Source organism: Lepidochelys kempii, chromosome 2, assembly GCF_965140285.1.
Source record: "Lepidochelys kempii isolate rLepKem1 chromosome 2, rLepKem1.hap1, whole genome shotgun sequence".
In the NCBI taxonomy this organism is placed as follows: domain Eukaryota; kingdom Metazoa; phylum Chordata; order Testudines; family Cheloniidae; genus Lepidochelys; species Lepidochelys kempii.
Window position 1 is genome coordinate 251314165 of NC_136381.1, and position 576716 is coordinate 251890880.

General features: G+C 41.6%; 3 protein-coding genes and 1 long non-coding RNA gene across 10 annotated transcripts; 3 read left to right on the forward strand and 1 right to left on the reverse strand.

Moving 5' to 3' along the window:
* Nucleotides 1-3020: 3020 nt before the first annotated feature.
* On the forward strand, nt 3021-154841 carry LMBR1 (limb development membrane protein 1). Of its 4 annotated transcripts, XR_012157623.2 has the most exons (18): nt 3022-3405; nt 38051-38123; nt 42328-42367; nt 53347-53486; nt 70711-70814; nt 115502-115628; nt 116167-116235; nt 117906-117970; nt 119621-119693; nt 131621-131701; nt 133483-133559; nt 133794-133871; nt 134859-134932; nt 135168-135258; nt 137008-137074; nt 142882-143043; nt 147937-151848; nt 154290-154841. XR_012157623.2 is itself a non-coding variant. In XM_073334557.2 (17 exons), the coding sequence occupies exons 1-17, from the start codon at nt 3343-3345 to the stop codon at nt 148020-148022; spliced, it is 1470 nt and encodes a 489-aa protein (XP_073190658.2). In that variant the 5' UTR covers nt 3022-3342; the 3' UTR covers nt 148023-154841. The 4 variants fall into 4 exon arrangements, 3 of the variants coding, with proteins under 3 accessions (XP_073190659.2, XP_073190658.2, XP_073190660.2); XM_073334557.2 differs by having other exon boundaries at nt 147937-154841; XM_073334558.2 differs by lacking the exon at nt 142882-143043 and having other exon boundaries at nt 3021-3405; nt 147937-154841.
* A 2649-nt stretch (nt 154842-157490) lies between these two features.
* RNF32 (ring finger protein 32) lies at nt 157491-208554 on the reverse strand. Of its 2 annotated transcripts, XM_073334560.1 has the most exons (10): nt 208286-208554; nt 206851-207056; nt 199684-199804; nt 198880-199150; nt 184217-184359; nt 180218-180250; nt 179605-179729; nt 179284-179392; nt 159240-159407; nt 157491-158777 (listed from the first exon to the last, which is right to left on the reverse strand). In XM_073334560.1, the coding sequence occupies exons 3-10, from the start codon at nt 199759-199761 to the stop codon at nt 158535-158537; spliced, it is 1170 nt and encodes a 389-aa protein (XP_073190661.1). In that variant the 5' UTR covers nt 199762-199804; nt 206851-207056; nt 208286-208554; the 3' UTR covers nt 157491-158534. The 2 variants fall into 2 exon arrangements, with proteins under 2 accessions (XP_073190661.1, XP_073190663.1); XM_073334562.1 differs by lacking the exon at nt 206851-207056.
* Nucleotides 208372-350536, forward strand: LOC140907789 (uncharacterized). Of its 3 annotated transcripts, none has more exons than XR_012157624.2 (4): nt 208372-208548; nt 212167-212224; nt 297764-297905; nt 350305-350536. It is a non-coding gene; the product is annotated as an uncharacterized LOC140907789 (long non-coding RNA). The 3 variants fall into 3 exon arrangements; XR_012157625.2 differs by lacking the exon at nt 212167-212224 and adding an exon at nt 290364-290540; XR_013635443.1 differs by lacking the exon at nt 350305-350536 and adding an exon at nt 299135-299204.
* A 10528-nt stretch (nt 350537-361064) lies between these two features.
* On the forward strand, nt 361065-362819 carry LOC144930168 (uncharacterized). Its single transcript, XM_078851316.1, has 2 exons — nt 361065-361592; nt 362179-362819. The coding sequence occupies exons 1-2, from the start codon at nt 361190-361192 to the stop codon at nt 362340-362342; spliced, it is 567 nt and encodes a 188-aa protein (XP_078707442.1). The 5' UTR covers nt 361065-361189; the 3' UTR covers nt 362343-362819.
* Nucleotides 362820-576716: the final 213897 nt, after the last annotated feature.

Below are 576716 nucleotides of genomic sequence, written 5' to 3' on the forward strand. Positions count from 1 at the left end.
CTCAGGTGCAGTGTGGCAGCCGTGATGGTCCTAGTGAGGAAGGTGAAAGAACCGACCATACCAAGTGGCTGCAACTAATAGACAGCTGGATGACCAAGTTGTTATGCATTTGGATTGTGTAATTAGAACGTCTGCATGATTCAGAAACACTTTACAGACTAGTACATTCTGAACTGCAAAGACAGTGTGATAGTGTAAATCAGTGGCTCTCAGCCTTTCCAGACTAGTGTACCCATTTCAGGAGTTTGATTTGTCTTGCATACTCCCCAGTTTCATTTCATTTAAAAACTACTTGCTTACAAAATCAGACATAAAAATACAAAAGTGTCACAGCACACTATTACTGAAATATTGCTTACTTTCTCATTTTTACCATATAATTATAAAATAAATCAACTGGAATGTAAATGACAGGTTTCAGAGTAGTAGCCGTGTAAGACTGTATCTGCAAAAAGAAAAGGAGTACTTGTGGCACCTTAGAGACTAACCAATTTATTTGAGCATAAGCTTTTGTGAGCGACAGCTCACTTCATCGGATGCATCCAATGAGGTGAGCTATCACGCACGAAAGCTTATGCTCAAATAAATTGGTTAGTCTCTAAGGTGCCACAAGTACTCCTTTTCTTTTTGTGGAATGTAAATATTTCGCTTACATTTCACTCTACAGTATATAGAGCAGTATAAACAAGTCATTGTATGAAATTTTAGTTTGTACTGATTTTGCTAGTGATTTTTATGTAGTCTGTTGTAAAACTAGGCAATTATTTAGAAGAGTTGATGTACCCCCTGGAAGACCTCTTCATACCCCCAGGGGTATGGGTACCCCTCGTTGAGAACCACTAGTGCAAATATTGTAAATGGTAGGAACATAGAACAACTGGTTTCAGAGTAACAGCCGTGTTAGTCTGTATTCGCAAAAAGAAAAGGAGTACTTGTGGCACCTTAGAGACTAACCAATTTATTTGAGATAAACTGGTTAGTCTCTAAGGTGCCACAAGTACTCCTTTTCTTTTTTATAGAACAACTGGGGAGATGTAATAGAAAGTTAAACTGTATTATACGGTTCAGCCACTAGGTGGCACTGTGTGTAAAATACTTTAAGCTAATCTGAGCCATATCTGGCAGAGCATTAAAGGATCTTAGGAGGAACACATGTAGTGTGTATATGCAAGCTCTGTAACTAGCTCATATCTGGTACTGAAGTACATGAAGAAATGGATGGCTGTGGCAAGGATTAAATGATTAATAGACCCAAGAGCTCTGATGACTTTCATCATCTGTGGAGCCATCCTGCAGGCTATAGCCTGCTGCATACTCAGGTCCTCAGTATACAGAATGAGGTGAAACTCCAACCAGTGAAGAATATATTTTCCAGTACTACTCTCCTGAAAGCAACCGGATCTCTAGGGATCTGGCAGTGAGTTTTTATTATAACATTTGCACCAGTGAACAGTAGTTAGGGATGAATCTTTACATGTAAATAGCAGTGAGGGAATAGCTCAGGGCTCACCTATCTTTCACAGCCTCCTCTTTTTAACACAAACAACAAGAAGTCCTTGTGGTACCTTAGAGACTAACATATGTATTTGGGCATAAGCTTTCATGGGCTAAAACCCACTTCATCAGATGCATGGAGTAGAATATACAGGAGGAAGTATAAATTCATAAAAAGATGGGAGTTGCCTTACCAACTGTGAGGTCAGCCAAACAAACAATTCAATTAACAGCAGGATTGTAGCAGTAATGAGAGTGGCCCATTTCAAATAGTTGATAAGAAGGCGTGAGTAACACTAGGGGGAAATTAGGTTTACATTTTGTATTGACTCAACCACTCCCAGTCTTTATTCAGGCCTAATGTGATGGTGTCCAGTTTGCAAATTAATTCCAGTTCTGCAGTTTCACGTTGGAGTCTGTTTTTGACTTTTTTTGTTGAAGAATTGCCACTTTTAGGTCTGTTATTGAGTGACCAGGGAGACTGAAGTGTTCTCCTACTGGTTTTTGAATGTTATAATGCCTACAACTATTACTCACACCTTCTTGTCAAGTGTTTGAAATGGGCCAATCTCATTACCACTACAAAAGTTATTTTTCGTCCCTTGGTATCCTGCTGTTAATTGAACTGTTTCATTAAACTGACCTCAGGCTTGGTAAGGCAACTCCCATCTTTTCATGTATTTATACCTGCTCCTGTATTTTCCACTCCATGCATTTGATGAAGTGGGTTTTAGCCCATGAAAGCTTATGCCCAAATAAATGTATTAGTCTCTAAGGGGCCACAAGGACTCCTCCTTGTTTTTGCTGATACAGACTAACAGGACTGCCACTCTAAAACCTGTCTTTTTAATATGTTTGCTGTTCTCACCTTATCTTTCAGCTCTTTTCCTTTGAATTTGCTGCCAATCCATGAAAGGGGGCTAGGCAAGTGTATTTGCTTTTTGGCAAACAGAAAGCTGGCAACCCTACATGCGAAGGGGCCACGTGGCCAGCATCGCATCCAACTGCTTTTGGCTGCCCTAACCTGATGGAGCAGACACCTTTCCGCAGCAGGGTAAATTGGAGGTGGCATATCAGTGAGACTCAGAGTCACAACCTTCAGGACTGCAACCACTGAGCCAGGGCCTTAACCACCAGAGACCATACGCCCCGCCCCGATTCCGCCTACCCTTCCTCCCCCTAGAACTGTCGCCGCTCGCGCCTGCGCCTCGCTTTCATAGTTTAGCTCCGCCCCTCCCCTCCCTTCCTTTCCGAATTGGCGCGGCCTACTCACCTAGCCCCGCCTCCCGAGGGCCGTTTTGGCCCCGCCCCATCTTTTGACCTCTCCACTTCTGGGTCAGTGCTGACCGCGCCCGCTGTCCTGCCCCTCATCTCAGGGCAGTGCTAGCTACGCCTTCCTTTGAGCCCCGCCCCCTGGGCCCGCACTACCTCCGCCTTCCTCCTTGGCATCGGCGCTTGGGGACCATTCAGGCCCCGCCTCCCGTTGTCTCGCGCCCTCGGGGCTGTGCTGACCACGCCCCCTGGGCCCCGGCTGGCCCCGCCCTTCTCCCGCCCCGATCGGGGGCTGGGCTGGTGGTGGCGCAGCGGTCGCTGGTGCCGCGCCGTGACGCAGCCAGAGAGGCTGGGCCTTCCCCTCCGCCGCCGCTGGACGCTGACAGACCCGGGGAGATAGCGAGCGCCGCTGGGGTTGTCGGTGGCTCCTGTCGCCTCGCTCGCCGCCAGGGACCCGGGGAACAGTTGGCGCTGCTGCCGGCCATGGTTCCCCGCCCGCCGCAGGAGGGGCAGGGGCAGGGGCAGAAGCGGCAGCCGCCGCCGCCATTGCGAGCCGGGGCTGCGGGAGTATGAAGGATGGAAGCGGACGAGGTGACAATTCGTGAGCAGAACTTCCACAGCCAAGTGCGGGAGTACACGGTGCGTACGGGGGCGGCCCGCCCCGGAATACCCCCCTCCTGCGGCCCGCCCTGTAACCCCCCTTCATCCCGCCCCTCATGCCGCCCGCCCTGTAACATCCCCCCCCCCCTCCGGCTCTGGAAACGCTCCTCGTTCCGACCCCCATCCTGCCCCCCGGAATTCCACCTCATCCTGCCCCCCATGCCCTTCATGCCGCCTGCCCCGGACCCCTCCCATCCCACCTGCCCTGGAACCCCCTTATAGTGCCTCCTGCCCCCCATCTTGTGCTTGCAGGAACCCTCATTCACACCACTCCCTCATCCTACCCCCGGAATCCCTCTTCCTGCCACCCCCACATCCTCTCCCCAACCTCATCCTGCCTATCCTGGAACCCTCCCCCGATCTTGCTTTCAAACCTCCTGCCTGCCCTGGAATCACCCCCATATCTACCCCATCACATCCCAAAACCTCCCTCTCATACTGACCCCCCCATCCTGCCCACTTCAAAACCCCCTTTTATATTGCTCCTTTGCATCTCACCCCTGCCCCATGGCCACAGTGGAAAACCCCTGTGCTCCCCTTCCTGTCTGCCCTGGAGCACCCCTCATACTGTTCCTTTCCATCCTGCCTACTCTGGAATCCCTGTCCCTATCTTGCCCATTCAGCCCACTCTGTGACTCTTCCTCAACCTCCCGCCCCATCCTGCCAGCATGTGAGTCTCTTAACACCACCCCAGACCATTCTGCCTGCCTTGTATCTACCACCATTCTACCTCCCCTGTAATCTCCTCATCGTGCCCCTCACTGTTCCACTCTATAACCCCCTCAAAGTGCCCTTACTATTCTATATATCCCATCTTCACACTGCTGTCTCTGTATCCTCCCATCTTACCACACTACATCTTCTCATACTATTCTTCCCTCCCCTCATACTGCCCCATATCACACTCTGCCACCTCATACTGCTCTCCATTTCTAATACTACCTACTTATTTACCCATAGTGCCAATCCAACTTACTCTATGCACCACCCCATATTTCCTGTGATATTGCTTCATGACTCTTATCCATTATAGCCAGGTGCGGGAGTACATGGTGTGCCTGGGGAGGCTTACCTGTGCCCCCATAACACCCTCTCTGCTTTACAACTCTTAACCTTCCACAGATAAGTGATAGTGTACAGAGGACATATTGCGTCCCTATGCTTCTGTACTCCACCCGCCCATAGTTCCTTCATGCTGCTGCATTATGCCTCCTACCAGTTAAGTATAGGAGTATAGAGTATGCACATGTGTCCTGCCACCCCTCTACCATGCTGTCCTACAACTGTCCTCATTTCTCTCCTCAGCCAAGTGTAGGAGTACACAGTGTGTACAGAGGGCATACATTCCTTTCATACCTCCCTAAACTCCCCCTTCATACCATCCCCAGTACTGTCCGATGCTCCTCTCTCTCGCCCATAGTCAAACACAGAAATACACTTAGCATATGGGTAGTGTCTACCACCCATACTGCCCCAAGCACCTCTGCGAAACAACCAAATGCCACAGTACACACAGATAGAGGGATCTGACAGGGAACTCACCCTGTACTGTCTCATTCTCCCCCAGCCATGTGTGGGAGTATATGATGCATACATAGGTGCTGTGGAATGGGGGCTGACTATTACAGTCAAAGGTACATGCTATGTACAGGGAACATACCATTTCATACTGACTCACACCACCCTTACAAAGTTTGCAAAAATATATGCAAAGGTATACATTACTAGATTCAATTTTAAAATTGATCCCTTAAATAAGAATATGATTTCATAATCTAGTAACTTGTGGTGATATATTTTTAAATTTTATTAGACAGCAATATTAAATTTGGGTGGGCTATGTAAATCAGGTGGCATGATGGTGAATGGATTATTTGGCAGTGGGGACCTAACTGGATCCCTTAAGTACTCATTTTCATAGTTTCTAAAAAGGTGTAGAATTTTTTGTTAAAGTGTAATATGTTGTGGGTGGTGTTTGGACTCTACTGAAGCTGGTTCAAGTTACACATTTCCCCCAGTTTTTCTTAAGTGAGCACCAAAAGTTTAACCAAGTTTGGTGCATAAGGTCTTTTGGAGGGGGTCCCTACTGCAACAGATCCTGAGGCCCACCAAACATGACTCATCTATTTGACATATTAACGAATCTGTAGGAGATGTGTGTGATAAGGAGACTTCCATCAATGTGGGTATAGCAAATAGTGGCAGGGAGATGGTACAGGGGAGGAGGATTTTTTCAGTATAGAGAAAGGCTTGAAGTTTCCTGGGCACCCACCTTCCTTGCCCTCTCCCCCTTGCTCCATTCATGACCCCTCTATATTTCCTTTAATCTGCACTCCTAGGTATGTCTACACTTGCCTTCTTCTTTTGGCGGCATATAGTGTACCTCTACCCATGTAGCCCCCCAGCATGGGTATAAATAGAAGCGTAGACAAGGAGGCATGACTTAGGCCAGTAAAGACATGCTCGAAGAGTGTGGGTGAGTATGTGAGTACATATCCTGTGGCAACTCTGCTTGTCCAAACTGTGCTGCCAGTTACACTGTTATTTTTAGCACTGTACTATCCTGTTGCCAGTGCCTTTTCCCCACTAGAGGGAAAGACTCCAGAAGTGGGGAAAGGCTCTGTTTGGGGGAAGCAGCGGGGAAAAAGCTTGGGGAACTCTCTGCTGCTGGAGCCTTTCCCTGCCACAGGGAGGGAGGTTTCCCAGCTTCTTCTCCCCTGCCAGAGCCTTTCCTCCCCTCAGGGAAAGGCTCTGTAAGCAAAAGCCTTTCCCGCTGCCTTCCTGCTGCAGGAGTCTTTCATTGACATGTGTCGCCACACGCTGCACTGTGGAAGCAGCTTGCTTTTCACTGCAGCATATAGCTACCTGTACACTACATGCCGCTGACACTGGTGTGTAGTGTAGACGTAGTCCTCGGGTCTCCTGTGTACCTTCTTATCCATCAGTGCCCTGCCTGTGTTTTGCTCCCACATGTGATGCTTTCTCTTGTGCCTCGTGAAGGTGCCCACATTCTGAGACTGGAAGCATGGCTCCATGTCACCTGTCCCTGTACAGCCAAGTATGACAGTACACAATGCCTGTAGATGCCCAAAACCTGCCAAAAGCTAAGCAAAGATTAACTCACCTATACGTGTAAATGTCCCTGAGGCAGTAGCTTAGATCTTGTACTAGGACCTACTTTGGTGTAATTTCTGTCTCTCAGGGGCAGGGGCGCACGGAAATAAAAATCTGGCTGCTTTTGGAAGGGCACTTCCTGTGCCCCCCCTCGGCCTGAGGAGCTTGCTCTCCCTGGGTGGCTGGAGGAGCTCTCTCTCTCCTCGCTGCGGCCCTGGGACTGGAGAAGCTGGCTCTCTTCCTGTCCCCCTGCATCCTGGTGGAGCTCGCTTTCCCGCTGGCCCGGAGGAGCTGGATCTCCTGTCTTGGCCTGGCGCGGGCCTCACTCTCCCCGCCCTGGAGGTGTTCTGTGCCCCGCTGACTGGGGGGCCCCATACCCTGCTTGTCCCCCCTTGCACACATCCCTGCTTAGGGGTGTGGCTTATTTGTACCCCTGAGTGATATAAATTTTGCTGACAGAAGCCATAGTGTAGACATAGCCTAAGATTACTTGATGATCTTGCTAGCAGTGCCTATATTTAGATAACTGAGGCAAAGTATTCTCAGTGAAGGACTTTCTATTCTTAAGCCATTCTTGTGGTTAATTGCCCGCTTCATTTTATGTGGTTCCTTGCAGTGTTTAACCCCATATGCTTAACAATCTGTCCCACCTTGTATTTAGCCGGTTACCTTTTCCATACCTCAAGAAGAGCTGTGTAAAGCTCAGAAGCTTTTCTCTTCCACCAACTGAAGTCGGTCAAATAAAAAAGTATTACCGTATCCACCTTGTCTTTCATATTCTTGAGCCAGTTTATTGACCTTTAGTATTGTGCAAGACCGTCTGTTTTCTCGGGGTTTTGCTAGAAGGGATAATGTTGAGGTAGTTCCATGTGTATTTTGTTAGATTCCATGTACAGTGTGACCAGAGAGTTTCATGAATGCATTTTAGAAGTGTAGAAGTAGTCCCTATCTATAGCTAACTGAGAGTGTATCCTTCCCTGCAGCCTCCTATACCTCTTAACAATTACAAAGTATATGGTGAGTATAATTTTAGCACAATTTTTGTATCTCCTTAAAGCTTGCTGAAGCAAAATGGAGTACACAGTAATGCTCTTGTGCACTCTCCTGTTACCCTGAGTCTTGTTGCCTGCTAATCAAGATAATACACACAACATCCACATCAGGAACTGTCTTGTAACCTAAATGCCACCACTTCACAGTATTTTAACTATGCACAAGACTCACTGTTATCTCCACAACTGAGATAATATGCTCCAGCCTCTGATGTGTACATATAACATCAATTTAAACCAGGGTAGGAGACAGTGATATAACTAAGGGCAGGTCTTCGTTACCCGCCGGATCAGCAGGTAGTGATCGATCTCTGAACACGCTCCCCATCGACTCTGGAACTCCAGCTCGCGAGAGGTGGAAGCGGAGTTGACAGGGGAGCGACAGCAGTCGACTCGCCGCCGTCCTCATGGCCCGGGAAGTCGACCTAAGATATGCCGACTTCAGCTACACTATTTGCATATCTTAGGTCGACCCCCCACCCCCAGTGTAGGCCAGGGCTAAGGGAAGAGTTTGACCTTAGTTCCGTAGTGTTATAATAGAGTGAATTTCTGATGGATTACGTGACAGTATACAAGTGAGTGAACTTTACCAAATCTACTAATATTGTAGCAGTTTTAAAGATTGTGTGATACTATTTTTATTTGTCTGTGTTTTGTGTTAAGAAAGCGTAGTTCTTGTTTCTCCCAATAGCATACCTTAGGAAGGGAAACAACAACATTCTTGTAGATGAAAGAAAAGAAATAATTTCTGACGCTCTTTTTTTAAAAACAGCTGTATGAAATTCCTAGATTACAGCTCTGTGGTTTGATAAAATTCCTAAATAAATCCTTAATCTAATCATTTCTGTGTTATAATTGGCCTATTCTAAATGTTTCATTTCTGAAAACAGGTAAAATAAAACTGACATAATCAATTTTTTCTTTAGTAAAGGAGTTCTCTCTTCCCCTGGATTGGTGTACTCACTGCATGGAAGAAGGCAAGGACATGTGGTATGGGCTTTAACCATGCCACAAATTTATTAGTCAAATTACATCCAAGGTACCCCTCTGGGGACAGTCCACTGCAGTCAACTCGCATCCCATTGATCATTTGCCAAATCTTGTGGGCTCCCACCGTCGGGGGAGCCAGTCATCACACTACGAGAGTCTAAGGGCACTTCCATTTGTCTGCTAGCATCCCTCCTCCTTCCAGGGCTTGAGGCGACAGCAGACTTCGACCCCCAGAGAGCACTGCCATCAAGCACATTGGTGGGGCAGTCCCCCTAGGGTAGTGCCCATGCCCCAGTTTGTTTGCTACAGGGCTTAGATATAATACTCCCATCTCATAAGGAGATGCCACTATGTTACTGTACTTTTTTGGATCTGAAGCCTAAATCAGCGAGCACTGGGCACCTGCCATGAGGAGGCACCAGCATCAGTTGGGCTGCTTCCATCCCATTCTGTACGAACTACCTAGAAGTTTGGCCAATGCAATACCGAGATCATCCAGGAACATATTGGCACTTATATCAGAGAGATGCACTCCTTCCTCTAGATAAAGCTTGGCCATACTCCGAGCTGTGTGACCATGTCTGATAATGAACCACTTCAGGACTCCAGCCATGTTTCTACTTTCTGTGGTCCTTCCTCTGGGCCATATCCACCTTTTTGTGGGTGTACTGCAGTCCGCCAAACCTTGCGGGCCAACATCTCCAACAGTACTCTTCCCACACTGGAAAATGCGTTCACCATCAGTCCAATATCCTGCTTAGCCTTCAAAATCAGTGTGAGGTTGGAGCATGTTCCCAGGTTGTTCTTCCCTAGGTGGATAATGACGATGTCAGGCGTGTCCTCCCAGGGTGCCAGTCAATGCAAGAAGGGCATGAGCTGGTCCCAGGATATGCCCTGTCTGCTGTGCCAATACAGAATCGCATCCCTTCCAGTGTCCACCTGTGAGCCTCTTGCCAAATTACATTTTCTCTTGTAAGCCTAGTGCACAATGGTGTGCTCTCAAATCCACATCCTCAACTGTGTGTGTGCTGCAATACATTCTTTGATTGACATGGGGGAGGAAGCAGACACGGTTAAAACCTGTGGTGCTTATAGCCCACCCCCTGCATTACCTTCCACTCGGGCAGCTGCCGTAGGACTGACGGATGCTGGATTGCCAATGTCCTATAGCCTGGACCTCTGACTCACCTGTGCACAACTGGGTAGTCACTGTTGAAGTCTCTGTTCAGAAAGAGTTGGGAGGCATGCTCTCCTGGTGGCAAGAACAAGAGCTGTTTCTGAAAGACTCCCACAAACTGGAATTTGGTTCGGAAGGAATGGTCACTGTGTAGAAACAGGGGACCCCCCTCACTGTGTTGGCATTGAGCTACATATGTGTGCAGTGCCTGTACAGGATGCAGATTCATCTCACCAGAACGGTGCAGAAAAACAGCCTCCGTGAATCCCGTTTGATCTGTTTTTGACCTGTGGACCTTGAGCTGTAGAGAGTCACCTTCCCACTGCATGTCATGTAGTTTGCGAACCTGCCCTGAAGAGTCTCCTTTGGCTGAAGGCACCAGCTCACTGACCTGAAAGGGCTCAAAGAAAGCCAACAGAAAGGCTTCCTTGAAGAGTACAGCTTCACACCTGCCTACCCAAGAATGGCAGATGTGAGGAAGAACCTCAACTAATTGTTTTAGTACCTGCAAGGTCACTGTTTTCCTGACATTGCTCTCTGTCCTAGCCCAATCTTCCAGGATCCTATGGGCCATGAATCCCCTACAGGGGTCCAGATGACCTACAGACCTGCAGTCAAAGGACACAGCTAACTGGTTAGCTATTGTTGGTGGTGCCAGCCCTTGCCTATGTAGTGAGATCATGAACTGCCAGGTTTTGGGGATCTGGGCCCTGGGGAGACTCTCAGGCCGCGAATGCCAGGAATGCCTCAAAGGCCGCCATGTAGGCCAAAGAGTTGCATGGTGCAATGATCCCTTGGCTGTGGATACTGTTTTTAGCAACCAAGATTCCATAGGGCTGCCCGCATCTGGTCTGGCACCTCTGTGACCTCTGGTGCTAGTGCTCTGAATCTGTCAACTGGCCATTGAGAGAGAGAGTATAAGTTATGCCTTTGTTAAGCCCAGGTACGTGCTTGTCAGTGAAATGAATGTTGCATTGGAGAAAATGGAGAACGAACCTCATTATCCTTACAAACCTCATTATCCTGGCAGATTTAGCGGCCTGAAAGTTCACCAAGTGAATAATTGCTTGATTATTGCACCAAAACCTGATCCTCTTGTCCTTGAACTCCCCATCCTGAATAGTGACCAGAATGGGGAAGAAATCCAGGAAGGTGATGTCCTTCAAAATGCCAGACTCCCTTCATTTCTGGGGCCACTCCTGGGTACACCCGTGCTCCCTAAAATGCAAGCCAAAATCTATCCTGCTTGCTGCGTCTGAGTGGACTTGCAGGTCAGCCTTGATCAAGTAAACATCCCTCCATACAGACATCCCATTATAGTGAGTGAGGAATCAGTGTCAGGTTGCCAGGTCTTCCTTCATCTCTGTAGTGACCTTCATAAAGTGGTTTGGCCCCATATCTCAATGGTAGCAGTAGCAAACTGCTCACAAAAGGCATGCTTGGAGGCTATGACTTTCCATATAATGTTCAAGTTGTCCAACAGGGATTGGAGATCCCCTAGACAAATGTTTTGGTCCTGCTGACTCTAACAACAATATGTCTTTTTAGCACCACAAACTTGTCCCAAATTAGGTGGGACTGCCGCTGGACTGTGTTGTGCTCAATGCCTAGGTACATCAGTGTGTTCTCAGGTCCCTCAGTTTTTTCATCAGCTCTGGGAATACCCAATTTGCCCATCAGGTCCTGAAAAACCCGAAGGAGCCCCTTACACTCATTCTGCCTGAAAACAGAAAATTGTCCTGGTAGTGTGTCACCTGTTGGCATCCTGCATGCCTCCTGACTGCTCAGTCCAGCCTTGTGCTGAATTTTTTCAAAGGTTGCCCATGAAATAGCACAGCCCATGGACATTGCACTGTCCACATAAAACTGATCATGGAAGAGGTCACAAGTCAGCTGGGTGGCTTGGGAAAAGGAAGAAGGCTGACTTAATGTCATTCTTTGTAAACTAGGCAAAAGGGCAGTATGAGGGGACCATGTGCCTAGTGTCGAATGATGTGTAGCACATCGTGCACAGCCTGGGGTTGATTGCATTGTTCACCGATTTCTCCCTTTTGGGTACAAGAGATGGTGAATGAGGTGATACTCACCAGGAACTTTTAGGGACAAGGCCCACAGGGGAGATATGGAGATCAGGCAACAGCATTTGCTGGACAGGACCTGTAACCCTGTCAAAAAAACCTACTTTTGAATCTTGGCCCTGGACATGCCCTTTAACAGATGTGAGGTTATTTGCCATTTTGTGCACCCTCTCCCCTTTTGTGGGATCATGAACAAAACCCTCCCACAAATGTATGGAATCCTCTTTCTTGGAATAATCCCTTAAAAGGTGTCTAAACCACCCAAGTTAATTGGAGATATCGCCTTTTTCAGCCATTCTGGTTCTGCCCCTCCTCTGTGCTGTGTTGCATTGCTCCCCCCCATCCTCTGGGAAAGGTCTCAGAGTAGCAGCCGTGTTAGTCTGTAACCGCAAAAAGAAAAGGAGTACTTGTGGCACCTTAGAGCCTAACAAATTTATTTATTGGGTGAAGTGAGCTGTAGCTCATGAGAGCTTATGCTCAAATAAATTGGTTAGTCTCTAAGGTGTGCTCCTTTTCTTTTGCATCTGGGGAAGATGTGCTTTAAATATGGGCAGCCTGAATATTCGTGCCCGCCTCCATAATGCCTGCATTTATGCCTAAACCTACAGGATGCATGAAAACACTTCCCTGTCTCAGTGTAAGCCCAGCATGAAAGCCTTGGCTGGCCAGGTGTTAGTGCCTCAAGCCTCACCCTGTCTCCTCCCTCCCCCCCCTTCACACCCTGACTTTATCAGTGTATGGCCACTGTTGATGTAAGGGCCTGTAACAGGCACCCCCAAGCCAGGCACTACAGCCATAGTTCCTGATCGGTTTCATTCCAGCACAAGAAGGGGTTCAGGGTTCCCTCATTCTAAATTGCTTATCCTACCAGAGCCCTGAGGTGCCTCAAAAAGTATTATACAGCCTACATAAAATATCTAGATACTTCAGCATGGGCCCATGTAGGTGATGTAGGCTATAAGCTTGTCCCAGTTCATCTTTATCTTGGGGGATCTTATACTGTCTTTTTCTCTCCTCTTCACTTTATCCCTCTCTTCCAATATAGGCTCTCCCTGAACTGCAGGGAAAATATGTCCATGTAATGGGCTCACCATATCTTCTCATGTGTTAACTGAAAGATGGGCCCCCAATTGATCAGAAGCAGCTGCATACGAGACCGCATTCAAACCCACATTAGTAGACCTCCTGGGGTGCTGCATTAAAGGCTATGGCCCAGCAGCTGTGATGCTGGAATCTCTAAGGCTACCATGTGAGGAACCGGTGGCTGGAGGGTTGTCTTCTGGGGGGCTCTGGGCATTGTGGTCCTCCTGTACCTGCAGTTATGGGGCATGTTTTGTGAACTCCTCTCTGTTCATGTCCCACTTGTGTGCCCCTGCAGGCCTGACTCTGAAGCCACCCGGGGCCCACCCTGTTGCTCCCACCAGAACTGCGTGTCTGAGACAGCAGGAGTCGTGAGGTGTGCTGAACCCCAAACACACGCATTGCGGAGGGAGGGGCCCTGAACACTGGGGGCTGCTGCCTGCTCTCCCAGGTGGTCTTGCCTGTTTGTGAACTCACTCAACTGCTGTCCCTGACTGCTGTTTTCCTGAGCTTCAATCTGATTCAATATGGACTGCATCACCTCCATGAATTGCCCTATTCGTGGATGATTAGTATGTGGTTCCCTTTCTGACATCATGCTTTTTTCTTTCTCCTTCCTGAGTTTTCTGTTTATCTCCTGTTCCAGGATAGGCAACACACGTCTTCCTGCATCTGGCGGCTGCAGTGGGTCTGTTCTGCCATCGTGCTGCCCTACTGTGTCTTGGTCCCAGCTCTGCAGCTGGCCAACCGTGTACCCTTCACAGTCAACCAGGGTTTGATCGTTGCCAGACTGCTGCCTATGATCCATGTGCGCTGCATGCTCCTGTTTGGCTGCTGGAAACCAGCAAACGGGAAGTGGCCCTGTGCCCAGCGCTCTTATAATGGCTCCAAATCTTGAGCCAAATCCCACAAGATCTCAAGTCTACCCTGGAATTCCTGTGGGGGCTGGAAATCTCATGGGATCTGGCCTAGCCTGTCTTTTTGACCTCTCCCTCATGGAACTACCAAACCACAACCCTTGCTAGGCTTGTGGCCCTCAAATCACTTCAAATGCCAGATCAAAGGCTCTCAACCTTTTGTAATTAAGGGTGTGCATCCCCCCCACCCCCCGGTGAGTCCCAGACATATGTCATGCCAGCTCCTGGTCATCTCGTGTTTGTGAAAGTTGTTGAATTGACCACATGGCGATAATAAAAAAAAATATTATTTAGTGAATAGGGAATAATAACACAAGCCTTTCTGTGCTATTAACATACTATTCTGTCTTAAAGGGATCTCTTCTTTGGGATTGAGTAGTTGAGTCTACCCCCATTCCATTTCTTGATCGATCTCTCTCTCTCTCTGGCTGTCATCAGGGATGCCAGCTGTTGTGTGGCACTTGTTTAGTATACAGTAGTTTCAACCAGTTTGACTCGTATTGAAGTTAGGCTTACTGGCCTATAATTGCCAGGGTTTCCTCTGGAGCGCTGCAAGCTCTGTTACTTTTGCCTGCTGGAAACCAGTAAACAGGAAGTGGCTTTCTGTACAAAGCTGACTCGTTTCACCATGACTCTTCCATGACTGTAATACAGATTAATTTGCTGTTCTGGCATGGTGACCTGTTGTCCAAAAAAGCTGTTGGAGCAGTCTAAACTATTCCCTAGCTCAGCATTTCTCAAATGCAGCCACCAGGGGCTTTTCATGCAGCCACGACAGCCTCCAGGCAGTGATGGGGGTAGTGGGGGAGATGACAAAGTATCTGCCCTTCCCCCTCCCTACCTGTTGCTCCTGGATGTGCTGCCCTGCATCACCTCTGGAGATAGGTGGGGCACAACGCTGCAGGAGCAAGGTAAGTTCTTGACCCCCTTTGAGGGAGGGGGTACTCCAGTCTTCAGCCTTAGGATAGTTGGGCTTCAGGATCCTGGACTCATGGCCCTTGGCTCCGGCTGTGGGGCAGCAGGTGCTGATCCCCGGTTCCAGCCAGTGGCCTCCAGCTGCGGGCCTTTGGGCTCTGGTCCCAGGCTCCGCCTGTGGCGGCGGGTGCTGAGCCCCTGTTCTGATTGCGCAGCAGCAGGTGCTGGCTCCAGAGGCCGACCCCCAGCCCTGGCTATGCTGCAGTGGGCTCCAGCCACAGGGCTTTGGGTACTGAGCGCTGGCTCTGGCTGTGTGGCGGTGGGTGCTGAGCCCCGGCTCTGGCCCTGCTGCTCCAGTCATGGGGTTTGGGACTCTGACCTGTTGCTTTGGCCACACGGCCCTGGCCCCTGACACTAATCCCTGGCCCCTGGCGCTGATCCCCAGCTGCACGGCAGCTGGCGCCGACCCCTGGCTCTGGTCCCAGGCTCCAGCCGTGTGGTGGTGGGAGCCAACCCTGGATGCCGACGTCTGGCCCTGACCATGTAGCAGTGAGTGCCAGGTGCTGGCTCCGGCCACGTGGCTCCAGCCACATGGCCCTTGGCCATGTGGTACTGGGCACTGGCCCCAGGCACTGACCCACAGCTCTGGCCATGCAGCAGCAAGCTCCGATCCCCAGCTCTGGCCATGTGGCTCCAACCGCTAGCTCTGGCTGCTTAGCTCCTGCTCTGGGCTCTGGCCGCAGACGCTGACCCCTAGTGCTGACTTCTAGCTCTGGCCACGCTGCGGCAGGGCTCATCACCCCGGCTCTCGCTGCCTTCCTGGCCCCACATTCATCCCCAACATCAATCCAGGCCCCCCACTGCCTCCCCTGGCCCCATATCCATCTCACCATTGCCCCTGGCGTCTGCTGCCTCCCCCTCCAACCTCCCCCTCCAGGGCTTAATTTGTCCCAAGGCTTGCTGAGAAAAGTGATATTGACAAACATGCAAGTATCACTTTTTCCACAGAAGACTCACTAGCTAGTTGGGAGACTGTGAAAAGTGATATGTGTATATTTAATATCACTTACCACTTTTCACAGCCTCCCATGTAACTACTAAGTGTACTGTGAAAAGTGATATTAACAAGTAAACAAATACCACTTTTCAAAGCATTAATTTTATTAGTGTCTGCAAAAAAAAAATCCAAAAAACCCCCTACATAAATTACAATTTGGATGACGTGCATATTTATTTGTTTTTCCTAAAGTTAATTACATATTTTAGGAAAAAGTCTCAGTGCGGACACTAGCAAGAGTTGGTGGCCGCATTTTGAGGCCACCAGAAATTTTGTTGTGAGAACCCCTGCCCTAGCTAATGTGGTCGTACAACACAGGTACAGCACTTAAGGGAAATGCTGGGACATGCCCAACCTGATTCTGTAGACGGGAGGTTTAGAAGCCAAGAGTGAAATCTGTTAAAGTCAATATGTATTTTGTTGACTTCAATGGGGCCTGAATTTTACCCTTTAAATAAAGATTGGATGTCTTTCTGAAAAATATGCTCTAACTCATCTGCGAGATATGGGTGGGTGTGTAGTTTCTTCTTCACGTAGCTGTTGTTTGAAGTATTGTAGTGGATTGTGCAGGTTAGGTAGTGCTCTACTCTAGTTTGATACTAATGGTTAGTTTAGTATGCTTGTTGCTGAAGTCTGTGCTATTTCCTGTCCTTACTTAAGGGAATAGTACATGGTGTGATTATACACAGCTTAGTAAAATTTGATCAAGTTCCTGCTGAGTTTCTGGCTTGTCTGAACATTTACGGTTTTTTCGCCCATCCTAGTAAATTTGTTTATACAACAAAATGTATTGTTCCAGTTTCCTCTGGTGCTGTTTGCTCACTGTTCATTCTAAGTCAAAACTGTTAGCTTGGTGCTGTGAGCTATTCTAGCCTGTTTGACTTCCTTAGCATTTACTTTCTAAACAAATACTCTTTGATCCCCAAGGTTTTTTTGTAAGAGTCCTTTTTTTCTGTGATGCTTGGACATAATGGTTGGCTCCCTGAGTGTTGTGGTTAGAATTGTGACACAGTATTCCAAGGACATGCAAGGTGACATTCCTGATTAGCTATGAAGTTCCATTTCTATACAGTGTTTATTTTAATCAGAAGTCCTTTGTAATTCCATGTGGAATTCTTCAATTTAGAAAAGCAAAATAGATTTTGAATTTTGAATAGCTTAAACTCATTCTTGTACCTGAAGTTTTCTTAGCAACATAAAAGCAATGGTTCGTGTGTATTTTGCAGGGAAAAGCCTGTGGAGGAAGATGATTTTGTAACCATAGAAGTAATGGTCAGAAACTGAATAGCAACACTACTGCTAATTTAACATTTTGTGGAAACTAGTAAGTTCCATAAAAATGTATTGTTTGTGAATAATCAGTTGTCAGAGTAAGTTTAAACAAAAGCTATAATTCTTATAGCTTTATGCAAGTTGAGGCAAACGTTGAAACAGTATTGGGATATAGTTTGGTATTTAGTGTTCATATGAAAGACAAGGGGTCTTTGGAGAGAGGCACTTGAAGCACTTGAAAAAGTTAGTTCAAAAGTGCCTCATGGCAATGACTATACAGCAGGGACTAGATAATTGGCATGAAGAACATTCATTTTGCTTCTTTTTGCCTCCCTCTGTCTTAATGGAATATTTTTTTGTTAAAGATGGTAGAAAGAGACTTAAAGAAAACCCCTCTCCAAACGTAGGGATTCCCAGCAATATGCAGCATTTATTTTTGGTTAAATTTTGATAACAAGTGCCATTATGGTCAGAAAATTCAGTATTTCTACTCTTCCTGACTCCCTTCGGCATCTCCTTTTTTTCCTCCTCACTAGATTACTGTGTTTCAGGATGGTCAGATGCTCGGGATACTTCTGCTGAATGAATTGTGCTGTGCGATGTCTTCTCCTGGCATTGGCACTCTACGGGCAGCAGAAGTTGGTGGTTGTAGAGTGAGAGATTGCATTGAAGCACCATAGGCCTGCTGATAGGGCACTGCTGTTCCTACCTACTCCAGCTCTCCAAAGATCAGGCTGAGGACAACTGCCCCACTTCTCTCGCTGGTGGTATTCTTGTTTAAAACCATAACGGAATTTTTGTGGCAGGCAGAGAAGAAAGGAAGCAAGATGGTAATCAGAATAACTTTTTCAAATATGGTCATCACAAAACTTTTTACAAAGTACTTCAGTGTGTGTTTGTTACTGAACATTAAAATTTCTAAAAACTCTTGAATTCCATTAAACTTAACTACCTCAGTTGTTGTCCCCCTCTCTGCAGATCTGAAGGGGTGTCTGAGTCCTATGTTGCTTTTGACAACATAAGCCATTCTTGTTTCCACATTCATGAAAAGCTGCTACCTGGGAGGGGGTTGGGGGACACGTGGCTCTGCGCGCTGCTCCTGCCTGCAAGCACCGCTCTCGCAGTTCCTATTGGCTGCAGCTCCCCACTCCGGGCCAATGGGAGCTGTGGGGGCGGAGCTTGCAGGCAGGAGCAGCGCGTGGAGACCGCTGTCCTGCCGCGGGGGCATATTGTCTGCTTCCAGGAGCGGAGGTGGGACCGTGGCAGGCAGGGAACCTTCCTTAGTGGCAGCCCCATTACACCACCGGAGATTGCAGTCGACTGGGAGAGTCCCCAGGATCAACCAGTCGATCACGATCAATGGGTTGGTGATCGCTGGTCTAGGTTATGACAAGATGCAACAATTAGATGAAACAATGGAAGGAGGTATCAGTAACAATCAAACTATCCTATGAAAACATAGTTTTTACTTTTTTTTCCTCATGGAGTCAGTGTGACTTTGCCTCTCTGAGGGTTGTGAACTCATTGCAGTGTGATTTGCTAACTGCAACTTATGGGATTATTCGTGGCTATCTGAGGCTATGCTATCATTGAAATGAGATCTTATGAAGGAACTAGGAAAGTATGTTGGACACAGAGCCAGGGAAGCTATTCACAGGCATATCTGGATGCTTGCCAAAATGAGCAGGGTTAAGTGAGATGATTTAAGTGGGAGGTACAAATGTTAGGGTGTGATTGAATATGCAGGTCTGCCACTATCTGAGGAGGAAGGTCTGAGGGTAATTGGGTGGTGATTATGAGGCAAATTAGACTACAAGGCTGGAGAAGAGATGTTTGCTGATGTATCACAAAAGAAAGTTGTAGTAGGAGAGCTAAATGGAGCACAGAGAGAAGGTGAAGATGTGGCAACAGATTGCAGATGAGGGGCTAAGAAAATGAGATCAGGCAAGGAGGACAAACAACCGACCCCTGATGACTTAAAATTTGATTTTTTTATTTAAATACAGACTTTACAATACTATTTGAACTTATATTTGAAATGGATAATCTATGTTAATTTATAACAGTTATTAAAATAACAAAATACAAAAAAAAGTAAGCAGTATGTGTTATGCTGCAAAATTTTAAAGAAAGTCAAGCTACCAGTGATTGGTGGAAGTCACTGTAAGTGCTTGGACGTAGAGTGTGTTGAAGTGCTTTTGGTGGCAGTAGTATTTCTGCACCTGCAGAAGAGCCTATCTTCTTCTTTTCAGTTTATTTGATTCGTTCAGCTCAATAATTAGGTCATTCCAAGTTAAGAAACCAACTGGGAGATGATAAGAGCAACACTTGTTTTCCTTCCTCCAGTCTATGAATAAAGCTAGTTGTGAAAGGATGAGATCTACTGTTCTAAGATTTTTGAAGGATATAGTGACCAGAAACAATCAGTTCAATTCACTGTTAGAGATACTTTCTTTGTTTAATAAATTATTTAGTTTTAAATACATAACATGTTTGGCTAAGAAAAAGTTCATCAGAATGTTTTATTTAATCCATAAAAACATTTTAAAAATGCTGGTTTTGTGCATTTTAAGGAAATTAACTTATGGTTTGAAATGCTGTCAAATAGGCATATGGTTTTAGAATGTACTAATATTTTGTACAGAATACATCAGCAGCTTAGGAGAGCTATGTACAAAGGGAATGGACTGGTAAGTGGGGTACTACCATGCTCATAAAAAGGGTTTTTGGGAAAAGAGTATCAATTTTTAAAGAATGAAGGAGAAATACAGGGTTGGGGAGAGAATGGATAAATTGAGGGAAGAAATGAAACAAAAATGGGGTTTTTATATTAACTTATTTACGTTTTGTATGACTACTAAATAACTTATTTTTGAAAATGAGATGCCTCAGATTCAGGTGGTCTTGAGCTCTGTCCATAGATTGAAGTAAGGCACTGCTATAAGCAAGATTAAATCTTAAGCAGTTGTCTAGCTTTGCAGTGGATGACTCCTGAAACCCGTCTTCTGACGGGTTCTTGAGGCCAGGTAGGAACTGTCAAGGGCACTAGTCCAGGGATTGAGCAGTGTTTCCAGCAGCTGGGAAGTAGAGCAAATATGGACTTCTGCCTGGAATCCTGGCTTTCCCTATGTCTCTGGTGCTGGAAACCTTTCTTGGTGAACAATTCTATGCATCTTGCTTCTCAAGTACCTGTTCAGAACCTAGGAACTGACAAGAGAAAATGGGTCAGTCCAATGTATGTCCTCAGGAACCAAAGAGGGAACCTGAAGGGAGACTGATGGAACAGGTGGAGGTGTTTTCTTGCGGTTACAGGAAGGTCATGGAGCTGGGAGAAATAGGGATCAGCCACTTAGAGAGGGTTGGTCAGCTGTTGGGGTGGATGTGGTATGATGAAAAGCTGCATTAATAATCCTCAGTAATCTAAGGATACTGTGATGGGACCACTGACCTCTTATGAACACGGCTTGTCAGTTGGGTGCAAACCTGCACATGCTCTCTCTACTCCCCTTGTTGGCTGTTAACCTTGTCACGTCAGTCTTCAGTGGTCCAGCCCTCTGGCCAAGTCACACATAGTCAATATGCGCAAACAAACTTCTTCCGGGGTAGAAAGTCCAAAAGAGCCTTGTTAATGTCTTTAGTCCTGTCTCTGAGCTGGGTTCTTAGACCCTTCTGGGCTAGCTTTAAGTCCAAGCCTGCTCTGGTATAGAGCAGTGTCTCCAGGGCCTTCTCCCTGGAGACTCTTTGCCTTATTGGTTCTAATTGCTCCAGCTCTCCAGCTAGATCACTCCTTCAAGTCCAGTTCCCTTGTCAGGGTAACGAAGTCCACCAAATGGTGGGCACTCTGCAGGATCTTCAACTCCGTCCCTGAGCCCTTTACATTCCAGCCCAAAACTTGTCCCTTTTTCTGGGCTTTGGGCACTCTGCCATTGCAGGGCACTCTGGTCTGCCCACTACTCTGGGTCCCAACCCAGGGATCCTACAAACAGCAGCCACACGTTGGTCCGTTTAATAGTTGCTGCTGCTAACCCTGGTCTGTTTCTCATGTAGCCCCTTCCACTTCAGCCTAACCTCAGGACTGAAGTTCTCAATTCCTCTTCTTCCTCATCGAATGCCAGTGCCACCAGAACCCATCTTCTGGTTCTCTCTTGAGTTCCAGCAAGGAACACCCTTACTCCTGTGGTTCAAGCTCGGAACTGATCTGCTCGCCCCTGTAGCTACTTTTAACTGAGCCTGCTGTGCTCTGATTGGCTGCTTCCCTGCAGCCTTTCTGTGCAGACCTGGAGGACTGATATTCACATCTCCTTCTCTGGAGCAGGATGTGGTAGGACCTGTACTATCGATGCTAACCTCTTTTGTATGCAATACATTCAGAGAGTATCACTAACTCTCTGACACATTATACACGACACAGTGCTGTCATGTAGACTAACTTTTGCCATCACTTTTCTCATTGCTGTTTTTCTTACTTAAAGGAAAAGACGCTTTTGTCTTCTATATAATAGCTGCAATTTTCTATTCCAAATGGCTAAAGTAGACGTGTTCTTCAGTCTGTGTGTGCAGTCTTTCCTTTTCTTACTGTCCCGCTAACAGGAATTCTTGTAGTAACATCTGGATATAAGAGTATATGTGTAAACCACTAAAAGGAAACTTGTATGCTAGGAAGATTATTAAGAAGTCAGTATTTTTGGAAAAGTGTTTCCTTACTTTTTAGTTCTTCAGGCTCTTCTTGAGCTTTAATTTCCTGCATTGCAGTGTAACATGCTGCTGCTTTCTTTGGGGGAGAGTATGGCTTTGTTCTAGGCTGCTTTACTCATCCGCGTTTGCCCTCTATTCTAATCTCTCCCTGGTTACCTGGTTTTTCTTGACATCCATTTACCTTCATGATCTGTGTAGTTTGACAGTGTTCAGTGTTCAACTGAGCAGTTGTAGTGATGTCAGTGACTTCCCTTGGCAAATTATTTAAAATGACCCTCACCGTTTGAAAACTCTAGTCATTTTGCTCAGCACAGCAATTTAAATATTCAAAATGTAAATAGCATATGTATAGGAATAAACTATGGGGAGAGGGAATACAGTACTTCTAATCTATATTGCATCTTTCATTTGAAGATTGCTGTTTTACACACATGATTAAGCCCTATAATATATATTTGAAAATAAAGGTTTTATAACTAGACCAGTCAGTTTTGAGTTTCCAGTTAGTGGTGGTCATCTTGCAGACAAGTGATATTTATTTGATACTGGCCATTAATATTCTCCATCTTTTTCCTACTTTTAGCTATGGGTTGGGGTGTGTGTGGCAGGGGTGGGGAGGGAAGGGAAGGGACACTTGCTTATAGGAGTAGGAAAAGTCTACAGTAAAGAAACCTTGTGAGCATGTTGTGCCCTGCCCTGGCTCCTGAAAGTCTTGGCATGGCACATGGGGAGTGAAGAGGTATGTTGATAACTAAAGCCCTGATCCTGCAAAGAACTCCTTGCAGTGGACCCTTATGTTCATGTTGAGTCATACTTATTCCCATGGAACTCTGCCTGGGTATAAGGGTCTGCCTGTACAAATCTGTGCAACTTTGAGGCCCATCTGTTGATACCTTATTGTTTTAAGAGACTGAAGTGTCCTCCTTCCTCTTTTTATACCAGTTTTAACATTCCATATACCTTAATTATATAGAAATCAAATATTTTAATTTAAAAATAAATATTCTAATTGTTGAATTACTATTTGAGTAATTTTTGATTTTGTTAGTTATATTGGGCTTTTATGAACACTGTCATAATACAAGGGCAGTATTACTTTTTTTGGTTTCTATGGGAGCCTTGTTTAAATTTTTCTTGAGGGTGAAAATTGTTTTTGTTTTAAATCTTCAAACTTTTGAACTGAGCGAAGTGGTTTGAATTTTTTTTTTTTTTTTGGTAACTGTAAATTATTGCAGATAAAGGACTAGGGAAAACATTGAGAGAAACAACCTGGGTGAAGTAATACCTTTTATTGGACCAAATTCTGTTGATGAAAAAGACAAGCTTTTGAGCTCCACAGAGCTCTTCTTCAGGTCTTCAGCACAAAAGCTTTCCCTTTTCTGGGAAAAGGTAGGGCAAATGGGAGCCCAGACTCTCACTTTCCCACAACTGACCTTCTCATGGTAATTACATTTGCAGACCCCCTTCATTGGAGGACTGTTCAAGAAGGTGCTACATACGTAACTCCACTGAACACCTGATGGACAATTGCCCTAAGCAAAGGGAAAGTAAGCCTACGCCCTGTGCAATCCAGGTTAACGTGGCTGTCATAACCACAGAACTCCCCCCCTCATCCTCTCCTGAGATGTCTGGAGAGATCCTGATGAATTTTGATCTATTGAAGGTTGATATTGAATTTATTAAAAACTGCCAAGGTGAATGACAAGGAATGCTAAGGTTGGAGAGATGCTGTAGTATTTCTCTGGTATGAGAAGGGATGGTAAGAAAATCTGACATGCTCGCTAGGGAAAATGTTAAACTACTGGCACTTGGAATATTTAAAATAAAGTTCCCTTGTAGTCAGAAGATCTAAAAGGCATCTTAAAAGTTGGTGTGTTGGATTTCATTCCAGCAGGACTGCTTGTGCGTAATGATATATTGACTATGTCCAAAGCAGTTAATATATTAACTTGCAGCAAAAAGGACTATTACTTTGTGGTCCCAGAAGGGAATTGTGAAGAAAGAGGAACAGCTGAAAGGGGAAGGGTCACGCCCAGCCTGGTTTAGTGGAGGAAGGTAGTGGGCCTCCAGGAATTAAGAAGGGAGGAGCCAATCCCAGTAGTTGGAGCAGCCATCAGAGCTAGCAGCAGGCAAGCATTTGCAATGGAATAAAGAGCAGACACAACCCTAGAAAGCATAAGGGGATGCGTTCTCAGGGAAATCCTGGTTAGGGGAAATATGGAAAATTTTGGGTGGTTTTTTTATTTGTTTTTTTGTTTTCTTTTTAGGAGGAAAGATTGTACAGGGAAGTTCCTATATGAGAAAAATACAAGTTCTGGGAAACCTTACAAGCAGTTGATTGTGCCTGCTAAATACTGTGGGGAGTTAATACTTTTAGCCCATGACTGTCCTTGTGATGTTCGCTTGGGGTCACAGAGGACATACAAACAATTAAAAAGGAATTTTTATTGACCAAATATACAGAATGAGGTGAAGGAGTAGTGCAGATCTTGTGACTTATGCCAGAAGAAGAAAAAGCCTGTAGGACCGTGAAAAGCTCCTCTGTATCCCTGCCTGTAATAAAAGACATTTTTTAGCGTAGCAGTGGACAGTCTTGGCCCAATGCCCTGTTCTACCCAAAGGGGGAAGAAATATGTTTTGGTGATAGTGGACTATGCCACTAGATACTCAGAGGTCGTGGCTCTATCTAATATAGCGGCTGACACAGGGGCCAAAGCTCTCTTCACTATTTTCTGCCAAATGGGTTTTCCTAAAGAGATTTTAATCAGATCATGGATCACATTTTATGTCCCAGCTGTCCAGTAATTATGGAGGATGTATGGTGTGAAACCTCTGAGGGCTACTCCCTATCAGCCATAGGAAAATGCTTTGGTGGAAAGGTTCAATGAGACACTAAAATCTATGCTCACAATGTATGCAAACAGAGCAAACGACTAGGGTGAAATGTCACCCTATCTGTTTCCTTATGGGGAGAATTCACAGGATTTTCCCCATTTAATATATATGGGAGAAAGGTGAGGAAATCCCTAGATCTCATCAGGGACTTCTGGGAGGGGAGTAATGAACCGGAAGGGAAACCGTGATTGAATATGTAAAAAAGTTCAGAAAAGAGTTAAGGGACATGATGTAAGTGGTTCAAACGAACTTCACTAATAGCCAGCCCACACAGAAGACATGGTATGATCAAAGTGATTGTAAATGCTCCTTTGAGGTGGGGGAGTTGGTGCTGGTACCGCTCCCTGTAGAAAGGTATAAAATGCAAAAATCATGAGAGGAACTTTGAGGTTGTGGAAGGAGAATATGAGGTTACATACCAGCAAGATTGCCCCACAGGGTGGATTTGATTTAAGTAAAATTGATTTAAATCACTAGTCAGGAAGACTCGATTTAATCATGGGTTTCTACATAAAAGTGCATTCTTGTTGGTTGTTATAACCTTAATACATATTCTTCACAACTCAGAGATAGATGTAGGTTTCATTTTTAGAAGGTACACACTATACATTTTTAAAGCAATTTATTTTCAAAACTTTTCAGATTAGTTTTACAGCTATATCAGAAAATGAATGATTGTTTGGTTATTTCATTTACCAAAGGTAATTGAAGCAGATAGTTCACTTCCCAATGACTTCATAAATATCTCTAATTCAAGAGGTTAATCATTAATATTTGGAGGATTTTCTTGCCATGCTGTATTAGGAGGAGAACAGCAGACAGACACTTAAATTGTTTTATTTAACTAAAACAACAAGGTTATGTATTCTGGATATTTTTCTTCAACAGCAAACATAATATTTTAACAAAACAAGTATATGAATTTTTGAGTTTAGTTACATGTTCAAATTTTTTAAAATCAGGTTTGTTTTTGTTAAAATTGTTTTTAACTAAAATAGTTAAATGAAATATTAAAAAAAAACGCACCTAAAATTAAATTGACTGTGTCAGCCAGGTCAACATGAGAAACTTAAAATATTGGCTTCTGCAGCTAACTCAGTCGTCTTCACCTTCATTTTCCTGTTTGTTCATAATCTGGAAAAGAAAAACAAGCTTTCCTGCTTTCTTACAGAAATATAGACTATGCTGTATATGGGGATAAATAAAGTCTGAGAGTTCCTGGGCTTCACCTATTGTATTGTACCTTTTAAAAAAAAAAAAAAAAAAAGACTGAGGCCTTGTCTACACTACCGGGGTAAGTCGACCTAAGTCACGCAATTCCAGCTACATGTTTACACTGCGCTGCGTTGGCTAGAGATGACTTATCTTACTCTTGTTCCGGTGGAGTGCTGGAGTCAATGGGAGAGCGATCTGCTGTCAATTTAGTGGGTCTTCACTAGACCTGCTAAATTACCCCTTGTGCATCGATTGCTGCATTATCAATCCCCAGTAAGTGTAGACATGCCCTGAGATTTTATGTTGACAATAGAAAATTTAATGCTGACACAGTTCCTGATGCCTATCCTATGCCCAGAATCAATGATATGTTAGATACTTCTGGCAAAAGAAAATATCTAAGTGATTGACTTAGTTAAAAGTTTTCAGAGTAACAGCCGTGTTAGGCTGTATTCGCAAAAAGAAAAGGAGTACTTGTGGCACCTTAGAGACTAACCAATTTATTTGAGCATGAACTTTCGTGAGCTACAGCTCACTTCATTGGATGCATACTGTGGAAAGTATAGAAGATCTTTTTATATACACAAAGCATGAAAAAATGGGTGTTTACCACTACAAAAGGTGCACGGGCTGAAATTGTAGAAAAGCAGCATCACTTGTCCCACAACCTCAGCCGTGCAGAACACAATGCCATCCACAGCCTCAGAAACAACTCTGACATCATAATCAAAAAAGCTGACAAAGGAGGTGCTGTTGTCATCATGAATAGGTCGGAATATGAACAAGAGGCTGCTTGGCAGCTCTCCAAAACCACTTTCTACAAGCCATTACCCTCTGAATGCACTGAGAGTTACCAAAAGAAACTACAGCATTTGCTCAAGAAACTCCCTGAAAAAGCAAAAGATCAAATCCGCACAGACACACCGCTGGAACCCCGACCTGGGATATTCTATCTACTACCCAAGATCCATAAACCTGGAAATCCTGGGCACCCCATCGTCTCAGGCGTTGGCACCCTGACAGCAGGATTGTCTGGCTATGTAGACTCCCTCCTCAGGCCCTATCCTACCAGCACTCCCAGCTACCTTCGAGACACCACTGACTTCCTGAGGAAACTACAATCCATCGGTGATCTTCCTGATAACGCCGTCCTAGCCACTATGGATGTAGAAGCCCTCTACACCAACATTCCACACAAAGATGGACTACAAGCCGTCAAGAACACTATCCCCGATAATGTCACGGCTAACCTGATGGCTGAACTTTGTGACTTACCCATAATTATTTTACATTTGGGGCAATGTATACCTTCAGATCAGTGGCTCTGCTATGGGTACCCGCATGGCCCCACAGTATGCCAACATTTTTATGGCTGACTTAGAACAACGCTTCCTCAGCTCTTGTCCCGTAATGCCCTAATCTACTTGCGCTATATTGATGACATCTTCATTATCTGGACCCATGGAAAAGAAGCCCTTGAGGAATTCCACCATGATTTCAACAATTTCCATCCCACCATCAACCTCAGCCTGGTCCAGTCCACACAAGAGATCCACTTCCTGGATGCTACAGTGCTAATAAACGATGGTCACATAAACACCACCCTATACCGGAAACCTACTGACCGCTATTCCTACCTACATGCCTCCAGCTTTCACCCTGACCACACCACACAATCCATTGTCTACAGCCAAGCTCTGCGATACAACCGCATTTGCTCCAACCCCTCAGACAGAGACAAACACCTACAAGATCTCTATCAAGCATTCTTACAACTACAATACCCACCTGCGGAAGTGAAGAAACAGATTGATAGAGCCAGAAGAGTTCCCAGAAGTCACCTACTACAGGACAGGCCTAACAAAGAAAATAACAGAACGCCACTAGCCGTCACCTTCAGCCCCCAACTAAAACCCCTCCAACACATTATTCAGGATCTACAACCTATCCTGAAGGATGACCCAACACTCTCACAAATCTTGGGAGACAGGTCAGTCCTTGCCTACAGACAGCCCCCCAACCTGAAGCAAATACTCACCAGCAACCACATACCACGCAACAGAACCACTAACCCAGGAACCTATCCTTGCAACAAAGCCCGTTGCCAACTGTGCCCACATACCTATTCAGGGGACACCATCACAGGGTCTAATAACATCAGCCACACTATCAGAGGCTCGTTCACCTGCACATCCACCAATGTGATGTATGCAATCATGTGCCAGCAATGCCCCTCTGCCATGTACATTGGTCAAACTGGACAGTCTCTACATAAAAGAATAAATGGACACAAATCAGATGTCAAGAACTATAACATTCATAAACCAGTCGGAGAACACTTCAATCTCTCTGCTCACGCGATTACAGACATGAAAGTTGCGATATTACAACAGAAAAACTTCAAAACCAGACTCCAGCGAGAGACTGTTGAATTGGAATTCATTTGCAAATTAGATACAATTAAGTTAGACTTGAATAGAGACTGGGAGTGGCCAAGTCATTATGCAAGGTAACTTATTTCCCCTTGTTTTCCCCCCAAGACGTCCTTCTTAAACCCTGGATTTGTGCTGGAAATCGCCCAACTTGATTATCATACACAGTGTAAGGAGAGTGATCACTTTAGATAAGCTGTTACCAGCAGGAGAGTGAGGTGGGGGGAGAGAAAACCTTTTGTAGTGGTAAACACCCATTTTTTCATGCTTTGTGTATATAATAAGAACTTCTATACTTTCCACAGTATGCATCCGATGAAGTGAGCTGTAGCTCATGAAAGCTTATGCTCAAATAAATTGGTTAGTCTATAAGGTGCCAAGTACTCCTTTTCTTTTGACTTAGTTAAAAGTTATTGGCAGATGCCTTTAAACAGTGATGCACAGAATAAATCCACTTTTAGTACTGATCTGAGCCTTTGAGTTTAAAATGTTACATTTTGGATTAATTGATGGAGAAGTTTTCATCATCGCCTTTTATGATGAGATTACTGGTTCTGTGGATGAAGGGAAAGCAGTGGATGTATTGTTTCTTGACTTTAGCAAAGCTTTTGACACGGTCTCCCATAGTATTCTTGTCAGCAAGTTAAGGAAGTATGGGCTGGATGAATGCACTATAAGGTGGGTAGAAAGCTGGCTAGATTGTCGGGCTCAACGGGTAGTGATCAATGGCTCCATGTCTAGTTGGCAGCCGGTATCAAGTGGAGTGCCCCAAGGGTCGGTCCTGGGGCCGGTTTTATTCAATACCTTCATAAATGATCTGGAGGATGGTGTGGATTGCACTCTCAGCAAATTTGCGGATGATACTAAACTGGGAGGAGTGGTAGATACGCTGGAGGGGAGGGATAGGATACAGAAGGACCTAGACCAATTGGAAGATTGGGCCAAAAGGAATCTGATGAGGTTCAATAAGGATAAGTGCAGGGTCCTGCACTTAGGACGGAAGAACCCAATGCACAGCTACAGACTAGGGACCGAATGGCTAGGCAGCAGTTCTGCGGAAAAGGACCTAGGGGTGACAGTGGACGAGAAGCTGGATATGAGTCAGCAGTGTGCCCTTGTTGCCAAGAAGGCCAAGGGCATTTTGGGATGTATAAGTAGGGGCATAGCGAGCAGATCGAGGGACGTGATCGTTCCCCTCTATTCGACATTGGTGAGGCCTCATCTGGAGTACTGTGTCCAGTTTTGGGCCCCACACTTCAAGAAGGATGTGGATAAATTGGAGAGAGTCCAGCGAAGGGCAACAAAAATGATTAGGGGACTGGAACACATGAGTTATGAGGAGAGGCTGAGGGAGCTGGGATTGTTTAGCCTGCAGAAGAGAAGAATGAGGGGGGATTTGATAGCTGCTTTCAACTACCTGAAAGGGGGTTCCAAAGAGGATGGCTCTAGACTGTTCTCAATGGTAGCGGATGACAGAACGAGGAGTAATGGTCTCAAGTTGCAGTGGGGGAGGTTTAGATTGGATATTAGGAAAAACTTTTTCACTAAGAGGGTGGTGAAACACTGGAATGCGTTACCTAGGGAGGTGGTAGAATCTCCTTCCTTAGAGGTTTTTAAGGTCAGGCTTGACAAAGCCCTGGCTGGGATGATTTAACTGGGAATTGGTCCTGCTTTGAGCAGGGGGTTGGACTAGATGACCTTCTGGGGTCCCTTCCAACCCTGATATTCTATGATTCTAAGTCACTTTTCAGAGGCTTGTCAACCACGTGTTAAGTAGATTACAAGGCTTTACATGAGTTTATATTGATGATATAGCAGTATTTAGTGACTCTTGGTCAGATTACAAGGAACACTTGGTTATTTATATTATCAAAACTCAAAGATGCAGGTCTTACTGTAAAGGCATCTGAACATAAAATAGGAGCAGCCAAAGTTCCTTATTTGGGACATTTAGTAGGGAGAGAGCATATCTTGCCCAATTCTGTAAAAGAGAAGTTATTATTAATTGGGCCACACCCCAGATGTAGAAGCAGGTGCAGTCTTTCATAGGTGGGGGTTAACTGTTACTGCCAATTTGTGCATGGGTTCAGGGACACTGTGTCTGCTGTCACAAACGTGTTCATAAAGAAACAGCCAAACAGAGTTGTGTGGAGAAAGGCTTGTCAAGAGGGTTTTGGTAAGGTAAAGAAAATCTTTTCAGAAAAGCCTGTTCTTGCCGGTCTAGATTTTGACAAAATGTTTGCACTATTTATTGATGCTTTAGACATTGATTTAAGTGTGGTATTAATGCAGTCATGGGAAAATAACAAAAAGCATCTCACTGCTTTCTTAAGTAAGAAACTTGACACCCACCAAACAGAATTACTGTGTCACAGAAAATGTGTGTTATGCCATTGTATGGGCAATCAACCAGTTAAGACCCTGTCCCTTTACCAGAAAAAATCAGGGTTCTAATTGACCAGTCTCTATTAGTTTGATTACACAGAATCAGAGGCTCCACTTCCAAACTGCTGTGATGGAGCATGATGGTCCAAGACTATGACATGGAAATTGTGTATGTTGAGGGGAAGGAAAATATAGTAGCAGATGACCTGTGCAGAAAAGAGGGTTCTGATTCAGTGCCTATGGATCAGCCAGTGCCTGACCCTACTGCGTCATTGTAAGAGGTGAAGTATGACCCTAAGAGCCCCTCAGTGCCAACTGGAATTGAGGGACTCTTAGGGTCACAAAATCAGTTTTTATGGATCAGTGTTCTAACAGACAAATAACAAGATAGGGGTATTAGTTGGTGTCTGGTACAGACCATCAAATCACACGAGAACAGTATGACTGACTCCTTAAGAACCTGTCTGTAGTGTGTGTGCTCGCGTGCATATGTGCCTATAAGCTGCACAGAACTAAAAATTATTGGTTGTATAGGTGCTAGTGATCATGACTTGATTATTTTGTTTGCACATAATGTCCAACCCACATGTAAAGTCCAAATCAAATCTGATGCTTTAAAATGGCCAAATTTCATAAAGAAGAAAACAAATGATACAAATTAGCTTAGAGAGAACTTAAATAGAGAATGTGAATATAGTTGGGAACTGTTTAAGAACATTTTATGAGATTCTTGAAAAGCCACAATTGAGAGAGAAAACTACATTGATTAAAAAACAGGCCTATTTTAGAGGGCAAATGAAATCTGCCATTTAAAAAAAAAGGAAAAGGGGAAATAAATAGCAATGAATATAAATCAGGGCTAGGAATTGTAGAAAATTGATAATGGAAGCAAAAGGAAACACAAGAAATCTATGGTCAGCAGAGTTAAGGACAATGAGGAGGAGTTTTTAAGTGTACTAGAACCAAAAGAAATCCAAACATCTGCTATTGGTCCATTACTAGATGGAAATGGTAGAACTATTAATAATAATGCAGAAAAGGCAGAAGGGTTTAAATATTTGTTTTATATTTGTGAAAACACCATATGTATCCATATCATATGATGATGACATAGTTTTATTCCAACAGTATCTGAGGAGGATGTTAAGCAGCATCTACTAAAGTTAGACTTTTTAATATCAGGAGGTCTGGATAACTTGCCTCCAAGAGTTTTAAAATCACTGGCCAAGGAGCTGTCTGGACTGTTAATGTTGATTTTTTTTTTATAAGTCTCTGGAGCACTGGGGAAGTTCCAGAGGACTGGAAGAAAGCTAATGTTGTACCTGTAGTCAAAAAGGGATAATTGGGTAATGACATACTCAACATTGTTCCAGGGCAAAATCTTCCCTTGGGGCCCCCTGTGGGAATAAAACAATTTAGATCCTTTTTGCAGGGCCTGATTCTCATGGTCACAGTTTCATGTCAGTTTTTGGATTGGGTATAAGTGACACTTCTCCCAGATTGGGGCTGTCTCTTTATACAGTTGGCAGTTGTTTGTTTGCCAGGCCTCTTGAATGAGGTCAGACCAGTATATGCTGTTTCCCTCAGGAGATGAAACTTCCTCAAACTTGATACCTGCATTAGGGGTTTGCATTAACTAGTCCCCTGTCTAGCAGACAGAGGTATAACAAGGTCCAGTGGCTGGAAGTTGAAGCTAGACAGATTCAGACTGGAAATAAGAAGTATATTAACAGTGAGGGTTAACCTTTTGAACAGCCTTCCAACGTTTGTAGTGGATTCTCTGTTTCTGGCAATATTGAAGTCAAGATTGGATGATTTTTCCCTAAAGAAGAAGGCCTAATTCAAATAGGAATTAATTCAGGGAAGTCGTATGGCCTGTGTTGGGCAGTAGGTCAGACTAGATGATCAGTGGTCCCTTCTGGCCTTAAAATCTATGAGTACATCCGAGGAACCTATTAGTCCCCTTTGTTACAGCATTGTACTGGGAGTATATGTTCAGTTGTTCGTCCACTATAACCCCTAAATTCATTTCATAGTCACTGCTTTCCAGAAAAATGCAACTTTAATGCTCTTTTAACATAGTTTTTTGGATGTAATAGAGATCTAAAATATCTGTTAAACTTGAGATAAAACAACTTGTGTAATGCATATAAATATATGAAAGTGGTGAACTTCAAATTTTAACTGAAATTCACATCCTGGACCAAAGTGTTTCTGATATTTAAAAAGTTAAGGTCTTAAGAGTTAGCAATAGCTATTGTACATGTGGAATAAAGTTCAGGTACTTACATCTGTGGACAGGGGTTAGGGGGCCGAGGCTGGGACTGCAGCTGGGGGTGGGTCTGGGGCCAGGAGTGGGGCTGTGGGCGGGGCAGAACCACAGCTGGGCCTGTGGACGGGTGCGGCTCCGCTTCCAGCCCCGTCCCTGAGGTTGGGGCTGGGGCTGGGGTCATAGCGGAGCTGGGGGTAGTGGGGGCTGGGAGGCATTCCCTTTCTGCCCCTCCATGTGGGCTGACCCAGGCTTGTTATCCTCCCCGCCCACTCCCCCCCCCCAGCATTCCTCCAGTTTGGGAACTTCTGATCTAGGCAAGTTCATTGATACTCTTTCTTGTTTTCTATCTGAAGTATGCAAAACAACATATGTGGACTAGCCTAAAGCAAGTCAGGGAAATATCATTAAAAAACTGTTCTCCAGAGTTATTAATATTAAGTTGGTTTACCTGATGCACTGTCATTAATTGCACAGTGCAAAATATTTCCAGTTATTGAACATGGAAAGATCACTGCTGAGGCTGACCCTAACGGGATAATTCTGAAAGTTATGAAATGCCCATCGTTCAGTGGGCCACTGAGAGAAGGGTTCTGAGCCATAGTCACTTATCTGTATGTTGCTTCTGATATCAGAACTGCAGCTGCTAGCCTTTGGATGCACAAAAAATTCTCTTGGAAATTGGTTGCAGGATGTCAGCTGCCCACAACCACATCCTTACAGGAAGGCCCACAGCTGTCTGGTATAGCTCCAAAGGTGGGTATGCCTGGCTCTGGAGGAAAGTTGGGGACAGGACATCTAGGAAATGTGCTAATTTAGTGTATCTCCAAATAGCCTAGGCAGGAGCATAAAAACACTTCCTGTTCCAGTCTCTAACTAGAAGCCTAGGGGAGGATGAGTGGGATCTCTGCCTGCCCTCCCTTTGTTGGTGAGTTTCCTCCACAGCTGCACCTGTGGGCGAATTGCCTGAAGGAGCAAGTCAAGTCCTCAGTCTCCATAGTATGCCACTTCTGTCAGGAAGTAGCCTCAAGAGCTTGCACAAAATTCAGCAGTCTGGCTTGCAGAAGTTCATGCAAACATTTTTCTTTGGTCTGTCTGTGAGTTTGCATCATTGCCTCCAAGTTTTTATTTGCATTTTTGCATTCAGAATTCCAACTGAAGCTTAGTTGTAATCTTTCACCTGATTTTGTGGTATAGCTGTGCAAAACCATGCACTCATTTCATAGCTTCAATACCACATTTAATTTTGAGTTTTCAGTTCTCTGGCCAAATGTAGTCTTAGTTTCACATCACTAGGCTTGGAAGGATTAGATTTTTCTTGGTAAATGTCAGTAAAAGTCAGTTTCACCACACATACACAAACCAATGATAAAATATTTCCATTGATGATGATTGAGATTTACAAATAGGCAAATATTAAGAGAAATGCTGCTTGAGAAGTTTAGTTTCATTTAGTGATTTTTTTTCTTTGTATATCTTGATATGAATTGGTGTTGACAATTTGTGTTTTAAAGGTTATAAAGCTTTACATTTTTGAATCTCAACATTTGCTGTAATTAAATAATTGTCTGACACCCCATAATTTCCTGCAACTAAAAACTGAAAAAAAGCTAAAAAAATCATTATTATCCATAGAAATTATAAAAACTCCAAATTTTGCTAAGCCTACACATAACAAATCCCAGAACAGTTCTATTAGTTAGAAACACTTTGCACAGGATAAGAGGAGCTAAACCACTTGCAGTATGCCGAAAATCCAGTTTGCAGGGTGCTGATTTGGTCTTTGATCTGACTGGTCATCAGAGTTCAGACATAGTCAGAATAATCCACCAGGTGACAGCATAGCTAACTGGAACCAATCTTAAAGCAGAAGTCATAACTTAACCTTCTTATTAACCAGATAAACTACACTTCAGTTGCCAGTAGCCCTAAACAATCACAATTTAGTGTTTTGCTTATGGAGAGAGGGAAAAGACCAAAAGAGCTGAATCTGCACCGCATAAAGTACCTGCTGTTGTATCTTCGAGAGAGAACTCAGGTGTATCAGAAGTGTAACATGAATCAGATTTACTTCTGTTGCTGTGTTCTTGCTGCACCACTTTTCAAACGTGTCAACTTTTTATTTTGGAAACTAGTGAAGTTATGAACTTCTGGCTTTTTGGTCAGAAACGTGACTTAGGGCAAGCATTATGAATTGTTTTGTTAACTGATGCAGATTGATTAATGGTTAACTGGTGAATATAGGATAGTTCCTGGAGCAAGAGATGGATCACAAAGGGGTATTATCAAACAATTACAATCCATACTCGATGGGGACCCAATCCGGAAAGAAATCTTTCCTGAACCTCCTCTCCTGACCTTGAAACAATCCCCCAACCTCGCCAAATTTATCAGAAGCAAGCTCCCCACAGATTAGGACACACCAACTCAAAGCAGCACTAAACCCTGCAAGAACAACAGGTGCAAAACCTGAAGACATATGTCTACTACCACAATGATCAACACCCTCCACAATACACCTTTCAAGATCCGTGGGTCCTACACGTGCCTATCACCACATGTGTACCTAATCCAGTGCACTAAATGTTTAAATAGCAACTATGTGGGTGAAACCAGACAATCAATATGCTCTCAAATGAACTCACAGAAAAATGATAAACGACAAAACCACCACATCACCATGGTGAACACTTTTCACAAAGTGATTGCTCTATATCAGTCCTCATCCTTAAAGGAAACCTGCTCAACACTTTCAAAAGATGAGTCTGGGAATTTAAATTCATAACTTGACTAGACCCTAAAAATAATGGACTGAATAGTCTCACAGGACTTATGACTTATTACAACAATCTTTAACTCACTAATAATGCCCTCACAGTTGCTTCCTCCCCTCTCCTTCCTTTTCTCCATGTGACTGGAGGAGTGTTAATGGGCCACTTCACCTTGAATGGTCCCTTGAAATATATGGCAGCTACTTATGCTAAACAATCTGTTCCACCTTGTATTCAGCTGTGACACTCCTGGTACATCTATACTTCAATTAGACATCTGCAACTGGCCCATGCCAGCTGACTTGGGCTCACCGGGCTCTGGCTAAGGAGCTGTTTAATTGTGGTGTAGACACTTGAGCTGTAATGTGGGCTATAAGACCTCCTACTTTTCAGGGTCCTAGAGCCTGGGCTCCAGCCCAAGCCAGAATGTCTACATGGCAGTTAAACACCCCCTTAGCCCAAGCACCAAGAGCCAAAGTCAGCTGGCATGTGTTAGCTGTAGGTTTCTATTTGCAGTGGAGACATACCGTACGCTCTGAGTAAATTTCCCATACCTGAGAAGAGCTCTGTGTAAGCTTGAAAGTTTCTCTCTCATTCTCTCTCTGACAGAAGTTGGGCCAATAAAAGGTATTACCTCACCCACCTTATCTCTTGAATATCCTAGGACCGACACAGCTACTACATCACTGAATACAATGAGAGGTCTACAGTTACAGACACCTAGATCCCACAGTGGTGAACCTGGTATAAATTCCTAGTAACCCATTTCTCCTATGAAGGGTCTGTAACTACTCATAGGATGAGTTTCTCTGTCTGTTACGTTTTTATTAATATTTCCTGTCATGATTTTACTATTTCTTTGTGCATCCTTTCTGATAAAGCAGTATCCACCTTTCCCTTCTGAACTGGATTAGGTCAGATATTTTAAATTTCATCCCAACATGATTTCTGTGCCCTTTTTTGTTCTCCCATCTCTAATAGCTTTTTTCATTCTAGATTTAAGCTGATAGTCAGTTTAACACTTGCTGCCTTTAAGAGTACTATCTGGAGAAGCAGTTTAGCATTTGTCTGTCTTTGTAGGACAGACTTGTTTCACAAACCTCAGTTGGTGACTAATGCAGGTTAAAGCTCAGCTCTAAGCAAGACAGATTTCTTGTGCTAATATTACATTTCATAGACACAAGTAGATCAATTTCAAAAACTATTTTATGGGTTAAGGAGCAAAGTGGGCTTTATATGAGTCAATTTACACTTAATAGCATATTTCTTTCAATATTCATTTGGATAACTGTACTGTGTCTGCTATGATTTAGCTAGGTGTTTGTTTAATACATATTCACAAAAATAAATAGTAACAACCCCGGAATGTCTGAAGGGATAGTGTGCCTTGAAGTTTATGGATCTTCAAACTCACTTTCATGTTTTTAATACACATTGCCAGTTGATTTAAGGGGCTATTATAATATGTAGGTACATACGAAGAACAGTATTGCACTAACTGACAAAGTACATTAATCAGTTAAGTTTAAATATCACTTTACATTTTTATTTTCACAGGCAAACAGATACAAAACACAATAAGTAACATTTATAGAATGTTGGAGTAATACATTTTATAAGCAAAAGTGTTTTTTAACATTTATGCTCTACAAATAATGCTTGACTTTCAAAATTGACTTCCATTTTTGGAAGAGCAGCAGGAACTCAGATTTTGTTTCTCCAATTCTGGGTTAATTTGGTTGCTCATGAAGATGATGAGGATAACCAACGAGCAGGATCAAGCTTTGTGTGCAGAGATCTCATATAAGCTCTGCCAGTGAAATTTAATCCGGATTTACAGCATTCTGCTAAATTGATCATGGGCCTTTCTGGTGCATGGGACCAGTGATCCTGATTAACTTTTTCAAATTAGCTGGAGGCTTTATGATGCTGACTGGTACCTGCTGAGGAGTAGAAAGACATCAGACTTCTTCACCCGCAACAGTTTCATGCGTTAAAGTTGGATTTTTGGAAATGAGTTGATGCACTAACCCTTTAAACATTTGGCTCTAGCATTTGAATTTATTTGGAGTTTAATCGTCATTTATTGAAAAATGTAGCAAATTGATATAGTCGACAAAGTAAACTGAGTTGCATTTATTAATTGAGCTCTAAAGCACATGGAGAAATCTCAAGAGTAAAACACAATTTTAAGTATAGCACTTATTTGCTGTTTGATTAGAATTTAGTTTCAGTTTTGGGTAGCTGATAAATGCACAATATAATCCAGACTTTTCATTAACCTAATTAAATGAAACTTCTTTTTTTCAGATTTGTTTTCTCCTATTTGCTGTTCTCTATATAGTTTCCTATTTCGTAATCACAAGATACAAAAGGAAAACAGGTAAGTAGTTTTTAAATTTTGATTTTGATTTAAAAAATGAGTAGGGTATAACTTTTTTCCCCAAAGAGAATTGCTGTAGAATAGTGGTGCCCGTTCTTGTCACCTCACTGACTAACTATATTATTTTTAAATGTCACTTGACCAAATTTGGGAGGGGAGAGAAGGGACATTTCAAAGCTGCCACCTACTCCCTTCTCCTCCTGCCTTCAGCTCCCTTATTCTTTCTTCTCACCTGAGTTCTTATGATTCTGAATTGGAAACCTATAGGCAGCCTCCAGCTTGGGTCCCTAATACCAAACTTTGAACTTTAAGATGCTTAGATTGATCTACAGATTATGAATAAAAATCCCCAGTTATCACTTTAAGGCTAGATAGGTTCTTTTCCCAAGATCAGGCCCCATATTATTACAGTTATTATATAGTTGGGAACCCTGATATGCACAGGTGCAACAGCCAAACTATAGGAACTCTTCTATATTTGCAAATAAAAAATGTATTAATACATTTAGCAAAGTCACACACATTCTAACTCCGTAAAGTAGATAGAGATAATACAAAAGTACATCTGAACATCCATACTCACACCATCCCTTGCAGAACAATCTGAAATGTTAGCCATTATCTTCCTCAGCACTGTCGCCTTCCTCATCTTCACCAGTTGCCATCGTTCTGGCCCCTTCCAGGGCTACATCTCTCCCTCTCCTACGCTCACGTTACCATGTCTAATGCATATTCAGTAGAGCTTTCTCCCCTCTTCGTTATTTGTATTTCCTCCCCTTACCAATGTTAAGGTGTCCTCCTTCTATAGATTAGTATATTTATGATTTCACCCCATTATCATATACGTCAGTTCATTGCCATGGCACTCTTGCGGTCAGATGTTCTGTCCAAAACCTTCCAGAAGCTGGTGTTAGTTCATGTTTCTATGGTTGGCTGATGTCATTATGGACAGAATTCCCCCTTACATTCTACTTCCAGTTCCCCAAAACTTGTGGCTTACCTAAGTTTATGTATGCCAAAGTTTGTAGGCCTCATGCTAACTGCTGAGGCCAGTGTCTTACAGGATACAAGTCTGTAGGTTCCGTGCATTACTGCTAAATATAATAAAGCAGAATTTAATGCAAAGCAGTGAATATAATAGAAGTAAGCTGGCCCACTGGGCTACACACCTTACCTGCTGGGTTTGTAGAGGGAAGTAGTGGCTTTCTTTTAAAAGAAGTCTTGATTTTAGTGGCCCCAGTGCTCAGAAGCAGATCTATTTCAGCATTCTTCCTAAACCTGTTTCCTACAAAACCACCCTCCTTGTCCCCAGTCCTTGAAGGAAATAATAGATCATAGATTCTAAGGTGAAAAGGGACCTTTGTGATCATCTAGTCTAATGTCCTGTATAGCACAGGCATAGAACTTTCTCAAATTAATTTCTAGAGCAGTGGTTCTCAACCTTTACAGATTACTGTACCCCTTTCAGAAGTCTGATTCATCTTGCATACCCCCAAGTTTCACCTCACTTAAAAACTACTTCCTTACAAAATCACACCTATAACTACAAATGTGTCACAGCACACTATTACTGAAAAATTGCTTACTTTCTCATTTTGTCTGTATGAAATTATAGTTTGTACTGATTTTGTTAGTGCTTTTTATGTAGACTGTTGTAAAACTAGACAAAGATCTGGAGAAGTTGATTTATCCCCTGGAAGATCTCTGCTTACCGACAGGGGTTATGTTTATCCCTGGTTGAGAACCACTGTCCTAGAGCATATCCTTTAGAAAAACATCCAATCTTGATTTAAAAATCATCGGTGAGAAAACTGTATTCCTCAGGATGATGCCAGCTACATGCACGCTTCTCTTAACAGTTCAGGTAGCCAGTGCGAAAGGGCAAACATAGCCAATTGCTTAACGCTGCTCCACAGCCCTGAATTTTCTTGTTAGGTTTCATTCAGAAGAAGGGTTTACTAGTCTGTGACTGCAACACTTTGCATCATGGATACTAAGCCTAGCCAAAGGGCAGCTTGAGTATTGGAAGACGGCTTCCACTCTGGCTGAATGTCTTCACTAGGATTCCTGTAGATCTTTCATTTTCAAGTCTTTCCAGTGTAGTAATTTCTTTCCTTTACTGTTTTTACAAGCTACTGTATATCTCTCAAAATGGGTGTTGTGAAAGCACAAAAAGGCTTACAGATGGGCTTGCCCTCCTTTTCTGCCTAATTTAATCAGCCAGAGACCACTATCTAGTGCTCCTCTGAGTTGATTGTGTTTGCGTACTTCTTATACCAGCTTTAAGGACAGTAACAACATACTGACTGGATGACTATTCCATGTGCTGCAAAAACATAAAATAGATCCTTACAACTTCCAGCAAATTTTTCCTTCCTGTGCCCTTTACAAAAATCCTTTCATTTAAGAGATGCCCCATAGGAAACAGTTTGCAGACAGTTGTTTTATGTCAGAGTTTTGGTTGCAATTGAAGAATATGCTATGTAGTTCTAAATACGTAATTGTTAATTTACATGCAGGTAGAAGTCAACTTTAGCATCTTTGTCATTACACAAAGGACTCTTTAACTCAAAACACTTTCCTGCAACAATCAAAAGAACCTACCAAATGTCCGCAAGCTGAATTATTTTTATATTAATTCCATAGGAAGATATACATTTATAGAAAATTAAAGTTGCCTGGATAAGCAATCAAAATTGGAAACTCCAAAGTCATGATTGTACAGTTGTACCAATGAGCAGTTTGATAGTTGTAATAGTTTCATCTCAGACAAAAGAACTCAAATTTTTTTCCTTTATTAACTTGCTTGCCACTTCTACCACAAGCTGTTGAGGATTGGGCCATGGCTTTCTTTTAAGCATAAATAACTGTCTGTATTTAATTTTGGGAGACCAGGTCCTAATGTAATGATTGCCCTGTCAAGAGCACAGAGGCTATACACGCTACTTGCATGGAATTCTTTTGTCGGAGTGTGAAGCAAGCCTGTTACTGGACACATCCAAATTTGGAAATGTATTCAGGTCTGCTGTGGACAGGTTTTGTGCATTCTTTTGCCTGGAAAATAATTCACAATGCAGGATGGGCAACATGGAAAACTTGAAGGGGATAGAAAAAAAAACTGACTTGAAAGTGGAATTTCATTTCTGGAGGCCACATCATAAAAAGGGGGCTGTGGCTGTTCATAAGGTTATGAAGGAGAACAAGAAAGAAGTAAAGATTCCAAGCTGAGTGGCAGCCCATCATAAATAGGAGGAATACCTAAGGGATAAGAGAAGGAAAATTCTCTAAAATGCCAGAAGAGAAACCCAGAGACTCATGGAGGAATTAAGACTAGGTGAGAGGTGCTGGTATCACCTCTGGTAGTCAAAGACAGGTTATTACTGTTGTACATGTGTGTGCTGTTTTTCACTGTATATAAAATTCACAACTGTTTTTCCAAGACTGGGTGTTTCTTGTGTTTTTTTAGCCTGTATTCTTACGATGTATTCAAACCCATTTTCCCCTCAACTTGTTTGAAGGCTGTTTGTAATTTTAAGGAAGAGTAGTGATGTAGAAAGGAATTTCCTGTCATGACTATCCTCCAAACACACTAATTTAATCTTACAAGCCATCAAAGAGGTAACCCTTAGGTCTTGTCTACACCATGCAACTTTTAGCGACAAGTCAGCATGTGTAAACCCTATTTGTCGGTACTTTGTTGGCACTTTTGCTGACAAAATACTTCCAGACACGCGAGCGGCGTTGGCTTTGTCGGCAGGAGAGTGCTCCTGCCGACAAAGCCGCATTGACACTGCCACTTGCATCGGCAAAACTTTTGTCTTTCGTGGGGGGGCTTTACGTACCTATGAAAGACAAAAGTTTTGTCGACAACTTTGCAGTGTAGACATACCTTTAGTCCTGAGCAATGCTCTTTAATTGTCTTGATTGAAGAGATTAAGAAACCAGTGAAGGGAGTGTAAAGGTGGAGGGAAAGCAGCACTAATTTTTATTAAGAAAAATATTCTTTCAGGAAAACTAATGGAAATGGGTAACGTTAATTTACAAAATGTATGTCTACTACAGAATACAAAAATCATGGATTTGGATTCAGTAATGCAAAATTTTTGATCTGACCTATAGTTTTTCTGTTTTAGTAACTTGTTTTCATCTTTCTTTTAGTTTCTACAGCTACCTATATATAAATCTGCTATAAATTATTTTTCAGATGAGCAGGAGGATGAAGATGCCATTGTCAACAGAATTTCGTATGTACATTTCTTAGTTCCTTGATATAATTAAATTTGCAATAATGTAAAATGTAAACAGGCAAAATTGTCTGCATAGTGTTTACTGCACATGGGCAGAAAAACATTACAGCTTTTCTTTAAGCAGTTATTTTAGAGCATTGCCTTATGGGTGGGGGGAACCCTGCCTCTGGGAGCACCCATTTAGTTATTCACCTGTAGTTTAGAACATAGGTTGTAATGGATGCATGCAGAATGGCAGACTGAGGCAGGTTATGAACACAACTCTTTTATTCCCCATTCGCATAAACTCTTTATTCACTTTCCTTATTAGTTTTAGGTCATGTCTACACTACAGAGTTAAGTCAACGTAAGTTATGTTGACTTTCATAAGTCACTAATAAGATTGGTTGCGCACGTCCACACAATGCTCCGTGTGTTGGCTGAGCACATCCACAGTCATTGCTCTTGCATTGTGGGTAGCTATCCCACTGTGCAACTCGCCAACCTCTGTACCCTTCTGCTGCTGGGAGTTCTGGAAACAGGTTGCAGTGCATCATTGGGACATGATGTAGTTCTTTCCGTCCCATCATTCCATGGGCTTATTACTTCCTACTTTCAACAGCCCTTGTAAACTCTGCACCCGCCATCTCTGCCGGACAGCATGGATCCTGAGCTGCTGACCATTCTGGTGATGAGCATTATGAACACTACATGGCTGGGCCTGCAGTATTTCATGAGCTGTGAAACAGAATGAATCGGGACATGCCTGCCTTGCTTTCTGCCAGGGAACAATAATTGAAGATTGCTGCTGGCATTCACTGAACAGCTTGCCACGGTGGTACTGGGCTTGGGAAACAAGCACTGTGTGCTGGGATTGCATAGTGATGTACGTATGGGATGATGAGCAGTGGCTGCAGAACTTTTGGATGTGCAGAGTCACCTTTCTGGAACAATATGCAGAGCTTGCTCCAGCTCTCTGGCACAAGAACACCAAAATGAAAGCTGCCCCCATCATGGAAAAGTGAGTGGCAATCACTATGTGGAAGCTGGCAACTCCAGACTGCTATTGGTCAGTCATGAATCAGTTTGGAGTTCGAAAGTCCACCGTGGGGGTGTGTGGTGATGCAAGTGTGCAGGGCCAATAATCACCTCCTGCTACAAAGGACTGTGACTTGATAATGTACAGGAAATAACTGATGGCTTTGAGACAATGGGATTCCCTAACTGTGGTAAGGTGATAAATAGAACACATCTCAATTTTGGTCCCCGACCATCTTGTGACGGTGTACATCAACCGAAAGGGCTACTTCTCCATGGTCTTACATGCGATGGTGGAGCACTGGAGATGTTTTACTGACATAAATGTGGGGTGGGTTGGGGAAGGTGCAAGATCTTTTGGAACACTGGACTATATAGAAAGCTGAATGCTGGGACTTTCTTTCCAGAACAGAAGATTCCAATGGGGGAAGTGAAAATATGCCCATAGTGATCCTGGGAGATCCCGCCAATCCCTTGCTCCCATGACTCAAGGAGGCTTACACCAGGAAGCTAGACAGCAGCAAGGAGAGCTTCAACAACAGGCTCAGCAGGTGCCAAATGACCTTTGAATGTGCCTGTGGCTGATTAAATGGTCGCTAGAGATGTCTTTTTGGCTGGATAGACCTCAATGAGGAAAATATTCTGATGGTCATTGCAGTCTGCTGTACGCTACCTAATAGTTGCGAATCAAAGGGGGATAAGTTTCCCCAGGGGTAGACTGCTAAGGATCTGGTTGCTCAAAATCAGCAGCCAGCCTAAGGGCAATTAGAGGGGCACAGCAGAAGGCTGTTTGAATTAAGGAGGCTTTGAAGGTGCATTTTGATGATGATTCCCAGTAATGTGTCTTTGTGTGTTGCATTTGGCCAGGCAATGCTTACTTGCCACCTGGAATTACTCCTGCAGTGTTTTGCTTCCTGAGCGTTAATTGCAAGGAGCAAATATTCCTACCTATAGCCATTGTGTTTGATGGTTAGCACTGAGTGATGTCTGTATGCATGTCACAAATAAAGACTCATTTTATTTCAAAGACTCAAGTTTAATAACAGGATAAACTACAAACTTTTGGTCAAACAGGGGACATGCAAAGAGGAACAGTTTCATGGTGAGGGCCCGCACAGCTGGATGTAAGTACAGCTTTTGTTGGAAAACCAGTCCCTAGGCGTGGAGTGCATGTGGTACTGTGAGGGACCAGGAACATGCAAGGAATGTGGTGGGAGAGTTTGGGGAGGGCATGGACTGGAGTTCTGTCGTGGCTGGAGTGGGAGTTGGGCATGGATGTGCTCAGATTGCAGGCTAATGAGGACCTTCAACATTTCTGTCTGGCCCTCCAGGAGCTTTATTATCCGCTCCTGCCCCTGTGTCCTTTCCTGGCTATCCAGCCTGAGTCTTTCGTTGATTGTCTCCCTCCATGCTCTTGTTTCTTTATATGCTGCATCTGTTGTCTGCAGCACTTCACAAAACATATCCTCCTTACTCCACCTGGATCGGCGCCTTACCTGACAGAGGTGCTCCACCGGTATAGAGGAGTGGTTCCTGAAGGGCACATCTGCAGAAGCCAAAGAAACAATGAACAGACACAGTATTGTGAGTGCGCTCACAGCCGTGAATCACAAAAGTTACACACACCTCTTTCTCACTATCTTTGTCTAGCACACAGGCCAGCACAAGTCCCAGATACGATGAGTTTAGGGGGAGAGTTGGGTGGGCAAGGGAAATGGGCAAGAAGGGACAAAGGGTGGTTTGCAAAGGGGGTTACTGTAAGTGGCTAGGGAGCCTATTCTGAATATTGGTACCCTTTTCCACAGGCTAGGCTATTGAACCAGATATCTCACCCCTAAGGGTAACCCAAGATGCAGGGGTGTATCTCCTGCATGTGTGTGGCTTCAGTCTGGCTCGGTATGCTGCTTGCCTGTGTGCTGCTCTGGTTCCTGCAGAAATAATTGCCAGGTGGCTCAGAAAAGTTTCCTACAGCTGGGGAGAAACAAGGCAGTTCTCCCAAGGAACTTTAGGCAGAGGATTGCAGAATACCTAACAGAAAAGTTTTGTAAAGATCACTGTGGAGGATTCCAGGTACTTCTCTGTGTACGTTAATAAACTTTTCCGCCGTGGCCCCACTGTGTAGATAGACAGGCTCTGTTGCTAATTTCAGGCCCTTATCCCTCCTGTACCATATAACAAAATACATCAGAGCTCAATCTCTCACTGTGCAGTATTAAAGCAAAATGAGCACTTACCAGAGCTCCCCTCTGCTGCATCCTGCGCACCAGAGTTGGAGTGCTAGGACTGACCAGACTCCTTCGGAGTGGAAAAGAGGTCCTGATTCGCCGCACCCCTGGATGACTCTGCCACGTGCTCCACATCATCCTCCAGCTTCACTTTCTCTTCCACTACTTCCTTGTCTGGGTTGAGTCCACTAGATGCTGCCATCAGTCCCCCGAACTATCCATGGGGCTCTTGGTGGTGGAGGTGGGGTTGCCACCGAGGATGGCGTGCAGCTGCTTCTAGAAGCAGCGTGTCTTTGGTGCCGCACCTGAATGACGGTTGGCCTCCCTTGCCTTCTGGTACACCTGCCTCAGTTCCTTGATTTTAGCACAACCGTTCTGCATGTCCCTCTCTTGCCCCTTTTCATGCATGCTTCTAGCAATCAGCCTGTAGTTATTGAAATTCTTATAGCTGGTGCAAAGCTGCAACTGCACAGCCTCCTCTCTGCATATACTCAGCAGATCCAACAGCTCTGGTGTGCTCCACAGGGGAGAGTGTCTGCTGCAGAAAGCCGGCATCATCAGCTAGGAAGATGCTGTGTAAACTGTGCACGCCAAGCAAACAGGAAGAGGAATTTCAAAACTTCCCAGGCCTTTGAACGGGGGAGGAGTGCCGACCTGTGAACCTTCTGGGCAACAGAGTTCAAACTGCGGTTGTGATGGGCATTATGGGACACCTGGAGGCAAATTAGGGTGATGTAATCAAGTGAGGTGTCTACACTGACACTGCGTTGCTCTAACTACGTTGCAAAAAGCTCTCTGCCACTCGACGAGGTGATTTTATTATGTCAGCATAGCTGGGGAGTTACATCTGCAGGAGGAGCATTTCAGTGTGTACACCTCCACTGTCTTGTCAACGAAAGCTGGCTTTTGTCTACAAAACTGAGTAGTTTAGACAAGGCCTTAGTTAACTCTGACTCTCTCCTAACTGAAGTCCAACTGTCCTCATTATTTTCCCTCTCTTTATTCACTATTCCCCTGCTGATTTATTCGTTTTCTTTCTTCTTCTGTCCAGATCCCTCTCTCCCCTCTTATTTACTTTATCTCTTCCTTCCCATTCTTAATATTGTCAACCCCACTCATTCAAAAATCATGTGATTAGCTTAGATACCATGAGATTTTTAAAAAATAGCTAATTGAGGATTCTCTTTGTTTGCCTTCTGGTGTTTCAGTCTTTTAGCATTTCATGTTTTCATGCGCTTCTCTACAGCTGTGAGGGCTATAAACTATGTATAAATGAAAGCTGAGATTCCCACATAACAAGACTCCAAGAGCTGCAGCTTTAGGAAAAAACATCTACTACTGTGGTACTTGCAGTAAAATCACAAGAGTTAGCAGCACTCCATTCTCTCTTGCCCTCTCCTATGCTCATTCACACACTGTTTCCCTCCCACTTACATATGAATACCACAAGGACTGACCCCACTAAAAATGCATCGCTAGGCATGCCACTAAATGACCATGCCTTTGCAATTTAAAAGCGTAACTTTACTGTATTCTCTTGTTACACCTTCTTTCCCATTTCTGGCTCTACTCCACTTTCCTTCTTTCATTGTTTTGTGTGGTGTTTCTTCTTTTTCTTGTCTTGCCACCCTCCTCCTTTCATAGATTTTCCCCCCCCATATTGTCTCCTGTTCTGTCTTCTTTCTCTCCCCATTTCTTCCTAAAGACTACTTTACCTCCTTTTCTTGTACTTCTTTTTAGTTTCTTGTCTTATTCTCTTCTTCAGGGCCACTGCATGCCCACTTTCACACACACCTTCAAGCATATGTATTGATCCACTCCCAGGCAGTGGGGAAGTAACGGGCTCCATGAAGACATAAGGGTGATCAGTTGGGTAGAGCTCCTTGCATTACTGGGGACTGAGTTGTAGTTATTTTGTTGTGGACAATGCAGAGGATTAACTTTTTAGAATGTTCTAAATAAGCTGTCTAAATAACTGAAACAAGAGACCACATTTGTCATAGCACAGTAATTTAAACTTTAGATGTAGACAGGTTATTCCCACCTTAAGTTTTTGATATTAAATGGATGCTCACGTGTGTGTGTAGATATAACATTTGACTCATAGTTTCACTTTCTGATCTGACAAGTATTATGGGAATTTTTTTTTGACAACTAATCATTGTTAGGCTTTAATGGTATTCTGTAGTGTGATTTTTTTTTTTTTTTTAAACCCGCTTGGGTACTAGAAGGGATTTTGCTCAGGCCAAGACCAGGGCTCTCTGCTGTAAGGACAAAAACATCTGATGAAGTTACTCCTCCTGTCTGGCTTGATGCCAGGTATCAAAGATTTTTTTCAAATACTTCTAGTCTTTCCTCGGTAGGTGTTACAGGAAAGATCACCTTTAATATCTTAGCACATAGTTTTACCTTAAACACTTACCTAATATATAAATAAATGTGTAAATGACCCAAGACTGAGGACGAGAAGGCTTTATACATTTAATTTCAGCATAACATTATTTATGCATATATCCTATTTTCATGTAACTCTTATTTTTATTCTTTTTTCAGGCAAAATCTTCTCTGTTCCTGCCAGAAATATATATAATGAATATATAATTGTAAAAATTACCCAAATTATTCCATTCCAAATATGTTTTAACCATTGCTTCCACTTAAGGACAACTAAATGTGGCTCTTTCAGTTGTTTATCCTGGTGTTTGGAGAAATCCCACGAGGCCTCTGTTGCAAGTCAAATCAGTACAGTAATCATCCCAAACTTCAACTAAAAATAAATTAATTTTACTGTCCATTTAAACTTTCATATGATCTGCTTTATAGTTAAACATTTCACTGAATAATTAGCATTAAAGTGATTGTCTTGTTCAATATTTTAAAAACATAATATGTAATACTTGTGACTGTTACATTAAGCACGCAAATGCACTCACAAAAACACACCTAATCACTGTGGGTTTTGATAATATTGAAGAACTTAAATGTTCATCTCCTTAAAAGAAGTACTTTTCAAAAAAGATCTTAAATAGCAGGTCTTGTTCACAAAGTCCCTTGACTTTGCACTGTACCCTTTTCTGATTTATTGGCTTATTATAATAAATTTCTTCAGTTATCTCTGAAGATTGCCACTGTATGGAGTCATATGCCTTAGCTTCCCAATTCTGTGCTCTTTTTGCCACTGGACTTTTTTTCCCCCTCTTAGAATCATAGAATCATATAATATCAGGTTTGGAAGGGACCCCAGAAGGTCATCTAGTCAAACCCCCTGCTCGAAGCAGGACCAATTCCCAGTTAAATCATCCCAGCCAGGGCTTTGTCAAGCCTGACCTTAAAAACCTCTAAGGAAGGAGATTCTACCACCTCCCTAGGTAACGCATTCCAGTGTTTCACCACCCTCTTAGTGAAAAAGTTTTTCCTAATATCCAATCTAAACCTCCCCCACTGCAACTTGAGACCATTACTCCTCGTTCTGTCATCCGCTACCATTGAGAACAGTCTAGAGCCATCCTCTTTGGAACCCCCTTTCAGGTAGTTGAAAGCAGCTATCAAATCCCCCCTCATTCTTCTCTTCTGCAGGCTAAACAATCCCAGCTCCCTCAGCCTCTCCTCATAACTCATGTGTTCCAGACCCCTAATCATTTTTGTTGCCCTTCGCTGGACTCTCTCCAATTTATCCACATCCTCCTTGTAGTGTGGGGCCCAAAACTGGACACAGTACTCCAGATGAGGCCTCACCAATGTCGAATAGAGGGGAACGATCACATCCCTCGATCTGCTCGCTATGCCCCTACTTATACATCCCAAAATGCCATTGGCCTTCTTGGCAACAAGGGCACACTGCTGACTCATATCCAGCTTCTCGTCCACTGTCACCCCTAGGTCCTTTTCCGCAGAACTGCTGCCTAGCCATTCGGTCCCTAGTCTGTAGCTGTGCATTGGATTCTTCCATCCTAAGTGCAGGACCCTGCACTTATCCTTATTGAACCTCATCAGATTTCTTTTGGCCCAATCCTCCAATTTGTCTAGGTCCTTCTGTATCCTATCCCTCCCCTCCAGCTTATCTACCACTCCTCCCAGTTTAGTATCATCCGCAAATTTGCTGAGAGTGCAATCCACACCATCCTCCAGATCATTTATGAAGATGTTGAACAAAACCGGCCCCAGGACCGACCCTTGGGGCACTCCTCTTGATACCGGCTGCCAACTAGACATGGAGCCATTGATCACTACCCATTGAGCCCGACAATCTAGCCAGCTTTCTACCCACCTTATAGTGCATTCATCCAGCCCATACTTCCTTAACTTGCTGACAAGAATACTGTGGGAGACCGTGTCAGAAGCTTTGCTGAAGTCAAGAAACAATACATCCACTGCTTTCCCTTCATCCACAGAACCAGTAATCTCATCATAAAAGGCAATTAGATTAGTCAGGCATGACCTTCCCTTGGTGAATCCATGCTGGCTGTTCCTGATCACTTTCCTCTCATGCAAGTGCTTCAGGATTGATTCTTTGAGGACCTGCTCCCTGATTTTTCCAGGGACTGAGGTGAGGCTGACTGGCCTGTAGTTCCCAGGATCCTCCTTCTTCTCTTTTTTAAAGATTGGCACTACATTAGCCTTTTTCCAGTCATCCGGGACTTCTCCGGTTCGCCACGAGTTTTCAAAGATAATGGCCTATGGCTCTGCAATCACAGCCGCCAATTCCTTCAGCACTCTCGGATGCAACTCGTCCGGCCCCATGGACTTGTGCACGTCCAGCTTTTCTAAATAGTCCCTAACCACCTCTATCTCCACAGAGGGCTGGCCATCTCTTCCCCATTTTGTGATGCCCAGCGCAGCAGTCTGGGAGCTGACCTTGTTAGTGAAGACAGAGGCAAAAAAAGCATTGAGTACATTAGCTTTTTCCACATCCTCTGTCACTAGGTTGCCTCCCTCATTCAGTAAGGGGCCCACACTTTCCTTGGCTTTCTTCTTGTTGTCAACATACCTGAAGAAACCCTTCTTGTTACTCTTGACATCTCTTGCTAGCTGCAGCTCCAGGTGCGATTTGGCCCTCCTGATATGATTCCTACATGCCCGAGCAATATTTTTATACTCTTCCCTGGTCATATGTCCAACCTTCCACTTCTTGTAAGCTTCTTTTTTATGTTTAAGATCCGCTAGTATTTCACCATTAAGCCAAGCTGGTCGCCTGCCATATTTACTATTCTTTCGACTCATCGGGATGGTTTGTCCCTGTAACCTCAACAGGGATTCCTTGAAATACAGCCAGCTCTCCTGGACTCCTTTCCCCTTCAAGTTAGTCCCCCAGGGGATCCTGGCCATCCGTTCCCTGAGGGAGTCGAAGTCTTCCTCTCCTTACCCAAAATAAACACCAAATCATGTTTGGGAGAGGTTCTTGAGCTGTGACTTTGCTTTATTTCCATTGTTAGGCTTCTGGAACTAAGTTCTTAGCTGAATTCAGGATGTATTCGTGCAATTTAGCATTTCTTGCTATTGAATTTTTCTTTAAATTGATTAACAGATGTCAGTGTCACTTTAGTTCCCTTCCTCTTAAATGGAAAACATTTTGAAAAGATACAATCTTTTGTTGCTGATGGTCTATTTTTGAGCAACCAACAATTTTTTACTTCCACCCTGTTCCTTTACAAATGTGAAATAGCTTTTTTTTGCTATTTGTTGTGGGCTTGAAGATATTATGAAACAGTTTTCAAATTGCTCAGCACTCTCCCTTATGCTTGTGGTAGGGTGCTATATGCCATGCAGTGGTACTTCTCCAGCAGTACGGGCATGCTGCGGGAGAGGGACATGTTGCTTATTTCACAGTGAAAGTGTGAAGGTACTGCTGCATTTTTTAGAAACCACACTTCCCCTACCAGTAGTGAATGACACCCGCTTTGAATCCAAAAAATCACTTAAGTGTTATTGAAAAACATATCTGAGAAACAATGTGAAATACTAAATAAGTATAACTAAGAATTTCAGACTTTGCTTTCTAGTTTTGAGAGATTGTGGGTAATTAGTGAAAGGGCTTTCTTGTAGAGAAAAGATTAATTGCAGACTTTAGGCTTAGGCTATTTTATTTTGCCTTGCTGACCGGTTTATTCCAGCCTCCTTACTTGCTTTTCAGGCGGTTACACTCTGCGTTTATGAGGAACTTCTTCGGTAAATTACAGATTAACTAGATAGACAAGGTGGGTGAAGTGTATATATCTCACCAACCAAAATTGGCCTTTTAAAATATAATACCTCACCCACCTTGTCTCTGTAATATCCTGGGACCAACACTGCTACAACTCTGCATGCAGCATAGATTAACTAGCTTGCATCTGTGAGAAAATGTACGTATTCTAGCCAGGCTGTCTGTTTTGTACCTGTGGTACCTCAGTTTTGGATTTGGAATCTTCAAGTGATATTTGTTTTTTGTAAAATTATAAGGTAAGGTAAGTAACTGAGTACAAGACAATATTTTTTATGCTAGCTAAATTTTAATGTTAACTTCTTTCATTAAATTTGAAGCCATAAGAATTGCTCATTGTATGTATACATGTAATATAAGCTGCCTTCTGTTCTAATGATCTTAAACTCTCTTGTTCATTAGCTTTGAATGCTTGTTATCTTTAATTAAACTTTAACTTCACAAACACGCAGGTTGATACTGCGTCACATATAGTAATCATCAGAATTTTGGTTAAAGAAAACTAAGACTGTACGATTCTGGATGGCTATACCTCCATTTAAGACCACTTCGTAGTACAACAAATTGACTGTAGTGGAAATACTTGTAAACAATGACTGTGGGAACGAGTAAGAGTTTGTAGAAATGGACCCTCTCTTTGTGAGAGGGTGGGGGAGGGAGAAAATAATTCTACAGTCAAACAATATAATTATTGACACTTTCCCTGTAAGTGTCTTAGTCCAATATATATCTTAATTTTCAGTTATGCCGTTCAGAAAATTATTATAGAGTTCCATTTTAGTGTCAAACTTACACTTGAATAAAATTTTTGGTTGGCGTTGTGTTCTTGAAAAGGGTATAATTCTGTTAAAAGCGAAAAAATGGCACTTACTGTAAATTGTTTTTGGAGTATTTCAGATCAGTATACCTTTCCCTTCAAAATATTAAATGCTTATTTTATTTTTAGTTGAGATTTCCCTTCATTCTATTATCTAGCCAACAAAATAATCTTTAGCCCATCAAATGATGATGGGTCCATGCTTTGTATGGAAAGAAACACAGTAAATCTACAATTGCATGGTTAAATAGTCATGTTCAGTTGTGATCCTGTTGACATTTTTAGTGATTAATAGTTGCATTAATTCACTTTGAACCAGTGAGTGGTATCTTTCAATCGCTCCTTCTGTTAATCTCACCACTTTCCTTAGTAGTTTTAAGGAAAGGTATATTGTCCCAAGGTATTATATGTTGAAATACTTAATTGAGCTTGGATCATGAATGTATTCCAACCCTAGAGAAGAAAAGTCCTAATATTTTTTTCAAGAATGAATTATTTTCATTTATATAATTTCGATAATTCTGTAAACCACCTCATATCTGAAAAATAAAGATGTAGCGATGTACTTTTGTAAATATGACCTTTCAAAATATGTGCATTTTTGTAGTGTAAATTGATACATTTTTGTGATGAGCCCCATGAATTAGGTTAACTACTTTGTTGTTTGAAACATGTTATTTTATGGGCAGTAACAATGATACATTTGTTTGACTTCCAGGCTGTTTTTGAGTACCTTCACTCTTGCAGTTTCAGCTGGTGCCGTCCTGCTTCTACCTTTTTCAATAATCAGCAATGAGATCCTGCTTTCTTTTCCACAAAACTACTATATTCAGTGGTTAAATGGCTCTCTAATTCATGGTTAGTACTTGCATAATGTAATTAAAAGCACATTTTAACAGTTAACACCACTTCCAGTGCATATTCTGGTTTTGAGTGATCCTTTTGTTTTTAATATACTTACTGGCATAATGGCTCAAAATTGTAAATGTTCTTGATTTATATGCCATTGATAAATTAGGCATTTGTAATCTAATGCACAGCAGCAAATTTACAAGTCATCACCATTCTGGCTTTTTGAGGGTTGTGTTGACTAAGGGAAGGCAACACAAAAGCTACTGTTCTTACATACAGAAACATGTATAGCATAAGAACTGCTTTTACAGGAAGCTAAGTAACTTGGAAATGTGAAAGAAAAGTCTTATGACACCTGTAGGTATAATGTTCAGTGAGCTAAAGAGGGATATGGAGGAAAAAAATAGTTTATTTATTCAAATGCGACTAGCGGTTCATACAAGAAACTTGTCATCTACAATGGATGGATTGAGAAGCAGTGACTTTTAGCTGCTTTTATTTTTAAAGTAAATCATGTATATAAAATTATATATTTTGATCTTGCCACATTTATTATGGTATTTTGTTAAAGTGAAATTGTTCAATGTAGAGTCTTGTCTCCCTGTGTGTTGACAGTGTCTAGCACTTTGGGCGCTGCCAGAATTCAAATAATGGTAAGCATGCTTAGTGCTCTACCGATATATAGTTGCTGTAGTTCCGAGCAGCTAACATACTGCAATGAGAAGATGCATCTTGGTGAGGAATTGGTGATTGTCATTGGATTTAGATGTATCAATTGAGGAAAAAACATACCTTGTGATGTCAGGGGGCAACTTGCTAATAGAAAAGATAGCTATTTGCTGAGTTATCAAAAAGCAGAGGTACCTAGTTCTTCTTTAGACAGTGTGATGGACAATGATGAGGCTTAAAATTGATACGTGGTTCTGAAGTCCCAATATTTTAAAAGGTAAACTTTCTAGTTGGTTAAGCTTAGAGTGTAGTATCTCTTAAGTGAATTTGAGACAAGCTGTTGCTTCCTGGTATTGAGAATTTCCGTGTTTCACTAACCTGAGTCAATTATGCCCCTTTATTTCTGCTCCATGCTGAAAGCCATTGTCTCTGAACATGTAACTCCAAGCTCTGCATCTAACTAGGGCAGTTTCATTTTCTATGCAGTATCCCTATCCTTTGCATGTGACAGGCAGTGATGCAGTATGGTCAGGTAATGGGGCCTGATTAGGCTTGGAATTTAGAAATCCCAGAACCAAACCCCATGCATCCGGTACAGAGCAGTTCTTGCTTTGTGCTCCTCTCAGCTGCACCAAACCACCCAATCAGAGGCAATACATCTGGCTCACTGATATGATGCTTTTGGTTGCCAGGCATTGTGTAGGCTCTGTGACCTCCTCCAATGAGACTTGTTGTAGAAGATTAGATATGCTGGCCTGAAGTTTTACTTGCCTGTGTTTGCCTACATGTTGGTTCCATTTCCTCCTTATCATCATCTTGTGCCTTGCTTTTAACCCCCTTCTTAATTCTTGAGTCCTTCACCCACTTATTACTGTGTCTTTTCACCTCTACATCAGGAATGGTTTTCCTCTTCATCTGTGACAAGCATCCCACCCTTTCCTTCTTCAAATCCCTCCTCTAAACTCTGTACTCTGACTTAGACTTTGTTCACCTATCTCTCTGGCACCATCTAACCTTGCTTTTGTATGTTAATTGTAAGTTAACTTTAAAAAACAACCCCCCCCTCAAAAAAAAAACAACAACAACAAAAAACACACAAAAACAGAACCTCTAAGATATTTGGAGCAAACTAAATATTCTGGCTCTTGGAACATATTAAGGCAGCATTCCCTTTCTCTTTGTTTCCTTCATTTCTTCTCCCACTTTTCCAAAATTAGTTGACATTCTTCTTATGTTACCTAGCTTTGGTTAATTTTATGTCTCTACTGACATGCAATACTTTACAGATGTAAGACCATCATTCCTTGTCACCCTATTCTTAAAAAAAAAAATTGGATTTTAATTCCCACGGGAAGCAGGAATATACCATGTAGAGCAGCTCTTTCGTTCTCTACCTACGGTCAACCACATAGATTTTAACCTTTTACTGAATACTAAATGAGAACAATAATCCTGTCAGAGAGCAAATACTCCCTCCCCTGGCTGAAGGGGAAATGTGAAAAATTTGAGCAAAAATCATTCTGCTGCTTTTGTATAGGAGAACAGGGGAAAAATATTTCCTATATAATTTAAAATTATAATTTAAAAATTCTTTTAGAAGAGCTGTAGCACCAAAATTGGCTGAGGTTGAAAAATTGAAATTTGGCAAGAAATAGCTCTCCTTTAGGAGAAGTGCCTTTGAATTTTCCAGTAAATATTTTGTTTTGATTTGACTAAGGCCATGTCTACACTACCAGCTAAATCGGCACTGCTGCACTCGATGCAGTGGTGTCGATTTAGTGGGTCTGGTGAAGACACGTTAAATTGGTGGAATAGTGCTCTCCCATCTATTTGTGTACTCCACCTCCCCGAGAAGCGTAAGGGACGTTGGCTGGAGAGTGTCTCCCATCAACACAGCACAGTGTAGACACCGCAGTAAGTGGATCTAGCTCCGTGTACTTCAGTTATGCTATTCATGTAATTGAAGTAGAATCATAGACTTTAAGGTCAGAAGGGACCATTATGATTATCTAGTCTGACCTTCTGCACAATGCAGGTCATGGAATCTCACCCACCAACTCCTGTAACAAACCCCTAACTTATGTCTGAGCTACTGAAGTCCTCAAATCATGGTTTAAAGACTTCAAGGTGCAGAGAATCCTCCAGCAAGTGACCCGTGCCCCATGCTTCAGAGGAAGGCGAAAAACCCTCTGCCAGTCTGCCCTGGGGGAAAATTCCTTCCCGACCCCAAATATGGTGATCAGCTAAACCCTGAGCATGTGAGCAAGACTCACCAGCCAGACACCGAGGAAAGAATTCTCTGTAGTAACTCAGATCCCACCCCATCTAACTTTGGGCATATCTACTGCTAGTAGTCAAAGATCAATTAATTGCCCAAATTAGGCTATCCCATCATATCATCTCCTCCATAAACTTACCAGACTTACTCTTGAAGCCAGATATGTCGTTTGCCCCCACTGCTTCCCTTGGAAGGCTGTTCCAGAACTTCACTCCTCTGATGGTTAGAAACCTTCATCTAATTTCAAGTCTAAACTTCCTGATGGCCAGTTTATATCCATTTGTTCTTGTGTCCACATTGGTACTGAGCTTAAATAATTCTTCTCCCTACATGGTATTTATCCCTCTGATATATTTATAGAGAGCAATCATATCTTCTCTCACCTTCTTTTAGTTAGGTTAAACAAGCCAAGCTCATTGAGTCTCCTTTCATACGACAGGTTTTTCATTCCTCGGATCATCCAAGTAGCCCTTCTCTGTACCTGTTCCAGGTTGAATTCATCCTTCTTAAACATGGGAGACCAGAACTGCACACAATATTCCAGATGAGGTCTCACCAGTGCCTTGTATAACGGTACTAATACCTCCTTATCTCTACTGGAAATACCTCGCCTGATGCATCCCAAGACCGAATTAGCTTAACTTAGATGGATTAACTGCAGTAGTGTAGACCAACCCTAAGCAAAGAGTTTTGAAAATCTCACTTTGTGATTAAAATATACTAAATGGACTGTGTGTGTGTGTGTGTAGCAGGGATCGGCAACCTTTGGCATGCGGCCCGTCAGGGAAATCTGCTGGTGGGCCGGAACGGTTTGTCTACCTGCAGCGTCCTCAGGTTTGGCCAGTCGCAGCTCCCACTGGCCCACGCTGCTTCTCGCAGCCCCCGTTGGCCTGGAACGGTGAACTGCATCCAGAGGGAGCTGCGATTGGCCAAACCTGCGGATGCTGCAGGTAAACAAACGGTCCCAGCCTGCCAGTGGATTTCCCTGATGGTCCGCATGCCAAAGGTTGCTGATCCCTGGTGTATAGTTTAACAATGATTGATGTGAAAGTAGTAAATGCACTCGTGTAGAACCTAAGTTAGCTGTATATTGCAAAATTTAGTGAAAGTACCTAGTGAGAGCCTGCTCCAAACACCTCTGGAGTCCATGGAAAAATTTAGTGTATTTCAGTGTATCTCTTATTTATTACACAGCTGGCAAAGTAAATGCTTCACAGTTTGTAATGCTTGCTGGAGATGGGCTCCCTCTTGCGGACTTTATTAGGTGTATGAGATGTGGTGTTCCTATGGTGTCTAGTCACATTATGACATTTCTTTTCTGTTTTCTTTCAAAAGTAATTAGGAAGTGTTATTTAAAAAAATAACTAAGAAAACATTAAGATTGCACTCTAAAGTGTGAAGTCAGGAAAGGATTGCCTGAACATCCATAGTTCTGTCCCCTTGTGTATGCAATGTAGAATCTTTAGATACAGGATCACTCGCTATTTCTCAAATACAGTATAATGTATCATTTTCCTGCAACCTGTCATACAATTTTTTTATATATTTTAAGTATTTTAATGAAACAAAGATATAGTTGACTAACTAGTTGAAATACATGTTTAACAGCTAAGTACTGTTCAGTTTTTGAAACAACAGCACTGACTTCTTCAGGTGTTATATAGTGGATGAGGCAGTCAACTACAAAACAAATTGAGCTGCAGACTATACTTCCAGTAATTTTTCCACTAACTATACTTCCAGTAATTTTTCCACTATTACTCTTCTAATTGTTCTGTAGTATGTTATGTTGTTTGATTTATTATCCACTTCATACAAAAGTCTCTAGTGGACTTCAACTGGTGCACACAATTAATATACAGTACTACAAGTTGCTACTGTGCATTTGATAAATAGTATTTTGTCTTATAATTGAAAACTTCATTGTAATCTGTTCACACAGGAACAGAGTTAAGGCTGCATTTTTAAACTTTTGCCTGTAAAAATCAGAATCTTAATCTTGTCATTGATGCACTGTAGTTTCTTGTATTGAATTGATATGTTAAGTATCCACTTCTGTGATTTTTATTAACAGTGGGTAAAATTTTTTAACCTGTTACACCTTCCTGTTTTGTTGGGTTCTTGCCTTGGTATATGATTGTAACTATTTAATATTAGTAGTGACTTTTAAAAAGTCTCCTCTTACTATATATGTAACTAGGCAGAGAGTGCATAATATTCAAGATGAGTAATTTTGTGTAATGAAAGTTTAACTGTCAACAGTTCCTGAAAATGTACTTAAAAATGGTAACATTTTCATTTCTGCTATTTTAAATGTGTCCAGCAGATGGAGGTAAAACTTAATGAAACTTGCACATAAACAGGAAGTAAAGTGCTGGGATATCTAAGCTGTTTGCCAAATGTGCAAGATTGAGTTGTTTCAGAATTGTTAAAACTTGTTTTATTGCAAGTTTCCTCTTAAATCAATACAAACAAATACAAAAAAGCATCCTAGTGGGCTGATTAGGAAAGCCTTGTACTTTGAGATTTCATTGAGACTGTACAATATTCATCTAAAGTTAACTCTGCCAATAGATGAAGGCCTGCAAAGTATCTTTTATACAACTTTAGCACCCAGTCAGTACAGGGGGAGCATAAATATTTACTTTTCAGTTTATATTGTACTGCTGTATTCTCAAGGTAGTCCAACTGATTGGGAGGTGGGGTGGGAAAACAAAACTGAAGTGATAATGAAAAGAAAGGGGGAGAGGAGAACTTGTTGATGGCCACTTGCGTATACCAATGTAATGTTACTTTCTTCAGGTTTTTTCCCCCCAATAAATGTTATAATATATTTACTGAATGGGGGGAGATGTATGTGTATAAATATTAATATAGTAATATCCCAGAAAGAAGGATGTAGTTCCCATCAACCCTGTTAGTATACATATATTTGAATCACAGCTTCTTAAAAATCATAATCTTGCTTAACCTCAAGTAACCATTCTGTAATCCACTTAAACAAAATGACACAAAAGAACATGCTTCTGAAATTTACCTGCTGTTCAGTATATGTTTTTATGTTGCAAATGCTTGTTCTGTAAGTCAGTTGTTTACTTTTCTTGTGCATAGTAAGTATACATCTATCATAACTCTTGAAACTTTGACAGCTGACTAACAAAACCAGTCAAATTCAACCTTTCCATCTGATTTCTAGGTACCTAAATTAAGGCCACGTAAAGTGCACAAAGTGAAAGGAAATGAAATAAAAATAACCTCACAAACTGGCATAGTACTTCCCCTTTTGTATAAATATGGGAAACAGGAGAAATAATATTTCATGCTCACTGGTTTATTTACAGGGAAAGGGACTATGCAAACCTGCTTCCTCTCACCCAGTACTTGCAGTTAAGAGTGGCTGAGAGGCTCTTGCTGCAGTTTCCGAAGGGTGGCACGACTAGTGGCAGGATTTTCTCAGTTGAGGGGCCCTTTCCTTTGGAATTTGCTTTTCTTCATTCCTTGAGTCTAACAGCATTTGGGAATGTGGCACACACACACATTCTTTAGCATTTGACTGGCTGCCTCCGTTACGTTGTTTCATGTGTGTTTGGGGTTTTGTGTAATTTTGTTTTCTGTAGCTGCAAGTTTGGGCTAAATTTAATTTTTTGTGCAAGTCCATTGACTTTACCAGCAATCAACTTGTACAATAGGATTTAAATCAGTCCATTCTAGCCAAAGGAAGGGAGTAAGTGGTGGGGGTGGGGGTTGGGGAGGGGCGGGCATGGAGGGAGAGGGAAGTGGTTTGAAAATTACTGAAAAAAAATTGCAGGGGGAAAAAGATAATCACTTACCTTAATCAGAATTAAATGCAAATCTCACCTCTTTCATAGATTAATAGATTCTAAGGCCTGAAGGGACCACTGTGATCATGTAGTCTGATCTCCTATATAACACTGGCCATAGAACTTCTGCTCTAGAAACTATTTTGAAGATCTTTTAGAAAAACATCTAATCTTGATTTAAAAATTGTCAGCAATGGAAAATCCACCACAAGCTTTGGTAAATTGTTCCAATTGTTAATTATCCTCACCGTCAAACATTTACACCTTGTTTCCAGTCTGAATTTGTCTAGCTTCAATTTCCAGCCTTTGGATCATGTTACACCTTTCTGATAGACTGAAAAGCCTATTAAATATTTATTCCCCATGTAGATACTTTCAGACTGTAATCTAGTCACCCCTTAACAATCTGTTTGTTCAGATAAATCAGTTGAGCACTTTGAGTTTATCACTATAAGGCTTGTTTTCTAATCCTTTAATCATTCTCGTGGTTCTTCTCTGAACCATTTCCAATTTATCAGAGTCCTTCTTGAATTGTTGGCACCAGAACTGGACACAGTATTCCAGCAGCGGTCACACCAGTTCCAGATACAGCAGTAAAATAACCTCTCTACTCCTACTTGAGATTCCCCTTTTCATGCATCCCAGGATCTCATTAGCTCTATGGCCACAAGCCAGGAACTGGTCTGATGGCTTTCAGGCAGATATATAAGCCTCAATGGAGGAACAGCAGCTCTCTGCTTAATGTCACTCCAGGGCTTCGAATTCTCTCCTGCCTGGTAGTGACAACAGACTCCCTACGCCTTAGCCTGCTCCAGCCCTGCTTCTAGTCCTGTTCTTAGTACTGCCCTAGTTTTGTTCTCACTCCGGCCTTGCTCCAAGGCCGCTCTAGACTCCTGATTCTGGCTCTGACCCCCTGGCTCCAACCACTAGGCCTAACTGCCATGGCTCCCACCACCAGGACCGACCATCCCCATCACGGTTTGACACGTATTAAAATGCATATTGTTGGTGCCCAGTTTACCCTGCAGTACAGATCATTCTGAATCTTTGACCTGTCCTCTTCATTATTTAGCATGCCCCATTTTTTTTGGTCTTTTGCAAACTTTATCAGTGTTGTTTTTTGTCTTCTTCCAGGTCATTGATAACATTTTTTAAAAATAACATAGGGTCAAGAACCAATCTCTGCAGGACCTCACTGGAAGCAGAACTACTAGATTACGTTTCCCTCTGTACAGTTACATTTTGAGACCTATCAGTTAGCCAGTTTTTAATCCATTTAATGTATGCTACTTTAATTTTATATCGTTCTAATTTTTTAATCAAAATGTGTGGTATTAAGTCAAATGCCTTACAGATGACTATTATGTCAGCACTGTTACCTTTATCAACCAAACTTGTAATCGCATCAAAAAAAATCAAGTTAATTTGACAGGATCTATTTTCCATAAACCCAAGTTGATTTGCATTAATTACATTACTGTCCTTTAATTCTTCATTAATTGAGTCCCATGTCAGCCGCTCCATTATCTTGCCTGAGATCGATGTCAGGCTGACAGATCTGTAATTCCCTGGGTCATCCCATTTAACCTTTTGAAAAACTGGCACAACACTAGCTTTCTTCCAGTCTTCTGGAACTTCTAAAATGTTAACAGTCCATCAAGCTCCAGAGCTAGCTCTTTTAAAACTTGTGGTTGCAAGTTATCTGTACCTACTGATGTAAAAATGTCTAACTTTAGTAGGTACAGTTTAACATCCTCCATCGATACTAGTGGACTGAAAAGCATATCATCATATGCTAAGACTAATATCTGTCTTCCCCCCCCCAAACACAGAATGGAAACATTTATTGAACACTTCTGCCTTCTCTGCACTATTATTATTAATTCTACCACTTCCCTCTAGAATTCAGGATTCTTTTTTGTTCCTAATATATTTAAAAAAACTCCTCCTTATTGTCCTTAACTCTGCTGGCTATGGATATCTCCTTGTGTCCCTTTGCTTCCCTTATCAGTGTTTCACAATTCCTAACTTCTGATTTATATTCATTACTATCAACTTACTTTCTTCCATTTGTTATATATGATAATTTTTGCCCCCCCCCCCTTTTTTTTTTTTTACAGCTGCCTTCACTTCGCCTCTAAACCACTTTTTTTTAAAATCATCACAGCCTTCTTTCATAGAAGATTAGGTTGGAAGAGACCTCAGGAGGTCATCTAGTCCAACTCTCTGCTCAAAGCAGGATCAACGCAAACTAAATTATCCCACCCAGGCCTTAGTCAAGCCAGGCCTTAAAAACCTCTAAAGATGGAGATTCCACCACCTCTCTAGGTAACCCATTCCAGTGCTTCACCACCCTCCTAATGAAATAGTTTTTCCTAATATCCAACCTAAACCTTCCACACTGCGACTTGAGACCATTGCTCCTTGTTCTGTCGTCTGCCACCACTGAGAACAGCCTAGCTCCATCCTCTTTGGAACCCCCATTCAGGTAGTTGAAGGCTGCTATCAAATTCCTCCTCACTCTTTTCTTTTGCAGATTTTCCCAGTTGTGGGATTGACTTTGATGTAGGGCTGGTTTACACTTAGGTTGGCTTCACTATATTGCTCAGAGTTGTGAAAAATTTCACACTCTGGGATGTAATTAAGTTGACCTAAGTCCTGGTGTAGATGTCACAGGGTCAATGGAAGAATTCTTCTGTTGATGTAGCTTCCGCCCTTAGGGAGGTGAATTTACTACAACAGAAGAAGAACCTCTTCTGTCTCTGTAGTGTCTATGCTGCAGATGCATTGTTGCAGGTAGCTGTGCTGCTATAGCATTTCTAGTGCAGCCATATCATTATTGTTCCCTCAGTAGGTTCTAAAAGGACTACTTATCCTCTGTGTTGGAAAGGAAGAAATACAAATTACTAGAATTTCTGTTTTAAATACTTGGCACCAATCACATCATCTGAGCACCTCCTAAATGACTATATTCTTCTTCGAGGAGTGTCCCTATGGGTGCTGTGCTGTAGATGTCCTTGTGTTCCTACTCTGCTGATCAGAGAACTTCGGTAACAGTATCCATTAGGTCTGCAGATGCGCTGTCTCTCAGGAGGCTAGCCCACATGTGTGGGCTAAAACCCCTCAGTTCTATCTCAACCACCCCTGTTCATTAGTAGTCTAAGGTTATCTTTTTATTTTCCATACCTGTAGTTAGGGCTGGTCTCCCTGAGGAGATTGATGCTACTGCAATTGATTCAGCAGCGATCGATTTAGCAGGTCTGGTGAAGACCCACTAAATCGATGGCAGAGTGCTTGCTGGTCGACCCCAGTACTCCAGCTCTCTGAGAAGAGTAAGGGAAGTTGACCGGAGAGCGTCTGTCAACTCAGCACCGTGAAGACACTGGGATAAGTTGACCTAAGCTATGTCTACTCTAGCTACGTGAATAACATAGTTGGACTTACCCTGTAGTGAAGACAAGCCCTTAGTCTCCTAGTTACTGTTCTAGTTGTAATCTTCTTTTCCTTTCTTATTTTATCTTTGAAAATAATAAAAAAAAGACTTCAATTTCTTTCCTGCTTTTTCTCCCCCCGCCAGGGACCCTTTTCCCCTAGTGAGATATGCCCAGTTTGCTGGGCTTAAAAAAGTGCTTCACTTGTAAAGAGGCAATCCCGGGGGCGGACAAGCACTCTCAGTGCATTTGCTGCCTTGGGGAAGGCCATGTATGACAGAAGTGTGGTCTTTGGCAATAACTCTGGCCTAAGATCCCACAAAGACAGAGTGCTCCACCAGAAGGTCATCTTCAATGAGGCAGTTCTGTGACCCCAGTCGCCTGGTAGACATAAGTTTTCCCCACGGCCTTCTACATCTAAGGGCTGTGGGTCAAGGAAACAGGCTGCAGACCCCTCTCATAAATCATCTGAGAAGAGACAGAGAAGTCCCCATAGTGAGCCCTGAAATAGCTGTAAGCGATCACCATCTCAGTATCGTCTGCACCGAGACCATCTCAGTCCAGCACCCATGGCTCACGGAAACCAACAGCGAACAGCACCACTCGCAGGCCCACGGACCCGATGGGTATGGGCATGGGCATTGACTCATCGGCACTGAAGGACAGGAGTAAGCACTCCTCTAAAAAGATGCTCCCAGTGCACAAGTCCACATCACCACTGCCAGCGATGGCTTGCCCATTACAGGAACGACCGGTGCAGGTAAAATGCCAGAAGCTATTGTGACAAATTTAAGGCCATTATTCAGGAGGGCCAATTAGTGGAAAGACATCGCTGCAATCTGCCCCTGATGCAGCCAACAGGGTGGCTAGGTGAATCGCCATGGTTGTGGTGATGCGATGAGCGTCATGGCTCCATTTGTCAGGCTTCCTGAAAGAGGTACAGTCCACTGTTGAGGATGTTCCTTTTGAGGGCACAGAGTTCTTTGCCAGCAAGACTGATGCCTCCCGTCACACCCTTAAGGACTCCAGTACTAGCCTCCGGTCACTGGGCATCTATACCTGGACAAAAGGGACGATTTAATCCTCAATCCCAGTATAGACTACATGGGTCTCAGTACCAACCTCAACACTACTACAAGCCACAAAGAAAGAAAGGGAACTTTCCTAAACACAAATCACCTGGTCCACGATCTTTGTCCCAGCCCTCTACATTTAAGCATCATTTTTGACAGGCAGGTTGAGGTGCCGTTAGACCACTCCCATTGACCAACACAGCTAACCATCGGTCCACACCCATTTTGCCATGATTGGTAGCACTCCTCAGTGCCTGGGAATGCATAATATTGGACCAATGAGGCCTCAAGATCGTTCAAACTGGGTACTCCATCCATTTTACTTCCCTACCCACTCTACAACACCCTTCCCTGTTCCTCTTCAGGACCCTTTGTCACGTGATTTTACTATGACAGGATGTAGAGCAAAACCTACAGTTAGGAGCCATAGAACCAGTACCTCAGCATCTACGAGGTAAGGGGTTCTACTCTCGTTATGTTCTCATATCCTAAAAGAAGGGAGGTTGGAGACCCATATTTGACCTCTGAGCTTTCAACAAGTTTGTCAAGGCTCAAAAATTCAAGATGGTCACTTTATCAATGATCATTCCAACTTTGGAACAGGGAGACTTGCTTTTGGCCCTTGACCTTTAGGACGCCTGTTTTCGTATCTCAGTCCTCCTGGCTCACAGATGATTTGTCAGATTCACTGTGGGACATGACCACTACCAATACAGAGTGCTCCCCTTTGGCTATCATCAGCTCCGAGAGTAGTTTCCAAGGTTCTTTCAGTAGTGGCTGCTCCTTTACCTTTCCAAGGGATAATGGTCTACCCCTACCTGGATGATTATCTCCTCAGAGCCTGATCTCTCAGAAAGGCTCACCAAGTCATCAAAGCGACGGTGAACTTGTTTACAGAACTGGGTCAACAGATCAACATCCGGAAGTCAACCTTCACTCCAGTGTAACCTGGAATTCATAGGGGTCGACCGTGACTCGTTACAGGCCAAAGTCCTCTTGGTTCTACACAGGTTCCTATCTTTAATCACGCTCATAGACACCTTTCAGAGTAGCCTTTAGATACCAGCCGGGCTTTGCCCCCAACTCTTGGGGCATATGGCAGTGGGCCCGGCGGTGATACTGCGTGCCAGGCTTCACATGCAGTACCTCCAAATTTGGTTCAGCTTGGTTTACTGACCAAACAAGGACAGACTAGACAAATCTCTATCACCACCCACCAGAATCAAAAACTCCTTAGACTGGTGGAAGGACCCATTCAACATTTGTAAGGGGATCCCCTTCTTGCAGGCATCACTGTCGTTGCTCCTCACCACTAACGCATCACTCATAGAGTTAGTCGCGCATCTAAATGGCCTCAGAACACAAAGCAAATGGTCGCCCATGGAGATAGCCCTTCATATCAATCTCCTTGAGCTAAGAGTGATCAGGAGCGCCTGCACCCATTTCCTCCTGCTGATCATGCACAAAGATCCTAACAGACAACTTATTCTGTATGTACTACATCAGTTGACAAGGGGGAGCCAGGTCACCCTCTCTATGTGCAGAAGTGATAAGGCTATGGAATTGGTGCATCTCCCACAATGTTACACTGTCTGTGGCTTACCTCCCAGGTGCACAAAACTCAATAGCGGACAATCTCAGTCACAAATTCCCACACGACGACGAGTGGGAGATACACCTGACAGTACTTCACAACCTATTCAGACAATGGGGGACACAGTCCACAGACCTGTTTGCCACTCACCTGAACCAGAAATGTCCACGCTACTGCTCCAGAGCGGGGATAGAGTAATGCTCCTTGGGTGATGCTCTCCTCTTCCCTGGGACAGGGACCTTCTCTGTGTCTTTTCCCCATTTACCCTACTGTTGAAGGTCCTGCTGAAAGTAAACAGGGATGGAGATCATGTCATTCTGATTGCTCCTACTTTTCCAAGACAGACCTGCTACTGTCACAGCTTGTGATGTGCCCGCCAGTCCCTTTCCCGGCCATTCCACACCTCTCTCAGAACAGAAGATGTACCCTACATCCCAACTTGGGGATTCTCCACCTGAGGGCATGGCTTCTGTTTGGTTCCAACACCTAGAAGACTCCTGTTCGAGAGCGGTACAAGCGGTTCTATTACACAGTAGAAAGTCCTCAACACAAGGTACTTACCTGCAGAAATGCTTCAGGTTTCAGATTTGATGAACATCCCAACAAATCTCCCCAACTTCTGCATCTCTTCCACAGATCCTAGATTATGCTTTGACCCTAAAAAGGTCGGGTCTATCTCTAAGCTCTCTTAGGGTTCACCTGGCAGCTATAACAGCTTTCCACCAACCTGTAGAGGGGTTCTGTAGAGGTGTAGTAAACCTCTTCCCTCAGCTTCGACTCCCTACCCCCACATGGGAATTAAGGACTGAGTAGGCCCCCCCTTTGAACCCACGGCCACCTGTTCACTGCCGTGCCGATCAATGAAAACTGCCTTCATAACAATTACCTCTACCAGGAAAATAGGAGAGATTGTGGCTCTGATGGTACATTCCCCTTACTTGGTATTTTTTTGGACAGGTTTATGCTCTGACCCCATCCAAAATTCATCCCTAAGGTAACCTCCCCATTTCACATGAATCAATTGATTCACCTTCCAATCTTCTATGCCAAGCCACACCAAGATGACAGGGAAGCTATATTATATACACTAGATGTCAGGAGAACCCTGGTCTTCTACTTGGATAGGACAAAGGCCTTCAGGAAGTCCCTTAGGCTTTTCCTCTTCATTGAGGAAAGATCCAAGGGCTCAGCAATATCAGCCCAAAGGCTCTCCAAGAGGTCTCGAATTGCATCAGACTGTGTTATCAAGTTTGCAACTTGACCCCTTCAGACTCTGACCTTGTGGAGTGTGCATGAACAATCTCATCCGTCACCACCTTCAAGAATGTCCCTATCTCAGAGATTTGTAGAGTGGCGACATGGGTGTCAGTCCACACTTTTGCAGAACACTATATGATCACTGGGGACTCTGCCTCTGATGCCATCTTCGCCTCGATAGGTCCGTTACCGATGACAGCATTGACTCTGAAGTCCCGGCCCTCCAGAAGGGGAACTGCTCGGGAGGCACCTACAGTGGAGCACCCCTAGGAACGCTACTTGAAGTTACTCACCTTGTGCAGTAACAATGGTTCTTCAAGATGCATGTATCTATGGATGCTCCACAACCTGCCTTCCTCCCCTCTACTTTAGAGTTCTTGTCTATGACTCTGCGGTAGGGAAGAAACTGAGGGGCATTAGCCCACACATGCTGGCTAGCCTCGTGGCACAGCACAAGGAGAGAGAGAACGCATGTGCGGGCCTTACAGGCGCCCCTACCAGAGTTCTCTGATCAGCAGCGCAGGGACGCAAGCACACCTACAATGGAGCACCCGTACGGGGACAAATCTTGAGGAACCATCATCACTGCGCAGAGTGAGTAACTTCTTATGGTAGGAAAATATATGGTTTCTCCTTATATAATGAGGTGTCAGACTGAAAACGCTACAGAGAGCAAGCCACTGTCGGTTAGAAGGGCTCAGTCAGTGTCTTACCTGTTTTGTTACTCCACTAGCTTAGTTGCATGTTAAAGTGGTTCTCGGCCTGTTTACCATGGTGGGCTGCATATTGAGCTCTCTCTGTTATGTGGGCTGCACCCACATAATATATATGCTACCTGAATGGCCCTGAGGGTTTCACATGGGCCACAGCTGCGTGCTGGTCGGGTTTCAAGCAGTCTGCAGACCGCAGGTTGAGAACCAGAGAGAAAAAATGTTTCCACAGAACATTTATTTGAAATGTATGGAAAAATCATTTCTGCTTTGTACAATGACACTTATGGGATCACAAAAATCATTGTAAAATAAGTTTCCCTTTTACAGTAACTGATGTGGGAATTAAATTCAATATGACTGTTCAGTAAAAACTCTTCTGTTTCATTGCAAATAAAACAGTAACCGTATAACAACATTGTTTAGTAAATATAAGTAAATATATTGAAAATATCTTACAGAAAACTTCCGGTAATAATTATAATGTTGAAACATGTCATCTAAAAGATGTTAATTTTTCATTTTTGAGTTTACTGCTATAAGAATAGGTATGTTTCTATCATACAGTTCATATTTGAAGTGTGTATATTTAGTGTACCCATTGCTGTGGTGTGTTGGCACTAGTAAAATTGAGAACAAAATCTAAAGACCCATTTCAAAAGACTGAGCTTTTTTTCCACAGCTCCCCATTTTAAATATCACTATGATGTGTATGCTATCACTCTTCTTTTGTTGTAGGAAGGCTTAATTCTATGTTCAGCACATGGGTATGCACTAGATGACCTCTTGAGGTCCTTTCCAGCCCTACATTTCTATATCACTTTAAAGGTGGTAAGATCTGAGCTCAAACTGTTACTTAAGGAATGGAGTTTCAAATATGACTGTGCCATAAAGATTCTTGTCCCTGGAAACCTCACACTCTGGGAACACACTGTTTGATCATTGCTCTCATACTGGGTTGTGGAACGATATAGTCCATTCCTGAGAGTTGGTTCCCCAGCCCGTTTAGGACTTGGGAGATCTAGAGTAGGATTTTGAAGTGCATGCTGTATTGGAGGAGGTTGGAGAGCATGCAAAGCCCTGGAGTAATATTTTCCTCTCAGCCTGTGTTTCTTAAATGAGACCCAATTGCAGCTGCCTTGTGGCTTCAGTTTTCATTCCCAAGTGCAATGTGTGTGGCAGTAGTCAAGTTTATTGGTGACTGTAGTACGGGTAGACTGTAGGTAAGTCAGAAACTGATAAGGAGGAACACAGTGTCCTGCCCAGCTGGAGATGAGAATAGTGGAAAAATGTGTGTAACCACCAGTGACTTTGTCAAGAAGATCTCAAACTTTGCAAAATCTTGATTATTGCACAGATGCCCAAGGTGGAGGTCTAGAGTAATCCTTTCATACCTTCTAGCCATCACCTCCTCTGTCTTGCCTTTTTTCTGTTTTAGCCAGCAGCTTATTTCAGATAGACACGGGTAAAATGGAAATATCTGCATTTGATGTGGAGATGGTGTTATCTGTGTATTGCTGGCATTAAAGTCCATGTTGTGCCTCGATCCCCTCTAAAGGGAAGAATAGGAGGGGGAATAGAACTGAGCCGTCCAAGAATCAGTGCTGAGATGAGACATTGTACTGGAAATTATTATTCTGTATAGACAGCTTAAAAATTATCTGTAGCATGAAATGATACCATCTTGAGGTATAATCCCTTCAGGTTTCACAAACTAAGCAATTCAGGGTTGCTATTTGATGTCGAATGAAACGCTTCACAGAAAAGCCCAGTGTTCTGCAGGAAATGGGGTTAGTCATTAGGCAGGTGACACTTTAAGAAGAATCAGTATTGTGCTGGTGCTCAGGAATCTGCTTGAGCACTAGGCTTAGGTTGAGATTTACAAAGGTATTTAGGCATGTAAAGATGCAGGTAAGTACCTAGTGAGATTTATAAAAGTGCCTGAATTAAGTGTCTAACTCCCATTGCATAGGACCCAAAAACCTTGTAAATATGGTTCTTGGAAACATGTTAATAAATTGTGAATATCTTTATAGCTTAAAAATCCCTGGTCAATCTTCACAAGAAAGGATACTGTAGAAAAATACAGTTTTAGTTATTGCAGCCGGTCTTCAAAACTTCCCAACAGTTTCAATTAGGTAAGGCAGTATTCACTTTTGGCTTAAAATTTCAGGGCATTCAGGTTGCTGCCTTTCAGTGATAGATTATATGAATCTTATGTATATTTAAGATCTTCATTTATATTTATATATAAATTATTATACATGCTCTGTGTTTATCTAAAAAGCCTACCTAGTTGAAAGACAGTATAGTGATGTCAGGAATTTTAATAAGTTTTATTTTAAGATTCTTCAGTTTTGAAAAGTAATGTAAACATTTTCTTCTCATTTATTTCAGGTTTGTGGAATCTTGCTTCCCTTTTTTCCAATCTTTGTTTGTTTGTGTTGATGCCCTTTGCCTTCTTCTTTCTGGAATCAGAAGGATTTGCTGGCTTAAAAAAGGTAGGTAAATATATTATTTGTAGACTTATTAATGTATAAATACCAAGTCCCAAAGCTGTAGTTACAATAGTATTAGGCTATTTCGTTTAGAGTGTGGCTGCAAAGGATAGTGCATACAAACTATTGATTTTACTGCAATTACATACAAATAACTGGTACAGTAGCAAAAAAATTAATTGGCTTCTGTACAGTTTGGACCACTGTTATGAACTGGTTTCCATGAACTTGTTTTATTGTAGTAAGCTAATTACATACTTTATTGAATTTTTTAGGCCTTGTCTGCACTAAACAGATCAAGCCAGCTACGTTGTTCAGGAATGTGAAAAATCCACATCCTTGAGTGACGTAGTTAAACTGGCCTAACCCCCAGTGTAGACAGATTAGGTTGATGGATTCTTCTCAGGAAGGTGGATTACCTGTGCCATTGGGAGAACCCCTCCCTTCGGCATAGGTAGTGTCTACACTGAAGCGATGCAGCTGTAGTGTTTCAAGTGTAGAGAAGCCCTTATAACTTTGGTTGCACATCTGTATATACCCCTTATTTGCTGTTTGATGTAATTATTTATTAAATAATTTAAAATGTGATCAGTCTTGTACAAAACATAGTATACAGACAGGGACTGCCCTGGGGAAATTAAGATATAAGCAATGTAAATTGAAGTGGTGAAGGCTTCCAGGATTCTTGATGTTACAATGCAATGGCACCTGCACCATAGTTAAGCTAGTGTTAGAGTTGGGTTTTAGCAGGAGCTTTAAATCTTTGTTGTACAAATCTCATTGAAATGGGAAAAGACTATACATAAAATACAAACTTTGAGCTCTTTGAATTTTCATAGTCAATTGGCAAAAAATGAATCCATACAGAGAATAAGTCTAAAAATTGCTCCTTTTTGTAGCTTCACTGTCTTTTTTTGTACCCCTTTTGAAAGAAATCTAAATCCCTCCAGGACCTGTCCCATGTTTATATTGTTGCTCCTCGTGCTGATTCCTAGAATATCAGTTATAAATATATAGTGTTTGCCTATAGAGTATTTTATAACTCTTTAGCCATAATGGAAAACATATGTGCCAAGGTGAACCTGCTCAATTTTAATTGATGCCAAATCTGCTGTAGCACAAACACCATAACTCACATCCAGCAAGGGTGATGGGGAGAAAGGCAGACTTTTTCCTTCGCTTCTCCTAAATGTTGTTTAAATTCTCATTCAGTTTAGTAAGGCCACGAACCCCAGCTTTGAAGACAGCTTTGAAAGAGCTTCTGAACTCTCCCCTCACACTGTCTTTTTATAAATAAGCTAGCAGGAAGCTTATGCAAGGTCACTGCAGGTACGGATCCCGAGTATCCACTATACTATACTGCTATTCAGAGTGACTAAACTACTTTGCATTATTCCATCTCTCACCACTATAAATCACATTCCTCATCCAGAGCCAGAAATAGAATCCACGATTGGTGATCATCAGTATTCTGTTTTAACTAGTGAATAGCAGTGTGTTGTGTTTCCCTCGGTGCCTATCCATAAAATAATGGTTCTCAGCCTTTCCAGACTACTGTACCTCTTTCAGGAGTCTGATCTGTCTTGCATAGCACAAGTTTCACCTCACTTAAAAACTATTTGCTTACAAAATCAGACATAAAAATACAAAAGTGTCACACAAACTTACTGAAAAATAGCTTACTTTCTCAATTTTACCATATAATTATAAAATAAATAGATTGGAATATAAATATTGTGCTTACATTTCAGTGTGATACTTGAGCCTGTTTTTCATTTGTGAGCCTTGTCTGAAGTCCAAGCCCTGCTGCCCGGGGCTGAAGCATGTAGCTTAGCTTTACAGGGCTCCTTGTGTGATGGTGCCCTGGGCAGTTGCCCTGCTTGCCAGCCCCAATGCCGGCCCTGCACTTGAAAAATCCCCCACAAACCCATCCTGTGTTGCCCCCCGGGGGTCACAACCCCAGGTTGAGAAACACCGTTCTAGATGAGTTGAAAACCTCCTGGAAGATCTGCATACCCCCAGGGATACATGTACCTTGGTTGAGAATCACTGCCATGGAGGATGCAGGTCTGTGGCAGCTCTCATCTTGAGAGCTTGTCTCTTTATCACCAGCTGTAAAGGCATTCATTCTTTTAGCTCTGGAAATCATCAGTTCAGTACTCTGTTAGCCAAGATGGCAGCAGTCACATTTACAGGTGTCCCACATTGGCATGTTTGTGGGATGAGAAGTATGCCTCATACTGATGATGATGGAGGGCCCAGAGGAACTGGGAGCACTATAGGAAGCCTGTTCTCAGGCCACAGCCATTTTCCAGTAGTCTGTGAGAGGCTACAGAGTGTTTCAGGCAGTAATGGATGCAGTCTATTTCAAAGAGATTCCCTCCAACTAACAGGTTATGTCATATCCTCCATCTAAGCATGGAGGAGTGTTCCGTATATATACCGTCAGTAACTTTTAAACAAGAATAAAATGTTATAAAGAATTTACTTGCTCATCACAACTACACACACTTTTCAGGAATGTTGAGGTAGTCAGGAGCAGGACCATCAGCTCAGTTTCTCCCTCTGATTCCAAGGTAGGTGCAGCTCCTAATCTGGGGAAGTGTCCACTGAGGTACACCGATGCTGTATAGAAAGCCCAAGAAACTGGCAAACAAAAACTGTTTAGTAGCAGTTAAAGTTGTGGCAGTTCACCCCCCATCCCCCAACCTTAAAAGAATGGAAGCCATTCAGAATGGAAGCATTCCTTTCCACCTTAATATTGTCTACAGTACTATTGATAATGTACTCCCTCACTCCATAACGTTTCACTTCCATCTTCAGCTGATACCAAAAGCAATATGCACCCTAGCTACATCAAACTTGTACTCTAACTCAAAACCTTAATAATCTTAGGTGTCTTAAGACAGAGTAACTGCCTAAATGCATGGAATATGTGACAATCAAATATGCTGGTCTGTTGATATAAAAGCAAGTGAGATCACTGTTTGTTTTGCATTAGAATGCAACAACTATGGCTTCTTTGCATCACTCAGGTGATATAAAGGGATCTGGCCGCAAATTCCACTGATGTAGGAGGGGAACTTCTTGCGGCACATATGTACTAGATCTGGAGCTTACACCTGCCAGCCCTCTTTCTTGCTGGGAGTGAGGCAGAGTAGAGTTTTGCTATGCCAGTCCTCTGCTTGCATAGGGTTCATTTAGGACCCTATACTAGTGGCACAAATAGAGGATCCTGGCAACTGCTCTAAATTGGATCAGGGTCACAGATGAACTTCTTAAATGGAGAATCTCACCTGGTTCCCTGATACCCTATCCATCCTTCTGTGCTGAGCAGAGCTCTGCTGCAGGAGATAATGCAGCCCAAAATACCTAATTGTTTAATAACACCGTATTTGGTATTATAACATTGTTTTTTGAATAATTTATATAGCCATCCCAAGTAAAAATAAATACCAAAACTTGTATAGAAAGAGAAGTATCTACAATAATATAATAAAGATGGTACAATTTAAACTGCTCAGAGCAACAAAAGATTCTTTTTCGGGTGATTGTGGACACAGATTTCACTCTTGGTGAGCATGTGTTCAAGATTGGATTCCTTTTGCATAGCAGCATCCATGGGTACTCTTGTGCTCCCTATAGTCATGAAGAGTATAGTGGATTCAACTACCATTCAGTTCCTGCTTACCAACCGTGGCTGCAAGATGGAGCTGAGTGCAGTGACCCTGGCCCTTGCTGGGTGAGATTTAACTTTAGATTTAGTCATAGTTAGTTGAATTAGGTTTCCTTTACCAATTGACTTAAAACAAAAACAATATCCAACTTCATAGTTAGTTGTTTTTTTTTTCCCCTCACAGTCTTTTCTTCCCTGGTACAGGGTTTAAGAACTGCCCCTCTTGTGACTTGGTTACAAGGTTATGTCTGTTAGCGATGGGTACTCCTGATGTCTTATTTGCCTTGAGTACTGAACTGATGATTTCCATAGTTAGGTTGACGAAAGCTGTCTTGTGTCAACCTAACTCTGCAGTGTAGACCTGGCCTAAGACAGTACATGAGCATTCAAAATCAATGAGGCAAAAACTGGAGGAAGAATCAAAAGATGGAGAGTAATTTAAAATAGGGAGCACAGAATAAGGGTAAAGCTTAAATATATTCTTGAAAGTAGTAAAGCATGGATTTATTTTTAAAAGTAAAATTTCAAGATTCCATTTAATCTATTGTTTAATCTTTTACATACTGTGGAGAAAAAAAGATTTACTGGGTTTATTGTATTTAAGATCAATTTATGCACCTGCACAGAAATTTTGTATTGGAATGATGATGAATTCCACTATATGAATGGTACAAACACAGATTGCTAAACTAGAAACAAGTACAAAGGTAGCCATTTGCTTATCTCTTTTACTCCTTCACTAAAATGTCCCATGAACTCTGAAGAAAATCTGCTGCTGCAGAGCTGTATCCAAAAAAAGGTGAGCAATTCCTTCAATGACCAAATGAAGTATAGCTTTATGAAAAAAAACAAAATACTAGGGACTGCCGATTAATCGCAGTTAACTCACGAAATTAACTCAAAAAATTAATCACAATTAATCGCACTGTTAAACAATAGAATACCAATTGAAATTTAATAAATATTTTTGGATTCACCTAAAGACTCCTATGCCGCTTCATGCTTCGGCCATCATTCCAGAGGACATGCTTCCATGCTGATGACGCTTGTTAAAAAAAATGTGTTAATTACATTTGTGACTGAACTCCTTGGGGAGAATTGTATGTCTCCTGCTCTGTTTTACCCGCATTCTGCCATATATTTCATGTTATAGCAGTCTCGGATGATGACTCAGCACATGTTGTTCGTTTTAAGAACACTTTCACTGCAAATCTGACAAAATGCAAAGAAGATACCAATGTGAAATTTCCAAAGATAGCTACAGCTTCATCTGCTCAGTGCTCTGGGCAGGCGAAACAGTCCTCTGGTCAAAAACAAGCCTTTTCGAAAGTGCGCCCAAGTGCGACGCACCAGTTCAAACACTGGATCCAACTACCTCACCTTTTTGGTGTCGACTGTCCCACTTCTTCTACCATGCATGGTCCTGGATCATGTCAGATCACTGGGTGCTCTGCACTGTAGAACTGGGATATTCTCTCCATTTCAGCGCCTGCCCGCCCTCCCAGGCCCCTTCCACGTCAGTCTTCAGGAACCCCTTTCACGAGTATCGTCTAATACAAGAGGTGCAGCTTCTACCAAGAGCAGGAGCAATGGAGGAGGTTCCTCAGGAGCTAAGGGGCAGGGATTTTTACTCCCATTATTTCCTAATCCCGAAAGCCAAAGATGGTCTCAGACCTATCCTGGACCTGCGAAACCTCAACAAGTTTGTGAGGAAGCTGAAGTTGCGCATGGTCTCCTTGGCTTCCATTATCCCTTCCCCGGATCCGGGAGATTGCTGTGCTGCCCTCAACTTGAAGGATGCATATTTTCATATATCTATAACCCTGTCTCACAGAAGGTTCCTCAGGTTTGTGGTAAATCACAATCATCAGTTCATGGTCCTCCCCTTCAGCCTGTCAGCGGCACCTCAGTGTTCACGAAGTGCATGGCATTCGTGGCTGCTTTCTTGTGGAAGTGCCCGGTGCAGGTGTTTCCGTACCTTGATGACTGGCTGATCAAGGGCTGCTCCAAAAACACAAGTGGAGGTGCGTAAGCCTGTTAAGAGCAACATTCGACGCCCTTGACCTTCTACTGAATGTGCAGAAGTCAACCCTGTGCCCCATTCAGAATTGATAGGGGCAGTGTTGGAGTCAAGACAGGTGGGAGCATTTCTACCAGAGTCATGATTTCAGACCCTTTGCAACATCATACAAGATCTCAGACGATTCCCTACCACAGCAAGGAATTGCTTGAAGCTCCTCAGCCACATGGCTGCCTGTCTTTATGTAGTGCAGCATGCCAGACTGAGGCTCCGACCCTTTCAGGAGTGGCTAGCCTTGGTGTATCAACCAAACCGGAACAGTCTAGACAAGATAGTCACTTTTTCCCTGTCGGTTCTCCAATCTCTCCTATGGTGGCTCAACCCTGTGTGTGCAGGAATTCCCATCTCTAGACCTCAACCATCTCTTTCCCTGGTCACAGATGCATCAGCGGTGGGGTGGGGAGCGCATGTTGGGGAGTTCAGGACTCAAGGCCTCTGGTCCCAAGCAGAACTCTCACTTTGCATCAACGTCAGGGAGCTGAGGGCAATCTCTCGCATGCCAGACCTTCCAACCTCACTTGGAGGAGAGATAGGTATCGGTCATGACAGACAATACAACAGCGATGTTTTATATAAACAGACTGGGGAGCACGCTCCTCTCCCCTGTGCCAGGAAGCCCTCAAACTGCATAGCCCACTCAATACACTTGGAGGCATCTTATCTTCCCAGAGTTCAAAGCGAGTTGGCAGACCATCTCAGCAGGTCCTTTCACAACCATGAGTGGTCCATCCGCCTGAATGCTGAGAACACGATATTCCAACAGTGGGGAATTCCCCAGATAGTCCTGTTCACGACAAGACACAACAGGAATTGTACGCAGTTCTTCTCCTTCCTGAATCACAGCCTGGGCACAATTGCGGATGTGTTCCTTCTTCCCTGGAAAGACCAACTCCTTTACTCGTTTCCGCCCATTCCACTCATCCACAAGATGCTACTCAAAATTTGGAGGGATGAAGTTTCGGTAATTATTGATAACTCTGGCCTGGCTCTGTCAGCACTGGTACATGTCTCTTCTGGAGCTGTCAGTGGAAACTCCAAACACTCTACCACTGCTTCTGGACCTGATAACTCAGGACCATGGCCATCTTCAGCACCCCAACCTCGAATCTCTCCACCTCACAGCTTGGAAGCTCCATGGCTAAACCCAGTGGAGCTTGCTTGCTCTGATCCAGTTAGGGAAGTCCTTCTTGGCAGTAGGAAAATGTCTACTAGGGCTGCCTACCTAGCCAAATGGAAGAGATTCACAATTTGGTCATTGCAGAAACATACATCTCCTACGCACTCGATAATACCTTTTATCTTGGACTACTTTCTGCACCTGAAGCAGCAAGGGCCTTCTATGTTATCAATAAAAGTCCACTTGGCAGCCATTTCTGCCTTTCACCGAGTCATGCCAGGCCAGTTGGTCTTCACCAGTCCAGTAGTTGGACACTTTCTTAAAGGACTTGACAGGCTATACCCTCAAGTACAATTGATCCCGGCCTGGGACCGAAACTGGTTCTTTCCAGACTAATGGGGGCTCCCTTTTGAACCACTCGCGACATTCTCTTTGCTCTCTCTCTCGTGGAAAGTAGCATTTCTGGTGGCAATAACATCTGCTGGGAGGGTATCCGAGCTTAAGGCCCTAACATCTGAGCCTCCTTACACAGTCTTCTATAAAGACAAGATTCAGCTCTGGCTGCACCCAGCCTTCCTCCCAATGGTTGTTTCCCAGTGTCATGTTAATCAGGACATTTTTTCTTCCAGTCTTTTACCCTAAGCCACACACAAACAAAAACTTCACTCTTTGGATGTTCGCCAGGTGTTAGCCTTCTATATCGAACCGATGAAGCCGTTTCGGAAATCTACCCAATTATTTGGCACAATAGCAGACAGAATGAAGGGGCTCTCCCAGTCTCTTCTCAGAGAATTTCATCATGGATTATATCATGTGTCCAGACATGATACGATCTGGCAAAAATACCTGCCCCCGTGCTGACAGCAAACTCCATGAGGGCGCAAGCAGCATCAGCGGCATTTCTGGCTCACGTTCCGACCTAGGAAATTTGCAGGGCTGTGACATGGTCCTCAATCCACATTTTTACCTTGCACTATATCATAACCCAGCAGGCTAAAGATAAAGATAATGTAGCCTTCGGCAGAGTGGTGCTCCAATTAACAAACCCATGAGCTCTGACCCTGCCTCCGAGTTCCTGCTTGGAAGTCACCTAATTGGAATCAACGTGAGCAAGCATTTGAAGAAGAAAAAAGAGTCACCTACTTTTCGTAACTACTGTTGTTTTGAGACGTGTTGCTCATGTCCATTCCACGACTCACCTACCTACCCCTCTATCAGAGCAGTGCTGGCAAGAAGGAACTGAAGTGGCGCTGGGTCGGCAGGGCCCTATATACGGCATCATGGAGGTGCGACTCTAGGGGGCACCTGAGTCGACCTGATGGGTACTGCTAGCGGAAAAACCTGGCTACTGTGCATGCAGCGGGCGCACACACCTAATTGGAATCAACATGAGCAACACATCTCGAAGAACAACAGTTGCGAAAGCTAGGTAACCGTTTTTTATTCGCCCAGCTGTAGAGTAGTACAGTACTAAATTTATTTTAGCCCCGTTTAGTTAACTTTGAACTGTTTGCTTTGTTGGGCTCAGTTCTCTGATTTTGTACAGGTATGTTAACCTTTAACACGTGTCTATAAAAGCCCACTTGTCTATATACATGCTTTTGTGCTGAAATTGGATATTTGTGTGTGTTTTAACACTGAGGGTTTTCCCGTGGCCGAAGTTACGTTGGAAGTTGTGGCATAGCACATAGCTAGCGAGTTTGTTGTCACTATTTGTATCCTGCATAATTTTCCTATTTAAATAATTTTGATACAGAAATATTACAACCTTTTTTCAGTTTAAATCAGATTAATCCAGTTTGGTGTATTTTTTTTTTTTAAACCACCCCCTAATTTACAGTGGCTTTTTTCCCCTTAGTTGCTAATATACCTTCTAAATGGCACATGGCCCTCTTATAGACTCCTATTGATTCCCCGGGCAACAGTTTAAAAATACCAAAACAAAACAGCCATTTGCGTATTGCGCAGAGATGGAGATACGGAAATTAACTACTCACCATGGACGGATGCAGTGCATGTACTCAGAATCAAACTAAACATGATTCTCTGCCTAGTTTTTAATTAAACCACTATGTTAATTCAAACAGGACATTTTAGGCCTAAGGGGGTTGACTATGTCCTCCTTTTTTAAAAGTCTTAAATGGCCTTTTTTCTCTTCCTTACTACAGTGTGGTTCCATTTTATTGCAGCTGTAGCCTTCTCTATGTTCTTCTTTATTTTACTGTAGCTTTAGACAGTAGGAAAATAATGGTAAAAAGCCAGCAATACTAGAATGTATATTGGTTTTCAATAAATAAAGAACTTACACCATTTGTCAGCCTACTTTGAGGTATGTCACATGATGGCCAATGCTACTACCAGAATGTTATACTATTCAGCTACATAAATTGCATGAATTTGACAGTGTTTATAATATTTGAGCAGGTGACTAAAATAACAGTCTTTCTTATATTTGTTTAAATTCTCTCCCTTTCGTCTGAAGAAGTTGCCTACTCTAATGGAAGACTGTGCTTTATAGATATCTTTTGTTGAGACACTCCTCACTCTGTTGTTTATTGCTGTTTATCCATCACACTAGAACACTTGTGTAAGGTAGAGTAGTTGCTGTCAGTCATGTCTCCTCATATCCAAAATAACACCTTCCTTCATCTGCTTCCCCAAAAGAGACATGAGATATCTGAATCTGTCTTAGAAGTAGTAAAGCTTTCAGGTGTGCCAGTAGACTATGAATTGAGTGTATGTACATACTGATGTTTGAAGTGGGAGTGCATTTTGAGGAGTAGGTAGCCGCTCTAACTTGACCTTTATACTATGGCTTATTCTGATGTCACTTCAACTTATTTGAGTTTCATTTTTGAAATTAAAGACACAGATGTTTAGGAGTAATTTACTTGTAAGAAATTCTAAATGGTGTACTTTTGTTTGTTACAGTGACAAACTGATATTTAGGTATTGCAGAATCATAATTGTAGACTTTTTAAAGTCTTTATGGTATACTTTACCTTAATACCAATCTTTGTATTTGAAGTCATGGCATAAAGTTTAACATGAGCGACAGCAACATCCTGACCAATTATCCAAATTATCCAGACATCCCAAAATGTTCATAACACAGCACACAGAGTCTGTGGATTAAGAGGTTAACTCCTAGAACATCAAAAGAAGTGCCTGATAATAAAAGAAAATAGTACAAAAATTTGAGGTAACTTCCTTGCTTAATTAATTAGGTAGACCAGGTGGAAGCGAAGAGGCCAGTGCTGGTGCTCGGAATGTCTATAAAGCTGAGCAACATGACAGCACAATAGAGGAGGAACAAAGATTTTTTTAATATACTTCTATCCTGTGTCACAGTTTGAAATTGTCCTGGTTTATGTCCCTTTTGGCAAACTTACATAAAAGTGACCCTGTACTGTATTTTATGACCAGATGACTTTTTTCCCCCAGTGGCTAATTTGTATCAGGCCCCCATCTTAAAGAGACAGAGAAATGAGTAGGAAGTCCAAGCCAGTTTGTCTCAGTGAGCTTTCATTGCATTCTTTCATTATTTTTGCTCGTTTTTGCCACTGATCATCCATAAATTGTTGGAAATGAGTGATTAAGGAAGTGCTGCTTAGTGTTAGTGGCACATACACATTCTTGCTATGGCTTTTTTTTTTTTTTTTGGGTGAGAGGAAATCGTGTACTGCACAAACAAAAAGGAAAACTCCTGCTGGGAACCTTTCAAGGAAATTTAACTTGCATAATGTTTTGATCTTGGTGTTTATTACAGAAAATAGAGTAATATTTCACCAGCTATTGTTATGTGTCAGCTAGTGTCCCATCCCCTCTCTCAATATTCCCCCTCCCAAAGCATCAGTGAGGCTTATTTTAATAAGAATATATCTAAAAAATGCAGCAGTTTATTCTTGCACTGAAGATAGGTGAGACAGACCATTGTCCAAAACATTTTGCTACAACAGCAGCACTTTATGTAAGTGCCTGCTAGAATTTTTGTAGTACTGTAAAGCCCATTTGTGTTAGCTATGTAATTTGGTCCTTTTTGAATCATTAACAAAAATTTGGTGTATAGATTTCAGTCCAGATGTGAATTTTAAAAGGAACATAGTCCTCTTGTCATTACTGTTAATGGGAGGGAAGAGTTATTTTTAAGAGCACAAATTTTAAAATGCCTGAAACACAAAGCCAAAAATAGGGACCTATATTTTGCATTTTAGATATTTTAAAATTAAGCTCAAAAAATCAAATGTAGCTTAATAAATCTAATTTTAATCACTTTTTTAAATTTCCCCCTCCTCCCGAAAAGCAGTCCAGTGTAATTTCTTCAGTAGATGTAATCTGCAACTAACATGTTTTTTCTATTACTCATTAACATTTAATAGTACTAATTTATCAATAGCAAGGACCCTTTTCTAAGTTATGTTAATTTGTGTACTACATTAAATTCGTGTAGCATCAAAAGAAGGTGATTTTTGAGTTTGAGGCTATTAATCTCTGGTGCTTACATTTTGCAGTCCATAGGTTGCTTTATTGGAGATCGCAACCAAACCACAAAATAACAACTTTGGAGAAGAGTGTCAGCCTTACCTTTCAACTTTATTATCTTTTTTTTTTTATGGGAGAGGGTATGGGAATCTGTTTTAGTCACACTCTTAGTTATTTTTAAAACAGACGAATGCTCCAAGTTTTTGCTTTATGTACCAGTAGGATTCACTGGATTAATTATGTAGAGTGTAGGAGTACTGTAAAGCTATTTGTTCTTTTGCACTTTTCTTGAGGCTTCCATAATTGCAGTTGATGGCTTTCCTTTGAAGTATTTAGTCACCTTTAAAATCAGTTACATTTTCACAGTTAAAATATTACCACAGGTCAGACAGCAAAAAATATTGTAGCAAAAATGGTCACTTCTACTATAATTTTGCTACAGCTAAAAATAGAAACAATAACACTGAAAATAAGTTTAACTCTCTAATATGAGAATACCCTTGAGTAAAATCTGTTTATATTCATTTACTAGACTTTTGTACTCTATTTTCCAGAAAAATTATTTGAAATTGGAAGAAGGGTCTTGAACTTTATTTGGAAGCAGCATTTTGCTTCACATTTTATGTCTGCTTTAACCTCTGACTGCGGTACCCACAGGCCCCTATGAGTAATGGCTCACCAAATAGCTGTGAGGTGCACTGTTAGGAGTGTGTGTTTATTTGGCATTTAAGCTCATATTTATTTGGCTATAAAATCATTCAGCATGAACTAAATCTTTAGTACTCTGATCTCAGTGAAATGTTTACTGGTATGTAACTGAATTATTTTACATTATATTACAACCCATTTACTCATTCCATTAGTAGTACCAGAGACAAAAGTTGTTTAATCAGTCACATCAAAGGCAGCTGTTTGTTTTTTTTAGGGGGGTATTTTTGACATTAGCTAACATCTTAAGTTCAGAAATAAGGTCAATTTTAAAAAAAACTCTAAGTCATTAAAAATTACACTGCTTAAAATTTTTTATTGGTCTTTGGTTAGGAAGGGGATCCTGATTATTCTGGGGTTCTGATTTGGTAAGTAGATTCTAGTAGCTCAGTCAGTTTTTTTCTATTAAAATAAGAGCATACTTAAAACTAACAGTTGTTAGACAAACACGTAACCAGTACATTTGAAGAAAACACAATGTGTATAGGTAAGGGCTGTGTTTAAGTATAGATCTTGCAGTAAGCATGGTGCCATGTTTTGGCTTTGAATACACACATTGCTTCCATTGAAGTCACTGATAATAGTGCGTACATATCTGAAACCAGAATGTGGCTTACAATTCATAGCCTCCACTATTTAAGCATAACAGGAGTCTATGAGGTGGGAGGAAGGGGAAGATGAGAAGTTTTAACATACATTAATACCTGTAGGGATATTTAATTTATAGTTATATTTAAACTTCTGAGTCACATAAATCTTAATTTCTAGAATATTTTGTGGAACTATTAATAAATTATCTTCAGTATGTCTTTTAAATGTAATACATTTCTTCTCTTTGCTGCCCTCCTTGCAAGCTTTAAATTTTTCCTCATTTATCTCAGAGGGAGCATGGAAGGGCAAGCCCTTTTTCTTCTGGTGTTTAAAATAAACAAAAAATCAAGAAACATATAACTGGATAATGTAGTAGTACTGGATATATTTTCTTATTTAGTAACAAACTATTGGTAACCATTATGTATATAAATAGTAGAGGGTGTTGTCTACCCTGTTGTCCTGTCTGTTTTGAATGGTTCCAGCTGGCACGCTCTGCCATCTGTCTGTCTTAGTAGCTAACTGAACCTGAGATAGTTAGATAGAGCTCAAAGATGGATGTGATCGTGAATGCTGAAGGGTAAATATTTTATATTACGGTATCTGGACTCTTACTTGAGACCTCCCAATACATATAAATTACATGAGGTCCTTGTCTAGAAGAGTCTAACATTTAGAATCCTGATCCTGCAGGTCTTACACGTGTGAGTAACATGCCTAAGTTTCTGCAGGTTCAAGGCCTAATTTCATGTGTGTCTCAAAAGGATAAAATAAGCATGAATTAGAGGTGGGGTGATAGAGTCAGAAATGAAATTATGAGGTTACTGAGCAAAATCATGTATTTAGCATGGTTGAACATTTTCTTTTGTATTTATAAATAAATGTTTGTCCTATGAAATGTAGTGGTTGACTCACATGTGGGCATCATGGGAGACGTGTGTCATCGGGACAGGTTTGAACATAAGGTGACTGATAGTTTGATGAACCTGTGTTGAAATTTTTTGTGCAGAGATGGTTGGGGAAAATGAACAAATGGTTATAGCGGTTGACATTGCTTGTGGTTCAGCGTGTGATGTGATGTGATAAGACTAATTGTTGCCTGTTTGCTTTCATGAATAAAGAATGACTTCCTTAATTGAGACCTAGATAAGAAAGCAGAGTAATAGACTATAGATTTAAGACCCCTGTCCTGAAAGTTACTCTGCATGGATGTACCAGTGTGGAACTCCACTTCAGTTGGGTTCCTTGGGGAAACAAAAATTCTCCCCAAGCAGAGTAACTTGCAGAATCAGGTCTATAGGTCGCATGAGCAGGTAAAAATTGTTTTCTTTGTTTGTTTGTTTCTGGGAAGAAGTGGCAAACTTGTATTGCATAGTTAGAAAACCAAGATATGACAGACTGGTCTTATGTTCCATAAAACTAACTTTCATTAGAGAAAGAGGATGGGAGATACAATGACTAATTGAAGGAAATATTTATAAAAAAAACCTATCTAAATGTCCTCATGCTTTTTACTTAAAAATATACAAAAAATTATTATATAGTTGGACATCTTTTAACCTTCTACCAGTGTCCCTGCTGGGAGCTTCTGTTTGATTTGCTCTGGCACATAAGTAGATGGGAACCATCTATAAAGCTAGAGTGTTTGGAGATCTGTTTCTACATCTTTAACTATTTTCTAGTGCAGCATGCCAGGAATGGTAATCTCTGAGCTTTCACACTCCTCACCAGCTATATCTTTTACAACCTGAAAACCTGAAATTCTACAAACTTCTGCTACATACAATGTGCTCATATGTAATGTTCTGAAAAACTTTAACTTGCTTTTCAGGTTTTGGTGAATTTCAAAATGTTAACCTTCTCAGTAGTCTCACAAACCTAGCCTATTTATGAATCCGTTTTTTTTTTCTTTCGTACCTCCAATGTTGATTTCCAGCATAGACTTAATGTCACCTTTATATTTATTGGGGTTTTCTTTATTTGAATGCTTCTGTAAGTTAGAGTCTAATACTAAGAATAAATTAACTATAAACATTAAAATGACAGATGTATGGTTCAACATTGCTAGTGGACTTTATACTTAGTTTTCTTCTGTGGCTTGTGCAGTAAAGCAATTGGTAGTTTTCTTCTGTGGCTTGTGCAGTAAAGCAATTGGTCTTAGCAGGAACAGAATCTCATCAAACTTGTGTTCTGCTCTTCTTGACTGTGCTCTCATGGCTTTTTTTTTTTTTTTTTAAATGTAGCACAGTTTTTCTGATGGACTATGGCACCTTTTAAGATTAACAATAAAAGTGACTTGTTTTTGAGCAGCAATAATCTAATTGTATATACTGTTGGTCTGAGGCAGACATTCTGAATGTCATCTACATTCTCCTGTGTTTTTTGCTAACGAAAGCCACGTTCCTTAAAGTCTCAGGAGTAGTATTTGCTACGTGTTCCACACATTACACTGTCAGAATCAACATTAATTCATATAGGGTTAGTTTAAACTGAGTATCTTGCTTCACTTGGTATCTAACTTGCTTTTTATATAAAATACCAAATATTGCTAAGTAATCTAAACAATGCCTTATTAAGTTTATAATAAAGTAACTTGCTTTTAAAACAGTTTATTTAAAAAAGGAATGTTATGTTTAGCCCACAAGCCTATGTGAAAGTATTTAAATGGAAATCTGGGTTTACAGCTGTCTCCTTTGGCATAGCATGTTGTTTGTTACTGTTCCTCAATGTTGAGGAGGGGGAGAATACAGAAACATTCCTATTTTGTGGTTTTCTACAGGCTTTCTAATAATTTTATTTTAAAGAAACTCAACCCAAAATGTTAAATTTGCATGTCATCTTTTTTGTAAGCGGAAGTTGCCATTTACCTCAAATGAATGTGATTGTACTGCTTTTCATCCACGTATCTCTCAAATTGCTTTTGTGGAGACATGTAAAAGGAATTTTTTAATTGTGTGAACATGATTTCATAATAAAAGGACATAACTAAGAGAAAAATATAAAATATCAGATTCCAACTCTGAAAATTTCAGGATGTCTTTCACTTAGATCCATAGTCCTCAAAATTTTGTATTTGGGTTTTCCCCCTAACAGCTGCCTTATCTGTATCTACCTGGTTATAACAAAACTTCCCTGTTTGGGATTTACGGTTTCACGCTATACACATTATATGGAAAGGCAACCAGCTGCAATAATAAGGTGGTTATGTTGCATCTGACTGTTGTAGGCCGTAACGTCCTACATTTGGTTCTTTTATATTTTCTGTTAGCTTCCTGTCAGTCTCTTAAGAAGGTGGCATATCCTTATAGTTTTATAAGTATTAAACAAGTTGACACTAATTTCCTTCTGAAATACATATTCATATTTTAAAGATGTGGAAACTGACACAAAGATTAAGGCTATGGCTACACAAGAGCGCTTGCACTGATGCAGCTGTTCTGCTGTAAGTTCTCTAGTGTAGCCACTCTAAGCTGATGGGATAGAGCTCTCTCATTGACTGACTTAATCCACCTCCAACGAGTGGCGGCAGCTGTATCAGCAGGAGAAGCTCTCCCACCGACATAGCACTGTCCACACTGGCGCTTAGTCAGTGTAACTATGTCGCTCAGGGGGGTGGCTTATTCACACCCCTTTGCGACATAAGTTAAACCAACATAAGTGGTAGTGTAGACTTATCCTAAGTATATCCAGTGTCATTGTAGCCCTATTGGTCAGGGTATATTAGAGAGACAAGGTGGGTGAGGTAATATCCTCTATTGGACCAACTTTTGTTGATGAAATAGACAAGGTTTTTAGCTACACAGAGCTCTTCTTCATTCTCTGTGTAGCTCAGAACAGAAGCTGGTCCAATAAAAGACATAACATCACCCACCTTGTTTCATAAAGATTAAGCTATGTTTCCCAAGGTCACACAGCAGTTCAGTGGTAGAGTAGAATCAGGTTCCGAGACTCAGTGCTGTGTGCTAATAGCTAGATAACCCTTCTGACTCAGCAATGATAAAACATTATACCAGTTTTTTATTTTTTAATTAGACTGTGGTAAATACGCAATGTGCTTTCAAAATGGAGAGGCAGACAGTCCTTGCACTGTTTCAATCAAAACAGTTTTAATCAAAAGACAAAGGGAGTGGGAAAGAGATGTGATCAGATTAGTGAGGGCGGTGATTGGCATGTCGTGGGTTCCATGTTTTTATTTTTTTGAATCATTTATTGCCTGTCTGCCTGCTTTCATGATTATTTGTATTACCCTACTGTCTATGAGCCCTAGTCATAGACCAGGACCCCACAGAACAAAAAGACAGTTCCTACCTGAAACACCTTACAATCTAAGTGTAAGACAAGTGACAACAGATGGCTACAGACAGACGGGAATACAAGGAAACAATTAGACAATATTAGTCAGCATGATTGGAAGCAGCATCAGTGTTAATTAATATATGTCACATGGATCATAGATAAGGCTACGATTTAGTCACAGAGGTCATGGCAGTCATGGATTCCATGACTTTACTGGACCTTCGTTACTTGGCTTCAGGAGGCGGCGGTAGGACTGTGCTCCCCTGCGCTGCAACTGGGGCTGGAACCAGGAGGACCCTGCAGCCACTGCCCAGTAGCTTCTGCCGGGGCCATGTGCCCAGCCACGCGGTGTCCTGGCTTGGGGGGTGCAAGGCTGCAGCAGGAGCTGTGCACCCCAGTCCTGGTCTTGGCGGGGGCTGCAGCTGGGGCTACCTTCCTCCAGGGGCTGCAGCCAGGGCCATGCAACTCAGCCCTGCAGCATACCAGGCTTGTGGGAGTGGGAGATGCAGCTGGGGCCATGCGACCCAGCCCCGCGGTGACAAGGGCTTGGCGAGCTTTGCAGCCGGGGCCGTCTTCGGGCAGGAGCTGTAGCCAGGCCATGCGACTGAGCCCCGCGGTGCAGCTGCCACCCCCTGCCACAGCAGGAAGCAGCAGAAGTCTGGCTGGATGATCACTGGGACTTTACCCGCTCTTACTTTGTTAGGAAAGCTACATGGTAGGAGCAGCGGGGGCAAGGTGAGGCGGTAGAGCCCCTTTCCCCGCATAAAATCCTTTGGATTGCCCCTGTGCTGCCTTTACAAGCACTTTCCCCTCTACCGCTCCCCTCCCAACAGTTGTCAAAACATCCCTGCAGCTTCCTGGGCTTGGAGCGGGGGCTGCAGCCGGAGCCCTGTGCCCCAGCCCTGTGGCTTCCGCCAGGGACTACAGCTGGGGCTGGGTGCCCCAAACCCGCTGTCTCGGGCTTGGCAGGGTCTGCAGCGGAGCTGCATACCCCTGTCCCGCAGCTGCAGACAGATCCGGAGCGGGGCTGTGCACCCTGGGGAGGCCTGCTGCCGCTGGAGCCAGGGCTGTGCCCCCCCGCCATGCCAGGGGTCTTAGGCAGCCTGTCCGTCCCTCCCCATGGGACTCCATTCCTCCCCCTTACCTAGCCCTGTCCTCTGGTTATTTTTAGTAAAGTCACGGACTGGTCACGGGCTCCGTGAATTTTCATTTATTGCCCATGACTTGTCTGTGACAAAATCTTAGTCTTAATCATAGTGTCCTGCTGGCTATTTGTCGCTATTACCTAGAGCTTTTATTATCTTAGCCTAGTAAGAGTTTCTTTAATTGTGGGTTTGCTTTGTTCCCTTGGATACTCAGATTTGCTGTCCATACCTGATGTCCACAAATTTCCAAGAGAGCATACCTGGGGATTTAAGTTGCTCCTTCCTGCTGGAGACTGATACTGGATGCCTGTTCCAATTTGACGCGTAGGATGTCAGCCATGCTATAAATTATGGAATAGTCTTGGAAAACACAAAAAAAATGCACTATAAATCATAATCCATGCCTTGTGCACAACATGTAACTGATTTTCTTAGAATTCAAGTGTGCTTCCATTAAATTACACCATCATGATATTGTCTGATCCCAAAATGAATGTAAGAGTTCAGATTTAACTTTGCTTAATCCTGTATGTCTGATTACCTGCAGCTGTCATCTGACTAGGCACCAACATAACCACCTGATCCCAAAGGTTTGCAGCTGCAAATTTTAGGAAATGGTAATCTTCTTGGTGAGAATCAAGCCGTGTTTTGTACCAGAGATCCCTTGACAAATGAAGACTTGAAAGCATAACTCAACATTCCAGGCTATGAACAAGTGTTTTCTTGTTGTCATTACTTGAGTCTACAGTAACTATATTTATTGAATAATTTGCAGTGAAATTATTCTGTAAATATGAAATTTAGGGTTGGTATTGTGGTGTAAAATGTGCGTAAACTACAAAATATTGAATTTGCTAAACAGGATAATCAGTTTTGAATCAAGCTTTCCGGTGTACAGAGTGTGACCGGTGGTGCCTGGGATAGCCCTCACTGGAAATGCCAAGGTCAGGGCAGGCTGCAAAAGGGAGAGCAGATACCCACCAGCCTTGGGAGTAACACTGAAGTTAAACTCCCCAACCAGTCACAAACTGTGCTTCTGATCTCCCCCCTCCCCCCCTCCCCAACTGGTTGTCAAGAAGCAAAAAAGAAATCACACAGCCCGCTTTATTGCATTCCAGTTCTCTGGCTCCCAGTCAGCACCTAGATCCAGTAAAGTGAGAAGTTATTTAAAAAACTCTGCTCACATATACAAAATGTTCCTCTGACCCCAAAGGGATCTTACCCAAAATACCACGCTGCCAGCCAATCCATTAGCGTCTAAAACTAAAGTTTTATTATAAAGAAAAAAGAACAAGAATAGAGATGTTAAATGGTAAAGCAGTCACATACACACAAAAAGACTCCAAAGTCCATATATCAGGTTCCTAGCAGTATTGGTGAGTTCGCTGGCTTAAAAGTCCCTCTGAAATACATCCACAGCTTGGATGGGTCATTCGGTCCTTTGTTCAGCACTTCAGTTCGTAGCAAAGTTCTTCCAGAGGTAAGAAGCAGGATTGAAGACAAAATGAAGAAGATGCAGCTGCCTTTTATCGTCTTTTGCCATGCGACCTGAGCTTCCTTTGTTTCCAACACAAGCTGCCCAGCACATGGCTTGGAAGCCTTTTCTGTCCATAGTCATCTCCATGCATGCCTTGCTGAGTCATAAGGTGTATCCGCTGCCTTCTCTCAATTGGTCAGTTGTATAGCTGATGGCCCTTAATGGGCCGTCAAGCAGGCTAGGCAGAGCTGATGCCCAAACTGCCTGGGGTGTGACATCTAGAAGCATAGCCCAAGTTTTGAAATACAGACATACATACATATCGATAACTCATAATACAAAAGTGATACAAACATATAAATGAGATTTTCATATTTGGCAAATCATAACTTTTTTGCAGATATCTTACATGGCATATCTGGCACAACTCATTGCAATTTTACAGTATTGGTATTCATAATATCCTAAAGTGTCCCACAGGTTCCATACAGCATCACACAGAGATTTAAAATGTTTCTGGGGTGGGAAAAAAGACACCTTGGGTAGAGACTACCACTAAATGATTAAATGTCTCTGAAATTAAACTACTCTTTCATCTTCTATCTGGATCCTGCATTGGTAATGCATCTTGGCTCTAATCCCCTCAATGTCTGACTAACTTCTGAAGACTATATAAGATTGTGGTGAAGCAAAGTGTAGAATTTTAAGAAACATTGACTTTTTCATATTTTTGAAACAAATTGAAAGGGTGTTACCCCAAAGCTAAAACCACTGAATTTTTTTTTTTATTGGCTCAGCTACTCCAAGTAGTTAAGAGTTTCCTCTTGTAAGGTAATGACCCCATAAGTAATATATCAGTATGCTAAATTTAATGTTTCCTTGCTACCTGGTGGTGAGTAGTATTTCTCCTTTGCTATTAAAGGAAAACACTCCTGCACTATATCTACATGCAGGCCAGAACAAAGATTCTTCAAAGTGCTTCTCCTGACCTGGTCATAAAATGTTTAAGTTGTTTCTTTCTGTACACTTTAATGAACCAAGCACAAGACATGTGACAGGTGCGAAAAATGCAAGTTGGAGTTAGTTCATGCCTTAAAATAACTAATACCTGCTTGTATTTTAGTCGTCTTTCTAGTGCCTCTATCTATCTTCTCCAGATGTCGGCATGTATATTTGTTGCAGTCTAAATGTCTTGCTGAACAAACCTTATCTTAACATTCTAAGAGACCCTTTCTGTTAAATGAAAACAATGGGCTTGGATATTTATTTTAAAAGTTCCATGAATGTAGAAATGTTTCCCAGGCTTTCCTGATGGGTCAGGGCATAGTATATAAAGTAATGTTTACCTACCTTGCAAAAGGTCAAGACTTCGAAGTAGAATCGTGTTTAAATATTCAGCACCATAGAAACATATTGGCTTATTGTTAGGACTTTGTGTGCAGTACGTTGTAATTTTTACTTCATTGATACTTAGCATTTTTTTGTACTACCATTGACCAGGTTAAAAAATTCAAGTTAATAGAAGCTGCATAATGGGATATTTTGGGACTGGAATTTTGTCTAGGACATAGACCGTTTAAATCCTATAATCTAATAACTGTTTAGTTGTCTATCTGAAGGTACTTAACTCCCATCACACAGTAATTTTCAGAAATAAATTATTTAGTAATCCAGCCAGTATAATCACTATGGCATGACGCCCATATTAGTGTTTCAGCAAAGAAATAAAATGCCTTCCCCGTGCCTTCAGTAATGTAGGAATATTTTTTGATCGTACAAAAAAACCCTCTGAATCTATGCTTTTTAATTTTTCTCCCTTGTGCCTCTCTCTTTCTCTTCAACGTTTCTTCAAGCAAAACTGTTTATAGGGAGGAGTTGAACCATGAAACGTTTTTTTCTGCTTTATTTTTGGGAGGTTGGGGACAGAATATATTTTATCTGAGTTAAAACTTGCAAAACTCCTGGAATAATATTTTCCTTATATTTATACACATTTTGTCCTTTGAAATCCTTTTGTGTATAAACTAATTCTTCAGTTGTTTTTAGTTTAGAATTTGAATCAACAGTAGTATAACAGGGCTCCTTCTCTAAATGATTGAATGGAAGTGACCTTCTATCTACCATACATACTGATCTTTTTTTTTCTGAATGGTTTAGACCTCTACAGTCACTGGCTCAGTGTTGTACTATTGTTTGAAGGTTACATCAGTATGTTATCCTGACATCTGGTACATCTTTTTCTTCAGTGCATGTAAGAGTGGTGTTGATCAGACGCTTCCCCGTTGGGGCCTTCCAGCTACTGCTTCTGACTCTTAATGGAAGATGAGCAGTCAGCAGGTTTCTTGTCTATATGCTGTCCTGGTGCTGATTAATGGTGGAGATAAAAGCTCCTTCTATGCTTTTCACTAGTTTACAGACAGTATCCACTCCAAATGTGTGTATATCTTAGGCAGCCCCACCCTCCAAGCATGACTGACTATGCACTAAACTCACTAACTTAATGAGCGTGTGCAGTGGCATGTATTTTTACACTTGTATGATCCATGGTAGAATTATACTTTGAATCATAGAAACTATGTGCTTTGTATTCTTGCTTTCTTTCCTAGAAGATATCAAAAGGCCAAAACATTTCTAACGTATTTCAAGTAAATAATCAGTTATTAAAATGGTCTGTCACTTTCCATGTCCAGTAACCTGAAAAAAGTGCTTTGCCCCTGTTCACTTTTGACTTTTTTCCAGAAGTATTAAATCTGCATTTTAAAAAATATATTTTTGACTGAGAGAAATCAATAAGAGCTTTCCATATAAAAACATACACTCCTCATACTGAGAGAGAAAAGCTAGCCTCTAGGTATTAACTGTAAATACACTTAATATTAGACATGTCTTAATGTGTTTCAAGGCATAATAGCAATCCCATTTAACACAAATTTATTGGGGGAGGAGAGATGGTTTCCTTGTTACTAATTATACTTTATGCCTTTCTTGTCTGTAATGTCCATCATTCGTACAGGATTGTAAAATTGGCTGCCAGTTATGCTTCAGCAGGATTTTCACCTGAAAAATTACTTTTTAGGCACATTTGTTTCCTGCCTTTTTTCAAATTGTGGATATCTGGGTATTTTTTCATGACAGATTGTTCAGATCCTTTTTGGCTAGTATTAATAAATGGGTTCAGGAAATAGGAATACAGAGAATGCAGTTGGATTTGAAAATGCTGTCCATAATCCAAACTAAAATTTTTTGTCAAAATGCTGCTATATTTGTTTAAACTTCTGTTGCTGAAAGTGGCATTTGTGGAAAAATGAAGCGGTGAAACCATAAGCCCAGTGCTGCAGTGGTAAGGAAGGACAGGGATTAAAATCTCATACATGTTTTTGAAATTTGTAAATTTATTATTTTTAAAATGGTCAGAGTTTGTGTTAAATTTACGTGGGGCTGTACAAAGGATAAGGTCCCTTGCTCTAAGAATACAATCTAAAGTTCTCATTTATAATCATACCTTGGAATCTTGAAATATTCTTTGTTTCTAGAATTTTTTTCTTCAGTGTACACAGAGTACTAGAATTAATACTGGGCGGTTGGTGAGTGCCAGGCTGCTGGTATTCACATCTTCTGAATTTTTTTAAAAAGCATTGAAGCATTAATTATGGCCTAAAGCACAGAGATAATTTGGAAACTGATATGCTGTGTGTGTGTTTGGGGTGGGGGAGAGGGAGAGGGAGGAGGGAAATGTAGGTCAGATATTGAGGCTACAGCCTGAATCTTTTTGAAGTAAACATAACAGTAAAATAGGGAAAAAAGTGAGTACACATGTCAATTTAATTTTTTCCAGTGTCCCTGGTAAGGAGTTTATTTTCCTTCTCAGTGCATATGATTTGTAATTCTGTGAGTTCCATTGGCTGTGTGGTGTTCCCTATCCTCACTTACACCCTGTTGCCATAAAATATGCTCTTACGCATGTTTCAGACTGACTCATCTGATTCATTAAGCATCCCCCTTTTTCTACAAAGTTTAGATTACCTTTTAAAAAAACCCAAAACTTCTACCTCTCATGGCTGTAAAGAGAACCATTTGGAAATTCAGTTCTAGATATTTGTCTGTCTAACTCTATAGACGGCCTGAAACCCAACTTCTGAAAGTTGTGAATTGCCTGGGATGTTAATTCTGAAGCCTAATTACAAGTTAAAATCACCATTAATTTTTTCACTATTTACTGTGCTAGCAGAAATCCTTTGTTAACATGCTTAACTGTTTTTGTTGTTGGAAGAAAGGCTGTTAAAGGTAATGGACGAGTTGTTTGTGCCCCTCACTTTAAAAAATCCAAAACAAAACTGTTAAGTAGTGAAGCTTGCTGGGGGAATCCTGTCTTTCCCCAGATTAACATCTAGGACCATTCTTTGAGACCTGAAGGAGAGAGCAAATTTAGCTGCTGCTCGGTCTTTCGTACCTTGCTATACTGGAAGTGGAACAAGCCATTGGTAGGCTTCATTGTTCCTGCTTGGGGCCACATTCTATACTTTCTTCTGTGCAGAGCTCCCACTGACAACATACGAAGCTCTGCTGTGGAAAGAAGGTAGTTTATAATCTCTGTTTTCTCTCTTCTGTTGCTGCCACCACCACTCAGTAAACTCTGGCTTTGTTTTATTGTCTCCTTAAATAACACTGAAGTTGCTTCCTTGCAGCCATTGTTGCTTACTTTGTTTTGCTGAAAAACTTTTTTTTTTTTTTTTTAATATTCTGATAGGTGTTTTCAGGGGGTTTGTTTTTGGTGGCGGGGGGGAGAGTGTTAGGAAAGCAAAGCAGCAATACTTGTCTTCCTTCAGGTGGAGGATGGAATACTTCTGCTACTGAGTGACAACTATTTTTATAGGCTTTAAAGGGGACATCTCAAATTTGTTCCTGAGTCACTGAAGAAAAAATGAGTGAGTTATGTATTGAATTCACTTCAACAAAGTAAAAAAATATAGATGTAATGAGACAACAAAGAGTAGTGTTATCACACAGCAACTTCTTATTCTGAAGGATGAAATCAGATTGGGTGAGTGTAAGTCTGCCTTTCATTCATCACCCAGATGTTCAACACAAGCCCCTTTAGGAATGTTTGATCTCTGAGAAACTCACTGTAATTATAATTACCATATATGAATCCTGAAGGTAATATACTTAGTCTGTAAATTCAACATAAGTTCAGGGATAAGCATTAAAAAAAACAAAACCCCAACCAACCAGCCCTAGTTTTTGTGCTAGCTACATAAGCCTTTTACGTTCTCTTTGGAGAGTGATCTAGTTAGGAAGTGGAGACATAACTGTAGTATACTCTATATTATAGTATGGTTCAGAGATCAAAACTTGACCTGCTATCTTAAGAACATGAAACCTGCCACCCAAAGGTGAAAAATCCATGGCCTCTTTCAAGCCTGCTGCATAGGATGGCCTGACCCTGACTCATTAACTGGCTGATGATTATGTCCAGGAACATTGTATGGCAAAATGCTCCCTCCTGTATGTGTGTTACTGTGTGTGTGTGAGAGAGAGAGAACTGCCAAAGCTAAAATTTTAAATCCGGACAGCACAGTTTCTCTCCTTCCTCTTCCTCCTTATTCGTGCTTCTGATCTACAGTAGAACCTCAGAGTTATGAACATCTCAGGAATGGAAGTTGTTCGTAACTCTGAACAAAACGTTATGGTGGTTGTTTCAAAAGTTTACAAATGAACATTGACTTAATACAGCTTTGAAACTTTGTTATGCAGAAGAAAAATGCTGTTTTCCCTTTTTTTAGTAGTAGTAGTTTATATTTAACACAGTACTGTACTGTATTTGGCTTTTTTCTTTTTTTCTTTTTTTTGGTCCCTGCTGCTGCCTGATTGTGTACTTCTGGTTCCAAATGAGGTGTGTGGTTGACTGGTCAGTTCGTAAACTCTGGTGTTCCTGACTGTGTTATCCCATGTTATCTACTTCCCCATTACTTTCACTGTTTCCTTTTCACTTAGTCAAATTCCAGATCTTCTTCTGCAATACTCCAGCATAGTGGAGTTATCTTTCTCCCCCATCTTCCCAGCCAATAGGATCAGAACCAACAATCGTGGAGAGGGAGACCTGCAGACTCATTTCCTCACAGCAGGAGCCTTTTCTTTATATGTGGTGCATTCCATTAAGCCATTCAGAATTTCCTCTTTCCTGACTGAGCTGGCAAATGGTGGTTTCAAGCTATGATATCGTTATATATGTTATACAGTTGATTTTTAAAAAAAGGAAGTATGTAATTTTCTCAATACATAAATGAGAGCAAAAATTCAAAGCAAGACTTCACCCAAAAATCCTGGCATCAAAGTTAGAAAGTACGGAAATGCCCTCCTCATAAAGCTTGCATACATATAAAATTGGCTATCTGACTTCCTTTTGTCACCTTTCCACAAACCCTTTTATTTTTGGCCACCATCCCTGCACCTAAACGTAGGGTACAGCCACTTAAGGGCTTTGCTGCTAGAAGTACTGCGGAGTGATGTAGCCAGTCTTTACTAAACTCAACTAAATACATTTCCTTCCACATTTGCTCTTCTTTGAATTTAATTAATTAAATACGGTGAAATGTGGTTTATCCAGTGCTTAATTTGTAACAAAGCAAGCAATTAGGTATTGGTGCTCAAACAATTTTTTTACATTGATAACTGAAGCAGCAAGCCCAGAGGTGCTGGGGCTCAGCCCTGCAAAACCTGTCACAAATTAAGGACTAGGTTCATCCATCCTTAATGTGTTCTATATATCTTAATAACCAAATGAATATGATCTACATTTCTGATCCTCTTGATTTATAACATTAAGGAAGTAGTGGTCATGGCTGTTCAGTTAAGGTTGAGTTGAATTTTGCACTGCACATATATATATGTGTGTGTGTATGAAGAGAGGTAAGTTCTGTATGCCATTTTGATATAAATTGCTTAAATGCATAATGTTATGTTTACTTGGCTCAGTGCACATTTTACTTTGGATTTCATGTTTCTTTTAATCTATTACAGGTCACAAAATAAATGCAAAAGTGAATCCTTATTCACATCTGTGTAAACATCCTGGGACTATCTTTTTATAAACATTGATTTTTTGGTAGTATCTCAGTTCAGCACTCTGAGCCAGGTTTGATTTGGTCATAACTACCTCATCCATATTCAGAAATGGGTTATTGTAGCAACAAGTGACGTTGAATGCTGTCAACAAATTGTAAAGCAGTAAGTCAGTTGTGGTGTACTTTAGTCCATTTTTAGGCTATCTTAAAAATGAATGAGAGTTTGTATCCTGTAAAATATGTTCCCAAATTGTGATTCATGAACCACTTTCTGGGGATCTGTGGAGAGCAGACTAGTTATGTGATACTGGATCTCCTTGTTTCCATGTGAGAGAAGTTTAACAGTTGGGATGGGAAGATTAAATGAAGAGAAAAATTAGAACAGCCTGATTAACTTTTCAGAAGGACAAAGCACTTAAAGCAATGACAGCTTAGAAGACATCAGTATTTTCCTAACATTACTTTTCATATAAGCAGCTAGTGTAGTTTCTACAGAGGTGTTAAGCAATGATGAATAAGAGGGGAAATAGTACTTGAGATGGTCTATATATAAATTATTAAATTTGAGAGCTATGCATGTGGGAAAATTATTCAAATCTTGAGTGTTCTGATCTTTTATGTCAGTCATCTAGAGTATCAAAATATATGAATAAAGCTGGTGGAAAACAAAACACATCCCTAAAACTAACAAGTGTCAGTTAATATGCACAACTGTCTATTTGTTGTGTCATCTGAAGCATTTGATGCAGTGTTCTGGGCAGGTTATTCCATTGACTGAATTATTGATGAATGTTGTTTTTTGCAATTGCTCCCTACCACAGGAGCTGGCTTCCAATTTTTCCCCAGCGGTGCTCAACCCCAGGCCCTACCCGCACTCCGCCTTTTCCCCAAGCCCCTGCCCCCTCCCTGCCTCTTCCTGCCCCCTCCCCCAAGTGCACTCTGTCCCCGCTCCTCCCCTCCAGCGCCTCCCATGCACTGCAGAACAGATGATCTGTGGCGGGCGGGAGGCACTAGGAGGGAGAGGGAGGAGTTGATCAGTGGGGCCACCAGCAGGAGGGAGGTGGTGGGGGATGGAAGCTTGGCTTTCAGTGGGTGCTAAGTACCTGCTAATTTTTTTTTCGTGGGTGCTCCAGGGCTCCCTACTAATTACAAATTGAAGGAACCTCACTAGATTTGTAGATCAGAATTTTGACAGTGACTTGCACAATACACTTACGCTGCATCTGGCTACTCAGTGCAAATATACCTATATTTTTACATTAATTTCATGCAAGTCCAAACCCAGAAATCATTCAGATCCACTCCTATGTCAGTATCTTTTCTGCTGTCCTGTCACTGTAATCTGGAGGAAGTCCTCTTTGACATTTTGGAAGTAAAGTGGTTTCAGAGGGGTAGCCGTGTTAGTCTGAATCAGCAAAAACAACGAGGAGTCCTTGTGGCACATTTGTTAGTCTCTAAGGTGCCACAAGGACTCCTTGGTTTTTTTTAAGGCTTTCCTTTAGTCACTGTTCCTTTTTCCATTGTTTCACATGCAGTCTTTAACTTTTAAATTGGTGCACTTCGTCAAATTATTGTCTTTTCTGACAAAAGTACTCAGTGAGCTATTTTTGAATAGTTTTGCTTGTGTTCTGTGCATTTTTGGACCAAATTTGAGTATTAACCTATTCATGAGTCATATGTGATAGTGTAGAATTAACGTTTAGAGTAAACGGGAACTTGTAAACCCTGTATCTTTAAAAGCTGGTTTTAGGTTGAAATCTCCATCCAAGACAATTGATATGTAAATCATGGTAATTAAAGTTAGCAAAAATGGCAGCTGTTATTGCAGTGCCAGATAAAATGTGAAGGTGGATGAGATGAACTACTATGGTCTGAATTTACTTTCAAAGGAACTGTTTTAAGTAGTTTAAAAAGGAACAGGAAAAACAGGAACACCAAACCTGTTTACCCAAAGGCATTGCTTATAATAGTGAATGACTTTAAAAATGTACAATGGATATAGTGTGAGAAGACAGATGGTTATATCCTTTTCTGCAGATATAGCACTTCTGGGGTAATGTCAGTTATGATTAGTCAGGCACATCAAAGAAACCTGGAAAAGTATAAAAGGGCTATGGGAGAGATAAAAGGGGAAGGGAAAGCACGAGATACCTGAAACCAGAAACTGTGACTGAGATGCTACCTGGCTGAGAGAGTTGGTGAAGAGAAAGGAGTCACCACTAGAAATGTAAAATCTTTTACTTTGTTTCAGTGAAACACAAGGAATGCCTGCCTGGTTTAGTTGTTCATCAAGTGATTGCACATGTCCAGTCCACTCCTGGTGCCAGTTCACCCAGCACATGGCCATCAGAAATTTTTTCCCTGAGCAGTGCTAGTTGGGTGGCTCGAGCTTCCCCTGTGGCTGTGCATTACTGCATGCAGGTATTAAGGACAGAGCCCCCCGCACCTCCCCAGCCCTCCTCGTTTCCTTCTTACCACCCGTGATGGTCGTTGAAACTCTGTTCTATACCAGAATAGTTTTTTCTCTCAGCCTTTGTGAACATTTTGTGTGTGTGTGTGTGTGTGTGTGTGTGTGTAGTTAGTCTAGTCTTTGGTGGTGTTATGGTCGTAAATAAGTTTTAGCTGTTATATTTTTTTAAAAAGTTTTTCAGTCTTGTTTTATTTTCCCATTTGCGGTTTTTTAATTCATGGTACTGAGGTACGCCCTGGTGACTGGGATTCAGGCTGTGTGCTTCTGGCTCTAAATCTGTGCCAGTGAGTGATGCGCACAGTAGCTGCCTGAGGTGGACTGGTGTCAGATTTGTAGGGAGTTCAAATCTAGGACAAAAAAAGGCTCCAGCTCCACAAGGGGCACTGTTGAGCCTTGTGTCGGAAGTCACAGTCAGTTTCTTTGGCACTGCAACAAGAGACCATCTTGATGCCAACTACCCCTGGAGGCATTCTCCAGTGATATGTCCTTAAGGTTGTTGAAGGTCCTAGTTGAATTATACCTTCAACTGCAGGACCCCATTCCCCCCGGGATCTAAACTTTTATTATTGTCAAGACTTACAGGACCCCCATTTGAACCATTGGCTACCTGTGTGGTGCTGCACCTATCATTGTAGGTGACATTTTTGGAGACTTACCTCGGCCAGAAGAGTAGGAGAGCTGGGGCATTCATATATGATCTTTTTTTAAGGATAAGGTTTACCTGCATCCTCATCCGAAGTTTGTTCCAAAGGTGGTTTTCTTTCTCCACATCAACCAACCAATTTATGTGACTGTATTCTACCCAAAATCACATGTGACCAGGGAGGAAGAGCGTTTGCACGCCTTGGACATCAGAAGAACCTTGACATTTTACCGGGACAGAAACAGACGATTTTGTGAATCCTCCCAGCTGTTTGTAGCAGTGGTAACACAGACGATCAGTCTCCACCCATAGACTTTGTTCCTGGATCACATCTTGCATATGCACGTGTTACGATTTGGCTACTGTTGCTCCACCAGCAGAGTCACAGCTCTTTCAACAAGGTCACAGTGGCCTCGGCAGCCTTTTTGTCGCACGTTCCAATTGCAGACCTTTGTGGAGCGGTAACCTGGGTTCACATGTTTGTCTTCCACTATGCTGTGGCTCAAGATTCCAGCAACTGTGCTAGAGTGGGATGAGTTGACAGCTTGTGAGTCACCAAGAATGGAATGCACATGTGCAATCACTTGAAGAGAAAATGATTACTAACCTGTTCTGTAATTCAAGATGTGTTCCATATGCCCATTCCGTGACCCGCCCTCCTACCTTTTTTCGTTGGAGTTACAGCAAGAAGGAACTGAATGGGGAGCTGGGCAGCTCTGCCCTTTATACCTGTATACAGTGGCATGTGGCAACAAGGGGAGCTTGACCTGCTCAACAGGTGTCACTGAGGGGAAAAAAATTTTGATGGCCATGGGCTGGGTGCACCAACAGGAAGACTGGAATGGACATGTGAATGCATCTTGAAGTGTAAAATTGGATATTATGCAGAACAATTGTTTTGTGTTAATCTACTTTTTCCTCTATTTCAAAGCCCAGAATATTACTTTTATCTCAGTTTTTAATGCCTTGTTGTTAATTATACTTCTTGAATTTTAAGCTGATTAGAAATTGCCTGCAAGCCACCCTGGAAGGTAAAACAACCTTCAGTTGATAAAAGTAGGAAGGGTGTCTGAAGCCTACCCTACTTGAAATTTTCAATTAAAAGGGCACAGAATAGGGAGTTTCTCCCATAAGGTGTATTTGCAGGGTTATGGTTTGATAGATGCATAAAAATGCTTAATAAACTCTGTTCTTGTCCATGTTTAAGGAGCAAAGGTAACAATGACAATAAAATAATGCTCTGCACCATCCAGTAGCAAGTATTGCCTCTGATCTTGCACTTGGTTTCTCACAATCTCTCAATGGCTCAACTGATTGCAAATATTTGATCTTCCACTAGTTCCTACCAAGAAATTTATTGACAGCGGTGTTTTGTTATTTTTCATGCCATCATATGAGTGTCTGTTAGCTCTTTATTAAAGCTCGTCAAGGGACTTTTGATTAACATCTTCAACTTTTGTGAGCTACAGCCACCACCTTATTGACCAAAAAACTTGTAGTATATTCAGTAATTACCTTCTGCCTACTGAAGTAAACTATTTAAAAGTGGCCATGACAAATGTATCACTTCTTTGTAGCCTAACATTTTCGGTGGCATAAATTAGAGCATAGGTGTGATCTAAGAGTGCAACAAAATAGTCTGGCATTCTTGGACACTCATTTTGATATACATGAACTGTCCAATATACCTAGAAAAGTGTTGAGGAATTGCTGGGGAAGGCTCATCAGGCAGATAGACTGCTGAATCTGAGCAAGTGTCAATAGGATGTGAGAAGCAGAGAATTCAATTCTTGACGATGGAGAAAACATTGAAGTGGGATCCGGATGAAAAGAATGCAACCTCCTGATCAGATGCAGATTGAAGAAGTGTCTTGGCACTATTGCTGTTCATCTATAGCAGCTGGGAATTCTGATCCAGTCCCCACGTTTCAGACTTTCATCACAAGTGAAGGATGAACATTTTTTAATTGAGGGTCAATATAATCTTGGCCAAATCCTGTAGCTGCTTTCCACAACTGACCGTAATCACTTCAGTTTCAGCTAGGTTGAGTCTCATCTGTTTTGCTCTAATTCATACCCTAATCTCACCCAGACTTTGGGAAAGTCACTCAACTGAACACTTCAACTAGAATTAAGAAATTCTCTCTTAAAAGGAAAAAGATTGACTGCAAGTGCACCACTTAGAGTTATGCTCTACAGACCTCTATTGTAGTATAATTCTTGTTTTGCCAGTCTTTTGAGCATCCTCCTGCATCTCAGAGGGAAGGGGAGGTTTCTGTTAATGTTTTAAGGTCCACCAGAGCAACCTCCTCTCAACCCTGAAGAGTAGACCTTTTCCACAAGTCCAGAAAGAATAAATTCCCATGAAATTTGGAGGTTGAGGAAACTTGAGTCTGTTTCTTCATAGAGCATTAGTAATAGGGAGATGTTTCAGCTAGAGTTGACTTAGGGTATGTCTACACTACGAAATTAAGTCGAATTTATAGAAGTCGGTTTTGTAGAAAGCGTTTTTATACAGTCGATTGTGTGTGTCCCCACACATGCTCCACATGCTCTAAGTGCATGTAATTGGCAGAGTGTGTCCACAGTACCGAGGCAACCGTCGACTTCCGGAGCATTGCATTGTGGGTAGCTATCCCACAGTTCCTGCAGTCTCTGCCGCCCATTTGAGTTCTGGGTACATTTGAATCCCAGTGCCTGATGGGGCTAAAACATTGTCGTGGGTGGTTCTGGGTACATATAGTCAGGCCCCCCTTCCCTCCCTCCCTCCATGAAAGCAAGGGCAGACAATGGTTTTGCCCCTTTTTTCTTGAGTTACCTGTGCAGACGCCATACCACGGCAATCATGGAGCCCGCTCAGCTAACTGTCACCGTATGTCTCCTGGGTGCTGGCAGACGCAGTACTGCATTGCTATGCAGCAACAGTTTATTGCCTTTTGGCAGCAGACAGTGCAGTATGACTGGTAGCCATCGTCGACGTAGTCCAGGGTGCTCTTTTAACCGACCTTGATGAGGTCGGGGCGCCTGGGCAAATATGGGAGTGACTCAGCCAAGTCATTTCCCTTTTAAGTTTCGTTTCATGGCGATTCAGCCCTACCGGCAGTGCACTGTCTTTTAATCTGCAGCCAGCAGAAGACAATGGCCAGCAGTCATACTGCACCGTCTTCTGCCGAGCATTCAGGAGATGATGATGGCTAGCGGTCGTACTGCATAGTCTGCTGCCAGCAAGATGTATAAAGATAGATGAAGTAGATCAAAACAAGAAATAGACCAGATTTGTTTTGTATTCATTTTCTCCTCCCTCCCTCCATGAAATCAACGGCCTGCTAAACCCAGTTTTGAGTTCTATCCTTGAGGGGGCCATTCTGTTTCTCGCAAAGCCACCCCCCTTTGTTGATTTTAATTCCCTGTAAGCCAACCCTGTAAGCCATGTCATCAGTCGCCCCTCCCTCCATCAGAGCAACGGTAGACAATTGTTCCGTGCCTTTTTTCTGTGCAGACGCCATACCACGGCAAGCATGGAGCCTGCTCAGATCACTTTGGCAATTAGGAGCACATTAAACACCACACGCATTATCCAGCAGTATATGCCGCACCAGAACCTGGCAAAGCGAAACCCGGCGAGTAGGTGACATCAGCGCGGTGACGTGAGTGATGAGGGCATGGACACAGACTTCTCTCAAAGCACAGGCCCTGGCAATGCGGGCATCATGGTGCTAATGGGGCAGGTTCATGCGGTGGAACGCCGATTCTGGGCCCAGGAAACAAGCACAGACTGGTTGGACCGCATAGTGTTGCAGGTCTGGGACAATTCCCTGTGGCTGTGAAACTTTTGCATGCGTAAGGGCACTTTCATGGAACTTTGTGACTTGCTTTCCCCTGCCATGAAGCACATGAATACCAGGATGAGAGCAGTCCTCACATTTGAGAAGCGAGTGGCAATAGCCCTGTGGAAGCTTGCAATGCCAGACAGCTACCGGTCAGTCGGGAATCAGTTTGGAGTGTGGGGGCTGCTGTGATGCAAGTAGCCAACGCAATCAAATATCTGCTGATACGAAGGATAGCGACCCTGGGAAATGTGCAGGTCATAGTGGATGGCTTTGCTGCAATGGGATTCCCTAACTGTGGTGGGGCCATAGACTGAACCCATATCCCTATCTTGGCACCGGAGCACCAAGCCAGCGAGTACATAAACCGCAAGGGGTACTTTTCAATAGTGCTGCAAGCACTGGTGGATCACAAGGGACATTTCACCAACATCAGTGTGGAATGCTGGGAAAGGTACATGACGCTCGTATCTTCAGGAACTCTGGTCTGTTTCAAAAGCTGCAGGAAGGGACTTTATTCCCAGACCAGAAAATAACTGTTGGGGATGTTGAAATGCCTATAGTTATCCTTGGGGACCCAGCCTACCCCTTAATGCCATGGCTCATGAAGCCATACACAGGCAGACTGGACAGTAGTCAGGAGCTGTTCAACTACAGGCTGAGCAAGTGCAGAATGGTGGTAGAATGTGCATTTGGAGGTTTAAAAGCATGCTGGCGCAGTTTACTGACTCGGTTAGACCTCCGCGAAACCAATATTCCCACTGTTATTACTGCTTGCTGTGCGCTCCACAATATCTGTGAGAGTAAGGGGGAGACATTTATGGCAGGGTGGGAGGTTGAGGCAAATCGCCTGGCCACTGGTTACATGCAGCCAGACACCAGGGCGGTTAGAAGAGCACAGGAGGGTGCGGTGCACATCAGAAAAGCTTTGAAAACCAATTTCATGACTGGCCAGGCTACGGTGTAAAAGTTCTCTTTGTTTCTCCTTGATGAAACCCCCCGCCCCTTGGTTCACTCTACTTCCCTGTAAGCTAACCACCCTCCCCTCCTCCCTTTGATCACCGCTTGCAGAGGCAATAAAGTCATTGTTGCTTCACATTCATGTATTCTTTATTAATTCATCACACAAATAGGGGGATAACTACCAAGGTAGCCCAGGAGGGGTGGTGGAGGAGGGAAGGACAAGGCCACACAGCACTTTAAAAGTTTAAAACTTATTGAATGCCAGCCTTCTGTTGCTTGTGCAGTCCTCTGTGGTGGAGTGGCTGGGTGGCCGGAGGCCCCCCCACCATGTTCTTGGGCATCTGTGTGAGGAGGCTATGGAACTTGGGGAGGAGGGCGGTTGGTTACACAGTGGCTGTAGCGGCGGTCTGTGCTCCAGCTGCCTTTTCTGGAGCTCAACTATATGCTGGAGCATATTAGTTTGATCCTCCAGCAGCCTCAGCATTGAATCCTGCTTCCTCTCATCACACTGCTGCCACCTTTCAGCTTCAGTCCTCTCTTCAGTCCGCCACTTACTCTCTTCAGCCCGCCATCTCTGCTCCTGGTCATTTTGTGCTTTCCTGCACTCTGACATTGTCTGCCTCCCCGCATTTGTCTGTGCTCTATCAGTGTGGGAGGACAGCATGAGCTCAGAGAACATTTCATCACAAGTGCGTTTTTTTCGCCTGCTGATCTTCACTAGCCTCTGGGAAGGAGAAGATCCTGTGATCCTTGAAACACATGCAGCTGGTGGAGGAAAAAAAAAGGGACAGTGATATTTAAAGACACATTTTATAGAACAATGGGTACCCTCTTTCACGGTAAACCTTGCTGTTAACATTACATACATAGTACATGTGCTTTCGTTCCTCAGTCACATTTTGCCTCCCCACACCGCGTGGCTATTCCCTCATCCCTCCCCCCTCCCCGTGGCTAACAGCGGGGAACATTTCTGTTTAGCTATAAGCAAACAGCCCAGCAGGAATAGGCACCTCTGAATGTCCCCTTAAAAAAGCACCCTGTTTCAACCAGGTGACCATGAATGATATCCCTCTCCAGAGGATAACATAGAGAGATAAAGAACGGATGTTGTTTGAACGCCAGCAAACATACACTACAATGCTTTGTTCTACAATGATTCCCGAGTACGTGTTACTGGCCTGGAGTTGTAAAGTGTCCTACCATGGTGGACGGAATAAGGCTGCCCTCCCCAGAAACCTTTTGCAAAGGCTTTGGGAGTACATCCAGGAGAGCCACGAATGCCAGGGCAAATTAATCATTAAACATACTTGCGTTTAAACCATTTATAGTATTTTAAAAGGTACACTCACCAGAAGTCCCTTCTCCGCCTGGCGGGTCCGGGAGGCAGGCTTGTGTGGGTTCGGGGGGTACTGGCTCCAGGTCCAGGGTGAGAAACAGTTCCTGGCTGTCGGGAAAACCGGTTTCTCCACTTGCTTGCTGTGAGCTATCTACAACCTCATCATCATCATCTTCCTCGTCCCCAAAACCTGCTTTCGTGTTGCCTCCATCTCCACTGAAGGAGTCAAACAACACGGCTGGGGTAGTGGTGGCTGAACCCCCTAAAATGGCATGCAGCTCATCATAGAAGTGGCATGTTTGGGGCTTTGACCCGGAGTGGCTGTTTGCCTCTCTGGTTTTCTGATAGGCTTGCCTCAGCTCCTGTCTCACGTGGCACTGCTTCGGGTCCCTGTTATGGCCTCTGTCCTTCATGCCCTGGGAGATTTTGACAAATGTTTTGGCATTTTGAAAACTGGAACGGAGTTCTGATAGCATGGACTCCTCTCCCCATACAGCGATCAGATCCCGTACCTCCTGTTTGGTACGGTGGAGCTCTATTGCGATTCTGGGACTCCATCATGGTCACCGCTGCTGATGAGCTCTGCACTAACCTGCAGCTTGCCACTCTGACCAAACAGGAAATTGAAATTCAAAAGTTCGCGGGCCTTTTCCTGTCTACCTGGCCAGTGCATCTGAGTTGAGAGTGTTGTCCAGAGCAGTCACAATGGAGCACTCCGGGAAAGCTCCCGGAGGCCAATAGCGTCTGATTACGTCCACAGTACCCCAAATTTGACCCGGCAAGGCCGATTTCTGCTCTAATTCCCTTGTTGGGGGTGGAGTAAGGAAATCTATATTAAGAGCCTTTCAAGTCGAAAAAAGGGCTTAGTTGTGTGGACGGGTGCAGGGTTAAATCAGTTTAACGCTGCTCAACTCCTAGTGTAGACCAAGGCTTACTGGCTAAGTCTCTCTGAAGTAAAAAAAGTCTTAGACCATTTTTCTCCCTGAATCCAGGGGTTTAGAAGAGGAGTCTAGAATGCCCTCTCAATGTCTAAAAACCAGATTATCTTGAATGCCTCCTTCAAGGGCTCTGTGCTTCCCTCTAATCTCATAAATTTTTTTTCTCATGACCAAATGGAGCTTCATAGTATTGCACATGCTTTGCCTCTAATACTTCTCTGAAGAGAACAAATGGAGATTCATAATTTTACCAAAACTACTCCCTTCCAACTGTGACTCTTTTGGGCCAAATCTTATGCTGGTTAAACTGGTATAACTTGTTTGAAACGAATGGAATTATGCCAATTTACGTCAACTGAGGATCAAGTCCTGCATATTTACTGTAGTCAGAGTTAAAAGGTAAATACTGTGCATGGAAATTTTGTTTGAATTTTGAACGTTTTTGCTCTCCAGTAACTGAACGCTGAAGTTTCCAGTTTCATACTTAACATAGACTATTCCTGGGTTTAAAAAAAGTCTTAGCTAGATTTAGCACAGTCAAAATTAGTTATGGGAGATTGAAAACCAGCTACTGTTCACGTTCAGAAGGAAATCTTCAGATTTTAAAAAACTTCAAACCCAATTGCTGTTTAGTAAAGACCATTTGTGGTCTGTTGGTACCAGTCGGGGAAGTCTGCTTTCTTGGCAGTCTGCTTCCATGAGGACGCAAAGATGTCAATCTCGATGCTGGAGACATCCCCCAAGGCATTCAATACAGCCAGTGAAGAGGCTGATACAGAAGGCCAGTTGAATCTAGATCAGGCTTCCCAATCCCTGGATCTGCTCTTGACAGAGAGTCTTCTGTGAGAGTAGGAACAGTTTCTGGAGGAGGCCCTAGACTCTCTGAAGTGGGAGACCCAGGAACCCACTTTGGACTCTGACAAGGAGTAAGATTACTCCAAAAGCCATGGTAGTGAGGTACCGAGAGAAGTCCTTGGAGGCCAGGACCTAGATCTATGTCAAGACTGTGGTACTAATGGCAGCATTGAAAGTTTCCTGGTTATATCAGTGCCATGTGATGAGGTTAAGCTGGTATTGGGGTCCCAGACATCCTCGTTAAAGAGGCCAGTAAGGGCAGTACCAGACCTGAGACTGATGGGGCCACCAGAGACCACGGAACATTAAACGGTGCTGGTGGAGGATCTTTGTCCAAAATCAGCAGTGATGGTGGTACCAAAGGCACAATAGATTTCTCACAGCCACGTAGGCCTCTAGTGGTGTTGGCACCAAAATGGATAGTTGCTCTTCCATAAGCAGTGATAAAATGGATCGACTGATGTCACCAAGGAAGTAGCTGCCCTCGATAGAGTCAACTGCTCAGCTCTTTGAGAGCCACTGTGAGCTGGTTCTGGGGAGCAGCAAGCCAAACAGTGCACTCTACCATCAGTGCCAAAATGGCCTTCTGCTGCAGAGAAGTTGATGCAGTCTTTTTATGCTTCAGAGGACAGGAGTGGTCAGAGCTATTATGCCTTGAAGAGGATGGCCCTGATGAAGAAAATCTCCTATGGTCTCTGTCTGCTGGCAAGACTGGGAGAGCACTCCTAGAAGGAGTGGTCAGTGATCTCCCTTTTACCATTCAAGGGGATTCTGATGCTGGGAGAAGCCTCCAGGAAAATTAATCCAAAGTATTCTTCTCTCTGCTTCTTCATTCTAGATTTGAAGTCCCAGCAGATCGGATACCTATCTCTAATATGAATCTAATCCAAAACTTTAAGCAGTGAGAGTGTAGGCCACTAACAGACATTGGTTTATGACAGTCAGAGCAGGGCTTAAAGCCAGGGGACTTTGGCATAGGTTCTACACAATATGTGTGGACCAGAGGCCTCCGGAGCCTAATAAAAGAAAAGGGAAAAAAAAATCAAATAAACAAGGATGTTCAAAGGGCAGAACAAGCACCATCAGTTTAAAAAGGCTAACTGTAAGCGACTTTGTCCACAGAGGACAAAGCTGTAAAGTACAGATATGCTCCGACTGGACCACAGACAGTAAGAAGGAACTGAAGGAGGGGGTGGGAAAGCTCCTCTTATTATAGCCTCAGGTGGGAGCATGAAGAAACCAGGGCACAAATGGGGCTGCTCCTGTGGGTTCCACCAGGGAAAAGTATTCAGTATCAGTGCATAAGATGAGCACACACCTACAGAATAATGGACAAAGGCAAGCACTCAAAGAAGAACTTACCCCTTCACACTTCCTTCTGCCCTTATCACCTTCACCCACCTCTAATTACCTTCTATCCCTGTTTTTGTCTTAAGCAACCTTTAAGAACATAAGAATGGCCATACTGGGTCAGGCCAATGGTCCATCTAACCCAGTATCATGTCTTCCAAAAGTGGCTGGTGCCAGATGCTTCAGAGGGAGTGAACAGAACAGGGCACTTTATCGAGTGATCCACTCAGTCATCCAGTCCTAGCTTCTAGCAGTCAGAAGTTTAGGGACACCCACAGCAAGGGGTTGCATCGCTGACCATCTTGGCTAATAGCCATTGATAGAAAAGTTCACGGAGAATAGGTCTAATTCTTTTTTTAACCCTATTATAAGTTTGGCCTTCACAACAAGTTCCACAGGTTCACTGTGTACTGTATGAAGAAGTACTTCCTTATGTTTGTTTTAAACCTGCTGCCTATTAATTTAATCAGGTGACCTCTGGTTCTTTTATTACGTGAAGGGGTAAATAACATTTTCTTATTCACTTTCTCCACACCATTTGTGATTTTTATATCCTGTCTCCCCTCAGCAGTCTTTGTCCAAGATGAACAGTCCATCTTTTTAATCTCACTTCATGAAAACTGTTCCATGCCCCTAATCATTTTTGTTGACCTTCTCTGTACTTTCCCCAATTCTAATATAACTTTTTTGAGATGGGGTGACCAGAACAGCATTCAATATTCAAGCTCTGGGCATACGATGGATTTATATAGTGGCACTGTGGTATTTTCTATCTCTATGTCCCTTTGCTAATGGTTCCTAACATTCTGTCAGGGTTTTTTTTGCTTTGTTTTGTTTTTTTTTAAACTGCACATTGAGCAGATGGGTTTTAGAGGACTATCCACAATGACTCCAAGATCTTTTTGGAGTGGTAACAGCTAATTTAGACCCCATCATTTTTTATGTACAGTGAGTATTTCTTTTTTCCAGTGTGCATTACTTTACACTTAGCAACATTGAATTTCATCTGCCATTTTGTTGCCCCCTCCCCCAGTTTGTCAGATCCCTTTGTAACTTTGCAGTCAGCTTTGGACTTCACTATCTTGAGTAATTTTGTGTCATCTGCAGATTTTGCCACCTCACTGTGTACACCCTTTTCCAGATCATTTATGAATATTCTGATGTTCCATGTGGTTTTCCTTGCTTCTTTTCTACCCCTCTCTAGATTCAGGAGATTGGTATGCTTCCCTAAATTTATAGGATGCCTACTTCCATGCGGCAATTTGCCTTGGCCAAAGGCAGTTCCTAAGGCTTGTGATAGGTGGAAAAACTGTACCAGTTAACCATTCCATCCTTTGGACTGTCATCATATTTCACCAAATATGACTGTGGTGGCAGCCTGTCTCCACTGGGGGCATCCCTACCTGGACAGCTGGTTGGTATGGGATCACTCCTGTGATCAGGTAGGGACCAGTATCCATCCAATTCTCCATTTGTTCAGCAGCTTGTGCCTGAAAACAAACAGAGAAAATCCAATTAGATGATGAGTTCATTGGGGTGGTCCTGGATTCGACCTCAGCCAGGGCTTACCTGCCTCTTCCCAGGTTCCTGTCTATAGCGGCCCTCTGTGTGTCATTCAGAGAACACCCATGAATCACAGTGAGGAATTGCCTCAGGCACGTAGGTCACATGGCTGCTTGTATATGTGACCCCTCACGCTAGGCTGCACTTCTGGGGAATGCAGACATGGCTCAAGTCAATCTACCACGCTTATGTTCACAAACTGGACAAGTTAGTATTCATCCCAGACAGGGTGTTACTGTCTCTGAATTGTTGGATGAGTCAGGACAATATGTGAGGGGAAAAATTATTCTCTCCATTTCTCCCTCCTATGACTTTGATGACAGATGCTTCAGCCATGGGGTTGGAGAGCTCATTTGGGTGATTTCAAGCTCAGGCCTTGTGGGGCACCCATGAGGCAAGGTTATAGATAAACATTCTTGAATTTTATGCAATATTCCAAGCATGGCAACAGTTCCTGCCACACATTCAGGGCCATCAAGGCATCTCACCTGCTGGGAGTTCAGAATAGCTTGGTAGACCACATGAGCAGGTCCTTCAGTCTGGATCGTGAATAGTTTCTCAATATAGCTGTTCCAGGATTAATGTTTTGGTTAAGATAATTTTTGACAGTGGATCACAGCTCAACAAAACAGGAAATGTCCCCAGTTCTGTCCAAGAGTAGGTCACAGGCCGCTTTCCTGTATTTTTTGCTGTTCCTGTGAGACATAGGCTTGCTGTATGTGTGACACACTTTCCCCATGTTATTTTCAAGCTGAAGCAAGAAAGAGGCAGAACAATCCTCATGGCTCCAGCCTGGAAAGGGCAGCCTTGTGCTTGGACCTACAGAGGCTATCCACCCAAGAACCCTTGCGTCTGCCATGAAGAAAAGACTAGATATCCCAGAATCTCGGGCAAGTGTTGCATCTCAGGTGCTACACCTCACAATGTGGTTCATCCATGGTTAAACGTAGAGGAGGGGCACTGGTCAGTGTCAGTCCAGACTCTCTTGCTTGATAGCTGGAAGCCTTCTACAAGAGTTACTTACCTTCTTAAATTGAAGCATTTCTCCATCTGGGCAGCTAGCCACAGTGACTTTCCTACACAGCCCAAAGTCTAGAATTCTTTGAATCATTTTTTACATCTCAAAGAGTCAGGTCTGGTAGTTAGTTCTATTAAGGCACACCTGGCAGCAGTTTCAGCTTTTCACCCATGTATTTATGGTAATAGTGTTCTCTCCAATCCTATGACAATCAGATTCCTAAATTAGGCTGTTTCACCTGTCAGGGGTCCAGCTCCACCTTTGGATTTAAATATAGTCCTGTCTGCCCTTATGTGGGTCGTCCATTTGAGCCCTTAGGTTCCTGCTTTTTGTTATACCTCTTAGCAAAAGTGGCCATCTCAGTGGGCATCAGTTTTGCTAGAAGAGTGGGAGAACTTTTGCATGACTGGTAACAGATTCCCCATATATTATATTCTACACGGACAAGGTGCAGCCTAGGCTGCAACGTAAGGATTCCCGCCCCCTCCCCCGATGGTATCTGATTTCCACCTGAATCAGTCTATATACTTGTAGGTCTTTTTTCAAAAGCCACATGCTCACAGGGATGAATAAAAGCTGTATACTTTAGATGTGCGCTGAGCCTTAGCATTTTACCTGGACAGAGCAAAGTCCTTTGGAATGTCTTCCCAGTTCTTCATATCCTATGCAGGTTGAATGAAAGGTCATCCTATTACAGCTGAATGACACTCTAAATCAGAGGTGGGCAAACTACGGCCCATGGGCCACATGTGGCCCGTGGGACCATCCTGCCCAGCTCCTGAGCTCCCGGCCGGAGAGGCTAGCCCCCGGCCCCTCCCTGGTTGTCTCCCTCCCCAGCAGCCATGCTGCTGGGGGGCAGCACTCTGGGCGGCGGGGCTGCGAGCTCCTGCGGGGCAGCACGGTGGTGTGGCTGGATCCGGCCAGGTGGTGGGGCTGCCAGACATGCTGTTCTGAGCGGCATGGTAAGGGGGCTAGGGCATTGGATAAGGGGCAGGGGGTCAGTTGGATGGGGTAGAGGTTCTGGGGTGGAGGCGGTCGGGGAACGGGGTGGGAGGTTGGGTAGGCATGGGAGTCCTGGGGGGCCTGTCAGGGGGCGGAGTGTGGATAGGGGTTGGGGCGGTCAGGGGTCAGGGAGCAGGGGGTGATGGATAGGGAGTGGGGTCCTGGAGGGGCGGTTAGGGTCGGGGGGTCTTGGGAGGAGGCATTCAGGGGACAAGGAGCAGGGGGGTGGTTGGAGGTTCTGAGGGGGGCAGTCAGGGGACGGGAAGTGGGAGGGGTCAGATAGGGGGCGGGGGCCAGGCTGTTTGGGGAGGCACAGCCTTCCCTACCCGGCCCTCCATACAGTTTTGCAACCCCGATGTGGCTCTCGGGCCAAAAAGTTTGCCTGCCCCTGCTCTAAATGGATACCAGCTACATTGTTATGTGCTATGCTGCCAAAGATAGCTCGTCATCTGTGAAGTTATCAGTATGCAGTGTTCTTGTAGCCATGTTTGTCCCAGAATATTAGAGAGACAAGATGGGTGAGGTAAAATCTTTTACTGGACCTGGTCAGAGCACTCCTGCTTTCATGGCATTTGTGGGCAATGTCCCTACTGTAGATGTGTGCAGAGCAGCAACGTGGTTCTTAAGTGTTCCTACAAAAACTCTTGTGATGAGACTCCTAGCCGCAACTCCATTAATAGTGGCTTGGGAATCACCTATGGCGTAATGGACATATACAAATACTCGAAGAAGTGATTACTCACTTTCTTGTAACTGTTTTCTTCGAGATATGTTGCACATGTCTATTATATGACCCACCCTCCTTCCCCAACCCATTGTAGTCTATCATTAGGATCCCTGCACGAAGGAACTGAAGGAGTGGTGGGATGGATCCAGCTTTTATACTCTCAGTTGGAAGCACAAAGCAATTGGGATGTGTGTGGGGCTGCCACTACGGGTACTGCTTGGGAAATCTTTGGCATGGGCGCAAGATGCATGCACACTTATGGTGTAATGGATATATATATGCAACACATCTCAAACAATGGTTACAGAAGGCGAGTAGCTGTTTCTTTTTCACTGGTAACTAGAGTTCTTAGAGTAGATTTTTCAGTACAGGTTCACACACTTGGGGTGCACATGTGCACACAACAGAAGGCAGAATCCTCAGACAGGCCCTGACCACAGGGTAGTCTGGGGGACCTGTATTGAAAATCCTCAAAGGAGAAGGTTTCTTCAGGAAACCCAAGAAAATTAAATATAAAAGCTGTTAATGTAATCGCAGGGCTACTTACATTATGTTAGGGATGTGTGAAGAAAAATTTTAGGTTCTCACAGTAATACTAACATTTATTATTGAGTAGACTGCTCATTGTATTCTCTTGTATATTCTGTTTAAATTTGCGAACTTAACAATGCATTAATACAGCCTTTTACACTTTGTGCGTGTATGTATCATAGAATCTTTTTATATGCTTGTGTGGTGCATGTTTATTCAAGATGAAGTGTGTTCCACCCAATGTTGGGCACATTAGAAGTCTGATGTAACTGCAGCAATGATATGTGGCTAGATAGAGAGTGAGTAGTACTCTAACTGTACACTTGAGGGCTCTGTAGACTGTGAGGAATGATGCAGAAGCAATTACAGTTGAAGACTATTTTAGGTAGATGGGTGCATTGTACCTGTGCAGGGTTTAATGTTGGCTGGGCTATTTGGCTATTTGCCATAATTGGCTTTCCATTCCTTTGATTGGAATCATAGATAAAAATTTGCCAATCCACTTTGTTGGCTGAAAGTATTAGAAAAGTAATCCATCTTTTAAAACTGTCCTAGCAAAATCATAAGGTATAAAAAATTCTTTCTAGGATGGGATTAATGAGAACTGTAAAGCTTAAATAATTTTAAACAATTTTCTAAGGGAAAAAAGCTAGTCTAGGCAGTATGAGGGCATAAGCACTTATATGCTTTTTCCATTGTGTATAAAAATATCTTGCATGTGCTCTTACAATGTATGTGTATGTATGTGTGTGAAATTATATAATAATTCTTATTTAATTTGCCTTATGTTCAGAATATTTAAATATATTGAAAATGTTTTATTTTTCCTAGGGGATCAGAGCACGTATTTTGGAAACACTTGTTATGCTTATTCTTCTTGGGCTGCTTATCTTTGGAATAGTGTGGGTGGCATCAGCTCTCATTGACAATGATGCTACCAGTATGGAGTCTTTGTACGGTATGGAATATTTTTAAAAATAAGTTTAGCTGTGTACAGCATAGAAGTTGATGTTTTCAATTAAAATTCATTTATAGTAAATCCCCATACTGCATTGATTTTTTTTACTTTGAACAAATGTAACCCATTCCCAATCAGTACTTGATTTTTGCATTCAGCTAGTGTTTTTACATGATTCTTATGGCAAACTGAGGAAATTCAGCTTTCTTGTTCAGAGTGTCTACATACCTAATGTTAGAAGTAGGTTCTTCAAGTAGCTTTTAAGATACTTGGCTTTTCTTCCTAAAGTGTCAAGGAGATTGTTGTCCACAATTTTATAAACTGCTTAATTCTTGATTTACTTTTTAAAATCGTATTGTGCAATCCTGGAAAAGTCATTTCCTTAAATTGTTCTAACTTAAGGAAAGATCTAAGTTTAAGCCAGTCAGACTCAAAAGTAAATTTTCTTAGTGTTTGCTAACTACTAGTAAATAGATTCAAATAGAACATAAACAGCATATATTTAATAGGCTGTCACTCTTGAAAATTTCCTTTACAGATCTTTGGGAATTCTACCTCCCTTATTTATATTCCTGTATATCGCTGATGGGATGTTTATTACTTCTCTGTAAGTATTTTTCGGACTATTGTAGAAGAAAAGTAATATTTTTAGGTCATAGGAGGTTCAGGATTACTTTACTGCATATAACTTGAGGATGAAAAAAGAGTGAATTAGAGGTATTATGACACTTTCCCAAGTGCTTTTTTCACTTAGATTTTTTCTCAATTTGTGTTCCCATGCAGGTTTTTCTCTTATAAAACTTATACCTCAAACTTTTGGTTCTTGAAATATGTAAACAAATAGAATTAACATCTTTCATCTTAGGACCTCAGAACCTCAAAGCAATTTGCAAATGAAATGAACTAATCCTCATGCTGCTTACAAGGTATCCACATTTGTACAAAGTGTGGGGGAAAAAACCAGCATTGCACAACAAGTCAGGGACAGGAATTGATCCAGAACTCAATCTCATGTAATAGGCATTAGGCAGTTCTCCCTCCTTTGTGCCTGAAATGTCTCCTTATGTACCCAGAAAGGAAAATCCCTGACCCACTGGCCATGGTGACCTGGGTTCTGGCCAGTCTTACTGGTGGATCATTTGACTATTGTACATCCAGTCACTACCTCTGATCGGCCAGGGCCACTTAGAGTTTGACTCTCTCCCCCTTTGGGGAGGAATGGTGATGTAAAGCTACAGATCCCAGTGAGAGCCCACAGTTACCTTATAATTTGAACCATGTTTCTCTGCAGTTACTAAGAAAGGGAGAGTGGCCTTCTCCTTTTGACTGTCATGAGTTTTGTCTGAATTCTAGATAAAAAGTGTACAGCCATTGTGGGAATTCTGTAATTGGCTCACTACAAAGGACAGGGCCAGCAATTGTCACTTTATCAGACCTGAAGAACTTTGGATTTAGCTGTCTGATTTTAGGCACCAAGTCTGAAATTTTTTACATAACTCTTAAGGTTTGTACTGAAATACTGTTTAATAAAAATAGAGTGTAAAAGGAAAGGAACAACCCATTTCATTCTTCTGATACTCCTTGTTAAACAAGAATGCCTTTTCTAATAATGAACGTCATTTAGGTCTTCGCTTCTCCCACTTTCCAAATCATCACCTCCACCATCTCCCACATACATACACTGTTTGAAGGCAAAGGTGTTCTTCATGACCTTTCAGTACTGGAGATTTGTTACAACTGGCAGCAAATGGAGATACCTACCAAAATGTGTGAAAACGCCATTCTTGAGAACCACCTAACTTGTTGTTTTAAAATGCTTTTTGGTGGTAATGTCTTCATTAGTAGTGTATTAAATGAGAGGTGGTTTTAAAAATTTGTAAGAAATTTACTGAAGCTATTATCAGCTTAATAAGATAGGAAGCAAAACTACATTTATGTATTTGTGTAAAGCCGCAGTTAACCATTTATTCAAAGTATATGGCAGCAGATATGTAAAGAGTAGCCAGCTTAAACAAAGGAAGGGATCTTTGATTACATTCTACTCCATGCTGGTAAAAAGTTTTGGATCACCAGTTTATAATCTCAGAACCAGGCCCAGGGGATTGTTCAATATTCCGTGAAAGCTGATATTTCTAGTGTGATGGTGGAGTACAGAGGTCTAACCAAAATGTAGCTGAAAAAGAAGAATATTCAGTTATAAGTAAGAATATGTTCATAATGTAGATATAATTGCTGTGCATTTTCTAATCAAGGTTATTTATATCTTTTCCTCCACAGTATGCACGCCAGTGGGGCTTTCACGAATGTTTACAGTGATGGGTCAGTTGCTGGTGAAGCCAACAGTAAGTACAATGTATTTCTACACTTTTGACAATATTTTAAAATAGAAGATACAGTACCATAGCCATATTCAGACAAATTTCTTTTTGCAAAATATATTGCTTTCACATATTAAACAATGATAATTGATTGTGCTACTGGATTGCAAAACTTTCTGGTATCTGCACTTTAAAACCAATGCCCTATGTTTTACACAATGTGGCCCCAGTCTAGCAAAGATTTATACATGTGCTTAACTTTAGTAATCAAGTGACTACTAATATGCTTAAAATTAAGCATTTACATAAGTCTTTGTAGAATCAGGGCCTGAGTTGCTCCTATTGGGATTGATTGTAGAATATTTTTCATGTTTTTGTTTTTAAATGTCTATTTTAATTTATAATGCCCAATTCTGTAAATCATATGTAATTACTTATTCTAGAATCACTGAATTTATGCAGTCATATATACGTGGATAGTAACTTTGCTGTCTAATTCCACTAAGTTTCTATAATTTAGTATAGAAATATTGAATAGGTAAGAAATAGAACATCTTGGTTTCATAGCATCATATCTGTGCTCTTCATAAAAATTTTCTCTGGTGGTATTTGTTTTTTCCAACTTAACTGACTAGCTTAATATATTGTATACACTATGGTTGAATTAAACACTACAGTATTGATATTTTTTATTTGCGGTAATGCCAACTGTGTGTTAGATACTTTCCAAACACTTAAAAAGGCTGGTCCCTGGTTTGAGGTGCTTACAGTCGAAGATCAAATGAGAGAGGTTTGGGAGGGGAAAAACAACAGAGAACTTATGTACTAGGGAACTTGGTTCACTGTAGGCAGTATGGCAGAAATGAATTTGTAAGAGGGACTTATATGTGGATGTGGTAGAGGCCTTATGTGTGAATTCAGAGAAGCTTATTCTATACATGAGTGCTGCATGAAAGAAGGCATGGAGATGACTGTGTGAGAGCATTAATTTTTTTCCATTTCATTGCCCAGTATTTTTGGGAATAAAATGACTGGTAAAACCCTACTTGTGACATTGGAGAGCATAAAGCATTTCCACACCTATTAAGTTTTTTAAGCTCAAGTGCTCTGTAGATACACAAAACCTAAGAACGTCACTAAAATTACATGCTTTTTCACAACTTCACTGGCAATTTTGCCATTTGAAATGTCGGACTCTGTGAAAACTGTTTTGTCATGTAAACTTTACAGTAATTGTTTTTACAAACTCTGCAATTCTTCCTTTTTGTAGTCTAGTCAAATGTGAAGTTTGATAAGTTGTCAGCCATTTTTTATTTTTTTGTGCACAAAATGATTAAAAAAATATGTTTGGTGTAACTTAAATGACTGAATTTAGCTTAAACTCCTCTTAACCCCCCTTCCCCCTCCCAATTCCTTTGGACTGAGACTAATCAAGGTTTTAGACCAAAAGGAAAGTTTTATGGGACAGTTAACCATGTGATTATAATTAGAGTTCTGAGTATCTTTAATCATAGACAATGTGATAATATTTTATGCAGCCTTCTTGTACCAGTAATGTTTATATTTTCTTCAAAAGTAGTTTTAATCCAAAAAGTAGACTCATAAATTCTGGCAAGCAAGATATCCATTTAAATGAATGTGTTTATCAATTAGCATTTGCATTTCTAATTTCAGATCCTTGAAGACCTGGATGAACAGATATACATCATCACCTTAGAGGAAGAAGCAATCCAGAGGAGACTAAACGGTACATGTGTTGTGTTGTGTAATATAATATTTAAACCAAAGAAAAACAGCACTTCCTGGTCTTGAGCATTCATTTCACCATAAGTAGGATCTCTTACCTTGTCCTGGAAGCTGTAGGCTTTCACTCATCTAAACTATTCCATGCCCCTACTTGCACAGAACCATGAGGATCCTCCCTGTTTTATTTTATAATATCTGTTATTGGTGGTTTTCTGATCATGTTCAGGAAGTCTGTCTGTGATGTGAAGGCTCAGACTAATTGGCAACAAGTCAATTGTTTTGCCACTACAATCAAACATATTTCTAAAATGCTATAAGTAAATCCTTAGTCTAATTTGGAGAGGAATCCAGTTACTAATAAGATACTGGGTACTGTAAAGAGGAAGGATTTCTGCATTTTGTCAGCTTAGGAGATGAGTGCTCACTTGGTGATCCTTGATTTATTTTTTAATGAATTATTAGCTTAAATTTTACATATCAGAGCAGCTTTCCACAATCCAGAGTCTCCCAACAGAGAATTTTAAAGTAATCCATTACAGTAGGTTCAGAAAGTTTTAAGTAGTTCATGCTTTTTAGTGTAACTTTGCTCCTCGGCTGTGTCTTTCATGTGATCTCAAAGCTCTTCATAAACAGTTATTAGTGAAGTGCATCTGTATAATGTTGCAAACACTAAGATTTCAAAAAAAGTTGAGTCTATTAAAAATCATGATTTTTAAAATTTTTTTGAAGGTTTACCTTTTTAATTGATCTGTTTTTAACCCTGTGATACATCCCCAACTTGTGTGACCGTTTTCAGAGTGGAAAAACGCCCTTATACGTAGGTTCTGCACCCGGCCTGCTGGTGTCTCAGTCTAATCACTCATGGGAGGCTTTATTATCTTCCTCTTCTGCCAACTTCCTGTCAACGCCTTCCCGCAAACTCTGCTCTACTGGATTTTTCCTCCATTTCCCTTCAGTCTTCTGCCCTCACTGACATTTCTCTTGCCCTATTTCCCTGCATTCTTACCTTCAGTCTTCACTCTACATTCCCTTGTCCCCTTGTTGTTTTCTGTTTGGGACATGCAGTGCTACCGTCTTCTCCAAGGTGTTGATAAATTGTATAATGAATTGGTTGACCACACTTTGGTTCATTATACAGTATGCTCGAGACCAAATAATCAGTTTCTGTCTGGTTTATTAGTATGGTACAAGAAAAGGTTCTATAGGATACCAGTTTCTAAAGAGCAGTCCTGTGTAGCGATATTGCATTCACCTTACGCAGAAGATGTGCTCCCCAAAGTTATGTTCTTAGTCCTCTTTTTATACCTTACTCGTGCAACCCTTCTGCCAGTTGTAGTCGGCAGCAACAAGGGCTGGGTTCAGTATCTAGGGGCTCCTTTTCAATGGTACAACACAAAACCGGCTCGATCCCCCACTCATTAACCTGGGAGAATTACACACCACCCTTTGGGTGTCTCCGAGGCAACACTTCCCCTTTTTCAAGCACAGAGTCCGAGTGTAAAATAGGAATTTCTAATAAAAGGAGGGAAGTAACCTGGCATTAATTTGGGAAAACGCCACAAGCAGGATTCATAAACATAAAGTCATAAACAAAAGACCCACCCGAGAGTAGGTTGGGCAATGTCCCTTTGACTCAGGTTATTAAGTCCAGCAACTAAAAAATGCCCCTTTCTCCCTCCACCACACTGCACTCCCAGTTGTTGTCCTTGGTCCGGGACGACCCAGAGTTCAGAGGTGCATCTGTGTGAGCTCATCTCCCACTCTCTGCTGTTCTGGAACGTCTTGACACTTAACACAGCTCTCAGTGATTTCAACTCTGTGATTTCAGCTGTTAATGGGAAAACCTCATTGCTAGTGCAGACTGGGCAGTTTCTTGCATCAGAGACACTGTCCCAAAGCAGATCTAATGCTTAGGCAGCTTATCCATGATTTCAGTTCTACTGGTGTGCAACAAGACTCTCAGTTGAGTCTTAATCCTCTCTGTTGTTACACAGTGGAGAGAGAAATGATCAAATGGTGTCTAGGACCTTTAGGTGGGGCCCACACCATCAGGTACAAGTACCTGTCCGCACCCTCTGTCAACTCCATTGGGCTTTGGCACCCATATCCCCTGCCTACCACATGCAATTTAGTTGAGGGTTAGTCCCTCAATCAGGGTATGCTAAGCATAGTTCAGCTTCCCTTGATTCACACAACAAGAATAACAACACTTTAGTACCTCTGCCCCAACAGCAAAGTGACTTTTGATCCAACACCAGCCAAAAGTGATCATTTGGGAAAACAGCCCCATCATGCTGAGCCCCTCAGCACGGTGGGTGTGCCCATGCAAACAAGGTTGGCTCCTGAAGTCCCCTTCCTCAGTTCATCACTAGATGTCGGGGAGAGCTCATTTGGACCCTGCTTACACATGTTTACCAGTAAAAGGTACTATATACCTCACCTGAAACTGGATTCAATTAATCAACTTTTTACCTTGTTTGTTTCTGGTACCAAGGTGTACCCTTTATCTTTTGTTCGAAAACTCATACATTCCACATACTAAGAGGCATGAAGATACCTTCTAGGCCTGTGCCAGGATGGATAGATTTGTGAGGGTAATACCTTTTCTCTTGCTATGAGGAAACGATTGTATATCATTATGTTGACAGTTTTCCTATCTACTTAAACCAAAGTTTACTTCAGCTAATGCAAGGTGATACGGAATACTTAGCATAAGTGAACAGGACTTTAATAAAGGTACAAGCCAGTTTGGACTAGATAACTGCTATTTTAATGTTTAATAATATGCATATTTAAATGCTTGGAATAAAAGTATTATGGGTAGTATTGTCAGTACAACCTGGCTCCCATCGATGTAAACGCCCTACTACACCGACATAATAACTCTACCTCCATGACAGGCATAGGGCTTATGTTGGTGTAGTTAGGGTGATGTAGTGTCCATGTAGACACTGCGGGTTTCTTGTATTGGCTGTTGGCTGCCATTTTCGTTAAGTGAAATTGACAAGAAAGCCCGGCGCCAGCTCCCAGCCAGGTTGCTGCCCAGGCTCCATACTCTGAGTCAGGCTACTCAGGCCGGCTGGGCTCCCTGCTCCCCAGGGGGAGTCCTGCTGCCCCTCGGGGTCCTGGCTTCCTGCTTCCTGCAGGGAGCCTGGGTGCTGTCCAGACTATGGGCTCCCTGTCCCTCACTGGGAGCCTGGTTGTACTGAGACTCCCAACTACCCACGCCCCGCAGGATCTCCCTGCCAGGGGCAGGACTCCCTTCCTCCCCTCCTCACCTCTCCCTGGGCTTTCGGCTCTCCGCTCCCCACTGGGAACCTGGAAGCCACCCAGTTTCTGGGCATGGTGTTCACTGCTGGGTGCAGCCGGGCTCCCAGTGGGGAGCCAACAGCCTGGGAGGCTGCCCATCCAGCCGGGGTTCCTGAGTGGGGACCCGAGGGCTGGGGGGCAGCTGCTGGGCTCCGAGCAGGGAGCAGGAGCCGAAAGCCTGGGGACAGCCAGGCTCCCAGCAGGGAGCTGAGAGCCCAATCTCTTTCCCCCCGCCCCCACTGCCCCTCTTAAGTCATCGGAAGCACAGCTGATGAGGAAGCACACCACCGACAGAAGGAGGGTAGTGTGGACATGCCGTCAGTTCCAAAGGGCAATTCATAGATTGAATTATGGGGATACTCTGTTTCTGAACTCTTTTCCTTTTATGGAATTTAGGAATTCACTCCCCATCCTGGTCCAAAATAGCTGAGATTACTGGCCTTCTGATCACATTGCAGTACCCATATGCCTGCATAGGCATTTCAGGCAGGTTTAGAGTATACTGCTGTACTATAGTGTTTACAGCAGCTGCTGCATAGATGAGCTTTTTAGACCCATAACACACAAAGGTGTGTTCAGTGAATCTCTTTGAAGCTATCATGGGGTAATTATAATTGTTCTTGGTGTTTGATGTTCGCTAGTAACTGTAAAATATTTGTTGCTGAATATTTCATGTTGTCATGAAAATGTTTATGGTATGTACAGAAACTTTATGGAGAAATGGCCTTTTAGTTGTTCAAGTATTCATTACAGTTTGCTTAGAATAACATCAACTATTCACCAAGAGAATATAATAGGAAGGCTAAAAATGATATTTTGGATGTTGGTTTTCTCCTGCTCACAAGGCTGTGCAACTATATTATAAATGATTATTTGTTCATATTATCTGTTCCCAGCAGTGTCCAATACATGGTAGATGTTATACAGGTACAGAAGCAGGTCTAGTCCCTGTTTGTAGTTGCTTACTCTCCAAGTATAATCTAAATATTATAGAAACATTCACAGCATATAATAAAAAGTAAGGGAAAATTAATACAACTTAATTCAGGTGCCGATTAGAGGTTATTTGTGAGGCCCAGAAGAAGTTTATAATTTAAAAACAAACCACTCCTAAATCATTTCCATCATTGTGCGCTTTGGACTGTAAGCTTTTTAGAATAGGTACTGTCTTTATTTTTGCATAGTGTCCAGTGCCAAGCATATTTTTGGTGCCAATCAGATAACACATACACAGTCTTCAAAAAAGACAGCTCAGTGATGTAATAAAAAGTCACAGTAAAAACTGCATTATAACTGATAAGGGTTGTAAGGAAAATTATATTTATAGGAGCTTGTATTGATATTTTGGGGAAAAGTCAAGAAGTAGTAATGTCCTTTCAGTAGAGATAAGAAAAACCACCTTATAGCCACAAGTAAAGTGATCAGTGAGCAAAAACTTCATTAATTGAATGGAATGAGGATTTCCCACCACTGTACAAGTGGTGGTAATATAATCCAGTAACACTGAGTTTTTACTGTGTATAAGTAGGATCAAAAGTGACATATTGTACACCAATTATCTTTCAGATTGTGGGGAAATTAATTGCACTAAATATACTTATGAAATATTAAATTAATGTAGTAGAAAGAATACGATGATGGAAGTACCAGTGAAAATGGATGAATTTCGCTGAGCCAGTAGCTCAAGTGTGAGCACGGAAATAGGGTTTGGATGGAGAGATTTTTATATAAAGCAAGCAATTTTTCATTCTTAATTTTTTTGCCATACTTCATTTAAAGTACAATTTAGATAGAAACCTCATTTGTGTGGCAAGTGCTAGAGATTGTGGAAGCTTTGTTTTTGCCTTACAAAGGTATCTTAATACTTACAAATAGTAGAAAAGAAACTCTATTTTTAAAAGTTTTTTTTACAAGGTTTTTAGTGTTGGGGAATTGGATCTTAAAATGACAGCAATGAATTTAAACAAAATATTCTTAGTTTTTGAACAAAAAGAATTATTTTCATTTTAAACAACTTCAGTTATACTAATTATAATTCCTTAAAGCATGTGCACTTTTGGTTCCAAGACAAGATTGCAGGGAAATTCTTCTAGGTCTGTTTCAAAAAATGTGTTTTGTTTAGTAACTCACCTTTACCACATGATTTTTTCTTTTATAAAAGTGGTGTATATGGTAAGCTGCTATGCTAATTGTAGCATTGTAAAATTTGACTCTTGGACATTGGAGATCAAAATTTGTGATTTTCAGATATACCACTGAGACTGCCTAAGTGAATTTGCTTTTGTTGCAGTAACAAATACCTGAGATAATGCATTATAATGTAGACTTGCAGTAACTATGACACAGCAGCTCTTCAGCAGCCTTACTAGTGGTAATATTAAGCCTACTTTCCCAATTAATGGATTTAATCTAAGTAAGCATCCTAGTTAGTTAATCAGTGAAGCAATAAAAAGTGTTCTGAAAAATATACTCCATAAGTGTTACAAATTGAAGTGTTTGCGACTAAGTTGCAGTAGACTAAATTTTCCATAAATCCTTCCATATTTTTAAAATATCTAATTGTAGTATTACACAATTTTAATTATGAATATTAATTCCTTTATACCTTCTTACAAGTAAACTTGTATGTCTCATTAATGAACAGCCAGAAGTCATAGGGAAAAAAAAGTTTGACAATTCTGATATCTACCCTAACATTTTTAGTTGTTGAAGAGATACTGGGAAAGTGTTTCTGTTTCCAGCATATAATGTTTCAATACCTACATCACTTGTACAGAAAAAGAATAAAGCTGGGACTTTTTTTTTTATATTAAGAGGAAAAAAAAAGTTGCCTTTAGCTGTTAGTTTTCCTGAATCCAAAGAGACGGGTGGAGCAGGATCAAAAATACTTACGTGATCAAAGTTATTGGCTCTGAAGGATCCTTACCTATGTAAGAAAGATGAAAGGTGGTGTTTTTATTCCACGCTAGTAACAGTGTAATTTTGAACTAATTGGTGTTGAACTGCCAATCACCTAGGGGGAATGCAAATAGATACTCTTACAGTTTCCTTTGAGGTACTGAAATCTTACGTTGGGGCTGGAAGAAAAACAGAATAATACTGTTAAATTGACCTTAAATGAGCTGCTTTGTGGTTTTCTTGGAGAATCCCTTCTAATTTTTCATAACTAGTCCAAACAAGTTTTGTCTACAAATTTGATTTATTGGCTAGACAATGCTGACATTGAACTTTGTGCATGTTTGAAATAAATTAATATGTTGTAGAGCTTTAAGTATTTAGCTGCATCCTCATCAAATGGTATTTTGACTGATCTAAAACTTTGCCTTACTGTCTCCTTTGTAAAATATGATTCTTCTGTAGAATAACCAGTTACTTGCCATCACTTTTAAGGAAAAATTACAAGAGCTGTGTCACATGAATGACTCCTATTTTCTATCAGGGTAAATATTAAGGGTGTAATGCAGCTACCATGGATGTTGGAAAGACTCCCTTTGATGTCACTGGAAGTTGTGTTTGAGCCTTAAAATTCTGTATTAAAAAAATAAAAATACATAGCTTTTGAATAGAGGTTGTTCCCAATGATCTCCAAGTACATTGCAATGAAAGAAAAGTATCAAGTGGTAATTTTAACTTTTGTACAAAAAATTAATGGGGCCTGAATTTCAGCCTTAAGGTCAGAATTTTGCTGTTGACTTCATTGGAGCCAGGATTTCACACTAAAAGTACTTGTTAACTGAATAGAAGTTATTCTGTAAGTCTGGTACCTTACAAGAGACTCAGACAACGTTTTAGACCTCTCAAACTAACACTTAGAATCCTAGAATATCAGGGTTGGAAGGGACCTCAGGAGGTCATCTAGTCCAATCCCCTGCTCAAAGCAGGACCAATCCCCAATTTTTGCCCCAGATCCCTAAATAGCTCCCTCAAGGATTGAACTCACAACCCTGGGTTTAGCAGGCCAATTCTCAAACCACTGAGCTATCTCTCCCCCTGCTGTCCACTTCAAGAGCATACAGCAAAATAAAACCTTATGAAACTAAAGGCCATTATAAATTTAAAAACTTAGATTTATTTTTAGAAAGTGGATTGGAAACATGAGAAATTAGATTCTTATGATCCACATAATTCAGGAAATCTAGAATAAAGAGAAGACAGATTTGTACTAAATACCTTTTACAGGTCTTATTTATTGTTCAGCCCCTATCACTAGGCTTTTTATGGGTTCAGTGTGACTTCCAGATACACTCGTGTAACTCTCAGTCATGTCAGTGGGAGTTTATGCATATGCAAGGATAGAATTGGGCTTCTTGCTAAGGAAGAAAAGGTTTTTAAATTTGTATCTAGCAGTAGATACAAAACTTAAGCATGTTAATTTAAAACAGAAGATAAACTTGTTCCAGCAGAAAATTACTGGTTGAAACACATATTTGGATAAATGTTTAACCATATTGAAATTAAGCCATATCAATATTCTGTAATAAAAAATGTCAGTGTGTTTTGAAATTGTGTCCTCACAAGGCATGAGATACCACAGTGCTCATGGTATAAGAACCTGAATAGTATGTATAAAACTAGTGAGGTTGCATTTGGAATGTTTCAGAGCAGCAGCCGTGTTAGTCTGTATTCGCAAAAAGAAAAGGAGTACTTGTGGCACCTTAGAGACCAACAAATTTATTTGAGCATAGGCTTTCGTGAGCTACAGCTCACTTCATCGGATGCATTCAGTGGAAAATACAGTGGGGAGATTTTTATACATAGAGAACATGAAACAATGGGTGTTACCATACACACTGTAACCAGAGTGATCACTTAAGATGAGCTATTACCAGCAGGAGAGCGGGGGGCGGCGGGGGGGAAACCTTTTGTAGTGATAATCAAGGTGGGCCATTTCCAGCAGTTGACAAGAAAGTCTGAGGAACAGTGGAGAGGGGGAAATAAACATGGGGAAATAGTTTTACTTTGTGTAATGACCCATCCACTCCCAGTCTCTATTCAAGCCTAAGTTAATTGTATCCAGTTTGCAAATTAATTCCAATTCAGCAGTCTCTCGTTGGAGTCTGTTTTTGAAGTTTTTTTGTTGAAGTATTGCCACTTTTAGGTCTGTAATCGAGTGACCAGAGAGATTGAAGTGTTCTCCAACTGGTTTTTGAATGTTATAATTCTTGACGTCTGATTTGTGTCCATTTAGTCTTTTACTAGAGACTGTTCAGTTTGACCAACGTACATGGCAGAGGGGCATTGCTGGCACATGATGGCATATATCACATTGGTAGATGTGCAGGTGAACGAGCCTCTGATATTGTGGCTGATGTGATTAGGCCCTATGATGGTGTCCCCTAAATAGATATGTAGACACAGTTGGCAACAGGCTTTGTTGCAAGGATAGGTTCCTGGGTTAGTGGTTCTGTTGTGCGGGGTATAGTTGCTTGTAGGTATTTGCTTCAGGCTGGGGGCTGTCTGTAAGCAAGGACTGGCCTGTCTCCCAAGATCTGTGAGAGTGATGGGTCATCCTTCAGGATAGGTTGTAGATCCTTGAAGATGTGTTGGAGAGGTTTTAGTTGGGGGCTGAAGGTGACGGCTAGTGGCGTTCTGTTATTTTTTTTGTTGGGCCTGTCCTGTAGTAGGTGACTTCTGGGAACTCTTCTGGCTCTGTCAGTCTGTTTCTTCACTTCCGCAGGTGGGTATTGTAGTTGTAAGAACGCTTGATAGAGATCTTGTTTTGTAGGTGTTTGTCTCTGTCTGAGGGGTTGGAGCAAATGCGGTTGTATTGTAGAGCTTGGCTGTAGACAATGGATCGTGTGGTGTGGTCAGGGTGAAAGCTGGAGGCATGTAGGTAGGAATAGCGGTCAGTAGGTTTCCGGTATAGGGTGGTGTTTATGTGACCATCGCTTATTAGCACTGTCGTGTCCAGGAAGTGGATCTCTTGTGTGGACTGGTCCAGGCTGAGGTTGATGGTGGGATGGAAATTGTTGAAATCATGGTGGAATTCCTCAAGGGCTTCTTTTCCATGGGTCCAGATGATGAAGATGTCATCAGTGTAGCGCAAGTAGAGTAGGGACATTAGGGGACGAGAGCTGAGGAAGCGTTGTTCTAAGTCAGCCATAAAAATGTTGCCACACTGTGGGGCCATGCGGGTACCCATAGCTACAGGACAGGCCCAACAAAGAAAATAACAGAACGCCATTAGCCATCACTAGTTCATCATCTGGATCCATGGAGAAGACCTAAAAGTGGCAATACTTCAACAAAAAAACTTCAAAAACAGACTCCAACGAGAGACTGCTGAATTGGAATTAATTTGCAAACTGGATACAATTAACTTAAGCTTGAACAGAGACTGGAAGTGGATGGGTCATTACACAAAGTAAAACTATTTCCCCATGTTTATCCCCTCCCCTCCCCTCCCACTCCCCACTGTTCCTCAGACCTTCTTGTCAACTGCTGGAAATGGCCCACCTTGATTATCACTAGAAAAGGTTTCCCCCCCGCCGCCCCCCGCTCTCCTGCTGGTAATAGCTCACCTTTAGTGATCACTCTGGTTACAGTGTGTATGGTAACACCCATTGTTTCATGTTCTCTATGTATATAAATCTCTCCTCTGTATTTTCCACTGAATGCATCCGAAGAAGTGAGCTGTAGCTCACGAAAGCTTATGCTCAAATAAATTTGTTAGTCTCTCAGGTGCCACAAGTCCTCCTTTTCTGTTTGGAAAGTTGTGTATAGTTCTGATTGCCGTTAAGGGTGCTTCAGCAAAGTACTCAATGCAGACCACCTGTGCCACCACAACTTCAGTCCAGTGTCACTTTAAGCAGCTTGAGTCACGCCTTTGTTTCTGTAGGATACCACACAGAGAATCATGATTTCTATTGGGACTCTTTAGTAGTGTTAGATAGGAAACATTCTCCTTTTCAAAAGGAATGAGGAGTGACTCATAAAGACATACCAAATTCTGGATGGAGTAGACAAGATATTTACTATAGCAAAAGCCATATATATGGTGTGTCATGTGTAACCAGGTTTTTGTGCATAGAGGTCTTTGGGAGTATAATGGTCTGCTTCCTACTCCACCTTCCAGAAGGGACAGTATCATGGGATGAGCCACATAGTGGATGGGGGGAATGAGTCTAGTGGTAGCTTACTCCCCGCCCGCTCCCCACCAGCCCTTAGACACACAAGGAACCGTATCTCTTGATTTCTCCAGACTGTCCTTGTTTCAGTTCGCCATCAAGGATAGAATGATTTCAGTGTGTTTTTGACTTACGGGAATTGAAATATCCAAACTTTTGCTCTAATTGCTAATTTAATGTTCAAGGTATAAAGGTTGAAATACCGTGGTGACAAGTACAGTATTAAAACAGAGAGAGATGAATGACAGAACTACCACTTTTTTTTTTTTTTGGAAGGGCTACTTTTCATAAAAAGAAAAGGAGTACTTGTGGCACCGTAGAGACTAACCAATTTATTTGAGCTTATGCTCAAATAAGTTGGTTAGTCGCTAAGGTGCCACAAGTACTCCTTTTCTTTTTGCGAATACAGACTAACATGGCTGTTACTCTGAAACTTTTCATAAAAAGCGATCAAGGAATACAAATACAAGAAACAATCCATAGACATAGACAAGTCATGATATCCTGCATAAATAGCTCTAACATAAGGCCCCAGTTATGCTGTCAAACACACAGAGCCAACAAGTGGGCATGAACTTGAGCACAGGAAGGCAGATGGCTAAAATTATATAAACTATTTCTTTTTATACAGAATATTTTAGAAGGGAATCAACTATAAATGGTCACAACAGGACTGGTTAGTACCTTCTTGTTGTTTTTTTAACTTTTAACACATTTGGTTAAAAATATTGAGGATAAAAAGGCATTGCAAAGAAAAGACTAGCATGATACTTAATGTCTTCCTTATGCAAATATAAGGAACTCCACTGAAGGCACAGTTCAGTTTTGTAAGAGGCTGTATGTGAGGCTGCTGTTTGCTGATGGTTCATAAAATCATTATTGTTGTTCTCTGTTGCCCATGTTCCTTGAACACAAAGACAAGGAGATCGTTCTCTCCTTTTGAAATGGTTACTCTTTAAAATAACTATGGTCAGTCTTACAGGCAGAGATCCATTTAATCTTCAAACGTAGTTGTAGAGAGTCACTGAATATATTGAAGGGCCACCAGAGATTGTATTGCAGTGTTTGAATAATGGTATGTCACACCGTATTGAGACAACAGCACGATGCAGTCTTGCCATCCATGAGGCCAGTGTACCATAATTTTTGGCTTTCTGCAACACATTAAACACCATCTACTTTTCTCTCTCATTCCCTCTATGGCTGCTTAGGGATATAGGAAGGGTTCCCAGCAGATTGCTCTGTGGTGCCTCTGGTGTGGAAGACACCTCTTGCTCAACAAAACAAGAGGACTTCCAATCAAACCTATGTTTTATGGAAACTATTTTCAATCTCCCAAAGAGCCACTTGCAATTCTAGAACCAAAGGATGAGTATTGCTATTGTAAGATGACTGCTTATAAATGAAATATAAACAATGTTTTAATAGTTTCTCTTCTGGGAATATTAGTAGTCTGAAAAAATAAAATTCTCATGTCTTTGCCTTTGAACAGGTGTGTCTTCTACTATGGAGTACAATACAGTGGAGCTGAGACAGGAACTTGAAAATATGAAGAGCATGAAAACAAAATTAGGTAATATAGAGTTTATTTTGTATAGCTTCCTGTAGTTGGCAGTTTAATAAGAAGCCTTCTTTAGGGTATTAGATTAAATTTGTTAATGTGTGCACACCAAAATTATTTGGAGTTGACTGAAATCAGTTGTGATCCTAAGCCTCTGTTTGTAAGTATACTCCTTTGAGTTTCTACAGATAGAAAAGACAGCACATCATCATGGCACTTCATTAGCAAAGATGTTTAACAAAATAAATTGGAAAATGGACAATGGGAATTCTTGGTTTTGCTTTTTATATTTCTGTAGAAAGATATATTAAAATATCACTCCTAAAACAGAGACACAGTTCAAACACCATAGCATCTAATATATCATTTGCATGCTTTTGATCATTTGGGACAAGTGAGACACGACTTTCCCCTCGATTTTTTAAAAACGAGTGATTTAACTGAGACTTTTTACAAAAATAATAAAACTCTTCATTTTTAAAACATACTGCTGCTTTTTCATTTCTTTACTTGTCAGGGGTGTCACCCTTTCATATGCAATGTTTGCTTCTTAAAATTGACATTTTCCAATTTACCGTATAGCATCCAAGAATGCAGTTATTACTATTTTAAGTGTAGGGAAATACTGCAGTATCCTAGATACCTGAGTGGTAAGTAAATGTTAATTTTTAGACTAAATGGTCATGTCCCGTATCTAATTTTTAAATTAATCATAGGTCTATATGCTGACTAACCTAAAACGGCAAGAGTAGGAGGACCATTCAGTATAAATGACTGTAATATGAGGCCCTACTTCATTCGCTATACTGTGGAAATAGCTGAGCCCGCAATATTAGGCTTCCACTGCAACTTTGATTTTAATTAGCTGATTTGCACAGTCCACAATTTTGCATACATTTTGAATATGTGATTAGTGCTGCACTAACGTTCAACCCCTGTAAAACGTAAAAGGCTAGGTGACTGGACTCGATTTCCACAGCAGTTTAAGACTTTAAATCTTCTGAATTTTATATTGTACCGGCCACTTTTTTTTTTCTAAATGAATGTAATATTGTTACAGCAAAATGTCTGGTTATCAAATAAATTAGCAGGCATAACATAATATTGGAGTGTTTAAGAAAAATTTGCTGGAACGATATAAACAAGTAGGTCTACTCTGGCTTTTCCAAAATACCGCTGTTAATAAAGGTCCATTATTACTTTTCTGCGATTTTCCATGTTTTGTCAGCTGCAATTATTTGAAGATCATCCTGCGATTCAAGTAGGGCCTTACTGTAATACCTTTTTCTTTTTGGGTCCTATGAAGATCTACATACACAGCTTATGCTCCTTGTAATATCCCGGCATTTACTGTAACGCTACCCTTACAGAACCCTGCTGGAGCATAGACCTATCCAAAAGGGCGTGAGGGAATAATGTAAGTTTCAAGTATGTGACGAGGTGTGCAGTACAAAATAAAAATTTGCAAACCATACTAGAGAAACACCAGTACAATTTGACAGCTTACGTTGATGTGTAACTGTAAGCATTAGACATAGATCAAAATAAAACGTGACCTACAGGAGCTCCATCGGCTTCCTTTAATGGGGCTTCTTGATGATTTTGACATCCTGGTTTTGTACTGCTCTGTGTTATGCTCTGATGTAAATATTCTGTCAACTGATTGGTACCTACCCCTTTTGGCTACAGTTGTTTTAGAAGGTTACCTACAATTAGAACATGAATCTATAAAAATGACAATTTTAAGACTACTCAGATTATGGTACTAAGTTTCCTTTTTTCCCTATGAAAAGAGCGGCGGAAAAAAGCTTCTGCGTGGGAGAGGAATTTAGTGTATCCAGCTGTTATGATACTGCTGCTCATTGAGACAGTAAGAATTTCACTATCTTTTTCCAGTATGTAGAGGCTTCTCAGTTACCTGGGGGCTAATTTTAATAATTTTTAGTAATGTATATGTTAAACCATATGAAATCTGTTTGTTTCCCTCCTCAAATTTTCTTCACAAATATATCCATGTTTTATCTTCACCAGATTACGTAACCTTAAACATTGTTTAAATGTGAACCTTCAGAATTGACAGAATGTCTCTACTTCTTCTTTATAGTCCATCTCAGTCCTCTTAGTTGCCTGCAACATTCTTTGCCTGTTGATTGATGAGACTGCAATGCCAAAGGGATCAGGGGTAAAGTAAACTTCCTTTCCTTTATTATTTTGAAAACTTCAGGGATATGTTCAGAAGACTTTCTTCTAAAAATTCTAGTGAGAGACTGCATGTTGATGGCTTTAATAACTCTGTATTTCACACGTGAGATGAATACTCTGGGTTCAGTCCTCCAAACACTTAAACACATGTATAACCTTATTAAAATGAGTAATCTCATTGACCTCTCAGCAGAATCAAGCCCACTAATAGGGAAGAAAAACACGGGTAAATGGAGTGTCATCAGAAACCTGAGGCTCGTATCTTTTCTTTTTGGTGTTTTGTATTTTTAAATGGTACAATAGTAATAGATTTTAATAGGAAAATAATTTATTAAAAACCTGTACAACAACCCTGCCCATTTTCCTTCTGTTTTCATATCTTTTTTGCACATGAAACACACATTTTACCCTTTTAAAAATACTTGTATCTCAAGAAAATAACGGAGAGCTCATTGTTAGCATTAATTGTGACTTGTTTTTGTTTTTGTTTTTTTGCTGGTGGTTAATGCTTTTTTTTCCTGTATGCATACAGTCAGGTCTTGTAGTTGCGCAGCTATATAAAGTCATTTAGTAGAAGCTGATGTTCTGTTGTTAACATTACATACAGTAAAAAGAGCCTGGCTTTAGGGAGTGGGGATATCCATAAAATATAATATGGGGTATAGATGTGTTACATATGTAAATCACAATGCTGGAAATCTAATTGTTTTCCCATCTTATTAAAACGGTGTACTTAAATTTGAATTCTAGCTAATGTAATCCCAAAGCATATGAGCCTAAATAAATTGAGATGACCCTGAATTTAGAGTTGTACCAGTAAAATATTTTATTTTACAGTGATACTTTTAATCTATAATAGCACCTTTCATCTAAGGAGTTTATAGTTTTGGTAGGGACAAAAGTTAACTTTTTGAACACTTAATACTCGTATCTCATTAAAATATGCAAAGTATTTTTCTCCTTGTAGGAGCCTGGAATAGGAAATGCCTCCCTATCCACTTTTGGTTTTGTGGGAGCAGCACTTGAAATCATTTTGATTTTGTATCCTTTCTTTAAGTAAGAATTCTGTCTGTTAACAAGTATTCTGTCTAGTTTTCTGGGACATTGGTAATTTACTAAGACATTTGCCTAGAAAGAAGAAAGGGACAGGTCAGTCCTTCTCAAGCACTCGAAGTGTTTTTGTTTTTTCTTTGGTTCTTAAGACTTTTAGGAGACTGCTGAGAACTTGAGTGAAATTTGCATTCCTTGGAGGTTCTTTTTTCCTTGATTCTCACAGCTATCTTATGGTATCCTCTGTCGTCGGCTTCTATAGCCTTCGCTTTTTTGGAAATTTCACTCCCAGGAAGGATGACACAACTATGACAAAGGTAAGGTAAAGTCTGAGGTAGTGATGTCCCCTAACCCCCTTTTTCTTTCTTACTTTTTTTTTTTTCCACCCAAGACAAACTGGCTCTTTTCGTTAGTAATTGCCCTGAATGGCTCATTTGCAGTGATCAGTATTTGTTTGTAAGCTGCGTAAACACAAACTGGAAGATTTTCAAAATGCTGAATGAGTGGGAAAAAGGATGTGCTCTGTTTAGTTTGGATGGCATCCATTCATTTGTAAAAAGCCTGGAATAGCAGAGCTTGTTAACTAGCTATAGAAAAGCTAGTGAAAGGACTCTTCCCCCCCCCAAAAGGAAACGTATTGCTAATGAGTAACTTTGATTGTGCTAACTGTACTTCAGGGAGCTTGTTTGAAATCTGAAGAACTTGGTTGCTACAAGTAATACAAAGTAATTCAAATTTGAGTAATTAAAGTAAGACTGAGGAGTTCTATTCAGCAACATTTTGCAGTCTGAGTCTAGTTTGACTTTCCACAGTTTGGCATTGGTTTCAGAATAACAAATGCTGTTACCTAATGCTGAGACACATGCATAGGTTTCTGACAAAATATTCCCACAAGCTGACAAGGGGAAGGGGATCAATAAGCAGGAGGCAGGGTTTGGATTTAATTAAATATTCAGTGTATAAGAAATTTCTTCTCAAATATAGCGTATTGCTTTAATCTTGCCAAGAATTCTTGGAAGTGGGAAAATATGTGAAGGCATAAGAACATCTCTAATAAATAAGTGTGTGTGTTGAAATGTTCATAATGTCTGCTCAGTTTTCATTTATAGTATATTAAGAATAGTTTAGATAAAAAACAAAAATATAAGTAAATAGCAAGGTAGGAACTTTTGTATCTTTAACAGATATTTTATTTACTTGTTAATTGTTATAGAACCAGAGCTGAACAAACTGTTTTCAGGAAACAGAAACATAAGTTCAGTTTCAGTAAAACTGCACACAAATCTAATATTGCTGTGCTGTTAGATTGTTTCTTTGTACTGTTTGTTTCAATTTACCAACAAAACTCAGCGGAAAGGAAACATTTTGTCTTCTAAAAAAGAAAAGGAGTACTTGTGGCACCTTAGAGACTAACCAATTTATTTGGTATGCATCCGATGAAGTGAGCTGTAGCTCACGAAAGCTTATGCTCAGATAAATTGGTTAGTCTCTAAGGTGTCACAAGTACTCCTTTTCTTTTTGCGAATACAGACTAACACGGCTGTTACTCTGAATTTTGTTTTCTATCCTTTTTATAATTAGGCTCTAATCCTGCAAGCAGTTAAAACATGCTTAACTTTAGACACAAGTCATCACAAAGTCAATGGAATGATTCATGTGCATAACAGTAAGCACATAAAGTATTTGCAGGATTGGGGCCTAAATTTTTACATGAATAATAGTTGCTTTAAATGATGCAGTCACCATTTTTGATGAAAGCCTTTGGTGAGCATGTTTAAAGATTAAAATGTAGCATTACATGTTTGCTTATTTGCTTCTCTGCTGGTTTTAATAAATATCTGACCTTGTCTATTGTCATTGGAAGTAAAAATTTTGTGAATGACACTTACTGGAGATATCTAGCAGAAGCAAGAACAAATTAACTTTACATAATCTAAAATAAAATTATATTTTCAAGTCTAATTCACAGAATGTAGCTTTTAGAAACTGTTTTTTGTCAGAGCTCAGTTGCCCTATTTCTTTCAGCAAAAAACCTATTTTGATGGGGGTGTTCTTGTTCAAAACAGATAATTGGAAACTGTGTGTCAATCTTAGTGCTCAGCTCTGCTTTGCCTGTGATGTCAAGAACACTGGGTAAGTTTAATACAAATATTTCAGTATCATAACAGCAAAGTATTTTTACTATGTTGTATGTTTTCATAATGTTTTGATGCAGGCATTTAAATGAAATGATCCAGGAAAAGTCACACTTTGGATATATATTAAAATAATTTCCATGGTGTTTCTCAGGAGCTAAATTACTTCATAGTTTTACTTTGACAGTCTTTGCTGAAATCAAATGTATACACATTTTTTTTTCAATTTTTATTTATTTTAAATTTTCACAGTTGCAAGAGATTGAAGGGAGTCAGACAACAAGTATTTAATGATAATAGATGTTAAGATTCAAAAAGTTAAAGTTTTATAACAGTTAAAACACAAATTGTCCACATTACATCAAAATATACAAAATAAATATTCTTAAATCAAACCCTAATAAATCTGTGTACATTTCTGTTATTATTTATAGAAATGTTTTTTCTTTGTATTTGTAGTGTGTATGGTGAAATTTATGTTTACCAACGTTTACCAGTAAAAATGTAATCCTCCCAAGCCTACATATAAATAGCAGGATCACACATTTTGTTAAAAGAGGCGAAGTATTTTCTAGAAAATACACTACTTTTTCAGATGTTAATCAGAAGATCATGGTTTCATTTAAAATTTGGATTTAAGGAATATCTTTTTAAAGGGCTTTAGTCCTCTTAGACTATTTTTTCTTGCTTTACTTGTATTAATACCATAGATGGCTTAGTTTTTCATAGAAACTAAAGAATACTATTGTTCTTGAAGGTAAACTTGCAGACAATAAAAAGAAAATAGATTTGAAAACTTTTGAAAGGCATGCACAGTTATATCATGTCTATCTTAAAATTGGTTTTTGTCTTCTGTAAAAGTGTGAATTTCATCTGAGTTCATATAGATGTCGTAAGTGGATGGCACAGCAAGCTATCTATGGATGAAGCAGCAAGTTAACACCTTGAGCATAAACCTTTATGAAGTGTTAAACACACTTCATGTATTTAGCTTTCTTTTATAGTAATAGAAAACCAGTCTATTGTTTTTGTTAAAATAATTCTGCATATCGTCCTTGCCCCTCTAGGTTCATATATTAAAAGCTAAACTTTGGAATATTGGTGGGGGGAAGACACCTTTATTTCTGTTTAAAATTGTCATCTATACCTGTCCTGGAAAACTGGTGCAACAGATTAAAGAGAGAGCCCCCTTGTATTTGAAATGCATTTAAATGTTCAACCTTTCAGACTCAGGCCTAAGTGCCTAAATATAGGCTTGTAAAGTCGTATGGCAGCGTTTAAATAAGTCATCTGATTTTCGGTGATGCAGAGCACTTGCACCTTCTGTGAAATTCACTGAGATTTGTAAGTGTTGGCTGCTTCCAAAAATCAGGCCACTTACACTTTTGGTGTTTAAATATGAGTATAGGAGTTTAACTTCAGACGTTCAGATTTGAAAACATCTAACTTCTGTTCCATTTAGACTCCATCTCCTTGGCCCCACAGTTCAGACTATGGGGTGTGAAGGGTGGCACATGCTAGTGGGCTGTGCTGTAACTCCCCTTCAGGACTCGGTCAATGTGAATGAGGTACCTTTTAGTTTGTGCCCACAGCGTCCACATGGGGGAGGTATAGTGCAGCATGCTAGTATGCGCTGCAGTTCCCATCACTGTAGTCCGAACTGCAGGGCAGTGTACGCAAGCTTTTAGTTGCAAAAACAAACAACTACTACTTAACTAAAGTGCCATTACATTAAAAACAATTGAGATTTCCCAATAAACTAATCTAATAACTACATGGCATATTGTATACAGTCTTCTTATGAAGAATCCCATTTTAAAGGGTCCAAACAGGCACTCACAAGTCTGTTTCTGCACTGGGTCCCATTAATATTCAGTGACATTCCAGGACTGTGTGTGTGAAACAATAAATTGTTTGAAGGATGGTATTTTAACCCAAAGCTCTCACCTTTCAAAATAAAATAAAATAAAAAAAATCCATGTTTAATATCACAAAAGTGTACATTTATATATTGACATTCTAAATTTCACAAAAAATCAAAATAATAAATCTAATAATTAAAGATTTCAAATCTTAAAATCAAGAGCAAATATGATAATGATCTGAGAAATTAAACCACTTTTTAACATCTAGACCAACACAGTGTTCAAATAGCAATGTTTAAAAATAGAATTATGGCATTTGTATTGTGCTACTAATTTTTATGGCATTTACCATTTTTGTTTGTCAAAATCATTGGTTATGCACTGTAATTAAGATTAACAGTTGGTATTAATACAAGATAATTGTATTGAGGAAAGTGTACATGCAGGGTGCAACTGTTACATGGAAAACAAATTAATGGCAAAACTCACTTAAAAAAAACCAACAACTTAACACATGAAATTCCTGGATAGTTTGCCATAGAGATAAATAAGAAAATGGAACAATTAAAACACAGCTAACAAATGCACAGACACAGCTGTCCAAACAGGATTAATAGAGTGTATTAGAGTACAGTGAGTCATGTGGTGCTTTGCAAAATATCAACATGCATTGCATTACATGTTACGCCTAGTGGCACTGAATAGATGAAAAGAAATAAATATGTTAAACAGATTCATAGTCTTTTCACAGTATTAAAAAAGCAAGTTTCTAGACTATAAAGAAAAAGTAGGATTTCAGCATTATGGGAAAGGCAAACTGGGGAAAGTTATCAAGTATTTCACGTTTTAACTTTTTTTAATCCAGTCTTTGAATTTAAGATGAAGTATAGAGAATTGTTACATGTATTTTAGCATTCTAACTAACATTGTCAACTCTTTACTGCCATATTCAAGGATTTGGGGGGATTTTTAACAACAAAAAGTAAAAATGAAAAACCTAGTTTTTCAGGCCTTTTCAGCCTTTCTTTTACTGCTCCTGATTGGCAAGTGCTTGATTGTCCGCACCATATCATTTACCATTGTGAAATGAACTAGGGAGCAGAGTAGTTAAGATAGGAATTTAGAGCTACAAACAAAATTGAGTTTTATGTCATAAAATTACTGTTTTCCAGCATTCTTTTTCTCTAGGATTTTATCATAAGTATTGATTTGAAATTAAAACTGAAGTTGTGTGTTTACTTAATGCTGTATTTTTAGAATTCTTAAGTTTTAAACATACATTCTGAATTTTAAAATGTCCACAGAATATTTTGTTACTAATACTTTTTATGTTTATACTTATGGTACTACAATAGACTCTTATAGTGTAGTCTCATTGGATGTTTTTCCCCCTGAAAGGGCTGTATACATGCTTTTTTAAATAGATAAGGCAATAAAAAAAATCAACTTGCATAAAGGCTGATTTTCCAGATAAGCATATTAAAATATATATGTATTGAAGATTGTCAAGAAATATAGGTTATAATCACTTTTATGCACCTGCTGTCATTGAGACATGGCACTCTGTCCCTCTGATTTGTCTTCCAGTGATACCTTTTCTTTTGAAGACCAACTGTCCTCGCAATCCCTTCCTCTTCAAGAGTCACTCTTGTATTTTGCAAAAAAAACCCTGCTTTGACCCCACTTAAATATCCAACTAATGCACCATTTCCTTTTCCCACCTCTTACTTCAGGTTTCTGGAGTGAGCCTTGTTTCCTGCCTTGAGTTTCTCTTTCAAACCCTCTTGTATGCCCTGCAGTCTGACTTCCACCCTCTCCATTCCATTGAAACTGCGTTTAAGGTCAATCTCAACTTCATGGTCAAGTCTAAAAGCATCTTCTCTGTATTTATCTTTCTTGATCTGCTTGCTGATTTTGACTGTCAGTCAATTCCTTCTCCTTGTGTGCTTATGAATCTGTATTCTTTGTTCACCTATCTCTTTGCCCTTTCCTTTTCATTGTCCTGGGCAACTTCAATCCTTTCTCCATTATCACTTAGGGCTCTTTCCTTAGTCCCCACCTTTTTGCTCTATAATCTTTCTTTCTTGTGATCTTGTACCCTTTGTGTTCTCCTTAAATACTCAAGCTGATCCCAGTCGTTAGCTGCTCCTTTTCTGGCTAGATAAGATGGCTGATGCAGACGTTTCAAGTGGTGCATGTTTTTTAATGCCATGATGTGTCATGGACCATCCTAGAGTCTCTGGGCCAGGGTCACTGTACAATGAGGCACATGGTTTGTGCAGCTCTGGGCCAGGATCTCTGTACAATGAGATGCATGGCTTGTGCAGCTCTTTCCCCTTGACCTTAGAAAGAGATGGAGTTGAAGTGTCATCACTTATCACTGGACAAAGCACTGCAGGTTAGTATACCCAAGCCTGAACAGCACAGTCTTTCCAAGTCTGTAACCTTTTTGGAATTGAGTTGTTGTTCAAAACCTGTTCCCAAGAATCTCAGATCTGAGGGTTGGTTGAGTTTTCAAGGGAAGCTTGGTGTCTGGAGGTTGTGTTTTCCACATTTTGATGTTGAGGCCAGTGAATACTCTTTCCCTTCACCTTATTCAGAGGTAAGACTGAGTTCTGAGAATAAATCACCACAGGAGGACTCCTTGGAGTGAGTCCAAGGGGGAGATTGTTTTGGGCATTGCCTCAACACCCTACACCTTTGCAGTCTGTCTTGATGTGGTCTTCTTTGGCAAGACTGCCTTCTTGGAACTGACTTGTGTTAGACCTGACACAACATGGATTTGGAAAGCTTCCTGTTTCCTTTTCTGCTTCTTCAGTATGCACTCGGAGCTTGTTAGCCCCTAGAGTTTGCTACCCTGGCATGTGAGTTGGAGCCTGAGGTCTACCTGGGAGCCGTCCGGATTGTGAGCTTCACTCATTTCCTCCTCCCGTGTGACTCCTATCTGACTGCAGCACTGGCACTAGGAGAGGAATTGTACTAGGAGAGGAAGTCTTAATACTTGATTCCAAAACAGTGGATCTGCAAAGCATGTATGCAGCCCTAATGTTTACTGTACCATGTGGTTTTGTGCCTCTCTTGACAGGGCACTTACTGCTGCAAACAGATATCTGAAAAAAGCAGTGTAATAAAAAATCAGTATACAGAAAAATAATGTAATTTACAGTTAATGCAGACAAAACTATGCTTTTCTAGTGATGTGCTATTCTGCTGTTTCTTACATTGCATATACTTTTCCGAATAAGTAATGCTAAACATTCTCATGTCATGGAAAAAGCAGCAAGTTTCAGAACTAAACGAGGCGTGTGTGTGTGTGTGTGTAAAGCAGCTAAATCTTAATTAGTGTTGTCTTTTGTGAAAGGCACACAAATTCTTTCCGTCATTTTTTGATACAAGTAAGAATTTTATGGAAGCCTGACGCCAGGCTTCCATAAAACAAAATGGCTTTTATGATGATTGATTTAAGATAGTTAATTTTCAAAATTATATTTATTGAAATTGGGGAAGGACTTCTTCATCTTGAATTTATAACATTGTTATTTCAAGACACACGTTTTATCCGAGTCACCTAAGGTATTTTGTTATAGTTATAGTATGGCTAGCAACTCTATGGTAGTAAAACGAGACCCACATGACCTTCAAAAATGGTTGGTTTTGCATCTTTGACTGTACATCCATTTATCAATCATAGGGATTTTTAGTGTATTTTTCTTTAATACAGCACCAAGTACTAGAGTTAGATATGTCAATCTCCTATATTTTCATAAAAAGAAAAGGAGTACTTGTGGCACCTTAGAGACTAACAAATTTAAGGTGCCACAATTACTCCTTTTCTTTTTGCGAATACAGACTAACACGGCTGCTACTCTGAAACCTATATTTTCAAGAATATTTTTAAATATTATCTCTTTTTAAATGTTCAAAAATGTAACTTTAACAGGAATTACCAGATTTGATCTGCTTGGAGACTTTGGAAGGTTTAACTGGCTGGGAAATTTCTACATTGTGTTATCGTACAATTTGCTCTTTGCTATCGTGACAACTCTATGTCTGGTCAGAAAGTTCACCTCTGCTGTGCGGGAAGAGCTCTTCAAAGCATTAGGTAATATGGTAAAGGCATTTGCCCTTTATTTTAACATCTACATCTTTTTTTTCTTGCCCCTTTTCATCATAAAGTTTCCCAAGTCCCTACAAACGTATTTCAGCTAATTCTTGCTCGTAAGCTAACCAAATGGATGTGCCTGTAGACAGTCTGAGTTGTAATAGAACCTATTTGCCATTGCAAAAGAGTTGTTTTTCTCACATAAACATTTCTCCCCTATCCCTGCACCACACTATACCTTCTGGCTAACGTTTGAATTATCTTCATTACTGCTGTACCTTCAGGGTGTTTGTGAATGCATGTATTTTAGAGCAAGTGCTCAGTCACACCCAGTATAGTTACGGCTGCAGAAAAGTTTGTTGTAATATCTTTCTTCATTCACTCATAACTTATTAAAAAAAATCACGTTTTAGGCTGAAACGTTCCAGGCTTGGTCTCTCCCAGAAGGGAATTGAATTCTGTATCAGTAATATTTTCATCTTTTATTTATAATTTCAGAAAAGTAATCCTAACATTAACAAAGAAAAAGAAAAATCATAAGTTATTTATCAATGACTTTAGCAGTACTTTTTGTTTAAACAGTTTATCATAAAGATAAAAAGGTCTGAATCCTAGGAATCAGTCATTAACATAAAGAAATAAAACAATTGGAAATTCTACAAGTTAACAGAGTTAAGTTTACAGAGTTAACTAATCTTCTGAGGAAATGTGCAAGCTAAGAATGAGCACACAACCTTAATTCTGCATTCCTGTATATTATGATATCTTCAGTTTTCAGAGTATTGCCAGGATGGAACCAGTCTGTGGAGTTCCTGGTGTGCACAATCCCAAGTCAGATCCATCTCAAAAGTAGTTGGGTGGTATTCACATGCTGCCTCACAGAAAGGAACATTCAGCCCTATGGTCATAAAAGATGCAGTTGTATTGACCCCATACTCTATCCCTTTGTACTCTGGCTGATGGAGGGCTATGAATAACTAGGCTCTTCCCGAAAGAATATGATAGTGCTGTGCCGACAACCTGCATTCCTAACTAAAGTTGACTTCTGACTTTTACCTAAAACAGTTTTTTAACTTCCCAGTAATGTTCTTTCCTAAGCTTTGCTTACTATCAAGAAATGTTAGACTGCATAGCTTAGTAGTTTTTAGCTACTATATACAGAGAATTAAACCTTTACATAAATCTATTGAAGACAAGCCTAATGGGGGTACAATTTCTACTCAGCTGGTCTAAATGGATCAAATTGTGTATGCGTGCTTGCTAAGAATTTGCAAGTATCTAAAAGTCTTAAAACACATTCTACAGATCCAAGACCATTTCTGCAGTATGTTTTTTCAAATGTTTCTCTCATTGCGATATGTAGGACAACTGCCCAGAATTCAGATTACAGTATGTTAATTCTCTTGACTTGGTTTCCATGACTTGTGATCAGTTCAGAAGAACAGTTCTGCTATCTTTATTTAACTAGCTCTCATGAGAGCCACCTCCTTTAACGGATTTTGCTGCTACTTAATCTCACAAGTGTGGGGCTTTGTGCTGTAAATATTCAAGGGAGAGAGCTTGCGTTATGTAGGTTGACTGCCTAGATACGGTGAATGGCTCGCCAACTACAAAAGCAGTTTCTCCTCCCTTGGTGTTCACACCTCAACTGCTAGAAGAGGGCCTCATCCTCCCTGATTGAACTAACTCGTTATCCCTAGCCTGATTCTTGCTTGCATATTTATACCTGCCTCTGGAAATTTCCACTACATGCATCCGACAAAGTGGGTATTCACCCACGAAAGCTCATGCTCCAATACGTCTGTTAGTCTATAAGGTGCCACCGGTCTCTTTGCCGCTTTTGTCTAGGTACACACTCCTCACCAACTGTACCAACTTCTTCAGGCTCTTGAATGGAATTTGATTAAGTTGAAAGATCCAGTAGTGAGATTTAGACTGCTGTTTCTTATAATCTTGGGTCTGAACACTCAGTGCTGTGAAGGTGAGTGCCTGAGACTCCAGTGGTCACTTCTTCCCAGAGAGTTGTGACTATAGCAAGAAAATATAAGTGCTCCTTAGAATGTGGATCTATCCTGTCAATGTGTTCGAAGAACCATGGATTCTTAGTCAGTAATCTTCCTTTGTGCTCATATTTTTTTGTGTTGTAATCTAGAAAGAATCTGTGAACACATTGCCGGTATTGTTATATGTATGCATTACAAAGGGATGGAAAGAAGTTTTTTTTGGTTCAGTCTTACCTGTCACATTTTATGATTGTGTAATTGCTTAAATATAAAATCTTAACACTTCACTAGTTGGTTTGTACATGTTTTTTGTTTGTGTGCACACACATGTAGGTAATATGTGACAATCTGATATATTATACAGACTTCCATTAGTATGAATTGCGGACGAGCACCCGCTAATTTTTCTCCAGCCCCTGAGTACCCATAGAGTCGGCGCCTATGTGTTTAGCCTTGAGAAAAGATGACTTAAGGGGGGAATTTGATAAGTCTTCAAATATGTTAAGGGCTGTTATCAGGACAATGGTGCGCAATTGTTCTCCATGTCTCCTGAAAGCAGGACAAAAAGTAATGGTCTTAATCTGCAGCAAGGGCAATATAGGTTACATATTAGGAAAACTTTGTAACTATAGAGGTAGTTAAGCTCTGCAATAGGCTTTCAAGGAAGATTGTGGAATCCCCATCATTAGAGGTTTTTAAAAACAGGTTGGACAAACGCCTGTCTGGGATGGTCTAGGCTTACTTGGTCGTGCCACAGCAATGGGGACTGGAATTGATGACTTCTCAAGATCCTTTCAGTTCTATCTTTCTATGATTCATCAGTAGATCTTGTGCTAGGAATATGTATTCAAGAAAGCTTCGTCTTAGTTGTTCTTGATAGACGTGATACACTGCTGTTAATTTCTTGTTTATCTGTTTGGTTTGATCTCCCTGTTCATTAGATAGGGACTTGTCATGAAAAGAGGATCTTTGAGTTCACCTTGTTCAGTGCCTTGAGTATCCTATTTTATATGTCATTGTTTTTGATTGCTAGGGGAATAGTTGTGACTTTGGGTAGGGAATGAGGATCCAAGAGTGGGGAAGTTCTAAGATGGGATATTCATTTTGTGCCCTTAGAATTCAATTTTTAAAAAAAGACCTGAACTTTAGGTTCCAAAGTCCATATTTAGACCACTAAGGGTAGTATTTTTAAAAGTACCCATGGAACTTGTGCACTGAAATACTTTTGAAAACCCATCCTTAATTGTTTAAAGTGCAGATTTAAGAGCTTAATTGTAGGCTCCTGTTTTTGAAAATGTTCATAGATTATAAAACCAGAAGGTTGTGATCATGTAGTCTGACTTGCTGTGTGACACAGGCCTGAGGACTTCCCTGAAGTAATTCCTGTTTGAACTAGAGCAATGGTTCTCAACCGGGGGTCGGCAAGCCCTTTCAAGGGGGCCCCGTGGCTGAAACCCAGATCCTGATTTTCGGCGGCCCCCGCAGAACTCAAGCTGGGAGGCACGGGGCTGAAGCCCCAATCCCCAGCACCCCCGCAGTGCTGAAGCCAGGACTCCTAGGAGGAACAGGGCTGAAGCCACGATCCCTTGCACACCCCGCGGGGCTGAAACGGGGAGCCCTGGTGCTCCCTGTGAGGCAGAAGCCCTAAGCCCAAGTGCAGAGTTGTGGACATGGAGGGCATTGCCACCCTTCCCCCCCCTCAATTGCAGCCCAAGAACCCGGGGTGCAAATCTATACCACCTCTCCCCCTCCTGTCCCTGACCCCTGGCCAGGTCGGAGGCAGGAAGCCAGAGCCGATGTAGTGGCAAACAGCTCCCTGGCAGAATTTCCTATCTAGGTTGTACTGAGCCTGCTCACCCGAACTGAGCAGGCTCAGTAGGTGTTGGTGCCGGCTGCTGTTTTTGCCATTACACCGGGCAGTGCGGGGCAGCTGTGCTCTGGCAGGTGCCATGGAGCAGGCAGCCACAGAGTTCTCTCCTCTCCTGCTGGTACCCCCAAAATTAAAGCTGCTTCTTAGCTCCCGAGTCCTAGCCCCCTTTGCTCTTGCAGAGACATCCGGTAAGAGCCACCTTGGTGGGGAGACCTGGCTCCATGGCTGGCAGACCCCTCCGGGAAAAGGAACTGCAGGGGAGCCCTCTGAGCACACAGGCCCAGCTACCCCCCTGCCGGCACCCTGAGCTACCCCCTGCCGGCGTACAGCCCCTAGCTACCCCCCTCCCTGCATTCTGAGCTATGTCCTGCCTGCACTCTGAGCTACCCCCTGCCTGCATACAGCCCCAGCTACCCCCTCCCTGCACCCACAGCCATGCCCCGCCAACACACAGCCTCTAGCTACCACCTCCCTGCACTCTGAACTACGTCCTGCCAACACACAGTCCCTAGCTACTGAGCTGCTCCTTCCTGCCCACAGCTGATAACTGCCTCCTCCCTGCATCCTGAGCTACCCCCTTCCTGCACCCTAAGATGTTTTCAAACTTTTTGAGCTAAGCCCCCCACCTTTGAGTTATAATTTTTGGTTGCATCGGCCCCCTCCCCCAACCCAGACAGGCGAGTAGCCCGCTGAGTTGAGTCAGGGGCTGGAGATGGCACTCCCTCCCTGGATTGCTGTCCCCTGTCCCCCCCGAAATAGAAGTCACACTACGCCTATGTGCAAGGCCCCTGCCCCGGCCTGCCCTCCTCCTTCCCAATAGGCCCTGGAGTTTTTAGAGCATGTCGAGAGGGGCCTCAGAGAAAAAGATTGATTTTGGCCTTAAGCAAATATGGAAAATAAATCCAAACACAATTTGGTTTGAATACAATGTGCTTTTAGCAGTTTTCCATTGTAAATATCTATATATGTGAAAAGCAGAAAATTGCATTTTACCTTATGTGTAATACCTTACCTATGCAGGTTTAGATAAACTTCATCTGTCGAACAATGCAAGAGACTCTGAGACAACAAAGCCTTCTGCAAATGGGCATCAGAAAACACTGTGAGAAGCAATCATCTTCAATCAATAGAGCTGAAAACTTCAACCTCATGACATTCCTGTCATCTTCATCAAAATATCTTTGTATTAATTTCACTTGTTAATTTTGGGTCCAATCTTCTCTCATGTTTCACACTGTGTATTTCTGAGAAACCAAGCTACTTCAGGTTCTACCATTTCTGATTTGATTTTGTATACTCCCCATCAGTTTATGCAGGAGGTGCCCTGAAGACTGGAAGCCGAGAAAAATAACTAATTCCTCTTTGGACAGAGCCTCATGTTTCTAGATATGATGCCCTACTACCATGTTAACTGTACAATACCTCCTCTGTGATATAAATATAATGCTGGTGAACAACTCTGAGACTTGGAAATAAAGGGTACATTTGAAGCCCAATATAACTCTAATTAGGAATGTTTAGGTGTCTTTAACAGCAAGGCACACTTCTTTTCTACTAAGAATTCATTAAAAAATTGAAGTAATTCGGAGAGATCACTGTTACTTTCATACAGGATTCACTAGGCTGTATGTAAGGTTTGGCATCATGAAGCACACTTACAGACTCAGCATTGTAGGCTTTTTATTCTTAGTTTTAAATGACAGAAGGTAATTTTCTTCAGTGGTAATCGTAAGGTGTCTTATCAAGTCTAATGAACACAAGATAAATTCTAACATACTTTGCTGTTAAATCTGAGCCCAGTATGCTTTGTAGAAAGCTCTGCTGGCCTCTTATTGTTATAATTCTTACAGTACTATAACTTACAGTAAGTGTTATGCTATAGAGGTCAGTCGCCCTTCAAAATATACGCACATAAACTTCTGTGAACTCTGTGTGTGCACACACGTATCAACACAAGTAGCATAGACTTTGTCTAGTTATCTGCAGCTGCACAGTTTCCTTAAGGGTTTTCTGAGTTAAGTCCTGGTCATAATAGTGCAGTATATTGTAGCTCAGTGGTGCAAGCCACTCTCTTTCACTAATCTCTGTTTTTCACTAACCCCTTCAGTCTTTAGTTTCTCTCGTATATGTGTACACACACACACACAGAGGAATGTTTATAGCTCGGTGCAAGCCATTATTTTTCACTAATCTCTTTAAGTCTTTAGTTTCTCTTATATACTATATAGGACTATATCTGCATATATAGTACTATATAGCGTGTGTAGTATACAATATATGTTGAATACTAAGCTTACAGAAATGATGCAGTCAGTTGTCAGCAAAACCTACAGTTCAATCTTTCTTGTGAGTATGAAGCTTTCTGCAATGTAACATGATTTAGCTGCTCTGAGCCCTTAGACCCAGAATGGCACTGATGAGGAGAAATTCGGTATTTTCTTTAGCATTGCTATAGAATCAGAAGTCCTACAAGTAGTATGTGACAATCACAGGTCAATATTAAAATATTTATACTTTTGCCTGTTGTCCAACACTGCTGCACTAACACTTGACTTGAAAAGAGGAAGTATAAAGACTCTAAGGAGGACCATTGCATGTCTATGTGTGTTCTGTAGACAGATCAGGCAAGGTTACTAAAACATTTTTTGGTAAGTTTAATGTTTCTTCTTTCATATTTATGTAAAACTGAAATATGTCCACTTGAGGTCTGAGCCCTTCCACTCAATCAAACCATGATAATGGGCTTATATCCAGTAAGATTCTGAAACAAGTTAGTCTCTTCTGATGTCAAGTATCTCTTATCTGTTCTCTTCCTGAGTAATGTATGAGTTCTGGACCTACGCTTAATGAAATATGAGTGAGATGGGAGCTTAGTGGAGTGCTTCACAAGCAAACCCCAAGCAACAGCCACAAAAATAATGGTTTCCTGAAGTGGCCTTTTCTGAATGGAAATTGGGCATAATATGAATACTGTTGCAATAATTTCTGAGGTATATCTACTGCTTATTAGGTTTGGGTATGTTGTACCATTTTTGAGAGAGTAAAATTGCTAGTTTTCATTGAGACTTACAAGCATCTTTTTCTGTTGCTTACATTTATTTTTGAGTTTTTGGACAGCAGAAATTATTTTTCTCTCCATTGAGGCATAGTTCCAACCAAGAACAGATAACTACACCTAAATTACTTTTAAAAAAATGGATTCACGTTATAAACATTACAAGATTTATTAGTAAAAGCATTGACTCCTTGTATCCGTTGAGAGTGTATGGGCTTATGCATTAGAAGTGTAAAGAATGATAATATAAATTATCAACTTTTAATCTTTGGAAATGATAATATGACTATAATTGTACCATATCCCCACTGGGAGTGTGGTAAATTGTGACATATGATAGGGTTAGTTAATTTTATAAAACATATTCCAGCTTTCTGTAACACTGACTTTAAGGTAGTTGCCTCAGTAAGAATTTTTTGATCAGATTCCCAGAAGAAATTGTCTGCATAAAGATCAAAAAGCAAAAATTTCTGCTCAAGCTCTGGATGCTTTCTGCCTTAATTTTGATCTTCATCCTTCTCTCAGTATTGAGTCCACAGCAGAAACGGACTGGTTTTTTTTTTTTTTTTTGAGGGCATATGTGTTCTGTCAAGAATCCAAGGAAATTAAGAAAAAGTCAAATAATTCACCATGCTTATATATGATTCCCCAAAATGGATTGTGTTTGGCTAGTGAGTTGTGTGGAGGCAAGCTCCGGTAGATAGGTTCACAAATAGTAAGAATACAAGTTATAGTATGTAGGCAGAAAAAGAAGAAAGACTTGGAGTGTTTTCCCCCTTGTCTTAGTATTTCTTTTTCTTCCAAAACAAACACTGCAGCATACTGATTGCACTCCATCTAGTGGGTTGTACTTTGAATCTTAGAGTCACAGATATATATTGGTTAAAAAGCGTACTTAAATAAAGACACTATATACTGGAAGAAAGGCAAAAGTTTAGGTTCAGTGTGGTTCTTATAGTGGATTAATCTTCAGAGAAAGTCCAACCTTTCTGTAGCTGCTGACAGTGGTTTAATATCTACTTTTTGTATTGTGACACTGTCTACATTAAAAGTCCTGAAACTGACATTCTATATGCAAAACTTTTTACAGATACAATGCTACTTTCAAATGTAAATATAACACATTGGTCCTATAGTCACAGAAGGGTAAATTCATTTACACAGAAGCAATGGAGAAGTCATTAATGGATATTGACAGTGCACTTCCAATTTTTTGTCTCATGTAGTCAGGTGGTCTGTACCTCCTTCAGGTGTATACAGCAGATCTTGGTGACATCAACATCTGCCTAATTTTTTATGAGGCTAAAGCACAGAGATGCTCCTGTCTGATAAACAAGATACATTTTTGGTCTGATTTGTGGTATGTGAATTAAGTGTCTTAAGTTAGCCACCTCTTGGCTTTCTCCTGTGTTGGTAGCACAATATTCAATGCATAGTGGCAGAATTGTTGTAATATGGTGGGATTTTTAAGTGTAAGCACATCTTCCGTATTTACCTTTTTAAGGTGAAAATTAAATTGGTATGATGTTACTTTAGAAGTAACAATTTTTGGATTCAGAGGAAACTTTGTTTACAGATTGTAATGGTGTTTATTGTTGGCCCTGTTTCTCCAATATCTTTTACACAGTTGACTGTTCTCGTGTCATAGAAATTAAAGAATTTAACAAGAAATTATTTTGTGTTTTGGTTCAGAAGTACCATATTAAAGCTTCAACAGTATCACCAACCACTGGAGCTGTGGGAGTATTAATCCTCCATGCTCCCGAAGCCTCTTGTAATCCGATACAGTATAGAGTGCTCCTGTGTGTGCAGTGCTGTGCAAACCAGGGAAGAGGTGGTCCCTGCCCTGAAGAATCTGCTGTCTAAATTAGAAACGGGTAAGGCAGTCCTTATTTACTGAATCTACATCACGGTACACATGAGAAATGGATAGAAGGTGAAGTTTTCAAGATGAATTTTTATATCAAATATGTGATTGTCTGGATGAGTCTCTGCCAGCGTTCACATATGTTAGGTTGATGTCTTTGCGACGGTATTCTGGGGGACCTAGAATAAACCATTTAGTCATAAAATATAACCCTAGCCCTTCCTGTTCCCAAAGAAACATAAGGATTTAAGGTCACTTGCTCTCAATCTGTACTATTTTTCCTTGAATTTCATAAGTATAACATGATACCCTTTAGCCCAAATTGTCAAGAGTTTTGCAGAAAGCAATGCATGTATCTGTTCTAGGCAATTCAGTCTTGCTTCTATTGTGTTCTAAATAGCCCATCTTATTGCAAAGTATTAAGCCCAAAGAGTATCACTGAATCTTCTCTTGTATCTTACACATGCTCAGATGAAACTAGAGCATGCTGTTTTTAAAACATACAGTAGTATAATTCACCTCAAGTGATTTTACATGCATAATTAGGACAATACAGTTAATTAAAAAAAAAGAAATATACTTCATCTTGTTCAGAAAAACAAATTAGATACTTTTAACACTGTGATCCCTGGCATTTTCAAATGTCAAAATAAGGTCTTAGAGTCATTGATAATGTTCTGAGGGATATTCTTGTCCAAAAAGGCCAGCATTTACAGATATTAAAATAAATGTGGCATTAGCCTTAGAGTATCATATAAATCAGACTACCTCTGGTATCAAATAAGTACTGATTAAATGTGCCACTGGCAGAAAAGTGCTTTTTTAAAGGAGCTGATGTTCTCTTGTAGATGAATATTAACTGAGTTATTTCAAGCTTTGCTTTGAGTGCATCACAGTCAGCAAGGATGCACAGAGGAAAGAGCTGACATCCATGGTGTTCTGATGCTGGCTCCATAGCCCTGGAATACATTGGCTTGCAGCAAATTATGAGAAACCCTCACCACATCCGGCCCCCCCGCCTCCTCCCCACATTTTTTGTTTTTAAACAAATCTCCAACTCCAGCATATAGGAAGTTGTGGAACTCCCTTTTTGTCATAGTCTTTGGTTTGTCCTTCTCCCCTGCCACACAACTCCTGACTTTGACTTTGGCTTGACTGAGGCTGAGGACCCTGCAGTTACTAAAGGATATCTAGAGGTTTTGAACTGTGCGCTATGTGGAACTGGTTTGTCCTATGGTGCTCGCTAGTCTGTATTTTCCTCCGGGATGTCATGAATGGGAGGGATGTGGTCTGTGTAGTAGTAAACAAGAGGGCACGTTGTCCATGAGACAAACTCTTACATGTTCCACATTAGGATTAAAATGTTGAGGACCCTGGTATACTTGTAGGAAAGAGTATCCTGTGGGGAGGTGGACTGGTATTGAGCCTGACCTTCAGGACACCAAGTTACAAAATAGTTGTAAACACTTTTACAGGGTTTTGGTACCTTCTGCATTACCAGTGATGACAATGTGAATGTTTTTTTTCCTCTAACTGGTTGACCTCTAAAAACGGAGTTTTCATGAAACAGAAGCCCACGTTTCCATTAGGTACATGGAACTTATGAATCAGATGATGCTTTCTTCTGGATTGGTCCCTGCATTCTTAAAACTTAACATTTTGACTCCCTTTTCCTTTTCATGTACTTCAGTAGGTACTATCATTCAGTGGCTTCAAACTGTCATCAATATGTACTTCAAACATAAGATTTTCACCTTTGCCTGGATAGACAAGATGGGAAATAACAGAATGAGTTAATCTAAATAGAACTCGGATGTATGATGTATAATGGTACTAATTAGCCCCCCAAACTGCAAGTCCCGGGCACATGCAGAATTTTCCCCCCACACGAGGCCCCATTGGCCTGACTGGAGCTGCTTCTCCAAATATAGAGTCATACTACACCTATGCTAATTAGCAGGAAGTCTAAACGTGAAATCCATTGTTTTCTAGAATACTTTCCTATCCCACTAACTTAAGACTCTCTTACTGTACTTTTTCCACAGATAAGTTTTCAGCTTTATTTTTGATTAAATAGTATGTGTCAACAAGTTGCCCTTAACTTTATAATGTACAGATGTTTCAGTTAAATAGAATTGCAGAAAATGTTACAAAATAACCATCTACTTATGGTTGCAAGACATTTTACAGGAGAACAGTAGCTTTGGTTTCAATTACAAGTAAACTATGAAGTGTAAGGATAGCTGCAAGTTTTAGTAGCAAAGTTGTTTTTTAATTAAAAATAGGAAAGGTGAAATAGGATCTTAAATTCTGTATAACCATTGCTTGCCTAGTTCATTGTTCATTCATGGACTTTTCCTAATAGCCACTTTTATTAATAATTCAGATTTATATTTGTTAGCTTTAAATTTGAAACCAAAAATATCTTTGATTGTTTCAACTACACTACAGGTTGATTCCAGTTGGGCAAAATGGCTGAAGAGTAATAAAAGAGAAATCCTTTAACAAATGTAATAGAAGTAAATGCTGATGATCTCAGCCCAACATACTTGGATGAGAGCTATCTAAAAGTTGTATCTGATCAAAATTAAAACTTTGTTATGAAACCCCAATTTTTGAAAACTGTTCAGATGTCTACAGAGAAGTTTGTAAAATCTGGGGGGTATCTATATCAAACGTTTTTAAATAATACATAATTATGCTGTCTTTCTAGATATTTGTACCAGTTATTTCAACATGCTGCTCTTCTATTTATTCCATTAAATGTAATTTGTACACAAAGTAACTTTTTAAAGGTCATTATAAGGTTTCCTTCATGATCAGGACTTTAGCCTGCCTACCCCATTCACTCATCACTTCTATTTGCTTCAAGGAATGAAAGCTCAGGACATCAGCTTTGATTTTATTTAATGCCTGTCTGCTCCCCCAGTAGTCCCATATAAGGTTTCTTAGTACAAGTATTGATACTCTGGAAATACCAGTACTGTCTGGTCATTCAGTTGTCACCACAGAATTCCATTAAAATAAAGACTGGGCACTTAATATGCCCCCTTTTTTATGAATATGCCTCACCTCACTGGAGATAAAAAATGAATCTGTTGGTACATCAATATATAGCAGCTCTTTACAGTTGTGATTCCCAAGCCAAACTACTATGGCACCAAGAAATGAAGGGTTTTATTCTGTACTTTTGTGTTGTGTTTCCTTAATTGCTCATTAGGAGCCAAAAAGCAAGTGATGCTGCGTGTGTGTAGTTTGGCCTTCGTCCATATTGGAGAAAATTTAGAAAACATACAAACTAACACATTTCAGACAGCATGATGTTAAAGATGATGACCTTGCTTTTAGTGTGGATAAGATGGTCATGCTAAAAAGCTTATGGGCAAAATTCTGTTTAACATCCTGCTAACTGAAACATGTTTTCTAACACTAATGCCTTTTCCCAGTTCAGAAAAGTTACACAAAATCTTCTGGTTTCAAGTACAATGAAAAAGTTGTGAACAAAAAATTCAACCATTGCCCAGTTTTTAAAGGTAACCTTAAAATATTTTGTCTTATCTGGTTTCAATTGGTATAGAAATTTAGAAAATGAAGATATGTTAGGATTGTGGATTTAAAATTGTAGCCTGTGACCAATACAGCAATACACATACACAAACTAAAAATACAGAGTATTCAGATTCCTCTATCTATATGTAAGAGTGATTCCCCGACTCAGGCAAAACACCCATTGAACTCAGTGGGCTTGTCTATGCTAAGCTTTTTTAAAAAAGCAAAATCCCAGGGGTTGCACTGCCGTGAGTGGGAGTACACCCAAGGCTCAGACTGCCACCAGCGTTCTTATAACTTTATTGTCTAGGCATGCGTTGAGGAGGGTTAGATGACATCATAAAAATACCACCTTTTCTGCATTAGACCGTACCTATGCACTAATGGTGGTGCAATGGCAGATCAAAAAAAGTCTAATACAGGTTCAGCTAATTAGTGGGCATTTTTCCTCATGCAGGTTCAGGCTCTTTCATTCCAATATTAACAGTGTAGGTCTGTCTTTGCAGAAATTTATGCATTCGTAACTTTTAAGCATATGTGCAGTCCTGTTGAGTTCAGTGGAACTACTCACATGCTGAAGTTAGGCAAGTGCTTAATTCTTTGCAGTATCAAGGCCTTAGTTAACTAAAAACTTTTGTATGTGGGCATTCTCATATCTTGGAAGCAAAATATGTCTGAAAAATGTTTTTAGCACTAAAGTATCTGTTACCAATCTGTAGCAGATGCATCTTCCCCACCAAATCCTTGAGGTTAATTTAATTTAGGTCATCAGAAAATGTGTACTTCATAAAATTTTCAGTTGTGGTTACCTTGCAGTGTTACAAAACTATATGAAAACAACTGCCTTTTTAGATGGTTTGAATGTCACAGTGCAATAGTGAAAAGGAGTAGATTTAGTATCTTTTCCCTTTATTTGAAATGTCACAATTTGTGTGTTTTTAGTAATATTTTTGTTAAACTCTGTTTTCAATGAAGTCAAACTGTGATTTACAATGTGCTTTTTTTGGTCAACATTTGTATTAAAAATAAACAATGGACTTTTGAGTCTTTGTAAGATGTTTCTCCATTGTCTGTGCATGCCTTACAATTTACTCCTCTGTAACATATTGTGACAGACCCAGACCAGTGGGGTACAGGAGTTTGGTAGAAGGTAAATATACTGGCCACTGGATGAACAGTTTTCTATTCCCTGAGTGACCAGAGCAGGGGCTGCACTAGAGCAATCAGGAACCTGCTAGAACCAATTAAGACAGGCAAGCTAATTAAGACACCCAGAGCCAATTAAGAACATACTAGAATCAGTTATGGCAGGCAGACTAATCAGGACACCTGGTTTTAAAAGGACCTCCCATCTGTTAGCGGGGGGGCATGCAAGGAGCAGGGGGTGAGAAGGCGTGCTGCTGGAGAGCTGGGGAGTACAAGCGTGATCAGGCTTCAGGAGGAAGATCCTGCGGTGAGGATAAAGAAGGTGCTGGGGGGAGGCCCTGGGGAAGTAGCTCAGAGAGTTGTAGCTGTCACACAGCTGATACAGAAGACATAGACAGCTGCTATCCACAGGGCCCTGGGCTGGAACACGGAGTAGAGGGCGGGCCCGGGTTAACCCCCATTCCCCCAATTCCTGATTGGACACAGGAGGAGTTGACCTGGTCTGTGACAACACCAGAAGGGAAGGTCTAAATTGGAAAAGGATATGGCCTGTCCCTGACACACTAGGTGGGACAGCAGAGACTGTGGAGATTGTTCTCCATTTCCTCCATGCTGGCCAGCGATGAGGTTAGCTGAGTGAATGGCAGATTTGAGCCTCTAGCAGAAACGGCCAAAATGAGGGCTGCCGTGAACCTCTGAGGTGAGCAAATCTGCCAAAAAGTGCAGGACCCACCAAAGCTGAGGAGGAACTTTGTCACAATATGCATTCCACCTCACTGTGGAGGGTGGCTTAATGTGTGTAAAAAGCTTGAGAGCCTCTAACAAGCTATTTGTTCAAGTTCAGAGTATCATAGGGGGGTAGCAGAGATCCCGATAGGTTCTGTAGGCGTTACACCCTTTGGACCAAAACATGGAGCAGAAATAAAGCAAAAGACAAACGTAGCAAAATCATCAAAAAGCAAACCCGTACCTTTTACATGCCTGTATCCTAATTTTAGTTTTTAGTTAATGGAAAAATACACAGGCTATCAATAGTACTTTTCGGTAATCTTTGACACAAAACCATTCTAATTTAAATATGGGCAGTCCGCAAGCATTTTCAGCATTGTGAGTCATATAGTTTCCTAAAGCATCTGAAACATTTTAACAAAAGTTTAGCTTTCAGGCTCTCCTGGGTGCATGACATTGATCAAGGGATTTTAGGCCTTAACTCAAAGTTCAAGGGTAACAGTCCACAACTGAAAGGTTTTAAATGCATTTTGGTCTCTTCTAACCTGGACGATATTACTTGGTCCCACTGTCATGACAAGTTCCTGAACCAATTTGTTCCTTTATGGGGACCACTCAGCCACATTTGCAGTAGGGCTATTTTGCAGTACTTCCCATTTGCCTATAGTTGACCTTGTAACGTGGTTTCCAGCCATTAAAGGAGAGGAGCCAGCCCAGCTGCATTCAGCTACTAAAAGGAGCTGAAGAAGTAATGCATCTCCTTCCACACTCATCGGTGGTATTTCCAACTGCCTGGGCGCTGCTATCAAGGGAATCTGTCTTTTCTTGTTGTTCAACATGAGTAACTCCTGTGGGGAGTATGTAGATGGAATCCACTGAATGAAGAAAGGAGTCAAAGGGAAGAGTTCTCAAGGAAAGGGAAAAGAAAAAGAGATCCTGGGATGTGCAGGAGATGGAGAGGGTAGTGTGCCTCTGAGAGGGAGGAGGTTAAAGAAAGGAGAAGACCAGGAAGGGAAAACAGAACATAAGGGAAACCAAAGGGAGTAGAAGACAGGTAAGACTGTGGAGAGCAAGGAAAAGCAACAAGTCAGAGAAATGATAGCACAATGCCCATTTAACTTTTATTTCTATTAGTGAGCATCAGCATCCATAGAGAAGTGTTTTTTCTCACACTGGATCTGACAAGGATCTAATCTCCTGTGAGGCTATCTATCATTAAACCAATTAAAAATTCTATTATGTAGCTCATTCTGGACTGTTTACATGTTTATATCAACATTCAAGAATTTTCTTTTGATAACAAGAGCGACATAAGGGACAAACAAGTTTTTCTCCCAAGGAAAACTCTTCAAATGCTTGAAGACAAGTCTGATGAAACATATGTGAACAAGAGAGCAGAACAGTCTGGCGCGAATACCGATTATTGCTGTTCTCAGAGAAGACACTTGGAGGATGTGTGATATGACACAGTGGCATAATGCAAATAGGGCAGTCAAATATCTCTTGCCGAAATGCCTGAGGGGAAAATAAGAAAATATATTAGTTATTGTAGACTGATAACTAAACATCGGAAGGCATGCATAGCAGCAATACCCTATACAACAAGAAGGTTCAAAGTGCATTTTGTAACAATTGGTGGTATGTTCTTCAATATTTAATCTATTGAAACCTGTTCTGTATCTCTTCACATCAGGATAATTCTGAAATATCTTTAATATTACTTTCCTTCTTATCGAACACAGGAGGAATTATTTGTAATCATAAACCAAACAATAGTTATTGTAGCAAAATGTTTAACTTCAAGGTACTGTACTGTTTAAAAAAAAGTTTGCAGATATTGTTTTAGCGTGTGGATTGACAAATGATACCAGGGAATTTTTTGGATGGAGGATATGCTGGAAAAAACTTTCCTGCTTTGACACTGACTATAGTTGCAAAATGAATTGAGATCATCATCCAATTGGCTCCGAAACCAACCTGCATCTGTATTTTCTCCCATTCAGTTGCGCTTATTAACGGGGCAAATTTTTCCTCCAACTGTTGAAGCACATTTCGACTTGCAGCTATAGAAGAATCAATTTCAGAAAAAAACTCATCTATGTTTGTGTCATAAGAACTCAATAACCGATTGCTGATCTCCTGAAACTAAAGAACAAGAGGAAAAAATAGCCTCCAGTTAGAATATTAACAGCTACCAGCACAGATTTTCAAAATTATTATCGTAAATTGCTAAAAAATCAAGGAAACACATTCTTGAGAACTTTTAAAATGAACTTTATTTATCAAAATAATACTTTATCCTTGGCCAAACAGTGCATGCTACTACTCTGTCCAAATATCATGCACTGTTACTTAATATGTACAAAGTACAAATATCTGCCTTTTTTGTATTAACTTTCCAAAGGTCTCTGCTTTATACTCTTAAAGGCTTTAACTCATACATGAAGACAAGGTTAGTTTGAAAGTACAGATCTTAGCCAGCAAGAACACATTTAATTTTTCTTCATTTTAAAAGATGACCATCTTTTTAAAAAAGTGCATGTACTATGTTTTGTTAACACTATTAAAGGCATCTAACCAAAGTATGCACATCAAACAGTAGTGCTAAATTATTTTTAGTGCATAATGCTACCCCCAACAGAAGAAGTAATGAACTGAAGTATAACCAGCTCTCATTCCATCTTAACCCAGCAGACTCTGGCCTCCGCCTCAAATAAAATCCCAGATAGTCTATATTTCCTGTCATCTACTATAATCCACATGGTACCTGAAAGCTCAGTACAGAACAACACTCATCTTAAAGTACCACATGGCCTGTGTCCTTCGAGATTCTTATTTCTATAGTGATTCTTGAGGATTTGAGAAACATTCCATGGACAGGGATGGGTTGTGGGCCAATGCCCCTGGACTCTGTTTCTCTCTCAGGAGAAGAAAATGGGGATTATTCAGTGCATGTGTTCTTTTGTTTGAAGTCCACAATCACAGGAGTCAATTTACTTACAGAGTGACTCAAGATCACCAGCATGGAAGTTTTTCCATGTCAAAAGGGCTTGCATATGAAGTTTTCTGCATCTGTGTTTGACAGTGAAAATACTGTCAACATGTTTGTTTTTTCTTTTCTCCTCAGCCAGATTCCGTGCCAGACCCCCATGCATGCAGGAAACTTTTTTTCTTCTTTTGTCTCATTGCTTGGGTACCCTATGCCTGGGGAACAGGTACTTCCCTGCAAATACTGACTTGAAACTGGATCACATTCGTAAGATAAGATGTAAGTATTAGATCTTCAATGTCAGATTTTGAAAGGGGTTTAAGGGAGTTAGGCACCCAGCTCCCACTGAATGACTTGTTATAAAATCCCAATTTTAGCTAACATTTCAAGACATGATCTTTAAACTTTGACTGTCATTGGTGTACTTCAGAATTAGTGGCAGACATAGCCTCCATGTCAATTAAATTTCCAAAATTAGTTACCCGGGTGTGTAGATGTTAAAGTCAGCTTTATAATGAAACTTTTAACTATGATCTCTCCATAATCTATTCTTTCTAGCTAAAGTGAATGCTTTGAAACAAAGAAAAACTTTAGAGCCATCCAGAAAAGGAAAATGATGGGATGCTTTATAAGAGCGGGGATAGGTAAATTTCTGTCTTGTGCAGAAGTCTGATTTGATTATATTTTTTAGTTTGTTTGTCCTTTTAAGCAAGAAAAGTGGAAACCTGTTAATTCACACTGACTGGGAGACCCACTATGGTCGACTGCATTTTGCACTACAGCAAAAAACAAGGGTGATACAACCATTAAATGTGTTTCTGTCCATTTAATTTGTCAATTGCAGTTTAGGTTTAATGATGATATGAGAACACGAGTATATGAAAGAATGCATAAATTTTTAAATTGTACTATGAGGCCCCTTTAAAGCATCTCCTTGTAAAACTTTCTGAGAGGTGGGCGGGGGTGTTAAGAGAGAGTGAGTGTCTAGCACAGGGCATATTAGTGAAGCTATTCCTGTACTTCCATGGTGTCCTTTCATTAAGAAAAGATCTTTCAAATTCCATCACATGCAAATATGTGCATTGACCTTAAACATATTTTTTTTTTAAATCCAAACCCTTCTCCCCTTCAGTATTTGCATTTTACATGATTTCCGTATATTTCTAAATGACAAAATTGAGACTCTTTTAGATGAGATGCACAATATGTATTGGACTAATGAGATTTTATTTTAATCTGGTTATTAGTCATATACTGCCCTGAGTGTTTTAGTGAGCTAAGTCTCTGAAATTACATGTATTGTAAAAAGTTATTGGAGTCTTAATTTGCTTTATCTGAATTACTGTCAAAGACTAAGTTTTAGAATTTAATTAACTTGTTCCATATCTGATATAAAGCCTACTTCTGCTCCAAGTGAAGTCAATGTTAAAGCTCACTGACTTCAGTGGCAGCAGGAGTAGGCCCTTACCCAGCATGATTCATTGGTCTCTGTTCAGAAAGAAATCAAGCCAGGATTGATTCTTTGGGAAATTTTTTCTACAGTACACTGGCAGAACTATGCTGTACAGCTTGCATTATGCCTGGCTATACCCTGGCTTTCAACGAATATCAATCTGGCACATACCTTAGAAAATTATTTCCATGACAAACCTATAGTGGCCATCAGAAATGAGCATAAATTAGAGCAGCCATGAGGCTGCTTCAGCTTTTGCTGGTGGTCAGGCAGGGCCCAGAATACCAGAATATGGTGAGTACATAAAGAGTTTAAAGAAGTGAGACCCCATAGGTGGCCTGTGTGCCAAATGTGGCCCACTAAGGCTTCCTGTGTGTCCCGCCAGCTCACCTTAAAAAATATTTATAATTAAGTTCACAAACAGTGATGCACTACCTATCATTTGCCTATGATTTAGTAAATAACTTACTGGCAGTGCTTAATTTGTAATGAAAGAGGTGTGGGGGCAACCCCGGCACAAATTAAGCATTGACAGGGAGGCTGGAGAGCAGTGGCTGCTGGCCAGGCGCCCAGCCCTGAAGGCAGTGCTGTCAGCAGCAGCAGGGCAGAAGTAAGGGTGACGTGGTATGGTACTGCCACCTTTACTTCTATGCTGCTGCTGCTGGCAGCGGCACTGTCTTCAGAGCTGGGTGGCTGGACAACAGCAGCTGCTGGCCAGGAGCGCAGAGAAGCCGGGGATATGAATTTCCAAGGCTAAAGGTGCTGGGGTTAAGCCCCAGCACAAATTAAGCACTGCTTACTGGATCTGAAGTTCTTGCAATCGCATCGGCTGCAGCTGAGCTTGGACGGTGCCCATTTTTTCATTAGTGATGGAAATGGAGCCAAAAATGCATGCAAATGGGAGTAAATGTCACCAAGTCAACAGCGAGAGCCGAGCTTTTAACCCATCCTGGACAGCGGATTTTCTTTTTATTATGCCACCTCATTTAAACACAAACCTTTTGTGTTTACCGTGCCACACTACTGTATCCCTCTGTAAGGCCATCAACATAAAGCACCACTTTGAATCAAGGCACAGTGTCAAGGTTCCTTCCCCACTCTGAACTCTGGAGTACAGATGTGGGGACCTGCATGAAAACCCCCCTAAGCTTATTTTTACCAGCTTAGGTTAAAACTTCCCCAAGCTACAAACTATTTTACCTTTTGTCCCTGGACTTTATTGCTGCCACCACCAAGCATCTAACAAAATATAACCGGGAAAGAGCCCACTTGGAAACATCTTTCCACCAAAATCCCCCCAAGCCCTACACCCCCTTTCCTGGGGAAGGCTTGATAAAAATCCTCATCAATTTGCATAGGTGAACACAAACCAAAACCCTTGGATCTTAAGAACAAGGAAAAAGCAATCAGGTTCTTAAAAGAAGAATTTGAATTAAAGAAAAAGTAAAAGAATCACCTCTGTGAAATCAGGATGGTAAATACCTTACAGGGTAATCAGATTCAAAACATAGAGAATCCCTCTAAGCAAAACCTTAAGTTACAAAAAGACACAAAAACAGGAATATACATTCCATTCAGCACAACTTACTTTATCAGCCATTTAAACAAAACAGAATCTAACGCATATCTAACTAGATTGCTTATTAACCCTTTAAAGGAGTTCTGACCTGCATTCCTGCTCTGGTCCCGGCAAAAGACAACACAGCCAGAGAGAACCCTTTGTTTCCCCCCCACTCCAGCTTTGAAAGTATCTTGTCTCCTCACTGGGCATTTTGGTCAGGTGCCAGTGAGGTTGTCTTAGCTTCTTAACCCTTTACAGGTGAAAGGGTTTTTCCTCTGGCCAGGAGGGATTTAAAAGCGTTTACCCTTCCCTTTATATTTATGACACACAGTAAATTTAATTCAGCCTATCTTCCTGGCAGTGTTGCAAGATGTGACAGAATTGAAAATCTGAAGTCTTTGTATCACACTTCAAATGTCATTCTCACAACATCAGCGACTGTACAGGAAAAAGAAACAGCTACTTCTCTTTGGATAATGTTGGTACTAACTAAAAAGAAAAAGCCTTCCCTGCATGCTGAACTTGTGAAGGAGTGCACGATGGAAATGCTGGAGGAGCTTTTTGCTGGAGATAAAAATAAAGATGACATTTTGAACTGTGTGAAGCAAGTTCCACTGTCTGATTCCACGGCAGTGGGAAGATTGGAGGTAAATTTATGAGGACTGTTTGTTACCACTGCTTTCCAATTTAAAAAACACCAAATACATCTCTCTTGCAGTGGACAAATCAAGCAATTTAAGTGACACTGCCCAGTTATCACTGTTTGTTAGATTTTATGAAAGTGAAATTTTCAAGGAAGAATTTTTGTGCTTAATACCATTGGAAACCTACACCACAGGAGAGATCATTTTTGAAAAGAGAACCATTTTTTGAAAAAAAAAAATGGTTTAAATCTGTAGAAAGTAAACTCGCTTGTTACACGCAGAGATCCCTCCATGACAGGGAAAGAGAAGGGCTTTGTTTCACATTTGGCAGTGATACACTTCACTGCATCATTCACTAGATTGTCCTGTGTGTAAGTTGTTTGGGGACTTGAAAAAAACAACAACGGGTACTGTGATGAGATTAGTGAACTACACATGCTCAACTTCTAGTTTGCAACATCGTCTTTTTTAAAGCTCTTTTACAAGACATTTCAGCCGAACACAGTGACCAGCTGCAGCACGATGACATTCGCTGGTTAAGTCGGGAGCACGTGTTAGAGAAGTTTTGTGCGCTTCAAAAAGAAATAACAGACATTCTTTCAAACTACAAGACCAACAAGGCTTGCGAGTGCCTGTAATTTATGAATAATGTCCCCTGTTTGTCAGAGAGAGCTTTTCTGTGCAATATTACTAGTCACTTGAATTTCCTCAACTTGCAGCTCCAGGGTCATGCAAGCAGCGTTAGGAATCTGTTTGAAAAAGTGTGTCCCTTTCAGAGGAATTTTTAAATCTTTGAGACAGACTTAACAGGAAAGATGTTGCATTGACTCACATTGCATGTTGTTGCTATAGCTGAAACTTCACTGAATGCGATTCAATAATTTCTAAAAAATCTGATCCAAAATTTTAAAATGCAATTTGAGAATTTTAAAATTCCAAAGGATTTGCTTTTACTTTTTCCATTTGTTGCCTCTGCCAATGGATCTTGCCCTTCTGAAGCAAAGAATATTCTTGATTCAATTGATGAAGGTGCCTTTCAGTTAGAAATGGTAAGGCTCTAAAGCTCAGACGTCTTGAAGGCAAAATTCAGAGAAGTGGAACTTCGTGATTTTTGGACTAAATATGCTGACCAGTTTCAGAACAGCCAGAATCAAGCCATCTATCTTTTAACAATGTTCAGATCAACGTACGTCTGTGAATGTGGGTTTTCTACCATGAACATTATAAAAAACCAACACTGTAATCGCCTGACATATGAGCATCTTCCCCCATGCATGTGACTTGCCCTGACCTCTTACAAACCACTCTTCACAGAGCTTGACAGAGATCATTGATGTCACCTCTCCCATTCGAGATTACCACAAACTCAGGTAATAATGTTGAGTCATAAACTTCGTTAAAAGATAGAAACACTAATACTTATGTTGTAATCGAGGCTTTATTTATTGGCAGCTGAATTTTTTTTTGTCCACCTTCTGCACAAATGACCCACCTCTTGTTATAAAATTCTCAAATCGGCCCACAGGTAGATCTAATTGAGTATCACTGGTTTAAAGCCACCTTTGTTTCATCCTCTGTTTCTGTGATGAGCACATGAGCAAAGTGACACAGAATCTGGCACCTTATAGCGTATATCCTCAGTGTCGGTTTCTACTCGTATCTTTCCTTAGGCAACACTATGAAAGGCATGCTGCTGCTGGGGAAGAGCAGACAGTAAAGAGAGCACACATTGCTGCTGTGAGCTAGAGGCAGGGGAATGAGCCAGCTTCTTCCAAAAATCCCAGCAGGTTGCTGCTCAGTGGGTAAAAAGTTTTTTCCACATAACCCATGTAACTCTTGAAATGAGAAGCTGTACATGAGCTTGTCTGACAATGGTTGTGCTGTTTGTTCCTCTTTCCCTCTGTTAGACTCAGCTGTAAGAGGTCTACCATTCGCTCCTCAAAATCACACTTGTGTTCTCCCTGCCCTACTCAGCCAAAGGATGTTGGGTCCTCCCATCAGGCTTCCCTGAGCCAAAGCCATACAAGAATCAGAGGAGACTTTTTTTTGCTTATGACTGATCCAGCAGGTTCCCCTGCATGGATGCTACCTGCTTTGAGGTTTCCAATGGATTTTCTGCAGAATGACCCCAAGCCATCACTCAGGAAGTGGAATCAGGGACTGGAAGACAGAAATGTAGCTAACTCTTAAAAATGGGGGTTTATGCTAAATGGCCTATAAATATTTAAAGTCTATATAGGAAGGGATAAGCACCCTTTATAGAATATGAAATTGGTAGTGTTAATTTACTAGGCATTATGTTCACCATTACTGATGCTAAATCCTGATCTGTGTCAATGCACAAGTTATTACATCATTTTATTTTTCAAAAATTTGAAACTGATTAATAGGTAAAAGTGCGACTCAGCCTATTGGCTCCTCAGTACACCAAAACAGCTTATGTCTGAAAGTATCTTTGAGTAATTAATCTGTATCTTCTTGTGATTTCATTATAGGGTCATTAGGGAAATATTTCAGCTTGAACGGTGTGACAAACTAGGAGTTCTAACTACTTTATATCAATATGCAAAGTGACATCAATCATTTGCAATGAAATGATGCAAACAAAAGCACCTTAGTGAACTCTGTACAGAGAAGCCTTCTTAAGTGATCCATCTTAATGTCAGCAAATTGTTTACTAATGTGTTGACCTATGGCAACCCTCAAAAGTAAAATGAAAAGGCTAGAGTTTACAGCGTATCAATGAATCAGTTGATAAGCTTTTACTGGTTTAATATCCTCCTAGTCTTGCTGCTTGGAGCCACTTCAGGTTAGCAACAGAATGTTTGCTATCACCATGTGATAAAGGAAGTCAAACGACTAAACAAACTCCAGGACCATTATACTGTTTGGTGAGATTTAAATTAAAATTGTTGGGAGAAATCATGGGGGGGTGGGGAGAGGAAACTAAAGTCAACTGCACGGATTTACAAATGACTTACCTAGCTTCCCAAACAATAGTCAAGACTTTTACTTAAACTGGAGACAATGCAATGCATTTGAAAAGATTTAATTGCAGCAGTAAAAGATCATACCTCAATTAAATGACTTATGCAAGCAGACTTTATAGATAAGGATCAAAGAAATTCACTACCGAACACACGGCATTCTAGGCAACACTTTGTTTTCTGTACCCACTGATGCTAAAAAGTTGCATAGCTTGGTTTCAGTGACCTTTCATATTCCCTTTGATCTAAATTAGTAAGAACTTTAATGGATCAGTATAATAAGGGCTACTGTATCATCATCAGACAAATAAAATACACTCTTCTTAACAATAATATTTCAGGCCTACATTCTAATTCTATGGCAATTGTTTAAGACTGCAAAACTAGACATTTGACCTTTGTGGGCTTGCCAAAGGAAGTTGGTCTATATTTTAAAAAATCTACTTGCTAACCCCCAATCTCTTAACTGTACCACTGTTCAGTTCTGTTAGCAGCTGGGGAGTGACATTTTAAGAGCATGACACAAGTTTATGAGAGGAGAAATGCATCTTAGAAAAGCTTTTTTCCATCTGGAAATGGATTGCTGTATGTGAAAAATTACCCAAGTGTTTTATTAACAAACGGACACTAAACAAAGGTATGGAAAGCTAAAAGTGGAGACAGCCAGTTCTCATTTGAAAGCCACAGAGAAAAGAACTAAGAAAAATGAGTGTGTATCCCTTGATTGTGATTTATATTCTCTAAACACATTCAAACCTGGGCAATCCAAATCAGTATGTGTTATCCGTGTGTGTCTGAACAGAAAGAAGAAGAATTGCCACCATACTGTTCAGTGCAGGTTCACAAAGTGCCATGTATTGAGAATCATTGCCTAAAACTGAACTAGCCTTGAAAATATTTGTAATTGAAGCTGCCATTTTTGAATCTTTGAACAGCATCATGCTACTAAACAGCAACAGTGGAATTAGCAGTATAAAGCCCCAGTGTCCAAGTATTACACATTTTCCATTTTGCTTTTTTAAAGGGGGGTTGAAATTAAAAAAAGGTTGGATTTAAACAATTTTGTTTAAATATTAATCAGTGTTATGACACACGTGCTTCTTGAGATTGCTACTGCCCTTGTTTCCAGTCATAATTCTGATGCCTTCCTTGTTGTGTCAAGTTTCTTTAAGTGGCATTTAAAATCAAAAAGATGATTACAAATCACCAGCAAGAACTGACTCAAAAACCAAAGCAGGGAAGAGAGAAGAAGCCAAAGAGGTGCAGCAGGTTGCCTTTTGTAGTGGCCGGTACAGATAGTATCATGGTAATTATACTTGCATCTGGTGTGTTGATTTGTATATTGGGGAATGCATAGGAATTGCCATACTGGATCAGACCCAATGTCCATCTAGTTCAGTATCCAGCCTCTGACAGTAGCCAGTATTGGATGCTTCAGAGGAAGGTGTAAGAACACTGCAGTAGGCAGATGTGGAAAAAGCTGCCTTCTCCCCTGCCCCTTCCCCCACATTAGGGCTCATCCTAGTCTCTAATAATTGGTGTAAGACTCAAAGCTTGAGGTTAGTATTCCTTCCAAAATGTTTATTAATAAATGACTGTGGATGTTCTTGGTTTCCTTATGAAGTGTCCAATACTCTTGAATCCCTATACTCTTGGCCTCGACCATAGGTGACAGTACAAATTTCTTATGGAAAAATCAAGCTGCAAAGAGTTAAACCTCTTAGCAGACATGTGAGATAGCATATTTAAAACTGTTCAGGACCCTGGGACTTAGCTTCCAAAACTGTGGCGTTTTGGGGATCAGGACTGTGGGGCACTTATTAGTAAGAAGACAAGTTAATATTATGGGGTATAACAGTTAATCCTCAAAAACACTCATTCTGAAAAAATCTATCCAGGTATTTACATGGCTCCCCCCTACCTAGTATCTGAAGAAGATAGTCTCTAGCTACCAAACCTTCCATTTCTCCCCAAACTAAGTTTAAATGAGACCTTAAGGTCTCTTTAAAAAATAAAGCTAGTTCTCTTTAGTTCCATCCTGCAGGTTTTGTAACCGTTACAAAGGCCTGCAGTAAACATTAAATTGTCAGATTTTTAAGGCTGGGAAGTATTTTTGTTGCAGTAGGGCCCAAAGGCTCCAACCATGACTGATGCTCCATTATGCTAAAGGCTGTACAAAACACACAGGAAAATGTAGTCCCTGCCCCAAAGAGCTTACATACTAATGAGATGCAACAAGTAAGTATAACAAACTGTGTTAGGGCAGAGAAGACAGAGCAACAGTAAAACCTGGACTGTACACATAGTTTTACCCATTTAGCTAAAGGTGTGGGTTTTTAAATCAGTTTAGTTAAACTGGTACAACAGTGTGTGGATGATCTTATGTTGGTTTAAGCTGGACATTGATTTAGTTTGCACCAGATATGAGTGTCTACACAGGGGTTTGCAACAGTTTAACTACATTGGTTTATGTGTGTAGTTAAGCTGCTGGGGGAGGAGGCATAAGGCAAGTTGAGGTCCTTGTTACTCAGAAGTTTTTGGCAGCTTATAGGGGATTGTGGCTTCATGAGAGGTGGGTTTGGTGGTTGTCGGGGAGGTGTCAGGTGGGTATTTGTCACTGACTAATCTGGAAAGTTGGGCTGAGCTGCCTGTCACTTGCAACAAGGGAAGAGAGAAAACTGTGAAGGGCTGAAAATGGAAACTCCCCAGGCTCTTTTTAGCTGGCTACTTCCAATGAGCCAGATTCACTCCAGTGTCCTAGCTCCCAAGACAGAGGTTGATTGCCCTACAGAGTATCTGGAGTTCTTAGAGATGTGTCCCCCTACAGGAGCTCCTCTTGAGGTGCACATGCACCACACGTTACTTCAATCAGAGATTTCTGGCAGCAGCATTCACTCAGTCTGTACATGTACCTATCCTTATGCTCTGTACTGAGGGTATATAGATTGCAATGGATAAACTGTCCTTAATTAACTTCTTTACCACGAAGTCCCACAGAGACAACACTCCAAAGCAGGGGGCAAGGAGGGTGGGTAGTGGAGCACCCATAGGAACACACATCTTGAAAACTCCAGTTACTGTACAGGATAAGTAACCTCTTTCTTCAAGTGGTGTCCCTATGGGTGCTTCACTTGAGTTGACTTCCTAGCGGTGCCTTCTGAAGGAGTTGGGAGCTTTGCAATTCAATCTAGAACTGTTTGCAGAACCAAAGACAGCATCTGCCTGAGAAGTGTTAACTAGGGCATAGTATCTGGAGAAAGTGTAGACTGAAGCCCATGTAGCATCTCTGCCTATTTCCACTATAGAGACATCTTTTAGCTGAGCAATGGATGTGGACTGAGACCTAATTGAATGGGCTATGATTAGGGTGACCATCTGTCCCATTTTTAAAGAGACAGTCCCATTTTTGGGGACTTTTTTCTTATATAGGCACTTATTACCTCCCACCCCCTATCCCATTTTTTTCACAGTTGCTATCTGGTAACCCTAGTTATGATAAGTTAGCAGCTTCACAGAAGGAGAAGATACTGGTGGTAACCCATTTAGAATGTCTCTGGGTTACACTGATGTTCCTTTAGCTCTGTCTGCAAGAGATACAAATAGAAGCTTAAAAGGATCTGGTCTGTACAAACAGCATGCCCGTGCGCTCCTAACATCTAAGGTATGGAAGGCAACATCTTCCCTCATCCGAAGGGGTTTAGGATGAAATATAGGGAAATGAATATTTTGATTTATATGAAAGTCTGAACTGACTTTAGGTAAGGATGCAGATGTAGTCAGAGGCACAACTTATCTTTGAAGAAAACAGTGTATGGGGGTGGGGAGGTCAGCCATCAGAGCTCTTAGCTCACCAACTCTTTGAGCAGAAGTAATGGATGCTAAAAAAAGGCAGTTTGCATGGAAAGGTGTAAATGTGTACAGGTAGTCACTGGTTCAAAGGGAGGTTTCATTAAAGAATTGAGACCTAGGTTCAAGTGGTCTTTCTGACCTGCGGAAAAAGGTTTGATAACCCTTTGATAAATCTAGAAGTTGCAGGGTGAGCAAATGCCAAGAAACCTTCCACAGCTGAGCTAGCTGCCCGATCAACTTTAATGCAGCTCAATGAAAGACCTCCTTCAAGGTGAAAAGGTATTCTAAAACTTTAGAAATGGAAGAATTGGCAGGACATAGGTGTCAGGGAGTAAAGCTGTGCTCAAATATTTTCTATTTCTGATGGTAAGTTTTTCTGTGGACTCCATTCTATTGTTAAGCAGGACCTCCTGAATCTCCATCCAGCTACCAGGCTTTGAGTCATAAAGTTTTGAGGTTGGGGTTAAGAACACTCCTAAAGTCCTGCGAGAGAACGTTCAGGGGAAGGGTCAATGGTAGGCTTGATGACCGGCCGAGAAGAGAGCTGGAAAATGTAAGGGAATCGGCTAATTTGGTACAATCAAGATGACCGTGGCTTGGTCTTGTTTGACTTTTGTTCAGGACCCCCTGAGGATTGGCGGCACTGGAAGAAAGGCATATAGAAGGTTCTTTGACCATGAGAGGATAAAGGCATCTCACAAGGAATGATGGCCCAGACCTCCCCTCGAGCAGAAGTTCACACAGCTCCAGCTAACAGTGGTGGTGAAGAGATCTACTGCTGGGAATCCTCAGGAGAGTAATCTGTCTGAGTGTGGATTTGTTGACTTCTCACTTGCACTTGAGTGAAATGTCTGCGGAGGACATTGGCTATGGTGTTTTGAAAGCCAGGCAGAAAGACTGCTGAGAGAAGGATGTGGCAAGCTATGCACCAATTCCACATCATCATGGCATCTGAACAGAGGGAGGAAAATCTTGCCCCCTGCCCCCGACCACAACAATCGATTTATATAGTACATCCTGGCCCTGTTGTCTACCATTATGTGAATGGATTGACCTTCTATCATGGGAATGAAGTGCTGGCAGGCATACCTTATGGCCCTGAATTCTGGGATACTGACATGAAGGGTGCACTTTGGGCAGTGCACCCACCCTGTGCAGTATCCTGTAGGTGAGCTCCCCATCCAAGGATAGATGCATCAGAAACTACTGTAAAGGTGGGAGGGGGTTGGTTGAAAGGAACCCCTGAACGCACCTTGTCCACATTCTTCCACCAGTCGAGGGAGACTAATATGTGACAAGGGACAGAGAGCAACTTGTTCAGACTGTTCCTGTCAGGAGTACAGACTCACCTGATCCAAGTTTGGAAGGAGTGCAGGTGCAAACGGGCATGTAAGATGATGAAGGTTCAATGCTGTCATATGTCCAAGAAGTTGGAGGCAGGATCTCATTGTGACCTGAAGACTTAGTTGAAATTGTGCAGTGAGTTCTGTCAAGTTGTGTCCCTGGGTAGATAGACTCTGTATGTTGTAGCATTGAGAATGGCTCCTATGAACTCTATCCGCTGCACAGGTAGGAGGAAGGCCGTTGTGATGTTGAACTGAAGACCGAGCCTTGAGAACAGAGGTGACCTTGTTTACTGAAGTTTGAACTGCAGTGTAACAAGGCTCCTTTAAGAGCCAATTGTCAAGATATGGAAAAATGTTTACTTTCTATTGACGAAGCTGCATAGCAACGACTGCCATAGCTTTCAAGAACACTCTGAGGTGGTAATATTGATGATAGTCCTGGCCCACTAGAAAGTGTACAGACTTCTTGTGAGAAGAGTGTATCATAACATGAAGGTATGCATCCTGAAGGTTGAGGGTTATGAAATAGTCCCCCAGATCAAGGGATGGGATGATAACTGCAAATGTCATCATCTCGAACTTCTGAATCTTGATGAAGGTATTCAGCATCCTGAGATCTAAAATCTGTCTCCACCCGCCCTTCTTTTTGGGAATGAGAAAATATTTGGATTAAAATCCTCTTCCCTTGTACAGTGGGAACTTGTTCAATGGCTTCTAAGCAGAGAAGAGACAGAATCTCCTATCTCACAAGAGACTTATGAGATTGGTGCCTGAAAAGGATAGAGAAGGGGAATGTGAGGGGGGGCATAGAGTGCAAGTGGATGGAATAGCCTGATGTTATAACTTCCAATACCCATCTGTTGGTAAATCTGCTCCCATGAATTGTGGAAATCGGAGAGCCAGTCTGCAAATAATGAGAGAATAAGCTAAGCAGAATAGTGCAATATCAGATCAGAATCATGAGAGTGTTCCAAGGCATCCAAAGGAGCTCTTCACAGATTATTCCTGCTGTGTCAGTGGGGTTGTAATGGTGAATGCTTTCCCTTTGTGTAGTCTGGGTCTCTTCTTAGGTGGCTTAGGTCCTATGTGGTAGGTGGAAAACGGGGGTGGACAGAACCTCTGAGTTGTTTGAGACCTACGGAAACTATTTGTTTGCAGGAGTATATATACCCAGTAAGAAAAGGGTAATTTTAGAATCTTTCAAGGAAGAGGAGGTTACTTACCTTGTACAGTAACTGGAGTTCGAATTTCAAGATACGTGTGCACCTGTGCATTCTTGACTAAAGACTTTTGTCAGCAGCATCTGCAGATCCGTGCCTGAGCCCTAGATACCTTTGCGCTCCAGTACCAGGGTATATAGAAAGGAGGTGGACCTGCTGCCAACAATGGAAGTCCAGTGAAAGACTTTGAGGCAGAGGGGAAGGAGGGCGATCCTTGTGAGACGGGTCTCAGAAGACAGAGGAGGGGACTGAACTGGATGGAGTAGGCTGTAGAAATCACCTCTAGGATCCATCTCTCTGAGGTGATGAGCTCCCAGAAAGGTAGAAAATGGGAGAGTGATCCCCATAAAGGTGGAGGGGGAACAGATGTAGTGTAGAAGCTGGAGCAGAAGACAGTTTGTGACCCTCAACAAATGGGTCAAAATAGTTGTTTTGATGATGTCACTGACTGGGAGATTGCTATATAAGATGGCCCTTTCTTAGCAAACCTGGGCTTCTTCCTGGAGAGTTCAGCCACTCTCATGGGCTGGCAGCAGACTTTGTGAGACCATAGAGCTGTCTGTGATCTACTATATTTTCTCCTTGTTGCAGCTGTATAAATGTCCAGAAATCATAGTGTTGTGCAGGAGTATTTAAATGAATGAAAGGACCATCCATGGTATCACTAAACAACCTGGGCCTCTTGAAGGGAAGGTACTCGAAAGTATTTTGTACCTCCAGGGGGAGGCTAGAGGACTGCAGCCAAGAAGCTCAGTGCATGACTGCTGCAATAGCCATGCAATATGCAGCTGTATCGATGTCATCTAATGAGGCATGAAGAGATGTCTTGGAAATTATCTGGCCTTCTGTTATGAGGGCTTGAAATCATTCCCTCTGGTCCCGAGGTAGGTGTTCAATAAAAGATGAAAACTGAACAGTTGGTAAAATCATATTTTGCCATCAGGGCTTGATAACTGACTATTCTGAACTTCAAAGAAGCTGACAAGTAGCTTTTGCAGTCTAGCAGATCCAGTCATTTTAACTCATTGTCAGATGGCACTGAGCAGGACTTATGTTGCTTGTTCTGTTAGTTAACAGCCTTGACAACTAGGGAGTTGGGTATAAGATGGGAGGAAAAAATATACTCTGAGTCTCTGGATGGAATGTAGTATTTTTTGTCAGCCCATTTATGCATAGGTGGTATTGTAGCTAGAACACTTCGTACATGCTGGGGCCACCAGAGCATTGTTGATGGGCAAGATGATTTTTCCCTGAGGAGATGTAAGAAGGATGTACAACAGGGAATTTTGGAGTTCATATATTTCTTCCAATGAAATTTGCAAGCTCTCCACTATATGTTTCATAAGGTGTTGAAATCACTGACAGGATGATGGAAGAGGCATGGCAACTTCATCTGGAGAGGAGGAGGATTTGTTGAAGGTGGTGTTTCTTCTTCCTCAGTTGGTCCTTGCTCCTCTATAAGATCCTCCTGTGGAACGGAATCCAAGGGAAGCAGTCGTTGCTTGTAAGAGGGCACTCATAAGATGCGACCCTGTAGAACTAGTCACCTTAAGAAGCCCAGGGGTTCCAATAAGCCCACCGTGGTGAGGAATAAGGGAAGGAGGCAGGGCTTCAAGGTTGTCCTTCCCAAGGTTGCCAGGTATATCTCTTGCTGGGAGTTTCCTCCTCAGTGAGTACCTGGTAGTCAAGTTGGTACTGGGGCCCGGACAGGGTGCTGAGATTGCACTGGTATCCTCAAAGAAATTGTGTGGGGCTGGTGACCACACTGGTACCAGAGACTGAGTCATCATTAAATATGGTAGGGATTGGAGGGTAAATAGGCTCCAGGAGGTGAGTTGGTACTGGCAGTGTGTGTCTTTCGGCACCCCTCAGTAATGGTGATTCAGGCTCTTCCAAAGATTCCGATGTCCTCATGGAATAGGAACCTGGATGGTACCGGGGACTCTAGACAGGGATGCTCAGGAGTCAGTATGTTGGGTGGTATTGGAGACAATACTGAACTGTGATCAGTGTGCCCTTCACATTTGGCTACAGAAGACAGTACCAATGACCATTTCAGCTTGGCTCTGGAGTCCTTGTATTCCAAAGACAATGAGTCTAGTGCTGATGCTGTTCTAAGTTGTTTACCTGACATTTTCTTGGTACGTGGCTTGGTTTTCTTAGCTGGTGCCATGATCTCAGAATTGGAAGGGATGAGAGCCTCAGCGCTACCCGTATCAGGATATGAAGTCTCCTGAGACCTAGCTCGAGGAGATGACTTTCCCACTTCTCTTATCCCATTCTGGAGAATGGTATCTCTTCTTCTGAGAGGGTCTGGATGATTGTGAAGGGCCCTTGGGGTCTTTTACTGTCACAGCAGAGCCAGTCACCAGGGCTCTGATCAACTAGATCCAAGATACAGGGGGTGAACTGGATCCCACGAGTCTCAGAGAGTGCTCCATCAACAGGAGGGTTTTTTTTAACCTGCTTCTGAACCTGAGCAGATTTCACAGTTGGAGAGGACATGAGTCTCTCCCAGGCAGAGGAGGCAGCTTCAATGACTATTCCTGAGGGGAAAAGACCCATGGTACATCTGGCAGGGTTTGAAGCCCAGGGTCTTGGGCATAACTGTACTTGAGTCTGTGGACCAAGACTTGAGAGGGTGGGGAAAAAAAGACCCTTATCGGGCAAATGAAGAAGGGGGACATAACCCCCAAAGTGCATACCGTGCTAATTAACAAAAAATAGAAGAAAATGCCAAAAGAAAAGATGATGTGAGCGAGGTACCAAGCTGCATAGCTAGCTAATGAACACAGCAATGCTCCATTTCAAGTCACAGTCTTGAAAAGGAACTGGAGTGGCAGTGGGTCTAGGAGCACAGGGATGTCTAGGGTGCAGGCATGACCCACAGACGCTGCTAATGAAAGTCTCCAATCAAGAGCGCCCCTGGGCATGTGCACATCCGAATGTGGACTACCTGCAGGGACACTGCTTGAAGAAGAATGTAAGGACTAATCTGTGGGCTCACTGAATAATTTGAGGCCACTTAAGGAGAGGTTCTCTACAGCATTTTGGACCTTACGCAGGAAGCCTGAGGACTGCAGCGATGATGACAGGCACATGACCATGGCTGTGGAGATGGAGCGAGCTGCCCTGTCAGCTGTGTTAAGAGGCACCGGTAAAGTCATCCTCACCAGGAGCTGTCCCTTCACAATGACAGCCTGAAATTGCTCCCAGTGTTCTTGTGGGAAATGCTCAATAAGATAATTAAATTTGGCATAGTTGATGTGACTGTTTTGTAAGCATCACCCGGTAATTCACAATTCTAAACTGCTGGGGGGGCAGACGAATAACTCTTGCTACCAAGTGAATCAAACACTTCTGGTCTATGTCGTGTGGGGTAGCTTTTGAATGGTGCTGTCTGTTCCATTCATTAACTGCATCCATTCCAAGGGTGCTGGGGACGGGATGAGAAAATAAAGACACTGAGCCCCCGCCAGGATGTAGTATTTTTTATCTGCTCTCTGGAGCTGTCAGGGGGCAATGTCAGGGGTTTGCTAAATCATTTTTGGCAGGCTTCAACTGCACTTTATTCACAGGCAGGCCTTTGGGATTTTTTTCTAATGGAATTTGGAGGGTGTTCGCCACTCTCTTCATCAAGTCCGGAACTGTTTGAAGTCATCTGCAACAAGCAAAGAAGGCATAACCGCTTCATTTGAAGATGATGATGATATGTTTGTTTGCAGAGTATGCTCCTTGTCAGCCCTCCTTTCTTGCTCCTCAAACATTTCCTTCTGCAACGATGATTGCTAAGGGGAATGCATGAGAGTGAGGAATGCTGTCTCTGGTGTTCCACATGAATGCTATTGCCTTGGAAAACTACTGGTGATTATAATGCTCAGTGGTCTCAGTATGGCCATTGAGGCGGCCCCTAAGAAAACTGTGGAGGCATCTAGCCCTGGTCATATCCAGGAGGTTGTTGAACCACCCTAGGTCATGGAGACAGCGGAATGTCCTTGGGCTAAATAATTTCAGGAGAGTCAGGTCTGGGTAAACAGTGAGGAGAGTCCTGAACTGATATTTGAGAGTCTGAAGAGCTCTCATTTATATAGTGTAATGGTGGAGAAGATGAGGGTGCAGTGAGTGTCTGACTGTGTGGGAAACTAAGAGGTACCAGCGATCCCTGAGGTACCAGAGATAATGCAGGTTTGCGATACCGGGAGTCTGAGTTCAGTAAAGGAGACTCAGGCTCATTAGAGACAAAAACAGGTCCCTGGAGAATCTGAACTTCTGTGGTACTGCATGGGCTTGTGTGAAGATCTAGTGAAGAGGTAGAAAGCTGTGATACCGAAGGAGGCAACAACACTTGTGGAATTGCCAACTGAGGTACTGATGCAGCAGTTGGTGCAGGCAGTACCAACTTCTTAGGTACAGGATCCTTATTTCTTGTACTCTGCTCATGCTTCAATGCTGCTGCGGCTTTGGTACGAAGTGATGGGAAGCCTGCAGCTTATGAGAGTTTGTGGACTTTGATCTGGAAGTCTTGGTACCAGGAGCACTTGAAGCCGCCGTCAAAATCTTTTTAGGAGTACTGGGTCTCTGCTGCAGCAGGTCTTTTTAGAACAGTGTTCTCTCTGAGGAGATTTCATGGATCTCCTAGATGAGGTCTTCCCTGTGTCTCTAACAGGTCTCAAAGCTTCAGCAGCTGAGCGAGCTGCAGAGGATGATGGGGCACGAAGGTCACTCAGGATATGTCTACACAGCAAAGAAAAACTCATGGCTGGCCTGTGCAGCTGTTTCATTGCTGTGTAGACTTCCAGGCTCGACCTGGAGCCTGAGGTTTGGGACCATCCCACCCTGCAGGTTTTCTTTGCTGTGTAGACATACCCTTAGAGCCCGCTGTACAAGGATCCAAAGGGGGTGGTGCTCCATTATTAGAAGATGGAGTTTTATTTCTCTCTCTCTCTCCTAGAGCAACTTTTGAAAGTTGTGCAGAACTTACATAGCAAGCATGTGTATATCCCCAAGGTGGCATATACAGTGTGAATGGCCATCACTAATTGGGAAGGACTCCTGGCAAATGAGGCAAGGGTTGAAGCTTGCAGATATAGGCATACCCCAACAAAAATAGGCTTCCCTGAGGACTTCCCTGACTGTCAAGAGGGATTGGGCGGGGAGGGAGAGGAACGTGTGTATAGCAGGAGCCAAAAGCCTTGGCAAACTGGAAAAAAAGAACTGCACACTAAACTAACTAAAGAAATAAAAGGTATAAACCAGAAAAGAATAAAACTGACTAAAAACTAGTTAATAAGTAGAATTGCAAGTGAATGCTGAGGATGCTCCTTCTCTGGGCAAGGTGGTTGAGAAGGAACTGAGGGGAATTTGTCCACCACAGTCCAATATACCCTCAGTACAGGGCATGAAGATAGCTAGAGTGTATGCACACACCAAACAGACACTGATGCCAAAAATCTCCAATCAAAGAAGCATGAACACCTCAAATGGAGCCTCCATAAAGACACTACTTGAAGAACTAGCCTTGCTTCTGCTTCTTGTTCTATAGGGAGAGAGCCCCAAGGTGATTATGTTCTCACTTCTGAGTTGGATTTGGAGGATGTGTAAGAGTGTTCTGGAACTGGACTATCCAGTCCAATTTTTGGAGTAGTTATGAAAGACCAGTGACTAATAACGAAATCTACAATTCATTTATTTTACTACCATATCTGCTTAATGTACTTCTACAGGAAAAACAGATTCCTGGGATTTATGAGAAAGGGAAAGAAAAATCCAAAACGAAAAGAAATATTGTTATTGAGCACAGGTTAGGCCTTATGTAAAACACAGTCTGTGTTTTACGTAAGGCCTACATTACAGTGTTTGTCACTCTTTGCCCCTAGAAAGGGACTGACTGAGGCTTTGAGGATTTTTGATTTAATGGAAGACTAGGAAAGAACAGAACATTAACTGAGACTGAAGAAACAAATGCAACATACCTTTGCTTCAAAGAATTTTTTTCTTAATTTGCTATCTTGAGGAGGTACTGTTTTTCTCAAGTTTTTATACCATTTTCTAACAATATACCCTCTCCAGCAAGCTTGGATTCTGCTGAAAACAAAATGTCAATGTTCAACAAATGCAAATATAAATTTAAAGAGAACAAAATAATTACTTGAAACATAATCATTTGAAATTTTTCAAATATTTAAATATTTACAGTGCATCCACCAGTGCTGAATTTTCAGTATGTAACTTGGAGCAATACAGCAAAATAAATGTTGTTCAGTGACAACAGCTCTATTGGAAGTAATCCTTACCTCGTAATACACTTTATTTTAAACAGACGCGCCCCATCATGTATTACTCTGGTCTGATACTGCTTCTTTCTACACAAAGGACAGGTCTTTTTACCTGCAAACTTTTCAAAAGCTTTCAGGCATGCCTAGAAAAATATTTAAAAATGTAAGAAATCACTTATAATTTTTAGATGTAATGTTAATTTTTCTTCATAAATAAACCAGATTCACTTTAGATTACACTAAGTGAACATTTTTTTCCCTTTCGTGAATTCAAAAGAGCATATATTTACAAGAATATACATTTATATCAATAAACTCCTGGAAATAAGCAAAAGGATGATAGTTCTTTTTAGATTTACATGGAGTGAAATATTATGAATTAAGCTATCTGTCACTTCCATGTACATAATTAGTAATCAGTATACAAACGTGTGGGTTTCCCTTGTATGCAAAATGTACCATTGTAAAACCGGAATAATATCATCTGTAAATTATGTTTCTAACAGTAAATGCTATTGAGTCAAAATGCCTTCTTGTAAAACCAGAAATTGTGCTTACAGTAGATTTAGAGTATTTAAATTACAAGAATGCTGTATTGCATGCTTTAATAGTTAAACCAGGGTCTACTCACTCTGTGAAATACATGGGAACATGAAAGCAGCACCTATTGTTCACAGAAAAAAAACAACAAGAACAGCTTGAAGTTTAAACTAGTTTAAAAGCTGAACACCAAAAATACATGAAGTAAAAGAAAAAATCTGAATGCAGAAATGTTAACAATCCTGCTTGTTAGTAGTATTGCAAAAGACATCTATTGAAAATGAAGTTTAAATATTTGCAATTTTTATTCTAAAAAGAGAAATATAAATGAACAGCATAAAAAACTTCTGAAGGAAGCAACCAGAAAAATAAAGTACAGCTCAAAGAAACAAAATGGTCATTCATTAATTTTGAACTACTTCATATAGAGAAGCCCATAGCAAATGCAGGGGAAGGGGAGAAGGAGGAGCCATAAAATGACAAGAGAAAATACATTTAAAATAAAAACTGATATTTCCCCCCCCAGAAAACAGTTAAATTTCAACAAGTGATATGCAGCACACACAGCCCTCTCAGAGAAAGCGTGCTCACAAGCTTCATGCAAACGTCACCTTTTTCAGACCCAAACTCCTATCAAATGGTAGTGATCTCTATTCTGACAAAACGTACAGCATTAGACAAAAAAGGCAGTTGGTCCTTAGTGGAAGGAATAACTGGGGAAGGAGTGAAACTAGAACAAGTACTATGCATTACTGAGCTGGCAAACACAAAAGGATTAATAGCTAAACAGCCAGCTAAAGGAAAAGCTTTCAGATACAGTGGCTTTTTTCCCTTGAGGGAAGAAATTTAATGAAACATGCAGCACAAAAAGAATTCCAGAGACATTTCCCTTTTTTGTGCCAAATCTAAAGTAATCTTTTCATGAGTGCTGTCTTTTGCTCTCTCTAGTTAAAACTTAGACCTAAAGGGTAGCCAGACTGCCTGAGTTTAGCAGAACAGCCTTGTTCTTCAAGGCCATACCACCTATCTTTGTGCAATTTTACACTTTCTTTTAAATAGGTAGCTATGTGGTAAAAGGCAAAAAGTAAATAATCAACCTCTAAAACTGAAATTTCAACGCACCCACTGCCCCCACCCCAGTTCAACAAACAAAGCAGAAAAATAACCCAAAATGCAGAATGAAAGAAACTTACAAGCAACTTTGAATAATGGTTTTCTCCTCCTAATTACCATTAACATCTGTCTAAAGAACAGCTCTCATCTTTAGCTAGTTACTTGTCCTTTTTGTTTAAGTAATTCTAAAATTATACATGAGGGAATATTAATAAAATGTTTAGTACAATTATGCTTAGACTGCATATATTTGATGTATAAAACCATCAAGGTAAAATGCAGACATGCCCTCAGAAATTGTGACTAAATGACCAAATTGTATTGGGGACACACCATTTTCACTCTGTGGATACAAATAACTAAAGAACTAATTTTTTAAAACTAGCATCACAAGAAAACAAGACAATTTTTTTAAAGTAAATTGCACAATCAATAACTACTGTACATTAATAATTCTGATGAACTAAGGTTAAGGCCTTAGCCACTTAGGCTATTTTTGGTTGGCTCAAACCCCAAATGGGCACAGACCTATGGAAGTTTTGCAGGACTAGATATAGAGGTCTATTAGTTTTTTCCCCCCTAGAGTAATATTTTCAGCAGCAAAAGAATGTCCTATTAAGCATTCTATACCACATCTCTCTCCAGGGCAGTTTCAGATCTGGCCATATAATGGTTGGAGAGGCAATCAGATATTTGAGTGACAGCTAGGGATTCCACTGAGCATGCTCAATAGAATCCCCATTATCCACATGTGGGATATGGGTTTTTCTTCTGACTGACCAGAAATTTCTTAGCTACAAAACTGTGTTAAAATGGCCTCATCTGAAGCTATTGCTCTTTCCTGTCTGACAGGTCTGTTACTGAGGTTCATCAAGAAGATTTCTAAGAATAATTGGCTTCTACCTCTTCTGGTACCAGCAGACAACATAAACAGCCTTAACAAGATACCCTTCAGAGACTAACACTTTGATTTACAGAAGAGCAAGAACTAGGCCTCGCACAGCTTATCTGCTTCAGTAAACTTTTTTCCTTTAACACCTAATTGCCTAGATTACTTTCACCCTACCCTCAAGTAAGTAATGCTGTAAAATGCTGAGTAGTTTTCAACTTCCACTTAAGTCAAGGGGAGCTGAAGATGCTCAGTACCTTATGGAGTTGGGGGCTGAATGCAATGATGCCCAACAGAGTTACACGCGCCAAGAGAAGAAGAAATCCTCAACTGTGTTGAGACTTTGAAAAAAGCTAAAACTGGAAACTGAAGAGTACAGGATACGACAGCTTAATGCGTATGAATAAAAATGAGGAGTACTTGTGGCACCTTAGAGACTAACACATTTATTTGGGCATAAGCTTTCGTGGGCTAAAACCCACTTCATCAGATGCATGGAGTGGAAAATACAGTAGGAAGATACATATACAGAGTACATGAAAAGATGGGCTTATATATATGTATGTATATATGTCTTCTTACTGTATTTTCCACTCCATGCATCTGATGAAGTGGGTTTCAGCCCACGAAAGCTTATGCCCAAATAAATGTGTTAGTCTCTAAGGTGCCACAAGTACTCCTCATTGTTTTTGCTGATACAGACTAACATGGCTACCATTCTGAAACCTGTGTAGGAATAGTTCAGGATCTGGGAATGCCAGGATTTCTGAGCAGCAGGAGCCTGCACAATCTAGAAAGTCAAGAATGTGGTCTAATGATCCTTTAAATAGGCAATATAATTGACATTCTCTTAGTAAAAGGGAACCAGTGAAAACAAACTTTATAAAAATTATTTGTGGAGCACGGACAGTGTGTTCAGTGATGCACAGCACAAAAAGCAGACATGATTTCTGTCCCAAACAGCTTGCAATCTAAGAACTGGATCCTGCAAACACTTATACAGATCATAGTGAATACCACTTTCAGAAGTTCTATTGACTTCAGTAGGACTCCACGCGGCAGTAAGTAGAATCATAGAATATCAGGGTTGGAAGGGACCCCAGAAGGTCATCTAGTCCAACCCCCTGCTCAAAGCAGGACCAATTCCCAGTTAAATCATCCCAGCCAGGGCTTTGTCAAGCCTGACCTTAAAAACCTCTAAGGAAGGACATTCTACCACCTCCCTAGGTAACGCATTCCAGTATTTGCAGTATTTGCAGAGCCAGCCGTAAGATAACAAAATAGAATTTTCACATCTAGGTCACTAGTTCAAATCCACCCAAGGTCACTACTGACCAAAATTCACAATCCTATAGTTTTCAGAGTAGCAGCCGTGTTAGTCTGTATTCGCAAAAAGAAAAGGAGTACTAGTGGCACCTTAGAGACTAACCAATTTATTTGAGCATAAGCTTTCGTTGCATCCGATGAAGTGAGCTGTAGCTCACGAAAGCTTATGCTCAAATAAATTGGTTAGTCTCTAAGGTGCCACTAGTACTCCTTTACTTTTATCTTATAGTTGTGTCTCATGAAATGAGTTGATGTCAGTACTCTTCTTTGTTTTTGTGTTGTCGAGCCATGTCCATAATCACCCCCAACTTGTATTTTGACTGACATTCTTGGTAGAGGTGTCAGAGGTCTGGATGAAGACTGAACTCTTTTCTGACCTCTAACAGGAAGCTCTCTCTGGATGAGGGTTGTGACACACACTGGGTGCTGCAGGAACTTTTTCACTGCTATCACCTTTGTTGAATTTGTTCTTGCATAGTCTTTAAACTTTAGTTCTGTCAGTCCAGTTCATTCCACAAGTACCAAATTCATATAAACCAAAATAAAATGGAAATAAAGCAAATGAATAAGTGTAGCAAAATAAGTTACACAACAGGCTCATTAAGTCAACAAATATCTCAAGTTGGAATCTCTTTTTTTCCTCTTGTTCCAACTAAAATTTTCTAATATGACTAACTCTGGAAAATGAATAACTAATAATAGGTGAATAACTGTTTAAAGTATGTTTTTGTGCAGAATACACTCCAAAAGTTATAAATGTACCTGTGGTTGAAGTGCAAATTCTTCCCTACATATTGCACAAGGTTGCACAGAATCTCCCTGTTTTATGGATCTTTGCTTTACTTTATCCCATTCTTCTGCTGTTAGTGGCAAGGAAGGAGGATCAACTAAGCCCAATTTCTGAGCTACAGTGGAAAAAAAAAAAGACATTGATAATTCTACAAGATTACATTTTTCTTCTCATAAACCTCATTGCTATGTATCTATTTAAAATACTGTGTACAAATTCATAACCAAACTACATTCCAATCTATCATGGAGTATTCACTACAGACCTGATTCTGCAATGTGCTGAACTTCACTCAACTCCCAGTCAAACCAATGGTAGCTGGGCATGCTCACCACCATGCATGAGATGTTTAGCGCCTATCAGAACCGGGCCTTGTTCAATGTATATGATTGAAGTAGAAACATATTTTTTCATTTAAATTTTTTACATTCAGGTAAAATGCATTTCCTTATCTGTTAATAGCTACTTAAGGGTTATTAAACTTGAATGCATAGTGCTGCATATAAAAACAGTGTAATTTCAAAACCTTTAATACAAAAAATTGTTGGAGTGTTTTTATACACAAGTATATTAAAGTATATGGAGATACAGTTGAGTGGGAGTCAAACATGATGCTTAGTTTTCTGGCCTGAGTGATGGGACAATAAGGGTCCAGTCCATAGTGACTGAGAGGAAAGAGGGCTTGCAGAGAAAAGAGTAAGAGCTCTCTTATGGGCATACTGAGCTGAAGCCAACGGCTTGATATCTACACGGAAATGTCAGGAAGACTGGATGAAATTTTAGTTTGAACAGGAGTGGAGTGCTAGATGTGTGAATAGTCAGCACAGAAATGATACCTGAACTCATGTTTGCAAATGAGATCACCCAGAGAAGTTGTATAGACAGAAGAGGAGGGGGTTGAGCCATGGAGCTACTTGGGACCCACACAGAAAGCTGGAGGTGTCACAAGGAGGAACCTCTGAACAAAATACTGAAAGAGCGATTAAAGATAGGACAAGAATCAGGAGACGTAAGAGTCATGAAAGCCAAAAGAGGGCCAATTTTCAAGAAAAAGGAGCATGGTCTACAGCACTACAAGCAGCTGACAGGTCAAGGAGGATGAGGATGGAGTACTAGTTCTAAACTTTGACCGGGAAGAGATTATTATAGACTTTGGGAAGCATTTTAGAAGATGGCAGAAGGCAGTCTGGAGAGAGTCTATGATGGAAATGGAGGAAGGGAACTCCAAATAGCAGAGGTAGACAGAACATTTGGTGAGTTTAGAGATGAAGGGAAGATGAGATAGTAGTTGTAGAGGCAGGTATGGTAAGGCAATATGGGAAAGACTAAAGCATGCTTGTAGTGTGAAAGGAAGGAGCCGGAGGAAAGTGAGAGGCCAAGGAGAGGGGCATAGGGAGTAGGGATACCAAGAAGTTGGGATTATAGGGGGTCACTGGTGCAGAGAAAAGGGTTAGAGGAGAGGAAGAAATAGGAAACTTCTTTCTGAGATAGAAGAATAAAAAGGAAGTGGGAGGGAAGACAGGGAGAGAGGAGGCCACACTGGATCTTCTTGACTTTCTCTCTGAAAAAGTCAGTAAGATCCTGTGTGGAGAGGGAACTGGAGGCAAGGGGAAGGGGGGGGGAAGGTTTGAGGAGAGAGTCAAAGGGAGGAAAAAGGTGGTTCACCTTAAAACAAGACTATATGGGCAGCTCAGGATTCCATTCCTATATGGAGGAATCCTTAGCTAGTACAAAGCTGGCTTTAGCATCACCCATTCTGGCCCCCATCCAGTCCTGGGACTGGGGGAGGTGGAAAGGTACAGCTGAAGCTCAGCCCATTTGTCTTTATACTAAAGAAAAGAGCAGAGATGTCTGGTTTTAATGCATATCAATGAAAAAAGTCACTTTATTTTTTTTCTGAAATCAAACAAATAAAGGCTTAAAAATTACAGGACTATATAATGAAAAAAATTTAGTTTAAGGGCTAATTTCTTTTTTCTTAGGTGGCATACTTTGCAATTCTTCACTGAAAGGTTGGATCCCATTGAATAGCTACAGGGGTGGACTAGAGCTGGGGATCATATGATAAAGTGCTAAAAAGACTGACTACATGGCATGAGTGAGAGGATAACCTCCAAAGCTGAAAAATAAGGTTCATATGCACCTAAAGAGAAATGCATGTAGTTCTAGGATAACACTCAAACAAACACCATTACGCTTTTAATCAAATATAAAAACTTTCCTTTTTAACCAAATACATATTTTAAAAATATCTCTTAAAACACAAAAAGAAAAGGAGTACTTGTGGCACCTTAGAGACTAACCAATTTATTAGAGCATAAGCTTTCGTGAGCTACAGCTCACTTCATCAGATGCATATCGTGGAAACTGCAGCAGACTTTATATATACACAGAGAATATGAACCAATACCTCCTCCCACCCCACTGTCCTGCTGGTAATAGCTTATCTAAAGTGATCATCAGGTGGGCCATTTCCAGCACAAATCCAGTCTCTAAGGTGCCACAAGTACTCCTTTTCTTTTTGCGAATACAGACTAACACGGCTGTTACTCTGAAATCTTAAAACACAGTGGGTCAGATTTCTTGGCATGCCATTTAGGAGAGAAGAATTTAACAGGTAAGCTGTACTTTTCTCAGTCAAATGACATGTCCAGCTATCCTTCATTGATATGGTTAGTGGAGACAGCCATGCATAGGCAGAAATAGGAATAAAAAATAAAAGTTCTAACCAGATAGAGTAGAAAGAACTTTCTGCAGGTCCATAATCACATTCTTTTATTTGTATTTTGCTTCCACAGCATGTTAAATAAACTGTGCCTTGTGTCAAATGAAAAGCCAACTTGTAGTGCTCACTAAATATATGCAGACTTGACTATATGGATGCCTTGCAAATTTGTTCATCAGGCATGCAGGTTCTCTCAATCCTGGTATAAACTGTGACTCTGAGTGCAGTTTTCACCAACACACCTTATAATCTTTGACAATGCAGCCCTTAATCCATCTCTATTAGGTGGATTTTGAGGTATTTTTACTTCTGCATCTTCAGTGAAAGGGGACAGTGCAGTAGACTTTTTAATTTCTTTTAGCAATATCTGATTTGCTCTTCTTACATCCTGTATGTGTGTTACTTCTTTCTATTTTAGGTATTTATATAGCCCCTATTGCCACAATAACGAAATATCTCACAATCGTTAATGTATTTATCCTTATCACCCCTAAGAAGTAGGAAGGTACTGTATCCTCATTTTCCAGAAAGAGCACTGAGGCATAGAGAGACTGACTTCTCAAAGGTCATACAAGAAGTCGGTGGCAGAGCAGGAACTGAACCAGCATCCTAAGCTAGTACCTCACCCCTGGGCCATCCTTCACCATACTGTACAAGAGATTAGGACAGAAATATTCGTGCCAGTTCTCATGGTGTACAAACAAAGTACCTTGATCTGTGAGTGAAATGAGGCATGGTTCTGCAAACTATCTTTTCTGGCCAAAATAAGCAGTATTCTGTCATAGGGAGAACTCCTGACTCTGACATCCTGAGGGCAGAAATGATTTTACGAGGAAGGCAATTTTAACTGAAAGGAAGAAGAGACATACCTCCCTAAAGTGCTCAAAAGGGCAACTTGTTAAGGCTTATTATATATGAACGGTTGTTATATTTCCAGATAGGGGAAGTGTCAACCCTTCCATGATGCACAATCTTGGCTGCATTGATGAACCTCCTTGTGGATGAAAATCTAGTTTTGTCTAACTTCTGGAATCTCGAAGGTTATCTAGTGATGCAGTTTGGACCTCGAGGGTACTACCATTTAAGCTGCATTCCAATTCTTCATTAAGGAATAACAGAATGCTGGAAATCTCACATTTGGGTGAATTTATATTCTTGTATCTAACAGTGGCTGAATTTTTATCAAAACCTGTCATAAATCTAAGATGTAAAGTCTTTTCTAGAAGCTGAGAGTAGCAATGACTCATTCTGAGTAATCTTTTTTCTTCTGCATCTACCTTTCAAAACTCATGCCATCAGACTTGTGTATCCAAGCCCATCAGCCTAATTTGTCCTGGAGAGAGAGAAGTTCCTTACACAAGAAGAATTGAGTTTCTAGCATTGCCACCAAGTACCAGCGTGTTTGAGACCTTTTTGAGGCTGTGTTATGATGTTTCTTTCCACTTTGATTTTTACGCTCTGCCGTAGATTATATGTGAGGAAGACTTCTGTACTTCTGACTCAAAGGACAGCTATGATTTTAATGATTAAAGAAGTTGTTTTATCCAGCAATTCCAGTCCTTGTGAAGAGAGGGAAGAGTTTCACAGAGCTTAAAAGATGTCTTCAAAAGCTCAGTCTGGCTTTATGGTTCATCTCAGTTATAAGTTTATTTGCAAACTTTTATTCACGAGGCACACAGCTTTCCTAAAAAAACCATGATTGTTCTGTAGATAGTAAAAAAATTTTAAATATACTTAGCAATTAAAATAAGCATAATGTCTAAGGTTAAGTTTCTTCTTACTATAGTTTATACTCTTTAACTATAGATTTCCATCACATCACACACAAACTTCTTGTAACTTTGAAAATAACAGCCTCTTGATCAAGCAGTTAAGCAATTTTATATGCTGCATTACCAACCCAAACTAGGTGGCAAAGAAAACTTTAACCAATGCTGCAGGCAGGTTCCCTTGGCAGGCGTGTACATTTCCTAGTGCAATATATGTACTTTTTTTTCACAGGCTTAGGAGATCCTCAGCACTGTCCCTGGGCACTTTTGATACCCAGACACGAATCCAGCCCCTCTCAACAGATCCTGGAGCTCATAGTTCTGGGTGCTTGGAATTGCATCACAAATCCAGGACTAGAGGCAAAGAGACTGTGTATGAAATTAAAGTATTACATTTAGTAGTTTAAAATATTCTCTTCACCGATGAAAAATGCACTCTCCATCAACTTCATTGTAGTAAAATGCATTCCTCTATCAGCTTCATTGATGAAGTAAAATTTAGGCTTTAAAAGAGAGAGGCGAGATCCTGAGGCCTTTCCGTGGTCCAGGAGACAAGCTGTGGGAGCAAATCTTGCTTATAGCTCATCCAGTAAAGTGCTGAATTACTTAAACTGGCTGAATTGTAAGCCAGTCCTTTTGACAAGAAATGTTCTCTCTGTTGAACTCCCTTATCCATAAAAAGATACATTGTACAGGCCATTCTCTGTATAAAAAAAAGTTGATGACAAATATATTATACCTTGTGATATTGACAGAATATATGGTAAAAACTGCAACATAAATAGAAACAATTTATTTTGCGGGGGGAGGGATAGCTCAGTGGTTTGAGCATTGGCCTGCTAAACCCAGGGTTGTGAGTTCAATCCTTGAGGGGGCCGTTTAGGGATCTGGGGCAAAAATTGGGGATTGGTCCTGCTTTGAGCAGGGGGTTGGACTAGATGACCTCCTGAGGTCCCTTCCAACCCTGATAGTCTATGATTCTAATTATGACTAACATCTTCATAAATCAGAAATCTGCAATTTAAATAGCCCACATAGTAGTCTTCAAGTCATGAGAGAAGTTTTGCTGCTGTTTATTTTCTGTATTGCAGTAGTTTCTAAAGGCCCCAAACATGGATCAGAATCCCATTTTACTAGGTGCTGTTCAAACATGTAATAGTGAGACAGTCCTTGCCTCAAAGAGCTTACAATCAGGGGTAGCGAGTTCTAGCTCCACGTGGTGCCTTAGCGCCAGCAATATTCAGAGCCCAGGGGCCCAGCTCCACCTGCTGCCCCCTGCACCTCCCCTGAGTGTCCCCCGGTCCCCCACCGTGCGTCTCCCTGGGGCCCTGGAGCAGAGTGTCCCTGGCTGCCTCTTCCATGCAGCCATGCTGCCTCCCTGCAGCAACTGCTACTGCAGGGTCCTAGTGCCCCCCATCTCCAATGCCAGGGCAGACTGACTCTGAGCCTGCCCTTCCGCCTCAGACCCTTCCGTTTTCCGGCAGGACCCTCCACCAGCACAGGGGACCCCCCCACAGCCCTCAGTCACCACTCCTGCCCCATGCTGGGCAAGGAGGCAGCCCCATCCCTCACCCTCAGTGAGGCTACAGTCAGGGGCAACAGCAGGGGAGGAGGTGCACACAGCACCCCCTGGCACCCACCACGGGGGAGGCGAGGGAGACGAGGGAGATTCCTGGACCTGAGAGGAGCCCTAGGAGCACATGCAGTGACAGTGGTGGTGGTGAGTGTGCTGCTGGGTGCGGGGGGAAGGGGTGCTTCTCCCCCAGAGCTTGCTGCAGCCAGCAGGGAAAGGGCTGGGGGGAGTCCTCCTCTCCGGCCCCTGTCCCAGAGCAGCCTCACTGCACCCCAAACTCATGCCCAGCCCACACCCCCAGCCAGAGTTTTCACCCCCCCACTGCACCCTCAACCCTCTACCCTAGCTCTGAGCCCCTCCAACACCCTATCCCCAGTCCCAGCCAGAGCCCTTATCCCCCACACCCCAACCCTCTGCCCCAGCCCTGAGCCCCCTCCAACACCACAAACCCCTCATCCCCAGTCCCATCCACAGCCCTCATCCATAACCATGTGAACATATTATCACTACCCTTGTTGCCCCACTCCCTTTTGTCCTATTTGTTACTCATTTGTTGAGTCTAGTACACCACAGGAGGAAGGAGACCAGCCTGCTCTGTAGAGAGGAGACTGGCTCCTGACCACCTCAGCAAGTAGACCTAGCTCCACCTTCTAGATCCCCTATCCATCCCTGTACCGGCAACAGAAAGTGGGGAGGAGCCACTGGTCCCCAAGCCTGGGAGGCTCAGAGTCACCACAACCAAGAGGAAGAGGTATAGACTACCAGTGATTGGAACTCCCTTCTGAAGGAGATGGGAGGATAGAATTAGAATTCAAAACAATCTTGACAAACTAGAGAATTGGTCTGAAATTAACAAAATGAAATTCAGTTAAGACAGGTACAAAGTACTGCACTAAAGAAAGAAAAATCAAATGCACAATTACAAAATGGGGAATAACTGGGTAGGCAGTATTACTGCTGAAAAGGATCAGGGGATTAGTGTCCAAGTCTGAGCACCACACTAGGAAAGATGTGGACAAATTGGAGAGAGTCCAGGGGAGAGCAACAAAAATGATAAAGAGTGCAGAAAAATTGACTTCTGAGGAAAGGTTAAAAAAACTGGGCATGTTTAGTCTTGAAAAAAGACTGGGGGGAGCGGATGGATCTTCAAATAGGTTCAAGGCTGTTCTAAAGAGGATGGCAATCAATTGTTCTCCATGTCCACTGAAGGTAGAACAAGAAGTAATGGGCTTATACTGCAGAAAGGGAGATGTAGGTTAGATATTAGGAACAACTTTCTAACTATAAGGGTAGTTAAGCTTTGTGGGCTTAAGTTTTGCAGGGAGGTTTTGAGAGGTTTTTCAGAACAGGTTGGACAAACAGAGATGGTCTAGGTTTAGCTGTCCTGCCTTAGTGCAGGGGGCTGAACTGAACGATTTCTCGAGGTCCCTTCCAGCCCTACATTTCTACTATTTTATGAAATTAGGTCCTGACCTTGCAATTGATTCCATACAGGCAGACCATTTTGCTTGTGTGGAGTCCTATTGATTTTGTGTAGTTCTCTTTGCAGAATCAGGGCCTTGAATTTTAAATTCTTTAGAGTACAGGCATGTGTGTCTGCACAGCAGCTACCGCAATTGCAATGTGATCTTCACTGGGGCCTCTGGGCACAACAAGAGATTAAATCATCATGATCTATGTTTATCTCACTAAATTGTAAGATCTTGATGGGGAAGGTCTGTGTCTTTTTTAAAAAGTCTAGTCAAGAAGTTTTTTGGGGAAAGGGGGAAGCATAAGCCTCAGCTTCCTCCAGGCCCCAGGGGTGCTCAACCCCCCCTGCTCCGTCCAGGTCCCAACCCCACCCACCACGTACCCCCAAACCCTCCACCCCATCCCATGTCTTCCCACCCCCGCTCCACCTCAGACCCCGCCCACACCCCTTCTCCCAACTCTCCGCCTCTTCCCGCCCAGTTCTGCCCCCTCCCCTGAGCATGCCCCATTCCCGCTCCTCCCAGAGCCTCCTGAACACCGCAAAACAGCTGACTGCAGCAGGCGGTAGGCAGTAGAAGGGAGGGGGAGGATATGATTGGTACGGCCTCCGGCAGGCAGGAGGCACTGGTTGGGGGGGAAGTAGGGGAGCTGGCAGCCAGTGGGTGCTAAGCACCCGCTAATTTTTTTCCATGGGTGCTCCAGCCCTGGAGTGCCCATGGAGTCGGCGCCCATGAGGCCCATGAGGGGAAAGATAGGGAAACCAAAAGAAATGGTTCATGATAAGAATGCTGTAGAAACCTTTAGCAAGGGGATCTCTGAAACTAATGGTTGGGAATGGCTGTTAGTCTGCTAATATACTTGCTGCAAGATCAGCTAGGGCCAACTCCCAAGGCCAAAGACGCCAAAAAAATAGACCTTTTTGGCAGGAGGGTGTACTCAACTGGTGTCGTCCAGCTCAGGATCACAAACCAGCAAGTGCTCCTGAGCCGGTATGATTTCAACTCCTGGAGCGCAATGGCAAAATTCAAGGAGCTTTTGCTGCAGGAGTCTAGGGGTGAGTTCTTGGCCCTAGTTGAAGAGGGGAAATTGGTGGCAAAGGCATCCCTCCAGCCAGCTTTGGACACAGTAAACTCTGCAGCCTGATCCATGGCTTTGGCTATGGTTATGTCAAGAAGTTCGTGGCTTCAGTCCTCAGGTTGCCCTATGAGTTGCAGCAGACATTGCAGGACCCTCTGCCTGAAGGCAAGTTACTCTTTTCGGAACAAACAGACTTCAAGCTGCATAGTCTGAAAGACTCTACAGCCACCCTGAAATCTCTGGGGTTGCATACACCAGCTCCCACCAGGAATTACCATCAGCCCCAACCATTGGCCTGCTTTTATCCGCCAGAGCAGAGACAAGACTATAGCAGGAGGAGTGGAGGCTATAAGAGGAGGCTTTTGTCCCAGTCCTCATCTGTCCCAGTGCCTGCCCCTCCGAGACAATCAGTGGGGTCTAAGCAAGCCTTTTGATGGGCCTCTCAGGGACGATGTACCAGGACAATATGTGGATCCAATTTTCCCTATTTTTGTTGACCAGTTGTCCCACTTCTATCGCGCATGGATCCATACCCTTCCTGTTCCTCTTCAGGGACCCTTTTCTTGAGCAACTTCTAGCCCAAGAGGTGCAAGTTGCTCCTAAGGGCGAGAGCAATGGAAGAGGTTCCACTAGAGTGAAAGGATTGGGGGTCCTAATCCCGAAGGCCAATGGCTATCTCAGACCGATCTCGGACCTACGAAACCTCAACAGATTCATGAAGAAACTGATGTTCCACATGGTCTCCTTGCCCTCCATTATCCCGTCTCTGGACCTAGAGGACTGGTACACTGCCCTCGACTTGAAGGATGCATATTTTCATATTGCGGTATTTCAGGGACACAAAAGGTTCCTATGATTCATTGTGAACCACATGCACTATCAATTTACTGTGCTCCCATTCAGCCTGTCAGTAGCCCCTCAAGTGTTCACAAAGTGCATGGCAGTCATTGCAGTCTTCCTTGGGAGAAAAGGGGTTCAGGTCTACCCCTACCTCGACAACTGGCTGATCAAAAGTCAATCCAAGGCCCAGGTGGAGGCAGATGTGGAGATAATACAGTCAACCTTCCAGGACCTGGAGCGGTTGATAAAAATGCAGAAATCTACCTTTTCCCCAGTTCAAAGGATAGAATTGGGACAGTCCTCAACTTGACCTAGTCCAGAGCCTTTCTCTCGAAAACTTGTTCAGAGCACTTGGGGTGCTCAGAGAGAGCCTGAGGAATCACCCCATCACCACAGCAAGAAACTGCTTAAAGCTCCTAGGGCATAGAGCGTCATGCACCTATTTGGTATAACATGCGAGATTATGGCTCAGACCTCTACAGCCTCGGCTGGCATCGACATATGCACTGGGCTGACACCATTTGGACAGGGTGGTATCACTTCCTCTGTCCGTGATTGCAACTCTTCTTTGGTGGCTGGACCCACAGACAGTATGTGCAGGAATCCCACTCTCAAGGTCCCAATCAAAGTCTCTCATTACAGATGCACCAGCAATGGGATGGGGGGCTCATTTGGGGACCTACAGAACTCAGGGCCTCTGGTCCCCGAAGGACCTCTCGTTACACATCAATGTGAGGGAACTGAGGGCAGTGCACCTAGCTTGCCAGGTGTTCCAAACCCATTTGGAGGGCAACAGCATGTCGGTCCTTACAGACAACACGACAGCAGGGCAGAGAACACTCCTCTCCCCTATGCCAGAAGCTCTTCGACTGTGGGAATTCAGCATAGCCCACTTGATTCACCTCGAAGTCTCCTACTTTCCAGGCTCAAATAAGTTAGTGGATCACCTCAGCAGATCCTTTCCCAACTATCACGAATGGTCCATTTGCCCAGATCGTGAGCACCATTTCCCAGAGGTGGGGAACTCCGCAGGTAGACCTGTTTGTGACAAAACACAACAGGAAGTGTTTTCAGTTCTGCTACTTCCTTGCCACAGCCTGGTCTCACTCACAGACACCTTTCTCCTCCCTTGGACAGACCATCTCTTGTATGCGTTCCCTCCCATCCCTCTCATACAGAATTTTGCTGAAGGTCAAAAGGGACAGGACGCGTCCTATCCTGATAGCCCCGGCCATGTCAGCACTGATTCACCACCCTCCTAGATCTCTTGGTGGACACGCCAATCAGCCTGCCCCTGTTCCTGGGCCTGATCTCTCAGGACCACAGCTGTGTATGTAATCTGAACCTCGAGTCTGGAAGCTCCATGGCTGAATCCTGCAGAACTGCCATGCTCTGGGCCAGTTTGCGAGGTGCTTTTTGGGAGCAGGGAACTGTCCACTAGAACCACTTACCTGGCAAACTTCAGAGTAACAGCCGTGTTAGTCTGTATTCGCAAAAAGAAAAGGAGTACTTGTGGCACCTTAGAGACTAACCAATTTATTAGAGCATAAGCTTTCGTGAGCTACAGCTCACTTCATCAGATGCATATCGTGGAACCTGCAGCAGACTTTATATATACACAGAGAATATGAACCAATACCTCCTCCCACCCCACTGTCCTGCTGGTAATAGCTTATCTAAAGTGATCATCAGGTGGGCCATTTCCAGCACAAATCCAGGTTTTCTCACCCTCCACCCCCCCACACAAATTCACTCTCCTGCTGGTGATAGCCCATCCAAAGTGACAACTCTTTACACAATGTGCATGACAATCAAGTTGGGCTATTTCCTGCACAAATCCAGGTTTTCTCACATCCCCCCCACCCCCATACACACACAAACTCACTCTCCTGCTGGTAATAGCTCATCCAAACTGACCACTCTTCAAGTTTAAATCCAAGTTAAACCAGAACATCTGGGTGGGGGGTAGGAAAAAACAAGAGGAAACAGGCTACCTTGCATAATGACTTAGCCACTCTAAGTCTCTATTTAAGCCTAAATTAATAGTATCCAATTTGCAAATGAATTCCAATTCAGCAGTTTCTCGCTGGAGTCTGGATTTGAAGTTTTTTTGTTTTAAGATAGCGACCTTCATGTCTGTGATTGCGTGACCAGAGAGATTGAAGTTTATGAATGTTATAATTCTTGACATCTGATTTGTGTCCATTTATTCTTTTACGTAGAGACTGTCCAGTTTGACCAATGTACATGGCAGAGGGGCATTGCTGGCACATGATGGCATATATCACATTGGTGGATGTGCAGGTGAACGAGCCTCTGATAGTGTGGCTGATGTTATTAGGCCCTATGATGGTGTCCCCTGAATAGATATGTGGGCACAATTGGCAACGGGCTTTGTTGCAAGGATAAGTTCCTGGGTTAGTGGTTCTGTTGTGTGGTATGTGGTTGTTGGTGAGTATTTGCTTCAGGTTGCGGGGCTGTCTGTAGGCAAGGACTGGCCTGTCTCCCAAGATTTGTGAGAGTGTTGGGTCATCCTTTAGGATAGGTTGTAGATCCTTAATAATGCGTTGGAGGGGTTTTAGTTGGGGGCTGAAGGTGACGGCTAGTGGCGTTCTGTTATTTTCTTTGTTAGGCCTGTCCTGTAGTAGGTAACTTCTGGGAACTCTTCTGGCTCTATCAATCTGTTTCTTTACTTCTGCAGGTGGGTATTGTAGTTGTAAGAAAGCTTGACAGAGATCTTGTAGGTGTTTGTCTCTGTCTGAGGGGTTGGAGCAAATGCGGTTGTATCGCAGAGCTTGGCTGTAGACGATGGATCGTGTGGTGTGGTCAGGGTGAAAGCTGGAGGCATGCAGGTAGGAATAGCGGTCAGTAGGTTTCCGGTATAGGGTGGTGTTTATGTGACCATTGTTTATTAGCACTGTAGTGTCCAGGAAGTGGATCTCTTGTGTGGACTGGACCAGGCTGAGGTTGGTGGTGGGATGGAAATTGTTGAAATCATGGTGGAATTCCTCAAGGGCTTCTTTTCCATGGGTCCAGATGATGAAGATGTCATCAATATAGCGCAAGTAGAGTAGGGGCTTTAGGGGACGAGAGCTGAGGAAGCGTTGTTCTAAATCAGCCATAAAAATGTTGGCATACTGTGGGGCCATGCCAAAGTGGAAGAGATTCTCCATCTGTTCAGTGCAAAAGGGGTTTTGCCTGCTCAGTCAACACTGCCTTTCATTATAGATTATCTACTCCACTTGAAACAGCAAGGCCTAACAGTATCATATATTAGGGTCCATCTAGCTGCAATCTCAGCCTTTCACCCATGGATGAACAGGCAGTTAGTTTTCTCAAACTCTATCTTTAATCGTTTTCTTAAGGGATTGGAGCAGCTATACCCCTAGGTACACAAGCCACTCCCTCCCTGGACCTCAGCTTGGTGCTGGCAATCTAACAGGACCCCCATTTGAACCACTGGCAATGTTCTCTCTGCTCTACCTGTCCTGAAAGGTGGCCTTCCTAGTCACCATTACTTCTGCCAGAAAGGTCTCAGAGAGCAGAGCTCTTACTTCAGAACCACCACACACAGTCATCTTCAAGGACAAAGTTCAGCTGCAGCCACACTTGGACTTCCTGCCAAAGGTGGTCTCACAATTCCTTAGTAACCAGGATATCTTCCTACTTGTCTTCTATCCAAAGCCACATACTAAAAGGGAGGAACAGAGACTCCAGCTAGGTGTTATGTGTACACTAACCTTTTCCATAGAAAGGACTAAACCTTTTCGGAAGTCCACTCAGCTTTTCATAGCCATTGCAGTCAGAATGAATGTCATCCAGTCTCAGACCAGAGAATTTAGTTGTGGATCACTGTCTGTATCTGCACATGGTATGACCTAGTGAAGTCCTGGCTCCTCCACTGACAGCCTATTCTCCAAGAACTCAAGCATCAGTAGCAACGTCCATGGTGCAAGTCCCAGTTCAGGACATTTATAGAGCAGCAACATGGTCATCAGTCCCCGCTTTCGCGTCCCACTATGTCATCACCCAGCAAGCTAGAGATGATGTGGGTTTCGGCCAAGCGGTGTTACAATCAGTGTGCCAATAAACTCCAAACCCTCCACCTGTGTAACTGTTTGGGAGTCACCTACACTGGAATCGACATGAGCAAGCACTCAAGGAAGAAAAAACAGTTACTAACCGTCCGTAACTGTTGTTCTTCGAGATGTGCTGCTCATGTCCATTCCACCCCACTTCGCCTGCCCCTCTGTCCAAGTTAGCCAGCAAGAAGGAACTGAGAGGCAGCGGGGCCCTATAAATAGGCACTATGAAGGAGTGGCTCCAGAGGGCACCAGAGCCGACCCCATAGATACCCTGGGGGAAAAACTTTCTGGCAGCAGTGCTCGGGATGAGCACACACCTACATTGGAATGGACACGAGCAACACATCTTGAAGAACAGTTATGGAAAGTTAGTAACTGACGTTTTTTAAAAGAAATTTGCTCACTATGCATGATTCCAAGCTCTCACTTTTGTGACTTTTATCTTGTTGCATGTTTGCTTCTTAATATGAAGTAGGTATTTAACTACAGGTGTTAATTCTTGCTGGGGTTCGCCCCAAGATCATTGTGAAAACAAACATTTTTAAATTTGCGCAGGGGTGGGTAAAGTTAGCAACAGCATACAATTTATGCCCAAACTAGTAAACATCATTTACTAAATAAAAGGTAAAGAGACAGTTGCACACAATCTTATATAATCATCCCAATATTAAAAATAACATTTGTTTTTGTTTATACTTGTATTGCATTGTATTTTCAACCACTAATATAAAAAAATTTTTTACAAAAAAACAGTGGGGAAAAAAGTGCCTGTTTCTAGAACGAAAAAATTCATCTAGACTTACTTATTTCTTCCTTCTCCCCTTCTCTGAAAATAAATAAATTCAAAATATTTGAAAATAAATTCAAATATATGACAGATGTGAAAAGTATTCAACCTTTTTGATGGCAGTTTTATCGTTTAAATAATCACTGTTTTCCTGAAGGTCCAAAGTACTTGATTTTGACATTTATAAACTTTCTATGCATTATACAGCTTTATGCTAAATTATAGTATTGAAAAGAACATCTAGCTATTGTATTCTAATAAGTTTGAAATAAAATGCAAAAATACACAAATCAAAATATAATGGTTTACCTAATGTTAATTGTGGAGGGTTAGGATCAAGGACATATTCTTTTTCTGGATCTTCCTTTTTTGTGTGGAGAATGCTCTTTTTTCTTAGTCCAGTATCTACTACTGCTCTGACCATCTCTTTGTTCACAGGTTTGTAAATGTTCTTTTTATTCCTTAACTTTGACTTAAAAGGATCTGCTAATGAAAGATCCTGCAGCTGAAGGTTATGTAAAATATGATCTTGTAAAGCAACTGCAGTAACAGCTAAAATATCTCGTTTGGAGGAACTGCCCTAAAAAAATCCAAAATTATTAATATAAATGACTTGTATATGTATACATTATGTACAGTATATTAAAAAAGAAAAGTTCAGCCCTTAGCCAATGATGTTTTAATTTAACAAAGGTTTTTATACATATACAACTTCCATGCTTGAAGTCTTACTAATGTACAATTACCATAATATGAAATTTAAGATTGATGTTACTGACACATCCTAACCTTAACTTATAAAGTCAAAAGAAACATTTGATTTATGGTTTATATTAAATAAAATAGCAGTAATTTTTAACTTTTAATTACTGAACCCATAATTATTATATGCAATAAACTCATTATGAACTATAAAAGTTGGACATGCCTAAACATATTTTGCCTCAGTATAATTAAACACAATCCCAAGGCTAATCTTGCCTTTCATAGCCCTGAACATAAACAAATACTTGTAAGTATATATTACTTTTAACACACTAAATGGGCCTATCTATATTCATTTCAATTTTTTGTAATGCTCATTTCTTTTAGCATAAAATATGACCTGTGCACCTTGTAATTGTTTTTAGAATTATGGACTGAAGTCACTGATGAACTACTTGTCTTCAAAACAGAATAATGATGTTCCATTGACAGCGACAATTGACAGCATATTTTGTAATATCTTGTAGTTCTAAAACCAAAAATACAAAAGAATTAGTAACTTTTTGATCAACAGAAATACCCTCATTAATTTTGTACACTTCCACAGTACTGTCAATGTTCACTATTTTCTACACCTGTGGACAACAAGAGGTTAGCACAACACACAATGGTGCTGAAAAAATTAGCTCCATGTAAAACAAAAGTAGATTGTGACCCCGCTCCCCCCACAAACTCCAATGTAGTACATATGCTGTATACAGTATATTTTTGTATAGGAGCTCATGGATCCGTCCTGCAATCCTGCCTTTATATCAGCTTTTAGATTATTTGTATTGTGTTGGCACCTAACAGCCCCAGTCATGGACCAGGACCCCATTAAGATAAGCACTGTACAAACACACACACATACACATCCTGTTCCAAAGCATTTATAATCTAAGCTGTGACCTCTCTTGGTTCTCCCTGTTCTCTGGAAGCTATTTCAACATCTGTTGGTCGATCATCCTCCTCCCATCCCCCCTTCCCAGTTTGGGTACCTTAGGTCTCTGTTCTGAGCCTTCTCCTCTTGTCCCTATCCTTGGCTGAATTCATCTGCTCACTTGAGTTGAATTCTCTCTCTTTTCTGATAACTTTCGGGTATACTTCTCCACTCCTGACCTGTACTCTGTGCTTCGACATGGGGTTGCCAACCCTCCCAGTTTCATTGGGAGTCTCCTGGAATCGGGCTCTATCTCCTCAAGGCTACTCAAGCCAAACTGGAAGATTTTAGGCTGCTAAAAGCCCAGCAGCACAGTGGGGCTAAGGCAGGCTCTCTGCCTGCCCTGGCTCCATGCCGCTCCCAGAGCGGCTGGCACGTCCCTGTGGCCTGGGGGGGTCCTCCATGTGCTGACCCCACCCCCAGTGCCAACTCCACAACTTCCATTAGCTGGGAACTGTGGCCACTGGGAGCTGTGGGGGAGTGCCTGCAAGTAGGGGCAGCGTGCGGAGCCCCCTGGCCCCACCAGGGGCTGCAGGGATGTGCTGGCCGATTCTGGGAGTGGCGAGGGGCCAGGGCAGGCAGGGAGCCTTCCTTAGCCCCGCTGCACTGCTGACTGGGAGCCACTCGAGGTAAGTGACACCTAGCCAGAGCCCGCACCCCAACCTTCTGCCCCAGCCCTAAGCCCCCTCCAAGAGCCAGCACCCCACACCCCACCTGCACCCCAACCCCTGCCCAGAGCCCCCTTCTGCACCCAAACTCCCTCCCAGAGCTTGCACACCGCACCCCAACCAGCTGCTTCAGGCTAAGCCCAGAGCCCCCTCCCACACTCCGAATGCTCGGCCCCAACCCGGAGCCCACACCCCAACCCCCTGCCTGGTAAGAATGAGTGAGGGTGAGGGAGAGCAAGCGATGGAGGGAGCAGGGATGGAGTGAGCGAGGCAGGGCCTCGGAGAAGGGGCGGGGCCTTGAGGCAGAGGGCGGGGCAAGGGTGTTTGGGTATGTGTGATTAGACAGTTGGCAACTCTACTTTGATATCATATTTTGCTACCTCCCTGACTGCCTATATTGGATTGTTTATTGTCATCTTAAACTCAACATGGCCAAATCTAAGCTCATAATCTTTCATCCCAAACCTCCACTACTTCCAATCTTCTTTACCGTTAATGATGCCACTATCCTCTGTCATGCAGGCCTGTAGTAATTAATTTGGGATGTCTTTGACTTCTCCCTTTCCGTCTCGCCCCACATCAAGACTATGGTCAACTCATGTTGCCTTTTTCCTCCTCTATTCAAAATCTGGCCTTTCATTTCCACCCCAAATAGAAAAACGTCCAAATTCCTTGTCCCTACCCATATCATCTCCCACTTTCATTACTGCAATCTCCTTCTCCCCGGTCTTCTTCATACTAGCCTTATGGTTCCATCCCATCCAAAAAGGTATTGCCAAAGGCTACCTTCTTATCCATGACTATAACTAGACACCATTTACTCACTGTGCTGGTGTGCATCTAATTAAAACTTCTTGTCCTTGACTTCAAGGCTGTATGTGGCACAACCCCTGCCTGAATCTTGGACCTGGATGTGTCTGTGTTGCTCCCCACCACTCTTTCTGCTCACTAATGACTACACCTTCAATACCCTTTTTGCAAAAAGAAAAGGAGTACTTGTGGCACCTTAGAGACTAACCAATTTATTTGAGCATAAGCTTTCGTGAGCTACAGCTCACTTCATCGGATGCATACTGTGGAAAGTACAGAAGACATTTTTATACACACAAACCATGAAAAAATGGGTGATTATCACTACAAAAGGTTTTCTCTCCCCCCACCCCACTCTCCTGCTGGTAATAGCTTATCTAAAGTGATCACTCTCCTTACAATGTGTATGATAATCAAGGTCCTTGATCATTTGGAGGTGATGGTAGGTTGGGGAAAATAACCAGAAGACATGACTGTGGTTCTATTCTCCTTCAACGAGGTTGTGCATCCGTCTTTGATTACCAGAGTTTATCACATGGAGTTCTGGATAGTATCAGTGGCTAGGATTGCTTTCCTCCATTTATGTTTGGCCAAAAGAGCCAATTTCATTTGCAGACCATTTCAAATGAAAACCTGGCTGTTGTCATCCATGGCTTTGTCACTTCAGAATTAGACTATTACGATGTATTCTATGTAGACAACATCCATAAGCTTATTCAGAAACTTTAAATGGCATAGAATACAGCCATCTTTTTAATGAGTGAACAATTTCACAAGGAGCACTTTACACTTGTGTGCTAGGGCCCTACCAAATTCATGGTCCATTTAAGTCAATTTCATGGTCATAGGATTTTTAAAATAGTAAATTTCATGATTTCAGCTATTTAAATCTGAAATTTCATTGTGTTGTAATTGTAGGGTTCCTGACCCAAAAAGGAGTTGGGGTGGGGGTTGCAGAGTTATTCTAGAAGGGAGCTGCAGTACTGCTACCCTTACTTCTGCGCTGCTGCTGCTGGCAGTGGTGCTGGGCAGCTGAAGAGTGGTGGCTGCTCGCCAGGAACCCAGCTCTGAAGGCAGTGCTGCCACCAGCAGCAGCGCAGAAGTAAGGATGGCATGGTATGGCATTGTCACCCTCACTTCTGCACTGCTGCCTGTAGACTGGGCCCTGAGTTAGCAGCCACCACTCTCTGGCCACCCTGCTTTGAAGGCAGCAGCACAGAAGTAAGGGTGGCATGGCATGGTATTGCCACCATTACTTCTACGCTGCTGCTTGTGGGGCACCACCTTCAGAGCTGGGCACTCAGCCAACAGCCGCTGTTCTCCAGCCACCCAGCTCTGAAGGTAGTGTAGAGGTAAGGGTGGCAAGATGCTGGTCTCCCTGTGAAATCTGTATAGTATAGGGTAAAAGCACACAGAAAAACAGATTTCACAGGGGGAGACCAGATTTCACGGTTCATTTCATGGCCATGAATTTGGTAAGGCCCTATTCACGATCTCCCACGCTGTTGCTCGGCTTCTGAGTTGAATTTAAAGCACAGACTATATAGTAATAATAATTTCCCCTGCTCTTTATTATGGAATGAAAGCTGTCCCAATATTTAAAGTGACATGGGTCAGATTTTCACAATAATTTAAACTTTGAAAAACTATCTTTTATTAATTAAAAAACCAACAGATTTTTTGTTTTAATTGTAGTGGAAACTGTTGAAACAAACAAACCATACTCTAAACACTCCCTTGCCTTAAAGAAAAGGAGTACTTGTGGCACCTTAGAGACTAACCAATTTATTTGAGCATAAGCTTTCGTGAGCTACAGCTCACTTCATCGGATGCATACTGTGGAAAGTATAGAAGATCTTCTTATACACACAAAGCATGAAAAAATGGGTGTTTACCACTACAAAAGGTTTTCTCTCCCCCCCCACCCCACTCTCCTGCTGGTAATAGCTTATCTAAAGTGATCACTCTCCTTACAATGTGTATGATAATCAAGGTGGGCCATTTCCAGCACAAATCCAGGGTTTAACAACAACGTCTGAGGAACAGTGGGGGAAGCGGGGGGGGGTTGGAAAAAACAAGGGGAAATAGGTTACCTTGCATAATGACTTAGCCACTCCCAGTCTCTATTCAAGCCTAAGTTAATTGTATCCAATTTGCAAATGAATTCCAATTCAACAGTCTCTCGCTGGAGTCTGGTTTTGAAGTTTTTTTGTTGTAATATCGCAACTTTCATGTCTGTAATCGCGTGACCAGAGAGATTGAAGTGTTCTCCGACTGGTTTATGAATGTTATAATTCTTGACATCTGATTTGTGTCCATTTAGTCTTTTACGTAGAGACTATCCAGTTTGACCAATGTACATGGCAGAGGGGCATTGCTGGCACATGATGGCATATATCACATTGGTGGGTGTGCAGGTGAACGAGCCTCTGATAGTGTGGCTGATGTTATTAGACACTGTGATGGTGTCCCCTGAATAGATATGTGGGCACAGTTGGCAACGGGCTTTGTTGCAAGGATAAGTTCCTGGGTTAGTGGTTCTGTTGTGTGGTATGTGGTTGCTGTTGAGTATTTGCTTCAGGTTGGGGGGCTGTCTGTAGGCAAGGACTGACATGTCTCCCAAGATTTGTCAGAGTGTTGGGTCATCCTTCAGGATATACAATACCAGGATAGGTTGTAGATCCTTAATAATGCGTTGAAGGGGTTTTAGTTGTGGACTGAAGGTGACGGCTAGTGGCGTCCTGTTATTTTCTTTGTTAGGCCTGTCCTGTAGTAGGTGACTTCTGGGAACTCTTCTGGCTCTATCAATCTGTTTCTTCACTTCCACAGGTGGGTATTGTAGTTGTAAGAACGCTTGATAGAGATCTTGTAGGTGTTTGTCTCTGTCTGAGGGGTTGGAGCAAATGCGGTTGTATCGCAGAGCTTGGCTGTAGACAATGGATTGTGTGGTGTGGTCAGGGTGAAAGCTGGAGGCATGTAGGTAGGAATAGCGGTCAGTAGGTTTCCGGTATAGGGTGGTGTTTATGCGACCATCGTTTATTAGCACTGTAGTGTCCAGGAAGTGGATCTCTTGTGTGGACTGGTCCAGGCTGAGGTTGATGGTGGGATGGAAATTGTTGAAATCATGGTGGAATTCCTCAAGGGCTTCTCTTCCATGGGTCCAGATGATGAAGATGTCATCAATATAGCGCAAGTAGAGTAGGGGCGTTAGGGGACAAGAGCTGAGGAAGCGTTGTTCTAAGTCAGCCATAAAAATGTTGGCATACTGTGGGGCCATGCGGGTACCCATAGCAGAGCCACTGATCTGAAGGTATACATTGTCCCCAAATGTAAAACAGTTATGGGTAAGGACAAAGTCACAAAGTTCAGCCACCAGGTTAGCCGTGACATTATTGGGGATAGTGTTCCTGACAGCTTGTAGTCCATCTTTGTGGGGAATGTTGGTGTAGAGGGCTTCTACATCCATAGTGGTCAGGATGTGTTATCAGGAAGATCAACGATGGATTGTAGTTTCCTCAGGAAGTCAGTGGTGTCTCGAAGGTAGCTGGGAGTGCTGGTAGCATAGGGCCTGAGGAGGGAGTCCACATACCCAGACAATCCTGCTGTCAGGGTGCCAATGCCTGAGATGATGGGGTGCCCAGGATTTCCAGGTTTATGGATCTTGGGTAGTAGATAGAATATCCCAGGTCGGAGTTCCAGGGGTGTGTCTGTGCGGATTTGATCTTGTGCTTTTTCAGGGAGTTTCTTGAGCAAATGCTGTAGTTTCTTTTGGTAACTCTCAGTGGGATCAGAGGGTAATGGCTTGTAGAAAGTGGTTTTGGAGAGCTGCCGAGCAGTCTCTTGTTCATATTCCGACCTATTCATGAACCAGTCGGAGAACACTTCAATCTCTCTGGTCACACGATTACAGACATGAAAGTTGCAATATTACAACAAAAAAACTTCAAAACCAGACTCCAGCGAGAGACTGTTGAATTGGAATTCATTTGCAAATTGGATACAATTAACTTAGGCTTGAATAGAGACTGGGAGTGGCTAAGTCATTATGCAAGGTAACCTATTTCCCCTTGTTTTTTCCTACCTCTCCCCCCCCCCCCCCCCCGACGTTGTTGTTAAACCCTGGATTTGTGCTGGAAATGGCCCACCTTGATTATCATACACATTGTAAGGAGAGTGATCACTTTAGATAAGCTATTACCAGCAGGAGAGTGGGGTGGGGGGGGAGAGAAAACCTTTTGTAGTGGTAAACACCCATTTTTTCATGCTTTGTGTGTATAAAAAGATCTTCTATACTTTCCACAGTATGCATCCGATGAAGTGAGCTATAGCTCACGAAAGCTCATGCTCAAATAAATTGGTTAGTCTCTAAGGTGCCACAAGTACTCCTTTTCTTTTTGCGAATACAGACTAACACGGCTGTTACTCTGAAACTCCCTTGTCTTGTTTGTTGTTTAAACACTGCAGCATCTTCCAAGTACAAAGAGCACCTGAATGTGGAATAAACGAGAAGCTGACTATAAACAAAAGTGAATGATCTGGCTCATGCACATCCACTGATCAAGCTTGAGAGAAATAAACAAAAACAGGATAAGAAGTAAAGAATAAACTAGATTTAACAGAAAGTTTTCTATTAAGTCTCAGGTATTATGTATAACTTAGGGAAGGACATTAAACTACTGTTTTTTAACCTGATAATTGACCCTTAGAAAGCTAAAAGAAAAAGAGTACTTGTGGCACCTTAGAGACTAACCAATTTATTTGAGCATAAGCTTTCGTGAGCTATAGCTCACTTCATCGGATGCATACTGTGGAAACTGCAGAAGACATTATATACACAGAGACCATGAAACAATACCTCCTCCCATCCCACTCTCCTGCTGGTAATAGCTTATCTAAAGTGATCACTCTCCTTACAATGTGTATGATAATCAAGTTGGGCCATTTCCAGCACAAATCCAGGTTTTCTCACCCTCTGCACCCCCCCCCCCACAAACTCACTCTCCTGCTGGTAACAGCCCATCCAAAGTGACCACTCTCTTTACAATGTGTATAGCTAAGTCTTTCAAGAACTAATCCAATTCCCACTGGAAAAAAATTGGAAGATTTCCATCAACTTACTTGGGAGTTGTCTCAGTGAGACATCATACAATTACCATCACAACTGGCACTCATTTTTGACAGGCTCAATAAAGAGACCAACAATCGCAAAGGTCATGGACAATGAACTACTCCTTCCTGGAGGTGGTCTCTTCAAGTTGAAGCCGAGTTATGCTTGTTGGAGCTTTTAGGGAAAGCCCCCACTAGTGCTGTACCTGTTTGGTGGACTGAAAGGATTTATTTTTTCAGAGATTAATTGACCTTCTGTTCCTCCTCTCAAAATATGATAAAACTATCTCTAACTAAAGACAGGTTTCAGAGTAGCAGCCGTGTTAGTCTGTATTCGCAAAAAGAAAAGGAGTACTTGTGGCACCTTAGAGACTAACCAATTTATTTGAGCATGAGCTTTCGTGAGCTACAGCTCACTTCATCGGAAGAATCTCTTATTGTAAAAACACGTTTTGAACTAAAAATATAATAAAAAATATAATAAAATCTATTTTAACTACTGCAACATTTTTAATTTCTAATTTTAAAAAGCGTACCAGACTGCAAAAATATGTCTTCTAATTGCTCTTTATAGATTCTCTGTGGTGCTATTCCAACCACTGATTTTTATGATAATCAATCATTTGAATTTCTATTGCACCTTCCATCCATCTGCCACAGAACTTTGCAATCATGAATGAGGCAGGTTAAATGTTGCTAACTATTCCCATTTTACAGAAACCACCTATTCACCCTGCCCTACCCCACCTCTTTCTTCTTCTCATCCTTAAACACATCAGATCCCATCACAGTAGCCCATCTTTGCACAAGTCTCCCTACTGCACATTGGTTCATGTAATGTGTCTCTCTAATTTATCAACACCCATCCTAACCATCCCCCAGAGAACCAGCCCTCCCTCCTCATCTACCTTTGTTTCCCCCCCTCCAACATTCAGTATCTCTCCCTAAAAGTTCTCTGCTCCTGAATGCACCCAGCACCTCTCTCCTTACTGGCCCCTGTTCTCCCCAGCAGGCTCTTGTCCCCCCTCTCCCCCAGCAGGCTCCTGTCCCCCCTCTCCCCCAGCACACATTGCCCCCCTTACTGGCCCCCTGCTTCCTCACCGCACTAATGGCCTCTGCTCCCCCATCACAGTGCCTCCTTACTAGCCCCTGCTTCCCCACAGAGTACTCCCCCTTACTGGCCCCTGGTTCCCCCTCCCCACCCAATGGCTCCTGCTCTCCCCATCACACATTGCCCCCCCATTGGCCCCCGCTGCCTCACCCCCACCCAACCCATGGCCCCCGCTCCCCCATCACACACTCCAAGGGCCTCCCTGCCCCCATCACATTGCCCCCTCTTATTGGCTCCTGTGGTCCACCCCCGATACAAACACCCCCCCTGCCGGGGGACCCTGCAGCACCCCTGGGCTAGTCCCATGGAGACTGTTACTGTCTTTTTAACACCAACCTGCTCCTCGCACCACAGTCCGGATCCGGTTGCTTAGCAACACAACTCCCAAGCTTTATCACAGCACGCCCCCGCCCCCACGGCTGCGCGAGGCAGAAACCGAGGCGTATGCGTGCGTGCCGCGCAAGTGGGCGGGCGGAACGTCAACGAGCCCAGGGCGCACGCAGACCGGAAGTTCAAGTAGCGCGAGGGAGGAGTGCGGAATGCGGGCGTTAGGGCGTGAGGCTTTGCCTGTGGACGGGACAGCCCAGGCGCACCCAACGGTCGGTGTGTCCTCGTGCCCTTGGGTGCAGCTGCGCCTTTCGAACGCGCGTGGGAAGGGGAGGCGGAGCTCTCTGCCGGGCGGGCAGGGCTGGATAAAGCGGCGCGCGCCCTGCCTCTTTTGCTGAGCGTTGCGCTGCCCTCCCTCGCTCTGGCGGTGGCCCCCATTGGGAGAAGGGCAAGGCCTTATGCGGAGCCACCCTGGGCGTGAGAGGTTCCTTGGCCCTGGTCAGCCTGTTGCGACCACATGAGGGGCACTGATGAAAGCTGGGTGGGAAAAGGGGGAGGGGGGGAGTTTTCACAATTGTGTCCCATTTTTTGGTCAACATTTGAACTTTAAACAAAATTTAAATTAAAAAAACCCAAAAACCTCCTCTCCCCATCCCCCCCCCCCCACACACACATTTTCTCTCTCGCTCTCAAACTTTCAAAGAGCGGTAGTTTGGCTGCAGTGCTCCCCTCTCCCCCCGACTGCCAGGGAGCACTGCCCCTCTAACAGGTTTCAGAGTAACAGCCGTGTTAGACTGTATTCACAAAAAGAAAAGGAGGACTTGTGGCTCAAATAAATTGGTTAGTCTCTAAGGTGCCACAAGTCCTCCTTTTCTTTTTGCCCCTCTAACGTGGCACTCCTGGCCAGCACACAATCGCCGCTCAGCAGAGAAGTGCCCACCGTGGATCCCTGCAGCAAGCTGACCCCCAACCACCAAAATTGTGTATATTTACATATCCGTTGATTTGCTATTTAGATTTTATTCTGGTTCCTACATGTCTGTGGTGCTGCTTACTTTTCCCAACAGCATTTCTTACACTTACCTGTATGTTTCAGAGTAACAGCCGTGTTAGTCTGTATTCACAAAAAGAAAAGGAGTACTTGTGGCACCTTAGAGACTAACCAGTTTATTTGAGCATAAGCTTTCAGATGAAGTGAGCTGTAGCTCACGAAAGCTTATGCTCAAATAAACTGGTTAGTCTCTAAGGTGCCACAAGTACTCCTTTTCTTTTTACCTGTATGTGCGTTTGTAACGCAGACTCAGCTCTTATGGTCCATCGTAATTACTACACCCAGCTTCAGTTAATACATCTGCCTGAAAAAAAAGTAGTATTCTTCTGTTTTGTCCTATTGTGATTTTTTTTTGGGGGGGGGAGAGGGAGTTGGAGCAAAATTTGTTCAGCTGTTTTGAGCTATCTGTCAGAAATAAATACTTTTTTTAAAAAAATCAGATTTTGTCTGTAGAAACACTTGGTTTTGAAATATCACTTTGGCAAGCTGCTATTCATAGATGATACAGTCAGCAGTGGCCATTGTGGTTCTCTCATCTGACCTGCAGAACATAGGCTCTGAGATTTCTCTGTATTAATTCTCTTTTGACTAAAGCATAATTTATCGTAAAACAATCTTAATTTCAAATTTTCCAGTTCCACCACCACTCTTGCTAAGTTCTTGTAGTGGTTCCTTAGTGAAGTATAAACAGGGTATTACTATTTACTTTGTAGGAGCTTGCAGAGAATTAGGAATCTGGACCCCATGGGGCACTGTGCAGTCTTGAAGGCCCTAATCCCGTAAATACTTTCACTTGTGTTTAACTTTATTCACGTGACTAGTCTCTGACAGTGGCACACTTCTTGTGCGTAAGTGATTGTAGGGCTTATGTTTCCATTTCTTTTTGGTGCTGGAAGGGTACATCAAGTCATGTAGGCTATTTTGCTGCATCACTTTGCATACAATTTCAGATTTTGAGGGCAGAAACATCCACTACTTCTGCCCTTTGCGTTTCAGCGAAAATATTCCACAGAGCTGGGCTTTTTGTTTACCATCACAGATGATTTATTATCACACAAAGGAAGCACCAGAACAAATGTATCCAGAACTGCTGGTAAGAATAGTTATAGTTGATTAATCTAGGCTTTTTCGGATGGTTTTCTAGCTATCCTTTACACTTAGATCCCATTTTTCCTCAAATGGACTGGGCACATTAAGTCAGGTCCTTAATCCATGAGCAGCTTTCCCTCCATCTGGCTGGTTTAACCAGCTTTCATTGCATTTTAAAAGGGCCAGCCAGTGAGAGGGCAGTTCACTGATAAAAACGGCTACAATCTCATTCTGGCCTTCTCTTGTCTTCCCAGTTGCTTCTAAGGTATAATCTATTTGTCTATGTGGAAAGCCTGAAATGCCACAGTATTAGACATCTCTTCATTACACTCTCTGCTTAGAGATCTGTTCCTAACATGTTTACAAACCAAAATGGAGTATTGTGTGACGTATTACAGAAATGCATGCAGTGTAGTTGTAGCCATGTCAGTTCCAGGATATTAAGGAGACAGGGTGGGTGAGGTAATATCTTTTATTGGACTAACTTCCATTGGTGAGAAAGACAAGCTTTTGAGCCGTGTAGAACTCTTCTGCGGGTCTGGGAAAACTACTTTACAGGTCACAGCAAAATGTAAGATGTAACAGAATGTTTAGCACAATAGTTTTCAACCTGTGGTCATTGGATCCCTGGGAGTCCGCAGAATATGCCTAAGGCAGTGTTTCTCAAATGCAGCCACCAGGGGCTTTTCTTGTGGCCACAGCCTCCTGGGCTGTGATGGAGTGGGGATGGGTGGCAAAATAATGGCCCCTCCCCCGCCCTGTTGCTCCTGGATGCACTGCCTTGGTGTTGATTGCTGGGACCGCCAGCAGAGGTTGGGCTCTGTCCCCCTCTAGAGACACCTGGAGCACAACGCTGGAGAAGCAGGCAGCCAGTAAATTCTCCTCCTTCCCGGGGCAGTGGGGTTCAGGCTTTGGGCCTCAGCTCTGGGGTGGTGGGGGCAGCAGGTTGTGGCTGAGATGCCTCGGGCTCCAGCTCTGGGCTCTGGCTGTGTGGTGGCAGGCCCCAGGCTCTTGCCGTGGGGCTTCAGGCTCTAGCCCCCTGCAGCCTCCCCCAGCTCCCCAACCCGCATGGCCCCTGGCCCCTGCTGTTTCCCCCAACACCCCATCCAGGGCTTAATTAGTCCCCAGGCTTGCCAGGGCTGAATAAATCTGCTGTGAAAAGTGATACTTGCATCTTTGTTAATATCACTTTTCACAACAGACTTACTAGCTAACAATAAATAAATGACAATGATCTGGACATGTATATGTTCATATTTACTTGTTTTTCCCAAAGCTAACTAAGTATTTTAGGGGCAAGTATGAGATCGGCCACCAGCAAGAGTTGGTGGCCGCTCTCTGAGGACAAAATATTTGTCCTGAGAACTCCTGGTCTAAGGGGTCCGCGAAAGGTTGTCATTACCATAGAACAGTGATTTTCAGCCTGTGGTCTGCACACTTCTGTGGGTATGCAGAGTATGTCTAAGATTTCAAAAGGTGTCCGCACTGCCATTTGAAAATTTGTAGGGGTCTGCAAATAGAAAAAAGGTTAAGATGCACAGGTTTAGCATAAGTAATTAGCGCATATTGTAAGGGACCATTCAAACTCTGGGCCACTCTACCTTCAATAATATAGAAATAGCATTTCGATATATTTAATTGTTCCTCTTTTTTATAGATACATTTGCTGGAAAATAGAAGAGAAATTGCTTTTAAAGTCATCCAGATAGAAAGTAGGTGGTTGATCTGTTGATGTTTTTCTTTTCAGCAGATACAAATATCTACTCAAATTACAGATCTGAACTAGCAGAGGGAAAAGTTATAAACAGGTACTTGTATGAGTATGTAATAGCTTCCATCTTCAAGACTGTTAAAGCAGCCACCTTAAAATGACTAAAACAGTTATTTTTATAGATATGGGGGAGAAAATAATAAAACCATCACTTTATGAAGCTGCAATTCAGTAGGTGAAGAACATAAAAAAAAATTAAACATGACACAATAATACCATATGAAAGTGTTCTCTAGGCTGAAGGAAAAGAGAGCTCTTTATTCAGTTTTCAAAAAGCACACAGTAAGAAGCCAGTGAAAACATCAGCAGTGCTATCTCATTGAAAGGAACCAGAAAATGTGTCTTCAGATATCCTAAGCAATACCAAGATTAAAGTTAAAAGATTTCCGTTCTGAGAGATCTTAAACACAAAGACTGAGGTATTGTATTTGCAAAATGAGGTAACCTATTGCTGAAATACAAAAATCACCTGCATAATTCTTTATTAGTACGAATACACGGGGGAAATTTATTTCTGGTGTAACTACATTGGCTTCATTAGATTTTTACCGGGCATGAATTTGATCCAGTATGTTGGTGACTTTTAGGTATATCATTACACGTTTTTATTGTAATAGTGAGCATGTGTCCTCAACAGCCAGCAACTTATTCTTTTAAAAGTTGCAAATAGGAGTCTTTTGAAGAAAATGTTTTCATACCCTTCTATTTTTATTGTGCCTAACTAAATTCATCCCATACACTTTATAAAGTTTTCAGTAATAACGATTCCTCTGATTCAAGGCTACTATGCTTTGATTGAAATTAAAAGAAGATCAATGTCATATCAGTTTGTTTTTTTAACTCTGACACAGTGCTTAATTTGTGCTGGGGCTTTCCAGGGCTGAGCCCCGGCACCTCTAGGCATGGCAGTTAATAGCCCCAGTACTTCTAAGCTTGCCGCATCAGTTACGAAAGTAAAAAAATTGCTTGAGTCCTGGCACCTAATTGCTTGAGCCCTGGCACCTTTTTCATTACAAATTAAGCACTGCTCGTACAGTAGTTTGATTTTCATATGGCGGCTAAACTGAAATGTTTGTAATAGCTGACACACAGTCAAGAATAAGTTAATATCCACATTGCAGTCTTCTAGAGAGAAACATGCCTCTTTAATTGCCATTTCTTATTAAGTGGCACCTTTAATAGGAGTTTACACTGGAAACACAGATAGCTAAAGTTAGTTTAAACAGATTAACATAAAGAAGATGTGGTCTGGTTGGAAAGTGGATGGATATGTTGTTAGTGATACCAGTTTTCTGTGCTTGTGTAGTGCTGTAATTTTCTCTTTAATTTACAGTGTTAATTATGTTTTTAAATTGCTGAACTCATGAATCTCTTCAGAGTGGATGAGTTTTACATCCTTCTTTTGAATAGACTATGCAATGAACAATATAATGCCATGTAATAAGTTGGAAGTGTTGGCCTGAAACACCTACTTTGTTAGCACCCTACCTTGTTAATAAGGACATCACAAGTACAGGGGTCCACCTGCCTAGTTTATCTTTGTAGAATTGCAACCTAAGGCTTGAGTCTACACTAGAAAATTAGGTCAGTTTAACTATGTCAGTCAAAGGTGTGAAAAATCCACATCCCTGAGCAGCATTGTTAAGACAACCTAAATCTCCGTGTAGACAGCACTAGGTCGACAGAAGAATTCTTCTGTCCATCTAGGTACTGCCTCTCTTGGGGAGGTGAATTATCTACTCTGACAGGAGAACCCCTGCTGTCTTAGGTAGTGTCTACACTGAAGTGCTACAGTGATACAGCTGTGCCACTGTAGTGTTTTAAGTGTAGACAAGCCCTATGTGAGTATAGCTAACTCACTGAGTTAGGTGGCTTGTTGCACCATGCAGATATACGGAAGGTAGGAGTGGCTTTCTTGGAAGAGAAGATCTAGGATGTGGATTGAGCTGACCCAAGATAGGAACCCTTAGGAGCAGCCAAGCTTGGAGTGAAGCTTTGAAGCAAACTTCATATTATCTAATTAATTTCTGTGTTAATAAACCAAACTCCCAGTGTGTGGACACTGCTTGAGTAGGCTGGGAATAGCATCAGTGTGCAGAAAGATAGTGATATTTTATCATCGTAAACAATATTTAGGCTACTAAAAAAATACAAGACAATAATTCACATAAGGTCAGTCATACTGATGTCATATGCCATGCACACAGTTTGAATGGGTTAAGGAAGATGACGGACTGGCAGAGTTCTGCTGTGTGTGGGAGGTTGGATTTGGTGAATCTGCGCAGATAGGCCTCACCCTCAGCTCAGTGGAGAGCACAGTGTTGCAGAACCTTCCTGTATGCCCAGTGGGAAGGTTTTTTTAGGGGAAAGATGGAGTTGGAGGTTCCACAATTGAAAGGATCGACTGGCTATTTTCTCTTTTTTTAACTGTTTTGTTATCTATTCTATTAATATGTTTTTATTCTGCTATTTGTTTACTCTTTGCATTTCTCTGTTTCTAGTCAATTTCATGTTAAGCTGCTCATTCTCTAGCACAATGATGTAATGCTTAGGTTATAAACACAGCAGGGATGTTAGTGGCCTGATCCAGAGCTTATTGAAGTCAATGGAAAGACTGCCGTTAATTTCAGTAGGCTTCAGATCATGCCCTTTGCATGAAATACCTTTTCCATTGCCAGGAGGGAAAAATCAATCTAAGGGAAAGTTAATTTGTTCTTGTTTTTTTTTTTTAAACTAAATTGTGTTTTGGGCCAAATGTGACCTCACAGAGGTTCCTTTAGTTTGTATTTAACATGCACTTCCACTGACAAAAAATTCTGTGCTCTGATTATATACATCATACTTAGGATTTATATATCTGTAGTGCTTTACGTTTCTAAAAGCACCATACAAAGATTAGCTAAATAATCCTAAAAATATCTCTAAAAATATTATAAAGATGTACTGTGCAATATTTATTATGCACATTATTATTAAATGTGCAAGCTATTAGAATGCCTAGTGTTGGATACATCCTGAGTGTCTAGTTTTGAACATACCTAGGAAGCTCGGTTAGAATATGTTTAAAAAAATTATACGTAATAGATGACTATTTGTTCAACAGCAGATATTTTCTATTTGAGGGAAATCAACTTAGTTAAGTAAAAGTATAAATTTTATTTTTAACAAATACATGTTCCAGGAGTAGTTTTTGAATTTGTAAAAATCACCAGCATGTAATGCATCAAATTTATTTCTGCTTCTTTCTTTATTTTTTGAAAGGTGTTCATTCCTTGAGAATGAAGTAAACCTCTAGCTCTATCATTGCAGACTTCAGAATTAGCACTGAAAACATGGGATTCTTTTCCTGGGTTGATGAAAGTAATTTCTTGTTTGCTGTGTCAAACAAAGCATGCTATTTGTCACATTGTGGTTTGTGTATCTTTTTAGAAGCTTTCAACTTTGATCTGAGTCAAGGTACACTCAGTAGCACAGATGACAGAAGTAACAAACCAGTGATGTTCATTGTCACTCACACAAACTCTTTAAGTCAACAAATACTGAGACTTAGATGTAGAAAACCATATTACTTTTGAGGAGGCTTGTGCATTCTTGTGAGAAAATGCAGACCTTTGCCTTTCTTGTTTCAGACAAAGGTGTGGAACAATTTATTAGTTAAGGATTCAGTTCAGTGTATGCATCAAAAGGTGCCTCTTCTAGGCCAGATTCTGGCCCTTGCTTGTATTTTTAGGTAAACAATTGCATTTAACAGACATTGCAGAGCTTGGCTCAGTAGCACATAAAAGCTGCTTTCTTTAAACTGTCATCACAGTGGATTTCAGAACGTGCTTTTAATACTTCCAGGGTTGATGTTTGTGTCTCTTTCTCTTTTTTTTTTTTATTAAATACTATTTGAAATAGCATTTTTTTATTATTTAACTTTCACCTGCCTTTTAATTCATCTGTGGTAGCTTTAAGGAAACTAGTCTTGTGTATGACAAGGCAAAGGTTTAGCAAAATATTTTGCAACATGGCCTTTTAAAGTCACAACTTTATTAAAAGCTCCTGTTCAACCCCTGCAAAAAAGAAAATGTAAAACAAAGAATTGAAATGATGATAAATGAATGATTGGTTTCAAGTTGTTTTGATTTATTGTATTTTGTGAGGTATACTAATTATTCACATTTCTTTAGTTTTACAGTTTCATTTCAGGCTTCAGGTTTATTACAATTCCCTTCTTTTTTAAGAAGTAACACTGGAAGAAAATGAATGCCTTAAATAAGCAAACAATCGGAATTAAGGGGTTTTGGATGTATAGGCTCTGTAGAATCTGCCCCATGACTGTTGTGGAGCCATAATGTGACTCAGAGTAATGTCTATACCATGCTTGCCAAACTTGGAAGCTTTAACATCACACTATGTGAGTGATTCATAGTTTTTGAGGCCAGAAGGGACATTAAGATAGTCTGTTGTGGCCTCCTATGTAACATAGCCCATAGAATTTCACCCAGTTATCCTTGTATTGAGCCCAATAACTGTGTTTGACTAAAGCATATATTGCAGAAGTCATGTAGTATTGATTTGAAGACTTCAAGAGATGGAGAATCCATCACTTCCTTTGGTAGTTTGTTCCAATAGTTAATCACTCTCACTGTTTAAAAAATTGTGCCTGATTTCTAATTTGAATTTATCTGGCTTAAACTTCTTACCACTGGTTCTTGTTATGCCTTTCACCACTAGCGTAAGGAATCCTTTAGTACCTGGTATTTTCTCCCCATAAAGATATGTCTACACCCTAGTCAATTCACCTTTCAGTTTTCTTTTTGATAAGCTAAACAGATTGAGCTTCACATTTCTTTCTGTAATAATTTTTTACCAGCCCTTGAATAATTTTTGTATCTATTTTCTGCATCCTCTCCAATTTTTCAATATCCTTTAAAAATGTGTGCATCGGAAGTGGAGACAGTAGTCTAGTATTGTTCTCACCACTCCATATACAGTGGTAAAATCACCTCCCTACTCCAACTCACTACTCCCTTGTTTATACATCCAAGGATCATGTTATACCTTTGTCACAGCATCGCACTGTGAGCTCATATACAGTTGTTTGTCCACTATGACCCATAAAACCGGTTCCTTTACCACTTACCAGGATACAGTCTCCCTTTCTGTAGGTATAGCTTGCATTCCTTGGTCCTGGATGCATGACCTTGTAGTTGTATACAAACACATTTTCTTTGAATAAGCCCAGCTTACCAAGCAACCCAGATTGCTCTGTAAAACTGCTCTGTTCTCATCATTTACCATTCCATGAACAACATTTTTGTTTCAGAGTAACAGCCGTGTTAGTCTGTATTCGCAAAAAGAAAAGGAGTACTTGTGGCACCTTAGAGACTAACCAATTTATTTGAGCATGAGCTTTCGTGAGCTACAGCTCACTTCATCGGCTGCATACTGTGGAAACTGCAGAAGACATTATATACACAGAGACCATGAAACAATGCCTCCTCCCACCCCACTCTCCTGCTGGTAATAGCTTATCTATTTTTGTGTAACCTGTAAACTTTATCAGCAATGATTTTATTTTTACTTCCTGATCATGGAGAATAATATTGGACAGTGTCAGGCCTAGAACTGATCCCTGCAAAATCCAACTAACCAGTGATGATTCTCCATTGACAATTACCGTGTGAGATCTGTCAGTTAGCCAGTTTAATCCATTTAGTGTGTGCTTTATTGATATTGTATAATGCTGTTTTTAAAAGGAGGAAAAATGCCCGCATATGGTCTACACTCTGATGGTGTACTATTTACTGAATTGAGCCAACAGGTTGACACATGAAGACAGATCACTTTTGATGAGTGGCAACATTCCCAACAAACTGTTGCCTATTATTGGAAAATCCTGTGTTCACACGCCTGTAAAATTATTTAGATTTACTGGGACATTCCCATTCAGCCATAATCGTTTTCTCTACGGCAGGAGATAGGGAAATGCAAACACACTTTTTCATTCCAGAAGGGCTGTTTTTCTTTGTATGGTTTCTGCTAGGTTTCTTTTTCTCCTCTTGGGGTTCTTATATATGAATACCCAGTTTATTAACTACTGTTCAGACCACTCATTATCATGAAGTATGTATCCCAGAAGAAAATAAGGTAGTAATTTTGGTTGTGCTGGGTCACAGCAAAAGAGCAGATGAATTCAGCCTAGAAGAGCATAAGGCTGCACATTGAAAGAAAGGAATAATTTAAATGACTCAAAATTACTTATGCATTCTGATTGGTTTTCAATTAGTTGTAATTTTCACAAAAAAGACTTAGATATCATTGTGGTCAGTACACTGAAGATGTTTGCTCAATGTACAATAGTGGTCAGAAGAGTGAATAAAATGTTAGGCTGAAGGGATGAGGAAATAATACAGAAAATATTATAATGCCATTATATAAATGGGTGTTAATCCATTGCCTTGAATCCTGCATTCACTTTTGGTCACTATATTTCTAAGACATAACAAAAATAGACAAGGTCAAGGGGGAAAATTGAAATTACTAGAGGCATGTGGGGTTGATGTGTGAGGGCCTTCTTTAGAAGGGAATTAAAATTAATGCACCAGATTCTCATCTGATGTAAATTTGCACGGCTCTATTAAAATCAATAGAGCCGTGCCAATTTACACCACCTAAGAATCTGATACACTGTCTCTACTTTGTGGCGGGGGGGAAAGAATGAAAAATTTTTAAATGTATTTTATACTGCTAAGTTAACAGTAAGGCTGAAAATCTAAGGATGGAAAAGTTGCAAAATCCCACAATAAACATTGCTTGTGCAATCTAAATTCGCCCCTTTGTATGCATCCATTCTGATACACTCATTAATTACATGAGCACATGCTATTTTTTTTCAAAGGACACCCTGCCTCTTCTAGCCTGTACCTGTCTTCTCTCATCGCCCCCTCCAGCCAGTCCTAGTCTTCCTCTCCGTCCTGTCTCCTCCCCCAGCTCCTGTCTCATCTCCCACCCCTAGCTCCTCATCCCTCAGCACTGCAGTCAGGGTGCTTTCTCTTCCTCCTCTGTGCTATCTGGACAACCACCATGGGGAGAGGGGTATTGAGAGCACAGAAGAAATTGTTATCCTATTCTTAGTTCATGTGCCAAGTACCACAGTGGCCCATGGCAGCTAGGAGGAGCAGTTGCAGGGGAAGTCCTGCTCAGCCCCTAGCCCCCTGGAGTGGAGCATGCTCAGTTGCAATGTGTGCTCTAGTTGGCATGTAGGAGCTATGAGGGGATGAAGCATGCTCAGTGCAGACAGAGTCTTCAGATACTTTAGCTGCCAAACTCTAACAACTCTACTGAGCATGTGCAAACTGAGATTTTCAGAGGCTTATACATTGGCCAAATTTGGGTGAATTTTCGCAAGGACAGCCAAAGGCACATCTGTAGCACAAAGGTGACAGTTCTGCTCAATTTCAGGTCCCTGCTCCAAAGTGTAGAGATGCTAGAGCTTCTCAATGAAATGGATGGAAGACTTTTTAACATGAGCAAAACAACATATTTTTCCAAAATTGCATTCTTGGAAATGGTGTCCTCTATTTCAGTGACTCCCTGAACCCCCCTCCCTCATACTGAGGGCTGTGTGCCCTCATTCCTCTCTTCAGTGTAACCCACTCTCCCCCCTGCCAGGGGCTCTGTGTGCTCTCTCCTTCCCCTTCCATGCTCCACATTCTCCATCCCCCGCAACCAAGATTACTGTGTTCCCCCCTCCCCATTCTCCTCTAATACCAGGATCTCTGAGTGCACCTTGATTCTCTCCTGCCCCACCCCCATAACCTTCCACCGTTTTTTTCTTTCTGTCTGGGAGATAAGTCATTCAGGGTGTCAACTTGTTAAACTATATTGCAGAGAACAGGCAGAGCTGATATGATATTGTGTTGCTGGTGTGTTAATGGCTGCCACCAACTAGTTCTTTAATCTATAAACAATTGCAGTATAGGGCCTCATTTTGCTCAGCCAAATAATCTGTGGCACTCCTGCTGAATATTATTGAGGACAACAAGATTAGATAAAGTTAGTATTAATAAATGTTATGTTTTGTATGAATAAAATTTGCTTCTGCAGTTACACTAGCTTGGATAAAATTACAGGAGCTATCGGTCTTCATGCATCCCCAGATCAGATAGTGCTGCACAAAGGTAGACATTTTACCTGGGGCTTATGCTTTCGTCTGTAGAAGTATTAGTTCTAGGATATTTGTGGACACTGGAGTGTTTACCAGGCTAAGTAGACTATTGGTGTATTCTGGTATTTTAGTATCTCCAGTATTTTTTGTTAAATGAGAGTTAAGATATTTAAGCCCCAAATTTACCATCCCTTTACAATTTTACAATATGTGATAGATAACAATGTGTGTGTTATTTCTGGTACTGGAGGCTTCTCTTTCTAGGACAGAAGAACCTAAAAAGGTTTCATGCATGCTACGCACATGGATATACCTCTGCAAGCATACTGTGACTTTAATAAATGCTGTTTTTCAGTCTTGGAATGAATTAGTTTAAAAACAAAACATTCTGTTAAAAGAAACATATTTACAGCTGTACATATAATATTGAAGGTTGGTCACATTTTGGGTCTAGCCTTTATGCTTTCAAAATGCATGGGAAGATAGTCAAGCAGTTCTCATTGGATGAAATTCACCCTTGGTGTATGTCATAACTTAAACCCCAGTTCAGCCTTTCACAGGAAATTTAATAATTGACTGATGGGTATCATTTGGTTAAATCAATGCTTGTTCATAATTTTTCAACAAACGATGGAAAAAATTGTCCAATTATTTGACAAATACTGTTTGGCAAGATTATAGAGAATAATGCACGTATTCTTGGAAGAATTTAAGTGAAAAAATGCCAAAATTAGGGTCTTTACTCTCCATTCAGTGATTAGAGCTGATTGAGTTATATTCAGATAGTTTGATTAATTTTGAATAGTCCTTACCCAGGCAATATTCCAACTTCTGTAGAAATTTTGCCTGAGTAGGGACTACAGGATTGGGCCTTTGAGGGTAAATGTCTTGAAAAGGCCTCTTTATAAAGCAGCAGCTTAAATTCTGAACTGCAGTGAAATCCCATTTGCTCCTTCTCTCTGTTATTTTACCTAGTCTGTGGAATTGCTCTGTACGAATGTTAATCCCCTTCTCTCTTTATCAGTAGAGGGTGCTGTGGGAGTTTTGTGCTTTGCAGCAGCCTTTTGTGTATGCATAGTTCAATCTAATTTAAGAAGAACTGGCTATTTCAATGGGAGTCAAGTGTGCATTTAAATGGTGTGTGGGAGAGCCATAATATAATGGCAAACCATTTCCTTAATTGATTAGAGTTAAAGAAGGGAGAAATTTTAAAATGGATAGTTTCAGATTCCTGCCCCTCCTCTCCTCCTGAATGGATCACTGAGCATGTTTTTGTAGCATATTTGCTCATTACCAACAGATGATTGCATTTTGTGTGCATTTTAAATACAGGTCCTGTATTCAGAGTTATTGGAAATGTATTACAAGGAAATATTATTATAAAATGTTGACTAGAAACATGTTAAATGCCACAGACTTTTATAGTAGTCAAAATTAATACAAAAAGTTTTTAAAATCCCATGCTGCAAACTACTTAAAAATGGAAAACTTGTTTTGATAAAATCATGAAACATAATCAAGCTATTCACTGATTAAATCCCAAGCAGTGACGTTAGAAGAACATTAAGGTTCCAAAATCAAGCAGGGAAAAGTTAGAAAATGGCAGAATTAAAGTTGCCTATGCATTTTTCATTTGGTCCTCTTGTGTGTATGCATTCTAAGACAGACTTTAATTACCTGATTGCATACTATTTTTTCCATGGGATCCCTGCCTCATTCAGTGCACAGGATAGATGGTGCTCACTGAACAAGTAAGCTATTAAATATTTATTTTTACCCTCACCATTCATTGTGTGACCCCATGCATTATTTACTGAACACTATCCAAACCCTGCACTGAATGTACAATTATTTTCTATAGTGCTTTTCTATAGTGCTCTCATGGTAGTATCTTAGTGCATTACAAACATTAATTAATTAATCTTGAAATGAGGGGGTATTTTACACCTGGGGAGCTGAGACAGAGGGATTTAAGGTAAAAATTGTCCACTAATTTTGGGTGCCCAATTTGAGATATACCTATGACCTGATTTTTCAAAGTACTTAGCATTATATAGACCATTTAACATGTTCAAAGCAGAATTGCCATAGACTTCAGTTGCAGCTGTGAGTGCTCAGCACTTCTGCAAATCAGATTGCAGGGTCTCAATTCATGCCTCAAGAAAATGAGGAACACACAATTAGACCACCTGGGAAATTGTTGGTTTATATGATCTGCTCATCACATAGGAACTCTGTGGCAGAAGCAGGGATAGAATCCAGTTCTCCAGAGCAACACTGAAACATCTTAACTGTTAGGCCTTTCTTTCTCTTCCTGCCCTCCCCTGCCTCGAATAATGCAGGGTACTAAAGACATCAGCCTCATTAATGGCATAACCTGGATTCATTTCCAAAGCATCATCCATCTTGTGTGCTGAATGAGACAGGGTTTATGTGGGAAAAAGAGTATGTGATCATCCAATTAAAGATTGTATCAAAATGGATACACATAATGGGGCCAAATTAAAGTTACACAGGCAAACTTGATTCTGGTATTTCCTCAATTTTGAGTGCTTGACTTTGCAACCTTAACATTCTTTTAACTTATTTTTTTGAGATGCAGTTTCCCAAGTTTTTTAAAAAGCAAACTGTAAAAAAAAAAATTCCATCATGTGGAACCACACCAACCTATTTGAACCACCTGCGTGGTTGAAATACTTGATCCACAGCACAGTCCATCTGAGCTAACTGGAGTAACTGGTAGCAGTAGAAAGATGTTTTCTTCTTTGTGGACTTACCCCTAGAGGGGCATAAGACGCGTACTTTGCCTGTGAGGTTCACAGCTAGACAGTAAAGGAATGTTGAGACTCAAAAATCCTGGGTTCAATTCCAGGTCCTATAGGGGAGTGTGCTGTAGTTGTTATAAACCCTTCAGCCCCTCTGTCTCTCACCAGCATTTCGCTATCCCATTCTGCTCCTGATCCCCAATTTCTGTACCCCACACCCTGCTCCTGCCCATCTCTTCCACCACTCCTATCTCCCATCCTCTCCCTCCTCCCTCCAGACTTCTACCTCTCTCTCTCTGAGCCCCTGACCTGTCTCCAGTCCTGCATCCGTTCTTCCACTCCACTCCTCACCCCTTTGTATTCCAGTCTGGATGATGGGGTCTAAGTTAGCTGTTACCACTCAAGAAAGAGATCTTGGAATCATTGTGGGTAGTTCTCTGAAAACATCCACTCAATCTGCAGTGGTAGTCAAAAAAGCGAACAAGATATTGGGAATCATTAAGAAAGGGATAGATAATAAGATGGAAAATATCATATTGCCTCTATATAAATCCATGGTGCACCCACATCTTGAATATTGTGTGCAGATGTGGTCATTCCATCTCAAAAAAGATATATTGGGATTGGAAAAGGTTCAGAAAAGGGCAACAAAAATTATGAGGGGTACGGAATGGCTTCCGTATGAGGGAGATTAATAAGACTGGGACTTTTCAGCTTGGAAAAGAGATGACTAAGGGGGGATATGATACAGGTCTATAAAATCATGACTGGTGTGGAGAAAGTAAATAAGGAAGTGTTATTTACTCCGCATAACACAAGAACTAGGGGTCACCAAATGAAATTAATAGGCAGCAGGTTCAAAACAAACAAAAGGAAGTATTTCTTCACAGCACACAGTCAACCTGTGGAATTCTTTGCCAGAGGATGTTGTGAAGGTCAAGACTATAACAGGGTTCAAAAAAGAACTAGATAAATTCATGGAGGATAGGCCCATCAATGGCTATTAGCCAGGATGGGCAGGGATGGTGTTCCTAGCCTCTGTTTCCCAGAAGCTGTGAATGGGCGACAGGGACCACTTGATGATTAGCTGTTCTGTTCGTTCCCTCTGGGGCACCCTGCATTGGCCACTGTTGGAAGACAGGATACTGAGCTAGATGGACCTTTGGTCTGGCCCAGTATGGCTTCTCTTATGTTCTTATTCTCCTTTGCCTCCATGCTGCCTGGGCACAAGGTGGGGAGCACTGAGAGTACAAAAGAGACAATCTCCCTGCTCTTATTTCTGGGGCCCACACCATAGCAATCTCAGGATCTGGGCAGAGTCATTGGGGGAAAGTATTTCTCAGCTCTGCAGGCCCAGAATGGAGCATATCTAGCCACTCCGTGGGGATGGTACATGTGCAATCTGGTTGGTCTATAAAGGTTGTGAGTGGATGGAGCATGCTCAGTGCATATAGTATCTTCAGGGAGTTTTTACAAGTCTCTATTGAACATGTGTGAACTGAGATTTTTCAGAGGCTTATAATTTGGCCAAATTTAGGTGAATTTCCCCAGGGATGGCAAAAGGCACTTCCCTGACACAAAAGCAATCTTCTTTCCAAATTTCAAGACCCTGATCCAAAGCATGGAGGCACTATATTATCTCTTAAAAAAAGAATACAGGAATTTTTTAACGTAACACCACATCATATTTTCCCCTAAACTCTTTCTTGGAAATGGAAGAATGATATTAGCTGAAACTCCCCAAAATATACAGCCATACTCTGATACCCAGTATGGAAAATTTCAGTCAGTATGGCAAAATCATAAGCAACTGCAAAGTTGTATAATGGAAAGTGTCCGGGAACCTTAATTATAGCTATTGTTACCTGCCTATAATAAATCATTTTCTTCATATGGTAAACTCCTTGGGGCAGGGACCTTTCTTTTCCTGTGTATTTGTACAATGCCTAGCACAATGGCTACACAACTGAGTTCTTAGGCAGTACAGCAATACAAATAATGATTAATAATAATAATAATACAGAAAATAGATTTTTCCTTATTTTGAATAAGTGTTGCTTCAGCTTCATTTTTAAAATATACATTTAACATATGCTATATTCAGTGATTATAAATCATTTTTTGCACCCAAATTGTATCTGGGTGCAAAATCTGGCTCGGTAGAAAGTCCTTTTCTTTTTCTCTCTTTCTTTCCCTCTCTCTCTCTCTTTTTATAATGCTAACAAAGTGCCGGTTTTCTAAATTGAGCACATTCATTTTCTATTGTACAATGATTATGTAATTAATCAGTGTTCCTCAATTCCAACGGCATAGTGCAGCTATATTTAAATGGAAAGTGCAATTAGTACTCATTTGCACAACTGTTTTCTCAGAGTTGTACAATAATCCAAAAATTCTCACAGCTGATCTGTGATCCACAAAACACTTGGTTGATGATCTGGAGAGGGCTGGAAAGTCATGATTCTGGCTGTCATTCTTTTCAGCTACTAAATTATATTGAGAATTCTGAATATATTAAATACTTTCCTCTAATTTATTTTCTGTGTAAATAGTTGCAATAGTAGCCATAAGGATGCTAAGCCATCATGTATATCCAATTTATAGAAAATATGGCCCATACTATGGAAAGAGTTTGAGAACACCTGTGGTAATACAGTATATAAGATACCAACTTTGTCTAGACTAGGCTAAAAAGTGTGATGTTGGAACGTCTTAGCTTTTCTGAACACACATTTGAAAAGTCTAGTGTAGATAAGGGATGCTGCCTTTAACACGTGCTAACACAGTCAAGTTAAAGCCTGGGCTCCAACTTTTCAAATGTGTTAGAACATGTTAGCTGACGTGTTCAGACATCACGCCTTGTTTAGATGAGGATTTTAAGTTCACTATTCACCTGATTCTCAGGGCCAGTGCTATATTCTAGAGATGATAGAGTGAGATTTCTGTTATGTAACTTGAGTGATAATAAAATGTTGGTTAGGGACAGTCTACATAAAAAGCACTGATGAAGTCAGTACAGACTAAAATTTCATACAGACAATGAGGTGTTTATACTGCTCTATATACCATACACTGAAATGCAAGTACAATATTTATATTCCAAATGATTTATTTTATAATTGTATGGTAAAAATGAGAAAGTCAGCAATTTTTCAGTAACAGTGTGCTGTGGCACTTTTGTATTTTTATGTCTGATTTTGTAAGCAAGTAGTTTTTAAGTGAGGTGAAACTTGGGGGTATGCAAGACAAATCAGACTCCTGAAAGGGGTACAGTAGTTTGGAAAGGTTGAGAGCCACTGGTTTTATGAATGTTGGTTAAGTGTCTGGAGACCGCCTGATCAACGGCTATACCGGCATGCTCAGTCATTTTATTATTTAAATCCTTGCAGTATCTTTCTGTTTCAAATGACACAGACCTACATCTCAGACTACTTTGAATAACTTATGTTAAAACCCTTTATTATTCTAGCTACACGTTCTTCATTTTTGTATTAATACGTCTTGCAAAACTGTCTACAATATTACAAATAAGTGGCTAGCTCCTGCTCCAATGCAGAGAATGTTAGTCTTGCCATTTGCTTCAGTGAAGGCAGAATTAGGCCCATGGGTTTTTTATAACCATATGGCAGGCTGAGACTAGTCTCACATTCTCCATTTTATGTAACTGTTAGGGATAAATGCATATTTTAACTGCTGTTGAGGCCTGCTCCTGAGATGTGCTGAGCACCCTCAATCCCTTAAGGAGTAAGTAAACTGGCAAAACTTTTTTCACTTTCCATCTCTCAGAGCCTTCATGCAGAGTGTTTTATAACTAAGCCCCTTCATTTTCAGTTTAAACCGATTTTTACTGAAAAATTCCTGGGTTTTACAAAAAGTATTATTTATTTTTTTCTGATTTTCACCCTACTTTTGTATCATTCAAATATATAAAAATAACTTGTTTTGTTAGGAAAATACAATACGTTGCATGAGATAGATGTGATAATTCATTAGTCTGTGTGTATATGCAAAGCTGCCTGTTGAAGTAAGGTTATGTATTAGTCTAGAAGATACCCACAATAAACAAACAGGCATACACACAAGCTCTGAAGTGCATGCTCATCTGAACGTACTGATGAATCTCACGCCCACCAGGTACACATTTCAAGCTGTCAGCAGATAAGAGTTTAAAGATTTGACACAGTAAAATGGGAAGAAAGCAAAAATCTGTATCAGAATATGTTTCAGAACACAAGGAAGTATTCGAAAGTTTAAAAAAAAAAACAAAAACAGGAGAAACAGATGAAGTTGAGTATATACGCTGCAAATGGTGTGTCCCAATTATTAAATGTAAATATTTATAGGTTAATAGTTCTAAGTCTGCAACAGTAAACTGTTTATTCAAATGAAAAGTTTTATATGGGGATTACAGATATATTGTTTTCTTAAACTCAGAGGTGGCATTGTGTTTTCAGTTCTGTTTCAGTTCTACAGCAAACCACATTGATGAACAGAATTCAAAGTATTAACCTACTGAATAGTTTCCTCCCTTGTCTTTCCATCCACCAAAATGAACCCTGATATTTACCCAGAAAAATTAATAATATTTTTTGCACTGATTTTCACCTGTTTTTGTTGCAGTAGTAATAAACACTGATAAATTCCTGGGAAAAATTAAGTAAAATAAAAACTGAAAATGAAGGGCCCTATTTATAACACAAGCACGCTGAGAATTTATTCGTTTTTCTTACCCTAGTCTCTTCAACTTGCATATCAGCAAATTAAATTGAGGGAGTCACAAATTTTCTCATGCTCTGCCTTAGTCTATACAAATCTTTTGAAAAGTTATTGGCAGCCTCCTTGGTATTGCTCCTGATTTTTTATCGTTGCCAAGAGGCCATGCTGCATGTTCCTTATTTTAAGTCACATTTAATGTGAGCAGAATTAATCCTAATATTGGTCCTTGTGGCAAATTACTAATCACTTCCCTTCATCCTCCACTTTTCCATTTACAAGTGCCTTCTTTCTTTGATATCCAAGCTGTCCAATCAAGTAGCTCATTCCCTTTGCCAGAGATGTTTACTTTCCAGATTAGGGTATCAAAGGCTTTCTTAAAGTGCAGGCAAATTATGTCCAAGGCTGCTTCTTATCAGGTGTTATTAGTTCTTCTATAAGATCTCCCTTTGGCAAATCCATATTGACTATTCTTAATGGAAACTATAATTGTCTAGGTGCCTTTTCCCCCATTCTGTCTTGGTTAGTATTTCTGGTATCTTCACTATATGTTGCTATAGCTTCTCTTCTGTACACTAGTACTTAGTCCTATTTCCAAGGATTTTATACACATTTACTGAACGTTTTCTCTTAGAAGGTATTAGTGGGATCCTTTTCAGGAAAGATGGGGGCAAGAGGCTTTGGGGAATGGAAACCCTGTGTGAATGAAGGAAAGAAAGGAATGAAGGAGAAAATAGAAGGAAGAATCAAAGTCCAGTTATTGGTTTGCCAAACACAGGAGATTTTTAATTAGGATTCACAGTTACATGTGGAAAAAGTCTGTTCTTCAGGTTCATCCCACATTGCAAGTGCAGAGAATAGTCTCCTCACTGTAGGATATCAGAAAGCAAATGTAGCATCAGGTTACTTATTTAGCATTTTCTGCCATTACACAGCCACATCTTCACAGTTTGCATTTCCTTCTAGGTCTGAGGTCTGAAGTGCCCTGGAATGTCTTGCTCAGTCACAAAGAACTAGGCCAAACTTTTAAACTCGGGTCAGTGACGTTAGGCACCTAAGTGAAAGTGGCCTGATCTTCAGGAGTGCTGAGTACTCAACAGCTCTGACTGAAGTATTGTGGGTGCTCAGGTACCTCTGAAAATCAGAGCCTGTATAGATAAAAACAACAAATCAAACCAGGAAAAATAGGAGACAAACAAGGTAGGTGATGTAATGTCTTACCTTGTTTCTCTCATATCCTGGGACCAACCCAGGTACAATACTGCAACCAGGAAAAATATGAGAGGCTTCTCTTTTGCATTTCTTAGTGTATCCACTGGATTACTTGCCTACTTCTTCCAGGAGAGACCACAAGGACAGGCTGACTCCTTGCAGGTCTCCACCTGGTCTGTGGGAGGAGTACTTTTTAAAAAATATATATATACATACACCCTTTAATCCCATCGGGTTTTACCAGAGACCGTGGGTGTCACCATGGACTACAGTTCCCATCTTGCCCTGCTTTCCTTGATATCAGAGAGAGGTTGACTGGGAACTGCTGCTGAGTCAACCTTGTCCCTCATCAATGAGTAGGATAGGGTGTTCCAGCTCACCCTACCCATGGAACCTTGGCCTTCTCCCTAAAGCCACTCGTATCATAGTGCACTATATTATCTCCTAGTGCCTTTGTTCTGGGGAACCACGTGGGACTACAGGAGGTTATCATCCATCTCCATCTTTCCTCTAGACATGCTAAGGCAGCCTTTGGTAAGCAGCACGTGCAGGGGTGAAAGTAACTTAAAGGACTTACCGGTACTCTGGAGTCCTGAGCAGGGGGGCATGGCCCCGACCAGAAGAGGCGTGGCCTCAACCATAAGAGGCGGAGCCTTTAAATACCTGGGCCCTTTAAATGAAGATTTAAAGGCCCCAGGTCTCCGGCTGCGGCTGGGAGCCCCCGGGCCTTTAAATCACCCCTGGAACAATTTAAAGGGCCCTGGGCTCTGGCTGCTACCCCAGGGGTTCCAGCAGCAGGGCTCAGGCAGCGCTTTAAAGGGCCCAGGGCTCCCCGCAGCAGCCGGAGTCCCGGGCCTTTTAGAGCGCCACCGGAGCCCTGCCACTGCTACCCCAGGGGCTCCGGCAGCAGGGCTCCGGCGGTGTTTTAAAGGGCCCGGGGCTCCGTCCGCTGTGGAAGCCCGGGGCCCTTTAAAGCGCCAGCCTGGGGAAGCCAGTCTGGAAGGGCGTTCTGGCTCTTGACGGTACACCGGGCCGGGCCGGGCCGGGCCGGACTGGCTTATTTTCACCTCTGAGCACGTCATTTATACAAAGAGTGGATACTGGTATCATAATGGCATGAATACATCAATAGCCATGACGTATGTATGTGTGTGGGCAGTATCCACCCAACTTATTTAATTACTGGCCAACTCTTCACCAAATGGAAAAATGTGGTGGAGAAGATTGTGCACTGCACACAAGAATTTTCTGGATGTTAAAGAGAACTGAGCTTTATTAGTTTGTGTGGTATTTCATAACTATTGCTGATGTTATCAGATTGCTGCTTAATTCCTCATCTGGCATCACTGGATTTATCCTAATGTTAGATTAATAAATGCACGGCCTTCCTTTGTAAGGCTGTATAGTACAACCAAATAATTATCTGATATTTCAGTAATTCTGGCTATAATGGCCCACAATCATCCTTTAAAGAATTTCTTGTGCTCGTATTTCTATCATCTACATAAGTGAAAAAACAATAAATAAGAGCTGACGTGCAGAAGTATGGAGTGTTTTGATGTTAGTTCTGTCTTGTTCTACTGCATTCAAAACCAAAAAAGAAACCAAAAAAAGAAAAGAAAAGAAACCCAAAACCAAACTGCTTCTATTACAATTTTATTTAGTACCCTGAAAAGTGCCAGACTGACTGTCCTGGAGGCTGTCCATTTATCCACCTAGCAGGCACAGCACAGGAAAGGGAAGTGCACATTTTGCATGTTCACTTGCAAACGTGCCTCCTCTTAGCTTAGCGGAATCACTTTACAGATGAGATGATAGTTCAATCCTTACCATCTCCAAGATTGCCAGTTAATGCCAATTATCCTGGTGGTTTTGTGACATGGACACCCGGTCCACTACGAATTAAACTGCAACCACCAATTTTATTCAAGGAGATTTACAAATACCTTTCATATCAAATGGCTTGTTCCTGGCTGATGATGATTGGATAGATCAAATGGTTGGGCACATTGCACATACGCTGATATATATGCTAACTAGTAGGTAGGTGATAACAACTGGAAGCCTGTACTGAAATGGTTTAGATTTGAATGAGCAATTTAGATTATGTCTACACTATACTGTAGTGTGGACTATGGGGGATGTGAATTGCAGAGTGCACCAAAGAGTTGCGCTTAAATGCTCCATGTGGATGCTGCTGGCACAAAGTACCAGGTACCTAGTTTGCATTAACATACTGCTCTTTCTAATAGTATTAAATCAACATGAACTCAGTACCTTTTAATTTACTCCATTAGTGTCCAGATGGCGCAATTACAGTACAACTCTTTAGTGCAGTCTGTAATTGACACCCCTGTAGTCCACACTGTGGCGCAGAGTAGACAAGCCCTTAGGTGTTGTAAGCAAGACATGACAAGTAATTCTTCCGGTCTACTCCACATTGATAAGGTGCCAGCTGGAGTATCGTGTCCAGTTCTGGGTGCCACATTTCAGGAAAGATATGGGCAAAGTGGAGAAAGACCAGAGAAGAGCAACAAAAATTATTAAAGGTGTAGAAAACACGAGCTCTGAGGGAAGATTGAAAAAATCGGGTTTGTTTAGTCTGGAGAAGAGAAGACTGAGAGGGGACATAACAGTTTTCAAATACATAAAAGGAGGAGGGAGAAAAATTGTTCTCCTTAACCTCTGAGGATAGGACAAGAAGCAATGGGCTTAAATTGAATTGAGGGTGGTTTAGGTTGGACATTAGGAAAAATTTCCTAATCGTCAGGGTGATTAAGCACTGGAATAAATTGCCTAGGGAGGTTGTGGAATCTCCATCACTGGAGATTTTAAAGAGCAGGTTAGACAAACACCTGTCAGGGATGGTCTTCTTCTAGATAATATATGAGTGCAGGGAACTGAACTAGATTACCTGTCAAGGTCCCTTCCAGTCTATGTGAAAGGTTGTGTATCCTATTACCGACTTCTCAACGCCATAAACATGGTTCTTTATGCAGTATATTCTTCTCTCACGTCTCTTCCCCTGTATTCTTAAATACTTGTTTATCTGTTGTCATAAGACTGTTGGACAAGTTGACTTCATTGGGAAGCATGAGGGCATGGCCCATCTGAAAATCAAGCCATGTTTATTTAGGTACCTAACTTGAAGAGCCCAAGTTTGAACATTTTAGCAGCTCGTAGTAGGAAATGAGAAAGGAACTTTTGATCAATGTTTCACATTAAACAATTTTAATTTCCTTCAGTAGAAACAAATTATCATATAGTGCTGCTGTTAAAAATCATAAGTAAAATACAGAAATATTTTTACCCTGCTTTGCTATGGTCACAGCAAACACACACCATATTGGGCTGGATCCCATATTCCTCATGCAGCTAACCCATACACTGGCTTCAGCAGGGTTCTTGTCTGCATGAGGCATCCATGATCAGGCCCTAAAGTTGTAGTATCACATTGTATAATGTTATATTTCTACATCAGTTCTGAACACTTCCTCTGTAGGAACTTCAGACCATCTTCTTCAGAGATATATATTTTATACAGCTCTTCCTGCCCCTTGTACTCTTGTTCAAAGACAAGATCAGCTATTTTTACAATGAGCCAGCAAGCATTTGTAAGAAGTTAAGCGATACTCCAAATATTCCTTAATTGAGTTTAGATGCATTCCGTGAATTTTTACACCAGCATCAAAGCTAATGTCTTCCCAGAGATAAGCAGTTTCTTCTCATATTTCAAAAAATCATCACATATTTTCAGCAAGCTTTCAGGAATGAAAGCTACTGGACTGCCGTGTTGTCATAATAAAACAGAAAGGTGCACATAGGTATTGTGATTCAAAGGCGACAAGTGCTGAACAAACAGTGTGTAAAGGCTTTTTTCTGGCTGACAATTTCCATCTCGGGCTGTTATTGCTCTTGTTTGATCATCTTTTAAATGATTATCATAGTTGAAGCAAATGAAGACAGTCATCACACTTTGATACAGAAAAAAGTACAATGAAGCCTGAAGGAAGCTTTCATTGCCAATTGATATTCTGTTAATAGTGTGGTTCAGGTGAGAAGAGTCAGGATATAAATGGTATCCCATTTCCCACTTTGTGAGTCAAAATCACACCAGTGTAAACCCAGAGTAACTTCCATTGACTGAATTTGGCAGTTGACATCTTTTGTTCCAGATTTACACTGATGTGGCTGAGAATAGAATTAGAATTTTTTTATACCTCCGTTTTGTTTAATTTAATGTTTTTAACTGACTGGAATAAATATTATTTCACCTGTCCTTAATTTTTAAAAGCGTGACTTCTAAACAGCCGATTTCTTATTATAAAACCCACTGCTGCCATCTGAAGCCAACTTAGTGAAACAGAAACACTATTTTTAAAGACAGGTTTCAGAGTAGCAGCCGTGTTAGTCTGTATTCGCAAATAGTAAAGAAGTACTTGTGGCCCCTGAGAGACTAACAATTTTTTGAGCATCAGCTTTCGTGAGCTACAGCTCACTTCATCGGATGCATTCATCCGATGAAGTGAGCTGTAGCTCACGAAAGCTTATGCTCAGATAAATTTGTTAGTCTCTAAGGGGCCACAAGTACTCCTTTACTATTTTTTAAAAAAGCAAAGTATAAGAGAACATAAGTGTTCCTTTTGAAGTCTGCTGTGCTGAGATTTAGTGTTTATTGTTGTTTTTGTTTTGCTAAGGTGGGAGATCAACACTTAGGGTAAATGTAGAAAGAAAACAGGATCAGATACATGTGCCCATTCCTGTGTAAGATATGGTGATTAGGTTAGAAACAATGATATTGTCTTGGTGCATTTAAAATTGTACCGCTAGTCCGAATGATGACAGGGCAGTATCACTGACACCGGTCACTGACCTATATGGACACTAGAAGGGAATCTGGTATTTCACACGACAGTGTCATTGATGTGTGTGTTGGGAGGCAACGTGGTACAATAGAGAGGGTACAGGATTGGGACTCAGGAAACCGGATTCTATTTCTGACTCTGCCGCTGACCTGCTGCATGACCTTGGGCAAGTCACTTAACCTCTCTGTGTCTCTGTTACGCAGGTGGGGCTCCTCAATCATGGCAGGCAGTCCACCCAGGAAAAGAGAACTCTGATTTCAAACCAAGAACAGCATGCCCTGGTCAGCTGGTTTGTAAAAGTTGTGCCAATCACACATGCTTGATGGGTCTTCACTGCCAAGTCCAGCGAACAGGACAAGGTGAAGCGGTGTCAGTGGTGTAGGGATGCAGACAGCAGAACTAGAGGGAGCCAGGAGAACTACAGTCTGACCTCCCCTTATGATGCCAGGACTCATTGGTTATGTCAGCAAGCCTCCCAGCCCAGGTAGACAGACTAGTCCACCCCTAGCGTGCTAAAACTAGAGGTATGGATGTTGCACCTCTGGCAGACACTTGAGTAAGTCACTTAAGCTCAGACCCAGGAGCTCAGGTGAGAGACCAAGCTGCCACTCAAGCCACGACATCCACACTGCTAGATTTAGTTTGTTAGCTCAAGCCTTGCTTGTGCGAGTCAGTCTACCTAGGCTGGGAGGTTCACTCTCAGCTGCAGTGTAGATGTACCTATTGTTATATTACAATGACTCTTAGTTGATTATGAGCGGTAACAGGGCACAGTGAACTCCAGGGTCTTAGCCTTTGTGGGGTTTGGCATGATTCCAGCATTGAGTGACAGCTCTGTTGTGCACAGCATATCCCACTAGTGGAATTTTTTATTTATTTTCCTGCAGGCCAGAGAGGATTCCTCAGCAGACTGATGACGCAGCAGCAAATTCATTGGCCATTTAAAAGCTTGTGATAGCCTTTCAGCCATTAAACCTTTCACTTTTACTGGTGAAATTCAGCAACCCTGAATTTTACATTTGCATTGATGATAAGTAAAGTTGATTAAATTAATTGCAGATATATTACCCAATTTCTTTGATTTTATAAATCATTTGCAAACCAATTCTGAGTTCTGCAAAAATATATATATATTGCAAATTTTTACCAAGTTGTTTTAGAAAAACAATTTTCTACTTATGAGTTTTTTGTGGACTCTTTCCTTATTCCCATTCCTGCCCTTGCTCCACCCCCACTCCGTCTCTTCCTGTCCCATTATGTACCCTCCCCTGAGCTCCCCTGCCCTCGCTCTGTCTCTTCCTGCCCCTGCTCCTCCTCCTTTCCCCCCAGCGCCTCCTGACTGCCCCTGAACAGCTGATCAGCAGCAGGCCAGAGGCTCTGGGGGAGAGGGGGAGGAGCTGATCATCAGGGCCACTGGTGGGTGCTCAGCACACACTGTTTTTTTTCTGTGGGTGCTCCAGGGCGCGGACTTGGCGCCTATGGGGTGTTGGGTGGAGGGGCTGTGTGGTGTGGCATGGGCCTGCCCCTGAGGGGAAGGGGCATGCTGGTAGCACAGGGCTGGGCGGGCCACTGCTGGTTTGTAAATAGTGCCCTCGCACTGAGCTGGATGGAGTGGGGCTGCAGCTGCCATGCCATGCCCCATTGCCGCTGATTAGGCCCCTTATTCTGGGCACTGACCTCCTCACGCCATGTCCATTGCCTCCATGGGGGCCCACAAATATGTTTGGCGTGGGGCCCACAAAAGCTTAATCCGACCCTGCTCAGGTGCACCCCAGGGCTGCTGCTTTGGCCGCCACCAGGACCACTGCTGCTCTGGTGGTCTCTGGGGCCAGCCACATGGCCATGCTTGGATGGTCCCCAGGGCACAGCAGCTGGTGCAGCTGGCCGCGGGACATCCGAGCAGCTGCAGAAGTCACGGGGGTCTCAGAAAGTCACAGAATCTGTGACTTCTGTGACCTCAGCAACAGAATCGCAGCCTTACTCACATGGTATTGTTTTTGCTCTCTGATTGGATGACTGATCATTTTTAAACAGTCGCACAATGACTGATTAATAGCGAATACTTCTGTTCGTGCACAAAACACTGTGGTTCACATTTGAACATGGATATTTGAATGAAAATCAGCTGTTCGTCTACATGAACATACATCCATGCAAACAAAAATCTGTTCAGGTGAGTATCTGTGAATAGGGTACAAAACGTCACAGACTTGGCTGATATGAATACTCTTTGGAATACTAATGCATATTTTTGGGAGATGTTTTTCAGTATTCAACCAGATGAACTGGTAAGTAACTGAATTATGCTAAATCACAGGGTTGAAATACTGGTCCCTTTTGAAGTCAGTGGGCATTTTGCCTTTGATTCAAATGGGGCAAAGATTTCACCCTAGGTTTCACTTGTAACCTCTTGAGGCCTGATTCTTTTACACTAAGGCCACTTTACATAATGAGAATCAGGCCCATGGTGTATTTTTACATCTCCAGCCTCTGTGGCTCCTCTCATAGTTGATGCCCGTTGAGTTGATCTCTCTGCCTGTCATTGTAGTGGCATGCTCCTCCCACGTTTTTGCCTACCGTCATAGTTTCTACACCTTTTTGATCTCTATCTCTCATATCTCATCATTGGTTCAGATAATGTGCCATTTTAACCAATCCTAAACTCTACTTGTTGCATCAAAGATTAGTCAGCTGGTCATTCTTAGCTGACTGCTAAGCATACCTGTTAAAGACTGATATCTGCCATCAAAGAAACACTTGAAAAAAAAAACCCTTCCACATTTTGTCGTGATATTTTTTATTAGAGCTGGTCAGAAAATATTTTTTGTCTTGCGGAAAATTTTGGCTTCTTGGCAAAAAATAAAAAACTGAAATATTTTGGCCTCTATAGGCAAAACTTCCTAACCAAACTATACCTCCCATGAGCTACCCTGGTCTCTCTACTTTGTGAGGGGATATGGTGCATCATTAGAATCACGTCGCTGCAGAGCGTAATGGGAGATGAAGTCTGGCTGGGGAACATGATCCATAGAAGAGAATGGGGACATTAGGCAACTGAACTGCAACTCCCATGAAGCAGTACCGCAGTTACAACACCTGTCACGTTTCATCTCTAGAACGTTTTATGAGCATTAAATAATTAAGAGAGTGCTGGAAGTCATTAGATGGAAGAGAATAGACTGTGCTCTGGTCAGAGCAAAACCTAGACTGAAAATGGGCAAGAGCATAGTGTACAAAGTGACAGGATTGTCACCGAGATACGTCTACTTGCAGAGAATGGGAGGGCCTTATTAATGATGTGATATTAAGTAGTAAACTTTCATATTAAGTTCATCAAGTTAAATTTGTTTTAAATTCATAGTCTATTTTCTGCACACTGATATATGTAATAAATAATGCATTACAAGAAAGGATTTCTTCCAATCAGAGCTAGCATTTTTTGCTTTTATAGTTGCAAAGCTGCCAAAAAAAAATGAATAGTACATAGTATATCCATGCACACCAACCAAATTCTCTGTTGCTAATTTTTTTTAGCTTATTTATAAAGACCGGAAATGTAAGTGGCTCAGTGCAGTATGTTTGTATAAGCAAGGTCTGCTGTTGATATCAAGTTGCCCCAAAGTCCAGCTTTGGGCTTTGGAAAGGACCATGTGGTTTCTGAAGGTTTTTTGACAGGATAAAAGAATGTAAAGGAGTATTTGTACTAAACAGATTAAGTTGTTTGTAAACATGTCCCCTTTAAATTAAGTGGTGGTGAAGACAAAGAAAATACTTTGTTGTTATCTCCTGGATTTGTCTTAAGTCAAATGGACAAACAAGTTAAACAGCGGATCCTCTTTAAATCCCTAATGGCTGTGAAGATTACATCTGAAAAGGTCTGTAAAATAAGTAAAAATTAAATTGCTTAAATTCTTCTGCTCATTTACTTTGGATAAAGCTTCTTTTTTCCCCCTTCACTTTTTTCTCATTCAGCTTTGGGGAACTTTGTTTTCAAACCACATTAGCATAGAGACAAATATTGCACAAGAATTTCACTTCTCTTCAGTCTTGTCACTTGTGATGAATAAGTCCTTGCTTAGTAAGTGGTGGTGACACATCATTGTGGCAGCTTCTGCACTTCAACAGAAGGATAATTAATCTTGCTATCAACACTGCTAAACAGGGGAGGATCACTCAAAGTTTTATTCCATAATGCTGCTTTGTGTGAGGTGGGATGCTTCCATTTGAAATGGTTGTCCATGAGTCATGTACTTCCTGTGATTAGCTTTTTGTAATCACTTGGTTCTTGAATTGTGTGGGGAAAAATACACAGGCTTTGTGTAGTTTTGATGTGGCTTTTTTATGCTGCATACGTGTGTGTGCGATGCACCCACCACAAAAGAGAAACTAAGGACTGACATGGATCAGCACAAGTATGTATGTGCAAACTCTCTCAGGGCCTAATCCAGTGAGCGTCTTGCATCCCACTGACTCCAACAGGACGGAAGGCATTCAACATGCTGCAGGAATGGGTGAACACGTACTACAGCTGCTGACATATCATCTAGCGGAATGAAAAAATATCCTGTTAGCCTGCCAAGAACTGACAGCATTAAAACTATTAGAAAGGACATAGATTGCTATTTAGCTAATCAGTTAATACTTAGCAATCATCACTTTTTTCTGAATTCCAGCATTGCTGCAGCCATAAAATGATGCCAAATGAGAGAAGTAAGCTAACAATAGCTTTGCTTCAACTGCCTTTTCACTCACTTTAATAGTAATAAAATAATAATAACCCCCACTTCATTCGTCAAAGAAGTGCTGATCTAAGGTCACACATTCCAGTTGGCTAATTATTCTGCCTACCTAAAATTCCTCTGCAGTTTCATTTTTTAGATGAAGCTATGCTTTCACTTTTTGTCCTGAGCTATTACGTGGTGTCTGTTTAAACACTTGTATTGTTAAAACCAAATTTGGCCATTAGAAGGTGAATATTGAAGACAGCTGTCTGCTGTTTACAACTTAACACGTAAAACTATAGTTGTGCTTCCAGCTAAATCTCCACGTCTTCCTGCAGCTAGAAGCAGAAGAGAATCTTTAATCAGATGCCTGTTCAGCTGTCAGGTCGCAAGAGAACAGTGGATATCGCTGAACGTAACACAGACTGGAAAGCACACACACAACATTTCCTATCACCAATGGCAGGGTGGGGGCTTTTGCTGGTGGATCTTTCCCAGAGATCTAGATGTAACCTTTTCCTTTCTGCACTTGGCCTAACCTTTGAGGAGTCCACAGGAATTGGGTTTTTTTTCCTAGCCCTTCATTTCTGGGACCATCACTGCTCCTGCTTGCTGTTTCCCTGACATGTACCATACACCTGCCAAGGGAGCACACTAATTGAGAAGGTCAAATGTTCAGCCTCCTTCCTTCCAACAATACTAATTACTTCTTTCTTAATTAATGGCTGCATTGGGGCTTCCAGCTAGAGACAAGGAAGAGGGATTTGTAGCCATGCCAGTGGCTGTACTCATTGCACGTGTAGAGTGCTGAACTAGGCAGAATGCTTCTGGGCCTGCTGACATGTTTGGAATTAGCACATACCTACATCTCCTATTTAGAGGAGTAGACCACGACCCTCGGGGGTTCCCAACACCTCACACCGCCCTCGTAGCCATATCTCCTTTGGGTGGTGAGGCACCTGTGGGTAGTCTGCCATCTCTTTGTACTCAGGCTCTGTAAGTGTAGGCATGCAAGCTGTCCTCTGTGCAAGAACACAAGGAGGGAAATGGGATCTCTATACTCACCCCTTGTGCACCCATGCTACCAGACTTTATCCATACATATCTGCAATATTTAATATTTGCAATATTAATATCACCCTTTGCAGGGACCACTGTATCAGTGCTGCTATCCAGAGGTAACCAGCCTGTGATCCAATGTGTCTTCATAAGTGCATTTCTTTTTATCTATGTTATGCCTCCTGCAGCCTTCATTAATTTCAAAACTCTTGCTTAGCATTTTGGTCAACTGAAGTCTAAACCTGCAACCAGCACTGCAGTAAGAGTGGACAGAAAGTTCAGTGAGCAGAATAAATAATTTTCTCTTGTTTTTCCTCGCCAGTTTATGAAGATAAAATCAAAGCATTTAAATTATCAGGTTAATCTGTTTCAATTAATAATTTATACTCAGCTCATGACTAGCATTATTGCACTGTCACAATGTTTACTTCTGAATAAATTCATTTTAGCAACAGTGGGCCAGATCCTCAGCTGATGTAAATTGGCATATAACTATTAAAGCCAAGGTAGATACACTGATTTTTTACAAGTTGAGAATCTGGCCATGTATTCTGATAAAAACTGACTCAGGACTCTCCTACCTTTTGCCTCATGTTCAGTTTCTGATTTTTGGTTGATAAAGGTTCCATAACTGTAATTCAGCGTTGAAACTGAACAGCAAATCAGTTTTAAAACAAATGTACTTGAAGTGACTAACCATAGAGATTTGACAAGCATCTTTCATAGGAAAAAAGAGAAATAAATTATCCATACGTTATTCAAGAGGGTTTTGTGCAGAGATTTTATAAACCTACAAGTGTCAGTCTTGTATTTGTATTGAACTATTGCATGTAATCAGAAACCAAAAGTAAACTGTGTCTCACTTAATCATGAAAGGCCAGTTTCTCTGAGGTGCTGAGTGCCTCCTGTGAGGTCCTGAGTTCCCACTGATGTCAATGAGAGGGTGCTCAGCAACTTTGTTACTGGTTGAAATTGTTTCCCACGAATGATGATTTAGTATTTTGCATGTTAACAGATTAGTTGGTATAAGGCTAAAAGAAAACAGCTACATAACTGGCAAAGATTCTTTTCAAGGGTTTTTGTCAAAATACTCTTAAAATATACAGTTGTGGTGTTAAGCAATTTATTAATAAGCCTATTAATACCATGGGGCTTTTTTCTTGAGAGTCTGTTAAGAACATCAGTGTTTAAGATGCTATCCACACAAACTTAATGCCAGGAAAAGCAATCCCATTAAATTGGACCTCATGAAATATTTACGAGGGCCAATTTAAAATTAATCCTGGCATTAAGCCAAATCAGGCAGTATATTTGCTACTGTATTAAAAAGAAGAGGAAGAAGAGAGATTTTTCACAATAGTAATCTAGCTGGATTTTAGCATGACCCTAACAATATTTTTAATAATACAGCTGTTATTTTTGGCACAAAGAAATACTTCTTATTCATTATCAGTTCATGCAAAAACTACACTGAGTGTCTAGTAGGTTCTAAATGTCATCCTTCTGGAAGATGGCTTATGTTTTTATTTTACAGTGATGAAATCTCGGTTTTTGAATAAATTCTTTCCCCCAAAATTTACAAAAGAAACAGACAGTTCCGTAACTTTGCAGAGAGGGGGATATTACATTTGCAAAAGCATCTAAGGGGACGTGGGAACCTAAGTTCCATTTTCAAAGTGACTGAGACATTTATGAGGCTTTCAATGGGACTTTCAGTAGGACCAGAGGCTTTCAGTGGGTCCCAGGTTTCTAAGGGCTAGATTAATAGATTCCAAGGCCCGAAGGGACCATTGTGATCATCTAGTCTAATCTTCTGTACAACACAGGCCATAAAACTTCTCCAAAATAATTCCTGTCTGAACTAGATCACATCTTTTAAAAAAAACATCCAGCCTTGATTAAAAAATTTCCAGTGATGGAGAATCCACCACAACCTGTGGTAAATTGTTCTAATGCTTAATTACCCTCACTATTAATCTAGAAAGGTACTTAGGCATTGCACTGCTCAGCAACGCCTAACTTCTAGGCACCCTGGTACCTAGTGAAAATCTCAGCCCCGAGTTAGGTGCCCAGGCTCCCCATACAGTGCATGTTAGGTACCTAAGAAAGGGATCCTCAGAAACAAACAGAGTAATCTAGAGAAAGGGGTTCAGGCCTCAGCCCAGCCCCCCTCAAAGGTATTTAGGCACCTGACTCCCAGTGATCTTGGTCTCTAGGTACCTGTCTCAGCTTGGGTTTCTCAGCCATGAAAACTCTCCTTGATTTAGTTAATCTCTCTGTCTCTGGCCCATGAATATTTTGTTCTTTATACAAAATGGAACAGCTTCAACAGGAGAGAGACCCAACCCCCGGATACCTTATTGGGTAGGACATTCACTTGGTTGAAGTCCAAATGAAGCAGAATAGGGATTTGAACTTAGGTCTCCCACCTAGGTGAATACCCTAACCAGTAGGCTGGGATACACACACACTTCCTGACCTACTTGCCTGCAATTGTCTTTTCTTAAGGGCCTGATCCTGTGGGCATGCTCTGAGAATGCCTATGAGATCAGGCCCTGCTGATAAGAAAGGCTAGGGAACACCTACTTTGAAAATCTTGCTCTGGGGCCTCTTGGTCTGGGCTTCAGCGAGGGCTCAAAGCAGTTCATTAGCTGGGGGTGGGGGTATTTGGCATCAGCACTCAGGAAGGTTTGTGCATCCCTACAGGCAGAAACATATATGTCCAAGGGATTTAGACACTGGTGGATTAGGTGGACCCTGAATTGTAATTTTGAAAATGTCATTGGGACCAAAATGTTGGATATAGGCATCTAAAGAAGTAGTCAGATGACTAAATACCTTTGGGAATCTAGCCCTAAGGGCCTAAGTCAATACAGAAATGGGACTTCATTCCTGATAACTCATTCCAGTTCTGCATCCATTTGAGCCAAATGGAATTTTATTATTGTCTTCAATAGGTGTAAAAGCAGAATCCTTTGAATGGAAACAGTGAGCTGTCACAGAAGGGTGACATATTTAAGAAAGAATGAAGCAGAGCTTGTCTTAAACCTTTTTATAGGTTGGCCAAGGGGCCGCCTGTTGGCAAAACATGTAGGGCACAGATTGGGAGTGTTCCTTATAATGTTTGGAAAGCACCTAACATATTGTGGGTGCTGAAAGAAATACAAATAATAGATGATAATAATAATAGCCTGGGCAACTTATGTTGCATGGGTCTAGAGATGGTTTTGAGTTTTAAGAGGAGATTTCCTTAATGATGAAGAATTTCTTGGACACAGTAGAGGGGGATAGAAACAATTAAAATTGAGTCGTATCTAGCGCAGGAACAGGAAGGAGAGTGATAAAATAGTGTGGAAATGGAAAAGGGTAATAACTTGGTAATGGCAAAGTTTTGTATTATACCCCTTGTGTTTACTTTGTGTATAAATTTTGTTTTGATTGTTTCTTTCCTGCCCTTCAATTTGGAGTGACTTTAGAACTCATAAAACAGAGAGAGATTTAAGGCTTCTCTACATAGCAAAAAGAAAATGAGTACTTGTGGCACCTTAGAGACTAACATTTTATTTGAGCATAAGCTTTCATGAGCTACAGCTCACTGCATCGGATGCATGCAGTGGAAAATACAGTGGGGAGATTTTATATACACAGAGAACATGAAACAATGGGTGTTACCATACGCACTGTAACGAGAGTGATCAGGTAAGGTGAGCTATACCAACAGGAGAGAAAAAAAAATCTTTTGTAGTGATAATCAAGGTGAGCCATTTCCAGCAGTTGATGGGAGGGGGTGGGGGGCAATAAACATGGGGAAATAGTTTTACTTTGTGTAATGACACATCCACTCCCAGTCTTTATTCAAGCCTAAGTTAATGGTGTCCAGTTTGCAAATTAATTCCAATTCAGCAGTTTCTTGTTGGAGTCTGTTTTTGAAGTTTTTTTGTTCAAGAATTGCAACTTTTAGGTCTGTAATCGAGTGACCAGAAAGATTGAAGTGTTCTCCGACTGGTTTTTGAATGTTATAATTCCTGACATCTGATTTGTGTCCATTTATTCTGTTACATAGAGACTGTCTGGTTTGGCCAATGTACATGGCAGAAGGGCATTGCTGGCACATATCACATTGGTAGATGTGCAGGTGAACGAGCCTCTGATATGATTAGGCCCTATGATGGTGTCCCCTGAATAGATACGTGGACACAGTTGGCAACGGGCTTTGTTGCAAGGATAGGTTCCTGGGTTAGTGTTTTTGTTGTGTGGTGTGTGGTTACTGGTGAGTATTTGCTTCATTCTGGGGGGCTGTCTGTAAGCAAGGACTGGTCTGTCTCCCAAGATCTATGAGAGTGATGGGTCGTCCTTCAGGATAGGTTGTAGATCCTTGATGATGCGTTGGAGAGGTTTTAGTTGGGGGCTGAAGATGGTGGCTAGTGGCATTCTGTTATTTTCTTTGTTGGGCCTGTCCTGTAGTAGGTAACTTCTGGGTACTCTTCTGGCTCTGTCAATCTGTTTCTTCACTTCAGCAGGTGGGTATTGTAGTTGTAAGAATGCTTGATAGAGATCTTGTAGATGTTTGTCTCTGTCTGAGGGGTTGGAGCAAATGTGGTTGTATCGTAGAGCTTGGCTGTAGACAATGGATCATGTGGTGTGGTCTGGATGAAAGCTGGAGGTATGTAGGTAAGTATAGCTGTCAGTAGGTTTCCGGTATAGGGTGGTGTTTATGTGACCATCGTTTATTAGCACTGTCGTGTCCAGGAAGTGGATCTCTTGTGTGGACTGGTCCAGGCTGAGGTTGATGGTGGGATGGAAATTGTTGAAATCATGGTGGAATTCCTCAAGGGCTTCTTTTCCAGATGGAAAAGATGACGAAGATGTCATCAATGTAGCGCAAGTAGAGTAGGGGCATTAGGAGACGAGAGCTGAGGAAGCGTTGTTCTCAGTCAGCCATAAAAATGTTGGCATACTGTGGGGCCATGCGGGTACCCATAGCAGTGCCGCTGATTTGAAGGTGTACATTGTCCCCAAATGTAAAATAGTTATGGGTGAGGACAAAGTCACAAAGTTCAGCCACCAGGTTTGCCGTAAGATTATCGGGGATAATGTTCTTGATGGCTTGTAGTCCATCTTTGTGTGGAATGTTGGTGTAGAGGGCTTCTACATTCATAGTGGCTAAGATGGTATTTTCAGGAAGATCACCGATGGATTGTAGTTTCCTCAGGAAGTCAGTGGTGTCTCGAAGATAGCTAGGAGTGCTGGTAGCGTAGGGTCTGAGGAGGGAGTCTACATAGCCAGACAATCCTGCTGTCCGGGTGCCAATGCCTAAGATGATGGGGTGTCCAGGATTTCCAGGTTTATGGATCTTGGGTAGCAATTAGAATACGCCTGCTCGGAGTTCTAGAGGTGTGTCTGTGCGGATTTGTTCTTGTGCTTTTTCAGGGAGTTTCTTGAGCAGATGGTGTAGTTTCTTTTGGTACCCTTCAGTGGGATCAGAGGGCAATGGCTTGTAGAATGTGGTGTTGGAGAGTTGCCTAGCAGCCTCTTGTTCATATTCCGACCTATTCATGATGATGACAGCACCTCCTTTGTCAGCCTTTTTGATTATGATGTCAGAGTTGTTTCTGAAGCTGTGGATGGCACCACCTTCATTATCACTACAAAAGGTTTTTTTTCTCTCCTGCTGGTAATAGCTCACCTTACCTGATCACTCTTGTTACAGTGTGTATGGTAACACCCATTGTTTCATGTTCTCTATGTATATAAAATCTCCCCACTGTATTTTCCACTGCATGCATCCGATGAAGTAAGCTGTAGCTCACAAAAGCTTATGCTCAAATAAATTTGTTAGTCTCTAAGGTGCCACAAGTACTTCTTTTCTTTTTGCTGCTACTCTGAAATCTACATAGCAAGTTTATGCATAGCAAGCCAGGGTGTGAATCTGCAGCTTGCCAGGCAGTAACATCCCATGTGGACAGTGCTACAGTGCACAGAAAGTCCTGGAGTCACGCTCTTTGACTTTCAGTGTGTTGTAGCAGGGTCCACATGGGGCATTACTGCAAGGCAAGTTGGTCCACTGTAGATTCACACCCTGCCTTGCTACACAGCAACTTGCTGTGTAGACAAACCCTAAGAGACTGATAGATTATCTGATGCTTATTGAACTCACTGGGAGTCTTTCCAAGTTCTGTTTGTTTTGTTTTATGGAAAATTGGGAACTAGGATGAACTGAAACAAAAACTCATTCCCGAGTTTTAGGATTTGAACAGATCACCAGAAATGATCAGCTGCTGTATCTCAACTCTCAGCTCCATCACTCCCCTACTCTGTCTCTTTGCTTTCCCAGTTCACTCTCTTTCATACTCCCTTTGTATCCTTCATTAACAAGGGTCTCCATGCTTTGTCTCACACTTCACCCTGCACTTGGAATGATAGCCGTATTTTAGTAAACCATACTATTTGCCTCTCTCCAAAATGCATTATCTGGAGTAGCATTTTTAAATGAGGCTACGGAGTCAAGTAGAGCAAGGTGGCTTTTTGGAGGTTGGAGCAATTTGCTCTCCAACTATCCAGATGACCAAGCCAAGAGAGCAAGGACCTTCTGGTAGGTGTTACCTGAAGCTGTGTGCAGAGAGGGTGTGTATGAGTGTATGCCACCTACCTATCCAGATTTAAAGGATTATTTGAATTACTCCATGTTAATTGGAAAGAAAGTGCAAAGCTTTCTGTCAAAGAATGCTGAGCTAAATTAAATATTGGGTACAACACTGGGCAGTAAGGGAAACAGGAAAAGAAGTTTAATAACAACTATCTGACTGCCAGTGGAGAATCATTGACCGAAAGGATGACTTCATGCCTAAAATGGTAATGAGGGCTGTTCACACCTAAACTTTATCCGAAGACTATCCATAATATGAATAAAAGTGCACCAGCCAAGGAAAGGGACAATGCGTTCTAATCAGACTTGTATACCCTGCGATGCTAAGAAGTACCTGTCAGAATGAGGCCAGGGATAGACATAAACTTTTAGAATGTCAGCTTTTATTATTGTCTGTCTCAAAGAAATTGTAGCCAGGAGATTTAACTCTATCAGCAAAGCTTTACATGATCTTAGCTAGAGATGAATTGTACCATCTTCTTTGATTTCCTTTGGTTTACTGTCTATTTTCTATGGATAATCTTGTTTTTGTCCCATAGTGTATAGGAATTGGATAGTATCCAGCTAAATAGTTGGGAGCCCTCTAATGGGCCTCTCTGTCTTCTACTGCAGAAGCCACCAGAACCTAACATAGGGTGACCAGATGTTCCGATTTTATAGGGACAGTCCCGATTTTGGGGTCTTTTTTCTTATATAGGCTCTATTAGCCCCCACCCTCTGTCCTGATTTTTCACTTTTGCTGTCTGGTCACTCTAACCTAACAGAGCAGAAGTGTATATATGTAGCTAGGACTTTTGTGTTTGTATATAGCTAGTAAACATGGTTATTTGGAACCCAGCAATATTAGTGTGGCTTCCTTGTATTCTTAATGCTATGAAAAAAAGGAAGACTCAACAACTTTAGATATGTTAGGCCTCTGGATTGTTATTTTGAGGAAAGTGCTATGAACCACTCAGAAAAAAGGAAAACAAAAAACTCAAGACACAGGGCTGGTCTATACACAAGGTAAGCAACAGTAGAATTCACCTTTTTCTTGTGGGCTCCACAAACATCTGTCTCCCACAGTAATATTCCTGAGTTTATTCAGCAGAGTTGTTCCCCTCTTTTGAGCCTTATAAGTCCTCGTCAGGGGAGTTAAGTTGATGCAGAGGCAATATAGATGCACACTGCAACCAAGATAGCTTCACTAATGCAGGAGCAAGAATTCCTTTCCCTGCAGTCCCTCCCTCACTACACCACTCCTTTCAGCAGTGACCTGTCTGATAGCCTTTCTGAACTCCACTGCCCAGATGGGTCACAATGACAAAAAGACCCCTCTGCTTTAAAAAGGGCTGGTATGTGTCACAGGATTTACAAAGCACCAACGGGCATTGCAAGGTAACACATACTCAGGAGAACATCACTTTTTACCAACAAAAAGAGTGTACCTCAGGCTTTAGCTTGGTCATTGATTTCCTAGGGCTGTGGGCAAGGCCGTCCCTTGAAGGGTGCAGGGCCCGGGACAAATCAGCCTGTATAGGCCCCCCCTTAAAATTTTTTATACAGGTGCTGAAGTCCCTTTCCAGGTTCTCGTGCCAGGGATGCTCCGGCTCAGAGGGAGCCCAGCTCAGGGTTCAGAGGGAGCCTGGCTGGGCTGCTGGTACCGCAGCCCCTGCAGGTTTGGTGTGTGACTTGCCCCTGGTCTGCAGCCGCAGACAGCGTGCCTCAGGCTCCCTGCCCCTGCCAGCCCACCCGGTACTGTCTAGCCCGCACATGCAGTGGCTGGCGATGTACTGCAGACTTGCTGTGGTGGGGGCAGAGCAGCTGGGCAGGATTGGTGCTCAGGGTTGGGCGCCCTGCTGCAGACTTAGTGTGCAGTACGATCGGGGAACTCCGTGGTCAGGGACTGGGCAGACCTCGATTCCCTTTCAGTGGCTGCAGCTAGGACCAGTTCCACTGCTGGGACGCCCGGGCCCTGCAGGGACATGTGTAGCTTTGAGCTGCCGGCAGAGCTCGGGGACAAGCCCACGTTACATTCTGCAGGTACCTGTGTGTGTAAGTGCCGCAGCTGGGTAAAGCCAGCCAGGGGCCTGACCGGCCCGCCCCGCTTAGGGCTAGCATTGGACACCCCATCGGCCCCCTGCTGAGCTCCGCATAGCCTGGGAGCAGCCCACAGGGGCAGGCGCTGCAGAAATCTCTTCTCGCCGGTGAGTGCAGGCCCGATCCTCGCTGCCAGCGCCAGGCCTGGCCTGGCCTGGCCTGCCCCCCTGAACCCTAAACCTCATCCCCCGGGCCGGCCTGGTCCCCCAGGCACCCCATCCCGGGCTGGCCTACTGTTCCCCACACGACACATGCACATGAAATGTGGGGCCCCCAAAGCACAGGGCCCGGAACGGTCACCCCAATTTGCCATACTCAAGGGACAGCTTTGGCTGTGGGGCTAGCAGCGTGTGCAGACATCACTAAGACTTTTGTAAGGCATTTGACATTTTGATTAAAAAGCTAGAACAATACAAAATTAGCATGGCACTTATGGATTAAAAACTGTGTTTCTAGTGGGGTCCTGCAGTGACTGGTATTTAGACTTACTCTAGTTATCTTTTTTATCAGTCACTGGAAGAAAACAAAAAATCAGCACTGCTAAAGTTTTCAGGTGATGCAAAGTTTGGAGGAGTGGTAAATAATGAAGAGGATGGGCCATTGATACAGAGCAAGCAAACAATATGCAATTTAATACAACTAAATGTAAATAAACAGGAACATCTCCAGTAAGAGTAAAGAGTTTATTTTACTTCTATATTTGGCAGTGGTGTGACCACTGCTGGAATATTACATCCAGTTCTGGTGACCACAATTCAAGAAGGATGTAGATAAATTGGAGAGGGTTCAGAGGAGAGCCATGACAGTGATTAAAGTATTAGAAAACATGCCTTATACTATAGTAATAGACTGAAGGAATTCAGTCTGTTCGGTTTAACAAAAAGAAGGTTAAAGGGTGACTTGATCACAATCTTAAGCACCTACATGGGGAATAAGTATTTGATAATGAGCTTTGCAATCTAGCAGACAAAGCTATAAGATCCAGTGGCTGGAAGTTGAAGCTAGACTGGAAATAATTTTTTAACAGTGAGAGTAATTAATCAGTGGAACAATTTACCAAGCATTGTGGTGTATTGTCCATCACATGCATTTTTTTAAATGAAGATTGGATTCTATGAGATATGCTCTATGAAAAGTTTTGAAAAAAAAGCCCATTTTGAATCCTTCAGAATGAAAACATTTTAAATATTTTGTTTAACTAGATTTTTGATTTTTTTCTAGCACCTCTAAATGTTACTATTCCTAGCTCCTCATTAGGCATCAAGAAAAGGGGGGCCTGAAAACAGTGGCTTTTACACAAGATTAAGAGAGACCTACAGGTAGCTCTAAGAAACAAGAGAAGAGACTATAAGAAATCTGGTATGGTCACAAATAAAGACCTCGGACATGATTTTTCTCTGTTCTATAAATTACAAGGAAGGGATTCTTCAGATTTGGGGGATTTTTAGTGTTTGGTGAAATGGATGGGGAAACAATAAAATAAAATGGTTGGATGGCAATATTCTTACTGAAATAGATGAGTGTTTTTAGGCTTCTCATTTGTTTTGAGAGGGATTTGAAAGAAGAGATGGTGAGTTCCCAGCTCACTGAGCTGTCGAGGGAGTTGCAGACATAGAGAGCAGAACTGAAGAAGGCACAAAGACCAGAACAGAGGAGAGATGGTTTGTAACTGCACTGCCCCAGAAGCAGCCCAGAGATGAACTGTGATGCAGAGAGTCAGAATACCCTACTGTTCCTTTTTTCTGGGGCACAGGTAAGTTACTTCACCCCTTTTTACTGAGCAGTTTACTCCCAGTTGTGTGCACAGCAAGCTATTCTGGCCAGTGATTGGGAAGTGGAAGCAATATAAGAGCTCCTCTCATTCCCTGCCCCTTCCTTGCACACTTGGTCTCGGGGGGGGGGAGGGGGGTTGAAAGGGGAGGGCAGGGTGTAGTCCTTGCTCTCCCCCCCAGGGCCAGAGTTACCATCTGAGCAGGTGAGTAGTGAGGGCCTTACTTAGATGGGCAGAGGAATAAGAGGAAATAAGAGCTCTGATAGTGTAGACCAGAGTGAATTATGAAAAGGGGAAGATGCAAATTAGAGTGACTATAAAGAAGAGGTTGCAATAATGAAGGTGGGAGATAGCAAAGGCATGGAGCAATGTTTTTCCATAGGAACAGAGAGGTAGTGTTTTGGATTTGAGATATGCTTTCAAAAAACAGCTGGCATGGATGTGTGAGAAGGAGAGAGAGAGGAGATAGATTTTCATCTCCAGTTACTAATCTGGGTGGCAGGGATGAGAGTCAAAAACAGTGCAGTGAATGGAAGAGGAGAGACCCAGGAAAGATAAGCTCAGTTTTCACCAGGTTCAGTCGGCAGTGGGATATCCGGGATATTATATCTGGTAAATCATCGACACAATACTTCAGCTTTTATTAGACTTGTTAAAGTGAACCCATCAGAATTAACAAGTGGACTATTTTAAAATGTAAAACAATGGAATTATGTGACCCATAACCAGAAATATTCCTTGATATTAGCTATTATAACAATGCACGGAGAAGTGTGGGAATGTCCAACAGGAAATTATTTACGTGATAGAAACCTCCCCCTTCAGAGTAAAGAGCATATACCATCCTAACAACATTGTCCTGCCCTGTGATTTGAATAACAGTATGGCAATCCTTCCCTCATTCACACAAAAAGGGTTTATAGTTTTGAATTTTAAACCTTTAATAAATATGCTACACCTTCCTCTTTCAAGTTGAAACTGCTGTATATTGTGGCAAATTACCAGCACTACTTTGATGGGTCTCACGCTTTCTCTTCTTGGGGAGAGTTCAGGAGAGTTTCTCACCCTTGAACTGGGGTATTAACTGCCCCACTAGTGTCCTAGAGGAGGAGAGTGGAGAGGGAGGGACCCGGACCCGCCCTCTACTCCGGGTCCCAGCCCAGGGGCCCTAGGGTCTTGGTCTTCTTAGCCCACCACAGCACTTCTCCAAACTTTCCTCTATTCCCTCCAAACTGCTCTCTGCTCCAACACCAATCCACTCTGCTTCAACTCCTCCAAACTGCTCTCTACTCCAACATCAATCCACTCTGCTTCAGCTCCTCCAAACTGCTCTTTAATTCAACATCAATCCACTCTGCTTCAACTCCTTCCCTTGTCTGATTGAAGCAGGGTTTTTTTATCAGGTGACTGGCTTCCGGTGCTCTAATTGGCTTCTGGTGCTTTAATTGGCTTCAGGTGCTTTAATTAATCTATAGCAGACTTTCTTCCCTGTATAGGGAATAAGGCTCCCTTCTAACACTCTCCTGCTGCCCTCTGGCTATGCTGTATCACAATATGCAACGACCTTGCCAACCTCTTCTGAAATTTATCCACCTCTTATGGCAAAGAGCATGTCTCTCACCATAGTGTTACTGCATAGCCACCTTTTTGGCTCTCAAATAGCAATGATTCTTCTTCTTATGTTAATGAAATATGGGTCTGATCCAAAGCTTACTGAAGTGAATAAAGTCAGCGGGACATTCCATTTGCTTCAGTGAGCTTTGGATGAAGCTCTATCTACAGAAGGACCTTGGTGCCTAACTGCCACTTTAAGTGCCCCAGTCCAACATTAAGGTACCAGACCTCAGAACTGCATCTCAGACCTCAGCTGCTGCATTTTCCTGGAAGGTCCTAGGTGCCTAAGTTTCTACCAGTGACCATGCCCATAACTGCCTCAGTCTTGGCATTTGGGCACCTGTCTCACACCTATGTCTTGGTGGGATCCTCAAACTAGGCATTCCTCCACCTGTCTTGCGTGCGTGGCCTGGTTCAGTAAACATTCGCAGAGCGTGATTAAACTCACAGTAGAAGGAGGAGGTGCCTTATACCTTTTAGACCAGTGATCAGAGCACTCATCCAGGACGTGGGACACATCGGTTCAATTCCCCCTTCTGCCTGATATAGAGAAAGGGATTTGACTTTGGGTCTCCCTTCTCCCAGAACAGTGCCCTAGCCATTCCGCTAAGGGACATACAGGGGCAGGTTTCTCTCAGTCTCTCCTGTGGAAGCTTTTCCACTCTGTATAAATAACTAAATATTCATTGGAGCAGGGAGAGTGGAACCTGGGTCTCCTACACCGCAGTTGAGAGCCCAATCTACTCTCCCTGCTATAGAGTCACTAGGCTATAGACCTCAATGAATATTTAATTAAATTAGTTACTTAAACCGGAACACATCCTAGAATTAAGTAGAATATAATCATAGAATTGTAGGACTGGAAGGGACCTCACAAGATCATGTAGCCCAGTCCCCTGCACTCATGGCAGGACTAAATATTATCTAGATCATCCCTGACAGGTATTTGTCAAACCTGCTCTTAAAAATCTCGAATGATGGAGATTCCACAACCTCCCTAGGCAATTTATTCCAGTGCTTAATCACCCTGATAGTTAGGAAGTTTTTCCTAATGCCTAATCTAAACCTCCCTTGCTGCAATTTAAGCCCATTGCTTCTTGTCCAATCCTCAGAGATTAAGAACAGTTCCCCCCCCTCCTTCTAACAATCTGTTATGTACTTGAAAACTTATCCTGTCCACTCTCTGTCTTCTCTTCTCCAGACTAAACAAACCCAATTTTTTCAGTCTTCCCTCATAGGTCATGTTTTCTAGACCTCTAATCATTTTTATTATTGTTGTTGATTCCATGCACAATATCACAGGCCTGTTTAGGCTGATTGAATGTAGAACTCTGTTGCATTACACATTGTGGACTGACTTTTTGCAAATGTATGTAATCCACCTAGCAGTTACATTTAGAATTGGCACAGAATGAGCCATTGCCAGTTCAAACAAACTTGGTAACAGCAGGGAGGCAATAGCTTAACTTAGTTCTATGGGTTTTATGTAATAGAAAAGATGAATACATATTCATAAATTGAGTAAAAAGTCTTCTGAACTTTCTTTGGAGTCTTCTAGCTCAAAATTGAGGTCAGACCATTCTTCTAGTGTGAATGGGTACAGGCAGGTAATACAAGGTTGGGCAAATTGTATCAAGAAGGCACTGTTATTAATTTGGCATACCTGTAAAACAATTTTGGTCTGGATGACAATCAAAGCCCAGAGATTTGCATTAATAAACCGAATGTCTCTGTCAAACCCTTAGGACAACTCTTTGGTATCATCACAAACTCTTTGGTATCATCATGTACACAGAAAGCTAGATATCTAACATCTATCATTTATTCATTAGATTGGAAAATCTAATGCATTCTTTTGATTCCCCTAGGGTAAAATGGGAGCGTGAACTATACTCATTTTTACAACAACCAGTGGGCACAAATTCTCCATTTTGCTCAGAAGAGAACAGAGAGGGAAGTAGATTTAAAATTGCTGCATTGTCAAATGCTGCAGGGAATTTGCTGGACTCTTCATATACATAGATGTGGGATTGGTTGTCTTTGGAGATGTGACAGGTCAGGTGGCAATCTTACCCACCTTTGTTTTTATTCCAAAGTTAATAATTTCTGAAAGGAGTTCATAATTATTATTTACACTGAGTATCAAGTGCTGTATGTTCAGGGAATGATACCAAACAAACAAGTCACTGCCCTGAAGAGCAAAGGCATATGCAAGACAGTACAAGACAAGACAACAGAAACACAGGATAGTATATGGTCATTGTAGAATGCTGTGACTCACCAGACAAGTATGGGTTTTTGTTAGATAGTTGATGGAGCAGAGTGAGGGATTTGCTAAATATTTATTGAGTTTGTTCCAGGCATATTGTGTGATGTTCCTAAAGGCCCAACATTAGGAGTGAACAAAGGAGATGATGTGGGGTGGTGAAGAGGAAAGTTTTGCCGGAGCAAAGGGTTGTAGGAGGAGAGATGTGGGCGGGAATGGGGTAACTTATGAAGATCTTTGAAAGTGAGAAGGATAAACTTAAATCTCAATATAGGAGAAGAGGTGAGACAGAGTGGCAGAAAGGAAGATGATTTTGGGAGCTGTGTTTCAGGTAGAACTGATTTGGGAGGGTTGAGACAGTCAAGGGCCAGAGAGATGGAGTGTGCATGGCTCAAGATGTTGTCTTGGCAGTGAGGATGAAGAAGCTGGAACACAGTTTAGAGATGCTGAAAGTGGAGAAATGGTAGGGTCTGGATGTGACAGAAGGATTGTGACAATTCCAAAATGGCAATGTTGTGAGGTTTTTGTGATAGAAAGGCTGGTGGTGCTAGCAAAAGTGATCAAGAAAAGGGCTGGGGAAGAGAAGTGCAGTATTAGACATACTGCAGCAGATTCACCCCTGGTCTAACTCAAATAGAATAACATCGGAGATACATTTTAACTACTGAGTTTGAGGTACAGTGCTGAATGTGCTCAGGTACCACGGGGCTGGGTGATCTCGTAGAAACAGATAGGTAGGCATAATAGATTCTGTGAAAGACAGAGGGATAGGCCATTAGGCTATACCAGGAGGAGGCTCTAGTGGGTTTGAGAGCTGTCTTTGGAAAGAATTGTAGAGGGAATCAAAGGGAGAACTGGATGACAGGAATTCATAAGTACCATTGTTAAAATTTGAACTATAGATTGTCCCTATTAGCAAAAATACTTAAGTTACACACTGAAAGATACAACATTTTTGAAAGTCTCCTTTAGAAAAAGGAGACTGTTTTTAATGCCAAAATGTTGATACTATGAAAATGGAGAAGGGATATGGTATAAGAGCTTAAAGATTGATATTTAGAGATGGATGTCATTGCTTCTTGGAAGAGATGGGTAGAGGGCTGGATTTTGGGTTTGGTTTTGCAAAACCTAAACAGTCAGCTTCGGTTTTCTATTAATAAAACCCGGGTTAGTTTGGATCCAAATCCCATTTTATCCAAACCATCAAGGTTCAGGGAAATTTGGATACAAATTTTTGATTTTTGTCTGAACTCTGTAAGGATGAACCAGAGTGGATTTGGATACACAGCCAGTCAAGATTTTTACAGAAATGAAACCTAATTTGTATTCAAATACAAGTTACATTTTATCTGAAGCACCAGAGTTCCAGAGGTGTCTCAGCTAAAAGGTCCTAGTTTGGGCCCATGCGTGCTTCTTATGAACATTAAATCACAGGTAGTGTTTGATTCCTTGTGGAAAGAATTAATGTATTTCATAAAGATAGCCACAAAGTGATGCAATTAAAGGGGAATCCTCTGCATGCATGGAATCCAGTCAGGTTGCTATTTTCTCACCATTCAGAGCTCTTTGAGGCAAATCAGTTAGTTATTTTGGGTCTGATGTACATAAGAACATAATAGCAGCCATACTGGATCAGACCAAAGGTCCGTCTAGCCCAGTATCCTGCCTTCTGCCTGTGGCAAATGCCCCAGAGGGAATGAACAGAACAGATAATGTCATTAACATTGGTGTAGCTTCCCTGAAGTTACTCCTGATTTACTCCATTCTGAGATGAGATTCAGGCCCATAGCACATAATTTTCAGGATGGTTCAGTTATCAAATATTATTGACTGTGTCAGATAGTCTTCATAATTTATGATGGAAGTGAATTAAATTAAAGCGCTTCTTTCACTTGGAGCTTTATAATTTATTTATATGTGTTTTATTTACAAATTGTATTTACTGCTTATAAAAAGGCACGACAATAGCAGTTCTGAACAGCAACAACAAGGAATGCAAGCGTAGAAAAGCAGTATAATGGGCAAGTGCCATCTTCTCTTACATGTTCTCACCAGCTGATCCTTCCAGTCAGTGTCCAGAAATTATTAATGCTTTGCTGCCAGATCAGTCTATACCTATTTCAGGAAACTATACTATATAAGTCATATGTTTTCAGCATGGAGTACACATGTGTATTTAGCTGCCTGTTTGCCATTAATATTAATGAGATCTATGTGGCTAAATCCCTCTGCACCAGGATGAAAATGTACCTTTACAGATGTGTGAGAAACAGAGCACTGCTGGAACATGAGTTTAGTATTGTTAAATCAGCTGCAAGAAGTTGTTTTTTTCTCATATTGCCAACTGTTGTCATGTTTGTCTTGTAAATATTTCAAATGGAAGCAATAAGGAACTGCAAGTTTTGAAAATAGTAGCTCCAAGTATAGGCTCTTTAGTTAACTTTCTATAATTATTGTTTTAACTATGCATTTGTGAGGATCTGAGTATCTGTCTGACTAATCTAGTTACACTTCAAATGTGCCCATCACCATAACATCTAGGCATCATTGTGGCTGTTTAATATTTATACTGTAGTAGCACCCATTGATTCGGGCACTTTGTGCTAGGGGCTAGACAAGCACATACAAAAATACTGTCCCAGCCCTGAAGAGCTTAATCATTAAATGTATGAGCAATGATCATTAAAGTCAATGGAACTGTTTCCATTGTAGTCAGTCAACTTACTCCCATGAACTGTGTCTGCAGAACTGGACTCTGAATGTCTTCAACACAAACAAAACTACAGAGTCTTATATCATATACAAATTGTATGGGTCTACTCAAACTTTTATAGGACCTGTTCCTTACATGTATGAACAGTTGTTGCTCATATGTGCAGTCCCATGGAAATCACTGAAACTTCTCACATAAGTAAGGGTTCCAGTGTTTCAGAGTAGCAGCCATGTTAGTCTGTATCCGCAAAAAGAAAAGGAGGACTTGTGGCACCTTAGAGACTAACAAATTTATTAGAGCATAAGCTTTCGTGAGCTACAGCTCACTTCATTTGATGCATTCAGTAGAAAATACAGTGCGGAGATTTATATACACAGAGAACATGAAACAATAGGTGTTACCATACACACTGTAAGGAGAGTGATCAGGTAAGGTGAGCTATTACCAGCAGGAGAGCGGGGGGCGGGGAGGGGGAAACCTGTTGTAGTGATAATCAAAGTGGGCCATTTCCAGCAGTTGACAAGAACGTCTGAACAGCGAGGGGGGGGGAAGGGGGCAATAAACATGGGGAAATAGTTTTACTTTGTGTAATGACACATCCACTCCCAGTCTTTATTCAAGCCTAAATTAATTGTATCCAGTTTGCAAATTAATTCCAATTCAGCAGTCTCTCGTTGGAGTTTGTTTTTGAAGTTTTTTTGTTGAAGAATTGCCACTTTTAGGTCTGTAATCGAGTGACCAAAGAGATTGAAGTGTTCTCAGACTGGTTTTTGAATGTTATAATTCTTCATGTCTGATTTGTGTTATTCTTTTACGTAGAGACTGTCCAGTTTGGCCAATGTACATGGCAGAGGGGCCTTGCTGGCACATGATGGCATATATCACATTGGTAGATGTTCAGGTGAATGAGCCTCTGATATGTGGCTGATGTGATTAGGCCCTGTGATGGTGTCCCCTGAATAGATATGTAGACACAGTTAGCAACGGGCTTTGTTGTTAGTGGTTCCTGGGTTAGTGGTTCTGTTGTGTGGTGTGTGTTCCAGGGTTGTGCCCCTAGTTTTAAGGATTTCAGGGAAGTATGATTTGGTAGATCATAATGTCAAACATTTCAACAAAGGTTAATAAATATGCAGAACCAGACCCTTAGTTACACCAATGTAAAGCCATTGACTTCCATGGACTTACATCAGTGTACGTGAGATGAGACTCTGCCACTTAGTATACACATTGAGTTAAATGGACTATCAGGAGTTCTGAAAATATGATTAATAGGCAAGCCTTAAAATATGCAATATTAAAATACAACAGTGTCCTGCTTTTAAATATGAATATGATCAATACACTTGGTTAAATGTACACAGTCATGAAATCAATTAATTTGTAATTATGAAAGGTAAATGAAAGTGCCTGAAAGATTTAATATAATATACATTAGAATGATCATTATAAAACCAGGATATCCTATACCCAAGAGATGCCAGGAAGTGATGTATTTGAAATAGGTATTCTCTTTTGTAGTGAAAGTAACATTTCTTCTTCAGATCATACATCCAGCGTGACTTATTAGTGCTAGGGTTTTCGTTTCATTTGTTAATATTGCTTGGTATTCAAAGTGTGATTCCACTTTGAATGGCAAGTCAGAAAGATGGCACTGTGGGCTCCCATGTTGATGTGTGAGTTGACCTGAGGGCCAACAGCTGAACAAATGAGTGATGCACAAACTCTGACTGATATTACCTTCTGGGACTATAATTTTGCATGCTTCCATAATTAGACTGCTGAGGTTGAGTAGGAAGGTCACATTAGGAAAATATGCAGTGAGGAGATGTCCCTGAAACTTTAAATAAAACCATGAACAGAGGAAAAAATAATCTGGCCTAATATGGGGAGGATAGCAGTAATATAGGGAGGCATATTGGTCGCTTGTGTTCAATAGCATAGTTCTATGATATGTAATCCTCGCCGTTGTCAATCAAGGAGGCTAGAAATGTTAGTAGGTTTCAGGCCAAATCAGTGATACATTAATAGTACTTGAAACTGTGATAAACTCTGTGTACCAGGAAGGGTGCTGGACTGAGGAATCTCTTACTCATAACCAAGGAAGGAGACAATCCCACTTTGCAAACAAACTTACCTTTGCTATAAATGTTTATGGGGCACTATCTTCTTGGAGAAAAAAATGCACTGACTATATAGATACTATAGCACAGTACAGCTTGTACAAGTTTGTGGGAAAGATGGTGAGTGACAGAATGTGTATAATCTGAATCAAAACCCTTCAAAATTATGATCCCAGCTGCTTGTCATGTCCTCACACCTGACCTCTCCACTCCATCAACAAGGATAGTCTTTAGGACCTGTTCATTTTCTTCTCCAACTCCCATCTCAGTCATCGAATCAGAAATGTAGGACTGGAAGGAGCCTCATTAGGTCATCTAGTCCAGTCTCCTGCACTGAGGCAGGACTAAGTATTATCTAGATTATCCCTGACAGGTGTTTGTTTAACCTGTTCTTAAAAGCCTCTAGTGATGTGGATTCCACAACCTCCCTAGGTAATTTGTTCCAGTGTTTAACTACCCTTACAGTTAGAAAGGTTTTTCCTAATGTCTAACCTAAATCTCCCTTTCTGCAATTTAAGCCCATTACTCCTTGTCCTGTCCCTAAAGGATAAATAGAATAATTTATCCCCCTCTCTTTATGACAACCTTTTATGTCTTTGAAGACTGCTATCACATCCCCCTCCCAATCTTCTCTTCTCCATACTAAATAAACCCACTTTTTCAATCTTGCCTCATAGGTGACATATTTTCTAGATCTTTAATAGTTTTTATTGCTTTTCTCTGGACTTTCTCCAATTTGTCTACATCTTTCCTGAAGTGTGGTGCCCACAACAGGACACAATACTCCAGTTGAGACTTTATCAGTGCTGAGCAGATTGGAAGAATTAATTCTCATGTCTTGCTTACAACACTCCTGCTAATACAGCTGAGATGGGGCGTTCACCCCACACTTGCCCTGAAAGGGTTAAAGCAGGTTGAGAAGGGGAATTAACCCAACAGGCCGCAGCTGAGAGGAATCAGGTGGCTAAGCAGTCCCCTGAGTTAGGGAGGGAGCCGAGCTGGGGAGGAATGAGTTGGGCTGGACTTATACAGTCAGGAAATTGAGCTGCAGAAGGGGCTGCTGGCAAAGTCTGCAGTCACCCCCTGGGAGAAGGGAGGAGTGATTGGAGACTACAGGAACAGGTACTCCACAGTTACTCTGTGGGGGAGGGGAAGAGAGGAGTTAGGAGGCTGGCAGACCCAGAGATGGTGGAATGCCAGATGGTAAGGAAAGGGCTCAGGAAAGGGCTGTAAGGTCTAAAAGGGAGAAGACCTTGACTGCTGCTTAAAGGGTCCCGAGCCAGAACGTAGAGTAGAGGCCAAGCCTGGGTTCCCCTGCCAGCCACTGATGAGTGGCACTGGGGGTCAGCGAAAGACTGCCTGAGACTGCTAGGGAGAAAGACTTTGGTGCCCCTGGAAGGGGAAAACACATACATTGACCTGGCCAGAGGGCCAAGTCACAAAGAGGAGTCTGCAGCTCATGGAGCGAGAGAGGGGCTGCAGACCCAGAGAGAGAGGCAGAGAGATGGTGTTTAACCATGGGAAGGGGCGTTGACCTCACGAGCTATTCCTCAGAGTGACCAGGAGGAGGTGCCATCCTATCAGTGAGTCGAGCACCCTGTCACAACATCCTGGAATGACATTCACTTTATTTGCAAAAGGATTACATTGTTGACTCCTATTTAGTTTGTGATCCACTATATCCCGCAGATCCCTTTCAGCAGTACTCCTTCCCAGGCAGTCATTTCCCATTTTGTATTTGTGCAACTGATTGTTCCTTCCTCAGTGTAGTACTTTGCATTTGTCCTTATTGAATTTCATCCTATTTATTTCAGACAAGTTCTACAGTTTGTCAAGATCATTTTGAATTCTAATCCTGTCCTCTCAAGCACCTCCCAGCTTGGTATCACCTGCAAACTTACTGGCAGAGAGAACACATTTATAATCCAAATAGTTTGTGGAACCATTGAATAGAATCGGACCCAGGACAGATCCTTAGTTTTCATGCTGCTCCTATATGCAGAGTAATGTTCTCATGCTAGTTCTTCAGTATGCTACCTTCCCCATATCTAGATCACTCCTAAAATCCCACTTCTTCCGTAATGTTTGCAGGACATGAGTTTATAACAAATACACAACCAAGCAAAACCTTGACTAAGAGCCTGATCCAGCTCCTGTTGCCATTGACAGGACCTTTGCCATTTGGATTTCCTAGTGTGCCATGTTTCGGCCTCTATATGACTAAAGTGTAAATTATTTTGGCAGGGCCTGTCTTTACCTATAGTGCTGAACAAGCCGTGGAGCTAAACAAGTAGGCAGCCATTTTCAGAGGTGTCCACTAATTCCAAGTGTTTCCATTTTTAGGCATCTGTCTTGAGAATATATGGACTGATTTGTAGAGGTGCCAAACACTTTAGTTTCCCATTATTTTTAGTCCTGTTTATTACTTAAGAGCCCAAATGCCCCCATCATGATTGAGGCCCCATTGTGCTAGGCAAATTGAGTTCCTGAAAATGGAGGCACCCAGAATTAGTGAACAGATTTGAAAATGTGGACCATTATATTATTATTAATAATAATGAACAAGTAGAAGGTGTGGTGAATACCATGTAGCAGACCTAGGATTATCCTCTTTTGGGAAATATTTTAAAAATGTTTACCACTTGGTACACTATGGTCCATTCTGAATGCAAAATATTTGGTCTAAATAAGTATTTTTAACAGTCTGAGAAATCCTTGACTGGGATGATTAACAGTATCCGTTGAGGGGGTGAATTCTGTCGGACGCAGGAAAAAATTATCCCCATGTACCCTTCAGTTTGGTGACTAGGTGGAGCCTCCAGTGAGACATTTCTTTGTTTTACTCTTAAGGGTGACTTACTGCAGTGATATTGTCAAGTCGTCTTCTATCAGGTGTGTACCAGTGTGTTCTCTCTGAACATACTCATTTAACTCCTCCTGTTCCTACATTTTGTGGACACTTTCCATACACAGGCATGAGGAGCTGTATGTTGCTTTGCACAGACACTAGAAGCCACTGGTGGAGCATAGCAAGTGATTTTTACAGGAGCAATGCATAGCTATTTTGTATCTTGAATTTGAATTCTCTATCAAGGTTAGAAGCCTTCACTTGTGTCTGAAACTTAACTACTGTGAGCTAGATCATTAGCTGTGTAATTTGGTGTAGTTCCATTGAAAAGTTGTAAAATATCTCTGTATTCCAGTTCCTCCATCTATAATATGGGCATTATAATGGTTATTGGAGGGGTGTTGTGAAGCCTAATTCATTAATCTGAAAGGTGTTGTGAGAGCCTCTGGTATACCACAAAATACTGAAAAATAACCCCCTCCCAGGAAATATTTACTTACCCATTGTATAGGTGCGCTCTGGAATTCACCCCTGCAGGAAGTCATCGAGCAAATAGTATAACTAGCTTATTTGTAAAGGGCTGGGTGACGACATGATCTTCATTATCAGCTGCAGCTATGAAAGGTAAATGGCAACATTACAAGTGTATTCAAACACTACAAGTCACGGCATCAGCTAATCTTTTGGAGGAATCAGGAAGGATTTTCCCCTTTTATTCACCATGAGATCATTTAGTATTAATGTTTGTTCCTCTTCTGCTAACGCATGAGGCATTAGCCACTACTAAAGGCAGGATATGGAAGTAGATTGGTTTAGGAAAGTCCTTTTGGATGGATCACTTGCTATTCTCAATTTGTGCATATGGCACTAAAAGTACTATGGTGAAGAATGCATTAAAATACATGGAGAGATACAGTAGAGTAGATAGTACTGTGGTCTGATCTGGCATGGCTACTGCTATGTTCCTCAATTCTTTGCATTACTACAGTATCACTTCCTTTTAAAGAATCTAGGCAGGCACCATATATATTTTACTGTATACATGCTATAATCTGCAAGTGCATTGGATGACGATTGCAAATTAGAATACTTAATTAAACTATTATGAGCCAGGCAACTTGAGATGTGCAGATCCTGTCATAATGACCTAATTTACGACACAATTATCCTGACCACTTATTGTGCTTTTTGAGATCAGTAGTTATGAAATTATTGAAGAGGTGTGATTTATTAAAGAGGAAGGATTGTCCAGTGGTTAGGGCACTATGTTGTGACTCGGAAGACCTGAGTTCTTCAAGAAGATGCAGCTGTGTATTCCACTTAGGTGTGTGCATGCCCAGTGCACCAGAGCCAGAGAAGTTTGCCAAGCAGTACCCAAAAAGGGGTGGTGCTCACACCTCATGGCCATAGCACTGCCTCTGGGTAGGAGGTGGTGCCACCCTGACTCTCCATCAATTCCTTCTTACTGCCCATGGATAGAGTCAGAACTCTGTGTGGTCTCAACCTCACCACCTTTCAACTAGTTTAGTTTTTTCTCTTGTGTATATAGTTAGTAATACCCTTAGCGTTAGTTAGAGTAGTGTTAGTTGTAGTAGTTTTTCCCTTGGTTATGCTCTCCCTGGGATTTAAACATTGTCTTTGATATAGGGGAGCGATCCCCACGTGTAGTGCTTACTCTGTCTCAGCGAGGCCCACCTCAGGGAGCATTGCATGATCTGCAGATCTTTTAGGAAATGGACTCAAGTGGCTCAAGAACTTTGCCTGGAACAGTGCCTTTTTGAACAGGCCCACAGCCTGCTTCAGTACCAAGGCTTTTGTCAGGTCAGAGATTGCTCTCGGGCTCCAAGCATGCTGCCGCTTCATGTTCCAGAGCTGGTGCCTCTCCAAAGAAATGGAGGAGCCATTCCCCATCGACTACAAAAAGGAAAAGGTTGCATAAGACCATTTGAGACCATTCTAGGTCTTAGGGTGACTCTTCCGCCTCCCCCACGAAAAACATGTACCAGCACAGAGCTGGTGCGCAGGATGGCACAGGCACCTCTAACCCTTCCCTGATACCTAGTAGGGAGGTTAGAAACCATGTACCATTGACTCTGGTTCCAGCCTCCAAGCATCTGTTGAGTCCAGTACCAACGAAGGAGGTGCTGATACTGACAGTTGCCATGTTGGCGGTGTACCAGGCAGTTACAGATCTCCTCTCCCTTTTGCTCCTGACCTCTCCTTCGGTCCTGGACTTTGCCAGTGCTGTGATTGAACGAGACGCTGAACTGTTGGGTCTGTCGGCACTGCACGCCAATGTTCCCCTTCCACAGGTTGTGGAAGTAGGGCTGGTACCACGATTGGTATGGGGGACCTTGGTACCGGGAATCTCCTCAGCACTGCTGCAGTCAGTACCGCAAATGCTTCTGTGGCAGCTTTCACTGCCTTTGACATCAATACCATCAGATACTCTGGTACTGCTGTTCACTTCAGGACTGATAACACTTCCAGCAGTGGCATGCTCTGTGACACTTTCTTTCTGTGCCCAAAAAAACCCACCCTGACACACCCATATTCACCATTGTCATATAATTATGATATGTTTTGTACAAAATATGCCTTGTAAGGTATAATTCTAAAAGTCTTGATCTGTTGAATATTAATATCCTGTTGTGCTGTCATTGTATGTGAAGTTATGAAGTTTTGCTATGTGTGTGTTACTGAAATATGTTGTGAAGTTGGAAACCACAACTAGCCTTTCAGGTACAACAATGAAGAAGCTAGACAGTGCTAATGGCCTCATTAAAAAGAATCACATGCCCAGGGACTATCTCAGGAATTGTTTACAATGAAGGCGTCTCAGAGGAAGCATGTTGGCAATGGAGGATGCTGGACCAGGAGGCAGACCCCAACGTCATGAGCAAAGATCTTTCCAGCAAGCTGGAAGAAGCTATAAAAGAGGGGAAGTGACATAATCACTTGGCCTCACTCCCCTTACAACCCAACACCGGGAAACACCTTAGGAATAAAGACTGAACTGGGGAAGGGGTCCCAGGTTGGAAAAAAGAAAGCCCTGCCTGTGTATGGAAGATTGGTGGACTGTTTGTACCATCTGGGTGAGAGACTGCTTAATTCAAATCCTGTCTAGTTTATAGCATTTAGATTGTGATTTTGTTTATTTTCTAGGTAACCAACTTTGATCTGTATGTTATTACTTATAATCACTTAAAATCTATCTTTCTGTAGTTAATACATCTTTTTTATATTTTTTTTTACCTAAAACAGTGTGTTTTGCTTGAAATGCTTGGGAAATCTGCTCAGGAACAAAAACTGGTGCATTGTTCTCTCCACATTGAGGGAGTGGCAGACTGGTTAATAACCTTATACTGGTCAGATTTTTGACCAGGGCAGGACGGTACAGTCCAGGGGTGCAAGGCTAGGGAGCTGTGGGGAATTGGCTGAAGCCTCTCTATTGTTAGTTCATGAGTGGCTGAGGAGTAGCATTCATGTAACTGCAGCTCGGTATGTCCCTGCCTGTGTAAATGTCTGTGTGAGCGCAGGACTAGGAGCAGTCTGCAGCTTGTCATAGCTTCACAGTGTGTGAGGGAGCCCAGATTGGTATGCCAGAGGGCTCAGCGGTATTCCAGTTCCAGGTTGCACCCTGCGTCAGTCTGCCACGTGCTCATTACTGATGGTACTGCTTCCATCAGCAGCGCTGCTTCCTGCTTTGTTCTGGTAGATGGATGAGTACTCGCTTCCTCTGATCTCGTTCCACCCTTACCTCTGAGATCCCAAGGCTCCTCTGTTTCTGAGTCAGTATTGTCATCCTCCCACTTTTCATCACCCAACCAGCATTGAGGGCCACTGATGGGCCTTTATGGGTACCAGGATTGTCTTGTAGTCAGGATGCAGGTCCTTAGCCCATTGCCTACTGGCCACCAAAGCCTTATCCATGCCAGTGGCCTCCTTAGAATCTGTGGGATACTCCTCAATCACAGAGGTCCTGCTCTTCATCTTACTCAAAGGCGAGATCGCTAGCCAGGTCTGTGGTGGTGCGCTTGACATTGCAGACATTTCAGCCAGGGTGATGGCCTCTGTGGTCACTCTGAGCTGGGCTTCCTGACTGCAGAATTCAGGTATTGTCCCTGATGTCGAGCAAACAATTGAGGATTTCCTTCGATGGCAAAAAGCTGTTCTTGGACAAAACTGATGAAACGCTGCACTCCTTCAAATACTCTAGAGCTACCCTGCAGTCTTTGTGGGGGTGTACACACTGACGGCTCAGAAGCACCAATACAGTGTCCAGCAGCAGAATTATCACCTGCAGTGCACATTTGGCCAGCCTTTCCCTCCTCAGAGGCAATGGGACTGCCCCAGAAAGGGATAGGTCCCAGAGGAGAAAGCAGTTGGGCTTGGGTTTCAGTCAGTCCACACGCCCTCCCCCGGTGCCTTCCAAGTGCCCATTTTGACTCCTTGGTCCAAAGCAATGATCCAATCATTGCTCCTCCCTCCTCTTCTTCCCCCTTTGAGGACAGGCTGGCCCACTTTCACAGTGCTTGGGACTCAATCACTACTGACATCTGGGTCCTAAGCACTGTCAGATCAGGTTATGCCATCCAGTTCCTCTCCACACCTCCTCCTTACCCTTCTCCTGTCCCATTTCAGGGACCCCTCTCGTGAGATACTGCTCCTTGAGCAGGTCCGCTCTCTGCTGGCTTTGGGAGCAGTGGAGAGGGTTCCACCAGGCCCAGGATTTTTACTCCCCATACTTCCTGATAGCCATATCTAAAGGAGGGGTAAGACTCATCCTTGACCTTTACACCCTCAACAAATATATCAGGTACATGAGGTTCTGAATGGTCACTCTATCGACTATCCTCCCTGTGTTGTCTCAGAACAACTGGTTTGCTGCTCGGAACCTTCAGGATGCCTGCTTTCACATGGCGATTTTACTGAGCCACAGAAAGTTCCTTCAGTTCATCATGGCAGTATGCCACTTGCAAGTACACAGTACTTCCATTTGGCCTCTCTTCTGCCCCCTACGTTTTTACCAAATGCGTGGTCATTGTTATGGTGTACCTCAGAAAGATGGAAATTCACATCTTCCCATATCTTGATGACTGGTTACTGAGGGGCAGATCCAGAGAGGAAGTTCTTGCTCAAGTCAGCTCCACACAGCGCTTGCTTGACCATCTGGGTTTCATCCTAAACACTGGAAAGTCAACCTTGTCTCCCACTCAAAATATTGAGTTCACTGGGGCCCTGTTAGATTCCACAATGTTCAGAGCACTTCTGCTGACTGACTGATTTCAGACAATTCACCATATTTGCCTTAGTATGTGGTTTCAGCCTTACATGATAGCTCAGACATGTCTGAGGCTCATGGGCCACATGTTCGCTTGCACACAGGTGGTCCAGTTTGTAAAGTTGAACCTTTGCCCCCTTCAAATGTGATTCAGGACAGTCTACAGTGCTACTCTTCATTCTCTAGACAGACTGGTTCTTCTCCCTCCAATGGCCCTGGACTTCTTGCAGTGGTGGATATGTCCACAGAACATTTGCCAAGACATTCCTTTTGTCCAGCCCTCACCAACCAGGTCAGTTGGGTGGGTCGGGCGCACCTGGGGTCGCTGAATCTACAGGGGTTGTGGTTGGAGCAGGAGGCTTCACTCCATATCAACTTACTGGAGCTTCAGCCCTTCAATACGGCAAGTCATGCTTTTTGGGCACCGTATCAGAGATTCAGTGATTCACATACTTATTGATAACACCACTATGATGTATTATATGAACAAACAGGAGGGCGCACGCTCCAGGTTGCTCTGCCTAGTGGCAATCAGGCTGTGGCAGTTCTGCATCAAGGAGAATGTTATTCCGATAGCCGCTCACTTGCCCTGGGTAAAGAATCATCTTGCGGACCATGTCAACTGGTATTTTTCCCTAAGTCATGAATGGTCCCTGAAAACAAGTATCCTCTGGGTCATCTTCACAGCCTGGGACATCCCAATGATTGACATGTTCACTTCAAGGGATAACAGGAAATTTCATCTATTCTGCTCTTGAGGGGACCTCAGTCCAGGGTCCCTGTCTGATGCTTTCCACTGCAGTTGACTCCTGTGTGCTTTTTCCTTGATCATCCCTCATGCCATCCTCAAGCTCAAGGAGGATCAGGCAACACACATTCTAATTACACTCGCATGGCTAAGACAGTGCTGGTTCTCTGACCTTCTCACATGGACTATTCAGCCTCCCATACCACTTGCTCTCCATCCTGACCTGCTCACTCAGAATCATGGGCACACCTTGCATCCTGCACTCAGCTCCCTGCATCTCACAGTGTGGTTCCGCATGGTTGAATGAGGAGGAAGAGCAGTGTTTGGCAGCTGTCCAACAAGTCCTGCTCATCAGTTGAAAGTCCTCTATCAGAATGAAATGAAAGTGGTTTTTGGTGTGCTTGTTAGCCCGCAGAATCCAACTGACACTGGCTTCTATCTAGGACGTCTTGAAGTACTTGCTACATCTTCAGACATTGGGGCCTGTGCTTAGTTCATTGAAAGTGCATCTGGGAACGATATTGGCATTTCATCCCCTTTTTCAGGAAAGATCAGTCTTTTCTAGTGCCACAGTAATGAGATTCTTAAAAGGGTTTCTTTGTCTACATCCTCTGGTATGAGATCTGGTTCTCCTGTGGGACCTGAACAGTCGTGGTGGCTCTGATGGGTCCTCCATTCGAGTCCCTAGCATCTTGTCCCTTTCTGCTCTTGTGTCAGAAAACTGTGTTCCTGGTAGTAATGATTTCTGCAAGGAGAGTTGTGTGAATTGCAGGGTCTGATGGCAGAGCCTCCTTATACACACTTTTCCAAAGACAAGGTGACTCTACAACTACACTCCACATTTTTATCTAAAGTGGTCTCTCAGTTTCATTTGAACTAGGTGGTATAGTTACCTGTTTTTTCCTAAGCTGTCTTCATCTCCAGAGGAGCAGCATCTCCATACCTGGGCCAGTGCCAGGTGATATCTAGCCTTTTATCTGGACAGGACTAAACCCTTTCATGCTTTGCCTCGTTTGTTTGTGTTGTATGCAGACTGAATGAAGGGTCAAGTAGTCTCTTTGTAGATGACCTCCAAATGGATAACATCCTGCCTCAAGGCAGCATATGAAATAGTCTCCACTTCACCTCCCTCAGCAGGTGTGAGCTCATTATATGAGGGCACAAGCAACGACTATCATGTTCCTCAGTGATGTTTCCATTTTGGACATTTGCAGGGCTGCTATGTAGTCATCAGTATGTATGTTCACAAACCATTACGCCATAACTGCATCTTGCAGGGCGGATGCAAGCTCTGGTAGAGTGGACCTCCAGTCCCTGTTTGGAGCCCTGCCTCCAGATGGGGTACTGCTCATGAGTCACCTAAGTGGAATGCATGGTGGCTACATCTACTTGAAGAAGAAGAAACAGTTACTTACTGTAACTGTGATTCTTCAAGATGTGATCCAGACGTATTCCACGATGCACTCTGTATCCCCTCTGGATCAGAGTCTCATGTCCGGGTGTCCAGTACAAAGGAACTGAGTGAGGGTCATGTAGCCAAGGGAGTAGCTGTGGTCACAAGGTGTGAGCGTTGCTCCTCTGAGCATACTGCGAGGCAAATTTCTCCAGCTGTGGTGTGCTGGGCATGAATACATAAAAGTGGAATACATATCTGCATCACATCTGAAAGAACCACAGTTACAGTAAGTAACTGTTTCTTCAACACCCTGCTCTACCGCAGACTTTCTGTGTGACATTAGATGAGTAAAATTGTCAAAATCACCTAAGTCCCATGTTTTCAAAAGTGACTTAGACATGTAGAAGTCTAAGTCCTATTGTGATATATGCCATCATGTGCCAGCAGTGCCCCTCTGCCATGTACATTGGCCAAACCGGACAGTCTCTATGCAAAAGAATAAATGGACACAAATCTGACATCAGGAATCATAACATTCAAAAACCAGTAGGAAAACACTTCAATCTCCCTGGTCACTAAATAACAGACCTAAAAGTGGCAATTCTTCAACAAAAAAACTTCAAAAACAGACTCCAATGTGAAACTGCAGAACTGGAATTAATTTGCAGACTGGACACCATCAAATTAGGCCTGAATAGAGACAGGGAGTGGTTAGGCATTACAAAACCTAAACCTAATTTCCCCCATACTAATTTCCCCCTACCGTTACTCACACCTTCTTGTCAACTGTTTGAAATGGACCACTCATTACCATTACAAAAGTTATTTTTCCTCCCTTGGTATCCTGCTGTTAATTGAATTGTCTCATTAGACTGACCTCCCACTTGGTAAGGCAACTCCCATCCTTTCTTGTGCTGTGTATTTATACCTGCTTCTGTATTTTCCACTTCATTCATCTGATGAAGTGGGTTTTAGCCCACGAAAGCTTATGCCCAAATAAATTTGTTAGTCTCTAAGGTGTCACAAGGACTCCTCGTTGTAAGTCCTATTGATTTTTCCATGAGACTTAGGCTCTAAAGCAGCGGCTCCTAAACTTTTTACCAAGGTGACCCACAAGCTGCATTGTCTTTATTTGTGCCCCACCATTACATATATACACCCTCCACTGCAACACCACAACCCTAATCTGTCTGGGTGCAGAGGGGAGGACCTAGGGCAAGGGGGAGTTGGAAACTGAGCCCTCCCTGCACACTCATAGTGGCAGCTCCTTTCCCATAGGGCTGGGCCTGCTTCTCTATTCCGTTGCAACATTGTGCAAAGCCTTGCAGCATGACTCAGGGTTCGGGCCAGCTGCCCCTCATCATGACAGACCACATCTGAGTGGGATTGTGACCCCATGTGTCAGGTCACAATGCCTAGAGCAGGGAGCCCAGTCCCAGCCCTATGGGACAGAAGCCACAGCTGCAGGGTGAGTGGGGGGCAGGCTCATGCTCCAGTCCCATCCTCTCATGGCCTCCCTTCTGCACCAGGCTGTGAGAAGTGTATGTTTGCCTCATCCAGGGCCCAGTAATGGGTTAATCCAGCCCTAGACATGGTGACCCATCAGGACCTATCATTTGTGAAACACTGCTCTAAAGCATGGGATTCACAAGGGAGACGTAGATGCTTAACTGCCATTTTATGCACCACCAGCATTCACAAAACCCCTGTTCAGCTGCTGCCTAACTCTATAGGTACCTAATGTCCCTAGGCACCCAAGTTTCCACCATTAAAGTCCTTGGGGTGCTTAAATTTTGGTGGCTGGGCATGCACACAGCTATGTGAGTCCTGACACCACCGAACAGCCTGGTGCCTAACCCTCAGTGAGATTCACAGAGTAGGTGTCTCTCCCCAGCCCACTATCTTGCCTTTGGGGCCCAATCCAATAAGTGTGCTCTGAGCATATCTAATTCCATAGAAAAGACAACAGAGGAGGAAGTGATGGTGCTCCCCGTATAAACCATCAGCGCAGGGATGTAGGTTCCTAAATTACTTAGAATGCTTTTGAAAATGTTATCCTGTGTCTCTTGGGCCCAGATCCTCAAAAATACTTAGGTGTTGCTCCACTCAGCTGCAATGCCTAATCCCTTGGCAGCCTGTCACCTACTGCAATCCTCAGCCCAAAGACAGGTGCCTATAGACTCTTCCTACAATGCATAAGGAGAGTTAAATGCCTAAGAAAACAATCCTCAGAAGTCAGCAACCTAAGCAAGGGGGTGCCAAAGCTAGCTGGGATGAAATGCTGAGGAGAGGGGTGCAGAGAAAAGCAGGGTTTAGGCTCCTAAGCAGCTGAAATGGTGCACCTGGTTGATGGGCTGTATGATCACCTATCCAGAGTATACTCTTGCTTTTTAAAAGTTGTCACAAAGCCTATCTTAATTCCTAGTTTTATTGAGCATTATAACTAAATCCCTTGTTACTAGGAGTTAATATGTAGAAACTTGGCTGCTTAGAAAAGAATGTGATACAAATATATTTTGTTACAGTAAATTTTTTTTAAAATTACTGTAAGAGCTTATGCTGTGGTTGTGTGAATATACTTGTTGCTTATTAATATAACTAAATAATAACGAATTAGGTCAATACATTCTAATGGGCATAATATTGTTAAAAATTGATTTACTAAACACATAATTTGATGGTTTTAATTAATAATATGCTGTAGTGTGGAGTTCCGTCACAGTGACCCCAGGGTCAAAACCTATAGTTTATGGACTATTAATTAGCTATTAAGTCATTCTCTTGGCTGACCTGCAAATCCATCAGATTGATGGATAGTAGGGACCATTATGATCTAATAGGTATTTTATTTAACTTTCAGAATTTTCAAGCAAAAGTTGATTACTGAATAAAATTAAGCAAGTAAAAAGCTTAACAATTTTTAAGAGTATTTCATTGGCTTTCACTTGCAAGTGGGTATTAACTTGAAGACTACCATTGCCTTCTTAGCTATTCTCCTAGGACTCCCAGCTGAATAGCATGACTAGTACCTTCATTTCTTGTCTTTAAAAAGAGGAAATCAAAATGATTTTTACAGATCTTTGGAATGTATAATATCAAGCATAAATTTTAATTGCACTTCATTTACTAAGTGGTGCATTACCTCATCCTTTAGTTTTAACAATGGATTTTCTATAAATCTTCATATGGTTAAACATGATAAACTGCTCAACATATCATAGAACATGGCAGTGCTTATTAGCACTTGAGAAGTTATTGATTGCTTATCTTGATTAATCTTTTGTGGTCTCTGAAGTATTAATTCCACAGAAAGGACTTGGGAGATTCTGTAGCATGAGTTTTCTCATTCATAGTTTCTGCTTCAGTTACATGGGGTTCACTGACTGCTATTGTTAGACTAATTATAACCTTGTTGTCACCAGATATTTCTTTCAGTTTATCAAGAATTAGAATTTTTAATTAAAATATATATTTAAAAGATTCTCAAGTAATAGTGATGTTAATGAGATGAAATGTTTCCTTAAAATTGATAGGGGAAAGGAATCCTTATGTTTCTGGCACATGCAGGAGAAGTGAGTAGCTTTTTTTAGAAGCGCAGTTTATTATGTATGAGTTTTGCTGAAGATCTTCTTGCCAGTCCATTTTCTGGGCATTTTCTTTTTCAGTGTTTTTTAACTTAGCTACGAAATCTTTATATACAGTCAAGTATGACTGTTATCCTAAAGGGCTAGATCATGCACTCATTATGCAGAGAAAATTCACTTGTAAGTAAATGACTTCTAAATGTTATAGTATTCAATTCAGGATTCAAGATGTTCACAATAAAGCAATGTTGACAATAAAGTTTGTCTCAAACTAATGTGTTTGGCGAAAGATGCTTAAGAGTTTTCTCATAATAACATCTTTGCTTGACAAACTGCTGGATGCTGGTATTTGCATTGGTAGTCATGAGTAAAGCACAAAAGTTGTGACATATACATTTGGAGGAGCTGTGATGAAGATCTTCCAAGTGCTCTCTGACCAGAGTAGGGAACTTTATCTGAACTCCCAATCCAAGGACCAGATCATGCCCTCATCTCACCACCTCCACTTCAAAAGATGGGGGTCAGCCATCTTGGCAAGATGGCTTTTCCCCTCTCCTTTTCCCAGAACCCTAGTTGAGAGGAGACAGGGAGTCGATAGGCTGGGATTGGAGAGTGGTTTTCTTGCATTAACCATCCCCTCACCAGCCACATGGACATCAGCTAGGAAAGGAAGGTAATATAGCCTGGGGCTGTTCTGATAGAGCTTATTATATGATAAAGGAAACCCCTTCAGTTTTAAAGGAATCTTGGAGTAGTCACAGCTAGGAGATGTGGTACCATGGAGTAGGGTGAACCTCACAGCTCCAGTGCTGTGTGACACCAGTAATGTTAATACTAATAATTAATTAGTACTTTGCATTTTTATACCACCCTTCACATTAGGATCTTAAAGAGCTTTACAAACACTAATGAATCAAGCTTCCCAATACCCCAGTGAGGTGGGAAGTGTTATCATCCTCAGCTGGAGTAACCGAGGCACAGAAAAGTTAAGTGATTTCCCCAATTCTGACTCCTAGTCAGTCCTATGCTTTACGCACAAGAGACTATTCATGCTTCCATGCCAATAATGTAATGCACCGCAGAAAATGGTGACAATTAATATTCAAAGTGCAAGGGAAAAGGTATAGAACACAGTTTGGCAGCCCTTACTCAGAGTAAGCCCTGCTCTACACTAGGACTTTAGGTCGAATTTAGCAGCGTTAAATCGATGTAAACCTGCACCCATCCACACGATGAAGCCCTTTATTTCGACTTAAAGGGCTCTTAAAATCGATGTCCGTACTCCACCCCTGACAAGTGGATTAGCGCTTAAATCGGCCTTGCTGGCTCGAATTTGGAGTACTGTGGACACAATTCGACGGTATTGGCCTCCGGGAACTATCCCAGAGTGCTCCATTGTGACTACTCTGGACAGCACTCTCAACTCAGATGCACTGGCCAGGTAGACGGGAAAAGAACTGCGAACTTTTGAATCTCATTTCCTGTTTGGCCAGCGTGGCAAGCTGCAGGTGACCATGCAGAGCTCATCAGCACAGGTGACCATGATGGAGTCCCAGAATCGCAAAAGAGCTCCAGCATGGACTGAACGGGAGGTACGGGATCTGATCGCTGTATGGGGAGAGGAATCTGTGCTATCAGAACTTCGTTCCAGTTTTCGAAATGCCAAAACCTTTGTCAAAATCTCCCAGGGCATGAAGGACAGAGGCCATAACAGGGATCCGAAGCAGTGCTGTGTGAAACTTAAGGAGCTGAGGCAAGCCTACCAGAAAACCAGAGGGGCGAACGGCCGCTCCGGGTCAGAGCCCCAAACATGCCGCTTCTATGATGAGCTGCATGCCATTTTAGGGGGTTCAGCCACCACTACCCCAGCCGTGTTGTTTGACTCCTTCAGTGGAGATGGAGGCAACACAGAAGCAGGTTTTCGGGACGAAGAAGACGATGATGATGAGGAGGTTGTAGATAGCTCACAGCAAACAAGGTGAGAAACCGGTTTTCCCGACAGCCAGGAACTGTTTCTCACCCTGGACCTGGAGCCAGTACCCCCCGAACCCACACAAGGCTGCCTCCTGGACCTGGCAGGCAGAGAAGGGACCTCCGGTGAGTGTACCTTTTAAAATACTATACATGGTTTAAAAGCAAGCATGTGAAAGGATTAATTTGCCCTGGCATTCGCCGCTCTCCTGGATGTACTCCTTTGCAAAAGGTTTCTAGGGAGGGCAGCCTTATTGCATCTTTCATGGTAGGACACTTTACCACTCCAGGCCAGTAACACGTACTCGGGAATCATCGTAGAACAAAGCATTGCAGTGTATGTTTGCTGGCGTTCAAACAACATCTGTTCTTTATCTCTCTGTGTTATCCTCAGGAGAGTGAGATATCATTCATGGTCACCTGGTTGAAATAGGGTGCTTTTCTTCAGGGGACACTCAGAGGAGTCCGTTGCTGCTGGGCTGTTTGCCTGCGGCTGAACAGAAATGTTCCCCGCTGTTAGCCACGGGGAGGGGGGAGGGTTGAGGGGGTAGCCACGCGGTGGGGGGAGGCAAAATGCGATCTTGTAACGAAAGCACATGTGCTATGTATGTAATGTTAACAGCAAGGTTTACCCTGAAAGACTGTAGCCACTGTTTTATAAAATGTGTCTTTTTAAATACTGCTGTCTCTTTTTTTTTTCTCCACCAGCTGCATGTGTTTCAATGATCACAGGATCTTCTCCTTCCCAGAGGCTAGTGAAGATTAGAAAGAAAAAAAAACTCACTCGTGATGAAATGTTCTCTGAGCTCATGCTGTCCTCCCACTGACAGAGCACAGACGAATGCGTGGAGGCAAATAATGTCAGAGTGCAGGAAAGCACAAAATGACCGGGAGGAGAGGTGGCGGGCTGAAGAGAGTAAGTGGCGGGATGAAGACAGGGCTGAAGCTCAAATGTGGCGGCAGCGTGATGAGAGGAGGCAGGATTCAATGCTGAGGCTGCTGGAGGATCAAACCAGTATGCTCCAGTGTATGGTTGAGCTGCAGCAAAGGCAGCTGGAGCACAGACTGCCACTACAGTCCCTGTGTAACCAACCGCCCTCCTCCCCAAGTTCCATATCCTCCACACCCAGACGCCCAAGAACGCGGTGGGGGGGGCCACCAGCCAACCAGCCACTCCACCACAGAGGATTGCCCCCAAAAAAGAAGACTGGCATTCAATAAATTTTAAAGTTGTAAACTTTTAAAGTGCTGTGCTTAAAGTGCTGTGTGGCATTTTCCTTCCCTCCTCCACCACCTCTCCTGGGCTACCTTGGTAGTCATCCTCCTATTTGTGTGATGAATGAATAAAGAACGCATGAATGTGAAGCAACAATGACTTTATTGCCTCTGCAAGCGATGATCGAAGGGAGGAGGGGAGGGTGGTTAGCTTACAGAGAAGTGGAGTGAACCAAGGGGCGGGGGGTTTCATCAAGGAGAAACAAAGAGAACTTTCACACCCTAGCCTGGCCAGTCATGAAACTGGCTTTCAAAGCTTCTCTGATGCGTACCGCGCCCTCCTGTGCTCTTCTAACTGCCCTGGTGTCTGGTTGCGCGTAACCAGCAGCCAGGCGATTTGCTTCAACCTCCCATCCTGCCATAAACGTCTCCCCCTTATTCTCACAGATATTGTGGAGCACACAGCAAGCAGTAATAACAAGGGGAATATTGGTTTCACTGAAGTCTAAGCGAGTCAGTAAACTGCGCCAGCGTGCCTTTAAACATCCAAATGCACATTCTACCACCATTCTGCACTTGCTCAGCCTGTAGTTGAACAGCTCCTGACTACTGTCCAGGCTGACTGTGTATGGCTTCATGAGCCATGGCATTAAGGAGTAGGCTGGGTCCCCAAGGATAACTATAGGCATTTCAACATCCCCAACAGTTATTTTCTGGTCTGGGAATAAAGTCCCTTCCTGCAGCTTTTGAAACAGACCAGAGTTCCTCAAGATGCGAGCGTCATGTACCTTTCCCGGCCATCCCATGTTGGTGTTGGTGAAACGTCCCTTGTGATCCACCAGAGCTTGCAGCACTATTGAAAAGTACCCCTTGCGGTTTATGTACTCGCCGGCTTGGTGCTCCGGTGCCAAGATAGGGATATGGGTTCCGTCTATGGCCCCACCACAGTTAGGGAATCCCATTGCAGCAAAGCCATCCACTATGACCTGCACATTTCCCAGGGTCACTACCCTTGATATCAGCAGATCTTTGATTGCATTGTCTACTTGCATCACAGCAGCCCCCACAGTAGATTTGCCCACTCCAAATTGATTCCCAACTGACCGGTAGGTGTCTGGCGTTGCAAGCTTCCACAGGACTATCGCCACTCGCTTCTCAACTGTGAAGGCTGCTCTCATCTTGGTATTCATGTGCTTCAGGGCAGGGGAAAGCAAGTCACAAAGTTCCATGAAAGTGCACTTACGCATGCGAAAGTTTCGCAGCCACTGGGAATCGTCCCAGACCTGCAACACTATGCGGTCCCACCAGTCTGTGCTTGTTTCCCGAGCCCAGAATCGGCGTTCCACAGCATGAACCTGCCCCATTAGCACCATGATGCAGCATTGCCAGGGCCCATGCTTTCAGAGAAATCTGTGTCCATGTCCTGATCACTCACATGACTGTGCTGACATCGCCTACTCTCCCGGTATCGCTCTGCCAGGTTCTGGTGCTGCATATACTGCTGGATAATGCATGTGGTGTTTAATGTGCTCCTAATTGCCAAAGTGAGCTGAGCGGCCTCCATGCTTGCCTTGGTATGGCGTCCGCTCAGAAAAAAGGCACGGAAGAATTGTCTGCCGTTGCTCTGATGGAGGGAGGGGCGACTGACGACACGGCTTACAGGGTTGGCTTCAGGGAGCTAAAATCAACAAAGGGGGTGGCTTTACATCAAGAAGTATTTCAGGCAGAACTTCACGGAGGGTTCCAATAAGAAATGGTGCACCTAAGTTATTGTTCTTATTGGAACAAGGAGGTTAGTCTGGCCTCTGATTGATGCGTGTCTAGATTTACCTCGCTGCACCTTCCCTGTGAGTGACTGCAGTGTGACCTAGAGGAATGAGTCCCCTAGACGGGGGAGGAGGGGAAGCAAATGAGTACAAAACAAATCTGGTCTATTTCTTGTTTTGATACACTCCATCTATCCTTTACATCTTTGACTGGCAGCAGACAGTGCAGAAGGACTGAAAGCCATCCACATCTCATGGCTGCCCGGCAGAAGATGATGCAATAGGACTGCTAGCAATCCGTATCGCCTGCCTGTTCGCCATAAGATGGTTCAGTAGGACTGACTGCAGGACTAAAGAGAATGACCTGGTCAAGTCACTCCTAATTTAATCCCTGCGCCCATGTCTGCCGACGCGCTCCTGGCCAACGTGGCCAGGAGCACCTCGGACAGGACGATGACGGCTACCAGTCGTATTGTACCGTCCGCTGCCACAAGGCAAGGGGTTGCTGCTACTGTGTAGCAATGCAGTACCACGTCTGCCAGCACCCAGGAGACATACGGTGATGGTTACCTGAGCAGGCTCCATGCTTGCCGTGGTATGGCCGTCTGCACAGTTAACTCAGGAAAAAAGGCGTGAAACGACTGTCTGCCCTTGCTTTCATGGAGGGAGGGAGGGAATGGGGGCCTGAGGATATGTACCCAGAACCACCCGCGGCAATGTTTTAGCCCCATCAGGCATTGGGATCTCAACCCAGAATTCCAATGGACAGCGGAGACTGCGGGAACTGTGGGATAGCTACCCACAGTGCAACACTCCGGTAGGTACATGTAGATCATGATCAAGTCACCTCTTAACCTTCTCTTGGATAAACTAAATAGTCTGAACCCCATTCCAATTTTTGACATTTTTCATCCCTCTCCCTTCTTTTAATCACACTTCAAAACAGTTGTTTTTCAGAAGTTTATTTGTTTTATTTATTTATTATGATGGCTGTGGGTTCTTAGGAAGCCCATTCTGCATTGGGCAAGCAAAACAAAGCACACAGTGAACACAAAATTCATTCATGGGTATAGGCATAGGTTGAACACTGTCTGCTCTTCCCTGAAAAATATTGTGCACAATATCTTAAATTATAATATGTTTTACGCCACTAGTTCAGTGAGTTTAATGGTCCAGTCTTAATTTCTTAGACTAGAAGGTGAATTCCATTGGTTTATTGTTAAATTACTGGTTGATTATTTGAGTATTCCATGAATGGTCTGTGTCTCTGGCCTCTCCATTCCAGGTGCTTTTTGTCAGAGTCTCTCTTTTTCTTTTCCTTTGCTCTCACTTTCTGGGTACTCTATGAATAACTCATCGTTATGCAGTGAGATTCCGATAACATTTGTGGAAGAGAGCATGGTCGAGTACTTAGTGCACAGGCTAGGATTCAGGAGACTGGGTTCTGTTTCCAGCCCTGCTGCTTGCTCATCAGCATGATACTGCTTTACTTCTCAGCCATCTTTAAATTGCAGATAATACGTTTCACAGCGTGTAGGGAATGATAATAATTAATCTTTATATAAAGTGTTTTGAGATCTTTGGGCTGAAGATGCTAAATAACTCTACCATATTAGCCAGTTCATGTATTTATGTATTTACTTATTTATCATTCAGTGGATGACACTGTGGGCAGGGTTAGTGACATCATGGAAGGTAGGGTGTGGGGGATTGGAGACGCAATAGGCATGGTATATAAGCAAACAAGGCTGTTTACATAAGGCTCATCCTGCTCTCATTCAGGTCAATGGAAAATCTCACCATTGATGTGACTGGTGAAGGGTCAAGGCTCTTCCAAGACCATGTGTTATCTAATTTTCTAATAGACCTAAATCATTGAAGTGACTGAAAGAGCCCTAAAGTAAATTAGGCAAAACCTCATGTCAGTGAAATATCACAAAGCCATTGTATTCGACCCCCAAACACTAATGAGCCAAACCTCTTTGTTAATAAACCAGGGATGGATTTTCAATACCAATATATTTTATAATCCATAGCAGTTGCATATATGTATGCTGGTGCCCAGTATTTGGCACTCAAAGAGGGAGTGGGATACAGAAAGAGACTGGGGGTCAAATCCTGGCATCTTTAAAGTTAATGGCAAAATCCCCATTGATTTCAACAGGGCCAGGATTTCGCTCTGGGAGTCAGGACTCTTGCCTTTTATTTCCTGCTCTGCCACTGATTCACTCTGTGAACTTGCATCAGGCCTTTAACCTGTCTGTGCAATGATGAGAGCGATACTGACTTGAGATCAGTTGTGAGGGAACTAAAGCTCATCAGATGCTTTGAGATCCTTATATAGAAAGTGCTATAGAAGTGCCAAGTGATTATTGGTTTCAGAGTAGCAACCATGTTAGTCTGTATTCGCAAAAAGAAAAGGAGTACTTGTGGCACCTTAGAGACTAACCAGTTTGTTTGAGTGATTATTATTACTATATCTGATGATTAATTAAATGTGCATAAACATCTGTGAAGGATTCTTTTGAGCTAATAAGGTAAAATCTGCATTACTAAATCATAACACACTGTAGGAGGACACTCTACCTCTTCCCTCTTTATCAATACAGTTCAATGTGTATGTCTGCACTACGTGTGGGAGTGTCTGGGTAGACAGACTTGCACTAGCTTGAGCTTAGTGTGGATGTTGCAGTGTTGGCACAGGCATCTGACTTTGGACCCAGCCTCCCCCAGTTCTGCAATGCCCACACTGCTATTTTTCATGCAGTAGCATGAGTTTGTCTACTCAGGCATGTGCCCAGCTGCCAATATTTCACCCTAGGAATCTCTAGGATTTCACCCAAGGGAAGCATGAAATGCAGCAGTTCCATTGCATGGGGATATGCAGGCCACAGGGGCAACGATATATTGTGGAATTCTTGTTCAGTTGATGCAAAACTGGGTTTGTGGTTGGGCTGTAAACCAAATAGATACACAAGCCAAAAGCTCTGTGTAGGGGAAATTAAGCAGACCACGACTCTCACGCAGTCCAAGGGTTGTGGAAGCAGCTCCAGAGTGATTGTTCTTCATGTTGGGCAAAATGCTCTAACTTCCCTTGCCTTCACATAGGTTTCTTTAGCGGAACAAGGCTTTTACCCTATGATAGTATTGGGATGTTATTCCAGCCAAGTTGAAAGAGTTAATATGTGATATTTCTTATTTCACTATAATGTACAACATAAACGTCATCCAGGTTAAAAGAATTTTTAGCTTTTAAAAATAAATTGGAAAAGATTATATTGGAGAAATTTCTTTCATTCCCCAAGACAGCCACATAATTTTTCTAAGTTACTCTTACAATGAAGATTACACCTGAAGGTAATCAAAGACAGCTGCCTGAGTTGCCCAGGCAGATTGGTATTTGCCATTACAAAATGGGTAACTGAACACTCTATCCATATTTCTAGGCACAAATGTGGAATTTGCACAGGGAATTTAGGAGGCCATTTTAAAAAAATTGACCCTTAGTATAATACACATACAGATTGGACTTGGCCTAATTTTCAGCCCTTACTCAGTGTCTACTTGTATGTATGGAAAATTGTGCATACACATAATTGAGTCTGCACTTTGCAAATGCAAACACTTGTGCACTAACATTAGTGCATACCATTTAAATAGTCTAACACCTTCACATGTGCACATTTGACATCAGGTTTTTAGCACCTTGTGGGACTGGTCCTTTTGAAATCAATGCTGTCAATCATATGAAATATTTTGTAACTTATGCTGTTTGGGGCATTTGCTGAGAAGAGCTTTCACTATGCTGGGAAAGTGATACAGTGATTAGAACTGGCCAGAATACAATAGTTTGGTTTTGTAAAAATTTCAATGTTTCAGAGTGTTTTTTTTTCATATTGGAATGAAACTGAGGTGTTTCAATTTTTTTCACCAAATCAGGCCGAGTAGGGACTTGAATCCAGGTCTTCCACATACCTGATGAATGCCCTAGCCTCTGAGCAGCCTCTCTTTCTCTCTTCCCCTTGCTCTCTCCATCTTAGACCTGAGAATTTTTCCATCAAAACTGATTTTTCCATAAAAATGTCAATGTCAACAAATTGGCATTTTCAGATGAAAAAATGTTTTATCGAAAAATTCCCAGGCAGCTCTCTCTCTCTCTCACTCTCTCTTTTGCTGTCCATGTAAATACTACCAAGTAGTCTTTTTCCTGGGCAAAGGGTAATTTTTTTACTGAGGCATTTTTGCTTGAGATTGTGCTACACAACATCAGAAATGAACATGTTAAATTAATTTTCACTTACAATCTCTTCACTTAAAGAGTAACCCATAATTCTCACAATACTCAGTTGATCTTAATGTTTTCCTGTCTTCTAATGGACAGTAATTGAGAGGGATCCATCATCTAAATTATACCCTAGTGCAGAACATCACTTAGAAAAATGGTGCTATAAACTGGAATCTCTATGGTAAAAATCAATCTGTGGAAGCTTGTTAGTTTAAAGGAAAGATTTGTACATACTGTAACTTCCTTCTTGGTAGAACTGTACATATAATTACCTTTACAATGTTTACATTAACATGTGGAGTTCAAGTTCACCCCCTTTTCCATATGTAATAAAATGATGACTCTAAGATATGTATTACTATGTTTTTTTTCCAGGGCCAATCTCTTTGGATTTTGTCCTGTTCCCATTAACATCAACAGTATTGCCATTGACTTCAGTGGGAGCAGGATGAAACTTTTTAATGCATAGTTTGCAGCATTCATTTTTAAGACCTTATTTTAAAAACAAACAAAAACAAAAAAGGAAAAAAGGTGGGAAAAAGAGTGTGTGTAAGGCTTCAGATTGACGGCCCTGGAAGTTAAGGCCCATTAGCAGAATAAAGATAATGAATTTCAAGAAGTCAGACTTTAGCAGACTCAGGGAGCTGGTAGGTAAGATCCCATGGGCTACAAGTCTAAGGGGAAAAACAGTTTGAGATAGTTGGCAGTTTTTCAGAGAGCTATTGTAAAGGGCACAAGAGCAAACTTCCCCACTGCGTAGGAAAGATAGGGAAGTATGGCAAGAGCCTACCCTGGCTTAGTCAGGAGATCTTCAATACTCTGAAATTCAAAAAAGAGTTCTACAAAAAGTGAAAACTAAGTCAAATGACAAAGGATGAATATAAACAAATAACACAAGCATGTAGGGACAAAATTAGAAAGGCCAAGGCACAAAATGAGATTAAACCAGCTAGATGCATAAAGGGCAACAAGAAAACATTCTACAAATACATTAGAAGCAAGAGGAAGACCAAGTACATGGTAGGCCCATTACTCAATGGGGGGAGGGTCAGGGAGACAATAACAGAAAATGTAGAAATGGCGGAAGTGCTAAATTACTTTTTCATTTCAGTTTTCACCAAAAAGGTTAGTAGCGATCGTACATCTGACATTGTGAACAGCAGTGAAAATGAAGTAGGATCTGAGGCTAAAATAGAGAAAGAGCAAGTTAAAAATTACTTAGACAAGTTAGATGTCTTCAAGTCGTCAAGACCTGATGAATGACATCCTAGAATACTCAAGGAGCTGACTGAGGAGATATCTGAGCCATTAGTGATTATCTGCGAAAACTCATGGAAGACAGGATTCTAGAGGACTGGAAGAGGGCAAATATAGTGCCAAACTAGAAAAAGAGGAATAAGGACAATGCAGGGAATTACTCACCAGTCAGTTTAACTTCCGTACCCAGAAAGATAATGGAGCAATCAATTTGCAAACACCTAGAAGATAATAAGGTGATAAGTAACAGTCAACATGGATTTGTCAAGAACAAATCATGTCAAACCAACCTAATAGCTTTCACTGATAAGGTAACAATCCTTGTGAATAGGGGCAAACAGTAGATGTGGTATATCTTGACTTTAGTAAGTCTTTTGATACTGTCTCAACGTGACCTTCTCATAAACAAATTAGGAAAATATAGCCTAGATGAAGCTACTATAAGATGGGTGTTTAACTGGTTGGTAAACCATTTCCAGAGAGTAATTATCAGTGGTTCACAGTCAAGCTGGAAGGGCAGATCTAGTGGGTCCCACAGGGATTGGTCCTGGGTCTGGTTCTGTTCAATATCTTCATCAATGATTTAGATAATGGCATAGAGAGTACATTTATAAAGTTTGCCAATGATACCAAGCTGAGAGGGGTTGCAAGTTCTTTGGAGGGTATGATTAAAATTCTAAATGGTCTGGACAAACTAGAGAAATGGTCTGAAGTAAGTAGGATGAAATTCAATAAGGACAAATGCAAAGTACTCCACTTAGGAAGGAACAAACAATTGCACACATACAAAATGGGAAATGACTGCCTAGGAAGGAATACTGTGGAAGGGATCTGGTGATTATAGTGGATCACAAACTAAATATGAGCCAAGAGTGTAACCCTGTTGCAAAAAAAGTAAACATCATTCTGGGATGTATTAGCAGGAGTGTTGTAAGCAAGACACAAGAATTAATTCTTCCACTTTACTCCGTGCTGATAAGGCCTCAGGTGGAGTATTGTGTCCCGTTCTGGGCACCACATTTCAGACAAATTGGAGAAAGTCCAGAGAAGAGCAAGGAAAATGATTAAAGGTCTAGAAAACATCACCTGTAAGGAAATATTGACAAAATTGGGTTTGTTTAGTCTGGAGAAGAGAAGACGGAGGGGGGACATATCAGTTTTCAAGTACATAAAAGGTTGCTACAAGGAGGAGGGTGAAAAATTGGTCTTGTTAATCTCTGAGGATCGGACAAGAAGCAATGAATGATTGCAAGAAGATAGGTGCCAACCTGCTTAGAGTGAGGCAGCAGTACTACATGCTCAAAGGCAGAAACTTAGGCACCCTAAAGGATTTCAACAGTGGAAATTTAGGCCCCGAGGGACTTTAGGTGCCCTCAAGATGAGGCAGCAGCTTAGCAGGGGTTTGGAGCATCTCAGTGAGGCCTGAGTTTTGGACTCAGGTGCTTAACTTTATGTGGAGCTGGACCTATGTCATTTCAGAACTCTGCCCACTTTTGAGAGAGAGCCAAGAAGACTGCCAGTAGTAATGATGCATATAACTGCTAGAGACTGGAAGAGGCCACAAACTCATTTCACAGAGGCTACTGAAATGCTGTTGTGGGGACACAGCTACACAATGGGATCCTGATCTCAGATGGGGGCTCTACACTGAAATACAAACAATATATAATGAATTTATCCTAAAAACACCTATGTTTTATTATCCCCATTTTACAGATGGGAAGCTGAGGCAACAGAGAGATTAAGTGATTTCTCCAAAGTCACACAGGAAATCTGTGGAAGACCCAGGAATAGAACCTAGATTACCTGCATCCCAGTCCAATACCATAACCAAAAAACCACCCTTCCTAGCCTTTTATAAGCTCCTAGAGTAGAACTGGATGAATACTTAAAAATATTAATAACTTCCTTGAAAAATATTGGGTAATTCATTGACCTGAGCAGTTAGCCAAATTTAGGGTGTTGAAGGTTGTGCCAGTTAGGCGGCCAAGCTGAGATAGGTATTTTCTTGATGCAATCTTGTTTATTTACAAGGAATGTACAAAGTCCTGTTTCCCCAAACATAGGTGGAACCAAACAATAGGAGAAAGCTTTTTTTGCTTACAGCCTCAAGCCTCCTTACCCACCTTGTTCAGACCCAGAAGCCCCTCCTTAAGGCTTCTGCCAGGTCTACACACTGTGCTTTTCTAGCCGCTGTCTGTCTCTCTCTCTCTCTCTCTCCTGCTTCTTTTATGCACCCACCCAAAACAATGCCCAGCCAAAGCCCTCCACATGGTTCAAATTCCTGTCTCACATATGCCTTTGCTTTAGAAGGGGCTGCTAAGCTCTCTTACAGCTATCTTAAATGAAGAGCAGTGCCACGCCCACCAGCCTCAAAGACACTTCACCAAACCCATAAGATTACAGTTGCTCTGAGGTGCTTCTCTTTCTGAAAGACTGAACATTCTTTTTTAGGTAAGCAAAATACAAAATTCCCTGATTGCCAACTGTAGTGAAATTTCCTGGAAAAGGTTCTTAGCATTTCTCTCTGTTTTCAAAAAGAAAAGGGGTACTTGTGGCACCTTAGAGACTAACCAATTTATTTGAGCATGAGCTTTCGTGAGCTACAGCTCACTTCATCGGATGCATACCGTGGAAACTGCAGCAGACTTTATATACACACAGTGGTAACTGATGGTTTTAAGCAGTTTTGTAATGGTTTTATGCAGCATGGAGAAGAGAATAATTGATTGTATCTTTATTGGAAAAAACTTTGTCCTATAAAAGGTTTTCTTCTTCCTTAGTTTTTTACATAGAGCCTGACAAAGTCTAATGTTGTTCTTCTTCTTGCCACTTAAGTATTCATCCTCACAGACTATGATATCACAACTCATTAATCAGGCAGCAGGCTGGCTTGAATGAGATCAGAATGTGGGCTAATGCCAGTGCTCCTGTTGTCTGATTCATCAGGTGATTTTATCAGTGTGGTCACAAAAAATGTATAAATAGGAACAGCATTCGATATTTCATCCTAAATTTAAATGTTTCACTGCGACATGGAGTCAGATCCTGAGAAGTGCTGAGAATTCACAAGTATGTCCAGTGAAGTCAGTTGGGCCCAAAGGTGGCAATTGTGTAAAAGTTATATATCTGCAACGGTTATGTTTAAAGGCATAATACAGGAGGATGTGCAAGTGTGGGGAGGAATAGGGTGCAACAAGCCTTCTCCCCACTTTGCACCTCCATGCAGAGGCCAACACATTAGTAGTTTCTATGCTTCCTGCTACTAGTGCCCCAGAGGGGGCAGATTGGTTTCAACCTGTTCTCCACACCGGCTGTCTGGCTGCTGGGCAGAAAGCCAAATGTTTCTTAAAATCAGGGACAGCAAGTGTTCCTCGCGTGAATGAATAAATAAACCAACAGCTCAGGGTTTTGCACCTAATAAGGAACACATTATTGGCTCCAGAGAATTAGATATGACTCTCTATGTGCTTTTTAACATGGCATTAAAAAACTATTGGCACCTTTAAAAATAAATCATTGCAACAGGAAAGTATCAGCTGTTTGAAAGAACATTTATTCACTTAGTCCACATCTTTCTTTCACCAAGAATCATAGAAACCAGAGAAGGAAAAGATCTATTAGATTATCTAGTCCCTACCTCTTCCAGTAAAGGATTGTTCACTCAAGTATATTCTTAATTCCAGTTTGAATGGCTTGGGTGAATGGTATTCCGTCACTTCCCCAGGGAGATAACTTCACTGTAATAGACCTTCATGCTATGAAGGTCCCCCAACCCCCCCTCAGATATCCATTTTAAGTTTACCTTTGTTCAAGGTCAGATCTGAAGTGGTCCAGTAAGGGATAATAGTTAAGGGCTGAATAATGTCCCATCTAGTAAGGTAATGCAAGGAGGTTAAGGGCATGCAAGACAATCCTGCATAACCATTGGTAACAGTGCAGCAAGGGAAGCAGGCTGTGCCATGCCAGTGCCTCAGGGAACAAATGTTGCAATTTATAGACCTGATACAATTTAGTCCCTCCCTGGAGCACTGGGGAGAAGGAGAGTGTGACTCCTGCAGTCAGTCTAATTTAGGGTGGCTGGATATCCAGCTATTAGGGCTTTGTCTTATATAGGCAACTATTTCCCTCACCCCCTCCTATTTTTCACACTTACTGTCTGGTCACCCTAGTCTCATTCCTGGGCTGCTCCAGGGGCAGTGTGTCTATGCACTGGCCTTACACTGGACTGCAGTGTCGCAATCAAGAACAAAGGTAGGGCAGAGAGAATAGTGAAAAAATGGATCATAAGTAATCATGTGAATTAGAAAGCAAACTTCCGTTTGATTAGGGTGACCATATTGTCCTATGCTGAATATGGGGTGAGCTAGGGAGACCTATGCCTGCATGCAGGGCCACCCTTGAAAACTGGACTCTGGGTACTTGGCAGCAATGTTCCTAAGTTTGTGCCGGTCCCTGTTCATGGTGGCTCTAGTTAGGACTAGATTAGTCCCTTAGGTCCCGGACCCTAGCTAAAGCAGTTACTATGTGGCAAGAAATACTTCCTGTTGCTAGATCAGGAGTTCCTACCAGTTTTAATCTACAGTTGGATTTTATAGAATAAAAATGTGGATTTAGAATTAGTTTTTTATTTAGTCTGTGCCAGATCCCTGAGTCTCTCTATGAGGAGAGGTACCTCAGAAGCAGAAGATGTATAATTTGGGTAATAAAAAAATTCTACATGACCAGCTTGGGATAGCAGGGGCCTTGACCAAGACCATTGGACCTTTCCTACAGTTGCTGAGGGAAGCGAGCAAGATCTAAACTTGAGAATCACCTACATTAGGGTAGCTCACGAAAGCTCATGCTCAAATAAATTGGTTAGTCTCTAAGGTGCCACAAGTACTCCTTTTCTTTTTGCGAATACAGACTAACACGGCTGTTACTCTGAAACCTACATTATGGAGTTTGTGAGTGCACCAACCCTTAAGTAGGTAGTTGGGTCCATTGTTTGCAAGATGCCAATCCACTGACTGTATCCTAAAGCTGACTGTGTTGGATAACTTGCTCTCTTCTACTACTGAATAAACCACACTCACCAGGACCTCAACTGTCACATTCTAGGGTGCAATTCAGACCAGTGAGAAGTTGTGTCATTGCTTGTATTATAACTTTGAGTGCCCCAAAATGCTTCTGCTACTTTGTGGATCCCCTGCCTGGGACACACACACCCAGCCAGTAAATACTCCATGTTCTGTACTGCACAGCTCTGATTCAACCATTTTGAATCTAACAGTCTGCCAACAGTTATTACAGACACACTCTTGTCTTTACCAGACTTGGTTAATGTTAGCTGGTGACCCCAACACACTCCCAGTCCCAAAACCCATGAGCTCTGCAACGTCTAGTCACCTTCTGCAACATTCAGAGGAATAATAAGGTCCATTTGCTCTTTTAAAGAGACAAAACCCAACAGCTTGCTACATTAACTGAAGTTAACTAACACTTTAGTTCAAACACACCACTATTGGTTTAGACTGAAAGTAAAACAAGCATATTAAGAAAAGAAGATAGGATTTTAAGTGAGTTGAAGTGTAAGAGGTAACATTAGAAATGTTTACAAATAAATAAAAGTGAAAACATGCATCTAAAAGTCTAAAACTTAATATAGCAAGGCACAGGCTTTGTTCAAGATGGCTTTTTTCACCTGCAGACTTCCAGCAAGATGGCTGACCCCTCACCTTCAGTCAGGATCTCCTCCAGAAGCCCAAAGTGCTGGTTCCTTTGTCATCTTAGGTGAAAGAGATAACTTGGGGTTTTATGCCCATTTCTTTTACAGTCTAGTGAACCTTTGAACTGGATTCTTCTGCAGGTTACCCCTGAGAGTAAAGTTTATTCAAGCTATGAGGAAGGCAACATGAAGCCTGGTGGTGAAGGAAGCTCCATGTTGTTGTTTTTTTCCACTGCGGGTGTTTGCTAAAATACAAATTGTTCTGTTTGCTGAAATCTTCTCCCCTTGTTAGTTTGATGTCCCTGTTTACTGCTTATATGTAAATGAGGTAAACCCACATTTCTTTATTTAGATAGATCTCTTGTAACACCTTTTCCTAGGAAAGACTGTTTGGTCTTGAACATATGCTAGTAACATCATCCGGGGGGATTTGTAACTTTATATATAATGTTGTTACATACATTTCATCATGATATTATTGATAGCAAGTTATTAATTTTCAGATTATACCTGACAAGGCATATTTTGTACCATGATTATTACAGTAGTCTAGAGGGTGTGAATACAGGAGTGTTAAGGATCACACCAATATAGTACACATACCAACAGGACATTAAAGTCTTACTGACCTCTGGCATAAGTCATGGGGTTGGGCACCAGCAACGCTAACACTATGTGTTTGCATTGTTAGTTAATGTTTACCATTTATTTAATACAATTACCGGGCTTGCTATACCGTATGTCTTTGTGTTATTCCTTGGGAATCTACATATATCAGCTGTCTGGGTCAGACTTAGATGGTTGTTAGCACCAAAGCAGCATCTCTAGTATTTTTGCCAGGAAGGAGTTTAGGAGGTGAAGGCACTGCCAAGTCGTGTATCAGAACAAGACAAAATAAACCCATTCAGCTGAGGCTGGTGGCAGGACCTAAAAGAACCCAGGCCTGTGTGTCAAACCCATAAGAAGAGTGGTGCCAGAGGAGGTGACCAGGTCGGATGAGGCATTACATGTATAAGTAATTGAATCAGGGAACAAAAGCAATAACACATGGCTTACTGTGCATAAATAACCAACACAGCAACAATTGTGGATATTGACAATGGATTATTGTTGAATGATCTGGGAATCTAGAACTGTGGCAGAGGCCTCCACCTCCCATATCAATTACTTTAACTCCCTCCTCCTTTCTTGCCTCCCTCACACTCCCATCTCCCCTTTCCAGCCCTTGCCAAAAACTTCAGTTCCTAAGATGACTTTCCTTACCCACCTTTCTGGCCTCTAATTGAATCCTCCCACTATCTCCCCCTTCTCCACAACATTAAGTTCAAGCTTCTTGGCCTTGTTTTCAAAGCCCTGTATAACTCTATCCCTCCCTACTTATCTGTCCTTGTTGACACTTTCTCTCTTCTCCAGGTATGCCAGCCTTGATGACATTAGTCCATTTCTCCAACAGCTATCTGTGTTTTTCCCATGCCTCTCCTTATGTATAGAATGCTGACCTGCCAGTCCAGCACCCTTTCTGCCTTAAAATCTTTCCTAAAGACCCATTTCTACCTTGACATCTGCTGGAAACTTGCTAACTAAAAACAGGTAAGTGGAGGGAGTATGGGGGGAAATGGCACACATGACAAAATAATAATAAAAAAATCTAAAACTAAAATTAAAAATGAAACCATCAAGGTGTTGGCCAACACATCACCTTGACCACTTTGCTTGTACATTGTACCCTTTTACTCCATCCTTTGTCTTTTCAGATTCTAAACTCTTTAGGCTAGGGATTGTCTATTTTAAAATATCTGTACAGCGCCTAGCATAGACTATACTATAGGGATTGTAGCTCATTCTCTTCTCTTTCCCAGTTCAGCATTATCTCTAAATGTTTGGGCACTGCAAGTACTCAGAAGTCCAAGTCTATGCTCACTGAGGTAAATGGGAGTAGTCTGAGTTTACATTGCTTTAAATTAGAGTTGAATTTGGCCCAAATTTTAGTAAAATGTTCTTTCTAAAACATCACAATGAAGTCAGTGCTCTCATTATTTCCTGCTGGGTCTTTATTTGCATGTTAATGGCAGATTATTGCTGTCTTTTCCAGTGTACTTCCCAGGAGACTGTGTGTTTTTATTGATTAGTTCCTCTTCATTTAATATTTAAATGGATATTTTCAAATTGGTGCAAAATTATAATAGTGTGTTTGCTCAAGGCACTTAACTGTGATATTAGCAGAATCTTACAAGTCTGCTGATTATGCATGCTTTATACAGAAGAGTTTGAGGACTGCAATGCAGACCTACAATTAGGTTTAAGTCATAAAAGTAAAAAAAAATATTGAGGCAAAAGTTTGATTTCAGCCCTTTTATCTTATGTAAATGCCAATGGAGGTAGCATTAAAAATATTTATATAAACTGATGCAGGAAGAAAATAAAATCAAAAGTTCCTCATCTTCCACACAAGTGATTAAAAAAAAATCAGATGAAGGTCATATGATGGTCAAATTCAGTTTTTCCAATTTTTCTCAATTTTTTCTCTCTTATGTTGGAAATGAAGACATTTTCTTCTGTGCTTTGGTGGGTTGGGATGGAAGTTGCTTAAGAAAATGACCTTTTATTAGGCAAGCATACACTTACTGTGTGAATAACACACGGAGCTTTTGCTAACAGTACATAGACTTTGATGAATGGGCTGCAGCTACACCACTTGGGCTGTGATCTCATCAGCGCACACAAAGCTAATCAGGCTTGATGTGTATCAAAATGCAAAGTGTTCAAGGAAAGTCTAGGTTGTCACAAGAGTGGATTTTGGTAATTCAGCAGGTGGCACTTTATCTATCTTGTATGTGTTTCTGTATTTATCTAATCTATTTTTCTATATATTGCCTTTCATTGTTGTATCTGTGTTTTCTTCCCTTACTGACCCAATGACCCAGTATGGAGTTGCTGTGTTGCTGGATGTGCTATGTATTGAATGTCTGGTGAAATGGAGATCCTTACCATAAAAGATGCCTTACTTATTTTCACAAGAATTAATGTGATAAGACCAGGTGTCCTGGGTGAACTCAAGTTGGATAATGACACTGGGCTTGCCTAAATTCAGTTTACTTCAATATGGCATTTTCTTCACTTCCTGTTTTAAGTTGAAATAAACATTATTTACTATTGTACAGTTTCTTCATTCCATCCCAGAGGTGGCTGTCCTTCAGTGTTGCTGAGTGAAGTGAATATTTTATAAGTGATACAGAGTTTGTAAAGTGCCCTGGAATCTTTTGGGAGAAAAGGCACTATTCATAAATGATCTTCTGTCATGTGATTTTAAAAAACAGTAGTGTTAGATATCCAAATCTAGGTTGGCAATCCAGTTGATTGTTTAAGGTGACATGGAGTGGATGGCAGAAATACCACTGGGATATGATTGCTTGGAATATTGATCAAGTGTGGGCCCGGCACCACGGCACCATTGTAAACCCGGTACGGGCTGGCTGATCCTGAGAGTGATTGGGCCCTGTACGGAAGGAAGGTGATGGAACTACATTCATGCTTTTTGAGGTGCAGAACCTCTTTGAGGTAGATGGGAGGGAAGCATTTCCTGAGGGCAAGGACACCACTGGATGTGTCTCTTGTTCTGGAGGAAGTGCAAGGTGCAGTGAAGCTCCTTGCAGGCTCTCCTTGTGCATTTGTGATGGACACCATCTTGGCTGACACATCTGGGATTGAACTGTGGACCTACAGAATTAAAAGCATGAGTTGTTACAGCTTGAGTTAAAGAATCAAGGCTCTGTAGTTAAGGGCTATAACAATACATATCATCTGTGGATTGGCACAGAGGGGGACCTGTAATACACACCCACCCACAATACCAGTAATGTACACATTTACAAAGGAGTCAAGCACAATCTGTCCCATGTTCTGTACAATCAGTTTAAGTTTTGTAATGAACAACAAGGTCCGACTTATCATAAGAAAAGCCAAGAAAATTAGTGCACATGCTGAAATCCTGCTCTAGTCTGGCATTGCAGCACAAAACCACACATTGCTTAGAGAGGCTGAAAATAACGGGGGATGGGTTAAAAATGGCGTTTTAGCCTTAACTCTGCATTTCCTGACTGTTGTTAGCTTAAGGCAGGCCCTTAATGTTATTTTAATGTAGTTTTGGTGTGTAAATTGCATCAAAGTAGGTTAAATATTGATCAATTAAACCACAAAGCTCTAGAGGTAAGTGTCTACTGAGAAATGTCAGAACTCCAGTTCATATGTGTATTGATAGGCACAAGATGTCACTATTGTGCTTACTGCAGAGAAAACATTTGTGTTGAAATTTTAATGCCCATTATGTTTAGCCTTTCTAGAGCATGGTAAACTAATCAAAGAGCCTGCTCCAGGACATAAATCACTGCACATTATAGCAAACCTTAGATGAGATAAATCAAGGTTTTCAATCAATCCACTCTTCAATCATTCTTTCCAGCTGCACAGAAAATATGGTCCACATTGTTCTTAGACTTTGGTAGTAAGAAAATGTTTAACATCAGCGTAAGAGATTAACAATGACAAGTTATATTGTAGAGAATGTAAAAGGGTGTTTAGACTGAAATATTAATACGTGGACTGATATAAACCTCAATAATAGATGCTATAAATCTATGATAAAATCTACTGGATTCTGCATTACATAAGTTAATAGCGTAGGCCAACATATTCAAAAAGTAGTCTGCAGTTTCAAAATATGGCAATTAATGTAGAAAGATGGGAGACTCTGTGATTGCACAATATATTATATTCTGAAAAATTTCACAGAAAATGTGTTGTGGGCATGGTAATATATGGAGTAAGTAATTATTTTTCTTTTTACTTTCATAGACTGTCTCTCTGCTTTTGAGGAGTTATGCTTCTTTTTCTCTAAATATCTCCATCGAAAAATAAAGCTGGATGATTATTTGCAATGAACAATTTATGAGTTGAATTTATCCTGTTTCTGTTCGTGAATTATCCATGGATAGAATTTGACCATAAATTTGGTCATTTGAAATTATTTATTGAAATACATTCCAGTCTATGGACTCCTTTTGCACTAGAAGTAAAATTCTGAGTATTTGGTATTTGTGTGACTGCTCACCTGAGTCACATGCTGTTGTATTTCTGTTCCCAGACTGGATGACTCAGAATATCACAAAAAGCTTTTCAGATGGCTGGGTCGATACTTCAGGCACAAATACCTATTTGCATGAATAGCCGTGACTTTTCTCTTTCTGTGAACACTTCTGCAAACAAAAATTTACTGGTATGACTGTTCAAGGGAAGCGAACGAAAGAGGGTTGTGAATACCATTGAAATGAATTATGGAATGATGTGGAGGAAATTTAGGCTACATCTACACAGAGGCGGATTAAGATTTATTAGGGCCCTGGGCACAAAGAACATTTGGGCCCCCCATCCCACCTCCCTCCACGGGGCTCCTCCCCTTCCCCAGGCCCTGCCCCATGGCCTGGCCAGAACCCTGGCTGTGGTAAGAGCTGTGCAGGGAGCTTGGGCTGCTGGGCGGAGCCCTGGACCCTCTATGTGCCCTGGGCAGCGTGCCCTGGGGGGCAGGGACATGGGCCAAGGGCTGCTTTTGGGCTCCCTGGCCCCCTGCCCAGGGCAGGTGGAGGGTCCAGGGCTCTGCCCATGCTCCCTGGATGGCTCTTATTACAGCCTAGGGGGTGACCATGTGTCCCATTTTGGCTGAGACAGTCCCCTTTTTAAGTCCTGCCCTGGATGTCCCAACTTTTTTGGCAAAACTTGGCATTTGTCCTATTTGCTCTTGCCAAGCAATCACCAGTTGGCAAGAGCAAACAGGACAAATGCCCACTTTTGCCTGGGGCGAACAGCATGGCTCTGGCTAGCCCTGTGTCGGGGAGAAGTAGGGTTCGGGGAATGGCTTGGATTGAGTCCGAGCATGGGGGGACACAGGGGAGAGAGGGGCTCCAGTGAGTGGCTCCACACATATGGAGGGAAGGGAGGAAAGAAGGACTCTGGCAAGCAGCTCTGTGCAGGGAGGGGAGAGAGAGGGGCTCTGGCGAGCAGCTGGGCCAACTCTGTGCGGGGTAGCGGGGGGATGTACGCTCACCACCACAGCTGGGCTCTGGCTTCTGGCCTGGCCAGGAGGTGGGGCCTCAATGGGAAGAGGAGGAGCAGGGCAGAAGGGCCTTTGGTGCAGGGAGCAGAGGAGTAGGGGGCGGGACCAGAGTTCTGGCAATCCTGCCGGGGGCCCCCAAGTTGGCCAGGGCCCCTGGGCATGGGCCCCATTGGCCCATGCAGTAATCCGCCACTGCATCTACACCACAGCACTTACAGTGCAGCTGCGCCACTGTAGCGGTTGTGGTGGAGACACTCTAAGTGGAAGGGAGGGGAGAAAACTCTGTCTCCCGGGGAAGTGGTAACTATTTTGGTGGGAGAAGCTCTGTCTACTCCAGCACTTAGGTTGGTATAATTTACGTTGCTCAGGGAGGTGGATTATGCCCACCCCATTGCAATGTAAATTATACCCAAGTAACCTGTAGTGTAGATAAGGTCTTAGTGAGGAGATCCTGCAGAGGTTTCCTCTGTGAAACCCCCTCCCTACCTGCAGGTTTTTCTGCAAATTGCATGCTCTAGGCTTTATATATTATGGACCAGAAACTCAGCAGGTGTACATCAGTGGAGCTCATACATTTTTAGATTTCAACTGCCTCAATTCTTGTCATCAGCGAGGATATGAACCTGTAAGATTATATTGAAGAACACATCGGGCAAATTTTACACTGTTGCACCAAAGTAAATCTAAAATAACTCTTTCAGTGGCATTACTCTGGAGTTGCACCAACATAACTAATAGTAGAATCTGGCCCTCTAGATTTGCAATACTCTTGAAACAAGTGCATTCATTTACATGAGTGCAAACTGGATGTAAACTGCTATCAGATCAGAATGGTAGTGTTTTATGATAATTTTTGATGGATGTAAATGACTAGGATAGGTCCAAGGAAAGAATGAATCAGGACCATAGACTTTATCTGTGAAAGAATCTTATCTAAAAGATAAGCAAACTATAAAAGGTCAAATCCTGCAGCTTTTATTCTGTCCTAGTTCAGGCAAAGCTCCCACTGAAGTTTATTGAATTATCATACTCAACCTTTCTCTTACTTTTTAAGATGACTCTAATAAAATACATTTCATAATAGTATATAATTTATGGAGATAAGGGATTGTATTTTTATTTTCTAGAAAGTTTTGCATTCACATGCAAACTGTTGGAAGTAAATACTGTAGGTATTGCCATGAACATTATTTTAAAAGCATATAAATTATGAGTTCTCTTTTGGTCTTTAAGATTTAGGTTATTTTCAGAGTAAAACCATTTGAGAAGTTACTTAAGTACTTCTCAGCTTATGGAAAGAAAGGATCCTGTTTTTTTCCCTAAGGACATTTTACAGTGCACAATGCGTAACTACACTAAATCATTATAAATTGGAAGTTTTCTGCAATATCAGCAGGAGAGCGATTGGGAGTTAATCGTTATGGGATGGACATTTTTCACTGGTGCTTGGAAAAAGAAGAGGGTATTGCTCTTTATTAATTTAGTGCAGGGATTGCCAACCGAGGCCCACGTTAGTAAACTGGCAGGAGCTTGAGGAGCTAATTTGCATGAAATCCAGCAGGTTACAGCGGCTGCGATCTTAACTGTGAAGGTGCAGCCTATTAAGGCTACAGATCCCAGAATGCAACGCACCTTTATCTAAGAGAATTTACTCTGGGAGCAAGGTGGAGCATTGCATGCTGGGACTTGTAGTCTCTGCTGGCCAAGCCTCCATATTAAAAATAGGAGTGGCTGTATTTTTGAGCTCCCTGGGTTGAAATTGGCCCACAAGACACCAGGCCACCTCTGGCTTAGTGAAAGATTCTGGGCTTGGTAGAAAGAAGTCACTGGAAGAAAATTCCTATACATTTTTAGATTTCAACTGCCTCAATTCTTCTACATGCTTTAGTAGTGGATCTGAAGCCAGTGCTATAAGGGCGACCAAGAAACCCCCCCAGTACACTGGGCAAATAAGGGTAAAAACATGTAGAAGTTTTGGCACAATGTACAATGTATTTTGGACAGATTAGAAAATACTCAGCTAATTAGGGGAATTCCAGTAGTGCGCAGGAAACATTTTTTAATAACCCACAATTATGTTGGGTCTCGTGTAAAGCTATTTGTTTGGCTGCCAAAATGTTTTTATGGTGTTATGCCAGCTGTAATGTTATCAGTGCACAAGCTGAAAAACTTTGATGCTTGATGAGTTCACATGATGGGAACACAAAGACAAAAGACCTTGAAAACCTCAACATGAATGATTAAGGTAAATAGACACACTGTTCTGGAATCTAATTGAAACATAAGTAACTTTTGGGCACTATATAGTTATCTAACAATTCACCTTCTAGAAAGCTGTCAAATATCCTCAAAGATATAGTGCTTTCAGGAGCTGCCTATAGAGGTAACTGACGGAGAACCTGGGTTTTGCCATCCATTTAATTTTAATGCATGGTAGGAGTCAACTTTTAATACACACACTGTATGCACTAAAAGTTGACTCCTACCATGCCTTAAAATGAAATAGAAGGTAACTTCCAGGTTCTCCATCAGTTACCTTTACAAGCAACTCCTAAATATATGTGCGTGTGCATGCATACACCGACTTTTTAGAATTGTGAGGATCACATGGGTAACCAATTCAGTCAACTTAAAAATATTAGTGGTACTTTAGGCCTTTTTGGGGTCCTTGAATAATTTCTTTCTTTTCTGCCCGCCTGTGGTTTAGTACATCATTTGTGGTGGGGCCAGTAGCAGTGCAATGGGTAGCAGAAACACCTGAAGACCCTCAAGAAGATCAGTAGAGGATGTGTGAAGGAAGAAGAGTGTATGTATGTCATCTTGGTCTCTGGTAGCTTGAGGCGAGGGAGGTAAGTGCCTTCATTTCTCATAGTTGATGAAAGCATATTTCTTTATGAAATCACTGTAAGCTTGACACAAACCAGCCAGGCTGTCTTCAAACCCCTGCTACAGATGTCCTTGAAATGGGAGTAATACTTTCATTTTGGCTTCAGGGGGCACTACTCCCCCTTCTCATCCTGCTGCTTCTTTGGCTTGGAGTATGCTGTGAAGTTCCAACTTCATCTCAGCCAGGGAGAAATACTGATTTCCTTTCAAAATATAGGAGAATTAGGAAACCTATATGTTAAATTTCACAGTCAAATCTGTATTTTGTTTATACAGTTTATAATAAATTACATTTTTGAGAGACTGGGGTAAATCACAGATAGGGTTACAATAGTGACTGATAAACCTTAAGAGAGTTGTCCAAGTACCAAAACTTCCAAGTTAATATCTGAACTCAAATAATTTAAAATCCCTTCCAACCCCACAACCTTCCAGTTCTTCAGTTTGCTCCTCTGACAAGTGTATAGCTCCTGTCACCCTCCTTTTCCAGGAATACCCTGAACAAGCTCTTAGTGGCTCTCCCCACTCAAAGCCCCCTTGCGTTCACTGATAAGGTAGAGAGCCAACCAGTTGCAGCAGCTTCTTTTTTCTGAGCTTTTCAAGGTACAATTCCATTCCTTCTCTGGCTGCCTGCTTCAGAGTGCATTGTCTATGGGATTATTTAGATGTGTGAAATCCAAATGTTTGGCCCAGAAGACTAGTACTAAGATCGATGCTATCCAGTGATAGGTACCTGGTCCAAAATTTTCAAACCTAAATGCCGAAAGTTAGCTACCTCAGTTAATATTTAGGCGCTTAATGAAAAGTGGGGTGATCTTCAAAGGCACCCACAGTTCCTATTGACTTTATTGGGAGCTGCAAGTTCTCAAGATGTTTGAAAACCAGGCCACTTTTATCCAGGTGTCCTAGCATGGATTGAGGTGGCAAGTTTGAACAGTTTGGCACTGACACCTAGGTATCCTGGTGGGCACACTGGAAAAGCATAGCTATGATATCCTAGATAGATGTAGATCGTTCATTGCTAGGTCACCAGTCCAAATGTGACCTAGGCTAGCATGTCCAAAACTGATTACCTTCTGATGGTTGTTTGGTGGCCTGCATGGAATGAGCTGGTGGTGTCTCTGTAGCTCCTGTGACATGTGTACACAGCATTATTGGTACTGACTGGCATCCTTTTCTATGGTCTCAACAGAGAGGCCAGCATTTTACTGGAAATTCAACAACCTTCACACCACTAGAGATGGTCCTTCCTGAAGTATGGGGCAGGTAGTACTGCGACTGCCGATACAGAACAAGTTTGTTAGGTTGAAGACTTCGTTCTCCAAGCCGTCATTTTGGATCTTTTCACTAGCATTAAGCTTACTGAAAAATCCAGGACATTGGAAAAAGTGGTGGATGTATGGGCCTTTTCATCTGGGACTATTTAAGAATAATTGAGATTTTGATAGGATGGCAAAATTTTGACAGCTGGCTACAGGACTGAAAAATGAGGAAGTCTAAGAAATAGGAGGAGTGGGGCAATGCACAGTGTTATTGCTGGATACACAAAGATTTTGATTTCAGATACTGAAAAGGTCATGTGCGGAATAAAAAAGACATTGAGTGTTATACCTACTAGGAAGAGAGCTGTGGAAAATAAAGTAAAAACTAAGCTGTGTTTAAGCCTGGGCTTGGGAGAACTGGTTTATATGCATTTTGGAATAATTTGGGAAAAAACTGCCAGGTGTGACTGTGATGACTATCACCATGACAGCTACTGAACCTTCCATGAACAGTATATCAGGCTGCATACACCTGGTGCTCTGATAAACGTGACAGGCATTACACACTCAGTTTTCCAATGGAACAGTGATTGCACAGCAGTATCCTGGAGGACTAGCTGTGAAGAGGTTAAGGGGAGTAGCTGATAATAGATGGATGCACATGATCTACGTAGGTAAAAATTTTGAAAGATGACATTGAAGTTACTGGTTTCAGAGTGGTAGCCATGTGTATATATATATCTTCCTACTGTATTTTCCATTGCATGCATCTGATGAAGTAGGTTTTAGCCCACGAAAGCTTATGCCCAAATAAATGTGTTAGTCTCTAAGGTGCCACAAGTACTCCTCGTTCTTTTTATTGAGGTTACTGTCAGTGCTCCATATTTCTGGGATTCTTTTTTCTGGACCAAGTCCCTCCTAACCCCCACCTACGCTGCCTGAGATAACCCAGGTAGATACAGGGGGAGATCCACAGTGACATTATGTCTGCTCTGGACTGCTGGAGTAATGCAAAGCAGATTTTAATTTGGAATAAATGCAGATTCCTCCAGTATGAGGGAAGACCTGCCTGGAGAAGAGCCTCCTGTAGCAGCTCTTCTTTTCCATGGCCCCTCCAGGCCCTGTCAGAGCAGGTATACCCTGGCAAAAGAGGGTGTGGCCAGAAAGCAGATGTGCTCTGGTATCTCCCAGCTTCTGAACTGATTAATTGGGCCTGGTGGCAGTTGGCATAGTATAGAGTGGCCCCAAAGTGGCTTTACATTATGTCATGGATTAAGGTTGGCACTGACCAGCCCTAGATTCAGGGAGCTACAAGGGTGACTTTACAGCTGCCTGTATACCCCTTTTAGCTGAACTTAGTGCTGCTTTGGTGCCACTGAGGCCCTGCCCAAGGATTATTCATGTAATCATCTGGGGATGGTTTTAAGTAGATATTGTTGGCCTATCATAGGCTGTGATAATGTCTGAAAAGGGAAATCCGGTTGCAATCCATTCTTCCAATTCTTCAATTCCCTTCCATTTCACTTTTTCTAACTCAGTTATTGCAGTCAACCTTATAGATTACTGTGTTTTCTTTCTCCATTTCCTCGGCCTAAGAAACTTCATGTTTCATGGAATAAGGTGTAGTGTAAAGTTAATGAGTGTAAATATATATATCCTGCAGTTCTGAAATAGGGTGATCCATAAGTGGAAGGACCATCTTCTAAGAGCAGTATTGTGATTGAAGCACAAAACCAGGAGTCAGGACACCTGAGTTCTATTCCTGCCTCTACTATATACTTCCTGTGTGACCTTAGGTAAGTCACTTGATCTCTCTGTGACTCAGTTGCCCCATCTGTATTAAGGTTGATCTGTATGATTACATACCTGACAAAATGTAGTGAGACTCATTTAGTTGGTGTCAGATCCTCAGATGGAGTGAGCTGTAGGAGTGAAAGGTATTATTTCTGTTTTATTGTGTCTTTGAGCACATAGTATTTGAAAAAGTCACCACTACTACTACTTTTGCTTTTCGTATAAAGGTCATCTCTGGCACTGAGATGGAACGGATTCCTAGGTAAATACATCATCATACCATGATAGAATGTTTTTTAAATTATAGCATATCTGGTGTTTTAAGACTCGGGGCCATAGCTCTTCACCCACACAACTGAGGTCAGAATTGGGCCCATACTTTAAATATTGAGCAGCAGCGGTCCCATTTACGTAACATTATCTTCAAAAGATCTGTGCAAGAGCAGGAATGCACAACACAATGTGACCTACACCACAATGTTCAGAAAACAAAAACTTCCTATTTGTCCTTGATTTTTAAATATTTTAAGTGACTTTGATACTGATTGAAGGTGATGGATGAACAACCCTGAGGCCCTAATTCTCTATTGCCTGGCTCGTTCTGTAGTCCTGCCTGTGAAAAATGGGTAGCATTTTATACCCACTTGCCATACACTTTACACAGGTGTAACTGTCTATGCAAGGAGCAAGAAGAGAGAGCCAGACCTTGAAGCTCTCTAGTCTATGGACAACTGCAGTGCTTTAGAGTCAATTGCAGTTTGTCTCAATCCTTCTCCGCTGTGGCGAGAAAGTAATTCACACTATATATTGCTCAGTGCTTGGCTTCTACAGTAACTCCAGCAAAGGGGCAACAATTAATGCTACTTTAGGGATTTTTGTTTTGTTTTTAAATGGGCACCTATCCACTAGGAACCAGACTGGGACCATCAAACAGCCATCAAATGATAATGACTTTTGCTTCTTACCAGTCTGGGCTGGATTTGACTTGGGATCTTAGTGTAAATGTGAATCAGGCCTTTTGTACTCCTATTGTCGTCTCACTGAGACAACCAGTCCTTTTGGGCCTTAATTATCTCTATGATTCCAGGATTGCTGCATGGTGTGTCACTCGGAAGCCTAGAATGTCTGAGTCAGCATAAAGTGATGGCAACAGCTACAAGCATGGCTGAGAGCTATTTTGTTTAGAATATCTCCAGATTCAGTAGCACTAGGCCGTATGAGAACCTGATGGAATGTTGGAGTGCAAAGGTTCTGTGGCAGTTGGAAAGTGACAGTTGATCAGAGAAGGTGGCAGTTACAGCTATGTGGGGTAACAAAGAAGTGGTGGTGCCTCCAGCCAGGGAGTAGCACTCTGCACAAACTCTAGGTAACGTGTACAAATAGCAACACTGCTCACGATAACACCACACATGGAAACAAGAGCCCCCACTTTTGGCTTTTTTATATGAATAACCCATAGGTGGTAGCACAGGCTTTCAGCTACTAGTTGAAATATAATCAGTCTGATCTTTCTGTTTGGTGCTTTTCACCGCTGCAGTACTGTAGCTGAGGGTTTTCCCCCCACAGATTCATTGTAGAAATTGTTGAAGATGCCTGACTTCATTCACCCCTTGCTGAAAGGAATGCTCTTTATCATCACACAGATATGTTTAGTATAAAATGTGTGGACAGTATAGAGGCTTTGGACTCAGTCTTTCAAGCGATGAAGTAAACATTGAAATCCAGGGCTTTTATAGCTCTGTAATTCATTCCACTTTCTACTGGTGCTTGGTTGTAGTTTTAACCCTCCTGTAGCTCCTGGCTAGGGAGAGGCCACAGAAGGCTACCATGATTCTGCCTCATAGAGTATGGAGGTAGGTGGTGCTTCAGGGGTTCTGCAACCACTGTGGACCCTGAAGCCAAGCTCTGTGATAGACCACTCCAGGATTTGTGGGTTGGCCATAGGAATGGTGAGGGCATGGTGTCAAGGTTTCTGATCTGCATGGATCAGCTGGCCACAAACTCTGCACGTGAGAAAGGTGCAGCCAGTCACTACTCCAGCCTCTGACTTTAATATGTGAGACGTTACCAAGATTACATGTTACGGAAACTCTTGAGACTAAGTATTCAAGTTCAAGCACTTAATCTCCTAGGACATCTGGCATGTTTGTAAACTTCCAGTAGCTATTTATTAAAGTGTTTATAATTCTGGCATCCTTCTTACCCGGCAGATGAGAGGGAAATTTCAATCCAAGGGGGTTGCCACTATGTTGCAATAATTGTTTTTTTCTATACATTACTGAGGTTCTGTCAATCAAAAAGTTAAATGTCTTCAGTATTCTGTAGGTGCATGTCATGCTTCAGGGAAACACTGGCACGCTGAGTGTTATGACTTGCCCAGTAACTGCAGTAGGGATAGCTTCACCAGGAATCAACAGAGGTTTATCTGTACTGCAGGCCTTTTCTTTTTTGGAACATTGAAACAACTTGTTAAGTTCAGAAACTCTTAACTAACATACTTGGACCAAATTCTGTTCCCTTGCATATGAATGTGCAGGTCCCAGTGAAGTCAACAGGCACTCTGCCTGCATCTGAGATCCGAATCTGGTTTACAGTAAAATTTAAAGAGATATACACTACATTTCAAATTTACTGTTGCCTACTACAGATTTAAAAAAGAATGCCATTCTCAATCATTTCAGTTGCTGCTCACAATCAGCAAATTTTTTTCTCATTTTTCATTGCTATATTTTCTGTATATAAGTTTAATAAGAGTATAGAAATTGAAATTAAACAATCTAACCACATGGTTTATTGTGGGTTTTGTAAGGCAATGTCAAGATATTTTACAAGCTTACAAAATTACATTTATTATGCTCCAGTCATCTGGCAGACCATAAACACCCCTTAATATTTCTGTTATAGGACTGACTTTTTTTTTTCAAACCTTGATAGGGAATATGAGTTTGTCTGAAGAATGAGTGTATTAGCCTGGACATCTTTTCATTTTCCTTTAATTTGGCCTGTTTGGCCTTTAGGAGCTGTTCCGCCGACATCTGTTTTTTCTTTGCTGACACCATTCAGCCAAGTAATCAAGGAAAAATCTGCCACTACCTTTGACTGTGCTCTCTCTCTCTCCCTCTCTGACTCTCAAACGTGTGTGTGTGTGTGTGTGTGTTTGGAAGTTACAAAGGTGAATAGAAGAAAATCTTCAGGAGCAGAACCCAATAATAAGAAAACAACAAGGATGAAGGATGAAGAATAAACAAGCCCTAAATATATAATATCAGAATAATAAGGGGTAAATAAAGAAAAGAACCAAACAAAAGTGCAGTTCTAAAGGCAAGAAATATAAGGATAAAACTCTGCTTCTTCTCACAAAGCCTGAGTAAAAAGGCATTGTATAAGACCAAGCTGAAATCTGAAGGGTGACATAATCCTTCTCAGCCAGGAGGTGTAAGCTATGGAGCCCATAGACCAGTGTCTTGCTGTAGCCCTTATATGACATTTGTGGCCAGTGAATCCCTGCTCTAACACCAATCACTAGATTCAGTGAATACTGATCCCTGTCATGTGACAACTATTGTAAACCTCACTCAGACAGATACTGGAGCCAAGAAATAAGATCCAGTCTTGTAACAGCACTCTCGTGTGCCACTTGTTTAATTCACATGCAGTTCGCAGATGACTAGACTGAAAACAAACACAAGTATATGTCAAATATAGACAAACACATATCCCACATCTATGGGGAAACCTATAGTTAATGCTGTAATTTGCATGGTGCTGTTATTTGGAGACTGGAATGAAACACTTGACATGAGCAAGTCCACAAAGTGAGTTATTTCTTGATGGAGAAAAGGGCCACAATGGCAAGTCTGAAGTTAAGTTCAAAATTTAAGAAGAAACTATATGAGAGTGATTACGCTATTGTCTCTGTTAAGTCTCTGAACATACCCAGTGTGTACTATATGTTTCCAGAAGGCTGAGTAGAATCAGACTGAGCTGAGTGCTTGTGTAGTTAATAAAATGTACTGTTTTCTCTCAGTGTTGCCAACTCCCCCGGATTTTATTGTGAGCTTCATGGTATTTGGCATTTGTTTGTTTGTTTTAAGCCCCAGATCCTGAAGATCTAAGGAAGTATGGGCTGGATGAATGCACTATAAGGTGGGTAGAAAGCTGGCTAAATTGTCGGGCTCAACGGGTAGTGATCAATGGCTCCATGTCTAGTTGGCAGCCGGTATCAAGTGGAGTGCCCCAAGGGTCGGTCCTGGGGCCGGTTTTATTCAATATCTTCATAAATGATCTGGAGGATGGTGTGGATTGCACTCTCAGCAAATTTGCGGATGATACTAAACTGGGAGGAGTGGTAGATACGCTGGAGGGAAGGGATAGGATACAGAAGGACCTAGACCAATTGGAAGATTGGGCCAAAAGGAATCTGATGAGGTTCAATAAGGATAAGTGCAGGGTCCTCCACTTAGGACGGAAGAACCCAATGCACAGCTACAGACTAGGGACCGAATGGCTAGGCAGCAGTTCTGCGGAAAAGGACCTAGGGGTGACAGTGGACGAGAAGCTGGATATGAGTCAGCAGTGTGCCCTTGTTGCCAAGAAGGCCAATGGCATTTTGGGATGTATAAGTAGGGGCATAGCGAGCAGATCGAGGGACGTGATCGTTCCCCTCTATTCGACATTGGTGAGGCCTCATCTGGAGTACTGTGTCCAGTTTTGGGCCCCACACTTCAAGAAGGATGTGGATAAATTGGAGAGAGTCCAGCGAAGGGCAACAAAAATGATTAGGGGACTGGAACACATGAGTTATGAGGAGAGGCTGAGGGAGCTGGAATTGTTTAGCCTGCAGAAGAGAAGAATGAGGGGGGATTTGATAGCTGCTTTCAACTACCTGAAAGGGGGTTCCAAAGAGGATGGCTCTAGACTGTTCTCAATGGTAGCAGATGACAGAACGAGGAGTAATGGTCTCAAGTTGCAGTGGGGGAGGTTTAGATTGGATATTAGGAAAAACTTTTTCACTAAGAGGGTGGTGAAACACTGGAATGCGTTACCTAGGGAGGCGGTAGAATCTCCTTCCTTAGAGGTTTTTAAGGTCAGGCTTGACAAAGCCCTGGCTGGGATGATTTAACTGGGAATTGGTCCTGCTTTGAGCAGGGGGTTGGACTAGATGACCTTCTGGGGTCCCTTCCAACCCTGATATTCTATGATTCTATGATTCTAAGATGTGATTTTGTGAGAATCTCAAATTTCCTACAAAAAACGGTAAATTTCTTTCCCTTCTGGGAAAATCAGACCCAGCAATGCCCAGGAAAAAAATTTCTATTACAATGAGAGAGTTTGAGGCATATTTTATAACAAAATGGAATGTGACTGTTGACCACCATTTTTGCTGAGTCGCTAGGTCTGTACTTAGAACTCTCAGTAAGAGGCATCAGTTTGGGGGTTTTGATGGAATTCATAGCAACAGATGAAAAATATATGGGATCTAAGAAATGTCATTGTAAACAGTGAGAGTTTGGCTCAAACTGTTTATAATGAATTTGAATAATAAGTCCCATGCAAATACAAAAAACATCTGGACAGAAAAGTCCTCCACATAAAAGGGTAAAAAAAAAAATGAATAAGGTCTGCATTAGAGAGCTTAACAAAAGCTAGGGCACATAAGGAGATACATGAAGCAAAAGGATATAACAAACCTAGGACACAACAGAAATGAAAAGCTGTTGTGCCTATTTAACAGACTATAGAAAATATGGGGGAAAAAGGGTTCTCATAAGATGGTGACACAGTAAAGTATAAAACACAAAAAAGGAGAAAGTCCAAAAATTGGGCCAAATCCTGACCCATGCAACTCCACTTTCTTCCCAGGGTGGACTTCTGTGGGGCTGTATGGGATTTAAGTTAAGGCAAGTTTTGGCCTAGTGAGTACTATGTTAATGTTTCAAATACCACAAACACAAGTTCTTGCAAGGGCCGGGAAGCCAATGCCAAATACTGTTAACTGCTCATCAGGTTTAATATTCCGAGGCTGGGATACCTGCCAGGGGAACATATGAGTGAAGCAGAGGAGAAAATATTTGTTATTTAGCCATGCAGAAAAGTATCTTCACAGTTTTACAAAGTGAAAGCAAAATCAAAACAAATGGAGGTACAAAAGAACATAGAAAGGTTAGATGAACTAATCAAGTTGATCGAGTCAGTTGTTATTCTTGATAAACAAATTTTGTTTTTTATTTTTCAAGATCTCTGTGACCCAATCTGAACTGTGAAAAATGGACATTCTAAGCCTTTGTAACAAACTTTCCCTAAATGACACACAAATATTAAAACTGTTGTTAACTTAGCTTCTCACATTAATAAAACATGAAAGCTGCAACCCAGCAACTAGCTCTTCTTTATTATTATATTTTAATCAGATAGCTAGACTTAAGGTGGGTTCTGCCATTTCATGATTGCGTTAGATTGTATATGTGAACTACTAATACTAAATGTGTACTGCAAAGCCACACAGAACTCCAGTGTAAAAATCTGTAAATCCTTCACTTTATTTTTCAGCACAGATATCTCTACATAGTTCATTATTGTGTAGAACTCTTTTTGCTCTCAATATCAGATTCATAGCAATTTGTTTCAGTTGCTTTTCAAAAATGCTGACCAGAATAGAGCCCAGAGACAAAGATTAAGCCCAGATAATAAGAATCAGAACATCCAATAGCATTAGTAAAGTCTCCCCCAGAATTTTCAGTTCCACTCAAGTCTAATCAAGTGTCACAGTTTAGACTAGTTTCCTACCAGGGACTTTGATTTGATAGCTTAAGTGCAGGACTAGATGACCTATTGAGGTCCCTTCCAGTCCTACATTTCTGTGATTCTATTTTATGAAATATAGTTAACATTAATAACTAAAACACACACAAGTAAAACTCCAAAAGCAGCTTAAACATAAACAATTCAACTACTAATGGATTGAACCTTATCACCCAACAGTACCCAGAATGCCACTGGACAAATATACAAATATCGATCCAGACTGGTCTACTACGTGTTTTACACATTCACTCGTGCTGTGCTGTCAATATTTTAACAAGAAGCTCCCATAAGAATGTCCTCTTTATCAAACTCCATGCAGTAACCAGGGCTGTATGTATAAGGGACATAATCTATAGAACAAATACCAAATCAAGGTGTTAGACAATTGTGTCAAGAGAGGTAATCTGCAATTACAAATATTCAGGGAAGGGACCTATATAGAAATGTAATTTAGAATCAAACTGATGAAGAAAAACAGGAGACAGGCCAGAAAAAAGTATAAACCTAAGGAAAAGTAATCCAGCCCAAGAAGATAAAATAATGTTAAGCTTTTAAACAAATAATAAGCTCAAGTAGAATCACTGATAGTGGGATCTTGATACTTTAGCTTTGTATAGTCTCCATTTCAAATGTGGGTACAGGGCTGGAAGGTTTAAGGAACCTATAAATTCATAGAATGAAACTGTCATTAGCCCAGATTTCAGAGTAGCAGCCGTGTTAGTCTGTATACGCAAAAAGAAAGGGAGCACTTGTGGCACCTTAGAGACTAACCAATTTATTTGAGCATAAGCTTTCATGAACTACAGCTCTCTTCATCGGATGCATGCAGTGGAAAATACAGTGGGGAGATTAGCCCAGATGTGTATCTGCTTCGTTCCTGGCTCAGGCCATGAACGTTTTGGTTGCTGGGAGCTCAGCAGTCTGCACTGTTCATGCTGGACAAGCCTAGGGTGCCCTTGAGCCCAGTGGTAGAGGTTTAAGTAATGCGAGGGTTATTTGTCTATTGTTAATATATGACTTTTTAAAATGCCATCTGCCACTTGCATTCCTCTCCATCCTTTACACATACTAGTTCACTGCTATTAGGGTATTGAGTGGGTTAAATTTGCTTCTCTAAAGTTTCTGTTTTGTAGTCGCCTGGTGGTTGATGATGATACCCAGCTTTATATCTTCTCATTGAACCCATAATCGGCAGTCTTCTTGCTTTCCCAGTGCCTGGCTGAGTTAGGGTCCTAGATATAAACTTGCTAGTTTAGGTTAATCCAGACAACATAGAGATGATGCTGATGGGCAGGGGAAAGCATTTTGAGGAACTTAAGGAGGTTACAACTGCTCCCTTTTCTGAAGAGATATTACTAGTCTTCTCTCAACTTCTTGGGGACCTTACTAGATCCATCACTGCTCCTGGATTGCCAGATGACAGGTGTGGTCTGAAATGACTTTTACCATATTCAGCTGGTCTTCACATTTGTAACCTTTCAACTTGCTGCACTTAACCTTGCCTTTGTTACCTCCAGGACTGAGTGTTTGGCTTATGATAGGGCTCCACTGAAGAATCTGGAAGCTTTGGTGAGTGTGGAATTTTGGCTGATTGCCTCTTAAGTGAAGTAGGCCAATAGAAAAATACAACTCCAGTCCTGTGTCCTCTGTACTGGCTCCCAACTCATTTCTGGGTATAATTCAAGGGGCTCATTGTTTTCTATGGGGTCTTGAATGACCCTGGACCTGGCATCTGAGAATGTCCCTTGCATTATGCCCTAATTGTAACAGTTCTGCTCCACCAAAAAGCAATTCATGCCTGTGCCCAGGCTTGATTAACAGGTGGCTGGAAATTATCAGGAGATAAGAGATTCTCTGCTCTGGAACTTACTTCCCCCAACAGTCCCCAGGACTTCCCAGTTTGGTGGGTTTCTAGAAGCAGTTCAAAATGCATTTGTTCACTCTGGCTTTTTCACTGCTTAGGACCGCCACCAGAGGCTATGTCCTCATCCAATGGGAGAGAGTGCAGGTAGCATGTATTGTATTACTTGTCTGTTTTGTGATAAATGCTAGCGACCCTTGTTTCTTTTTAATCACTGTAACACATGTGGATACCACAGCAATGGGCACACTCTATCTTCAATAAGACTGGGATGTTCAAAGTGGCCTGATGGGGTTAGGTGCCCAAATCTCATTGACAAATCAATGTGAGTTGGGTGCCTAAATCCCTTACTCTCCTTAGAAAACCCTAGACTAAATGTATAAATAAAACAAATAAGTCCTTCGTATCCTGCTACCTGGAGAAAAGTCCAGGGTGGACTTGGTCATATGATACTCATTATTCAAAAGATAGAAAAGAGGTCTGAGTATTCAAACCCCTAATCTCCCTTCTTAACAGGCAGGAATGCTTATGTTCAAGCTGTTGCATAATTGCCCATCTCTAGTTGACAAACAATTTTAGCTGCATTTTCAGACCTAGTACAGGACTCCATACCTCCTTACTTCTGGCAGTGTGTGTCACTGACCTATCATAATACATGTTCCTATTGCTGTTTCCTTCCTTCTCCTCCCCTGGTTTTTCCCTACTTTTGTCACACTGCCAGAAGCTGGGAATGAGTGACACGGGATGGATAACTTGATGTTTACCTGTTCTGTTCATTCCCTCTGGGGCACCTGGCATTGGCCACTGTCTGAAGACAGGATACAGGGCTAGATGGACCTTTGGTCTGACCCAGGATGGCTGTTTTTATGTTCTTACTGAGTACTGCGGCTTATCTAAATTATGACTGTTCAGGGCGGGGATTGTCCTCTGTGTGTACAGCATCTAATACAACAGGGCCCTGATCCTGACTAGTTGCTACTATAATACAAATAATAAATAATAATAATAGTACAGCGTGACGGTGAGATTTAAGGTCTAAACTCTACAGTGACATTAAATCTGTGTAGATTATATACAGATAATATAAGGTGCCCAAGAATATGCAGTGTACTTCCTGAATTTTGTAGGACCAGTAAAACTTGTTTTCTTGTGAACTGCAAATGGCTCCCACTGTACAGCTCTTTAAATCAGCTGTTAATAGCTTACACCTGTTGCAAGCTTACTAAAATCAATGGAATCACACAGGGTTTAAATCAGCACAGAATTGGCCCAAACTGATGTTGGGACTCTGTGCTGAGTTAAGTGTAAATTTAAACATTAACTTTCAGCCAGTTAAGGAGACACTGAAAGTAAATACTCTGAATTATCAGTAGACAGTGAGAATTTCTAATCTCTTTCACAACATTTAAAAGTAAATCTGAGGGGACATAGGGGAGGGAGGGTAGAAGTGTTTTAGGTCTAGATGGAACAGACACTGTATTTAGCAGGGCACTGAGTAGGTCAAGGAAATAAAGTGATCTTCTTTCTGCTCCATGCATTATTATCGCAAACAACAGCCAGCTGGCAGAAAACAAGTTTTAATTGATTGTTGTTATTGATTTTACAGGAAGCACAGCAGAAGAAATACAACTTGATTTTCATGAGATAGAGTGACCTGAAAAATATAAGTGCAAACAGGGAGGGAGGGAAAGCCCTGCCGTGTTTTGGACAATATTGTGCTCTTCTGTGCAGACATAAAAGCTCTCTCCATTAACTTTCTATTTATGTATTTGGATCATATTGATTTTCTTGTTATACAATCTTCATTTGAAATTTTTATTCAGATTGTGGATTTCATGCTGTCAGTGCACAGATCAGAGGCATTTAGTATTGATGGTAATTTACATGCATCTCTTTCTCCCTCTCTTCCCCTTAGTCCCCACCAGTGTGTTAGGTTTTGCTGTAGAAAAAGCTACACTTAGGTTGCAAAACAATTTGCATCATGACTTGCTCTTTTCAGATGATCATCACTTTCTGGAAAACTTTCCTATCGGTGTCCCAATGGAAATTGCTTAATCCTACCTTAGTCTGCGAGAATCCAGATTTGATAAATGTTACGTGCTCAGGAGGGATGGGGATTGATGTGAAGGAGAATGGAATGATGGCTTTTTAGGGTGAGGCATTTTGCCCTGCAACTTTACTTTTCAAAGCCCTGATCCTGCAAAGAGATGCATACAGATAGACCCTTGCACGCATATTGAGGCCTGCCTGCTGGCAGTCTCTATATAGGGAATAGAACAGCAATCATTTGAGTTAGCGGCCCAGAGAACTAAACAATTGAGGGTTGACAGCAGGGTGTTTTCAATGTGTGGACCTCAACTCTGGCAATTATTTCTCCTCTGGTCTGGCAACTTGGATTTTTTGATCATCAAGGCCTATCTATTCTCCCAGAATTTCCCAGGTAATAGGTGAGTTGGTTGAAGTGTGAGTGGGTTGTGAGGGAGGATTTTATCAGTGATAGATAGGGAAGTTTTTGTGGCTACTGAATGGGTTTTAAAGGGGATGATTTTCTTGGGAGTGAGTTGGGAGTGATTTTAATAGATGTTAATTCTATGGAATTTATGTGGTATGTAACATGAAATTGAAGTCAGTGGGCCCTGTGTGCAAAAGAGGTTGTTAGTGCCTTGAGTTTTGCATAAACGCAAAATTTATACATAAAAATTAATTCTATCAAATAACAGCATCATTCTACAGATTTTTGCAAAATGGAAGAGCTTTTAAAATGGATTTTAATGACCATGGCTACTGTGTTGCTAGCTTCAAGCATTCAAAGATCATGAGTCACACCCCAAAATCATGAGATTCACTTAAAAATTTAAAATGGGATTTAAAATAATAATATATGTTGGATTCTTTTTATTTGTCATTCGGTATTTGAACCATTAGGGCATTCATGTTTTCAGGAGTTTCTCAGTGACAATGCGGGCTAGAAAGTTTTTTACCCCCAGTGATAGTTGACATTCTCATGTGATAACATGACTTCAGAAGCTGGGGCTTTAAGAAAAATACCCACTGTCACAAGTCCTTTCAATAAAATAGAGAGTTGGGGTTATTGGTTTTAAAGCAAAAGGGAAGGTAAAAATTATCCTCCATGTTCTGAAATGAACTGCTTTCTGATGCTGCCCTTTTCCAATAGAAGCCTGCTATTACCTGAGAACTTTTTTCAGCAATATACTTTCCAGAATGATATAGAAGAAAAAAATTGCTTTTGCAGCATCCACCAGACTTTCCCACCAACCGATCTGTTGTTAACGTGCAGGAAATCCCAATGAATGCATATCATTTGGTGAAAGAATGACAGCAGACACCACAGCCATCCTTAGCAAGCATCCACCTGCTCCCGTGGTGTCTTTTTAAAACAAGTTCAGCTTACCTCTTCCCCTCTTAGTTTTCCTTTGCTTAATTGCAGGTGATGATTAAAAAAAAGCCTTCACCTGTTTGAGTGTGCTTTCATCTTTCTCAGACAAAGCAGGCTTGGGCTTGGTGCTTGATCTGTGGCATAGTTAGGGCCTTTGGTATTAAAGGCGTTGGGATAACCCTCAGGCTTTTAAGGTTTTAGGGTTAAATTGATGAGTGTGTATAAAATTTGCTTTGTTGTTTGGCAGAGATTTTCAGCATTTGTTATTCTTTTTTTTTTAGTTAAGAAACCATGGGACTATATTATATTCTTCAACTGCCTCTTACCCATTAAATAATGCTGTCAAATAGAGACATCTTAGACTTGCTTAGAATTTATGATTTGTTGTATTGCCTTTAATCCTAGATAGCTATCTAACCTAGCTACCCATCTGTCTATCCAAGCTGCCAGCTAGCTTGCTAAAAAGATGCCTTTCTGTCCATCTTCCAGTGATGCAAGAACACGAGTATCAACCTCAGAGAAGACAGTTAAAAACCACGGCACAAACACCAAGTTGGTTGTGAGTTCTAAACTTAGATCTCACCAACCATCTGCACCAAGTGCAAACTTCTCAGGCACATTGACAACCTTAACGCAGGGTCACGGTCCGACTCTTGGGTATTCCAATCTGTTTTGCCACCCAGGTGAGCGTATCACTGTGATAGATATAGTTTTACACCAAGAATCACAGCAACATTCAAGTTACTCCTAATCCCAGAGGACCAGTCACTTACCCCAGGCCAATTGTGCGTTAGGTCTCACACCAAAAGGATGTAGCCAATCCTATAGTACACTGTATGAAGATGTATTAAATAGGAAAAGTAAATTAGAGAGTTATTTACAAAGTTTAAACAAGCAAATATAGACACAAGAATGAGCGTAGTCTTAGGTTTCAAAAGGTAATATAGGTTTCTATAGCTTTATTTGTCCTTTAGGGCTAACCCAGGCTAAGTGTCAATGACTGAGTTGTGGGTGGTCTGGCTGAATCTTTGGAGCAACAGTCTGGCCTACCAGTTAGAGCTGAATCCCGTGGGGGTAGGGTCCTGGAGTGAACCAAAGGTCAGAGGCAGGAGTTAGAAGCCAAAGCCTAAGATGAAGTCATAGTCAGAAGGCATAGCCAAGATTCAGAGCAGGCAGTCAGAAGCCAAAGCTGGAGCTAAAGGGTTAGCCAGAGTCACAGTCAGGAGGTGTAGCCAAGGGTTAGAGATGGGAGTCAGAAGCCAGGATGGAGTGGTTCTGGAGCAGGAGCAGGTACAGGATGGGCTGATGCTGGAGCAGGGCTAGAGACAGGGACAGGACCAAATGCACTTGCATATGAGGAGGACACTGAGCAGCCACCGGATTGCTGCTGCTACTGAGCTTAAGTATCAGCCTACTGACTCCTGCAGCCAATAAGACAACTTCTATCAAGGCCAGGGGCACTCATTTGTTTGCCAGGATACAGGCACTGCTACAGGCTGGCCCCTGACAGTACCCTCCCACTCAAGGTCACCTCCTAAGGGCAGTGGGATCTGGTTTCAGGGGATATTTGGTGGAAGGCACAAATGATTTCTGGAGCATGGATGTTTTCTAATAGTTCCCATGATTGATCTTTTGGTCCATAACTCTCCCAATCAATCAGATAATAAAGTTTGCCTCAAACTTGCTTGGCGTATAGGATTCTCCTGACCTTATACTCCTTTTGACCCTGGACATCTACAGGAGGTGGTGGTGAAGTGAAGTGCCAAGGAAAGGGATTTTCTACATGGGGTTTGAGAAGGGACACCTGAAAAACTGGGTGGACCTTTAAGGATTCTGGCAACTGGACCTAAATGCTACAGGATTTATTTGTTCTGTGATCTTAAATGGGCCTGGGTACTGATTGTCCAGTTTGGCTGAGGGACTGATGGATTTGAGGTGTTTGAAGGACAGTCAGACCTTATCTCCTACGGACAGAGTTGTTGTGGCTTGCTGTTTTTGGTTGGCATGACTTTTGTATGCCTCCTTGGCAGCTTCCAGGTGTTTGGTAAGCTCCTGATGGACCTGATGAAGGTGGTCAACTAGATCTGCTGTGGTGCGGTCTGCGGAGTCTGTACCTACAGTAGAATGGAAGTGAAAGTGAAAACCATGGTTTGTGTAGAATGGACTATTTTGGATGCATGAGTGGAATTGTTGCACACAAACTCTGCATATGGCAGGACGGTGACCCAGTCGTCTTGACAATAATTGAGAAAGCAACGGAGGTATTGCTCAAGGATCTGGTTCACCTGTTCTGTCTTCCCCTTTGCAGGTGATAGGAGCTGCTTACCTCCTCAGCCTAAGAGTTTGCAGAGTTTGCACCAAAAATGGGAAATTCAATTACAGACTTTGATCTGAGACTATTCAGGTTGGCAGTCCAGGAAGCTGAAAAATATTATCTAGAAAAATGCAGGCCATTGCCAGGGTTGTTGGGAGAGAATGAACAGAAATAAAGTGTGCCATCTTAGTGAGGAGATCAGTGGTGATGAGGATGACAGTACAACTCTGGGAGTGAGGTAACTCTACAGTGAAATCCAAGGATACCCAGGATGCTGGCCAAGACGGGGTAGGCAAAGGCTGGAGAAGACCAAGCAGTTTGGCACATGGACACTTGTTCCAATAGTTCGATCACGTGAAGTAATGTACCTCTTAATGTCAGTCTAGGTCTTGGGTCTTGGAGCGGCAGAAGTGGCTAGCAACCAGGATATCATAGCACATCTTTAACACCTCAAGTCTGGCAAGGACTGGGTAATGGACATCAGGTTTCTGTGTGTTGTCCCCCTAATAAAATTGGATGGGCTTAAAACAGTAATCCAGGGAGCCTCATCTGACTCAGTGTAGTTGTCCTTGTGGGACAGGGTATCTGCCTTCCTATTATGTGATCCAGAGCAGTAGGTGACGATGAAGTTGAATCTGGCAAAGAAAAGTGACCATCAAATCTGTCACTGGTTAAGATTACAAGCAGTTCTGAGATTTTTCCAGATTCTTGGTAAAAACCTGGACAGGGAACTGAACTCCTTCTAGTAGGTGTCTCCATACTTCAAGTGCTGCCTTTAACTCCATATTCCTTGTATTGTTGAACAGAAGGTGCAAGGATGGAGTTGATTACAAAGGCTAGTTGGATGTGACAGAATGGCTTCGACAGCAAAACTTGAAGCATCTCCGTCTGTCAATGTTCCTTCCCCACTCTGAACTCTAGGGTACAGATGTGGGGACCCTCATGAAAGACCCCCTAAGCTTATTCTTACCAGCTGAGGTTAAAAACTTCCCCAAGGTACAAACTTTGTCTTGTCCTTGAACCGTATGCTGCCACCACCAAGCATTTTAAATGAAGAACAGGGAAAGAGCCCACTTGGAGATGTCTTCCCCCAAAATATCCCCCCAAGCCCTTGACAGGACAAGGAGTAATGGTCTCAAGTTGCAGTGGGGGAGATTTAGGTTGGATATTAGGAAAAACTTTTTCACTAGGAGGGTGGTGAAACACTGGAATGCGTTACCTAGGGAGGTGGTGGAATCCCCTTCCTTAGAAGTTTTTAAGGTCAGGCTTGACAAAGCCCTGGCTGGGATGATTTAGTTGGGATTGGTCCTGCTCTGGGCAGGGGGTTGGACTAGATGGCCTCCAGAGGTCCCTTCCAACTCTGTTATTCTATGATTCTGTGATTCTATGACCCGCTTTCCTGGGGAAGGCTTGATAATAATCCTTACCAATTGGTATAGGTGAACACAGACCCAAACCCTTGGATCTTAAGAACAATGAAAAATCAATCAGGTTCTTAAAAGAAGAATTTTAATTAAAGAAAAGATAAAAGAATCACCTCTGTAAAATCAGGAGGGAAAATACTTTACAGGGTATTCAGATTCAAAACACAGAGGATCCCTCTCGGCAAAACCTTAAGTTACAAAAAGACACAAAAACAGGAATATACATTCCATCCAGCACAGCTTATTTTACCAGCCATTAAACAAAAGGAAATCTAACGCATGTTCTAGCTAGATTACTTACTAACTTAACAGGAGTTGTAAGGCTGCATTCCTGATCTGTTCCTGGCAAAAACATCACACAGACAGACCAACCCTTTGTCCCCCCCACTCCAGATTTGAACGTATCTTGTCCTCTCATTGGTCATTTTGGGTCAGGTGCCAGCTAGGTTACCTTAGTTTCTTAACCCTTTACAGGTGAAAGGTTTTGCCTCTGGCCAAGAGGGATTTTATAGCACTGTATACAGAAAGGTGGTTACCCTTCCCTTTATATTTATGACAGCCCGTATGGTAAAGAGCTTGGCAGGATCCGGGTGTTCAAGAATGGAAGCTGAGGTAAAAGATTTCTTTAGCTGATCAAATGCAAACTTTGCCTCTGGCAACTGGACAAAGTGAACCCCCTTTTGGAGAAGCACAGTTATCAGGGCTATTAGGTAAGAGAATCCTTTGACACAATGCCTGGAGCAATTTGAGGCTCCAGGCATTTCGGCAAGTTCAGAAACTGCTGAACACCTCTTACATCCTTTGCGGCATTTCACCTAGAGGTGGCAGATATCTTTTGTGATTCTACTTTTAGCCCTTTGGAGGAAATGATATATCCAAGGAACTCAACTGTGTCTTTGTCAAACTCAATTTCTCCAGTTTGGCATAAAAATGGTTTTGGTGGAGTCTGCTGAGAACATGGCATGCATGTTGTTCGGAGACCATCTGATTTTCAGAAGGAACAAGAATATCATCCAAATAAATAACCATGAATCAGTACAATATGTTCTGGAAGATATTATTGACGAAATGCTGAATTGTCACTGGAGCATTACTTAATCCAAAAGGCATAACTAGAGAGTCAAAATATTTGTATTGGATGCAGAAGGCAGTCTTCCACTCATTGCCCTCTGTGATTCAGACCAGATTGTAGGCCTCACAAAGGTCCAACTAAGTAAAAATCTTGGCTGAGCACAGCCTCTCAAAAATTCATTAATAAGTGGCAAGAGGTAAAGGTTTCAGACAGTCACTTGTTCAGAGATCAATAGTCAACACAGCAGTGTAAGGAGCCATCCTTCTTTGCCATGAAGAAGATTGGAACCACAGCCTGAGAAGTGGAGGGTGAATGAACACTTTCTCCGGGTTCTTGCAGAGGTATTCCCAGAGCATCTTCAATTCAGGTTCCAAGAGGAAGTATGTGCAGCCAAAGGAGATCTCAGCTCTGGGTTGCAGATCAATTGAATAGTCATAACTGTGAGGGTGGGGTTCTCTTTTTATTGAAAACATTGGTGTAATTCCAATATTTAAACAGGATTCCTGAAGCTATTGAGGGAGGCACAGGAATGGAAGCAGTTGCCTTCAGAGTACCTCCTGCAATATCTGAATTCACAGGTATGTGGCAGAGATTGCTGGGGGCTGCTGGTCTGGGACATGGTTTTGGGAGGCAAAATTGTCAGCAGAGTTTTAACACAAAGCATGCCATATCTGGCCCCCAGCAAATGTGTGGATCTTGGGTGGTGAGCCAGGAAATACCGAGGATGATGGGGGATTAAGGTGTATGGATTAGGCCAAACTGTAGAAAGTCCTGGTTATCCTGGAACATGGTAACAAGCAAGAGTGACATTTGATGAGTAGCTGGGTCAGAGGAGAGGAGGGATCCATCAATAGAAACCACCAAATCAGGGATGCTCTTTCACTGAGTTGAAATATTGTGAACCCAGCGAAGTCCAAGTCCATGAAAATGTTGGAGGTCCCCGAGTCCATGAGCGCCCTCAGCTCTATCTCTGCCATGGTGGAATGTTGTAGCCAGAGGGGCAGTTGGAGAATGATTGCATATGATTGGAGAATGTATATTCCTGTTTTTGTGTCTTTTTGTAACTTAAGGTTTTGCCTAGAGGGATCCTCTGTGTTTTGAATCTGAATACCCTGTAAAATATTTTCCATCCTGATTTTACAGAGGTGATTCTTTTATCTTTCCTTTAATTAAAATCCTTCTTTTAAGAACCTGATTGATTTTTCATTGTTCTTAAGATCCAAGGGTTTGGGTCTGTGTTCACCTGTACCAATTGGTAAGGATTATTATCAAGCCTTCCCCAGGAAAGGGGGTCATAGAAGTGTACTCTATAGCCAGGGTACTGGTAGAGAAAGGGAGATTTAAGGTTCTGGAGTGAGGAGGGGAACACAGTCTCAGCCCGGATCCCTTTATTGGGTATGATTTCTGGAGTCTTTCTGGATGAGACATGGCCTGATTTTTAGCAGGGCATCCCACAGCATAGTGTCCAGATTCTCACCAATACAGGCATAATCCTGAAGCATGACACCAGACCTCAAGGCCCCTGTGATGAGAATGTGGAAGGGGTCAGGAACCTGACTCTCTTTCCAGGTGGTGTTCAATCAGGCAATCATCAATACTGATACACAACCTGACGAAGGTGTCCAGGTTGGGCAGCAGCTCCACTTGTTCCAGATTATCCTTGAGTTCCTCGTTTAGGGCATGTCGGAAGTAGTCACATTGCACCATCTTGTTCCATTTGGTGTCTGCTGCCAGGTGCCAGAACTCCACAGTTGGTGATGACCTGTTTCCTGGATGTAGCCCCCAAAGCACATACTTGGTGGGCTGCATGTGATTTGGATTGTCAAACGCAATTGCCATGGCTTGGTCGTACTCTTCAGACTGCCCAAGCAGGGTGCTAAAAGTTTCCAAGGTGGGAGATGCCCAGGCCAGCGCCTGCCTGGTTAGCAGACTAATAATAAACTCTACTTAAATCTGATCAGTGGAGAATGACTGGAACCATAGTGTGACAGAAGCAGCAGTGGTTCATGAAACAGCAGAACTTTCTACGGTCCCCGCCAAACTTATCTGGTATTTGAATCTTCAGCTCCCTAGAAGTGAGACAGCAAATACAGGTGAGATGGCTTGAATCTGCAGGATTCCCAAATTGTCCAGCGGGGCAATGCTGCCCTTACAGAATCCATCTAGAGGGCTGCCCTTGTTCCATCTTTGGGACTGCTCAAACTGTTAACAGCTGAGTCGTGGGTGGTCTGGCTGAATAGTCGGTGCAACAGTCTGGGCTACCAGTTAGAGCTGAATCCAGCTGGAGTGAAGCCAAAGCTCAGAGCTGGGAGTCAGAAGCCAAAGCCTAAGCCAAAGGGTAAGCCAAAGTCATAGTTAGAAGGCATAGCCAAAATTTGAAGCCAGGAGTCAGAAGCTGAAGTGTTAGCTGGAGTCACAGTCAGTCGCCCAGGGGCAGAGACTGGAGTCAGAAGCCAGGATGGAATGGGGTGCTGAGTCAGGAACAGGCACAGGCTGGGACTGGGGCAGGGGCAGGGGCAGGTACAGGCTGGGGCTGGAGCATGCATAGAGACAGGGACAGGACCAAGTGCAGGTGCAAGGGGAAGAGCACTGGACTGCTGCTGCTACTGAGTTAAAGAATCAGTCTGCTGACTCCTGCAGCCAATCAGACAACTTTTATCAGGGTCAGCTGCGCTCATTAGATTGCCAGGATATTGGCTCTGGTGCAGGCTGGCCCCTGACACTAAACAGTTGGGGATTTCTTGCTTATGCCTAGAAACACCTTGTCCCCACCATAATCCAATCAGCATAGCGATCCTTAGTTCCTTTGGTTTGGCGGTTTTATCCCCCTAGTGCCATGTGCTAGGAGCTGTAAACCCAGCTGATAGGAGGAGTCCACTTGCATGACTCATCTTCACAGGGAGGAGAGCAGAACTACACTAAGAGTCTTTAGTCCTTTTGTTGACAGTTTCATAATCCAGCTACAAGGAGTTTCCAGTTGTAAGACCCAAATTTAGCCTATCTGGTATCAATGTCTCCTTTTTCAGGAGGGGCGTAACAATTTCTATAGAAGAGCTGCTCTTCACACTAATTAAAGTCTCTCTCCTGAATGAGGATTCATACAAACACAGAGGTTCATAATGCAACTGCTCAGATATTACATTACAAATATGAAACACAGATATTACAAGTAAGATTAATACATGGAGCACCTCACAAACATTCAATAAATTCCAAACAATACGCTTTTTCTTATAATTCTAATTCCTATTCTATCAATATTAATCCACAAGTGAGTCAGACAGATTCCAGCTATGTATCCATCAGTGTCCAGTTGAGACATGGGGACCCTGACATGAGCTGACACCTGGTTTGCCAGCATCACATCTATCGATCTATCCACATATGATTGTTATATCAATATATAAATTGCAGGTCCATCTAATAAGTTGAATTTTTCATGCACCTCTGAACCACTCACCTGCACTCTGCCCTCTAATCTGTCTCTTCTGGCCTGGGTTCTAACATTTCAAAGCAATTCAAAGCCTTTCCTTTTTTTTTTAAATCAATCTACCCCAAACATATTTACTCTCCCCAAAATGTAGAATTTTCTGTCCCAAAATTAAATTGGCACAAGACCAAGTTGAAGCAATGTTCTGATCTTGACCTTTGACAGGTTTAAGGCTATGCCACCCATCAGTGCTAGAAATGAGAGCTTTATATTCTTGGGAATAGGACTCTTGAATTTCTAGTTGATATACTAATTGGCCAGCTATAATCTCTCTCTCTCTCTCTTTCTCTCTCTGAGCCCTGCCTTTATCTCACCATCATGTGAAAAATCTTTATGCCACACCATCATATAGTCCCTCTATATAAAACCTCGACAAAGTTTCCAAATGTTTCATAAAATGGTAAGGGCCAGATTATGGCTGGCCTCCATGGAGACCCACAAAGGAGAGAGCATATAAAAAGACTGGGAGTTACATGGAGATGGACAAAGACCAGAATGCAAGAGGCAGACTGTCTTAGGGCTGTTAGTGATGCTGGATGCTCTTTGGCTTTGCCATTCATCCCTTTCTGCACTGGCCGGCAGAGTGCAGCCACCAGATGGGGGAGTACACACTACATCCCTCCCAAAAAAGCGTAAGCACATCTTCTCTACACAGCCCCTTGCCCCTCAGTTAAGGCTGGTCTACAGTTTGCAGTGAGGTCGACATAAGGCAGTTTATGTAGACCTAATTATGTCAGTGTCTACACTACAAGCCTTCCTTCATCCGATGTAAGCCCTACTACACCGACATACTCACTCCACCTCCACGAGAGGCATAAGGCTTATGATGGTGTAGTTAGGATGACTCCATGTCTGTGTAGGCACTGGGTCCCTTATGGCTGTTGGCCATCTTGTCAATTTCATAGAAGGAGCTATGAAATTGACAAGAAAGCCAGGCTGCTAGAGCACAGCTGCCTGCAGCTCCCAGGGTCTGCGAGACTGTGTGCTCTGCAAGAAAGATTGCCTCCAGAGACCATCCCTGAGGCAGTGCCCCTCTGTATATCCACACCATAGCTGTCACCTGCTAAATACACAGTAGACCCCTGATGTTAAGAACAGATATATTACTCAGCTTCTCATATTAGATACTAACACAAGGGTATTTCATGAGACGTTGTGCCATCATTAATCTAGCTGCATGTGATATGGATTTTCTTCTAAATGTTGCAAATTCTGAGTTTTAAAATATGTATTGTCCTCCAATCCCCAGGCCACATCCTGCATTTGTTCCACTCCCAACACTCCCTTTCATGGCAGCGTGAGATTGGGGTATGCCAGGGATGCAGAATTGATCACTAGAAGTGAGTAGAAAACAGGTTTCCGGTCCCATGAGGGTTTTCAAGATTTTGAACATTTTTCCCATTGCAAAAAGTTGAAATTTTGAAAATTTTCACAAACTGATCAAAACATTTTGTTTTTATAATTTCAAAATGTTTTGTTTTGATTTCAACCTTTATAATTTTTAAAAAATTTTTAACCTTTACTTCATTTAAATGTCTAAACAAAAAGTCATGGAACAGAATGAAAGAAGGAACAAAATAATTTGAAATGAGAAATTTGTCAGAAGTGACCTTTTCCTGGGAAGTTTTGTTTTTGACTAATCAGCATACTCCAATGAAAAAAAAAATTAGTCCCGACCCGCTCTACTGAACACTACATCTATTCAAGATATACAGGATTATATATCCTTCTGTTCATAAAACACAGTCCTTACCACTTGAGCTAAGGGAGAACCTTCTTTGGCCTTTACCAGTAAGTGGCCCATAACACCCAGCTGAGAAATTCTGACATCATCAAGTAAACGGCAGTGATATACATATGCACTATCCAGTTTGTTATAATGCGCTAGATTGGATAAGTTGTAATAAGGGCATGCTTTTTTCCATGTGTTATAAATGAAACCTATGTATAATACCATGCAATTTACAACGCTTAGAGATAAATTCATGAAGTTTAAGTCCAGAAGAGACCATGATGATCATCTAGTTCGATCACCTGTGTAACACATGGCAAATTATTTTACCTAGCATTTTATGCTTGCATCAAATCCATATCTTGAGGTTGAACTAATTCATAATTGATTTTAGTATGGCTTTTGACACAGTCCCACAGTCTCATAAGCAAAGTAGGGAAATGTGATCTAGATGAAATTACTGTAAGGTTGGTGCACAACTGGTTGAAAGCCTGTATTCAAAGAGTAATTATCAGTGATTCCCTGTCAAACTGAGAGGATGTATCTTGGGGGCAGGGGATCCTGCAGGGGTCTGTCTTGGGTCTGGTACTATTCAATATTTTTATTAACAACTTGGATTTGTGTCACCCAAAGACTGTGGATGACAGCAAACTGTGAGGGGTTGCTAGTACTTTGGAGGACAGGATTAGAATTCAAAATGACCTTGACAAATTAGAGAATTTGTCTGAAATCAACAAGATGAAATTCAGTAAAGACAAGTGCAAAGTACTACACTTAGGAGGGGAAAATCAAATGCATGACTACAAAATGGGGAATAACTGGCTAGGTGGTAGAATTGCTGAAAAGGATCTAGGGGTTATAATCAAACTGAATATGAGTCAACAATGGGATGCAGTTGCAAAAAAGACCAATGTTCTGGTATTAGCATGAGTGTCATATGTAAGACATAGGAGTAATTGTCCTACTCTACATGGCACTGGTGAGGCCTCAGCTGGAGTACTGAGTCCAGTTCTGGGCACCACTCTTTAGGAAAGAGGTGGATAAATTGGAGAGAGTCCAGAGGAAAGCAATAAAATGATAAAAGGTTTAGAAAACGTGACCTATGAGGAAAGGTTTAAAAAAACCTGGGCATGTTTAGTCTTGAGTAAATAAGACTGAGAGGGGACCTGATAACAGTCTTCAAATATGTTAAGGGCTGTTTTAAAGACGACGGTGATCAATCGTTCTTCATGCCCACTGAAGGTAGGACAAGTAATAGGCTTAATTTGCAGCAAAGGAAATTTAGGTCAGATATTAGGAAAATCTTTCTAATTATAAAGTTAGTTAAGCACTGGAATAGTCTTCCAAGGGAGGCTGTAGAATCCCTGTCATTGGAGGTTTTTAAGAAGAAGTTAAACAAACACATGTTAGTCTCGATATACTTGGTCCTGCCTCAGCACTGGCAGCTGGACTAGATGACCTCTTGAGATTCCTTCCAGCCTTACATTGCTATAATTCTATGGTTCTGTACTTTTTTAGAAAGAATCCAGTCTTGATTTCAGCAGGGCCAGGATTTCACCCAAATGCTTCAAACGATGGAGAATCAACAACATCTTTTGGTAAGTTATTCCAGTGGTTAATTGCCCTCACTTCACAAATTACACCTTGTCTCTAGCTTGAATTTGTCTAGCCTCAGTTTCCAGTCATCAGATCTTTTTATGCCTCTTTCTGCTAAATTAGAGCCCTCTACTATCAAATGTCTTCTCTCTATATAGGTAGTTTTAGATGATGCTCAAGAAATCACTTAACCTTCCCTCATAAGTGAAATAGATTGGGCTTCCTAAGTCTTTCCCTGTAAGGCAGGTTTTTCTTTGAGTGATGTTCCTACGGGTCCTCCACTGTAGGTGTCACAATGCCTCCTGTGCCTGGGATCTTGTGGTTCTGTCCTGAACGCTTTCCAGTTTTTCAATATCCTTTTTGAAGCATGGGTATCAGAACTGGACACAGTATTCCAGTAATGGGTTCACTAATGCCGTAAACAGAGGTGATACTACTTCCCTACTCCTACCTGCTTATACATCCAAGAATCACATTAGCTCACTTAGCCACAGCATCTCATTGGGAGGTCATGTGCAGTTTGTTATCGACTATGACCCCTATGTCCTTTTCAGAGCCAGTGCTTCCCAAGATACACTCATGATACTGTAAATGTTTGTATGCTTTACATACACTTAGATAAATACTCTTTAGATGTTATGTAAAATAGTGTTTGGCAAAATTTTTAAAAAATGAGGAAATGTGTGATGAAATATTAAAAACTGGATTTTTAAGCAAATAGGGGAAATTGTTACCAGCTGTGATTACTGGCTGCTAATTTGCCACTCTGCCCAGTAAAGAAGACTTAAAATGTCACATCTTTCCTATCCCCACCTCCACCAAAAGCCTTTGGGCCAGATTCTCTCTTGACCTGAATCCTTCCACTGAGTTTACTGGGCATGAATGAGATGTCCAGCCTTTGGGGGCAGAATACAGGGCTTTGTTATTGCTCTTAAGCATACAGAAATTTTATATTTTAGCTCTCTTTGGCATATTTTATAATAGTCTTCTTATGATCACTAAAGTTTGTCTTTCATATTGTTTAGTTTTTTGCATTGATAACTTGGGTAGGGTATTTTCCCGTCTTTTGCTTATATTTACACTTTCAGTTACTACATATCCAGCTTGATCATATCATTTGGAAAGCATATGGAGAAAGTAGTGCTCATTTACTCAATCAGATTTAATCAGTTTGGATGAATTCCAAGTACTAAGCATTAATCTCACTTAAACCAAACTCTTGATAGTTCATCTACTCTGAGTATTCATGTCAAAGACATAAAACAATCTCCTTTAATGCCCACAGTACTTTTTTAAATAGAGCCCTCACCATCTGTTAATAAAATCTGCTTTGTACTGTTGGCTGTGTTTTGTGGAATGTGTCAGGGGCAAGTTTCGCTTTCCTTCCAGTTTTTTTAAGGCTTTTTTCAAAATTATATGAAAATTATGCAATACAGTAAGAAGGAATTAGTCACACCTTGGCAGAATCTCCATTACCTTGGCTTACATCAAAGGGAGAGAGAAGTGTGGTCCTTACAAGTTTACAGCATTCCTTTGTCTTGGAGTTCCACTCTGTGATGACAACTAAATTGGACACTGATATTTGCCTATTTTTCAGCATGTGTGTGTAAAGTACACTGACCTTGCAGTTGACTCTTTTACAGCACCTTTCATCATGGGCCCAATCCTGCAGTCTCAGCCCAAACTCCCTGTTGACGTTAATCAGTCAATGGGGAGTTCTGCCTGGAAAAGGACTAAGGCCTATTATTGTTGATTCTATCTGCCTTTCAGCTTTGTAGCTCTATTAATGCTGCAGATGAGAATATTGCAAATAGAGACTGTGCATAGAATCATCGTTTGGCTCATTACTTCCAATAGAATTAGTGAGAACTGCAGGAGTGAGCCCCAACGTAGTGATATGATAATCATATTTTTAACTTTAAAGCACTCCTTCTAAAGCACCCAAGCTGCTTTCAAAAAAACACTTTTGCAGTAAGATTGTATGTATGTATGTATGTATGTATGTATTTATTTATAATGTGAGGAGATATGGGATGAGATGGATTTCATGGGTAGAGCGTGTTTCATTCCTTAGGACCCCCATAGCAAAGACCTGATTGCTTATGGACTAAAGAGGTAACACTAGGGTCCTCAAATAGTGGATAATAGCTAAGCTGCAAAACCAGACACAATACAAAACCAGATACATAGACATAACATGTTAGGGTGGGAGCATTTTTTGCCTTCCTCTGTGCCATGGGGCATGGGTCACTCGCAGGTTTAAACTAGTGTAAATGTAACTTGATGTTTTTAAATCATGATTTGAGGACTTCAGTAACTTAGCCAGAGGTTATGGGTCTATTACAGGAGTGGGTGGATGAAGTTCTGTGGCTTGCAATGTGCAGGTCAGATTAGATGATCATGATAGTCCATTCTGGCCTCAAAGTTCTGAGTCTATGACCTGGGAAAGGAGGGGGAAGAGGAAGCGTTAGGTGGGATGGAGGTCTGTCATTCTCTGAGCCATCTCAACATTATTTATCCATATTTATCTACAAATGGGGTTCAAATATCTTTTAATTCATATAATTGCTCTCAACAGCAATAAACTGTTCTTTCTTTGGATGCTAACTCAGACAGGTCTAAATACCATTACTTTATTCTGGACATAAGCCTACTCTTCCATTTTTGTAAAATCATATGTGTGGTGATCATGTCAGCCCTCAAGAACCAAAGTCTCTGTGGTGGAGTTAAACCCAGTTCAGCAGGTAAATAACCTAGGAAATAATTTTCAGTTAAGGTTTGGCTTCTGGAGCTGAGCACTATTTAATGCTTGTGTCCACATCTTTCCACAGCTACCTGGCTGTTGGATAGTCCAATAGCATGTCCATCATGGTTCCTTTTTCTTTGTTAACATGCCAACAACTATGAGAGCATAAGGCCTTTATCTTGTGCAACCTGTATGGCATGGAGTACACTTTGAATAGAATGTTTTGTTTTATGAAGTGTCGCCTGAAATCTAGAGAAGCATTTTTAATGTTATGTAAAGTGCAAGTTATTTGCCTTTTTGTATTTTTCATTATCTGTTTCTTTATGAAAATCAATACAAATTAATAAAAAAATGAAATAACCAGTGGCTGGTGTTTGAACACAGACATTTATGTACTAAATCCTGCTCCCATAGAAGTCACGGGGCCCTATGGGTGAGAGGATCTGGGCATGAGAAAGTGTGACAAAGTGGGCAGGTTATCAAGGAACTAGTTACAGGTGCCTGATCCTCAGACTGCCCTAGACCAGTCAAAAGGCTGCTCTAACTTATGACAGTTGGCAATGGTCCCTAAAAGACCATACGCTGGCTGTGAATTGGCAGAACAGAGCTCGGCTGTGCCCTGCCCTGACACATACCTTTCCTCTTCTGATGTGTCCTCTTATGACAAGGCAAAAGGATATTGACTTTATGTCAGTTGAGATGTCCCCTGGTCAGGGTAATTCTCCGTCTGGCAGCTGCAGCCATATTTTGGAACCAGTGAGACTGTTGTTCCTTTAGTAGTGCAGGACCTCAACTATTTGATTATCTATTTATGAATGCCATTGCCCAGAACGTACACAGTGTTGTTGTAGCCAGGATATTGGAGAGACAGAGTGAGTGAGGTAATATCTTTTATTGGACCAATTTCTGTGTAGCTCGAAAGCTCGTCTCTCTCACCAACAGAAGTTGAGCCAATAAAAGATATTACCTCATCCACCTTGTCTCTCTAATTGCCTGGACTGTGAGGAATTACAGGGGCCGGTTCTGCAATTGGTACACTGTAGTGCAGTGCACACACATAAGTCCCCTGTGTACTGACAGAGGTGTATTTCTCATTATGGACAAAGATCCATAGCAGGTGTATTTATTCCTTGCACTTTCTTTTAGAAACCAAGGTAAAACTCATTTGTGCATGCAAAGTGGGCAAGGCTTTTTTTCCCTCACTCAGCATGTATCAACTCTATTTCTAGTCTCTAGGGAGCACTACAGTAGGAAGCCAGTGACATGAATACTGATTATGATTAAGCTATTAACACTGGAGCTGACTACATCTTACAGGCATCCTGTCAAAGTGAGCCATTTATCCAGCCAGGTTTAAAAAAACTGTCATCTATCTCACCTTCAATTTTTCCTTTAGATCTTCTGGCATGCAGAGAGTTAAAAGAAGGGCAAATTCTGGTTTCATTTAGATTGGTGAAAATCCAAAGTAACTCTGCTGAAGGCAATGGAATTATTCCGGGGAAACTGAGAGCAGAAACTAGCTTAGATGATGACAATGATTGATTGATTATTTCTGTTCATTTATTTCTGATTTCCAAAATATAACTTCATCATGCATTTCACTAGCAGATGTGTAAATAATAAAATACAGCCTGGAACTAAATTTGGACTTGATGTCACAATAGCCAATTTCTCCAGCTATTTTATTAGCATCGTCTTAACATTTGTTCGTTTGCTTGTAAGTTTTTTATATTTGGCTTTAATGAAGCTTTGTATCTTCAGGCTCCTTAGCTTATGTGCATACCAGAAAATTGCTATACATCTCTAATAATGGCGGGGAGTGTGTAAGCTGGTTTCATGAAAGCTGTGCAGAACTTTTGTATCAAAGCGAAAAATAAGGAGAAACATCCCTGACTTACGACTTTGTTACAATCTGGAAATTGAACCTAGTTTCACCAAAAGATACATCAAGGATGGAAAAGCCTTGGAGAAGAAGGATCAGCAAATTTGCAGATGATACTAAACTGGGAGGAGTGGTAGATACACTGGAGGGCAGGGATAGGATACAGAGGGACCTAGACAAATTGGAGGACTGGGGCAAAAGAAATCTGATGAGGTTCAATAAGGATAAGTGCAGGGTTCTGCACTTAGGACGGAAGAACCCAATGCACAGCTACAGGCTAGGGACCGAATGGCTAGGCAGCAGTTCTGCGGAAAAGGACCTAGGGGTGACAGTGGACGAGAAGCTGGATATGAGTCAGCAGTGTGCCCTTGTTGCCAAGAAGGCCAAGAGCATTTTGGGATGTATAAGTAGGGGCATAGCGAGCAGATCGAGGGACGTGATCGTCCCCCTCTATTCGACATTGGTGAGGCCTCATCTGGAGTTCTGTGTCCAGTTTTGGGCCCCACACTACAAGAAGGATGTGGATAAATTGGAGAGAGTCCAGCGAAGGGCAACAAAATGATTAGGGGTCTGGAACACATGACTTATGAGGAGAGGCTGAGGGAACTGGGATTGTTTAGTCTGCAGAAGAGAAGAATGAGGGGGGATTTGAGAGCTGCTTTCAACTACCTGAGAGGTGGTTCCAGAGAGGATGGTTCTAGACTATTCTCAGTGGTAGAAGAGGACAGGACAAGGAGTAATGGTCTCAAGTTGCAGTGGGGAAGGTTTAGGTTGGATATTAGGAAAAACTTTTTCACTAGGAGGGTGGTGAAACACTGGAATGCATTACCTAGGGAGGTGGTAGAATCTCCTTCCTTAGAAGTTTTTAAGGTCAGGCTTGACAAAGCCCTGGCTGGGATGATTTAATTGGGGATTGGTCCTGCTTTGAGCAGGGGGTTAGACTAGATGACCTCCTGAGGTCCCTTCCAACCCTGATATTCTATGATTCTGTGATTCTATGATGATCCAGTGATTAGGGCCATGGACTAAGACTTGGGAGACCTGGGTTCGCTGCACCATTAATGATGATTTTCAATGACTTCTGGAACACTAGAGAAGTTCCAGAAAACTGGAAGAAAACTAATAATGCACCAATATTTTAAAGTGGGATGACCTGGTAATTATAGGCCCGTCAGCCTGACACTGATCCCAGGAAAGATAATGGAGAGGAAGATATAGGGCTTGATTAATAAAGAACTAGAGGCTAATATAATTAGTGCTCATCAACATGGATTTATGGAAAATAGATCCTGTCAAACTAACTTGATTTCTTTATGAGATTACAAATTTGGTTGATAAAGGTAACAGCATTGAAGAAATAGACTTCTGTAAGGCATTTGACTTGATACTGAATGGTATTTTGATTAAAAAACTAGGATGATATAAAATTAACATGGCACACATTAAATGGATTAAGAAGTGGCTAACTGATAGGTCTGAAAAAGTAGTTGTAATGGGGAATTATCATCGAAGCAGGTGTATATCTAATGAGGTGTATATCTATAGGGATTGGTTGGCCCTATCCTATTTAACATTTTTATCAGTGATATGGAAAAAAATATAAAGTCATCACTGACAAAATGTACAGGTGACACAAAGATTGTGGGAGTGGTAAATAATGAAGATGACAGGTCACTGATAGAGAGTGACCAGGATCACTTGATATGCTGGGCAGAAGCAAGCAATATATGTTTTAATGTGGCTAAATGTAAAGAACCTTCCTGTGCCGACTGACAAGGGGGTACAGAAGGATACAGGTACCTCCTGATTCTGGTATGTACATTCTGGTTCACCAAAGAATGTCGTGTGTGGTCTCATATGGAAGCCAGTGTCACACTGATCATTAATATAAATAAGAAATGTACGTACATGTACTATGCAAGGAGTTCTGTATCTGTACCAGAAAATTATGTTTTTAAGCATGTAAAGGTGAGCATGTTAGGCTATGTCTATGCTATGGACTTTACAGTGGCACAGCTGTACCGCTACAGCTGTGCTGCTGTAAGGTCTCCCATGTAGCCGCTCTTTGGTGGCAGGAGAGAGTTCTCCTGCCAACATAATTAAACCGTCCCCAGTGAGCGGCGTTAACTGTGTTGGCAAGAGAGCATCTCCTGCCGACATAGTGCTGTCCAAACCAGCACTTTTGTTGGTGAAACTTATGTCAGTTGGGGTGCGGTTTTTTTCACACGCCTGACTGACAAAAGTTTTACTGACAAAAATGCTAGTGTAGACAAAGTCTTAGACTGGTTCCTCCAGACAGGAGGTAAGAAATGTATCTCTCTGTCAGTTTGTAAATTAAGCATTGTAAGCAAACACAATGGATGCCTGTTTACATACGAAGTGAAATGTTAACAAAGAAATGTGAAGTCAACAGGCAAGGAGCACATAGGAAAAAACAAGCCATGGGGGCTTATCCTGTCTATGAGCAAAGACTCTGGGAGTATTTTTAGACAGCAAAGAAGTCACTCCTTCATCCTGTGCCTAGGAAGTAAACAGACAGTGCATTTGCAGTCACAAAAGCAGGATCTCAGCTAACTTTGTTTGAAAACACTGCAGAGGACTCTAGATGCGATAAACTTCTTTAGATAGGACGTTAACCTGTTAGCTAAGTTTAGTCTCTCGAAAGTGTTATGATTTTGTTTTTTTATGTAACAATTTGTTTCCAGTATTCTTACTCACTATTACTTGTATGTTTGATAATAAATTTATTCTTGTTTTCACTGAATATATCTAACTGCTGTATTGCTAAGCAAAGTGCTGGTCCTCAGCTGAATATTACAAGCTGGTGTGTACTGTTCCTTTGGGAGTAACAGACCTGGTAATTCTGTTAGTGTCCAGTGGATGCAGGGCTGGACACTGCAGTGAATGCTCTGAGGACTTGGGAGATGTGGCTATTGCTGCCTACACAGAGAGAGTGAGGCCTGCTGGGGTCTGGAAGGCAGTGCTTATGTTGCCAGAGGCTGGTGGATTCAGGGAACTGATCCACAACACTCAGACCCGACTTCTTCATACTTAGGACAAGTGGTGGTGAGGTGCTGGGAAGTGTCACAGTATATACCTAGGAACAAAGAATGTAGGCCATACTTACTTCCTGGGAAGCAGTGACTCTGAAAAAGATTTGGTGGTTGTAATGGATAATCAGCTGAGCACAAACACTCAGTGCAATGCTGTGGCCAAAAGGGCCCATGAAATCCTTGAATGCATAAACAAGGGTATTTTGAGTAGGAATAGAGAGGTTTTTCTACTTCTGTAGTTGGCACTGGTGTCACTGCTGGTGTCCACAGTTTAAGAAGGATGTAGATAAATTGGGGAACGTTCAGAGAAGAGCCACAAGAATCATAGAATCATAGAATATCAGGGTTGGAAGGGACCCCAGAAGGTCATCTAGTCCAACCCCCTGCTCGAAGCAGGACCAATTCCCAGTTAAATCATCCCAGCCAGGGCTTTGTCAAGCCTGACCTTAAAAACCTCTAAGGAAGGAGATTCTACCACCTCCCTAGGTAACACATTCCAGTGTTTCACCACCCTCTTAGTGAAAAAGTTTTTCCTAATATCCAACCTAAACCTCCCCCACTGCAACTTGAGACCATTACTCCTCGTTCTGTCATCTGCTACCATTGAGAACAGTCTAGAGCCATCCTCTTTGGAACCCCCTTTCAGGTAGTTGAAAGCAGCTATCAAATCCCCCCTCATTCTTCTCTTCTGCAGGCTAAACAATCCCAGCTCCCTCAGCCTCTCCTCATAAGTCATGTGTTCCAGACCCCTAATCATTTTTGTTGCCCTTCGCTGGACTCTCTCCAATTTATCCACATCCTTCTTGTAGTGTGGGGCCCAAAACTGGACACAGTACTCCAGATGAGGCCTCACCAATGTCGAATAGAGGGGAATGATCACGTCCCTCGATCTGCTCGCTATGCCCCTACTTATACATCCCAAAATGCCCTTGGCCTTCTTGGCAACAAGGGCACACTGCTGACTCATATCCAGCTTCTCGTCCACTGTCACCCCTAGGTCCTTTTCCGCAGAACTGCTGCCTAGCCATTCGGTGTCTGTAGCTGTGCATTGGATTCTTCCGTCCTAAGTGCAGAACCCTGCACTTACCCTTATTGAACCTCATCAGATTTCTTTTGGCCCAATCCTCCAATTTGTCTAGGTCCTTCTGTATCCTATCCCTCCCCTCCAGCGTATCTACCACTCCTCCCAGTTTAGTATCATCTGCAAATTTGCTGAGAGTGCAATCCACACCATCCTCCAGATCCTTTATGAAGATATTGAACAAAACCGGCCCCAGGACCGACCCTTGGGGCACTCCACTTGATACCGGCTGCCAACTAGACATGGAGCCATTGATCACTACCCGTTGAGCCCGACAATCTAGCCAGCTTTCTACCCACCTTATAGTGCATTCATCCAGCCCATACTTCCTTAACTTGCTGACAAGAATACTGTGGGAGGCCGTGTCAAAAGCTTTGCTAAAGTCAAGAAACAATACATCCACTGCTTTCCCTTCATCCACAGAACCAGTAATCTCATCATAAAAGGCGATTAGATTAGTCAGGCATGACCTTCCCTTGGTGAATCCATGCTGGCTGTTCCTGATCACTTTCCTCTCATGCAAGTGCTTCAGGATTGATTCTTTGAGGACCTGCTCCATGATAGGTCTGGTACAAACCACTTTGGGGTTGGAAAGTCCACTGTCAGGGTCATGGTTGTGCAACTTTGTGAAGCTATAAACTTTGATTTACTCATGGGTGGCTCCATAAGAAAAGTTCCAGAAATAATTGGTGGATTTGGGAAGATGATGTTTCTGAACTGTGCAGAGGGCACTGATGGTGCTCATATCCCAGTACTTTGCCAACCACAAGGGGAACCTGAGTATGTAAAATGAAAAATGATATGGTTCTGTATGATGTGTCTGTGCCAACTGTTATTTTGGGGAACCCTGCATACCCACTTCTGATTGGGTTTATGAAGCTGTACCCCAACATCAATGAATATGGAAATAGGGAATTCAATTACAAGTCAAGGTGGCTGCAGAATGGTTGTGGAGTGTGCATTTGGTAGGCTGAAAACTCATTGGTGCTGCCTACACTCCTATCTGGATGCCAATGTGGCAAACTCCATTTGCATAATTGTTGCCTGCTGCACCCTACATAACATTTGTGATGGTAAAGGGGGGTGTTACTGTCCCAAGTGAGCTCAGGACAAGTTTGGGGTTACAAACTCTCTACAGACAGCCAGATCCCACCAAGATGCACACTAATTCTGGTTCCCAGCAGGCAAGGAAGATCAAGGATTCCATATGTGTACACATCTTGGCACATCAGGGAAGCAGAGGATGACATCAGCCTGTACCAAGGGACACCTTCACTTCCTGTAAATATGCTGGAAATACACACAAGTGTAAGGCTCCATGGGTCTAGAACCCAGACCCATAGAGTTACCAGGCAATTAACATCTCCAGATTGACAGCCAGTGGCACCTGTAATCCCCCCCTCCACTTCCCATGACCCGCTGTGGACACAGACCATGGAAATTTCTAACTGAAGGGTTTGACAGGCAGCAGCCCCCCTGGCTCCTGATTGGCTCCCTACCCAATATAAACCCAAAGGGCATTCAAGGAAGTGTACAGGCAACAGTGCAGATCTTCTGTAGCTGCCACAACTGTTCCTGTTCTATGCTCTTGAACTGCTGGCTTGACTTCAGCTTGATTTGCGTTCCAGCTCCAACCCTGAAATCTAGCTTGGACTCTGACCCTCAGTATCAACCCTGGCCTGGAACTGAGTACAAACTCCTTGGCTACTCCTAGCCACAGGTTTGCCCTTGTTTTGACACTTGGCCCTGAGTGCCCTTGTTGGGATCCTGACACTGCGGGAATATTGGTACGTACTTATGGAGCTACCTAGCTTTGTGAGGGTTTTGTTCCCCTGTAGCTGAAGGTCATTACCCATTTGTTCATGTGACATTGCACATATTAAAAACAATTGTACCAGGGCACCTCCATTGGATTATCACCTTGAGGTTGGGTTTCTGCTGTAGAGGTTGGTAGCTGAGTCATGGTCATTGTTCAATGTTTTTGTCTTCTTTAGAAACCTGTCTTTTCCAGACCACTTAAACTTTTTTACTAAGCTTATGATGGTTTGTTTTGATGGGGTAGGGTAGGGGAAAGATTCCAACCATTGTGTTTTGTGACTTTTTACTGTCAGCAGTGCTAAATGCAATTAACAGTTGTTAGAGCACTAATCCCTGATATGACTGATACTTCTTAAGGGCCTGGGGAGGTGGGGGTACTGTACAAAGCACTCTTATTGCTGATGTATTCCCTCTTTTTTGTTGTTCTTTGGTTTTGATTTTCAACATGTTTAATAAAGCCACTGAGAAATTAATTGACCCCTTTTGTAGTTTTAGACACACATGAAAAATAGGAGTGCTTTTCGAAGCACATAACATAAACTGCACTTCCCCATCCCTCCCACGTATCAATTTAAGATATTTCTGAACCCTGGGGAGAAGGCTTATTTGCCCTATGATGACACCAGAGTTTTACACACTATTCCATTAAATGATGTAGGAAGCTTGTGGCCCATTCAAGAATAAAAAATGCCTTCAGTTCATCATTAGGATGGAAGGCCAACACACCATTAAACAAAGCATAACATTTGCTGAAGATATGAGGTAGAAGGCTTAATGGGAAGATTTTGAAATCAGAACAATGTATTTATACTGAAGGAATGGTTCACAACCAAGAACAACACCCACAGTGTGATGTTTTTGCACCCATTTCCTTCTCTTCCTCATCAGAAGGGGTGAACGATGGAGAAAAATGACTCTTGGTGAAAACCAAGGATGCTTCATGCGAGGAGTTCCAGGGGCCAGTACATGGGGGTGGTCTGGGACTCCTGCAGGCTCAGCATTCTCTACTGGGTTTGTCAGGTGGGGAGTTCATTGTAACAGGATTCCTGGCTCAGCAGTGCCCTGAGCAGCAGCCAGAAGAGGAGGAGGAGGACAAGGTAGTGGTGGTTGATGGGCTCGTTCTGGGGACATGGCAGCAGGTGGGCATTGCACTTTTTTGGCCATCAATTCAGTTAGCCTTTCCATTAGGGAACGCTCTTGTTCCCTATGATGTGCCTCCAGCTCCAGGAACTGGTGGTTCATAAATGTCTCTTCCTGCTGAATACACCACTCTTCCAGAGCCCTGAGGAATTCAAATTGCTCCTCGTGTCTCCTGTCCATCCCTATTATCAGCTCCTCCAGGGTTCATCTCCATCTACCTCTGCTCCGTCTGGGGTGCTGCTCTTGCCTTCTTGATGGCATGGTTTCACTTTCAGGAGCCAAAAAGGAGAGCATTATTTTTTTGGACTTGGAACAAACTGAGAAATACTCCCACATGACATTACTTTGCTGTAGAAGGCCACAGTTGTGATACTTTTCATCATTCCAGGAATGTAACTGTCTCACTGTCCTTGGTTCTCAGTCACCTTTTGCAGATTGTGAGGAAGGAGCAGAGTCTAGTAATGGTAAGAAAACTCAACTAGAGTTTTTAGCCATTTAAAATGTTTATACTGTCTCCATGGGGGTGGGAGAAGGTGAGGTAATTCCTTCCAGGGGCTATGTTACCAGTTTACAATTTCTTCCCTTAAGGCTGGCCAACTTTTGAAGAACATGGTGATTTCCAGAGTACCAGAATGGAAAAGAGAAGTGACTTTTTAGTTCTGTGGAAGAGATCTGGCAATCTGTGTTTCTGTTAATGGTCACCCCTCTACATATTGCTGAATGGAAGGGTTTGGTCAGCTATGAAGGTGGTCCTAACAGATTTGCACTGCTTGTGAACCTGAAGAATCAGCTGGAGTTCTTGCTGCAACAGAAGTTTGCTGAAATATGCTTACAGGATTCGCAAAAAGAAAAGGAGTACTTGTGGCACCTTAGAGACTAACCAATTTATTTGAGCATAAGCTTACAGGATTGGGATGCAATTTGTTTGGAAATCGACTGCTTTCTCAGCTAGCATACAGAGATTTCATACAAAAGGAGAGTGAACCACAATCCATCCCCCATCCCACCCCTGGCTTCCCCAGAAAATCTTACCTCTCTGCCTTCCTAACAACGGTGAAATGGACAGGAAAGAAAGAGACACATTGCAACTTCATTAGATTTCCTGAAGATTCAGCCCAGCACCACAACCCCTTGCCTCAGACAACTTTAAAGGGGGCACTGCACTCTTTTTATCTGACCACTCATCCCTTCTCCTCTGGACTTGTGAAGTAATAAGGACAGAGACTGCAAAGACTTTGTGGTAATCTTCCAAGGGAGAAAAGACTACTGTAATTAACATTTCCTTAGACCAAACTGTGGGTTGGGACCCCAAAGTGGGTTGCAACCCCATTTTAAGGGATTGTGAGGGCTGGCATTAGACTGGCTGGGGCCCAGGGCCCAAGCCTGAGCCTCACTGCCCCAGGCCAAAGCCTGAGCCCCACCACCCGGGGCTCAGATGTCAGCTTCAGCCCTGGGTTGTGGGGTTCAGGCTACAGGCCCTCCACCCAGGGATGAAGTCCTTGGGCTTTGGCTTTGGCCCCACAGCCTGTAGCAGTGGGGCTCAGGCTTCAGTCCCCGCTCTTGGGGTCATGTAGTAATTTTGTTGTCAGAAGGGGGTCATGGTGCAATGAAGTTTGAGAACCCTTGCCTTAGACAACTAAGTTTTCTACAACATCTTCCATTCCCCAACCTGGACCTTTTCAAAACTGCTCCACCTCCCCTGGGACCTCCCATTGCTGCTTGACTGGTGGCTGGGAGGTGCAGAGACACAGAGCAACACTGATTTTTCTTTTATGAAATATTTGAAAAAAATAGCTTCAGAAACCAAATGCATAATTGCGGATAATCAGAAATCAACAAAATTAGAATCACTGTCTCACTTGAGGCCCAATATGGGGTGGAGCACAGCAGGAACTGGATGGAGGAGGGAAGTTAGAAAAGTTTGGCAAGGGGATGGCGCATAGATGCCTGACAATGCTGTGGCTTTAGTATTGCAGTTCAAACACACAGAGACTTATGGCATATTATCGAGGGAGGAAAAGTCAGTGCACCGTAGTTCAAACATGCTTGATCTTAAAATTTGGAATTTTAGCACCAGAATAAAAGGGGATGTTGGTGGGGAGGCTGGGGGCAGGGAGAGGGGGGCATTGTAATTTACCAACCTGGGGTTCGGGTTCCTGCCACAGCTTGAGGTCCTCCTCAGGTTCCTCATGGCAGGGCTTCTTCACCATACACCTCTGAGTAAAGGTGCAGAATCACATGCTTCCTCATCCTCTAGGTCTTCTAGAATATCCTCCACAGCCCCTGCCACCTACTCACCGTGGCTCTCATCAGTGTCCTGTTGGACAATGACAACAAAGGTGTTGAGGAGGAGATCATGAGCCACTTCAGACTAAGAACTCAGAGCCCGTGACAGCACCCAGTCAAGCTTCTCATATAAAGAGGCATGTACAAGGAGCCATCCCAGACCGACTGTTGCTGTCTTTGGCCTTCCTGTACAGGAGCCTCAAATACCTCATACGTTCACGGCACTGGGATGGAGTCAGCTGAATGCCTGCCTACTCCAGTTTCCAGGAGTTTTCCAAGTACAGGTGAATGTTCCTGCTGCTCAGGCCAAAATTGTGGAGGATGGTGTACTGTGCCCATACATTGATGAGCACCTGGGTGTACTCGGTGGGCTAAGCAGCTGCTCTCAGAGCTGGCTTCATCGTCACCTGTAACCAGTACAGACCAAAGCTGTTCTACTGTGCTCAGTACTGCACACTGGCATTGGTCCATAGGTGGATAGGGACCTAGACTGTGTAAGGGTCAGGAAGAAAAAGAGGTGCGTGCATTGTGGGAGGAGGACTAGTGAAACTTGAGACCTAGTACACACTCCTTATCCCCGTTCACACTGCAAACTGGCATGGGTACAGGCCCGTGCCACAGCTAAGGTATGTACTTACCCACACATCTCTTAGGTGTGCTAGTTAACTTACCCACCACTTGCCTTGAGAAACTTGCTTTAGGGGGTTTAGTGTGGACAGTAAGGGGACTATGGCATAAGCCTGCACATGGACAGGTATGTAGCCACTACTGTAGACATATCCTATAAGTAGCTACATAGGGAACAAATATTTGCTAATTGGCTCTTCAATCTAGCAGAGAGAGGTACAACATGACCTAGTGGTTGGAAGCTGAAGTCAAACATATTCAAACTGGACATAACACATCATTTTTTAACAGTCAACAATTGGAACAACTTATCAAAAGCTGTGGTGGATTTTCCATCACTGGAAATTTTTAAATCAAGATTGTATGTTTTTCTAAAAGACGTGCTAGTTGAAATAGGAATTATTTTGGGGGAGGTCTATGGCCTGTGTTATACAGGGAGGTCAGACTAGATGATCACAGTGGTCCCTTCTGGCCTTGGAATCTATTAATGCCTTGCTCTGCCATAGACTTCCTGTGTGACCTTAGGCAATTCACTTAGCTTATCTGTGCCTCAGTTTCCCATCTGTCAAATGGGGATAATAGCATTGTCCTATGTTAGGGGGCTTATTCCTTCACCCACTTACTTCCCTGGTCCTTCTCACATGAACAGAGAGCAACAATACCCGAAGTCCAAAGGTGCAAACAAGTTGATGTTTATTTGGGGTGAACTTCCAGCAAGCATGATTCCAGTTTCCTTCCTTAGTGTCCCCCTTCTCAGCTCTGACACCACAGAGCCTTACCTGTGTCCCTGTTAACATTCCCCCCATTAGAAAAACATGATTCCAATTCCCCACCCCCATTCCCTATTCCCATTTCCCCCACCCCCACCCCTACTTCCTGATTGACTGCAGACTATATAGTAAAACTTGAGTTCTGCTTAGCTATACCTTAACCAATCATTTTACTAAAATTTAACTAACCAATCCTAACATATTGTAACATGATTATTTAACCAATTATATCTCACCACCTTAATTAGTTTACACCCAGCAAAATTAATTATACAGCAGACAGAAACAATCACAGAACCAGACAGAGATTATACAGAGAAACAATAGGGAAATGGGAACTACAGTAATAGAACAACAAAAAAATGAGGATTTCACATCCCAGCTATCGATACTTGAGTTCTTGCTAGACAGGACGCTATCAAACTAAGTTTTCTTTTACATCTTCTAGGCACTTCCCTTTCTCTGAAGGTGATAGGAATGCCTAACAGCCCAATAGCACCTTATTTCAGTGTGACTGGTTTGGAATGTGAGGATGTGACCGGTCGCTTCCCAGCTTATGGCTGCCTCTGTTGCTTAGCCAAAGGCCTTAGCCTAAGAACAGGGCCTCAGATTGTCACAGTAAGAGAAGGCCCTTACAATGGCAGACAGTGATTTTGATTCTTTCTTTTATACCTCTATAACTAGCTAAGTGATAAGAATACACCTAAATTAAAGTATAGGCCTTTACAGACAGGCCTGAATATCTATATCCTAACACCCTACCTCACAGAAGTGTTGTAAGGGTAAATACACAAAAGACTGCAAGGTGCTCAAATACTATAGCGATGGAGGATCATATAAGTACATGAGACTGATAGCTAGCTGTGTGTCCAATGAACCTGAATCGGTTTTGATTCTCTTTTTTTGTCCAGACTGTGCCTTTAAGGCATAAGTTTGTCTTGGTACAATTCTTCCTGGAGCTACCTAGCACTCAGGGTGCCTGCTGCATAATCCCTTCAGACCCACTCCTCCTCCTCACTCCCTTTGGGCTGTGTTGTGCCCTTTCTCTCTATCCACACCCATGTGGATTACAGGTATAGACTAGCCCTGTGAATCTAGGACTTGTTTCACATGCGAACTCAGTGCAAACCTACGTGTACTGACTGCCTCCCCTCAAATGAGTCAGACGGCTCCCTTTGTAAGAAACATTCTGAGGTTTGCACAGCTCTTGTTCCATGGTCATAGATATACACTGAGTGCCTCAGTCAACTGAAAAAAAATTAAGCTGTCTTTGGATACTCTCTGCTGGTTGCTGAACTTACCATGAACAAAAAATACAAGCGAAGAACGTTAAAATAATGTGAAGGGTCTGACCACTTCAAGGACATTAGGATTTAAGGTTTAATTCACTGTATTTAACCACTTAGGGCAGAATTCATTCCACCTGTATGAACCTCAGTTAACTGACTTGGGCTTTGGGCAGTAAATGGCAAAGAGTTTATGAGGTCTGAAATTCACCTCCCCAAATCCACATGGAAGCCCATGGAGTTGCACTGTGTGACCCTTCTCTGGCTGCTGTCCCAGCCCACAGGCTGGAAGAGCAGCTGGTGTTCCACAGTCTCTGTATGTAGTATTAGGGCCAATGGATCTGAGTAACCATGAATTGTGTGGCTCTGTCCTAAACCACCACACGTGCAGACCTGTTTGGGGCTTGTGTTGGGATCCTTCTGAAGCTCGGCACAGAGGTTGTAGAGGGCCCCTGCATGGCTTGCTCACCCTCATGCTTCTTGCGAGGCTCCACCACTCAACTTCAGTGGTTGGAAGTACCTGGTGTGACTTTGCATTTCACTTTCCGAATGCCTTGGTATTGTGTCCCAGACAGGAAGGAAGATGATGATCATTTATATTGAGGCTCTGTGATATAGGATCATATGTGCTGTGGGTCAAACTGTGTTTGCTACCACGACGTAAACCCTTGCTTTTGTGGATCTATATCTGAACCTTAATATTACTATTTCAGTGCTCTTTTACACACAGACACTTAAAGACACTGCACAAGTTGAATTGCTTTTTGACAAAAATATTTTGACCAGTTCTAAATGCAATGGTTCCTGAGATCTGTAGAGCAGCCAGTGGCAGTACCAGAAGACATGCACTGATTAAAGCAGAACCCTGCATATATGAAGCCTTCTTAGCTGAAAAGCTGGTTCTGGCATATTTGGTATTGTTGTTGTTATTATTATTATTATTTATTTTATTAGCACTGTAGTGCTCAGAAGCCCTAGTCATGGATCAGGACCCCATTGTGCTAGGTTCTGGACAACACAGAACAAAATAAAGTCCCTGTCCCAAAGAGCTTGCAATCTAAGTATAAGACAAGAGTCAACAGCTGGATACAGCAGATGGTGCATATAGCGAGACAGTACTGGTCAGCATGGTAAGCAGTGCTCTCAACTCACCAGTTGCCTGACTGTTGTCAATTTTTTTGGTAGGCGACATGACAAAGGAGTATTTTGAGGAGGGATTTGAAGGTGGATAATGAGGTAGCTTTGGGAATGTTTATGGGGAGCTCCTCCCAAGCATGTGGGGAAGCATGGGAGAAAGCACAAAGATGCCTGTAGGAAAATTTAACAAGCGGGTGATGGAAGCTGACATGATGAGCCAAGCAGAGGTGTGTATCAACAGATGGATAGCAAATGAAAAATGATAGGTAGGGTGGGGAACGCTTTGAGGGTCCTTAAAGCGCTGCCGCGGCAAAGGATCCTCCTTAAAACACTGCCACAGTAGCGCTTTAACGTTGCTGCCCCTTCCCTGTCGGCGGCCCTGCTGGTACAGACCCTACTGGCAGGGCCGCTGACAGGGGAGGCAAAAGGAGCAGCGATGTTAAAAAGCTGCCACAGCAGCGCTTTAAGGAGGGTCCTTTGCTGCGTCAGTGCTTTAACATTGCTGCGCCCGCCCCCGTCGGTGGCCCTGCCGGAGCCCCAGGCCCTTTAAATTGCCCCTGGAGCCCCAGGCGGTGTGGGCCAGGTGGCATAGAAGGGCTGGCTGGGGGCTGCTGACCCCCAGCCCTGCCCCTTCCACCCGAGGCCCTGCCCCTTCCAGGGGCCAGAGCCAGCCCCAGCCCCTGTACCTGTAAGTCTTTGGAGTTACTTTCACCCCTGGTGGGGACTGACTGTGAAGAGTCTTGAAAGTGAATACAAGCAGCTTGAGTTTGATGTAAAAGAAAATGGGGATCAGTGGAGGGATTCAACAAGAGACGTGACATGGTCAAAGCAACAGGCTAGGAAAATGATCTTTGCTGCAGCATTCTGAATGGATATGAGAGGGGAACAGCTTCATTTGTTGAGGCCAGAGAGAAGGCAATTGCAGTAATCAGGAAGTGAGATAATCAGAGGTTGGCTGAGAGTTTTAGCTGTGTGGATAGATAAAGAAAGGCTATATCTTCGAATGTCATTTAGAATGAATCAGCAAGCCTTAGCTATAGCCTGGATGTGAGGCTGTAGAGAGAGAGGCCCAAACTGAAGATGATTCTCAGGTTATGCGCCTGAGTGACAGGCAGAATGGTGGTGCTTTCCACAGTGATTGAGAAAGGAGAATCTCAATGTGTGTGTATTTGTGTGTATGTGTGGGGGCTCTGTTTATCTTGAACTGAGGGTTAGACACCCCCAGGGTGATATTCTCTGATGTGCATCACCTGCACCAAAAAACCTTCCATTCTTTGAAATCCCATTTATCTAAAATAAATTTCATTTCATGTGTTCTGTTCATACAAGCATTAAGAGCTGCATTTAAAAAACAGATGGCTTGCCTTCAATGGGAGTTGCATGTGCACACTACCTCCAAGAATAAGGTCCATAGGTCCTCCAATAACAAGATGATGGATGTGGTATAAGAACCTTAAAGGTATATTTGATAGTAAAATGTTGTAATCAATGTCTTCAATAAAAGACAATATTAATCTAATATATGGTATTATGGTAGCTAGGTGGTATCTTAGTATCTTAGAAAAGAATAACTACTGGAAAAGTGTTAAAGGAAAAGAAAATACAATACTGGAACAGATTTTAAACACCATGTGACAGATTTTCAAAGGCAATAATGGCTGTTAGATGCCAACTGCCATTGATTTTCATTTGTGGCTTTGTAAATCTGCACCAGTTTCCTGCAGAAGATAAGCATAACTTGTATATGGCATAAAAATAGTATAATTTTACCACTCTGTGTATGTAACAACCCACCATGCGTGTTTAAATCTGTCAGTCTATGCAGTGTAATCTGTATGTGAGTGAGTCTCACACCTTGTGCACAATGGGTATGGAATGCTACTGTTCTGGCTTTTTACTGGTGTTGCACAGGTGTAAATAGCTACACAAGGTGACAAGGCAGCAAAGAATCAGGCCTGATGGCTTTACTTGCATCTTTCTTTAATGTAACGTATGTATAGGATGTATTCTCCAGCTGGAGAGCTGGGAGCACTAAGCACCACTTCGGATCAGCCCCTAACATGCTGCAATGTGTATAAAGGTTGCTAAGTAGCTTAAATCCATGAGCAAAGTAGAACCATATAGCTCCAAAAGTGCAGAACCTGACTTAGTTTCTAGTAACTAATTAAAATGACTCTACAATTCTTTTGATGTTCTGTGCTAGTCTGGTCACATTCCTTTGTGTTTTATAGCACGGTAATAACGACATTCTTGTAAACAGTCATATAAACTCTATCCTCTGTATTTCCCTGTTTGTAACCACGGCTCACTTGAAAGCATTTGCACATCAGAATTAGGCTTTATCCCTACAAAGCATACTGGTTCATATCCAACACTGATAACATACTTTATCACAGAAGTGTAGGTAGATATTAGGGATGCAAAAGATTGTTATTGATAGGTCATTTAGTCCATCTAATCATCTGGATCTATCCTGCAGATGCAAGTATTTTTGCCAACCATGACATTTACTAGTTCATTGTCTAGTGCAGTTTTAAATATCCCAAGCGATTGGGGCTCCCACCATCTTCATGGGAAACAATTCTATAGTCAAATAGATTTCACTCCCAGGAGATTTTCCTAATAGGCAGCCTAACTTTCCTCCTAACCATTCTCTACTTCTACCATTCTCCATTACTGTTAACAACACACCAATCCTCCTCATCAGACAGTCTCATGACCTTGGGGAAATCTCCTCCGTCTCCTGGAGGTTTGTAGAGAGCAGTGGACAATAGCAGAAGTGGAGAGGGTTTCGGAATTTTGGCCATGGTGAGCTTGGTTGGTGAGAACATAACATAAACTGGAGACCACTGATTTCAGTCACAAAATTGTGTGTTGTATATGCTCTAGGAAGCTACACGAACAGCTTCTCCAAATGTCTCAGGCCAGAGGCCTGGCACTAGGTCAGCTGACCAAACAAAAGCGACAAGGATAAGGGCCTGTACCCTACGCAAATAACACTGCACATATAAGTGTACACAAATACAACGGGACAAGAGGTAATTGAACAGGGTCTGTTAAGCAGCCAATAAATATGGCTTATAGGTCTTCTCTTCTCCCCCAACTGGGATATTTTAAAATCTGAGATCCATGTGCAAGGTCAGATATAATCCTCTTTCCTGTACAGCAAAGGGCAGGGACAGATTTAAAAGATCCTAACATTTTCTAGTCCTGCTTTTTTCCTGTCCTTTCTGACTGATGTTCCATTCCCAGTCTACTCCATGACAAAATCAAAGCCTGAATGGTTGCTTTTATCCATGTCTGTGTTTCGGTCATCCAATCAGAAAATAGAAACAGTATTATGTGATGTAGCTGTGTAAAAATAGTGAATACTCATTTAAAGAATGACTACAAACAGTTTGTAAATATTCCATAGTTTGAAATCTGTTTGTGGAGATTATTGAGGGAACAATTTTTAATGACTGATATATTTATAACAATCACAATCTGTTGGAGGATTATTTGCACTAGGAAAAAAGGCTAGATTTGATGGATACATTTTTCATGTTCCCCTTTGTTTATGGTCTTTCTTATCCTTTTAGAGCATCCTAGAGCTACTCTGCTGTGCATTTTCAAAGTGCGAAAGCCATTATTCAACTGAAACATTATTATTTCTTCTCTCAAATTTTATTAAATTACTTAGCGGTAGGACAAAAGTTCATTATAATAGAAAGGTGCTGATCAAAATGGTAGATATGCTGTTATTTTCTTACTGGCATATTACAAATTTCTCTTTGAGTCACAATACACTCCTTTAAAGTAATACACTCTCTAAGTTGACAACATTGTAGTAAACTTTATTGACTGTGTAACTGAAGTGGGACTGATGATTTATGGAGAAAATCTAAGGATTTTTGTTTTACAGCATTGAATACAGTAGAGGCTGTTTTCTGATTGGTGGATTGAGCACTCTTAGATTAGGAAAAAAGGTGTATTTTTAAAATGTGTGAGCTCAAATATTTTAACTAACACATTTAAAAATTCTAGTGTAGACAGACAAGTCATATTCACACATCATTTGGGTGAATTGAATCCTACGAGGGAATTGTGGCCTGTTTACGCCAGGGCCCTGATTCTTATCTACGCTGAAGCTGCTTTATGCTATTCTGGTGATTTAAAGTGGTGAGTGTAAATAAAGTTTTCAGAGTAACAGCCGTGTTAGTCTGTATTCGCAAAAAGAAAAGGAGTACTTGTGGCACCTTAGAGACTAACCAATTTATTTGAGCATAAGCTTTCGTGAGCTACAGCTCACTTCATCGGATCCGATGAAGTGAGCTGTAGCTCACGAAAGCTTATGCTCAAATAAATTGGTTAGTCTCTAAGGTGCCACAAGTACTCCATTTCTTTTAGTGTAAATAAAGTTCCTTTCCATTACCAGTCTCTGTTAACATTTTTTAGCTAACACACTTAAGAAATAAATCTTCTTTTCCAGACTAGAAAACCCTAAGGGGGGAGGGAACAGATTAAGATAAAACTAGAGAACGTGAATTGTTGATCCTCAATTGAGCCGAATAATGAGTCACACATATTTAGAGAAGTTACCATATCTCAGGTCTGGTCTACTCACACTTTGTGTATCAGTATAACTGTTGGTCAGGGGTGTGATTTTTTCTGATATAGTTATACCGGTACAAACCTTAGTGTGGGGCACAGTTATAATGGTATAAAAATATACCAGGAAAAGCACATTTATATCAGTATAACTGCTTCCATGCTACAAAAGTTGTATTGCTTTAACAATACTGCTACACTCTAGCAGTATAACTGTTTTGTGTGTAGACAAAGCCTTACACATTAAATATGATAGCATTTACATAGCCAAGAAAGGACTGCAACCAAGTTTGGTCCTGCTTCTGCTTGAATATGGGCTCAAACTGCAAATTTAGGATCTTGATTTTGAACAGCTGGACTTTGATTGGTCACCAGCACAATGTGGATCTATCTCTAGGTTTAGGTTTGGAACATCTCAAAGTTTAGGAGCATTTGGATCTGGGCTTTGGTTTAGTCTCATTTTTAGATAAAATAAGGAGTTTTAGAGTGTACACTGTTTGGAGTAGAGGGTGTGTGATGGGGTATCCACCCCACACAAGGCCTGAATGGGTAAAATAGGTCAATTAACCTATAGGCTGCACCTGAAGGGGAGCCAAGGCCTAATGGCTGATCAGGCCCAGCTGGCAGAGGAGCTGGGATAGGCTCATAAAGACAGAAAGTTGGTAGTAAGAAAGGGCTGTAGGGAGGAGGTCTGCATCCACTCCCTAGAGAGGAGGGGTGTTGGCTGCAGGGGAGTTCTAGGGGGAGAGTAGGCCCTGGGATCCTGCCTTGGATTACAGACTCTGGTAAGACACTGAGAGGGGGAAGTAGCTTCGGGAAGCGGAGGAAGCTCCAGTAGTAATCTGGAGGTGGGCCTGAAGAGACACAGAAACAGCAAAAGGGTCTGGGATTGTGTAGACCATGGTTGCTAGACATAGGGTCCCTGGGCTCTGGACCCCAGAGTAGAGAGCAGGTGAGGGTTTCCCTCCCACAGTCTGGGCAGTGGAGTGGAAGACTGCTTGAGATGGCTATCCAGTGGGACTTTGATACTTTGGAAGGGGAAAACTACAGTGACCTGGCCAGAGGGCCAAGACACAAAGAGGGAGGACTCAAGTCACCAAGAGGAAGTAATGACTCCAGAGAGAGGGAGAGAGACACCATGGAGCAAGCAATTGAAGGAGGGGGCATCAGACTGATTGAAAGCTAATCCCCAGACGAGCCACAAGGAGGCAACTCCCAGGTGAGTAGTGAACCTGGGTGAACAGGGTGTCATTTACTATATTTTTATAGTACCTAGCACAATGGGGCCCTGATCTGGCTGACCTCCAGACTTTACTGTAATATAGATGTTAAATAATACTAAAAACTAACACTTACCCTGTCCAAACTTTTGCCCCAAACCAAACAGTTTCTGAGATTCAAACAAGTGTGGATACCCCTCACATTGCCCTTTGGCAATTGCTTTTCATTTCCCCCAGCCTCTCCGCTGCCTGGTTCTGGTTCAGAATGAAAGAGGAAGTGATGAAATAGGCGTAAAAACTTTTTACCATGAGACTTCCAATGCAGTTTCACAGATAGTTCAGATAACCTCGAGAGCAGCATTGTTTGCCAACCCATCACCTCCACCCCCCAAACTCCAAACCTTCTGAGGTTTGCCCATCTCTACTTACTGTGTGAGATGTTATATATTATGGAAAATTCTGAGTTACCTCATAGCTGTAACTTGTGCTATCACTTTACCTGGAGCCTGTGTATACTGTATATTAGTGTCAGCATTAGAGAACTTTTAAAAGAAAGTGAAGCTGATGTCTGTATTTTGGAGTTAAGGGTTTCTATTTCAAGGAGAAAACATGTCCCCTTCACTTGGAAAATATTCTATAGCGTCTATAGTCTATATTGCAAAGAGTAAATAAAGAGAACTTGGTTTTGAGACTTGGAGAGCTTGCATATTACTTCGGCAAAACTAAATGACTATTCGTAGCTAAACTTTGAGGGCCAGATCAACACAGTTCCATTGACTTGAGTGAAGTTGCACCAATTTACAGCAGCTGAAGATGTTGGATGAAATTATGGCTCCACTGAAGTCGATGCGGGTTTTGCCATTCATTTCTATTGAACCAGGTGTTCACCCCACCCCTAATATTATCTGGGGTTTTAAAAAAAATGCTGGTTAAACTATAGGCCAATTTCTGTGACAAAATAAACAGTGATGTAACTTAAACCTTGGGGAGTTAGTGACTTTAAGCTAGTGTAACCTATATAATAAGGGGAAGAAAGGGAAAGTTGCAAGAGAGGGTCAGCTTTATCTTACAACCACTTGTTGATGTCTTAGCCTCAGGAATTTCCTGTGGCAATGAGTTCCACAGTCTAATTACATATTATGTGAAAAAAGTGTTTCCTTTTGTCAGTTTTTAATTGCTCACTTTTTAATTTAATTGAATGTCCTCTTTTTCGTATGTTATGAGACAGGGAAAACTGAAGCTCCCAAGTCACAGGCTAGCCCTGGAACCACTGGGCAATCACATCTATCTAAATAAGTACCACACCTTTTTCTCTAGTTAGGCTGAATATGAACAGAGTGGGGAGTCAGGAACGCTTAATCCCAGCTCTAACACTGATTGCCTCTATAGCCCTAGGTAACTCAGATAACCTTTTTGCCCCTGTATATTTGTCTTCAAAATGGGGAAGTCATGCTTATCTACCTGACATGGTTTAAGGATTAATCAGTTAGGGCTTGTCTACACTATAGGAGCAACAGATGCATAGCCACAGAAGGGGTTTTTCCATCACTATAGGAAAACCACTTCCCCAAGCAACACTAGCTAGGTCAACTCAAGCGTTCTTTTGTCAGCCTAGCTGCATCTACACTGGGGGTTTAGGTTGGCATAGTTATGATGCTCCGGGGTATGGATTTTTTTCACACCCCTGAGTACCATATTTATGTCAACCTAAATTCTAAGTGTAGGTCAGGTCTTAGTGTTTCTAAAGCACATATAAGATAAATGCTAAGGATTATTATTGCTACTTCTATGTTGCAGTTTTTCATTGTGACAATATGGATTTTTAAACCTTACACATCTTTCTTTGGTGCATCATATTCTTTGTTCATGCACCAGATGGCGCTACATTGCAGGTCCAGTTATAACAGAGAATGTAACTTGCTTAATACTTTATATAAATGAGCATGTTAAATTTGTAATTGTTCTACTCTATACCCACAGGAATCAGGTCAAGAAATTGGATTTTGGAAAGACAGTAAAACTACTTAATACAGTATTCTACAGGATTCTTCTTTTCCCTCTCCGTTTTCACATAGATGTATGTCAGCAAATCTCCCCTCCCACAAATAAGAGTTGATCTTCAAAGGAGAACAAGAGACCACCAGCCAACCAATCTAGGAAGGCTGACTCAAAAACCTAGTATGTGAAACTGACAAATATGATGTTCTAAATAAATGGCAATGTAACTTGGTTTTTTGTTTATTAGAACTGATTGTTATGAAGACCTATTTATATAATAATACCCCAGGCTTATATCTATCTGCCTCAAAGCACTTTTACAGAGGTTGAAACAGAAGAGATCATTTTATATTATATTTCATGTGGGGAAACTGAGGTACCAGAAATGTTCAGTTATTTGCTTGAAGTCGCACAGCAAGGCAGTAGGCAGGAGTGGGAGAAGAACCCAGCTTTCCTGATTCTCAGTCCCATGTTGCCTCCAATGTAGGAAAACTCCTTTACAGTTTACATAGAAAATCGAAGGAAGAAATGGAATTTTCCAGGAAAAAAGAACCTTCATATTCACACCGTAACCATCCTAGTCTTACCTTAAAACATTATTTATCATCATTGTGAAGGCAGAATAATAATGCCCTCCCACTTTAAATAGGCAAAGTGAACACTGTGATTAAATGAAAACTCATGTTTTACATTCTTTCCTTCCTATGAACATTTAATTTGTGATTCGGTTCTATCGTTTCCATAGCATATTTTTGATGCTGCAATTCAGAAATGATCTGAAAGACCCCTAGCTTTAAATATCACTCTTTGTAGCCCTGGAGCAGAGGCATAGTAGAGGAAATGCAGTTTATCTATTGTAAACCTTCTGTGCATGCATATTTTACAAATCATGACACCTTAGTAGAGATATCACAGAGAATACACACAAGGCTAGGACAGTCAATGTAAGGTTCTTCCTCATGCAGGGGTCTGGGTGTTTTACAGTACTGTTGGTGGTGCTTTCCAGGGCGTATGCTAAAGATAATAGAGGGTACACAGACTGCATCTCAATGGATCAAATATTGCCCACAGGATCCTATTACCCAGCCTTCCTCTTGCTGTGACTGTAGCATGAGGATGAAGCTGATCATCTTGGAGATTTCTATTGTTGGACAGCAAGGAATTTCTATTCATCTGCCAGGGAAAACACAAGTACAAACAAAAATTATGACTTCATGCATGCATTAAAATTAGGGCTGTCAAGGGATTAAAAAATTAATCGCACGATTAATCGCACTGTTAAACAATAATAGAAAACCATTACGACTGAGTGGACTTGTAGGCTCTAAAGTTTTGCATTGTTTTGTTTTTGAGTGCAGTTATGTAACATAAAATCTACATTTGTAAGTTGCACTTTCATGATAGAGATTTCACTACAGTACTTGTATGAGATGAATTGAAAAACAGTATTTCTTTTGTGTGCCATTTTTACAATGCAGATATTTGTAATAAAAAATAATATAAAGTGAGCACTATACACTTTGTATTCTGTGTTGCAATTGAAATCAATATATTTGAAAATGTTGAAAAACATCCAAAACTATTTAATAAATTTCAAGAGATGTTGTTATTCTATTGTTTAATAGTGCGATTAAAACTGATTAATCGTGATACATTTTTTTTAATTGCGATTGTTTTTTTGAGGTAGTCGCATGAGTTAACTGTGATTAATCAACAGCCCTAATTTAAATGTTATCTACATTTACATGCAAATTAAGAGACAATTTCTGGCATAGCTTGATAGGTGCAAAGGGTAATACTCAAGCAGTAGAACCAGTGTAATTGTGTAGGGCAAGAGAGGGTGGGCATGTGTGGTGGTGGGGAGCAGGACAGGATTTGATGAGCCCTGAAGGAATGAGCACCTCTTACACAGCTGTGAAGACTTAGCTCTGTAAGGGTAGAGGCTCCCTGAATGACGGAGAGTTGGGACTATAGGTGGGGCATGGATGAGGCTGAGGGGTTTGCTACTATATGGGTCTTTGAATCCTTCTCCCTGCAGAGGGGACAAACTGCAAATAGAGGCTATTCCAGTCACTGAGCAGGAGCAGTCTACAAGGAACAACACTTTGCCAGTCCAGTCTTGTGGGAGGATTTTTTCCCTCTCTTCTCTGTGGATCTCCCCAGTTCCCAGCTAAGACACTGGGGATGGGAAAACTGGATTTACCCATGTGTGACTCTGGCAACTTGCCCATGTGGCCCTCAGTGTTGCAAAATTTGGATGGCACTTTTTTGGGAGGATACTACTATATTAGTTTACCCCCTGTCGCCTATAATGGCACGGAGAGTGAACAAACATATCCTGTCTGAAAGTACAAGAGCCAGCAGAGCACCTGGGGAGGAATGGGCATCTGGATTTGTGTTACTTCCTTTTTGGTCCCTTTTTGGAACAACTTCTAAATTCTCTCACTAATGTTGGGTTTGGGCTCTCTGATGCTAGTAGAAGTTAGGACCACTTTTCATCACATCAATGGGAAGTGACCTTTCGGTGAGAATTAACAAAGTACTTTGTTCTGTGCAGAATTCAGGCATGAGTGCATGTGGCAGAACATCCTTAACTGTGTGGGGGAGAAACACAACTCCATTTATGTGATGATGGAGCTTCTGCAGGTAGCTATTTCTTGAGTCTGGAGTAGCTGCCTTTTGATACATTCCCCAAAACCATGGACTTGCCTACATGGAGACATCCAGGAAAATTAATCTGAATTAACTAAAGGAATGAATTTGACATGGATTACATAAACCACTTTAGTTCTGAATGAGGGTGTTCACATAGGGGGTTTAAAGTGTCTTTCATTTGGTTTAGTTTAATGCCTGTTAGAAGTGAATTAAGGCTACTTTAAATCCCTTTGTGAAAACTGCAGTTCAGAATTAATGTGGTTTACCCAATTCACTTCAAATTCACACCTTTAGTTAATTTGGATTAATGTTCCTTGATGTCTCCAAGTAGACAAGCCCCTTGTCTTACTACACACTTAAAAACTGGAATATGTAGCATATTAGAGAAAGAGGCCTGGTGTGAAGACAGCAAAAGGAAGCATGAGCGGACCCCTCTGTGGTCCTGAGCAAGTCATTTAGGGCTAGATTGTGACTTGGTCTACACATCCACCCATGAGTGTCAGAACCCCCTTCACATACTCACGTGGGCTACCCAGACTTTGGATCCAGACACATAGGAGTAAGTGGTAGCTACATGCCACTTATTTTCTCCCTGGAGCAGGTGCATGAGGAGGGGCAGGAAAAGGCCAAAGTCCCTTGACTCCAGTCCCACTAATCAATGTTCGGTGTATGAGCTGGCATAGAGATGTTGTAATTTGCTGCTGATAGAGGCCAGCAGCAAATTACTAACCCCCTGGGGGAACGAGGAAGTAAGGGAAGAATTGTGACTCAGAGGATTGTCTCCCAGTAATGCCATGTCCCAGGGCTGCTCCTGAGGTGGAGTTTACACACCGCCCCTTGGTAAAGACTGTGCCTAAAGGAACAATCTAACTTGTAACCTCTGCGTGTCAAGTGGTCCTGTTTTTAAAATGGGGCTGTTTCTGTTAATGACTGGGACATAGGTGGTCATGCTCAGTGTAGATTTTTCCTAACTGTTCTTTGAGCCAAATTCTGCTATCATTCTGACACCTGAAACAACATTGACTTCAATACAATTGTATTTGTGTACCTGAAAGCATAATTTGGTTTTAGGAGTCTAGGTCTACATTTTCAAAAGTAACTAGTGATTTTATGTGCTTGAATTATGGGTACTTAAGTAGACACACCATCAAAGGGCCTGATTTTCAGAAAGTTGAATGTACCCAGTCACTGGAAATCAGGTATCTTTCAGGTTTATCAAGTTGAGCACCCAAAATTAGTAGTCACTTTTGAACATTTAGGTTCCAGTGAATGTAATGTACATACTTACTTCTCTTGTAGCTTTGCTACTGTTGTAGATTCTAAACATCTGCAGGCTCAAGGTTGTTTTAAGTATGTCACTTTAAAAACAGCACTTGTTTTAAGCAGGACCAACTTACATTTCCCCACAAAAGGAATTTGAAACATTTTAAAAAATAATAAAATTTGAGTAATTCAGGGGTATGATGTCTAACATGTTTGTGAAAGGCAATACTTGTGGGGTTAGACATTAATGTTCCTGATGTAGCAAAGGAGTGATAATTGATAGCACATGTGAAATATAACTATTCTTGAAGGGGAGGGCAGGTGGTATGCAATTACTCAAGCTTCCACTAGCTGTCAAAGGTTGGTTGTAAGTGAGGTCAACAAGATGTTGACTGTATGGTTGAATGCTTTATTTGAAGTAAAGATGTATGATCTTTGAATGAAGATATTAATGATGTGACAAATCTTGAAAAAATACTAATTTCAATAGGAACTACAGTTAAAGTCAGGTACTAACAAGCTGGATGGCAAAAGTAGCTTCAAGGAACATAATATGATCATGGATATTTGTTGCAAAAATAGAAAACAGGAAAAGGAATAAATCTGTTAGTCTATTTAGTTTTTTTAAACCCAGATTTGAATTGTGAAGGTGCATTTTCTGTAATTATTAGAGCTAGTGATTTTCTTAATCAAATTAAAACTTTTTTTTTTGTAGGTTTACACATTCTTCATAAGTACAGATGGTGTCAACTTATAATCTTATAACTTATAAAAGAAAATTTCTTTTTAACTTAAATCCCATTTCAAAAGTATTCCATATACGATAATGCAAGCCATGGCATTTAAGCTCTACTATTAGTAAGAGTAACTTGAAGGAAATCTTTTAACTGTAATCACTAGCTGAGTGCTGAATTCAATGAATTTCCATCTCTTGTCACATAAGGCATGCAGAGCATCCTAATGATACATTTTAGTGACTTTTAAATGTTGCATGACAGTGTCATCTAGAATAATACTTATAATATTGGGATGGAGAGATGGATGATATTTTCTGTCTGTCTTAAAAGAACATTATTAAGGTTGCAAAGACAAACACTAAGGACAGGTCTACACTATCACTGAAGTCGATCTAACTTACATCACTTAGGGATGTGAAAGTGTCGTCCCCCACCCTGAGCGACACGAGTTTTGCACTGGCCTCACTGGCGCTCTCCGGCCAACATAGCTTCTGCTTCTCGCCAAGGTGGAGTAATTAGGCCAATGGCGGAACACTCTCCCATTGGCATAGTGCATCTTCACCAAACATGCCACAGCAGCGTGGCTGGGCTGATATAGTGCTGTAGTGTAGACTTGCCCTCAAAAGTTTGGAAATGTCAGTGCTTGACCTTAATGACATTTTAGCATCGTTTTTGAGTGTGCAATTTCCTAGGTTTTTAAAAAAGAAACAGAAAATCCATCATGTGATGTAACACTGACACCCACCTGGGTCAGCAGCAGGGTTGGAACCTTTAGACACACCACACTGAACTCTGCCACTTGAGCTAATGGTCACTGATAAGAGTAGTAGGGTGTTATGCTCTGTGTGGACCAGCACTACAGGGGATGGGACATTTTGCCTGTGGGTTTCATGGGTATTTGCTGGCAGCAGAGGAATGGTGAGGCTTGGGGATGGTGAGTTCCATTCCAGGGTCTGAAGGGGAATGTAATATAGTGGACAAAGATTCTTTTGCTCATTTGCCCCAAGTGTGACCCCTTATTCTCTGTCCTGTCCAACTCTTCTTGACCAAGTTCTGTCTCTTGGTCCCCATCCAGCTCCTCATCGCAGTTCCATGCTTCTCACCTAGCCAGTCCCAGTCTCTAGCCTTCAGGCTTCTCATGCTAGTCCTAGTCTCCTTGCCCAACCAGTCCTCATTTCACACCTCCAGCCTTGCCAAACCAGTCTCCTTTTCTTCCAGTCTCCTTGTCCAGCCAGTACAATTTCCTGACACTCCCTGCTCTTTATCCCATCAGTCTCTCTCCTTTCCCCCCTGCCTCCAGTTGCCTCCCCCATCCTACCCAAAATCCCTGTCTCCACTGGCTCCCAATCCCATTCTCCCTTCCTAGGCTCCTCATACAATTACAGTCTTTCCCTTTCCCCCATTTCCCTTTCCAGCTCCCAGTCCTAGGTTCCTTGCCCAACCAGTCCCAGCTCCCCTTGTCCAGCCAGGCCTAGTATCTCCCTTAAATCTGAGTCCCAGTTTCCCTCTCCCCACTCTCAGTCTCCAGTCTCCCCGCACTCCAGGATATTTGTCCTACTCTATTCCTCCTGGCTCTCCAACAAGTCTGGCTCTTGTCTCCTCAGCATTTGAATCGGGCAGTGTCCTCCTCAGTGGAGCTTGGGCCCAGTAGGTGGGTACGGTTACCAACTCTCCAGGATTGGCCAGGAGTCTCCAGGAATTAAAGATTATTTTAATTAAATGTCATGTGATGAAATCTCCAGGAATACATCCAAACAAAATTGGCATCCCTTTCAGTGGGTCACTTACAGCAGAGGAGAGACATTCTCTCTGCTTTCTGTTCAGGTGCCCAGACCTGGACCTGACATGGTCTCCAGCAGCTCAGAACTGCAATGGCAGGGAAAGTCCTATTCATTCCTGGCCTGGAGCATTTCCAGCATGGATGGAATCTTTGGGGACTTTAGCTGCTAAAATTTAAGAGATGTCTACTAAGCATGTATGAACTGCAATTTTTTAAAAAAATTGAAAAGTGGGGTTCTACCAGTCGCACCTTGTGTGTGTATGTGTGTGTGTGTGCATACACACACAGAGTATATTCAGTATTCCTAATTCACCACCACATTACTCCAGTTTTATGCTGCTATATCTCCATTGAAATCAAACTGGAGTGGCGACTGAGGCCCAGTGTTAATATCTTTCTAGCAATTTATAGAACTGTGACAACTCTTAAAATATGTTGAAACAATTGAAAGGTTTGAATTGTTTGTCATGCTCTGTCTCAGACAGTTAACGTTATAAAAACAACACTCTAAGTTTGAAGGGAGCTAATCTTAGCTTATTCCAATTAAAAAGAAAGCAAAGCATTTTAAATGGCTCAAGGGTGATGGGAACTCTGGGACATCCATGACATCTGATAGGTGGGGATATTAGCCAGTGTTGACAGCCAAGATTTAAGGGAAAATGCTATGGAGTAAAGAATGTTATTCTCTGCTTAAAAAAAAATCCAGTTGTTTGTTTGAATGTCATAAATATTTGCAAGAGGCTTTTTAAAACCTGTGCAATTCTTTAAATATGTTGCCCCCAGTAGACAGCCCATCTTCTCAAAGCCAGGAATACCTATTGTGGTAATCATCTATTTATTTACTGAGTAAATTACATGAAAAGAAAGGTAGATAGAAACGTCAGGTGTTGAATTTTTTCCAATTTGGCCACCACGCTCAGAAGCTAAACGTAACCTCACGTAATATTTGGATGAAAATTTTGTTTAGCATTTTACAAGAAATAGTTTTCTAACTGAAAGGTGATTTTAAAAGAATTTAAATAGCAGTTTAAGATTCTTTAGGTTACTAACAGAATAAACAATCAGGCTTCCCATCCTCATCTTCACTCAATAAAATACTTCCTCTGCAAAGCTTTCCAATTTAGATCTCTCTAAAGACATCTGCATAACTTTACATTAAACTGTCTTTAAGTGTGATATATGTGCTTGAACTATTTTCTGTTTCAATTAGATTGTAAACTTCTTGGAGATCATGAGAAACTTCATCAGAGATCATGACTTCTTATTTATAGCATTGGAAATGCTGATGGAATTTAATAAATAACTAAAATTTAGACCAAAAAGTAATGGGTATGTAGAAGTATTTCATCTCTCTTTGCATTGGCTGAATAGTCAACTTTAAAGGGGGAATTTTCAAAAGCATTGACCTCTTTTTGCTGCCCTTGAAGTCAGTGGTGACGTTTGAATTGACTTGCATGGGAGCAGAGTTAGGCCAACTAACACTTTGGAAATTCTCATCTGACATGTCTACCTTGAAATTATGGGTAGCAGCAGCGATCTTAAGTCTGTCTCTGAAGAAATAAAAACTCCATTAAAGATAACTTGGTGTTGACCTACAGCTGGTGTGTTCTCTTATTTATATGGGTACTATGGAAGTCACTCCGTAGTTAAAGATGTAAATGAACTGACACTATGCCCATTTTTGCACACACACCCCAACCCGCCTCCCCGCCAAAATCAAACTGATCTTAAAATTGGTAAATTAGATCTGGGTACAAGGTAGAATCTTGCTATAAGATCTAGCTGAGATCTAGTGCACAGGACCAAAATTTAGTTGTGTAATATACAAGTTTAAAAGTATTTCTTTAGTAACATCACTTGGGATCATTAGTTCTGGTGAGTTTAATATAGAATGCCAAATGCTTGCTGGAGATCTCAGCTTTCATTTAAATTAAAGTCTCCAGCCCTTTTCCTGGCAGAGACAGAGCTAATGGTGAAACCCATTAATGAAAGAGGTGTGTCAAAGGATGAGAACATTTTCTCTATCAATAGACTTGTCACTGGGCCTCTGAGCTTGTGGTTCTCCTCCTGGAGGCCTGAGGAGGTCCACAAGACTGGAGTGGGAAAATGCACCCATTCTCATCCCCCACTCCCAATTCTCACCCAGTCCTCTTCTCTGCAGACCTTTGGAGGTCCTCTGATGTTCCCTTATGGTTTTGCAGCAGAAGAATTCCTTGCTGTCAAATCACAGGATGTTTATTGCTTGCAGAAAGCAGGGAAGTGTCTGTTTGAAAAGTATTGCCTTAACTCTGCATATCTAATATTTGAAGATTTTTTTAATTTTAATGTTCTTGACAGGTAGCATACTTTCAAACCACCAATATGGGCTAGCAACCCTCACTTCAAAGTGGTGACTTTTTTGGGGGTGTAGAGGAATCTATTTAAGTTCCAAGGTTAACTGTAGCAAATGCAATAGCACCTTCTTTAACCAAATCTCACTTATTTGGACCTTCCCTCCCCATTCTTAGTAAAAACAGGATCACATCCTTCCATTTCTTTTTTTAAAAAGTGTTAAAGCTTTTATGCATGGACGACTTCAGGAATTTAAACTTCACTGCAAAGCTATTTATGTGGTGGTGTCAAAATACACACATAAATATTTGTCTGCTGAAGTCTTTTCTGCCTGAAGTTTGTACTGCATGCAGAGTTCAGACTATCCATAGCTATGTGCTGAGATCTGATATCAGTCAGTGCTGGTTGTAAAATTTCCATTGGAAGTGTTTGCTTATTGATGGAAAATTGGGTTTTCAAGTAAACACATATTTCATTAAAATTTCTACTTTTCAATAAAAACACTGAAAATAGTTTGTCCAGAAACTAAAGATTATGCACTTGATTTCATGCACATAACTGTTTTTCCTCATTTATCTGAACCCTCAGATTGCCTGAAGGCATTTAGGGTAGAATTTTCAAAAGCGCTTAATGGAGTTAAGTGTCCAATTCCCATTTACTTTCAATTTTTATATTTAGATAATCAAGATTCTATTGTAACTACAATTTAAAACAAAATAGTTCAGAATTATTTCCTGGGAGAAGAGAGATCTTGCGTTTAAGGCACTGGGCTGGAGCTCAGGAGATCTGGGCTCAGTTACCAGCTCTGCCATGATCTTTTTGTGTGTTCTTGGGCAAGTATGGGGAATAAATGGGTAGAAATGGAAGTATTAGTACATAAGCTAAATTATGACTTAATTGGCATCACAGAGAGTTGGTGGGATAAATTTCATGACTGGAATATTGGTATAGCGGGATATAGCTTGTTCAAGAAGGACAAATAGGGCAAAAAACAGAGGAGGTGTTGCATTGTACATACAGAATATGTACACTGGTTTTAGGATCCAGAAGGAGGCAGGAGGCAGACCAGTTGAAAGCCTCTCGATGAAGATAGAAGGGGAAGATAGGAGTGATGTAATGGTAGGGGTCTACTACAGATCTCCGAAACAGGAAGAGGAAGTGGATGAGGCATTTCTAGAACAGGTAACAGAAATCCCAAACACAAGAGTTGGTAGTAATGCGGCATTTAACAACCCAGACATCTGTTGGAAAAATAATAGGGCAAAACACTAAATTTCTAATAAGTTCTTAGAATGTATTGGAGACAACTTATTGTTTCTGTAAGTGGAGGAAGTAACTCGAAAGGTAGTCATTTTAGGCTGGACGCTGATCAACAGGGAAGAATTGGTTGTGAATCTAAAGGTGGAAAGAGGTCATGCAATGTTAGATTTCATTATTCTAAGGGAAGGAAGGAGTTAGAGCAGCAGAGTAAGGAAAATGGACTTCAAAAAAGTAGATTTTAACAATCTCAGAGAACTGGAAGGTAAGGTTCCATGGGAAGAAACTCTAGGCCCTGGTCTACACTAGGAGTTGAGGTCTAATTTAGCAGTGTTAAATCGATTTAACCCTGCACCCGTCCACATGACAAAGCCCTTTTTTTTTACTTAAAGGCTCTTAAAATCGATTTCCTTACTCACCCCCGACAAGGGGATTAGCGCTGAAATCGGCCTTGCCGGGTCGAATTTGGGGTACTGTGGACGCAATTATATGGTATTGGTCTCCGGGAGCTATCCCAGAGTGCTCCATTGTGACCGCTCCGGACAGCACTCTCAGATGCACTGGCCATGTAGACAGGAAAAGGCCCACAAACTTTTGAATTTCATTTTCTTGTTTGACCAGCGTGGCAATCTGCAGGTGAGTGCAGAGCTCATCAGCAGAGGTGACCATGCAGAGCTCATCAGCAAAGGTGACCATGATGGAGTCCCAGAATCGCAAAAGAGCTCCAGCATGGACCGAACGGGAGGTACAGGATCTGATTGCTGTATGAGGAGAGGAATCCATGCTATCAGAACTCCGTTCCAGTTTTTGAAATGCCAAAACATTTGTCAAAATCTCCCGGGGCATGAAGGACAGAGGCCATAACAGGGACCCGAAGCAGTGCTGCGTGAAACTTAAGGAGCTGAGGAAAGCCTACCAGAAAACCAGAGAGGCAAAAGGCCGCTCTGGGTCAGAGCCCCAAACATGCCGCTTCTATGGTGAGCTGCATGCCATTTTAGGGGATTCAGCCACCACTACCCCAGCCGTGTTGTTTGACTCCTTCCGTGGAGATGGAGGCAACATGGAAGCAGGTTTTGGGGACAAGGAAGATGATGATGATGAAGTTGTAGATAGCTCACAGCAAACAAGTGGAGAAACTGGTTTTCTTAACAGCCAGGAACTGTTTCTCACCCTGGACCTGGAGCCAGTACCTCCTGAACCCACCCAAGGCTGCCTCCTGGACCCGCCAGGTGGAGAAGGGACCTCTGGTGAGTGTACCTTTTAAAATACTATACATGGTTTAAAAGCAAGCATGTTTAATGATTAATTTGCCCTGGCATTCGTGGCTCTCCTGGATGCACTCCCAAAGCCTTTGCAAAAGGTTTCTGGGGAGGGCTGCCTTATTCCGTCCACCATGGTAGGACACTTTACCACTCCAGGCAGTAGCACATACTCGGGAATCATTATAGAACAAACCATTGCAATGTATGTTTGCTAGCATTCAAACAACATTCGTTCTTTATCTCTCTGTGTTATCCTCAGGAGAGTGATATCATTCATGGTCACCTGGTTGAAATAGGATGCTTTTCTTAAAGGGACATTCAGAGGTGCCCGTTCCTGCTGGGCTGTTTGCCTGCAGCTGAACAGAAATGTTCCCTGCTGTTAGCCAGGGGGAGGGGGGAGGGGTGAGGGGCTAGCCACATGGTGGGGAGGAGGCAATATGTGACTTTGGAACGAAAGCACATGTGCTATGTATGTAATGTTAACAGCAAGGTTTACCGTGAAAGAGTATACCCATTGTTCTATAAAATGTGTATTTTTAAATACCACTGTCCCCTTTTTTTTCTCCTCCAGCTGCATGTGTGTCAAGGATCATAGGATCTTCTCCTTCCCAGAGGCTAGTGAAGATTAGAAGTAAAAAAAACCCCACTCGCGATGAAATGTTCTCTGAGCTCATGCTGTCCTCCCACACTGACAGAGCACAGACGAATGCGGGGAGGCAGGCAATGTCAGAGTGAAGGAAAGCACAAAATGACGGGGAGGAGAGGTGGTGGGCTGAGGCGAGTAAGTGGCGGGCTGAAGAGAGGGCTGAAGCTGAAAGGTGGTGGCTGTGTGATGAGAGGAGGCAGGATTCAATGCTGAGGCTGCTGGAGGATCAAACTAATATGCTCCAGCATATGGTTGAGCTGCCGGAAAGGCAGCTGGAGCACAGACCGCTGCTACAGCCCCTGTGTAACCAACCGCCCTCCTCCCCAAGTTCCATAGCCTCCTCACCCAGACACCCAAGAACGCAGTAGGGGGGCCTCCAGCCACCCAGCCATCCACTCCAGAAGATTGCCCAAGCAACAGAAGGCTGGCATTCAATAAGTTTTAAACTTTAAAAGTGCTGTGTGGCCTTGTCCTTCCCTCCTCCACCACTCCTCCCGGTGCTTCTCTCCTCCACCACCCCTCCCGGGCTACGTTGGCAGTTATCCCCCTATTTGTGTGATGAATTAATAAAGAATGAATGACTGTGAAGCAACAATGACTTTATTGCCTCTGCAAGCGGTGAAGGGAGGAGGTGAGGGTGGTTAGCTTACAGGGAAGTAGAGTGAACCAAGGGGCGGGGGGTTTCATCAAGGAGAAACAAAGAGAACTTTCACACCGTAGTCTGTCCAGTCATGAAACTGGTTTTCAAAGCTTCTCTGATGCGCACTGCACCCTCCTGTGCTCTTCTAACCGCCCTGGTGTCTGGCTGCATGTAACCAGTGGCCAGGCGATTTGCCTCAACCTCCCACCCCACCATAAACGTTTCCCCCTTACTCTCACAGATATTGTGGAGCGCACAGCAAGCAATAATAACAGTGGGAATATTGTTTTGCTGAGGTCTAACCGAGTCAGTAAACTGCGCCAGCGCGCTTTTAAACCTCCAAATGCACATTCTACCACCATTCTGCACTTGCTCAGCCTGTAGTTGAACAGCTCCTGACTACTGTCCAGGGTGCCTGTGTACGGCTTCATGAGCCATGGCATTAATGGGTAGGCTGGGTCCCAAAGGATAACTATAGGCATTTCAACATCCCCAATGGTTATTTTCTGGTCTGGGAATAAAGTCCCTTCCTGCAGCTTTTGAAACAGACCAGAGTTCCTGAAGATGTGAGCGTCATGTACCTTCTCCGGCTATCCCACGTTGATGTTGGTGAAACGTCCCTTGTGATCCACCAGAGCTTGCAGCACTATTGAAAAGTACCCCTTGCGGTTTATGTACTCGCTGGCTTGGTGCTCCGGTGCCAAGATAGGAATATGGGTTCCGTCTATGGCCCCACCACAGTTAGGGAACCCCATTGCAGCAAAGCCATCCACTATGACCTGCACATTTCCCAGGGTCACTACCCTTGATATCAGCAGATCTGTGATTGCATTGTCTACTTGCAATACAGCAGCCCCCACAGTAGATTTGCCCACTCCAAATTGATTCCCGACTGACCAGTAGCTGTCTGGTGTTGCAAGCTTCCACAGGTCTATTGCCACTCGCTTCTCAACTGTGAGGGCTGCTCTCATCTTGGTATTCACGTGCTTCAGGGCAGGGGAAAGCAAGTCACAAAGTTCCATGAAAGTGCCCTTATGCATGCAAAAGTTTTGCAGCCACTGGGAATCGTCCCAGACCTGCAACACTATGCAGTCCCACCAGTCTGTGCTTGTTTCCTGGGCCCAGAATTGGCCTTCCACTGCATGAACCTGCCCCATTAGCACCATGATGCCCACATTGCCAGGGCCCGTGCTTTGAGAGAAGTCTGTGTCCATGTCCTCATCACTCTCATCACTGCACTGACATCGCCTGCTTGCCCAGTTTCGCTTTGCCAGGTTCTGGTGCTGTATATACTGCTGGATAATGCATGTGGTGTTTAATGTGCTCCTAATTGCCAAAGCGATCTGAGCAGGCTCCATGCTTGCCGTGGTATGGCGTCTGCAGAGAAAAAAGGTGCGGAACAATTGTCCACCATTGCTCTGACTCAGGGAGGGGTTACTGATGACATGGCTTGCAGGGTTGGCTTACAGAGAATTAAAATCAACAAAGGGGGTGGCTTTACATAAAGGAGAAACAAAAATAACTGTCACACAGAATGACCCCCTCAAGGATTGAACTCAAAACTCCTGGGTTTAGCAGGCTAATGCTCAACCCACTAAGCTATTTCTCCCTCTGGTATTTCAGGTAGGACTGAATCTCCATTAAAGTTTTCAAGGTGCCCCTGACAGACCTCACCAAAACGATTGTCGGCTGTTGATTTCACGGAGGGAGGGAGTGGGGAGCAAATGAATAAAAAAAAAATCTGGTCTATTTCTTGTTTTGATCCACCCCAATCTATCTTTTACATCTTTGGCTGGCAGAAGATGGTGCAATAGGATTGCTAGCCATCCTCTTCTCCTGCCTGCTAACCATAAGATGGTACAATAGGACTGCCTGCAGGACTAAAGAGAATGACCTGGTCGGGTCACTCCTAATTTAGTCCCTGCGCCTGTGTCTGCCCAGGTGCTCCTGACCGACCTTACCGAGGTGTCCAGGAGCACCTCGGACATCATGAAGATGGTTTTCAGGCCTATTGCACCAGCTGCTGCCACAAGGCAATGGGTTGCTGCTGCTGTGTAGCAATGCAGTACCGCGTCTGCCAGCACCCAGGAACCATACGGTGACAGTGAGCTGAGCGGGCTCCATGCTTGCTGAGGTATGGCGTCTGCACAGGTAACAGGAAAAAAGGCATGAAACAATTGTCTGCCGTTGCTTTCACAGAGGGAGGGAGAGAGGCAGGGCCTGATGACATGTACCCAGAACCACCCACAACAATGTTTTTTGCCCCATCAGGCATTGGGATCTCAACCCAGAATTCCAATGGGCAGCGGAGACTGCGGGAACTGTGGGATAGCTACCCACAGTGCAACACTCCGGAAGTCGACGTTAGCCTCGGTACTGTGGAAGCACTTCGCCAAGTTAATGCACTTAGAGCATTTTGTGTGGGGACACACACACTCGAATATATAAAACCGATTTCTAAAAAAATCAGACAGGAATCCTACAAAAAATGGAAACATGGCCAAATTGCTAAGGAGGACTACAAAAGAACAGCACAAGAATGTAGGGGCAAAATCAGAAAGGCTAAGGGCTGGTCTACAATGGTAACTTACATCACACAGCTACATCTCTCAGGTGTGTGAAGTGCTAGTCAACAGAAAAATTCTACTCCTGTCACAGTAGGGAGTATCTACACTGAAGTGCTACAGTGGTGCAGCTGCAGGGCTGCTGTCATAGCAGTTTAAGTGTAGATCTAGCCTAAGGCACAAAATGAATTACACCAAGCAAGGGATATAACAGACAACAAAAAGAGATTCTTTAAATACATTAGAAGCAAGAGAAAGATGAAGGAAAGTGTAGGTCCTCTGTTTAGTAGGGAAGGAGAGCTAATAACTGATGACATGAGGAAGGCTTAGGTCTTTAATGCTTATCTTACTTCAGTCTTCACTAAAAGGTTAATGGTGACCAGATACTCAACACAATAAATATTAACATAAAGAGGAAAGGACCGCAAGCCAAAATAGGGAAATTTAGATAAGTTAGGTGTATTCAAGTCAGCAGGGGCTGATGAAATTCATCCTAGGGTCCTTAAGGAACTAGCTAAAGCAAGTTTGGAATCATTAGCAATGAACTTTTAACACTCTTGGAAGACGGGTGCAGTCCCAGAGAACTGGAGAAGAGCAAACATAGTACCTATTTTAAAAAGGGAAAACAAAGAGGACGCAGGAAATAATAGACCTGTCAGCCTAATTTTGATACCTGGAAAGATACTGGAACAAATTATTAAACAATCAAACTGTAAACACCTAGCGGATCACAGGTTATCACGGTTATAAGGAAAAACAACGAGGAGTCCTTGTGGCACATTAGAGACTAACAAATGTATTTGGGCATAAGCGTTCGTGGGCTAAAAGCCACTTCATCACATGCATGGAGTGGAAAATACAGTAGAGAGGTATAAATACACAGCATATGAAAGGATGGGAATTGCCTTACCAAGTGGGGGGTCAGTGCTAAATGAGCCAATTCAACTAAGGTGGAAGGTGGGCTAATCTCAACAGTTGACAAGACGGGGTGGAAATCACTTTTGTAGTCCTAATGAGGCTAATGTAATCAAGGTGGCCCATTTCAAACAGTTAACAAGAAGGTGTGAGTATAAGCAAGGGGAAATTAGTTTTTGTAGTGACCCATTCACTCCCAGTCTTTATTCAGGCCTAATTTGATGGTGTCCAGTTTGCAAATTAATTCCAGTTCTGCAGTTTCTCGTTGGAGTCTGTTTTTGAAGTTTTTTTTGTTGAAGAATTGCCACTTTTAAGTCTGATATTGAGTGTCCAGGGAGATTGAAGTGTTCTCCTACTGGTTTTTGAATGTTATAATTCTTGATGTCAGATTTGTGTCCATTTATTCTTTTGCGTAGAGACTGTCCGGTTTGGCCAATGTATATGGCAGAGGGGCATTGCTGGCACATGATGGCATATATTATGGATTTGTCAAAAATAAACATACTAAACCAACCTAATTTCCTTATTTGACAGGGTTACTGGCCTGTTGGGTGTGGGGAAATCTGTAGATGTGATCTATCTTTATTTTAGTAAGACTTTCGACACAGTCCCACATGACATTTTCATAGGCAAACTAGGAAATGTGGTCAAGATGAAATTACTATTAGGTAACACAACTGGTTGAAAGACCATATTCAAAGAGTAGTTACCAATGGTTCACTGTCAAACTGAGAGGACATACCTAGTGGGTCCCACAGGGGTCTGTTGTGGGTCTGATACCAGCCAATATTTTCAAGAATGACTTGGATAATGGAGTGGAGATTATGCTTATAAATTTGCAGATGCCAGAAAACAGTGAGAGGTTGCACTTTGAAGGACAGGATTAGAATTCAAAACAACTCTGACAAATTGGGGAATTGATCTGAAATCAATCGGATGAAATTCAATAAAGGCAAGTGCAAAGTATTACACTTCAGAAAGGAAAATCAAATGCACAACTACAAAATGGGGAATAACCAGCTAGGCAGTATTACTGCTGAAAAGGATCTGAGGGTTATAGTTAGGGCGCTACTGAATTCTCCATCCATTTTGGTCACTTTCATGATCATAGGATTTTAAAAATAATAAATGTCATGATTTCAGATATTTAAATCGGAAATTTCATGGTGTTGTAGCTGTAGGGTGCTGACTCACAAGGAGACTGTAGAAGGGGTTATTGCAGGGAGGTCACGGTATTGCCACTCTTACTTCTGTGCTGCTGCCTTCACAGCTGGGCCCGCCGCCAGCAGCCGCCACTCTCCGACTGCCCAGCTCCGAAGGCAGCCAGCTATAAGTAAGGGTGGCATGGTATGGTATTGTCAGTCTTACTTCTGTGATGCTGCTGGCAGAGAGCTGCCTTCGGAGCTGGGCACCTGATCAGCAGCTGGTGCTCTCTGGCCACCCAGCTCTGAAGGCAGTGCAGAAATAAGGGTAGCAATACTATGGACCACCTACCATAATCTTGTCATCACCTTTTCAGTTGGGACCCCCAGTTTGAGAAACACTGGTCTCCTCTGTGAAATCTGTACCGTATGGGGTAAAAGTACACAAAAGACCACATTTCACAGGGGAGACCAAATTTCATGGTCTGTGACATGTTTGTCATGACCATGAATTTGGTAGGGCCCTAGTTACAGTGGATCACAAATTGAAGGTGGATCAACAATGTGATGTAGTTGCGAAAAAGAGTAATATCATATTGGGGTGTATTAACAGGAGTGTTGTATGTAAGATGTGGGAAGTAATTGTCCTGATCAACTCATCACTGGTGGGGCTTCAGCTGGAGTACTAGGTCCAATTCTGGGAGACACACTTTAGGAAAGATGTCGATAAACTGGAGAGACTCCAGAGGAGAGCAATAAAAATGAAAAAAGGTTTAGAAAATATGAGGAAAGGTTAAAATAACTGGGCATGTTGAATCTTGAGAAAAGAAGACTGTGGGGGATCTGAAAACAGTCTTCAAATATGTTAAGGGCTGTTATGACAAAGGAAGTAGGACAAGAACTAATTGGCTTAAGATGCAAGAAGGGAGATTTAGGTTAGACATTAGGAAAAATTATAAGGGTAGTTACATTCTGGAATAGGCTTCTGAGGGAGGCTGTGGAATCCCCATCCTTGGAAGTTTTTAAGAACAGGCTGGACAAACTCTAGTCAAGGATGGTCTAGGTTTACTTGGTTCTGCCTCAGCACAGGAAGCTGGACTATATGACTCCCTGAGGTCTCTTCCAATGCTACATTTCTATGATTCTATGATTTTAAGTCCCTTAGGCCCAGATCCTCAATGGAATTTAGGCTCCTAATTTCCACTGATTTCAATGGACGTTAGGAGCCTAAGTACTCTTGGAATTCTGGGCCTTAGTCTTCCTGTATCTCAGTTACTCACCCATCTGTGAAATGGGGCTCTATTTCTCTCACCCTCATCTATTTGGACTGTAGGCTCTTAATAGCACAGACTTCCTCTTACTCTGTGTGTCTGTAAGCGGTCCCGATCTCATTGGGGCTTCTATGCACACAATATTGCGAAATGTATAATAATGATATAATTAATAACGTTTTCCTTTAATCATCTGTAATTAAGGTCCTGTATGTTTTCTCTAGACCAACTGATCTGAAGATGACATCTAAAGCAGTGCAGAGAATGTAGCACCAACCTCAGAGATGTCCTCAGCTTGAGAAGGAAAACCAAAGAACTCCTCTTGGCAGTATAAATTAAATTCAGATTAATAGAGACTTCAGTCAGTGATTTGTCCAGTTAGTGAAATTACACTATTGACAAATAGCCCAAGAAACAAACTGTAATGTTTGATTAAGACATACTGAGATCTGTGGATTTGTATGGAGGGTTAAAGAGTTTAACTGTTAGCAAAACAAGTGCAAACAAGAAATTATTGCTAATGTCCTACTAAATTACAAAGCTGCTCATATACAGAAATCAGGGGCCAGATTCTGATAGCAGTCAAAGTTGAAAGTAAGTCAGATGAAAACAATAAGGTTACTCCATACTTGCAAAATGTAACTGGGAACAGAATTCCTGCCTCTTCTCCACTGCTCTGTCCCCCTCACTCCTTCCCCTTTCCTTATTTTTCTATTTAGATTATCCCTGCCTAACTAATCCCCCCGCAACCCTTATCAAAACAAGAAAAATTGTGGCACCAAATGATATTTGCTGGCATTTCACTGATCACTCTGCTTGTGTGTTATACCCCTTTCCTCCACCCTATATCTGCCATGTCCATTTAAATTGTCAACTCTTTGGGGCAGGAACTCTCTACTACTCTGTGTTTGTACAGTGTCTAGCACCTTTGGGCCCTGTTCTTGGCTGGTCTCCAGGCACTTCTGTAATAAACATGATTAATAATAATGTAGTGTAGCTATTGTAGCTAAAGGATCTTACCCTACCTTCACTGATTTCAATGATATTAGGATCAAGTCCAATGCCTTTCTGATGACAGAAGACTCTGGATAGTCTGCTAAGTCTATTAAGACAGTGGTTCTAAACCTTTCCAGACTGCTGTACCCCTTTCAGGAGTCTGATTTGTCTTGCCTAGCCCAAGTTTCACCTCACTTAAAAACTACTTGCTTACAAAATCAGACATAAAATACAAAATTATCACAGCGCACTATTACCGAAAAATTAATTGCTTACTTTCTCATGTTTACCTTATAATTATAAAATAAATCGATTGGAATATAAATATTGTACTTACATTTTGGTGTATAGTATATAGAGCAGTATAAACAAGTCATTGTTTGTATGATATTTTAGTTGGTACTGACTTCACTAGTGTTTTTTAGGTAGTGTGTTGTAAAACTAGGCAAATATATAGTTGAGTTGATGTACCCCCTGGAAGACGTCTGTGTACCCCCAGGAGTACATGTACTGGATGAGAACCACAGAGTTAAGAATTTTCTCAAGAAAGTCAGAAAGAAGTAAATAACTTTCCACAGATTCATAGCCTCGTGATAGCACCCTATCTTCTGAAACCTGGAAGAAAGCAATTTGCTGCAATGCAAGTGTCTTAGGAGGTGTGGGATCATTTAACACTGGTTAACACCTCGGGCATTCTGGAAAGGCTCTGTTACATTAGGTGTATTTCAGAGATTTGTATATGCACTAAATGAATCCTGCATCTTTGCCTTATAGCTCTGGGAATGTTCGGCAGGTAATTAAGAAATCATAAGGCACAGGTGTGCCAGGTGAAGCTTGGTAGCTTGCTTTTGATCTAAATTGAGATGCTCTGGGGATTTAACTTCTTAAATAAAAAGGGCATAAATAAATAATCATTTTTTTTAAGGTTGGAACATGCAAGCAAGCTATAAAACTTGTCTTGATCTACTTGAGTAGGCGATGTTAGAAGATTGTTTAAGGCAAGGGGATTGTTTTAAACTCTGGCATTGTTTTCTTTAGCTTGGGCCTATTCCTTTTTGCTTTGGGACTTCCGCCACGGACATAGTGGGAGCAGGACTGGGCCCTTGATTATTAACTCAGGAATGAGTCTCTTTAAAGTGTTTTTTTTTAATGAATATTATGTAAAGAACCAAAGTCGCTCTTGCTGCTGCTTTTCAATATTCATAATTCAAAAATGATATAGCTGTACTACATTCTCTAATGGGTTATTTAATGAGCTTTACTGGAGCTAGAGTATGTCACTGTAATTGGGAGCTGAGAAATGTGTTTATCATCAATAGGGGAATGCTGTTATAAGGATGATTTTCTAGGAAACAAACACAGTAGCCTCAAGCCACAATGTTACAGCATAGTGCAGGACTTACTAGGAGGGGGAAGGAAGGGTTGGGAAATATAACAACACAACTTCCCACTTCTGACTCTTCATTAGTTATTAGATCCAATCTTGTACTGTTCCCTTCTTTAAGGTTCTGAGATGGTAGATGCCTTTTTCACATTCAATTCCCAGCTGGGACCGGCACAAGAACGGTCGAAATACTGTGTGGGAGGCTGTTCATGTGTATTTCAGACAGTAACTAGAAGTGGAAGTACAAGAAATCTTGCAATCAAGACTTTTCTCCTGAGTTTTCCAGCCTGACTTTGTAGACTTATGAGGTTTAAAGGGTTTTGGCTACTTATCCAAACAAACTGGGTTGCTGAACCTTTATGGTATAACTATCCCTGATGTAATGAAAGGATCCTTAGGTTGCTAGTAGTCATACACACTCTCTTTCTGCCTCAATAAATCAACCAATCAATTAATGTAACATACAGTATGACTCTACAGAGTGGGTCCATTACAAGACAATGGTATGCATGTTAGAAAGCATCACTGGGAAAGCTGTATGCTGTAGCAAATTTTCAAATATTAATTCTACTCTTGTTCTTTTGGAAAACAACAAAGGGCCCTAACCCACAATATAGACTGAAGCTGAACCTATAATAAGAAAAACAAATGAGGTAGTGTGTTGGGCCTATTGGGTTAAAATGCTGTACTGAGGGCTAGTTGTAATCCTGGTGTAGCTTCACAATATATGGTTTTGGGGTATTCATTTATTTTGCTTAACCCTGCTGAAAGGAAGACGAAAAGACCAGATGGTGTGGAACTGTGATATCCATTTCTGGCTGCAGACCTTAACTTTTATCAAGTTTGGGGATGTTCAACTTCACATTTTTGTTTGGGTCAGATATAGAGAAAGGCTGGTGTTGCAAAGCTCTGCTCCAGATCCATATCTAATTTTTTCTAAAGTCTGGTGTTTGGATCTGGGTTTTTGGTTTAGATCCATCTCTAATAAGAATCAAGACCTCGGTGGTAGAACCAGCTACTACATTCTTCTCAGCTCAGCTTGCCTGAATAAATAAGTGAATGCACACTATCTCCACAGGTTAGTCAATATTATAACTGGTTGATTAGTTTTCAAGTGAAATGGGCTTTTTCTGGTTTTTGTCTAAAGACTGGAAACGGAACACTTAACATTTATCTTGAAATAGTTTTGAAATACTGATTTTTTTGTGGGAAATTAAAAAACACTGAAACATTTCCAAAAAACCCTAAAAAATTTCCAAAATGTCCTGTGAAGAATAATTGTTGTTTTCCCACAAGCTCTAGTCTACATACAACATACAAGCCTACTGAAGTCAATGGGGTCATCTAGCATCTAAGTGGGAGCAGAATTTGTCCATAGTATCTTCCTTCCTCTCCTGTTGCTCACAGATATTTTTCACATGCTGGCTTCCCCTCACAGACTTACCCTAAACAATCACTTGCTAATTAAACTTAAACATATTTGGAGGCTGTTTTCAGATAAACTCACAAGGATTTGGATACTTCTCTAAATCTTGTCTGAACTGCTGGCTGCAATTCTCATAAGAACAGGCTGTCTTTCAAAATTTGCAATAGTTCCTACTTCCAGTTGGGCTGGGAATGTTGTTAATTAATTATATTATAGAGCTGTTTGTCTAAGGATCTCACAAAGGAAGGCAAGTAGTTTATAAGGACAATCTCCTTGCATGAGCCCCCCTGTTGGGCTGAATGAGCAACTCCCTGTCCATGAAAACAAGTATATTGAGGCCACCATTCAGGAACCCAGTAAAGGGCTCTTAAAACTGGGTGTCTCTGGGAGAAACCAAGTGACTTATTAGGCCTGAAATCACAGCACTCTTATGAGATAGATACCGGTAAGTGTTGTAATACCTATTTGGCGGATAGAGTACAGAGAGCTTAGAACCTAGGATTTCCAAAGTGCCTGTGCATTTTGGGATCTGATCCAAAGCCCACTGAAATCAATGGGGAGTCTTTCCATTGATGTCAGTGGACTTTGGACCAGGCACAAACTAACTAATTCTCTTGGTGAAGTAGGTTAGTAATTGTTCTCCCATTTTAGAGAAGGCAAACTGAGACATAGACAAGTTAATGAGTTCAACTCCCAATCCCATAATTAGACTACTATACTGCAATCCCTCAAAAAACAAAACAAAATACTTTTTTGGGGGTATTGTTTATGCCAGTTTTGAGCTTGGAGTTCATTTATGTCTAAGTTAGAAATGCCTGGAAAAAAAGAGGTTAGCTGTGAAAACAATGATTATTAACTACTGTATAGTTGCATACATGGTACTGGTTTAACAATCATGATTGTAAAAATATTTATGCATCTGAGTAGCAGTAAAGAAAATGATGTAATTGATAAAAATAATCCAAATAATTGATGTTTTGATGTCACACTATATAGTTGAGGTTTTTTCTTTCAGTTAAGCACAATCAGCAGAGTTCTTTTGTTTGCTTATTATGTGGGCAAATTTGCTATATGATAAAAAATGTATGCTGTTGACTTATTGCCAGATCTCCCTAAGGTAAGAGGCTCATTTTCATCTTCTATTTTCAAAATGAAGCCTTAAATCTAATTAGATCTTGAAGTAAAATAGCTATGATACGTTTTCGGTAAGTAAAAGGTCTCTCATATAATGTTCTTTGTTTGTGTTACTAGTTTTGCATAAGTAATGAATTTTATTGCAGGTGTTATAGATGTTATAGATATTTATAGAATCTACTTGACAAAGCATTTTTCATGAGCTATAAGCTACTCTGGACATAGATTCAAAAATATACAGTTTTACAATAACCTAAAGTTTGTCAATAGGATTCTGACACTTGGGGACATTATTGGCCTTGATCCAGGCATATTTGACCACTTATTTCACTGCAGATCAAGAGCAGCATGTTTTATTTATTTTATACATTGCACCTAAAAACGTTTCCAATGGGTAGAAATGGGCAGTTGTTACTTGCCATTTCTTCTGGTTATTTTCTTCCCAGCCAACCATTTGGATCCAGATTGTGAAGATAGGAACATCCCTGACATATGACAGCATAGTCTCTTATGACGCTCATCATCTCTGATGCTGGAGATGTTGTGGGAAATCGCCCTGCTAATCCAATTGTAGCAGGAGTTGCAGGGACGTATTTTGTGAGTCACTGAGGAGAGTCTTGCTGTGTTATATTGGAAAATAATGTTTTAGCAGATAACTGCAGAAACTCACACTAAATCTGATACCTCTTTAAGTCAACGTCAGCAAACACTGTTAAAATAATAATAAACACCAGAATATAAATCATGCTACAGCAGCATCAGTTACCATATAGCTTTTGTAATCCTAGTACAGTCTATGGTCTGGAAGGTGTTTCTCTGTGAAACAATAAAAAGTGTCATACAATCTCATCATAACTGATGGCAAGGCCCTTTTCTTAACATAACAGATCTGGAGGGTATTTTATAGCTTTTCCAGGGAGATGTCATGGGCATGGTGGTGAGCCTCCTGCAGCTGCTCGGTGGAAGGCCGTATCTAAGGGTCCACTATTAGATATGAAAAAAGTTCAGCTGCTGGAGAGTTTGTTAAATTAATGTCCTCTCCCTACACAAACACATAGGAGATTGACCATGTGGTTACATGTCTATGGTAATTATTCTTCAAGGAGTTGGATGGGTTTGACATAATCTGTATGTCCCAGCTATGTTAGTTCAGCATTCCACAGAGGGAAGATTCTGCAATCTGATATAGTTAAGGTCCTACCAAATTCATGATCCATTTTGGTCAATTTCACAGACATAGGATTTTAAAAATCATAAACCTCATGATTTCAGCTATTTAAACCTGAAATTTCACAGTGTTGTAATTGTAGGGATCCTGACCCAAAAAGGAGTGGGGGGGGGTGTCACAAGGTTATTGTAGCGGGGGAGTTGCAGTACTACTACCCTTACTTCTGTGCTGCTGCTGGTGGCAGCGATGCCTTCAGAGCTGGGCAACGGGAAAGTGGCGGCTGCTAGCTGGGATCTCAACTCTGAAGGCAGCGCCGCCGCCAGCAGCAGCCCAGAAGTCAGGGTGCCATGGTGTGGTATTGCCACCCTGACTTCTGCACTGCTGCTGGTGGGGCACTGCCTTCAGAGCTGGGGGCCTGGCCAACAGCTGCTGCTCTCTGGCTGCTCAGCTCTGAAGGCAGCACAGAAGGCAATACCGTGGCCCCCCTAAAATAACCTTGCGACCCTCCCCCCCCTGCAACTCCCTTTTGGGTCAGGACCCCCAATCTGAGAAACGCTGATCTTCCCCATGAAATCTATATAGTATAGGGTAAAAGCACACAAAGGACCAGATTTTACCATCCGTGACGCATTTTTCATTGCAGTGAATTTGGTAGGGCCCTAGATATAGTAAATTATCAAATCAGGCAAACGTAAATTAAGGTAACCTATATAAGTTATAGAGTTTGGTTTTTCTAACAAATTAGGCTATGATGTTGTATTCTGACATGAAGCCACATGTATGAACCATTGTATGTACTCCAATTTATAATTGCTTTGTAACAGGCTGCAACAGGCTAACACCATCTGTTAAGTATTTTTAAATTATTTTTTTACATGTCTTTACAATATAAGTCTATTGCATCTAATAATAAAGCAATTTTTCTTGAGCACATTAATTCTTCTTCTTCTTCTTCATGACTTTGCCTCAGCAGATCCCCACTATGAGATTGCGTGCCTGGCCACATGATGACTGGATCCATTTCAAAGCAGTTAGCCAATGGAGGAGAATGTATACGCCCTTCTGTTCCAATAGTCTAGAAAGAGGGTATTGAAACTCCAGCACTGACTTTCCTTCCTTTCCATCAGCCTGATCAGAATGGAACCCAATCTTTTCCCTACACAATCAGCATTTCTACTAGTGAATAGTTTTAGTTTAAAATTTTTGTTTTTGCCTAAGAAGGAGTTAGCGTATTCAGTGGGAAAGGTCCCAGGCCTACTTGTCTTTGCCTAAGAAATCTTCACATCCATCAGGAAGAGACCTGCTCCTGGCAGCCTCTTCTAGGTCTCAGCCTTGTTGGAGAAGTTCTTTTGTACATCAGGACACAAGGTCTTAAGGTTATTTTCCTGTGAGAAAAGCAGCCATGTATTCTAAGAATTGGGATTCTTTGGATTTACCTGCTTCCCTTTTTAGGAAGAACAGGAAACATAGAGGTGAACAAGCATCCAATAATGTACACCTTTGGATCTGGTAAGGACTTAGTCAAAGGTTAGGTCCAGTTATATCCCAAATGTAGACAGCCATCTTTTAACCCATGGTCCATGCCTTCCTGGTTAATTTGTTGATCTTTGCATAAGAAGCTGCAGGCTTCTTTCTGATATCAGACAGCCTGATCTTTCCACTCCTCTTCTTCAAAGGGGATTTCAGGTCCATCATGGCTCTCTAGTCAATGTGGGGGGAAAAATCAGAGGTTGCCAGAAATGTAGATGGTCATCTTTGCCCAACTTGGGTTTGTCTGATTTTTCTGTTGATTCTAGAGAACCTCGAACTGACTTTAATTTTAGTTTTCAGTAGTCCAGATTTTTACAGGCATAGGAGGATATTTCTGAATCAGTGAATCCTCATCCAATAGTTTAAGGTCATACCAAAACAAAATCTCCTCTGTTTCTATTTGCTCATGATAATTGCAGCAGAATGGTCACTAAGGACTGACTGGGTGTTATGGGTTGGAGTCATGCTTCATCCACCCTCACATCCTGTTTACTTAATGGCAGTATTCCCTGCATGCTGTTGTGATGCAGTCAAATTAAATAGCAAGTTCCTAGCTTGCAGTGCTATGAATAGATTTATTTTCGTTGCATTGAGTGGTCTCGTTACAAAAAGACTCTGTGGGGTGTGGCCCAATCTCTTCTGTAAATGGAGGCTACAGAATGTGCGCTAGTGCCAATTCTTTCTTTTCCATCTCTGAGGAGAAAGATCCCTGCTTTGACTTCTCGAGATCGGTCAGGGCCTTCTGGATACACAGTTCCATATCTCAACAGAAGCACAGGAAGCACCTCAGGTTAAATGAGGACATTGTGGTTGTACCAGATATAATACCTACTTGGGAGAGCAGCAACTATAAGGTTGTTTGCTGGGTGTCTGGCAGGTGTGGCTGCTAACCTTTGTTATCAAGGACTGCAGGTGTTTCCATGTATACACAACTGGCTTCTCAGGGCCTGAATTTATCAGGGCATGATTTATACTCTAAGGATAACTTGTTCTCTATCCAGCATTTTAAGGATAAGAGTGAATATGGGAAAGTTGGTCTTAGTTCCACACAGGTTCAAGATTTATAAAGGCTTCCCTGCATTAGTCTGTCTTCTCAGAATATCCCGGGAAGAATTCTGATAGGTAATCTCAAAAACGAGATCTAGACATAGTGGCCCCAACTGGTATTAACAAGACACATGAACTAATTGGGGCTGAAAGTCCATCTGACTTGCATTTCATGCTTTTTTTCCCCCCTGATTAGATGGACAGCAGGGGTAGGTCTCACAGATAATATTCTGTGCAATGGTTTATTTGAATAGACAGGGATACCACAGTTGTGTCAAATAGCAATGGGTCTGTGGGACTGGTATGACTTTGAAAGGGGATTGTCCCTCTACTTAGAGACTTGGCCTCAGCAGTAAGGTCAGGGATGAAATCCTGGCCCCATGGAAATCAATGGTAAAGCTCCCATGGATTTCAGTAGGCCCAGGATTTCAATCCAGGTTTTTCCTCACTCTAGAAATCACTTTATCTGATGGCCTGGTTTCTAGGTTGTTAAAAGAGAAATTCTTGTATTTCTCTGGGAAAGTCAAACATGTACACAAAACTCTTTCATTAGAGGGTCATGTCTGTAAGTGAAAAATATTTAAAGATTTGGATAGTCCAAAGAGGTGCATCTAGTCTCTTGTCCCTTCACTGGTCACTTTACATTATCCTTTATTATTGAAAGATTCTGGATTGCCTTGAGGTATGACCAAAAGTTTCCTGGATGCCATCTCTGCCTTCTATGTGCCTGTGCAAGGGGCTCTCAGCCTTTTGTCATCCTTTGGAAAACAATATACTCTACTGAAGTTTAGATGAAAGTGTATATTGAGAATCATAACTTGCAAGTGCATGATATTGAGATCTTGGTCTCACAAGTTCTCTGCAGGCTCTTCTTTGTGTATGCTCCTTCTTGCATTTGTCATTGAAGGTTCCTTCACTTTTGACAATAGCATTGTTCAGGACAGTTTCAGAACTGCAGCCATTAGTGGCAGATAACTCCTGATACAAATGTTTCCAAGGATGAAGTGGTCCAACATTCTAAAGCAGAAATATTGTGATAGACATTAGAACCCATCCGAAATTCTTGACTATAGTGTTCTTGGAATTTCACTTAAATCAGAATTTTTCTCTGTCTGTACTTTTGCTAAGACTCATGATCTTCCAAATTATATGTCATTGCACATCTTGGATGTTAAAAGGACTTTTTTCCTGTCAAAGATATAAGCAATACCTTTTAAAAAGCATGTTTGTGGCTTCTTATGAAAATTCAAGGGACAGTCGAGAAATGATCTAAGCAGACAAGCTATGTGCTCCCTGATGTTCTTGTACTGGAAGGACTTCATGACTTTATATAAGATGGAGAAGCATCTTCAGCACTATCTCTTTACCTGGAGCTCAGTGCATCTCTTTGCAAAATGTTGTTTGCTGAATACTTGGTCCAGACCAGATTGGATGCTTCATTCAAGAGAGAAGTGTTGTAGTTACCCTCCCTTCCACACTTTCTTCTCCTGAGGAGTGCACTGCTAGCTAATTTTCTAAAGTGGGAATCTGTAGAGGCAAAGGGGTGAAGGAGAAAAAGGGGTTATCCATCAAAGTAATTTTGTCCTCCAAACGTATTGTGTCCATAGACTCATAATGACTCATACTTCTTGCTTCTGGTTTGTAAATTTAAAGGATTTGGATGGAATTGAAGAGGAAATGAGGTCCATTTGCAGGGTGGGGGCCTTTATGTAATCGATTCTAGAATACTGGAACATAGTGTCACCTACTTCCCCTATGGCTACCTGCTTTGAAATGGGTTCCATTGCTGCATGGCATGACAACTGTTCCATAGGCTGGACCTGCAGAGGCAATACATTTGGAGAACAGAACCTACTTCAGTAAGTAGCCGTTTGTTAATATACTTATAGATGATAGCATATTCTGAAAGCATTGTTTAAATAAACTGTAGCGTGTGACACAAGGATACTGTGATATAGTTTTCATTTACAGGGTGAAATCCTAGCTGCACTGAAGTCAATGCCCAAACTCCCATTGACTGGTATGCAGCCAGGATTTCACCCATAGGCTCTAGGAAAATTGTTTCCAAACAATTTGTAGGTTTGGTTGGCTTAGCCACTTGTGAATTGTGGGTTCATCTCACACTCCTCTTCACCATGTATTCTTCTTGTGGTCTTTCTAAGTAGAATATTTCAAAATTGCTCAATAATATCATTTGCAAAAAATAACAGGTTTCCTCAAACTTACCTTTATTGCTTTATCACCAACAACCATAATCATCTGAAGTGCTCAGTGTGTTGAATCCATTGAAAGGAAGGCCAAAATAATTTTGACACTGAGCAGTTTGGGATGATCTCACCTAACTCATTCATGGCTCAGTTTTGCTCTGCTACTGAAGAATTATGGGATGAATGACTGCCATTTTGAATAAACCCACTAAGGCACTGCATGTTTCTTTATCTTTATATGGTTCTAAAGAGTTGAATAAGAGTGGTAAACACAGTTTCATTCAGTGTGAATGCTGCATTTTAAAAATTTCTTCTGATTCTTGCCAATATGCCCGCAAAATATATTTTAATTGAAACTTTCACTGCTCAGATTTTCTACTGACAGGTAACAGACATCAGAAATATGCAAACAGATGGATGATCAAGTTCATTAATGTTTGTGAGATGCTTTGATATGCTAGGGTGATGAGAACAGAGAAATGTTTATAAACAAATAAATAATGTACTAAAGTATGAAGACAAAGAAAAAACAGATGGCATTATGGGTATGTCTACACAGCAAAGAAAAACCCGTGGCTGGTTTGTGCCAGCTGACTTGGGCTGGCAGGGCTTGGGCTGAAAGGCTGTTTTTGCTCTGTAGAGTTCTGGGCTCAGGCAAGAGGTCAAGCATTGAGATCATTTCACCTCGCAGGTCCTAGAGCCCAGGCTCCAGCCTGAGCCCGGAAGTCTACACAACAATGAAACAGCCCCGCAGCCCAAGCCCTGTGAGCCCGAGTTGGCTGACATGGGCCAGCTGTGGGTTTCTAGTTGCTGTGTGGACATACCCTCAATCACAATGTTGACCAGCATCTCATCTGTGTGGTTTCATACTTCAGCTGAAAAGCTCCACAATGGTGTTTCACAGTAAGCACTCACAATATTTCAGGCAGAGGGCAGAAAAGGTGGGAACACAGGACATTGTCATCATATTGTCCTTCACTATCAAAAGTTACCTCAAGTTCTTCAATAATACCTCAGTCTTTGGTTTCATGCATTATTAAACAATCTTGGAAACCTTCTGCAACCTTTGGGCAATAGCTAACTGTGATTGCCCTAAAAATAGGTCAATGTTTGTATAATGCTTGTGGCTTTGGTGGTGCAAGATATATTCTTCGGTTTACTTTGACTGACCCCCCCCCCCATTTCTTTGACTGTTTTCTAGCTGCATTGCCTTCTGTTAAATATTGTTCCACTTCAAGGATATTTGCAAGACTAGGAAGCAGGCAGGATATTATAGTACTTAGAAATACAGGGTTTTTTTTTGTCACACACACACTGCAACCAGTTATTGCTGGTGGCAAGTATGTTTAAAAATGTCAGTAAAATGTTTTGGTATATTGTGTGCAAGGAACCTTGATGTGGATATATTGGATATATTCTTGTGTAAGCAGAGTCAGGATGAGCTCCACCCTGACATCTGGTGGCGAGGTGTGGCAAGTTGGGGAGAAGAACTTCAGGGGCTGATTTCATTTGCATAGGCACACCCACCCCACCTAGAATGAGGCCATAGCTACCCAAATGCTCACTTTGGCTGCTGTGGGATCCCCAGTGTCTCTGTTATTGGGGCAGGAAGAATAAATTATTATCCTTATTATGGGAATCAAGGATAGTGGAACTGTACTTGGCCTTTTGTAATGATGGAGGGACTCACCATCAACTAAGCAGCGCTTGCTAGGCAAGGGTCATGGGTTCCAAAATCCAGTGACTAGAGAGAGGCTGGGGACAGGTATTAATACTTGGTGGCCTGGACCCCTTGGGGAGGGCATTACATGCTAATTGCATTTCCTCCTCTCTCCACTGTAGAATATTAGAACTAATTTTGATTCTATTAGGAGTCTAGTTACAGGTTGCTGAGCTGAATTCACTTTGGGCTAATGGTGCACCAGCACTGAGGCTCCCCTACTATAAGCTGAAATCACAAAAGAGCTAAGCTGACTAAGAGCTGAAATCACTGAGTGTTGTGTTAAGTAGTGGGGGAGCCTAAAAATATATTGTGGAGCAGTTTGCAGGACAGCTGGAGCGGCTTGTGGACCGGCTGGTGGAGCAGTTTGTGGGACGCTGAGCGGAGCCGAGCGGAGTGGAGCAGTTCGTGAGATGGCTCGTGGAGCGGATCGGAGTGAAGCCCTATGGAGCTGCGGGGCAGTCAGCTTCAGATCATGTAAGGTGCCCCTTACCTCTTCCCCGCCCCATCTCCACCCAGGTTGGGAGGTAAAACTCTGCAGATAAACTTTCGAACTCTGGGGCTGCCCTGACCAGGAACAGAGACTTCTGGGTCGTTGGACTTTTGGGACTTTGGGTGATTTTGGGTTGCTGGACTCAAGAACCAAAGGGAAAGAACCCGCCCCAATTTGCTTGGGGTGTGTTTTTTTGCTCATAGGTTGTGTTATGAATCCTGTTGGTGGTGTTTCCCCAACATAATGCCACATTGTTTCTCTCTGTTATTAAAAGGCTTTTTGCTACACTCAGACTATGTGCTTGCGAGAGGGGAAGTATTGCCTCTTGGAGACGCCCAGCGGGGGTGGTATATATTTGTCCCAAGTCACTGGGTGGGGGCTCGAGCCGGTTTTGTATTGTGTTATTGGAATGAAACCTCTAGATACTGAACCCAGCCCTTGTTGCTGCCAACTCTGATGGGCAGAAGGTTTACACCTGGTTAAGGTGTACCCTGTTTTAGAGGGATAATCAACTGATATTTGCTGTTTGAAGGGCATACTTGAAAGCAAGGAATTAAGTTGGAACTTTGGGTTTTACTGTAAGCAGTGCTGGTTGCAGGGCCAGTTAAGCAAACATATGGACTCCTACATGCTCCATCAATATACACTTTAAAGGGAAAGTTATTGTTTCTTAATTTTGAATTAGAGTGATCATAAAAGTCAGGATTGGTCTCAAATGAGATTTTTGCTGAATGCAGTGATTTGTTTCATTACATTTTGTGTGAAAACTTGCTCACTTTTTGTACAATCAACAGTACCTCTCTGAAAATGAATGAAAATTCACTGTAGTATTTGTTTTTGCACTGAAAACAAACGTTTGTGTAATGTTTTCCACTCAAACACAGGCACATTTTCACCCCTCAAAATTCCAAAATACTCAACAACATTCCCCCCCCCCCATTGGTACTTTTCAAGCCTTTTACAAAATGTGAAAAAATGTGAGTTTCCAGTTTTTTAAACATATTGTTATCAATATTTGAACATCTTTATCTCAATTGCACCCTACACTGAGTGCAACAATTACAAACATGAAATTCCACAATAGCACCTGTTACCCAAATCCCTCCCAAACCCGACCATATGGGTGTGGAAAGATTATATATGAAACCATCCTAATTGTGCTCTTTAAAAATCCCCATGTTTCAGCATTGACTATGTTGTGTTTTGGAGCCAATCTTTGAATGTGTAGTGATCACGGTGTAAGAACATCACTGTGACTTTTGCCTTCATGAAAGCAATTACAAACTCTACTTTGACTTGGGAAGGTTCTGGACTAGGCCTTTAAAATGGTTTCACTAAGTCTGAGGAAATAAGGGAAAAATCTTACTGGTGGGAGGCATTATATTGATCCTCCTTGGACTTAATCTTAGCAAGGGATAACTTGAAATTAAGTCTGATGTTTGTCTTACAGAGGTTCTGTGCACCCCTCTATTGTCTAAGTAAAACTACCATCTCATGCAATAAGTGTGAAGTTAAAAATGCAGACCTGCTCCTTAGAAGAAGATTGAAGTCATCACCACCTACCTGTGTCTCTGCCATTTCCCTGACCTGGGAGCAAGCTTATAAATTGTGAGAGAGGTCTCAGTTCTTTCTGACAAAAAGGGACTTGTTCCCAAAGGGGTAAATTCAAACGTTTCTCATTTTTCTCTAGTCCAGCAGCCCAAAAGTAATGCTGCCAAGATCAACCCTGTCACTCTGAACCAAGGCTTCTCCATCTCAGGCTTTTCCTGCTGAAGTGATACATCAGCCCCCTCCACCTTATCAGTCTGAAGTACAGCAAAAGGACCCACTGGGAATTTTACTCTATCATAGCCTTGGAAGTGAGGAGACGCTATCCTGGAGAAATCAACCCTGCCCCTTTCAAGCCAGCCTAACAGCACATGAGGACTCTCAACACAGTGTCAGCTTGTTCATACCCAAGGCACTATTATGGTCTGATCTGGCACTTGGGGGCAGAGATATCCCAGCAAGCAAGAAGTGCAACTCAGCAGTCTCAACCTGATCACCTCAAGAGCCTTTATGCTGTCTAAGGTGCACACACAGCTCCTTCCTTCTTTTCATAGTGAACTCTCATAGAAGATGCATGATGCTTTGCCTTTGGCAGCACCAGTCCAGGAGCCTCCTGCAGCTTCATATTTCATATGCTGTGTGAACTGACCCTGATGGTCATACATAACCTACTAACCCTGCTGATGTTCCCCAGAGCCTCTTGTAGTACTATCTATCCGAGCACATGGTCAGAGCTTAACACATATTAATAAGTGTAAATTATTTATTGTTTCTGCAGCTTCAAACAGGCTTCCTAATAGTGATCATCTATTAGAATGTATGTTTATTACACTACTTCCAACATGAAAGCTGGGAAAAGTTAGTGTACATTTTTATCAAAGCTTTTTGGAAAATTATCAGATTTAAGAGAATTCTATCCTTTCTGTTTCGTTTTTGGAAACCATTGTTTTTTTTTCTTGGGATTCTACTAGATTTTATTACCTCGGCAATAAATGAGCAGACATTTTGTCATGTGACTGTTTATAGACAGGTTGTAAAATGGAGCCACCTAATGGTTGTTTGTGAGATGTAGCAGGTACACATAGCTGGGAAACAGGAAGTAATATTGACTTTTGAGAGGACTCCAGGAGAGAAGAAGGTCTTAGAATATCATAGACTATCAGGGTTGGAAGGGACCTCAGGATGTCATCTAGTCCAAGCCCCTGTTCAAAGCAGGACCAATCCCCTACTAAATCATCCCAGCCAGGGCTTTGTCAAGCCTGACCTTAAAAATATTTAGGGAAGGAGATTCCACCATCTCCCTAGGTAACGCATTCCAGTGTTTCACCACCCTCCTAGTGAAAATGTTTTTCCTAATATCCAATCTAAACCTCCCCCACTGCAACTTGAGACCATTACTCCTTGTTCTGTCATCTGCTACCACTGAGAACAGTCTAGATCCATCTTCTTTGGAACCCTCTTTCAGGTAGTTGAAAGCAGCTATCAAAGCCCCCCTCATTCTTCTCTTCTGCAGACTAAACAATCCCAGTTCCCTCAGCCTCTCCTCATAAGTCATGTGTTCCAGTCCCCTAATCATTTTTGTTGCCCTCTGCTGGACGTTTTCCAATTTTTCCACATCCTTCTTGTAGTGCGGGGCCCAAAACTGGACACAGTATTCCAGATGAGGCCTCACCAATGTTGAATACAGGGGAACCATCACGTCCCTCGATCTGCTGGCAATGCCACTACATATACATCCCAAAATGCCATTGGCCTTCTTGGCAACAAGGGCACACTGTTGACTCATATCCAGCTTCTCGTCCACTGTAACCCCTAGGCCCTTTTCTGCAGAACTGCTGCCTAGCCATTCGGTCCCTTGTCTGTAGTGGTGCATGGGATTCTTCCGTCCTAAGTGCAGGACTCTGCACTTGTCCTTGTTGAACCTCATCAGATTTCTTTTGGCCCAATCCTCTAATTTGTCTAGGTCCCTCTGTATCCTATCCCTACCCTCCAGTGTATCTACCTCTCCTCCCAGTTTAGTGTCATCTGCAAACTTGCTGAGGGTACAATCCACACCATCCTCCAGATCATTTATGAAGATATTGAACAAAACCGGCCCGAGGACCGACCCTTGGGGGACTCCACTTGATACCAGCTGCCAACTAGACATGGAGCCATTGATCACTACCTGTTGAGCCCGACAATCTAGCCAACTTTCTATCCACCTTATAGTCCAAAATCAATGGAGTAATGCTGGTGTGAAATTGGAGTCATGCAGCGGTGAATCATACCTCTTATGTGTGTGTTGCATTTTAACAGTTAGAATGAAATAACAGACAAAACCTCCCTGGGTTAAATAATTAAAAACTTTCTACCCTTTGGAACATAGTGTGTGGAACATTTCTACACTGACGTGGGCTAGGAGACCTAATAGGTTTTTAACATCTCTGGCTTCTATGAGTCTCTGGTAGTTTGGCAATGATTGAGGTATAATGTATGGCTGTGTTAATATTAAAATACTTGGTAATTTTAGGAAACCTGATATCTAGGTCCCAAGAATATGATAAATGTTCTTTCCCTACATGGATCCTGCCACACACTCTGACCACAGCTGATATTACTATGGGGCCATGTTTCAGGAATGTTGTGTGTCCTCAGGACTCGTGGGAGCATCTTGAACTGCAGACATTAAGTAGACTAGGGAGAATCCAAGGTCTTCTTGCTGTAGACATAGTTCAGAACCAGAATTTGGGAGATGATGATGTTGATGGGAATGAAGGTAAAGTCAAGCTAAAGTCTAATAGCCAGCAGCCACAGAAGCTTAATGATTCCACAATAACATCTACCATAAATAAGTATAACAGTGTGGAAAATTCAGAATAATATGGCTTAATTCAGGACCCAAAGAACCAGAAAGAAAATGAGGTGAGTGCTATATTGCTTATATTAGATTATGTAATAGTACAGTTTTGGATTAGATACCTGGATGTGTATATCCAGTCAAGGGGTCATTAATACAGTAAAATGGAGTAAATTGCCCAATCACATTGTAGGTGTTTATAGTGGTGGTGAATTCCATTCTAGAATGGATACATATAAAAATATTAACACTATAGAATATTGAGACATCTTTGTATAATTAATTTGCAGTTTTTATTTTAGATTAAGGAATGTGAAACAGTAGCAACTTCGGTTTGAGGGGGAAAATCTTATATTTTGAAGTCACTTTTTTAATTATACTAAAAAGTATCAGAGGATGTCTACATTTGCATGAGGAACAATAATAAGATGTCCATAAGGGAGAATTCTCCCTATCAACAATTGTCAATGTACTCAATGGTACAAAAAATAACATACTGGAAATTTTCTTTTTGGTAACACTGAACTTGATCAAGCTCATCTAATAGTCAGGAAAACTACAACTTTTCCAATCCATAAGGTACTATTAAGCTGAAAATAATTAATTTCTGATATCTCTGGCATGATGAGATACACGGACATCTAGTAAGCACCACAGCCCACAAAAACTCAGATGATATCAGTGTTAAAGAATATTGCACTCTACAAGAACTGAGGATGATGCAAATGTATTTTGATCAAATCCACCAATTTTGAAACATTGGAAAGAACAACAGAGAGGACATCTCATTCTAAGGTAGTTAAGATTAAGGTATAGTGACTCCTAACTGGAACGTAGGTGGGATATACTGTCATACCTTCCAAGCATGTCAAGTTGTGAATTGCTATGAAGTGCACAGAAATATGCTTGCATAGCCATGCACCTACCTTGTTGTAGACTCATGTGACTTGCCAAAAGGGCATTGTTGATTTGTCATGTTTAAATCATTCTTCAGGATTCCAGGAAGAAGATTTCAGGAAGTAGTATCATTCATTATAGCTTTCCTGAAAGATGCCTGTAACACAGACTACTACTATCTTTAAGTAGTTGATTGGCCTCAATTTATACTCGCATATAAATTTACCTTAAATGGACAGTATTGAGGGCATAGGATTGCACAGTATTTACCAGGCCCCTACACTGATGCTCAGATACTATGGTGAAGGAGGTCATAAATAGGTAGGTAGACAGATTGAATAGGATGATAGGATCGTGGAGAAAGAGGGAGATAAAGACAGGCATGTGGATTCTTACTGGCATGTCTCATGTAGTCTCAGTAGAAAAAGGAAAAAAAGACTGTCATCTTCCCTGTAGACTATGCTATAGATCTGCATCACACAACAGCAGGTTTAGACATGCTGGGCCAAAGTCAAAAACTGTCAGGTCACTGAAAGTAAAACTTTGAATCTGGGAGATTGTCATGTAACAGATCAGTACAAATAAACTGCATGTTCTACAGGAGGCGGTTCTAGGTAGAGTGGCAGTAAAAAAATAAAATGGCTTTATCATTGTAGAAGATGGTGGTGGCATTCACCCTTTTCAATATCATACTGTATGAAAAGAAATTTTTAAAGCTTGCCCTGAATTGTACAAGTATTCAGCAAAAGGCAATCACCATGCAATTCCAATCATCTGAAAAACTATGAACCATGTGAGACTATCACAGTGGACACATGCAGTGGAAAAGCCATCTATCTTCAGGGTTATAAAATGTTAGTTAACTATGCTGAGCTTGATCCTTGCAGGTAAGGTGATCCTCCAGGAGGGTGGCATACACCTTCAATACACTCTTCAGTTGTACTGGTAGATGGCAGGAGGTCAGGTGGCCAAGTGGGGTGGTGACATTCAGGGCAGAAACAAGGAGTCCGTGTCCCACTCCCCTTGACCCTGCTAACCTGGGTTGTCAGCCACTCTGAACATGGATGCAAGCCTTTTGTGATGCTGCAATGGTTGCCAGGCTGTGGACATGAGTTCCATGGGGACAGCTCAGAGCTGGGCTCAGGACATGGATCAGGAGACTTGGAGCCAATAATGAATCTCTTAGAGCCGGGTGAGGGTCTGAATCAGGCAGAGGTAGGCTACAGGGGGCCATGCAGTGGGGAAAGGTAGAGGAGGGTCCTTGGGTGGGTACCCAGGGGAAGCAAGATTCCCCTGAGCTTTGTGAGTGGGAGAAGTATAGAAGAGATTAGCCCTTGGGCCCATTTACCCTCTTCAGGATACAGCTAATCTCCTCTGGGGGTCAACAGTGTCTACTCCTGAGCCTCTTCTTTGGTCTTCTGTTGCTCAGCCCTTCAGCCAAGTCACATTACGGTTCACTCCCCTTCTGGGGTAACTACAGGTGCAACTTAAAGTTCACAATGTCCAAACGTATAGTTCTTCTGCCCCTCTTGGGCTTGACTGAAATCTGCTGCCTGGCCCCTGCAGAGAGTCTCTTCAATTGCTTTTTCTTCAGCAAGATTCTCCCACTGCTTCCCTTACCAGGGACTCCAACCGTTTACCTCTGTGGATCTCCCTACCCCTTGTAGGCCCCATCTCAGGGCTCCCCCACAAGAAACTACTCTGCTCCCTATGGGTCTCTTTCTCTTGCTACAGCCCCTAACTCAAGATTCCCACCCCCTACAGATGCATACCCTGTTCCCTGTGGGTGCCTCTAGTCTAACTTCCTCACATGCTTGGTAGAGGGGAAGTCCCCTTCTTCCTGTCTCCAGGGTCTTGTACTGACTTCCCAGCTGTATTTAGGTAGTGATCTCCCTGTTTCACCCCCACAGCTGGGGTCAGTCTTTCTAATTAAGCCCCATTACACCCAGCTGGAGTCACTAATTAGCCCTTATGTTGCCAGCTCTTCAAGAGGCTGAGGGATAGCTGCTAAGTCATGCTCAGATGGCCAGCCTGCCCATGACAGCTTGTATTGGAGGGAAGTATCAGCAAGGCAGTGCTTTAGACTGGCCTACAGGGAAATTGTAGCACAGAGCTACCTATTGGTCATTTGGGAGAGTTAATTGAATGCACTATACATAAAATATCTTGTAAATTAAGGGCCAGATTGTGGCAGGTCCTTGTGTGGGGGTTCAAAGATGGGATGGGAGAGTCTGCAAGGAGCCTCTAGCCATGGCATGGGTCATGGAAGTACCTGGACCCCATGTTTGAGAGAATAGAAGAACTATTCCCTCCCACGTGCTCCTATGCGTGCTCCCCACAGGGAACCAGAAATGGTGAATAGGAGGGGAAGCCTTATCTCTGACTCCTGTCTGCAGTGCTCTGCAGCAGACATCTGCTTCCCAGGTAGGAAGAGGTTGCACCAACCTAATGAAACTGTCCTTGATTTCCACCTGTGTAACTGTGGGAATCTGGCCCCTAATGTCTTACAAGAATGGAGTTGTTTGCTAATAAAAGGTTTCTATGGCGTTTCAGCTGCTTTTTTATAACTGAAGGGCTGATTTTGATATTTTACAAAGACGTTGTCATTTACATGCTAAGCAGGACTATTAAATTCCAGCAGTAGAGCAAACAGGACATATTTCAATAATGTTCAGCTACTCCAGAATGATGATCTCAAGAAATCCCACTGACTGAAAATAAATTCACACCCCAGAACACTCATTTACACGAATAAACTTTTCCAGAGGCAAACAGTAGTATTACAATTATTAGGTGCGGATTATTAATTTTATGGACCAATTTTAGATAAATATCATTGTACATTTTAGTGTCTGTAAATATCCTGTGTGGACTATCTTCTAAGTAGAAAATGATTCAACTTGTGCTTGTAAAAACTCCACTTAAATACTTAAAATGAATCTCTTTGTGGCAGATAATTGGCTGTTAGCCTATTTTTTTTGTTATTGATTTAACTTCATGCCAATGTACACAGGTGTGCTGGCTGGCAGTTCTTGACTTTCAAGGCACCCTCTTTTGGCAGGACAATAAATTGTTGCATAATAAGATTATTCCCCCCTTTCAATCTTAAGTCTTTTCAAAATTTGTATTTGAATGTACGTGGCAAGTACGTGGGGGGGAGAGAAAAATACACTGTGTTGCCACGAAATATGTTTCAATGTATTGTCAGGAAAACAGCATCATGGAGATAAGATGTCTGCAAATATATACATTCACCAGCTAATGAAAAAATGCTTTATATAAATTACATATAAAACTGTTTCTTAGTTTGTGTTTCACACTAAGATACTATGTTGTTGTCAGACTACATTTATTTCAGGAAAAAGTGCAACACAAAACATGTGTTGCGCTATGTACAGTGCAGGTGCCATGTGCACAATGTGCTTTAAATGCGTACAGTGGATGAGATTCATCCTTGTGCAGAAAGGCCTATGCTCTACTTAAGTCCAGCTAAAGGCCTAGTTTGAATACCTGGGGTGAAATCATGGCCCCACTGAAGTCAATGGGAGTCTTGGCATTGATATCAATGGGTATGTCATCACTGCTATGTAAGCCCAGGGTTAGTGGGACTTGAGTCAGCTGACCCGGGTTAGAGAACCCAGGGCTTGAGCATCTACACTGATTCTTAACCCTATGTTAAGAATTTTCTAACCTGGGCTCAAATCTGTTGCCAACCAGTTTGGTGTTGAAAAGTTGACTATACGTAAAGTGGTGGTGGAGATTTCTGAGGCAACCAGCCATGTGGTTTAACCTAAGGAGGTGGGCGTAAAAAATATTCCTGAAGTAATTGCTGGCTTTGAGAAAATAGGGTTTCCATACTGCTCTGGGGCTATTGATGGGACTCGTGTGCCCATAGTTTTCCCTTCTCAAGGAGCACATGAGTACATAAATCAAAAAGGGTATGACTCTACTGTTGTGCAGGCCCTCATTGACCAGAGATGTCAATTTATGAACGTTCGTGTGGGCTGCACTGGGAAAGTTCATGATGTCAGTGTTTTTTGCTGATCAGGAGTCTACATTCATAGACTTGGCTTATGAAACCATGCCCTTATTTCAGAGGCCCTTGGCAAAAGATGGTTTAATTACACTCTAAGCATGTGAAGATTGGTTGTTGAATGTGCTGTGGGCAGATTGAAATCTCAATTGGAGATGTTTACAGACCTGTTTGGAAGTCTACTGTGGCTTGCTATGGTCTTCACAATCATTGTGCAGCCAGAGGTGAGCCATTTCCCCCCTCAGTGGACCTATGACAGTGAGGGGCCTCTGAACTGGTAAACGTCAGCCAGAAAGTGCACCTGCTACTGCTGGAGCTGTACCTGGGCAATAGAAGTCAGGCCGTGCTTCATGCTTCCACACTGAGGACTTGCACAGCCCCAGGGAAGAGGGGGAATCGTACCTCTATGAATGTGCTTGAGGGGGGGTGGGGCTAATTGATTGGGGGGGTTCAATATTTTGAAGGGGTGGGGGCTTGATTGTCATGCAACGTACTTATGAATGACATGATGACTTATGAAATGGAGTGAGAGTGGGGGATGATTCATATAAGGAAGTGATTGATGTGGATTGCTGTACCTAACTAACAAAGGAATAGTGTCTGCTTACTAATTCCTAATTGTTCCTGATCAAGTGTTTAGCTTTATTATGTCAAATACTGATTGTATGATGAGATGCAGTGATAGCAATAAATTTTCTTGATGACATAAAAAGCTTTATTCATAAACATATAATAAAACAGTACAAGATTCACCCATTGCCAGGCCCGCCTGCTGACATTACAACAGAACCTTTCCAAAACAAAATTAAAGAAGTGCATGAACAAGCACAAACCTGACAGAAACTCCCTACCACTGCATGTCCCCGGCCCCTGGTTCTCCTTTGTCTTTACTCCCCAATTTCTGTGCACTTGGCACAGGGGTGGGGCCATCCACAGGATAGGGGCTCAAGATGGAGGACTTCATGGGGCTAAGTTACCCTGCCCAGCTGCTCATGGGGCCTGATTGCATGTGCCACCCAGCCATAGAGTTTTCAAGCTGTTTCTGAAGTGAGGGTACATCACAGGGGAATAAGGCGGTGGTGTGGGATAGGCAGCAGGAACCTGTATGCTTGCAGCCATGATTGAGATGAACCACTCCAACAGTTCTCTCTGCTGAGTTCTTCCCTCCTCCCTAAGCCACCATTCCTGTTCTGGGAACTGTATTGCAAGAGCCTGCTCCCGCACTGAAACCCTGTCCTCAAGCTGTGCAGCGAGCCTCAGCCTTCCCTCCTGCCTCTTGGCAGGCTTTTCCTCTAGTCATAAGTCCGTCTATTTCTGGCACTGGAACTTCTTGTTGGCCCTCTCCAGAACTGCAACCATAAGTTTACCATGGAAGTGCTTCCGCTTGGAAAGGTCTGTGAAAGTACGTTGAGCCAGGCTTGTCCTGTATTGTGGGTGAGCCGTGGAGGTACAGCAGCCAGTAGAAGCCAAGGGGCCTGCAATAGGACAAGACACAGCGGGTTATTGTCTCTGATAGCTCAGTGGAGGAGCACAGAAAATATTCATGTAGAATTTCCAGGACATGGAATAGTACATTTCAAAACTGAACTTCAATATATCATGGAAGGGATGCTCCAGGCCACAGAATCTCCTTGGACACAGCTTGGTTAATGGTGGTTAAAGAAATGCAGAGACAATGGTAAGTTAAAAATTCAAAGCTGGTTTTGTTTTAGAGAAATTGCATAGCTACTTGGGTTGGAGAAGGGGTGGTGAGTAGTTTTGCTTCAAAAGCTTTTTCAATCATTTCAGGTCTTTCACATTTTGGAGGACATATTTGTTCTTGTGGTGCCCCGTTGGCAAAAGGAGATGTTATTCCAAGCTATTGGTGGGAAACCTGCAGTTTATGCAGCTGAAATAGCAAATCTATAGTGACTGACCATCACATCTGTGAGTGTAGTGGGCTGGTCAGCTGTCGAGGTGGCCCTGGAAAATATGTCCTTTCCCGCAATGTGACTACCTAGCTGAAATTCCTGCTTCAGGAAACCTTTGCAGCTATCAGCACCTGGGATTGGATCAGAATTCATGAGGAAACCAACAGGTGCTAGCTATCACATGGCTTATGCTGTTATGGCTGCACCCAAACACATAGAACCTCACAGCCTTTCTTCTCCCCTCCCCCAGCACATTTCTGGACAAATATTAAAACCCTAGTTGTACTTGGGACAAATGATTTTGTCACCCATGGCCTGCATGGCCTGCCTCTAACTGAAATGGACTAGATTTGGAAATGGAAAACATTTTCACTTTCCCCTCCCCTCAGAGTTCATTGTTCCCAGGTGACAGGTTTCAGAGGGGTAGCAGTGTTAGTCTGCCACAAGGACTCCTCGTTGTGTTTGTTCCCAGGTGGGAACCATAGACCACTGAGTGGTTACAGAGTGGTAAACTTAAAACACAGCAATATAAGTTTATTCTTTTTCAGAAATAGGAATGGCACTAGCAAAATTCTGTGCTTTTCCAGTAAAAATACTCTTTCAAGGTGTTCTCCACTCTTTGTATTTCCCGGTCACCATTTTGAATTCCATGTGGTGGAGTGGAGTGGCAGAGAAGACACCAAGGTGCCAGTATACAATCTTCCATTAGTGGATACATGCTGCTGGCTGTGGCTTCTCATAACTTTTGCATCAGTTCATAGAGTGGAAGTCCCTCCTATTATTGTATTAATGAACATTAAAGTGGAGCCAGAAAGCCTGCTCTGGGACTGGTTTTAGCAACAGGGTGACTTAATGGTCTTCATTTGGTGCCTGCTGCTGGCTACCAGTTCCCATGCTGGATTCTGGGGCCAGAAGTGCACCATCCCAGCTGATCAGGTCATCATGCACCAGGGCTAGCTCTGTGATGGGCACAGTGCCCAGCACTTGGTCAAACACCTTATGAAATGGGCATGATATTGGTGATTTGCCTGAGGTGCGGTTCTGGTCCCTGGTTTTCTGGTATTCACTCTTGAGCTGCTTAATCCACTCCCTGCCCTGCTCACTGGTCTAATAAGTTTGCAAAGATGTCAGCTTCTTTGATATTTGCTGGTATGCGTGATCATTCCTGGCAGTCTTATGAAAGTCCACAGTTTTGCTGGCCTCACACCAGAGATTCACCGAAATCTGGCTGTGCTCCCATGACCACGAAGCAGAGTGCTTTGCAAAAGGTTTGTTCTGGTCCGTCTCCATTATAAACCCAGAAGGCTCTCCGATGGTGTGTTTGCAACTTGGTGGTCAGAAGCCAGTGGAAGGGTTAATGCTGACTCCCTGAACTGCTGCTGTACACCAAGAGGGTTTGCTTCCATTTTCATTTGAGTCAATTGGAGATTCTTGGGCTAGAGAGGACAAAGAAGGTTGGCTTATGGGATTGTGGGGATAGTTTTGGCTGACTCCCAGGATCTGAGTCAAGTGGGGCTGCATCAACACTGCAGAGCAATAGGGCTCAAACCCTGGATCCTGGCTTGAATTGGGCTCTGACCCTCCACTCCTACAGGGTTTGAGGTCTGAGCTCAAGTCTGAGAGATTTTTGTATAGATGGAAGTGGAGTCTGGTCTTAAGCCTGAATGTCAGCTCAGGCTTACATTGCAGTGTGGACATCCCCATTGGGGCTGGGATTTCAGCCCTGGTGTTACAAAACATATAGGAAAAAGCTCAGTCTGAAACAGACAAGACAAAGTCACAGGTAAGGAGGAGAAAGTGGGAAGTGTTTCTGTATGAAATACGTTGTAAGGAGGGATTTGAAATACGAGAGGAAGGTTGCTTTATGGACAAGATGTTGAGTACATCTTGAGTGCATGAGGCAGCATAACAGATGTGCAAAGACCACATCTACTTCCACAAGAGCAGAAGAAGCTAATGTGGCATAAAAAGAACTTCTTCAAAACCAAGAACTTTGAACTGTGCAAAAAGGTTTAGGATGGCTCTTAATTTACCCTAACTGTTCCCTCCATCAATTCTGAGTTAGTAGAAAAGAGTTGTTTAATCTTCTGCTAATTCCCACTTGTCCACATTTGGCCACCAGACAGGTTGCCACAATTCAGCATGGTTCACTGACACCACGCAAGAGGAGGCCAAGACTGGAACAGCAGAGTGATTTCAGGTCAGCATCAAAATGTATTGTTTAAATAGTGTTGAGAAGCTGCATGGAAGTTAGCTGTGCAATCTTTACCCTCGCCCAAGTAATGATATTCTTATGCTGGTCCTTCATGTTCAAGAGAACTAAAACACTCACAACTTACTTTATCATTAAAGTCTAGATCTCAATGGCTAGCTCTGAAATTACATTTTATGTTAGTATTTTTCCACTGAGATCATGACAACTCCTTCGGAGCCATTACCATCTCAGAGGAAGTGTATTAGACACTACTTGTAAATGCATACTTGGGGACTTTTTAATATGTGCATTATTGCAGAGCTATTATGTTTTGTAATGCTAAAGCCATCCTGGGAACTTCTTGAGCATGCTAATTCTTGACTCAGGCTGTGGTCGCTCCAAAAGAGGAGTTATAGGCTATCATGTCAAATTCGGCTTAGAGATGCCTTAGGTTAGAAATCATTGTCACCATGGACAAGAAGTCATTTGGGTCTATAGCGTAAGTGCAGATGCTGCATGTTCACTAAAACTCCTTATGAAATATTTATCAAAATCTAGTTTATCTGTATGCATAGTAGACACTATGTTAAAATTAAATAACTGTTTTTTCTTTTTAAATACCCAAAGACTTTAATCCACAATGTACACTAATGGATTTAAACATTTCAGTTTTAAAAGTTAGAACATGAAGCTTTGTTTTAAGAGGAATTAAAAAACATCTGAAAGTAAAACTCCTTTTGTTTGAGGATTCTTATATTTGAAATGAGTCAGTCTGGGAAATCAGATGTTGTGCTTGTCTCTCTCTCTCTCTGTATGTGTGTGAGAGCGAGACAGAAAGAGAGACAGAAAAAGCTTTGCACTCAGCTGAAGTTTTAAAGAACAACATTAAATCCAGATCCCTTTATTTTCAGCTGATGTATAAACCCTTGGAAATAACAGCAGGGGAAAGAGAGGTGTTACATAATGGAGATACTGACAGACATTATTATTACAGTGGTTCAGGAATAGGTACTGGAACTAGAGGTTCTGGGGATGCTGCCGCACCCCCTGGCTCAAACCGGTTTCCATTATCTACAGGGTTTACAGTTTGGTTCAATGGCTCTCAGCACCCTCACTATACAAATTGTTCCAGGGCAAGCAGGTACCACCATATATGGTATTATGGGCAATGGGAAATCCCCTATTTAAAAAACTCTTTTGCTTCAATGTACACAAGACAATGTTTGATATCTGCTACTGTACTGAGTAGAATTCTTACAAAAAGTCTTACTATGTAGCAAATGGCATGCTAAGTCCATGCCAAGAAAAACACTTGTTCCTAATACACACTCCCTGACTACCCTGTCGTGTATATTCTACCAGGACTGCGAGCCATCCATGCAGCCATTTGAAAGATATTAAAATGAATATGACAAAATCTCTCATTTACTGGGTTGGCAAGAGCTGTAACAGTTCCAGAGGCTGTGCACACAGTTCCCAGGGAGAAGGGTGTCTTTAATGTCTTTCCTTATTGACCTCCTCCATCTAACTGAAGGAGTGTAATTGTTGGACTCCAAAGAGAGCCATATACAGGCCTCCTATCTGGAGAAAGTTTATCAAGATGAGGGATGAAAAATAAAAGGAGGGAGAATAGGGAATGATGGATGTATCCTGGAGTCCTCTTCATATATATATTTATGCTGAAAGGGAAAGATCATTGTAAAATACCAAATAATATTTCTCTAACCTTGGAGACACCTGGAAATGTAGCAGTGCAATAACTGGGAATGGAAAGGGGTAGTGTTTAATTGTCTACTGACTTTTCATTCTGCAAAATGGAGAAGAACTCATTATAACCTTACAGCCCCTCATTGGAGCTTCTGAGCCCCAAGAAGAAGACCACCCAACAAAAAAAAAAAAGCATTTTGGGAAGAGCAGTTTCCCTTAACAACTTTTGGAAATAGGACCATTTTTTTTGCCCATTCTCTTCAGCCTCTTGAGTTCCTTGGAACAAAGGTGTTTGTTTTCTTTCCTGAAAAATTCCAATGAGTCTATTAAGTGGGAAAATGACTGTTGTATGGCTGAAGCATTGTAATCTCTATTTGGAAATGACACATCACAATTATCATTTTGTCCTCTGTTGCTTTAAATATTGATATTCTATTATAGGGATTCTAAACCTTTTCATAAGGTGGACAATATCATGAAACAATTCATCTGTCATTTGCAACCAAGGAACATCCCTGTGACAGCTACAGCAATTGATTACATTGAAAAGTAATTTGAGGGAAATATTTAATGGATTTTAAGCTTTTGTTAATGCTGTTCAGTAGTTGGAAGCAATGAGGAGAACCAGCACAATGTGACCTGCCAGCTCTCTGCAAACCACAACCATCGTTTGGGAACTTCTGCTCCGATATTATTAATCAAACATAGGCATCGTAAGTTCTTTTCCGAATGTTCATACAGATTCATTTTGAATCTTTGCTCAAAGAAATTCCAGTGTTTATGGCAAGATCTTATTCCTCTAGCCATAAACTATCTTGACACAATTGGCAATTGCTTAGTTGCTTCAATGCAGGAGTGTTCCAGCTGGGTGCTGTAGAACATGAAAAGGTGTCTCCATGGCCTCTCTGAGGGAACATACCAACGCACATGCTGATCTACCTGAGATTCTAACTATTCCCACAGGGCCTTATTCAGCACTCTCCGAAACACAGCTATTGATTAACATGGGTATTGGACCAGGACCATAGAGAGGATGTTTGGTTGCTCTGGAGCTAGAAACCACAGCTGTAATTTGCTTGGTTGTCTGATTCACTAGTGATGAAAAGACTGAATAGGGAACATCCTGAACAATTGAAATAGCCCAATTTGACCTTCCAGGTATGTGACAAAGCCCATCTGTTTGAGCAGGCATTGACAGAAGGCTAAGGCAGCAGCATGTGGGACTTCTGTTTTGTGGAAATAGAGGTTTTTAAGCTGTGATGGGCCCATGACTGATGATCAAACAATGTGTCATAGGAAACACAAGAATGGCCACGTTGGGTCTGACCAATGGTCCATTTAGCTCAGTATCCTGTCTTCTGACAGAGGCCGATGCCAGATGCTTCAGAGGGAATAAAGAAAACAGGGCAATTACTGAGTGATCAATCCCCTGTCATCCAGTCCCAACGTCTGGCAATCAGAGGCTTAGGGACATCCAGAGCATAGGTTATATCCTTGACCATCTTGACTAATAGCCATTGATAGACCTATCCTCCATGAACTTATCTAATTCTTTTTTAAACCCAGATTAATTTTGGCTTTCACAACATCCCCTCCCAATGAGTTCCACAGGTTGACTAAAGTAGTTCTAAAATAGCTTTTCTATGAAATGTGAGGCATAAGACTGGCCCTCTTCTTCCCTCCCTTTCCTCTGCCTCCCCAAAAAACTTTATTTAAGTTCACTTTACAGTGAGTGAGGAACATGGCGGACGAGAAAATCCACCCTATGTGTTTTTCCTTCTGTTATTATGTGTACCTAGTTTTTATAATATGGAGTGTTTCTGATACATACTTAGCCCAATGGCACTCAGACACCACAATGGTCAGAGCCATAGATAAGCCTATAAAATACATTTCAAATACAGGAGACAGCCATGACACAGGCACAGGAATGTTCTGTTAGGAAGAAGAGAGTCAAGGTTTTCCACTGGAACCCAGCAGTTTCTTCTAGATGTGAGTGGTCATAAGATATCAATCTTCAAAGACTTAATATGTTTGGGTGATATTTTCAAAAGTGGTCCGGGTTGGTTATTGACTTCTCTGAAAGAAAAGTTGTTACAGAAAGCTTTTAACATCCCACTCCTTATTTTTTAAAGAAGGTGTTTGTCGTTTATGAAGATGTTCTAAATTTGAGTAAGACTTCCTCTTTGATCTCTGTACAATTAGACTCATGCTATTAAGGCAGAATAGCTTTACAGGTGGAAGGACACACAATAGTTCTGATGATTAATTTTAAAACTTTCTAAACCATTTCTAAAATAGATTTTAAAAAAAATACATGGTATATACACTACAGAGGATGGTGTGGTAAACTACTCATGAATACTGTGATCACCGCAAACTCCTTTATACTGAGCCACTAATCATATAAGTAAGTTATATGCTCACTTGAGTCAGAGAAGAAATAAGAAATAGAACATTTTGAAAGCCCCAATGAATTTAAAGTTGTGGAGAAATCTTAGTTGCTGGGATCTCCATAAAACATATACATATGTAATTATATTTATAGTAAATGAAACTTACAGCCTACTGTAGCTCAATTAGAGCTCAGATGCAGAGCACGACATATTATATATGTGGAAATGGGATCTTTAACCTAATGTATTCTTGCATTAAAGAATAATGTCTCATAAATAAACCATTATAGCCTGTCACATCTATGGTTTCACATCATAGTGCATAAAATTATATATGTTGAGATATGGAAAGAGGTGATTATCTAATGTTTCAACAAAAAATGTATCCTGTGTTAATGCAAGTGCTGTCTTGGAGGTGTTATTGCTTTACCACTATTCATTGTACACTAATCCATAATATCAGATGAATGACAGCATTTATGTTTTCAAAGCCTGTGCAATTTGTGCGTGGCTTTTCTATTTCAGTAATTAAGAAATCAAATAAGCCTGAGTAAAACTATTTAAAAGGTTCTAGATATAATTAGAACACCTCATTCTCTCACAACTAATTCCTAATTAAAGTAATTTGTCTCTTTGCCCTTCTTTTCAAGGGTGAAATACAAGTGATGATGAATGCTTAAAATCAGGAAAAGTGAAAATTGCAGTGAGTTGATTTGCTATGATTGAGTCACTGTTCACAGTTTTTAATAGTTACCTTCAACCGGAATGGTAAATGGCTCTTCAGCTTATGTTTACATTACATATACCTTGTTTGAGAGCTTGACAAAAGGTGGCAATTATAATTTAAAATATCAGCTGCAAAGTGATTCTTTCTTGCATTCAGCAAGTTTGAACGTAAAAGTTGTTTCTTTTAAGTTAGCATGTCTTAAAAAAAAGAAAGAAAAAGAGATGAAAAAGTCTGAAATTTGTTCCATAGAATGAAAATTGTCCTTTTAAAATTTTATTTGCAGCTGTGCCCAAAAAGATGATAGATTTATTGTATAAACTAGGGATTAGTAAACAATGTGTACCCTATAAAGAGCAAAACAAGTCCTTGCTCATCACTGTACTTAATTGCAGTGATTATATCAAAGCCATATAAAATTTAATCATCAACCACAAGTAAGACTTTGCTTTACACGTGTGCCTACTTACCTGTTTTTCCACCTGTTTAAATGAAAGATTCTTGGAATATCACAATATGTAAATTTTGTTTATGATGCAAAACTATGCCCTTTCATCTTCTAGCTGCTTTGATGTCGCGATACATAAAGCTTTTAGTGCTACCACACAAAGTTCTTATCTGATTCATAAAGCTGTATGCCCAGTGTAAACGGATTGTAGCCAATAGGTGACTTTACTTTTCCTTGTCATGTTTTTTTAACAGATGGGCTGAGAAGGAAAGTGTAGATAACAGAATCATCTGTCAAATGAAAAACATTTTAAGCACCAAGTAAGGAAAAGCTTATTATTTTGGTATAAGAAGATGTAGGTCAAAACTGATCCCAAGACGTTTATATATAAATCTTCTCAAAAACAGATACTTTTTTAAAAAAAAGGATTTTAGTCCAGATGGGAAATAAGAAGCAAGAGCAGGAAAAATAACTATCCCTAATTAGTAAAAGTAGGTGAAGGAAGAGAAATACAGGTAGAAGTAAGGTAAGTGCTGGAAGTGGGATAATGGAAGCTAAGGAGAGAATAAGGGATATACAACATATACAATTCATAGACTGATTTTTAACCATTGTAAAGGAAACTGTTAATATAATACTGTTATTATACAACTTAGCATTAGTTAACATATTGTATATTTTACAATTGCAATAGCCGAAAAGTGTTGTTTTTATATATGGATGCCTCACCGTTAAAGCACTGTGGGCCAGATCCTCCAATGCTGTAAATTGGCATAGTTTGAAGTCGACATAGCTATAGTAGTTTACAGAAGATCTGTCTGCGTATTTGGATGGAGATGTCCCTGCTTGCCTGCACATTTCCTCATATCTCTGTAGGGCAAAATTCTGCTCTCAGGTCTACACAGATCCCATATTCTATTCTCCCTACCTGTGTGGAACTAATGGGAGCTAGAGTTCACACATCTACTGTAGGGAGAACAGAATAGCCTAGCCTAGCCTTGCCATGCAGATCTGAGAGCAGAATTTTGCCATTAATGTGGGATGAATTACCACCACTACATGAAATAGAAGAGTAACACTTTTTCAGGTTTCCCAAGGCACTCTGGGGAATCCTTTGTTGTTCTTTATTTCCTCATAAGCCCTGTGTTGCTTTGAACAGCAGAGGTAATTGTGTGGGTGAACTTCAGAGACTGAGAAAGGATCAATCTTGAAAGCATTTGACCGCAAGTGCAAGCTCAAACTGGAATCTTGTCAGATACTTTTAGAAAATACATGTTGGGGTGTTATCACATATGGAATTCTCAGAATGAGGGTGAATTGAATATAAAACTATATGCAGAAGGGAGTAGCCCAATAATAGAAGGACTAATAATAGTTTAACTCTTTGAATTTATAGCCTCAAAACAGCCCTGAGAGTTAGGTATTACCCTTCCCATTCTATTGATGGGGAAAATGTGGCATGAAGAGGTTACTTGACTTGCTGAAGAAACTCTGTGGCAGAGCTGGAATAGAACCCAGATTCCCTATGGTTTAACCAAAATACCATCCTTCATCTCAATATAAGATAAACCTAGATAATCTGAACAGAACATCCTAAAGGCTTGTTTACATGGTAACACTCGGGAAATTAATCCAAGTTAACTAAAGGTGTGAATTTAAAGAGGATTAATTAAACAATATTAAACCCCTGTGTGCATGCTTTTATTCAGCACTAAATGGACCTTAATTTGGTTTAGCTTAGTTCAGTAAACAGAGGTTTGATGTGGTTTAACTAATCCATTTAAAAATTAAATTGGTTTAATTTGCCTAAGTTTCCCCTTTTAGACAAACCATTAGTAAAACAGAGGAGTAGCTACACTGTGTTTTGTAAAAAATATAATTTAATCCATATGGAAAATCCTATGGAATTCAATAGGAAGGAGACAAATAGCATTCTACAAATATTTCAGAGCTTTATAGAAACTATTCTAAAAACCTATAGACCTGAATAGAAAAGGAGATTGTTGTAATAATAATTTTATCTGTTTGTGTATCAGAAATATAATGTTCTCAAATTCTATGTGATGTCAGAATGCTATCAGAAAGTTACCATTTTCTATGAGATTTCATAGGACTTTTCCATAAGGTAAGATATGGTTTCCAAGTCCCTTTCTGCCCTCCTAAATTCTAGGTAATGCGCCATTGAACTATGTTTGAACAGAAAAAAATAAATTCTAAAGTAAGGAAGAGTATGTTATATCGATTGGATAAACTTTAAATAAGTGACACCATCCTCACTAGGCCACCATCACCAATGCAATCTGCAAGCAAGGTCACCATGAGGAAAAATTTGAGTTGAAAGTTTGCAAAATTAGATTTTTTGGTCAAAATTTCTGTGGAAAAAATATGAAGAAAAATGTAATGAATGTTTAGTGTCTTTTTTCGTGGTTTGCAAACTATAGATCTAGTGACAAGAATTGAAATTTTAAAAAATCAGTACCATTTTTCATCAACATTTAAACATTTGGTGAAAAACTGCATTCATTTTCCCCAAACATTTTTTCCCATTTTTTATGAGCTCTGGGAAAAATGTGATGTTTCAACTTATATAGCAAAAGATGTCTGTCCATTAGCTTGTGAACAACTCAGATTTTGAGGCATTTGCTTTTATGTAAATTATTCCTTATGAGTTACTAGTTCAGTTCTAGTGAGCAGCACAGTTCATGAATAGTGGCTCTGCTGAGGCTGAAGGCTGGTCTTGTGGTTAAAATAAAAAGATAGGACAGTAGGAGACTCTGGTTCCACTCCCAACTCTGCCATAGAACGCCTTACGCAGCCTGAGCCCAGAGGTCTGCTTATATTTGAAACATAGAAGTTATATGAACATATTTCAGAACATATTTGAAACAGCAGTTTAACCAGTTTAAATACACTGGAATCATTAATACCATCTCTCAAGCTGTCTCCAGACTAATTAAACACAGAGGGGCAGAAGTCCTGAACTTTAGTTGTAGCTAATGTGTTACTTATTAGTGTTCCCAAGAACTTCTGGCCAATACAAATAGAAACCCATTCAGACTACTCATTCCACTGAGACAGTTAACCCTGTAATTATGGAATTAAGACTATGTGTAAGCACATATCTAACCATTATTTTTTGTAATAATTTGTATTACAGAGTGCCTAGAGGCAGGGCTCTAGTGTGCGAGGCACTGTACAAACACATACTAGTCCATGTTCTTTCTGAAGAGCTTACTTTCTAAATAGACAAGATAGACAAAGTAAGAAAGGAATACAACATACAAGGAGAAGATTATGAAATCAGGTACACTTGAGATTAAATGACTTGCCTACTGTCACACAAGAAGCCCATGGCAGAGCCAAGAATTGAAGCCAGATCACCAGTCTCACAAGTCCATCCGCCTGCCCCTACTTACTGTCATTTAGCAATATAAAATAATTGGCAGTTACTGAACTCCATGAAGCCAACCCATGTAGTGTGTCATGCAGAAGATCTGTGCTTCAGGACAGAAATATCCAGGTGCTGCAAGCATGCCAGAGTCAAAACAAAACCAATGTTACGCAGACCTAGATTTTTTCAGACAAGTTGAGAATAGTCATTTATTCTTTTTATTCTGAAAGTTTTAGCAATTTAGTGTTAATGTCAACATAGTGTGATGCCATGGTTCAAACGGCGCAATCTTACTAGTATAGTAATGAAACAAATGGTGTACTGCAGTTTTAAAGGGATCAGCCAGGGCAGACATTTGTGAAGGACAAGGAATAATTTGTACTTTGCATTTTAGCCTTTCATTCCATTGTAAAGGCTCTCTGGCTGGAATGAGATGAACCCCATGCATTCAACACTTCTTTCACATTCCAAACATACTTCAGTAACTCCACTTATTATGAAAATCATGATTTTTATCACTCAAGAGCACTAACAAATCACCAGGGAAGAATGTAAGAAACTTCTAACTCTGAGGATACTTTCACTGTTCAGAGCAAGTTAAAGCGAAACTATTTAGCGTACAGGAGAGATACTTAGCACTTCACATTTTCCAGTTAAAGCAGATACTTGGTTAATTTTTATTTATTTGTAAGTTTTTAATTCCTGTTTCTGCCACTGTGCCTAATTTTTTACTCTGATGATCACAAGAGCAGCTGATGCTCTATCACTAGCAAGAAATGCTAGATATTCACAACATTAATTCTTTAACTTGAGTGTTGATCTGCATTGAATGGTTCATCCTAGAATATATCCCTTTCCATCAACAATGGATAGTGCTGAGGGCAGCGAAACTGCACGCACACATTACAGGGAAGAGAAATCAGGATCTTCTGCACAAAAATTGAGCAATGACCTCTTGAGCTAAAGGAGGCTCTCTCTTAGCGCTGGAAGTATGGAGGCTTTTATCTTACTATTCATGATTTGTTTTATCGTAGCACCTAGAGTCCTCAACGAAGACTGGTGCTCTCATTGAGCCAGGTACTGTAGATACACGTAGTGGGAGACAGTCCTACCTCAAAGAGCTTAGTCTAAATCAGGGGTGGGCAAACTTTTTGGCCCGAGTGCCACATCTGGGTCTGGAAATTGTATGGCAGGCCATGAATGCTCATGAAATTGGGGGTTGGGGTGCAGAAGAGGGTGGGGGCTTTGGGGTTGGGCCAGAAATGAGGAGTTCAGGGTGTGGGAGGGGGCTCCAGAGTGGGACAGGGGGTTGGGATGTGTGAGGGGGGATGAGGGCTCCAGCTGGGGGTGCAGGTTCTGGGGTGGGGTTGGGGATGAGGTTTGGGGGTGCAGGAGGGTGTTCTGGGCTGGGACCGAGGGGCTCAGAGGGCAGGAGGGGGAACAGGGATAGGGCAGGGGGCTGGGGTGCAGGAAGGGGTCAAGGGTGCAGGCTTTGGGTGGCGTTTACTACAAGCAGCTCCCGGAAGCAACGGCATGTCCCTCCTCTGGCTCCTATGTGGAGGCGTAGCCAGGGGGTCTGCGTGCTGCCCCCTCTGCAGGCGCCGCCCATGCAGCTCCCATTGGCTGTGGTTCATGGCCAATGGGAGCTGTGGGGGCGGTGCTTAGGCAGGGGCAGCATGTGGAGCCCCCTGGCTGCCTCTACGCATAGGAGCCGGAGGGGGAACATGCTGCTGCTTCTGGGAGCCATGGCAGGTGTGGAGCAGGGCAAGCCCCCCGGGAGCTTGAGGGCCGGATTAAAATGCCTGAAGGGCCGGATGTGGCCCCCGGGCCATAGTTTGCCCACCCCATGTCTAAATAGACAAGGGAAACAAAGGATGGGATGGGGAAACAGAGGCGCAGAGAGGCAAAGTGACTTGCCCAAGATTACACAACCAGTCAATGGCCACGTCTCCTGATTCCCACTCTAGCACCTGCCCCTTAGACCATGCTACCTCTTATAGGCTATAACACTAGTCATACATATTCAAGCAGGTCTATGATCCCCATCCATAGTGGTTGGACACCTGCACACTATTAACCTGGATGGAGGTGCACAGGCTCACAAGCTTTGACTTTCACCCAATGCAGTGGCTCTCTTGGGGAAGCTGGAATGCGGTATTCAGCTTTCTGTGAGGAGCAGGCCTAAAGGATGATTGTGTCGTTTTTGTAAGAGGGAAAGACAACAAAGAATGAGATCGCTTTCTCCTCATGATTTCATTTTTGGGAGAGGCAGGCAATGGAGATGAGAGACACCATGGGAGGGGTTGAGGTCCCATTGTCGTGGCAAAAGACAGTATGAGCCTTAGATTGTACTGAAATCTCTGAGGAAAGACAAGGGAAGGGAGTGAATGGGTGAGACAAAGTGGATTCAACATCTAACTGTAAAACGGGGCCCACTGCAATGCATTTCCCCCAAATTATTGGCTAGATTGCGCCCGGCTGCTCTGCAACAGCACAGGGAGAAGGTATACAGGAAGGGTGTACAGTAGCCAGGCACAACTGCAGTCCCTATGCAAGGGACTGCACTCTCCATGTGCCTGTTTGGGTATTAGATAGTCCATAGCCCCACTCACCTACACACTGGCCAGCAGAGCTTGCTGGGTGGGGAGCAGTCCTGAAGAGAACAGCAACCTCAAAGAAGAGGTTCTACAACTATTTGACTTCTCTAATGGTCTTGAAATATGATAACTTTAATTTTTTGTCTCTGATTTGGAATTAGCTGCCTCCCTTTGTTTAGAGGGTAGAGTTTGTGGAAAAAGTGGCACAAGGTGTGTTTGTGTGCAGAAACCTTGCAAAGGGGTAGAGAAAGGAATTTCTATGAACCAATTAAACAGAAAGGGGAGAACATTAAAATGTAATCTTGCCACCACACCATATCCTCAATTTCTTCTAGGGGAAAAAAAGGGAAAGTGTTGAAGCCACAGGTACATGGAAAAGGCAGCATTTCCTCCCACAGGGTAGTCAAATCCTGAATATTTCATAAATGTCTCATTCACTGTTTGCCATTCATTAATGCTCCTGTTAAAAAAAATTGGTCACCCAACCAGGAACCAGAAACAAAACCACCCAACTCACCATATGATATACTCCATGAATTCTGTTTAACCAGCAAGTTTTCCTAGGGTTGTTCAATGTAGGATCATATTTTGCAGATAGAATCCTTTCCAGGAGATGGCATTTCTCATTCAAAACATGGGAACGAGTACTAACTGATCCTAACAATGGCCCCATGTTCTTTAAATACACCTGTTGAATAGAGCTTGTGTGGACAATATGCACAAATTCTTGAGTCTCTTGTAAAATCAAGGGACGGTTTTCCCATTGAAAGAGTATTTCCAGACTGCACCCTGGTCTGTCACACACTGACCTGAATACCACAACACATGCCTTTGATTGGTCTAATAATGATACACTGCCCTTTCACCAAGTCTTCCATTGAAAGATATGAAAGCACTTCACAACCATGAATTAAGTCCTGTGAAGAAACAATTATTATTATTTGAATTGCTCTTTTCAGAGATGAGGAAACGGGGACACAGAGAGGTGACTTACCTAAGGAAGTCTGCCTCAGAACCAGATCTCCTGTCTGTCAGTCCTGTGCTTTCACCACAAGGCCATGTTTAATGCCCAAAGACTACTTCAGTGTTCTCTGGGTTGGACTGGGCTGCCTAACTACGTAATATGCCATATTCCTGCTACTAGCACAGTAAGCATCAGTGCCGCTATTAGGGCTGGGCAGTGGGATTTTCTCTGCCAACGTTTGGCTTATTGTGCTGGCTGCCTGTTGGGATGGAAACTGAATTTAAGGTTTAACATTATGGGCCAGATTTTCAGAACTGCATTCACACACCTAATCTGTGCACTCATTTTCCATGATTGCATGCATGGTTGCAACAACTTTTTGGCACATTCAATTTATCACAATTGTTTGTTCAGTCTTAGTAATTGTGCATGCAAATGGGTGTGTATTTTTGCACATGAAATTGCATGTAATTTTAGTTCTGAACATCTGGCTCTAAAGACCCTAAACAAGCTTGGATCCATGCACATTACACAATTTCTGACACCCTGCGTTGGCTTTTACTTCCATGGAAATGAAGGAACAGAAATGGGTGTTGCCTGTCTCGTTGTGGCAGATCTGGCTCTTTGGAAAGTTTTGCCCTCTGAGATCACTTTGGTTCATTTTAATATCTTCTGTTTGTTTTGGGAGGTATTTAGAAAGTCTTGGCAGGTAGGGTTCCATATAAATAAAAAGTGTTCTCATTTTAAAACTATTTGGAATACAGTAGGAGATAATTCAGATTACTTGGTGACTGACTGTTCTGAGAAAATGCCCTTATCTCTATGAAACACTTAACTCATGTGTTACTGTATTAAACCTGCTAAATAGTCAACTTTATAGCACCTGTCTGAGGTGTGGTGATCACAAAATAGTGATGTGGTACCATGCCTGATAATCTCACAGGTGTATTAGCTACTTGTGACAGCCACACCCCATCTAGCAGCATTGCTTCAGTAATAAACATTGTTTGATCAAAGATCAGTTCATCATTTCAGCTACCAAACCTGTCATTTTTCAAAAGCATGAAATAATTATACATATTTGTGACATTTATCTTGCACTTCATGATGCTTTCCCCAAACCTCTCCATTTGCAGGACTAGAAGGTGGCAAATAATTTTTGCCATATTTGTTATTAATTGATATTCTAAAATGCCTTGGACTTGCGGAAGGCAGAAAGGGCCTAATCCCACACCATTGGGAGTCAGTGGGCCAGATTCTGACCTCAGTTACACCAGCATAAACCAGAGTAACTCCATTGGCTTCTGCAGGGGGAAGACTTAATGAAGTTACTGCAGATTTGCACTAGTGTAACTGAAGTTAGAATATGGCACATACAGTGTATAAAAGTTCAATGTCTGTCCCTAAAGCCTTGATCTTCAAAGGTGCTGACCATCTTTAACTCCCAGTGACTGCAAAAGAGCTTGTGGGATCTCAGCATCTCTTGGGTTAGACCCTGAGGTAGGTGGGTGAATAGTAATATACCCATTTTACAGATGAATAAACTGAGGCAGGTGTCTCAGTAACAGAGGTAGGAACAAAACCCAGGAAGCCTGGCACATGTCTTCTTAGTGCCCCTTGTGCAACTGAATCAAGGTCAGGAGCATTTAATGCACCTTCCCTGATCTGAAAAGTGGCAATGTAGCCTCTATTGTCCCAGTGACTGAGCTGAAAGCTCCCAAGTTTCCAAAGGAACATGCTGCATCAGGTACCACCAGGCTGGCCCCACATAAAGTCAATACTTGTATGAAAACAAATAAAAACTTAGAATACAAGGTAGAAGCTAAAGAATTCCTTCACCTCTTTTCTTCAAGCAACTATTTCGTTAACTTGAAAGACTGTAATGGTGATCTTACTCCATTCTTTCTCTGCAGGTCAAATACTTGTCATAGGAGACACCCTAGTTAATATTAAACTAAAAATTAATAGATTAGATAACTATTACATGCTTTTAGTGCCAATTAATTTACCAGTTGTTTTTTTTACAAGGTAGGAGAATATAGAGCATAGTTTACTGTGGCTGTGTTAGCTCTCAGATAGGTCTTTTGTGCTACAATTACCACCAATTGATTGGGCTGACACATGTAATCCCCTCTGGATTCCCCAATGATATGATGTCAGTAAGAAGTCCTTCAAACAGAGCTATTAAAAAGCACATTAAACATGCTCCTTGTTGTAAGCTTTATGCTAGCTTATGTTAGAATAACAATGATGCAGTGGTATTTGTTTGAAAATGAAAGGATTATATGGTCTTTGTAAAACGAGGAATTTAGTTTTGGGGAGGGGCAGTGAAACAGTGATTTATTTTTTGTTTATGTTCCTATGAATCCTTTGATATGTCAACTTCTGTCACTAACTATTAGGCCACTTGTAATTTCTTGTATCAACCAAGATGAAATACATACTGCCTCAAATAATTTATGTCAAATGCTGAACAGTATAGATGGCAGTGCTTATTGTGAGATTAGAATGAAAATTGAATTTGGGGGTCTTTAGAAATCCATAGATAATTTATTGTTAAAAGAGCACACATGAATCATTCTATCATTTAATTGTCATGTGGATGCTCTTTCCTTTCAGCGTGTGCCGGGAACAAATTACAAAAAGAGTGATACCCCAGATAGGCTATTTTACCAATGGCCCTTTGATTTTATGCTTGCTAATACTGCCTTGGGGATACCATGCATTGTTCCTGTGGTGTCTAATCTTGCTCCTACTGAAGGCGATGAGACATCTTGAAACTCTTGAGTTGTATTACGGTTTATGCAGAAAGAAAGATATACTCTTGATTGTAATGCAAAGAGCATGGCTTGAATTTATCTCATGAGTTTTTGAGGAGGGGGAGGAATTTGGTGCAGGAAAATAGAGGAGGAATAGGATTGACAATTAAAATTGCATAAGAAGAAAATCAGAGGCTCTAATGAAAGGATTTAACCTCACGCTACAGTGCATATTGAAATGTAATTAATAATATTGGTGATTTCCCTTAAACATACAAATGTCCTCATCATGTTCTCTTTGCTCCATTGTTCAGAAGGACAAAACAGTGTATAATGGCAATATTCTGATATGGTTAATTGACTGGCCAGTATGTGTTACACAAAGACAGATTTTTGTTAGCTATGACACCTTTCTTATGGAATAAAATGTCATTTTTTGCTTGAATATTGTTGGTAGAAATGCTACCATCAGAGAATCACACTTACCAGAAAACTGAAATTATTATTAGCAGGGTATAGTTCTCACTCTGCTTTAGTATCCACTAATTAAAGACCAGATTCTGAGCCTCTTAGTCACTCTGTAATAACTTCTTGAGTAGTTCCATCTGATACCAAGTAAAGGTATCAGAATGTCTCATACTGAGTATGGATACCAGAATCTGCCCATCTGTGCTTAACTACTAATTATAAATATTACTCCACCAATATATCATATTCTAGTGCTATTCTAGATATTCTACATTATAGTAACAGTATAGAGACTATACTAACATAGGTCTATGCTATACAGTACTATAGTTCTATACTATTTTGCTATAGAATATTGGATATATTGCTGGTTTCTTAAAGTATCTGCACCTTTTTCAGTCATTGTCACCTACGCACAGGGAGTGTGCAATTTACCAAATCAAAATGGTGTTGTTTTGCACCACTTTGTGCTGGGGTAAACAACGACAGATGAACAGGGCAACAGTTAATTGGGAGCCCTGTGTTTACTGTAAATAGAGAAAATGACTGCTCAGAAAAGTGTTTGTTTAAACATGAAAGAAAATTGCACAGGGCAATATTTTTATGACTTGTGATGGAGGCGAAAACAAAGGTGTCTTGTTATACCCTTGGTGAAACGAGTTGTTATGGTGCATGATGCCAAGGGGCACCTTTCCTATCACTGTCTTTATGTTCATAATGTTTCATGATTTTACTCTTTGAAACACTTTTGGCATTGTACCTAACCTACATAAGTAATTGTTATTCCAAGGGCTGACACAGTTGCTGAATGAGCCAACAGTTGCATGACACTGATGAACTGCAAAAAGGCAAAATAAGCACCCAGGGTTGCCATTCTCTTTCAGGCTTGACATATCTGTTTGTCTGGATCCTCAGCTGGCACTTGTTGGAGTTGACGAAGTCATCCTAAGGCCACTATGCTATAGCAGCTTATGTAGGTTTACTCAACAATGCTTTAGATTTTGCTTTAAATCCTTTGCTATTTATAGCAGACTCTGAATTGTTTTCAGGTGTAATAAAGTAACGTTCTAGAGCAGGCTTTCACTGTATTGTAGCTATTATACTAGGAATTTCTGAAAAAAAGGTGTTCTAGATTAATAATACATAGTATCTAACAAGTATCATCATCAGTGTTTACAACAGCTCTGTGCTCTGTAAACAAACAGGTACGATATAATAATCCTCATCAGCAGGGAATCTCCACCATTCAGTAATGTGCAAAGAGAATTAGACTATGTGGCCAGGACAATGGACATGATATATCTTTGGTCCCTCCTATAATTTCCCTTATATGGGTATCTGTGACAGGATCCCTGAGGTATAACCTGGAACTATGGGACCACTGGGCTCCCTTAATTCTGCAGAGAGAGGCACCAGCCAATCGTGCCAGCCCCCAGCCTTGTACCCCAGAAATATACCATCTTACACTGCTCAAGACCCCCTTGGACAGTGCAAGCTCATTAATTAGTTCGCCACACTGATAAAAGGGTAGTGGACATGCAACCGCCCTTGCTAACCTCAGCTGAGATTTCCCAAGCACTTCAGCCAAAAACACACAGTTTTAAGTAAAATATAAAACAGATTTATTAAAATAAATTTTAAGTGATTATAAGTAGCAGGCATAGAGACCAAAGTTGGTTACACAAGAAATAAGAATAAATTTGCAGTCTAAATTCTACAGACTAAGCAAGATTTGAATCAAGCAGTCTCTTACCCTAATAGATGTTACAGGCAGCTCACAGTTCCCAATACATAGACAGAACTCCCTTTCAGCCTGGGACCAATCTCCCCAGTTCAAAGTCTTTGCCTTACAGACGATCTTCCAGGTCTTAAGATGGGGTAGGGCAGGCCCAGTGATGATGTCACTGTCCCTCTTTTATACTTTCTTACAGCTGCTAGAAAGATCCTTACTGTGACTTGGTTTAGGCTGCCCCCATTGTGTACATGCTCTCTCTAAGGATTATCTGGGAGAGCTGACTCTTCTTGATGGGCCGTCAATGCCTGTCTGGCAAGTGATAGTTGTTCCTTTGTTGCCAATGAAAGGCTAGCTGTGGGCATTCCCCACTCACCAGATATTGCAGTACTAAACGTATAGCAATACTTCATAACTTCACAGACAATGATAGTACATACAATCCAACAGGATAGCAATGTTCAATGGACAAGACTTTTTAAATGATACCTCACAAGGCATACTTTGCACAAAACATATCATAATCATATCACAATGGTGAATATGGCAGTCCAGGGTGCTACTTTGAGGTACAGAGTGTCACAGTAGCTTACTTATAACCAAAGATATAACTATCTTTTGGGAACCATGGGAGAAATTCTCTTTGCACACTGCATAATAGGCCAAATTCTGGTCTCAGGTACACTACTGATTTGAATGGGGTGTACCAGTGTAACTGAGGGGGGCATGGATCAGCATTCATATCACTCTCCCTGTCAGTACCCAACCTGGGCTGGGGAAGCTAGTGATCCAACCAGTGGACCAAATTCAGTGAGGAGTGGTAGATACGCTGCAGGGTAGGGATAGGATACAGAGGGACCTAGACAAATTAGAGGATTGGGCCAAAAGAAATCTGATGAGGTTCAACAAGGACAAGTGCAGAGTCCTGCACTTAGGACAGAAGAATCCCATGCACCGCTGCAGACTAGGGACCGAATGGCTCGGCAGCAGTTCTGCAGAAAAGGACCTAGGAGTTACAGTGGACGAGAAGCTGGATACGAGTCAACAGTGTGCCCTTGTTGCCAAGAAGGCCAATGGCATTTTGGGATGTATAAGTAGGGGCATTGCCAGCAGATCGAGGGACATGATAGTTCCCCTCTATTCGGCATTGGTGAGGCCTCATCTGGAGTACTGTGTCCAGTTTTGGGCCCCACACTACAAGAAGGATGTGGAAAAATTGGAAAGAGTCCAGCAGAGGGCAACAAAAATGATTAGGGGACTGGAACACATGACTTACGAGGAGAGGCTGAGGGAACTGGGATTGTTTAGTCTACAGAAGAGAAGAATAAGGGGAGATTTGATAGCTGCTTTCAACTACCTGAAAGGTGGTTCCAAAGAGGATGGCTCTAGACTATTCTCAGTGGTAGCGGATGACAGGACAAGAAGTAATGGTCTCAAGTTGCAGCGGGGGAGATTTAGGTTGGACATTAGGAAAAACTTTTTCACTAGGAGGGTGGTGAAGCACTGGAATGCATTACCTAAGGAGGTGATGGAATCTCCTTCCCTAGAAGTTTTTAAGGTCAGGCTTGACAAAGCCCTGGCTGGGATGATTTAATTGGGGATCGGTCCTGCTTTGAGCAGGGGGTTGGACTAGATGACCTCCTGAGATCCCTTCCAACCCTGATATTCTATGATTCTATGAACCCTGGTCACGTTACACATATGCTAACAAGTAGTGTAACTGAAAACAGAGTTTAACTTAATAATTTATTTAAAAGTGCTGAAGACCTGCCCCAGTAAGCTCATTAAGGTGAGAAGGAGGCAGGGCTGGCTCCAGGCACAAGCGTTCCAAGCAGGTGCTTGGGGCGGCAGTTAGAAAGGGGCAGCAGTGTTTCCGCAGCAGCGGCAATTTGGCGCCAGCCCCTCTGTCCTGCCAGTTGCGACAGCAATTCGGCGGCAGCTTCTCTGTTCCACCATCCGCGGCGGCAGTTTTTTCACTGCTTGGGGCAGCAAAAACTGTAGAGCTTGCCCTGGAAAGAGGAATCTTTTGTCAGCGGGCAGGATGAGACATAGTCCAAACCTGACATATCTATAAACAACTGATTTAGTCCAGAGGAAGGAAACAAAATTCTATGTCCCAAAAAAGCCCTATGGATGGAAAAGCTCTGGTTCGTGCTATTCCTCTGCTCCAAGAAAGTCTATTTATAACTCACATTGAATTTCTTCTAAGCTTCTGTCCTGCAACATGCTAGACTCTCTATTTAGGTACTGAGCACCCTCAACTTTCACTGAAGTCAGAGGGAGTTGATGGGCCTCAAACCCTCGTAGGATCAGGTGTGTAGCAAGGTGTGAAATACTGTACTGCTCTGTAGCCTTCTTCAAAGAGAAAGCCATCTCAGTCTAGACTGGCATGAAATGAACTTTGAAGGAAATAATCCATTGTGGGTATTTAAAGAAGAATGAAAATGGAAAATGATATACTCAATAAAAGGGAGTGGGAAATTAATTCTTGGCCATATGTTTCTACCCTTGTAATTAATAAACCTCTTTTTAATGGACTCAGTCTGAAATCCTTGATGTGCTTCTTTAGGGCTCATCAGTGTGCTAAAGCAAAGTTCAATTTATTTGTATAGAGTTGTTACAATTAATTGGTTTTAGCCTGTAAAATCACACAGTAGGTTCTGTTTTCATATTGTGTCTGCATAATCTAGGCAAGACCAAGGGCTTTGTCTCACCTCATCAGAGCCTTCCTGTAGGTGTGGGTGGGAGTCATATACTCGTGCTTTCCCCCTAGCCTAGAGTAGGAAGGATGAAGATCCTGGTGCTATCTCTCCCCACCTTCCCAGCCTGAAAGCCCCTGCATTGTCATACAGATTTTTCTTCTGCAATTTTGTCATTGTTTGCAAATGTAATGCATTTCTGAGATTTTACACAGTTATGGAACTTAATTCTCCGGGTTTTGTTTTTGTTGTTGGAAGATATTGTCAGGTATGCCTAGACAAGTCTCACTGGAAGTATGGCCCTGAGAACATAGTATACAGAGGAGATGTCAAGATTATTAGCAAGGGAGGTTGTCTGAGAAGAGAAGAGAGTGGAAAGAAGAATCAGAGAAAAGGTATTTAGTTTTATGGCTATGGTCTCCTCAACTGCCTACCAATGAGGGTTAGATTAGATGTCCTTTGTGGTCTCTTCTAACCCTATGGTTCTATGTTCTAATTATAGGAAAGAGAGATGCACACTCTTGTTGCTTATTGCCACTGACTTGCAGAAAACCAATGAACAGGTAAGAATTTTGGGCCTGCTTGTGTGTATAACGGGTTAGGAGGTAATACTATATGTAACTATATTCGCCTCTTTTTCCTGCACCGAATCTCACTTTCCTGGTGAAGCCAGAGTTCTGTTTCTATAAGTCTTTTCAGAAAGTTAAACCTCAGGGTTATTGTATGTAGAACCCTGAATGTAGGTGTTGCTAGTAGCTGCTACAGAGAGAGAGCGCAATGCAATTTCTCAGTGAATAGGCATTGAATACATCCACAAACATTTGCAAACGCAGTATTAGGTGTGCTTTTGAATAACTTATTAAATAAAACTACTAGGCTGTAACCCTACTGGTGTTCTTTATACAGGCTTTGCCCCTTTGCTGCTATTTTATAGATGTAGATATAAATGCAACCTTAACCAGGCCATCTAATTCTTCTGCATGTCCAAGTCTGCTCTCATTTCATCATATGAGCCAACCCTTCTCACTCATATTCTCGGGATATGTTTATACTGGAACTGGAGGTGTAGTTTCTAGCTGGTGTAGACATACCCACACTGGCTGTGATTGAGGTAGCAAGCTAAAAATAAAGTGTAGTTGTGACATTGCAAGGGTGGGATGGATTAGCCACTCAGATTGCGATCTGGAACCCTTGGCACGCACTTGTGTGGCTAGCCCATCCGAACACCCGGTGGTTACACTACTATTTTTAGTACATTAGCTCAATAAGAGCTCGTGCGGGCATGTCCACCTGAGCTGGATATTACATTGTAGACGTACCCATGAACTTTTCCTTGCTAAAGTTTTAATGAACTAGCGTCACACCCTTCAATAATAAACCTATTATTGATTCTCATCCAGACTGGACTGGAGCTATGGTGTGTCTCAATGTTTTGAATAGCCTGATCTATTTGACAGATTATCTCTGAAACTGATCTTTATAATCCTGTGTGATTTTCAAATAGGAAAGAAGATAACAGTGTTATTAATATTCTGAAGTCAGTGGGCCTATTTCTCCTTTCACAATGATCTTACAACAGTGTAACTCTATTGACTTTAACTGAGTTACTCCTGATTTATACCTCTGTGAGTGAAAATTAAGCTCATTGTAACTTAAAGATGTGGGTCTGTACTTGCTAAGCAAATGTCTTTTATTTTCTTTAATAATTTCATAGGTATTAATTTTAAGGGACACAGACTAATACTGTTTTATTAATGTGTAGTTTAGCTAATATCTGGTGTTAAATGTTGAAATCTGCAAAGAGTATTGAACCAGGTGCATGATAAATTAGGTGCTTTGACTGGTACCAAATTCTTTTATTGATAGCAGTTCTGTAAGGGCCAGTTAGCATACTGAGGATAGTCCAGATCACATGTAAAACTGAGACCAACTACTGAGGAGGATTAAAGCACGCTGGCTTTTCTAGGCAACAAATGCCCAAACAGCATCCTGTAATGACATTGTCAAACTATCCATCTATTGTTCTATCCCTTTCAGCAGGACATTGTCACACCATCCATCTATTGTTCTATCCCTTTCAGCGGAACCCCTGCAGTAAGCAATTGTACAAACAACAAACAAACAAACAAAAACCGCAGTAAAATTAAGTTATACTAGGGAGCCATTGACAACCAGCTTATTATACCTAAGTCATAGATCTTTCCACTAGCTAAATATAACTATATTTGCATCAATGATCATCCAAATGTACAGACAGCCAAAGTAAGAAAAGTGCTGTTTGAGAACTTCTTCTAGTCAAAATCCAGTGCTTTAGGGTTTTGAATTAGAATTGTTACAAATGGATTTGTTGATTTAAGGATATTTTGTGTACTTTGTATATTCTGACATGTGATGTTGACAATGTGTTTGAACAGTTCATAACACTTTACCTCTTTGATTCTCAGTGTCTACTGTCATTAAATAATTGTCTGTTGAAATGATTAAAAAAAATGAATTTTGCCAAGCCTAAATATGACTCTAGGTTTCCATAAGTTCAAAGAGTGCTGGCCTGGTGCTGAATACAACTGTGCCAACTGAGTTCTGGGCGAAGTGCCAGAAGATTGTTAAAACACCTTAGAACATGCTTATCCTCTCTTAGAACATTTCTGGGTACTTTCTCTATTACTATGGATTTTATTTCCCCACCAAACCAGTTCTCTCCCTTTGAACCCACAAACAATAACGGCACATCTGTCTCTAAGCTGTTGTGTTTTACTTTGAAAATCAGTGCAAAGGACACATAGGAGTGGATTTTCAAAGTGATGCGTGGGAGTTTATACCAGGAGTGGAGCCAAATATTTTTCACTCATACTCATCAATGAGCATAAACTTTTCCCTCTCATAAGAATGACTATGTGTACTGTACACATGAGGGGCATTTCTGTGATTCTTTATCTCAAGGGACAGTCTTGGAGCTAGCCAAAAGGCCCATATAAAAGTTTTCCTGTAGGCCTTTCAGTCATTCTAGTGATGGATCATTTGTCAAACCATTGTGATTGTATGTGACTCTAATTTTCAGGTGAATTATTTACAATTATGCCATGATGCCTACAAAACCCGTAACAACGGGGAGGCAGCTGGTGTACTGTCACCATTGCTTATTACCTGGTGCAAAGCTGTGTCACTGTTTGCTGGTATCCACCTCTCGTATTAAATTTAGAGCATAAGCTCTTTGGAGCAGGAACCAGCTTTTTGTTATATGTGTGTTCAGTGCTTAGCACAATGGGCCCTGGCCTCTAGATGTTCCTGCAATAAAAACAATACAGAATAACAACAATAATGCATGCGGCCAAAACCAGCAATTGAAAATTGACTAAGGCTCTTAGGTGCTCCAATAATACAAATAAATAGTTACGACTACCGATAAAAACAGGACCAGATCCTCAGGTGGTGTAAACTGGCCTAGTTTCCTTGCCAGATTATATCAGCAGAGGATCTGGCCCTAAATAATTTGACTGCCTGTTTATCTGGTGACTATCTGGTCCTCGGCTGTACAAAACACAAAAAAACCCATCCTGAAGCTGGAGTAGTTTGGATAACCAGTGTGTGTGGGGAGGCGGGGGTTGGGTGGCATTCAGTCAGCAAGAGTGGATCAAATTATTCTTTGTGATTGTTGCCTCTTTCCTTTTTCACAAATTGTCTGTGAAGAGATCAAAATTTTTATAGCTTTGGTCATTTTTCAAAATTGTTTGACAAATCATTTATGCAAACAAGTTTTGGTCTGTGGATCTACTTAGTTTTACAAGATATTACATCTCTGAAAGGAAATTTCCCTTTTCGCTGGTTGTCCTATAGCTTTTCTTCACAGATCTAGATCATTGACAATTTTCATGTCATTCTGAATTCTCCTTAGTTATTACTCTTTCAAGGGTTATTTTACTTTGAGACAACTCTTGCCTTTCGAGTGTTATCATTTTTAATAGTTGAGAATCTCCTTTGATGCATTTAGTGTGAAGTTCTGTCTTTGAGTGTTTTCCTTTTAAGAATCTTTGGGTTTCTATCAGTTTTCTATTGAAAAATGTTTGTCCATTGGACTATTCACTAAATTCACTGATTGATCTTGGAAACTTGTCATCTTTGACAATATCATCATCATAGCATTCTCACTGTTGTGTGTTGTGTTCCTTGGAGTTCCCTTAACTCTTTGCACAAGTGGAGAGTGGGTAGAAGCCTAGCTGGAAATTTATGTTTGCAGGTAACTAATGGCTGTCAGTGACCAGTACATGGTAGTCATGACTACTCGTTAGAGCGGGCATCAACCTTAATGGTTAGAACACCTGTCAGGCACCAGGAGTTGGAGATCTTAAGGAGCTCAATCTATTCAGTTTATCAAAGAGATAAGGGGTAACTTGATCTCTCTATACAGGTACTTACATATGAAAAAGATATCTGATAATGGGGGGCTTTTCAATCTTGCAGACAAAGACATAACAAGATTCAATAGCTTTCTACAGCCGCTGTATACAGGAGGTCAAACTAGATGACCACAGTGGGCCCTTTTGTCTTTATAATCCATGAATATAGTGGACTACATACTGAACCTGCTCTAGTACATAAGCATAATACGCCATAAACTCACAGCGTTGTTTTTGCCTTTTATAGAGGGCCCCAACACTGTATGTGGTGATGGGTGTTATATGATAAGAAATTAAAAATAAATTTAAAAGGACTGGACATTTATATGGACAATAAGAACATGCAGAGTTACGACAGAAAGAATTCAAAAAATAATAAACACCAAGGGTGAAATCCTTCTCCCATTGAAATTAATGGAAATTTTGCTATTGATTTTAAGGGGGCCAGGATTTTACCCCAGAGTTTTGGAACGGAAGTACATCTTCATGCTTCATGGCATAAGTAAACCTCTGATGGGGGTTAGTAAGTAACTTCTTTATTGGCACGTTACTCCATATCTGTCTTGCACAAGGTTTTCTGCACCTTCCTCTTAAGCAGCTGGCACTGTGCATTGTTGGAGAAAGAAGACTGGGATATATGGACCACTGGTCTGATCCATTATGGCAATTCCTATGTTTCAAAATGATTAACTGACATAAATTGCCCATTAATGGAGGAACTTGGCAAACCACTACAGAATGAGTTTCACAAGAATTAGGTCACACTTCCCACAATTTAAGGATAAAAACCTTCTTTCGGGCCTGTGATGCACATTAGATTAGGAAAATGAAGTGGTTTTTCATGTCAACATTTACATTAGCCTTGTGCATGTGCTTACACATGAACACATGGGCCATGTCAGTACATGTCCATGTACTGTAAGTAACCTTTCAGTTTGAATCATACATATATTATGTACACATTCTCTTTAGCTACAGTCTACTTTGAAGACAAATAGTTACACATTAAGGTCCCCATCCTGCAATTAACTGTGTGGTTGGACTCCTATGCCCATGCAGAGTCAGTCTCAGGGCCTGAATTAATTGTACTGTGAATACACGGTCAAATCTAACTCAATATAAATAATTTATGTAGGTCATGCATGATAGCACATGCTATTAGAACTGGATTGCACAGCAGTATGTAGTCACAATGCAGGTATGTTATATTTTCACAGTGTATGTAGGGCTTTAAATTAATTCATTTGAAAATTGCATTCAGAGTAGGCACAATGTTTTCAAAAAGGCCTCCTAATCTATGCCTGAAATATTTGTGAGCTTTCCTGAGCTTTGGGCCATTTTCCTGCACATTTTCACCCACAAATGGGAACTTACTTAATAACTATATTATTATTTATCATTATCATCATTATTTTTTTTATTATTATTATTTATTTATTATTCACTGAATGCCAATGGAATTCTATAGCACAACATGTACAGTTAGAAGCTTCATTTACCTGTTTACCAATAGGTGAGATATTGGGTCTAGCTTTATTTCCTATGCTCACACTAGCAAACACAAGCTCACACTGGTAATATTGCACCTAATAACAAAGAGAGAATTTTTTAATCTCTTCTCACTGTACTGGTCTATACCATATATTATCATGCCAGCCCATACCATACCAAGACCACTCTTCTTACCCAAGGAACTTACAGTCTAAACAAGTAAGAGAAAAACAGAAACACTGTTCAAACAAAGTGACAATCCATTTGTTGATCAGATGATGGATTTATTTCTAGTTCCTTAGCTACATGCAATAAGCACTTGCAAAGCTGAGGAGGGGAGACACAAAAATATATCCAACAGGGGAGTTAGTCCTTTGGGGAGTTAGTCCTTTGTCCAATAGGAGCTGTGCAAAGGGGACAGAACTGCCTGGAATCAGACTTAATTATTCTAGGAGTACTTGTGGCACCTTAGAGACTAACCAATTTATTTGAGAATAAGCTTTCATGAGCTACAGCTCACTTCATCGGATGCATGTAGCTCACGAAAGCTTATGCTCAAATAAATTGGTTAGTCTCTAAGGTGCCACAAGTCCTCCTTTTCTTTTTGCGAATACAGACTAACACGGCTGTTACTCTGAAACCTTAATTATTCTAAGCATCTTTTCTAGATCTGTTTATCATTCCAGATCCTCTGGCCCACTGTGTTGATTCCAAGCAATTTATATCATGGTTTCAAGCTGTATATTTTAGTTTTAATACTTTTTTTTAAAGTTAAATTTTATTTCCATTGTATTTTAGGCTGAAATTTCCTCCCCGTTACAATTTCAGTTCCTCTGATGGGCCAAACATAGGAAAAATTATAATCTATCAAAGAGACAAGGTAGGTGAGTAAATATCTTTTATTGGACCTACTTCTGCTGGCGAGAGGGACAACCAACAGAAGATATTGCCTCACTCACCTTGTCTCTCTACTATCCTGGAATTGACAGGGCTACAACAATACTGCATAAACTACCAAAGTCCGTTAGTCAGTTCTCTCTCTTCGGCTATGTCTGCACAGCAGTGGCACAGCTGTACTGCTGCAGCTGTGCCACCATAAGGTCTCCTGTGTAGTTACTCTATGCCAATGGGAGAAAGCTCTCCAGTCAGCATAATTAAACCACGCTTAGCAAGCAGTGGTAGCTGTGTTGGCCGGAGAGTGTTTCCCACTGACATAGCGTTGTCCACACTCGTGCTTTTTAAAGTTTTACTGACAAGAGTGCTAGTGTAGACGTAGCCTAAGGGCATGTCTACACTTAACTCCGGAGTGATTGATCCAGCGGGGGTCCATTTATCATGTCTAGTGAAGACATGATAAATCGACTGCCGAACGCCCTCTTGTCGACTCTGGTACTCCACCAGAGCAAGAAGAGTAGCTGGAGTCGACGGGGGAGCATCAGCAGTTGACTTACTGCAGTAAAGACACCGCGATAAGTAGCTCTAAGTACACGGACTTCAGCTACACTATTTTCGTAGCTGAAGTTTCATAACTTAGACCGACTTAGCTCACGCCCCAGTGTAGACCAGGCCTCAGTAAGTTATTTAATTTCTCTCCAGCAGATTCTGGACAGAATCCTACAGAAAAGTTGAAATTTCAAAATAGTTAAAATCAGTTCTTTTTGGTGTTTATTTTATTTTAAACTGAACAGCAAACAATGACACTAAAATAGCTTTATCAGCTGTTATCTGTTAAAACTCAGGGAGAGATTTTCAAAGGGCAGTTACATACCCAGCTCCCATTGATTTTCAATGAACACCTTAACTGCCCCCTGGTGCCTTTGAAAATATTGCTCAAGAGATGGAAACCCTATCCATATTGCATACACAAGTGCCCATTTTGCACATACAGATTGCATCAATCACAAATCTTGCAGGAACAAATTAAGAAACACACTTGAAGATGGGATGCTTTGAGTTTTGCTAGTGATAGAATAGGCTAAAAATATTTTACAAAAGTGATCATCACCAATGCATCACTGCAGATAGCCATCATCTGCTCTGACTTTCTACTTTTAAGTTCCTGTTAAAACACACTCCTGCTATGCTGCCTATAGGAAATCTTGATTTGCATGGAAAATCCCTTTTGTTGTCTCTTTTCCTTGACCTCTGTCTACTTGTCTGTCTGTCCATCCATACACTGCAAGCTCCATCCTTTCTTGACTGCCTGGAAAGTTTTTGTAACAGGGGTTGCTACCACAAGTATTAGTAAACAACAAATTATTTAAGAAGTTAATATGAATGGGTGAGTAAATAGTCCTGCGAAATGCTGGAAATCAGACTGGATTATTCAAAACACAAATTCCATTGTTTATCATTCCGTGATAAGGGATATTTCTCTCTCTCAAATTCTTGCCATTCAAACACAATTTTCCTTCATCTCATTGCAAATTGAATTTTCTTCCTCCTCCCTCTGAATGCATACACCGCCTCCTGCAGGGAAACAGCAGTGGGCATGTCAAGTACAGTTTTTCTCTATAGAACCTATGTACCTGGAAGGTCAGAATCGTTATAAAGTCAAAGTGTTGTGTGTTTGAGAGCTTTGCCCTACTACCGTGTAATTGAGATCAAGCTTTTAAAAGCTCATGACAATGTGTTTGCTCTTTAACCTCACCCAGCAAAAACAGAGAGCCTTGCTCAGAGGACTCATTGTTAAGCTCCTGTATTTAACTGTTAAGGTAGTGACACTACTAGTAGCAAAGAAAGAAACTAATAAAAAAGATTCACATGCCTTCCTTTCCCAGCGTATTAAAATCCTGCACAGATTAGTCTCTAGAGTTCCTAACAGATGAGGTGCAGTGTCTTTAATCATATTAAAATATTGTTATGAGACTTATTTGATAACAGGCAGATGTAATGAGTTCTCAGATCAGAAAATGGAGAGTTTAGTGCCATTTAAATGGCTGCTCATTATCCATCCTTCCACTTTAATGATAGATGTGTCTATTACTTACAAAGTAGAAGTTATATTCTGGAATGTTGGGATAATAAATGACTGGTACAACACATAAAGATTATAAACTATCTCGTATCAATACAGTACATGCGCAACACTCACTTTGTTGTATGAAACCCACTGAACAAAAGGGAAAGACGCAGAAACATTTAAGAGTGACAGAGTTTGGCTTGTTTTTTCTTGATTTCTAGGAGCTGAGTGTGGTGGCTGTGGGAATGTAAGGGGAATCAAAATAATCAACTCCTGTCTGGTCTCTGAACTGGAAGTTCATGAGTGAGTTCATGTGTGTTTGGATCCACAACTGTGGTTCAGTCCAATGACCAAACCCAATAGAACTCTTACTTTAACAGAAGATTTACTAAACAATGAACCAATTGCACCAAGGAAGAGAAGATAAACACCACCTCTGGTCTTCTGCAATTTATAGACTCATCTCCAAAGATTTTTTTTGATGTAGAAATACCTTGCAAAAATTCACACCTTCCCAAAAATGTGTATGTTTGCCGATCCACAGGTATTTCTCTTACCATGCTGTCAGGAATCAGGGCCTGCAGAACCAGTCTCTGGGCAACCTAATGAGTGCAGTTGGTAGTAGGCAGACTGACTGATCATGCCACATGCTTGATTGGAAAAGTCAGCAGACTGGCTCTTAAGCCCAGCAGCAGCAACAGTTCAGTAGCTGTTCAAAGCATTTGCCCATGGCTCAGGTAGCTTCCGTGCCTGCTTGCTCCCAGCCTTGTTCCCACTGTTGCCTTGCCTTGTCTCATCTCATTCCAGGTAACCCAACTCTGACCCTTGGCTCCGGCATCTGGCCTCTGACTCTGGTTCCAACTCTAGCTCCTTAAGCCTTACACATCCAAGATCTGAATTAGCCCTTTTAGCCAAATCATTGCACAGAGGGTTCACACTGAGGCAGTTATCTACAATGGCCTCTCATTCATTTTTGGAGTCACTGCTTTCCGACACAGATTTTCCCATCCTGTAGGTATGGCCTGCAGTTTTGGTTCCCAGATGTAGTGCTTTGCATTTGGCTGTATTAGAATATATTTTGTTGGAGTGTACCAGTAAACCAGGTGACTAAAATCACTTTATAGCTGTAACCTGTCTTCCTCGCCCATCAGTCTTTGTGGCATCTGCAAACCTTGCCAGCAAAGATTTTATGTCAGTGTTAAATAATGTTGAACCAAGAACTCTTCCCTGGGAAACCCCACTAGAAACAGTGCTCCTCGTGAATGTCTCCCCATTTCTTATGACTTTTTTAGATCTGTCAGTGAGCCAGTTTTTCATGCATCTAAAGTGTGCCCTGTTAATTCCATATAATGCAAGTTTTTTAATCAAGACGTCATGTGGTACTAAACCAAATGCCTTGGCGAAGTCCACATATACTATAGCAACACAGTTGCCTTTATCACCCAGACCCACAATCTTGTATTAAAAAAAAAACTGGTTTGTTTGACAAAACCTACTTTCAGTGAAACCACCTGATTGCTCCTTATGCATGGGTGCATATCCCTATAAAAAGCTTCAAAACCCTCCTTAAAACTCATTTCTTCTGTGATGGCTACAAAACATTCAAGAACAGCTATGCAGTTGGTGTGCTGCATCTGCCCCTTATTATACTAAATATAATAGGTACCGGAGCGGGCTGGGAACTTTTCAATGAATTGTTTATTCCATCAGAAAATGCTGATTCATCAGAATCAAAACTTTTCCTGGGAATATATTGGTTCAACTCAACTTTCTCAAGTCCAGGATGGAATCTGTGGTCAAAACCAGAGAGACAGGGAGAAAAAGACACACCCTACATGTCTCCCTCATCCTACAATGAGTTTCCTAACCACCAGGCTATTGGCTGTTCTGAAGTCTCTCTCTCTCTCTCTCTCTTTTTTCAGAAACAAATTTGAAAGGTCTCCATTTCATTCCTCATTGTAACAAAACCAGATCTCACAGCCTCAAAATTTTTTGTGAATTGGATTTCTTGTTTTCCAGCCAGCCCTAATTTGTACACAGTTACCTTGACTCTCCTACTCTTCCTTGTAGTTGTATTCATCCGTTGTCTCTCATCCTATGCTAAGATTGTAAGATCTTTGGGAAAGGGTATGACTTTTTTTTAAGTAACATATGTGTGTACAGCACCTAGTATAATAGGGAGCTGATCCCTAATTGGGACCTCTCGGTGCTATCAGAATGCAAATAATAATAATAATAATTAATAATAAATTAATAATAAGTGAATTAATTAATATTTGAGTAGGTTTTTTTATTTCTCCAGTAAATGAAGCATTCCATGTTCTTTCTGACTTCTCTTGCCAAATCTGCATCTGCTTTTTGTGTGCAAAAGAGCTAGACAAGCATGGAAGTACAGTATGAGTGAAAGGGAAAACTAGAGAAAACCTTTCCTATCTCTAGAATTAAAGTTGCAATGTAGCCAACTCCCATGATTTTATGAGTGGGAGGTGAAGGCCTTCAGTGCATCACAGGAGTCAGTCAGCATCTTTCAGGATCAGGCCTTTAAAATGGTTTGCTTTTGAAACTGCAACTGCAATGTTCTGCCAAAATTGAAATAAAGAGTTTCTGTAGGCTGTTGAAAATATTCTTCCAGTCCTGCAGCTGGTTGAGAAGACTGAGCTCTGAGTGGTCTTAAAGCAGAAGCACACATTCTCTTCTAAGTCTTTCTTGTTCCACTGTGATATGACTCATTCTGGGCCTGCTTCTGCTGCCCTTGGAGTCCATCATAGGATCACACTCAAGCTCTGTGTGACCTTGGGCAAATAAGTTAATCATCTGAGAGCTCAAAAAGTACACAGTGTTCCCTGAGAGATGTTGGTCTCTTTTAGCTCCCATTTTGAAGTCACTGGGAGCTGAGGGAGCTCAGCCCCACCCAGCTGACAATCAGCCCTTTGCAGGATCAGTTGCACTGTGCCTATGTTTCTCAATCTGCAAAATGGGCACACTAATACTTACATCACAGGAATGTTGTGAGGTTTAATTAATTATTGTAAAGCTCATTTCAGAGTAACAGCCGTGTTAGTCTGTATTCGCAAAAAGAAAAGGAGTACTTGTGGCACCTTAGAGACTAACCAATTTATTTGAGCATGAGCTTTCGTGAGCTACAGCTCACTTCATCAGATGCATGCCATGGAAACTGCAGCAGACTTTATATATACACAGAGAATATGAAAAAATACCTCCTCCCACCCCATTGTCCAGCTGGTAATAGCTTATCTAAAGTGATCATCAGGTGGGCCATTTGGTCACTTTGGATGAGCTATTACCAGCAGGATAGTGAGTTTGTGTGTGTGGTTTTTGGGAGGGGGGTGAGGGGGTGAGAGAACCTGGATTTGTGCAGGTAATGGCCCAACTTTATTATCATGCACATTGTGTAAAGAGTTGTCACTTTGGATGGGCTATCACCAGCAGGAGAGTGAATTTGTGTGGGGGGGTGGAGGGTGAGAAAACCTGGATTTGTGCTGGAAATGGCCCACCTGATGATCACTTTAGATAAGCTATTACCAGCTGGACAATGGGGTGGGAGGAGGTATTTTTTCATATTCTCTGTGTATATATAAAGTCTGCTGCAGTTTCCACGGCATGCATCTGATGAAGTGAGCTGTAGCTCACGAAAGCTCATGCTCAAATAAATTGGTTAGTCTCTAAGGTGCCACAAGTACTCCTTTTCTTTTTGTAAAGCTCATTGAGAGCCTGAATTGAAAGGTGCTCTGAAAATGCAAAGGGTGATTTATTATCATTATCAAATAATAATAGATTCCAAAGCATGAGAAAGCAGAAAGTGGAGGTGGATTGTGTAAATAATTCTCCTTAACATCAAAAGTATATTCTTACACCAGTACACCTCAAAACTTCCCCTAGCATCAACAGGAATTTTGTGCACGCATAGAAAAATGGAATAGGTGCAAAGTCATGTGAAAGAAAGGACTACTAAAATCAGTCTTTTTTTTATTAATTCCACGATAGTGCCCTAAATGTGCTAGGTGCTTTCCAAGCAATTAAGAAGGGTGGGTCCCTGTTCTGAGGAGTTCACAGTCTCAGCACCGACCGACAGACAGACAAAGAGGGAGAGGTTGAGGAAAAGGGAACAAAGCACAGTTTATATACAAATCAGCACAATTCACTGTAAGAGCCTGGCAAATGTGAGTTTTTGAGGGCTGCTGAAATGGGTCCTTGTGGATGAATGAAAGGAGTTCATGGCAAGGGTGGGACCGGGAGCATGTAGAAGAAGGTGATTGTGCTTGAACCTGGCCAAGGAGTTGGTCAACAAGGATGTATTGATTATTGCATGGCATGGTAATGCAAAAGCTCAGCTCTGTCAGCAATAATATTATCAGTAACTTATTATTTGAGGAGGGGGAAGACCTCTGTATTTCAAAGAATTTGAAATATAATGTCCCTTTTTCTAGCTTTGCCAGAAACATCACCAGGACATCCACTTCAAAAGAATGAAGTAAATTATACTTGAGGCCAATTCCACAACTATGCAGTGATATTAAGTAAGTAGCATAATGTCATATTACATGCAAATGCATGTGTCTTTAAAATACAAAGGAAATTCTCCAGCTTAAAAGCCAGTAAAACAAGAAGTTATTCAGTTAATCAGCAGTACTTCCTTCAAGAACCCCATGCTGAAACTGGAGGCATGAATAGCCTACTTTGTGCTTAGATGTTGTTTGAATCATTTACCTGGTCTTTTTAGAAAGGAAAAAAAATCAAAACAAAGTAATCTTGTGCCAGTAGAAAAAAAAATTACTTTCTGTCAGCTGTGGCACGTTTAAACACCCTAAATATTTCATCAGACACTCCACTTACTTCAGTGTTTTAAATAAGATTTAATAAATAAGTGCATGTTCAGACTTGCACAGTCCTACTTTTGTCTGTAGCTGGCAATGTGCTGCTGCGTGTGTTCGACTGTGCAGTTAAGAATTTTAATTACTTACCTGTTCAAAACAGACACTCACTCTCTTTTAACTGTTTATTAAAAAAAATACCCATTGTGCAAAAAGTCATCCTTATGTGAAGCCGTGGTTATAAACCTTTTTCATATCCGGTCCCCATTTTCTGTACTGGACTGCCTGGGGATTCCATTCCCATTTAGCTGGGTTCTCGCAGGGACCCCCATCCCATTGAGCCATACGGAAAGGGCAGAGAGTTCGCAAGCCTTTGACACCTGTTTGTGACCCCCTTCATGTTGAGAATCCAGGCTGTGGCGTATGCCTGGAAATCTGGGGCTTGACCAATATACTGGTCATCACTATAAGCAGAGATTTGTGGCAACCTCTTAAACAAATGATTGTCAGGCCTGTGCTCAAATAGCCCTATCTACAGCTGGTGATCTTGCCAAGTCCTTCCCCTCCCTCCCACCCGCCCAGGCTCTACCTTTCCCATTTTTAGAAAAGTTTATTAAGGAGGTTGTGGTAAAGCAGCCCCAGCATTATCTTGAATGATTATATTTCTTTGACACCTTTGAGTTTTGTTTTAATCCAAGCTATTACAGTATGACAACTGTACTGGCTTGGTGGGTTGATGATCACCCCTGATGATGGAGAAATTTCAGGTTGTCCTTGTTGATTCCTTGAGATCTGCGAGCGGCCTTTGATACTGTACCATCCACCATAGAATCATAGAATCATAGAATATCAGGGTTGGAAGGGACCCCAGAAGGTCATCTAGTCCAACCCCCTGCTCAAAGCAGGACCAATTCCCAGTTAAATCATCCCAGCCAGGGCCATGAGCCGTGAGAAATGTTGATGCATCCGGACACCTTGGTAAGTGTGGATGAAGTTGTAGTCGCATGGCTCCCCTCCTTTTTTTCTGTGACGCCCCAGAAGGTAAATGTGGTTCATGTGTCCCAAGAGCTTTCTCATGTGGGGTGCTATCTTGTCACCCTCCTATTCAACACATGTGTGAGGCTCACTCCCCACTACAGTGTAGACATACACTTTGGAACTGTCCCTGAAGACCACTAGGAAGTAAGTGACATGTTTTGGTCTGCAGTGTGATCATGATGTAGGTGACACTCAAGTCTGAGTCTCCTTTTATTTAGAACTGGTCAGTGCTGTGTCTCACCTTTCCCAGGCTGGCTGAGACTGAATCTTGGATGAGAAATGATTGATAGAAACTAGGTATAGATAAGATGGAAGTGATGCTGTTTGGATCGGGAAAGAAACTGGAGGAAGTGATAACAGTGATGTCTGCTCTTTCAATCAACCAGGTTTACCCATCTTTTGGTAAAAAAGGTCATGACCTGGGGTCCCAGAGTCCTAATCAGCAACCATAGCAATTATTATTATTTTTCATTATTTATATTATGATAGCCCTTACAGGCCTAAACTATGATCAGAGGACAAACATATAATGAGAAAAAAAATTCCTGTCTCATAGAGCTTATGATCTAAACAGACAAGACAAGCAAGCTGATATGTCCAGGGTACCCAGTACCTCAATGGAAAAGTAGCTCTCTTGTATGCCTATATGGTGCCTTATCCACAGCAACACACCTCTTCCCTGAAGGACCTACTTTACATTTTGTAAAGGCAGTGGATTCCAGTTGAGTAGTGAGTCTGATTTGACCAGGCACATGTAGAGGCTTAGTCTGAAAGTGCTGCGGGTTTATTTTTTTACTCCGTTCAGGGTTTGTACAGAGCTAGCTTTGCATAACTGGACCTGGTAGCAGTTAAGGTGACTTTTTCAGAACTGGACCTGGCAGCAGTTAAGGTGACTTTTTCAGAACTGGACCTGGCAGCAGTTAAGGTGACTTTTTCAGAACTGGACCTAGCAGCAGTGGAGCTGCCTCTGTGAACCTGGCTATTCCTGTGAGAAATGGCCCAGGTTCCACGCAGGCATGTACAGCCCAGGCTGAAGCATGCACTGCAGCAACTACACTTTTCTGGGACCTAAATTAGACAGATTAAAGCTAGCTCAGATATGTCAACTCAGCCTGCAATGACATCCTGTGATTGCAGTATCGGCATATCTTGAGTCGGACTGGACTTGTGATCGCAGTTCAAGTGGGTGCGGATTGCTTTGTGAATAAGAGCTCAGATCCCCAACAAGGCAGGTAATTCACTGAAACTGTGGGGTTGGCCATATTTCTTATTTTATTTTTCCAAAGAAAAGGTAGTTGTGGTTTCATCTCCCTAATGACTCCGAAGTGCAAGTAGGGAAGAGACACTAGTAAAAGTTCCCCAGGAAGCCGATAAGGTTTTAAATGGGAGCTTGAGATGAACATCATATTGCAGACAGAATCCCTGGACATCCCTGGCCTTTACGCCTGCTAATGACACTTAGCAGGAGGGTTACCATTTAATTGGATGATGGGCTCGTGACTATTCTTTCTGAATGCAGGCTTTACCACGGCCATCTATGCCTTTTGTTGCTGTCATGAGCTCCATTAGGGTATGTCTACACTACAGCGGGGAGTGAGCCTCACAGTGTGGGTAGGCAGATTCATGCTAGTATGCTAAAACTAGCAGTGGGGATGTTGTGGCTCTGGCAGAGACTCAGGCTAGTCACCTGATCTCAGACCCAAGGGGTTTGGGTGGGCTTGAGAGCATGAGCCACAATGTCCATATGGCAATCTTTAGCATGCTAGCTTGAATCCTACTAGTGTGAGTCTGTCTGCCCATGCTGGGAGGCTGACTCCCAGCTGTAGTGTAGACATACCCTTTGGGACTGTCCCTGAGGGCCACTTGGGAAATTCAGCTGGCTCAGAGTCCAGCTGTCTGCTTACTTTGTGGTGGTCCCCTCATGAAGCATATTGCACCATTGCTCCATCAACTGCTTCCTGCTTAGGCACCTAAATCCTGGGATCCATGAACGTCTCATCTAGACTGGACCTGAGGTCTCCCACCATCCAGGTGGGTACCCTAACCACAGGAATACAGAGTCAGTATCTCTCTCTCTCTCTCTCCCACCCCCTATCGCCCCACTGTGAATAAATATTTAAATAGTCATTGAACCAGAGAATGAGAGAGTGAGAATGACTCTGTAGTCCAGTTGTTAGGGTGGTGTGAGACCCAGAGTCCAGTCCTCTGGTCTTGCATTAGTTAATCCACAGTGGAACAGCTTCAACAGGAGATGTTGAGGGGTCCCCCTGCCCATACACACACACACACACATCAGAACATAGGCGACGTGCGGGGAGGCATGTGGGATCAAGTCCCCCCCGCAGATTTCTGCTTGGCCTGCCAGGGGCGAGGGAGGGAGAGTGGCTCTGTCCTTCTCCCGCAGTACCTGTCCCCCAGCACACTCGGCCCCTGTCCCTAGCAGCCGAGCCCATGTGGGGAGCTGAAGGAGTGGGACCAGCTGCTTCTCATGCTGGCTGCTCTGGGTTGCTGCTCTGTGCAATGCAGCAGCTGCCTGAGAGAGAGCTTGGCTGGGGAGGCAGCAGCCCAGCCCACCCGCTCTGGTTCCGGCTTCAGGGGACAGGCCGAGCGAGCTGGAAATATCCCAGGAGGGAGGGGAGGCTCCAGCTCTCTTTCAGGCAGCCACCATGCTGCAGAGTCAGTGACCCGGAGTGGCCAGTTTTAGCCGGTGTGAGAAGCGGCTCCCTCCCACTCCCCTCCTGGACCCAGCTGCCAGGGAGAGTGGGCAAACATGCTGGGGCAGAGGCACAGTGGGAGAAGGACAGGTAACTCTGGAGGGGTGGGGAGAGCATGGTGGCCCCGGGCTGGGCGCAGATCAGGGAGGTCGCTGGGCAGAGGAGACACGTAGGGCTGTCACATGTCCTCCCCTTTCAGTAGTGCCCTCCCCAGTGTCAGGAGGCATGAGTTGTCCATGCATCATAATATCCCATAGTCTGGTAATTGAGGCACCCTCCTGAGAGATGGTTTCTCCCGCTCAGGTAGACCAGGGAATTCCACATTCCAGGTGAGTGTTCTAACCACTGGGTTAAAAGTTCTAAGCCAGGTGGCACTGGCATGACGACCTCTAGCTGCTCGGTGTTGAGCAAGGCAGGCGCTGAACTCATTCCTACCAGAAGCAGCTTAGGCACCTAAGGTACCTGACTCAAGGAGATGCGTTCCTGTTGGTGGATTGCTAGCAGTGCTAGGCATCTCCGTGCAGCCTGAACTTTTTTGCCTATCTCTGAGGGAGGGGAGGGGCTTAGCACACACCCCTGTCGTTGGCAGCTCCCACGTAGCATGCTAGCTTTTGGGTGTCCCATTCTAAGGCACCTGTCTCTCCCCATTCATTGTGTAGGTGCCTAGCTGCCCTAACTCGGCTTTGTAGATCACAGTGTTGTTCCTGTGATTTTCTAGGAACCTAAAAGGAGGCACTGTGATGTTCAGTGTTGCAATGCCTAAATCCCTTTATGGATCCCACCCTGTGTCCTGACTATTTTAGGGGACACCTAAGTCTTCATCCTGCATCCTGGCAGTGGAGATCTTTGGGAAATTTGCTGACAATCTCTAGATTTACATACCTAAGGTCTGGGTACCAGAGATTCTCAGTAGAGAACCTTCAACTCTGGACTTTTCTTCATCTATGGTCAGGCAGACCCCATGGGCTAGATCCTCAGCTGGTGTAAATCAGAGTAGCACCATTGACTTCAGTGCACTTTGACTTCAGTGGATCTATGCTGATTATACCAATTGAGGATCTGGCCTGCGGAACAGTGGCCTTCATGGCATATTGCACAGGCTGATGGGGTGAGTTGGGAAAGGCTGATTTTCTTGGTAGTTATTGGTAGGGAAAGTTTTTAGTCTGACAATGTGTCATTCTCGGATTACTTGATTTTATTTTTTGTATATGTGCTGATACGTGCATTAATTACACTGAAAACTAGGTAGCTAAATAAATCTAACTAGAATTAATAATTGCATACTGCAGTGCATTGTAACAATCTGAGACATAGACTTTGCTACAAATGGAATTTAAGATTGTTAGAGTTCATATATAAGTGGATCTGCTTTATCTAATTATTGCACTTTGCTTTCTAGATAGTATGCAAATACTGTACGAGGTGGCAACAATGCTTATATTTGTTAGCCAATTTTAAGTGGCCTTCAAATTTCCCTTGGTACCCTAGCCCTGAAGTAAGATAATATTGTGGAATTGTGGATGCCAACATAGCCACAATTTAAGGAGTGTTTATGTCTAAATCCATTTTTCTTTTGTGGTCCAGTCTTTATCAGCTGAGATATGTGAAGGATGGATAAATCAGTTCGGAAACATTCTCAGTAATTTAACAAGAAAGGGCTTTCATCTCAAGTCCTATAAGATCCAAGTCAAAACGAATATTTATGCTGCAGAAACAAGGTGGGGTGGAGAGAAGCAAACTTCCTCGTTTGGAAATCACTACATCATATTTATTTTGCTTGGCTGTTTTCTGTCCCCCTTCCTTGTTTTTTGGATTTTGCTCTCTATTTTTTTCCACCATTCATTGCATCAATGGGGAATTTATGCCTTTTGTTGTTGGCTGGTTTGCCAGGTGGTTATTGAGTTATTTGATTTGCCAGATTACTTTGATGTGGTCTGGCTATGCGTTTAGGCAGGTTGGCTTGTCTTTTGGACATGTTTTAGTATTTGTGTTGTGATTTCCGTACAGTCATTAGATCCCTTTGCAATAGGCATAGTACAAACTAATTCAATTAATAAGTAACAAATGTTACCTTTGTTGTGAAATGCTCAGAAAGCTGGCAACTATTTCTATGAACTGCCCCAGTAGCCTCACAGCAGGAGGGACAGAATGGGGCTCTGCAAAAGTCCATAAGTGAGAACAAGAAGGATTATTAATCAACCTGACTGCATTTCTTCTGAAATGAGGACAACCACCAAGAACACTCCTGCCCACTCCTAATGGTGCCCCGACCTGATATCAATGGCTGCTGAAATAAGGATCATCAGCAAGGCTCTTTCCTTACTCTCCATTGCTAACTGAAGATCACCTTAAGCCACGTTGTGTGGCATGAAATGGCCTAAATCCTGAGTAAAAAAATATGAGAAAACCTGTGCGTTGAACTAGCCAGTCACAAGCAGAGCTGGGCACAAAGTGGTAAGGATTGTCCATGAAAATTTGGAAAGAAACCAAGGTTTTTCATAATTTTTCTTGAGAATTTTTAGAGATTTATTTTTTGTTTCAAAAAACAGAAAACATTTTGGTATTTTGTTGAAAAAAAAAACCCAGAAAAATAGGAAATGAACAATAATTTTCATTTGCAAAACAGCTCATTTTTCAAAGAATTTCAACTAGCTGTAGCCACAAGCTTCCGAATAAACTTCCCCAAGAAAAAGTAGGAGGTCAGGGAGGTTAACTAAGATGTTTAGACAAAGAGCAAATGATTGAAGCAATGGAAGGCATCATGCCTTCTCAGAATGAGGCATTTAGCCACCTTCCCCACGAGTGGAGCCTCTGGTCTTCAGCATCCTGGGCAGGCTGCTTAGGGCAGCTGAGTACAGCAGTATTGAAAATCCTGATAATTCCACTGCACTGACAATTCTTCTAGGCTGATGGAGAACTAACCCTAGCTGGAATGTAACCTATCAACCCTGCCCCCACAGCAGCATCCAGCCAGATCTCTGGGCTACAGAGGAGATGGAGCAATATAGCGCTCAGGTCTCCAGGGCCTGCATGTATTGAAGAGCACATGGAGTGTGGTGTTGGGGATTGAGGATAAAGTTTGTATGGTGCTAAGGGATTCACGGTTACATAGTTTCTCCAGTACTCCCTCCCTCTGGTGGGGGCCATATAAGGGGCTGCAGAACATACTCTAGCCATTAGGCAAGGGCAGCTTTTTGTGGACCAGCTCTGTAGCCAATCTGCAGCCTTGGGAGAGACCCATCCCCATGCCCTTTGCACGTCTGCATGGCCCCTAGCCAGGCTCTTTGAACTGGGCATTGGAATTGACGCCTTTATGCCCAATTAAATATTTTTAAATGTATATGAAGTTCATTGCATTTTACCAGGGTTTGTTCTCTTTGTAGTAAGTGTGGATTTTATATGCATAAATGCCATCACTGTTAAAGAGGTTACTATATGCCTGGAACAAGTTCCCTTTCTTTGCTGACAAACTAGCTTTCCTTTCACCCCATTTTAAAATATCCTTTCATCCTGAATCAGGACAAAATGTCAAATTTTACAGCATATTGAAAATTCTGAAATCTTTCATTTCAGAAACATTGAAATGACCTTATCAAACCATTTTGTTTCAATAATGTCAAAACATGATAGTATCAAATGTGAAATATAATGTACAAATGTAAAATATTAAAGAAAATATATCCAAATTATAATGTAATAAATTACAAGGAAAGGGAAAAAAGTTTTTAAAAAAAATCAAAAGTTTAAATGATATGGAAAAATAAAGTCAGAATGAAGTGAAACACGAAAGTCAAAATGAAACAAGAAAGTAAACATGATTCAAAAGGTTATGAAGTTTTTCCATCAAAAATTTAATCAAAATTGACAGATTCCCATGAAATCTTTTGATTTTGATGAAATAGCATTTTCTGACAAAAATATTGCATTGAAAATATTTTGATTAGCTCTAATACCTAGAGATATAGATAAAGTAAGAGCAAATCTATGTGTTCAGTTAAATACATTTGCAAGAGACTTGTGCTTAAATAGCTAGAAACGGGCGCCCCCATAGATTATTATTACATACCCTTAAGAAAGTTTTAAAATTGGCTTTCTGTGCCACTGACTAGATAAAGTTAGGCAAACTTCATCTCCAAGAAGCTACTAATATATGTGAAAGAATCAGGGTGCTGTTTTGCTTTGGATAATTAATTAACCCAATTAGTTAAAGCTTGTACAGTGCTTTGATGGCTTAAAGAGCTAAATAAATGCCAGTTATTCTTTCTGTTTGACAATTGTGACCAGATATGATACTGCAAAATAAATCTTCCCTTAAATAATCCCTTAATAAATAGTTTATCGACCTTTGCATTATAGTCACAGATAGTCTTTGTCTGTGTCTGGTAACAGATATATAAATGAAATCATGTATACAAATCCTCTTATTGGGGAGCAGCTCAGACTTAGCACTCTTCTCTCACCAAAACACAAGGGGGATGATGACATAAATGTCATTTTGGGGCATAGTCTATGTTTTCCCTGTATTCCTTTCCCAGTGTCCCTGAGACATCCCCTTTCATTTCCTTCCCAGCTCTGCTCGGTCAGAACGAGATCAAAATACAATGATCTAATTCTGAATTTTGTTTTGTCATTTTAATGTCTCCATTGCTTTCCATGTTGAGGATAGTGTATAGCTTTGCTAGTGGGGTGCCTACACATGGCTTGTAGGTGAAAGGATTGGGCATTCTTAGCAGCTGGCTGATTGTTGCAGGACTCCCTTCTACAAGGTGTGAAAATGACCACGGACCCACCTTCACAACACAACGTAAGACCTTCCTCTGAGCGTTAACTTTTCTGCAGTAACTACCCAGAAGGTGAGCAATAACAAACAAAGAACAAAGTAGTACTTTTCTTGGTGTTCCATGAACCAATCTTCAGCCTGATTAATTGTTCTGTGTAGGACTGGATGCAGTCAGTTACCGTGATGAAATGGTGAGATTTGGGGGTTGTGTTTTTATGCTGGTTCTTCACTGGGTGAAGAGAAAGCAAGTTTGCAAATGAGAGAGTACAGCTTGGATGAGGAATGAACATCAGCGCATGAGGGAAAAATTGTGCTCTGCCTCTGATAGGGTGCATAAAGTAAGAGAAGTTGCAGGCACAATGGCAGAACTGGGTTCCAGACTATTGCCACTGTTGGCAATCTCATCTCCAAGTAGGGAAGTATGAGCAGGGCTCTGCCTCACAACTCGCAATACAGCCAAGACTATGTCTTAAAGCACAACTGAGCCCTGAATCTCTGATGTGCATCTTGCAGAAACTTTCTTTAGATCCTTTCTTTTCTGAAAAAGTTAATGTTTAAATGGTCCTAAATATATTTGAGGCCAAATTTTCAAAGGTCATTGGTTAAGTAACATCTGCAAAATTTGAATGAATCAGATGAACACACAAACCAAATATTTGAGCATGCAAGTGAACATTTACACATGCAAAAATTGGCAATTGTAGAGATGGAGCAAGTGGCAAAAATCTGGATCCAATTGTTTTGGGCAATGTTTGGGGTCAGGGTTTTGGTTTTGCCTGTTATAAATATAGGAGTCACCTGCAAAGCTTGGATCTAGATCCTGCATCTGAATGTAAACACCCCCATAGCTGAAGGTAGAGGGTATGGTGTGGAATTTTTGTTCTGATGATTTTCTAATGGGGCCAATATGATAGCATGCATAAGTAGTTTATTTAAGGTAGGCTTAGTGGCCCATTAAGCACGTCACACCTCTTTCCCCCCCTCTGTTCTCTCTACATTTGGGCCCTGCTTTAAAGTGACAGTCACTTATCAACTTTTTTTATGTCTCGTCAGAGTAATCTGAGCCACAGAATTAATGCAAACTGCAATTTCTGTAACCCTGGTTTTATTGGCCCAGTCTATACATTTGGGCACAAAACAACCAAGCAATTTCTTCTTATAAGTGAGCAATCTCTTGTTTGGTTATAGTTCTCCAATATATGCAGCTTCTGGTGCAGTTGACCTGCACCTTCCCTTAACTTCTGGTCATCCAGCCTCCTCCTTGTCATCCCAGTCTGCCACTCTTCTTTTTAAAAGGCACAGTGCTGTTTATTATCTGGCATCCAGCACCTCCGGATGGTGAAAATTGGTAAAAACTCCACAAGGGGATCATCATGAAGATTTCATTCCCAGAAATCCATCCCTTCGGGTTTACTATGGGAAGAGGTAATCTGGGCCAATGGATATAACGACCAGTTATTACATCATATTGAAAATACTTTGTTTGAGCTTTGTAGATGATCTAATACACTGGTGTATTAAAATTTTACAATGCATCCCATGCCCTTGTCACTCTCTCTCTCTATATATATATAATTGAAATTGTGTGATGCAGAACAAAGTTGTGAGTTAAAGAAGAAACAAATCACCAGGGTTTATTTTGTTCTTTATTTGTTGTACTTCAGCTTTGAAACCCCAGCATCAAAGTGTCAGAGAAATTTCTTCACTTTGCTTTTTCGCTTTCTGGACATTAAAGGGCACTTTCAAGTTAAACTTATAACATGCTTGTGTGAAAAGTTACTTTATGAAGTGCATCTAAGTGAGTTGACCAAAGGGATTGTGAGGCTTCAAATTTAGCTTTTCACTCTGAAAGAGAAGAAGTCAAATCTTGCAATCAGAGTGAATTATGGTTCCATTCCTAAACCACCTTTCACCAGCTACACAAAACACCCATGTTTGTGTTTGCCACAAGTGTTTGGGAGAGATGACTGTTCCTTTAGCCTTTGTTTGCTTATGTGTGGCTTAAGGCTTATGCAAAAATTGGCGCATAAGTATAAAATAGTTTCCTGCACAGCAATACCTCAAGGTTTTGAAGAGAGGTCAGCTTTTAGGCTTTACTTTAATTGTTGCTCTTGTAATCCCAAGATGCTGAATGCTTTTTTTATTGCAGACATGGGCTGGGTAGACAAAACTTTAAAAAAACTAAGTACGGTGCTAAGCTTCTGAATGTTTTCACAGGACACCTCAGGGAATGTAGAGCTACAGTAGCTTTTAGCCACTTCGGTTTTGTGAAAATTTGGTATTGTAAAGCCTTTCTCCAGCTGTTGAGGTTGAGAATCTCATTGTTGGGGATTAGTATCATAATGGAGCAAAGTTACTATCAGAGATCTTAAAGAGCAGTGTCTTTTTTTGAGGGGGGAGGGTTCTAAAACACAATTCCTTTAATTATAGAGAGCAGGATGGCTTTTAAAATTCAGCTCTGAAGTTAAACAAAAACAGTTAGATAAAAGTTCCAGTGAACACTCAATCTTAAACAATTGATCTCTGGTTTTCCAACTTGTCTTGGATTCTAAGGCAAATGTCAGGGATAAAAAGTCCTTTCTTTTCTTCTCACAATTTATGTATCTTCATTCAGTTCTCTCTTTAAAATACTGACTTTATTGTGGTTTACTGAAAATCTTCTCACTTCAGCATTTAGCTATAATATGAAGAAGGTAGTTTTATTAGTGGATCAATGCTAACACAGCTACAATGTGCTGCAGCCTTCACCGTAGGATGGGCTGGCTCAAGGATGATCTTTATTCTGAGATGCTATATGCTGCTGACTCTGTGTTATAAAGACAGGTTTCAGAGGAACAGCCGTGTTAGTCTGTATTCGCAAAAAGAAAAGGAGGACTTGTGGCACCTTAGAGACTAACCAATTTATTTGAGCATGAGCTTTCGTGAGCTACAGCTCACTTCATCAGATGTTTACCGTGGAAACTGCAGCTTTCTGTGTGTATATAAAGTCTGCTGCAGTTTCCACGGTAAACATCTGATGAAGTGAGCTGTAGCTCACGAAAGCTCATGCTCAAATAAATTGGTTAGTCTCTAAGGTGCCACAAGTCCTCCTTTTCTTTTTGTGTTATAAAGCCATCCCAATACCTCATCTTCTCCTTTCCTTTGGAGCAAAATGACTTCAAGAAGTAGCTATACCATCTGAAAACCTGATTCTTTAAGGTTGGTTGCATTTCCTGCTGACATCCTCACTATTTAAAATTGATTGATAGACCTCAGCAAAAGAATGTTTTGCATGCTACACTGATCCCTTATTAAATCAGAATAATACTATTCATTTTCTCCAACAGATATTTTTCTCATAGGTGATGATATAAGAATCTCTCCCACTGCTGTGGGCCCAATTTTTTCAATCCTTACTTAGGCCAAACACCCTTTAATTTCATTTCCTCATTTATGATCTTCTAGAAGAGCTATTATTTGTACAGCACTGTGGGGTCCTGCTCCATGATGAGGGCTCCTAGGTGCTATGGTAATACAAATAATAATAATACCAAAATATTTAGCTGAAGATTTGAAAGTAGGACTTATAAATATAGGGTGCAGGCAAAACTCGACTTATAGATATAGGGTGCTCTAGAAAGAAAGGTTTCCTTTTATTTTTCATCATATACCTCTTAGGAACTAGATTGTGCCCTTATTTCACTCAGGTGAGTAAGGTCTCCTTACGCAGCTAACCTGGATCTTGAGTCTGGGTCTGCTGCAGATCATGATCCCTGCCCTCCAGCTAGTTGCAAATAGACTATTGGGGGATGGAGCAAAGACAAGAGTAGCTGGCCAGGTGTCAAGGGGGAAGTATTGAACTCTTTCAAGAGTTGCAATAACTTACATCCACCGCAGAGTGAGAGAGGAGGAATTGTGCCCCAAAGAATTGTCTCTGAGGCACAATGCCTTCTGGGGCTACTGCTCATTCATCAGCTCTTGCTCAGGGCTAAGCCTAAAGGCACAGTTCAGCCCTTTTGTGGCTGAAAGTGATTATTGATTTCAATGGGAGTTAGGTGCCTAAATACCTTTGAGGATCTGGGCTGAGGTGTTTGAATGCCCAACTTTAGACACCCTAAAGGGCCCTGGTTTCCAGAAGTGCTGAGCACCCATTCCCTGAAAATCAAGACTCTTCTAACATGTCTCAGGTTGGCCACCCAAAACTGGAAGCACCCAAAATCACTAGTCAATTTAAAAAAAATTTAAGCCATGCATTCCTACACGTTACTTCAATTGTATTATTTTTGTAGATAAGTTCATGGAGGATATGTCCAGCAATGGCTATTAGTCAAGATGGGCAGGGATGCAACCCCATGCTCTGGGTGTCCCTAGCCTCTGGCTGCTAGAAGCAGACAGTGGACAACAGAGGATAGCTCACTCAATGGTTGCCTGTTCTGTTAATTCCCTCTGAAGATCCTGGCACTGGCCACTGTTGGAAGACAGTATACTGAGCTAAATGGACCACTGACCTGACCCAGTATGGCCATTCTTATGTAACAAATCATACAGGTATTTTGATGCATAAGGCCCTGATCATTCAGGGTGATTAAGACAGGTGAACCTTGCTCCTGCAAAGTCTCATTGAAGGCTCCTCCTAGGCACAGAGATATTGACAAATGCAAGGGTCCACCTCACTGCAGCATCAGGGCTGCAGTCAGCATTCACTGTGTGAACGTATCCATTACCTTCCATCGCTCTGTGTATGCTAAACATTCTAAAGCTGCAATATAGTCATCTGGAGGAAAGTATCTATTTTAGGCTTATGCTAGAGCTGAAATCCATCAGGGTGCCTGACAGTAGTTCATCATAGAGCTATGAATAATGTATTACATATTTTACCAGTGGTGAGGTAGTGTTAGCTGAATTAATCCTGTTTGATTTCTTTATATAAAAAAAACTAGTTTCCTTTTAGATCTTATTCTTCCTATAGTGAAACAGGTATTTGAGTAAAGTAAGTAATTTTTCTTCCTGTCTCCTTTAGAAAAAAATACTTGTGGGTTCTTTCTCTTTGACTTAAACACATTCATCCTCCCTAAAGCTTTTAAAAGAAGCAGAGCTTTCAAGATCAAAGATATTCATACAACACCTGTACTAACACTATTTTCAATTGCTGTTGACCATTCTTTGTGATATTGTTTTATGCAGGTGGTTTGTCACTTAAATATTTAGGAATACAAAAAGTATGAACACTGAGTATCTGTGTGTATCTTTTTATCAAACTTACAAAAGAAGAGCTGGTTGATTAATCAAAAAATAAATAGATGGATATAATCGCTTCACTCCACTGCTATTTGTGGGTTCATATTCTTTGAGAATATTCATATAATCATGAAAATGGTTGTGAATCCTGGAAGTTTTGCAGATTTTAGTCATGAATAATTTTTAACAAAATTTGGACTGGAAGTATGTTGTTTGGATTTGCCAGTCATCCTGTTTTATTACTCCTTTTAAAAATGTTTCAGTTGGCCAGTCAGAGATCAGAAATAATTCCATGTGAATTAAGTTACCAGTCATACACAGCAGGTAGAGGATATTGTGTATACTCAAGGGAGCAGTTTGCAAGAAAACCATAGGCTTAACATTGTTCATGCAAACTAGTTAGCAAACACTCCTGAATAACAAATCAGAAATCCGTATCCCTTCACAAACAATCCATGAACAGAAAAAAGGGATAAACTCATAGCAACTATTGGTCACAACAAATGACTCAACCAGTTCTATTTGCAAGTATATTGAATTTTAAATCATATCGTGCTGAGGCAGAAACTCCCTTTTAACTTTTATTAACAGTAAACCAGCTAGATTTCAAGAATGAACCTAAGAAAGGAAACTAAATACATTAAAGAGATGTCTACGTTTAGGATGCATTGACCATTGAAGTCAGTGAGAATCTTTCCATTGGCTTCAATAGGCTTGGGCTCAGGCCCTTAAAGAAGGAACTAAATCTACTTTCTCACCTGATATGAAATTTGCACTTTAGAAAGAGTTATTTGTCAAAGAATACATTTACTTTCTTTACAAAATCTGACATGAAGTTTTGCTATGTTGGGGTTAACAGGTTTGTTTAGTTTAATTGGCAATTTTATTGTATTGCCCAGGTCCACCTAGAAGCAGGACAAGAATTGTTTAAAGGGAGAGTATGGGATGATCTAGCCCCAGGACAAGTGCTCAAACATCAAGGTGATGGGCACCATATGAGGCTCTGAAGAGAACTGAATGTTCATACTGCTGTGCTGGGGGGTGGGGGAGGACTGCAATACATGCCAGTTAAAGGCAGAAAAATGCTCACTAGAAAATGGAGTGATATAAGTTTCAAGAAATTTTATTTTGTGCCTCTTGTTGCTGAAATAGCAGTGAGAAGGCAGGAACCACTATTTACAGTACATCACATACAATAGCACAGACTGAAGTAATGTGAACATGTTCCAGCTTTTATGCAGATATAATGGAAAGTGTCTTTTTTTGTTGTTGTCATTTTTTGGATGTAATGAGTAGTCCTCTGCTGTGTCCTGACACATTGTGTCAATCCTGTTGTGACAAAAGTACAAACTGGACTATGGGACCATTGTGTCCCCTTTAACTGTGGATCAGGGTACCTCTCACACTGCTCTGCTAGTGACAAGCAGCCCCTTCAGGCTTCACTTTCACACAGCCATTAGCATGTGAAGGCACACCCAATGTTACATGCAGGCTTGCACAGTCACTCATTAACTATACACAGGCAGACACCAGCAAATCCCCCCAGCCCTAGTCTTGCACCCCCCAAATGGACCGTTTTACACTGCTCAAGACTTTCTCTTGAACAATTCAAGCTCATTAATTAATTTGCCACTTCATCAAGGGATAGTGGGTTTGCACCAGCCATTGTAATCTGAGCAGATTACCCAAGCACTTTAGACAAACTCACTGGTAAAGACAAAACAGTAAAATAAGTTTATTAACTACAGAAAGATAGATTTTAAGTGATTGTAAGTGTTAGGCATGGAGGTCAGAATTGGTTACATAAGAAATAAAAGGTAAAATTGAAGTCTAAATCCTAAACTTTAGCAGGCTAAGCAAGATTTGAATTAAACTTTTTCTCACCCTACTGGACATCGCAAGCAGAATTCAGTTCACAGTTCATACTAGCTAGAAAGCATTCTAGCTAGGACCATCCCTTCCTCCCCAGTTCATGAAGGCTTCTCTTTGTCTTCCAAAGAAACTTGTTTCCAGGTGTTGAGATGGGGAAGAGAGAGGTGAAGTGGTGATGCCATTGCCCCCCCCCCTTTTATACTCTCTTCCAGGTGCTGGAAAGATCATTGCTGTGTCACAGGGGTTAGACAGCCACCATTGTGTACATGCTCTCTCAGGAGTCTCTGGGAGGAGCCCATTGGGAAAGTAGATTCTCCTTAGTGGGCCACCAACACATGGCTGGCTAGTACTAATGTAAATCTGAGAAGTCAGTTTCTCCTTTGTTGCCACTGAAGGGCTATCTGTGGGCATCTACCAGACTCAAACATATTTCAATAACAACCATATAACAAAATATCATAACTCCATATACAATGATGTTATGCATATTTTGAGAGAACAATGAGTTTCAGCAAATCCTGACTTTTCATATATCTTACAAGGCATTCTTTGTACAAACTATCATAACCATATATAGCAGCGGTGAATATATGGGTCCAGGGTGCTATTTTCAGATACGTTATGTCATATCTGTCTTAACTGTAGCTGAAATAGGAGTTGGAGCACCACTAAGTGTAAACCCCAGCTCCAGTCACTGAAATAGGTTATACAGATGGGGGTGGGGAGAATTGACTCCCAAATCAGAAACCCTGTCATTTTTATTCTGAAAGCTGAATGTATAAAATAGTCTAGACACTAGAGTTGCACAAATTTCTCCAACAGGGGGCACATTCCTCCACAGTATATGCTGAGTTCCCTTGACAAATGTTATCCTCCCCCACGTGCACTCTTCAGTCTCACAATATTTCAGAATACAAACCTCTGTCTCTATTAAATAAACTGTAAGAATCAGCCAGGAAACTTCACAAATACTGCAACACCTACACTCTGTTGCAAATTGTAAAATGTGTCAAATGTCTATATGCAAATAGACTTCCTGACAACAACCCCCAGTGGGGAAAATACAGACCACAAAACTGATTGGACTCCAAAGGTTATTTTCAGCAGCTATTATTTTTACAGTTTGACTTATCATTGTTTTTATAAGAAATTTGGAGGTAGGCATATGTGTGTGTGTGAGAGAGTGAGAGACAGAGCAGGAGAGTTTGTATATGGGAGAATGAAGAGAGTAGAGACCGGCCACCAGATCAGAAATGGACAGTAATGACAAAGGGACACGGGTTCAAACACAATGTGCCACTTTATCCTTGGTGGGTCATACTGGCCTCTGCCACATACCAAAGGGGTCCTTTTCTTGCACTTTGGCAAGGCTTGTATAGCTTGTCAAGCCAATAAAGTCTCACTGAATTGAATTGCATGTGAGTTGGATGGTGAAAGATATAGATAGATAGATAGACAGACAGATCACATGAAAGATAAAAGAGGTTATAATACCTCTTACACTGAACTGATAAGACCTCACCTGAACAGCTGTATTCATTGCAGGCCTTTATATTTTAAAAAGGACAGTTTAGCTAAAGCACATGCATTGTGCTCTGAAGAACACAAAACTTGGCTATGGCAAACCAGCACAGAAAGTGAATTGCACAAGAATCCTCTGTCACCGTCCTAGAAATGTTGATCCTTTTCTTGTAGACAATGCAAGAGAAAATGTCACTCCTCATTCTTATGTATGAGTTCCGCTGTATTCCTTTTACTGTTGCTGTGATGTGTTGCAGGGCACTGGTGGAGCACAATACCATATATTTCACCATGATGTCTGTTTTGTAGAATGTCCTTCAAGATCCAGAGGCATAAAGTGTAAGTCGTATTTATTCAAAATAGCCCCATACAGCTGATATTTGGCTCTGTATCTGCATTTGAACTTTTTCAGCCTTCAGGAGTTTTGTCTGGCTTATTATAGAACTAGGAATTTACCATGAAGTTTACATCCGAATTCTGGGTTGTTCAGATCCAGAGTTTTTCTTCAGAACCATCTCTGGGTTTGTCTATTTAGTGACTATGTGGCAAGCCAAGGTGTGAATGGACAGCACTCCAGCTTGCCATGCACTAATGTGTGGACACTGTTACGGTGCACTGAAAGTGTACAGTGCACTTTCAAGCCTAGCAGTGTCCATTTGGCACATTATTGTGCAGCACGCTTCTATTTACGGAGGCCAGGTCTACATGACAAAGTTTTGTCAAGATAGTTTCCAACAAGTTCCAGGTTTGCTGGAAAATGGGCTAGCTTTACTTTTTGCACACAAGTGGGCTGAGGTTTCTGTATGTGACAAAACACGTTTCAGTAGCTGGGTTTGATCTGTGGGGCTTGGAATTTCATAAGGAAAATTTCACCCAGGTGCAGCCCGATGAGTGAGTTGCACTATGAACACAGTTTCAGCTTTACCTAAAAATGTTTGCCTTTGAGGTTTCAAGCCTCACCCTTAGCCATTATTTGAATGCATGTTATTTTATTTGTGTTCTAATATAGCATGTCCAAGATGCAGGTGTTGTATTGAAATGATGTCTTGTATACTGCCTATCTTGAACCTGTGTGTGGGAGGTGATCTTATGAAATAGTGCCTGTCTCTTAATACATGTAGGAGGGTATGAAATTGGAGCATAATAATCATTAATACTTTGCAACTTTAATGTCTCCCATCGAAAGATCCCAAGGTGTTTTATGAACATCAGTTAGCATAGCGTCCAAGTGTCTATGGAGTAGGTATTATCACCCTCGTTTTACATATAAGATGAGGTACAAGGAGGTTAAAGCCAAAATTTTCAAGCATGAAATTTTCAATCCAGTTGTGGTGACTTAAAAGAAATTCCTATAGTTCAGAGAAGAATCCAGGCTTCCAAGGAGGCAGCCCTGTCTCGTATCTACAGCAGGGGATTGGGAGTTTATAAAGAACTGTGAATAGCAGCGAAGCTTTGTGTTCTGTTTCCAGCTCCTTATAACTATTCCCATCCGCATCTGTGCCGGTTACATTGCCGGTACCACAAGATCTGACACCTGGTAAGGAAGCAGTAAATTTACTTTCAGTGGGAAGGGAGGTGGGGGTGGGGTGTGGGGAGTGGCAGCAGCCAGAAATGTAGGGGAAGACCAGGCCTTACCTTCTTCAAAGTTGCCTCTTCACTTTCCCCTGGGGAATTACTAGTCCTGTTGAAGGTGTGAGGAAGCCAGCACTCTCTTCCTTTGATTCCTCACATCCTGTGGGCCCACAGCCTGCACATCAACCAGCCCCTCCATTGATCTACCTTCCACGCAACCATGCTTCAGGATAAAATGCCACACTAACCATAAGTTGTCTGAATGACAAGCAGCAAGTAGCTCCCAGCACCCTGAGAGCCAACAGGTGGCCTGGTATCCAAAGGCTGTCACTCTGTGGCAAAAGCAGGACTGGAAGTAACTAGTAATGATTCAAAATAGTTTCTGTGGCATACCTTCAGCCCTAGTGATCAGTTTACATTCTCTCACTTGCAGTAAGAAGGGTTGTGGGGGGGTGTCATCTTTGACTCCTTCCTTTCTCTTATCTCACACATCCAGGACATCTAAATCCTGCTCTTCTTCCTTCCTAACAACTGTGATGTCTGACCTTACCTTTCTGTCTGTGCAACTGAGACTCTCAGCTGGGCCCTCACCATCTCCCAGCTTGCAACGTCCTCCTCTACACTCATATCACACCCCTTCAATTCATGCAGAAATTCCACCTTGCCTGACCATGTCCCCCACTTTGTATCCTCAGTTTTCCCCTCTTTCCCCTCTTTCTCCACATTGTCCCCCACCACCTCCACTCTGTTGATGATACCAGCCATCCCCCATTTGTCCATTTTCCCTGTTGCCACTTATGTGTGGAATGCCCTATCTGAACAAGCTCAGAAGGCCACTACCTGTCTAATCCTTCAGGTCCCTCTCTGAGACCCACTTCTTGCCTACAAGAAGTTTGCTAACTAATACCAATGAAGTAGAGTCCCGTCCGGGATAGTAGATATTTTTGTATTTATAAAATAGACTGCCTGACTATATTTTGTGCCTCTCCTCTACCCTTCATTTATCACTGATCTGCTTAGATCATGAGCTTTTGGGGGCAGGACAGTGTTTCAGTGTATTTTTACATAATTCAAATAAACAATAAGTAACAGGCACCTAATTCCCGCTGAATTTTGGGTACCTCACTACCACTTGTGAGTTGGAAATCTACCACACTGTTAATAACACTTGCTGTACTTGCTGGCACAATATGCTTTAAATGTGCTGTGGTTTTGAAATCTTTCTCCCATCTCTTTTTATTTCCCATAAAAATAACATGATTCAACCCTGTCGATGTTGTGATGTCCCATCCCTTTAAATGGTCAGTGCAAAGCCTCACTTTTATGTTAGTTTCAGTTTTGCAGCCAGAATAATAAAGTTGCCACAGCAGACAGCTGTTTCTTTCAGCTCTCTCTGTGTCTCTTTCTGTCTGTCTGTCTATCTCCTTCTCTGCTGGCTCCAGAAGTATAATCATGATGATGAAAAATGTATTGTGTCCAGTGCTGCCTCTGCCTGAAGAAGATGAAGAAAAAGAAGGAAGCAAATAATACTGTAAAACATGGGGACAGAAGTCCATGTAGAGGCACAGGGTGACAGACTGCTGTTGTTGCTGCTGGGACCTTGTGAGCCAGCCAGCTAGAGATGGGGAAATAGGAAAATAAAGATAACACAAAGGATAAGAGTTCTGCAATTACTGCCAGAATTGTTCAAACAGAGCAGTGAAGTGGAAGCAAGCATCCAGCTTGACTGACCATGTGCAAGTAGGCAGAGAAACAGCTTAGTCAGCATTGAGGGTGTGTCACCAGCAGAGGGAGACCAAGTACAGACAAAGGAGTGTGTAAGCACACAGCCAGCAGAGGGTGCTGAAGCCCAGATAGTGCAGTAACAACAACAACAAAATTCCCCATGGCAAAGGCATACAAGAGGTATGAAGTCCAACAGGAGAATGGAGAATTGGCACCTTTTTTGCGTGCAGCTGGTGAGTTTGATGAAAACCACAAACCATGGATGGTGTACCTCGAATGTTTTGAGCAATTTGTAATCTGCAACACCATTCCAGATGGACAACGAGTTTCAGCCTTGCTGACAGTGATGTGTCTGAAGGCATACCGAGTGCTGTATGACCTATTGTCTCCCACTGTGTGGAACTGCCACGTACACTGCAATTACTGCAGTAATGCAGGAACATTTTTCTCCTATCCCGTCGATGACAACACAATGATAGTGACTTCATCAGTGACGTCAGGGAAGTGGAGAGTCAGTAGTGCAGTATGTTGCTGCTTTAAGGAAGTTATTAGAGCATTGTCAGTTTAGACAAACATTCAGTGATGCCTGGCATGACCAATTAGTCTTTGGATTATGCAATGACCAGGTCCAAAAGAAGTTACTGATTGTATCAATGCTTACAGTCAAGAAGGCTGTTGAAGTAGCAGTTGCAATGGATATGACAGAGAAGGATTCTCTGGAATTTAGTGTGAACCAAGAAGTTTGCCTCCCGCATTGGTGTGACAGAAGACCATCGGAACATAAGGAATTTCCATGTGGCCACTGTGCACAAACTACGCATGCTGAGAAGGGCTGTGGGGCATGCCAGGTTATTTGCAGAAAGTGCCAGAAGAAAGGACACATCACTGTGACCTGCCACACAGGTCAACAACCATTAACACAGAGAAACCATACATCCAAGAAGACACCTATGAACCTAAGAAAGGATGAAAGTTGGGAATTCATAATGTGGAAAAAAGACAAGAGCTCTAGTGACACTGACCAAGACCTAACACTACAGTACATGTGTTATCGGAAGCTGAAGTGAGAGAGAGCATCTGGGTCCCACCTTTGATCAAAGGAGTTCAAATCCAAGAATGGTGCTTGATACCGGAACTGTTTCACTGATTTCTGCATCTACCTATCACCAGACACTCCAGGTGAAAGTTCAACTAGATGGCCAATTAGTCATTGTATGCTGATATGTGATTGATGGAAAGTATCCACCATTATTTGGTAGGTCTTGGCTTGAGAAGCTCAAGATGAATTGGACTGAGATCAAGGTAATCACAAAAGCACCATGAAATTTTCAGGAAATACTGGACAGACGCTCCAAAGTTTTTGAAAAAGAGCTTGGACAGATGAGTAACATATCAGTGAAGCTCACTGCTAAGTCTGACAATCAGCTGAAACATTGCAAGCCCAGAGGTGTGCCTTATGCTCTGAAGCCTCTGTTGGAAGCTGATTTGGACTGCTTAGTGAACATCAGAGTCTTGTCACTGGCTACACTCATTGAACCAGTGATCAAGAAGGATGGCGCAGAGCAAATTTGTGGAGATTTCAAAGTGACACTGAATCCACTTTTATGAGCAGACCAATATCAGCTACCATGTATTGAAGATTTGTTCACTACCCTTAGTGGTGGACAGTGTTTCAGCCAACTGGATTTGCTCAGTGCATACCAATAAATGGAGATTGATCTGGAGTCTCACAAATATCTCACAATCAACACACACAAAAGCTTGGTTTTTCACAACAGGTTGCTTTTTGGTATCGCATTGGCACCTGCTCTGTTCCAGAGATCCATGGATGAAATTCTGAAGGGACTGAATGGAGTTCAGTGCTATTTGGATGACATCCTTCTTACAGAGAAAGATCAAGAAGATCATGTTTGAAATTTGAACACTGACTTGCAACGTTTGAAAGACCATGGACTCAGAATATGTCAAGACACATTTGAGTTTTTCAAACATTCGTTTGAATACTTTGGACATGTAATTAAGCCACTGGCTTAAGGAAATCACCAGAGAAAGAGAAGGCAGTTCTTCAAGTACCACCACCAGAGATCATGTCCCAAGTTACATTTATTCTTAGGACTGCTTAACTATTATGGTAATTTTCTGTCTAATCTGGTAACAGTATTGGCACCTTTACATGAACTGTTACAAGCAAAGAAAAAATAGAAATGGACTAAAGAGCTTGAGTGTGCATTTAAGGGGAGCAAAGAAATTTCTGATAGCCAAAGTTCTTACACATTTTGATGATTTGCTGCCATTGCAATTGGCTGGTGATGCTTCACCAGATGGAGTTGGTACTGTTCTTTCTCACATTTTTCCTAATAGTGTGGAGAAACCAATTGCCTTTGCATCACAAACACTCACTACTCCTGAGAAGAACTATGCACAAATAGAGTGAGAAGCTTTCAGCATCATCTTAGGAATTTGGAAGTTCCATACCTATCTGTATGGTAGACATTTTAACTTGCTGATGGATCATCACCCATTACTTTCCATTTTTGGCTTGAAATATTCCATCATTAGCTACTGCTCCTTTGCAGCAATGGGCATTGCTACTTTCAGCTTATTCCTATACTATTCAATTTCATAAAAGCAGTTGGCACAGCAATGCTGATGGGCTGTCGCACCTGCCATGCCCAAAGAAACTTCAGACAAAGTGTTATATCTCAATTTGAAGGATAGGTTGCCCATCACGAGCACCCACATCAATAAAGAAATAGCTAAGGATTATGTGCTTTCTCTTGTGAAAGGGATGGTACTACAGGGTACAGTGTCGGATCAAAAGAATCCCCAATTTACACAATTCATACCATGTCAATGTGAATTATCTGTGAATAATGGTTGTATCTAATGGGGAATGTGAGTGATCATTCTGAAATCACTTCAATCTCATGTTTTGGAAGATTTTCATGAAGGTTATTTTAGCTGCACCACCATCACCATGTTATCCCAAAACAGCATGAAAATCAGTTGTGCGCCTGGACTTAGAAGATATTTAGTCAGTGATTTGCTATTCCGGGGCAGAATAATCTCTTGCAATTGAAGAGTCTGCAATAGTTCACTTGCAACTTTTAGTTAGGTTATGTATTGTTTCATGTTAGCCATGTAAATGATAATATATATCTACATGCTTGGAAAGTTTTTTAAAGTAGGATGGAGGAATGTGATGTCCTGTCCCTTTAAATGTCCAGATGGCCCTGTGCTCTCCCACACTCCTCCACACTTTCCGTTTTTCAGACAGCTACCACAGCAGACGGCTGTGTGTCTGTTAGCTCCCTCTGCATCTAACTACCTATCTCCTCTGCTCGCTCCAGAAATATAAGAGATGGCCTGTCATGGAATCCTGAGAAGCAGTGTCTTTTTTATTGTTAAACCAACATTTTCAAAACTGACTAGTGCTTCTGGATACCTCCATTTTTGGGTGTCCAACTTGAGATAGAGAGATAGAAAGAGAGGGTGGATGCCTCATATTTTCTGAGACGGTATCTCAAGTTGAAGAGCAAAACACTGAGTCACTCACTGACACCAGTCAGTTCTGAAAATCCTGACCGTAACTATTAATGACACACTTATCCCCATGGTATCTGAGCCCCTATGAGAGAATTTCTGTAGTAATCAGGAACACTAGGAAATCTTGAATGCAGCACAAAGTTAGCTCTGTAATTTTCTGGTTTTGGTTGCCCTTTGTGGTACTGAGCCCTGCTCAAGAGCATTTTTCCTTCCAACCAAATTGGCATTTCCAGAAACCTTGTCCACTGGAAAACAAGGCTTCCTCGTGCACCCAGGAAAAAAGGAGGAGATGGTGGAGGAGGAGTGGAATGGAGGGTGTGTGTGTGTGAGTGAGTGAGAGAGAGAGAGAAAAAAACATTGGAGCAGTTGAAATAAAAAAGAGGAGAATGAAGTAAGGAGAAGAAAAGACATACAAGGAGAGAAATCAGAATAGGAGTCAGGGAGAAAGAAAACTTCCATTATCCAAGATTACCTATTTTAGGTTAAAATTACCTCATGTACTTATCTCCTAAATATTGAGGGTGCCATTACTACTTTAGAAGCTACCTACTACCTTTTGTTCCAAAGTCCAAATTTTCATTCTGTTCCCTTGCATAGTGCCTACTGTATATTTAATCTTATAGATGTGTGTGACAGGTATGAAAGAAAATAGGTCAACAGTACTTAAGTTAAGTAATACTTTAATCAATTTTAACGTAACTTCTGATGGCTAGTGAGTGATGATAACATACTGCCTTCACTAATTCTCCTTTAAAGTAGCTGGGACATTAAAAAAATCCTATTGTATAAATTGCTTGGAGGACACAAATTATCTGTTTTATATTCCCAGAGAAGCTATAATATCCAGTGAGATAATGGTAAGGACATGCAATATTTTTAGTATCCACCCTGATTATTATTGATATACAGTGTACATGTAAATTGAGCCATCTTCAGTCCTGTGCTGATGAATCATTAATGTATAATGGAGCTGATGACACTGAAGACCTTAATGATGAGTTGAGGCTGGACTTTCAGGACATTTACACATTTTATGCTTGCTTAACAGAGCTCTGCACTCATCTTTTTCAGTACAACCTTCTAAAGGAGCTCATGTGGGGCTGGAAACAGTGCCTGAAAAACAAAGGGACTGGTGATTGTTTTGGAAATTAAAGATTTTAAATTCTGTATCATTATTGCAATTTTTAACAGAAAATGCACATGAACTTTCAGTATGATCAGCAACTGCAAGGGATGGACAATACAAATGGCTTGTAAAGCTAATATTCTCACTGAAGAATATTGGAACCAGATCTCCAGAAGAATAAATCAACGTGGCTCCATTGACGTCAAAAACACTTTGCTGAATTCAACCCATTGAAGGCAATGGTGTTATGTCAATTTACATCAGACGAGGTTCTTCACCATGAATTCAGCTGAGGTATGCAGCTCTAGGAACAAGGAGTGTAGGTCATACTTACAAGATGGCAGACAGTATCCTGGAATGCAGTGACGCTGAAAAAGACTAGGGGGTGATGGTAGACAATCAGCTGAACATGAGCTCCCAATTGATGCTGTAGCTGAGAGGGTGTATGCAGTCCTTGGATGTATAAGAAAGATAATATTCAGTAGAGTTATAAAGTATGGCATTAGTGAGACCGTTACTGGAATACTATGTCCAGTACTGGTGTCTATACTTTCAAAAGGAAAAATTGGAAAAGTTTCAGAGAAGAGCCGAAGAATGCCTCAAGGTCTGGAAAACATGCCTCATAGTGAGAGGCTTAAGAAGCTCCATATATTTAGTATATCATGGAGAAGTTTAAGAGGTGACTTGATTATAATCTACAAGTACCTACATGGGAAGAGATTTCTGATAGCAGAGGGGTTTTTAATCTAGCAGAAAAGGGCATAACAAGATCGACTGGAAGCTGAATTTACACAAATTCAGACAAGAAATAAGAAAAAAAATTAATAGTGAAGTTAATTAACCTTTGGAACTGCTGACTAGTACCAACAGTACCATCAGTGGGGCAGGATTTCATTCCATGTGTAGACAGCGCCTCGTTAATTTTTTCTACAGACTCAAGCAAGACATGCTCCCACAAAGGATGTTCTTAGAATAGTTTTTTACTTTACTTGTATAACTAATTAATTTATCTAAAGAGAAGGAAGATATTATGTATAAAATATTATTGCTGACACTATACATTTTGATACTGTTCTCATTGTACATTCCAGACAAGAGACACTGCACTGCAATGTAGACTTTAAAGTTGCATATGAATTTTAAAAACTGTTAGACCAAATTTCTTCGGACCTACTTTTGTTTTGATATTTGAATATGCTATTCATTTCTACCCTTGTACATGTGTTTTGTGTGTGAGTTTTGAAGTTAAAACATGAAACTCTTCATCGGGCAAAATCGTTATGCGCTGAATGTAAATGACTAGTGTCTTAAAGCAAAAGGGAACTTTTCTGCAAAACTCAACTAATCGTTTAAAGTCACTGTGTGGGGTATAGTTCACATAACTTTTTTAATCCTATTGAATACAATAAAAAATTTTAAGGACACTTTGGTCTATTTTTTCCCTGTGTGTGTGACTCGGGCCTTGCAGAAGTCAGTCTGAGAACAGCTAGCCTATAGTAAAGTGAGGTGAGTTGTGCTTCTCTGTTCTAGGGAGCAGCCTGCTTTGTCTCTCGCTGTTTTGGGGTGCTTGTGTTTTATTGCTCTGAATTCTAAGAAATAAAGTAGTGTTATGTTGCAACCTTCCAGCAAGGGTATTTATATTTTTATCTGTGCGAATGCTGTGAACATACAGTAACATTTGTTTCAGGAGGACTCTGCTGGGAGATGGGGAAGAGCTGCAGAGCTAATCCACAGCCACTGCTCTCTGTCTATGGCCCCCACCACTGGGATCACTGAACTATTTTCATCCTCAGGTCGTAGTCTCTGCTCCACATGCACCTACCTTTAGATGGAGGAGAGAGAAACAATAGTGAAGCCCTGTGGTCACAGGTTTCAGAGGAACAGCCGTGTTAGTCTGTATTCGCAAAAAGAAAAGGAGGACTTGTGGCACCTTAGAGACTAACCAATTTATTTGAGCATGAGCTTTCGTGAGCTACAGCTCACTTCATCGGATGCTTTTCTCTAAACCTCTCCAGAAGAGTCCAAATGGAGCCACAGGATACCACATCATGGATGAGGTACATCTGCCCTCTAGAGGGTTCTCAACATCTTGTATATTGTAAAAGACTAGTTTCATTGAGGACTGGAGTTGCCATTACCTGCCGGCCAGCTTCTGTCTCTCCTGGTTTTTATTCAAGACATTTATGATGGAACCACATGGAGAAGAAGGCCAGTTTGTTCATGTTTCAGAGTAGCAGCCATGTTAGTCTGTATTCGCAAAAAGGAAAGGAGTACTTGTGGCACTTTAGAGACTAACCAATTTATTTGAGCATAAGTTTGTTCATGGTTCGTGCTAGATTTGTGTTTGCTCTATCCAGAAAAGGAAGGTGTTCCACTGCCAATGAATGAACTATTTTCATTTGAGTATTAAAAACTCCATTCTGATTGGTAATTAATGCTTAGAGTATTGACTGGTAGTGACATCTCCTTAAGATCCCAGGCATGGAGTATAATTAATGTGAATGGGACAAATTAACCTCCATTTAACATTCAATGGAGCTACATCAGTGCTGGCTGTGGCTCCAATGTCTTTTTTTATTTGGCGAAGAGGAAAAAAATGAAAACCCCTAAATTGTGATAAACTGCCTCTTCTGTGACAAAAAGAAAAGGAGGACTTGTGGCACCTTAGAGACTAACCAATTTATTTGAGCATAAGCTTTCGTGAGCTACAGCTCACTTCATCGGATGCATACTGTGGAAACTGCAGAAGACATTATATACACAGAGACCATGAAACAATACCCCCTCCCACCCCACTCTCCTGCTGGTAATAGCTTACCTAAAGTGATCACTCTCCTTACAATGTGTATGATAATCAAGGTGGGCCATTTCCAGCACAAATCTAGGTTTTCTCACCGCCCCCCTCACCCCCTCAAACACACACACACACACACACACAAACTCACTCTCCTGCTGGTAATAGTTCATCCAAAGTGATCACTCTCCCTACAATGTGCATGATAATCAAGGTGGGCCATTTCCAGCACAAATCCAGGTTTTCTCAAAAACCCCCCCCCCACACACACAGACTCACTCTCCTGCTGGCAATAGCTCATCCAAACTGACCACTCTCCTTACAATGTGTATGATAATCAAGGTGGGCCATTTCCAGCACAAATCCAAGTTTAACTGTGACAGTGATTTTTTTAAATTGTGGAACAGTTTTGGTATAAGGTGTGTACATTGTACATTTTGCATACACACAATAATCATATTTATAAAATATACCAAAATATTAGTAAATTTATAAAATAGGATTTGGTATAAAATATGCAGTACATACTGTATGTGCATCTACACACACACACTTTGTTCTTCAGGCTTTGAGGCTGCTGTTTTAGTTTAAGGTAAACTAAGAACCTTTTTCCATTGATCTTTTTATTCCACATCCATAAAAGAAAATGCTAGGCCTTTGCAATTGATTTTGCCCCCTTCCCCCAACCTGTGGTCATTAGAAGCAAAAAAGAGGACCACACTTCTACCTTTTAATTGGGCATTTAACAGGACAATGTTTGAAAGCAATTAATGGGAAAAACATTTTTGTCCTCTTTTATCAATTGGTCTCCAAGAAAAATGCTGCCCAAAGTAACAATTATGTGCAAGCCAGGAAACTGTTGTCCTTTTCAGTTTTTCCCATGTCACAATTTATTCATTTAATTCAGTTCTCCAAAATTACTGCAGTGCCAATTATCTCTCTATGTGTAGAAAATGAGTTTGGCCTACTTCAGCTTTTCCTTCATTTTAGGCCTGTTTTCTGCTATTCTTCAATGAGTGAGTAATGTGCTATGTGAAAAAAGGGAGAATCTTCAAAAATATGTGAAGTGTCTAGAGTGGCTTTTTGGTACCTGTGAAGAGGCCCCTTGAAGAAGCTTAAAGGACAATAGTATATTGCGGCTACCAGTGGTTTATTTTGTCCACATGATTCATTTCACACGCACCCAGGCAACAGATGAATGGAGGATTAACACAAGTTTTCACCTTATTGAAATGAGTGATTCAAAGCAAACAAATAGGACTAACCAGTTTGGAATATGAAATTAAAGATTCCCTGAGTCCTTTGTAATAGTATAAGTCACATTCAAACTTAATTTAAAAAAATATGATGGCTTTGGAATTACACTTAACTAATTTGGTTAAATAACAGTGATTTTAATGTTTGTTATTGTCACACCATCCACTCATCTTATTTATAAAGGCTTAGTGGGACTGTTCAAATACATTAAAAAAAGTAGTTTTAAAACAAAATGAAATACAGCGTATATGTCTACAAGTATATATCACTCTCTCTTTGTGTGGCTGTGTAAATATATAGAGCCACCTGCACAAAGACACACACACACAAAGAGAGTGCGTCAGATGCTACTGTGATTGATAGAGAAATATACAAAGTACCTACATGAGCATTTATACATAGGTGGGTAAGTAGATAAAATAGAAATATTTTAGATACTATATTTTGTATTAAATTATGCAATGTATTCAACTCCTACCGTTATAATTCTATTATAATCTGTTGGCCCAGTTCACAAACTCTGATTTTATATTTTGCTAAGTTACATGGTTTGAAGTTACATAGGTCAAACACTCCAATTTAAAATCTCAGCAACCTCTCTTAAGGAAAAATTGAGACATGATAGTATCCTTTTTATACTGTATTTGTCGTTCTGGCAATACAAATGCCCATCAGTCTAGACTGTCTTCATTATTCCCTTCAAGCATACACTAAATGTAAGACAAAACTCCCCACAAAAGCACACGTGCACCTCGCTGCTCATGCATTTAATGCATTTTTTATCATTCTATGTTCCTTCAGTCTCTGATTCAGCAAGGTGCTTAAGTACATGCCTAATTTGGAGCACCTGAGTAGTGCCATTAACATCAATGGTGGGGTAGTCCCATTAAATCATATACTTAAAGTTATGCAGAGCTTAAGTGCATTGTTGAATCAGGGCCTACCTGACCTTAATACCATTGTCTGACACTCTAAAATAAATATATTTATAATCTACTCTAGGTAATTAAAAATACTATTTAAATTAGGTAGGAAGAGGGTGGGGGTGAAGGGGAGAACTGGGACTAGTTGAGTGCCTACATGGGAGTAGAGCTCTTATCTGGTCAGGAGTAACCCCCACAAAGTCATGTAATACAAGAGCAGGGATTTGAACCATATTTTGTGAGTCTCGGGCTAATGCCTTAACCACCTTTCCTTAGTGGACTTATCACCACAGCTTCAGTTTCTAATGGTCTCAAATGGGGATGATGAGGATAATACTTTCTGGGTGTTGTGAGGATCAGTTAATGTTTGTAGATGAAAAGCTCTTGTAAGCAATCAGAATTATTTATTGTTCATGTATTAAAATTGAAATGGGCTTGGTTTAAAGAAAGGCTTGTCTGGAATCACAGGTGAAACGATCAGTGCTGCTGTCATACCCACATACAAGCATGGGTGCTCCCAGCAATTCTAGGACTTAGTGCTGGGTCACAATCATAGAATCATAGAATATCAGGGTTGGAAGGGACCTCAGGAGGTCATCTAGTCCAACCCCCTGCTCAAAGCAGGACCAATCCCCAACTAAATCATCCCAGCCAGGGCTTTGTCAAGCCTGACCTTAAAAACTTCTAAGGAAGGAGATTCCACCACCTCCCAAGGTAATGCATTCCAGTGTTTCACCACCCTCCTAGTGAAAAAGTTTTCCTAATATCCAACCTGAACCTCCCCCACTGCAACTTGAGACCATTACTCCTTGTTCTGTCATCTGCTACCACCGAGAACAGTCTAGATCTATCCTCTTTGGAACCCCCTTTCAGGTAGTTGAAAGCAGCTATCAAATCCCCCCTCATTCTTCTCTTCCGCAGACTAAACAATCCTAGTTCCCTCAGCCTCTCCTCATAAGTCATGTGTTCCAGTCCCCTAATCATTTTTGTTGTCCTCCGCTGGACGTTTTCCAATTTTTCCACATCCTTCTTGTAGTTTGGGGCCCAAAACTGGACACAGTACTCCAGATGAGGCCTCACCAATGTCGAATAGAGGGGAACGATCACGTCCCTCGATCTGCTGGCAATGCCCCTACTTATGCATCCCAAAATGCCATTGGCCTTCTTGGCAACAATGGCACACTGTTGACACATATCCAGCTTCTCGTCCACTGTAACCCCTAGGTCCTTTTCTGCAGAACTGCTGCCTAGCCATTCGGTCCCTAGTCTGTAGCGGTGCATGGGATTCTTCTGTCCTAAGTGCAGGACTCTGCACTTGTCCTTGTTGAACCCCATCAGATTTCTTTTGGCCTAATCCTCTAATTTGTCTAGGTCCCTCTGTATCCTATCCCTACCCTCCAGCGTACCTACCTCTCCTCCCAGTTTAGTATCATCTGCAAACTTGCTGAGGGTGCAATCCATACCATCCTCCAGATCATTAATGAAGATATTGAACAAAACTGGCCCGAGGACCAACCCTTGAGGCACTCTACTTGATACTGGCTGCCAACTAGACATGGAGCCATTGATCCCTATCCGTTGAGCCCGACACTCTAGCCAGCTTTCTATCCACCTTATAGTGCATTCATCCAGCCCATACTTCTTTAACTTGCTGGCAAGAATACTGTGGGAGCTCGTGTCAAAAGCTTTGCTAAAGTCAAGGAACAACACGTCCACTGCTTTCCCCTCAACAATGAGTGGGTTGAATGTACTTGGTTGGTTGTTGGGCTTAGTGTGCAGGTGCTGGGTGGGTTTGGTGACCTGTGATATACAGAGGTCAGGCTAGAGGATCTGGTTGTTCTCTTCTGGCCTTAAACTCTATGACTCGCTTCTACTTAGCATTGTACTCATGGGTGACATCTGTACACATGTGCAGGTATATGCTGTGTTACCAACACTGACTATTGAGGGTCACAATGAATTCTCACAAGAAAGTCACTCACTGCTTTAAAAAAAAACCAAAACAAAGAAGGAGGTAAATTATTTTTGGGGGGATTGGCCATAGTGACTAATGTCATACACAGTGGAAAACAACCTATGGACTTTAGGCACTACTGCAATATACAGGTTAACTTTTTTCCACTTCTACTTACTCAATGCCCTTAACAAATCAGAAACATTTAAAACACAAAACTTAAAATGTACCTAATCAACCATATGAGGAAAAGACTTTCCCACCCCCAAAGTTAGACTCCTTGCCATCAATGCCTTCCCTGTCCCCATCCATCACCTAACCCCCAAGCCCAAGGAAAGCTAGGAGAACAAGCAACATTTCCTGCATGTCCTGATGGTCAATTCTGGGCTGTGCTGAACAAAGGGGGAAAGAAAATACCATAGCCAAGGATCCAAGCTCACCCTACTTATACCTGCCTTACATTTTAACTGGGAGACTGATTGCATGAGTCCCTTGGCTAATCAAAACTGTTGAGATTGTGCACAGAGAAAGGCGGTCTCGCAGGAAGCTTAAATCAATCCATTTATAGGGCAAAGGCCCCAAACTTCACTTGGAATTGACTGGCAGCCAATGTACTGTAAAGCCCATGCAATGTAATGTGCTCTCAGTGGGAAACACTGTTTAATAATTGAGCTGCTATATTCTCCACTGACTGCTGTTTCTGAATGGTGCAAAGGCATAGCCCTATTCTGAGCACACTGATCTATCCATGAGTGTGCAAAGGCATGTCTAATCATGCATTCAGATGAAAAAGTGGTAACCTTCTTGCCCATTGTGCATGTGTATTATCATACGCAGTCAAGCTTAATACGGGCATTTCCTAGCTTTTGAGAACTCGTACTTGGCAACCCTAATGTTCTTTTAATGTAGATTTTTAGATGTCATTTCCTAATTTAATGTAAAAATTGAGAGAGAGGTTCCACCAGGTGGAATTATACTGATCCCCAGCCAGAGTCATCAGCAGGGTTCAGACCTTTAGATACACGGCACAAACGTATACCTCTTGAGCTAACAGAGTAACTGGTCGCAGTAAGAAGCTGTTATCCACTATGTGGAGCACCCACTAGAGGAGGATGAGACACACACTTTGTCTATTTGCTGAGAGCAGAGGAATGTAGAGTCTCAAGACTAGTGGGCTCAATTCCAGGTTTTGGAAGGGGGGAGTGTGCACTTGTAGTTATAAACTTTTCTGCTCCTGACCCCAAGCCTGTCTCTGTCCCCTCTCTCCCACCCCTTGTTCCTGTTCATCCCTGGCTCCTGTCCCTATCCATCTCTACACTTATCTGCCCTTCCATCCCAGCTCATATCCATCTCCAACCTGCTGGCTCCTCCCTCCTCCCCCCTGCTCCCATCCAAGCACTCCACCGACCAGCTTCTATCATCCACCCCAGCTCTAGTCCCATCCCCCATCCAACCCACATCAGGGCTCCTGGCCCCATCCCCCTTTGCTCCTATTCAATCCACCTTGCTCCTGTCTGCCTGCTGCTGCTTTTCTCCACATCCGCCCCATGCCTTGGCTCCCACCTTCCCTTCTGCACCTACATAACCCCAGTCCACTCTCCCTTCCCTCTACTCCTGTCCACCCTCCCTGCTGCTCCTCCAAGCCTCTCTCCCTCTGCCATCCCTTTTTCTCAAGTCTCTGCATTCCAGTCAGGTTGTTTCCTCCTTCCACTCCTTCCTGCCTGGGCACCAGCCATTGAGAGCACAAGAGAGACTGTCCACAAGAGGGACTCTCAGGTCCTGTGCCCGATGCCACTGTTACCCCACAGCAGCTGGAAGAAGCACGTGCTGGGAAAGTCTTGCTCAGCCCCAAGATGGAGCCTGTCCAGCAAACATGGAAGTGTCAGAGAATTTAGCTGCCAACAGCTGGCTACTGAGCGTGTCTGAACTGTTATTTTTCAGAGACTTTTAACTTGGCCACATTTGGACAAATTTTCACCGGGACAGCAAAAGGCAAATCCCTGACACGCAGGTGACTCCTGATGCCAAATGTCAAGTCCCAGTTTCAAAGCCTACAAGAGAGTCTATAAAAACTTATGGTTTTTTTAATGTGGGTAAAACAATGTATTTTCCCTACTCTCAATCTTGGAAATGTCTGAACCATTTTAGCTGAAACTTAAAAAAAAGAAAAGAAAAGAAAATCAGTCAGAAGCAGACACCTGGAATAGAAAATTTCAGTCCAAAGAGTTTAAGTTTGGCATAACTATGAGCAACTGAAAACAGAGACTTTATCATGGAATTTGATAGGCAGCCTTCACTAGAGCTGGCTGAAAAATGGAATTTCCATTCTGTGGGAAATTCTGACAATTTGAAATTGGTTTTCATTCATATGGGAATGAAATAACAAAATTTGGAAACGTCCTACAGAAGGATAATGCCAAAAAATTTGAACCACCGAAACATTTTGTTTTGATAATGTCAAAACATAATATAATATAAAATACTAAGCACAGCATATTATATATCAAATATCTATATAATATTAACATAATATTTAATATAATATAAAAGTAAAACTGAAATGACTTGCAACACTAATGTTACTATGAAACATTTTTACCTTATCAAAACAAATGGTTTGATATTATTGAAATAAACCATTCCAACATTATCAAAATGGTTCGTTTTGACTTTTTTCCATTGAAAATGTGGTCAACATTTACAAGTTCCCTCAAAACATTTATATTTTGATAAAACTGAATTTTCAGATGGAAAATGTGTTCAACTGAAATTTTTTCCATCAGCTTTAACTTTAGCTATAGGTGGTGCTATCAGATCTGCATATAATAAGGTTGCATGTTTAACAAGAGCTGCTCCCTGAATAGCTATAAGTAACTGGAGATTCAACAAGTCCCCTAGACCGTGAACCTTAGAAGCAAATGGCAGACCATTAACTGAGGGAAGATTTTATAATTTGTGCCATTTCTTCCAGTTACTTCCCTCATGCTATAAACACTATCTGAGTCTCGGCTGGGCTGAGCCTCCACCAGCTAGCCACAGTTCATGCCACATTCTGTTAGACACTGGTTAAGTCTTGCCACTGAACTGGTATGGTAGGAAGAGATAGAAGTATACATCTACTGAAAACATCACAACCCATTCTTCCCCACTAGGGCCTGATCTTACTCCTATTTAAGTCAATGGAAAGATTTCCATTGATTAAAGTGGGAGTTGAATTGGACCCTTCCAAACAGCCTCATACACATGTTGAACAAGACGAGCAGAAAACCAGCCCCCGGTGGTATCTGTGTGAGAGAGCCCTCAAAGTGGCTAATTCATGCTGCACAGGGACTGAGAAAGAAAGGGTTGCAGCCACTTAACAGCAGCTACTCTCCAAGTGGCTCAACATAGTCCTGAAGACAATTGATTCTTGTGCATGCCATATCATAGCCTCATCCCGAATCAAATCATGGATGGTAACAATTTTATTCAGAATTGACCTTGTATATAACAACATGAATATAGAGCAGGATCTCTATCTGCAAGCATCTCAAGGTTGTGTGAAGGACCCAAGATGTGACTAGCAGGCCCAGTATTAAATCCTGTATTTCTTATCCACACCTCCTTTTTGGTCTAGAGCTGCTTAGTTTCCCAACATGAAAGAGATCAAGGGGCCCGAACTCCCCTCAGACAACCATTCTTTCCCCGAAAAGGTGGCCAGCAAGTGGATGCAACTGCTACAGCCATATGTCCAAATAAGAGCTTCCAGGACAGTCTGCAAGAAATAACTGACCTAACCAATCTTAAATTTCTACCCAGATCCTCACCCTTCAACTACTCATATATATCTCCCCACAGACCTCACCAATTCTCACTTTCTTGCAAGTCTCATGGCTTTCACATCCAGAAAATTAGATATAATCCTTTTCTACCCACCCAATTTATCTAAATCCATCATATCTGTCCCTACCTAGGAAGGAATGGTAGTTTACTGTCACCAGGTCAAAAGTGGAAGGTAAATCAGTTTATACCTACAATCAGACCCTCCCTAAAGAACACTAAACTCCAAATGCAGCTGTAACATAGCTAAAATCCTGTAATATAACTAAACTCCTTATCCATCCTGTAATATAACTAAAATTACCACATATCTGTTGTCCCAACCATGCCCTCTCAGAGCTGCTGTATCCAGACAGGTTTTCCATAGTTCACGGCAAAGACATTAGATTTTGTGACTATTCATTATGCCTGTGCCTGCTTTTTCACACACGTACAACTCTTTATTGTCAGGATTTTTTTATTCTTTTGTGTTTGACTTGAGTGAGAACTGAGGGACAAATGCTTAGTCCCACTTATGGCTACTCTGCAGAGAGTCCATGTGCACCTTTATGCCAAGGGTGGGAGGCAGCCTAGCCAATGTGCATTGCAGTTTCTAAAAAGCTGTTACTACTGGTGTATACTAGAGCAGCCTAAAAGCTGTTGTAGATTGCACTGATGGACAGCTTAGCCTCCTCCAGCTCCAGGTTGGGGCACTAGAAAAGCAGCTTGGATCCGACCAGGAGTAAGGACATCAAGATTTGACTCAATGGCATTTTGCCAGAGTACATACTGAGTCTGGCCCAACAGTGTTATAGGACCGGAATCCATTTTGTATATATCTGATAATGTGAATATATGTGTATTGGTAAATTCCAAAAGGCAGAGAGATTTCTAAACATCTACGCCATTTGGCCTGTTGTGATTTGATTGGACAATGGCGAGTTGATGAGATAGATATGTGATTCTGAGCTGCCTAACATAAGAGATATGATCTGTGGGAACTACTGAAGGTTTGTCCTCTGGATTTGTAGTTGATTGGACTCTAACGTGGCTCTTAAAAAGCTACTCAATACATTGATATTATGGAGCTTCTTTGGATTTTTCTTCTTTTGCTTTGAACTCCTTTTTTCTTTGTTTTTAAGCTTTCATTTTTAATTCTTTAAATTTCACAAGCAAGATGTTCTTGTCCCAGATGATGGCTAGAAAAGACAAGCCTAAAAAATAGCTGAACACAGCAACAGAAAAAATGGATTAAAAGCACACCTTAAAATAGCTACCAATTGAACGCCACAGTTTTGAGTAAATTTAAAGAATAGATTAACAAGAGAAGAAAGGATAGTCTCCACTACACGATTACAGAGAGTTGTACTTTATTACAATAATAATCACAATAAATATCATGCACAGAATTATGCACCATTCAACACCAGTTATTAGCTATTAATTTGCAACAAAAACATGAAAACTGGGAGGAAATTAACACAAACAAAAAATCACTAAGTATAGGATTTCGATTTAATATGACAATGACTCAGCACTGTTAAGAAGCTGATCACAATCCATTCCCCTCTCCCTAACACCATGATATCATAACTCTTAAATGACCAGACACCCCATCACACTGTCTTCATCTCAAGCCTTCCACAAATGCGTCAGCAAAAAGTATAGACCGAGCAAATTCCAACCCAGGGAGTTACGTCCTATCTCCTTTATTTTCCTCCAACAGTTTGAGCTGGATGCAGTATTTCCCCTGACTTGCTGTCCTAAACCACTGAACAGTGTTGCTCTGCACTTTTAACCAGCTTCTGCATTGCAGACCACCAGTGACAGACTTTCAGTGGGGCAGTAATGGGATTCCTCTCTATATAATTTGTAAAGTGTTTTGGATTCCCTCATGATGAGATCTACTATACCATATGTAAGCTATATTGCCAGAGCCTGAGCCACAGAAAGACACAATGGAATCTTTTGGGTCCTACTGAAGAAGAGGATCATTCCTGTGGATTTAGGGGAATGACTTGCCTTGTCTATCATCCATCTCCAAAGACTGGAAATGGGGGAAAACAGATCAGCTGGTTGATCCTGCAAGAGCCCAGGAAGAGGACAGCCATCTGCCTCAATGAAGCTGGAGTTTGGTGAAGAGCTATAGAGACCACAAGGCTGCCTCTTCCTAAGACAGAAAAAATTCAGGAGGTTTTGTTGCCTCTGTCAGGGATAAAGTAGATGCCAGGGACAGTAAGGGGATAGCTCCAGATTTAGCGCAGGTTTACTGAAGAGGTGCAAACCTTGGCCAAGATTCTTTGAAACTTTTTCTGAAAGTCTTACACAGCTCTGCCGAGCATCTCTGATTCACATTTCTCTGCCCTAATGCTAGTCACCACCCCCCCAGTCCAAACTGGGGAAGAGCACTATGTTTCCGTCTGGCTGAAGACTAGAAAGATGCCACATATTTCAGCTGTGCTTTGTGATGACTAGTGTGCTGATTATGGACCTACCCAGACACATGGAAACTCCACAGGAAAAGCTCCCCAATAGGCACACATTTGTAATCTCTTGTGAATAGAGCCTTAATGCCCATTAACTATTGCTCAATTACACGGGAACTCTACAGAAGTAAATATGGCATGCACATGAATATCAATTAAATCCATTATGATCAGTGCACTTGTGAGTCAGGAGCAAAATGTGCACAATCTTGACAAAGCAATGAAGGCATGCATATTTTTACACATGTGGATTAAAATAGAATGTTAAGCTAATAAAAGCTTTTACATTTAAAACAATAGTTTAACAAGCCCAGAATAGTTTTGACTCATCCTAGCTTGAAATTTCAGTTTTTAAAGTTAGCTGTGGGGATAATTTGTGCAACTACCTTCTTCTATTGTACCAAACACTTCTCAGTTTCTCTTTTCTGATTCTACTGTTTAGATTTCATAATACCACTAATCTATACAGTGCTTCACTTATACAAACAACAGTATTATTTAACCCTGTGAAGCTCTGCATATTTGTATTAAAGGTGTTGTACAAGTTGTATGGATGAAAGACTTGAGTAAAGTACAAAGCTCTGGCCTAGGGGAACATTAAATTGATGTCAATGGAGTGATCACAATTTACATCAGCTGAGGATTTACTCTCTGGGTTCTTTCCTCAGCTTTGCCATCAACATACCATGTAAGGTATGTTGGTATGATTTGGGTTTGTCGGAGGTACTGCCATTATTTCTCTTCTAAGTGTATGTCTGCACTTGATAGACTATACTGGCCTGGCTAGGTTGGCAAACCCCAGAGTATAAATGCAGCCTGCACCCAAGAAGGGGTTTTCTGTCTGGGTAGGACCACCACCTCTTGGAATGAAATTGGCTATGTTGACGGAAGTCCTGTTGCATCAACATAGCTGCATCCACACTGGGGGTTTTGTCAGAATAGCTGTATTGGTCAGAGGTGTGGTTTTTGTCACACCCCCTGACTGACGTAGCTATACCGATATTACTTGTCAGAGTAGACCAGTATAGGGTGAAAAAGTGTGGCATCTCACAAATACCACAGTGTGGTAACTATTGACAAATGAGGACTTTTCAGTGGTGATCTTTGTACTGTAGCAGCGGTTGTTGTGGGAGGAGAAGGTGAGGTGGTGTGCAGATGCAACAGCCAGAAACTGGCTGTTTTCAGCTGAAATTCTGGACGTGCACCAAGTGGCGTTAGAGCGAAGGTGACGTGTTCATTTCAACTTTAATGGAACCTTAATGGCAGCCTGGAAAGCTTCTTATGCAATTTTTTTGATTAGTCAAAATTGTCAGTCCACTTTCCTGAATTTTTGGGAGTATGTTTGCTTGCAGGGGAGAAATATACTGCCAAGGCCACTAGTTTCAGGATTCAGAGTCCTGAGTCTCACCTTTTAGGAACCCTTTTGCATGGGTTCCAAACAACACACAGGCACCAAAAATTCGGTAATGGCTTGCAGATATACTTACTTTGGTGCAGAATGCTTTTGAAATCTTGATTATGTATTGCAATCAACCACATTGCCTTAAAGAGATGGGAGTGTGTGTATTGCTTTATATTAATGAAAGTTGCATTTCAAGCAGTTCTTTTAACATGGAAGTGGATTAATCGGAATCTGGGGAAATGTAATAATGCTTGACTGAATTCAGAAAGAAGACATAATAAGTGAATGATAACATAGTATTGATATATATGAATCAGGGGAGGTATGCCATTAACCCTTGGAAGCTGTAAAAGCGGGTTAACAGAACAAAGTCATATTTAAAAAAAGCACTCTGTCTGGCCTCTGAATTTAATGCAAATTGGAGCTTGTGATAACTTTTGGGAAAACAATTTTGGACCCAACCTGCACAATGCTGAAGCTGTTTAGAATCATTGTACTGGAAAAAAGATATAGATATAGATGATTAATTAACTTAAAGTAACAGATGCATGAAGAGAAGTTTCAGTGCCATAAATGTATTTAGGGTATCTGTTACTATGTAGGCTACATACAGTCAATCTTGAACTTGAAAAAGTTATTTATTAGTCAAATGCTGAAAGGACTGAGTTATTAGCAAATACGTTTTATGAAATATGATCCAACGAACAAAACTCAAATGGCCAAATTTCTGAAAGCAGCTCTAAGCTAGAGACGACAACATTGTACATCCACATTTCTTGGTCCTGCTTTGAGCAGGGGGTTGGACTAGATGACCTCCTGAGGTCCCTTCCAACCCTGATATTCTATGATTCTATGATTCTTCACTTTTTATGCAGAAAAACTCAATTTGTTTGTCCAGAGACATTTTATTATGAAAACTGAGTAGTTTAGGCCCCCATCCAATGACACTTATTTTGACGCAATATGCTTTTGAGTTGGGATTATCGGTAGCAGAAAGTACAGTGGACAGCACAAAGGCCCTGACTCGAGCAGTGAGTAGTCCTATACTCTATGAAGGAACTGATGCATATGTGTAGCTGAATAAGGATGGACTTAAGCAAATGCTTAAAATGCTTGGAGGAATTCTTAGTGAGCATTTAACAAGCGAATTTGCATGGTGCTAAATTTTCCAAGTGAGGTACAAGCAATAGAGGTTGGGGAGGGACACACTGCTTAAATTTCCCTAGTGACCTTTGAAAATTCAGGAGACAGTTGTGTCCATCCAGTGTAATGGTCCTATCTTAAGAAGGGCCTGACCCTACAAGATCCTGAACATGTTTTGTGAGGCAACGAGTACCCTTGCCTCTCACTGATTTTAACTGATTTCAGTGGGAGTCGATGGTACTCAGGAAATGCTCAATAGCTTAATATGTAGCCTTGGGCAGGTCACTTAACCCTTTGCCCTTGCTTCCCCATGCTGTACAGAAATTGTAACCCACTTCACAGGGATGTTGTGAGACTTACTTAGTTAATATTTTGTAAAGCACTTTGAAGCTGAAAAATGCTACTCTAAGTAAGTGCTACATATTATTCGTCATTATTATCAATTATTATGTCCTTTCTTGGTTTTCATATCCCAGTCCAACTGAAAGGCAACTGAAAACTTTTCCCTGATGGACATGGGTCTGTAGTTTTAAATTCAAAATTAACATATTTTAAATATATTTAATAAATGAGATCACTATCATTTTAACAGTCCTATAGTAGGTGAGTGAGAAAAGAGGAAGTGAGTTAATTTAAAGATGCAGAGACAAAACATGAATAGGAGACAATCTGGGGACAATTTTTCCAAAGGAAATTATTCTGTTGGCAAGGGTGGCTAAATAAAGCTTCCTACAGGAGCTAGGTAATACATATAACTTTCCTTGACAAGGTTGAGGGTTTTGTCATTGTCTGTGAGGAAGGGGGAGACTAAAATAATTAAAGGTGCTTATGCTGGTGCAGTACCACAGTAAATGAAGTATGCTCGGATTTTCTCTTCACAGGAGTTAAATCTGTGACCTTCTGTACCAGAGGAAAGAGTCCTTTGTGTTCTGAGCCTTAATAACCGTACCATGATTTGATTTCTACCAGAATCCACAAACCACTGGTTATATTTATTTTCATTCACTCCACCCTTTTTCTTTCGCAGTGATCTCATTTTAATCTTTAAGGAAAGAGTGAATTGTTTTTGTTTTTACTTTGATTATCTTTATGTCCTAATAGCTTTGGTTTATCAGATATGTTTCAGAATGTTTCTTTTACCTTGTGGAATACCGTTAGAAGTCTCTGTACAAAGGCAAAAGCTGTGGTTGCTATAGCAATAACCAATCTGATGAAGCTGTGACCTAAATCATGACTGAGAAAAATAGTACCTTGTCTATATCACTGCGGTTACTGCTTCCTGGGATTATGCTACCGGAATGCAGGATCTATTACCTAAAATGAACTCTTTAGAACACAAGAAAAGTAAAGTGATACTTCTCTTACTATAAAGTTTGGAAGGAACATAGACAACTTAAGCCTGTGCTAAAATTTAGAGGTAGGTTGGAATTTTATTCTCAGCATCTTGGTAACCCACACATGCATGTAGTTCCTGGTGCATTACAATTTATTTCCTGGAAGTCCAGTGACAATATTTTAAGGAATAGGGTAATGTGTCCTTGGTTACTGGAAGCTCCTTAAATCAGGACACTGAGACTTGATAGCTAAGTACACAGCACTGAGGTCTAATGATCATGCTAGTACTGTATGAGTATTCTCACAACACTTCCTAAACTCACAAAGTCCCATCACAGCACACATTGGTTTGAATGTTAAACCTAGGAAGCATTCTCTGGAGCATTTTCTTCTTTGGTTATTATAGTTATTATTCCAAGGAGAGTAGTGGGGGCAAAAAAACCCTAACTTGTTTCAAGACTGAGCTTGATAAGTTTATGGAGGTGATGGTATGATGAGACTACCTACCATGGCGTGTAGCTGATCTGTGACAGCTAACAGCAAATATCTCCAATGACCAGTGATGGGTCACTATATGGGGAAGGCTCTGAATTACTACAGAGAATTCTTTCCCAGGTGTCAGGCTGGTGGGTTTTGCCCACATGCTCAAGGGTCTAACTGATCGCCATATTTGGGGTTGGGAAGGAATTTTCTCCTGGGTCAGATTGGCAGAGACCCTGGGGTCTTTATGCCTTCCTCTGCAGCATGGGGCCTGGGTTACTTTCAGGTTTAAATTGGTGTAAATGGTGTATTATCTGTAACTTGAAGTCGTTAAATCATGATTTGAGAACTTCAGTAACTCAGCCAGAGGTTATGAGTCTATTACAGGAGTGGGTGAGTGAGGTTGTGTGGCCGACAAAGTGCAGGAAGTCAGACTAGAATTGATCATGGTGGTCCCTTCTGGCCTTAAAGTCTATGAGTCTATTACTGATATTATAGTAGTGCCTAGGAGCCTTAGGCATGGACCAGGACCTCCCCCCCGGCCACCCGTGCTGGGCGTTATACAAACACAGAACAAAAAAACAGGCCCTGCCCCAAAGAGCTTACAATCTAACTACAAGACAAGAGACACACATGGATACAGACAGACAGGGGAGCACAAGGAAACAATGAGACAATATTGGTTAGCATGATAGACAGTGGTCTTAGCACATGAGCAGCCTAACTGTTGTCAAGTTTTGTGTAGGCTTCATGACAGAGGAAAGTTTTAAGGAGGGTTTTGAAAGAGGATAATGAGTTAGTTTTTCAGATGTTTATAGGGAGCTCCTCCCAAGCATGAGCGGCAGTATCAGACAAAGCATAAAGATGCAGGTGGCTGATGGAGGCTGGCACCATGGGCTGATCGGAGCTGGAAGTTGACCTTTATTATTACAAAGTTCTGGTCAGAACCCTAGTGGGGGCATCCCCAGAACATTACATGAGGTAATAAACTTGGTGGTCCTCATCAGTTAATATGCCTCTGGCCAGTAGGTATATCTCTTGTCCAATGGGACCCATATTTATTTGGTAATTTCTGCAACAACATTGTTTAAACTCATGAAAATAGATAGTAACATGTCTATAAATTGGAGTTACTGGGGCCAAATTTTTGAATTTTTATGCAGAAAAACTCAATTTGTGTGTCCAGAGACATTTTCTTATGCAAACTGAGCAGTTTAGGCCCCCAGCCTAATGACCGTTACTTCAACGCAATATGCTTTTGAGTTGGGATTATCTGCAGCAGAAAGCACAATGGACAGCACGAAGGCCCTGACTCCAGCAGTGAGTAGTCCTATACACTACTATAGTAAAGATAGCAAGATAACTATAAACATAATGTTACCCACTCATGCACCAAACAATGCAACACATCAACTATGGATAATAATTTTTGGTGTAACAATAGGATAGCTATAGGTTGTATGGGTCTTCAGCTCTTACAGTAGTAGGTTGGCCTGAACTCTGCCAAACCAGTATTGACTCTAAGAATGACATATTCCTGGAGTGCAGGAAAGTAAGGGCAGAATGAAATAATATGTAAATTAGTTGTATTGAAGTAGGGGGTTAAATGGGAAAGTTGGCAGAATTAACTAAATCAGCTCCACTAAGCAGCAGACACAGGCTGGCAATTCTGACTGCATTTTGACTGACAAGTAGCTAGCTAAGAGGTACTTGTGCTGTTATTACCCTCTCTCTCAGTACCTCTCCCGTCCTTCTGATGTAAACCCAAGTGGATAAATCTTAAGTATTCAGAGACAATTACATACCCTTGATGATGCTCATTGGGAAATCAAAGTTGCTATCTTTGCTGTCAGAGATTTAGGCTGGAGATGCACAAACTAAAGAATCATGGCTGCTGAACTATTTGGAGAGATCTAAAATTACTCATTTCTTATGGCCACCTGGTCTCTTCAACATCTGCTGAGTGTTTGGCTCAGATACTGACTACTATCTGAATTCACAACACATATGACATGATGTGTTAAAAGTAGTGTGACACAACAGCAGCATTTTAAGGGGAAATAACTTTTATTTTTCAGAGTTATGTATAGTTGCCAGTCCATCATCTTTCTGCATGTTCTCCCACTGCTACCCCCTGAGATGTTCAGTGCCAAACAAACTCCCAAGAGTTCAGATTGTTCACAGCATAGAAAATGTGGTAGCTTGTAACAAACTATTTTCAATAGCCTTGAGTTAATTCATTACTGAGTACCACTAGTTTCCTAAGTTTTAAGTAGGAGTTTGTGAGTAGCAATCAGAAGAAATCAAAAGTTTCATAAACGTAGAGATCCATTTAATTTTCCAAAAGCTCTTTTACCTCCTCAGCACTAGTGTCTGATTGATGATGGTGCACTTTATGAACTAGAAATGATGTGGCTACTGTCCAATATGCAATAATATGAAATATTACCACAAGAACACTTAATATTTCATGGTTGATACCTAATCCATTGTGAAGGAATGGACCTCTGCTGAAAATATCACCAATATATAGTTCAAGCTGAGAAAAATAATCCGTGTGACAAAATAATAAAGATCAAGCACTCAATAGTTAACTGAAAGGGAAAATTATTAGTAGTGGGCAAATCCCTAAACAGAACTCCTGATTCAGTTTTGAGTAAGGCCTGATTAAATGCTGACTATGGACTTCAGGAGATGGGTTCCTTATTTTTGTGGCATTAAATGCTTCTAATAAGGTTGCCATGACAAGGTCTCATGGCACTGGTAGCCAGTAGGTTTGACTGTGACTAACTTTTTTTCTGGATTCCCCCAGAATCCCTTGCTCAGTTTATCTTTTATTATTTCTCAAACACTCAATGGTGCAACTTCCATCAGTCCAGGTCTGAGTACACCAGCAAGTGACTCTTCCCAGACTCTATTAATACTGCTGAATGATGTCTCTCAGTACAACGCTAGTTACTACCTCCTCCTGGGCGATGAGTGTGCCATCTCTGCAGCATTATTATAATCAGTAGCTCATCTGTTTATTTTATTAATTGACCTAGTATTCATCCTATTCTGTTCTCAACTACTTTTCTCTCCACAATCCATCAGTTTTTTGCATATCCATGTGCAGGTTGTGTTGCCTTCTCTGCCATGAAATCTAGCCATTTTAAAATATTGTCCAGTGACTTTTTTCCTTTGTTATTTTCTTCTCTGTGTTGTTCCTGCGCCATTATGGAGCAATTCTGTTAACAAATATTTTGACTTCTTAATCCCACATTCTCTACAATATGATATACATAACATTTGGTTACAGCTTTACATTACAAAGCCTCAGTGCTTTTCTAATCTGCTGGTTTTGACTGTATCTCTCTCTCTCTCTCTCTCTCACCGCCCTCCCCCCATGCTATATATAAGCACAGACTGAATCTAGGCATTTATCAGCCTTGGTTTTGTGATTACAAGTCCTTTTATGAACCCTATTAGTCTTTACATTTCATACACGTGAACAGAGAAGATGCTAATGCCAACTTTCTAGCGGAAACTGGGATAGTCCATTTCTTTACATTGTGGATTTAGAAATAGAATTTCTTTCCTTGTTCAACCTCTCTATTTCCAGTTTATATTGTGGCTGCAATATGCCATTGCAGAAGTGTCATCACCTTTATCTTTTTACATTCTGATGTAGTCTGTAATCAACACTAGCTTCAGCTACTCTCATTACTAGCTCTTGAAGTGATTCTTCAGACTCAGCAAGAACAACATCATCATCAGATTACAGCATCTGCTTCCTCCAATTTCAATTTTACCACTGTAACCAACAACAATGCACATTTGCATTTCAGTGTACTGAGAGAACTGATGCTGTGCTATAATGCTGGACTCCCTTCCTGCTATTCAACTCCTGTGCAGTGCCCTTTGTGGTTCTTTCTTACTGCTTTTTTTCTGGTCATGATTGAGATAGCACCTACAGTCCACTAGGTACAGTATGTTAAATAAAGGCACAAGAAAGCCCATGCAGATGTCCTGAGAATTGTGTGGTTGATTCAAATGTCTTTTTATATTCTATTGCACATGCTCATTGTAGCTGTTTATGCTTTGTTTTTTTCCAGGACTATTCTGAGTGCTGATTTCCAGTGTGGTCACCTCTCCTGTAGTCTATGGTTTGCTGATACCATGTTTACTTCCACTTTCATATTCTTCAGTCTCTCTCAGAAAACCAAGTACATTATTTCTTTTTTGTGTTTGAGTAATAAATGCAGTTGTCTGGCAATGTTCACATTCCCCTAGGCGTCTTTTTCTTTGTTAGGGGAATGAGTTTGGTGTCTTGCACTAGTCCCGTGGTCACTGCCCACTTTTCCACAGAAGCTTGAAGTTCTTGATACCTGTCTAGCAACAGACAAAGTGTTCAGTACAGGTACCCACAAAGCCAGGCAGATGTGCTATTTAAAACATATAAGGAACAATGCTATAGTTAATGGCTGGTTGTCCCCTATAACTGCTTGAAAAAATAATATGCAGAATGAAGATCAGATAGGAGTTCTTGGCACAGCAACCAAAGTTCTAGTTTTCCTATCTGAGAATGATATAAACCCACTTTTTAGTTGGTTTACCTCTACTCTAGCAAAAGGGAAAAAGCTTATTTGAAACAATAATATAGAAAATAATACAGGCCTTAAAGAGAATCCATTTCTATATAAGTCTTTAAGAGGTGAATTCCTAGGACAGTAACGAGTTTCCAGGCTTTATTGCATTATATCTTCAACTGCACTGAAAACTTGGGCTGCACAGAGGTTTTGGGGGGCTTGGGGCAAAATCTGAAGCTAAGGGTCCCCGCCATTCCAAAAAAAATATTACTGAGGGGAGGCCGGGGGAGGGGAAGAAGGGGATTACAGAGTGAGCCCATACTGCACTCATCCGGCTGCAGTGGCTTGGCTCCTATCCTAAGGGTCTGGGCCTGGTTCTCCGCTCCAGGCATTGCAAACTGGTGCACAGGTTGGCAATGCTAATCAGATTTGGCCCAGTGGCCCCTCCTTCATGATGGCAGCGGCTTGGATCCTATCCTAAGGGTCTGGGCCTGGTTCTCCGCTCCAGGCATCGCAAAGTGGTGCACAGGTTGGCAATGCTAATCAGATTTGGCCCAGTGGCCCCTCCTTCATGGCAGATGTAGTCCAATGAAAGAGCTCATCCCATTGCAAAGATTGAACCACCTGAACTACAATTCCCATGAAGCAACAGCAGCATTTTCAAATACAAAAATTCCAAATTTGGGCCAATAGTGTTGGATTTTTTTTGCCAAGAAGTCACAATTTTCTATTAAAGACACCCGCCTCCCATTTTCTGATAGTTCTGCTCTGTTGACAAACACAGTCATTTTCTAATTGATATTTGTGATGGCTTCACCAGGCGATGCTCTGGAACTACTCCCTACAAAGTCAGTCAGCACTTTGGGGGAGCCTCCTCTCTGTGAGCCAGCTATCTCTAGGGAAAAAAGCTCGTACAGCTTCCACCTGCCTGGGTCTGACCTTGGAGCATTCAGCGTCCCCTTCCACACCGTGCGCTTCCCACGGTGAGTCCGCACAGGCGGGGCTCCTGGGGAAGTCAGGGGGTCCTGCCCCCCAATTCCACAGCCAGATGAGACTCTCAGCCAGCCAGTAAAACAGAAGTTTTATTAGATGACAGGAACCTTGTCTAAAACAAAGCTTGAAGGTACAGAAACCAGGACCCCTCAGTCAGGTTCATCTTCGGGGGGGCAGGGAGGCCAGAGCCCCATCTGGCCCTCCCTCCATTTCCCCATGGGGGGGCAGGGATGCCAGAGGCCCATCTGGCCCTCCCTCCATTTCCCCAGCCAGCTCCAAAACTGAAACACTCTCTAGCAGTCTCCCCCAGCCACCTCCCGGCTCCTCCCCCAGCCTTTGTCTCTTTCCCGGGCCAGGAGGTCACCTGATCTCTTTGTTCTCCAACAAAGTTGGCACCTTTGCAGAGGAGAGGGGCCCAGGCCATCAGTTGCCAGGAGACAGGGTGTCGGTCATTCTCTGTGCAGCCCCTTTAGGGCTCTGCAACAATCACAGACCCTTATCCCACCACCTAGGTACTTAAGAACTGAGGCACCCACACAGTATTCAGAGAAAACATTAAGAAGATTCCTGCTTTGTCACAATATTCTAGGAATCAGCAGAAAGCACAACAATGTGGACAAAGGACAGATCCCAGAATGTTTTAATATTCTTGGAAAAGGGGTACAAAGCAAACAAAATAATTCAGCAAAATCCTGTAAAAATGTGTGATTTCTGAACTCTTTATTCTTTCTGTATCAATTTATTTTTCATCATAATTGAAATTGTGCTCCAAGTTTATATTCTATGTCTTTTATTTTTCCATTTAAGTTATATTTTCACAAAAGAAAGTTCCGGTTAAATCTGAACTCTGTAATTCAACCTTAACTAGCACTGCAGCATAATACTTTCATAGAGGTAAATTTCTCATGTTTAGCTATCAAATGCCTCTTCTCTTTTAACTTCCAGCCAGGCTGGGAACAGAATTAGATCCCGTTTTAGGACATAAGCACTACAGAAGCTGATCACCCCTGGCCAGTGTTTTTATGTAGCCATGTCCACTGGGTAAAAAGGATGTGCTTAGAAGAGAGCTAAGTTTAGCAATTTATCTTCAGTATCAACCACTTTACAGGGAGCTGGTTAGTTGTTTCCAGGGGAAATTGCAATCCTAGTCCATTTCCAGCCACGCACTATATTAAAGGTACATTGATTAATAGTTAATAAAGGGTTAATAAATGATGAATAGATGTTATAAGCCTGTGAGTAGAGTGTGATAAATAGTTATAATCATGTTAATAGACGGTGTTATAGATGGTTATACGACATGGTTATAATCAACCTAGTTACCTGTTGGATTCTAATGTCTAACAATTGATTAACCATTTATAAAAACAGCAACTAATCATTTATTAACCCGTTATAAACTATTTATAAATGCACTCAATGTACAATGTGACCCCATTCTCCTTTACAGCCAATTTCCTGCAGAGAGATTGATACAGGAAGAAAATGGATTATTTCCCTCAAGAAACAGCATGGTTGAAATATAAAGGAGTAAAGACTGAAAGAAGGAGAGAAGAGATAGAAGAGAGAGAAGAAAAGTGATGAAGAGAAAAAATAGAGGGGGGAAGGAGGCAGATGAAAAATTACTACAATCCTAGTCTAGTGAACCCCTGCAGCCAAAGTACTTTTGCACAAGGATGGAGCTTCACAGTGTAACTGATTAGAACCCAAATCAGTTTCCCTCTGCAGCTCTTTCTTTAGTAAAGCTACTGCTGTGATCCTGCAGAGAGAGAGGTGGGGAAAACAGCATGGAATCAAGTAAAAAGGAAAGACTGAAAGAAAAAAAGAACATATTTAGGAGAGAGAGAGAAAAGGAGGGACAGAACAGAGAAAATGGAAGAGAAAGAAATGCAGAGAGAAGAAAGGAGCAGAAGAGGAAAACGACGTAAAAGAGATACACATGCATGTGAGGCACCGCCTCTTATGCATAAGCGTGTGTGTGGAAAACACCTTTGTAAACCATGCAAGGAGTTCTGGGATGCCTTTGGCAGAAAACAGGAATGGAGGACCCCAAATCCAATCTTTGCTTATAGCTCCGTGACTCCTAAACTCAGCTCTGAGTGGAAGTGTCATACAGCAGACTTGTTCTTTTAGCCTTTTTGTCATGAAAAGAAGGAAAGACTTCCAAGAAGCTTGCTGCCATGGGCTTTCTGGCCAATTCTGCAGACCCAAGAAGTTTGGGTAAGGTTCAGATAAGCAACCAAGTATTTGTGTAACCCCAAATGCAATATTTTTGTTGTTTACCCATCTTTGTAACAGCATGTAGTTGTTCTCTAACAGACCACTGACAACTGCCAGTCTGGGGATCTTCATAAAATGGAACTGCATTCTGGTTTTGTGCAAGGTGTTACCTTTCTAGGGCCACATTCAGATCTCAGGGATCTTGATGTAAATCATGAGTTACCCCACTGAAGCCAATTAAATTACACTGGTGTAAAAGGTGTGATTAAAAATTAGTCCTATTAGATTTATTTGGGACATACAGAATAGCAACTAAGCTGGTTTGTGGGATCAACGATTTACCAAGAATTTGAATACTTAATCTACCTAGAATATTCCATCAAATTGCTCCGAGAGATGCTGAAGGAAAGAAAGTGGTTGAAGCTGTTTGCAATGGTAACATTTATACTAAAAGGCTAGGAGATGACAAGCTACATTACCAAAAATTTCAGAACTTCTTTGTGCAAAGGCTGATTGGAATGTTGGGCACATGAACAAACTCTGCTAAGTAACCTGTGTACACTAGGAAGACAAGCAGTTGTTTGGAATAGGAGGGTGCATGGGGTATACCCATTAACTAGAGTGATTGTGCAAAATGACAGAAAGAGGTTATGATGGGGTTATAAGGGCAAATCCTTATTGATCATATGGTCTCACCTGGACCTTAAGGTTTCAGTGTTAAAATCAATAACCTTATTTTATACCAGTTTTACATCACTGAAATCAATGACATCACACTGGTATACAACTGCTGTGATGAAGTCTAGAATCAGGCCCAATCTTCATATGTGGTAGGTGGGGTTAGGAATGGAAGGTCATGGAAAAAGAATCTTCTGGGTCTTAATGGCAGGTGTAGATTAAAATCTGATTAATTAAAAAAGATCCTTCCATTCATAACCCACAATAAAACCAGAGCAGAAGAGTCTTTGTCAGTGCATATTAATATTTCTTTTTGTCATTTGATTATTATTTTAGTTTCTTTGCTGTCAATAGGAGATAATATAAAAATGGAGCATAAATTTTGTAACAAAAAATGCTACATATGTTATAATGCTAGCTAGAGTAACAGTTGGGGACAATCTATATAGACGTGGGAAGGGAAAACGAACAAATAAATATTAATTCATTAATGGGCAGAGAGCTCTGTGTCTCTTTTTAAGGAGGAGATTAAGGGGCCACAATTATTATTTTATTATTATTATAATTGTTTTGTGGTAGTGTGGTGGGAGTCCTAGTCATGGATCAGGATCCCATTGTGCAAGGTGCTGTACAAACACAGAACAACAAAATGGTCCCTGCCCCTGAGCATTTACAATCTAATGATTATGGTTTGATAGGGAATATTTTACATACTAAAGATAAGTGTAAGTTTGAAGAATTCAAAAAAATCAGGCTATGAATAGTGTCAACTTTGGTAACAGCAGAATTTTATGACTGTTACCCTCATCCTCCTTCCCCACCCTCATGTTGTCATGCTCCCATGTTGTATCTGATATCAGTATTGCCAGCTCTTGAGATTTTATCGTGAGTCCTGCAATATCAGGTGTTTGTCTTAAAGACCCCACTGCTGGAGTCCTGTGACTATGTGTAACTCTAGCTTGCTTTTTTTTTCTTTTTTTTAAAGTAAGGCTGTGTATATGTGGGAATGTTTACCAATTATATCAATATAGCCATCCCACTGTAACCCATCTCCCTCTTTTGAACACTATTGTTGTGGTATGAGTGCCTTTTTTGGTTTAGGTTAATCACCTTACCAAGTGACATAAACTAAACCAAAATATATATATATACTTCTATACGGGAATAAGTGCCCACATGGGGCTAAACCTGTATAACTATATATATATAGTTAAACTATATAAACACAGTTTAAATGTGTTCCAGAGACAATAAAATGATTATTAAAAAGGCATGGAAATACCTATTCTAAGTGACAGTTTTGAAAATGAAAAATGGATTCTCAGGGGCTAAATCCTCACCCAATGCACAGTCTGAGTGGGCCTTGGTTCCTCCCAAAAATTGTGTGAATCTGTGTATGGGAAGACTGTCCATACTTTGACTGCATCCTCTCCCAGGCCCTTCATAGACTGTGTATCACCCTGGGAATGTAAGCTCTTTAGAGCAAAGACCATACCTTTCTGTAAGCTTGAATGGTGTCTAGCATACTGGAACTGCCAGGGCCTCCCACCTTAGCGTGACCTGTAGCCACTGTCGCAATCAATAGAACTATTAAATAAAACAACAATAATGCAAGGAAAATGGTTATTTACATCTAACTCACCTGACAGCAAAAGGGAAGTAAGACAATCAGCACGCCAGCCCTTACTTGTTGCATAACTTTCCTATGCTGTTCACCACTGTGTGAAATTTACCCCAGTGCAGAAGGCTCACAGAAGGCACTATGCACCACTTGAATCATAATTAACCCCTTAGCATGGAGTTTGAATGGTGCATAAGACTCTGTGCAAGTACTGTGTTCCAGGAGTGAATTTTCCCTAGTAGTGACCATTATTATTGTTTCTATAGTAGGAGTGCCAAGAGGCCCCATAGTACAGCCCTGCACATTCACTGGTGTTAGAAGTTTTAAAAGATACTGAACCAGAGCCTCAGCTGATGTAAATCGGCATAGTTCCATTGATTTGAATCTGACCCACTGTTTTATGACTGGTGTCATGATGTAATCTGAATGATGATCGATGTAGATCAAGAGCCAGGATATGTACAAAGGAGGGACCGTCTTCGTTCTGTGTTTATTCAGTGCCTAGCAGAATGGGATCCTGGACTATGGTAATACAATGATAAATAAGAATATTAACGAAAGACATCTAACTGGAATTTAACAAATTACATTACATTTATCATATTCTACAGATTCCGCAATGGATGAAAACTTTCATTTATTTTATGTTAGAAGGCATAAATAAGAACATGAGAACATAAGACTGGACATACTGGGTCAGACCAATGGTCCATCCAGCCCAGTATCCTGTCTTCTGACAGTGGCCAGTGCCAGCTGCTTCAGAGGGAATGAACAGACTAGAACAATTTTGAATGATCCATCCCCTATCGTCCAGTCCCAGCTTCTAACAGTCAGATGTTCAGGGAAATCCAGAGCATGGTGTTGCGTCCCAGACCATCACGGCTAATAGCCATTAGTGGGCATTTCTTCCATGAATTCATCTACTTCTTTCTTGAGCCCAATTACACTTTTGGCCTTCACAACATCCCATGACAACAAGTTCCACTGGTTGACTGTGTATTGTATGAAGTAGTACTTCTTTTTGTTTGTTTTAAACCTGCTGCCTATTAATTTCATCGGATGACCCCTGATTCCTGTGTTATGCGAAGGGGTAAATAACGCTTCTCTATTCACTTTTTCCCCACCAGTCATTTTATAAACCTCTATCATATTCTCCCTTAGTTGTCTCTTTACTAAGCAAAACAGTCCCAGTCTTTTTAATCTCTCCTTGTATGGAAGCTGTTCCTTATCCCTAATCATTTTTGTTACCATTCTCTGTACCTTGTCCCAGTCTAATATATATTTTTTGAGATAAGATGACCAGAGCTGCATGCAGTATTCAAGGTGTGGGCGTACCATTTTATATAGTGGCGTTATTCTATTTTAAATGTTATGATTAAATACATTTAAATGTTATGAATTAAATACAAGAAAATGTAAGTGAAAGTATTGAGAAAAATCTTACAGTGTTACTGATCTGATTAGTCCTGTTGTCATTAATGGTGCTGCATGTGTGAGTAAGGTGAGAAGGATTTAGCCTAATATTTGTACCAAAAAATACTTTCAAAAGATACTTCAGATCCAATAAGGAGCTATTTCATGGCTTTAGTCATGAGACAAAATTACCTTTTTGCAGCCTTTGCATTGCAGAGAACAGCTCTAATAAACAGGTTCAACAATGTTTTATTCCTATTCATAACAAATTAGTAAAACCAAAAATTAAAGGTAAAGTGTTTGTTACAGTACATATATCAACGTATAATCAGTTTGCAATTCAATGTAATGATAGTCTGCCACCCTTTCATTTCTTATGCTGAACTCCTAGCAAACATTAAAGGGCGCAAAATTATCAATCCAGATGTTTCCTTTAATATTGCAATTTTATAGGACTTATTCTAGTAATTCAAACTTGTTTAGGAAACTTTAAACAATATATTTTGTACCAGACTAAATAGACACAGTTAATATAAAGAACATTATACATTAAATAACGTGTTGATGAACTCAGCACCCTTTTCTATTTCAGAATTCCCCCACACTTTATCCTTCACTGAGCACTAAAATGGCTTTATTTTTAAAACCTTTCTAAACAAATAACTTATGGCTCTAAGTCATCCTGGTCCCTCAGCAAAGGTTATTGCAAAGACCCAACGAGCAACCCATTTGATAGTGTGCTGGCAAAGTTATTCACATGACTCCTATTACCAGTAATGATACAGTAGTTCTTCTCCGTGCACTGCCGAAAGTAAAAGCTTATTCAGTGTATTTTATAATTATTGTCATTAAATGTGATTTTGGTGTGTCTAGGTGTTATGTTTGGGTGCCAATGATTCCTTTAGCAATAATAATTGCTGGAATTAAAATGTCAAAGCTGCCATTTAATTCAGTATTTTCAATTATATAAATGAATTTTTGATTTGACATTCTGTAACTATCCATATTAATTAATGGGAAAAGATGCTAAGATGAACTTGTTTCAGTGATGAACCATGAAAGATGACATTTCAACAATAACTTTTTATTACCAATCAATATTTTCCTCTCCTTCCATTTTATGTCTCATAATTGTCACTTGCTTTACATTTTCTAAACCCACTTCGGGGCTTTTGCAAAAGACACCAACTTCAAGTTGTCTGAGAAGAAAGAAATATTTTCTGATATCTTATTCAGGATCTGAAGCCTTTCTATAACTGAGATGGGGAACAATGTGCAGCTTGTTGGGTAATCATTTAACTCACAAATGTTTACTGGCCAATCCCAGACTCATGGGGCCAGATTCTCTGTTGTATCCGTGGGGTGCAGCAGCATGGTAGTGAGAGAGAGAGAGAGGCCACAAAGGAGGTCGTTATGGTTCCTTGACTCTAGGGTTGGTTCTGTGTTGTCCCCAGCCTGAGCATAATATAGAGCAGCCTGTAGGCTGGTTATGGCTCACAAGGGATATGCCAGCCAGGGATTTCCTGAGCTCAGAAGCACTTTCATGATACCCCCTTGCACACCCAATACATGCACTATGTGCTGGGGGGCTGTAGAAGGTTGCATGGGAGCCAGCTAGGGACTCCCCCTCACTGAGGGAATCCCAAGTCAAGGAGTTCGGATAGCTTTCTGACTTCTTTGTGCCACTAAAGCTGCACCTAGGGGATGGAGCAGGGAGAAGAAAACTGGCCCATAATTTATAGGATTGTGAGACGTTTTAGGATGGGACTCAGAGAAGGACTAAAGCGAGAATCTTACTAATCGTGAAATCGTGTGAAATCTTGCCAGTCGATATGAAGGGTATACACACTGTACAGACATTTTGAAACTGTATTTATTTTACGTTTTATGTCAGTAGAAGGCACAATGATGAGACATTAGCATTTACCTTCAGGCAAAAGCCCTCTCCCATCGAGTTGTGCTATCACTTCTGGAACTACAGTACTGCCTCTGCATAGAAACAACAAGGCACAGGTAACTAAATGCTGGTCGTACCTATGGGTTCAGTAACAACAAGCACCTGAGTGTTTGCAGGGAAAACTCTGATATATCTATTTATGAATCACTGCCTCATCATCACCTGTTCTCATGCCAATGCACATCCTGTGGAAATCGGCCAAATCACTGGGCCTTCATGTGCCAAGATGTGGAAAGTTAATTTCAACACTTTGAGAATAACACCAGTGTTTAAACCTTTTGATCTTCAAAGTGCTGTGCAAACATTAGCTAATTAATTAATCCTCAAAACGCCCCGCTGCATTATTATCCCCATTTAGCAGATGGGGAAATTGAGTCAGGGAGATGAATTGACTTTCCCAAGGCAACAGAAGAAGTTGACATCAGAGTTGTAATGTGGAATGATGGGGAATTCCTGGTTATGAAGCTGTCAGGGCTATCATGGGGAATTCCTGGCTCCTTTGATCAGGGCATGGAACAGTGTGGAGACTTTCTGTGGCTCCTACTGCAAACCTGAAGCTGCAGGAACCCATCCTGCTCTCTCAGCAGCACTCTGAAGGAAGCAATGATTGGTGGATCTGCACAGAAGGGGATCCACAGGCTCCTAGCTTCTAATCCTCTTTGCATAGCAGCACTTAGGGAGTACCTAATGAGCTAAGCTTTGCAATGTGCTAAGGTCTGTGCACTGGCTTGGGCTCCCCAAAACTTGCTTTTCCCATCCCATGTAATGGATTTACTAATCCAGCTGTGCTTGGAGGCCTCTGTAGTTCCAAGGGAGAGCAGAGGCAGAGGGGAATGCATTTTCCTCTTTAAGCATCTATGCAGACACCAAATTGATTCAGCTAATTACAGTTCATAATTATACTTATCCTAATAGTCCTACATTTAATAGGATTTGGCTATGATAATCCCTTGTATTGCTCAAAGAAAATTAGAGACTGTTGCTCAAGATCCAGAAAAAATTTGGGATGATAATCTAACACAAATTAATAAAATCATAAAAAAAAAACTGTCTTAGCTTCTTTGGCTCTATGTATCCTGTCAAACAATGCATTATTACCAGACAGCCAAGATGAAAGAGACCTAGGGTTTCACTAAAAACTAACAGTAGTTAAAAAAAAATCTAGGTATGCAGAGGAAGTTTTTAAAGGGTCACAATAGTGAAAGAATTGTTCTCAGGTTAATACAATAATGTGGTATGAAATTGGAATCTAGGGATGAAGAATAAAATGGAATATTTCTTTGTGTGAAATCTCTCATTTCTAAGTGATTATGGGAATCATTCCTGAATTATACCAAGAGGAAAGGTTAAACATATTAAAATAGGCCCCCAAATGCCCCCAAACAAACACACAGAGATCATCTAGGTACAAACCAAAAATTAAAGGAAAATTACTCCTTTTTCAGTGTTCAAATGTTAAAAAAACCCACCCTGTGTAATGAAATATGCTATTTGTTTAAAATGGCTATAAAGATTTCTTTAAATCAAAATGGAAGGCTGGTGTGAACAATCAATGATGTGAATTTCTTTCAGTGTATTGTTAAGAGCTGGTGTAAAGAACAGCCAGGGGGAGCCATTTGTAGTACACAAGTTTTACTGGTCCTGCAAAACTCCTGAACTATGCTATGTATTTGTGAGTGGCATCTACTGGAGCCTTATCTGTTAACTAGCTATTTACCTATATACAGAAAGAGCACTCCTGTAACAAATAGAACATTCCTCTGCCACCAGCTAGGTAGTAAATGAGCATCAACACTGGGAGAAGAAAGGCAGAAATTGTTGGTTAACTAAGTGAGCTCATGTACACTCTACTCATTGGACCAAACTGTGTTGCACTCTCAATGTTTTGCGCTGCTCTGACTGTGCAAAAGGGTTGGATCTAACAGCTGAGAAATTGCCTCACATGAGGAAGCTCTCAGCTGGTGTGGACCTCTGTATCTGGTGCCGGGCATCACCCCCCTCACTAGGCCACAGCATAAGGAGGTGTGTTGGGCGTAGGGATGTGGCTGTAGCTTGCTGCCCTCTGGTGGTCCCCAGCTGGCATACCATCTCCTGGGGACTATTGTCACTGAGCATAGATTAGAGAAGCCTGGAGCTGCACTGTTTATCCTACACTGGTGCCAGTGCAGAACGAGGCCAGAGAATCAAGGAGCCATTTTCTGAGTTGAGCAGAAACTTGGTCACAGATAATCTGGATCATAGTCACCCTGCTCATGTGAAAGCAGCCGTAGTCTAACTGACCCTCATCAGAGGCTTCTACTGTGTCTGCAGGGATACATTACCCAAAAGGCATCCAACCGCCTCACTGTCATCTGACTCAGGAGGCAAGGAGAACCACTTTGCCCCTGTGTGCTTCATCCACGCCTTTAAAATGTTTAGGCAATTGCTAGGACCCAGATCAAGTGGGTCTCTCTAATTACTAAGGGTCATATCCTACAGCCTGCGGAACAACTATGGAAGGATCCAAAGGCATCACAGCCAATGTGGGGTTGCTGTGCACTGTGGAGATATGTCCAGGGGCAGCTTTCTCCATGCCACCCAGCAGGCACTTTGGGACATGGCATGGCAGAGCAGTGCATAGGAAATAGGCCAGCAGGACTGTAAATAGGAATATACACTGGCCAACCCCTGCCCAACACAGGAGCAGGGAATGCAACACTGTGGCAAATTAGGCTGCAGAGCTCATCTGCTGGTGCTTCCCAGCCTGAAGTCAATGGATGCTGTCCCCTCGTGGCCCTACAGAAAGTGCCCTGGTAAAACCCAGAGTAAATGGCATTTGCGCAGATGTCAGGGTTTGCACATAGAAAATATGTTTCCTTCTGGTATCCATTGTGAGACTGGGTTAGCTGAATAAAGAGCTGCTGCTCTTTCCTACGGTACTATACAAATAAAGACTTCAGTTGGTATAAAATGGCTGCAGCAGGTACATATAGGTTACCTCTACACTTGTGACTGTAGACAGTTGCCTGTGTGTTATTCTGCCATAACTCCCCACCCCTTGACCACATCTGAAGCTCTGAAGCACATTCCTGCAGGAGACTGACATAAAACTGTGGCATGGCCCTGCACCTATCCTACAGTGCAGTGTGGATGGGGCCAAGCGGCATGTACCAGGTCGTAGGTATCAACAATCAACAGTCCTCCAGGGCCATTCCCACAATGCATTGATCCCTTTGCTGCTTGGCCTTTGCCCAAAGGTAAAAATGTCCCTGACACCTCCCCCCCCGCCGCCCAATTAGCAGTACTAGCGACCTGTGCTGAGCACCTCCAGGCAGCTCTCCTGTGAACTCTGTTGATGAGCACATTGATCATGGATCATGTTCCAAGAGCTGCTGCTGGTCTGTGGAGCACACCTGGGTGCTGATCAATGTCAAAGTGTGGTCAGGTTTCAGAGTAGCAGCCTTGTTAGTCTGTATCCACAAAAAGAACTGGAGTACTTGTGGCACCTTAGAGACTAACAAATTTATTTGAGCATAAGCTTTCATGGGCTAAAACCCACACAGAGAACATGAAACAATGGGTGTTATCATACACACTATAACGAGAGTGTTGCCGGCACCCAGTGCTGAGAGGCTGAACAACAGCTTGAGTTGGTTCGCTACCCGGTGTGCTACACCCAATAATCACAACGAGGTGGAGAAGCAGAAAAGTTTATTTGAAGCTTCGAAAAGGTACAGGGAGATTTGAATCTCAAATCCTGTACACAGAGCAGGAAGTTACACAGGATTTTATACATCCTTTTTCCCAGCATACTTATCCAATAGCAAGCTGCCCTAAGTATCCATATAGCCAGCCAATCCAATTCCTAGCTAGTTCCCTTGTTCTCTGTATCGTTTGTTAAACTATACATAAAGCTGCTTTATTCAGCATTGTTCTTCCATATCTCCCCTGTGTGGCCTTGCTTAGTTTCAGGCAGTCTAACTCCGCAGCATATTGTTGCAGATTCTCAGCATAACTGCTGTGTGTGCCTCCAGGCGGGGGGGGCCAAGGACACTTGGGCCTAGTACGCAGAACTGCTGCGAATGCCTCCAGGCGGGGGGGGGGGGGGGGCAAGGACACCTGAGCCTAGTGCGAGGGGGCTTCATCGACACTCGTGGTCTTCCATCCCCTCGAGTTACCTAGTGGCCATGCCCCAGTGTCCCCAACAAGAGTGATCAGTTAAGGTGAGCTATTACTAGTAGGAGAGAAAAAAGTGTGGTCAGCGAACGCCGTCCTCCACAATTTCACCCGGATCGGCTGGAACATACACCTGAACTGGGACTTTTCAGGCAGGCTGGAGCAGGTGGGCATTCCAGTGCCAGGAGTGGATGAAGCATCACCTGACGCTCCTGTGCTGGAGGGTGAAGGACTCCAACAATCACTCCAGGAAAGGACCTAGCATATGCCCATGCTACAATGAGCTGGACTGGGTGCTCTTCAGGCCTGTATGTACGGAGCCTGAAGTGTCTCGTGACCCCCCCTTTTCAAGCCTGCATGTCTCATCCTACGACTGGACGCTGATGAGGGACAGGGCCAGGAGGCACCAGGGACCTCAGAGGAAGTCCAGGAGACCCTGAGAAAGAGGAACATCTGCTTCTGCACCTCTACCTGGCAGACCCAGTTGGGGAAGCCCCTCCCAGAGTAGCCTGAGGAGGATCCCCAGGCTGCTGCAGGAACCAGACCCCAAGGCTGATATGTTACAATACCCTCCCACACTCACCAGAAATATCCCCTCTTGCTGTGGTACTACATGCCTGAAGCTGGCCCCCACCCTGACATGGTCCCTGAGCAAGACATGGCTGTAAAACAATGTTTTTATTGAAATCCCATGAACCACTGTAAAGCATTTAGGAGAAGCTATACCAGATTACTAACAAGTAGTCACTGTGCCCGTGTCTGTGTATCACTTTGCCAGCACTCTGGCAGCAATAGCCCCTGGGCTGTGCAGACTCAGGGAAAAAGGGAGGGCGTGGGTGGGCTCTGAAAGATGCTGCGTGGGGAAAGAACAGCTTTATAACACCTATGGTTGTGCAATGACCCAACATCACCCTTCTCCCACCCCCAGGTCTTTTCTTCCCCTTACCAATGGGAGACATAGGGAAGAGGGTGTGGGATACTTGATTGCTTGTGTGAAGGCAGGGAAGTTCCTAGGTCCAGGAAGGGAAAAGGAATTGTTTAGTTGTCCAAGGAAAGTCAGAGCAGTCCATTCTTGCTGAGATCATTTCAAACATTAATTATGGTTCCCTGTCCCTGGTGTCTGTCCCCTCCCTGTATTGAGCCACTCTACAGAAGCCAGGAGAAGCGGGGTTGGGTGGAGCATCCCCTTTGGAGGTTGCACAAACACAATGCTGTGTCCCTCAGCTGTGGAGGGGCGACTGGCTAACAGAGTTAATCCAAAAGTTCATGGTAGAAAATACACATGTGGTGTGACTGTTTCCCTGTCCCTTTCATTGCTGTTTCCTGGGCATAGGGGCCAGACCTTTTGGTGAGGTGGGGGATCAGGGAATAGGTGGACATTTTTTGTGGATCTCTGTTCCTCTTCCAGAGGAACTCCATCTCCTAGCATAGAATACTCATAGACTTTAAGGCCAGAAGAGACCATTGTGATCATGTGGTCTGACCTCCTGCACATCACAGGCCACCGAACCTCACCCACCCAGTCCTGTTATAGACCCCTAACTAGTGGCTGATGTACTGAAGTCCTCAAATCATGATTTAAAGACTTCAGGTTTTAGAGAATCCACCATTTACTCCAGTTTAAACCAGCAAGTGACCCCCATGCTGCAGAGGAAGGCAAAACAAACAAACAAAAAACAAAAAAACCCAGGGTCTCTGCCAATGTTACCCAGGGGGAAATTCCTTCACAACCCCAAATAGATGACTAGTTGAACCTGGTATGTCAGGAAGACCCAGCAGTCAGACACCTGGGAAAGAATTCTCTGTAGTAACTATGGGCTTGTCTATATTACCCGCTGGATTGACAGGCAGTGATTGATCCAGCGGGGATTGATTTATCGCATCTAGTCTAGACGCGATAAATTGACCGCTGAGTGCTCTCCCATCAACTCTGGTACTCCATCAGGGCGAGAGGCACAGGTGGAATCGACAGGAGAGCATCAGCTGTCGACTTACCACAGCAAAGACACCGCAGTAAGTAGATCTAAGTATGTCAACTTCAGCTATGTTATTCATGTAGCTGAAGTTGCATAACTTAGATCGATCCCGGCCCAGTGTAGACCAAGCCTCAGAGCCCTTCTCATCGAGAGCCCCTTTTCCAGCTATTGGGTATTTTTGCTATTAGCAGTTGCAGATGGGCCACATGGCACTGTAGGCAATCTTGTTGTACCATCCCTGCCAAAAACATATCAAGCTCAGTCTTGAAACAAGTTAAAAAACAAGTTTTTTGCCCCATTGTTCCCTTTGAAAGGCCATTCCAGAACTTCACTCCTCTGATGGTTAGAAACCTTCATCTAATTTCAAGGCTAAACTTGTTGGTGGCCAGTTTATAGCCATTTGTTCTTCTGTCCACACTGGGGCTTAACTTAAATAACTCCTTTCCCTCCCTGGTGTTTATCCTTCTGATGTATTTATAGAGAGCAATCATATCTCCCCGTCATTTGGTTAGATTAAACAAGCCAAGCTCCTTGAGTGTCCTCTCGTAAGATAGGTTTTCCATTCCTCTGACCATCCTAGTAGCTGTTCCCTGCACCTGTTCCAGTTTGAATGTCTCTTTCTTAAACATGGGAGACCAGAACTGGATGCAGTATTCCAGATGAGATCTCACTATCTCTACTGGAAATACCTTGCCTGATGCATCCTAAGATTGCATTAGCCTTTTCCACAATTGTACCACATTGGCAGCTCATAGTCATCCTGTGCTCAACCAATACACCCAGGTCTTTCTCCTGTTTTGCTTCAATCTGATATGTCCCCATCTTATAGCAAAAAGTGTTGTTAGTCCCTAAATGCATGAGTTTGCACTTTGCACTATTCCCATCTCTATTACTACAGTTTTCAATGTCATCCAGCTCTTCTTCTATGCTGTTTTGGTCCTCCTCTGTATTGGCAATACCTTCCACCTTTGTGTCCTCCACAAATTTTATTAGCACACACCTACTTTTGTGTCAAGGTCATTAATAAAAATGTTAAATAAGATTGGTCACAAAACCAGTCCCTGAGGAATTCCACTAGTAATCTCCCTCCAGCCTGACAGTTCACATTCCAGTATGACCCATTGTAGTCTCCTCCTTAACCTGTTCCTTATCCACCTTTTAATTCTCATATTAATCCCCATCTTCTCCAATTTAATTAATTCCCATATGGATCTGTACCAATTGCTTTTCTGATATCCAGGCAAATTAGATCTACTGCATTTCCTTTGTTTAAAAAAATCAGTTATTTTCTCAAAGAAAGAGATCCGGTTGGCTTGGCATGATTTACCTTTTGTAAAACCATATTGTATTTAATCCCAATGACCATTTACCTCTATGTTCTTTACTTTCTATTTCAAAATTTGTTCCAAGACTTTACATACAACTGAGGTCAAACTAACAGGTCTATAGTTTGCTGAATCACTTTTTTCCCTTTCTTAAAAATAGGTACTATATTAGCAATGCTCCAGTCACAGGGTACAGACCTGAAGTTTCCAGATTCATTAAAAATACTTGCTACTGGGCTTGCAATTTCATGTGCCAAGTCCTCTAACATTCTTGGATGGAGAATATCCAGCCCCCCCTCCCACATTTGGTCCAATTAAGCTGTTTGAGTTTCATTTCCATCTTGGATGTGGTAGTTTCTACTTCCATATCCTCATTTTAACTAGCCATCCTGCCACTACCCCTAATCTCCTCATTGCCCTTATTAAAAACTGAGGCAGAGAATTCATTTAGGGGCTGGGCTATGCCTAGCTTATCCTTAATCTCCCCACTCATCCTCAGTGTTTAGCGATCCCACTTCTTCTTTCCTTGCTTTCTTTTTATTTATATGGCTGCAGCACCTTTTACTATTGGTTATAATTTCCTTTGCAAGGTCCAACTCTGCTTGGCTTTTGGCAGTTCTCACTTTATCCCTACAGTTTCTGACCTCCAAGGAGTAGATTTCCTTGCTTATCTGTCCCATCTTCTATTTCTTGTCAGTGTTTTGCTTTCTTTTAATAACCTGTCTGAGATGCTTGCTCATCCAGTTTGGTCTGCAACCCTTCCTTAAGAATTTTTTCCTCTTGTTTGGGATGCTGGCTTCAAATAGCTTCTACGACTTTGACATAAAGTAATTCCAAGCCTCCTCCACATTCACATCCAGTCCAATCCACCTCCCTAATTCCCTTAATTTTTTAAAGTTTTTTAAAGTCTCCCCTTTTGAAACATTTTAAAAACAACATTGCAGGTATCGTACCATTTTTATCCTCAGCTCCTTCTTCGTGGGCTGCACAAGTAGTCTGAAGGAAGGAGGCTGTAACAGTAGCATTCCTGGGATGCTAAAGGTACCAATATTGTGGGCTTTGGAAACATAATTACATTATATGGGGGATATTTCCCTCAAAGGAGAAATGAAATATAACGTTAACCTTGTCTTTGACTTGCCACTACATTCTGAGGTTGACAGGGAAATTATTCTGTCAGTAGGGCAGGAACCAGCACCTCAGAGATAGCAGAGGCTGATGGAGAAGGACCTTGGCAGACTTGCTGATTGTCATTGGCCGAAGGACTCAGGAACAGTTTGAGTTCTTTAGGGCAGGGGAGGATTGGACTCTTAGGCTGGATGGGGCACTGCTGAACTGGTTCATGGATCCTCAGAGGGAACAGGACCATGCACTTGTGCAGTCACAGGTACAACTGGTGGCAGGATGCTTTGGGGGCCTGCCCACTGCCATGGCCACTGCTTCTCTCCTGGAACAGGCAGCACCTCCTCCTCTTCTTCCTCCCGCTGGTCATCCTCCTCCAGCTGCTGCCCAGGCTGCTGCAGAAGCACTGAATCCACCCATCCCCTTCCGCCAAGGGGGAGGAACATGCTGGACACCAGGCACATCATCCACTGGCACCCAAAACCCCTCTCAGGGGGAAACCCCCAGAGCATGCAGGAGGGGAATGAAGTGACCTACCCAGTCCCTGTAGCTCAGTCTGTGTTTGGCCCCAAACTCCATGCAGAAGACTTCCCCATTTCTCCCCCCCCCCCGTAAAACATTCCACAGCCATTCCCTGCTTGTTAGGGCAAAGGAGAGGGGAAGGGCAAGAGACAGTAATGTTTGCCCCCTTTTTCAGGGAATTTGAGCAGGTATTTGTTGATTTGTTCCTGTTGCAAATGGCTTTAGCTCTACAGTCAATGTATGTCTGTAAATAAAAGTTACTGTTCGCTTCACTTGTGTGTGCACCTTGCTTTCCGAGTAAAATCAATTTGATATTTCCTACACATTTGGGTTGGGTCAGCAGGATTCACAGTACATGATTGTGAGTTCTGTAAATGTGCGGCGCCAAAAAAATGCAATTAATTCTGTTCCTCCCCTGCCCCCTTCCACCCAGCCATGAATTTCCTACTGTTTTTGTTTTTAAAAAATAGAGTTTATGACAACAAAGTAAGCTGTGAAACAGCTGTTGCTGTCAAAAGCATCAGAATGCAAAACAGATGCTAACTGAAATGTCTTTATGGCTTTTTAAACAACTTAATTGACAATATAGATAAAGGAAACAAAAGGAAATGAGCAGTGACAAAATCTGATACTGACCAGTGCTTTTATGGTCCCTTCTGCCCTCACACCCACCAAAAGTTACCACTCGCAACCGTGGGAGTACTCATGAATAGCACCTGATAAGTTCTGTGAGCAGTGCTGTCAGAAAGCATTGTGAAGAAGGAATTATGAGGCCCCCCCTCCAAAAACCTTGCAGAACTGTTTTTAAATTACTTTAACAATGCTTAAGTGCATCCATAAAGCACCCTGAAACAGAACCTTTAACATATAACAAAAGTATTGCTCAATAATGGCATTAAAGTACAGTCTCCACAGCTCAAAACTGTGGCCAAAGGTTTTAACCTTGAGGCCCCCTCAGCCACTTGTCTGCTTTCAGTTAGTATGTTAAGGTTAGCTGCAGGAGATCAAATCCCATTGTGGTATGTCACAACACAAGCATGTAGCAATGCTCAATTGAGCTTTTGCAGCAGCACCATGGTGTCCCATGTCAACTTCTGGCTCCACCCTGATTCACAATGTGCGACCAAATGGCATCATGAATTTCCCTTGCCCACCGGGAACCAGGAACAGCGTGCATGTGGTGGGATCCATCTGCCTTTACAGGTATTGAAAAACAGATCTATCCTGGACCCACTTGCTTTAGCTTCACATATGTTGTGCAAGGCACAGAACACCACAATAATGTAAACCGCACTGGCTACGTTGACATCCAGACAGGTCTACAGGCATCGCCAACAAGTTTTCAGATGCCGAAAAGCAGACTCCACTACCATTTGGCAGCTGCTCAGTCTATAGTTGAATTCCCTTTTTCTTGGATTGGCAATGTTGGGGTATGGCTTCATGGGTCATGTTAGGAGCCGGTATTTGGGGTCTTCCAAAATAACAGTGGGGACAGAAACACCATACAGAACCACATCAGTTGTGGAGAAAATAGTCCTTTCTTCTCACCTGTGGTACAGACCAACACCCTGGCATCAAAGACCTTTCCCAGGTGTCCAACATTGGTGTCCATGAACTGACCCCTGTGTGCCATGAAGCCTCAGAGAATTAGTGAATAGTAACTTTTTGGTCCACTTATTCACTTGCCCCTTCTGGTGGGCAAAGTATTGAGATGTGTGTTCCATCAGTGGCTCCTCCACAGTTTGGAAACCCCATCCTCTGAAATCCCACTATAATTTCAGAGGTGTCAGTTATGGCAACCCCCCATGGGTAGATGGCAGTATTGACAGCATTGCAAACCTGTGCAACCATTACCTCGACAATTGACTTCCCATCCCTGAACTGGTTTTCAACTGACTGGTAGCTGTCAGGTGTTGCCAGCTTCCAAAAGGGCAATAGCCAACTGCTTCTATACTGGTATAGGTTTCCAAAAAATAAGTGGTCAGGTGCTGGAGGGTTGGTGCAAGCTACTCACACAACTCAATGAAGGTCTACTTCCTCATTTGTAAGTTATCATCCCAGGTTACTAAGAAGATGTGGTCCCACCACACCAAGCTTGTTCTATAGGACCTGAAGTTCCAGTCCACCCACTAGCATGCCATTGCAATCCAGGCATTCAACACATCTATTCCATGGGACCCCAGTGGATTTTCATTCACCCTCTTGGTCAGTTATCTTTGGCATCTCAAACTTTTCTGGACCCATTCTGTCCTGTATCCAGTAGTGGTTCATAGGAACATTTGTTCCACAAGGAGTAGCAGGAGCAGAACCACATCATCATGGACTTGATCCATGTCTTGAAAGCAGTTTGACTGAAGGAAGAAATGTCCAGGAGCTGCTGTTGCCAAACATGTGAAGGCGGCATAATGTACCAGCAGCACTCATCCAGGCAGATTCCAGAGTGTCTCCTGTGAGTCTGCAATACTGTCCCTGAAATGGTAGCACTATTATTTGTCCCAAAAAGGGGCAGTGTGGACATGGTTAAATGCCTGTGCACATCATACACCCATGCCCATCACAGTATATGTGGACACTCAGTGCAGGTGCGGGGTACAAGTATTATCAGCATATGGCCAAGTACTCAGGGACATGTGCAAGTGTAGCTGTAGCCATAGAGTAACACATGCATAGTACTGGGGAAAGTTAGTATTTTCAAAACAGACATACAGTGGGTCCATGTGTCTCCAGACATGGAGAGATTTTTCTATGTTTTTTAATGTTATAGTGGAGCTATAGGGAGTTCAATATGTTTATATTTGAAAAGAATAGTTCATGTTACTGGCAAAAACAAACTGACCTGGGAGTTTCCTTTGTAGGGAATTAAAGGACCTCACAAAATTATTACTAGCTGAACATCTTCATGGTACTAGTGTGTTTTGCTATAAAGATAAAATATAGTAAAGGCTTCTAACATGGATTTGGCAAGCTCTCTGAAGGGAAAAAAGGTTCCCATTTGCAGATTTATCTTTTAAGCAAAAGCATAAAATTTAGCCATCATTTACCCTCAGTGTTGTCTGATAGTGTTTCCTATAATGAACACTGACAGTTCCATGATTAAATGAATGGTGTGTATTCTTGTTACTCAAGGGTTAAAGTAGGCCCCATAAATAAATTATGGATGCATTTTTAGAGCACTTTGCTGAGAACAAGAATGGCAGAAAATATCACAGGGCTGTCAAATCAGATTAAAGCCCATGTGCTCTAAGTAATCTGTGGGGAAAAGTAACAAACTGTATTTTTGTCACGTATTAAACATATTTTTCGAAAAAGCTGATTGGCTGAATGGATGTAAAAGTCCACAATGCTTTTCTCTCCCTCTCTCTCTCTCTCTCTCTCTCTCTGATAGGCCTAGCTTTAAAGTACTACTTACAAAATAACTTCAGTGAGCCATGTATCCCATATAGATGAAAAGAATCCATTAAGGGCTATAAGAGTAAGGAGAGCACTATTTTAAATGTAAAGGTGTGCATAAAAAGCCACACAATCTATGTAAACTACCTTAGTAAAGTTTTCTACCCAATAGCTCAAGCTTGCCACTTATGATGCCTTGAAAACTGTCTTTACATCCTCTGCTGATTGCTCCATGGCATATGCTTGGGCAACTGAACAAAGGGTTCATTCCTGATCCTCACATGCTTTGGTCAGAAAAATCAACTACATCCCTCCAACAGACAGAACTATTGCTACAGAAGTCCCCAAGCTACATATCAGTTAAGATAAGGAACTAGAGTTTGAAAAAGGAATCCTACAAAAATGGAAAAGTATTATATATACAGAACAGAATCCTATCACGCGTAAAACAAATAAAAACAAAACAAACACAGTATGGATGAGTGAATGGATTCAGGAAGAAAGGATAAGCAAATCTTCACCTCTGTCTGCTCCATGAGGCTCCGTAACATGTCTGTCTCTTTCCCATACCCTCAAACAGAACAATTACTTTTTCTAAAATTATATGGGGGTGTCAGAAGATCAGGAAAACTATGCTGAGGCCTAATGAGGTCTTCCAATCTCATGGCCTTACTGGGGTCAGAGGCAACAACGCACTTCAGATTTAAGGAAGATACAAAATTTGAATGTGATGGACAAGCAAAGTTCAACAGTCATAGAGAAAATGAGATAATTGGGAATCCTTGATGGAATATCACCTAAGATAGGGACTCTTGGAAGTCAGGAAATCTAAGGACGTGGTGATCAGACCACTTGTTGAACACTGAGTGTTACAGATGCCTGAAGGCCTAGTTGGGATCAGAAAGAGGAGCTGGAGATTCAAGGAAGGGAAAGGAAAAGATTTTTCTTGGATTGAGAGGAAGTATGGAAGGAGAGAGTGAAGTGTCAGATAAGTTAGAAACAAAGTTAGGGAGCAACAAAAAGGAGAACTTGAAAATAATTTTGGATAAGCAACTTTTGGAAAGTTGGTTGATTTCTGAACCTTCAGTATCCTCAAAGAAGCACTGAAAACAAGGGGCCGCTCTGAACAAGAATGCCAAATACAGGTCAAGAGCCAATTCTGAGGTAAATCCTGAGTAACTGTTAACTTCAGGGGAATTGCTTTGGATTTTCATTGGCAGGAGTGAGAGCAGAATTTGTCCTCACATATGTATAGTGGATACAACAAAAATCTTTGATCCAAACGCTCGGAAGATTTGAAATCCTTGTCTGAATCTGAACTTTCCCACAGTTTAGAGTGTTTGAATTCCACCTATTATAAGGTTTGAGTGGTGAATTTGTAACCAGATCTGAGGTTTTGGTTTGGGTCCATCACTATAAGAATAAAATCAAAACTCTTAAAGCAATTCACTTAGCTTTAAAAGATACCTTCCAAACAATGAGCCTGTATGTTGTCAATTACTTGCTTCCTTGTAAAGAAATGAATCCTAAAATTTTGGAAACGTCAAAGAGAGAAAACCCCTAATGTTAGTTTATCTTGTAAATTGAAGCATTTGTTGAAGAAAAAGGGAAAGCTAAAAAAATAGTAAATAGCTTTCAAAAACTGAAGTACTCTGTATATCACTAGCTATAATAAAACGCCTTTTTCCTAAAGTCACTGTTCTAGTATAGTGCGTAAATTACATCTAATTTTGTTGCATTGGCCTCAATCTTGCAAACACTTGTGCGTGTGATTAATGAACACATACCTGACAAAAGTCCAAATGATTTCACCCAACGTTACTTACCTGTAAAAATGTTAGTGGGGTTAGAGCCATCATCTGTAACTTTGCAGTACTTTAAATACACTGTCCCTGGATTCTCCCACTTTAGGATATAAATCTTGTTGCATACTAAGTTCAGATTCCAATGCTGCTTAATTCAAAGATCAACATAAATATCTGAAGCGCAAAGGTGAATAGAAATGTCAGTGTCTCCAAGATGAAACCTGATGTCATGGTATATAGATCATTTAGGCCCCCATCCAACAGAGCACTTAAGTAAGTGTGTGCTTAAAGTTAAAGACATACTTAAATGCTCTGTTGGATTGGGGAACAAGTAAGGTTACTGTGCTGCTTTCTATAATAAGATACAGACTTGAATCATATTTTGTTTTCAACCCAAAAGGACAGTAGCCATTACATCTTCCTTTCCTGTACCTTGAGACTTATAATTAAAAGCTTGCATATTTTCACATACTAAAAACCTACTGCCAGTTCAAATAATCCCAGTAAACAATTATTATATTATATATATAATATATATATAATTATATAACCATGAATATAAAATTTCCACAGCACAGATAATCAGATGTTTAAATACTAAAAATATGAACACAAAAAGGAGACTCTGAAATGTAAATAAATAAAAATGATCATTAACAAATGGCAACTAGTACAGTAAATGGCTGCGAATACTCAGCATTAACAGTGAAAAACATTAATTAACTAGCATCTCTTTAACATAGGGAAAAATCCTGCGTTAAAGTAATATTTTAATTATTTCAGCTGGCATTTTTCAGGTTATTTAAGGCAAATTCACATCACACGAACAGATTATTCAAGTAATTTCTCTTGCAAACTTGTTAAAATATTAAAAATTTGCAATCTCCTAATCACCAGGAAGAAATGGAAAAAATATTGAAGTAAATGCTAGTGCACAAATACAGCAATGGCACAGAGAAACATGCAAGTTTTACTTAGAATGTGTAGCTCAGGTTAATCCTCCTCAGGGGGGGAGGGGGGGAGAGAACCTGGATTTGTGCAGGAAATGGCCCAACTTGATTATCATGCACATTGTGTAGAGAGTTGTCACTTTGGATGGGCTATCACCAGCCACAAGTACTCCTTTTCTTTTTGCGAATACAGACTAACACGGCTGTTACTCTGACACCAGCAGGAGAGTGAATTTGTGTGGGGGGGTGGAGGGTGAGAAAACCTGGATTTGTGCTGGAAATGGCCCAACTTGATGATCACTTTAGATAAGCTATTACCAGCAGGACAGTGGGATGGGAGGAGGTATTGTTTCATATTCTCTGTGTGTATATAAAGTCTGCTGCAGTTTCCACGGTATGCATCCGATGAAGTGAGCTGTAGCTCACGAAAGCTCATGCTCAAATAAATTGGTTAGTCTCTAAGGTGCCACAAGTACTCCTTTTCTTTTTGTTAATTCAATAGTCGTCAGTATTCCTTTCCTTGTACTTACTAGAGGAAATACCCTGAATGCTGCACAGACTAAGGTCAAATGTTGAACTACAATCACTACCAAAGAAATTTATCAGCTATGAAAAAGGTAATAGCTTGGCATGGAAATGCAGACTACAATTCTAATTAGAGCTGGATGAAGCCCAATTCCAAACAGATAAGTATTTCTGAACGTCTTCAGCATTCAAATTTGAGTTGAATATCTCACAAGAATAGGCCACATTAGGACAGCAGCAGCCATGAGTTAAGAAGCAGAAAGTCACATCCTCACATGCCATCTAAATAACATCAAAACAGTGTAATAACGTGCTGTGAAAAAGGCGCTCCCGACTTAATAGCACCTGCCATCACCAGATAAAGAAACAGATCTTAAGATGTTTACAGACAACTTTGCTTGATAGCATTCTGTTTGGCAAGGAACCACTTATCAACAGATGTGATTGTGAAATCTACACTTCTTTATTGTTTTGCCTTTATGGTTCCTACTTCTCTATTGTTTATCTGTGTGTTTTCTGTCTGATTCTTTACTTGTTTCTGTCCGTTGACTAACTAATCTTGCAAGATTTAAATCAACTAAGGTGGTGGGGTATGATGGGTTAAAGAATTGTTTCATGATGGGCTAGGAATGGTGAAAAATACTTTTTTGTAGTACTTTGGTTTAAAATTATTGGTTAAGGTCTAGCTAAGCAGGACTCAAGTTTTACTATATAAATTGGGGTCCAAAAGGAAGTTCTTTGGAACCTAACTCCGGGACACAGCCCAAGATCAGAGCTGCCAAACCTCAACAAGCAGCTGTCAATTATATCGTGCAGAAGCTGGAGTCCCTCGATGATCTAATCTTGACTGGCCACCAAGAAAAGTTCATCTGCCTTATTGGGAGTGGTGAGCACTGTATGCTTAGCATATGTATTCTGTTTTAGTAACAGTAAATAAACAGAGGTTAAGGATATTATTGTACAAGACTCTTTCACTAGTAGAAGGCCCTGCAAACCCACAGAAGATTATGCCCTGAGCCCTAGGAACGGGGTAAAGGTGGGGACTGAAATTAACCAGGTTACTCCTTAAGCCCACAGAAGGGTGAAGCTTGGTGCCATACAGTGTGTGGGTAACAAACTACTCACAGTACGTAAGCTTAAACATGTGAGTGCATTTCTGTAGGCTTTAGAGGTTCCAAGGCCAGAAGGGACCACTGTGATCATCTAGTCTGCCCTCCTGTGTAACACAGGCCATTGGACTCTTCTTGTTTGAACTAGAGCAAAACTTTTAGAAAAACATCCAGTTTTGGTTTTAAAATGTCCATTGATGGAGAATCCACCACAGCTCTCAGTAATTTTTTCCAGTGGTCAATTAGCCTCACTGTTTAAAATTATTTCCAGTCTGAATTTGTCTAGCTTCAACTGCCAAACATTGGATCTTGTTATACGTTTGTCTGCTATATTGAAGAGCCCATTGTCAACTTTTTGTTCCCTATGTGGGGACTGATTGGTCAGCTGTTAAACTTTTTTGTTTAGCTGAATACATTGAGATGCTTGAGATTATCACATGGATTGTTCTAATCATTTGATCACTCTTGTGGTTCTTTTCTGAATTTAGGGCTTGTCTAAATGAGGAAATTTAGTGGCATAATTATGCTGCTATTGGGGCTGTTTGGGAATTTTTTGACAGAACATTTTTTCCATCAGAAAATGTTGATTTGTCGAAACCAAAATTTTGCAGAAATGTACTGGTTTTAATTAAACTTTCAATTTCAAAAGATTTTGTTTTTGTTCCTATGCAAAATGAAAATAATTTTCAAATCCTTGAAACTTTTCATGAAACAGAATTGTATTCCAGCCAGCCCTAGTCAGGCTAAGCAAGGCAGAATTCTCACTATTTAAAATGTGTATATCATGCTATAGATGAGCTAGTGCTTTACATAACGAGTAAAGATATGGCTGTTGCCCTTAAATGTTTTCCACAAGAAATGATATTAAGTGGGATGTGGGGAACCAAGGGAGTGAGGATGGAATGCCAAAGACTATGCTTGGGGTATTGTTTAGACTAAAAGCTCTTTGGGGCAGGGACTATCTTTTTGTGCTGTGTTTGTACAGTACCTACCACAGTGGGGTTCTGGTCCATGCCTAAGGCTCCTAGGCACAATGGTAATATAAATAATAATGGCTAGCTTCTTGGCTGGCATAGATTGACCCAGTGCCCTCCACAGCAGAAAGCATAAGCACCTACAGCTTCACTACAGAGCCAGGGCATCTGTCAGTGGGGGCTGGAACAACTCATACCCTAAGTGGTTTGGCACATAGGGAGGACTTGAAACACACATTTACCAGTGGGTTACACTTGAACAGCACAGTAAGCATCAGGTTAAGTTCCTAGCTTTTTGTTGTTGTTGTTAACTACATTGTTAATTTATTTTATCATTTTTGGGAATTAAAAGGTTGCTGTTTGAGGGAATTATAAAAAAGGTGGGGTTTTAGCAGAGATTTGAAGGATGAGAGAGAGGCTGGATGGCATACATGGGGAAACTTACCCAAATTTGATGGGTGCTTGGATTCAGAGTTTTAGTTTGGGCCCAACTCTATTTCTGTAAATCGTTTCTAGCATTTTCAGTGTCAGTAACAAAAGGCCTTGGTGAGGAAGACATCAACATTATTTATCTGCACTTCAGGAACATTCTTTTAAACATATTAATATGCAAAGTCAGTTGAGACAAGGTTTTCAGGTGATTACTGATTTTGTTGCCTCATTTTTTCCATACCCATCTCAGACGCCTTAAAAGGGGCTTGATTTTAAGATTCCTATAGGTGACTCAAGTCAGTTACCAAAAAAGTGCGGCACTTTTGAGAGTCTTATCCTAAAGTAGGATTTTGGGAACATGCTAGGAATGAAATATGATATTTGTGCATAGCTGTCATTTAAGATGGAAGCAGATGTCTAGTGATGTAGCACTGCAAAGTAATGACTAAAGGCTAAGTGTATCATTTACTACCACGTGGAATGTTGTACAAGCTAAAGTGTGAGTTACATTTATGTGTATGTGATTGTAGCTTGCATACTAAGGATATAAGGCCTAATGACAATATAGATAATGGAAAGCCTCTTTTAGCTAAGAGTTAGAGGGCTGTGATTTTTCAGGAGTTCTGATGCCTTGGACAACATGAAATTCAAATGGTCATGGAGTCATTGTGACATTCCCCAGGGTGCAATCTGAACTGCTGTGTCCCTTTAGCTCTCCTGCCTGAGATGCTTTTTACACTGTTTTGCTGGTGAATAGCAAACCCTTCCAGGTTCTGCTCACTGCCATAAGCATGTATAGTTGCTCCCAGATGAGTACATGAATGCTATACTCAGACATCCATGAATTGTATACAGGGTGACACCTGCATATCCCCAGTCCCAGCCTTGCTCCCCAGAAATGTGCATCTTATACTGTTCAGTACCCTCCTGGACAGTATAAGCTCATAGATAGTCTGTCATTCCAACACTGGGAATGATTATTCATCAGCCTTTGTTATCTCAAGTAGAGGTTTCCCAAACACTTCAATCAAACACACTGGTTTAGATAAAACTATAAAACAAGTTTATTAAGTAGAGAAAGATAGATTTTAAATGATTATAATTGTTAAGGCAAAAAACTCAGAATTGGTTACAAAAATATAAAAGGATAAATACGTAAGCTAATTCCTAAACTTTACCAAGCTAACAGGCTTAAAAGCAAAAAAGTTTGTCTCTCCATGAGCTGAAATACATTTCACAGGCTGCGTCCTTTTCCAGCCTGGCACCACTCCCCACTTTGTTCAATACTTTGAGAGTTGTTGTCATGAGCAGCGAGATGGAAGGAGGAGAGACGTGGCTAGGGACATGGGTGTTCTCTGCCTGAAAATGTTTGGTTTTCAGTTTTTCACTGATAATCTGTAAAAAGTCAAAGACAATTTTAGGTTAAAAAAATGTAGAAATCATTTCCCAAGCAGCCCTAATTATCTATTATCTATCTATATCTATTAAGTATTTACAAAGATCAGTACTCTATCCTGGTGCTAATAATATCCCTCGAGTATTAAGGAATGAGTTGAAGTAATGCTGGAAACATTAGTGATCATCTTTGAGAGCTCATGAGGATGGATGAGGTCCCAGAGAACTGGAGAAGGGTAAACATAACACCTATCTTTAAAGAGGGGAAAAAAGAGGACCCAGGGACTTGCAGGCCAGTTGGCCTAACTTTCATACCCGGAAAGCTACTGGAACAAATTATTAAATGAACTATTTGCAAGCTCCTGGAGGAAAATAGGGTTATAGGTAATGGCTAATGTAGATTTGTCAAAAAGAAACCATGCCAAACCAACCTACTTTTTTTCTTTGACAGAGTTACTGTCCTAATGGACACAGGAAAAGCTGCAGATGTGATATATCTTGATTTAAATATGGCTTTTGCTACAATCCCACAGGACAGTCTCATAAGCGAACTAGGGACATGTGGTGTAGATTAAATTAGCATAAAGTGGAGGCACAGTTGGTTGAAAAGACCGTACTCACAGAGTCAGCCTGGGATGATATATCTACTGGGGTCTGGCAGGGGTCAGTCCTGGATCCTGTACTATTCCATATTTTCATTAATGTCTTGGATAATAGAGTGAAGAGTACGCTTATAAAAGTTTCAGATGACAGCAAGTTGAGAGGCGTTGCTAGCACTTTAGAGGACAAGATCAGAATTCAAAACAAGCTTCATAAATCAGAGAATAGGTCTGAAACCAGGAGGATTAAAATTAATAAAAAGACAAATAAAAAAATACTACACTTCAGAAGGAAAAATCAAATGCCCAACTACAAAATGGGGAAGAATTGGTGAGGATAGTACAGATGGAAAGGATCTGGGGGTTCTGGTGGATCACAAATTGAATATGAGTCAACCATGTTGTGAAAAAAGTCCAATATAACTCTGTGGTTTGTTAACAGGAATGTTTTATGCGTGATACTGGAGCTAGTTGTCCCAGTCAATTCCGCAGTGGTGAGGCCCTGGCTGGAGTACTGTGTCCAGTCCTGGGTGCCACACTTCAAGAAAGATGTGGACAAATTGGAGACAGTCGAGAGGACAGCAACAAAAATGATAAAAAGTTTAGAAAATGTGCCCCATGAGGAATAGTTAAAAAAACTGGGCATGGTTAGTCTTGAGAAAATAAAACTGAGGGGGGACCTGATAGTTTTAAGATGTTAAGGGCTGTTATAGATTCATAGATTCTAAGGCCAGAAGGGACCATTGTAATCATCTAGTCTGACCTCCTGCATAACACAGGCCATAGAACTTCCCCAAAATAATTTCTAGACCAGATCTTTTAGAAAAACATGCAATCTTCATTTAAAAATTGTGAGTGATGGATAATCCATCACAACCCCTTGCAAATTGTTCCAATGGATAAATTACTCTCCTCACCATTAAAAACGTATACCTTATTTCCATTATAAAGAAGATGGTGATCAATTGTTCTCCATGTCTGCTGAAGGTAGGGCAAGAAGTAATGGGCTTAACCTGAAGCATTGGAGATTTAGGCTAAATATTAGCAAAATTTCCCTAGCTATCAAGATAGTTAAGCACTGGAATAGTCTTCCAAGGGAGGTTGTGGAATCTGTGTCATTGGAGATTTTTTATGAATGGGTTAGACAAACACCTGTCAGGAATGGTCTAGCTTTACTCGGTCCTACCTTAGCACAGAGGGCTGGACTAGATGACCTTCTGAGGTCTCTTTCAGCCATATATTTCTATGATTCTATGCTATCTTGCCTTTTCAGCATGTTCTGTTCTTCAGTGCCTCACAGCAACAAGACTCTTGCCTCAGTTCTGGTATCCTGCACAACAAAAGCAACAGTAAGATTCTAATTTTCCAAGCAGGTTATCCTTTTCTAGGCCACTCTGCCCAGACTCCATTCAGAGATATAGTGGCTGGCTTTGTTGGTGTTTGGGGGCCTTTTTGGAACTTACAAATTACTATATCATATTAGACAAAATTACTACATTGGATCAGACCTATCTAGTCAGGAATCCTACAGCATCTAGTACCAGATACTTCAGAAGAAGACATAAAACTTGCAAAATGTACCTAATTATGTAATACTATATCGCAATTTCTTCTTGATCCCAGCTGGAGATCATCTTTTGCCCTGAAGCATAAGAAAGAGAGAGTTGCACACACCCTTTTCAGAAAGTCCTTTTCTTCTTAAGTCTGCTCAGCCCTCATCAACTGCCACTCCTTACTTTATTTTTAGTTTTCTAAGATGCTTTCCCATTATGGCATTCCCATTTGGAATCATCTCAGCAAAAGGCATGTATGCTTGACTTGGACAGGGTCATTTCCCTCTTCTCTACTGAATGATAAGCTCATCTCTGGCAACCAGGATGAACTGCAAAGATAGCTCAACCAGGTCAGGCAACGATACTCATTGGAAATTACATTTTTAAATTGCTTTCTTACCATTTTTACCTAAGGAAGAGAATTTACAGTCAAATTATTATGAATCTGAACACTAATGACCTTTTACCAGCCCTCTAAAAAAGAGAAAGAAATACTAAAATGTGAGCTGAATCCCTAATGTATAATAAACTATATATTCAAAAAGCAATGTAGATACAAAATTCAAAGCAATCTTTTTTTCATCCCATGTTCCCAGCATGTAGACCAATGCATGTAACATTTACATCTATGTAAAAATATTTTACAAAGAATAAAGTATTTAGGGGGTGAATCAGAGCTCTTTGACCCCAATCAGCTTTAACCCTTTATTGAATTCAGAGTAGCAGCTGTGTTAGTCCGTATTTATTCTCAAAAAGAAAAGGAGTACTTGTGGCACCTTAGAGACTAGCCAATTTATTTGAGCATAAGCTTTCGTGAGCTACAGCTCACTTCATCGGATGCATAAAAGTGGAAAATGCAGTGAGGATATTTTTATACACACAGACCATGAAAAAATGGGTGTTTATCACTTCAAAAGGTTTTCTCTCCCCCCACCCCACTCTTCCGCTGGTAATAGCTTATCTAAAGTGATCACTCTCCTTACAATGTGTATGATAATCAAGGTGGGCCATTTCCAGCACAAATACAGCAGGATTGTCTGGCTATGTAGACTCCCTCCTCAGGCCCTACGCTACCAGCACTCCCAGCTATGTTCGAGACACCACTGACTTCCTAAGGAAACTACGATCCATCGGTGATCTTCCTGAAAATACCATCCTGGCCACTATGGATGTAGAAGCCCTCTACACCAACATTCCACACAAAGATGGACTACAAGCCGTCAGGAACACTATTCCCTATAATGTCACGGCAGACCTGTTGGCTGAACTTTGTGACTTTGTCCTCACTCATAACTATTTCACATTTGGGGACAATGTATACCTTCAAATCAGCGGTACTGCTATGGGTACCCGCATGGCCCCACAGTATGCCAACATTTTTATGGCTGACTTAGAACAACGCTTCCTCAGCTCTCGTCCCCTAATACCCTTACTCTACTTGTGCTATATTGATGACATCTTCATCATCTGGACCCATGGAAAAGAAGCCCTTGAGGAATTCCACCATGATTTCAACAATTTCCATCCCACCATCAACCTCAGCCTGGACCAGTCCACACAAGAAATCCACTTCCTGGACACTACAGTGCTAATAAGTGATGGTCACATAAACACCACCCTATACAGGAAACCTACTGACCACTATTCCTACCTACATGCCTCCAGCTTTCACCCAGACTACACCACATGGTCCATTGTCTACAGCCAAGCTCTGCAATACAACCGCATTTGCGCCAACCCCTCAGACAGAGACAAACACCTACAAGATCGCTATCAAGCATTCTTACAACTACAATACCCACCTACTGAAGTGAAGAAACAGATTGATAGAGCCAGAAGAGTTCCCAGAAGTCACCTACTACAGGACAGGCCCAACAAAGAAAATAACAGAACGCCACTAGCCGTCACCTTCAGCCCCCAACTAAAACCTCTCCAACGCATTATCAAGGATCTACAACCTATCCTGAAGGACGACCCATCACTCTCACAAATCTTGGGAGACAGGCCAGTCCTTGCCTACAGACAGCCCCCCAACCTGAAGCAAATACTCACCAACAACCACATACCACACAACAGAACCACTAACCCAGGAACCTATCCTTGCAACAAAGCCCGTTGCCAACTGTGCCCACATATCTATTCAGGGGACACCATCACAGGGCCTAATAACATCAGCCACACTATCAGAGGCTCGTTCACCTGCACATCTACCGATGTGATATATCCCATCATGTGCAAGCAATGCCCCTCTGCCATGTACATTGGTCAAACTGGACAGTCTCTACGTAAAAGAATAAATGGACACAAATCAGATGTCAAGAATTATAACATTCATAAACCAGTCAGAGAACACTTCAATCTCTCTGGTCACGCGATTACAGACATGAAAGTTGCGATATTACAACAGAAAAACTTCAAAACCAGACTCCAGCGAGAAACTGCTGAATTGGAATTCATTTGCAAATTGGATACAATTAACTTAGGCTTGAATAGAGACTGAGAGTGGCTAAGTCATTATGCAAGGTAACCTATTTCCCCTTGTTTTTTCCTAACCCCTCTCCCCCCCCCCCCCCGTTCCTCAGACATTCTTGTTAAACCCTGGATTTATGCTGGAAATAGCCCACCTTGATTATAATACACATTGTAAGGAGCGTGATCACTTTAGATAAGCTATTACCAGCAGGAGAGTGGGGTCGGGGGAGAGAAAACCTGGATTTGTGCTGGAAATGGCCCACCTTGATTATCATACACATTGTAAGGAGAGTGATCACTTTAGATAAGCTATTACCAGCGGGAGAGTGGGGTGGGGGGAGAAAAAACCTTTTGAAGTGATAAACACCCATTTTTTCATGGTCTGTGTGTATAAAAATATTCTCACTGCATTTTCCACTTTTATGCATCCGATGAAGTGAGCTGTAGCTCACGAAAGCTTATGCTCAAATAAATTGGTTAGTCTCTAAGGTTCCACAAGTACTCCTTTCCTTTATTGAATGTAACTCATACCCACTTTACCTGACACCACAGAATTGGGCTCATTGAATCTGCATATAAGGAGGACTATATTCGTGTAGCCTGCTTGTTAAAGCTCAGCGGAAAGGAGCACAGCAGGAAAAGTAAACAGGAGAATGTAATAACATGTATATTAAAGTTGGTCACCCCTGAGCACAAAGACTGCAACTGATCCTAGTCCTTGTGTTGGCACACTTTTTATAATAAAGAGAACACCATCTATTGAACTCACCTATGATCCCCGGGAAATTGGAATGGGTTGTTAATTTGTCATATTGAGTTTTTCCATCCTTAATGTTTATGCTATTTAAAGCTTGCTTCCTCTTTGTATTAGAGTGATCTCATAAATAAGACTGTAGGAACTTCAAGGGAAGATAAATGTTTCTTTTACTCAAACTGTGATAGAGATCCACCCAGATATTATACTGTAGGTATATAGGTATATATCGGTATATAGTGGCTGAGCTTTTCATTTTATATATATATTTTTCAACAAGAAGACACTATATCTGAAACAATAAAGAAAATTTTTGAAGTCTTCAGAACAACTGAACAATCAATTAATCAGTTCAGTCTAGCATGGATTTTTTAAATTTGTAAATCATTTCAGTGCTGGTAAAAGCAGTTGTGTTGATAGCCCTGTAAACTGATTTTCTGCTACTTGCAAAAAGAACAGATTCAGTATTAGCAAGAGACAATGCAAACTTCCCCACATGGCTTCAACAGCATTCTTGCCAAGACCAAGTTGGGGTGAAAGGGTGGTTTTGGCATCTCTCGGGAGACTCCAAGTGAAAGCTCCCATGCAGGCCCATTGACAGCAATTGCGGGCCCCAGGGCAGAATAGTCAATGGGCCCCCAGGCCTGGCGTGGCATCGCCACATGGGTGCGGAGCTGGACCACGTGCGGTGGCTGGCACACGCAGACACAAGCCGCACCCATGCAGACGTGGTCCACATGACATTTGGGCGGTGCTGCGCCGGTGCTGGCTGGTGCCCAGCAAGCTGCTGCCGGCTACGCTGCTGGACGCGCTCTTCCGGCCTGGCCAGGGCTTCCACATGCCTGCCCAGCTGCCTTCGCCGGTACCACCCCACACGTGCCTAGAAGCCCTGGGGCCCGCCCGGGTGATTTAAAAGGGTCCAGGGCTGCTGGCCGATGTTGCCATTATTGCGGCAGCAGCAGTGGACAAGGCCCCCTGGATCCTTTTAAATCACACAGGCCCCTGGGCAATTGCCTCCTCTGCCCCCACCCCGTCGGCGGGCCTGCTCACATGTGATGTAGACACATTCACTAGGAACTGGATTGAGACCACTAACTCACTCTACATAGACAATGAATAGCCCTCAGACAGTAACAATACTTTGGTTCAGATCAGTTTGGGCTGGCTTCAAGCTGGTTACTTGGAGGTGACAGACTCCATAGCCAATTACCACCCCCCTGAGCTATCCAGTCTCCCGTTAAACTAGTTATGAAATAACAGAATAATCCAATTCATTAGATATTCAGCGAGTTTATAATCATCATGTAGGCTTTGAGATTATGCAGCATACATGATACATATGAAAAGATGTGTTGGAATGTCACCCCCATGCTTGAATATATTTGTCCGCAAATGCTTCCATGATTTATAATGACCAAAGTAATGAAATCCCAAGACCCCCTCATTATCAACAAATAATCTTAATAAATGACCTGAATTTTATTGAACTTTGTTGACTGAATTCCAGAGCTATGGCCCATTAACAATAGCTTAAAGAGAGGAGGGGGACAGCTATGATGTATAGACATTGATGAAGGCACAATCTACCTATCACATTCATTCAGAGATAATCCTATTATGGAATGTAGTAAATCTGCAAAATGCACTTTCTAGTTTGAATGTGAGGTATAAAAAAGATCAAGAGGGACAATTCACACTGGGGGGGGAAATTCTGTGCAGAGATTTTAACATAGTGGGTTCTAACTACCAAAGTCTCCTGATTTATTCTTTTAACTCTCTCCTTTTCAAAAAATATGAGTTACATCTTCACTATGGGATTGATTCTCCACTGCATCGAAACTCTGCTCTTGAGCACAGGGGAGTGGGAACCACTCGGGTCAGTTGTAGCTCCTCGGGTCTTAGTCATCCAATGCTCAAGACTCAGGGGAACACCTTTAAGTTATGCCACTGATATGAGGTGTCTCTGGGACCTCTTGTCAGTGGAGAAGCAGGAGTACTGGAGTCTTGCGCTGCTGTGCGCCCTCCCTTCTCTACTGTTTCCTGGCGCCTGCTGCCAACATGCCCCTTCCCTGCCCTTCCTTTCCAGGGAGGGTGTTCTGGTGCTGGAGGTGGTGAAGCCAGTAGCAGAGTGGTCACAGGAGGCAGCAGAATCACTTCTGACACTTTTACACTGGCAGAGATTTCCCCTTACACAGTGAGCATCCTCCAGAGGCAAGCTACTGCTGTTGTAGGTTTGTATGGCACAGAATGAACAGAGAATCCAGTCCTCTATAACTCTCCATACATGATATTGCTGGACTTGTGTGATACCCACTGTGATATACATAGAGTATTATTGCTTTTAAAGGGTCATTTGCAATCCCATGTATTTATAGGGGCTTTCGGTGCACCCAAGATGAGTGTATAGTGCCAGCAATGTGGTCTTGCTGAGCTGTTTCTTCTCCTCATCCCACTTCCAAACCTACATCTATGGCACTCCCTATGAATGGAATACCCTCCTGATCCCAGCTCACCAAGCCAGCACCCTCTCTTCATTCAAGTCCATCCTAACAGTTAACTTCTTCCACAACAACAATTCCCAATACCACCACCACCAAACACACCGTCCAAGGGCCAGAGCCAACAACCACTGAATTTAATGGCTGCATGTCCATTAACTTCAGTTTGAGCCCTGGCTCCAGCCCCATGTTATTCACTCCTGGATTTCCAACTTTGTCCTCTCTTCTTGTGTCTGTCTCATAGCTTGAAAACACCTTTGGGCAGGTATAATCTTCACTTTGTGAACATACTCTCAGTGCTTAACAACTAACAATTAATAAACTAATGACAATAAGATGGTATAATACAAATCTACTGGTTTATGCTCTTAACTTTTATTTTTCCTGTTCAGGAACTTTTGTATCATGTCTTTTACATTATATTTTTAGTTCCAAGACATCATAAACGGTTAAGTTTACAATAATCCATAATTATGGGAAACCAAGGCACCTATGCCAGAGTAACAAGATTAATACGTTTTTGACAGAATTTAATAATATGGTTTTATAATATTTAATTTTGTTCCTAAAATCTCTCTCAGCGGGAAACTTTTTTTTTTTTTACTTACCTAAACATTATTGCTTTAAAACAATTTAATTCATATTTCCTGGCACAAAGCATTTATTATGCAGGCTTGTTGGGAACTGATTTTTATAGGATCGTGAAAGGATTAACTTCAACTTAATTTGGACATTCAACCAATTTTGACAAGTATAGCTCTCTGAACCTGGGCTAATAACAAAATCCTTAATTCATTTTCCTGTTTTAAATGCCCCGAGCGCTTTAAAATCTTGATTTATATGTTGCTTTGGCTAACACAAAATGTTGTTGCTTTTGTTTTCACTCATGAAATGAAGAACACAACAATCAGTGGAGCTGACAACATTTTCCACTCTCCTTGGGCCAAATTACATCCAACTGGGGTGAAAAATCAGAGAAGAATATAGCCCCCTCCTCATATAACAGAGTCCAGCCTGTTAGCCAAAAGTTTAATGTAATACTCCTGCCAAACATTCTAATCATTGCACTGTGGGGCAGAAAACACTAATGTAAAACTATACATGTGTGCTACTATGAAGTTATCTACAATGCAGCAAAATCTGTATCCATTATGATACACACCATTGAGCCTGCAAAGCGCTTTCTAAAAGAAAAGAGAGACCTGTGTCTCTTTACAGTTGTCATATGGGGCAGAAAATTTAATTTCAGCTCAGATCCAGCCCAGTTTTGTTGTGACTGAGCATTTTGGTATCATTTGATGGTTGTTTGGTGGCCCATGTGAAATGACTGGGGTGGTCCCATTCCAGTAGATCACTCATTGGTACCTCTGATTAGATTCTCAAGGGGTATTCTCAAGGATGAAAGGGGTATAAAGGCTGAAATTGACTAACCTGATAGCAGGGCAGGGGTCTGACTAATCTGTGGGACAAGAAAGAGACAGTTCCCAATGAATCTGACTGTGCATAAATACTACATGCATTACCCAAGATACTGTAAAAATCTGAACAAATCCACTAAGTGTGCAGTTTATATATAAATGGGATTTATAACTCTACTTTCAGTTATAGAAAACTACTGGCAGATGCAAAACACCGGATGTGAATCACAGTTACAAATAAAACCACAAACCACAACGCAGTATTTTGCAGATCATACCTACTGCTGATCTACCCCTCTCTATATTAATCTAGCATATAGTTAGCATTGTCCAAAAATAGGCAAAGGTAAAGAAGAAAAAGGGATTGGGCAAAAGAAAATAAATGTACATCAGATTGTCCAGTGATCAATGATCAAACAGTAGAATTTTCACTAGTGATAAAAATAACCTGCAATCCTTCACTACTGCTTACCTGTCAAGATGCCATTGTCTGTTCCAGAGACTTTCACTCCACTTGCAGTTATTTTCTAATCAACTTCTATAGAGCAGTGACAGATAATCTTCCATTAGGTCACTGTACTTCCACATTCTAAACTAACAGAAACTGTGTGATAAAATGGATGATCCAAAGTCACTTTGCAGTTACTGTGATCACCATTCATAAACTTTGCAAGTATATAACGTTAACACAGTATTTACTTGCAGTGATACCATTTTAAAGATTTTAGTGACATCCACTGTACATAGTCACATGTTCTAACAATCTCATTCAGAGTTCCAAGCCTGTGGGTGCTGGACTGCAAGAATTAGAGAGACAGAGGAGTTCGTGAATCAACAGGACAAGAAAGAGGTAAGCTAGAAAAACAAATCAGTGTGAGGAAAAATAATTGGCCCTTTATCAGAATGTATCTGAACATGTTTGGCTAGAAATTTTATGAGAGAAAACTTTAATAAGAGCATTTGTCTAAGTAGGGTGCAAAAATACAAAAACAAGTACCAAACTTTTTTCCAACCCCATAAAATATTTGACAGAGATCCAAATTTTGGTTGCAGCTTTAGATCACTTCTGCTTTAATGCAATCCTGTTCACACATTCCTTACAGCAATCACACATTTCTCCTGTAACATACTTTTAACAGAAGTGATACTGATCAACATGAGATTTTTGGCAATGCTTGGCACTTCTTAAAGCCTGCATGGGCACACAAGGAGGGGATTCCTTCTGCTCATATTTGAGAAACACCTTTATACATAGTTAGCCAACCCTTCAGAAACTTTTTGCATATTTTGAAGGCTCTCATTAACAAATAGGCTTCTGAAAACCATCCTGCCTGGGTGCCCTGAAACACAGTAAAAATGAAGGTATGGGATGCCAACAAAAGTGAAAAACTGATTAATAAAATCCTTGCAGATGGGTAGGTAACTTAACAAGTGAAGAGCAGAATCATCTCATTATATCTGTTCAGAGAATTACGCTGTGTGTACGTCTGCGCTTTCTTTTCAGGTGGGTTGAACTTTCAAGTTAGCAGTATACTAATGAGTCTGGTGGCACCTTAAAGACTAACAGTTAAGGTGCCACCGGACTCCTTGTTGTTTTTGTGGACACAGACTAACACGGCTACCCCCTGATACTTGTCAGTATATTAATGTTATTATTAAAACTGCACAGGCCTCTTCCAAAGCCAATATATATTTTAATTATGGCCACTTCTGTTTAAGCTTTCTATTGTATTTTAACATCTTTGCTTCTTGGCTTACTACTAAGTAGTATGAAGGTCAGGGCTTAATGTAGACTTGCAGTAAATTACACTTCTTCAATTGCACTTTCAATACAGCTCCGTCAAAAGTCTTCTAGAAAAACTGCCATTCCCACGAATGACACATTTCATATGCTGCCTGGTCTCATTCTCACTAGGGTCCATTCAAGGCTCGCATTCAGAAAATGACTCAATTAGTGCAGACTTACAGATGCTTCTGTGGGAGATTTGCGAGGAAAAATACCAGTAGATAAATTTATGTCTTTCTTCAGCTCAGACGAGTTCAGCTAGGATTGCGCAAAGTGATTTCACTTAATTCATAGGTTTTTTTTTTTTTTCAAAGCAGGCAGCAGGTGAATAATAAAGGGTCATCTCAGCAATGCAAAAATTGGAACAAAAAAGTAAGTGATTCTCATTAAGGTGGTTCAAACTTGAATAGATTTGCAAATATCTTTGCAAATAAAAGGACACTGATTTGTGAGGTCATATTGTTTATTCAGGGCCAGTTTTCACACAACTACTGTGTGAAAATGCTAGTGAATCCCAAAAGTTTCATGAATTTTGGTGGAACTTATGATCATCTATCCCAAAATTCATACCAGAAAAGTGTTATTTGTTATTCTCCTGTTTGAAAAGGTTAACTCATCCAGTCTGGGAGCAGAAATAATATGTAACTTAGAAGACAGACCACACAGCATCCATAATGAATGGTGGATACTAGAAGTGAACAATCCAACCAATCCATAGTCTAAAAAATGTTGACCAGAACTATCTGACAAAAACTTATATTGATTAATAAAATTGATCAGTTCACAGACTATTCACTAGACAAAAATGGGAATAAATTTGTAATGAATATAGTTCATTGTGAATAATTCAACTACATCTTTTTGCCATAATGAAGTCAGCATTTTCCCACAATTGCCACATAGTGGTATGTGGCGTATTATAATTTTTCCCTCTGCAGTACTTTGAATAAGTATTAACTGTGTGGTGTGCATTGGTAAATGTTTACATTTTAATGGTAACCACTGCAGAGTACCTGTTCATGGTAAATTGGAAAACAATTCAAATGCCACACTGGTAGCACAGCACCAATGTAGTGAGCTACTATCATTGGTATAAACATTGAATCAGACACTTGGCTGGTGTAAATTGGCACAGTTCTGCTGACTTCAATGGGGCTGCATCAATTAGCACGATTTGAGGATCTGTCTCAAGAGCAACCTTGGAATTCCCCAAGAAATGAATATAAAGGGGCAATTTAAATGTAGCAGATTAGGGTCATGGGAGTAAGTGAAGAGGATCAGACTGAATAAAAATGACACTCTTCCCAAACTTCACATAAAACTCTAAGTGAGCCAACCCTTTTATTGAGTTGTGAAATCGGTTGGTTCTAAACTCCCATCCCCAAACTCTTATTTTGCACTTTTATCCATGTCCATATTTGACCACAAAGTAGGAGCACTGATATATGAAAAAGCTGCTCTAATAGCATCCTCTATTTCTTCTGTAAAGCAGGAGCTCCTGGAAATCAATCCAGTTTTCCAGACTCTATTTGTATGAGTAGTCTGAACTTGTGTGATCTTTTTCAAACCACACCAATCACCCATCATGAATAAGCAGAATCTTCTCATTCATATGTAAAATTCACATTTTGATATTGATTGAAGCTCTATTTAGAGTAGCCCCCATTGGTTCAGTCCTGCAAATATATTAGTGAGAGCCTCCTCTTAGATATCTATAAACATATGCAAGGAGTAAAAGGAGTAAGCAGGGAGAACTGGAAATATTAGCACATAAATTAAATTATGATGTAACTGACATCACAGAGACTCAGTGGGATAAATCTTATTATTTAAACATAGAAAGAAGTGTGAACAAAGAGGACACAGGGAATTATAGACCAGTCAGCCAGCTTTGATACCTGGAAAGCTACTGGGAAAATGTATTAAACAACAAATGTGTAAGCACCTAGAGGATAATAGGGTGAGAGGAATAGTCAGCCTGAATTTGACAAGAAGAAATCATGCCAAACCAACCTAATTTTTTTCTTTGTCAGGGTTACTGACCTATTAGATAGGTCATGAATAGATAGGTTAGATAGGATGAAGACATGATATATAAGGCTTTTGACACAGTCCCACATGATATTCTCATAAGCAAACTTGTAAATGTTGTCTAGATCAGTGGTTCTCAAAGCTGGTCCGCCGCTTGTTCAGGGAAAGCCCCTGGCGGGCTGAACCGGTTTGTTTACCTGCCGCGTCTGCAGGTTTGGCCGATTGCGGCTCCCACTGGCCGTGGTTTGCCGCTCCAGGCCAATGGGGGCTGCGGGAAGGGTGGCCGGCTTTGAGAACCACTGGTCTAGATGAAATTAGTATAAGGTGGGTGCACAACTGGTTGAAAGACAGTACTCAAAGAGTAGTTATCAAAGGTTTGATGTCAGTCTGGGAGTATGTATTTAGTGGAGAAGCACAGGGATCCGTCCTGGGCCTGGTATTATTCAATATTTTCATTAATGACTTCAGTAAAGGAGTGGAGATCAAGATTATAAAATTTGCAGATGACACCAAGAAGAGGTTGCTAGCGCTTTCGAGGACAGGATTAGAATTCAAAATGAGCTTGACATATCCGAACTGGTCTGAAATCAACAAAATGAAAATTGAATACAGACAAGTGCAAAGTACAACAGTGAGGAAAGAAAAAAATCAAATGCACAACTACAAAAGTGGGGATGAGCTGGCTACGCGGTAGTACTGCTAAAAAGGATCCAGGGTTATAGTAGATCACAAACTGAATGCAAGTCAGCAATGTGATGCAGTTGTAAAAGATTCTAATATCCTTCTGGGGTGTACTAACTGGCGTATCTTACGTATGACACTAGAGGTAATTGTTGCACTCTATTCAGCACTGGTGAGGATTCAGCTGGAGTACTGTGTCCTGTTCTCGGCACCATATTTTAAGAAGATGTGGACAAATTGGACAGAGTTCAGAGGATAGCAATAAAAATGATGAAAGGTTTAGCAAATATGACCTATGAGGAAAGGTTTGAAAAAGTGTCATGTTCAGCCTTGTGAACAGAAGGCTGAGGGGCGGACCTGATAACAGTCTTCAAATCTGATAGGGGCTGGTATAAAGAGGATGCTGATAATTTTTTTCTCCAAGTCTACTGAAAGTAGGAAAAAAGTAACAGGCTTACTCTGCAGCAAGGGAGATTTAGGTTAGGTATTAGGAAAAACTTTCTAACTATAAGGGTAGTTAAAATCAGGAATAGGCTTCCAAAGGAAGTTGTGGAATCTCCATCAATGAAGGTTTTTAAGAACAGGTTGGACAAACATCTGTCTGGGACGGTCTACATTTACTTAGTCCTGTCTTAACGCAGGGGGCTAAAACTTGATGATCTTTTGAGTCCCTTCCAGCCCTACATTTCTATGATTCTGTATTGATGTGAATTCTATCCACCTGGTGCAGAAAAAGCTGTTAGAATTTTGTTGTAGTAGCCGGGCAAGGTATGAACAAATTTCAACCGGACTTTATTTTTTAAAGTGGAAACCTCTTTTCTAAGTTGCTGCTGCACCCTCAGTAGCTCTCCCTCAGCCTCTTCAACTCCTCCCCACTCCTTCCAGTTTCCAGTCCTTTCAGACTCCCAACAGCCAGTGCTCCCAATTCTAATAATTACAAGCAACATCTAAACACCACATTCCCTCCTCTCTTAAGAAACTCTCCCAATTACAATAAACATTGCTGTTCTAACCACAGGAACAAATAGGAAACAAGGCAGTATACTGTTGACAGAATTATTACACTAAAAACACTATAGATACTATATAACATAGTCTCTAGGCCAGACAGGTGGTCGTCTTTGTCTGACAGGCCATCTCTCAAGCCCCGTTTCCAGTGCAATGTCTTGTTGTGTTGGTACTATGGTGAAGTCATCCAGTGCAGACTGGCTGTTGGCATAATCTCCTCTTGGTGCATAGGCTGGTGCAAGATTAGAAGCATTCCATACCTGCCCATCAGAAAGTCGATAAGTGTAAGGTCCCTTCTTCTCTATGATTTTAAGAGGAGCTGTGAATTTATGGTCCCCTTTGCGTAAAATTCCAGGTTTCCGTATTCTAACGAAGGAACCACACTGAAAGTTTGATTCCTTAGCACCCCACCACTTGTCTGTGAAAACCTTAGACTTTGCTTGGTTCTGTTCAACTGTTTTTCTCACATCATCCTCGTTTGGGGCCTCAGGTTGTGCTTTTAACAATCCAGCAATGTTCAGTTTAGTATTCATCTGTTTCCCATGCAGTAACTCTGCGGGTGATCTTTGTTCTGTGGCATGTTGTGTAGCCCGGTATGTTTGCAAGAAATCAGTAGGGAAGGTTATCCACAATCGCCCGTCCAGTTTAGCGGTTTGCAAACTCTCTTTCAAACTTCTGTTAAACCGTTCGATTTCCCCATTGGCTTGAGGGTAGTATAGGGATGACCTTCTGTGTAAAATGTTCCTCTCTGCTAGAAAAATTTCAAACTCTAGGGAAGTAAATTGACTACCATTATCTGAAACCAGTTCTTTGGGGTTACCTTCCCTGCTAAAAACCGAAGAGAGGAACTTAATTACTGTAGCAGAAGAGATATGCGATGTAAATTCTACCTCAGGCCATTTACTGAAATAGTCTATTAAGGTGATGGCATAACGATAGTCAATTGGAGCAGTATCAAAGGGTCCTACAATGTCAATTGCCACTTTTTCCCAAGCAGATTCAGGAAGAGGACCAGGCTGTAATGGAGGGGTACATGTCACTGCTGTCTTATCATGCATTTGGCAAGTGACACAGGATTTTATGAGTGCTTCAGTTTGAGAGTCCACCCCGGCCACCAATACAGATCCTGTAGTCATTGTTTGGTTCTGACAATTCCTTGATGAGTATCGTGTGCCAGGTGTATGAGTTTTGACTGTAATTCTTCTGGCACACGTAGCCGGTGTGTACCTCGTAGCACACAGCCATCGAGCAAAGAAAGTTCATCCCAACTCTAAAATGAGGCACCAAAACTGGGTCAAGGTTTTTAGGGTTACTGGGCCATCTCTTTGTCAGAAATTCCCATAGTTTTTGTTGAATTGGACGTGCTGAACAAGCAGCTTGAAATTGTTCTCTTGTAACTGCAGTAAGAGTACTTATAATAAGTACAACTACTACATCCCCATCCTCTGGTGGGCCAGCGGTGAAGGCAAAGGCAGGCAAGAAAGGCAATTAGCTACCACATTTTGGTTTCCAGGCTTAAATTCCAGTTCATAATTGAAAGAAAGTAGTCTTACAGACCATCTAGCAATACAATATCCTACCCTTCCCAGTTCTTTCGTGGTGAGCAACGTCGTCAAAGGGCTGTGGTCTGTGTGCAACTTGAACGTGTGGCCCCACAGGTAAGTTCTCCATTTTTCAGTAGCCCAGACACAAGCAAGTGCTTCTTTTTTGACTGTAGAATATTTTCTCTCTGCATTACTTAGTGTCCTTGAAGCAATTGCAACAGTCCTCTCTGTGTTGTCCTCATGAAGTTGTGTGAGGACAGCCCCAAGTCCATAATCAGAAGCATCAGTAGTTACAATTGCAGGACTGAATAGTGCAAGTACTGGACTATGTACAATCAAGTCTTTCACCGTTTAGAAAGTAGCTTGTGCATCCATTGTCCACACTAAGGTTGAACTTCCCCATAGTAATTCTTGTAACGGTTCAATGACAGAAGCATAATTGGGAATGAATTTTGCATACCAGGAGGTAAGACCCAAGAAGGAATGTAAGGTTTGCAAATCTGTTGGAGGAGGAGCATTTGAAATTGCCAGGATATGACCTGGATCAGGTTTTAGTCCAGCCTGTGAAATTGTATGCCCCAGAAAGGAGAGTTCAGTTTTTCTAAATTTGCATTTGGACCAATTGAGCTTGAGGCCTGCTTTGCTGATGCAGTTCAGTACCAGACTGCAGGTTATTGTCATGCTACTCTGAAGTATTTCCAAACACAATAATATCATCCAAATAGCACTGAACTCCATGTTGATTCTTCAAAATCAATGATATCATTTTTTGGAAGGCACTTGGAGCTGATGTGAAACCGTATGGAACATGTTTAAAATGGAATAGTCCCTCATGTGTAATAAATGCTGTGAGGTCTCTGCTATCTTCATGCAACATAACCTGGTGGTATGCGCTCTGCAAATCAAGAGTAGAAGACATCTTTGCTCCACGGAGTTCTGCAAATACTTCTTCTATGTGAGGAAGAGGATGGCTGTCAACCACAATAGCTTTATTTGGCTTCCTTGAGTCCACACAAAGGCGAATGCCTCCACCCTTCTTCTGCATCACTACTATAGGTGAAACCCATTCCGAGGAGTCGATCTCTTCAATAATGTCCTCTTGAACAAGTTTTCTAAGTTTCTCTGAAACAAACAGCTTCCCTGACTGAAAATGGTAAGCGCCGTAATTTCTGTCGTACAGGCATCACATTATTCCACATTTTAACTTTATGCAGAAACCCATAAGCACAGCTGAGTTTCTCCTTAACCTGGTGTTGGGTCCCAGCTGAAACTGGTGTGTGTACTGCAAGAGTGCTTTGCTGAGGAAGATCAATTCGTCCATTAACTACCCTGAGATTTAAAGCAGCCAATAAATCTCTGCCGAGGATAGAAGTGCCTTTGTGGACAATGTAGAACGCTGCAGTTACACAGCAATCACCAAAAGTAACTATTGATGGCAGGCAACCACGTACTGGAATATGTTTTTTCAAATAGCACACTAAGTGAAGCTTGGGTTCAGTAAGAGGCACATCTTTAAAGTAATGCAGATAGATGGAATCAGGTAGTATAGATACTGCTGAGCCAGTGTCCAACATTAGCTGAATAGAGTGTGATTTGCCTGCGGGTATGGCGGAAACGTTTACCGTGCACTTTATTTGTTCTGGAATACGTGCAGTAGTGGTTTTGTCCACGCTCAGCACAGTAACATCTGGTATTGTAACTGCATGCACCTGTTGATTGAACTGGTTGTGACATGCTTTAGCAAAATGTCCAATCTTTCTGCAATGATTATACTGAGCTACTTTTTGCGGACATCCTGTGTAGCTTGCAAGGTGTTGTGGGGATCCACAGCAAAAGCATGCTTTTACTGTATTTTGAATTTGGTGATTTGATGGTTTTTCATTAGTTTTCCTTTTGTAATTGTTTGTCTGCAGTGATAGTGAACTTTTCTGCAAAGGAGACACAGCCTGGACTGTGCCTACTGTATCCATACTCATTATTTTGGCTTCAATTGTAGCTGACTCAATCTGGTTAGCAATGGTTATTGCTTTTTCTAGTGTAAGTTGTGATTCTAGAAGTAAATGTTCTCTTACACGAAGCATGGTTGTTTTCTCAATGAGCTGGTCTCTAATCAGCTCATCTGCCATATTTCCAAAGTCACAAGTTACAATCAGACTCCTCAGAGAAGCAATATACTTCATTATCGTCTCCCCTGGTTTCTGTTCACGCTGGCGAAAATGTAGCAATTAGCTACTACATTCACTTTTGGTACAAAAAAGTTCTTTAACGCAGTGAGTGCAGTCTCATATTTATCGTCTGCAAGGGGAAAAGTGTAAAATATACGCTGCCCTTCTGCTCCAAGGCAGTGGATTAGCAGAGCACACTTTCTTACTTCAGAAATCTCTGTAACACTGATTGCAAGCAGATAAGTCTCAAACACATGGATCCAGCCAGTAAAACCAATTGGAGACTCACCTGGGCTTTGCAGAAAGGGTGCAGGTGGGTTCAAAGGCAGAAGATCCATCCTTGTTGCCAACATGTTGTAGTAGCCAGGCAAGGTACTAACAAACTTCAACCGGACTTTATTTTTTAAAGTGGAAACCTCTTTTCTAAGCTGCTGCTGCACCCTCAGTAGCTCTCCCTCAGCCTTTTCAACTCCTCCCCCCTCCTTCCAGTTTCCTGTCCTTTCAGACTCCCAACAGCCAGTGCTCCCAATTCTAATAATTACAAGCAACATCTAAACACCACAGATTTGAAGCAGCAGAAAGAAAGAAGGAAAATGGGTGGCTTCCACATATTCAAGAACTTGGGGTGAAATCTTGTCTCCACTGAAGTCAATAGGCATTTTGCCATTGACTTCAATGGGACCATGATTTCGCCATTTGTATCTCACCCTACCCAGGATAATTGGAAAGGGTGTATCCATCACAAAAGTAGCCCTCTCCCCATGCAAACTTGAAACCTATTTCAAAAGACTTATTGACAAACATGGAGCCTGATTAACCACAACTGTGCATCTTATGAAGTCATTTACAGCTGTGCAAAATGGGTAGATGAGTTCCAGATAAAAATGATAGCATTTCACACCTACGTTGCACAGGTGCAAATACAATGAATCAGGCCCATGTTATCTTGTTCAGCAGCTATTCATAAAAGTATTTAACTTTTTGGATTAAATAATGTGTGAGTAAACTTAATGATTTCATGTTTATAGAGCTTTATAGGTTCCCCTCCACCCCAATGTCCTGTCTCTATTACAAAAACAAAATTATATTCAAAACATTACGGAACTTTGCATCCAAACTACCAAAAATTGATCCCATTTAGCTATCCCTGGTGGATGTTGTTGATTTTTTAAGTCAGTGATGAGTTAAGATCCATTAAGTCCATAACTGTGGAACAATGCAGCCAGTTTGTTTGAATGACCTTGCTGATTCCTCACAAATCAAGCAACTTATATAATCAGACAGACGACTGGATAAAGTCTTCATTTATATCACTGAAAAATTGGTTGAGTGACTCAAATCTAAATATGCTGCAGAACTCTGGTTGTTTGTAAAATCAATTCAACATCTAGTTGCATGTATTGGGAGACACAGATCTGTGATCTTTATAACCTCACCAGACTTATTAATGTCCAATCGGTGCTATTTTCACCCTTTGTTCTGCTATTAGAAATGAAATGAACTTAGGCATTAAAGTAAACATATTATTAAACCAAGACACTTCTACTAAGTATTCAACTTTGACAAAAAGTTAGGACTATAAAAAAAAACAGGTCCTTGGTATTTTTTATTTACTGACATCTTTTTTTACTGACCCAAGTTAGTATTGTAAGGGAATAAGAAACAGACATTAGAGTGCATCGTAAAAGTTTGACATGGGATATTGAAAGAGGCATAGAACATAGTACCTGTAACTAGAGATGACTGAACAATTAATTACACATAATATTTATTACTAACTTAGGCCCATATCCTGAAATGTAGACACTGAAAAACCTTTGAGTACCTGGGCCTTGGTCCCTCTCTTGGGTCTTGATCTTGCAACATGTAACATGAGGGCAGACATCAGTGGGGCTCTGGTGGGTATAGCACCCTAGTTGCACACTAGGGCAGAAAGGTGGTCCAGTGGGTCAGACAATAACAAGGGATTACTCAGGAGATCTAAGTTCAATTCCCTGCTTTACCACAATTTTACAGATGGCAAACCAAAATGGAAAGAGTAAGTGATTTGCCTAAAGCCACCGAGGATGGTGTCAGAGATCATGTCAATGGACTGAACTCAGAAATCCCTGGCTCAGTCCTGTGGACAGGCCAGTAGATCAACTGTTATAGAAAGGTGAGTGTAGTTCCTTATATCAAAATCACCAACATTTCCAAGAATATTTTGGACAATTAAGAATTAATTTCAACACTGCACAGGGTTTTGGCCATGTGATTTGCAACAACTTGACGGCAGTGATAAAATTCTGTTGAGCTTTGGACATACGCTCTCGGGCCATCCACTTACTACCCCAGACAGGTTTGATAGAGCTTCCATGCCATGGCCATTTTAGCTACCTTCTGACTTGCTCCAAATTTTGCTTCACACAAGAAAACAGATCCAAAGCTTAACACCATCTATTTCTCTATCCAGCCTTAACCATCACAGCAATCTCTACTCAGAAGGGAGATGTGATTTGGTGGATCCAAACCCTAAAAATAACTTCCAGGGGAAAGAGTTACTTTACCCTTGTTCTGTGCGACACCAATTTAGAGGGGGATGCTCAAAGCAGTAGAGGCAGTACAGACCAGAGGACACTGACCCTCCAGTCAGCCTACAGTTGGTGATGGCGCGAACTAACTTTCATGGCACAGACAAATCTTTCTATGTGTAAGTTAGGCATTATTTAACTTCTAGCTAAGGGGCAGGGGGAACATTAATTAAAAGACCAAAAATACAGAGCAACAATCAGACTCCAGGAGAGCTACAGTGAGTGAGTACAACCTCCAGGAAACCAAGTTCAAGATTAAGAGTATGGAGAAAATGCAAGTTGAATAAGGCTCATTTTCTTTTAAAAAGGGGGATTTTCAGTACTTCATGTGTAAAATAGGGATATTAACACTTCCCTGCCCCACAGGGACATAGTGAGGATAAATACATTAAAAGATTGTGAGGCGCTCAGATACCACAGAAATAGGGACTATATATAGAACCTACATTAGATTTAGTCAGAATTAGACACATTGCAAGATTGGGGCCTTAGTTAACACATGGTTTGTGAGCTAGACCCAATGTTCTTTGAATGTCTTGGTTACAAATATAAGGATTTACTAAACAGTTTGGACAAATAGGGGCACATTGTGCTCTTTGACTGTTCACTTTTCATTAGTTGTGTTGTTTGGCTGATCAGCCACATGAAGTCACATGATATTTTTTCTGTGTGCTGCTGAGATGACGGAATCACTAGGCGAATAATGAATAATAACAATGGCAAATAGTGCAGTAAAAATTCCTGGACAAATAACCATTCATATGAAAACTTGTGAAATGTTCAGGATTCATGGCTGGTTTCATGAACACTGAAGTTATACAAATATTCATAAATACAATCGCAGCGACTTTTCACAATGAACTGGATTCTGCCCCTGGAATCACAAAAATATTTGTGAATCAGGTTTTGTTTGTTTGCTTACGCTGTTTGATCAGCTCTACTTGTAACATACTTTAAGTTAGGCTAGCCTGTCCATAGGACTAGCCTGTCATATGAACCGTAAATTAGAAGTGTCCACAGGGAGTCAGGCCCTCAGCTGTGACTGCTGAGTACTTCTGATGTCCTAACAAGCCAGCCAGGCTGCCTGAGGGACCATCCTGCCTGATTAGCTGAGGAAGCTAACAGTCCAGTTCTTAAACCTAGCAGTAGCACACACCCAGGGACTTTCTGCCTCCCTGTGCTTGTCTCTCCAAGCTCTGCTCCTGTTTTGCTCCTCCACAATTCCAACCCAGATCCTTCCCTGAACCCAGTCTTGTTCCCCTCCTGTTCCAGCCTTGCTCCTGCCTTCCCTGGTTCCTGGCAATCCGGTTCCAATCCTTAGCTCTGGCTCCTGACTCAGATGCTGCGTCAACCTTTGGCTCTGGCATTTGGACTCTGACCACTAGACCTGACTCCAGCTCCAAGTGGTCCACTGACACAGGGCTGCATACAGTCAGAATTCATGGGTGATGACCAAATTGCATGCAGTATATGTGGTTTACTGAAGAAAATCCAAGAATTTTGGTTCTAAATCCACATGTACGTATTACAATCTCATATAGTTATACTAGTATTAACATTTACAGCTTGTGTGGGGGTCAGACTCTGGAAGTAAATATAACCATACACCTCTCAAGAGGTCTAACATTTAGTCCAGCAGAGGGAAATGGTGAATCTATTGTGATAATTGGGCCTACAAATTTATCTTACTTGTGAGCTCAACTATAAAATGTGGGTGTAAGTTCAAAAGATGCTATTGTAACCTATGACGACACATGTTGATGGGAAAAGTACGAAAGGGAGACAGAAAGACTGAATTAGTACAAACAAAAAGGCCTCCTGATATAATTAAAGGACTGTGTTAAGATCTTGCCTGGCAAACAAGACAGTGTGAGACTGAAAATCTCCAAAATGAATGTGGCAGAAACCAGGCCTAACTGGTGGAAAAAATAATGAGGGGATGGTCTATTCCACCCATCGCTCCCTTTTGGGGTCATTAAAGAAAGAGACTTTGGGAGAAAAATTAGCTACTGGAGCTCACCATCATGGCTGCCACCCCCACTGTCTTCTGAGACTCTGGACCTTCTTCATCCCGATCCCGAAAAACATCCTGACCAAACCAGGCCAAAGAGAGGGAGCCACATGACATCACCACCTCCAGCGGTTCCAGCTAATGCCTGAACACCACCTGGGATGTGATACTTTGTCTCTCTCTCCCCTCCCCCATGTCCTTTTCCTTCCCCAGCTTATTTCTTCTCTTTCCTATCCCTTTTTCCTTCTGTCTAATCTTTTCTCTCCCCTTTCATGTTGGTTTGTCTTGTTTGGTCTCCTTAGGAAATGGGATCAGACTTTAACAACAGCAGCAACAACAGCTCTATCTCATCTCAGCTAACTCTTCTCTTTCCCCCCAAATCTTCTCTTTACCATCTTTGATACCATCTAAGAGACTGTCAAACAAGGGGGTGGAGGGGAGTTTCCTTCTAAAAACTCTCTCCAGCAAGGGAAAATGTTATTAAAATGAAAGCCTTATTTAATCATTTACATTTCAAATATTTTAACTGGTTTTCCTTCTTTTCTGTATCTTCAATAAAAGGATAAAAACATTTAAGGGTACGTTTGCCATGGTACTAAGCAAACTAAGGTCTGATTGACAAACCCTGAACCTTGTTTTAATACTGTTTAATGTTAGACAGTGACTGGGTGATGTTAACACCTTTGACCATTTATTTCATCTAAATTAATACAATAAGCCCTGCAGATTCTCTTTACCAGAGTTGGAGAAGGATCTCCATGGAGGAGCCACAGCATCCAATCATTATGCCCCACACTAAGCTAATCTCATCAGTCAGTTTTTGTGATCCTGGCCTGATGTTGGTGATCTCAAAGATTAATACAGCCTGAAGAGAAACCAGAGTAAGGACCTCAAACCCACCCTGACATTGGGCGGATACTTTATGAACATTTTGCACACACATCCTGAAAGAATGAAAGAGATCTGATTACCCCAATCCTGTTTGAATCGTTCCCAAAGGAGTGTAAAGACCGACTTGAATTCCCTGCCTCTACTCACGAAAGCGCATAACGACAAGTTCTCTCTGCTTCCCATCAGCATAAGGCCCTAAGGACTAGCACTGACGTTGCTCTGACATTAGAACTCACAGACATCAAAAACCAAAAACAGCACGTAGTAGAGTGAAATAAACATTCCATAATTGCTAATGTTTCCTTTTAGATAAGTAAAAAGCCTGAGCACATTAAATAAAAAAAAAAAGATTTAATTTCTAGTTTAAATACAGCTGCAGTAATTCTTATGCACCACACAGCTGTTCAGAGACCTGGCAGCTGTCCATATCTTATATGTCCTGTCATGCATTTTCCAGTATTGTCTTCTTGACACATAAAGAACTTTCTTTAAATGTTTGGAAAAGAGTTTATTCAGTTTCAGGTAGACTCTGCTGCTCAGTTCATGTATCTGTAGCTCAACACCTATGGCTTTTGCACCTGTCAAACCTCTTTAATAATCCACCAGTGACTATGTGGTTTTTATAGAAGAAGATAATTTGTTTTTGTCACTTCTTTCTGATACAGCCCTACATGCTGACAGCAGACTCCAAATTGTACACTTGTTTGTTAGACGCAACACAAAAATCACAGATAACACATGTTTCTATTGTGAAAACAATTAGGATGACAAATGTAAAGACAAACAGCAACAGATGCGTCAGTCCTCGTGCCAATGTATAGTGGGCAAATAAAACAAGTTATTTCTGCCAATACATAATGCCATTCTGGGACTAGAATACCAGTTGATACAGAAAAACTGGGAATGATTGAAGAATATCTCAAGCAGTTAGTTTGAGCATTTTTGTAAATAAGCTTCAAATTTTTCCTGCCAACGGTCATTAAAAAACAAATACATAAATAAATAAAAATAGATGTTACCACAACACTGTTGTTCAGACTGCACAGAAAACGTTTTATAATAATAAAATAATATTTTGCATTTCTACAATGCTCTTCTTGCAAGGACCTTTGAATGCTTTATAAATATTAATTAACAAACCCTCAAAAGACCCTTGTGGGGTACAATTAGTGTGAATGTTCTCATTTTACAGGTGGGGTAACTGAGGCACAGACAAGTTAAGTGAATTCTCCAAAGTCACACAGCAAGGCTGTGACTGAGGTAGGAATAGAATTGACAACTTCTGCTTCCCAGCCCTTTGCTTTACTATCTAGACAATACACCTGCTCATATTTTATACTCTAAAATTACTAGAGTGAATGCACAGCAGAAAAGAATGATGAGAGTATATTTTAGTGTTAGGCAATATGGTTTTAGGTAACTTTAGCTCCTTTATTATTATTAAATGTAAAATGCATCAAGGGATCATGAAGACTGTATCATTAAGCACTCATAGTTAATTCAGGAAATGCCAACGTTATATTTAAGCATACAACCAGAGCTCTGCCCCCTTGTGCACAAACATTACAGTACAGTTTTCAATTACATCGGTCAATTTTTTCTAGAGCCATACATACAAAATGGTAGCATATGGTAATCCCTCTCTCCCCACCACCCCATTCTTGTACACTTAAACTAATGTCATTGTCCTACAATTCCAGTATATCAATTTAAAACTTTTTATATAATGAGTTCTCTCCTCTCCAGGATATGTATTTAAATAGCTCTCTTAGTGGCTTGTGTACTTTCACTATTACTGTATTATGATACTTCACCTGTGGTTTGCAGTCTAAGTAGAGATGCCTGGAATACACAAAATAGTACAAAGAACTACAAACGCTATACTTGCATATCTATGGGTTTAGAAAAAATATATTAGTTGAGAAATGGCATGTCATATAGACTATATTGTAATGCTTATACAGAAGGGGGCAAAGTTAAGGTTATTCTTTTAGACTTAACTTTTAATCCAAGTCTTTTGAGTGTTTAGCTCTCAAATCTTGAGTCTCTTAACAGAATTTTTAATTTCCTAAGCATTTTGTTGTTTTAAAGAGGGAAAAAAGAGGGAGGGGAGCAGTTCAAAAGAAGGATCTTCACTTTCCTTGATTTGAAAGCTTTGATGGTTTCCAAAAATCACAAATAGAAGGTAAAATCCACTGGTACATTGTGGCTGCTCTGTGCCAGGCCTGCAAAGCAGACAGTTGTAAATCTAGCTCACCTGCCCAAAGGGTGAAAGTCCCATAACACAGAACTGTTGGGCTAGATCCCTGATGGAACAATGTCACCCACTGGAACCAGGCCATCCAACTTGAAAAGTGTGTCTAGACCAGTGGTGAGCTGGAGCCGGTTCACACCGGTTCACTGGAACCGGCTGTTAAATTTAGAAGCCATTTTAGAACCGGTTGTTCTGCAAGGGACAACAGGTTCTAAAAGGGCTTCTAAATTGAACCGGCCAAAAGTGGCGCCTTATGCGCCGACTCCACGGGTGCTCCAGCCCTGGAGCACCAAGGGGAATATTTGGTGGGTGCAGAGCACCCACCGGCAGCTCCCCACCCCACACCTGGCCCCAGCTCACTTCTGCTCCGCCTCCTCCCCTGAATGCACCGCCCCGCTTTGCTTCTCCACCCCCCCCTGGCTTCCCGTGAATCAGCCGTTTGCGTGGGAAGCTGGGGCAGGCTGAGAAGCAGGCGGCGGCTTCACGCTCAGGCCCAGGGAGGCGGAGGTGAGCTGGGGCGGGGGAGCACAAGGAGGGCCCCCCGCGCCGCAGCAGGTAACCCGGGGTTGGGGGGGGGACATGCAGGGGAACCGCTCCTCCCCCCAGCTCACCTCCGCCACCCTCGACCTGAGCGGGAAGCTGCCGCCTGTTTCTCAGCCCTCCCCGGCTTCCCGCCAAACAGCTAATTCGCAGGAAGCGGGGGGAGGCGCACAGAGAAGCAGAGCAGGGTGGCGCGTTCAAGGGCAGAGGCGGAGTGGAGGTGAGCTGGGGCTGGGCGCGGGGTGGGGAGCTGCTGATGGCTGCTCTGCACCCACCAAATTTTCCCCGTGGGTGCTCCAGCCCCAGAGCACCCAGGGAGTCAGCGCCAAAGGCACCACTTTTGATGTGATCAGTGGGGGAGCGACTGCTCCCCCTGCTCCCCCCAGCTACACTCCCCCACCCCTAGGAGCCAGAGGGACCGGCCAGATGCTTCCTGGGAGCTGCCCCAGGTAAGCACCTCTGGGACTCCGCACCTCACCCCCCGGCAGGTCCCTCTGACTCTTAGGGGTGGGGTGGGCACCCACTACGGTGGCCCATGAGACCTTCCTTCCCAGTTCTGGGGGCAGTCAGGGGACAGGGGAGTGGGGTGGAAGGGGCAGGGGTCCTGCAGGGGGGGCATCAAGGAACATGGGGGGATTGGATGGGGCAGGAGTCCTGGGAGGCGGGGGTGGGCAACGACCCCCTTGGGGGTGAGGAGGGAACCCGTTGTTAAGATTTTGGCTGCTCATCACTGGTCTAGGCCCATTCATGGAACACAAAGGACTTAAGGAGATCAGTGTGTGCTTAGTTACTGACATGTGCGCTGCTCATCTTTTCTTAGAGCAGACTTAATGAGTGTAGCAACTATCTCCATGGCACAGGCTCTGGCCATGATTTTTCAAATGCTCACAAGCTGGTAAATGGAAACCCAATTCCTTCCAGAAGAAAGCTGCACACTCTTTCTCACTCCGAGATATTTCCACGAACTTTTAAACTTCAGCCATTTCGTCTCTAGTCCTGTTCAGGTCACACTCCATAAGAGTTGTGAAATAAAAGGAATTATGAAGGCTTCTTGGTGGAAGCCATGGGGACAGAAGTTGGCCCGAGGCTACTTTCAAATCACAGCCATTTCAGACCAGTGAGGTCGCAATAATTTGTGTATCCCAGGAAAGAATTTTTTAACTCACACTCAGAAATGGCTACATCACAATTGCTCAAACTTTCAAACAAATTTTAGACCAGGATGGAAAATTGCCTCCCAAAAGGTGAATGTTCCAGAAAGTTATAATTGCCTGAAAGTATATCATAGCAATGTTTTTGGAGCCTTTACTAACGGTCACTTCCAAATGTCTCACTATTACGTTTTGCTTGATATTCAACCAGTATTTTCCTTTTCTTCATTTTTAACTGATTGTTCCCATACATTCCTCCTTAGGCCACTATAAGCAGTTCCTCTCCCTTTTTTGGTACTTACACCCTCCACATACTTATAGACATTTATCATGTCCCCCTTTAGCTATACATATTTAGCTCTTTTAATCTTTCATCATAAATCAATCACTCCACTGCTTAATCATTTATCTTACTCTTCTCCAAAATTCTCTCCACTCTATCTCTCTCTTTCTAGCAGCATTAGGTGCCCAGAACAGAACTCAGTATTCTAATTGCATGATCAGAAACAGAGACATGATCACCTCCTTGCTTTGTGATGGGAGGTGGCTAACCTAATCAGAATTTTTAAAAACATCATGTTGGCCAGTGCACCATAGTTGCAGTTTGCAGCTATCAGCCGGTGATTTAGTTTTTGCCTTAAAAAAAGTAGTGTCAGTGCAAGGGGCTAGTGTCAAATTTCAGAGATGGGTCAAACCACTGGGTCCGAAATGCTACAAAATTCTGGGGAATCCAGGTCCAGATCAAAACTTCACAGCTCAGACTGATCACTCAAATTTATTTTTGAACGCAAGGGATTTTAATGTTATAACTAGCTGAGAGAAAGATTGCACAGTCAGACAGTCATTCTCAGACCAGAATGACATGTTTGTTCTTGTTACCTTGTACAATGCTGCTGGCCGCCCTAGGGTGCTATGGCTCACCTTGTCAGAATCCAATCTTGTGTAGGGGCTGCTGAAGTAGCTCTCACACTCTTCTGCTGATGGAGACTCCCTCCACTTACAAAATGATGCACCAAAGGCAAATTATGCATCAGAATTGTACAGGTGCCAACTCTGAATCTTCAGTTATGGAATTTGGGATCCCACATCCATCCAGAGTTTCGTAAACCAAGATGGTTTGCATTGTACTGTAAATAAACGACAGATGAAGAAAACAACTCAAAAGAAAAGCAAGTAGATAATAGGAGGAGGACTCAGAGGTTTAAATATGCCCTATTGCAAAAACCATCGTTTTACATTTTGCTGTAATGTTCTAATAGGGAAAGCAAATAAAACTAATGAGCCCGTTGTCCCACTCTGCTGCTTTAGTATGAGGCCTGAAATGTTCATATACTTCCCCCATTTTTTGGTGGGGAAGATTAAAGGGGTTGGTCCATCATTATTCTCATTAAGAAAAGGAGTACTTGTGGCACCTTAGCTGTAGCTCACGAAAGCTCATGCTCAAATAAATTGGTTAGTCTCTAAGGTGCCACAAGTACTCCTTTTCTTTTTGCGAATACAGACTAACACGGCTGTTACTCTGAAACCTGTCATTATTCTCATGATCATATGTTCAGTGATCTAAAGTGGGTTTCTCAACATGCACAGAAGTTTTTATAAACCAGGATTCATGCAGGGAGAAGCCATGCAGGCTCAGTAGCAACAGGGCCCAGCATTTGGAAAGTTGCTATAAGCAAAACACTAGTGCAGAATACAAAGAGAGACTGAACTGGCGAATTTGAACCCAAATATCAAGTCTGACAGAGGAACTACTCCTGGTGGTTTATGTAAGCAAGGCAATTTTTTTCCCCTTCAAAGGCAAAACAGAAGCCAGGATACTCTATTTATAATTTGGGGGATTTTTGAAATCATAACTCTTTCATTATAAAATGCCTTAAGCCTTCAGACATAGCAATCAAACGCAGTAATATCCGGTGTCATATAACAAGCACCTTCTGTATTTTAACAAACATCATCAAAGGGCTCAAGTCTAATTTATGTTAGTTATAAGAATGTGCTGATAATCTTTAAGATGGGTGAATTTGCTTATCAAGAACAGGACACCAAAGAATTTCATAACTGTAGATTATTTTATGTTACTACTTTCATAACGATCTTCTAGGTCCCTAGTTCAGGAAAGCATCCTGAATCAGGAAAGCATCTAAGCACATGCTTAACTTTAATTGTAGGCATAAGTCACTGAAGTCAATTGGGACTAAAATGTTGATTTTTACAGCACAACAGGTCTTTTCAGAGATTTTTGTGGACATGTATCAAACTACCTCTCCCCCTCCAAACTACTTTATGTAGTCTGTGCTGTAGTTGGTTTTCCAAACTGTTGCTTACCCCAGAGATATTAGAATGCCTCGAGAATCTTCCATCCAAAAGGTATCCAGTCACTGAGGCCCTGATTCAGATAAACACTTAATCATATGTTTAAGCCTATCCCTATTCAGGAAAGCACTTAAGCATGTAAATAAGTTTAAGCGTGTGTGTCAAGGTTCCTCCCCCACTCTGAACTCTAGGGTACAGATGTGGGGACCTGCATGAAAACCTCCTAAGCTTACTTTTACCAACTTAGGTTAAAACTTCCCCAAGGTACAATTTAATTTTATCCTTTGTCCTTGGAATATCCACTGCCACCACCAAACTCTAACTGGGTTTACTGGGAAACGTAGTTTGGACACGTCTTACCCCCCAAAATCCTCTCAACCCTTGCACCCCACTTCCTGGGAAAGGTTTGGTAAAAATCCTCACCAATTTGCATAGGTGACCACAGACCCAAACCCTTGGATCTGAGAACAATGAAAAAGCATTCAGTTTTCTTACAAGAAGACTTTTAATAGAAATAGAAGTAGATAGAAGTAAAGGAATCACCCCTGTAAAATCAGGATGGTAGATACCTTACATGGTAATTAGATTCAAAACATAGAGAATCCCTCTAGGCAAAACCTTAAGTTACAAAAAAGACACACAGACAGAAATAGTCATTCTATTCAGCACAATTCTTTTCTCAGCCATTTAAAGAAATCATAATCTAACACATACCTAGCTAGATTACTTACTAAAGTTCTAAGACTCCATTCCTGGTCTATCCCAAGCAAAAGCAGCCTATAGACAGACCCACAGACCCTTTGTTTCTCTCCCTCCTCCCAGCTTTTGAAAGTATCTTGTCTCCTCATTGGTCATTTTGGCCAGGTGCCAGTGAGGTTACCTTTAGCTTCTTAACCCTTTAAGGTGAGAGGATTTTTCCTCTGGCCAGGAGGGATTTTAAAGGGGTTTACCCTTCCCTTTATATTTATGACAATGTGCAACTACCAATAGCAAGGTACGTATTCCTTCCTGTGCTTTTGGATCAAAATATTTAAACTGGTCTCAACCTGCCCTATAGTTTTGTGGGCACAAGTTTGGATCCACCATTAGCTGCAAGCTCAATAGGTTATTTGCACAGTTGGTAGGATCCAGCCCACTAACTACCCCAGGCTGAAAAGCGGGGAGAGGGTCATATCCTATCATCTGTGCCCGCAATTCACTGTGGGAGGCAAATATGCAGATATAACGAAGTTTAGGTACAAAACTGAGCCAGCAATTTTCAGACAGCCTATTTATATCAAGCTCTTAAAGCAGAAGAAATTCTTCACTGAGTAAAAATTCTGCCATGTAACAACTGTTGACTTTTTAAGGCTATGTCTACACTAGCACTTTTGACGGTATAACTTATGTCGCTCAGGGGTGTGAAAAAACACCCCGCTGAGTGACATAAGTTACACTGACAGAAGTGCCGGTATGGACAATGCTATGCTGGCAGAAGACACTCTTCCATCGACACAACTATCGCCACTCGTCGGGGGGGTGATTTAATTATGTCCATGGGAGAGCTCTCTTACAGCATCGCAGTTCCTTCGGTACAGCTGTGCCATTGTAAGGTCTCTAATATAGACATGGCCAGAGCGTAAGTATTGCTCTCCAATGTACAATAATGTTAAGTTCCACGCAAGCTGAGGTTAATTTTCGCATGCACTGTGTTTAATATGAACCTTTAAAATCCATTTATGAAATAGTCTCATATTCTGGAAATTTTCCCCTGCTAAATTAAATTGTTGGAGGGTGTAAAATATTTGGAGTACCTTGACAAGATCTGATGTAGTGTCATTCATATGCGATTTACCTATCCTTTATTGCCTTAGAGACCTGGATTTCAGGAGTGCTGAGTACCTACAATTCCCATTGGCTTCAACCTCTGAAAATCAGGATACTTGTAGTAACTTAAAATCGAAGCAGAAAGATGTGATATTTTAATGGTACAAATCCACACGTATATGACTGGCAGGCTAGCCAAGTGTATGCCTACTGTAAATACTATTAATTGGAAGCTGGCTTCCTGAGAGGAGATGGAGCTGCATAAAGAAGCAAGCTGTGACGGTGTCTGTCACTTGACAGACTGCATGCTAAGGAATATAACACTTACCTGTAGCTGGGGAAGATCTATTTCAGTTTGGCTTGTTTGTCTGGGATCTTTTACTGCTTGTTTTTGTTGAACACCTTCCTGTCTGTTACACTGATGGTTAGAAAGCATAGTTTGATTTTTGGGTCACTAGAATGTTCTACTTCTGATAACCTCTCTGAAGGTTGTGCATTTCAGTAAAATTCTGGCAGACTTTCAGGTAGTTTTCAAGATTTCTCTCATATGCAAAGGGAATCTTGATATGATGATTAAGGCAGATTTATAGCAATGGCAGCAGCAGCAGCACGGATTTAAGTATGTGTGAAAAGAAGAGTCTGTCGTTCTTTTATTGCATGGAACCGAACTGACATCTACAGAATGGTGATAAATTCAGGGCTGATTTCTCTCTTTCAACATCTATAGTAATTCAGGGATTTTTAGTATTAGCAGGAGTTTTAAGTACAGGTAGCAAATACATCTGTTCTTTTAATGCTGCTTCTCCCTATATGGACAGGTTTCACTCCTAGGCCAGTTTCACTAATGAGAAGAACTGAGGCTTCCTCCCTGCCCTTTCCAGATTCATCTGTCTCAGATTTTTGGACCGCACATCTGCTCAATGTATACTTGCATGCAATAGGTAAAAGGCTTAGTGACTCACAAAAAGAGTTGGTTTATACCATCCTAGAGCAGGTCTTCAGCAAGAGCTCAGGATTCACTCTACCGACATGCCAATTTTTTATGAGTCTCTCTCTCTTGTGCCCGAGACATTTGTCTCCTACACAAAAAGTCTCTCTTTCCTGGCTACTCAACCTGCTAGAACTGCCACCACACTATGCTGGGTTAAATTATACACCAGTATAAATCTGGAGTGCTCCACTGAAGTCACTGAAGACATTTGGTCCATTTATTCTGATTGTAGACCACTTTAAAGAGGGCTAGATCCTCGGCTGGTGTAAATCAGTGTAAATGATCTGATCTATAACTTCAGTGGTTTGGCTCCTATGTAAGACTGTGTTTTCATGAAAATAGATTCCATTATAATTAGATGATGCACCAGTTTTATCTGATACAATCATCATCAGTCATCAATAAATGGATTAAAGGTTTCATAGAATCATAGGGTTGGAAGGGACCTCAGGAGGTCATCTAGTCCAACCCCCTGCTTGAAGCAGGACCAATCCCCAATTTTTGCCCCAGATCCCTAAATGGCCCCCTCAAGGATTGAACTCACAACCCTGGGTTTAGCAGGCCAATGCTCAAACCACTGAGCTATCCCTCCCATGAGGCTCTCAGATATGCTGGTGATGGGAGCCACATAAATACCTAAATAGAAGTGGACTTTTTCTCTTCTCACTTACACCAGTGTAAAACTGGAGGAACCCAATGGGCTCCCACTCACTTAAGAACATAATGGGTCATTAGCTATCTTCTAGTCATTTGGTACAGAAGCTGATTTAAATGATAGGGTACAAACCACAGTTAGTAGTTCTTGCACTAAATGTTTAGTGCCTCAATGACTTTAATGGAGTTACCCCTGATTTACATAGGTGTACGTGAGAAACAGGCCCTATATATAACTGATACTACAGAATAACTGACACAGAATCCCCATTTTTTAACATTTGTTGTGGACTGTAACAATGAATAGATAGGTTTCAGAGGAACAGCCGTGTTAGTCTGTATTCGCAAAAAGAAAAGGAGTACTTGTGGCACCTTAGAGACTAACCAATTTATTTGAGCATGAGCTTTCGTGAGCTACAGCTCACTTCATCAGATGTTTACCGTGGAAACTGCAGCAGACTTTATATACACACAGAAATCATGAAACAATACCTCCTCCCACCCCACTGTCCTGCTGGTAATAGCTTATCTAAAGTGATCAACAGGTGGGCCATTTCCAGCACAAATCCAGGTTTTCTCACCCTCCACCCCCCCACACAAATTCACTCTCCTGCTGGTGCTAGCCCATCCAAAGTGACAACTCTTTACATAATCAAGTCGGGCTATTTCCTGCATAGATCAAGGTTTTCTCACATCCCCCCCACCCCCATACACACACAAACTCACTCTCCTGCTGGTAATAGCTGATCTAAACTGACCATTCTCCAGGTTTAAATCCAAGTTAAACCAGAACATCTGGGGGGGGGGGGTAGGAAAAAACAAGAGGAAACAGGCTACCTTGCATAATGACTTAGCCACTCCCAGTCTCTATTTAAGCCTAAATTAATAGTATCCAATTTGCAAATGAATTCCAATTCAGCAGTTTCTCGCTGGAGTCTGGATTTGAAGTTTTTTTGTTTTAAGATAGCGACCTTCATGTCTGTGATTGCGTGACCAGAGAGATTGAAGTGTTCTCCGACTGGTTTATGAATGTTATAATTCTTGACATCTGATTTGTGTCCATTTATTCTTTTACGTAGAGACTGTCCAGTTTGACCAATGTACATGGCAGAGGGGCATTGCTGGCACATGATGGCATAGATCACATTGGTGGATGTGCAGGTGAACGAGCCTCTGATAGTGCCACTATCAGAGGCTCGTTCATCTAGTTCCACTGGATGTTTAATGCCTGTTGCATCAAGCAAATTGAGGACACTCAGCACCTCAGCAGGATTGGACTGTATATTAGAGCTAACTCAGATATCCATTTTATTTTCCCAAGATGGCAAAACCAGTTTGAGCACACTCTAAATTAGTCAACTGCCAAATTAAGTCTCTTTAAGTGCAATTTTCCAATCATATCTGATGAAAAAATTGTGCAGTCTGATGTCCAGTCTGATGTGCAGTCTGATGGAGGGAAGTGAATTGCCCGAAAACCAGAACATTTTTGGGGAAAAGCACTGAAAATCAAAAAAATTCAGCCTGAAAAACAAAACATTTTTTATTTTCATTTTTTTGATTAAAAAAAAAATCCCCCGATAGTTTTGTTTTCATAGAAATGTTATGCAGGAAAAAAGCCATTTTCCAAGCAGCTCTAGTCTATTCACATGTACCAAATCCTCAGACCTCCTTATTGTACTTTATTATATTGATTTTTTCAAAAAATCTCTTTAAATGTCATGGTATTTCTTACAAAACCAGCTTTTAAATCATTGAAAGAGGCCTCCAATGACACTGGGAAGAAAGAGAAAAATCGTCAATGCCAATCATGGGGAAAATTATGCTTTCAAGCAAAAACCACCTGGATGAATTCTTTGTCTCCTAAGAGCTTTGACTCGTTACTATAGCTTAGGCCACATATTTGACCCACTAAGAGTTTCCAACATCTCTTCTCTCCCCAACAACACATCTCTATTTAATCACTTTTCTTTCTTTCTTTCTATTTATATCCTCTCTATCTATTTCAATCGCTTCTTCTTTTCCTTTGCTCCTCTTGTCTCTCTCCTTTCTTATTGCTGCTTTATGATATTCACTTCTGTCTCCCACCACTCAAGCTGGTCAAATAGAACAAATAGACAAACAAACCAAACCAAACCTGATTCATTAATACTTATATGGAAAAAACCCAGAGTTCTAATCTCAATGGTTCCTGAAGTCATGTCATTCAAATGGCAGGCACATGTTGTTCATCCCTTCCATTCTCATTTATTTTAGCATAAATGTTTCACTCCTCCAAGACAGTTCTAAGAGGAAGTGCAGTATTTATTCCTCTTAGAATATTTATTCCTCAGTATTTATCCCATGCTCTCCTGTTTAAGAAGTTTTAGCCATCCAATGAGGGAATGGAAGTACTCTGTGATTCAGGTGACCAATCCACAACATCAACACTAAACATTCTTACCAAATTGTTCATGAAAAAATCAAGAGTCTGACATTTATTTGTTGAGCCCTCTGGCAAATATGAATGAGTCCATTTGCAGAAATTAGGATTGGTTTGCAAATGACTCACTAACCTAAAGGGGGCTACATTTGTAACTAATATAATTCAAATTGAATAATTCATCAACTCCATTCCTAACTCCCCATTGTGCTAGATGCTGTATAAACAATTAACATGAAGACAGTCCCCACTCCAGACAGCTCACCCCAGAAAGCAGTAATATCAGCTTGTCACTGGCCTAGTGTGACATGCTGTGCCTCAAAATAGCACCCTGTAACTCCCAAATTCATTATTCATATATGATTGTGATATTTCATACAAAGCATGCCATGTAAGATATCATATGAAAGGTCATAATCGGCTGAAACCCATTGTTCTGTCCAAATATCATTAGTGTGTATGAAGTTACGAGATTTTGCTGCATGGTTGTTACTGAAATGTCCTGTAAGTTTTCTAGTGACATACAAAGGATGTAATCCCCACACAGGAGGGTGTCCAATGACCCATTAATCAGCAGCGGAGTTGTAATCAAGGAATTTACAATTCAATGAGGGCTGCCCAAGCACCACAAAATGGGGACTGTTCAACTCTTTGATCCAGTTGCACAAGACCATATGAAGGGGATTGCTCAACCCGGTGACTCAGCAAAGCTCACCAGGACATGTCTGGGCAAGTGGCTTCTAGGCACATGGACTAAGGATATAAAACAGGTAACAGTGGCAGCAGACCTTGGCCTTTCTCCTCCCCCACCTACACTGGAAGCAACAAGAACGCTGAGAAGACGACAACTTCACCTGAGGAGGCTGGTCCAGGTTTAAGAGGGAAACCTGTGTATTATGAACTGTAACATCCAGTGGGGTAAGAAAATTGCTGATCTAAATACTGCCTAGTGTAATAAGGTTTAAGATTTAGATTGTGAGCGTATCTTTTATTTTCTTTGGTAACTATCTCTGACCTTCTATGCCTACCACTTATAATCACTTAAAATCTGTCTTCCTGTAGTTAATAAATCTGTTTTATACTTTACCTAAAACTGTGTATTTTGGTTGAAGAGCTTGGGAAACCTCAGCTCATGTTGGTGCTTGTCCTCTCTACATTGAGAGAGGGGCAGTCTGGGTAATAAGCTTACACTGGTCAGGCTTCTTACCAGGGCAAAACGATACAGCTCAGGGGTGTCAGGCTGGGGAGCGGGGGCGGGTGGGGGCGAGCGAGGGGGGAAGGGTGGAATTGGCTGGTGCCTTTCTTTGTGTGATTTGTGAGTGGCCTTGGGAGCATTCATTTAAGATAGCTGTGTGTAGGGGTCCACAGTGTGTTGTGCTGAGTGATAACAGCACCTGGAGGGATTTGCTGCTTGTCACTAGCAGAGCATTGTGAGAGAGCCCAGGCTGCAGAGTTAAGGGGGGCACAGTGGTACTCCAGTTCCAGGTGCTACTTTGGGGAACCTGTCACACCTAGCTATATATGTTATCATTCAAAAGGGCTCAGTGCACTTGGAGGGTAAATTGCATAGTCAAAAAAGTGATCAACGTGTCAGCTGGTGGCTACCTCTGCATTTCAAAGTGACTTGAAATATTCTGAATCAGTTACCCTATGGGTAGCCAATATGCTGAAAAAATTATAGCTTTTCCAGGGTGCTGATTTAAGAGGCAATTTTACTGCCTGTTTTGTGTTTACTAGGCAGGCTTTTCAATATGGGCATAGCTCAGGGCCAAGGCAAGAGTCTGACTTGGCTTTCTGTACATAAATACAGGTGAGTCACTGGATGTGCCTGTGCACAGCTTGAAAGAAAAATACCTGAAGTGATCACTGACTGCCAGGAACTAGTGCCAGAATATTCTCAGTGTCCTTTGCTCTTCCTTGGCTCATCCTCATTCACTAATACAGTGCCAAGATAGAGTCTACCCTTCAGCTCATTTCATTGGCTGGCTCTGTGCTACAATAAGCATATTTTTAAATGAAAGGTGGTTTACACACACGTAGACACATATGCACACACACAGTGATTGATGCAGGATCATCACCAGAATTACAGTTCTTAAGAACAGGTTTCAGAGTAACAGCCGTGTTAGTCTGTATTCGCAAAAAGAAAAGGAGGACTTGTGGCACCTTAGAGACTAACCAATTTATTTGAGCATAAGCTTTCATGAGCTACAGCTCAAATAAATTGGTTAGTCTCTAAGGTGCCACAAGTCCTCCAGTTCTTAAGAAAACTTTCAAATAGATTTTAGGGCTGGTTATCACACATCCTGAGACAGTTCTTCCAAAAGCTCTGTGGTGGTCTGTGTATGCTGACAACTGCATGCCTATGAGCTTTCCTGCTTTTGGTTATTACGCAGTGAATCTGGGGATCTTACTTCAGTGTTTGTATACCTGCTGCATGGAACCTTTTCTCGTGTTTGAATTAATTTACATTAAAGACGAGACTGACAGCAACACACCAAGGATTCCTACAGGTTAGATAGGTAAGTTGTTAAAGGTGAAATTCACCCAGTGCTGAAAACCTACCCAAAGAGGCAAAATCTGATCTCAGTTACTCTGGTGTAAAGGTGGAATAATGCCACTGACATCGGTGGACCTATTCTAGATTCACACTGGAGTAACTGACACCAGAATGTGGCTTACAGCCTTGTGCAAGACTTAAATGTCGCTTAAGAGCTGTAAGCCACATTCTGGTGTCAGTTACTCCAGTGTGAATCTAGAAGTGGTGTATGCAGGCCCTTTACACTAAAGCATATTTTACTCTTAAGGAACTTAACACATTTCCAAAGATGGTGTTACATGCGGTAACGTTTGAGCAGTGTACAATTGGGGCTTAACTGGAAAAAGCTTCACTTCTTTGCAAAATATTTTCCTCCTCTGTATAAGCAGATTGCCAAAGGGAATACATGCTACTGTTACAGCCAAAGTTACTGTTATAGCCAAAGGATGTACAAGTGGCTGTGTAAGTGAGTTGCCAAAGAGTGTACAAGCTACTGTTCAAAGTTACAGTAGAAGGGGCATTCTGAGCTTGAATGTGTATGATATCTGGGAGGAGTGGTAGATACACTGGAGGTAGGAATAGGATACAGAGGGACCTAGACAAACTAGAGGATTGGGCCAAAAGAAATCTGATGAGGTTCAACAAGGACAAGTGCAGAGTCCTGCACTTAGGACAGAAGAATCCCATGCACCGCTACAGACTACGGCCGAGTGGCTAGGCAGCAGTTCTGCAGAAAAGGACCTAGGGGTCACAGTGGACGAGAAGCTGGATATCAGTCAACAGTGTGCCCTTGTTGCCAAGAAGGCTAACGGCATTTTGGGCTGTATAAGTAGGAGCATTGCGAGCAGATTGAGGGACGTGCTCATTTCCCTCTATTCGGCATTGGTGAGGCCTCATCTGGAGTACTGTGTCCAGTTTTGGGCCCCACACTACAAGAAGGATGTGGAAAAATTGGAAAGAGTCCAGCAGAGGGCAACAAAAATGATTAGGGGGCTGGAGCACATGACTTATGAGGAGAGGCTGAGGGAACTGGGATTATTTAGTCTGCAGAAGAGAAGAATGAGGGGGGATTTGATAGCTGCTTTCAACTACCTGAAAGGGGGTTCCAAAGAGGATGGAGCTAGATTGTTCTCAGTGATACCAGATGACAGAACAAGGAGTAATGGTCTCAAGTTGCAGTGGGGGAGGTTTATGTTGGATATTAGGAAAAACTTTTTCACTAGGAGTGGTGAAGGGAGGTTACCTAGGTTACCTAGGGAGGTGGTGGAATCTCCTTCTTTAGAGGTTTTTAAGGTCAGGCTTGACAAAGCCCTGGCTGGGATGATTTAGTTGGGGATTGGTCCTGCTTTGAGCAGGGGGTTGGACTAAATGACCTCCTGAAGTCCCTTCCAACCCTGAGATTCTATGATTCGATGATATTCTTACCCCATCAATTAAATGTGGGGGGGTTTTCAGATGGCTGAGGCAGTTCTTAACGGGACGTGGTGCCTATTCCAGTGCATGCCCTTAAAAAAAGTTTCCTTTTAACTTTTTACTCTTATGCAAGGTATTAATGGTACTCATGGTATTCACCATTCTAAGTTCTATCGGGAATACCTGCTCATACAAGTAATAGCTTACCTAACAGAAAAAAGGTAGAGGGAAAGGGTGCCCACTGTACTGCTAAGACACTATTGTGAATATCTCCCAGGCCAGTAATGGCTGTTCAATGTCCTACTGTATATGAACAATATTCATACACGTTGCTGGGTCCTGAATTAACTGTTATAACACTGGACGCACACTTGGATATATACTGAAAGCTGCAATGAAAATACCTGTGCAGGTATCAGTGTGCAGCGGTGGTACAAAAATAAAATAAAATAAATAAACAGCACAGCCAAAATGTTAGAATGGAAAAAGAATGTTGAAAAAATAACACTGGGAATTAGGTTGAAAGTTTTACATCAAAACACTATGGGAGAAACAAAAAATGTCACGTTTAGTATCTGCTTTCCTTGAAAAATTTCAATTTTTCACTGAAAAATTCAAGACCCCAAAACTGAAAAATTTTGGCTGAAAACTGAAAATTTTTCCATGTATAAATTTTGGTGGTATTTTTTTTTAAAGAATTTTCCTGTCCCCCCTCCCCCAACACACATTTTTTGGACTCTCTCTATAGGCATGTTATTATTCCATTATATAATTTATGGTCTCACTCTCTCAATTGGTAGTTTCTTACGAAGTACTCCAGCACCATAGCATCTGAGCACCTCTGGCATACCTTCACCTGGAACTTTGTTCAATTCTAGTCAAGTCTATATTGAAAAGATTGGGACAGTTTAAAGAGGAAACTAAGTGCCTAAGATAGAAAATAAGAAGTGACTTGACAGAGGTATATAAAATAATAAATGATTTGGGGGAGGTAAAGTGAGTGTGCCTATTTACCCTCTGAGGAACAAGGGAACACCCAATGAAATTGTAAGTAAATCAATTTAAAACCAGAAACAGGAAATTCTTAGGTATATAAAATAATAAATGATTTGGGGGAGGTAAAGTGAGTGTGCCTATTTACCCTCTGAGGAACAAGGGAACACCCAATGAAATTGTAAGTAAATCAATTTAAAACCAGAAACAGGAAATTCTTACACAATGCACGATTAACCAATTGCCACAAGATTTTGTGGCATCCAAGAGCTTAGCAAGATTCAAGAAAGGATGGGCTATTTATATGGATAGCAAGAAAATCCATTACATTAGGTAAGATAAAATAATATTTGCAATTACTGTATCCGGTTATGGGAAGGCAGTAAAAATGAATGCCTATTTTGTTGTATGCAAAGATCTAGGCAAGTTCAGCTGTTGACCCTGTCATCAGTCATTGTATGTGGGGGGAGGAAGGGGGAAAGAGTGCATATACCTCAAGCCTATACTGGATTTCTGGATGTACAGCCATGTTTGCCTAATCCTCAGAAACAAGCCAGAACTTGCAGGTGAAAACTGACATTTTTCTTCACAATTTGTTTAGAATTTGCTCCCTATGTTGCAGGTACAACATTACATCCCTTTTATTTGTTGAAACGAAATCGCCTCTAACTTTCTCTTTTATGTCTTCCACTTTTACATGATGTTTCTTCTGGCAATTTCAGTCAACTTTCTTTACCCCATTCTACATTCTGACATTGCCAGTATTTTTGTATTGCTAACTTTTGCACATATCCTCAGGAGTTTTTCTGATGATTCTGTGAACAGTATACCCTGGATGTTTACCAACTCCTAACTTATTTATCATACCTGGCTTATTTCCTAGGACAAAGTGAAAACAGCATCTGTTCTTGTTGATTGCTAAACAAACCATATAAGGAAAAAGTCCTTTAGTATGTCTAGGAACATAGCATCTTCCTTGAGGACCCCACAGCTGCTGTCAAAGCCAGCACCTGCAAAATGACTGTTTGATTTTTTGTACAAGCCTCTTTACCTACATGTACATTTTTGATTAACATTTTCCATGTTACCCAAAGTACTGCCAACTTCACTTTCCTGAGATTGCCTTTAATCTTTCCTGGGTTTTCCCCTACATTCTCTTTGCTGCAGTAGCTAACTGCATATATTCCTTATTTTATTGTTTCACTGCCCCATAGAACCACATCTGTACCAGACTTTCAGTTTAAGAATATACATTGTGTAAACTCATCAGGGCAGAACAGTTGATATCCATAGAACAAGAGGTTCCTGATCCTGATGACAGGTTTCAGAGTAGCAGCCGTGTTAGTCTGTATTCACAAAAAGAAAAGGAGTACTTGTGGCACCTTAGAGACTAACAAATTTATTTGAGCATAAGATTTCGTGAGCTACAGCTCACTTCATCAGATGCATTCAGTGGAAAATAGAGTGGGGAGATTTATATGCATAGAGAACATGAAACAATGGGTGTTACCACATACACTGTAATCAGAGTGATCACTTAAGGTGAGATATTACCAGTCCCTCCAACGACAGACTGCTGAATTGGAATTAATTTGCAAACTGGATACAATTAACTTAGGCTTGAATAGAGACTGGGAGTGGATGGGTCATTACACAAAGTAAAACTATTTCCCCATGTTTATTCCACCCCCCACCGTTCCTCAGACGTTCTTGTCAACTGCTGGAAATGGCCCACTTTGATTATCACTCTCCTGTTGGTAATATCTCACCTTAAGTGTTCTCTATGTATATAAATCTCCCCACTGTATTTTCCACTGCATGCAGCCGATGAAGTGAGCTGTAGCTCACGAAAGCTTAGGCTCTAATACATTGGTTAGTCTCTAAGGTGCCACAAGTCCTCCTTTTCTTGATCCTGATGAGAATCTTTGCATACTACCACTATGCACATACTCTGAACCCTACTGTGAATATCCACCATCTGGCATAGACTGCATAATGATATGTATCATGTTACTCACACGCAATTGGCTATGCCAATTATCCATAGATGTGTTAAAGACTGAGCATGCCCAGTGTGAAAGAGGACTCCAATTTTCAAAGCTGTCTAAGGGATGTGGATATCCAGCTCTTATTAAAATCCCACCCTGGCTGTTCTCAGAAGACTTAACAGAGAGCTCATGTCGATAATGGAAGTGCTGTGCCTTGTCTCCAACTGGCCTGTCTTTGAGTGCTTCTCAGACATTACAGCCTGCATTACCCTAATCATATCATGTAACTCTTTATATAGCTCTGCCTAGCAATGTGGCCTTTTATACTATTCACATTCAATATATAGCAAGGAAAATCAGTTTCTATTTTTTATATCTGCCAAAAATTTTCATTTTCTCATTTACAATTTTTTCCACTTTTTTCCTCTCTTAAAACTTTTATTACTTTATCAGAGCTGCTGTCTGTAGGCAAGGACTGGCCTGTCTCCCAAGATTTGTGAGAGTGATGGGTCATCCTTCAGGACAGGCTGTAGATCCTTGATAACGCGTTGGAGAGGTTTTAGTTGGGGGCTGAAGGTGACGGCTTGTGGCATTCTGTTATTTTCTTTGTTGGGCCTGTCCTGTAGTAGGTGACTTCTGGGTACTCTTCTGGCTCTATCAATCTGTTTCTTCACTTCAGCAGGTGGGTATTGTAGTTGTAAGAATGCTTGATAGAGATCTTTGAGGTGTTTGTCTCTGTCTGAGGGGTTGGAGCAAATGCAGTTGTATCGTAGAGCTTGGCTGTAGACAATGGATCGTGTGGTGTGATCTGGGTGAAAGCTGGAGGCATGTAGGTCGGAATAGCGGTCAGTAGGTTTCCGGTATAGGGTGGTGTTTATGTGACCAGCCCCCCAACCTGAAGCAAATACTCACCAGCAACCACACACCACACAACAGAACCACTAACCCAGGAACCTATCCTTGCAACAAAGCCCGTTGCCAACTGTGCCCACATATCTATTCAGGGGACACCATCACAGGGCCTAATAACATCAGCCACACTATCAGAGGCTCGTTCACCTGCACATCTACCGATGTGATATATCCCATCATGTGCCAGCAATGCCCCTCTGCCATGTACATTGGTCAAACTGGACAGTCTCTACGTAAAAGAATAAATGGACACAAATCAGATGTCAAGAATTATAACATTCATAAACCAGTCAGAGAACACTTCAATCTCTCTGGTCACGCGATTACAGACATGAAAGTTGCGATATTACAACAGAAAAACTTCAAAACCAGACTCCAGCGAGAAACTGCTGAATTGGAATTAATTTGCAAATTGGATATAATTAACTTAGGCTTGAATAGAGACTGGGAGTGGCTAAGTCATTATGCAAGGTAACCTATTTCCCCTTGTTTTTTCCTAACCCCCTTTCCTCCCCGCCCCCGTTCCTCAGACATTCTTGTTAAACCCTGGATTTATGCTGGAAATAGCCCACCTTGATTATAATACACATTGTAAGGAGTGTGATCACTTTAGATAAGCTATTACCAGCAGGAGAGTGGGGTCGGGGGAGAGAAAACCTGGATTTGTGCTGGAAATGGCCCACCTTGATTATCCTACACATTGTAAGGGCCTAATCACATCAGCCGCACTATCAGAGGCTCGTTCACCTGCACATCTACCAATGTGATATATGCCATCATGTGCCAGCAATGCCCCTCTGCCATGTACATTGGTCAAACTGGACAGTCTCTATGTAAAAGAATAAATGGACACAAATCAGATGTCAAGAATTATAACATGCATAAACCAGTTGGAGAACACTTCAATCTCTGTCACTCGATTTCTGAGCTAAAAGTGACTATTCTTCAACAAAAAAACTTCGAAAACAGACTCCAACGAGAGACTGCTGAATTGGAATTAATTTGCAAATTGGATACAATTAACTTAGGTTTGAATAGAGACTGGGAGTGGTTGAGTCATTATACAAAGTAAAACTATTTCCCCTTGTTTATTCCTCACGAAAGCTTATGCTCAAATAAATTGGTTAGTCTCTAAGGTGCCACAAGTACTCCTTTTCTTTATCCTTCCTTAGTGATTTGAACAATCTCCTCTACATGTGTCTTCCCCCATCCACTAGTTTAAAAGTGAGTATTATATTCTAGGGTAAAAGATAATCATCACTTATTTATGTAAATGAATATCAGTTATTTTGAATTGCAAAATTTCACCCAGGAAGGGAGTTGGCTATCCATAAAGCCTACCTTGTCTAAACTCCAGTGTCTTGATGCTATGTGGCCATTTAAGTCTTCCTCATTTGCACCATAACCATCTGAAATTCACAGACTTTAATCTTAAATAACCTAAAATCCATGGGAAAAAATATGCACTGATTTTTACACCCATGAAGTTACTCCCTTCAAGTCACACATGGAAAAGTTGTAGGTAGTAATGTCTTGTTGGGTGGACAGAATTGAATGAAAAGGTGAACAGGGAGAAGAGAGACCTTAAAAAGTTTAAATCAATGTTGAAACTTCTGAGGCATTTCCTGGAGTAAACTTATCATCTAAATCTTAAAAAAAAAGTATTTGCCAGCTTTTCTTTAAAGACCTAACTCTTCTCATCACTCAAATAAAGGGTGCGAAGCAGGTATCCCGTACAATCAGTTTTAGGTATTGACTTTGCTGTTTTGCATGGTAGGTCAGGACTTGGACCTATGTTTATTTTTTAAAACAATGTGCCCACATCTACCCCCATTTTAGTCCTTTCAAAAAAATTTTCACAGTGTCTCACCTTCCAAGTCATCACCAACTTTTATTCTGCAACTATTTGCTATTGCTTTCTCAGTTGTAGACTTTATTCTCAATACCTGCAATGAATCTCTAACAATACCTGAAATCACATTTTTTTTTTGGGTCTGTCTGCACCATGTGATTATGAATGGAGGAAAAAGGATAGGTTATTTTTTTTTAAATTTAATACATAATGTACTTTTCTAGTTTCACAAAAATACAAAACCATTCGTTTTAGGAAATAGAGAGATTTACCTTAAAATGCAAAAGCCTCCATTTTTTTTGAAGTTTGGTTCAGCTCAGACAAGGCTACAAGAATTCCGATGCTAATCCAGGCAATTTAACTTTTTTCCCTCTTTCCATCCCTGTCCACATTCCCCTTTCGTTTTGGTTTTCTATCTGCTTATATAGCCCCATCACTGTAGTATCTGAGCCTTGCCCAAACATTCATGAATTTATTCTCTGACATTTATGGAAATATTAGTATCCCCACTAAACAGATGGGGAACTGAGGTAGAGAGAGATTATGAAACTTGGCCAAAGTCACACAGGACATCTGAAGAAGTGGGGTTTTTTACTCATGAAAGTTTATGCCCAAATAAATCTGTTAGTCTTTAAGGTGCCACCAGACTCCTCATTGTTTTTACAGGACATCTGGGCAAATCTGAGAAGTGAGATTCCAAGTCCACATCAAGTGCTTTAACCACAAGACCATGCTTCTGCACCACCATTTTCTAGAAACCCAGCTTCCTCTTCCCAGTTCTTCAACTCCTAACAGGTCTTTTGATCCTTCCAGTCACTGTCTCTAAGCTCCAAAGGCAGGGGCACACTCCATGTGATCAAAATCCCCATTACACAGTCAAAGGTGTGAAGTCTTCCCTGTTTTAGTCATCTCTGACTTGATGAGGGAATCATGTGGTATAACTATAGCTTCCTAATGTGGTTTCTCTTGTGCAAGCTTGTTATTAGAGAAAAACATGAGTTGGTTAAATATACCGTTCATAACATTCTATCTTCCATATGAAGTATCCACATGAGCAGTTGCTCTGTCTACTGCATTCTCTCTGCTCCAGAAGGTTTAGTGCCCTTTCCAGTAAGAGACTTCCTAGGTGCAGTAGACATTCAGGAAGAGTGCCTGCAGATGATATGAATAGCCCAGGAGTCCTAGAATGTGATTCAGAGACACTTTGAAAAGTATCCTTAAATAGCGAGGGAACTTAGCAGGGGTTGGTAGTATTGGTAGTCACATCCCAGTTCAATGATAGAGTCCAGCACAGCAACCCAACCCATCCATAGACCACTGGCTGGAAGTCTGGGCCTAGACTTAGCACATAGGTGCTCAAATGCCATCTTCTTGGGCACAGGATAGCTGCACAGATAGGAAACATAAAAACATCAGAATGGCCATAGTGAGTCAGACCAAAGGTCCATCCAGCCCAGTATCCTGTCTACCAACAGTGGCCAATGCCTGCTGCCCCACAGGGAGTGAACCTAACTGGTAATGATCAAATGATCTCTCTCCTGCCATCCATCTCCACCCTCTGACAAACAGAGGCTAAGGACACCATTCCTTACCCATCCTGGCTAATAGCCATTAATGGACTTAACCTCCATGAATTTATCCAGTTCTCTTTTAAACCCTGTTATAGTCCTAGCCTTCACAACCTCCTCAGGCAAGGAGTTCCACAGGTTGACTGTGCACTGAGTGAAGAAGAACTTCCTTTCATTTGTTTTAAACCTGCTGCCCATTAATTTCATTTGGTGGCCCTAGGTCTTATATTATGGGAACAAGTAAATAACTTTTCCTTATTCACTTTCTCCACACCACTCATGATTTTATATACCTCTATCATATCCCCCTTAGTCTCCTCTTTTCCAAGCTGAAAAGTCCTAGCCTCTTTAATCTCTCCTCATATGGGACCTGTTCCAAACCCCTAATCATTTTAGTTGCCCTTTTCTGAACCTTTTCTAATGCCAGTATATCTTTTTTGAAACGAGGGGACCACATCTGTACGCAGTATTCAAGATGTGGGTGTACCATGGATTTATATAAGGGCAATAAGATATTCTCCGTCTTATTCTCTATCCCTTTTTTAATGATTCCTAACATCCTGTTTGCTTTTTTGACTGCCACTGCATACTGCGTGGACGTCTTCAGAGAACTATCCACAATGACTCCAAGATCTTTGTCCTGATTAGTTGTAGCTAAATTAGCCCCCATCATATTGTATGTATAGTTGAAGTTATTTTTTCCAATGTGCATTACTTTACATTTAGCCACATTAAATTTCATTTATGGTCTTAACTATCTTGAGAAGTTTAGTATCATCTGCAAACTTTGCCACCTCACTGTTTACTCCTTTCTCCAGATCATTTATGAATAAGTTGAATAGGATTGGTCCTAGGATTGACCCTTGGGGAACACCTTTAGTTACCCCTCTCCATTCTGAAAATTTACCATTTATTCCTACCCTTTGTTCCCTGTCTTTTAACCAGTTCTCAGTCCATGAAAGGGTCTTCCCTCTTATCCCATGACAACTTAATTTACATAAGAGCCTTTGGTGAGGGACCTTGTCAAAGGCTTTCTGGAAATCTAAGGACACTATGTCCACTGGATCCCCCTTGTCCACATGTTTGTTGACCCCCTCAAAGAACTCTAATAGATTAGTAAGACATGATTTGTCTTTACAGAAGCCATGTTGACTTTTGCACCACAATTTATGTTCTTCTAGGTGTCTGACAATTTTATTCTTTACTATTGTTTCAACTAATTTGCCCAGTACTGATGTTAGACTTACCGGTGTGTAATTGCCAGGATCACCTCTAGAGCCCTTCTTAAATATAAGATAAAAGTATATGGAAGCCTAGATTGAGCTTCCAGTATCATGCAAATTTGAATATCCAGTGCAGAATTACCTAAAGGTCACCCAAGTTGGATAACTGGGCCTACAGTTTGTTCAGTTTAGACAAAAAGCTCAAAGACTGGCACAAACTTCGAGTCCAATGCTGTTGCTGTTTACCATTCCTTTTCTTTTTTAAAACTGGGGATTCAGGGGCAAATTCACCTTTGGTGTAAATAGGCATAACTCCTCCATAGTCAATGCCTCAAATGGACCAAAATCTCTGGGGCTGGTGAAGCTTAATATTTTGTTTTTCCCAACCTTTCTACTTCATGAGTTCATGAGGGGTGAGGAGTGGAAAAACCAAGCAGTTTTGGCTTCTACTGTTATCTTTCAGGCCAGTTAACCACAATTGAAGTAGGTTAGTTATATAATACTTTGGGTTGGTTCATGAAAAAAAAAATCACACAGCTATTTTGGGTCTTTCTCTTGTGTGCTCTGATGCACAAATTAAGCCACAATTCATTGACAGGACTCCTGAGTTATGACAAGCTGAATTACAGCATGCAAATATTTGCATAGTGCTGCACATTTAAACATGGACCTCAGGAGTGGCTTTTTCTTGAACACAAACATTTTAAGCATAATGCAAGTGCAAAATGTAAGCGATTCCTCATTTATGGTGATGTAAATGGACAGACTGTGACCGGGAATCAAATGATTGCATTGAGAGGCCTCAATATGACAAATAACTTTGGGGAAGAATTTTCAAAGGCAAGTGAATTCCCAACTCCCTTTGAAAGTCTCCCCATAAAAGACAATATTTGTACTGAAGCTGTGTCATCAATGGCAAGGATACAACCTAAATTCAGAAGATTCTTAAATAAGTCTAGAAGTGGAGTAACAGGGTTAGCATTGTGCATAGCAATTAGAAAGGGACCAAATGAAATGTTTAGTAAACAACCTAGAGTCAAGAATGTCAAGAGAAAAGGTAAAGGGTAAAATTTTCAAGAGTCCTTTAATTCCATTTTCAAAAGTGACTTGGGATCAGATTTACAATGGTATTTAGGCGCCTAAAGATGACGCTAGGCATGGATCACTTGATGATAACCTGTCTGTTCATTCCCCTTGGGGCACCTGCCATTGGCCACTGTTAGAGGACAGGATACTGGGCTTGGTAGACCTTTGGTCTGACCTAGTATGGCTGTTCTTATGTTCTTAATGGGATTCACTAAGTAGGGTAGGCACTTAAGTCCCATTGAGATCGGGCACCTCACTGCTCTTTGTGCCTTTGAAAACTTAGGCTCCTATATCACTCAGGGACTCTTGAAGTTTTTATCTCAAATTTTTTTGAGTATGAACACTTGGCAGTCTGATTCTGCTCATTATAATTATTTATTAATCCAATTATACAAGGGTTAAATAGGTTTAAATCTATATTAGGCGTTTGCAGCAGTTTAACTAGATCAAGTTAAAATCAGTTTAATTAAACCAGTACAACTCTTCTCCAAGGCCTCTCTCCTTTAGCTCCCCCAGCCATAAAATGAGGAGAGTAATATTTACATACCTTGCAAAGGTATTGTGAAGATTAATGTCTGTAGGAAGAAAAGGAGTACTTGTGGCACCTTAGAGACTAACAAATTTATTTGAGCATAAGCTTTTGTGAGCTACAGCTCACTTCATTGGATGCATGCAGTGGAAAATACAGTGGGGAGATTTTATATACACAGAGAACATGAAACAATGGGTGTTATCATACACATTGTAATGAGAGTGATCAGGTAAGGTGAGCTATTACCAGCAGGAGAGAAAAAAAAACAACCTTTTGTAGTAATAATCAAGGTGGGCCATTTCCAGCAGTTGACAAGAATGTGTGAGGAACAGTATGGGGGGAAATAAACATGGGGAAATAGTTTTACTTTGTATAATGACACATCCACTCCCAGTCTTTATTCAAGTCTACTGTAATGGTGTCCAGTTTGCAAATTAATTCCAATCTAGCAGTCTCTTGTTGGAGTCTGTTTTTGAAGGGTTTTTTTGAAGAATTGCAACTTTTAGGTCTGTAATCGAGTGACCAGAGAGATTGACGTGTTCTCTGACTGATTTTTAAATGTTATAATTCCTGACGTCTGATTTGTGTCCATTTATTCTTTTACATAGAGACTGTCCCGTTTGGCCAATGTACATGGCAGAGGAGCATTGCTGGCACATGATGGCATATATCACATTGGTAGATGTGCAGATGAACGAGCTTCTGATAGTGTGGCTGATGTGATTAGGCCCTATGATGGTGCCCCTGAATAGATATGTGGACACAGTTGGCAACGGGCTTTGTTGCAAGGATAGTTCCAGGGTTAGTGTTTTTGTTGTGTGGTGTGTGGTTGCTGGTATTTGCTTCCGGTTGGGAGGCTGTCTGTAAGCAAGGACTGGCCTGTCTCCCAAGATCTGTCAGAGTGACGGGTCGTCCTTCAGGATAGGTCGTAGATCCTTGATGATGCACTGGAGAGGTTTTAGCTGGGGGCTTCAGCCTTCAACCTTCAGCCCCCAACTAAAACCTTTCCAGCGTATCATCAAGGATCTACACCCATTGTTTCATGTTCTCTGTGTATATAAATCTCCTCACTGAATTTTCCACTGCATGCAGCCAATGAAGTGAGCTGTAGCTCACGAAAGCTTATGCTCAAATAAATTTGTTAGTCTCTAAGGTGCCACAGGTCCTCTTTTTCTTTTTGCGGATACAGACTAACACGGCTGCTACTCTGAAAAATGTCTGTAGGGTGCATTGAAAATGTAAGGCAATATAGTAAGTGCTAAATATTATTAGTACATGATGGCAATGTACAGCCCATGTCACTAATGTTCCTCATTTATTAATTCTAAGCACCTGCAGGCCAATTATATTTTGAACAGCTGTTGTAATATTAGCCACACTGGAGAATTCTGAACATACTGAGACTTTTCAGGCCAGCTCTGATAGCCCATATTCAAGCAAAGCTTTAAATGGGAGTTCTGCAGTCAAAGGAACTGTCCTTCTTCAGAATTTTATCTTCATGAATTGGTAGAGCTTGCACACTCTTGCTAGTTCCTTTTGGCTCAGGCCCCCTCATGCTGATTATCTCCCTTGTTATATGCTGAGTAAGCCATTGAGAAAAATGCAGTTGTCGGATAATTGACTCAGAAGAGGCTCCACTGTGCTCTTTCCTAGCAAATGACAAAAATCCCATGTAAATGGCACACAAGGTATAGATGACTAAAGTTCTTTAAGTTTTTAAATAATGACTTATGTTTCCCAGCCATTAACCTAATTATTGCTGGAAACGCCTGGCCAAAACATTCTTTTTGGTGGGTAATTAAATAATTCTGATAGATAAAGCATGTGATATTAATTTTTGAAGAAAAACAATTCCTGCTGTATAATATTTCCAAGGTTAGCTGTGTATCATTCAGTTAGGGGGCTGTGCATCTTTAGGTCTAGACTGTTACTTATGACCTCTGGCTATGCAGGATAGCATCAGAGTCAGAACTTTCCTGACAGCCCTAGCTGTTGCTAACCTCCTCCCCAGAACAATGAGTAAGGCGAGGCAAGGAAAGCCAGGACATGGACAGAACCTTGACTCCACTTTCTTTTGACTGGCCAGCACAGCTGAGCCTGTATAGGATGGTGGGAGGAGGGGTAGTGAATTACTTCTGGTGGTTTACTTTGCCCTGTAGCAGGGAAGAAGCAGGAAGAATGGAGCAGGAAACAAGCAGGGGCAGTCTTATGACTCAAGGGCATGCCTTACTCAGAGCTGTGCCTAAAGGCTGAACTAAGGTTTAATCAAAGTGTTTTGCACTGTCCCCTCTGTCCTAGTTTGTTTGGTCAAATTAATGCCCAGTTCCCATTAACTTAAAAACTATTCTTTTAAAGTTCTTCCTGTAGTTATTTTTGTATCATCCAAGTGAAAGTTATATGGTAATAGAAGTGTTAACCTCATCAACACTAGAAGCCACATCTCTGATACTTTTTGCAGTGACAGAGAATTCACAATAATATGGCTAAGATATATTTTAAAGAATGCTTCAGGATTGAATGGTTCAGGGGACTGGTAATAGGATCCACAAAGCCTGCAAGCTCTGGGTTACCATTTTAAATGTGGCCGAGGTCAGTTGTGGTTGAAAGTCATTTTTCTTTGACATCTCTTTCTGGTATACTGTGTTGGAAAAGAGCTGATAGCCTAGTCACATCCAAACCCCAAAGCCACCACCGTCATAACTAGGCCATCTCAGGAACAGCAAAGAACAGAATGGACATAAAGACAAGGAAAAGACCAAAAAATCAGCTTTATGATCCAGGGATGAATTCAGTGTAAGTGAGGGCTTGCAGATGAATTAGTGCTTGATTGGGGTTCATTGGCATTGAAATACCATGAGCTGCTCTTACTGAGCTATTTCTATTGCACCTTTGACCTTGGTATCTATGCACCAAATAAAACTCCTGGAATTCAAGAGATCTGAATTCAATTCCCAACTCCTCCGCAACCTTCCTGTGTAACCTTGGGCAAGTCATTGAATCTCTCTGTGCTTCATCTGTAAAATGGGAATAAAATGACTGTTTCTTTGCCACCCTTTGTCTGTCCTGTCTAGTTATACTATAACTTCTTAGAGGCAGGGACTGTTTCTGACTGTGTGGATGTACAGGATGTTAACCCAATGGGCCCCTGACCTCAATAGGGGCCTCTAAGTGCTTCATTTATAAAAATGCATGAATTAATAAAACAATAACTGTTCATGGTCCATGTTGTAGCATCAGTATTCTCAGAGCTCCCCAATGAGTTCAATAGAGAGTTCTGTTTAACAATCAATGCCGGGACACAGCTTACTATTTCTGAGTCCTCTTTTGAATGCATAGTAGCACTGGATCCCACTCCTGTTTGCAGAAGCATGACTTTGCCTAGTACTCTGGCCAAACCCATCACTACTTTGTATCTGTACACACAGTACTTTATCGTGTGAAAATTTGCTCCATCCAAACAATGTGAATTAAAGGCAAAGCATGTCTAGAGAATTCCTTCTTTGTAATAAGTTATCCATTAAATACCACTTGAGCTTTTCTTGTTTTAAAGCATATGTCAACATGATCTCAAATACTTTTTATAAAGTGTGAGTAGTAAGTCATTAAAAAATGACAAAAATGTCTTTAATCTATAAAAACTATTTTAATTAACTAAGATCTTTTTCAACACAACAAAATAAACACAGTCCAGACTGGGCTATCTACTGTAAAGTTATCCCAGTGTGAGCTGAAGATTAGGTTGTCAGTATCACCAGTGACACACCTTACATGCTTAAGGCATGTTTTCACCACTTTTGTACACTATCCCAGTTTCACTTTAAATATTTATAGATGGTAAATATTTATGTTTGTATTTCCTCTGGGGAAAATGTTTGTACTTTCTGAAACATGATAGGACCCAGAAGAAGGAAATAAAGTCCTTGTTAGCAATTAATCAAAGGTAACAGTTACTCAACACTCTTCCTTAGCACCCATTCACAATTTCCCTCATTTTATCAAGATTACGAAGACAGGTAGTCTGGGGGAGGGGCAGAACTTAAGCAAGAGGAGACTCCTATGGAAGTGTACTGTAAACATCCAGTGCTGCAAGTGGTGTTCCATATATCTGCCTTGATACTATCTACATTTAGCACACTAATTTGTATATTTGGGGCATGAAAGGGTTAAACACTCACTTTTCTACTGAGATCAGTCCAAGCAGCAGAGTTCTGGACTGGAACAGACTCTAAACTTCTCCCAGGTTTGGGGATGGAACTGATTCATTGTTCTGGTTTGGCCCATCTCTCTACTCTTTACAGAAGAAGCAATGCCATGAGCTCAAGGCCAGTCAAAAAAAGAAATCAGCCTTCCCAATTTATCTTGAGCGATTGCTAATTGATTTGTCTATCACGGCTGGGGTAGAAGCTCCTAGACATATTTCCTTTTCCATTGTATCCAAGGGTGGATTGCTCTCTATAAATAGGGCCCGACCAAATTCATGGCCATGAAAAACACATCACGGACCATGAAATCTGGTCTTTTGTGTGCTTTTACCGTGTACTATACAGATTTCACAGGGGAGACCAGCGTTTCTCAAGTTGGGGATCCTGATCCACAAGGGGGGACACAGTTATTTTAGGGGGGTCACAGTATTGCCACCCTTACTTCGGTGCTGCCTTCAGAGCTGGGTGGCCGGAGAGCGGCAGCTTTAGCTGGGTGCCCAGCTCTGAAGGCAGTGCCCCGCTGGCAGCAGCGAAGAAGTGAGTGTAGCAGCACCACAAACCCCCCTACAGTAACCAACCGCAATGAGTGACAGTAGCTATGTCAGCGGGAGACGATCTCCCAATGACATGGTGCTGTCCACACCAGCACTTATGTCGGTGTAACTTATGTCACTCAGGATGGTGGCTTATTCACACCCCTGAGCAACATAAATTATGCTGACATAATTGGCCTAGACTGAATAGGACACCACCTCAGGGGTGGGGTTGATGGCAGGAGATAGGGGGACCAGGGTCCACCCTACTCCACCAAGTACCAGCCCATTGCCCTAACAGTGGTGGGTGGCCCCATCACTGGGTCAGCAGAGAAGCCACCGAAACACACTGACTCATTTCCTGGAAACACAACCAGATTAATGTCTCATTCTTCCGGGCTACTTCCTACCGCTCGTCCTTGGCATGGCTCCATAGTCCGTGGGTCCTCAGTCTTCTTGGGATAAATGGAGGAGGCAGCCCCAGCAACTCCTCTTCCTAGCCAGCCTCCTTCAGGGGCAGGGCGCTGCAGAGCTTGGTCTCTGGTCTGGAGTTTTTCAGCGAGGCAGAAACATCTGTCTCCTTCTCTGGCTCCAGCCCAACTGAGCTGGAGGGTCCGCCTCTTATATTTCCTGTCCCAACCCTCTGCTTCCCCTCTCTGCCCACCAGAGGGCATAGGGTGGTCCCTCCCCTTCAGGCTCTGAGGGAGGCCACTCTGCCTCACTATATGTATATAAAACACGTCAGTAAGCAGTAGTTGCATGAGGAAGGGTTGCAGAACTGGACCCTAGGAGCTATATGATCTTGCTTATGAAATTCAGTCCTGGAGCCTTTCGAGGACTCTGTTCAGTCCTTTAGGCCTTAATAGACCTCTCCATGATGTTTTGTCAACTTAAACATAACTCTCTACTAAGGTCCATAAATCTGATGTGTAATCAAGATCTTTATACCAGGCTTCTGTGGTGATGATATCTATGTAATCAGCTGCAGAACCATGTGACATGGCATTTATTGTGCATCTTCTTGTGTTTCACCTGTACTCAACCCCGAATCCGTTGCTGCTGGGACTATTTCTAAGATTCCAAATTTCTAAGCAGCTCTAAACAACTATCCTTAAAAAAGTAAAATCAATCAACCTACATAAAAATTACACCCAGGATAGACCATATTTAATCTCAGCTAACTGGCAGGCTTATTATTCACTATCTTGTGACTACTTAGGGATATAAACAAAAGCTCTGTACAGCTAAAAAGCCAGGAATTCCATTGTTTTTCAAGTAAGATATTGGATCGTGGGCAATCAGACTTTAAAACTGCAGTATTATCTTAAGAAAAGCTACTTCAGTACAGTCAGAACATTCATTTTGTCTCCTTCCAGACAGTCACCATGGAATCACTATGCAATCATAGCACTAATGCACCTAGTCTTGCAAATGGAGGGATGCAAAAAAATAGCACCAATATATTTTTAAAAACTCAAAAATTTCTGCAATTGCTTTCTTTGTAATATATGTGGCACATAGAGAACCCATAATAATGATGTAGTAGAAAGGTTTTATTGGCATTCATTTGGGATGACATGTATAATTCTCTTGTGGCTTAATTCCAACAAGTCTTTTTAACTGAGGAAGGTTGGTCTTGTCATTAAATCACCAGAAAGGGAATCAGCAGGTCTGGATTAAATTCCCAGTTCTGCCCCAGCTTTCCTTTCTGACTTTGGGCAAATCACTTAGGCCTCAGTTAGCCATGTGCCTGACTTTAAGCATGTGCTTAATTGACTTCAAGGAGGTTGAAAGAAGCACATGCTTATGTGCTTTGCTGAACTGGTGTCCATCTGTGTTTCAGTTCCCCATCAATAAAAAGAGATTCACTCTCGGCTACCCTTTGGCTGCCTGGTCTATTTAAGATATCCCAAACTGACTCTTACTCATACTGAGTAGTACCTTACTCCTTATTTTCTGATTTCAGTGGGACTACTTGAGGAGTAAGGTAATACTCAACGTTATGAAGGGTATTACAACCTGACCCTGGATTGTACATTTTTGGGAGAGTAATTGACTCTTAGTTTGACTAGACAGCTCACAAGAGGAGCTCTCTCTAAGTCGCAACACAAATAATCCATACATTCTGCTTTTCTCTCCCCTATTTGCCTCACTTTAAAAATGGAAACTTTCTCCACCTCTTCAACATTCCGCTTACACCAGAAACGCTTCCAGTACATTATTACTATAAAGGATAACTGCCACATCTCCACTGTAATTCAGTAGCTAGGCCTCCATGTGCTGAGCCATGTAGTGGAGCGACTGAATCAAAAAATGTCCCATCTGTTTTTAGGGTTTCTCTAATTCAAGCTGATCTGTGTTTTATATGATGAGACCACAAGATAAAACAAGACTTGGAATAAAAGTTTATTGTAATTATGAGCATGGTTTACAATGCGCGTTTGACCTCCATTCATGTTCCATATTTTCTTTTATGACAATTACCAAATACTGCACTCCCTTTTTATGATCTGTTTCCTTTCATGCCTCTTAGAACTGAACAGAAGAGACCTAAAGAAGGATTTCTATTATTTAGCTGTATAAATGGAGCTGGAAATCTCCCTGTGATACTTCCCCATGTAAATATTTGCTGAGCTTTAGTGATCATGCTGCTTAATAATGGGCAGCTTATATTTTCATTCAGATAAATTTCAAAGCTGAATTTCATATGCCTCTATCATTTTAAGTAGTTTTTCTAGGGTCTCTAATTTACAGTCATGACAGTTTGGTCCATCAAATGAGTCTAGTCAAACGTGAGGACTGATCTTTTTACTCAGTGCCCAACATGTACTTCATATTTTACCAACTTAAAAATAATTAGGAAGCCTCCTTTTTGTTATCAATTACTGTAGAAGCCAAAACTACAGTTTTAACTGAATAGTTTTTATTTAGGCACATTATTTAATTGACTTCCTTAGAGCTATGACAATTGAATAATTCTAGCAGGATCAGGTCCATAGACTGAAGATCCATTCTCCTAAAGGCCAAATCAAGACTCAATCTGAACAGCACTGCAAGGAAGAAAATGGCCATAAGGCACCTCCTTGCTCCAGCTACACAAATCACGGGTCATGGCATGAGAGGAAGCAGGCTGTGCATAGCTGCTCTGTCACGCAGGTGGGTAGAAGGGGAAGGACTGGGTGGAGCCTTGACTCTGCCCCCCATCCAGTGCTGTAACTGCATCAGAGCCCATTGCAGAGCATACACTGCCCACAGCATAGACCTGGTGCAGTTTACTCCCTCCCTGGGGCAGCAGGCTGACCAAGGGGGAGACTGCATCGCTAACAGCTCCAGGGGCAGCGTAACATGCTGCCCCTTACTCCAAGAAGATTGTTAATTCACAATCTAGCAGTAAGAAATCAGAGGGGCCAAAATGAAGCTTTATTTTCTTATATTGTAGCTTTTGCATTTCATACCAGTCAAATAATGATCCTTTTCCCAGGGCAGTAGTCTCATTGATGTGAGTAGGACTGCTGGCTAGCGAACAGGGCTAGGTTTGGCCCATAGTCTTGAGAGATCCTTAACTGTTCGGTGCCAATATTGTCAGTGCATGTGGGGCGGGGCAGGGCGTTACATACATACAAACAAATACAGTTCTCTATCAATATATAGGGCTCGATTCTCATTTCGAGTGTAAAGGGGTCTTAGTGTAAATGAGAATCAAAGCCATATTGTAAAAAACATATTATATATGTGGTCATGGGATTTTTTATATTATGAGATATTTATTTTTCTATACAGACCATCTACACTGTTTTAAACATTTTCTTATACAACAGGTTGCTCAATTATAACTCGCTTGCCACTAAGGATTTGCTTTATATGTGGGCTATTTCAGTATAGTTTGCTGATAATATTTTTGATAAAATGTGACTAGTCAGTAGTTATAATATCTTCAGCAATTATATTTGTTCGAATTACTTATTCACATATGAGTTCCTATCAAGGTCCGTTCATAGAAAGTAAAAAGCTTTTTTTAAAAATGGTATTAAAATAATCACCTTTGGACTGGAAAAACTACTACAAGTAGCTCCTTTTTCAAAAAACAAATCTTTCAAAACTACTCAGACCCTAATTTCATTATAAATTGGACTTGTACAAATCCTTACAAGTATGGTTGCCCTTTGACAGTTCTTCCTGCTTCAGTCTTAGAACAGCAATGGGAACAGGACTCTTGATCACAGCAGGAATGCATTTATGATCATGCATTGCTCAAGTCTGTTTTTATTTCTCGTTTTATGTAAAATGCTGCAGTAATCCCTTTAGAATTCGCCTCAGCTTAAATCTCAGAGACTGTTCAAGACTGCCTCTTAATGTCTCAAGAGCACTTCAGCTCACATAAGCCTCATATTCAACAGGTAAAGCCCACTTTGTTCTATAGAGATGGCTAGAAATAATGTAAAATTAAAGATTTAATCTTTGTGGTAACTCAGACTGTCCTTAGTCCTACACAAAGAAGCTAAAAGTCTGCTAACTTTTAAGTAAGTAGAAAATTCTTTGATTGACAGTGGCCTGGTGTATTGATCCCAAAAAGTACGCTGCTACAAATTTTATTACAACAATTGGGTAAGAAGACTTACTGCACACTTTGAAAATGCAAGGGGATTCATTTCACTATTAGCAGATTTTTGCTATTATAAACCCTAATTGACAGGATTTAACGGCTATTAAAGTCGAGACCAAACATTTTGGACAAATTAAGTATTTTTTAAAGCTAAATTAGACTGAAGTAGTCAAAGGAGCTTGGGTGCTTGAGGGTTCAGATGATTGGCAATTATATTAAATGGAATATAGCCCATACAATCTCCTTCTCATTAGGAGTTTCACACAGGAGCTTATCCCATCCTAGTCTCCAAAAGTTTGTTTCCCCAATTGGCATCCAGACACTATACAAGAGACTTTACCAATTAATAAATTACCTGGTAGCTGGGGACATCCTAGATGTCCACATAGTTAACAGTCAGACTCAAACTTGTATAATTCATTAGCAGCAGCTCTGTTAGGTGATTTAAAGAGCCTAAAGTGAACCTTCCTCTGAGCATGCTGGACTTAGGTTGTCTGAGCCGGCAGCCACTTTTTGAATGTTCTATGTGAAGGTACACAGTGAATTTGCCAAGACAACAAGAACAGAGTGCAGCGTTGACTCTAAAGAACAGTGCTGGTTGAATATTATAATTTCTATCCTGTGGGAAAGTCCATATATATATATTACATTTGTCATCAATATGGAATAATAATATCTATATCTATATTACATTTGTCATCATCCAGAATTGGGACAAATGTCAAAATATCACCATTTCTCAGAGTGCAAAGTTCTGAAAAAAAAATCAGTTTGGAAATGTCAAAATGTAATGTTTCATTTTTGGTCAGTCAACATTAATGTTTCCTTCTGAGCTGCTGCAATGCATCATGGTAGATGTAGTTTGGACAATTTGTGTCAATCACAGTATGCTTGACAATTTTTAATTACTTTGGTCCAGATTTTGAAAGGTATTTAGGTCTTACTCCACTCAGTGATGACATAGGGTCCTACGTCACTTAAAACTTGCAATGCTGGGCAGAGTAATGCCAAAACAGCTTTTAAAATCTGGGTCTTTGTCTAGCAGTGTGCATTCCCTTTCATGATGCAATGGAAATGTATTATAGATCTCTCCAGTGCTTTTAGGCTTGTCACGGGTCTTTGTATAATGGCACAAAAGGACTAATCTGATTTAGTAGTCTATTTTAAAATTATGGGATGGAAACAGCCATGTTAAGTCTATCTCCCTGTTGAAAGTTTGACCTGAAACTGGTGTGTTTTAATTTATTTGTGTCTAATTAAGTGTTAACCTTAATAGGCAGATCACCTTATCTGTCTGTACCAGTTTTCTCATTTGTAAGAGGACTATAAAAGATACCCCTCTTACAAAGAAGTGTGGATTACCGCAGAATAATTTTCTGATTAATCATTCGGTTTAGAAGTGCCAAGTAGTATAGCCTTTCTGTGCTTGTTGTACCTATCACACTATATTAAGAGATGGACCCAAGCTGAGAAGTTCAGTTCCATATCAAGATCCAAAATTTCCTAAATTTTGACATGTTTGGATCAGTGGTTCTGGCTCAACCCACTGCAGAGACAGGGGATGAGCCACAAATTTTGCATCCACGTCTGAACACTACCCAGCTTTGGAAAATTCTGATCTGGGGAGGGGGAGGGTTGGATAATCTCATTTGTAATTTCAGTATATTAATAAACTCCTGATTATAAATATGGGTCCAAGATAAAATGGCAAAATCAACAATCAAATGCAGCCCTTAGGTATGTAAGAGCTGCCCCTGCAAAGGAACTCTGGTATCAGAGGGTCAGGAGTTCTCTCTCAGTATTGTGTTGTAAATGGAATTGGTAGTAGGGCTGGTTAATTATTTGAGGTTCCACTTCTCAAGATACCTGTTTTCTTCCTGCAGGTGTTTAGAAGGCTATTTTCCTTTCTAAATTTGATTTCCAATGTCCCCTTTTTTGATCAATTATTTAATGAACTGAAAAATGTCAGAGTCACTAATGCCCTAAAATGGATGTTGCAAAAAAGTCTCAAAAATCTACACAGCCCACTTGGACCTTGTGACTCAAAAAGCTCTGCTTTTTTGAGGGGGGTAGGCAGGAAGGAGGATGCAGTAGTTAGATGCTACATTCAAATCCATGTGCCTGAATTTTTGCCTCTCACATGCTCAAATTTCTTTATTCATACCTTTGATTTCTGTTGAAGTCCTATGATGTGGAATAATGACGAACAGCAATTTCACCACTGGAGACCACGATTTTAAAATTCAGCTCAAACTGAAGTTAGCTAAATTTGGCCATGTCATTTCACTGCTATTGATCCAAGACTGCAGGAGGGGAAAGAAATAACACCATCACCTACAGGAGAACTGCTGAAGCTGTAAAATGTAAAAAAGAAAAAAAAATTACTTTGCAGCTTTCAGTAATTCAATTAATTAACCCTTTAAAATGACAAGATACCAAACAGCATCAATTCATTATTATAATGTGATAAAACAATATACAGCCTTGTCATGAAGGTGTTTAAGCATCTCCTGTGGGATTGATGGGTGCCTTTATAGTCTACTGAGCTCTCAGCACATCGTAAGATCAGGCCCTCAGTCTGTACAGTGTTGGAGTTTAAAGAACTTGCTGAAAGGGTACAACCACAGACCAGTTCTTTTTTCAAATGTAGAGCCCCAGAATGGTGCCAGGATAAACTGAGGCCTGTATTTATTGACAGGAAAGGCAAAGCAGAGGCAGTGCATATTTCCCCTGCAATATGGAGGACCAGCATAAAGAGCTAGTGCCCATTCCATGCCTGGCTATTGTTTGTTCCACCATGTCATAGGCTCTCCTTGTCAAAAAGGACCTTCTTACCGAGATCTTTTGCACACTCACCGATAGAAGGGTGTAAAAGTAAAATGATGCTCTAGTTAAAGCTGATGGTGGGGACTCAGGATATAACCTACAGACCTCAATTCCAATGGCCAGTCAGGGCTGCTAATTATTTTTTGTTAAGTGCAGCTGAGTTCTTACACAGTCTTGACCATATTAAGACACATTCCCTCAGAAGCTTACAGTCTAAATGTAAATCCCAAATTACCCATGTAGTTGGTACTGCTCTTTAAGGGTGATATCCTGACCCCATTTGAGTCAATGGGTGTTTTACCACTGACTTCAATAGAGCCAGGATTTCATTCTAACTCTTTACTCCTATTCTAAGCACTTGCAGAATTATTACTATCTATTGTTGGGTAATTTTAGAGTTAGCTGGGGAGTCAAAATATTCTTCATGCTCCAGCTAAAATTTTTAACCAAGTCAAAGAAAAAACCCTCCTGCCTAATAGAATTTTCTGTTCTCACCCCCCCCCTCCCCCCGCCTCCCCTTCAGGGAACCCATTACATTTTGACACATGACAAAAGATATCTACCAATTGCTCATATCAAGCAATGATGAGACAAACAAAATGATTCCTGCAGCATATGACGGCAGAGAAAAGATTGCAGAACTGCATCCTCATAGCAGTGTGGGAAAGGCTTCAAACCAACCCCAGAAGAAAATGAACAGTGCATGTAAATTACTTTGTCTAAATGGATTTTCATTAGAAGTGGAATTCTAAGGAGTTCAAAAATCACTAATGTTCATTGGCAGGAGCCAAACGGCTGAGTCAACATCACTTTCAGTCTTTAGTGCCTCTTCTCTATAATGCTGAACCACTGAAATAGTCTGATCAAACTTGGCACAGTACTCAGTGCACAGTGCCAGATCAGTTAAGTCATAGACTGACTCATCCTTGGGCTATGACAAATGGTAGATCAGCCTATATTCCTCTGGGTTCAGTACCCTGTGAGACTTGTACACAACCAGTAGGGGCAGAATAACACAGGGTGGCTCTACCATTTGCAGTATCTATTTCCTCTTCTCCCGCCCCCCCACATCAATCTGTCATTTGAGCCCCAAATGCTAATTATTTTAGCCATTCTATAAAGGAGAGGAGCTCAACACTCATTGTGTTTCAGATCTGTCATCATAACCTTGTTTTTCCTCTATCTAACAAATTAATTGTGATCAGGATTTTGGCATAGTCTCCTATAGCAATATTTCTTTCCTGGGGTAAATTCTTTCTTTGGTTGCAGTGTTGTAGAGTTGCTGGTCCCAGGATATAAGAGACACAAGGAGGATGGGGCAATATCTTTTATTAGACCAACTTCTCTCAGTGAAAGAGACAAGTTTACACAGAGTTCTTCTTCAGGTGATGTGAAGAAGAGCTCTGTGGCACTCAAAGTTTGCCTCTTTCACCAGCAGAAGTTAGCCCAGTACACGATAGTCCCTCTGCCACCTTGTCTCTAGATGCTTTCTGTAACCCCTGGCCTTTCACTCAGTGACATGGCCTTTTGATTTAAGATTTTTTGCTTTTATTGGCCCTAAAGCATGACTTTGGACATGACTGGCAAGTAGCAGTATATGGTATTATTCCAGTCAAATTTCAAGGCAGTTTACTTTGTAGTGGTATTCTGTTATCACACTATCTTTATACAGAACTGCCACAACTAAAACAACCAGACCTGGAAAGTCAATGCTTTTAAAGAGAGAAAAACCAAAAAACCCTTTGTCTGCACATAATGTATCTGAACAATTGTAATGTATTGTTAAATTATTAATCCGGTGAACTATTTGTTCAAAATATAAACTACCAGATTTGCGAACTGATTTGGATGAAGTCAGGGTGAACACAACTAAATATGGACACACTAACACATCCATCCAGGCTACACTGGGCACAGACCTGCTGTCATTCAGGTGCTCTCACCCTGGACTACTGGCAGCGTGTGCAAGTTGGAGTCTTATAATTCCCAGCAGCTAACTGTCCCCACTTTCCTCAGGTTAGACCTTAGGAGAACCCTGGTACCTCTCCTCCTCCTCTGGTCCTATGCTGTCAGCAAGTGGCTGGTAGGCAGCCATCAGTTATGTGCTGAGTTCTTCCTGCTCACTGACTGATGGTGTCCTTTCAAAGGATCCTGCCTTAGTGTACTTCACTGTTGCAAATTATGTACCTGTTATCCTCCTTGGTTAGAAGTTTTCCACAACAGGTGTCTAACTCAAAATTAATACCGAAAATAGTAAGGAATCTAAAAAATTTGAAGGGTGACCTGGTAGATCCCAAATGAAATAAAGTTTTATTAAGTCAGAACACACCATGAAACTTGGCAAAACTGGCAATCTAGTTCTTAGCCAGTAAAAGTCCAGGTCTGGTGCAATCAGAGGACAGTGCCTACCACTGTGTCTTGGTCCATGATTAGGGCTCCTAGGTGCTATGGTAATACAAATTATAAGAAGAAAGGATTGAAGGGAATTTGCAGTGCTGTACAGGGATGTCTGCTTCGCACCTGCTAGTTAGCAATAGCAACATCTTGTTAGTTAGCAATGTCAATCCTTCACAGCACTAGAGCTTGCCAAATTAATTAAATATAAAGATTTGGCATAACAATATTGCGACTCCCATTATGTAGTTTTGGGAAAGGGTATGGGAGGAGTGTAACAGGATAACCACTGCACCCTTCTGGATTTGGCCCGTTGGCCCCTCTCCTCCATGAATCAGGGACACTTGAGTTGGGTGCAACACCCGTGTTCTTTATTTGTGATCAGTTTCCCACCACCAGTTTCCAACTATATAAAGGCTTTAGAACTGCTTGGCCTACCATAGACCTGGCCAGAAACAGACGAGGAGGAGACTCCTACTCCGTCTGAACCTGACCTCCCGCTCTTAGTCTCAACCCCACTTTCTCTCACTTCCTTCCAGCCTTATAGCGCCTGCTAATGAGGCTGGCATGTGTCATCAAGTTACCAGGCAAACACAGGACGGTTCACCCAGCCCCAATCCATTCTCCATGATTGGGGCTGGAGTGGCAGGAGCTGATTAAGGGCTTCTGTAGCAGCACCTTACCAAAGTGGGGAAGTGAGGATATCTTACAGTTCAGGAAGATCTAAGATCTTTTTAAGAATGCAGATATAACTCTAAAGTTGTCATCACTGAACCAGATTCTGCTTTAACTTTAACTCTGTGAAACTCCACTGATTGCAACAGAGTTATACAGAGTGTAAATCAGGGCAGAATACTGGCCACGAAGTAAAGGGTTGTTACTAATGATGCCTCCCTGAAGCAGTGAAATAGTGTTCAGGATGAATGCTCAGTTTCAGATCTGTTAGGCACAAAGATGTCATGTCTCACTACAGCTAGTAACTAGACACACTTTACCTAGTAAGTCAGTCAGGAAAGATTGTGGGGGGGTTTAAAAACCGTAATTTCACAAGTATTCACCCAATATTATACACAAACACCATCAGCTGACACTTTTGTCCAGTGAATAATACTTAGTACTTTCCATATCATTTTTCACCCTCAAAGCACTTTCTAAATATTAACTAATTCATTTCTTTGAAGATGCCAAACAATTATAAGAATTCATATATTTCACAGATATTTGTTGCTCTTTCCAGAGTAAAGGAAAAGATGCACGCTTCTAATTAGATTTTGATAAAGACACCACTGCTTTTCCCCTCTCCTCATCTCTGTTTTCAGTCTCATTCTATTTCCAGGAATCTCTCTTGTTCCCAGTCAAGAGTGTCTGCACCTGGTGGAATTATGGCTTTTAGTTGCCTTTTAAAATATAGATAAAGAATTGTTGCCAAAATGAATTCTCCTCATTTGTCTCAAGCAATTTTTAATGTCATATCCTCTCCCTCAGCTAACAGAGCATTAGCCCCTTTATCAGTGAGCAAGCCAGGAGTCTGTTTATTCCTGAATTAAGGTCAATGTAATATCTTCCTTTGCCTTTCTTTTAGGTGTCTATACAGAGTTTCCTTGTTTCATGCTAATACACAGTCTCTCAAGCATTTATTAATTGAAGGAATTCTAGTTTCCTGTTTCAGTAAATGTTTCAGCAAGTTGTTGAAACATGGTAGCTCATTTCAGGTTTTTCATGCCTTGACAGAATGCCTAAAGAATACATAATGTATATTATATTTAATTGACATTGCTGCAATTATTACTGGATGTGGCAAGTTAAAAGCAGATTTTATAAAGTAACAAACACAACATATGCATTGCTATCATTGTCTGGCAGGAAAATGAAGCTCACAATGGATATACATGAAGGTGTATTTGTAGACTTTACAAAAAAGTATCTGCTGAGAACTGCTGGATCAAGTTAAATGAGAAAGAAAATAGCTGCATCTCAATGTATAAAGGTCACCACACTTATCAGACAGTTACAGAGAGTTGAGATGGAACAGCTTGTTGGGACATCTGTCTCTGAGCCTGATATTGCAGGATAGTCCCTGTAGTGCACTTTATAGTGTCATGGCTAGTCTAGTCTTAAATGACCTAAACAATGAAATTCAATCCAATCAAAGGAAAATGATGGCAAACTAAGAAAGGGACAGTCTCTCTATGCCCAGTTTTGCCCTTTTGTTCTACCTATCTGTATTCTCCTTGGTGAATAGATCCTTCAGTTACAGAACGTGCAGGCAGATACCATATTCTCCATCAGTTGTCATTACTGAACTATCTATATATGTACAAAGATGTAAGGGAGATCCCCACACCTGAGCCATTCATTTTAGGTGACAAATCATAGGAACTGTCCCAGATTGAGGTATCAAAAGAGGAGATTTTGGAACAAACTGATAAATTAAACAGAAGTAAGACATGGACCAGATGGTATTCACCCAAGAGTTCTAAAGGAACTCAAATATGAAATTACACAACTCTTAACTGTGACATGCAACATATTGCTTAAATCAGCCTCTTTTCCAGATGTCTCGAGGATGGCTAAAGTTAATACCATTTTTTAAAAAGGACCCAGAGGCGATCTTGACAATTACAGGTCAGTGCACTTAACTTCAGAATGAGGCAAATTGGTTGCAACTATAATAAAGAACAGAATTATCAGACACATAGATGAACATGATTTGTTGGGGAAGAGTCAGCAAGGCTTTTGTAAAGGGAAATTGTGCCTCACCAGTTCTTTAGAGTTCTTTAAGGATGTCAACAAGCATGTGGACAAGGGTGATCTAATGGATACAATGTACTTTGAATTTCAGAAAGCCTTTGACAAGATTCCACGCTAAAGACTCTTATGCAAAGTAAGCAGTCATGGGATAAGAGGGAAGGTTCTCTCATGGATCAGTAACTGGTTAAAAGATAGGACACAAAGGATAGGAATAAATGGTCAGTTTTCACAATGGAGAGGGGGAAATCGCAGGGTCCCTCAAGGATCTGCACTGGGACCTATGCTGTTCAAAATATCCACAAATGATCTGGAAAAGGGGGTAAATGGTGAGGTGGCAAAAATTGCAGATGGCACAAAATTACTCAAGATAGCTATGTTTAAAGCTGACTGCAAGAAGTTAGAAAGGGAGTTCACTAAACTGGGTGACTGGGCAGAGGAAATTCAATGCTGATAAATGCAAAGTAATGCATATTGGAAAACATAATCCCAACTATACATAGAACATGATGGGATCTAAATGAGCTGTTACCACTCAAGAAAGAGATCTTGGAGTTATTACCGATCATTCTCTGAAAACATCATTCAGTGTGCAGCAGCAATCAAAAAAAGCTAACAGAATGTTAGGAACCATTAGGAAGGGAATAGATAATAAGACAGAAAATACTATAATGTCACTATATAAATCTAAGGTACGTCCACACTTTGAATACTGGATACTGTTCCAGTTGCTCCATCTCAAAAAAGATATATTAGAATTGGAAAAAGTACAAAGAAGGGCAACAAAAATGGTTACAGGTATGGAACAGCTTCCATATGAGGAGAGATTAAAAAGTCTTGGACTGTTCACCTTGGAAAAGAGATGACTAAGTGGGGATATGGTAAAGGTCTATAAAATCATAAATGGTATGGAGAAAGTGAATATGGAAGCACCCCTTCACATAACACAAGAAACAGAAATTAATAGGCAGCAGTTTTAAAACACACATAAGGAAGTATTTTTCACACAATGCACAGACAACCTGTGGACTCACTGCCAGTGGATGTTGTGAAGGCCAAAATTATAACTGGGCTCAAAAGAGAATTAGATAAATTCATCGAGGATAGGTCCATCGAGAGCTGTTAGCTAAGATGGTCAGGGATGAAACGCCATGCTCTGGGTGTCCATAAACCTCTGACTGCCAGAAACTGGAACTGGACAACGGGAGATGGAACACTCAATAATTGCCCCATTCTGTTTATTGCCTCTTAAGCATCTGGCACTGGCCATTGTTGGAAGACAGGATACTGGGTTAGCTGGACCATTGGTCTGACCCAGTATGGCCTACTCTAATGTAGTTCTTCAGTTCCTAATTCAGCAAAGTAATTTAACGTATGCTGAAATCCATCTCTGGTCAGCAAACATTTTACTATGTGCTTAAAGTTTAGTGCCTGAGTAAGGTTGAGTACATGGTTTGCTGAGTAGGGATGGACTGCTGTATCAGAACATTAGATATCTTTGAAATGCTTCTCCATCCAATACATTCCAAATTATGAGAGTGAATTCAGAAAAAAGAAAACTAACCCCACTATTTGTCTTAATCATTCTGGTATGTAAACATCCACTCCCTTGAGACAGTAGATTCTCCCATCAATCTCTGAAGTGCAGGTATCAGCAATCATGCTGAATTTTATAAGGACTATAGAAACTGCTACATTGAAAGAAGCACTTAGCTTAGAAACACTTGCAGGAGACATCATTGTCTTGCTAGTGCATCCTCCAGTGAGCCACTATTTACTTTTCTGGCATTTTAGAAGGACGAGAAGTTTGAAAAGGGAGGGCTTTTTTCAAAAGAAAAAGAAGTGATAAAATTACAAACAAGAAGAGAGAAGAGGATTTTAAATGGGAAAGGGATTTGAAGAAAAAAGAGGGGGTGGGGGGAGAAGGTTTTCAAGGGGAAACCATTTAAAACCCGTACATGTTTTTCCCAGAGAAGCCATTTACAGAACAAAAAGCCCACTGAGAAACCACAGATTAAAACAGCTCATTTGAGACATGAGACAAGACAACTTACTTAAAAGAAACAGGTTCAAAGCCATAGGTGCTTTTACATAAGGCTATTTCAAAGATCTACACACAAGGGAAAAGCCATTTGAATGCTGGAGATGGTTCAGGCCACTTTGGCTCACTCTCATAACTGGTTTCTCCCTTTGATGTTATCATGCTGGTGCTCTCCTTAATTCTTTAGAGTTCTCTTCCCAACATGCACCATTATGGTACCGTTTTCCTCTGCCCTACAACCTTCCCAAAAGGTTTTCAGGAGGGGACTGTACCCAGACTAACATAGATCAAAACACAGACATAAGCTGTAAAGGCAAACAGCGCCCTAGAAAAGAGCTGCTTCCTCTTCCCCCGTCTCTGAGGATGGTTTTTCAAAGTAACTGGCTAGAAGGAGGCTGCCTTGTGAAGCAAGCAAGCACTGTGCGGGGGGTTGGCTGGGGCAGTCAGCAGAGAGCAGTGCAGCTAAGTGATTCAGAAGGGGGAAAATGGAGAAAAACAGTAATTTACAAGTTCTGTTGAGAAGGTTATTAGTTGTTTGTCTGTTTCTCTTTGCTTGTCTTGTATAGTTACACTACAAACTCTTTGGGGAAGGGGCTGTCTTCTCATGGGCTGTGGAGCCAGGGGGAGGGGGGGCTATCCAGGCCTGACTACTTTTTGGCCAGGTCACAATGCCACTCACTCAGATTTGGAGGGTTGGGTGTAGGGAGTTATGGGCCAGAGGGGATCAGGCTGCGGTGTGGGGGGGGAGGCCATGCCTTAGACGGAAAGAGGGTCAGGGGTAGTGGGGCAAATCTATGCCTGACCCTCTTTAATGGCATTCCACAGCCCCTGCTTCTATTCTAGTTGTGTACAGCACCTAGCATAATGAGGCCCAAGCCCAGACAGGGGCTTTAGATTTCAAATAAACTAATTGTGATCAAAACCATTTCAGAATTAAGGTTACACTTAAAAGAAATCCAAACGTGTTAAGATAAAACAGACCCATCTAACTCTTTCTTGGTCACTGAAAGGCACAAAGGCTACATACTTAGTTGATGAGGGGACAGTTCCCATTGACATCTGTGCCTTGGCATAGGACCTGTCTGTCTTGTCTATCTGCTTTCATGGCTGGCTATCGCTTGTTACCTTCCACTGGGATCTCATATGACCAGGGCTCACTTATGGGTTTTGTCCTTCATAGCATTTTCTTTCACTTTGGTTACTCTGTTTGGGAGTGTGAGAATAAGATCCAAATTCTATATAAATTCCCTCTGACATGCCTGTGTCAGGTTTGTTTTGAGTTTAAAAGACTCTTTCCAATACCTATATTTAAATTATGGAGGTAGTGACTCAATACTCAGTTCTGTTTTGCACTGAAGCAGGGATTCAACTTCTTTGCTTTGTATGTAAAATACAGAATATCCTCCCTAAATTTGCAGCACTTACTCCTTGAACACAGAAAGCATTTTCTGAGAATTCCCAGGAACATTACTTTATGAGTTAAAACTAAGTTAAAAACTGGATTCTTTAAGAAATTTAGTGTCTAAGTTAGTCTTTGCATTGAATGAGCTTAACAATGGAATAAACACAGACTCTTCTAACATTCCACATAGTCAAAATTAACTGAAATCTTGTGCATAGCCATCTGAGTAGAAATTAGGTTTAATTAAGCTTATCAATTACTGTTGTATCTAACTGTTATGGTTATATGGGTCACTGGAAGGCGCAGGTCAATGGTTCACATAACTCTTAAGTTGGGCCATTGTGACACCAAATGTCATTCAACCAATCACCACCCTTCCTTTACAGCTAATTTGCATGTAACCCTTCTATTTCTTCTAATGATTTTTTGGTCTGAGGAAGACATGCATCAAGAGTTCTCATTGGTAGATTACTTGGTGAAACTGTCACTGCTCTTTACAGATTCCATGGCTGCATAGTACCACTACCTTGGGTATCAGTGTTGAACGGTTCCTCATAGCACTGTTGCCTTGGCTCCACTGCCCACTGAGGCAGTCCTGCCAGGGGAACTGAGCCAGAAGCACAGGGGGATAGCTTACATCACAGTGAGAGACATTGGGAGCCACAGACTGGACTCTCCCTAATCCTCTTCACAGAGCTCTAGTCTCATTAACACAGCTCTCTGAATTGATATATCAATTGAAAGTTAAGGACCAGATTTACCAGTACTCTTCAGCTGCTATACACTGCTCCGGAGAGGCAAAGCAGCTCTAAACCCATTTTAACCAGCCAGTGTGCTTTGGTGCACCAATGAATCTGTCCTTTAAAAGTTCAGCTTTTAAAAGAGTTATTTAAGGTTGAGCCTACATACCTTTTAAACATTCAAAATACCACGTGATCACATTGTTTTTGAGTTTCTTGTTTAGCATTTGGATATGAAATTTTAATAATTTTTAAAACCTCAAGAGTTCCCAGACTAAAATCTGTTAAGATAAAGTTAAGCTTGATAGTATATATCTGTAAATT

What these genes read in the sequence shown, in the direction of transcription:
- LMBR1 (XM_073334557.2), top strand. Translation starts at nt 3,343, where the DNA reads ATGGAAGCGGACGAGGTGACAATTCGTGAGCAGAACTTCCACAGCCAA. An exon ending in GCCAAGTGCGGGAGTACACG is followed by an intron (nt 3,406 to 38,050) that starts GTGCGTACGGGG and finishes TCTTTTTTTCAG; the next exon opens with ATTTGTTTTCTCCTATTTGC. An exon ending in ATGACACAACTATGACAAAG is followed by an intron (nt 135,259 to 137,007) that starts GTAAGGTAAAGT and finishes TGTTCAAAACAG; the next exon opens with ATAATTGGAAACTGTGTGTC.
- RNF32 (XM_073334562.1), bottom strand. Translation starts at nt 199,761, where the DNA reads ATGGAACATCATTATTCTGTTTTGAAGACAAGTAGTTCATCAGTGACT. An exon ending in AATTTGCACTTCAACCACAG is followed by an intron (nt 180,251 to 184,216) that starts GTACATTTATAA and finishes TGTGAACAATAG; the next exon opens with GTGCTGCTTTCATGTTCCCA. An exon ending in AAAAATTCTTTGAAGCAAAG is followed by an intron (nt 159,408 to 179,283) that starts GTATGTTGCATT and finishes CTTGTTCTTTAG; the next exon opens with TTTCAGGAGATCAGCAATCG.
- LOC144930168 (XM_078851316.1), top strand. Translation starts at nt 361,190, where the DNA reads ATGAAGGACAGAGGCCATAACAGGGACCCGAAGCAGTGCTGCGTGAAA. An exon ending in AGGTGGAGAAGGGACCTCTG is followed by an intron (nt 361,593 to 362,178) that starts GTGAGTGTACCT and finishes TTTCTCCTCCAG; the next exon opens with CTGCATGTGTGTCAAGGATC.